This window comes from Scyliorhinus torazame, chromosome 8, assembly GCF_047496885.1.
Source record: "Scyliorhinus torazame isolate Kashiwa2021f chromosome 8, sScyTor2.1, whole genome shotgun sequence".
NCBI lineage: Eukaryota > Metazoa > Chordata > Chondrichthyes > Carcharhiniformes > Scyliorhinidae > Scyliorhinus > Scyliorhinus torazame.
This window is the reverse complement of record NC_092714.1, coordinates 77,752,630-78,323,692: the sequence shown is the minus strand read 5'-3', so window position 1 is coordinate 78,323,692 and position 571,063 is coordinate 77,752,630. Positions and strand designations below refer to the sequence as shown.

The following is a 571,063-nucleotide window of genomic DNA, read 5'->3' as shown; positions in this document are numbered from 1 at the left end:
AAATGATACAGGATGTATATTTGACCTAATGGTAATAACCCACACGAGAACCATGGGGACACCTCAATTGATCTCCCCACGGGACTCGTGGAATATGAGCACCCCCCCCCCCCCCAATGGTCAAGGGCCACCATGACCCGACGGGACATTTCCTGGAGGCCAATGAGGAGAACCCACAACAGTGCTGCACTTGCAGTTGCAGGTCCAGTAGCTGTTGAGGCTAGTAAATTTGACAGTGAACAAGTACCCGGAGCCAGGGCTTTGCACATTACCCCACCCAAGGAAGAAGAGCTAATGCAGTTAAACTGCACCACGACCTCCAAAGTAGCCCTAATTATAATATGGTTTCAGGTCAACGGTCACCCCTTGGACATGGAAATTGACATGCAGGCTGATGGCTCCATTATCGGACAACAAACGCTCCACTCGGGAATCCTGCACCTGAGCATGAGAGATACCAAGTGCTGGCTGGCAACATACACCGAAGAACCATTGACCATCATCGGTACCACGGTGACCCCAGGTATCCATGGATAACAGTCGATAAGGCTACTGTTAGGAGTGGTGCAAGGACCCAGCCCAGCCTCCTGGGCCACGATTGGTTACAAAGACTCTGTCTTGACTGGAAACAGATTTTCCGGATGGGTAATGGTGGTCTGTATCAAGTCCTCGGAAAGTATCTGGAGGTTTCCCAGGAGGGTCTGGGAAAAATAAAAGGGGCCAAAGCAAAACTTTATGTTGACCCGGAGGCTCAGCCGAAATATTTCAGGGTCCACCAGTCCCATACACCAGGCTTATGAAAGTGGATGAAGAATTGAGCTGAATAGAGAGCTTGGGCATCATGCGCCCAATCCAGTTCACAGAGTGGGCAGCGCAAGTGGACCCGGGCCGAAGCCGGCCAAGTCTGTCTACATGGTGGCGATTATTTATTTATCTTTTTTAATATAAATTTTCTTTTTCCAATTAAGGGGCAATTTAGCGTGGCCAATTCACCTACCCTGCACCACATCCTTTTGGGTTGTGTGGGTGAGGCCCATGCAGACACGGGCAGAATGTGCAAATTCCACACAGATCCCAGGGCCGGGATCGAACCCGGGTCCTCGGCGCCGTCAGGCAGCAGTGCTAACTTTGTGTCGATTAAAAGATGACAGTAAACAGGCCTCCCGCATGAACTGGTAACCCATGCCACGTGTAGAAGATTTGAACGCAAAGTTGGCCGGGGGTCACTCATTCACAAAGCTTGACACATGTCATGTGTACCTCCAGTTGGAGTGAGACGAGATGTCACGAAAATCTGTCACCATCAATGCCCACAGGAGGTTGCACACATACACCCGGCTTCCATTCGGGGTGTCATCAGTGTGTACAGTTTTCCAGCGGGTAATGAAAAACATCCTCCAAGGGCTTCCCAGGCTGCTATCTACCTGGAGACTTGCTCGTTACAGGAGCCACTGAGAAGGAACACATGGGTAACCTGAAAGAGGTCTTCTGACGATTCTTCAATGTGGGTATCCGTGCGTCTTTCAGGCGAAAGAGGTCACATACTTTGGGTATCGCATCGATAGGGATGGTTTGCACCCAGTCAAGAGAAAAACACGGGCTATCAAGGGAACCCTGATACCTGAGAACACAGATGGAGTTGAGGTCATTTCTTGGGCTCGTCAATTATTATGGGAAATTTATCCTGAACTTGGCTATCTTGTTGCCGCCCCTGCACATGCTATTAAAGAAGAATCAGAAATGAGCATGCAAAGCGCCAGAGTGAGGTGGTAATTGTTATCATCCAAACTGTTGCCGCATAACGATCTGTCGAGGCCACTAGTCATCACGTGACGCTTTTCCATATGGCATTGGGGCAGTGTTGTCCCATCGGTGGGCAATGAGACGGGACGGCCAATAGCTTATGTGGCCAGAACCCCCAGCCAACGCAGAGCACTGCTATGCGCAATTGAAAGGAAGGAATGGCCATGATATTCGCTGTAAAGAAATTCCACCAATACGTCTTTGGGCATTATTTCACAATGAACATGGATCGCAAGACCTTACTTGGTCTTTTTAAGGAAGTCAATATGGTACCACCAATAGCTTCAGCCAGAATCCAACAAAGGCTACATGTCCGAACTGCCCCATACCACCCATCCTCCAACTGTGTGTCTGAGCGGGCAGTCCCGACGTTTGAACAGAGCATGAAGAAACAGACTGCAGGTTCCATTGAAATGATGCTGGCATGCTTTTCATTCAATTACCGAGTAACACCACACATCACAACCGCGATAGTGCTGGCGGAATTACTGATGAGTTTAACGTTCCCGAGCCTTGGCAGGAAGGTGGAAAGGAAGCAGCACCTTCAGAAGAGGTATTATGACCAGACGAGCGACAGAGGTTTTAAACCAGGGGATACTGTTCACATTCGGGATTTTGGGGACTATAGTGGAGTGCCAGGCCAGTTTCATACATAGTCAGGACTAGACAGCAGACCATGAGAAAGCACGTGGTCCACCTCCAGGACAGGGGGTCCACCCCAGAGGAAGCCACATCTGATGAATCTGTATCTCGACCACCCTGTTTGCCGTCCTTTAACTGGGAAGTAGTTCCCACCAGGGACCGATGCCTGGGCCAGCAAGATAAGCACAGGTCTCCCTCAGATATGGACACAGAATCTTCAGTGCGCTTGGAGGACATTACAATCTGAGGCGTGCCCCCGCAGTGCCCCTACGCCGTTCTGCATGAAAAAGGCGTTCCCTGACGTGATACATGCCTCCCTGACCCAGAACCACAGCTGCGAAAAGCACAGCCATGGATAAACGGTGGAGGAGACCCCCTCTACAATCTGTTACAGGGGAACCTTTGGACTTTGCGGGGGCAGGAATGTAATAACCCTCAGAAAACCCTATGGGACTCATGTAATACGAGCTCCTTGACCAGTGGGTAGAGGCCCACCCAGCTGGGGCTTGTAAATCCACCTTATAAAAGCTGGCCAGGACTGGGTCCGGCATGATCGGTAGTGTCAGTTGGGACCTTTGGATTGTAAGCCACATTGCGGCCTTTACTTTGTGTTGGTTTGTTAAGTACTGTTTAGCTTCTCGGACCTCATGAGCTTTTATACTAACCTTATTTGCAACTTGTGACAGGTGAGAGGTAACAGCAAGAACCTGATCGGCAGAGAAACTATCAAGTAGCCAAAAGAACAGCTGTATATCTACTTTGCAGCCAAGAATTAAAGGACCATATCTTGAAGGTGGGAGAAGGACTCTCCCCAGCCTGTTATAATTTCAGTTCACCTGAGAACCAACCTCCTGGAAAGTTGACCATAAGAGGCTTTATTGAAAATCCTCTGCTGTACAAGACTTTCGCTTCATCTAAAACATCAACTCATCTAAGACACTGCAGGCTTGTCGTAAAAGAGACGGTGACAATCATACATTGTAATTGTATTATTTTTCCCATATTTGTATCTAATCTTTGTGTGAATTTTAATGTGAGTGAATCAAGTGAGAGAGATGTGACACTGTTAAAGTTCTGGGGAAGAGATGTGACATTGTTAAAATTCTGGGGGAAATGTGTGACGATAAACAATCTTCTTTATTTTTAAATGAACAAAACTTGCTGCTGGAATTATTAAAATTGAGACGATCGCTATGAGGGTAAGAAAATACACATCCTTAACATAAAAAACAGACTTATTATGGATAGTAAGAAATAATAAATTATGTCCTTGACAAATTCGATGCTGCAGGACAGGATAAAATCCTTTGCAAACAAGTCAAATTTGACTTTAAAGGAATTAGAAGTGAAAAAGAAAAATAATAGAGCCAAAAATGTTAAAAGAAGATGTCATAATATACACCAGTATATCATGGTGCAGCCACACACTGATGGACACACAGTGGGACCAATCAACATACAAAACACCGCAGCCAATCACCAGTGAGAGCACATGCACTATAAAGACAGGGAGCATCAGAGTTCCCGCTCATTCGAGTTGCAGCTAGCTAGGAGGACAGAGCTCACAGCCTACAACACAGACATTCACCATGTGCTGAGTGCATCGACTGGTTAGGACAAGGCAGAGGTCTTTAGTTAAAGCTAGTATTGTATTAACCCACAGTCTAAGTATGTTTAAACAGTTAATGATTCAATAAAACAGCGTTGCACTATTTCAAGTGTTGGTGACCTGTATGTGATCCAGAACACCCAACACATCATGATACCAGGAGTTGAGGGATATTAGCACTTCGTAGACCTACCTGCAAGTGATCTGCCTTCCGCCAGCATTCCGTCATCCTGCAACATGGACAACATCAGCCCACCGCCGCCGCTCCACATCGCCAGCAACCTCGGGGCCAACTGGAAGATTTTCAAACAGCGCTTCCAGCTCTTCCTCGAAGCCACGGACAGGGAGGGTGCCTCGGACACCAGAAAGATTGCTCTTCTCCTCTCCACAGCCGGGGACCATACCATCCACATTTTCAACTCTCTCACCTTCGCAGATGATGAAGACAAGACGAAGTTCAAGACGGTTCTTCTCAAGTTTGACACTCACTGCAGCGTAGAGGTGAACGAAAATTTTGAACGCTACGTGTTCCAGCAGCGTTTTCAGGGTAAGGATGAACCTTTTCAATCCTTTCTCACGCACCTCCGCATCCTTGCGCAATCTTGCAGCTACGGGCCCACCTCCGACTCCATGATATGCGACCAGATCGTTTTCGGTGTTCAGTCGGACCCCCTACGTCAGCAGCTCCTCAAAGTAAAGCAACTCACCCTAGCGACCGCCATCGAGACCTGTGTCTTATATGAAAACGCCACGAGTCGGTATTCCCATATACAAGCGGCTGAAACGGCAGGGCAAGGTCCCCACGAGGCGGATCAGGTCCAAGTGATTGAGCACCTCCAGGGCCTCAGCCTGGATGAGGGCGGCCATTTCGCTCGCTTTTCGGGGACACCCGCGCTTGTACGCACCAAACGAGGGGACGGCTACGTTGAGGAACGTAATGCTCAGGCGCGCACCACGCACACGTGCGGTGGCGCAGCGAAGGTGCTGACATCACGAAGTGCGGCAACTGTGGCTCCGCCCATTTAAAGCGGCAATGCCCCGCAAAATCTCGACAATGTCTACGATGTGGAAGATTTGGCCACTATGCTGCCTTCTGTCGAGCAGCTCAGCCTACCAACTCCCATCGCTTCAGCCAACCTCGCAGGAATATTCGGGCAATTCAACCCACGGTCACCGAGTCCGATGCGGACCTCCCACACAGCAGTGACACCGAGGATCCGAAGGCGCCTTTTCGAGTCGGTGTCGTAACGAAAGACAGGCTGTCCCCGAAGCAAAGACACCAGCCGCTGTCGGTATACAGCATCGATCCAGACGATGAGTGGTGTGCCACCCTGACGGTCAACCGGTCCCAAATACGATTCCGCCTCGACACTTGTGCCACCGCCAATCTCATGGCATGGTCTGCTTTCCAAAGTCTTCATGTCAAACCAGCCATCATTCCGGCTACCGGCTTGTGCCAACTTGAAGTGACGCACAAGTCACGGAAAGCCATCCTTCCTTTCGAGATTGTGGGCTCCTCGAATGTCTCCCTGCTTGGCGCACAGGCGTGCAAGCTGTTGAACCTCGTTCAAAGAGTTCACTCTCTCTCTCCTGATGACACGCCTGCCTTCCAGGACGCTAACTTCAGGGCGCAACTCGACGCCATCATCGACCAGCACCGCGACGTCTTCGAACGCATGGGCACGCTCCCATATACTTACAAGATCTTACTCAAACAGAACGCCACGCCTGTGGTGCATGCACCTCGCAGAGTCCCAGCACCCCTCAAGGACCGCCTCAAGCAGCAGCTGCAGGACCTCCAAGACCAAGGAGTGATCTCAAGAGTTACGGAACCAACCGACTGGGTCAGTTCCATGGTGTGCGTAAAAAAGCCTTCTGGCGAGCTGAAAATTTGCATTGACCCCAAGGATCTGAATCGCAATATCATGAGGGAGCATCATCCAATTCCCAAGCGCGAAGAGATCACATGCGAGATGGCTCGCGCCAAGCTCGTCACCAAACTCGACGCCTCAAAAAGATTCTGGCAAATCCAGCTCGACAAATCCAGCAGGAAACTGTGTACCTTTCACACCCCCTTTGGCAGATATTGTTACAACAGGATGCCGTTTGGGATCATATCGGCTTCAGAAGTGTTCCACAGGATCATGGAACAAATGATGGAAGGCATTGAAGGTGTTCGCATCTATGTCGACGACATAATCATTTGGTCCACCACCCCGCAGGAGCATGTCAGTCGCCTCCAGCGCGTGTTCAAACGCATACGGGAGCAGGGCCTACGCCTCAACAGAGCCAAATGCTCCTTTGGTCAGACGGAACTCAAGTTCCTAGGGAACCACATCTCCCAGCTGGGTGTGCGGCCGGATGCGGACAAGGTGGCTGATATCACAGCCATGAAAAGGCCAGAGGGCAAGAAGGCGGTCCTCCAATTTCTGGGCATGGTCAACTTCCTAGGGAAGTTCATCCCTAACCTCGCCTCTCATACCACGGCTCTCAGGAACCTGGTCAGGAAGAAGACAGACTTCCAATGGCTTCCTGCCCACGAGCGCGAATGGAGAGAACTCAAAACCAAACTCACTACGGTCCCGGTCTTAGCCTTTTTTGATCCAGCGAAAGAGACAAAAATTTTGACCGATGCCAGCCAATCTGACATTGGGGCAGTGCTCCTGCAACGCGATGAGGTCTCATCATGGGCCCCCGTTGCATATACGTCATGCGCCATGAACCCCACGCAACAGCGCTACGTGCAGATAGAAAAGGAGTGCGTGGGCCTGTTGACCGGTGTCGTCAAGTTTCATAATTATGTGTACGGCCTTCCCCAATTCACCGTCGAGACCGACCATCGCCTGCTGGTCAATATAATACAGAAAGACTTGAACAACATGACGCCTCGCCTCTAGCGCATTCTGCTCAAGCTCCGGTGATACGACTGCCAGCTGGTATACACCTCGGGCCAAGACCTAATCATTGCCGACGTTCTCTCCAGGGCAGTCAACACTCTGTGACCCAGCGGGATTCGTCTGCCAGGTTGACGCCCATGTGGCCTTCGTGGCCTCCAATCTACCTGCCACGGATGAACGCCTCGTCCAAATTCGCCGCGAGACAGCGGCTGACCCTTTGCTACAGCGTGTCATGCGCCACCTAACAGACGGGTGGCTCAAGGGCCAATGCCCGCATTTCTACAACATCAGAGATGATCTGGCGGTAGTCGATGGTGTTCTCCTGAAACTGGACCGCATTGTCATCCCGCACAGCATGCGCCAGCTCGTCTTGGAACAGCTACACGAGGGCCATCTTGGCGTGGATAAGTGCCGCCGACGGGCCCGAGAGGCAGTTTACTGGCCCGGCATCAATGACGACATCGCCAACACAGTGCTCAACTGCCCCACTTGTCAGCGCTTCCAGCCGGCCCAACCACGTGAGACCCTACAGCCCCATGAGTTGGTCACGTCCCCTTGGTCCAAGGTCGGCATTGACCTGTTCCACACGCTGGGCAGGGACTATGTCCTAATTGTAGACTACTTTTCAAACTACCCGGAGGTGGTACGTTTACAAACATCACATCGTCTACAGTCATTCGTGCCTGTAAGGACGCCTTTGCTCGACACGGCATCCCACTCACTGTGATGTCGGACAATGGCCCGTGCTTCGCAAGCCAGGAATGGTCCAACTTTGTCAGGAGGTACAACTTTGTGCATGTGACATCCAGTCCCCTGTACCCCCAATCCAATGGCAAAGCGGAGAAGGGCGTCCACATAGTCAAACGGCTCTTCTGCAAGGCTGCCGATGCTGGGTCCAATTTCTACCTCGCCCTGCTGGCCTATCGCTCGGCCCCACTGTCCACTGGCCTGTCGCCAGCCCAGCTGCTCATGGGTCGCACCCTGAGGACGAAGATGCCATCCATTCATGTCCCAGACCTCGACCACGTTCCGGTCCTTCAACGAATGCAACTGTCTCGTGCACAGCACAAGGCGGCTCATGACTCCCGTGCAGCTGATCTCCCTGCTCTGGCTCCAGATGACAACGTCCGTATTCATCTTCCGGCTGGTGGCTGGTCTGCAACCGCTGTGGTTCTTCGGCAGGTGGCTCCCTGCTCATTCTTGGTTCGTCTACCGGATGGCTCCATTCTGCGCCGCAATCGACGTGCCCTTCGTCTCGTTCCGCGCTCGCTACATGATCCACCACCATTGCCACGCCCTCCTGTTGACCCTGACCTGGACTATGCAGAGATTTCGGTCACTCCGCATCCTCCTCACTCTGACGCAGTCCAGCCCGCTCCTCAGCCGGTGGCTCCCGACCCACCCTTGAGGCGGTCAACCAGAATTCATCACCCACCTCAGAGACTTAATTTGTGAACTTTGTGGACTGATGGACTTTCTGATTTGTTCTGTTCTTCCGTTTAATCGTTCAAGTGGTTTGTATATAGTGTTCATCACGTTATTCTTGTGACACACTGTTTTTTTCTGCACCAGGCACCTTCCCATGTAAATAGCTTCGTTTTTATGTACATAGTCCTGTAAATATTTAGCACACACGTAGTCAGGAACATTCACTGTACACCATTTATTGCCACGCAGGTACATTTTTTATAAAAGGGAGGGATGTCATAATATACACCAGTATATCATGGAGCAGACACACACTGATGGACACACAGTGGGACCACTCAACATACACAACACCGCAGCCAATCACCAGTGAGAGCACACGCACTATAAAGACAGGGAGCATCAGAGTTCCCGCTCATTCAAGTTACAGCTAGCTAGGAGGACAGAGCTCACAGCCTGCAACACAGACATTCACCATGTGCTGGGTGCATCGACCGGTTAGGACAAGGCAGAGGTCTTTAGTTAAAGCTAGTATCGTATTAACCCACAGTCTAAGTATGTTTAAACAGTTAATGATTCAATAAAATAGTGTTGCACTATTTCAAGTGTTGGTGACCTGTATGTGATCCAGAACACCCAACACATCACAAGAAACAAAAGGGATTATTGCAGGGAATTCCAAGAGAGAAAGGTGGATGTGCTTTCCAGCTAGAAAAGCTTGAGAGAGAATTACGGGCACAGAAACATCAGGAACTGAGGCAGATTGCAGCAACTAGGGAGAACCTGAGTTAACATGGTGGTGATTTAAATAACCTTAGCCCTGAGACAGATTTTGACTTCTTAAAGTATTCCTGATTCATCCTCAGGTCTGATAAGGAATGTGTGGAAAACAGGCAGCCTAATTGCAATGACCCATTGAATTTTGGACACATCTGATACAAAGTCAGCTAGTGGGGAAGGCCTGTGATGTTTATTCCGTGTTGCCTGCTAACAGCTCTGTCAGTTATGATCGTTCCCACCAGTTCCATGCCACCAACAATCTAGTAACAAGAAAAACACTGACCTTCCTGGACTTCCAGAGAATTACACAACTACCATTAGACCGGTGGATCTGATCCCGAAATACTGATCAGAAAGATCAGACCTTTGAAGGGTTAAGAGAAATAGTACTGCTATAGGAGTTTAAAATATGACTCTCATAGAGCCTCAAAACTTACATAGAGGAACAAAAAGTTTCCAAAATCAGACACACAGCTATCATGTGGGGCAGGACGGTGACACTGGTTAGCACTGCTGCCTCTCAGTGCCAGAGACCTGGGTGCGATTCTGACCTTGGGTGACTGTGGAGTTTGCACATTCTCTTTGTGTCTGTGTGGGTTTCCTCCGGCTGTTCCGGTTTCCTCCCACAGTCCAAAGAAGTACAGGTTATGTGGATTGGCTATGCTAAATTGACCCTTAGTGCCCAATGCTTAGCTGGGGTTATGGGGATAGGGTGGGGAGTGGACCTAGGTTAGGGCGCTCTTTCAGAGGGTTGGTGCAGACTCAGTGGGCTGAATGGCCTCCTTCTATACTGTAGGGATTCGAGCCTGTTTTGAGACAGACTCTCTCTCTGGTGGTTGGGAAATTCCATCCCTATTTAAATTCACATCTCTGCTTCAGCCCTTTAAGATGAGACAGTTGTCTTGTTGCCACCTTATAAAAGCAGTAAGACAGCAAGCTTACTGAAAATCATCGGCGACAAAAGACCTTCATTTTAGCTAAATCATCAACTCATCTCAGAAACCACAGGCCTACCACGGAAGAGAGATTGAGACAATCATACATGGTAATTATATCATATTTCCCTCAGCTGTACCTAATCTTTTCCTCAGCTATATCTAAATATTTGTGTGAGTGATTGTGTGGTTAAGTCAAGAGAGTAGAACATCACATTTTAAACTTATGGAGCAAGTGTGTGATAATAAATAACCTTCCTTATTTTTAAATGTCCGGTGGCCCTGACTTCAGTCGTAATGAAGTGCTTTGAGAAGTTGATCATGAAGCTCATCACCTCCATACTCCCAGTACGCCTTGATCCACTGCAATTCGCATGCCGTCGCAATCGGTCCATATCAGATGCCATTCCCCTGGCCCTGCACTCATCCTTAGAGCATCTCGACAACAAGGATCCTACATCAGGCTCCTATTTATTGACTACAGCTCTGCCTTCAAATCCATAATCCCAGCCAAGCTCTTATCAAAGCTCAAAACCTAGGACTTGGCTCCCCACTGTGCAAGAATGAACAACAACACCTCCTCCACAATAGTCCTCAATATCGGGGCCCCGCAAGGCTGCATACTTAGCCCCCGACTCTACTTCCTCCCTGTACACACACATGACTGCGTGGCAAAATTTGGTTCCAACTCCATCTACAAGTTTGCGGAAGATACAACCGGTGATAACGGGAGCATGTCCCACCTTTGGAAATCTTCCTTCATTTGGTCTACTAATTGGGCCAACTTGTGTAGCTGTTCCCAATCCCGCGCCACCTGGATGCCTAGGTACTGAAAGCTTCCCCCTACCACTCTAAACAGCACCTCTCTAATCGCCTCTCCTGCCCCCTTACCTGGACCGGTAACATCTCACTTTTCCCCATGATCAATTTATAACCCGAAAACCGTCCAAATTCCCCCAGAATCCTCATAATTTCTTCCATCCCTTCTAGTGGGTCCAAAACATATAGGAGCAGGTCGTCAGCGTAGCGAGACTCTGTGTTCCACTCCCCCCCCCCCCCCCCTCCCCCCCCCCCGCTTCCCCCATACCGGCCCCTTGAGGCTGTCAACGCAATTGCCAGAGGTTCTATGGCCAACGCAAACAGCAGTGGGGAGAGGGGACATCCCTGCCTTGTCCCCCGGTGCAGCCTGAAATATCCTGATGTCAACCTGTTCGTCCGTACACTTGCCACGGGAGCCTGATACAGCAGTCTAACCCAGTCAATGTCCAAATCCAAACCGCCCCAGTAACTCCCACAGATAAGCCCATTCCACCCGAGCAAATGCCTTCTCTGTGTCCATTGCGACTACTACCTCTATGTCCCTACCCTCTGGGGGCATCAAAATCACATTCAGCAACCTTCTTACGTTGGCCGCCAACTGCCTACCCTTAACGAATCCCGTCTGGTCCTCCCCAATCACAACCGGAATGCAGTCTTCAATTCTAAGAGGACAAGATTTTGGCCAACAGTTTGGCGTCTACATTTAGTAGGGAGATTGGTCTGCAGGACCCGCATAGCTCCGGGTCCTTATCCCGCTTCAGGATCAATAAGGTTGTGGCCTGTGACATCGTCAGGGGAAACTCCCCTTCTCTCCCTTGCCTCATTAAATGTCCTCATCAGCAGCGACCCCAGTATCCCCCAGGGGCAGCACGGTAGCCTTGTGGATAGCACAATTGCTTCACAGCTCCAGGGTCCCAGGTTCGATTCCGGCTTGGGTCACTGTCTGTGCAGAGTCTGCACATCCTCCCCGTGTGTGCGTGGGTTTCCTCCGGTTTCCTCCCACAGTCCAAAGATGTGCGGGTTAGGTGGATTGGCCATGATAAAATTGCCCTTAGTGTCCAAAATTGCCCTTAGTGTTGGGTGGGGTTACTGGGTTATGGGGATAGGGTGGCGGTGTTGACCTTGGGTAGGGTGCTCTTTCCAAGAGCCGGTGCAGACTCGATGGGCCGAATGGCCTCCTCTGCACTGTAAATTCTATGATATGAATCCCAGAGAACTTGTTATAAAACTCCACTGGGTACCCGTCCGGTCCCAGGGCTTTACCCGACTGCATGGCCTTCAGCCCTTCTGCTATTTCTTCCAACCCGATCGGGGCCCCCAGCCCTTCTACCAACTCTTCGTCCACCTTCGGGAATCTCAGCCCCCCTAAGCATTGCATCATTTCCTCATCTCCCCGGCCCAGCTGGGGGTTCCAACTCATACAGCCTGCTGTAAAACTCCTTAAACGCCTTATTAACCCCTGCTGAATCCACAACCAGGTTCCCATCTCTGTCCCTCACTTTCCCAATCTTCCTGGCTGCCTCCCTCTTTCTGAGCTGCAGCGCAAGCATTCTGCTGGCCTTCTCTCCATATTCATAAATCGCCCCCCTCGCCCTCCTCAGCTGCTCCATCGCCTTCCCTGTAGTTAACAAGCCAAACTCCGGACTTCCGGGTTGCGGCGATGCGGAGCTAAGCCGCGCGATTCGGCAGCTCCCGCGAAGACGGGCTTTTGGGCCCGCTAACGGAGCCCCAACGGCACTTTTTAAATAACCAACCCGTGGGGAAGGAAGGCGAAAGGTCCCCTACTAACCTGCATGGATCAGACCCACAGCGAAACGGCGAAAAAAGCGGCCCTGGAGCAGCGGGAGAAGAAAGAAAAAAAAAGCAAAATGGCGGCGCCCACGGACAAAGAGGAGATGCAAGAGTTCATCAAGCGCTGCTTCGAGGAGCTGCGCAAGGAGATGGTGGCGCCTATGCTGGCAATAATTGAAGGACTTGGAGCAACCCAGAAGGCCCAAGAGGTGAAGATCCAGGAGATCCAGGAAAAAGTGAGTGAGAACGGCGACGAGCTCGTGGGCCTGGCGGAGAGAGTGGAGCGGCACGAGGCGCTGCACAAGACATGGGCGGGAAGACTCGAAGACCTGGAGAACAGGTCAAGGAGAAACAATTTGAGGATCCTGGGTCTCCCAGAAAGAGTGGAGGGGGCCGATGCCACGGCATATGCGGGCACAATGATCGGGACGCTGATGGGTGCGGGATTGCTGGAGCTGGATGGGGCGCACCGAGTGCAAGCGAGGAAGCCCAAGGCAAATGAGCCGCCAAGGGCGATGGTGGTGAGATTTCACCGGTTTACGGACAGAGAGAGGGTCCTGAAATAGGCCAAGAAGGAACAGAGCAGCAAGTGGGACAATGCGGAGATCAGAATATACCCGGACTGGAGCACGGAGGTCGCTAAGCGGAGAGCGGGTTTCAACCGGGCCAAAGCAGTGCTGCATCGGAAAGGAGTGAAATTTGGAATGTTGCAGCCAGCGCGACTGTGGGTTACACATAATAGCCAACACCACTACTTCGAAACGCCCGAAGAGGCGTGGACCTTTATACTAACTGAAAAATTGGACTCTAATTGAGGGTTTGTGTGGGAGGGGGGTGTTTGAGGGTTGAAGTATGATGGTTGCTGTACATAGGGGGTCAACCACGCGCAGGAAATGCTATATGGGCTGGGGGAGAGGGACAAGGCCACGACAGGAGCTGCGCCATGGGGGGGCGGGGCAGGCTATCTGGATCTAGCGGGAGGGGGGGGAAAGGGTTGCTGCTGCACTGGCCGAAAGAGAACGGGACACAGAAGAGGTGGCTGGGACGGGGGTCCCCCGGCTGGGGGACTGGAGAGTGAGGGATACGCGGACAAGGGACTGGCCCAGAAAAGGAGATGGCTAGTCGGCGAGGGGGGGGGGGGGGGCGCGGGCGCACCGGGGGGGGGGGGGGGGGGGGGGGGGGGGGGCGGAGCGGGGGGGGGGGGCGCGCGGGGTGAGAGTCCCTCCAATCCGGCTGATAACGTGGAACGTGAGGGGCCTGAATGGGCCAGTGAAGTGGGCTCAAGTGTTCGCGCACTTGAAGGGACTGAAGGCAGACGTGGCAATGCTCCAAGAGACACACCTGAAGGTGGCGGACCAGGTTAGGTTAAGAAAGGGATGGGTAGGACAGGTATTTCACTCGGGATTGGACGCAAAAAATAGAGGGGTGGCAATTCTGGTGAGAAAGCATGTGTCATTTGAGGCCAAGACTATCGTAGCGGATAATGGAGGGAGATATGTGATGGTGAGTTATAGGTTGCAAGGGACGTGGGTGGTGTTGGTAAATGTATACGCCCCAAACTGGGATGGTGCTGGATTTATGAAGCGCATGTTGGGGCGCATTCCGGACCTGGAGGTAGGATAATGGGAGGGGACTTCAATACAGTGCTGGACCCAGCACTGGACCGCTCCAGATCAAGGACGGGAAGGAGGCCGGCGGTGGCCAAGGTGCTCAGGGGTTTTATGGATCAGGTGGGGGGAGTGGACCCATGGAGGTTTGCAAGACCGCAGGCCAGGGAATTTTCTTTTTTCTCCCACGTACATAAGGCTTACTCCCGGATAGATTTCTTTGTTCTGGGCAGGGTGCTCATCCCAAGAGTGGAGGGGACGGAGTATTCGGCCATAGCCGTTTCGGACCATGCCCCGCACTGGGTGGAACTGGAGCTGGGAGAGGAAAGGAACCAACGCCCGCTGTGGTGGCTGGATGTGGGACTGCTGGCTGATGAGGTGGTGTGTGGGAAGGTGAGGGGGTGAATTGAAAGGTACTTGGAAGCCAACGACAACGGGGAGGTGCGAGTGGGGGTGGTATGGGAGGCGTTGAAGGCGGTGATCAGGGGAGAGCTGATCTCCATCAGGGCTCATAGGGAGAAGACAGAGGGAATGGAAAGGGAGAGGTTAGTGGGGGAGATCTTGCGTGTGGACAGGAGATACGCAGAGGCCCCGGAGGAAAGATTACTTGGAGAAAGGCGACAGCTCCAGACGGAGTTTGACCTGCTCACCACGGGCAAGGCGGAGGCACAGTGAAGGCGCAGGGGGCGACCTACGAGTACGGGGAAAAGGCTAGTCGGATGCTGGCGCATCAGCTCCGTAAGAGGGCAGTAGCGAGGGAAATAGGGGGAATCAAAGATGGAAGGGGAGCCACGGTTCAAAGTGCAACGAAAATAAATAAGGTATTCAAGGCCTTCTATGAAGAGCTGTACAGATCCCAGCCCCCAGGGGGGGAAGGGGGGATGAGGCAATTCCTGGACCAGCTGGGGTTCCCGAGGGTGGAGGAGCAGGAGGCGGTTGGTTTGGGGGCACCAATTTGGTTGGAGGAGTTGAGTAAGGGTTTGGGGAGCATGCAGGCGGGGAAGGCCCCGGGGCCGGACGGGTTCCTGGTGGAGTTCTATAGAAAATATGTGGACCTGCTGGCCCCGCTACTAGTGAGGACCTTCAACGAGGCAAAAGAGGAGGGAACCCTGCCCCAGACAATGTCGAAGGCGACAATCTCCTTGATTCTAAAGCGAGACAAGGATCCACTGCAATGTGGATCGTACAGGCCGATTTCGCTCCTCAATGTGGATGCTAAGCTATTGGCGAAAGTACTGGCCACTAGGATTGAGGACTGTGCCCGGGGGTGATTCACGAGGACCAAACGGGATTCGCAAAGGGCAGGCAGTTAAATACCAATGTGCGGCGGCTCTTAAACGTGATAATGATGACATCGGAGGACGGAGAGGCGGAGATAGTGGCAGCTATGGACGCGGAAAAAGCCTTTGACCGAGTAGAGTGGGAGTACCTCTGGGAGGTATTGCGCAGGTTTGGGGGAGGGGGAGGGTTTATTAGATGGGTTAAGCTCCTTTACAGCGCCCCGGTGGCGAGTGTAGTGACGAACCGACGGAGGTCAGACTACTTTCGGCTCTACCGAGGGACGAGACAGGGGTGCCCCCTGTCCCCCTTGTTGTTTGCATTGGCGATTGAACCCTTGGCCATATCACTTAGGGAGTCTAAGAAATGGAGGGGGATAGTCCGCGGGGGAGAGGAGCATCAGGTATCGCTATATGCGGATGACCTGCTGCTATACGTGGCGGACCCAATGGAGGGGATGGTGGAGGTCATGCAGACTCTGAAGGAGTTTGGAGAGTTCTCGGGCTACAAGCTTAATGTAGGGAAGAGTGAGCTTTTTGTATTACAGGCAGGGGACCAAGGAAGAGGGATAGGCGACCTACCGCTGAGGAGGGCGGAGAGGAGTTTTCAGTATCTGGGGATCCAGATAGCCAGAAGTTGGGGGGCCCTACATAAGCTGAATTTGATGAGGGTGGTGGAGCAAATGGAGGAGGATTTTAAAAGATGGGACATGCTCCCGCTCTCGCTGGCGGGTAGGGTGCAGTCAGTCAAAATGGTGGTCCTTCCGAGGTTTTTGTTCGTGTTTCAGTGCCTCCCCATCGTCATCACCAAGGGCTTTTTCAAGAGAGTAGGTAGGAGTATTATGGGGTATGTGTGGGCAAATAAGACCCCGAGGGTTAGGAGAGGGTTCTTGGAACGCAACAGGGACCGAGGAGGGTTGGCTTTGCCAAACCTAGGGAGTTACTACTGGGCAGCAAACGTGGCGATGATCCGCAAGTGGGTCATGGAGGGAGAGGGGGTGGCATGGAAGAGAATGGAGATGGCGTCCTGTAAAGGAACGAGCCTGGGGGCGTTGGTAATGGCACCGCTGCCGCTCTCGCCGACAAAATACACCACAAGCCCGGTGGTGGCGGCAACACTAAGGATCTGGGGCTAGTGGAGAAGGCACAGGGGTGCAATGGGAGCATCGGTGTGGTCCCCGATCAGGGGTAACCACCAGTTTGTCCCGGGGAAGATGGACGGGGGGTTCCAAGGCTGGCATCGGGCGGGGATAAGAAGAATGGGGGACCTGTTCATTGACGGGACTTTTGCGAGCCTGGGGGCACTGGAGGAGAAATTTGAGTTACCCCCGAGAAATGCCTTTAGATATATGCAGGTGAGGGCTTTTGTGAGGCGACAGGTGAGGGAATTTCCGTTGCTCCCGACACAAGAAGTTCAAGATAGGGTGATCTCGGGGGTATGGGTCGGGGAGGGCAAGGTGTCGAAACTATATCAAGAGATGAAAGAAGAGGGGGAAGCGCTAGTAGAAGAATTGAAAGGTAAATGGGAGGAGGAGCTGGGGGAGGAGATTGAGGAAGGGCTATGGGCTGATGCCCTGGATAGGGTTAACACCTCCTCCTCGTGTGCCAGGCTCAGTCTGATACAATTTAAGGTGGTTCACAGAGCGCATTTGACGAGGGCGAGGCTGAGTAGGTTCTTTGGAGTAGAGGATAGATGTGAAAGATGTTCAGGGAGCCCGGCGAACCATGTCCATATGTTTTGGTCATGCCCGGCATTGGAGGGGTTCTGGAGAGGTGTGACGGGAGTAATATCCCAGGTGGTGAAAGTCCAGGTCAAGCCAAGCTGGGGACTAGCAATATTTGGAGTAGTGGATGAGCCGGGAGTGCAGGAGGCGAAAGAGGCCGGAATTCTGGCCTTTGCGTCCCTAATAGCCCGGCGAAGGGTCTTGCTATTGTGGAAGGGGGCGGAGCCCGCTAGCCTGGAGGCCTGGATCAACGACATGGTGGGGTTCATAAAATTGGAGAGAATTAAGTTTGCTTTGAGAGGGTCTGCACAGGGGTTTTACAGGCGGTGGCAACCGTTCCTAGAATATCTCGCGGAGCGTTAGAAGAAGGTCGGTCAGCAGCAGCAGCAACCCTGGGGGGGGGGGTGCGAGGGGGGAACGAGAGATTGTTTGAGGGGATGGACGAGCGGGAGATGGCATGGAGGGTGGGGAGAAACGGTACGTGCGGCCAAGAGCCAGTGTATAAAGCTATGTAAATATACCATCTTGCCATGTATATATCTTGCTCAGGGAGATTTTGCATTATTTTGTTACCGGGGGGGGGGGGGGGGGGGGGGGGGGGGGGGGTTATTATTTGTAAGGGGAAAAAATTGTGTTGTTAAAAACCCTTAATAAAAATATATTTTTTTAAAAAACAAGCCAAACTCCGCTTGTAGCCTCCGTCATTCCCTTAAAGGCCCTGCCTCTGGGGTCACCGCATAACGCCTGTCGACCTGTAGTATTTCCCTTATCAGTCGGTCCATCTCTGCTCTGCCTTCTCCCTGTGGGCCCGTCTAGAGATCAGCTCCCCTCTAACCACCGCCTTTAGCGCCTCCCGGACCATTGCAGCTGAGACTTCCCCTGTGCCATTAACTTCCAGATAGTTCTGGATACATTTCCTCATCTGTCCACACACCTCCTCTTCCGCTAAAAGTCCGACATCCAATCTCCAGTGTGGGCGTTGGCCACCCTCCTTGCTCACCTGCAGGTCAACCCAGTGCGGGGCATGATCCAAGATTGTGATCGCTGAACACTCAGTGTCCACTACACCCGTCAGTAAAGCCCTGTTCAAGATAAAAAAGTCAATCCGGGAGTACACTTTATGCACGTGTGAGTAGAAGGTGAACTCCTTCACTCTCGGCCGCCCAGATCTCCATGGGTCCACCCCCCCACCCCCCAATCTGCTCCATAAACCCCGTTAGCTCCTTTGCCATTGCTGGCACGCTGCCTGCTCTTGAGCTCGACCGGTCTAGCCCTGGGTCAATGACTGTGTTGAGGTATACCCCCATGACAAATATATGCGAATCCAGGCCCGGGATTTTCCCCAACATCCTCCTTATGAGCTCCACATCATCCCAATTCAGCGCATACACATTCACGAGCACCACCGGCAGCCCTTCCAGCTTCCCACTAACCATGATGTAACGGCCTCCCACATCCGCAACTATTCTTCCCGCCTCAAATGACACTCGCTTGTTAATCAGGGGCTGGTTTAGCACAGGGCTAAAGAGCTGGCTTTTAAAGCAGACCAAGGCAGGCCAGCAGCACGGTTCAATTCCCGTACCAGCCTCCCTGAACAGGCGCCGGAATGTGGCGACTAGGGGCTTTTCACAGTAACTTCACTTGAAGCCTACTTGTGACAATAAGTGATTTTCTTTTCATTTCATTTCATTTCATCAACATAGCGACCCCTCTAGTCTTAGAGTCCAGCCCCAAGTGAAAAACCTGTCCGACCCATCCCTTCCTTAATCTGATCTGGTCAGTTACTCTAAGGTGCGTCTCCTGCAACATTGCCACGTCCGCCTTCAATCCCCTCAAATGCGCGAACACGCGAGCCCTCAACCGACCCATTTAGCCCTCTTACGTTCCATGTGATCAGCCTGGTTGGGGGGCATCTTGACCCCACTTCCGCCGATCAGCCATCACCTTTCTTGGACCAGTCTCCAGCTCGCGCCCCTCGCATTCGCAGGCCCGCCCCCAGGCAGCCTCCGCTCGGACACACATATGCAAAAGCAAGCAATCTCAACCCAATTGCCCGAAAGAAACACAAAGAAAATCAAAAAGAAGACCCAACATCTAAAATTCACACCTCCATCCCCCATCAGTGCAAATGCAAACTTTAACTCACATAGCTCTGCGGCAGGCCCCAAATCAGGCATTGCAGATAACATCCAAAAACAAAAACTTTTTTAACATGAACGCTGCAACAAAGTTCAAACACCTCAGTCCGGTACCAGCCCTTTCCTTCTAGCGAAGTCCATCGCTTCCTCGGGTGACTTAAAGTAGAAATGTTGCTCCTCATAAGTGACCCAAAGACGGGCCGGATACAGCAGTCCAAACTTCAGCTTCTTCTTGAAAAGGGTCGACTTTATTTGGTTGAACCCTGCTCTTCTCCTGGCCACGTCCGCGCTCAGGTCCATATATATATGCAGGATGCTGTTCTCCCACTTACAGCTCCGTGTCTGCCTGGCACACAGTAAAATACACTCCTTGTCCAGGTACCTGTGGAATCTCACCACCATCGCCCTCGGGGCTCCCCTACACGCAGCTTCCTCGCGAGCATTCTGTGAGCGCTGTCCACCTTCAAGCCTGGTCCCATCCCCCAGTAACTTCTCAAACATGCCCTCTATGTATGCCCCTGCGTCTGCTCCTTCGGATCCCTCCAATGATGCTCAAGTTCTGCCAGTGGGACCTATTCTCTAGATCCTCCACCTTCTCCTGGAGTCTTTTCTGTTGGTCTCTCAACATCCCCACCTCCAACTCCACTGCAGCTTGGTGTTCCTCCTGCTCAGTCAGTGCCTTCACCACTTCGGGTTCGTCTGATCTTGAGCATCCAGTCTAAGTTCCAGCACACAATCGATTCCTTAATCGGGTCCAAGCATTCCTGTTTCTGCTTGGCGAAGCCCCCCTGTATGAACTACATCAGCTGCTCCGTCAACCGCTGGGTCGTCGAGCCAGGACCCCGGTCGTCCGCCATGCTTTCTCCCACTGCAGCCTCAAACTTTCTCTGTTCGCCTATTTCTTCCTTTGCAAGCACTCCTGATCCGCCTCTCCATGCACTGATGTAGAATTCCTCTTCACAGTTGCATCCACCATCAATTTTCTGAATCAAATCCGACAAAAAATTGGGGGAAAAGGTCCAAAGTTCCGACCCGAGCGAGAGCCTCCAAATGTGCGACCTACTCCTTCATAGCCGCCACCGGAAATCTTGTTTAATAATATTGTTGTGGTAAACTACGTTATTGTCTTATATTCACTGTGCTGTATTGTACATGCCTGGGCTTGTCCAGGCTGGCTCCGCCTGTAGCTCCCCCCCTCAGGCTTCTGTATAAAAGTGGCAAGTCTCCGCCTCCGGACCCAGTTCAGGTCAAGAGGCTTGCTGTTTGGTGTATTAAATCCTCAAGTTATGTTTATCACTCGTCGTCTATTATTGATGGTGTATCAATTTAATACACTAAACTTCTAAAGATGGACTCTTCACTCAAGATTAACTCCTCGCTCAAGCCTGATCGCTTGCAACTAGACCCACAAGCAGCTGACGCTACAGAGACTTTTGAACACTGGCTAAGCTGCTTCGAAGTGTACCTCGCATCTTTCAACGAAGACTTCACAGACCTCCAGAAGAATCAGGTCCTCCACGCACGGGTGAGCCCAAGAGTCTTTAACCTCATCAGGGACGCCCCCTCGTATACGGAGGCAATAACGCGGCTAAAGGGACATTACGTGAAATCCGTTAACCAGGTATATGCAAGGCACCTCCTCGCCACGAGACGCCAACGCCCTGGGGAATCACTCGCGGAATTCCTGTGTGCCTTGCGCATCCTCTGCCAGAACTGTGACTGCCGGGCGATATCAGCTACCCAGCACGCGGAGCTGCTGATCAGGGACGCCTATGTCGCGGTCATGCACTTGAACTACATCCGCCAATGATTATTAGAAGGGGGGACACTCGGCCTCCCAGAGACAGGACAACTCTCCAACTCACTGGAGGTGGCCTCCCAGAACATGAGGGCCTACACCTCCAACCGTGCAGCACCCTCGTGGGTGCAGCTATCAACCGACCCGGGTGCGATGCAAGCCTGCGCCGCGCAGCGGCCCACCAACGCCGGAGGCCCGAAGTGCTACTTCTGTGGCCAGAGTAATCACCCCGACAACGCTGCCCAGCACGGAACGCGACCTGTAACGGCTGTGAGAAGAAGGGACACATAGCAAAAGCCTGCCAGGCCTGACCCCGCCCCATAGCCTTCGAGGCCCAGCAGTGCTGCCTGCTGCCTGTCGGGGCCACCCCCAGCTGCCGCGCCACCCGCCATGTGCGACCCATGGGCGCCGCCATCTTTAATTTTGGCTGACACGTGCAACCCACGGGGGCCGCAATCTTGGACGCCATCTTACACCCCACCCGCCACGTGTGATCCACGGGGGCCGCCATCTTGGATGCCACCTTGGGACCACTCCGCAGCCTCCCGGGAGCCCTGCTCACCCGACTGTACGCTGGCCGCTGCCACCTCCGACCGGCCTACCGACCGCCTTCCAACACTCACCTCCGTCACGCTCGACCAGTCTCGGCTGGGGGGGGTGGGCGGTGGTCAGGCCTGGCAGGCTTTTGCTAAGTGTCCCTTATTCCCACAGCCGTTACAGGTCGCGTTCCGTGCCGGGCAGCATTGTCGGGGGTGATTACTCTGGCCGCGAAGTCCACGATGACCGTCCAGATCAACGGGCACGAGCCGGCCTGCCTTTTGTACTCCGGGAGCACAGACAGCTTCATACACCCAGATACGGTAAGGCGCTGCTCCCTCCTCATCCTACCCGCGACCCAGAAAATCTCCCTGGCTTCCGGATCCCACGCAGTGGAAATCCGGGGGTACTATGTCGCGACCCTCACTGTGCAAGGCGTAGAGTACAACAACTTTAGGCTCTGCTTCCTCCCCCATCTCTGCGCTGCCCTATTACTGGGGCTTGACTTCCAGTGCCATCTCCAGAGACTTATGCTAAAGTTCAACGGACCCCTGCCCACCCTCACTGTCTGTAGTCCCGCGACCCTTAAGGTCGCCCCACCATCCCTCTTCGCAATCCTCACCCCGGACTGTAAGCCCATCACTACCAGAAGCAGATGCTACAGTGCCCAGGACAGGGCCTTCATCAGGTCAGAGGTCCAGCAATTCCTGCGAGAGGGGATCATCGAGGCTAGTAACAGCCCCTGGAGAGCCCAAGTGGTGGTCGTCAAGACTGGGGAGAAGCACTGGATGGTCATCGATTATAGCCAGACCATCAACTGGTACACGCAGCTCGATACGTACCCTCTCCCCCGCATATCTGACATGGTCAATCAGATTGCGCAGTATCGAGTCTTCTCTACAGTCGACTTGAAGTCTGCGTACCATCAGCTCCCTATCCGCCCGGAGGACCATCAATACACTGCCTTCAAGGCAGACAGCCGCCTCTATCACTTCTTCAGGGTTCCCTTAGGCGTCACCAACGGGGTCTCTGTCTTCCAAAGGGAAATGGACCGAATGGTTGACAAGTACGGGCTGCGGGCCACGTTCCCGTACCTAGAAAACGTCACCATCTGCGGCCGTGACCAGCAGGACCATGACGAGAACCTCCGGCGATTCCTCCACACCGGAAACTCCTGAACCTAACTTATAATAGAGAGAAATGCGTCTTTCGCACAACCCGCCTGGCCATCCTCGGCTACGTCGTGGAACACTGAGTCCAAGGGCCCGACCGCATGCGCCCCCTCCTGGAACACCCCTCCCCCACTGCCCCAAGGTCCTGAAGAGATGCCTGGGGTTCTTTTCTTACTATGCCCAGTGGGTCCCCAACTACGCGGACAAGGCCCGCCCACTGATCAAGTCCACCACGTTTCCCCTGACGACTGAGGCCCGACTGGCCTTCAATCGCATCAAAGCAGACATCGCCAAAGCCGCGATGCATGCTGTGGACGAGTCCCTCCCTTTCCAAGTGGAGAGCGATGCATCGGACTTTGCTCTGGCCGCTACACTCAACCAGGCGGGCAGGCCCATTGCTTTCTTCTCCCGTACCCTCCATGCCTCTGAAATTCGACATTCCTCCGTCGAAAAGGAGGCCCAAGCCACAGTAGAAGCTGTGAGACATTGGAGGCATTACCTGGCCGGCAGGCGATTCACTCTTCTCACTGACCAAAGGTCGGTTGCTTTCATGTTCAATAACACACAGCGGGGCAAGATTAAGAATGGCAAGATTCTGAGGTGGAGGATCGAGCTCTCCACCTACAGCTATATCTTGTATCGACCCGGGAAGCTCAATGAGCCCCCAGATGCCCTATCCCGCGGTACATGTGCCAGCGCACAAGTAGACCGACTCCGTACCCTCCACAACGACCTCTGTCACCCGGGGGTCACCCGCCTTTTCCACTTCATCAAGGCTCGCAACCTGCCCTACTCCATCGAGGAGGTCAGGTCCGTGACCAGGGACTGCCAGGTCTGCGCGGAGTGCAAACCGCACTTCTATCGGCCAGACAGAGCACATCTGGTAAAGGCCTCCCGCTCTTTTGAGCGCCTCAGCATGGACTTCAAAGGGCCCCTCCCTCCACTGACCGTAACGTGTACTTCCTCAACATCGTTGACGAGTACTCCAGATTTCCCTTCCCCATCCCCTGCTCTGACATGACCTCTGCCTCCGTTACCAAGGCCCTGCACAACGTTTTCACCCTGTTCGGGTTCCCCGCCTACATCCACAGTGATCGGGACTCCTCCTTTATGAGCGACGAGTTATGTCAGTTCCTGCTCAGCAAAGGCTCCAGCAGGACGACCAGCTATAACCCCCAAGGAAACGGACAGGTGGAGAGGGAGAATGCAACGGTCTGGAAGGCCGTCCTCCTGGCCCTACGGTCGAAAAGTGTCCCAGTCCCCCGCTGGCAGGAGGCCCTCCCCGATGCGCTCCACTCCATCCGTTCGCTCCTATGTACGGCCACTAACGAGACTCCTCATGAGCATATGTTTGCCTTCCCCAGGAAGTCCATCTCCGGGGTCTCGCTTCCGTCCTGGCTGACAGTCCTGGGGCCCGTCCTCCTCCGCAAGCATGCGGGGAGCCATAAAACCGACCCCCTCATCGAGAGGGTCCTACGTGACACACCAAGACGGGCGGCAGGACACGGTCTCCCTTCGTGATTTGGCTCCTGCAGGCTCCCCGACGACCATCACCACCACACCCACCCTACACTGTCTTCCGCCACCTCTGCCCACCTCCCTCACGAACTGACTCCCGCAGGCGCACCGAGGACAGGCACCACCAACACTGCCCATACACCGCCCCCCCCTTCGCCAACTCAACATCTGGGTGAAGAAGAAGAAGTCAACACGCTCCCGGACGCGCAGGTCTTGACGCCGGCGCCCACACCACAGCCAGGGCTGAGGCGATTACGGCGGAAGGTCAAGGCCCCCGACAGACTGGACCTTTAAGACCACTTCACCCCCGCCGGACATTTTTAAACAGGGGGTGAATGTGGTAAACCATGTTATTGTCTTATATTCACTGTGCTGTATTGTACATGCCTGGGCTTGTCCAGGCTGGCTCTGCCTGTGGCTCCCCCCGTCAGGCTTCTGTATAAAAGTGGCAAGTCTCCGCCTCCGGACCCAGTTCAGGTCAAGAGGCAGGAGGCTTGCTGTTTAGTGTATTAAAGCCTCAGTTATGTTTATCACTTGTCATCTATTATTGATGGTGTATCAGTTGTGGATTATCTCAGCTTTTGTGGTGGATTTTGTCTCAGCTGTCAAAATGTGAGCAGAGGTTTCAGAGCTCCCCGATTGAGTTGAAACTCTTAACAAAGATATTTAGTTTTGCAGTAAGAGTATCAACCAGCTGAAAAAGCCTGATTGTAATTGTAATTGTAATAACTTTTGAGATAACACAATGTGGCAGTGGTATGTACGCCAGTGAGTGCTTTTTTGTTCAAAAAGCTTGATAAGTTATTCAGTAAGTTCAGACCAGAGTGATATTTTTTAAATAAAATTGTGGTTTGCTCCTTCCCATTATTCATGTATCATCTCTGACAGCCACATTTACTACCTCTGCTGTTCAAGGTGGGTCGAGGTAATATTTTTGCACCTCTTTGTTAGTGTGTTTGTAAATAATATATATCAGAAACTACTGGATGTATTCCAACAAAATTTGGCAGACATTTAGGGTACGGCCCAAGGAAGAACTGAATAGTTTTTGGCAAAGATGCAGATCCTGATCCTTGAATTTTGTGATGGATCCCCCAATATTGGGAAATCGAGTAAACCGACTGTTTTTTAGAATGTTGTGGGTTGTTTTATGTGGAAAGGATTGTGTCAGGTGCTGAGGTAGAATTTGTCACAGTTGTTAAAATGTGAGCAGAGTTTTCAGAGAAAGTTGTTGGATGTGGATTGGCCTAAAGTCTCCTCCGTGAGATGGAAGAGCTTACAAATTTTCTTTTTAGCTTTCTAATGGAGAATCAACTGAAGAAGGAAAAGCTGTGCTTTTCAGTTAACACATGGTATGTGCTCGATTGAATGTCTCCTCTTCCATTTATTTATTTAATGTTCAGTCTGATGTGCTTTCCTTCCCCACTCTTATCTCCCTGTGATTCCGATCTTCACTGATTCTGTGAAACCAGTAGTTTAATTTTAAAACAGATGATTGCATTTAATACGTCCAGAATGGGTATCCATTTAAAAAAAAAAAATTTAAGAGTACACAATTCATTTTTTCCAATTAAGGGGCAATTTAGCATGGCCAATCCACCTAGCCTGCACATTTTTGGGTTGTGGGGGCGAAACTCACGCAAACACGGGGAGAATGTGCAAACTCCACACGGACAGTGACCCAGAGCCGAGATCAAACCTGGGACCTCGGCGCCGTGAGACAGCGGGGCTAATCCACTGAGCCACCGTGCTGCCCCTAGAATGGGCATCCATGAGAGTGGCTGCATGACCATCAAAGCAGGACAAACAGATGTGGCTTAACACTCCACGATATTTGGCAAGTGGCAGACACTGGAAGGGTCAGGAGTCAAAACCAAGATGAGCTCTGGGGATAAAGCTGTAGCTGGTGATGCTCTGACTCTATAGCACCATCTGGTGATGTGACAAGGATGTCATGGCAGCTTCTTCTTCTTCAGTTATCTATCTGAAGGCAGGTCCAACCCACAACACCACAACCTCCATCATGGGTGGAGCAAGGAGGCTTGCCCAGAATCCACCCCAGCTCTGGAATGGGGATCAAACTCTGCAGTTGGCACCAATCTGATCCACATCAGCCATCCTGACAACTGAGCCAACCGGCACCCCAAGGAGTACATGTTGATGTAGCAACATAAACTTATCCATGCATACTATAGCATTGAGCTATGGATAGTGATCGTAGAAGCTTCATTTTTTCCATTACATGGCTGACCAGGAATCTTTCCTGCTCTTACCCTCTATCATTGGTATAGGTTGGAAGGATTTACAAATTTAACCTGTTGTCACCTGTTGGTAATTTAACCTGTTCGGCCATTTTATGAACACACTTCCCTTGGCCATCAAGTCCTGGATTGGTATCTTCTGGTTCATAGGCAGGGACATTCCCCACAAGACTCCTCCCATGATAGATCAACAAAGTTAGCAAACTAGATTTTGTCAAACAAATAACAGTGAGACTACCAAAACTTGCTATTAATAAGGAGTAAATCAGACAGTAACCTTTGGCATCTGCACATGCATAGCTAGTTGTGAAAATCAGGATGTTTTCTCTGCTCCTCCCTAAGCTTTTCTATAAGAGAAAACAAAATATGAGCAGGAGTGGACTATATGGCCAGCCAAGTCTGCTCCACCGTTCAATACGATCATTCCACTTTCCCGCCCGTTCGTTACAAACCTTGATTTTCTGAGAGACCGAAAGTCTGTCTAACCTGGTCTTAAATGTATTCAACAATGGAAAATTCACAATACCCTAACGTAGAGAATTCCAAAGATTCACAACTCTTTAAGTGAAGTAATTTCTCCTCATCTCAGTTCTAAATGATTGGCTCCTTATCCTGAGACTGTGCTGTAGCCGTCTGGGATGGCCACTTCCAAAATGGATGCTCGCAATGAATATAGGGAACAATGGACAATGTTAGAAAAGCAATCAGGCACAGAGCCTGTATGCGTATTGGGACAGCAGCTCCCAGACGAGACTGAAACTGTAGATCAATTAACATATTGATGGCCCATCTCTGGGAACAAAGGAAAGACACTCAAGCAACCGATACAGCTCCAGACATCCCGGCGCCAGTTCCCCAAACCGAAAGCGCAAACAAAGCAAAGCCAACGGCCACCAAAGACACGCCCAGCCATCAGGGCACCCACCCCTTTTATTGGTCAAGATCAATACCAGTGATCAAGATGCGGCCCAATTAATTGGGGCCAAGTTTAAGACCCGCCCAAAAGCGCGCGAAGCCCCTCCGGGTATAAGAAGAGACCCCCGAGAGAGAATCGTTCTCTTGGAATTGGCTCTCAAAGCGGAGAGACCCGTCCACCAGCTATACCAGAAGCAAGTAAGTCCAAGGTCAACGCTCGCTACCAGACGGACAACCTCAGCTGTTCTCCTGCACCTCTTCGAACCCAACAACCTCAGATCCGAACAACGGCCATTGTTCCTCTGACTGAGTGGGCACCCAAAGCTAAGTATAGGCATTAGCGTTAGAGATAGTTTAGTTTGTAGTACTTTGTGCATGAGTAGATATTACAGTGTGTAAATAAATAGTATTGACTTTGAACTAACTAACTGGTGTATTGGCTCTTTGATCAGTATTCGGGTTTGAACCTTGTGGCGGTATCGAGAGATACCTGGCGACTCTAGAGCAAATATAATTAGGATTAAGGAAGGCGACCATATTGACCGCCATATTCAGAAACCGAGAAACAGAGCAACAGTGCTCCCATATTTTAGATATCCTTTCATAATCTTTTTTTTTTAATTCATTCAAAATTTTTCAATAATTTTTACAAACCACTACAAAAAGAAAAACAACGAAAAGAAAACATAGCAATAAAGCAGAAAACAACTTAACCATATAACAATTTAACAAAACAAGGTGGGGTATCTGCCCTTTACAAACTCAATCATCCACCACCCAAACCCCCCCCCCCCCCCCGCCCCGTCCCGTCCCCCCGGTTTGCAGCTGCTGCTGACCTCCAGCTAACGTTCCGCGAGAAAGTCAAGGAACGGTTGCCACCGCCCTGAGAACCCCTGCAAGGACCCTCGCAAGGCAAACTTTATCCTCTCCAACCTGAGAAACCCCGCCATGTCACTGACCCAAGCCTCTACGCTTGGGGGGCTTCGCGTCCCTCCACATTAACAAGAGCCTTCTCCGGGCTACCAAGGAGGCAAAGGCCAGAACTCCGGCCTCTTTCGACTCCTGCACTCCCAGATCGTCTGATACCCCAAATATCGCTATCCCCCAGCTCGGTTTTACCCGAGTATCCAAGACCTTGGACATAGCCTTTGCGAAGCCTTTCAAAAATCCTGTAAGTGCTGGGCATGCCCAGAACATATGGACATGGTTTGCTGGGCTCCCTGAGCACCTCACACACCTGTCCTCCACCCCAAAGAACTTACTCAGTCTCGCCATTGTCATATGTACCCGGTGCACCACCTTAAACTGAATCAGGCTAAGCCTGGCGCAAGATGAGGAGGAATTGACCCTGCCCAGGGCGCCAGCCCACAGGCCCTCATCTAGCTCCTCGTCCAGCTCCTCCTCCCACTTGCCCTTCAGCTCCTCCACCGAGGCCTCCTGCAGCTCCTGATATATTTCCGATATCTTGCCATCCCCCACCCACACGCCCGAGACCACCCTGTCCTGTATCCTCCGGGCAGGCAGCAGCGGCAATTCCCCCACCTGCTTTTTCACGAACGCCCGATCCTGCCTGTACCTAAAGGTACTCCCCGGGGGTAGCCCAAATTTCTCCTCCAGCGCCCTCAGACTAGCAAAAGTCCCATCAATGCACAAGTCCCCCATCCTTTTGATACCCGCCCTGTGCCAACTTAGGAACCCCCCATCTATTCTACCTGGAACAAACCTGTGATTGTTCCCTATCGGGGCCCAGACTGAAGCCCTTGCATCCCCCCTGTGCCATCTCCACTGCCCCCAGATCCTCAATGTCACTGCCACCACCGGGCTTGTGGTATACCACGTCGGCGGAAGTGGCAATGGCGCCGTTATCAATGCCCCCAAGCTAGTATCTTTACAAGATGCCGCTTCCAACCGTTTCCATGCCGCCCTCTCTCCCTCCATTACCTATTTCCGAATCATGGATATATTCGCTGCCCAGTATTTGCTGCAAAAGTTCGGCAGCGCCAACCCCCCCCACCCCCCTGCCGACTGCGCTCCAAGAACAGTCTCTTAACACGCGGGGTCCTGTTTGCCCACACAAATCCTGTAATAATCCTATTTACCCGCTTGAAAAAGGACTTCGGGATGATAATGGGAAGGCACTGGAAGACGAACAAGAACCTGGGGAGGACTGTCATCTTTACGGACTGCACCCTGCCCGCCAGGGAAAGTGGCAGCATGTCCCACCTCATAAAATCCTCCTCCATCTGTTCCACCAGCCACGCTAAATTGAAGGCCTCGTTAATACTTGCCGAGCTCAACACTGTGTTACCCCCCATCTCTAATTCCCCCAATCTCCCTGGCCGCCTCTCTCTTCCGCAGCTGATGCGCCAGCATCCCGCTTGCCTTCTCCCCATACTCGTACACTGCTTCCTGTACCTTCCTCAACTGACCCTCCGCCTTCCCCGTGGTTAGCAAGTCAAACTCCGCCTACAGACTCCGGCGCTCCTTCAATAACCCCTCCTCGGGGGATTCCGCATACCTGCTGTCCACCCTAAGTATCTCCCCCACCAATCTCTCCCTCTCCATCCTATCCCTGTTCTCTCTGTGGGCCCTGACTGAAATTAGCTCCCCTCTGACAACTGCCTTCAGTGCCTCCCAGACCACACTCACCGAAACCTCCCCATTATCATTGGTCTCCTCATAGCTTTGGATACACCTCCGAACCCGCCCACAGACCTCCTCGTCCACCAGTAGTCCCACGTCCATTCTCCATAGAGGGCGCTGGCCTCTCTCCTCCCCCAGCCCCAACTCCACCCAGTGCGGGGCATGGTCCGAGATCGCAATGGCCGAATACTCCACCCCCTCCACTCTCGGGATTAGCGCCCTACTTACCACGAAAAAAATCAATCTGCGGGTACGCCTTGTGCACATGGGAGAAGAAGGAAAACTCCTTCGCCCTTGGCCCGGCAAATCTCCACGGATCCACCCCCCCCATCTGGTCCATGAACCCCCTCAGGACCTTGGCCGCTGCCGGCCTCTTACCCGATCTCGACCTAGACCGATCCAGGGCCGGGTCCAGGACCGTGTTAAAGTCCCCTCCCCATGTCACTTCCGGTGACGGCGGGCGGGAGGCGGCCGCACAATGGAGGTCTCCCGGACGGCAACGGCATTTTCGGGGCTTTAAGCCCGGTCCCAGGGTCTGCGGAGGCGGCAGAAGAAGGTAGGAGGCACAGTGAAGACACAGGAGGAAAAAAGGAACAAAGAAAAATGTCGAGGGTGAGCAAGAAAACGGCCGGGGAAAAAAACAGCTGGAGGTCCGTCAGGGAGAGGAAAGGTCACCGTGGGGTCACCAGGAAAAATGGAGGCTGGAGCACCAGGGAAGGCCGCACTGCTTACGGCTGAAGAAATAACTAAGGTGATGGCTGCGGAATTTGAAAAGCAGTTGGCACAGATTGCGAAATGCATGGAGACGGTGAGGAAGGAGATGAGGGAGGTCTTGAGTGTGCTGGTGGAGGAGGCGGTTGCCCCGGTGAGGACGGAGGTGGCGAGCGCAGTGGTGGAGGTGCGAGAGCAAGGGGAGGCGCTGAAGGAAGTGGAGGAGACGTTATTGCAGCACGGTGATCAACTTGCCTCGATGGGGAAAGAGATGCGGAAGGTGATGGATACTAACAAGGATCTGCGAGGAAAAATGGAAGACCTGGAATTTGAGGATTGTGGGGCTGCCCGAAGGAGTTGAAGGACCGAAGCCAACTGAGTACTTTGCCGCGATGCTGGCAAAATTATTGGGGGAGGGGGAGGATCCCCCCCCCGATATGAACTGGATCGGGCTCATCGGTCGTGGAGGCCTGTACCAAAGGCGAGTGAGCCGCCAAGGGCAGTGACTCTGTGCTTCCGTAGGTACAGGGTGAAGGAGAAGGTCCTGGGTTGGGCCAAGCAGAAGCGGGTGGTGCAGTGGGCTGGAGCTGGTATACGTGTATACCAGGACTTTACGGTGGAGCTGGCAAGGAGGCGGGCTGCCTTCAACCGGGTGAAGAGGGCACTGTACATTAGCAAGGTGTGGTGCGGCATTGTATATCCAGCGAAGCTGAGGGTGACTTACAAGCTCAGGGACTTTTATTTTGGAACGGCGGAAGCAGCGGAGGAGTTTGCGAAAGCAGAAGGACTGTGGCAGAACTGACAAATTGAGGAATGGCCATGTGCCGATGTAACCTCATGACTGTATTTTCTTCTTTTTTGTATCACTGCGCGCGGGTGTAGAGATTAAAGGAGCCAATGTGGTATATATTTGGACAAGGGATGGGACGGGACTTTCACTCGAAATGAGAGTTCTTTGGGGTGTAGGTGGATATGCGGGGTTTGTGTGCTAAAAGGGGATCTTTGGGCTTTCCTAGGGCCGGGCAAGTGGGAAAGGGACCCGGGCGGGGGCCTCCACGCTGGCCGGTTTAAGCCGGCCAGTGAACGGGAGGTGGGGGGAGGGGCTGCGGCCATCGGAGCCTGGCAGAACAGGGTCCGAGTGGTCTAGCCGGGGTGGAAGGAACCGAGGTTGGGAGGAGGAGTTTTACAAGAGGCAGTGGACAGGAGGAGCTGGAGACCTGCGGGGGGGGAGGGGAGAGCTGTGTAAGATTAAGGGTGACTACGGGTAATCCCAGATTCCTTTTTGCCATTTGTTTATGTAAACATGCGGATTGAAGTTTGGGGGTTGGTGGGTAGATGGGATTGTTGTTATTATGGGGACTGACATATCTTGTTGATTATTGTTTATTGTTGATGGATGTAAATGTGGGAGAAAATGTGAAAAAGGAGAATTAAAAAAAAATGTTTTTTTAAAAGTCCCCTCCCCATTACCAGACTGCATGACTCCAGATCCGGAATCCTACTCAACATCCGCTTCATGAACCCTGCATCGTCCCAGTTCGGAGTATACACATTCACTAGCACCTCCCGGGCCCCCTGCAACCTGCCACTCACCATAACATATCGACCCCCTTTATCCGCCACAATACCCGCTGCCTCAAATGCTACCCGCTTGCTCACCAAAATTGCGACCCCCCTGTTCTTCGCGTCCAGCCCTGAGTGGAAAACCTGCCCCACTCATCCCTTCCTCAGCCTGGTTTGATCCGCGATCTTCAGGTGCGTTTCTTGTAGCATGGCTAGGTCTGCCTTTAGCACCTTTAAGTGCGAAAACACACGGGCCCTCTTGACCGGCTCATTCAGGCCTCTCAAGTTCCAGGTGATCAGCCTGGTTGGGGGGGCTACCCACCCCCCACCCCCCTGCTGACTAGCCATCTCCTTTTTTAGGCCAGCCACGTGCCCGCGCCTCCCGTACCCTCCAGCCCCCCAGGCGGAGGCTCCCCGTCCCCACTCTCCCCTTTAACATCGATTCCCCCTCAGTCAGCACAGCAGCATCCCAGCCTCCCCCTTAACCCCCCCCCCACCCCCCAGTCAAGCATCCGCTTAATCTCCCTACCCGCCCGCCCCCCACCCCCCCCATTGCACTTCCGTAAGTCAGCTGAATCATGCTGACCCCGGCCGTTCTCGCCTCTACCTCTAATCACCCTGTGGGTTCCCCTTACAAATCTCCAACACCACCACCCCCACCTAAGTGGGGTAGAGAGAGTCCCCCCCCTACACCCCGTGTGAACAGAGAAAGAAAAACAAAACAAAGTACCGTACACTCAAACCCCCAGCTTCAGGTGCCACCCCCACCATTTTGCAGGCAAACCGTGCTCCCTGTCTGGGCCGACCCCACCTCCTGTGACGCAGCTCTTCCCAACTGCGACCTCGCCCAAAGCCTCGAGGGCCCAGGACAAAGAGGCCACAAAAACACGGGGGAAACCCCAACATAACACCGCCCCCTCCCCCCACCAACAACCCCACAACATACTGCAGTCCATTAACTCGAGTCCAGCTTCTCATTCTTGATGAAAGTCCACGCCTCGTCCGGCGTGTCGAAATAATGGTGCCGGTCCTGACATGTAACCCACAGCCTCGCCGGTTGTAACAGCCCGAACTTCACCCCCTTTCCGTGGAGGACCGCCTTGGCCCGGTTGAATCCTGCACACTTCTTGGTCAGCTCTGCACTCCAGTCCTGATAAATACGGATCTCGGTGTTCTCCCACCTGCTGCTCCGCTCCTTCTGCGCCAATCGCAGGACACACTCCCTGTCGGTGAAGCGGTGGAACCTGCCCACCATAGCTCTCGGCAGCTCGTTCGCCCTCAGCCTCCTTGCCAGGACTCTGTGCACCCCATCCAGCTCCAGGGGCCGTGGGAAAGCCCCCGCGTCCATCAGCGTATTCAGCATCGTGGTCACATACGTCCCAGCATCCGACCCCTCCACGTCTTCAGGGAGACCCAGAATCTGCAAGTTCAGCTTCCTTGACCTATTCTCCAGGTCCTCCAGATTCTCCTGCAAATTTTTTGTGCGGCGCCTCGTGCGCCTCCACTTTAACCGCCAGGCCCAGAATCTCGTCCTCATTATCAGAGGCCTTCTGCTGCACCTCCTTGATCGCCGCCCCCTGCTTCTTCTGGGTCTCCACCAACCTTTCAATTGACGCCTTCATAGGGGCCAGCATATTCGCCTTTAAATCCGCAAAGCAGTTTCTTAAAAACTCCTGCCGCTCCCGGGACCACTGGGCCCACGCTGCCTGATCCCCGCCAGCCGCCATCTTGCTTTTTCGCACCCGTTCTCCTCTCTTCTCCAAAGCTGCTTTTTTGACCGCCCCACTCCTGGTCCACTCCATACAGCGCTGGGGGACCCTCACTGTTTCCTTCCCACACCGGGAATCGTCGTCCAAATGCCGCTGGAGCTCCTTAAAAGGGCCCAAAAGTCCGTTATCAGCGGGAGCTGCCGACCGTGCGACCTACCTTGGCATAGCCGCAACCGGAAGTCCATAATCTATTTTTTAATTGGATGGCCTTTCATTCTTCTAATTTTCAGAGAATATAGGCTCACTTTACTCAGCCTCTCAGGACAATCATACTGAGCACCTGGCTGACCATACCCGAAAATGTTAACATCATTTTTACTTTCAAGTGTACTCTATGCTCTCACTTACAATTTGACCTCAAATTTGATGGTGCGTTGAAAGCTATACAATGCACTGAAAGCTATCCTACCCGGATATTAGTAACATCAGGGTTTTTTTGCTAAAAGTAGAAGAACTGCCTTGCAGACGAGTCAAACAACAGCCTGACACAGTCATACTGATGGAATCAAACCTTGCAGACAATTTCACAGACACAACCATCATCATTCCTTTTTTTAAAATACATTTAGAGTACCCAATTCATTTTTTCCAATTAAGGAGCAACTTAGCATGGTCAGTCCACCCACCCTGCACATCTTTGGGTTGTGGGGGCGAAACCCACGCAAACACGGGGAGAATGTGCAAACTCCAAATGGACAGTGACCCAGAGCCGGGATCGAACTTGGGACCTCGGCGCCGTGACCATCATCGCTCCTGAGTATGTCCTGTCCCACCGGCAGGACAGGTCCAGCAGAAGTAGAGCTACAGCAATGTACAGCGAGGAGGGAGTTGCCCTGGGAGTCCTTGCCATCTCCTCTGGACCCTATGAAGTCTCATGGTATCAGGTCAAACATGAAGCTCCTGCTTGAAGCAAAGACAGCTCCTGCTGATTACCGCGTAGTGCCACCTCCCACTCAGCTGATGAACAGTATCCCTTCATGCTGAACACCACTTGGAAAAACACAAAGGGTGGTAAGGGCACAGAATGTACTTTTGGTGAGGGATTTCAATGTCCATCACCAATAGTGGCTTGGTAGCACCACCACAGCTGGCTGGGTCCTAAAGGACATAGCTAATAGACTGGGTCTGCAGCAGATTGTGAGGAAACCAATAAGGGGAAAAAACACTCTTGACCTCATCCTCATCAACCTGCCTGCTGCAAATGCATCTGTTTATGACTGTATTGGTAGGAGTGACCATCACACAGTGCTTATGGAGACAAAGTCCCGCCATCACATTGAGGATACCCTCCATCATGTTGTGTGGCATGACCACCATGTGTTAGGAAAACAAAGGTAGTTTTAAGGGATTTATATTTGTATTGGGAAACATTAGAAGTGAGGTATAGTTGTAAGTGGGTTTAATTTAATGTTTCTGTGCCTGGAAGGGCAAAACCTATTGTTGGACTCATGCTGGATAAAAGTGCTTGTATGTGTGAGGGTTGGTTTCAATTCCAACTGTGATTCTATTGTGCTAAGAGTGGACTACGTGTGAAGAGTAAATAAATCAGCAGTGGTTGTTTAGGAACTCCTCCTCCCAACCTCGGTTCCTTCCACCCCGGCTAGACCACTCGGACCCTGTTCTGCCAGGCTCCGATGGCCGCAGCCCCTCCCCCCACCACCCGTTCACTGGCCGGCTTAAACCGGCCAGCGTGGAGGCCCCCGCCCGGGTCCCTTTCCCCCTTGCCCGGCCCTAGGAAAGCCCAGAAATCCCCTTTTCGCACACAAACCCCGCATAGCCACCTACACCCCAAAGAGCCCTCATTTTGAGTGAAAGTCCCGTCCCTTCCCTTGTCCAAATATATGCAACATTGGCTCCTTTAGCCCATACGCCCGCACGCAGTGAAACAGAAAAGAAGAAAATACAGTCATGAGGTTACATTGGCACATGGCCATTTCTCAATTTCTCAGTTCTGCCACAGTCCTTCTGCCTTCGCAAACTCCTCCGCTGCTTCCGCCGTTCCAAAATAAAAGTCCCTGAGCTTGTAAGTCACCCTCAGCTTCGCTGGATATACAATGCCGCACTGCACCTTGCTAATGTACAGTGCCCTCTTCACCCAGTTGAAGGCAGCCCGCCTCCTCGTCAGCTGCACCGTAAAGTCCTGGTATACACGTATACCAGCTCCAGCCCACTGCCACCCGCTTCTGCTTGGCCCAGCTCAGGACCTTCTCCTTCACACTGTACCTACGGAAGCACAGAGTCACTACCCTTGGCGGCTCACTCGCCTTTGGTACAGGCCTCCACGACCGATGAGCCCGATCCAGTTCATATCGGAAGGGATCCTCCCCCTCCCCCAATAGTTTTGCCAGCATCGCGGCAAAATACTCAGGACTTGGTCCTTCAACTCCTTCGGGCAGCCCCACAATCCCCAAATTCTGTCGCCTGGATCTGTTTTCCAGATCTTCCATTTTTCCTCGCAGATCCTTGTTAATGTCCATCACCTTCCGCATCTCCTTCCCCATCGAGGCAAGTTGATCACCATGCTGCAATAACGTCTCCTCCACTTCCTTCAGCACCTCCCCTTGCTCTCGCACCTCTGCCACTGCGCTCGCCACCGCCTTCGTCACCGGGGAAATCGCCTCCTCCACCAGCACACTCAAAACCTCTCTCATCTCCTTCCTCATTGTCTCCATGTAATTTGTAAACTGCCTTTCGAATTCCACAGCCATCACCTTAGTTATTTCTTCAGCCGTAAGCAATGCGGCCTCCCCTGGTGCTCCAGCCTCCATTTTCCTTGGTGACCCCACGGTGACCTTTCCACTCCCCGACGGATCTTCAGCTGTTTTCCTTACGGACGTTCTTTTGCTCACCCTCGACATTTTTCTTCACTGTGCCTTCACTCTGCCGCCTCTGTGCCTTCTCCCTGCTTTTGCCGCCTCTGTGGACCCTGGGACCGGGCTTAAAGCCCCGAAAATTCCGTTCCCGAACGGGAGCCCTCTATTGTGCGGCCACCTCCCGCCCGCCGTCACCGGAATTCTCATCCAAAAAGCTCATTTGTAGAAATATTTTATATTTCTTCTGTATACATTTACTATAATTTTTAAAAGTTCTCTCAATAAAAACCGTACTTGTGTCTCACCTTTTTTTTGTTTTTAATGGGAGGAGTGTTGCTGCTCCTTTGGCTCAAATAGAAAGAATGCTGCTGGAATGCTGGATTCTCATGTTGTTGTTTTTTAAGAAATATTTTTATTCAAATTTTTACATATTTTCAACAAACCCCCCCCCACCTTACAGAAAAAAAGAAAAACAAAGAACACATAAATAAACCTCTTACAACTACATCAGGAATTCCCCCAATATACAAACCCCCCATTAAGCAATAATAAACACAGTAGAAAACACAAAGTACACCCCCCCGCCCCCCCCGCCCCCCCCCCGGGTTGCTGCTGCTGACCACCTCCTAACGCCCCACAAGAAAGTCTAGGAACGGTTGCAAGGCAAATTCTACCCTCTCCAATTTAATGAACCCTGCCATGTCGCTGATCCAGGGTTCCACGCTCGGGGGCCTCGCATCCTTCCACTGTAGCAGAATCCTCCGCCGGGCTACCAGGGACGCAAAGGCCAGAATACCGGCCTCTTTCGCCTCCTGCACGCCTGGCCCGTCCAATACCCCAAATAGTGCTGACCCCCAGCTCGGCTTAACCTGGGTGTTCACCACCTGAGATATCGTCCTCGCAATACCCCTCCAAAATCCATCCAGCGCCGGGCACGCCCAGAACATATGGGTATGATTTGCTGGGCTCCCCGAGCACCTCCCACACCTGTCTTCCACCCCAAAGAACCTGCTCAGCCTCACCCCTGTCATATGCGCTCTGTGAAGAACCTTAAATTGTATCAGGCTAAGCCTGGCGCAAGAGGAGGAAGAATTAACCCTCAGCCAGGGCGTCCGCCCACGTACCCTCGTCTATCTCCTCCCCAAGCTCTTTCTCCCATTTACCCTTTAGCTCCTCCACCAAGGTCTCCTCCTCCTCCTGCATCTCCTGGTAGATCACCGATACCCTGCCCTCTCCAACCCACACCCCTGAGAGCACTGTATCCTGGATCCTGAGCTGGAAGCAGCGGGAACTCCCTCACCTGCCGTCTTACAAACGCCCTAACCTGCATGTACCTGAAGGCATTTCCGGGGGGAAGCCCGAATTTTTCCTCCAGTGCCCCAAGGCTCGCAAACATCCCATCTAATAACAGGTCCCCCATCCTTATAATTCCTGCCCTGTGCCAGCTCAGGAACTCTCCATCCATTCTCCCCAGGACGAACCGATGGTTCTCCTGGATCAGGGACCAAACCGAAGCCTCTACGTTACCCCTGTGGGGCCGCCACTGCCCCCAAATTTTCAAAGTCGCCGCCACCACCGGACTCGTGGTGTACCTAGTCGGCGGGAGCAACAGCGGTGCTGTCATCAACGCTCCCAGACTCGTGCTCACACAGGACGCCATCTCCAGCCTCTTCCACGCCACCCCCTCCCCCTCCATTACCCACTTGCGTATGTATCATCGCCACATTGGCAGCCCAGTAATATCCTCACAGATTAGGTAACGCTAACCCTCCTCTGTCCCTACTCTGCTCCAGAAACACCCTTCTCACCCTCGGGGTCTTTTTCGCCCACACGAATCCCATGATGCTCCTACTGACCCGCTTTAAAAAAGCCTTAGGGATCAGGATGGGGAGGCGCTGGAACATAAAAAGCAACCTCGGGAGCACCGTCATCTTCACCGACTGTACCCTACCCGCCAAGGAGAGTGGCAGCATATCCCACCTTTTAAACTCCTCCTCCATCTGCTCCACCAGCCTCGTCAAGTTGAGCTTGTGTAGGGCCCCCCAGCTCCTGGCCACCTGGATCCCCAGGTACCGAAAACTCCTTTCCGCCCTCTTCAGTGGAAGCTCGTCTATCCCCCTTCCCTGGTCCCCTGGGTGTACCACAAAGAGCTCTCTCTTCCCCACGTTGAGCTTATACCCGGAAAAGTCCCCAAACTCTCTGAGGACCCGCATCACCTCCGGCATCCCCCCCACTGTGTCTGCCACATACAGCAACAGGTCATCGGCATACAACAAAACCCGATGTTCCTCCCGCCCCCCCCCCCCCAGACCAGCCCCCTCCAGTTCCTGGACTCCCTTAGAGCCATAGCCAAAGGCTCAATTGCCAATGCAAATAGCAATGGGGATAGGGGGCACCCCTACCTCGTCCCCCGGTACAGCCGAAAGTATTCCGACCTCCTCCGATTCGTGGCCACACTCGCCACCGGGGCTTCGTAAAGTAGCCTAACCCAACTAATGAACCCCTCCCCGAACCCAAACCTCCTCAACACTTCCCAGAGGTACCCCCACTCCACCCTATCGAAGGCCTTCTCCTCGTCCATCGCCGCCACTATCTCCCCCTCCCCCTCCACTGTAGGCATCATGATTACGTTAAGGAGCCTCCGCACATTGGTATTCAGCTGCCTTCCCTTAACAAAACCCGTCTGGTCCTCGTGAATCAACCCCGGGACACAGTCCTCAATTCTGGTAGCCAACACCTTCGCTAACAGCTTTGCGTACACGTTGAGGAGAGAGATTGGCCTATATGACCCACACTGTAATGGGTCCTTGTCCCTCTTCAAGATCAGCGAGATCAGCGCCCTGGACGCTTTCCTCCACTGCACCTCTGCCTTCTTGGTGGTCAACAGGTCGAACTCGGCCTGGAGGCTTCGTCGCTCCTTGAGTAGTCCCTCCTCAGGGACCTCTGAATACCTCCTATCCACCCTTAAAATCTCCCCCACCAATCTCTCCCTCTCTCATCTCTCCTTCTCCTTGTGGGCCCTAGTGGAGATTAGCTCTCCCCTAATCACCGCCTTCAGCGCCTCCCAGACCACTCCCACCTGCACCTCCCCATTATCGTTAGCCTCTAGATAGCTTTCAATGCACGCCCGGATCCGCCCGCTCACCTCCTCATCTGCCAGCAAGCCCACATCCAGGCTCCACAGTGGGCGCTGGTCCCTCTCCTCCCCTAGCTCCAGCTCCACCCAATCCGGGGCATGGTCTGAGATGGCTATGGCCGAATACTCCGGGCCCTCCACCCTCGGAATTAGTGCCCTGGTCATAACAAAGAAGTCTATCCGGGAGTAGGCTTTATGTACGTGCCATACCCACCCCTTTCTCAGCCTAACCTGATCGGCCACCCTCAAATGCGTTTCCTAGAGCATAACCACATCTGCCTTCAGTCCCTTCAGGTGCGCGAACACACAGGCCCTCTTGGCCGGCCCATTCAGGCCTCATTCCAAGTTATCAGCTGGATCAGGGGGCTCCCCCCCCCCCCCCCCCACCCACCCACCCCCGCGCCGATTAGCCACCCCCTTTTCTAGGCCAGCCAGGTTCCCGCGCCTCCCGCACTCCTTCCCCCCAGCGGCAGACCCCCGCCCCGACTCTTCGTGCTCCAGCTCACCTTTGGCCAATGCAGCAGCAACCCAGTCCCCCCCCCCCCCCCCGCAGCTAGGTACCCCCCTAGTGCGTTGCTCCCCCCATAGCACTCCCGTAAGTCAGCTGACTCCTGCTGACCCCGGCCACTCCCGCCACTCCATCGACCCCCCAGTGTGGTAATCTTCCCCCCCCTCCTGTCCATCAGCGGGCGCTCCTCTCCAACACCGCCCTTCCCCCCCGGCCCTGCCCCCTTCCTTCCCTAGCGCAGGAAAAAGCCCGCTCTTTCCATCAGACCGGCCCCGCCCTCTCTGGCGCATCTCCCTTTTGCGGCCTAATCCCAGCTCCCCCACCTCGGGCCTCCCATCTCCCCTCCCCCCAACGGGGCCCCGTCCTTCCAACCACCGACACCCACACTCTCACAAAACCCCCCCTTCGAACCAATTCACCCTACCCCACCCAGCACCCAAGGAAACAATACAGAACAGAATAGAACATCCCCCAAAGCACAGTAACCACAGTAGCCCCCCCCCGTGACCTCCCATCACAACCGACCCTCAGTCCGTGTCCAACTTTCCGGCCTGAATAAAGGTCCATGCCTCCTCCGGCGTCTCAAAGTAATGGTGCCGGTCCTTAAACGTGACCCACAGTCGGGCCGGCTGCAGCATCCCGAATTTCACCCCCTTCCAATGCAGAACCGCCTTAGCCCGATTGTACCCGGCCCTCTTCTTGGCCACCTCCACGCTCCAGTCCTGGTGTATACGGACCTCTGCATTCTCCCACCTGCTGCTCCGCTCCTTTTTTGCCCATCTTAGGACACACTCCCTGTCCACCAAGCGGTGGAACAGCACCAATACCGCCCGCAGCGGCTCGTTAGATTTGGACTCGGTGGGCATAGGTTGCGATATCGGCATGGATAGGTGCTCAGGCTCATTTAAATATCCGGGAGAACACTGGGTAGATGTTCATCGGTGGAACTTGTGCTGTATAGTTTAGAGGGAAATTAAGAGACTGTCCAAGGACTGGATCTGGAAAAGGCCTTCTCATTTAAACTTTTACAGTTCCAGTAATTGCTGCACAATATTGAATTGCTTGCTCAGGTTTCTGCTCAAACTCATTTTTATGTTATTTAACATGAAACATTCCATGAACCAGCACAATCAAAATTGTATTAGAACAGAATTGGGGGGTTTTCTCCACCTTTCATTTTTTTTAAAAAATTGATATATTTAAGAGTGGTAACTCAGTGGAGTTTTATTAACAGAGACATGAGTGGGACATTAGGTACATGGAAAGGCTGGCACAGCGAAAAGCACTGCAAACTGCCAGGCTACTGGGCTGGACTACTGGACCCAAAAGAGTCACGGGCGGGATTCTCCCCTACCCGGCGGGGCGGGGGTCCCGGTGTGATGGAGTGGCGGGAACCACTCTGGCGTCGGGCCACCCCAAAGGTGTGGAGGCCTCCGCACCTTTAGGGGCCAAACCCTCACCTTGAAGGGCTGGGCCCGCGCCGGAGCGGTTTCCGCTCCACCGGCTGGCGGGAAAGGTCTTGGCCGGAGCCGAAAGGTCTTCGCCGGGCGACGCGGTTCCGCGCATGCACGGGAGCGTCAGCGGCTGCTGCGCAGGGGAGGGGCTCTCTTCCGCCTCCGCCATAGTGAAGACCATGGCGAAGGCGGAAGAAAAAGTGTGCCCGCATGGCACAGGCCCGCCCGCGGATCGGTGGGCCCCGATCGCGAGCCAGGCCACAGTGGGCCTCCCCCTCCGCGCCCGAGGCCAGATCGCCCCGCGCCCCCCCCCCCCAGGACCCCGGAGCCCGCCCGCGCCGCCTTGTCCCGCTGTTCAAAAGATGGTTTAATCCACGCTGGCGGGACAGGCATTCCAGCAGCGGGACTTCGGGCCATCGCGGGCCGGAGAATCGGTGAGCGTGGGCCCGCCGACAGGCGCGGCGCGATTCCTGCCCCCGCCGAATCTCTGGTGGCGGAGACTTCCGGACACGGCGGGGGCGGGATTCACGCCAGCTCCCGGCGATTCTCCGGTGGGGGGTCGGAGAATCCGGCCCCAGAAGTGCGAGTGCCGCAAGTGGTATCAGATTAGCACGTTTGGCTGAGAGGAGGTGGGTCTGAAACTATAGGGAGAATCAAGTCAATAATTGAGCATTTAGTTTGGGCACAATCAGCAATCCATGCGCAAATTACAGCTCAATCTGTGAGGACTTAACCAACCCTACCATCCCACGCCACTCCCACCACCCTTTCTTCACTCATCTTCATTATAAATGAGATAAGGGTGTCCAAAAAGCACCCCCTTCCCATAACCACAAGGATTTCAACACAATGACAAAAAGAGGTAAAACTGCACAGAACACATTTTACATAATCGACTCAAAATGATTTTTGCTGGAAAAAGGTAACAGACAATACTTGCCTCATGCTCACATCTCGCATGCCCTTGCAGGAGAAAAGAGGGGTGGGCTGACTCGACCAATAAGCCACCTCCAACCTCCTGCAACAAGCATAGAGGATAGGATAATATAGGGCCAGTGGCCGGGGGGAAGGGGTGTGGGGCTCAACCGACTCCCCGTCTTGAAGATTGGATACACTGTGTTCCATCAAACCTGTTGCAGCTAGCCTCCAAATCAAGATTACTAAGGCATGCCAGCCAATTTTCAAAGTCAATCAGGATCTCGCCTCCCAATTCTCGCCAGGGACCAGGCTCATGGACAAACCTTGTCCAGTCCCGATCTCCCAAATCCATCAGGATAAACAACATGACAGCATCTTGAAGGCCGGCCCTTACCAGGGAAAGTGCTCTTCTGAATGTAGGAACTCTTTTATGAGCCAACACCATTCTCCCGGGGATACCTCACAAATCTTCAAAGTGAGTTCCAAAGACCTGCACCAAAGAGCCGAGATCTTCGTCCAGAACACCATTCTCCACGGCAGTCATCATACGGATGCACACGGCACAGCTGAGGCAAAAGCCCGTTCACTAGCAACAATGCCACTGCAAGCTGGTCCCCACCCAGCCCACTCCGACCGCCACAGTCAAAAGAGGATTTTTGACTCGGCTTCTCTTTGCAAAACACCAATCAGGATCCTCCAGGGAAATAGCGCAAGGCATATCTCCCAAGAAAAGACAAATATAAAATGTGCACCAGGATAAAATAGAGGATTACAAGATGAGCAGAGCCAGAGCTCACAAAAGCGCAGCCATTCCCATGCTCACATCACATGACCCCCAGATTTTTTAATTTTTAAAGCTGCCAATCATGCCCTTGCGTGTAAAAAAGAGCTTAACTTTTAAGAGCCTCCTCAAATACCCCAAATAAGCACAATTCTCAAAAACTTAATATGGTGTTGAATTCAATCTGTGGGTTTGGCCATTTTTTAACTCGTTTTAAATAACTGCAGAAACTTTATTCGCACTGGGCATAACCTGCACTTGATATTTTTTTATATTTTGTACCAGTTTAGTCTATTTTGGCAAATTTGTGTTGAAAGAAAACAGTGAAACCTAGCAGAAACTCCAGGCCTTCGCATCACTCTGTCTTATTTTTGTGTCTAACAACTGTTAGTAATTCGAATGTTTACATTTTCTGACCGTCAACTGGAAGCAGGTGACAATCAGGGTGTACTGTCAATACAATCCCCGTGATAATCAGGTGAGATAGTCAGAGGCTGTTTGCTTCAAACTTCAATTATCGTTTGAAAAATTACAAAAGGAATAACCAAGAGGTGTGATTTTTAAAAAAAAATTACAGTATGTTTTGGGCCAGGTTTAGAAAACTCCAAAGTATATTCTGGAGTTCACCTGACCCGTGACTTGTAATAGATTTTGGTTATGGGGAGCACAAAGGTCCACTCTCCAGGTGTTATGCAACAGAGACCTTAAGTATTTTAAAAACAAAACAATGTTTATTCTATGAACCCAGTTAACATTTCATAAACCCACAGTAAACATCTTATCAATTACCAACACACGTAACCCCACAGGTATAATACTCTATAGGTAACCCTTAATATCTTTCCTAGCAACATCCATAAGTTAAACCCTTTTTAAAAAGACAGCAGGTTTAAATTCTCTGCAGGAACAGGTATTACTTTGAAATCATCAAGTGATCCGGAGACATTCTTTAGAGAGAGAGATATACAGCTTCTTGTTGAATGCAGCTCTCCAACTGAAAACAAAACCATAAACAGAGCCAAAAAGCAGCTTTACAGCTCAAAACGAAAGAGAAAGACAGCCTAGCTCCACCCACACTCTGACATCACTGCAGCTATTTGATAAACACCCCTTTCTTACAGGTACATCCACCTGACAAGTACCCAATTCATTTTTTCCAATTAAGGGGCAATTTTAGCGTGGTCAATCAGCCTAGCCTACCCATCTTTGGGTTGTGGGGGCGAAACCCATGCAAACACGGGGAGAATGTGCAAACTCCACATGTACAGTGACCCAGAGCCGGGATCGAACCTGTGACTTCGGCGCCGTGAGGCAGCAGTGCTATCCACTGCGCCACTGTGCTGCTCCTCAAGGGGTGTGATTTTTAACTCTGGTCAAGTGGGCGGATTTTGACTGAGTTAAAATTTCATCCTATGTCTCTGAGGTTAATGTACCTCCTGAGGTTTACAGAACACAATGGGCTGATGGTGGATCAGGAAATGGATGCAATTTCTGCTCTCTTGCTTTTTCCCCATTTCTCACATGATTACAGGTAAAATTTAAAGTGCCTGAGGCATGCACAGGAGACATATGTGATCAGGTGATGAGGGAAACGTTTTATTGATGAAATCCACCGACAGCTGACAATGAAGCAGGTACGGACGAGCTATAAAAGAGCCTTCTGGACAAATAGGCTCTTTATCATGGCCACAACTTTCCTGCCCAACAAAAGACTTATTGAGAGCACAAAGTTGGCATGGGTATTTTCAAATTTAAATTTCATTGATAAATATTTACGGACATAAGAATTAGGAGCAGAAGTAGGCAAGTCAGCCTTTTGAACCTGCTTCGCCATTCAATCAGATCATGTCTGATCTCTTCCTGGTCTCAAATCCACCTCCTTGCCTGTTCCCCACATCTTTTTAACCCGTTGTCTATCAGAAATATATCTATCTCCTTCTTGAAACCATTTAAAGATTCAGACTCCACCGCACGTTGGGGCAGTGAGTTCCACAATTTCACTACCATCTGCGAAAAGCAGTTCCTCCTCATCTCAGTCTTAAATCTACCATCTTTCAACCTATATCTGTGACCTCTCATTACAGATTGCCCCATAAAGGGGAAACATTTGGTCTACTTTTACTTTACAAATCCCTTTTACTATTTTATATACCTCGATCAGACCCCCTCTCATTCTTCTGAACTCCAGCAAGGATAAGCCCAAACTGTTCAATCTCTCCTCATATGTCAACCCTTTCATCCCCAGAATCAACCTGGTGAACCTCCTCTGAACTGCGTCCAATGCCACCACATCCTTCCTAAAATTGGGGGACCAAAACTGGACATCATACTCACAACACCCGATACGATTGCAACAACACTTCTCTACTTTTATACTCCAGTCCTTTTGTAATAAATGCTAAAATTTAATTTGCCTTTTTTATTACATTTTGTACCTTCTTACTGACTTTCTGTGATTCATGAACAAAGACATCCAGATCTCCTGCCCAGCGCATTTTGAATCTGCTTTCCATTTAGATAATAATTTGCCTTTCTTTTTTTTTGGCCAAAATGGATAACCTCACATTTATCTACATTAAACTCCATCTGCCAATTTTTGGTCCGTTCTCCTCGTCTATCTGTATCCATCTGAAAACTCTTTATCTCCCCTTCACTGCCTGCTTTCCCACCTATTTTAGTATCACCTGCAAATTTTGCTATGTTGCACTCTCCCTGCTTGCAGATCATTTATATAGATTTAAACAATTGAGGTTCGAGGACTGACCCCTGCAACACCCCGCTAGTTACAGTTCGTCAGCCAGCGACGGACCCATTTATCCCAACCCTCTGTTTTCTGTCAGTCAGACAATCCTCAATGCAATCTAGAACTCTACTCCCAAGCCCCTGCAATTTTACCTTCTGGGTCAGTATTTTATGTGGCACCTTGTCAAATGCGTTCTGGAAGTCTAAATATACCACATTCACAGGTTCACCATTATCTGCCTTGCTGGTTACACCCTCAAAGAACTCAAGCAAGTTTGTCAAGCATGATTTACCCTTCATAAAATCATGCTGACAATGGTGGATTGAGCTTTGTCTTTCCAAATTTTCAGTCATCTCCTCCTGAATGATTAATTCCAGCAACTTCCCCACTACAGAGGTCAAGCTAACCGATTTATAGTTTCCTACCTTTTGACTCTCTCTCTTTTTGAATAGGAGCATCACATTAGTGTATTTCAAATCCACCGAGATCTTTCCAGAATCCAGGGAATTTTGAAATATCATAACCAATGCATCCACTATCTCTGATGCCATTTCCTTTAATACCCGAGGGTGTCGGCCATTGAGTACCAGAGAATTATTTGTCTTTAATTCCATTAGTTTATTCAATAGCTTCTCTCTAGTGATGTTTATTTTCACCAAGTTCCTCTGCAGTAAATGCTGTTTTTGGAACATTTTTATTATCCTCTACTGTGACAGACAGAGGCAAAATATTGTTTCAGTGCCTCCGCCATCTATGTGTTGCCTGTCATGACATTTGTTTCACTTTGTTCATATCTGCGTAGTAGCAGAAGGGTATGTGGCGTATCAAGGGTTAGCCCAAACTATAAGCCAATTCCACTAGAAGCAGCGGAAGATGGAGAAACAACTCAGAAAAAAGATTTATGTTAAGTGGCTTCAAGAGCCAAGCATGCGAGTGAACGTCCAACAATGTTTTCTCCAAAATCTCCAAAGTGTTCTTTCTGATGGAATGGAGCACACAGAGCTGAAGACAGCCATTATCTCAAGTTGTGAAGAGAGCATTGGCTATAAGACCAGGAAACACCAGAGACTGGTACCTTATCGACAAGAAGAGGAAAGCTCTCGGTGCTTGGCAAAATTACATAACCAGAAAGAAAGTTCTTAGATGCAAGATCCCAGAGATAAAGGGCATTAGAACCAGGAGAGTTCTGACCAGAGGTGACTACGCTTAAGACTCCTGCAATGCCGTGTTGAATCGAGAGTCAGCAACTATTGGATGGTTCGAGGAGAAAGGAAGGAACATCCTTACTGAAAGTAAGCAGAAGGCTCAAGAAATTCCTAACCATATACAATCTTTGAAACAATAATAATATAATAATCTTTATTAGTGTCATAAGTAGTCTTACATTAATACTGCATTAAAGTTACTGTGAAAATCCCCTAGTCGCCACCCTCCGGCGCCTGTTCGGGTACACTGAGGGAGAATTTAGAAAGTCTAATTCACCTAACAAGCATGTCTTTTGGGACTTGTGGGAGGAAACCCAAGCACCCAGAGGAAACCCACGCAGATACGGGAAGAACATGAAGACTCCGCACAGACAGTGACCCAAGCTGGAAATCAAACCCCGGTCCCTGGCACTGTGAAGCAACAGAGCTAACCACTGTGCTACTCTGCCACTAAGTAGTCAATCTTACAATTTCTGATGTGTCTCTTACTTGAGCTTTTTGAGGTATACGTCAAATAGGTGTAGAAGGAAAGTTGAGTTAGAAATTTGGTTTAGACTAAATAACTGTTCATTGTACTTTTAACATCTTCAATGCAACTGACTCATTAAGATAGAGTGAAATTATTTATATTTGTGGTCTTTTATTTTTCTGGAGTAAAATTATTTTGTTATAAACAGTAATTTTGTGGGGCAGCAACGGTGGCTCAGTGGTTAGCACTGCAGTCTCACGGCACTGAGGTCCCAGGTTCGATCCTGGTTCTGGGTCGCTGTCCGTGTGGAGTTTGCACATTCTCCCTGTGTTTGCGTGGGTTTCGCTCCCACAACACAAAGATGTGCAGGGTAGGTGAATTGAACACACTAAATTGCCCCTTAATTGGAAAAAATGAATTGGGTAATCTAAATTTTTTTTAAAACAGTAATTTTGTGGCCTCATTTTTTTTAGCAAATGCCTGTGTTTTGGATTTCCAAAAGAAAAATGTTATTTGTCTCTCCTGATATCATAACACAAGGTGGCTTCAGGCCAATCTATATCCAACAATATGCACTGAAAACTCTGCTCATGTTTTGACTGCTATACCAATTTTCACCACAGCAGCTGAGCCAATCTACAAGTTTTTAAAACTATCAACAGCATTCCAAATAATACAACCCATAACATTCTTTTTTTTAAAGAAAATATTTTATTGAAGCATTTGTAATTTTCACAGTTTAACACATTAACATTTCTTAAACGAAAAACAGTAAACAACGTCCCCTCCTACCGCCGCCGCCCTATTCCCTAATTACCCGTATACTAAGTTCCCTGTCCTTATCTAACATTGTCATGCCTTCTGGATTCCTTCCCCCCCCCCCCCCCTTACTGCTGACGTTCAATTTTCCTTGAAGAAATCGATGAACGGTTGCCATCTCCGGGTGAACCCCTGAATTGATCCTCTCAAAGTGAACTTGATTTTTTTCCAGACTGAGAAACTCTGCCATATCGCTGACCCACAATCCTGACTTCGGGGACTCCGAGTCCCTCCAGCCCAGCAAAATCCGTCTCCGGGCCACCAGGGAGGAGAAGGCCAGGACATCGGGCTCCCTCCCCCCTTGGCCCCCGGATCTTCCAATACCCCAAATATTGCCAGTTCTGGACTCGGAGTTACCCTCCCTTCCAGAACCTCTGACATAACGTCCGCAAATCCCTGCCAGAATCCCCTCAATTTCGGACATGCCCAAAACATATGTATATAGTTTGCCGGGAACCCATAACATGCTTAAGAAGAAATCACTTCACCCTACCTCCCAGCATTAGTGGATCCTTTAACAAAATCCAGCATCCAGATCAGCACCTTTGCCAAATTCGTCCTAGGCCATATCTGTATACCTTGTTTTGTTTAAATCTATCCATTAGCTTTTGACATACATTGCTTTTTCGAAAAATATTTTGTCGGTGTTTTGAGTTCCTCAACTGTTCCTTCCTTCGTGCCCCCCCCCCCCCCCCCCCCCCCCCCCCCCCCCCCGCCCCCAAACGACTGTCGGCTGAAATCAAAAACCTTTATCTCGTTGCAGATGTGGTGGATCGAGTTATAGACTGGAGACTTCCAGTAGTTAACAAAGGGGTTTATTGATGAAACACAAAGTTAGTTAAGTAACAGGCACAGACATGGGGTGGCATGGTGGCGCAGTAGTTAGCACTGCTGCCTCACAGCGCTGAGGACCCGTGTTCGATCCCGGCCCAGGGTCACTGTGTGGAGTTTGCGTAGATCTCACGTCCACAACTTAAAGATGTTCAGGCTAGGTGGATTGGCCACACTAAATGGGCGGCATGGTAACACAGTGGTTAGCACTGTTGCTTCACAGCGCCAGGGTCCCGAGTTCGATTCCCTGTTTGGGTCACTGTCTGTGCGGATTCTGCACGTTCTCCCCGTGTCTGCTTGGATTTCCTTTAGGTGCTCGGGTTTCCTCCCACAAGTCCTGAAAGACGTGCTTGTTAGGTGAATAGCACCTTCTGAAATTTCCTTCAGTGTACCCAAACAGGCGCCGGAGTTTGGCGATTAGGGGATTTTCGCAGTAACTTCATTGCAGTATTAATGTAAGCCTACTTGTGACATTAATAAAAGATTATACTTGCCCCTTGATGCACTAAGCGTCAAGAACCACAAAAACATGTGAGACTTTAACCAAGGCTTTAATACACTACATAGGAAGCTTACCCGACACAGACGACCCCAGACAAAATTGGTCAGGTCTCAGAAGCGGGGTCTTATACCTACTCCCGGGGGAGTGGCCAAGGCGGAGCTCTCCGTGGGCAGGTCAGGTTACATACAGGTGACCGAACCTCTACAGAGCTACAGTACAATGCACAGTACAATACACAGGATTACAGGGCCACGTTACACACAACTATTATATAACTATGTACAATGCTAGGGAAGTACAGTGGTGTATCACCACACCCCTTAAAAAAAAAGAATTGGGTACTGATAGATCTGTACTTGGTTAATATATCTTATGTGTCGCCGCACTATAAAAACTGGATAGGAGATATGCGGAGGCCCCGGACGCGGGGCTCCTGAGGGAGTGTCGGAAACTACAGGCAGAGTTTGAGTTGTTGACCATGGGGAGGACGGTGGAGCAGTTGAGGAGGGCAAGGGGGGCGGTCTACGAATATGGGGAAAAGGCGAGCAGGATGTTGGCGCACCAGCTAAGGAAGAGAGAGGCGGCCAGGGAGATTGGGAGAGTAAGGAATAGGGAGGGCAACATGGTCTTGGACCCAGGGGGGGCGAACAAGGTTTTTAAAGAATTCTGAAGCAAATTATATGAGTCACAACCCCCGCCTGGTGTAGAAGGGATGAGGCAGTTCCTTGATCAGTTGAGGTTTCCGAGGGTGGAGGAGGACCTGGTCGAGGGCTGGGTGCCCCGATTGAAGCAGAGGAAATTGTTAACGGACTAGAGGGCATGCAGTCAGGCAAGGCTCCGTGGCCGGACAGTTACCCGGTCGAATTCTATGGGAAGTTCTCAGAGGTGTTGTGCCCACTGCTGATGAGGACCTTTAATGAGGCTATAGAGAGGGGAATCCTCCCCCCAACGATGTTACAGGCCTCGATTTCGCTCATTCTTAAAAGACAGTAGGACCCGGAGCAATGTGGGTCATATAGGCCGATCTCGCTTTTTTTTTATTAAATATTTTATTGAAAATTTTTGGTCAACCAACACAGTACACTGTGCATCCTTTACACAATATTATAACAACACAAATAACAATGACCTATTTTATAAACAAAAATGAATAAATAATAAATAACAAAAATGAAAACTAGCCCTAATTGGCAACTGCCTTGTCACAAGTAACACTCTCCAAAAATATAATTTAACAGTCCAATATATAATTATCTGTAGCAACGACCTATACATACTATACAGTATATATTAACAACCCTGAGAGTCCTTCTGGTCCCCCCCCCCCCCCCCCCCCCCCCCCCCCCCCCGATCCTGGGCTGCTGCTGCTGCCTTCTTTTTCCCATTCCGTCTATCTTTCTGCGAGGTATTCGACGAACGGTTGCCACCGCCTGGTGAACCCTTGAGCCGACCCCCTTAGGACGAACTTAATCCGCTCTAGCTTTATAAACCCCGCCATGTCATTTATCCAGGTCTCCACCCCCGGGGGCTTGGCTTCTTTCCACATTAGCAATATCCTGCGCCGGGCTACTAGGGACGCAAAGGCCAAAACATCGGCCTCTCTCGCCTCCTGCACTCCCGGCTCTTGTGCAACCCCAAATATAGCCAACCCCCAGCTTGGTTCGACCCGGACTCCTACTACTTTTGAAAGCACCTTTGTCACCCCCATCCAAAACCCCTGTAGTGCCGGGCATGACCAAAACATATGGGTATGATTCGCTGGGCTTCTCGAGCACCTCGCACACCTATCCTCCACCCCCAAAAATTTACTGAGCCGTGCTCCAGTCATATGTGCCCTGTGTAATACCTTAAACTGAATCAGGCTTAGCCTGGCACACGAGGACGACGAGTTTACCCTGCTTAGGGCATCTGCCCACAGCCCCTCCTCGATCTCCTCCCCCAGCTCTTCTTCCCATTTCCCTTTTAGTTCATCTACCATAGTCTCCCCTTCGTCCCTCATTTCCCTATATATATCTGACACCTTACCATCCCCCACCCATGTCTTTGAGATCACTCTGTCCTGCACCTCTTGTGTCGGGAGCTGCGGGAATTCCCTCACCTGTTGCCTCGCAAAAGCCCTCAGTTGCATATACCTGAATGCATTCCCTTGGGGCAACCCATATTTCTCGGTCAGCGCTCCCAGACTCGCGAACTTCCCATCCACAAACAGATCTTTCAGTTGCGTTATTCCTGCTCTTTGCCACATTCCATATCCCCCATCCATTCCCCCCGGGGCAAACCTATGGTTGTTTCTTATCGGGGACCCCCCCAAGGCTCCAGTCTTTCCCCTATGCCGTCTCCACTGTCCCCAAATCTTCAATGTAGCCACCACCACCGGGCTTGTGGTGTAGTTCCTCGGTGAGAACGGCAATGGGGCTGTCACCATAGCCTGTAGGCTAGTCCCCCTGCAGGACGCCCTCTCTAATCTCTTCCACGCCGCTCCCTCCTCCTCTCCCATCCACTTACTCACATTGAAATATTAGCGGCCCAATAATACTCACTTAGGCTCGGTAGTGCCAGCCCCCCCCTACCCCTGCTATGCTGTAAGAATCCCTTCCTCACTCTCGGGATCTTCCCGGCCCACACAAAACCCATGATGCTCTTTTCAATCCTTTTAAAAAAAGCCTTCGTGATCACCACCGGGAGGCACTGAAACACAAAGAGGAATCTCGGGAGGACCACCATCTTAACCGCCTGCACCCTCCCTGCCATTGACAGGGATACCATATCCCATCTCTTGAAATCCTCCTCCATCTGTTCCACCAACCGCGTTAAATTTAACCTATGCAATGTGCCCCAATTCTTAGCTATCTGGATCCCCAGGTAACGAAAGTCCCTTGTTACCTTCCTCAACGGTAGGTCCTCTATTTCTCTACTCTGCTCCCCTGGATGCACCACAAACAACTCACTTTTCCCCATGTTCAATTTATACCCTGAAAAATCCCCAAACTCCCCAAGTATCCGCATTATTTCTGGCATCCCCTCCGCCGGGTCCGCCACGTATAGTAGCAAATCGTCCGCATACAAAGATACCCGGTGCTCTTCTCCTCCCCTAAGTACTCCCTTCCACTTCTTGGAACCCCTCAACGCTATCGCCAGGGGCTCAATCGCCAGTGCAAACAATAATGGGGACAGAGGGCATCCCTGCCTTGTCCCTCTATGGAGCCGAAAATATGCAGATCCCCGTCCATTCGTGACCACGCTCGCCACTGGGGCCCTGTACAACAGCTGCACCCATCTAACATACCCCTCTCCAAAACCAAATCTCCTCAACACCTCCCACAAATAATCCCACTCCACTCTATCAAATGCTTTCTCGGCATCCATCGCCACTACTATCTCCGTTTCTCCCTCTGGTGGGGCCATCATCATTACCCCTAACAACCTCCGTATATTCGTGTTCAGCTGTCTCCCCTTCACAAACCCAGTTTGGTCCTCGTGGACCACCCCCGGGACACATTCCTCTATTCTCATTGCCATTACCTTGGCCAGGACCTTGGCATCTACATTTAGGAGGGAAATAGGTCTATAGGACCCGCATTGTAGGGGGTCCTTTTCCTTCTTTAAGAGAAGCGATATCGTTGCTTCAGACATAGTCGGGGGCAGTTGTCCCCCTTCCTTTGCCTCATTAAAGGTCCTCGTCAGTACCGGGGCGAGCAAGTCCACATATTTTCTATAGAATTCGACTGGGAATCCATCCGGTCCCGGGGCCTTTCCCGCCTGCATGCTCCTAATTCCTTTCACCACTTCTTCTACCTCGATCTGTGCTCCCAGTCCCACCCTTTCCTGCTCTTCCACCTTGGGAAATTCCAGCCGATCCAAGAAGCCCATCATTCTCTCCCTCCCATCCGGGGGTTGAGCTTCATATAATTTTTTATAAAATGTCTTGAACACTCCATTCACTCTCTCCGCTCCCCGCTCCATCTCTCCTTCCTCATCCCTCACTCCCCCTATTTCCCTCGCTGCTCCCCTTTTCCTCAATTGGTGTGCCAGCAACCTTCTCCCCATATTCGTACTGTACACCCTGTGCCTTCCTCCATTGTGCCTCTGCAGTGCCTGTAGTCAGCAAGTCAAATTCTACATGTAGCCTTTGCCTTTCCCTGTACAGTCCCTCCTCTGGTGCTTCCGCATATTGTCTGTCCACCCTCAAAAGTTCTTGCAGCAACCGCTCCCGTTCCTTACTCTCCTGCTTCCCTTTATGTGCCCTTATTGATATCAGCTCCCCTCTAACCACCGCCTTCAACGCCTCCCAGACCATTCCCACCTGGACCTCCCCATTATCATTGAGTTCCAAGTACTTTTCAATGCACCCCCTCACCCTTAGACACACCCCCTCATCTGCCATTAGTCCCATGTCCATTCTCCAGGATGGGCGCCCTCCTGTTTCCTCCCCTATCTCCAAGTCCACCCAGTGTGGAGCGTGATCCGATATGGCTATAGCCGTATACTCCGTTCCCCTCACCTTCGGGATCAATGCCCTACCCAGCACAAAAAAGTCTATTCGCGAGTAGACTTTATGGACATAGGAGAAAAACGAGAACTCCTTACTCCTAGATCTGCTAAATCTCCACGGGTCTACACCTCCCATCTGCTCCATAAAATCTTTAAGTACCTTGGCTGCTGCCGGCCTCCTTCCAGTCCTGGACTTCGACCTATCCAGCCCTGGTTCCAACACCGTATTAAAATCTCCCCCCATTATCAGCTTTCCCATCTCTAGGTCCGGAATGCGTCCTAGCATCCGCCTAATAAAATTGGCATCATCCCAGTTCGGGGCATATACGTTTACCAAAACCACCGTCTCCCCCTGTAGTTTGCCACTCACCATCACGTATCTGCCCCCGTTATCCGCCACTATAGTCTTTGCCTCGAACATTACCCGCTTCCCCACTAATATAGCCACCCCCCTGTTTTTCGCATCTCGCCCCGAATGGAACACCTGCCCCACCCATCCTTTGCGTAGCTTAACCTGGTCTATCAGTTTCAGGTGCGTTTCCTGTAACATAACCACATCTGCCTTAAGTTTCTTAAGGTGTGCGAGTACCCGTGCCCTCTTTATCGGCCCGTTCAGCCCTCTCACGTTCCACGTGATCAGCCGAGTTGGGGGGCTTCCTACCCCCCCCCTTGTCGATTAGCCATCACCTTTTTCCAGCTCCTCACCCGGTTCCCACGCAGCTGTATCTCCCCCAGGCGGTGCCCCCCCACCCATCCTCTCCCATACCAGCTCCCCCCTCTCCCCAGCAGCAGCAACCCAGTAATTCCCCCCTCCCACCCCCCCCCGCTAGATCCCCCGCTAGCGTAATTACTCCCCCCATGTTGCTCCCAGAAGTCAGCAAACTCTGGCTGACCTCGGCTTCTACCCGTGACCTCGGCTCGCACCGTGCGACGCCCCCTCCTTCCTGCTTCTCTATTCCCGCCATGATTATCATAGCGCGGGAACCAAGCCCGCGCTTCTCCCTTGGCCCCGCCCCCAATGGCCAACGCCCCATCTCCTCCACCTCCCCTCCTCCCCCCATCACCACCTGTGGGAGAGAGAAAAGTTACCACATCGCAGGATTAGTACATAAAACCCCTCTTTGCCCCCCACATTCGCCCCACCACTTTGTTCGAACGTTCTTTTTAATAACCCGCTCATTCCAGTTTTTCTTCCACAATAAAAGTCCACGCTTCATCCGCCATCTCAAAGTAGTGGTGCCTCCCTCGATATGTGACCCACAGTCTTGCCGGTTGCAGCATTCCAAATTTTATCTTCTTTTTATGAAGCACCGCCTTGGCCCGATTAAAGCTCGCCCTCCTTCTCGCCACCTCCGCACTCCAGTCTTGATAAACGCGGATCACCGCGTTCTCCCATTTACTGCTCCGAGTTTTCTTCGCCCATCTAAGGACCATTTCTCTATCCTTAAAACGGAGGAATCTCACCACTATGGCTCTGGGAATTTCTCCTGCTCTCGGTCCTCGCGCCATCACTCGGTATGCTCCCTCCACCTCCAACGGACCCGCCGGGGCCTCCGCTCCCATTAACGAGTGCAGCATCGTGCTCACATATGCCCCGACGTCCGCTCCCTCCACACCTTCAGGAAGACCAAGAATCCTCAGGTTGTTCCTCCTTGCGTTGTTTTCCAGTGCCTCCAACCTTTCCACACATCGTTTCTGATGTGCCTCCTGCGTCTCCGTCTTCACCACCAGGCCCTGTATATCGTCCTCATTCTCGGTTGCCTTTGCCTTCACGACCCGAAGCTCCCGCTCCTGGGTCTTTTGTTCCTCCTTTAGCCCTTCGATCGCCTGTAGTATCGGGGCCAACAGCTCTTTCTTCATTTCCTTTTTGATCTCTTCCACACAGCATTTCAAGAACTCTTGTTGTTCAGGGCCCCATGTTAAACTGCCACCTTCCGACGCCATCTTGGTTTTTGCTTGCCTTCCTTGCCGCTGTTCTAAAGGATCCACTGCAATCTGGCCACTCTCTCCTCCTTTTTCCATCCGTATCCAGGGGGGATTCCCTTCTGGTTTACCGCACAGTGTTTTTAGCCGTCAAAATTGCCGTTGGGGCTCCTATCAAGAGCCCAAAAGTCCGTTTCACAGGGAGCTGCCGAAACGTGCGACTCAGCTGGTCATCGCCGCACCCGGAAGTCCCGATCTCGCTTTTGAACGTAGATGCCAAGCTGCTGGCTAAAATATTGGCCACTAGGATAGAAGACTGTGTCCCAGGGGTGATAGGGGAGGACCAAACCAGATGTGTTAAGGGTAGACAGCTCTAAGCTAACGTTCGGAGGCTTTTGAATGTAATTATGATGCCCTCAGAAGGAGAGGAGGCGGAGATGGTGGTTGCGATGGACGCGGAGAAGACCTTTGATCGGGTAGAGTGGGAGTATCTTTGGGAGACACTGGGAAGGTTTGGGTTTGGGGAGGGCTTCATCGATTGGGTGCGATTGCTCTACCAGGTGCCGGTAGCGAGTGTGTGCACGAACCGGCTGAGGTCGGGGTACTTTGGGCTACACTGAGGGACGAAGCAGGGGTGCCCCCTCTCCCTGTTGCTGCTCGCTCTGGCTATAGAGCCATTGGCCATGGCGCTGAGAGCATCAAGGAAGTGGCAGGGGCTGTGCTCTTGTACATCTCGGACCCGGTAGAGGGGATGGGGAAGGTTATGCAAATCTTGGGGGAATTTGGCAGGTTCTCGGGGTACAAATTGAACATGGGAAAAAGTGAATTGTTCGTGATCCAGGCAAGGGGGCAGGAGAGGAGACTGAAGGAGCTGCCGCTCAGGACGGTAGAGAGGAGCTTTCGCTACCTGGGAATACAGGTGTCTCAGAAATGGGATGCATTACACAGGCTCAACCTAACCCGGCTGGTGGAGCAAATGGAAGGGGACATTAAAAGATGGGACATGCTCCCGTTATCATTGGCGGGGAGGGCACAGACTGTGACAATGACGGTCCTCCCCAGATTTTTGTTTGTCTTCCAGTGCCTCCCCATCTTCATCCCTAAGCCTTTTTCAAGTGGGTAAACAAGATTATTTTGAGCGTTGTGTGGGTGAATAAAACCCCGCGAGTGAAGAAAATGTTGTTGGAGCGCAGTCGGGGGGAGGGTGGGCTGGCGCTGCCGAACTTCTGCAACTACTACTGTGCGGCTAATATAGCTATGATTAGGAAGTGGGTAATGGGGGAGGGTTTGACATGGGAGCGGATGGAGCCGGCGTCATGCAAAGGCAACAGTTTGGGAGCACTGGTAACGGCACCTCTGCCGTTCTCGCCGGCTACTCCACTAGCCCGGTGGTGGTGGCGGCATTGAGGATCTGGGGGCAATGGAGGAGGTACAAGAAGGTGGAGGGTGAGTTGGTCTGGACCCCGATTTGCAATAACCACAGGTTCGCGCCGGGCAGGATAGATGGCGGGTTCCAAAGTTGGCAGAGAGCAGGAATTAGACGGATGGGAGATCTATTCATAGACAGGAGTTTTCCCAGTCTGAAGGCGCTGGAGGACAAGTTCAAGCTGCCACCGAGGAATGGTTTCAGATATTTACAAGTCTGGGACTTTCTGAGGAAACAGGTGTTGGCTTTCCCGCTGATCCTGCCACGGAGGATACAGGACAGAGTTGTGTCCGGTACCTGGATGGGAGAGGGGAAAGTGTTGGATATCTATCAGGAGTTGTTGGAGGAGGAGGAGACCCCGGTGGAGGAACTGAAGGGCAAGTGGGAGGAGTTAGAGGCGGACGCCCTAAGCAGGGTTAATTCCTCCTCATTATGTGCTAGGCTCAGTCTTATACAGTTTAAGGTGGTACACCGGCCACACATGATGGCGGCGAGGATGAGCAAGTTTTTCAGGGTAGAAGATAGATGTGCGAGGTGTGCGGGAAGCCCAGCAAACCATGTCCATATGTTTTGGGCATGCCCGAAGCTTGGCGGATTCTGGCAGGGGTTTGCCAAGGCAATGTCCAAGGTGCTAGGTACGCGGGTGGTGCCGAGTCCAGAGATGGCGATCTTCGGAGTGTCGGAAGATCCAGGAGTTCAGGGAGTGAAAGAGGCCGACGTCCTTTGCCTCCCTGGTAGCCCGGAGACGGATCATGTTAATGTGGAGGGGCTCGAAGCCCATGAGCGTGGAGACTTGGGTCAGTGACATGGCTGGGCTTCTCAAGCTGAAGAAAATAAAGTTTGCCTTGAGGGGGTCAATGCTGGGGCTCTCTCGGAGGTGGCAGCTGTTTGTCGACTTTCTCGGGGAAAATTAAAATGTCAGCAGAAGCAGCATTCTGAAGGTGGGGGGCGGGTGGGTGCAATTTGGTTAAGGGATGTACAGAAGGGGTTGGGTGGGAAATGTCTAGTTTACCATGTTGATGTTTATGTTATTATTGTTTTGTTTGTTATTGTTATAAAGATTTTGCAAATGCTTCAATAAAAAAAATTTTCTTTTAAACTGAGCTTCATGCGTGAAGTAAATTGTAGCTTTATTCAGTCAGTTTTCAAATGATGGACAGACATTTCAATCGAATTGAATGAACTATAATTATTGTGACCCAATCACAGCCAGAAAGGGGACAGTACATTGATGATAGCAATTACCTTAAAACTAGGTTCCGGTTTTGAACAATTCATTCCGGAATCATCTTACTTAATTTCTTTAACTATTTCCTGTGCTTTTGCTCTGAAAGCCACCATTTTGTTTATTTCCAATTTCTCTGTATTGTGTATTTTTGATTTGAAGAAATCACCAAGAACTGTAATTTGTATTGAATTCAACTGAGTCATCTGTATTTGCTGGGACAAAACAAACTTTAAAAAAGCTCTGTATTTGCAAGCAAACTGACCTGATCAAGAGACATTTGAAAACTGACTGAATAAAGCAACAATTTATTTCACGCATGAAGCTCAGTTTTATGTTCTGTCGAGTGATATATAGTGTGGCGACATATAAGATATATTAACTAAGTACAGATCAATCAGGTACTCTAAATTTATATTTAAAAAAACAAGCACAGTACACTACACAACAGGCCTGAACACATCGGCTCCCTGGTCCACACTAGCCGGGGTCATGCTCCCTGGGCCCCGCGCAAACTCTTTATTGGCCAGGATTTGCGCATTCCTGGGCGATCGACCCCATGCCAGTCCTGTGGTCCGTGTAGCCCATAGCCTTAAAGGGGATGCGCTACCACCACCAGGTAAGCCACCTATTTAGCCTGGAAGGTGCATTTCTCTCTCTAAGGCGCACTCCTGCTTCCTTCAATCTCCTTAATACTTCTTCCAAATTTGACAAATGTTCTTCTTCTGTAGGCCTTGTTACTAATATGTCATCCAAGTATCATCGACAACACCCGGCAAGCTTTGCAGTAAACTCTCCATAGGTTCTTTGGAAAAAGCGCATGCTGATGAAACTCCAAATAGAAAGCGTGTGTACTGGCACAACTCCATATAGTGCTCATGGTCACATATTCCTTCAAGGTGTTGTCCAGCTCCAGCTGCTGGTAAGTATGACTCGTGTCTAACTTAGCGAACGTTTTACCTCCAACCAGTTTTGCATATAGATCTTAGATTCTGGGTATGGGGTACTTGTCCAGTTTTGTGGCCTGGTTCGCAGTCAGCTTGTAATTCCTGCATGCAAATGGTTTTATCCAGTTTCACTTCTGGCACAATGGATGCTGCCCATTTTGCAAATCATGTTGGTTGAATGGTGCCTTGGTCTTCCAGCCTTTCCAACTCTGTTTTGACCTTGTCGTATAAGGTGCAGGTGTAGCCCTGAAAACTCTTGAGGTGGCTTCTGGGCTCACCTGAATTCTTGCCTTGCCTTATTTTATTTTTCCCAGTTCTTCCTGGAAGACATCTTGGTACTGGCTGATGACCTTGAGCCCCCTTCTTTAATGCTAAAAATCTTTAGCCAATTTAATTTGATCTCCTGGAGCCCCATTAAGCTTGACCAGCCACCACAACTGAAGGCAACTGAGCAGATTGCTGTCAGTAACTCACTAGTGGTGTACTACAGGATCTGTGTTGTAGCCTCAGTTACTCATATTATTTATGAACTACTTGGATGATGGCATAAAAAGTCATATATCCAAATTTGCTGATGATACAAAGTTAGGCGGCATTGTAGACAGCTGAGATCAGTGTTTTTCAAACTTATTTTCCGGGGACCTATTTTTATCAACCGGCCAACCTTCGGGACCCAACCCAGCCGACCTTCACGACAAATGCTGGCCAACCGTCATGACCCACGCCGGCCGACCGTCGCAGCCCAAGCCACACTACACATGCGCACTGATGGTTGGGCACTCATGCGCAGTGCGGCCGCATTTATTTTACATGTTCGCGGCCATTATGAAGGCCGCTTGCAGCCGGCGTTATTAAAGGCCAGCTGCTGCATGCGGATTTGCGCGATCGGGAGCACCGCGACGGACGGCTCCGCAACCCTCCCGACATCCGCCTGCGACTCACCCGCGGGTCGCGCCCCCAACTTTGACAATGCCTGGTCAAGATGATGGTGTAAAATTTCAAGGAAATATTGACAGACTAGGGGCAAAATTTTGGCAAATGGAATTCAACATAAGCAAGTGTGAGGTTATCATATTTTAACCAAATTGGGGTACAGCAGGGTACTTTCTAAATGGGAAGAGGTTAATTACAGTGGATGTCCAACGAGACTTGGGTTCAGGTGCATCGATCCTTAAAATGCCACGAACAAGTGCAGAAAATAATCAAAAAGGCTAATGGAATGCCAGCCTTTATATCTAGGATTGGTATATAAAGACACCAAAGTTGTGCTGCAGCTATAAAAAACCCTGGTTCTTCCCCACCTGGAGTACTGTGAGCAGTTCCGGGTACCACACATTAGGAAGGATATATTGGCCGTGGAGGGGGTGCAACATAGGTTGCAAAAATTATACCTGGATTGCAGGGGTTAAGTTACAAGGAGAGATTACACAAAATGGGCCAGTTTGTGCTAGAATTTAGGAGGTTTTAAAAATATATTTTTATTAAAGCAAGATGTTCATTATAACAAAAAAAACAATACAACAAATCCCAACCCCGTACTTTACCAAAGGTACACCCACCCTCTCCGCTCCCCTTCAACCCCCCAAAGAGAAAACAGAACCTTAATAAGAAATATAAGACAAACACCCCCATCAAAACAGCTGACAGTAACCAGTTCCCTGAAAAAGGAGATGAAGGGCTGCCACCTCGAGTAGAACCCTTCCACCAACCCCTTCATGGTATTCTTGATCTTCTCAAGGTGCAACAATCCATCAGCTCCCCCAACCAAACTGAGGCCTTAAGCGGCTCTGGAGACCTCCACCCAAGCAGAACTTGCCTCCGGGTTATTAGCGAGGTAAAGGCTAGGACATCCGCCCTCGTCCCCATCTGCAGCACTGGTGAGCTTGATACTCCAAAAATGGCTACGAATGGGCACTGCTCCAGCTGAACACCCAAAATCCCTGAAATTGTATTAAAAGAGGAGACCCAAAAACTATCAAACTTGGGACAAGACCAAAACATGTGTGAATGATTTGCTGGCCCTCTAGAGCACCGCTCACTCCTAACCTCTACCCCCGAGAAGAATGCACTCAGATGCATCCTAGGCAGGTGAGCCTTGTGCATCACCTTGAACTGGATCAGGCTTAACCTTACACATAAGGAGGTGAAGTTGACTCTGTGAAGAGCCTCATTCCACACACACCCTCAAACACCAAACCCAGCTCACCCTCCCACTTCCTTTTCACTTTCTTCAATGATGCCTGCTCCATTGCCAACATCTGCCAATAGACATCCGAAATCTTAACCTCCCCTAACTCAGCCAAGGACAGGACCCTGTCCAAATGAAGGTGACAGTACCAGGGAAATGATGGAAGCTCCTTGCATAAGAAATCACGCACCTGAAAGTACCTGTATATATTCCCTCTCAGGAACTGGAACTTTTCTAGCAACTCGTCTAGGCCTGCGAACCTACCCTCTAAAATCATGTCTTGAAACCTCTCCAACCTTTCCCTCTCCCATGCTATAAACAATGAATCTAAGCCAGACGGCTCAAACCAATGGTTCCTGCAGATTGGTGCCAACAATTTATTTTTAAAAAATTTTTTAGAGTACCCAATTCATTTTTTCCAATTAAGGGGCAATTTAGCGTGTTCAATCCACCTACTTTGCACATCTTTGGGTTGTGGGGGTGAAACCCACGCAAACACGGGGAGAATGTGCAAACTCCACACGGACAGTGACCCAGAGCCGGGATCGAACCTGGGACCTCGGCGCCGTGAGACTGCAGTGCTACCACTGCGCCACTGTGCTGCCCTGATTGGTGCCAACAATGACATGGCACCTAAACTGATTCCAAATCCTCAAACTGGCTATCACCTCCGGGCTCGAAGAGAATCTTGCAAGCAAAAACGGGAGTAGTGCAGTAACCAGGGCCCTCGACCCTTTGAACAAAAAGTCCTCCACCCACTCCCAGAGAATCCAGATCCTGGAACCACCCCCGCACCTTATCAATATTTGCCGCCCAGGAGTAACATAACGTCCTACAAACCAGAGCAATCTTAGCAGTCCAAACAAAAGCAGATATCAATTAATTAACGCTGCAAAACTAAGCCTTGGGAGACACTGGAACAAAAACAAAATCTTTGGGAGAATGTTCATCTTCACTGTCTGTACACTTCCCGCTAAGGTCAGAGGGAAGGCATCCCACCTTTTCAAATCAGCCTTTACCCCATCCACCAAAGCAGACTAGAAAAGTTAAGTTTATGGCGTGATGACCAGCCTCCCAGATCAGGGGGTTCACCGGGAAATCTTCACTCTTGCCCAGATTCAGCTTGCCAAACTTCCTGAGCAACTCCATTATCTCTTCATTGGAGAGTGGAGTCACGATATATAGTGACAAATCATCCACATATAATGGCACCCTGTGCTCCCTCCTGACATGTTCTATCCTCCTCCATCTGTTGGGCAACATTAACTAATGGCCAGCGGCTCGATTGCTAAGGCAAACAAAAGCAGAGACAATGGGCACCCCTGCTTTGTACCCTTGTTCAGAAATAAAGCGAACTCAGGGCATTAATACATACACTTGCGGTACAAAAGCCTAATCCATTCAATAAATTTTGGCTCATAGCCAGGATCTCAAAGATGTACCCCCACTCAACCCTATCAATTGCCTTCTCCGCGTCCATCAAAATAATCATCTCTGGCTCGATCCCTAAGGAGGGCGACAACACAACATTTAACAATCTACAACAAAACATCTAACAATCTGAATTTAAGAGGTTAAGGGGTGATTTGATCAAAGTTTTCAAGATATTAACAGGAAAAAACAAGGTAGATAAAGATAAACTATTCCCGCTGCTTGGAGATTTTAAAACTAGGGGGCATAATCTAAAAATTAGGGCCAGACGGCTGAGGAGGGATGTCAGGAAGCACTTCTTTATGCAAAGAGTGGCAGAGGTTTGCAACTCTCTCCCACAAACAGCAGTTGAAGCTAGAACAGTTATTAATTTTAAATCTGAGATAGATAGATTTTTGTTAAGCAGAGATAGTAAGTGATATGGGCCAAAGGCAGGTATATGGAGTTTGGCCACAGATCAGCCATGATCTCATTGAATGGTAGGACAGGCTCGAGGGGCTGAATGGCCTACTCCTGTTCTATGTTCCTATCAGTCATTGTTGTGCCTATTATCTTTATGCGCCTCCCCCTCATATATGTCATCAGCCTGGTCCCAGTGTTCTTCAACCTTAGTGGGTGGACCACTTTTTGAAAGTACCAGTAGGTCTGCTCCCCTACCATGATGGCTGAGGCCCCAGTGTCCACTTCCATCCGTAATTCCTTTCGATTTACCCTTAACCCCACTGTGATCAGGGCCACTTTACTCACTTTAATATTATTGACAGACACAACATCCTGCTGCCACCTCAGGACCCTCTTCTATACAGTATCCTGTGCTATACTGTTCGACTCACTAGTGCTAGGCAGGCTCTGATTATAAAAGCAAATTACTGCGGATGCGAAACCAAAATGAAAATGCTAGAAAATCTCAGCAGGTCTGGCAGCATCTGTAGGGAGAGAAAAGAACTAATGTTTTGAGTCCAGATGACCCTTTGTCAAAGCTAAAGTCATAGAAAGTGGGAAATATTTATACTCTGGAATGAGAATGAAAGATGAGTCATAGCCACAGGAACCGAGGGAAACGGGATGCTAATAGCCACAGAAAGCAAGGGGAAAGAGTGCTAATGGCAGTCCCCAGAGAGAACAAAAGGTGTGAAAGGCCAAACTGCAGAGAAACTAACATCAGAGGGTAAACTGTGACAGATGTAGATGTGGGGGAGGGGAAGGGGAAAGCAAAGGTGAGAAAGGGTAACAAAAGGTGGATAAGATGGGAGGTGAATATATATAAAGAAAGACAAGAGAGAAAGAAATGGTAAAAAAAAACAGTTAAAATGGGATGAAAACAAATGGGTCGAGGTGGGGTAGAGCTAATCATCAGAAGTTGTTGAATTCGATGTTGAGACCGGAAGGCTGTAGCGTGCCTAACTGGAAGATGAGATGATGTTCCTCCAGTTTGCGTTGCGCTTTACAGGAACATTGCAGCAGGCCAAGGACAGACATGTGGGCATGGGAGCATGGTCTTGTGTTAAAATGGCGAGCAACGGGAAGGTCAGGGTCCTGAATGCGCACAGACCGAAGGTGCTCAGCAAAGCGATCACCCAGTCTGCGTTTGGTCTCTCTGATATAGAGGAGACCACATTGGGAGCAGCGAATGCAATAGACCAAATTGGAAGAGGTACAAGTGAAATGCTGCTGAATCTGGAATGTGTGTTTTGGGCTTGGGATGTTAAGCATGGAAGAGGTAAAGGGGCAGGTGTTACACCTTCTGAGATTACATGGGTAGGTCCCATGGGTGATGGGAGAGGTGTTGGGTATGGTAGAGGAGTGGACTAGATTATCTCGGAGGGAACGGTGTCTGCGGAATGCTGACAGCGGGAGTGAAGAGAAGATGTGTTTGGTGGTGGCATCACGCTGGAGTTGCCGAAAGTGGCGGAGGACTATGCTTTGCATATGGAGGCTGGTGGGATGAAATGTGAGAACGAGGGGGACTCTATCCTTGTTCTGGGAGGGAGGGGAGGGGGTGAGGGAGAGGGACCGCACACTGTTGAGGGCCCTGTCAACAACTGTAGGTGGGAAATCACCGTTGAGGAAGAAGGAACACATTAGCAAAGCACCATTTTGGACAGTGGCATCATCGGAACAAATGCGATAGAGGCAAAGGAGCTGAGAGAAAGGGATGGAGTCCTTACAGGGTGTAGGGTGCGAAGAGCTGTAGTCCAGATAGCTGTGGGAGTCAGTGGGCTTGTAGTGGACATTAGTAGATAGTCTATTGCCGGAAATGGAGACAGAATGATCAAGGAAGGGAAGGGAAGTGTCTGAGATGGACCAGGTGAAAGTGATGGAGGGGTGGAAACTGGAAGCTAAGTTTTTTTTTGGCAGATCGTTGTGTGATTTAAAAAAAATATATAAATATTTTTATTCTCCATTTTCACATTTTCTTTAGAATTTACACCCCACTGTGGCGCAGTGGGTTAGCCCTGTTGCCTCATGGCGCCGAGCTCCCAGGTTCAATCCCAGCTCTGGGTCACTGTCCATGTGTAGTTTGCACATTCTCCCTGTGTTTGCGTGGGTGTTGCCCCCACAACCCAAAGATGTGCAGGCTAGGTGGATTGGCCAAGCTAAATTGCCCCTTAATTGGGAAAAAAAAATGAATTGGGTACTCTAAATTTTTTTTAAAAAGAATTTACACACCACCAACAAACAGTAAACGGTAACGAATACAATGTCAATCCTCTTATTAACGTTAACGATCCCATCCTCCCTCCTCCCCAAACAACAACCCACCTGACAATATAAGCATCAAATAAAACAAACCCTCCCAAGGTGAAAAAAAGGATAAAAGAAAAAGGAATCAGGAATCGCCTATGATCACCATTGACATATACAGTCCACCACCCAAACCCTCCCCCCAATATTCAATGCCATCCAATCCCCGAAAGAGTACCGTGAATGACACCCATGAATTGTAGACACACACCCCCCACACCCCCTCCCAGACTCCTCCCCTCCAATTCCTCTTGTAAACTCCTCCCCCCAAACTCGGTTCCTTCCCCCAACTTTTCACCCCAGCTAGACTCACCGAAACCTGTTCTACCAGGCTCCGATGGCCGTAGCCCCTCCCCCCACCTCACTCCCGCCCGGGTCTCCTTCCCCCTTGCCCGGTCCCAGGAAAACCAAGAAATCCCCTGTAGCACACAACCCCAACATACACACCCAAGCCCCAAAGAACCATCATTGCAAATGAAAGTCCCATCTCTTCCCTTGTCCAAATATATACAGCGTCGACTCATTTAGTACATACACCAACACACAGTGAAAAAATAAAGTTACATGCGGCTACATCGGTACACGACCATTTCTCAATTCTGCCACAGTCCTTCTGCCTTCACAAACTCCTCCACTGCTTCCGCCGTCCCAAAATAAAAGTCCTTGGATTTGTAGGTCACCCTCAACTTAGCTGGATATACTATGCTGCACTGCACCTTGCTGATGTACAGTGCCTTCTTCACCCGGCTGAATGAAGCCCAGCTCCTCGCCAGCTCCACCGTAAAGTCCTGGTATATGTGTATACCAGCTCCAGCCCACTGCACCACCCGCTCTGCTTTGCCCAGCACACGACTTTCTCCTTCATGTTATACCTACGGAAACACAGAGTTACTACTCTTGGTGGCTCACTCGCCTTTGGTATAGGCCTCCACGACCGATGAGCCCGATCCAGTTAATGGGAAGCGAAGTTGATGAATCTTTCCATGTCCGGACGAGAGCATGAAGCAGCACCAAAATAGTCATCCATGTAACGGTAAAGGAGTTGTGGGAGGGGACTCGGTAGGCCTGGAACAAGGAATGTTCCACATGTAGCCAGTTAAAATGGCTAACTCCTGATTTAAAATGGCTAACTCCCGATTTAAAATGGCGAACGGCAAAGGCTGATGGGAAAGTCAGCCAACAGGACACAAACAAGCAGCTGTGGGTTGAGTGTGTATTTACCTCTGGAAAGGCCAGACAAGATCGATACCGCCAACCATCAGCATAACAAAACACCAGCCATCTGCATATTAATGAGCAATCCCCGGGAACAATGCGCAACATTTAGATACATAAAGCCAACCCAGACTCGTCGGTGCCAGCAGAAGCCTACACAAAGGGAGGCGAATGACCACCTCAAGACCGCCCATCGATCAAGGAATCGCTCCAGCATTGAAGAAAATCGAACCAAGTGATTGGGAAAAAGTCCAATCACTTGGAACCAGGTACAGGGTCCGCCCCGAAAGGTGGGAAGCCCCTGGGGACTATAAGAATCAAGCCCAAGTTCAAATCTGCAATCTGCTTCTCTTCTTGACCGGGTCACTCAGCAACGCGAACCAACCCTTGACAGTGACCGGTCCAGCCATCGCTGAAATCGAGTAAGTCTTACTTCAACGCTCGCTACGAGATAGGCGCTCCTAGCTACCAATCTGTACCAACTTCGAATCCCGCAGGCTCAGAACCCGAACAAAGGGCCATTTGTTTCCCTGACCTGGTGGGCCAGTTCCGAGTTAAGTATTGGCCTGTTAATCGTAGAAGTAGCTTAGACGTAGAATTTATGCATGAGTAGTGATTACTGTGTATCATAAATGTGCTTTGATTTAAATCTTACTAAGCGGTGTATTGGATTAGTGATCATTACTCGGACTTGAACCACGTGGCGGTATCAGAAAGATACCTGGCTCCTCAAGAGCAAAGGTGATAAAACAGAGCAATTAAACTAAGGCAAAAGTTAGCAACACACATACCCCATAAGAAGGCAAGCGTAGCTAGACCCCTGTGGGTACCCATTGCTACACCTTCGAGAAAATGGGATGAGTTAAAGGAGAAGTTGTTGAGAGATAGAACAAGTTCAGCCAGGCGGAGGAGAGTGGATGGGAATTGTCCAGGACTCTTTTCGAGAAAGAAGCAGAGTTCTCAGGCCATCCTGGTGTGGGATGGAGGTGTAGAGAGATTGCACATCCATGGTGAATCGGAGGCGGTTAGGGCCCGCAAACTGCAAGCTGTCAATATTTTTTTTAAAATACATTTAGAATACCCAATTCATTTTTTTCCAATTAAGGGGCAATTTAGCGTGGCCAATCCACCTACCCTGCACATCTTTTGGGTTGTGGGGGCGAAACCCACGCAGACACAGGGAGAATGTGCAAACTCCACACAGACAGTGACCCAGAGCTGGGATCGAACCTGGGACCTCGGCGTCGTGAGACAGCAGTGCTAACCACTGCGCCACCGTGCTGCTCCTGGAAGCTGTCAATATGACGCAGGGCATCGGAAGAATCCCGGATGTAGGTGGGGAGGGTCTGATTATACTTGCACTGAAGTCTCAAATGTCCTTTTTTCCCGCCCCTGAAGCATTCAATTTCCCTAAATCTGCATACGTCTTCGGGGGGGGGGGGGGGGGGGGCATCCAAGGCTGTGGGTTTAATCTTCTATACCTTCTAGCCCTTCCAGTTCCCATATTCATTTCCTTGCTGAGACCAGCGTCTTCACTCCTGGCGCCATTTCTGCTTGCGGTTTTCTGCCCTAATGGGTGGACTGCGCTGCTCAGAGTGTTTTGGAACTCCTGGGCACTCTTCGCCATGCTCACCATGGTTAAAGGAATCTCCAGTGCCTTTTTAAGATCTACTTCTGATTCTGCCAAAGGCTTCTTTTGTATTGCTTCATTATTAATGCCACATACTAAATGATCTCTTAGCGTCTCATTTACCATAGTCTCCAAATCACAATCTTCAGCAATCTTTTTGAGCTTCACCATGAAGGCTGCAGTCACCCCTGAGGCTCTCCTGGGCAAATTAAACTTGTAATGCTGCAAAGTTACTGGGTGCTTGGGGTGGTAGTGCCCTTTGAATAACTCTATCACCTCTGCAAATCACTATTTCATTCACACGGAAAAAGAATTTTAAGTGTGCCACATACCGTACCCACTTTTCTGTGGAGGTATCTAACGTTTGTGAGGGAACCATGGTTTACAAAAGAGGTTGAATGTCTTGTCAACTGGAAGAAGGGGGCTTATGTAAGGATGAGAAAACAAGTTTCAGTTAGGGGACTTGAGGGATACAAGATAGCTAGGAAGGAGCTCAAGAAAGGGCTTAGGAGAGCTAGGAGGGGGCATGAGAAGTCCTGGCGGGTAGGATCAAGGATAACCCCAAGGCCTTTTACACTTATGTGAGGAATAAAAGAATGACTAAGGTGAAGTTAGGGCCAGTCAAGGACAGTAGTGGGAACGTGTGCATGGAGTCTGAAGATATAGGAGAGGCCTTAAATGAATACTTTTCTTCGGTGTTCACAAAGAAGAGGGGCCATGTTGTTGAGGAGGACAGTGCGATACAGGCTGGTAGACTGGAGGAGGTAGATATTCGGAAGGAAGATGTGTTAGAAATTTTGAGAAGCCTGAGGATAGATAAGTCCCCTGGGCCTGATGGGATATATCCTAGGATTCTTTGGGAGGCGAGGGATGAGATTGCAGAGCCTTTGGTTTTGATCTTTATGTCCTCATAGTCTACAGGAATAGTGCCAGAAGACTGGAGAGAGGAGAATGTTGTCCCCTTGTTCAAGAAAGGGAATAGGTATAACCCTGGGAATTATAGGCCGGTTAGTCTCACTTAGGCCATAGGTAAATTATTGGAAAGGGTCCTGAGGGATAGGATTTATGATCATTTGGAAAGATACAGCTTAATCCAGGATAGTCAGCACGGATTTGTGAGGGGGAAGTCTTGCCTCACAAGTTTGATTGTATTCTTTGAGGAGGTAACTAAGTACATAGATGAAGGTAGAGCAGTTGATGTCGTACACATGGATTTTAGTAAGGCGTTTGATAAGGTGCCCCATTGTCGGCTCATGCAGAAAGTAAGGAGGCATAGTATAGAGGGAAATTTGGCTGATTGGATCAGTAACTGGCTATCACATAGAAGACAGAGGGTGGTGGTAGATGGTAAATTTTCATCCTGGAGCCCAGTCACCAGCGGTGTACCACAGGGATCAGGACTGGGTCCTCTGCTAATTGTGATTGTTATCAATGACTTGGATGATGGAGTTGAAGGTTACGTTAGTAAATTTGCTGATGACACCAAGATTGTGGAGTAGTGGTTAATGTGGAGGGCTGTTGTAGGCTGCAAAGAGACAATGATAGGCTGCAGAGCTGGGCTGAAAAGTGGCAGATGGAGTTTAACCCTGATATGTGTGAGGTGATTCATTTTGGAAGGACAAATTTGAATGCGGATTACAGGGTTAACGGCAGGGTTCTGAAGAATGTGGAGGAGCAGAGAGATCTCGGAGTTCCTGTCCTTCGATCTCTGAAGGTTGCCACCCAAGTGGATAGAGCCATGAAGAAAGCCTATAGTGTGTTAGCATTTATTGACAGGGGGATTGAGTTTAAGAGCCATGAGGTTATGCTGCAACTGTACAAGACCTTGGTTAGACCACATTTGGAGTATTGTGTGCAGTCTGGTCACCTCATTACAGGAAGGATGTGGAAGCATTGGAAAGGGCGCAAAGGAAATTTACTGGGATGCTGCCTGGATTGGAGGGTAGGTCTTATGAGGAAAGGTTGAGGGAGCTAGGGCTTTTCTCATTGGAGCGAATGATGATGAGTGGTGACTTAATTGAGCTGTATAAGATGGAGAGGGATAGATAGAGTGGACGTTCAGCGACTTTGTCCTCGGGTGGATGCAGCTGTTACAAGGGGGATAACTATAAGGTTCATGTTGGAAGATATAGGAGGGATGTCAAAGGTAGGTTCTTTACTCAGTGAGTGGTTGGGGCGTGGAACGCACTCCCAGCTATGGTAGTTGTCGTGTTGGGTGTTCCGCTATACAGACGAACCAACACGGTTGCAGATGGTACAACTCTGTTTTATTACTATCAATAACACCACCTGTAAACTTATGACTGTGGTTCGTTCTTTACCCTTTAACCTGTGGACCCAGCCCTTACACTATCTTAGAGAGGCACTCAGCACATGGTGTATGTCTGAGTGGCTTGCTGGGAGCTCTGTGCCCTGAGCTGTCTCCTGCTGGAATCAGCGGGAACTGTGGTGTTCCCCGTTTTATAGTGCGTGTGCTCTTGCTTGTGATTGGCTGTGATGTTGCATGTGTGTTGATTGGTCCATTAATCTGTCCATCAGTGTGTATGTGTGTTTGCACCATGATGTTTATCTGAATATCATGACATCCCCCCTTTTTTTTACAAGAATATGTGCCTCTGTGGTAATAAATATAGATGTGTACTGAGTGCAGCTAAATGTGTGTGTGCAATATCTACAACATGTACATGAGGCTAAACTATATACATAGCAAGGTGTCAGGTGCAACATAGCAACGAGGTTGTACCATAAACAAAACACGTGTAATCATCAAACATCAAAAACGAACTCCTGTAACGACAAAAAGAGAAACATATTAACATTGTGGCACAACACTTTAGTGAGTCCAATGTTCAAACAGGCTCATAAATCCAGCCTAGTAGGTGGGCGACGAATTTGGGTTGACCGCCTCAAGGGTGGGTCAGGATCCACCGGCTGAGGAATGGGCCTGACCACAGGCGACAGAGGAATAGGCATGGTGACAGGAAGCTCCATGAAGTCGACATCAGGAACAGGAGGGTGTGGCACCAGTGTATGATCACGTAGCGAGCGCGGAAGCAGGCGAAGAGCCCGGCGATTACGCCGGCGATGGAGCCATCAGGCATGCGAACCAGGAACGAGCGGGGAGCCACGCGTCGGAGAACTTCGGCAGTTGCTGACCAGCCACCCTCTGGTAGGTGGATGCGGACGTTGTCTCCAGGCGCCAAGCAGGAAGATCAGTTGCCCGAGTGTCATGTGCCACCTTCTGCTGAGCACGCTGCTGTCGCATCCTTTGCAGTACTGGAGCATGGTCGGGTGTAGGAACAAGAATGGATGGCACAGTGGTCCTGAGGGTGCGACCCATCAACAGCTGGGCTGGTGAGAGGCCAGTGGATAGTGGGGCCGAGCGATAGGCCAGCAGGGCTAAGCAGAAATCCGATCCGGCATCAGCAGCCTTGCAGAGGAGCCGCTTGACGATATGAACTCCCTTTTCCGCCTTGCCATTTGACTGGGGATGCAGAGCGCTGGACGTCACGTGTGTGAAGCCATACGAAGCAGCAAAAGGAGACCATTCTTGGCTTGCAAAACAGGGCCCATGGTCCGACATGACAGTAAGCGGAATGCCATGGCGAGCGAAGGTTTCTTTTTTTTAAAAAAATATTTATTAAAGTTTTTTAACACAATTTTTCTCCCTTACAAACAATAACCCCCACCCCCCCTCGTAACAAAAAAAAACGAGAAATCGCGCAGGACAAGATATATACATGGCAAAATGATATATTTACACAGCTTTGTACACTGGCCCTCACCCGTACGGGCCAGTTTCCCCAACGCTTCATGTTATCTCTTGCTCATCCACCCTCCCAGGCAGTCCCCCCTTTCCCCCCCCTCCCAGGACGTCCCCACCACCCCCCCCCCCCCACCCCCACCCCCCAAGGTTACTGCTGCTGCTGACCGACCTTCCTCTAACGCTCCGCGAGATAGTCTAAGAACGGTTGCCACCGCCTGTAGAACCCCTGCGCAGACCCTCTCAAGGCGAACTTAATACTCTCCAACTTTATGAACCCAGCCATATCATTTATCCAGGCCTCCAGGCTGGGGGGCTTTGCCTCCTTCCACATTAGCAAGATCCTTCGCCGGGCTACTAGGGACGCAAAGGCCAGAATGCCGGCCTCTTTCGCCTCCTGCATTCCCGGTTCGTCCACTACTCCAAATATTGCTAGCCCCCAGCTTGGCTTGACCCGGACTTTCACCACCTGAGATATTGCTCCCGCCACTCCTCTCCAGAACCCCTCCAGTGCCGGGCATGACCAAAACATATGGACATAGTTCGCCGGGCTCCCTGAGCACCTTCCACATCTGTCCTCTACCCCAAAGAACCGACTCAACCTCGCCCCTGTCAAGTGCGCTCTGTCGACCACCTTAAATTGTATCAGGCTGAGCCTGGCACACGAGGAGGAGGAATTAACCCTACCTAGGGCATCAGCCCACAGACCTTCCTCGATCTCCTCCCCCAGCTCCTCCTCCCATTTCCCCTTCAGCTCCTCTACCAGTGCTTCCGCCTCTTCTTTCGTCTCCTGGTATATTGCCGACACCTTGCCATTCCCGACCCATACACCCGAGATCACCCTATCTTGAACTTCTTGTGCCGGGAGCAACGGGAATTCCCTCACCTGTCGCCTCACAAAAGCCCTCACCTGCATATATCTAAAGGCATTTCCCGGGGGGGCGAGCGAAGGTTTCATTGCATGCCCTGATGACAGCGGACGATGTCAAATCGTGCAGGCGTATGACCTCTGGATAATTCGAAAAGTAATCTATGATGATTACGTAGTCCCTGCCAAGCGCATGAAAAAGGTCCACACCCGACTTCGCCCAGGGGGACGTTACCAACTCACAGGGCTGAAGCGTCTCAGGGGGTTTCACCGGCTGAAACCTTTGGCAGGTGGGGCAGTTGAGCACCATGTTGGCAATGTCATCGCTGATGCCCGGCCAGTATACAGCTTCTCGGGCCCTCCGCCTGCACTTCTCAACCCCGAGATGGCCTTCGTGTAATTGTTCGAGGACCAGCCTGTGCATGCTGTGTGGAATCACAATCCGGTCCAACTTTAGGAGGACACCGTCAATGACGGCCAAGTCGCCTGGACATTGTAGAATTGTGGGCACTGTCCTTTGAGCCACCCTCCCATCATGTGGCGCATCACACGTTGTAGAAGGGGGCAGTCGCAGTCTCCCGGCGAATACGGGCCAGACTTGAATCATTAGCTGGCAGATTGCCGATGTGAAGGACACATGCGCTTCGACCTGACATACGAACCTCTCCGAATCGGGCGGTGTGCTCACTGACCTGGACAGGGCATCCACGATGATGAGGTCCTTTCCCGGGGTGTACACCAGTTGGAAGTCGTACCTCTGGAGCTTGGGCAGAATGCGCTGGAGGTGAGGGGTCATCTCATTCAGATCCTTCTGTATGATGCTGACCAGGGGGCGATGGTCGGTTTCCACGGTGAACTGAGGGAGACCATACACATAGTCGTGGAACTTATCTATGCCGGTTAACAAACCCAGGCACTCCTTCTCGATCTGCGCATAGCGCTGTTCTGTGGGGGTCATGGCCCGCGAGGCATAGGCGACCGGGGCCCATGATGCAGTGTCGTCCCATTGCAGGAGTACCGCCCCAATGCCGGACTGGCTGGCATCAGTCGAGATCTTCGTATCGCGAGAGGTGTCGAAGAACGCCAATACCGGGGCTGTGGTGAGCTTAATCTTGAGCTCCTCCCATTCCTTCTGGTGTGCGGGAAGCCACTGGAACTCCGTGGTCTTCTTCACGAGGTGGCGAAGAGCCGTTGTGTGGGAGGCAAGGTTGGGAATGAACTTCCCCAGGAAGTTGACCATCCCGAGAAAGCGTAGCACTGCCTTCTTGTCTGCCGGCTGCGGCATGGCTGCAATGGTGCTCACTTTGTCTGCATCCGGACGCACTCCTGACCGGGATATGTGGTCCCCCAGAAACTTTAGCTCAGTTTGGCCAAAAGAACACTTGGCTCGGTTGAGGCGCAGGCCGTGTTCTCGTATCCGAGCAAAGACACGCTGGAGACGACTGATGTGCTCCTGTGGTGTGGTGGACCAGATGATGACGTTGTCAACATAGACGCGCACCTCTTCGATGCCCTCCATCATCTGTTCCATGATTCTATGAAATACCTTGGATGCCGAGATGATGCCAAACGGCATTCTGTTGTAGCAGTACCTGTCAAAGGGAGTGTTGAAGGTGCACAGCTTCCTGCTGGACTGATCCAGTTGAATCTGCCATAAACCCTTTGAGGCATCAAGCTTTGTAAAAATTTTAGCCCGGGCCATTTCGCTCGTGATCTCTTCCCGTTTGGGTATGGGGTAGTGTTCCCTCATGGTGTTGTTGTTCAGATCTTTCGGGTCGATGCAGATCCTGAGTTCGCCAGAGGGCCTTTGAACACACACTATGGAGCTGACCCATGGCGTGGGCTCCGTGACCCGGGAGAGCACTCCTTGGTCCTGGAGATCCTGCAGCTGCTGCTTGAGGTGGTCTTTGAGTGGTGCTGGGACTCTACGAGGTGCATGAATGACCGGGGTGGCGTCCGGTTTGAGCCGTATTCTGTAAGTGTAGGGCAGTGTGCCCATGCCCTTGAAAGCCTCCTGGGTGTGGGCGAGGAGCGAGTGGAGCTGTGCCCTAAATTCTGCATCCGGGAAGTCGGACGTGCCTTCTGGAGACAGAGTGTGTACCCGCTGAACGAGGTGGAGAACCTTGCACGCCTGTGCGCCTAGCAGAGAGTCCTTCGATGATCCAACTATCTCAAAGGACAGTGTGGCTGTGTATGCATTGTGTGTGACCTCGAGCTGGCAGGATCCCATGGCCAGGATAACATTTCCTCTGTAATCGACCATCTGACAGCGGGATGGCCGAATCGGTGGTCTGACCTTCAAGGCGTAAAAGGCTGACCATGCTATAAGGTTGGCGGAGGCACCAGTGTCTAAACGGAATGTGATTGGTGATCGGTTGACTGTTAGGGTGGCACACCATTCATCACCCGGATTAACGCTGTGCACTGGCATCGGCTGGTGGGTCCTGCTTGGGGACAACGGGTTCCTGTCAATAGCCGCGATGCGAAAGGCTTCCCGGTCGTTTGTATCACCGGTCTGTACATCGTCAGGGTATGACTCGGTGTATGGAGGCTGAATGGCTCTGTGGTAGTATGTATTGGGGGTCATGTGGGACTGGAAGCCCTAATGTCATTGGCTGACAGATCCCGGGTCCTGGTTGGCCGTTGACCTCATGCTCCGCCCTGAAGGCGAAGTATAAGAAGCCGGTGCCTTCCCCCGCAGGCCAGTTTACTATCGGGCTGCTGGGGAACAGACACGCTTAATAAAGCCTCATCGACTTCACTCTATTCGTCTCACGGAGTCTTTGTGCGCCACAGGCCCGCACTTCCCTGCGAGGCTGGTGGAATTGGGGAGCGTTGGCAGGTTGAGCTGCTCGACAGCAGGCAGCGTAGTGGCCCATCTTGTCATAGCGGAGGCATTGTCGACTCTTTGCTGGACATTGCCGCTTTAAATGTGCGGATCCATAGTTGGCACACGTCGTGATGTCATTGCGTTCATTGCGCCACCGCGCATGCGCAGTTCGGTCCTGTGTAGAGCGCGCCTGCGCGTCGCGTCTCTCTGCGTCGACGTCTCTTTTGGCGCGTACAAGCGCGGGAGGCCGCGGAAAGCGCGCGAAATGGCCGCCCTCGTCCGGGCCGCGGGCCAGGAGGAACTCAATCGACTGGACCCGCTCGGCCTCGTAGGACCCCTGCCATGCCGATTCAGCCGCCTGGAATTGGGAGTACCGGCTGGTCGCGTTTTCATGGAGGACGCAGGCTTCGATGGCGGTGGCTAAGGTGAGGCTTTTAATTTTGAGGAGCTGCTGGCGTAGGGTGCCCGAGGTGACTCCAAAAACTATCTGATCCCGAATCATGGAATCAGAGGTGGCCTCATAACCACAGGACTGCGCAAGGATATGGAGGTGTGTCAGGAAAGATTGAAAAGGCTCATCCTTACCCTGCAGGCGCTGCTGGAAGAGGTACCTCTCGAAGCTCTCATTCACCTTGACGCTGAAGTGCTGCTCGAGTTTAAGAAGGACCTCCCAAATCCGCCAAAGACTTCTAGAAAAAGAGTCGCTAGGACTCTCAGAGGCACGGGCCCTGGCAGCCTCGCTGGACGTAGCCGCGCGTAATACCCGTGCCTACGGCCCCGACCGCGCGGCAGGCCATTGGGCCCCTTACGTACCCGCCGCGGCAAACCCCCTACCCCCCCCCGGACACCCCACAGGCTTGCGCAGTCCAAACGCCGAGTCGCACCGGGGGCGCCCGCTGTTATTTCTGCGGCCAGGCGAAGCACCCCCGACAACGCTGTCCGGCCCGCGCAGCCATCTGCAAAAGCTGCGGGAAAAAGGGCCACTATGCGGTGGTGTGCCGATCCCGCGTGGTCGCCGCCGTCCCGGGGCCACAGGGAGCCCTACAGGCAGCCTATGCGTCCCAACCCCCCCAGCACGCCATGTGTGACCCGCAGACGCCGCCATTTTGGGTCCCGACCACCGCGGTCCCGGGAGAACTGGGAGCCCTGCACGCCGCCTACGCTCCCCAACCCCCCTCCCCTCAGTCCATGTACGACCCGCCGCCGGCGCTCCCGATTTGGGTGCCGGCCAACACTTTCCACGGAGAGGAGGGGGTTTTTCGCATCCCGAACGCCACCCTCACCCCCGTCCCGCGCCCCACGCCTGACCCACCGGCGCAACCTACCTGGACCCCGACCACCGCTGTCCCCGGCGAGGGAGCTCCGCACGGTCCCAGTGCTCGCGGCCCCATGACTGACCCGCCGGCCTGGGCCCCGACCACCGCTGTCCCCGGCGAGGGAGCTCCGCACGGTCCCAGCGCTCGCGGCCCCACGACTGACCCGCCGGCGCCGCCGACCTGGGCCCTCACCCCCGTCCCGCGCCCCACGCTTGACCCGCCGGCGCAACCTACCTGGACCCCGACCACCGCTGTCCCCGGCGAGGGAGCTCCGCACGGTCCCAGCGCTCGCGGCCCCATGACTGACCCGCTGGCGCCGCCGACCTGGGCCCTCACCCCCGTCCCGCGCCCCACGCTTGACCCGCCGGCGCAACCTACCTGGACCCCGACCACCGCTGTCCCCGGCGAGGGAGCTCCGCACGGTCCCAGCGCTCGCGGCCCCACGACTGACCCGCTGGCGCCGCCGACCTGGGCCCTCACCCCCGTCCCGCGCCCCACGCTTGACCCGCCGGCGCAACCTACCTGGACCCCGACCACCGCTGTCCCCGGCGAGGGAGCTCCGCGCGGTCCTAGCGCCCGCGGCCCTGTCGCTCGCAGTCAAGGAACTCCGCGCGGTCCTAGCGCCCGCGGCCCTGGCGCTCGCAATGCAGGAACTCCGCGCGGTCCTAGCGCTCCCCAGACCCCCCAGCACACCATGTGCGACCCGCAGACGCCGCCATTTTGGGTCCTGACCAACACGAGGAGAGGAGGGGCGCCGCCATCTTGGACCGCCCCCGACCTGTACGACGCATGGGGGCGGCCATTTTGTCCACCCCGACGCCATCTTGTGACCCCTCAGCCACGTGCGATGTATGGGGGTGGCCATTTTGTCCATCCCCGACGCCATCTTGGACGGCAACAACGGACCCCACCCCACTACTACAACCACGGCTCGCTTCGGTTACACTCGATCAGGCTCGGCCCCGGACTCTCCAGACGACGACGACAACGGTCCTAATTAACGGCCACGAGACGCCATGCCTAGTCGACTCCGGGAGCACGGGAAGTTTTATACATCCCGACACGGTAAGACGCTGGTCCTTAACTACCTTCCCCAGCGCACAAAAGATTTGCCTAGCTGCAGGATCCCACTCCGTACAGATCCAGGGATTCTGCATAGTTACCCTAACGGTACAGGGGAGGGAATTCAAAAACTACAAACTTAACGTCCTTCCCCAACTCTGTGCCCCCACCTTGCTGGGCTTAGATTTTCAATGTAACCTACAGAGCCTTACGTTTAAATTCGGCGGCCCCATACCCCCACTCACTATCTGCGGCCTCGCCACCCTCAAGGTGCAACCCCCGTCCTTGTTTGCGAACCTCACCCCGGATTGCAAACCCGTCGCCACTAGGAGCCGACGGTACAGCGCCCAGGACCGGACCTTCATTCGCTCCGAAGTCCAGCGGCTACTAAAGGAGGGCATAATCCAGGCCAGCAATAGTCCCTGGAGAGCGCAGGTGGTAGTAGTGAAGACAGGGGAGAAACAAAGGATGGTCATTGACTATAGCCAGACCATCAACAGGTACACACAACTAGACGCGTACCCTCTCCCCCGCATATCCAACATGGTCAATCGGATTGCCCAGTATAAAGTCTTCTCCACCGTGGACCTCAAGTCCGCCTACCATCAGCTCCCCATCTGCCCAAGTGACCGCAAGTACACAGCCTTCGAGGCAGACGGGCGATTATACCATTTCCTACGGGTCCCTTTTGGCGTCACAAACGGGGTCTCGGTCTTCCAACGGGAGATGGACCGAATGGTTGATCAACATGGGTTACGGGCCACGTTCCCGTACCTCGACAATGTAACCATCTGCGGCCACGATCAGCAGGACCACGACGCCAACCTCCAAAAATTCCTCCAGACTGCCAAAGCCTTGAACCTCACGTACAACGAGGACAAGTACGTTTTTAGCACCGATCGGCTAGCCATTCTGGGCTACATAGTGCGCAATGGGATAATAGGCCCCGACCCCGAACGTATGCGCGCACTCATGGAATTTCCCCTCCCGCAATGCCCAAAAGCCCTGAAACGCTGCCTGGGGTTCTTTTCATACTTCGCCCAGTGGGTCCCCCAGTACGCAGACAAGGCCCGCCCCCTAGTACAGACCACGACTTTCCCGCTGTCAACAGAGGCTTGCCAGGCTTTCAGCCGCATCAAAGCGGACATCGCAAAGGCCACGATGAGCGCCATCGACGAGTCCCTCCCCTTCCAGGTCGAGAGCGACGCCTCTGACGTAGCTCTAGCGGCTACCCTTAACCAAGCTGGCAGACCCGTGGCCTTCTTCTCCCGAACCCTCCACGCCTCAGAAATCCGCCACTCCTCAGTGGAAAAGGAAGCCCAAGCCATAGTGGAAGCTGTGCGACATTGGAGGCATTACCTGGCCGGCAGGAGATTCACTCTCCTCACTGACCAACGGTCGGTAGCCTTCATGTTCGATAATGCACAGCGGGGCAAGATCAAGAACGACAAGATCTTGCGGTGGAGGATCGAACTCTCCACCTTCAACTATGAGATCTTGTACCGGCCCGGAAAGCTGAACGAGCCGTCCGATGCCCTATCCCGCGGCACATGTGCCAACGCACAAATTGACCGCCTCCAAGCCCTCCACGAGGACCTCTGCCACCCGGGGGTCACTCGGTTTTACCACTTCATCAAGTCCCGCAATCTCCCATACTCCTTAGAGGAGGTCCGTACAGTCACAAGGGACTGCCACATCTGCGCAGAATGCAAACCGCATTTTTTTCAGGCCAGATGGAGCGCACCTGATTAAGGCTTCCCGCCCCTTTGAACGCCTCAGTCTCGATTTCAAAGGGCCCCTCCCCTCCACCGACCGCAACGCGTATTTCCTTAATGTAGTGGACGAATACTCCCGCTTCCCTTTTGCCATTCCCTGCTCCGACATGACCGCGGCCACAGTCATTAAAGCCCTGAACAGCATCTTCACGCTGTTCGGTTACCCCGCATACGTCCACAGCGACAGGGGGTCCTCTTTCATGAGTGACGAGCTGCGCCAGTTCCTGCTCAGCAAGGGCATAGCTTCAAGCAGGACGACCAGCTACAACCCCCGGGGGAACGGGCAAGTAGAAAGGGAGAACGGCACGGTCTGGAAGGCCGTCCTACTGGCCCTACGGTCCAGGGATCTCCCAGTGTCACGGTGGCAGGAGGTCCTCCCGGACGCTCTCCATTCCATCCGGTCGTTATTATGTACAAGCACTAATCAAACGCCTCACGAGCGTCTCCTTGTCTTCCCTAGGAGGTCCTCCTCTGGAACGTCGCTGCCGGCCTGGCTGGCGGCCCCAGGACCCATCCTGCTCCGAAAGCACGTGCGGGCACATAAGGCGGACCCGTTGGTCGAAAGGGTTCACCTCCTCCACGCAAACCCCCAGTACGCCTACGTGGAGTACCCCGACGGCCGACAGGACACGGTCTCCCTGCGGGATCTGGCGCCCACCGGCACCACGCACACACCCCCGACACCATCAACCCAACCGCCCCCCTTCCTGCCACCGCCGCACCCCGCGACTGCCCCCTTCCCAGGAGGATCAGTCCCCCTCCCCTTTGCACCGACAGCTGAAACTGTGCGGCTCCCGGAGGCGACTACGCTGGTACAAGCACCACCACCACCGCCGGGGCCGAGGCGATCGACACGGACGACCAGACCGCCCGACCGACTCGTGGCATCGATGTAAAACAAAGATGGACTGTCCAATGAACATTTTGTTTTTCCTATACCCTCTGTAAATAGTTGTAACAGGACGATACTGTCCAATACTGTACTACCATGTAACTGTTCTATCCTCCCAGGACCAGCCCTGTAAACCCTTACCACCATACGAAGCATCACCCCGCCGGGTTCATTTTTGACAAGGGGTGAATGTGGTAGTATGTATTGGGGGTCATGTGGGACTGGAAGCCCTAATGTCATTGGCTGACAGATCCCGGGTCCTGGTTGGCCGTTGACCTCATGCTCCGCCCTGAAGGCGAAGTATAAGAAGCCGGTGCCTTCCCCCGCAGGCCAGTTTACTATCGGACTGCTGGGGAACAGACACGCTTAATAAAGCCTCATCGACTTCACTCTATTCGTCTCACGGAGTCTTTGTGCGCCACAGGCCCGCACTTCCCTGCGAGGCTGGTGGAATTGGGGAGCGTTGGCAGGTTGAGCTGCTCGACAGCAGGCAGCGTAGTGGCCCATCTTGTCATAGCGGAGGCATTGTCGACTCTTTGCTGGACATTGCCGCTTTAAATGTGCGGATCCATAGTTGGCACACGTCGTGATGTCATTGCGTTCATTGCGCCACCGCGCATGCGCAGTTCGGTCCTGTGTAGAGCGCGCCTGCGCGTCGCGTCTCTCTGCGTCGACGTCTCTTTTGGCGCGTACAAGCGCGGGAGGCCGCGGAAAGCGCGCGAAATGGCCGCCCTCGTCCGGGCCGCGGGCCAGGAGGAACTCAATCGACTGGACCCGCTCGGCCTCGTAGGACCCCTGCCATGCCGATTCAGCCGCCTGGAATTGGGAGTACCGGCTGGTCGCGTTTTCATGGAGGACGCAGGCTTCGATGGCGGTGGCTAAGGTGAGGCTTTTAATTTTGAGGAGCTGCTGGCGTAGGGTGCCCGAGGTGACTCCAAAAACTATCTGATCCCGAATCATGGAATCAGAGGTGGCCTCATAACCACAGGACTGCGCAAGGATATGGAGGTGTGTCAGGAAAGATTGAAAAGGCTCATCCTTACCCTGCAGGCGCTGCTGGAAGAGGTACCTCTCGAAGCTCTCATTCACCTTGACGCTGAAGTGCTGCTCGAGTTTAAGAAGGACCGTCTTGTACTTCGTCTTGTCCTCACCGTCCGCGAACACCAGGGAGTTGTAGATGTGGATGGTGTGTTGCCCTGCCGTGCAGAGGAGGAGGGCGATTTTTCTGGTGTCCGAAGCATTCTCCCTTTCTGTGGCTTCTAGGAAGAGCTGGAAGCGCTGTTTAAACAGCTTTCAGTTGACGCCGAGGTTTCCAGCGATTTGGAGCGGCTGCGGCAGGCTGATGGTGTCCATGGCGCAGGATGGCGGATTCCTGAAGATGTGTAGGTAGGTCTCACAGTTGCTGGGTTCCAATCCTGGTACTATGTTGTGTTGGGTGTTCCGCTATACTGACGAACCAACACGGTTGCAGATGGTACAACTCTGTTTTATTACTATCAATAACAACATCTGCAAACTTATGACTGTGGTTCGTTCTTTACCCTTTAACTTGTGGACCCAGCCCTAACACTATCTTAGAGAGGCACTCAGCACATGGTGTATGTCTGAGTGGCTTGCTGTGAGCTCTGTGCCCTGAGCTGTCTCCTGCTGGAATCAGCGGGAACTGTGGTGTTCCCCGTTTTATAGTGCGTGTGCTCTTGCTTGTGATTGGCTGTGATGTTGCGTGTGTGTTGATTGGTCCGTTGATCTGTCCATCAGTGTGTATGTGTGTTTGCACCATGATGTTTAGCTGAATATCATGACAGTAGTGGAGTCGGACACTTTCGGAACTTTCAAGCGGTTATTGGATAGGCATATGGAGTGCACTAGAATGATTGGAGTAGTTTTTTTTTAACAAACAATTTTATTGAGGTATTTTAGGCATATAGAAAAAGTGACATAGTACAGTACAAAAAAAAGAATTCAAGACACAAATTAAACATAGTGCAAACCCCGGCTCTGTTTACGCAAGGACCTGCCTCAATATCCCCCTACTCTACTCTACTCTACCCTAGACACCCCCCCCCTCAAAGAGGTCAATAAACAGCTGCCAACTTCGGGCGAACCCGAATAGCGAACCTCTCAAGGCAAACCTGACTTTCTCTAGGCCAAGAAAGCTCATCCTGTCCGATAGCTATACCATACCTCAGCCCTCGGGGGCCTTGAGTCCCTTCATGCTAACAGTATTCGTCGCCGGGCTACCAGGGAAGCAAAGGCCAGAACGTCGGCCTCTCTCTCTTCCTGGACTCCCGGGTCCTCCGAAACCCCAAAGATTGCCGGGCTCATTACCACCCCAGTTTTCAATACCTGGGACATGACATCTGTGAATCCCTGCCAGTACCCCCTGAGTTTAGGGCACGACCAGAACATGTGTACATGGTTAGCCGGCCCTCCGGCGCATCTAGCACACTTGTCCTCCAGCCCGAAGAATTTGCTCATCCGGGCCACCGTCATGTGGGCCCGGTGCACGACCTTAAACTGGATCAGGCTGAGCCTGGCGCATGTTGCGGTCGTGTTTACTCTGCTCAGGGCTTCTGCCCAGATACCGTCCTCCATCTGCCCCCCCGAGCTCCTCTTCCAACTTAAGCTTCAGGTCCTTGTTCTGCGTATCCTTAGCTCCCATTAGTTCCTTGTAGACGTCTGAGACTCTACCCTCTCCCACCTCTCCCCTAGAAACTACCCTGTCCTGCCTCCCCTTCAGCGGGAGACGTGGGAAGGACGGCACCAGCCTACATACAAACTCCCGCATCTGTAAGTATCTAAATTCGTTCCCCCTCACCAGCCCAAACATCTCCTCCAGCGCCCTCATGCTCGGAAAGCTCGATTCCAGGAACAGATCCCTCATCCTCACAATCCCCGCCTTCCTCCACAGTCGGTACCCCACCGTCCATGTTCCCCGAGGCAAATCAGTGGTTGCCACAGATTGGGGTCCACACCGATGCTCTTACCTCCCCTACATGCCTCCTCCACTGGCCCCAGATCCGAAGAGCTGCCACCACTATCGGGCTGGTGGAGTACCGTGCCGGCAGAAGCGGCAGAGGTGCCGTGACCAGGGTTGCACGACTAGTACCTCTGCACGAAGCAGCCTCCATCTGCTCCCAAACCGACCCCGCACCCACCATCCATTTCCATATCATCGCTATGTTGGCCGCCCAGTAATAGTTGCTGAAGTTCGGCAACGCCAGCCCCCCTTCTCCTCTGTTCCTTTCAAACATCGCCCTCTTCACCCACGGGGACTTCCCTACCCATACAAATCCCAGAATAATTTTATTCAGCCTCTTCAAGGAGGACCGTGGGATAAAGATGGGGAGACACTGAAAAACAAACAAGAACCGTGGGAGAATCGTCATCTTAACAGTCTGCACCCTCCCTGCCAATGACAGCGGGAGTGCATCCCACCTCTGGACCTCCTCCCTCACTCATTCCACCAGTCGGGACAGGTTGAGCTTGTGCAACTTGCCCCAGTCCCATGCCACCTGAATCCCCAAATATCGGAAGCTCTCCCCCACTAGCCTGAACGGCAACTCCTTCAGCCTACTCTCCTGCCCCCTCGCCTGAATTACAAACAACTCGCTCTCAGCCATGTTCAGTTTGTATCCGGAGAACCGGCCAAATTCCCTTAGAGTTGCCACGATACTATCCATCCCCACCATTGGGTCCGATACATATAACAGCAGATCGTCTGCGTATAACGAGACTCTATTTTAAAAAATATATATATTTTATTTGAGTTTTTTGGCCAAACATAACAATACGTAGTGTTTCTTTTACACAACAATAAATCAATATAAATAGCCGTGGCCAGTTTTAAACAAATAAATAAATAATATATATAAACAAAAACAAAAGAAAAACAAAACTAAATGGCAACTGCCTTGTCCAAAATAAATACTCTCCAAAATTACAGTCCAACAATCCAATATACAATTACATATACCAAATACCTATACATATACAATAACATCCCTGAGAGTCCGTCCGATTCCTCCCCTACCACCTTCGAAAGCACCTTTGCCACCCCCACCCAGAACCCCTGTAGTACCGAGCATGACCAGAACATGTGGGTGTGATTCGCTGGGCCTCTCGAGCATCTCGCACACCTGTCCTCTACCCCAAAAAATTTACTAAGCCGTGCTCCAGTCATATGCGCCCTGTGTAGCACCTTAAATTGTATCAGGCTTAGCCTGGCACACGAGGACGATGAGTTTACCCTACGTAGGGCATCAGCGCACAGCCCGTCCTCAATCTCCTCCCCCAGTTCTTCTTCCCATTTCCCTTTCAGCTCATCTACCATGATCTCCCCCTCGTCCCTCATCTCCCTGTATATGTCCGCCACCTTACCGTCCCCCACCCATGTCTCTGAGATCACTCTATCCTGCACTTCCTGTGTCGGGAGCTGCGGGAATTCCCTCACCTGTTGCCTCACAAAAGCCCTCAATTGCATATACCGAAATGCATTCCCTTGGGGCAACCCATATTTCTCCGTCAGCGCTCCCAAACTCGCAAACGTCCCATCTACAAATAGATCTCTTAATTGTACTACCCCAGCTCTTTGCCATGCTCCAAATCCCCCATCCATTCTCCCCGGAACGAACCTATGATTGTTTCTTATCGGGGACCGCACCGAAGCTCCCGTCCCTCCCCTATGCCGTCTCCACTGCCCCCAAACTTTCAATGTAGCCACCACCACTGGGCTTGTGGTGTATTTCTTTGGTGAGAACGGCAACGGCGCCGTCACCATTGCTTGCAGGCTAGTCCCCTTGCAGGACGCCCTCTCCATTCTCTTCCACGCCGCTCCCTCCCCTTCTCCCATCCACTTACACACCATTGAACCATTGGCGGCCCAGTAGTACTCACTTAGGCTCGGTAGTGCCAGCCCCCCCCTGTCCCTACTACGCTGCAAGAATCCCCGCCTCACTCTCGGGGTCTTCCCAGCCCACACAAAACTCATAATGCTCTTCTCAATTCTTTTGAAAAAAGCCTTCGTGATCACCACCGGGAGGCACTGGAACACAAAAAGGAATCTCGGGAGGACCACCATTTTAACTGCCTGCACCCTACCTGCCAATGACAAGGACACCATGTCCCATCTCTTGAAATCCTCCTCCATCTGTTCCACCAACCGTGTTAAATTAAGCCTATGTAATGTACCCCAATTCTTGGCTATCTGGATCCCCAGGTACCGGAGGTCCCTTGTTACCTTCCTCAACGGTAAATCCTCTATCTCTCTGCTCTGCTCCCCCGGGTGCACCACAAATAACTCACTTTTCCCCATGTTCAGTTTATACCCTGAAAAATCCCCAAACTCCCCAAGTATCCGCATTATCTCTAGCATCCCCTCCGCCGGGTCCGCCACATATAGCAACAAATCGTCCGCATATAGAGATACCCGGTGTTCTTCTCCCCCCCCCAAGTACTCCCCTCCACTTCCTGGAACCCCTCAGTGCCATGGCCAGGGGTTCAATCGCCAGTGCAAACAATAACGGGGACAGAGGACATCCCTGCCTCGTCCCTCTATGGAGCCGAAAATAGTCAGACCCCCGTCCATTCGTGACCACGCTCGCCCTATACAGCGGGGCCCTATACAGCAACTGTACCCACCTGATATACCCGTCCCCAAAGCCAAATCTCCTCAACACCTCCCACAAATAATCCCACTCCACTCTATCAAATGCTTTCTCGGCATCCATCGCCACCACTATCTCCGCTTCCCCCTCTGGTGGGGGCATCATCATTACCCCTAGCAGCCTCTGTATATTTGTATTTAGCTGTCTCCCCTTCACAAACCCAGTTTGGTCCTCATGGACCACCCCCGGGACACAATCCTCTATCCTCATTGCCATTACCTTGGCCAGGATCTTAGCATCCACATTCAGGAGGGAAATGGGCCTGTATGACCCGCATTGCAGCGGGTCTTTTTCCTTCTTTAGGAGGAGCGATATCGTTGCCTCTGACATAGTCGGGGGCAGCTGCCCCCTTTCCCTCGCCTCATTAAAGGTTCTCATCAGTAGCGGGGCCAGCAAGTTCAAATATTTCTTATAGAATTCAACTGGGAATCCGTCTGGTCCCGGGGCCTTCCCCGCCTGCATGCTTCCAATCCCTTTCACTACTTCCTCCGTCTCAATCTGTGCTCCCAGCCCCACTCTCTCCTGTTCCTCCACCTTAGGAAATTCCAGCTGATCCAGAAAGCACGTCATTCTCTCCTTCCCGTCCGGGGGCTGCGCTTCATATAATCTTTCATAAAATGCCTTGAACACTCCATTCACTCTCTCCGCTCCCCGCTCCATCTCCCCCTCCTCATCTCTCACCCCCCCATCTCCCTCGCTGCTCCCCTTTTCCTCAGTTGGTGGGCCAACAACCTACTTGCCTTCTCCCCATATTCGTACTGTACACCCTGTGCCTTCCTCCATTGTGCCTCTGCCTTACCCGTAGTCAACAAGTCAAACTCTATATGTAGCCTTTGCCTTTCCCTGTATAGTCCCTCCTCCGGTGCCTCCGCGTATTGTCTGGCCACCCTCAGCAGTTCTTTCAACAACCGCTCCCTTTCCCTACCCTCCTGCTTTCCTTTATGTGCCCTAATAGATATCAGCTCCCCTCTAACCACTGCCTTCAGTGCCTCCCAGACCACTCCCACCTGTACCTCCCCATTATCATTAATTTCCAAGTACCTTTCAATACACCCCCTCACCCTTAAACACACCCCCTCATCTGCCAATAATCCCATGTCCATTCTCCAGGGTGGAAGCTGTTGTTTTTCTTCCCCTATCTCCAGGTCCACCCAGTGTGGAGCATGATCCGAGATGGCTATAGCCATGTACTCCGTCCCCGTCACCTTTGGGATCAGTGCCCTTCCCAAAACAAAAAAATCTATTCATGAAAATACTTCATGTACATAGGAGAAAAACGAAAACTCCTTACTCCTAGGTCTACTAAATCTCCAGGGATCTACTCCTCCCATCTGCACCATAAAATCCTTAAGCACCCTAGCTGCAGCCGGCCTCCTTCCGGTCCTGGACCTCGATCTGTCCAGCCCTGTGTCCAGCACCGTATTAAAGTCTCCACCCATTACCAACTTTCCTGCCTCTAGGTCCGGGATGCGTCCTAACATACGCCTCATAAAATTGGCATCATCCCAGTTCGGGGCATACACGTTCACCAATACCACCGCCTCCCCTTGCGTTTTGCCACTCACCATCACGTATCTGCCCCCACTATCTGCCACTATAGTCTTTGCCTCAAACATTACCCGCTTCTCCACTAGTATGGCCACCCCTCTGTTTTTTGCATCCAGCCCCGAATGAAACACCTGCCCCACCCATCCTTTGCGAAGTCTAACCTGGTCTGTCAGCTTCAGATGCGTCTCCTGAAGCATAACCACATCTGCCTTAAGTTTCTTTAGGTGTGCGAGTACCCGTGCCCTCTTAATCGGCCCGTTCAGCCCTCTCACATTCCACGTGATCAACCGGGTTGGGGGGCTCTTTACTCCCCCCCCACCCCTTGACGACTAGCCATTTCCTTTTTCAATCCAGCTCCTCACCCGGTTCCCACGTAGCTGTATCCCCCCCAGGCGGCGCCCCCCCCGCCCCGACCCCCCCCTCCCATACCAGCTCCCCCTTCTCCCCAGCAGCAGCAACCCAGTTAACCCCCTCCCCCGCTAGATCCCAAGCTAGCGTAATTGCACCCCCCATGTTACTCCCAGAAGTCAGCAAACTCTGGCTGACCTCGGCTTCCCCCCGTGACCTCGGCTCGCACTGTGCGAGGCCCCCTCCTTCCTGCTTCCCTGTTCCCGCCATGATTACCATAGCGTGGGAACAAAGCCCGCGCTTCCCCTTTTGGCCCCGCCCCCAATGGCCGGCGCCCACAGCTCCTCATCCTCCCTCACCCCCTCCCCCACGACATGGGGATGAGAGAGAAGTTACAGGGTCGCAGGTTTAACAATCTGGGAAGTCTTCTCTTCCCCCTTTTCCCCCCTTCATCCCACAAATTCACCCCCCCACTTTTGTCCCAAACGTTCTTTTTCTTCTGGCCCGCTCACTCCAGCTTCTCCTCGACAATAAATGTCCACGCTTCGTCTGCCGTTTCGAAATAGTGGTGTTTCCCTAGATGTGTGACCCACAGTCTCGCCGGCTGCAACATTCCGAATTTGACCTTCCTTTTATGCAACACCGCCTTGGCCCGATTAAAGCTTGCCCTCCTTCTCGCCACCTCCGCACTCCAATCTTGATACACGCGGATCACCGCATTCTCCCACCTACTGTTCCGAGTTTTCTTGGCCCATCTGAGGACGATCTCTCTGTCCTTGTATCGGAGAAATCTCACAACTATTGCTCGAGGAATTTCTCCAGCCCTCGGTCTTCGCGCCATAACTCGATAGGCTCCCTCCACCTCCAACGGACCCGTCGGGGCCTCCGATCCCATTAACGAATGCAGCATCGTGCTCACATATGCCCCGACGTCCGCCCCCTTTGCACCTTCGGGAAGACCAAGAATCCTTAAGTTCTTCCTCCTCGCATTGTTCTCCAGCACCTCCAGCCTTTCCACACATCTTTGTGTTGTGCCTCGTGGATCTCCGTTTTCACCACCAGGCCCTGTATGTCGTCCTCATTCTCAGCAGCCTTTGCCTTCACGACCCGAAGCTCCTGTTCCTGGGTCTTTTGCTCCTCCTTTAGCCCCTCAATCGCTTGTAATATCGGGGCCAATAGCTCTTTCTTCATCTCCTTTTTGAGTTCATCTACGCAACGCCGCAGGAACTCTTGTTGGTCAGGGCCCCATATTAAACTGCCTTCTTCCGACGCCACCTTGCTTTGTGCCTGCCTTCCTGGCCGCTGCTCTTGAGGATCCACCGCAATCCGGCTACTTTCCTCTCTTTTTTCCATCCGTGTCCGGGGGGGATTCCCTTCTAGATTACCGCACAGTGTTATTTGCCGTTAAAATTGCTGATGGGGCTCCTATTAAGAGCCCAAAAGTCCGTTCCACCGGGAGCTGCCGAAACGTGCGACTTAGCTGGTCATCGCCGCACCCGGAAGTCTAACGAGACTCTATGTTCCACTCCCCCCTTGACCAGCCTTTTCCAGCCCCTAGAAGCTCTCAGTGCAATTCCCAGCGGCTCTCTGGCCAGCGCAAACAGCAGTGGGGAGAGAGGGCAGCCCTGTCTGTCCCACGGTGCAGTCTAAAGTAGTCTGATGTCGTCCTGTTCGTCCTTACAGTCGCCTCGGGGGCCTGATATAATAGCCTAACCCAGTCGATGAACCCCGCCCCGAACCCGAACCGCCCTAGTACCTCCCACAGATAATCCCATTCGACCCGGCCAAAAGTCTTTTCAGCATCCATGGCTACTACTATCTCTACCTCTCTACTCTCCGGGGGCATCATAATCACGTTAAGCAGCCTTCTTAGGATGGCCACCAGCTGCCTCCCCTTTACAAACCCGGTTTGGTCCTCCACAGTTACATCCGGTACATAGTCCTCAATTCTGGTCGCCAAGATCTCGGCCAGTAACTTGGCGTCTACGTTGATCAAAGAGATCGGCCTGTATGACCAACAATCCTCCGGGTCCTTATCCCGTTTCAGAATAAGCGAGATGATGGCCTGCGACATCGTCGGGGGTAAACTCCCTCTGTCTCTTGCCTCGTTAAAGACCCTGACCAGTGCCCCACTATCCCGGCAAATTTTTTGTAAAACTCCACCGGATACCCGTCTGGCCCCGGGGCTTTACCCGACTTCATGACCTTTAGGCCCCCCAATACCTCTTCGATCCTGACCAGGGCCCCCAGTCCGTCCACCAACCCCTTCCCCACTCTTGGGAAGGTCAGTCCGCCCAGGAATCGCTTCATCCCCCCGGTCCCCCGGGGGGTCCGAAGTGTACAGCTTCCTATAAAAGTCCCTAAAGACCTTGTTCAGTCCTGCCGGGTCACCCACTAGATTACCTTCCCCATCCACTACCCTCCCTATTTCCTGAGCCGCTTCCCTCTTCCTTAGTTGTTGCGCAAGCATTCTACTGGCCTTCTCCCCATGCTCATAAATCGCACCTTTTACCTTTGTAAGCTGCTCTACAGCCTTGCCTGTAGTCAGCACCGCAAATTCGGCCTGCAGCCTCTGTCGTTTCCTGAGTAACTCTGGCCTCGGGGATTCCGCGTAACTCCTGTCCGTCCGTAGAATTTCCTTAATCAGTCGGTCCGTCTCTGCCCTATCTGTCCAGTATGTGTACGCCCGGATTGAAATCAGCTCCCCTCTAACCACTGCCTTCAGTGCCTCCCAGAGCACCGCTGCCGAGATTTCTCCAGTATCGTTCACCTGCAGGTAATTCTGCATGCATTTCCTCAGCCTCTCGCACACTGCCTCGTCCGCGAGTAATCCAACTTCCAGCCTCCATGGTGGGCGCTGAAAGCTGTCCTTACAAAACTGCAGGTCTACCCAGTGCGGAGCATGGTCCGATATGGCAATTGCCGAATATTCTGCCCCCACCATTCCAGCCAGCAGGTCCCTACTCACAACAAAGTAGTCGATTCGGGAATACACCTTGTGGACGTAGGAATAGTACAAGAACTCCCTCGCCGTCGGCCGGCTAAATCTCCACGGATCTGCTCCTCCCGTTTGCTCCATGAACCCTCTCAGTTCCTTTGCCATCGCTGGCAACCTGCCCGTTCTTGAACATGACCGGTCCAGGCTCGGGTCCAGGACTGTATTAAAGATCAAGTTACGCAAGTCCAAGTCGTGGATCTTCCCCAGCATCCTCCTAATAAAATCCACATCGTCCCAATTAGGGGCATACACACTAACCAGGACTACTCTCACCCCTTCGAGCTTACCCCTCACCATAACGAACCTGGCACCCCCATCCACGACAGTGCCCTCCGCCTCAAATTGTACCGTTTTATTAATCAGGATCGCAGCCCCCCTCGTTTTAGAATCAAGCCCCGAATGAAAGGCCTGACTGACCCAGCCCTTCATTAACCTAACCTGGTCTGCCACTTTCAGGTGCGTCTCCTGCAACAAGACTATGTCCGCCTTCAGAACCTGCAGATGCGCAAACACACGCGTCCGCTTCACTGGCCCGTTTAACCCTCTAACATTCCAGGTGATCAGCCTGGTTGGGGGGCACTTCGCACTTCGCCCCCCCCCCCCCCACCTTTGCCGGTCAGCCATTCCCTTTCCTTGGCCAGCCCTCCAGCCATGTGTCACGCTTCATCTGGCCGGCTCCCTGGCCGGCTCCACCCATGACCTCCTCACTGTTGCCATGCCCAGTTTCCATCCCCGTCAGCAGAACAACTTTCCCCCCTCCCCCCTAGCAACACCATCCTATACAAAGAACAAAGAACAAAGAACAAAGAAATGTACAGCACAGGAACAGGCCCTTCGGCCCTCCAAGCCCGTGCCGACCATGCTGCCCGACTAAACTACAATCTTCTACACTTCCTGGGTCCGTATCCCTCTATTCCCATCCTATTCATGTATTTGTCAAGATGCCCCTTAAATGTCACTATCGTCCCTGCTTCCACCACCTCCTCCGGTAGCGAGTTCCAGGCACCCACTACCCTCTGCGTAAAAAACTTGCCTCGTACATCTACTCTAAACCTTGCCCCTCTCACCTTAAACCTATGCCCCCTAGTAATTGACCCCTCTACCCTGGGGAAAAGCCTCTGACTATCCACTCTGTCTATGCCCCTCATAATTTTGTATACCTCTATCAGGTCTCCCCTCAACCTCCTTCGTTCCAGTGAGAACAAACCGAGTTTATTCAACCGCTCCTCATAGCTAATGCCCTCCATACCAGGCAACATTCTGGTAAATCTCTTCTGCACCCTCTCTAAAGCCTCCACACCCTTCTGGTAGTGTGGCAACCAGAATTGAACACTATACTCCAAGTGTGGCCTAACTAAGGTTCTATACAGCTGCAACATGACTTGCCAATTCTTATACTCAATGCCCCGGCCAATGAAGGCAAGCATGCCGTATGCCTTCTTGACTACCTTCTCCACCTGTGTTGCCCCTTTCAATGACCTGTGGACCTGTACTCCTAGATCTCTTTGACTTTCAATACTCTTGAGGGTTCTACCATTCACTGTATATTCCCTACCTGCATTAGACCTTCCAAAATGCATTACCTCACATTTGTCCGGATTAAACTCCATCTGCCATCTCTCCGCCCAAGTCTCCAAACAACCTAAATCCTGCTGTATCCTCCGACAGTCCTCATCGCTATCCGCAATTCCACCAACCTTTGTGTCGTCTGCAAACTTACTAATCAGACCAGTTACATTTTCCTCCAAATCATCTATCACCTAACCCCTGCTCTAATCTAACTATATGCACCCCCCCCAACCTCGGCTACTGTTGACTAGCCCCACTCAGCTAGCCTGGGGCTCCCAGCCTCGGCGCCAGCGCGTCTACCACCCATTGTTCGAAGTCACCCCCTCCCCCGACCCCTCCACTCCACTTCCCCAGATCAGCCCTACTTAAGCAAACACTCTATACACGTCATAAACAACCCCCACAATAGCACAATTCAAGTTAAACAAGAGAAAAAAAGAGATAAGAAATAACAGGCACTCTCAGTCCTTCCCATACAGACATAGAAAAAGATTGCACAAAGTTCCCCTGAAGCATCCATCTTAACCCAACCCTTTTAACTGTTTTCTTTATTATTTTCCCCCAGCCAAACTCCAACTAAGCAAAGAGCCCAAAAAATAAACATTCAGGTAAACCACACAAAATGCACGCGCAAAAAAACACATCTCTACCATCTTCCAACACCCTAAAAAGGTCGAAAAAAAGAACAACAAAAACGGACCCAAACCTGCAGGCAATTTTCAAAACGGGAGAGACACCACATATACTTAAAAGTTCTGACATAAAGAGGCCGGTATTCTGGCCTTTGCGTCCCTGGTAGCCCGGCGGAGGATTCTGCTACAGTGGAAGGAGGCGAGGCCCCCAAGCGTGGAAGCCTGGATCAGCGACATGGCAGGGCTCATTAAACTGGAGAGGTTAAAATTTGACTTAAGAGGATCTGTAAAAGGGTTCTTCAGGCGGTGGCAACCGTTCCTAGACAGTCACGCCGGAAAAAGCAGCCCGAATTTCACCTTGTTTTTATACAGTATCTCCTTCACCTGCCTGTAGCCTCCCCTCCTCCTGGCCATCTCAGCGTTCAAATCTTGGTGAACACGCAGGGTGGTATTGTCCCAAATACAGCTTTGTGTGCTCTTTGCCCATTGCAGCACCCGTTCCTTGTCCAGGTACCTGTGAAAGCGTACCACCATCGCCCGTGTGGGACCCTCTTGTCGCGGCTGCCTCACCTGCACGCTGTGTGCCCTGTCCACCACCGGCGGGCGCGGGAACACCTCGTTCCCAGCAACCTCTGAAACATACCCTCCACAAACGCGGCAGCGTCCAGCCCCTCTGCCCCCTCCGGGATGCCCACGATTCTCACGTTCTGCCGACGAGATCTGTTGTCCAGGTCCTCCAGCCTTTCCAGAAGCACTTTTTGTTGGTCCCTCAACCTCCGAATCTCCACATCCGCCACCGTTTGAAAGTCAGCCTGCTCCTCCACTGACTTCTCCAACTGCTGGAGCTTCTCTGCCTGATCATCCAGCCTTTTTTCCATCCGGTTAATCGACTTCTGAAGCAGCTCCAGGTTGTCATGCTTCTGAGCCAAAAAGCCCTCCTGCATAGTCTGTAGCAGCTGCTCCATTGTGGGCTGGGCTGTCGGCTCCTTGCTCTGAACACCAGCCATGCTGGTCTCTCTCACAGCCTCCACTGTGCCCTTACTCGACCACTTTGTCTGCTGTTTACGGTCCCTTCGGCTTCTTAGGTCCATATAATTCTATATGGGTCCAGTGCCTGAGTACTGTTGCTTTCCAGTTCCTCGCTCAAAAGCGCAAAAAAGTCAGGGGAAAAGGTCCAAAAGTCCGACCGAAATGGGAGCCACCAAATGTGCGACCTATTCCCTCATAGCCGCCACCTGAAGTCGATTAGGAGTAGGTTAATTTGATCTTAGTTTCAGACTAGTTCGGCACAACATCGTGGGCCGAAGGGCCTGTACTGTGCTGTACAGTTCTATGTTCTATATGTTTCTAGGTTCCTGAAAAGAGGCATTTTGACTGGTTGGACTCGTTTGGACTTGTTCTGCACCTCATGCAATCGGACTTTCCCCCAAAATTCTTGCAATCTGAATCGCTTCTCTTTATCTTGTCGCCAATGTAATAACTTCAAGAATTGGCTCCACTAGTTAACTTATGAAAAACTATGATTTATTCCATATAAACAGTCATTGATATAACTTGTAAATAGTTGAGGCCCCAGTACTGATTCCTGTGGCACTCCAGTCATCACATCTTGCCAATCCAAAAAAGACCCATTTAGCTCTACTCTCTGCTTTCTGTTAGCTAACCAATCCTCTATCCACGCTAATATGTTATCCTCTAAACCATGAACTCTTACTTTGCATAGTAACCTTTGACGTGGCACCTTGTCAAATACTTTCTGGAAGTTCAACTGATCTACATTGGCTACTAGTCAAGCAATGTCTTGATTTTAAAATTCTAGTCCTTGTTTTCAAATCCCACCATGGCCTCACCCCTTCTTTGTAATCTTCTTTGTGTCTTCAGTTGCCTTGACCCTAAACTCTGGAATTTCTTTCCTGCACCTCTCTGTCTCTCTACTTCATTTTCCTCTTTTCAGACATTCCTTAAAACCTACTTCTTTGCTCAATCTTTTGGCCATCTGACCTAATATTTCCTGTTGTGGCTCAGAGTCATATTTTGTTCGATAACACTCCTGTTGAGTTGAGTTGAGATGATTTGTTTTGTTACGTTACAAATATAAGTTGTTGCTCTCATATCACAATAAAGGAAATCTTTAATTCAGAAGATTTGTAATTCATTTTCAAAAGAACACAGTTTCCAATGTCTGACCATACGTGATTTTCTGACACACTACTTTTGAAACAACATACTGCCACATAGTATTGATGTATATCATTAATGTTGACCTGATAATTTGGTTTATTATCATAAATGTCAGTTTGCACATACACCCCTTTCCCCAAAATATTGGTGTGCTGTGTGCCCCCAATCTTCTTGGCCTGGGACCTTTGTGTTTCGCCAGGGCAAACACTGAGCAATCAGAGGAAATATTGTCCAATCCCACCACTATTAATTCATTAAATCATTAATCTGTTTAATACTGTTATAACCTGCCTGCTTACCATTGGCTGGGGACTAATGACAATCCCACAGTCCTGTGGGAGTATGAGCTTCCCCAATGAGGGGGGGCGGAGAAATCATTAGCAGACTCCCTGCATAAATAAAGCTGGCCAGTTTGGAACCAGCAGGAAGCAGTGAGCAGCAAGCAAAATTGCTGCTGCTGTTGTATATATATGTTATTGTAAATAAATGTTATCTCTTTGCATCCTTAAAACTCGTGCTGGATTCTTCGTGGCCCTCACAAAACTGGCGACGAGGGTGGGATGTGAATAGCTGTCTACACTGCTGAAGCCACCTCCCTGGATTTTTGTTGGATACAGGTTGGAAGTTGTTTTCTATTACACCATGCCTCTGTACGGACGTTTGGATGTTTTTGATGCTGCGCTGGAAAGCTGGAACCAGTATGCTCAATGGATGCGTTACTATTTCCGGGCAAACAATATCACCGAAAACGAGCGCCAGGTGGTCATATTGCTCACTGCCTGCGGCCCGCATACGTTTGGGGTGATTAGGAGCCTTACGTACCCAGCTGCGCCGGACACCAAAATGTTTGATGAACTTGTGAATTTAGTGGGGCAACAGTTTAACCCAACCCCGTCCACGATAGTCCAACGTTACCGGTTTAATACTGCTGAGAGGACCCCAGGAGAATCCCTTGCCGACTTTCTATCCAGGCTACGCAGGATTGCAGTGTACTGTGACTATGGTGAGACCTTGTCAGAAATGTTACGCGACCGTTTGGTTTGCGGTATTAACAATGCGGCCACCCAGCGAAAGTTGTTAGTTGAGAGAACATTGACTTTCCAACAGGCCATTCAAATTGTATTGTCCCGGGAGAGCGCAGAACGAGGAGTGCAGGAGCGACAGGGAATGGAGGTGCATGCCTTGGGGCGCAACCGCCTCCGTCCAAAAACGTCCCCCCCGCACTCCTGCGGTACCTTGGGCGAGGCGACGTCCGGATCGACACCAGTGGCCGTCGGACATTCCTCCCCGAAGGGAGCCTTCTCCAGAACCAATGGATGAGGAGCCATGTCCGTGTCAGACTTGTAGGCGCCGACCCCGTCGCGGACGCCGGTCCTGGGGGCGCCAGAGGCGCCACCATTCCGACCAAAACTGGGACCAGCCCAGGGGCCGTACCATCCATGTGGATGAACCTGCGGCGACTACTCCTGAGGACGTGGAGACGGAGGACGACTGCCTGCATTTGCATTGTGTGGCAGCTCCCCATGTGGCCCCCATTTAGGTGACCGTATGGGTCAATGGTCACCCACTTGAGATGGAGTTGGACACTGGCGCAGCGGTCTCCGTGATCTCCCAGAGGACATTCGACCGCATCAAGCGGGGAGACAGACCCTTACATTAACCGACACACAGGCCAGGTTGGCCATCTACACGGGGGAACCATTGGACATTGCAGGAACTACGATGACCCCTGTTGTTTATGGATGCCAGGAGGGGCGTTTCCCACTTATCGTGGTGCGCGGCCATGGGCCCAGCCTGTTGGGTCGGGATTGGTTGCGCCATTTGCAGTTGCAGTGGCAACACATCCTCCAAACAGTTTCTGGAGGGTTGACTGAGGTGCTAGGGCGATACCCAGATGTATTCCAGCCCGGTTTGGGGAAAATAAAAGGGGCCATAGCCCGTATCCAAGTCGAACCAGGAGCCACGCCGCGCTATTTCCAGGCGCGCCTGGTGCCTTGCGCCTTGCTCGAGAAGGTAGAAGGGGAGCTCACTCGTTTGGAGACTTTGGGTATTATCAGGCCCGTCTGTTTCGCTGATTGGGCAGCACCAATTGTACCTGTAATGAAGCCAGATGCCACAGTTCGCTTGTGCGGTGACTATAAACTTACAGTAAATACGGCTTCCCGACTCAACCGATATCCAATGCCTCACATAGAGGATCTCTACGCGAAGCTTGCAGGCGGACTCTCATACACAAAATTAGATATGAGTCACGCCTACCTCCAGTTGGAGCTGGACCCTGCCTCCCGACCATATGTAACGATTAATACACACCGGGGCCTGTATGAATATACATGTTTGGCCTTTGGAGTATCCTCTGCCTGCGCTATTTTTCAACACGTTGTGGAGGGCATTTTGAGAGGTTTACCGCGTGTCGCTGTCTACTTAGATGACGTTTTGATCACAGGGACGTCGGAGCAGGAACATTTGGAAAATCTGGAGGCTGTCCTTCGACGCTTTTCGGAGGCTGGAGTCCGTTTACGTTGCACAAAGTGTGTCTTTCAGGCGAAGGAAATAGTCTACCTGGGTTATCGGGTGGACCGCGAAGGTTTGCACCCCGTCGCAGAGAAGGTGCGCGCGATACAACAGGCCCCCGCCCCGACTGACACTTTGCATCTTCGTTCTTTTCTCGGCCTCGTAAACTATTACGGGAAGTTCCTCCCCAATCTGGCAACTACGCTGGCCCCGTTGCACCTTCTGCTAAAGAAAAATCACACCTGGGTTTGGGGTCAGCCGCAAGAAACCGCTTTCCAGCAGGTAAAACAACAATTGTCGTCATCTGGGTTACTAACCCACTATGATCCTGGAAAGCCTTTGCTCGTCACATGTGATGCATCCCCGTATGGTATTGGGGCCGTCCTGTCCCATAAGGTGGAGGCCGATAGCTTTCGCCTCCCACACATTGACTGCAGCGGGAAAAAAGTATGCGCAGATCGAGAAGGAGGGCCTGGCAGTGGTCTTTGCAGTGAAACGTTTCCACCAGTACATGTATGGCCGCCACTTCACTATCGTGACTGATCATAAGCCGCTGCTGGGACTTTTCAGAGAGGGTAAGCCAATACCGCCCATTGCTTCCGCACGGAACCAGCGCTGGGCTTTGTTGCTCGCTGCATACGAGTATTCTCTGGAGCACAAACCAGGAACGCAGATAGCGAATGCCGACGCACTGAGCCGATTGCCTTTATCGACCGGCCCCATGTCGACCCCCACGACCGGTGAGGTGGTTGCAACCCTAAATGTTATGGACACCTTGCCTGTCACGGCATCACAGATCCGTGAGTGGACCCAGACGGAGCCAGTCCTGTCAAAGGTTCGGCACATAGTCCTATATGTTGGGCAGCATAGACAGCTCCCAGGCGAGTTGCGGGCATTTTCCTCCAAGCTGTCAGAATTCAGCAGGAAGACGGCATCCTCTTGTGGGGGACGTGTGCACAATGGGCATCCAGGTGTGACCAAAATGAACATGTTGGCCCGGAGTTATGTCTGGTGGCCAGGCCTCGACACCGACATTGAGAAGCATCAGAAGCTTCTGCCAGGAGCATCAGAAGCTTCCACCGGCTGCGCCCCTACATCACTGGGAATGGCCAGGGCGGCCTTTGGTGCGCTTGCATGTGGATTTCGCCGGCCCTTTTCAAGGATCCATGTTCCTTCTATTAATCGACGCCCAGTCTAAATGGCTAGAGGTGCATAAGATGCGAGGCACAACGTCCCATGCAACAATTGAGAAGATGCATTTGTCTTTTAGTAACCATGGCCTCCCCGAGGTGCTGGTCACGGATAACGGCACTCCATTCACAAGTGAGGAGTTTGCAAGGTTCATGAAGATGAACGGCATACGCCATATCAGCACTGTCCCTTACCACCCGGCTTCAAATGGGTTGGCGGAGCGCGCAGTGCAGACATTCAAACGAGGCCTAAAGAAACAGTCTTCCGGGTCAATGGGCACGAGACTGGCTCGCTTTTTGTTTCCGTATAGGACCACCCCCCATGCGGTGACTGGGGTAGCTCCCACAGAACTCCTAATGGGCCGGAGACTTCGCACCCGCCTTAGCATGGTTTTCCCAGACATTGGCGCAAAAGTACGCCGCACACAAGAACGGCAGAGACATGGTTTTTCTCAGCATCGGCCAATTCGGCAGTTTGCGCCCGGTGACCCAGTGTTCGTTCAAAATTTTGCTGGTGGTGCCCAGTGGGTCCCTGGCATAATCTTTCGCCAAATGGGCCCTATATCTTACCAGGTGCAAGCCCAGGGTCGTTTCCAGTGCAAACATGTAGACCACGTTCGGTCCAGAAGACTATCCCTTCCAAAGATTCCCCGCCCCCGGAGCTCATTTCTACAGCCACAGAGACCAGACACAGTGGAAAGTATTCCTCACAATCTTCCTCTGGTGCCTCACTCAAAGCCTGCTCAGGTCGTTACAGAACCGCGTGGCGATAGAGACGCCGAGATGATGGAGGCAGCAGACTCTGACTCTGAGATGGAGACACAGGACACATCAGAGGGGGAATCCTCGGGCCCACGGGCCATGGATGTATAACCGTTACGCTGTTCATCACGGAAGCGCGGTCTCCGTCTCGTAACACGCTGCCCGATCCAGCGCCTCGTGCAAATGGTGTCCGGCCTGCGGCAAAACGAGTCCGATGCCCTCCTTCGCCAGGGTCTTCGGTGGATTCCTTGGACTTTGGGGGGGAGGGATGTTATAACCTGCCTGCTTACCATTGGCTGGGGACTAATGACAATCCCACAATCCTGTGGGAGTATGAGCTTCCCCAATGAGGGGGGTGGAGAAATCATTAGCAGACTCCCTGTATAAATAAAGCTGGCCAGTTTGGAACCAGCAGGAAGGAGTGAGCAGCAAGCGTAATTGCTGCTGGTGTGCATATATGTTATTGTAAATAAATGTTATTTATTTGTATCCTTAAAACTCGTGCTGGATTCTTCGTGGCCCTCACAAAAAATACCAAGCTTTAAAAGGGACAGAAATTCAAGCCAAGTATCTTTTGTTCAAGGAATAAAATAAAAACCAAATATTAAGCTCCTGTATTATGGAGGTTTGGCTTGGCTCCTCGCACAATCTGAAGTCCTGATGCCCTTTAAGGGGCTCCGGGTACTTCATGTTGATGCAAGCAGAGGGAAAGAAAACACAAGATTGAGATTAACCTCATATCCATGAGGTTAAGCTAATAAGAATTGCATTAATATATTGCATTTCATGGTCCAAATATTTCTGAGCGTTTTATACGGTTGGTTACTTTTTGAAATGTAGTGACTTTTTTGGGGGAGGGCGTGTTGGTTAGCTCATTTGTTTAGTGTGTGTGCTTTACAGTGCAGTTTCCAGCCCCTGCCAATTCAGGTAGTTCCTCTGGCCTGTCTCTTTCCCTTGCCCCATTGTGGTATTATTAGTTTTCGAGCCATAAGACCATAAGACATAGGAGCAGAATTAGGCCACCCGGCCCATCAAGTCTGTTCCGCCATTCAATCATGGCTGATATTTTCTCATCTCCATTCTCCTGCCTTCTCCCCATAACCCCTGATCTCCTAATTAATCAAGAACCTAGCTATCTCTGTCTTAAAGACACTCAGCCATAAATATCAACCCTTGGACCACTGAGGACCTTACAAGAGAGGGGCGGTACTTGACCTAATTTTAGGAAATAAAGCCAGACAAGTGGTAGAGGTGTCAGTGAGAGAGTGTATTCGGATAGTGACCACATCTCGCCAATATTTAAAGTAGCTATGGCAAAGGACAAAGATAGACCATAAATAAGGTTTCTGAGTTGGTGGAAGACTCAGGATAATAGGATAAGACAGGATCTGGCCAAAGTGAACTGGGGGCAGCTGCTTGTAGGAAGATCCATATCAGAGCAGTGGGAGTCATTCAAAACAGAAATGGAGAGAGTATAATGCCAATATGTTCGAGTAAAGATAAAGGGTGGGACCAACAAATGTAGAGAACCCTGGATGTCAAGCATTGGAGAAGGAATAAAAGGGATGCTTATGGCAGATTCCGGGGACTCAAAACAGTGGATGCCCTAGAGGAATATAGAAAGTGCAGTGGGGTACTTAAAAAAAAATTAGGAGAGCCAAGAGGGGGCATGAAATAACACTGGTGGGCAAAGTAAGGAAAATCCAAGGTGTTTCATAAGTACATTAACAACAAGAGGGAAAGAGATGGGAAAGGCACCAGGGAAGAAGTAGGGCCCATTCGGGACCAAAGTGGCAATCTGTGTGGAGCCGAACGATATAGGTGAGGTATTAAATGAATATAATACTGGCACGGTGGCACACTGGTTAGCACTGCTGCCTCACAGCGCCAGGAACCTGGGTTCAATTCCGGCTTGGGTCACTGTCTGTGTGGAGTTTCTACGTTCTCCCCGTGTCTGCGTGGGTTTCCTCCAGGTGCTCCGGTTTCCTCCCACGGTCCAAAGATGTACAGGTTAGGTGGATAGGCCATGATAAAATGTCCCATAGTGTCCAGGGGTGCAGCTTAGGTTATGGTGTTACGGGAATAGGGGGAAGTGGGTATGGGTAGATTGCTCATTTGAAGGGTTGGCGCAGGCTAGAGAGGCCGATTGGCCTCCTTCGGCACTGTAGCGATTCATATTCACTATGGAGAAGGACAACGTAGCTATATAAAACAGGGAGACCGTGATATAATTGAACAGATTAGCATTGTGAAGGAGGAGGTGTTAGAGGTTTAAGTGGGCTTAAAAGTGAGTAAATCCCCAGGCCCAGATGAGATGTATCCTAGGCTGCTGTGTGAGGCAAGGGAGGAGATTGCAGGAGCTGTAATGCTAATTTTCAAATCGTCTCTGGCCACAGGAGAGGTGCCAGAGGACTGGAGGACAGCTAATTATTCAAGAAAGGAAGATGGGGAAAAAGGTAATTGCAGGCCAGTGAGTCTAACATTAGTGGTAGAGGAATTATTGGAAAGAAATCTGAGGAGGGCAGCATGGTGGCACAGTGGTTAGCACTGCTGCCTCACGGCACTGAGGTTCCAGGTTCGATCCCGGCCCTGGGTCACTGTCCGTGTGGAGTTTGCACATTTTCCCCATGATTGCGTGGGTTTCACCCCCACAACCCAAAGATGTGCCGTGTAGGTAGATTGGCCACGCTAAATTACCCCTTAATTAGAAAAAATGAATTGAATACTCTAAATTTATTTTAAAAAGAAAGATTTCTGAGGAACAGAATTAATCTCCACTTGGAGAGGCAATGGTTAATCAAGGATAGTCAGCATGGGCTTTGTCAGGTGGCGGTCATGTCTAATAAATGTGACTGAATTTTTTTTTTTTCGTAAGTGACTCGGTGTTTAGATGAGGACAGTGCAGTTGATTTAGTCAACCTGGACTTCAGTAAGCCTTTTGACAAGTTCCTGCATGGGAGACTAATCAAGAAAGCAAGGGCCTATGGGATCCAGGGCAATTTCACAAATTAGATCCAAAGCACCCGACCGCGGCAGAAAAATGTCTGCCATAACAATGCACTGGAAACAAATAGATTTTTGTATCATTATTTTCAAGTGCACTTCAAACTTCCTTCACGCTTATTTCAATGTTCCTGGCGGGGGAAGTAGGGGGGTAAACTGAGGTTGAGAAGCAATGTTATTATTTGGTCAAGAGGTGGCGCTGGCACTGGCACGTCCTCCGTCAATGGCCTGGTGACATCATCATCCGGGGCTGCGGGCGATGTCCGGCCGGGTTGTGAGGGCGGTTTCAGCGGTCCGAGTGGTGGAGGAAAAAACATCTAAATAGTCATGGAATAAGAGGAAAAATGGCAGCAACAGTCCCTCTTCCCTTACATTAACAGATTCAAAGACGAGTAGCTGGGAGGTTACGCGTAACCAGGGCTCTTATATTTTGCTAACAATAACAACGCTGACTTTTTTTGGGGAGGGGGAGTTTGCGGGCTGGGGTTAAAGATGTGTTATTCTTTTTTGGGGGGGGAGAAGAGAGATCCAGAGACAAAAGGGCCTCAAACAAACGGGACAAAATTCCCGAATAACTGACAGCCCCTGAAGACCTTTCATTTATTTCCCCTCTTTTTTTTTTTAACCCGCTCTTGGCTGTTTTCTCCTCTTGTGCGTCTGGGTGTCGTCGCAGGCCATTGCGTCTGCTCTGTTTGTGCAGTTTTTTTGACGAACGCGCACCGCCGCCATATTGTGTGGCTCGGTCCTGGTGAGAGCGGGGCTGGTGGTTGGTGTGGATTCATTTAAAGGGTGACAGGAAGGAATTAAAAGAGGGGGAAGAAAGAAAATAAGAAGAAACAGAAGGAAGAGGGAGAGAAAAATTAAAAGTCGATTTCCCCCTCCCCCCACCCTCCAATCTCTTCCCCCCCCCCCCCCCCCCCCAGTTAACAGTCGCCCTCCCTACGCAACCCAGGCTTACAGTCCTGGAAAAGGAGACCTAATTCCTGGTAAGGCACGGGGCTCTCCAGTTATTAAATAAAACGTTTTATTGAATTCGGGGGTGGGAATGGGTTGAGAGATTAGTTGCTGAGCGGATGCTATTTTTGTTTTCTACTGTTAAACTGAAAAGGCTGAGCTGGGGTGGGGAGAGGGGGCGGTTGAAATGTCTGGAAAGCGCCGTGAATAACGAAAGAAGCTGTTTACAAGTCGGGAGTTTATTTTTTGGACGGGGTTAAAGCCGGCTGCTGGCTGCGAGAGGAGGAAAATGGCTGACCGACTCCCCTTATCGGCCTGTTGTATGTGTGTGAGGGGAAAGCGCCCGTTTCTGGGCAGAAAGCCTGCATTGGGTTGATGTGTCATTGGCCTCATATCAAGGTGGCGAGTCTTTCCCCTCCCCACCCTTTAAATAGAATATTCGTTTATTTGAATAAGCTTAAAATTGAATATTTTTCCTTTCCTCTCTGGGACTGTTAAACGCCATTTCTGAGGTGGAGTGATTTTTCTGGTGGTAAATGTAGGCCTCGAATACGCCTGAAATGTCAGGCCTAGTCTTCAGTTATGTTTTAAAACAGTAATTTTGAAGCGAATTGTGTTAATGATCAGAATATATGATTTTTAAAAAATGACAAGTTTTGAATAACTAATTTGAACAAATATTAAGGGCTTACAATTGTAGTTTGGCATTCGACATAAATGTAAAGTCATTCACTTGCATAAAACCTGAATGTGAGGTCGAAATTTCACGATATTGAGGTAGTATGTAAATATGTATGCTAAGTTGTTACATATGTTAACATTTCAAGAAAATGGTTTGCAAACCCACGATTGTAATGAGTGTTCTCTCCTTTTACATGTAACTTGCTGTATACTTAATAGTGTAGTTGGTTATATCTAATTGCATTTGAGCAGTCTGAACTTGTAGAAATCATTATACTTATAATTGTAAAAGGTCTTACTCTTAACTGCAGCAGTTAGATTACTTCCAGTAACAAGTGATCATTTGTCTTTCTGCCATAACCTTCGGTTAGATACACAGACTAGGGCTTGGTTTAGTCATTTGTGAGAATTCCATGATAATAATTGCGTGATTACATCTGTGTTGCATGCTTATAAGCAATAGACTGAACTGAATTTCCCAGTCACAGTGAATTGTAAGAAAATATAGCATCTTTGAAAGAAGATGGCTGCCTGCATTTTTAGAAGTTAAGATCCCTACTATATTCACATGAATTCAGATGATTTCAGCAGAGGTCTAAATATATATTGTTTTAAAAAATGTTAACATCCTGATTGATTGCTCCCCGGGCATTTGCTAATCAAAATGAAAGCATTGATTCAGTCTTCCTTTTAGAGAGGTATAAGGCTGCCATATTTTGTTGCGACACCTGTCTTGGATATTGAAGAAAGTTGTGGATTTCCCAAAATATCTCTTAGACAATCTAGGGATAAATATGTGTGTACATTGTATGAAAATAACTTTGAATTCCTGAAAGGGCAGTTACTTTCTGGTCCAGCAAGACGATGGGCAGTGAACCACCTGAAGATGAATTAGATTCAGTGATGCATTTTAATGTGTACACCGTTTTCCCTCATCAAGGTAGAATGCTGTAATTTCCATGGAATGCTCAATTTGGCAGACAAGTCGAAAACATGTGTTCATTGTAATGTAGAGTGGCTTTGAGTGACAACTTCAGGGTTTAATTAGAGTATTTACAAGGTAGATTTTCAGCATGTTGCAGGTCCATCCAGGGTATCCGTTCAAATCATGTTGCATTTTGATGGGTGGATATTCTTGGGCTCCTGCGAGCATGAAAAACCTGGATGAGTGGAATTAAAGAAATGGGTATTTGCCAAAAAAAAAGGCCCCCCAAGTTATTGAAGAGTCGAGGAATTTGTGAACACAGCAAGAAATCTCACAACACCAGGTTAAAGTCCAACCAGTTTATTTGAAGCCACAAGCTTTCAGAGTGGTGCTCCTTCATCAGGTGAAGTCCTGATGAAGGAGCACCGTTCCAAAAGCTTGTAATTTCAAATAAATCTGTTGGACTTTAACCTAGTGTTGTGAGACCTCTTACTGTGCCTACTCCAGTCTAGCGCCGGCATCTCCACATCAAGGAATTTGAGAGACGTGGATGAGACTTTTCTGACTGGGTAAACTTGTAATCTTTTCCAACATTTTTCCGATGTCCATTTTGCCCTCTCTGTAATCATTTGCTTCACTTTGCGTGTCTGGAATCAAGTACGGGTTTTGTTCTCCTCTTGCCTGATCCTGCCTGGCGCCCGAGCTGTTTGAGTGCTTTGGACCCTGCCAGAACAAAAACTGTCATCGACCAAGTAGTATGTGCCAGATTCCCTGGTCCTTACTTTCTTGCTTGTCTCATGTTGAGAGAGGTGTTTGGGTTTTTCTTGTGGAGGTGGAGGACTCTGAGCACTTTCTTTCGAACTGGAACAAGGTTAGTTGGAACAGGAACCAGTACCTGGTGGAGCAGGTCTAAAATGCAGCTACGTGTCTTTAGCTGAGACCCACTTGTTTCAGTCTTTATTACATGTGACCCACTGAAGTTTCTAGTTCAACATTGAACAGTCTTGAGGACAGCACGGTGGTGCAATGGTTAGCACTGCTGCCTCATGGTTTCGAGAACCTCGGCTCGATCCCGGCCCCGGGTCACTGTCTGTATGGAGTTTGCACATTCTGTGTCTGTGTGGGTCTCACCCCACAACCCAAAACAATGTGCAGGGTAGGTGACTTGGCCTTGCTAAATTGCCCCTTAATTGGAAAAAAAAATCGAATTGAGTACTCTAAATTTATTTTAACAAGCTATGAAAAATCATGGAATTTTAGTTTACTGATGGCAGCAGCCCTGATATTAGACTATACCTACACTCTAGTTGATACACCCCCTCTATTTACCTTTTATTTTCACCCTATTATTTTCTGTGGGTGCTGATTTATGGGATATTATTCCATGGATGCCAGCAACGTTTTAGTATTTTGACCAAGTAACCATTCATGATACAGTTTTGGCAGTAATTGTTGGCAGCCATTTGATTGGTGGCATTGCAACCATGACATATCCTGATCGTGCCCAGTATTGAAACATGTAGACTTTCAGCATGAGTCACTCGATAATGTCCAGGATAAAAATCCTGCTGGGCTGATTTTCTTTTTTTAATACTTTTTTTATACCTAAATTCCCACATGGGCAGGGGGCCAGGATCGAAGCCAGGTCCTCGGAGCTGTGAGGCAACAGTGCTAGCCACTGTCCTGCCTGGCTGATTTTCTACCCCACGGTTGTTGAGGTCAATTGCAGCACCTCAACAGATGATTTAGCTACCCTGGCTCAGACTGAGAATCCTATCCCTAATGTAGGATGTCTTTGTCTTTGATACAACAGGTGGTGCTTTTATCCACTAAGTCTGAAGGAGTCTACTTTTAGGATTTCTTGTTGTTGATTTGTTTTCAAATCTTTCTTGGCCCTTCACGAATTGAATTGTACTGCAACTACTTAAAAATATAGTCTTAAAGTTATCTTTTTAGACTAATGCCGTCTTTTGGATATGCTGAAAGAGTTGGGAAGCTTTTCCATTTGGGTCAGGATTATATTGATTTATCCCTAGATTTAGAATTTTATGCAGTGGTACATTGGAATTCTGTTGTAGCATCAGCAATAGATTTATGTGGCATCATGCAACATTTAAATTTAGAAACTATAAATACAGCTGCTAAAAGTGGGACAAGATTAAATTTAAAGTGGGTCACGACGAAAAGAGTTGTTGGTCTGGACTTTATTGTAAATACTGTAAACCTATTGGGGCAAGGTGCAATAGGTTAGAAGGTGTCTATCCTCTGAGCTGAGATCCATCTGTCAATCTGTTTATCCATAAATTTAGCACAAAGCAAATTTATGTGAAATGAAGTTGGATTGTGTCAACCTTTTCTGGGGGGCAGGTATCAGTGTACGGAACGCATTAAAAAAAAAACATTATTGTTGAGAAGCTGTAGTTTGGTGAGTATGGTGATCATGTAATGAGGTAAAGACATTAGGGCAGGATAACAAATGTTCTTCCCGAGGCCTAAGTTTGGAAAAATCTGATCTTTGAGGTACATGATTGAAGGGTGCTTCGATCATGAATATTGGTTCCTCAAGTAGAGAAATCGCAGGGGATTGGGGGAATCGTACTGGATTGGAATGCGGATTGGCTGACTGACAGAAAGCAGAGGGTTGGGATAAATGGGTCCTTCACTGGCTAATGACAGACTCTAACTTGCGGGGTGTCGCAGTGGTCAGTCTTCGGACCTCAACTGTTTGCAATCTATATAAATGATCTGCAAGCAGGGACTACTTATCACAGAGGGTGGTATTTGTGGAACCGGCTGCCTCGTAGTGGAATCTGAGTCATTAAATGGTTTCAAGAAGGAGATACATTTCTGATTTAAAAAAAAAAAAAACACCGGTAAAAGGGATATGGGGAACAGGTAGAGAGGTGGATTTGAGAGCAGGAAGAGATCAGCTAGAATGGCGGAGCAATCTCGAAGGGCTGAATTGCCTGCTTCTAGTCCTAATTCCCGTGTTCCTATTCTATCTGTTTTGAAGCATTGACTTTATATATTCTCTTGTATATATTTTGTGTATGGATATATCGTGCTGATGTAAGAAGTAAATATTACCATTTGGAGCATGTTAAGATGTTCTCACTAGTCACGTTAATTTAGAAATGTGACGTGGCCATTTAAAAAAAAAAAGGAAGTCAAACAATTTAAAAATTAAGACCACAGTGCTACTAGACAGTGTATTCTATGTCCACAGCAACATTTCCTGCTTGTCCAAGGGTCAGTGCATGAAGCAAAAGTTGATGGTGCATTTTTAGTGGTTCCTTGGTTCATTTCACAATACGGGATCGAGTGATAAACTTGGTTTTATTTTTTATTTATGTATTGTGTTGCTAGCAAGGCAATCATTTATTGCCCACCTTCAATTTGCTCAGGAACAAAAACCTATCTGATACCTTCAAACCAAAGAAATATCCAAGGCCCACATAACATAACCATAAAATAATAGGAGCAGGGGTTGCTCATAGATCCTATCCAGTGAGCCTTACTTCTGTTGTGGGCAAAATCTTGGAAAGGTTTATAAGAGATAGGATGTATAATCATCTGGAAAGGAATAATTTGATTAGAGATGGTCAACACGGTTTTGTGAAGGGTAGGTCGTGCCTCACAAACCTTAATGAGTTCTTTGAGTAGGTGACCAAACAGGTGGATGAGGGTAAAGCAGTTGATGTGGTGTATATGGATTTCAGTAAAGCGTTTGATAAGGTTCCCCACGGTAGGCTACTGCAGAAAATACGGAGGCATGGGATTCAGGGTGATTTAGCAGTTTGTATCAGAAATTGGCTCGCTGGAAGAAGACAAAGGGTGGTGGTTGATGGGAAATGTTCAGACTGGAGTCCAGTTACTAGTGGTGTACCACAAGGATCTGTTTTGGGGCCACTGCTGTTTGTCATTTTTATAAATGACCTGGAGGAGGGCGTAGGATGGGTGAGTAAATTTGCAGATGACGCTAAAGTCGGTGAAGTTGTGGACAGTGCGGAAGGATGTTAAAATTTACAGAGGGACATAGATAAGCTGCAGTGCTGGGCTGAGAGGTGGCAAATGGAGTTTAATGCAGAAAAGTGTGAGGTGATTCATTTTGGAAGGAATAACAGGAATACAGAGTGCTGGGCTAATGGTAAGATTCTTGGCAGTGTTGCTGAGCAGAGAGATCTCGGTGTCCATGTACATAGATCCCTGAAAGTTGCCACCCAGGTTGAGAGGGTTGTTAAGAAGGTATACGGTGTGTTAGCTTTTATTGGTAGAGGGATTGAGTTTCGGAGCCATGAGGCCATGTTGCAGCTGTACAAAACTCTGGTGCGGCCGCATTTGGACTATTGCGTGCAATTCTGGTCGCCGCATTATAGGAAGGATGTGGAAGCATTGTAAAGGGTGCAGAGGAGATTTACCAGAATGTTGCCTGGTATGGAGGGAAGATCTTCTGAGGAAAGGCTGAGGGACTTGAGGCTGTTTTCGTTAGAAGAAGGTTAAGAGGTGACTTAATTGAGGCATACAAGATGATCAGAGGATTGGATAGGGTGGACAGCGTGAGCCTTTTTCCTCGGATGGTGATGTCTAGCATGAGGGGACATACCTTTAAATTGAGGGGAGATAGATATGACAGATTTCAGAGGTAGGTTCTTTACTCCGAGTAGTAAGGGCGTGGAATGCCCTGTCTGCAACAGTAGTGGACTCGCCAACACTAAGGGCATTCAAATGGTCGTTGGATAGACATAAGGACGATAAGGGAATAGTGTAGATGGGCTTTAGAGTGGTTTCACAGATCGGCGCAACATCGAGGGCCGAAGGGCCTGTACTGCGCTGTTATGTTCTAAGTTCTATCAAGCCTTCCCCACCATTCATATGATCATGATTGATTTTCGACTTCAATTCAATTCCCCGAGGCATCAAAAATCTGTGTCTCCCAGTCCATGTTTTCAATGATGGAGCATCCACAACTCTTTGGGTTAGAGGATTCCAAAGATTCACAACCCTTTGACTGAAGTAATTTCTCCTCATCTGAGTTCCAAATGATTGGCTCCTTATCCTGACACTTGTGTCCCCACATTATAGACTCTCCAACCAATGGAAACAATCTGTGCCTGCCCTATTAAGCTCCCTCAGAATTTTGTAGGTTTCAATCAGATCGCCCTCAATCTTCTAATTGCCAGAGAATACAAGTTCAATTTACTTAGTATCTCATCACAGAACAACCCCCTCAACCCAGGGACCAATTAGTATACATTTGCTGCACTGCCTCCAATGCAAATATATCCGTAAATGTGGCGACCCAAACTGCGCGCACTATTCCAGATGTGGCCGAATCAAAACCCTGTCCAACTATAGCATGACTTTTTTTTATCCTTGAACTCTAATCCCCTTGCCATTTGCGTTCCAAATTGCTTGCTGCCCCTGCGTGTTGACTTTCTTTATTCCTGGTATCAACACACTGAATTTGCATCTTTTAAATATTCTGATTTTATGATGACTAAAGTGAACAACTTTGCACTTCCCTATATTATACTTCCATCGACCATCTTGTTGCTCACTCGCTTAACCTGTCTATATCTCTTTGCAACCTCTGTGTCCTGCCCACGGCTTACTTTGCCACCTAACTTTATCATCAACCAACTTTGATAGATTACCCTGACACTTGACATCTGAGTCATCAGTATGGCTGAGGCCCCACGCTGATCTGTGTGGTACTCCATCATTTGCTGCCTGCCAATTTGGAAAAAGCCGTTAGTGCTCACGTTTGCTTTCTCTCCATTAACCAATCCTCTATGTTAATATCTTACTCACAACTCCATGAGCCCTCAGCATGCCTGTAACCTTTTGTGTGGCACCTTATCGCATGCCCTTTGTCAAGTGGGTTTTCTCCTTCGTAAAACCATCTTTTTTATTCATTCATGGGATGTGGGCTTCGCAGGCAGTGCCAGCATTTAGTGCCCAAATCCTCAATTGCCCTTGAGGGGCTTTAAGAGTCAACCACATTGTTGTGGGTCTGGAGTCACTTTTTTTTTTAGGAATCATTTTATTGAGGCATTTATAATTTTAACATATTAATGTTGCAAATAACAGAACGGTCCGACACATGCAAACCCCCCCCCCCCCCCCCCCACAGTAACATACACCCCCCCCCCCCCCCAGCCTTAACTCTTAGCTACCCATATATTAGATTCCCTGCCCTTATTCTCCAATTCAATGCCCCCCCCCCCTTTCTGCTGATGGTCAGTTTTCCTTAAGGAAGTTGATGAACGGCTGCCACCTCTGAGCGAGCCCCTGTATTGAACCCCTTAAGACGAACTTAATCATCTGTCGTCTGTGCAACGCTGCCAAGTCACTGACCCACACCCCTGATTTTGGAGGCTCCGAGTCTCTCCCCCCCCCCCCATCCCAGCAAAATCCGTCTCCGGGCCACCAGGGAGGCAAAGGCCAAAATGTCGGCCTTTCTCCCTCCCCCTGGGCTCCCGGATCTTCCGACACTCCAAATATTGCCACCTCTGGCTCGGATTCACCGTACCTTCCAGGACCTCTATCTGCGAATCACTGCCAAAATCCCCACAGCTTTGGACGTGCCCAAAACATGTATACGTGATTCGCCGGGTTTCCCCTGTACCTCCCACACCTGTTCTCCACGTCCTCAAAAAACCTACTGATCCGGGCCACAGTCATATGAGCCCCGTGGATCCCTTTGAACTGGATCAGGCTAAGCCTGGCACACAACGAGGATGCATTGATTCTTTTCAGGGCCTTCTCCCATAGACCGACTTCCAAGCACCTCCCTCCGATTGGGACTCCTTCGCACACCGTCAATTCTTTATATATTTCCGAGAGCCACCCCTCCCCAACCCCTGCTTTTGCCATCACCTTATCCTGTAGTCCCCTCAAGTGGAGGCGAGGCAAGCTTGGAACCTGCCTACGGACAGAGTCCTGTACCTGCAGGTACCGAAATCCGTTCCCACCCGGTAACTCAAACTCCTCCTCTCGCTCCTCCAGGCTTGGGGAAACCCTCCTCAATGAAGAGATCAGCAAATCTCAATCGCTGCCAGCTCCCCCCCCCCCCCCCCCCCCCCCCCCCCCCCCGAGCAAACTGGTGATTGTCACAGATCGGTGACCACACCAATGCCCGCTGCCTACATTGCCCCCACACTCTCAGGGCTGCCACTACCACTGGGCGTGTGGAGTACCAAGCTGGCGAGAACGGCAGAGATGCCGTCAACAGACCAGACTCGTGACCTTATAAGATGCCGCCTCTACCTGCTCCCATACCGACCCCTCCCCCACTACCCACTTCCTAACCATCGAAATATTAGCCGCCCAGTAGTAATTAATAAAGTTCGGAAGGGCCAAGCCTCCCTCCCTACGCCCCCGCTCAAGAAGAACCTTCTTCACCATTCGGGCTTTCCCAGACCATATAAAACCTGAGATCGCCGCATTCATTTTCCTAAAAAAATGCCTTGGGGATAAAGATTGGGAGACACTGAAACACAAAGAGCAATCTCAGTAGGACTGTCATTTTCACAGTCTGTACCCTCCCCGCCAATGACAGCCCGCACCTATCCTCTTCCTCAAAAAACCTACTCATCCGGGCCAGTCATATGAGCCCTATGAACCAACTTGTACTGGATCAGGCTAAGCCTGGCAAATGAGGATGAATTAACTCCTCGAAGCCTTTTCCCATATTCCGACTTCCAACTCCCCTCCCAACTCATCCTCCCACTTCCTCTTCACCTCCCTGATTGGGACCCCTTCTCTCTCCATCAATTCCTTGTATATCTCTGAGATCCTCCCCTCCCCAACTTCTGTTTCTGACATCACCTTATCCTGTAGTCCCTTCTAGGGGAGGCGAGGAAAGCTTGGAATCTGTCTCCGGACAAAGTCCCTTACCTGCAGGTACCAAAATCCGTTCCCACCAGCAACTCAAACTCCTCTAATGCCTCCAGGCTCGGGAAACCCACCTCAGTTAAGAGATCCCCAAATCTCTCAATCCCTGCCCGCTGCCACCCCCTAAAGACCCCATCCAGCCCCCCGGAGCAAAACGGTGATTATCACAATTCGGTGATCACACTGATGCCGCTTCCAGTCCCATGTGCTGTCTCCATTGCTCTCACACCCTCAGGCTGCCACCACCACCGGGCTTGTGGAGTACCGAGCCGGAGAGAACGGCAGGGGCACCGTTAGTAAAGCCTCCAAGCTTGTGCCCTTACAAGATGCCGCCTCTCCTCGCTCCCAAACCGACCCCATTCCCACTACCCACTTCTGACCATCGATATGTTGGCCACCCAGTAATAGTTAAAACTCGGGAGGGCCAAGGCGCCTTCACCGCGATCACGTTCCAGGAGTGCCGCCTTCACCTTCGGGGGTTTTACCAGCCCCCACACCAACCCGAGATCACCGCATTCATTTTCATTGAAAAAAAGAACAGGAGCCTCGGGAGGACTGTCATCTTCACTGTCTGCAGGCCCCCCCGCCCCGCCAGTGTCAGCAGGAGCATGTCCCACCTGCGGAAATCTCTTTTCATCTGATCTACCGCTCTATCCAAATTTAACTTGTGAAGCTGCCCCCAATCCTTAGCCACCTGAATCCCCAGACACCTGAAACTCCTCCCCACCACAGAGGTAACTCCCTCAATCTGCATTCCTGCCCCCGTGCCTGAATCACAAACACCGTGCTCTTTCCCATATTTAGCTTGTAGCCTGAAAACTGCCCGAATTCCTCCAGTGACCCCATAATTCCAGCCATCCCCCCAATGGGTCTGTGATATGAAAGGAGTAAATCGTCCATGTAGAGCGAGACCCTATGCTCCACACACCCCTCTCACTATCCTCTGCCAAACATCCGATGACCTAAGGGCCATTGTCAAGGGTTCTATGGCCAGGGCAAACAGCAGTGGGGAGAGCGGACATCCATGTCTTGTCCCCCTACAAAGACTAAAATATTCTGACCGGACCCGGTTGGTTCTTACATTCGCCACCGGAGCCTGGTATAGCAACCGGACCCAATCAACAAATCCCTGCCCGAACCCAAACCTGCCGAGAAGATCCCATAGGTACTTCCACTCCACCGGGTCAAAGGCCCTTTATGCATCCATGGCTACTACCACCTCAACCTCTCGCCACTCCGCTGGCATGATTATAACATTTAAGAGCCGTCAAATATTGGACGTCAGGTGCTTACCCTTCGCAAATCCCGTTTGACCCTCTCCGATTACCTCCGGGACACAGTTCTCTATACGTGTGGCCAAGACCTTTGCCAGCAATTTAGCGTCTAGGTTCAAAAGGGAGATCGGCCTGTATGATCCACAGCTCTCTGGGTCCTTATCCTGCTTCAAAATAAGAGAGATATATGCTTGAGATAACTTTGGGGGGAGCACCCCAACTCCTTTGACTCATTAAAAGCCTTAACCAGGGGACTTCCGGTTGCGGCTATGCCTTGGTATGTCGCACGTTCGGCAGCTCCTGCTGGGAACTGACTTTTGGGCTCTTCAGAGGGCCCCCAACGGCAATTGTTCGACGGCTTCCAGTGTGGGAAGGTGACAGCAAGGTCACCCTGACAGTATATGGATTGGACCAGGAGTGGAGCCGTTGAAAAAGTGATCCTGGTGCAGTGGAAAGTGCGAGGGAGGAAAAGCAAGATGGTGGCGGGTGGAGACCAAGCAGCGTGGTTGCAGGAGCAGCAGGAGTTTCTTAAACGCTGCTTTGAGGAGCTGAGGACAGCAATGCTGGCGCCAATGAAGGCGGCGATTGAGAAGTTTGTGGAGACCCAGAAGGCCCAAGGGGCGGTGATCCGGGAGGTGCGGCAAAAAGCCTCGGAGGACGAGATCTTGGGCCTGGCGGTGAAGGTGGAGGCGCATGAGGCGCTGCACAAGAGTTGGCAGGAAAAATTTGACGACCTGGAGAATAGGTCGAGGAGGAAGAATCCTCGGATTCCGGGTCTCCCTGAAGGAGTGGAGGGGCCCGATGCCGGGGCATATATGAGCATGATGCTCAATTCGCTGATGGGCGCGGGAGCTTTCCCGAGGCCCCTGGAGCTGGATGGGGCTCATCGGGTCCAGGCAAGCAGACCCAAAGCCAACGAGCCGCCAAGGGCTGTAGGGGTGAGGTTCCACCTCTTTATAGACCGAGTGTGTCCTGAGATGGGCCAAAAAAGAGCGGAGCAGCAGGTGGGAGAACACGGAGATCCGAATTTACCAGGACTGGAGTGCGGAGGTGGCTAAGAAGAGGGCTGGTTTCAACCGGGCTAAGGCGGTGCTCCATCGGAAGGGGGTGAAGTTCGGGATGCTGCAGCCAGCGCGATTGTGGGTCACGTTCCAAGATCGGCACCACTATTTTGAAACGCCTGATGAGGCATGGAACTTTTCCAGACTGAAAAGTTGGACTCAAACTGAGGGTTTGTCGTGGGGGGATGTTTGCTGTGTTTACTGCGTTTGGGAAATGTTCTTTTTGTTTTGGTGCTGGGTGGGGATGGGTGAATGGATTTGATGTGGGGGCTGTGGGAGAGTGTGGTCATCGGTGTTGGAGGGGCAGGGCCCCACGGAGGAAGAGGGGGTGGGTGGAGGCCCGGGGATGGGGAGTTGGAGTAAGGCCGCAAAAAGAAGCTGCGCCAGAGGGGGCCGGGCCGGCTGATAACTTGGAATGTGAGGGGCCTGAACGGGCCGGTCAAGAGGGCCCGGGTGTTCGTGCATTTAAAGGGACTGAAGGCAGACGTGGTTATGCTCCAGGGGACACATCTGAAGGTGGCAGATCAGTTTAGGCTGAGAAAGGGATGGGTAGGGCAGGTCTTTCATTCGGGGCTGGATGCGAAGAACAGAGGGGTTGCAATGCTGGTGGGGAAGCGGGTGTCGTTCGAGGCACTGAATATTGTAGTGGATAATGGAGGTCGATATGTGATGGTGAGTGGTAGGTTGCAGGGGGTGCGGGTGGTACTGGTTAACTATATGCCCCGAATTGGGATGATGCCGGATTTATGAAACGCATGCTGGGTTGGATTCCGGATCTGGAGGTAGGAAGCTTGATAATGGGGGGGGACGGGGGGGGGGGGACGGGGGGGGGACGGGACTTCAACAAGGTGCTGGACCCAGCACTGGGACCGTTCTAGGTCCAGGACGGGTAAGAGGCCGGCTGCGGCCAAGGTACTCGGGGGGTTTATGGACCAGATGGGGGGAGTGGATCCATGGAGGTTTGCCAGGCCGCAGGCCAGGGAATTTTCCTTCTTTTCCCACGTCCATAGAGCCTACTCCTGGATAGACTTTTTCATTTGAGTAGGGCGCTAATCCCGAAAGTGGAGAGAATGGAATATTCGGCCATAGCCATCTCGGACCACGCCCCGCATTGGGTGGAGCTAGAGTTGGGGGAGAAGAGGGACCAGTGCCCGCTGTGGTGCCTCGATGTGGGACTGTTGGCGGATGAGGGGGTGTGTGGGCGGGTGCGGGGGTGTTTTGAAAGATACTCGGAGGCCAACGACAACGGGGAGGTGCAGGTGGGGGTAGTTTGGGAGGCATTGAAGGCTGTGGTCGGGGTGGTGGTAGCTATGGACGCGGAGAAGGCCTTTGATCGGGTGGAGTGGGAGTATCTTTGGGAAGTTTTGCGGAGGTTTGGGTTCGGGGAGGGGTTCATCAGTTGGGTCAGGCTGCTATATAGAGCCCCGATGGCCAGTGTGGCTACGAACTGGCGGAGGTCGGAGTACTTTCGGATGTACCGGGGGACGAGGCAGTGGTGCACTGGCAATTGAGCCGCTGGCCATGGCACTGAGGGAGTCCAGGAAATTGAGGGGATTGGTCCGGGGGGAAGAGGAACACCGGGTGTCGTTGTATGCCGATGACCTGTTGTTGTATGTTGCGGATCCAGTGGAGGGGATGGCGGAGGTCATGCGGATCCTTAGGGAGTTTGGGGACTTTTCGGGGTATAAACTCAACGTAGGGAAGAGTGAGCTCTTTGTGGTGCATTCAGGGGACCAGGGAAGGGGGATAGATGAGCTACCGCTGAGGAGGGCGGAAAGAAGCTTTCGGTACCTAGGGATCCAAGTAGCTAGGAGCTGGGGGGCCCTGCACAAGCTCAATTTGACGCGGTTGGTGGAGCAGATGGAGGAGGATTATAAAAGATGGGATATGCTGCCACTCTCACTCGCGGGTAGGGTGCAGTCGGTCAAAATGACGGTCCTCCCGAGGTTCCTCTTTGTGTTCCAGTGCCTTCTTATTGTGATCCCCAAGGCCTTTTTCAAACGGGTAAGCAGGAGCATCATGGGATTTGTGTGGGCAAATAAGACCCCGAGGGTGAAGAGTGTTTCTGAAGCGTAGCAGGGACGGGGGGGGTGCGGGGGTGGGGGGTGTGCTGGGGCTGCCGAATTTGAGTGGCTATTATTGGGTTGCCAATGTGGTGATGATCCGTAAGTGGGTAATGGAGGGAGAGGGGGTGGCGTGGAAGAGGCTAGAGATGGCATCCTGTGTGGGCACGAGCCTGAGGGCGCTGGTGACTGCACCGCTGCCGCTCTCGCTGACTAGGTATACCACGAGTCCGGTGGTGGCGGCGACGCTGAAGATTTGGGGGCAGTGGAGGCGACACGGGCGAGGTGGGAGCCTCGGTTTGGTCCCCGATTTGGGAGAATCATCGGTTCGTCCCGGGAAGGCTGGATGGGGGCTTTCGGAGCTGGCATCGGGCAGGGATTAGAAGAATGGGGGACCTGTTCATCGATGGGACGTTTGCGAGCTGAGGGGCGCTGGAGGAGAAGTTTGGGCTACCCCTGGGAAACGCTTTCAGGTACATGCAAGTGAGGGCGTTTGTGAGGCGGCAGGTGAGGGAATTCCCGCTGCTTCCGGCACGTGGGATTCAGGACCAGGTGATCTCGGGTGTGTGGGTTGGAGAAGGCAAGGTTTTGGCGATTTCCCAGGAGCTGAAGGAAGAGGAGGAGTTAAAGGGCAAGTGGGAGGAGGAGCTAGATGAGGGTCTGTGGGCTGATGCCCTGAGTAGGGTTAATTCTTCCTCTTGCGCCAGGCTCAGCCTAATGCAGTTCAAAGTTACTCACAGAGCGCATATGACAGGGGCGAGGTTGAGTAGGCTTTTTGGGGTGGAGGACAGATGTGGGAGGTGCTCGGGGTGCCAAGCAAATCACGTCCATATGTTCTGGTCGTGCCCGGCGTTGGATGGGTTTTGGAGGGTTTTTGCAAGGACCATGTCCATGGTGGTGAACGCCCGGGTCAAGCCAAGCTGGAGATTGGCATTATTCGGGGTATCGGACGAGCTGGGAGTGCTGGAGGCGAAAGAGGCCGGTATTCTGGCCTCTGCTTCCCTGGTAGCCCGGCGGAGGATTTTGCTACTATGGAAGGATGCGAAGCACCCTAGTGTGGAAGCTTGGATCAATGACATGGCAGGGTTCATCAAGCTGGAAAGGATAAAGTTTGCCTTGCGAGGGTCTGTGCAAGGGTTCTCCAGGTGGTGGCAACCGTTCCTAGACTATCTCGTGGAGCGTTAGGAGGAGGTCAGCAGCAGCAGCCCGGGGGGGGGGGGGGGAGGAGGAGGAGGGAGGGAGGGTTTATTTTGGGGTGGCCTTTGGGTGAAGTGTTTTTTCCCCTATTTGTGCTTTTAAATGTTATATGGGGGGTTATTGTATATGGGGGAAATCCAATGTATAATTTCTGATTGTGTTTTTGTTTCTTTTTTCTTGGTGGGGGGGGCGGGTTGTTGAAAATTTGTTGGAAAATTTGAATAAATATATTTTAAAAAAAAAAGCTTTAACCAGGAGCAGCCCCAGTAACCCAGAAAACTTTTTGTCGAGCTCCACCGGGTATCCATTAGGTCCCAGGGCCTTACCCGATTGCATCGCCCCCAATCCGTCTTATCACCTCCCCGAGCCAATTGGGCTCCCCAGGCCTTCCACCAGCTCCTCATCTACCTTCGGGAACTTTAGTCCCCCCAGAAATCGCTTCATACCCCCCTCCCCGGCTGGGGGTACCGATTTATGAAGTCGACTGTAGAATTCACGAAACACATAATTTACCATCCCCGGGTCCACCACCACTTTCCCCCTCATATCCTTTACCGTCCCAATTTCCCTCTCCGTCTCCTGTTTCCTCAGCTGATGTGTTAACATCCTAATAGCTTTCTCCCCATATTGGTACACCGCCCCGTTTACTCTCCTCCGCTGCCCCTCTGCCTTACCTGTGGACAGGAGCCCAAATTCCATTTGAAGTCTCTGTTGCTCCTTCAGGAGACTCCGCATATCTCCTGTCCACCTGTAAAATTTCCCCTACCAGCCTGTCCAAGTCTGCCCGTTCAGTCGTCTTCCTGTGGGCCCGAATCGAGATGAATTCCCCTCTGATAACCGCCTTCAGTACTTCCCAAACCCCTGCCGCGGTCGTTCCCAGTCCAGGTCGGAATCTTCCCCAGCACCCTCCTGACAAATGCAACATCATCCCAGTTTGGGCCGTATATATTCACCAACACCACAGCCATTCCCTCCAGCTTACCACTAACCATAATAAATCTACTCTTTTTTTCGTCCCCCCCCTCGAATGCCACCTTTTTGTTAACCAGAATTGCCACCCCCCCTTGTTTTAAAGTCCAGTCCCGAATGAAACACCTCCCGACCCATCCTTTCTTCAATCTAACTTGGTCTCCCAGTTTCAAATATGTCTCTTGCAACATGGCCACATCCGCCTTCAGCTGCCTCAAGTGTGCGAACACACGGGGCCTTTTAACCGGCCCATTCAGCCCACGTACGTTTCACGTGACCAACCTGGTCAGGGGGCACTCTACCCCTCTCCCCTGTCGATCAGCCATGACCTTTCCTCGGCCAGCCCTTGGCCCATGCAATGCTTCGCACATTCAAGGAGTCTTTACTTCAATCTGGACAAATTTTGTTAAACACTCTGTACCTTCTTGACTCGCTTTGTTGCCCCCCTATCCCTGGTTCCAGTGGAACCCACCCCACTCTTCCTTGAGTACCTATGCCATTGCCCCATGAATTACTCTTTGAGCTATGTATTTAATTCTTAAATACACTTGATCCTGTGCCAATTTGCGTGTGGCTCAGGTAACAATCTAATGATTACCTTTGATGTTCTGTGTTTTAATTGGTCCCAGCTCCTCTAAATCTTAGATAGAACCAGGAGTGATGTTCTGGTATGTGGTTAGATAAATCCTTGTGGACATCAGAGGTAATAGTTTAGAAGCAGCAAGAAGAACCATTGCAGGTGATTCTCTGGCTATGGTTAGATGAGTAAGTGGGCGCAGGTGAGAACAGTCCCACCCAGCTGGACGACAGTGGCGAGGCATTGAGTGGGCGGCAAGGTGGCAAAGCGGTTAGCACTCCTGCCTCAGAGCGCCAGGGACCCGGATTCAATTCTGGTCATATGTGACTGTGTGGAGTTTGCACGTGTTCTCCGTGTCAACTCGTATTTCCTCCAGGTGCTGTGGTTTCCTCCCACAGTCCAAAGATGTGCTGGTTAGATGGATTGGCCATGCTAAATTGCCCCTTAGTGTCCAGGGGTTTACGGGGTTGCAGGGATGGGGTGTGGGCCTGGGTTGGGTGCTCTTTGAAGGACAGTGCAGATCCGATGGGCCAACTGGCCTATTTCTGCACTGTAGGGATTCTATGATTCAATGATGCAGTGGTCACCCCTGTCAAAGGCTGCAGGGTTAAGAAAGACAAGAATATAAAATTTACCCATGTCACATTCAGATCAAAGTCCCAAATGACATCCTGTGAGGGGTGTTTCGGTACTATGAAAGAGTCAAACATGAATGAAGGGATTCAAGCATCAAGTTCTCGGAAAGATGGGATTGGATTTGGGTGGTGACAACTTTGGAGAGGAAAGGGAAGTTGGAGATGGGTTGGTAGTTTGCAAGGATGGTGGGGTCAGGGTTTGTTTGAGCAGAGGGATGATGATGGCTGTTTTAAAGGAGAGAAGACTAACACAGGAAAAAAGAACCATTCACAATCATAGAATCCCTCCAGAAGGAGGCCATTCAGCCCATCAAGTCTGCACCAACTCTCCGAAAGAGCACCCTACCTAGGTCCAGTCTCCTCATCCGCACTATCTCCAAAACCTAACTTGAAAGCCCTTGGTCACTAAGGGGCAATTTAGCATGGCCAATCCACCTAACCTGCACATCTTTGGATTGTGGGAAGAACTGGGGCACCCATGTAGTCACGGGGAGAATGTGCCAACTCCATACAGACAAAGCCATAATGGAACCTAGGTCCCTGGCGCTGTGAGGCAGCAATGCTAACCACTGTGCCACCATGCAGCCCATATTGCCTGACATGATGATGGAGGGAAATGTAGAGCAACAAATTGAATGGGATTGAGGGAACAGGAAATGAGTTTCGTGGACAAGATGAAAGATCACGAGAAGCTACAGGAAGATGCGAGTTGAGAGCTAGGACAGGAGGCAGCATTAAAGGAAGTTTGTCCAGGTGTGCTAGAGGAAGGAGAGCTGAGACAGCTGACGGGATTGTCTTTTCTTTTTGTAAAATATTTTTATTCTCCATTTTCACATTTTCTCCAGAATTTACAGCCCACCCACAAGCAGTAAATGGTAACAAATACAAAGTCACTTTCCTTATCAACAACAACGGTCCCATTCTCCCACCACCCCAAGCAACGACCCACCTGACAATATAAACATCAAATAGAATATAAACATCAATATAAACATCAAATTGTCCCACGGTGGGACAAACAAAGGAGAAATAAAAGAGAAAGGAATTAGGAATCACCTATGGTCACCATTAACCTATAGAGTCCTTCCCACAACCCCCCTAACATTTAGTGCCATCCCAATCCCTGAAAGAGTACCGTAGATGACACCCATGCATTGCAAGCCCCCACCCCCTCTCCGGCTCCTCCTCCTCCACTTCCTCTTCCAAAAATCCTCCCCCCAACCTCCGTTCCTTCCCCCCATCTTTCCACCCCGGCTAGACTCATCGGGACCTATTCTGCCAGGTTCCGATGGCCGCAGCCCCCTCCCCCCACCTCACTCATGTTCAATCGCCGGCTTAAACCGGCCAGCGTAGAGGCCCCCGCCTGGGTCACTTTCCCCCTTGCCCGGCCCCGAAAACCAAAAGATCCCCTTTGGCACACAAACCCCGCGTACACACCCAAGCTCCAAAGAACCATCATTGCAAGTGAAAGTCCCCTCTCTTCCCCTGTCCAAGTATATACAACGTTGGCTCATTTAGCACATACACCCACCGCAGTGAAAAAATTGTTTCATGCGGCTACATCAGTACATGACCACTTCTCAATTCAGCCACAGTCCTTCTGCCTTCGCAAACTCCTCCGCTGCTTCTGCCATCCCGAAATAAAAGTCCTTGGATTTGTAGGTCACCCTCAACTTAGCTGGGTATACGATGCTGCACCACACCGTGCAGCGTCTTCTTCACCTGGCTGAAGGCAGCCCACCTCCTCGCCAGCTCCACCATAAATTCCTGATATATGCGTAAACTAGCGCCAGCCCACTGCACCACCCGCTTCTGCTTTGCCCTGCACAGGACCTTCTCCTTCACACTACCTACGAAAACACAGAATCACTACTCTTGGCGGCTCACTCTTCTTTGGTACAGCCCTCCATGACCGATGAACCCGATCCAGTTCATATCGGGAGGGATCATCACCCTCCCCCAATAGCTTCGCCAACATCATGGCAAAATACTCAGTCGGCTTTGGGCCTTCCACTCCTTCGGGACGACCCACAATCCTCAGATTCTGTCGCCTGGATCTGTTTTCCAAGTTCATTTTGGCTCGTAGACCCTCGTTGATCACTATCACCTTCCGCATCTCCTTCCCCATCGAGGTAAGTTGATCGCTGTGCTGTAACAATGTCTCCAGCACTTTCAATACCGCCCCCATCTCCTTCCTCATCGCCTCCATGTGTTTTGTGAACTGCCTTTCGAGTTCCGCGGCCATCACCGTAGTCATTTCTTCAGCCGTGGGCAATGCGACCTCCCCTGGTGCCCCAGCCTCGGTTTTTTTTTTTTGCCGTCCCCGCGGTGACCTTTCCACTCCCCGACGGACTTTCAGCTGTTTTTTTCACGGCCGTTTTTTTTTTTACTTGTTCTCGACATCTTCCTTCACTGTATCTTCTCCCTGCTTTTGCCGCCTCTGTTACCCCTGGGACCGGGCTTTAGACCCCGAGAATGCCGTTCACGAGCAGGAGCCCTCCAATGTGCGGCTGCCTCCCGCCCGCCGTCATCGGAAGTCCCTGACGAGATTGTCTTAATGATATATGTTCATGAGATTCAGGCACTTGATGGAGGTGAGTGGAAGGACGAGGGGGTTTAAGAAAATGTTTGCATTTGAGATTTTAAAAGTCCATTGTTATCTTTACATTCCATAATGGTGATGGGCAGCCTAGGCGAGTGAGTGGGTTGCATGAGTGACCCTCCTTCATCTGTGTGCTGCATGTGTGAAATTAGTAGTGTTTACCAACACTATGTTACCAACATCAAAGCTGACCCCCATCAATAACATGGAAGCGCCCAACGTGCGGCTCGAACCCACAACGGCGGGACATGCTCTACCGACTGAGCTAGCCGGGCAGCAATGACCCCCATAAATAATAAATGCATTTAATACATGCTGAATATATCATAACGGGTTATAGAAAATACTTAATAATTGACATATGAATCGAACTACCATTGTTAAGGGCCAGGGTTTAGAGAACCCCAAAGTGTATCATGGAGTTCACCTGACCCACAACGTTTTTTTAAATAAACAATTTTAATGAGGTCTTTTTGGCATTGTAAACAGTTAGTGTACAGTAATGTGAAAATATCAACACAAAGCAGAAACATAGTCCAGAAGACCACTCCCCCCTCATAAACAGTACCCGCCTATTTATCCCTGCTATTCTACTCTAATTTTACGCCCCCGCCCCCCCCCCCCCCCCCCCCGTTGAGGATAGAGTTTATAAGGTGCTATCAAAGGAGCTTTTGTGAGTTACTGTGCACCTTGTCAATGGTGCAAATTTATGTTGGTGTGGAGGGAGTGCATGTTTAAGGTGATGGACCGAGTGTTGATCACGTGGGCTGCTTTGTCATGGATGGTGTCAAGCTTCTTGAATATTGTTGGAAATGCACTCATCCAGGCAAGGGAGCCTTGTGGATCATGGACTGGCGTTTGGAAATAGGAGATGCGATATTCAATACAGAATTTGCAGCATTTTGCATTCTGTTGTAGTAATTTTTGTGGCTGGCCCAGTTAAATTTCTGGTTATGGCCACTCCTGGATGTTGGTGGTTGATTCAGCGATGGTAATACATTTGAACTTCAAGGGGAGATGGTTAGGTATTCTCTTGTTGGGGGTGGTCATTGTGGGGAGATGGTTAGGTATTCTCTTGTTGGGGCTGATCATTGCCTGGCAGTTCTGTGGTGTGTTTGTAACTTTCCACTTATCAGCCCAAGCCTGCATGTTGTCCAGAACCTGCTGCATTTAGCACAGAAAGTTTAAGTATCTGAGGAGTTGTGACTGGTATCGAACACTGCACAATCATCAGTTAACATCCCCATTTCTGACCTGCTAGAGTGAAGGTAATTGATGACACAACTGAAGAGGGTCAATTCCCTGAGGGAACCCATGCTGTGATGTTTTAAGGCTGAGATGATTGGCCTCCAATAATTGTCTTCCTTTGTGCTAGGGTAATGATCCATCGAGTGGAGTGTTCCCACTGATTCCCTTTAGACTTCAGTTTTGCTGGGGCCCTTTGATGCCACGCTTGGTCACATGCTACAATTCTCACATCACCTCTGTAATTCATGTCATATTTGGACCAGGGCTGTAATGAGACCTGGGGCTGAGTGGCTCTGGCAGAACTCAAACTGAGATTGGTGAGCAGATTAATTTTTTTTTGTGTTACCGAAACCAATTTTATTTACACAACATTTCCAATCTAAACTGTTTAATTCAGAGGGATAAACCAGGAGGAATGAATGGTACCGATACTTGGTCTTCTGTGCTTGACATGCTTGTCGGTGATGGAGAACTCTCCAAGGTAATGGCCAATCATTTCAGGCATGATTTCAACCTGATTAAAGGTTTTACCATTGTACACACCAACCATCTCTGGGAGGGTAACCATATCCCGAAGCTGAGTTTTGACAACCTCTGGTTTTCCATTGGTGGAGCTTGCTATTTGACCTTGTGAAGCCTCTTCAGAAGAGACTGCTGTTTGCGGTGCAGGCCTCTGTTCACACACTTGCACTGATGGGAAAATCGAACTACATGAGCAGTTCATAGGACATATCAAGGAAGCGATCCAGGTTAACATCTCTGAAGGTAAATTTCCTTAAAGTCCTTTCTTCTCTACTTGGTCAGCCATTTACACCAGGAAGGTAAATGAGAACGTTTTGGCAATGTTTATGCTGACTGATGATGCTATCAAGCAGCACTTCTTTCCCTCTCAGTTGGAGGGTTTTTCTTGTTTGATAATGGGTAGCAGGGGTGAAAAGTTCATAAGGGGATGGCCGGTGTTTTTTGGAGGAAGCGACCTGCGGTTTGGGATGTGTCTTTGGAATGGAGGTCTTAGCCTCCGGTAAGGCTTATAACTTGGAACGTGCGAGGGCTCAATGAAGCGGTGAAAATATCTCGGATCTTTGTGCACCTCAGGAGTTCGAAGGCGGAGGTGGTCTTTCTGTAGGAGACGCACCTCCGCCTGAAGGACCAGGTTAGGTTGAGAAAGGGATGGGTGGGTCAGGTATTTCACTCAGTTTGACTCAAAGTCGTGGGGGGTAACCATCTTGATGAGAAAGAAGGCGGTTTGTAAGTTATGTAGGAAGTGACGGACTGGGGTGTGTGGGGGTGGGGCGGCGGTGGTGAAGCATGACGGTGGTGTTGGTGAATGGATACGCATCAAATTGGGGCAATGTGGGGTTTATGAGGGGGTTGCTGGCAATGATCCCGGATTTGGCCACACACCGATTGATTATTGGAGGAGACTTTAATTGTGTTCCAGAGCCGAAGGTGGACAGGCCGAACCCCAGGTCAATGGGAAGAATACGGATGGCAAAGGAGCTGGGAGGGTTCATGGAAATGTTGGGCATGGTGGACCTGTGGTGTTTTAAGAACCCAGGGGGAAGGGAGTACTCCTTTTTCTCATGTTTACAGAATTGACTTTTTCGTGGTGAGGTGTTGGTAGGGGTGGAGGGAGCAGAATACGCAGGGACAGTAATTTTGGACCATACACCCCACTGGCTGGAGATTCGGCTCAGATCGGGACGGGAGCACAGGCCCATTTTGGAGACTTGATTCGGGGTTTGTTGGCAGGCAGTGTTCTGTGATTAGATGCGGTTGGTGATTCAAGACCATGTAGAGCTGAACCAGATCGGGGAGGTGTTGCCGACCACATTTTGGGAGGCGCTGAAGGCTGTGCGAGGGGATATTATCTCGCTTAAGGCACATGAAGATAGGAAAAGGAGTGAGGAGTATGGTCGTTTCATGAGCGAGATAGTCGAAGTAGACAGGGATTATTCGAAGGCACACACCACTGAAGGATTGGCCAGAAGGAAAAAGCTACAGGGGCAATTCGATAGGTTGACGACAGGGAGGGTGGTGGGGCAGCTGCGTGGGGCAAGGGGGTGCAGTATGAATACAAGGCGAAGGCACGTCGAATGCTGGTACACCAACTACAAGGCAGGCCACCTCCATGGAAATATTGAGGCGACGGGCAGAGACAGGGGAGGTAGTGATGAAACTGGGGAAGATAAATGAGACATTTCGGCAATACTATAAGGAACTGTACAGGATGGTCCCGTGGGGTTGAAGCACGGATGGGCTGGAGTTTCTGTAGCTGGAGGAAGAGAAGAGGCAGGCGCTAGAGGAGTCTTTGAGGGCTGAGTGAGGTATTGGGTAGTGTAAGGGGTATGAAGTCTGGCAAGGCCCTGGGGCCGGATGGTTACACTGCAGAATTTTGTAAGGAGTTTGCGACAGAACTGGCATAGCATCTGGTGGGGGTGTTCAGCGAGGCGCTGGAGAAGGGGGAGCTGCCGGAGACTATGACGCAGGCAACACTCACATTGATACCAAAGAAGGGGAAGGACCTGTTAGAATGTGGGTCATACAGGCCCATATCGCTGTTAAATACAGATGTAAAAGTGCTGGCTAAGTTGGTGGCGGGGACGATGGAAGGTTGTGTCCCGAGGGTGGTCGCAGAGGACCAGACAGGCTTCGTAAAGGGCAGGCAGTACTCCAGTAATATAAGACGGCTCTTAAATGTGATTATGACCCCGACGTAAGGACAGGTACTGGAGGTAATGGTGTCCATGGATGCGGAGAAGGCATTTGACCAGGTGGAATGGCGGTAGGTGTTCAAGGTCCTGGGAAAGTTTGGGTTTGGGCCGCAGTTTGTGGCATGGGTGTGCCTGTTATCTGGCACTGATGGCGAGCGAACGGACAAATGACATGGGCTCACAAAGCTTTGGTTTACACAGGGGAACAAGGCAGGGGTGCCCATTGTTGCTGCTGCTATTCGCCCTAGCAGTAGGTCCTTTCGCAATGGCCCTCGGGGGGTCGACAGAATGGCGAGGGATTACGAGGGGGAGTAGGAAGCATCGGGTGACGCGATATGCAGACAACCTGTTACTGTATGTGTCGGACCCGCTGGAGAGCAAGGGCAGGATTATGGGCTTATTAGGGAGGTTTGGGTCGTTCTCGCGTTCGCAGGATGCAAGTTGAATGGGAAAAGTGAAATGTTCCCGGTGAACGAGTTGGTTCGGAGAGCCAACTTGGGGGGGCTACCATTCAAAGTAGCCAGAGAAAGGTTCAGAGACTTGGGAATCCAGGGAGAGTTGGCGTCTATTCATATTCCAGGCGCTTCTGATTTTTGTACCAAAGGCCTTTTTTCGGAAGCTAGATACGATTATTTCAGAGTCTGTGTGGGCAGGGAAGGTGCCAAGGGTAAAGAGGACCCTGTTACAAGGCAGAATGGGGGCATTTTGTTGCCAAACTTGCTGCATTATTATTGGGTGGTGAATGTGGAGAAGGTGATGGAAAGGGGAAGGGGGGAATGGGTTAGGATGGAGGAAGAATCCTGTAGGGGGTCCAGCCTGAGGGCTATGGTGATGGCAGCGTTGCCACTGGCGCCAAGGAATTATATGAAGAGCCCTGTGGTGAAATCCATAGTGAAAGTCTGGAACCAGTTGGCACTTTAGGATGGAGGGGTGTCGGTTTTAACGCCGTTGTGCGAAAACCACAATTTTAGCCAGGGGGACAGATGGTATGTATAGGAAGCAGTGAGAAGTGAGGCTGGTTAGGATGAGGGATCTGTACCTGGAAGAGAGGGGAAAATTGTATAATCTGTAAAATTGTGTGGTGGGGTGACAGTTCCCCGAACTGTTTGTTTTGTAACTGTTTGGAATAAAATACAGTTTTAAAAAAAAAAAAAAAAAAAAAAGATTGGGTACTTTAAATTACAAACAAAAAACGTTGTGATTATGGTGCCGCAGTTTACAAGGTCCCCACGTTGGATTAAGCGGGTATGCCAAAAATGTGTTGGGGGTCCTCTTGGAACTTTACAGGTAAGGGTTTGCATGGCAATTGCCCAGAAGTGCCAACTGTTTAGGGAAATTGTGCGATGAACCATCCAAACATGTGATTTAAATCTCCAACTTTGGATGGTGACTCTGACCTCCTGTTGATTTCACTGGGCCCTTTAAATTTTGCTAGTTTATGGCAGCTGAGCTAGTGCAGTTAACAAGGGTGTTGTCTCCTTGAATCCACTGGAATCTGACTGTACTGGGGCCTGTGGGCCGTAAGCAACTCTGGCCATCCAGAGTTTCAGTGCAGTTTTCAAGACCAGCCAAGCACGCATTCGGTAAGAGGCTGTTTAGAAAAGAGGCTGTTTAGCACAGGGCTAAATCGCTGGCTTTGAAAGCAGACCAAGGTAGGCCAGCTACAAGGTTCAATTCCCGTACCAGCCTCCCGAACAGGCGCCGGAATGTGGCGACTAGGGCTTTTCACAGTAACTTCATTTGAAGCCTACTTGTGACAAGCGATTTTCATTTTATTTCATTTCAAGTATTCTCATTTCAGTGGGCATCGCTTTTTTTAAAAAAAAAAAATATTTTTATTGAAAATTTTTGGCCAACCATCACAGTACATTGTGTATCCTTTACACAGTAATATTACAATATAAATAACAATGGCCAGTTTTATAAACGAGAAATAAATAATATATAACAAAAACAAAAACTAAATGGCAACTGCCTTGTCCCAGATAAATATTCTCAATATGTTTTAACAGTCCAATATACAATTATCTATAACAACAACCTATACATATTATACTTGTATATTAACATCCTGAGAATCCCTCTGGTCCCCCCCCCCGGGGCTGCTGCTGCTGTCTTCTTCTTTTCCATTCCCTCTATCTTTCTGTGAGGTATTCGACGAACGGTTGCCACCGCCTGGTGAACTCTTGAGCCGATCCCCTTAGGACGAACTTAATCCGTTCCAGCTTTATAAACCCTGCCATGTCATTTATCCAGGTCTCCACACCCGGGGGCTTGGCTTCCTTCCACATCAACAGTATCCTGTGCCGGGCTACTAGGGATGCAAAGGCCAAAACATCAGCCTCTCTCGCCTCCTGCACTCCCGGCTCTTCTGCAATCCTAAATATAGCCAACCCCCAGCTTGGTTCGACCTGGACCCCCACTACCTTCGAAGCACCTTTGTCACCCCCACCCAAAACCCCTGTAGTGCCGGACATGACCAGAACATGTGGGTGTGATTCGCTGGCTTTTCGAGCATCTCGCACACCCTATCCTCTACTCCAAAAATGTGCTAAGCCGTGTTCCAGTCATATGTGTCCTGTGTAACACCTTAAATTGTATCAGGCTTAGCAATGGCACACTGGGCATCGCTTTCTGAAGTTCATCAGAAATTATGGTATTTCTGAGACTTAATTCAAAAATTGCATGAAACTTTGAAATACTGTTTTGATGCAAGATTGAATAAAATGTAGGATCGGGTTTGGAAAATATTGCACTATATATTTTCTACTCTGTGTGGGTCCTTTTAGATACAGAACAGAAGAGAGCTGATCCTACTAATTTGTCAAAGGAAATTTCAATGCACGAGCAATTAATATATAGCAACAAAAGTGGTATTTAAAAATTAAGTACTCAAAAGTGTAGTATGTAGTCTTAGGAGACTACTTCCAGAGTATGATATACCTGGTTTCTGACAAACAGCAGTGGACTCCAGTTTCAAACTGTCTAGTCGGAAGGACATTTTAAAAAATCTGTGAAAGATTAGAGGCCTGGAAATTCACAGCATGAAAGAGGCCACTTTCCGCACTGGTTGGTTGGGGGGGGGGGGGGGGGGGGGGGGGGGGGGGGAAGAAGAGGAGAGACAGGGACTTTGGGGGGGAATTCAATCGGGGAATCGTCGGCAGAGGCGGGAACGGCCGGGGTCAGCAGGAGTCAGCTGACTCACAGGAGTGCAATGGGGGGATCAAGCGGACTAGGCAACTGCCTGGTTGGGGGGACGACTTGGGTTGCTGCTGTACTGACTGAGGGGGAGCTGGAGGTAAGAGGGAGAGTCTGGGTGGGGCGCCCCGCCTGGGCGGTTGGAGAGTGCGTGAGGCATGGGCACGTGGCTGGCCTAAGAAAGGAGATGGCTAGTCGGGGGGGGTTTGGGGGGGGGGGGGGGGTTTGGGGGTGGGGGGTTTGGGGGGGTTTGGGGGGGGTGGGGGGGTTTGGGGGGGGGGGGGGGGGTGAATGGGCCGGTCAAGAGGGCCTGGGTGGTTCGTGCACTTAAAGGGGACTGAAGGCAGATGTCGCTATGTTGCAGGAGACGCACCTGAAGGTGGCGGATCAAATCAGGCTGAGGAAGGGATGAGTGGGGCAGGTCTTTCACTCTGGGCTGGATGCGAAGAATAGGGGGGGTTGCAATCCTGGTGAGCAAGCGGGTGACGTTCGAGGAGTTGAGTATTGTGGCGGATAATGGGGGCCGATATGTGATGGTGAGTGGTAGGCTGCATGGGACCCGGGTGGTGCTGGTGAATGTATATGCCCCAAACTGGGACTATGCAGTGTTCATGAAGCGCATGCTGAGCCGGATCCCGGAACTAGAGGTGGGGAATCTGATAATGGGGACGGACGGACTTCAAAACGGTACTGGACCCGGCACTGGATCGATCTAGGTTGAGGTCTGGCAAGAGGCCAGCTGCGGCCAAGGTTCTGAGGGGGTTTATGAATCAGATGGGGGGGGGGGGGGACTGGATCAGTGCAGGTTTGCCAGGCCAGTGGTTAGAGAGTTCTCCTTTTCCCATGTGCACAAGGCCTATTCACGGACAGAGTTCTTCGTGGTGAGTAGAGGCATTGATCCCAAGAGTGGAGGGGATAGAGTACTCGCCATAGTGATTTCTGACCATGTCCCGCACTGGGTGGAGCTGGAGTTGGGGGAGGAGAGGGGCCAGCGCCCGCTGTGGCGCATGGAATGTGGGACTGTGGCGGATGAGGAGGTCTGTGGGCGAGTCCGAAGGTGCATTCAAAGGGACATAGAGGCCAATGATAATGGGGAGGTACCGGTTAGTGTGGTTTGGGAGGCGGTGGTCAGGGGAGCGCTAATCTCAATCAGGACGCACGGAGAAGAGGGCAAGGATGGAGAGGGAGAGATTGGTGTGGGAGATAGAGGGTGGATAGGAGATAAGCAGATTCCCCTGAAGAGGGGCTGCTGAAGGAGCACCGGAGCCTCCAAACGGAGTTTGATTTGCTGACTATGGGGAAAGCCGAGGTCCAGTGGAGGAAGGTGCAGGGGGACAGCGTACGAGTTTGGGGAGAAGGCGAGCCGGATGCTGGTGCATCAGCTATGTAGGAGGGTGGCGGCGAGGGAAATTGGAGAATCAGGGATAGAGGGGGGAACATGGTGCGGAGTCCGGCCAAAATAAATGAGGTCTTCAGGGATTTCTACGGAAACCTGTACAAGTCAGAACCCCCCCGGGGGGGATGTGGCGGTTCCTGGGCCAATTGAGGTTCCCGAGGGTGGAGGAGGACAGGTTGAAGGTCTGGGGGCCCCGATCGGGATGGAGGAGCTGGTTAAGGGGTTGGGATGTATGTAGGCTTGCAAGGCCCTGGAGCCGGACGCGTTCCCGGTCGAATTCTACAGGAAGTTTGTGGAACTGTGGGTCCGTTGTTGGTGAGAACCTCCTACGAGGCGAAGGAGGAAGGGATCCTTCACCCGACGATGTCTCGGGTGCTGATCTCGCTTATCCTCAAGCGGGACAAGGACCCGCTGCAGTGTGGCTCGTATAGGCCGATTTCGCTCCTTAATGTGTATGCCAAGTCGTTGGCGAAGGTCCTGGCCACTAGGATTGAGGATTGTGTCCCAGGAGTGATACATGAGGATCAGACTGGGTTTGTGAAGGGAAGGCAGTTGAATGCAAACGTTGGGGGGGGGGGGGCGCGCGCGCGCCTAAGTTTGGTCTCCGATACGGAACAACCATAGGTTTGCGCCGGGCAGGATGGGTGACGGATTTCTAAGTAGGCATCGGGGCGGGAATTAAAAGGATGGGGGACCTAATCATTGACGGGACTTTTGCCAGTCTGAGGGCGCTGGAGGAGAAATTTGGGTTACCCCCCGGGATATGCAGGTCAGGGCGTTTGTGAGGAGGCAGGTAGGGTCATTTCCACTGCTGCCTGCCCAGAGGATACAGGACAGGGTGATTTTTGGGTGTGTGGGTCGGAGAGGGTAAGGTCTCAGCGATTTACCAGGAGACGGAGGAAGCCTCGGTGGAGGAGTTGAAGGGCAATTGGGATGAGGAGCTGGATGAGGGCCTGTGGGCTGATTCCCTGGGCAGGGTTAATTCCTCCTCGTCTTGTGCCAGGCTCAGCCTGATCCAGCTTAAAGTGGTGCACAGCGTGCATATGACAGGGGCGAGGATGTGTAAGTTTTTTGGGGTAGAGGACAGGTGTGTGAGGTGTTCGGGGTTCTTGTTTTGGTTTATGTAAGGGGCGTTTGCCCCATTTTTGTTCTTAGTTGTTAGATAGTTTAATGGTTGGAGGATTGAGTTGCTTTGTGTAATGCCCTTTTTATTTCTCTTTTGTATATTTTCTTTCCTTTCTGGAGTATTTTGTAAAAATCTATTGGAAAAATTTTGAATAAACATATTTAAAAAGAAAGAGGCCACTTGATCTATCGTTTTTTATAAATTTAGAGTACCCAATTCATTTTTTCCAATCAAGGGGCAATTTTAGTCTGGCCAATCCACCTAGCCCTGCACATCTTTGGGTTGTGGGGGCGAAACCCACGCAAACACGGGAGAATGTGCAAACTCCACACGGACAGTGAACCAGAGCAGGGATCGAACCTGGGACCTCGGTGCCGTGAGACTGCAGTGCTACCACCGTGCTGCCCTCACTTGATCTATCTTGTCCTCAGTGCCAGAAAAGGAGTTAGCAGCCTAATCCTATTTTCCAGCTGTTGGTCCTTACCCCTGCAAGTTAAGGTGCTTGTTCAAGTAGTTTTTGAATGTTATTGGGGTTCTTTGAGTTTGAAAAATTTCAGAAGCTTGAGATATTTGAACATTTGAATAATAGCTGTATAAGCAAGAGTTCTGGGACATAGTTTAAAAAGCTGTACAAATTGGGATGAACAGTTTGGGATCTTAGGCTATTGTTGATGAGAACCAGTTTAGAATTAGGGGGCGCACAATTTTAACTCTTAGCAACGGAGTGACTTAAAAGATGAAACACATTTTAGCCTCCATCATCATGAACGACACTTAATTGCATAATCTTCATATATGGTCTGTTTGCTATTTGTGATGTCATTGGAGTGGAACTTTGTGATGTCAGAGCTGATGGAGCTCTTTACAAAATGTCTGTTCCCCAGACTACCTCTAATGTACAACTTTAAAGCACAAAACATAGAAACAAAAGTCAACTGTAAAGTGGGTACAAATAACTTCTTTATAATTTTTAGGATTGTGATATTTAGAGTGCGCTGAATTTGTTTATTGAAAACCAATGTGGGATGTCATAGCATGGATGAGCATTTACAAGATTTTTGTTCCTGGTAGAAATTACGTGCTACTGCAAGATTTGTATTCTCTGATGATCCTAGTTAATTTATGACTGGTGTTTATTAAAAGGTCTTATTGTAATCCGAGTTTTGCAACCGAGAACCTCTGGACCTGGGTAGATTAATCTTTTTAGAACTACTCATTCTGTGATGGGGTACAATGTCTTTTTTTTATGCTCCTATAAATGGTATTGTCATTAAGGTAGAGTTGAAACCAAGCCATTTTCTCCCAAGTCAAATCGTAAGCCATTTTCTTAAAGTACAAGTCAGTAAGGTATATTCTTACTCGCTTTTGTTTTATTTCACCGTATTCTGCAAAACTGATGGGATTAAAATGAAAACATGGAAGTTGATGAAACCTTTATTTTGTTTCATTTAAAAAAAAATTTAAAAAAATTTTTATTAAAGGTTTCATAAAATATCAAAAACAAAATGAGAAAAAAAAAAAGAACCCAACAGGGTTAAGTACAAAACACAATCTAAAAAAGCAACCCCCAAACCCCTCCCCCCTGTACATAAATAATAAATTAACATTAACACCCCGACTTAACACAACAGGTGTATAGGCCCCCTCAGACCCTCCAGTGTAAATAACATAACAAAATAAAGTAACCCCCCCCCCCCCAGCCCGGAGCTGCTGCTGCCATTGACCAATGTCTATCGTTCTGCCAGAAAGTCTAAGAACGGTTGCCACCGCCTAAAGAACCCTTGTACCGACCCTCTCAAGGCAAATTTCACCCTCTCCATTTTAATGATCCCTGCCATATCGCTGATCCAGGATTCCACGCTTGTGGGCCTCGCACCTTTCCACTGAAGGAGAATCCTTCGCCGGGCTACCAGGGACGCAAAGGCCAGAATTCCGGCCTCTTTCGCCTCCTGCACTCTGGCTCCTCTGCCACCCCAAATATTGCGAGCCCCCAGCCTGGTCTGACCCTGGATCCTACCACCCTCGACACCGTCCTCGCTACGCCCTTCCAAAATTTCTCCAGCGCTGGGCATGCCCAGAACATATGGGTGTGATTTGCTGGGCTCCTGAGCACCTAACACACCCGTCCTCACCCCCAAAGAACCGGCTCATCCTTGGCCCGGTCATGTGTGCCCTGTGCAGCACCTTAAACTGTATGAGGCTGAGCCTCGCGCATGAAGAGGAAGAGGTCACCCTCCCTAGGGCATCTGCCCATTTCCCCTCTTCGATCTCCTCTCCCAACTCCTCCTCCACTTACCTTTCAACTCCACAACCGAGGCCTCCTCCTCCTCCTGCACCACCTGGTAAGTTTCCGAGATCTTCCCCACTCTTCTCTCTCTCTCTTCTCTCTCTCTCTCTCTCTCTCTCTCTCTCTCTCTCTCTCTCTCTCTCTCTCTCTCTCTCTCTCTCTCTCTCTCTCTCTCTCTCTCTCTCTCTCTCTCTCTCTCTCTCTCTCTCTCTCTTCCCCCCCCTGTATTGTATGTGGCAGTAGCCACGGAATTCCATCACCTGCCGTCTGGCAAACGCCCTTACCTGTAAGTGCCTGAAGGTGTTCCCCGGGGGGAGCCCGTACTTCTCCTCCAGCTCACCCAAGCTCCCGAACTTCCCGTCCACAAACAGGCCCCCCAACTTTCGTATCCCCGCCCTGTGCCACCCCGAAAACCCCTCCACCTGTTCTTCCTGGGTGAACCGGTGGTTCCCCCGTTATGGGGTCCACGCCGAGGCCCTAACTCTTCTCTTCTTCCCCCCCCCCCCCCCACTCCCCCATGCCGCCTCCACTGCCCCCAAATGTTGAGGGCCGCCACCACCACCGGCTCGTGGTATACCTCCTTGGAGGGAGCGGCAGCGGCGCTGTTGCCAGCGCCCCCAGACTCGTACCCACACAGGACGCCCGTCTCCAGCCTCTTCCATGCAGCCCCATCCCTTCCATCACCCACTTGCGCACCATCGTCGCATTGGTGGCCCAGTAGTACCCACAGAGGTTGGGCAGCGCCAGCACCCTCCTATCTCTACTCCGCTCCAGGAACACCCTTCTCACCTTCGGAATATTTTGTTTCATTTATTGACTGAGCAATAATAATCCTAGATTGTAGGCCTATTCATGTTCTTAGATAAACTTTTGGATATTGGTGACAAGATAATTGAAATGTAAATTTAATTTTACGGTCAATGTGCGGAGTTTGCACATTCTCCCCGTGTCTGCGTAGGTCTCACCCCTATAAACCCAACGATGTGCAGGGTAGGTGGATTGACCATGCTAAATTGCTCCTTAATTGGGGGACATAAAGAAGGGTACTCTAAATTTTAAAAATGTTTTTTTTTTTTTTAAAACACTTAAACATTATAAAGAACCTCTTGCAGTCATTCTTGATGAGAGATTTCAATGACAATATTACAACTAATGACATCTGATGTCATTTAGAGCTATAAATTTGGAAAAGAAAAACATTTCTTCAAACAAACACGATTAAGTAAAAAAATGTTAAAGCTTTTTCATAATAGCTTTTCAGGTGGCGAACAAAATTTGATGTAATCACAGACCAGCAAACACCTTTTTCCATGTGTTTTACAGAAAGCAGTTTGCTTTGTGACCAAACATTGATAACTTTCATAACAAAATTATACAACTTTTGGTGACAAGATTGTTCAGTAGCTTGTGAGAGTAAGAAGTGTTAAGCTAGAAGCTATTACTGAGTGACGCCAGTGTTTCTGCATTCAATGTAGTTAGTACATATAAGACATGTTACACTGAGATTTTGCTTTGATGTGCTGAAGAGCTGCTCACCTGGCCATGCAAGACTCTGGTTAGGGGTAATAGTGCAAAAGCCGGTGGGTCAGCTAGGCAAAGTTCTTGTTTTTGGGCATCGGGGAAGGCAGCACATGCCTTTGAGAACTGGGTCGCAACCCTTCATTTAACTCACCAATTGGAGTTGCGTTCTCCACTTCCAGGTGTTTCCACTGAGGCCAACAAACAGGTCTCATAGGAGGTCACTGAGGAAAGAGGGATTGGGGAAATCTGTCCTTGATTGACAAGCTGGCTGGCCAGTTCTGCTGTGGATCTGGCAGACCAGTTTCCAAAGCAGCCAATCAGTAGTGGCAGTAAGTGAGATCAGGCAGGAAGAGAACAAAACCTATGCTGAATTACATGCATTAAGTTTGTGACAAAAATCAACTATGTTGTCCTGGGATTAAGCAAATAATGTTTGTTTTTAATTTGAGGGATGTCGCCAGTCAATTTTGTCCAGGTCAAGTTGCAAGTAATTTTGTTCAACTCAAGTGACAAGTCAAAAGGTAATTTGACTCGTCAGATTAGACCGGAGTAAAGTCAACAACTCTACATAAAGCGGTCAATATTTATTGCTATTCATTTTTAATATATTTTCTCTTACTCACTGAGAGAGCCAAGTTTGTATCTGTATTGCTGTACAATTTCAATCATGCATGCAATCTCGTGTAGTCATCAGGTGGTTAAGGCACAGAAGCCCATTTGGCTGTTGAAGATCATGCTGGCTCTCTGAAAGAGCACTTCTTGCTGCTCCCACTCCCATGCCCTTTTCCTGTAACCCTGCAATTTGTTTCTGTTCAGGTGCTTATTCAAATCTCTTTGAAAATCACAATTGAATCTACTTTCACTAATAATCTTTATTGTCACAAGTAGGCTTACATTAAAACAATGAAGTTACTGTGAAAAGCCCCTAATTTCCACATTCCGGCGCTTGTCTGGGTAGACAGAGGGAGAAGTCAGAATGTCCTAATCACCTAACAGCATGTCTTTTGAGGAAACCGGAGCACCCGGACGAAACCCACGCAGACACAGGGAAGAGTGCAGACTCCACACAGACAGTGACCCAAGCTGGGAATCGAACCTGGGACCCTGGAGCTGTGAAGCAAGAGTGCTAACCACTGTGCTTACCCTGTCAGGTAGTGTATTCCAGATCTTAATCACGTGCTATTTATTTGGGGGAAAAAAAAATCAAATTTCTTTTGGTTCTTTTTGCCAATCACCTTCAAGCTGTCATCTGGTTTTCAACCTCACTATCACAGGGGACAATTTCCCTCTAGACCCCTCATGATTTTCAATATTGTTATCAAATCTCCCCATAAATGTCTCGACGGTGAACAATTCCAGTTCGACAGACTATCCTCGTAACTGAAGTTACTTTGACCTGGAACCTCAAACCTTTTCTGTACTCCTTGCTAAAGTACGCTTCCACAATTGGCCACTCTATTTCAATTGAGGACAAACAAACATTTAATAAAAGTTCACTATAACTTCCTTCCTTTTATACTTTGTGCCTTCATTTACAAAGCCCAGGATCCCATATGTCCTGTTCACTATTTTTTTTCAACGTAACCTGCCACATTGAAGAACTTGCCCCTTCATGCATTCCCTTCAGCATTGTACCTGTGTTTATATTGCCATCCCTCATTCTTCTCAAAAACCTTTTCACTACTATTTTTTCTGCATTGCATGCATATTCCATTAGACTATCTGTTATCTTGTATTCTATCACTTATCCTTTTCACCGTTCACAATATTTCCAAGTTTTGTGTGATCTGTAATGTTTTAAATTGAACCCTGTGCACCCAAGCCACCTGTCAATATGCATCAAGGAAATGCTTGGTCCTAGTCTTAATAGTATGTCAGTGAGTGAGATCAGCAGGACAAGACCAAAATCTAGGTTGGATTGCATGCATTAAGTTTGTGCCAAAGCATTCATCAATTATATTCAGATAAAGAGGAGGTGGACATTGTTTTTTTAATATTTTGAGCACATACAGATAGTTGGGGACACTGGGTGTGAGGCTGAGAGACAGAACATAGTCAATAAAGTTTCTTGATAAAGGAAAGCTCTATGTCTTGGTATAGACTTCATCAACCGGCCTGGATCTTGCCAGCACTCGTGTTAACCCTGAGGAAAGCTGCTGTATACTGTTGTCCAATCTGAAAACAACTACTCATAGTCGGACAGAAGAGGCCCTTTGAGTCTGCTCCAACAAAACTACATTAAATCTACAATAATCACATGTGCCTGCTTTTGGCCCATAGCCTTGAACGTTATGACATTTCAAGTGCTCATTCACGTAAGGTGTGATGTATCCTATCTTTGCTACCCTTCCAGGCAGTGCATTCCGGACTCAGCACTTGGGGCGACACGTGGCACAGCATTGCTGCGTCACATCGCCGGGGAGCTAAGTTCAATTCCGGCCTTGGGTTTCTCCCAGTGTCTGTGCAGGGTTTCCTCTGGGTGCTCCTGTTTCCTCCACGGTCCAAAAATATGCAGGTTAGGTGGATTGGCCATGCTCAAATTGTCCTTTAGTGTGCAGGTTAGGTGTGGTTATGGGATAGGACAGGGTAGTGGGCCGAGGTAGGGAAGACGGTCGTGTAGACTTGATGGGCTGAATCGCCTCCTTCAGCACTGTAGGGGATTCTATTCTAAATCCCCTCGAAACATCCCGCCCTTTAGCTTAAAATTATAAGACTGTATGATATAGGAGCAGAATTGGGCCATTTGTCCCATCGAGTCTGCTCCACCATTCGATCATGGCTGATATGTTCATCATTCCCATTTTCCTATCTTCTGCCCATAAACCCTGAACCCTTTATTAATCAAGAACACCTGATTGGTGGGACAACATGATGGCGCAGTAGTTAGCACTGGGAATACGGCGCTGAGGACCTGGGTTTGAATCCCGGCCCTGGGTCACTGTCCGTCTGGAGTTCGCGCATTCTACCCGTCTGCATGGGTTTCATCCCCACAACCCAAAGATGTGCACGTTAGGTAAATTGGCCACACTAAATTGCCCCTTAATTTGGGGAAAAAGTATAATTGGGTAATCTAAATTTTTTTTTTTTTTTAAAAACCCACCTGATTGGTGCTTGACATGCTGTTACCTACAGGGCTACAGAGCAAGACCTGGAAGGAGGAATTAGACAGAATAGTTATTTCTTGGAACAGAAGATCTCTGAGCAGGAGTAGACCAGTTAGCCTCTCGAGCCTGCTCCACCATTCAATGATTGTTGCTGATCTCATCATGGTCTCAACTCCAACATCGTGCCTGTTTTTCGTAACCCTTCAACCCATTACTAATTAAAAATCCGTCTTTAACTCCTCAAATATACTCATTGTTCCAGCATCCACCCCATTCCGAATTCCACAGATTCACAACCCTTCGGAAGAAGTCATCTGTTTTAAATTGTTGCCCTTTATACTGAGACTACGGCCTCTCAATCTAGAATGCCCCACAAGAGGAAGCATTCGCCCACGCCGCCACCCTATCCCTGTAACCTTTTTGGACACTAATGGCAATTTAGCATGGCCAATCCTCCTAACCTGCACATCTTTGGACTGTGGGAGGAAACCGGAGCACCCGGAGGAAACCCACGCAGTCACGGGGAGAACATGTAGACTCCGCACAGACAATGGTCCAAGCCGGGAATCGAAAGTGGGACCCTGGTGCTGTGAAGCTACATTGCTAACCATCACTGCTGCCATTAAAGAATCATGTATGTGCGAAGTTTGGGGGAGGGGGAGAGGGGGGGGCGCAAGGAAACGGAGTTGGGGGCGTGAGGCAAGGGAGGGTGACGGAACGGTGGAGGGTGCGTCGGGACGGGGTGAAGGGATGCGGGACGGGGCATGAGAGGGGGCGAGGGGACGGGGACGGGGGGGGCGTGTTGCGTGAGGGGACGGGGGGGGGGCGTGTTGCGTGAGGGGACGGACGGACGGGGGGGGGGGCGTGTTGCGTGAGGGGGGGGCGTGTTGCGTGAGGGGACAGGGGGGCGTGTTGCGTGAGGGGACGGGGGGGGACATGTTGCGTGAGGAGACGCGGGGGGCGTGTTGCGTGAGGGGACGCGGGGGGGGCGTGTTGCGTGAGGGGACGGGGGGGGGGCGTGTTACGTGAGGGGACGGGGGGGGGGCGTGTTGCGTGAGGGGACCGGGGGGGCGTGTTGCGTGAGGGGACCGGGGGGCATGTTGCGTGAGGGGACGGGGGGGGCGTGTTGCGTGAGGGGACGGGGGCGTGTTGCGTGAGGGGACGGGGGGGGCGTGTTGCGTGAGGGGACGGGGGGGGCGTGTTGCGTGAGGAGACGGGGGGGCGTGTTGCGTGAGGGGACGGGGGGGGCGTGTTGCGTGAGGGGACGGGGGAGCGTGTTGCGAGGGGGGGGGGTTTGCGTGAGGGGGTGCTTTGCGCAAGGGGGCGCGAGGGGACGGGGTGGGAGACGGGGTTGTGCGAGGTGACTGGGAGGACGACGCGTGTTGCACGAGGGGATGGGGCACGTGTTGCGCGAGGTGACGGGGAAGGGGTGGGGGGGGCGGCGGCGCAGGCGCATGTGTTGCGCGAGGTGACCGGGGGAGGGGGGGGGGGGGCACACATGTTGCGCGAGGGGACTGGGGATGTCAGGTGTTGCGCGAGGGGATGGTTGGGGGGGGGGGGTGGGGCACGTGTTACGCGAGGGGACCGGGGGGCGTGTTGCGTGAGGGGACGGGGGGGGGGGCGTGTTGCGTGAGGGGACGGGGGGGGCGTGTTGCGTGAGGGGACGGGGGGGCGTGTTGCGTGAGGGGACGGGGGACGGGGCGTGTTGCGTGAGGGGACGGGGGGCATGTTACGGGGGGGGGGGCGTGTTGCGTGAGGGGACGGGGGGGCGTGTTGCGTGAGGGGACGGGGGGGGCGTGTTGCGTTAGGGGACGGGGGGCGTGTTGCGTTAGGGGACGGGGGGGGCGTGTTGCGTGAGGGGACGGGGGGGCGTGTTGCGTGAGGGGACGGGGGGCGTGTTGCGTGAGGGGACGGGGGGGGGCGTGTTGCGTGAGGGGGGTGCGTGTTGTGTGAGGCGACGGGGGGGGGGGGGGGGAGCGTGTTGAGAGGGGGGGTATTTTGCGCGAGGGGGCGCTTTGCGCGAGGGGACGGGGTGGGAGACGGGGTTGCGCGAGGTGACTGGGAGGACGACGCGTGTTGCACGAGGGGACGGGGCACGTGTTGCGCGAGGTGGGGTGGGGGGGGTGGCGGCGGCGCAGGCGCATGTGTTGCGCGAGGTGACCGGGGGAGGGGGGGGGCACATGTTGCGTGAGGTGGGGGGGGCACACATGTTGCGTGAGGTGGGGGGGGGGCGCACATGTTGCGTGAGGGGACCGGGGATGTCAGGTGTTGTGCGAGGGGATGGTTGGGGGGGTGGGGCACGTGTTGCGTGAGGGGACGGGGGGGGGGGGCGTGTTGCGTGAGGGGACGGGGGGGCGTGTTGCGTGAGGGGACGAGGGGGGGCGTGTTGCGTGAGGGGACAAGGGGGGGGCGTGTTGCGTGAGGGGACGGGGGGGGCGTGTTGCGTGAGGGGACGAGGGGGGCGTGTTGCGTGAGGGGACGGGGGGGGGCGTGTTGCGTGAGGGGACGGGGGGAGCGTGTTGCGAGGGGGGGGGGGGTTTGGCGTGAGGGGGCGCTTTGCACAAGGGGACGGGGTGGGAGACGGAAATTGCGCGAGGTGACTGGGAGGACGACGCGTGTTGCACAAGGGGACGGGGCACGTGTTGCGCGAGGTGACCGGGGAGGGGGGGGGGCACACATGTTGCGCGAGGGGACCGGGGATGTCAGGTGTTGCGCGAGGGGATGGTTGGGGGGGTGGGGCACGTGTTGCGCGGGTGGGTGTGTTGCGTGAGGAGGCACACGGGGGGGGGGGGGGGGCGGGGTGGCGTGAGGGGACCCGGGAGGGGGGGGGTGCCGTTGCGTGAGGGGGGGGGCGTGCGTTGCATGAGGGGACGGTGGGGGCGCGTTGCGTGAGGGGGCGGTGGGGGCGCGGCGCGTGAGGGGACGGTGGGGGCGCAGCGCGTGAGGGGGCGGTGGGGGCGCGGCACGTGAGGGGACGGACGGACGGGGGGGGCGTGTTGCGTGAGGGGACGGGGGGGGCGTGTTGCGTGAGGGGACGGGGGGGGCATGTTGCGTGAGGAGACGCGGGGGGCGTGTTGCGTGAGGGGACGCGGGGGGCGTGTTGCGTGAGGGGACCGGGGGGCGTGTTGCGTGAGGGGACCGGGGGGCGTGTTGCGTGAGGGGACCGGGGGGCGTGTTGCGTGAGGGGACCGGGGGGCGTGTTGCGTGAGGGGACGGGGGGCGTGTTGCGTGAGGGGACGGGGGGCGTGTTGCGTGAGGGGACGGGGGGGCGTGTTGCGTGAGGGGACGGGGGGGCGTGTTGCGTGAGGGGACGGGGGGGCGTGTTGCGTGAGGGGACGGGGGGGCGTGTTGCGTGAGGGGACGGGGGGGCGTGTTGCGTGAGGGGACGGGGGCGTGTTGCGTGAGGAGACTGGGGGGGCGTGTTGCGTGAGGGGACGGGGGGGGCGTGTTGCGTGAGGGGACGGGGGGCGTGTTGCGTGAGGGGACGGGGGGGAGCGTGTTGCGAGGTGGGGGCGTTTGCGTGAGGGGGTGCTTTGCGCAAGGGGGCGCGAGGGGACGGGGTGGGAGACGGGGTTGCGCGAGGTGACTGGGAGGACGACGCGTGTTGCACGAGGGGACGGGGCACGTGTTGCGCGAGGTGACGGGGAAGGGGTGGGGGGGGGCGGCGGCGCAGGCGCATGTGTTGCGCGAGGTGACCCGGGGGGGGGGGCGCAGGCGCATGTGTTGCGCGAGGTGACCGGGGGAGGGGGGGGGCACACATGTTGCGCGAGGGGACTGGGGATGTCAGGTGTTGCGCGAGGGGATGGTTGGGGTGGGGGGGTGGGGCACGTGTTGCGCGAGGGGACCGGGGGGCGTGTTGCGTGAGGGGACGGGGGGGGGGCGTGTTGCGTGAGGGGACGGGGGGGGCGTGTTCCGTGAGGGGACGGGGGGCGTGTTGCGTGAGGGGACGGGGGGGGGGCGTGTTGCGTACGGGGATGGGGGGCATGTTACGGGGGGGGCGTGTTGCGTGAGGGGACGGGGCGTGTTGCGTGAGGGGACGGGGGGGGCGTGTTACGTGAGGGGACGGGGGGCGTGTTGCGTGAGGGGACGGGGGGGCGTGTTGCGTGAGGGGACGGGGGGGCGTGTTGCGTGAGGGGACGGGGGGGCGTGTTGCGTGAGGGGACGGGGGGGCGTGTTGCGTGAGGGGACGGGGGGGCGTGTTGCGTGAGGGGACGGGGGGGCGTGTTGCGTGAGGGGACGGGGGGGCGTGTTGCGTGAGGGGACGGGGGGCGTGTTGCGTGAGGGGACGGGGGGGCGTGTTGCGTGAGGGGACGGGGGGGCGTGTTGCGTGAGGGGACGGGGGGCGTGTTGCGTGAGGGGACGGGGGGCGTGTTGCATGAGGGGACGGGGGGGGCGTGTTGCGTGAGGGGGGTGCGTGTTGTGAGGGGGGGTATTTTGCGCGAGGGGGCGCTTTGCGCGAGGGGACGGGGTTGCGCGAGGTGACTGGGAGGACGACGCGTGTTGCACGAGGGGACGGGGCACGTGTTGCGCGAGGTGGGGTGGGGGGGGTGGCGGCGGCGCAGGCGCATGTGTTGCGCGAGGTGACCGGGGGAGGGGGGGCACATGTTGCGTGAGGTGGGGGGGGCACACATGTTGCGTGAGGTGGGGGGGGGCGCACATGTTGCGTGAGGGGACCGGGGATGTCAGGTGTTGTGCGAGGGGATGGTTGGGGGGGTGGGGCACGTGTTGCGTGAGGGGACGGGGGGGGGGGCGTGTTGCGTGAGGGGACGGGGGGGCGTGTTGCGTGAGGGGACGAGGGGGGGGCGTGTTGCGTGTGGGGACGGGGGGGGGCGTGTTGCGTGAGGGGACGGGGCGGGCGTGTTGCGTGAGGGGACGGGGCGGGCGTGTTGCGTGAGGGGACGGGGGGGCGTGTTGCGTGAGGGGACGGGGGGGCGTGTTGCGTGAGGGGGCGGGGGGGCGTGTTGCGTGAGGGGACGGGGAGGCGTGTTGCGTGAGGGGACGGGGGAGCGTGTTGCGAGGGGGGTGGGTTTTGCGTGAGGGGACGAGGGGAGGGGCGTGTTGCGTGAGGGGACGGGGGGGAGCGTGTTGCGAGGGGGGGGGGGTTGGCGTGAGGGGGCGCTTTGCACAAGGGGACGGGGTGGGAGACGGAAATTGCGCGAGGTGACTGGGAGGACGACGCGTGTTGCACGAGGGGACGGGGCACGTGTTGCGCGAGGTGACCGGGGAGGGGGGGGGGTGCACACATGTTGCGCGAGGGGACCGGGGATGTCAGGTGTTGCGCGAGGGGATGGTTGGGGGGGTGGGGCACGTGTTGCGCGGGTGGGTGTGTTGCGTGAGGAGGCACACGGGGGGGGGGGGGGGGGGGTGGCGTGAGGGGGTGGCGTGAGGGGACCCGGGGGGGGGGGGGTGCCGTTGCGTGAGGGGGGGGGGGGGCGTGCGTTGCGTGAGGGGACGGTGGGGGCGCGTTGCGTGAGGGGGCGGTGGGGGCGCGTTGCGTGAGGGGGCGGTGGGGGCGCGGCGCGTGAGGGGACGGTGGGGGCACAGCGCGTGAGGGGGTGGTGGGGGCGCGGCACGTGAGGGGGCGGTGGGGGCGCAGCGCGTGAGGGGAAGGTGGGGGCGCGGCGCGTGAGGGGAAGGTGGGGGCGCGGCGCGTGAGGGGAAGGTGGGGGCGCGGCGCGTGAGGGGAAGGTGGGGGCGCGGCGCGTGAGGGGAAGGTGGGGGCGCGGCGCGTGAGGGGACGGTGGGGGCGCGGCGCGTGAGGGGACGGTGGGGGCGCGGCGCGTGAGGGGACGGTGGGGGCGCGGCGCGTGAGGGGACGGTGGGGGCGCGGCGCGTGAGGGGACCGGGGGGCGTGTTGCGTGAGGGGACGGGGGGCGTGTTGCGTGAGGGGACGCGGGGGGCGTGTTGCGTGAGGGGACGCGGGGGGCGTGTTGTGTGAGGGGACGCGGGGGCGTGTTGTGTGAGGGGACGCGGGGGGCGTGTTGCGTGAGGGGACGCGGGGGGGCGTGTTGCGTGAGGGGACGCGGGGGGGCGTGTTGCGTGAGGGGACGCGGGGGGGGCGTGTTGCGTGAGGGGACGCGGGGGGGCGTGTTGCGTGAGGGGACGCGGGGGGGGCGTGTTGCGTGAGGGGACGCGGGGGGGCGTGTTGCGTGAGGGTACCGGGGGGCGTGTTGCGTGAGGGGACGGGGGGGGCGTGTTGCGTGAGGGGACGGGGGGGCGTGTTGCGTGAGGGGACGGGGGGGAGCGTGTTGCGAGGGGGGGGGGTTTGCGTGAGGGGGTGCTTTGCGCAAGGGGGCGCGAGGGGACGGGGTGGGAGACGGGGTTGCGCGAGGTGACTGGGAGGATGACGCGTGTTGCACGAGGGGACGGGGCACGTGTTGCGCGAGGTGACGGGGAAGGGGTGGGGGGGGGCGGCGGCGCAGCGCATGTGTTGCGCGAGGTGACCCGGGGGGGGGGCGCGCAGGCGCATGTGTTGCGCGAGGTGACCGGGGGAGGGGGGGGCACACATGTTGCGCGAGGGGACTGGGGATGTCAGGTGTTGCGTGAGGGGATGGTTGGGGGGGCGGTGGGGGCACGTGTTGCGCGAGGGGACTGGGGGGCGTGTTGCGTGAGGGGACGGGGGGGCGTGTTGCGTGAGGGGACGGGGGGGGGTCGTGTTGCGTGAGGGGACGGGGGGCGTGTTGCGTGAGGGGACGGGGGGCGTGTTGCGTGAGGGGACAGGGGGGGCGTGTTGCGTGAGGGGACGGGGGGGCGTGTTGCGTGAGGGGGGTGCATGTTGTGTGAGGGGACGGGGGGGCGGGGAGCGTGTTGAGAGGGGGGGTGTTTTGCGCGAGGGGGCGCTTTGCGCAAGGGGGCGCGAGGGGACGGGGTGGGAGACTGGGTTGCGCGAGGTGACTGGGAGGACGACGCGTGTTGCACGAGGGGACGGGGCACGTGTTGCGCGAGGTGGGGTGGGGGGGGTGGCGGCGGCGCAGGCGCCTGTGTTGCGCGAGGTGACCGGGGGAGGGGGGGGCACATGTTGCGTGAGGTGGGGGGGGGGCACACATGTTGCGTGAGGTGGGGGGGGGAGCACATGTTGCGTGAGGGGACCGGGGATGTCAGGTGTTGTGCGAGGGGATGGTTGGGGGGGTGTGGCACGTGTTGCGTGAGGGGACGGGGGGGCGTGTTGCGTGAGGGGACGGGGGGGGCGTGTTGCGTGAGGGGACGGGGGGGGGCGTGTTGCGTGAGGGGACGGGGGGGCGTGTTGCGTGAGGGGACGAGGGGGGGCGTGTTGCGTGAGGCGACGGGGGGGCGTGTTGCGTGAGGGGACGGGGGGGGCGTGTTGCGTGAGGGGACGGGGGTGCGTGTTGTGTGAGGGGACGGGGGTGCGTGTTGCGTGAGGGGACGGGGGTGCGTGTTGCGTGAGGGGACGGGGGGGGCGTGTTGCGTGAGGGGACGGGGGAGGCGTGTTGTGAGGGGGGTGGGTTTTGCGTGAGGGGACAGGGGGGAGGGGCGTGTTGCGTGAGGGGACGGGGGGGAGCGTGTTGCGAGGGGGGGGGGTTTGCGGAAGGGGACGGGGTGGGAGACGGAAATTGCGCGAGGTGACTGGGAGGACGACGCGTGTTGCACGAGGGGACGGGGCACGTGTTGCGCGAGGTGACCGGGGGAGGAGGGGGAGGGGGGGGGCACACATGTTGCGCGAGGGGACCGGGGATGTCAGGTGTTGCGCGAGGGGATGGTTGGGGGGTGGGGCACGTGTTGCGCGGGGGGGGGGGGGGGGGGGGGGGGGTGGCGTGAGGGGACCCGGGGGGGGGGGGGGGGTTGGCGTGTTGCGTGAGGGGGGGGTGCCGTTGCGTGAGGGGACGGTGGGGGCGTGTTGCGTGAGGGGACGGTGGGGGCGCGTTGCGTGAGGGGACGGTGGGGGCGCGTTGCGTGAGGGGACGGTGGGGGCGCGCCGCGTGAGGGGACGGTGGGGGCGCGCCGCGTGAGGGGACGGTGGGGGCGCGCCGCGTGAGGGGACGGTGGGGGCGCGCCGCGTGAGGGGACGGTGGGGGCGCGCCGCGTGAGGGGACGGTGGGGGCGCGCCGCGTGAGGGGACGGTGGGGGGCGCGCCGCGTGAGGGGACGGTGGGGGCGCGCCGCGTGAGGGGACGGTGGGGGCGCGCCGCGTGAGGGGACGGTGGGGGCGCGCCGCGTGAGGGGACGGTGGGGGCGCGCCGCGTGAGGGGACGGTGGGGGCGCGCCGCGTGAGGGGGCGGTGGGGGCGCGCCGCGTGAGGGGACGGTGGGGGCGCGCCGCGTGGGGGGACGGTGGGGGCGCGCCGCGTGAGGGGGCGGTGGGGGCGCGCCGCGTGGGGGGACGGGGGCGCGCCGCGTGAGGGGACGGTGGGGGGCGCGCCGCGTGAGGGGACGGTGGGGGCGCGCCGCGTGAGGGGACGGTGGGGGCGCGCCGCGTGAGGGGACGGTGGGGGCGCGCCGCGTGAGGGGACGGTGGGGGCGCGCCGCGTGAGGGGACGGTGGGGGCGCGGCGCGTGAGGGGGCGGGGTGGACAGTTGGGGCGCATGAGGGGACGGTGGACGGGGGAGCAGCGAGGGGGGGAATGGGACGGGATGAGGGGGAACTTGACAGCGTGATGGATGAGGTGGAACGGGGCGGCGATTGAGGGACGGGTGGAGGTGGGGTGAGGGCGTGGGGGTTTTGAGGGGGAGGGAACGGGTGGAGAACAGGTGATGTGAGGGGGTTGGGGGAGTGGTGTGAGAGGCGCGATGTATTGGTATGTGCGGTGGGAAGGGAGGGGGAGCAGGACGAGGGGAATGCTGTGTGTGGCGACGAGTGTGGGGGTGCAGCATGAGAAGTGTGTGGGGAGGGGGAGTGGTGTGGGACACTGTGTGGCCTGAAGTCAATCTCACTCCCTGCCCCCCTGTCCTTCAGTTGGGTGATTAAACGGTGTAAAAATAATAAAATGACGAAACTAAATGTTCTGAATGCAAAGTATATAGTATTCAAAGCCTAACAGATGAACGGAGTGCAAATAGAAATAAATATGTCCGATCTAATTAAAATAAAAATGGCTGCAGGATGACATGGAGATCTGAATATCGAAGAGAACGCGACATTTAGGAAGGACAGAAAGGTGAAAAAGATGGAGTGCTGGTTCTGTTAATTATTGATTTTTGATTTGATTCATTGTCACGTACCGAGGTACAGTGAAAAGTATTGTTCTGTCCAGCCCAGACAGATTGTTTCATACATGAAAAAAAACATAGGACATAAATAAATAAACAATGTAAATACATAGACACAGGCATTGGGCAAAGCATAAGGAGTGTAGTACAACTCGGTAGAGAAGATGTGCGAGATCAGTTCAGGTCATTCAGGAGTCTGTTCGTGGGGAAGAAGCTGTCTTTGAAACTATTAGTGCCTGTTCTCAGACTTTTGTATCTTTGCCCGATGGAAAAGGTTGGCAGAGAATAACCCAGGTGGGAGGAGTCTTTGATTATGCTGCCTGCTTTCCCAAGGCAGTGGGAGGTGTAAACCGAGTTAATGCACGGGAGGCGGGTTTGCGTGATGGACTGCACTGTATTCACGACTCTCTGAAGTTTCTTGTGGTCTTGGCCGAGCAGTTACCATACCAGTCTGTGATGCAGCCAGATAGGAGCTTTCTATGGTGCATCTGTAAAAATTGGCTAGAGTCAACGTGGACATGCTGAATTCCCTTTGTTTCCTGAGGAAGTATAGGCTTTGTTGTGTTTTCTTGGTTGTAGCGTCGATGTGGGTGGACCAGGACAGATTGTTGGTGATGCGTACACCTAGGAATTTAAAGCTGTCAACCATCTCCACCTCGGCACCAGTGATGCAGACGGGTGTGTATGATACTTTGCTTCCTGAAGTCAATGACCAGCTCTTTAATTTTGCTGACATTTGAGGGAGAGATTGCTGTTGTTCCACCTCGCCACTAGGTTCTCGATCTCCCTCCTGTACTCCCTCATCATTTTTCGAGATCCGACCCGCTACGGTCATGTCATCAGCAAACTTGCAGAGGGAGTTGGAGCCAAATTTTGCCACAGGCATCTGTGTATAGGGAGTATAGTAGGGGGCTAAGTACACAGCCTTGCAGGGCCCCGATATTGAGGACAATTGTGGAGGAGGTGGTGTTGTTTATCCTTGCAGATTGTGGTCTATGGGTCAGGAAGTCGAGGATCCAGTTACAGAAGGAGGAGCCAAGTCCTAGGTTTTGGAGCTTTGAATGAGATTGGCTGGTATTATGGTGTTGGAAGGCCGAGCTGTAGTCATGAATAGGAGTCTGAAGTAGGAGTCCTTGTTGTCGAGATGCTCCGGGGATGAGTGTAGGGCCAGGAAGATGGCGTCTGCTGTGGACTGGTTTGTGGTGGTATTTGAATTGCAGTGGATTGAGGCATTCTGGAAGTATGGAGTTAATGTGTCTCATGACCAACCTCTCTAAGCACTCTATAATAGATGTCAAGACCACCGGACAGTAGCAATTGAGGCATGTTGCCTGGTTCTTCTTTGGTACCAGTATGATTGTCTTATTAAAGCAGGTGGGAATCTCGAAACATGGTAAGGAGAGGTTGAAGATGTTCGCGAACACACCCGCCACTTGGTCTGCAGGATCTGAGTGCACGACCAGGGACTCCATCAGGACCCGTTGCTTTCCGAGGATTCACTTTCAAGAAGGGCGATCTGAGTTTGGAATCTGACAGTAGATATGGGTGTGTTCGAGTCTGCTGGGGCAGTTGACAATGGTTTGATGGCTTCCAGCTCGAACCGGGCATAGAATGCATTGAGGGGTGTACTGCAGCCGGAGATTCTACTCTGCTTTGCAGCCCGTTATGTTGTTAAACCTTGCCACAACTGATGAGAGTACGCGTCGTTGGCCTGTGCCTCTAGATTAGTATGGTGTTGTCTCTTGGCATCCGTGATGGCTTTGTGGAGGTCGTACCTGGATTTCTTGTATGGGCATGTTAGAGAGGATATTGGCACATTATTATAGATATTGGTACATTAGCGGATGACTTGAGTTCAGGAAACCAGGATCTAAAAATGGTTTGAGTAGTCACGGTAGCACAGTGGTTAGCACCGTTGCTTCATAATGCCAGGGTCCCAGGTTCGATTCCTGGCTTGGGTCACTGTCTGTGCGGAGTCTGCATGTTCTCCCCGTGTCTGCGTGGGTTTCCTCCGGGTGCTCCGGCATCATCCCACAAGTCCTGAAAGACGTGTTGTTAGGTAATTTGGACATTCTGAATTCTTCCTCCGTATACGCGAACAGGCACCGGAATGTGGCGACGAGAGGATTTCACAGAAACTTCATTGCAGTGTTAATGTAAGCCTACTTGTGACAATGAAGAATATTATATTATAAATGAAGGCAAGAAGTGACTTGTGAGAGTGGTGGACGTGCTGCCGAACAGAAACCATACAGCAGAATGGAGTATAAAGGAAGACACAATGAAAAGTTGTCAGAAAAGTACTGTGATAATCATTGGGGATTTAAAACAAAATAAATTTAGAGTTTATTCATTTTTTCTAATTAAGGGGAAATTCAACGTGTCCAATCCACCTATCCTGCACATCTTTGGGTTGTGGGGGCGAAACCTTCGCAAACATGGGGAGAATGGCCATACTCCAGACGGACAGTGACCGAGATCCGGGATCGAACCGGATCTCGGGGCCTTGACGCAGCAGTGCTAACCACAGTGTAACCGTGCTGCCCTCACATTGGAGACTTTAATTTGCTTGTAGGCTAGATGAGGAATTCATTTATAAAAAAAAAATTATTTTTATTTTGATCGTTTCTTAGAAAAGCATGTTTTGACACCAACCAGACTATAGGTTATAATGGGCCTGGTATGAGGAGAGAAGAATGGTCCAAAGCTAGTATTGTTTAAAAAAAAAAAAAGGATAATTGGAAGGGCATGAAAGGAGAATTAGCTAAAGTGAACTGGCAAATTGGGTTAAGGGACAGATCACGAGAGGCAGTGGTGGACATTTAGGGAGATAATTCAAAGTACGCAATAGATACATTCAAACGAGAGAGCAAAATTCCAAGGGGGGGACCCACCATCTGTGATTTAAGAAAAGTTGAAGATATTATTTAACTTGAAGAAAGTGCATATAATTGCACAAGGATGGGTGAGCAGTTTAGGAAAAAATGTAAAAGCCAACAAAGAATGGGCTGGTTTAGCACACTGGGCTAACTGGCTTTTAAAGCAGACCAAGGCAGGCCAGCAGGACGGTTCAATTCCCGTACCAGCCTCCCCGAACAGGCACCGCAATGTTGCGACTAAGGGCTTTTCACAGTAACTTCATTGAAGCCTACTTGTGACAATAAGCGATTTTCATTTAATTTTCATTTAATTTCAGAATGACAAAACTATTGATAAGGGAGTACAAGAGAAAGCTGGCTCGAAATTTAAAGACAATAAGAGTTTCTAGAGATATTAAGAAAAGCTAACGAAGTGAGTGTTGGTCCTAAAGAAAGTGAGTCTGGTGAATTAATAATAAAAATAAGGTGATGGCATGATTGAATAGGTATTTTGCATAGGTCTTCAGTATAGAGGATACAAGTAATATCCTAAAACTAGCTGCAAGTCAGGTAATAGTGGGAGGAACCCAGGAAAATTATAATCACCAGGGAAATGGTGCTGAACAAATTGTTGGAACTGCTGACTGACAAATCCCAGGGTCCTGATGGACTTTGCCTTAGGTTCTTAAACAAAGTGGAGGTTCTTAAAAGAAGTGGCTCGTGAGATGGTCGTTGTGTTGGTTTTAATTTTCCAACATTCTCTAGATACTGGGCAGGTTCCATGAGATTGGAAATAGCATATTTACTCCTTTCTTCAAAAAGGAGGGCGACGGAGAGCAGGAAACCACAGACTAATAGGTATCTAAGCCTCTATCAAAGGTGATTTGTTAGAGGCTAATATTAAAGATGTTATAGCAAGGCACTTGGGAGATTTCATGGTAGTCAGGCAGAGTCAACAAGGACCATGTTTTATCTATTTATTCGAGTTCTTTGAAGAAGTAACACGTGCTGTGGATAAAGCGGAACCAGTGGTGGTACTGTATTTGGATTTCCAGAAGGCATTTGATAAGGTGCCACATTGAAGATTATTGCGCAAAGTAAAACTCGTGATGTAGGGGGTAACATATTGACATGGATAGAAAATTGGCTCGCTGACAGGAAATGGGGAGTAACCTTGAATAGGTTTCTCTGGTCGGCAAGAAATTAGTTGGTGTGCCACATGGATCAATTTTTTTTTTTTACAATTTATATAAACGACTTGGATAAAGGGACTGGAGATATAGATGCTAAATTTGCTGATCACACAAAGGAATAGATAGGTTAAATGAGTGGGCAACGACCTAACAAATAGTATAGTGTGGTTAAGTGTGAGATGGTCCATTTTAGAAGGAAGAATAAAAAAAACTTATTATCCAAATGGCAAGAGATTGCAGAGCTCTTGAGTTTCAGAGGGATCTGGGTGTCTAATGTGTGAATCGCGAATGGCGTGCGTGCAGGTACAGCAAGTAATCAGGAAAACCAAGGGAATGTTTGTTGCAAGGGAAATTGAATATCAAAGTAGGGAGGTTATGTTACAGTTATACAGAGCATTGGTGATACCATTTCTGAAGTCCTGAGTATTGGTCTTATTTAAGGAAGGATATAAATGAGTAGGAAGCAGTTCAGGGAAGGATTCACTGGAGTTTAGAAGGGCCACGGCAACTTGATTGAAACGTACGATCTTGGGAGTCTTCTGGAGAGGATGATCTCTCTTGTGAGAGAAACTAGTACTAGGGGCCACTGATTAAAAATCAGGGGTCATCCATTTAGTAAGAGATGAAAAATGTTTTGAGAGGGTTCAGGGTCTTTGGAACAATCTCGAAAGGTGGTGGAAGCAGATTGTTTGAATATTTTTAGGGTAGAGCTTGCTAGGTTCTTGACAAGCAAAGGGGATGAAAGATTATCGGGGGTAGGCAGGAGGGTGGAGTTGAGGTTATAATCCGAACAGCAATGATCTCTTTGTGTGGCGGACCAGGCACGGAGGGTTGAGTGACCTCCTCCTAATTTGGTATGTTTGGATGTAATTGAAGTTGACAATCAATGTTGTTGGCATTCTTTAAGGTTACTTTGTACAGGTGGCATCCGTATCTCGTATGAGCCCCAATAGAAATGTTTTGAGCAGCATTGAAGCTTCTGTCGGCATGAACTAAAATCGCCATAATGTTCAGTTAAGTGATTTCAAGTCTTAAATAACCTTTTAATAATGTGATATGTTCATTACTGCTAGTCAACCTCTAGTTTTAATTGTTGGACATTTTAAAAATATGTATCTCATTTCATTCCTTGCACTCAATCATTATTCCCTCATTTCTTTGCCTAACTGATTTGACATGGAATTCTGCATTTTAAATTAACACTTAGTTGTACAATGTTGCACTGTTAATTTCACCAAAGTATTGTGATTTTTTTAAAAAGGGAAATATACAACGGCTTTCTTGTTCATTCAGATACCAAAAGTCCTCTAGAGGGCACTGTGCCATTTCCATCTTGTGCTCCCAGCAACTTAATGCAAAAAAAAAATCACAGAATTTATGGTGCAGAAGGGAGGCCATTTGGCCCATGTCTGCAGTGGATTTCCAAACGCGCATCATGACCTAGTGCCATTCACTTCCCTTTTCCCCATACCCTGCACATCATGGCGATTAAACGGATTAAGGCAAATCTAACTCTCAGTTGGTGCTGCTTATTGGTGACAGCAAATTTTGAGTCCTAATATCCTCCAAGGCATTTACTGGTATAATCTAAAATCCCCAATTTTCTGCCAGTCATGCCTACTTCATCCTTGGGGGAAAAAAGCATGAGCAAACATTAAAAGAACAGATTTCTGAACAAATTACTCCTTGCATCCGAACAGGTGCCGGAATGTGGCGACTAGGGGCTTTTCACGGTAACGAAGTGTTAATGTCAATTTTCAAACAAATTGGAGATTGGTTTAACAGTTCAAACAGGTTTAGTTTACAGTATTCTATTAAAAGATGTTCAGTTAGGTGATTTGCAGTGACTGGTGATTTGTTTCACCTTTTAACAGGGAACAGGGTTCATTAAGTGTGTTTATTCCTCGGTTGAAAAGTTGGTTTGTGTCAATCCTTGAACCAATTGGGGGGGGGGGGGGGGGGGGGGGGGGGAGCGGAGGAGGTAGTTAAGGAAATTTAATGAGAACTGGTTTAACCATGAACCTTGGAGAATGTTGAGGTTACTTCATCATTTCTATTTATTAAAGACTACAAGTTACCAAAATCAATAACTTAGGGCATAATACAAAAATGGAAACAGGCTGCCGAAAAGAGAAGGAATGTCTAATGGTACGAGGGCTGCTGACAGCCTGGAATTAGGGGCTGATGATCTAAGAGGAGGCAAGGGACATTCTCCGTAGCTGCCACTTCCATTCAGTCGCCCAATCTTAAGTACTGCTACATCTTATCAACACTTTGTTTTGCTCCCTTCCCAAGGTCCAAACCACCACCACCACCATGCAACTGAACCCCAAGAACTTTAACCATTCTTAGGTCCTTGGACCATAGCTTTGGTTCTTCTGACAAGAACAATCGTATTCTAAGTGTTTTCACTATAAAATGGCAGGATTAGATTGTCAACCAGAACGTCCAAATTTACAATTTACCATGAGCATTATTTTCTTTCCATTTAACTAATTAAGGGAATGGCACAGTGGTAATCTTAGTGGATACGAAATGCAAGGGCCTGGACTAATGCTCCCGAGATCCGAGTTCAATTCCCACTACAGCAGTTGGTGGAATTTAAATTCAATTAACGAATGTCTGGAATTGAAAACGTTCGTCTCAGTAGTGATGATCAGCAAACTCTGATTTGAAAAAAAAAACCATCTAATTCACATATCCTTTAATATAAGGAAATCTGCCGTTCTTATCTGCTCTGGCCAATGTGTGAATTCAGATGCACGGTAATAATAGGAACATATGTAATATTATACGAACTAGGAGCAGGAGTTGGCCCTTCAGTCTTGCTCTGCCATTCAATAAGATTGTGACTGATCTGATTATAACCTCTTAACTGCCCACCCAGTAATCCTTCATCCCCTTGTTCAACAAGAATCTATCTAGCTCTGCCTTGGAAACATTCAAAGACTCTGCTTCCATTGTCTTTTGAGGAAGGGACTTTCAAAGACTCCCTATTCTCTGAGAAGACATTTATTTCCTGTCTGAAATGGGAGAGTCTTTATTTTTGAACAGTGACCCTGAATTTTAGTTTCTCACACAAGTGAAATCAATGCAATAGTGGTAGTGTCAATGGACAAGTAACCCGGAGATCCATAGTAACCATGGTAGATGGTGAAATTTGAATTCAATAGAAACATGGAATTCTTTATTCGTTTATGGAATGTAGGCATCACTGGTTGGCTGTCCTTGAGGACATTTGAAAGTCAATCACATTGAACAAAGAACAACACAGCACAGGAACAGGCTCTTTAGCCCTCCAAGCCTGGATCAATCATGATACCACCCGTGGCCAAAATCCTCAGCGCTTCTTAGTGCCGTATCCCTCTATACCCATCCTATCCATGAATTTGTCGTGCTGTCAGTCTGTAGTCACGTGTAGGCCAGACCAGGTAAGAATGACCAATTTCCTTCCCTAAAGGACATTAGTGAACCAGATGGGCTTTTCAGACAATCGACAATGGTTTCATTTTTCAATCTAAATTTAGAGTAATCAATTTTTTTTCCCCAAATATGGCGCAATTTAGCATGGTCAATCCACCTAATCTGCACATCTTTGGGTTGTGGGGCTGAACCCCACACAGACATGGGGAGAATGTGCGAACTCCACACGGACAGTGAACAAGGGCCGGGATTCAAACCTGGGTCCTCAGCGCCGTAGTCCCAGTGCTAACCACTGCGCCACATGCTGCCTGACAATGGTTTCATGGTCATCATTAGATTTTTAATTCCAGATTTTTTTTTTTTTTTTTGTTGAATTCAATCTCCAATATCTGCCCTGGCAGGATTCGAACCCAGTCCCCAGAGCATTACCCTGGGTTTCTGGATTACTAGTCCAGCGACAATACCACTCTAGTCTAAGGATGACTAAGAATGTTCCCGGTAGTTGTGATGAGCATGAAATTATTGTCCATTATTGTGAAGACCCATCTGATGCACTTCTGTCCTGAGGGAAGGAAATCTGCCATCCATACATGTTCTGGCCTACATGTGACAACAATGTGGTTGACTTGTAAATGGACAATAAATGCTGGCACAGTCAGCGACACGCGCATTACATGAATGAATAAAATTAAGCATCCTCTCCACATCAGCCATGTCAAGACCCCTCAGGACGTTAAAGTTGCGTCTTCTAAACTCAAATAAATATAAGTCCAGCCTGTCCAACCTTTTTTGATTATTGTAATTTTCCCAAGTGCCTCCCTTCCTTCCAGTTCCTGATTTACAGCTATTTCTGGTATGTTACTTGTATCCTCCACAGTGAAGACCGGGTGGCATGGTGGCACAATGGTTAGCAGAGTTGCTTCACAACGCCAGGGACCTGGGTTCAATTCATACCTTGGGTGACTGTCTGTGTGGTGTTTGCATATTTTTCCCATCTCTGCATGGGTTTACTCCGGGTGCTCCGGTTTCCCCCCCATCAGTCCAATGATATGTAGGTTAGATTAGGGGGTTACCGGCATAGGGTGGGCGAGTGGGCCTAAGGAGTGCTCTTTCGGAGGGTTGATGCAGACGTGATGGGCTGAATGGTCTCCTTCTGCATTGTAGGGATTCTATGATGTAAAATACCTGTTCATTTCATCTGCTCAGTGTCTGGCCACAATAATGTGGTTAACTACAAAGTGCCCTGTGAGGACATTTAATGAGGCGAGGGAGTGGGGGGGGGTTCTTCCCCCGACAATGTCACAGGCCTCAATCTCACTGATCCTGAAGAGGGAGAAGAACCCTGAGGAGGCCGATCTCCCTATGGAACGTTGATGCCAAACTGTTGGCTAAAATCTTGGCCTCAAGGGTAGAAGATTTGTCGCAGAGGTGATAGGGGAGGACCCTGTTAAGGGCAGGCCCCTCACGGCCAACATTAGAAGGCTCTTAAACATGATCATGATGCCCCCAGAGGGGAGGGAGATGGAAGTAGTGGTCGCGATGGACGCAGAAAAGGCCTTTGACTGGGTGAAATGGCACTATTTGTGGGAGGTGTTGGGGCGGTTCGGGTTTGGGCGGGGATTTATTGATTGGGTCCGGTTGTTGTACCAGGCACCGGTGGCGAGTGTCCGAACGAATCTGTTGACGTCGGACTTATAAAAATTGCACCGGGGGACTAGGCCCATTGCTGTTCGCTTTGGCAATAGAACCACTGGTGATGGTGCTGAGAGCTTCAAGGGACTGGAGGGTGGTCCGAGGGGGGTAGAACACGGCCGGCCCGGTACTCCACAAGCCCGGTGGTAGTGGCGGCCCTGAGAAACTGGGGCAGTGGAGGAAGCATACGAGATTGGAGGGCGCATCGGTCTGGGCTCCAATCGGCAATAACCATCGGTTTGTACCGGGAAGGCTGGATGGGCGGTTTTGGAAATGGCAAGAGCGCAGGGATTGAGAGGATGGGGGATCTATTTCAAGATGGGAGCTTCCCTTGTTTGAAGGATTCAGAGGAAAAATTTGAACTGCCAGCAGGAAATGGGTTCAGATATCTGCAGGTACGGGACTTTTTGCCAAGGCAGGTTTCGACCTTTCCGCTCCGACCGCCACGGGGGATACAGGACAGGGTAGTTTCCAGAATGGGGGTGGGAGAGGGGAATGTTTCGGATGTTTATAAAGAACTGATGGAGTCGGAGGAAACTATTTGTGGGAGGTGTTGGGGCAGAGGAACTAAAGCTCAAATGGGAAGATGAGCTTGGGGGAGGGAGGGGGGGGGGGGGGGGAGGGGGGAGGAGGTAGAGGCAGGTCTTTGGGCGGATGCGTTAAGCAGAGTCAACATGTCCTCATCATGTGCCAGGCTCAGCCTGATTCAGTTTTAAGGTCGTTCATCAATACACGATGGTGGTCTGGATGAGCAAGTTCTTTGGGATAGAGGACAGATGTGCGATAAGTGTCGGAGGGCCAGCAAACCATGTCCATGTGTTTTGGGCATGTCCGAAGCTTATGGGATTTTGGCAGGGTTTTGCAGATGTCATGTCCACGGTGTTAAAAACAAGGGTGGTGCTGAGTCCGGAGGTGGCGATTTTCGGAGTGTCGGAAGATCTGGGAGTCCAGGGGATGAGAGCGGCTGACGTCTTGGCCTTTGCCTCCTCGGTAGCCTGGAAATGGATATTATTAGCATGGAGGGACTCAAAGCCCCCGAATTCAGAGACCTCGCTTAGTGATATGGCTTGGTTTCTCAGACTGGAGAAAATAAAAGTTCGCCCTCAGAGTCAATGCCAGGGTTTGTCCGGAGGTGGCCGTTTGTCGTCGTCTTTGGAGAAAACTAACTGTTGGGGGGGGGGGGTTAGATAATTGTTTAGAAGAGATGGGTCTTGAGGGAGGGAGGTGGTCTCTGCACTATGTTTGTATTTGTACTGTTATTAGAAAATGATAAATGCCTTAATAAAATGTTTTTTTTAAAAAAACTACAAAGTGCCATCTGAAATTGTTTAGCCAGCCACAAAGTTTTTTTAAAATTAAATATTTTATTGAAAATTTTTGGTCAACCAACACAGTACATTGTGCATCCTTTACACAATATTATAACAACACAAATAACAATGACCTATTTTATAAACAAAAAATGAATAAATAATAAATAACAAAAATGAAAACTAGCCCTAATTGGCAACTGCCTTGTCACAATAACACTCTCCAAAAATATAATTTAACAGTCCAATATATAATTATCTGTAGCAACGACCTATACATACTATACAGTATATATTAACAACCCTGAGAGTCCTTCTGGTTTCGCCCCCCCCCCCCCCCCCCCCCCCCCCCCCCGATCCTGGGCTGCTGCTGCTGCCTTCTTTTTCCCATTCTGTCTATCTTTCTGCGAGGTATTCGACGAACGGTTGCCACCGCCTGGTGAACCCTTGAGCCGACCCCCTTAGGACGAACTTAATCCGCTCTAGCTTTATAAACCCCGCCATGTCATTTATCCAGGTCTCCACCCCCGGGGGCTTGGCTTCTTTCCACATTAGCAATATCCTGCGCCGGGCTACTCGGGACGCAAAGGCCAAAACATCGGCCTCTCTCGCCTCCTGCACTCCCGGCTCTTGTGCAACCCCAAATATAGCCAACCCCCAGCTTGGTTCGACCCGGACTCCTACTATTTTTGAAAGCACCTTTGTCACCCCCATCCAAAACCCCTGTAGTGCCGGGCATGACCAAAACATATGGGTATGATTCGCTGGGCTTCTCGAGCACCTCGCACACCTATCCTCCACCCCAAAAAATTTACTGAGCCGTGCCCCAGTCATATGTGCCCTGTGTAATACCTTAAACTGAATCAGGCTTAGCCTGGCACACGAGGACGACGAGTTTACCCTGTTTAGGGCATCTGCCCACATCCCCTCCTCAATCTCCTCCCCTAGCTCTTCTTCCCATTTCCCTTTTAGTTCATCTACATAGTCTCCACTTCGTCCCTCATTTCCCTATATATATCTGACACCTTACCATCCCCCACCCATGTCTTTGAGATCACTCTGTCCTGCACCTCTTGTGTCGGGAGCTGTGGGAATTCCCTCACCTGTTGCCTCGCAAAAGCCCTCAGTTGCATATACCTGAATGCATTCCCTTGGGGCAACCCATATTTCTCGGTCAGCGCTCCCAGACTCGCGAACTTCCCATCCACAAACAGATCTTTCAGTTGCGTTATTCCTGCTCTTTGCCACATTCCATATCCCCCATCCATTCCCCCCGGGGCAAACCTATGGTTGTTTCTTATCGGGGACCCACCCAAGGCTCCAGTCTTTCCCCTATGCCGTCTCCACTGTCCCCAAATCTTCAGTGTAGCCACCACCACCGGGCTTGTGGTGTAGTTCCTCGGTGAGAACGGCAATGGGGCTGTCACCATAGCCTGTAGGCTAGTCCCCCTACAGGACGCCCTCTCTAATCTCTTCCACGCCGCTCCCTCCTCCTCTCCCATCCACTTACTCACCATTGAAATATTAGCGGCCCAATAATACTCACTTAGGCTCGGTAGTGCCAGCCCCCCCCTATCCCTGCTACGCTGTAAGAATCCCTTCCTCACTCTCGGGGTCTTCCCGGCCCACACAAAACCCATGATGCTCTTTTCAATCCTTTTCTAAAAAAAAAAAAGCCTTCGTGATCACCACCGGGAGGCACTGAAACACAAAGAGGAATCTTGGGAGGACCACCATCTTAACCGCCTGCACCCTCCCTGCCAGTGACAGGGATACCATATCCCATCTCTTGAAATCCTCCTCCATCTGTTCCACCAACCGCGTTAAATTTAACCTATGCAATGTGCCTCAATTCTTAGCTATCTGGATCCCCAGGTAACGAAAGTCCCTTGTTACCTTCCTCAACGGTAGGTCCTCTATTTCTCTACTCTGCTCCCCTGGATGCACCACAAACAATTCACTTGTCCCCATGTTCAATTTATACCCTGAAAAATCCCCAAACTCCCCAAGTATCCGCATTATTTCTGGCATCCCCTCCGCCGGGTCCGCCACGTATAGTAGCAAATCGTCCGCATACAAAGATACCCGGTGTTCTTCTCCTCCCCTAAGTACTCCCCTCCACTTCTTGGAACCCCTCAACGCTATCGCCAGGGGCTCAATCGCCAGTGCAAACAATAATGGGGACAGAGGGCATCCCTGCCTTGTCCCTCTGGAGCCGAAAATATGCAGATCCCCGTCCATTCGTGACCACGCTCGCCACTGGGGCCCTATACAACAGCTGCACCCATCTAACATACCCCTCTCCAAAACCAAATCTCCTCAACACCTCCCACAAATAATCCCACTCCACTATCAAATGCTTTCTCGGCATCCATCGCCACTACTATCTCCGTTTCTCCCTCTGGTGGGGCCATCATCATTACCCCTAACAACCTCCGTATATTCGTGTTCAACTGTCTCCCCTTCACAAACCCAGTTTGGTCCTCGTGGACCACCCCCGGGACACATTCCTCTATTCTCATTGCCATTACCTTGGCCAGGACCTTGGCATCTACATTTAGGAGGGAAATAGGTCTATAGGACCCGCATTGTAGCGGGTCCTTTTCCTTCTTTAAGAGAAGCGATATCGTTGCTTCAGACATAGTCGGGGGCAGTTGTCCCCTTTCCTTTGCCTCATTAAAGGTCCTCGTCAGTACCGGGGCGAGCAAGTCCACATATTTTCTATAGAATTCGACTGGGAATCCATCCGGTCCCGGGGCCTTTCCCGCCTGCATGCTCCTAATTCCTTTCACCACTTCTTCTACCTCGATCTGTGCTCCCAGTCCCACCCTTTCCTGCTCTTCCACCTTGGGAAATTCCAGCCGATCCAAGAAGCCCATCATTCTCTCCCTCCCATCCGGGGGTTGAGCTTCATATAATTTTTTATAAAATGTCTTGAACACTCCATTCACTCTCTCCGCTCCCCGCTCCATCTCTCCTTCCTCATCCCTCACTCCCCCTATTTCCCTCGCTGCTCCCCTTTTCCTCAATTGGTGTGCCAGCAACCTGCTCGCCTTCTCCCCATATTCGTACTGTACACCCTGTGCCTTCCTCCATTGTGCCTCTGCAGTGCCTGTAGTCAGCAAGTCAAATTCTACATGTAGCCTTTGCCTTTCCCTGTACAGTCCCTCCTCCGGTGCTTCCGCATATTGTCTGTCCACCCTCAAAAGTTCTTGCAGCAACCGCTCCCGTTCCTTGCTCTCCTGCTTCCCTTTATGTGCCCTTATTGATATCAGCTCCCCTCTAACCACCGCCTTCAACGCCTCCCAGACCACTCCCACCTGGACCTCCCCATTATCATTGAGTTCCAAGTACTTTTCAATGCACCCCCTCACCCTTAGACACACACCCTCATCTGCCATTAGTCCCATGTCCATTCTCCAGGGTGGGCGCCCTCCTGTTTCCTCCCCTATCTCCAAGTCCACCCAGTGTGGAGCGTGATCCGAAATGGCTATAGCCATATACTCCGTTCCCCTCACCTTCGGGATCAATGCCCTACCCAGCACAAAAAAGTCTATTCGCGAGTAGACTTTATGGACATAGGAGAAAAACGAGAACTCCTTACTCCTAGGTCTGCTAAATCTCCACGGGTCTACACCTCCCATCTGCTCCATAAAATCTTTAAGTACCTTGGCTGCTGCCGGCCTCCTTCCAGTCCTGGACTTCGACCTATCCAGCCCTGGTTCCAACACCGTATTAAAATCTCCCCCCATTATCAGCTTTCCCATCTCTAGGTCCGGAATGCGTCCTAGCATCCGCCTCATAAAATTGGCATCATCCCAGTTCGGGGCATATACGTTTACCAAAACCACCGTCTCCCCCTGTAGTTTGCCACTCACCATCACGTATCTGCCCCCGTTATCCGCCACTATAGTCTTTGCCTCGAACATTACCCGCTTCCCCACTAATATAGCCACCCCCCTGTTTTTCGCATCTAGCCCCGAATGGAACACCTGCCCCACCCATCCTTTGCGTAGCCTAACCTGGTCTATCAGTTTCAGGTGCGTTTCCTGTAACATAACCACATCTGCCTTAAGTTTCTTAAGGTGTGCGAGTACCCGTGCCCTCTTTATCGGCCCGTTCAGCCCTCTCACGTTCCACGTGATCAGCCGAGTTGGGGGGCTTCCTACACCCCCCTTGTCGATTAGCCATCACCTTTTTCCAGCTCCTCACCCGGTTCCCACGCAGCTGTATCTCCCCCAGGCGGTGCCCCCCCGCCCATCCTCTCCCATACCAGCTCCCCCCTCTCCCCAGCAGCAGCAACCCAGTAATTCCCCCCTCCCACCCCCACCCGCTAGATACCCCGCTAGCGTAATTACTCCCCCCATGTTGCTCCCAGAAGTCAGCAAACTCTGGCTGACCTCGGCTTCCCCCCCCGTGACCTCGGCTCGCACCGTGCGACGCCCCCTCCTTCCTGCTTCTCTATTCCCGCCATGATTATCATAGCGCGGGAACCAAGCCCGTGCTTCTCCCTTGGCCCCGCCCCCAATGGCCAACGCCCCATCTCCTCCACCTCCCCTCCTCCCCCCATCACCACCTGTGGGAGAGAGAAAAGTTACCACATCGCAGGATTAGTACATAAAACCCCTCTTTGCCCCCCACATTCGCCCCACCACTTTGTTCAAACGTTCTTTTTAATAACCCGCTCATTCCAGTTTTTCTTCCACAATAAAAGTCCACGCTTCATCCGCTGTCTCAAAGTAGTGGTGCCTCCCTCGATATGTGACCCACAGTCTTGCCGGTTGCAGCATTCCAAATTTTATCTTCTTTTTATGAAGCACCGCCTTGGCCCGATTAAAGCTCGCCCTCCTTCTCGCCACCTCCGCACTCCAGTCTTGATAAACGCGGATCACCGCGTTCTCCCATTTACTGCTCCGAGTTTTCTTCGCCCATCTAAGGACCATTTCTCCATCCTTAAAACGGAGAAATCTCACCACTATGGCTCTGGGAATTTCTCCTGCTCTCGGTCCTCGCGCCATCACTCGTTATGCTCCCTCCACCTCCAACGGACCCGCCGGGGCCTCCGCTCCCATTAACGAGTGCAGCATCGTGCTCCCATATGCCCCGACGTCCGCTCCCTCCACACCTTCAGGAAGACCAAGAATCCTCAGGTTGTTCCTCCTTGCGTTGTTTTCCAGTGCCTCCAACCTTTCCACACATCGTTTCTGATGTGCCTCCTGCGTCTCCGTCTTCACCACCAGGCCCTGTATGTCGTCCTCATTCTCGGCTGCCTTTGCCTTCACGACCCGAAGCTCCCGCTCCTGGGTCTTTTGTTCCTCCTTTAGCCCTTCGATCGCCTGTAGTATCGGGGCCAACAGCTCTTTCTTCATTTCCTTTTTGATCTCTTCCACACAGCATTTCAAGAACTCTTGTTGTTCAGGGCCCCATGTTAAACTGCCACCTTCCGACGCCATCTTGGTTTTTGCTTGCCTTCCTTGCCGCTGTTCTAAAGGATCCACTGCAATCTGGCCACTTTCTCCTCCTTTTTCCATCCGTATCCAGGGGGGAATTCCCTTCTGGTTTACCGCACAGTGTTTTTAGCCGTCAAAATTGCCGTTGGGGCTCCTATCAAGAGCCCAAAAGTCCGTTTCACAGGGAGTTGCCGAAACGTGCGACTCAGCTGGTCATCGCCGCACCCGGAAGTCCTGCCAGCCACAAAGTTGAATCAAACCTCTACAGAAAAGTGAAGCGAGACTAAAACCAGCCAGACCACCCAGCATCAACCGAGGCACTGGAAGCCACAAATATTCTCCTCAACAATATCTGGGAACTTGTGCCAAAATGTAGAAAAACATTTCTACATTTTTTCCAATTAAGGGGCAAATTAGCGTGGCCAATGCACCTTGTTATGGGCCAGGGTTTAGAGAACCCCGAAGTGTATCATGGAGTTCACCTGACCCACAATGTTTAATAGAATATGGTATGGGGAGCACACCACCCACTCTACAGGTGTGGTACAGCAGAAATGGAAAAGTAATTTTTAAAGCAAAACAATGTTTATTCTATGAATTCAAGTTAACCTTTTTAAAACATAGTGAACATCTTAGCAACCATTAATTCAAATACAACCCCCAAAGAATACAACACTAAGTAATCCTTTAACTTCCCAAACAACATCCAGAAGACATAAGCAAAACCTTTCAAAAGAAGCACATTAGGTTTACATTCACTACTGAGAACATTTATAATTCTGAATTCCCCAAATGATCCAGAGATAGTCTTTGATGGCAGAGAGAACAGCAGTACACCTGCTTGGTCTGGCTTCAGCTCCAACATTGAAAACAAAACTAAAACACACCCTGCAGCCTGCTCAAAAATAAAAGTAAAAAGCTGATAGACAGCCCAGCTCCACCCACTCTCTGACATCACTGCAGTAATAAACACCCATTTCTTAAAGGTATTCTCACTACAGATATTTATATACACACCCATTTATAAACACCCATTTTTTTGAAGGTACTCTCACATGACCCCTCCCCCAAGAAAGAAAGATGAACCATCAACTTCAAGATGGTTTCATTTTTCACCTTTTCACTATCCTTTAAGAAACGCACACAGTAAATATACTTTTTTGTTTCAAAGAAAACAACACGCAAACAGGTACAATAATATAGTCCGTTTTTGTTCTTCCTCCTCCAACTGAAATCCTTCTCGGTTGACAGTCTCTTTGAACAAGAAGGTCTCTGCACAATCCATCCATTTCTCTACGCCTCGGCATTTCTCTTTAAAGTCCGATACTTTAGTTCAATCTGATCAGAGTCCCTTGCAATTCACCAACACATGAGCATTGGTTATCACAGCTGTCAGGCCGTCAAATGCCTGTTGAAAGTCCGCTGTCCACTGGAATTTGTTACGCTTCTTGAGGAAGTCCATCAGTGGAGCGACCATGCTAAAATTCGATACAAATTTCCTGTGAAATCCACTCATGCCACGAAATTGCATTATTTTCCGTTGTGTCGAGAGTATCGGAAACTCCCCAATAACTTTTGTTTTCACATCCCGTGGAACCATTCGACCCCGTCCGATTGTGTGGCAAAGGAAAGTGACTTGGGCTTTTCCAAATTCACTTTTGGCTAGGTTTATCACCAAACCCGTCTCCTGAAATCGATCGAATAACTCCATCAGATGCTTCAAATGTTCTTTCCATGTCTGGCTGAAAATTACCAGATCGTCGATGTATACCGCACAATTAGGTAATCCTGAAATGACTTTGTTAGTTAACCGTTGAAATGTGGCTGGTGCGTTTTTCATGCCAAATGGCATAACATTGAATTGGTATATACCATCTGGAGTCACAAAAGCTGAAATCTCCTTCGCCCTTTCGGATAAAGGTACCTGCCAGTAACCTTTAAGTAAATCCAGTTTGGAAATAAAAACTGACTGTCCCACTTTCTTAATGCAATCCTCCAAACGTGGGATAGAATAAGAGTCCGTTCTTGTAACTGCATTAATCTTTCTATAGTCCACACACAACCGTTGGTACCGCCTATTTTAGGTACCATCACTACGGGTGAGCTCCATTGCCTGCAACCCACTTCAATTATGCCATTTTTAAGCATACTCTCAATCTCTTTGTTAACCTGTGCCAATTTTACAGGGTTAAGTCTGTATGGATGTTGTTTGATTGGAACAGCATTTCCCACATCTACATCATGTATACCCATTTTAGTACTTCGCAATTTATCTCCACAACTTGCCCACGTGATATCAATAACTCTTTCAGGTCAGTTTGTTTTTCCTCTGGAAGGTAACTCAACAATTAATCCCAATTTTTAAGAACATCCTCATTTTCCAGTTTAATTTGAGGGATGTCAAATTCAAAGTCATCTGGATTTGGTTCTTCACTGCAAGTTAGAATCATTAAAACCTCCTCCTTTTTGCTCTCCTTCCCTTTCAAAGTACCTTTTAAGCATATTCACATATCTGGTGTTCTTACCACATAATTCATCTCACTTAATTTCATTTCAATCTGATAAGGTCCACAAAACATAGCTTTTAAAGGTTCACCTACCACTGGTACTAAAACTTTATCTCCAATGGCAAAACTACAAACTTTGGATTTCTTGTCCGCTACCCGTTTCATCACATTTTGTGCAACTTTTAAATGTTGTCTAGCCAATTCACCTGCTCTATTTAATCGTTCCCTAAAATTTGACACAATCCAATAATGTAATTTCTGATTTCTCACTTATCAGTTTAAGTGGTCCTCTTACCTCATGACCAAAAATTAGTTCAAAAGGACTAAATTTGGTTGGCTCATTAGGTGCATCCCTAATTGCAAACAGTACGAATAGAATTCCTTTATCCCAATCCTCTGGATAATCTTGACAATAAGCCCTCAACATTGTCTTTAATGTCTGATGCCATGTTTCTAATGCTCCCTGCGATTCTGGATGGTACGCAGTTGATTTAAATTGTTGTATTCCTAAGCTATCCATAACTTCTTTGAATAACCTCGAGGTAAAATTTGATCCTTGATCCGATTGTATTTCTGTGGGTAGTCCATATCTAGTAAAGAATTTAAGTAATTCCTCCACCATCTTTTTAGCTGTAATATTACATACTGGAATTGCCTCTGGAAACCTGGTAGACACATCCATTATAGTCAAAAGATATTGATTCCCACTTTTCGTTTTAGGAAGCCGTCCTCCGCAATCAATTAGGACCCTTGTAAAAGGTTCTTCAAATGCTGGAATGGATATTAAGGGCGCTGGTTTTATCACTGCTTGAGGTTTCCCTATCACTTGACATGTGTGACATGACTGCCAAAATTTAACTCATCTTTATGTAGTCCAGGCCAATAAAAATGTTTTTGGATTTTTGCTTGAGTTTTCCTTATTCCCAAATGACCTCCCACTGGTACCTCATGTGCAACTCGCAACACCTCCTTTCTATACCCTACCGGCAATACTACTTGATGAACCTCTGCCCACTTTTCATCCGCCTGCATATGTAAAGGGCTCCATTTTCTCATCAAGACATCACTTTTACGGTAATAACACTCTGGTATACACTCAGATTCCTCTTCCGTGTATGCTTTCTGATACATCTGTTTTATTTCTACATCTTTTTGTTGTAACTCCGCCAATTTTGCTGAACTAAAAATATCCGCCTCATCCTCCACCTGTTCTTGTTCTTTTTCAACCATCTGATCAAAAATAGTTTCTGATAATTGCACTTCAACTTCAACTTCATCTTCATCTTCACTCTTTGATTTCTCCTCTTGCCTTAACCTGTGACTTTGCGACCTTGTTACTACACAATCTGGAAAAATCCCAGGATATTCGTCCTTCAACACTTCAGTTGTCTGATTTTCCACTGGCTTATCAAACACAGTAGGCATCACTCCCACCTGCAATCCAGCTATATCATTACCCAAGATAAACTGTATTCCTGGACAAGATAGTCTCTCTATTACTCCTACCACTTCACCACTCTTCACTGGACTTTCCAACCTTACCTTATATAATGGAACACTACTCTCACCCTGAATTCCACATATTACCACCTTTTCTGGCAACATTCTCCCCAAACTACATAACTCCTCATCTCTTACCATTAAAGATTGACTAGCTCCTGCATCTCTTAAAATTGTGACTTCTTTACCTGCTCCTCCTGATACACATGAGTAAACTTTACCCACACAAGTACATTCTTTAAAGAGATCTAGCACCTTCTTATCAATCACCTCTTGATCAGGCTGTACAATCTTTTGCACTTTCTTCGCTTCACTTGGACATTCCTTTACCACTTTAACAAACCCCACTGTCTTATCCTGTTTTACCATAATCATCCTTCCCAATGCTTTTTTCCACCACCAACACTGTGACTTTACATGCCCTAGTTTATTACAGTGAAACCATTTGAAATTTTTCATTTCTTTTCCACCCTCCTGGAAACCAATCTTTGATTTATCAACTAATTCATAATCATCTGCCATTTCCGCTGCTAATCTCGCAGTTTTAACCCTCTGTTCTTCCACATGAGTTCTCACTACATCAGGAATTGAATTTTTAAACTCTTCCAAAAGTATAATTTCTCAGAGCTTCATACGTTTTGTCTATTTTCAAAGCCCTTATCCACCTATCAAAATTACTCTGTTTGAGCCTTTCAAACTCCATGTATGTTTGACCAAATACTTTCCTTAAATTTCTAAACCTTTGTCTGTTGGCTTCAGGCCCTAGTTCATATGCACCTGAGATGGATTTTTTCACCTCCTCATACGTCCCAGATACCTCCTCTGATAGTGATGCAAACACTTCACTCGCCCTACCTACCAGCTTTGTTTGAATCAGTAATAGCCACATGTCCTGTGACAATTTCATTTGTTTAGCTACCTTCTCAAATGAAATGAAAAAGGCTTCCACTTCCTTCTCGTCAAACCTTGGCAACGCTTGGACATATTTAAATAGATCCCCACCAAGCCTTCAACTACGACGCTATTTCTCACTATCCTCATCACTATCATCCAACTGTACGTTTCCCTTTATGCCTGCCAATTTTAACTGATTGTCATGTTTCATGGCCATTTTCTGAAGTTCAAACTCTCTCTCTTTATCTTTTTCCCTGATCTGCATCTGCCTTTCTTTCTTTTTCCTATCTATCTCTTTCGTATTCAAGCTGCTTTAATTCTTTCTCATGTTCCATAATTTGCAACTGAATTTTTGCCATTTCCAATGAGTCAAACTGTATCTCAGACAACTTTAAATGCTTAGCTGCTGCCATAATTACCTCATCTTTTCGCATTTTGTCAGGTAAGTTAACTGCAATGTTTTTGCCAAATCTAATAGTCTGCTTTTAGTCTCTGTCCGTAAGGTACTGCGTGTGACCGTCTCCACCCCCAAAAACCTCTGAGCCTCTGAAAGAGCCATTGTCCACAACACACTCCCTACTTAAACTAGACTACCACACCTGATAAGCAACCACAATATGCTCACCTCTCACTGTCGTTAAGTTCACTCAGCCAATCCAATAGATAGACTTTTATCCCGAATGAGCCCCCAATTTGTTATGGGCCAAAGTTTAGAGAACCCCAAAGTATATCATGGAGTTCACCTGACCCACAGCTTTTAATAGATTGTGGTATGGGGAGCACATGGGCCACTCTACAGGTGTGGTACAGCAGAAATGGAAAAGTAATTTTAAAAGCAAAACCATGTTTATTCTATGAACTCAAGTTAACCTTTTAAAAACATAGTGAACATTTTAGCAACCATTAATTCAAATGCAACCTCCCAATGAATACAACACTAAGTAATCCTTTAACTTCCCAAACAACATCCAAAAGACAGAAGAAACAGCTTTCAACAGAAGCACATTAGGTTTACATTCACTACTGAGAACATTTATAATTCTGAATTCCCCAAATGATCCAGAGATAGTCTTTGATGCCAGAGAGAACAGCAGTACACGTGCTTGGTCTGGCTTCAGCTCCAACATTGAAAACGAAACTAAAACACACCCTGCAGCCTGCTCAAAAACAAAAGTAAAAAGCTGACAGACAGCCTAGCTCCACCCACTCTGACATCACTGCAGTAATGCACCCATTTCATAAAGGTACTCTCACTACAGAGATTTATATACACACCCATTTCTTGAAGATACACTCGCATGACAACCTACCCTGCACATCTTTGGGTTGTGCGGGTGAAACCCATGCAGGCGGGGAGAATATGCAAACTCCACACGGACAGTGACCCAGGGCCCGGATCGAACTTGGGATCCTCGGTGCCCTGAGGCAGCTGTGCCGCCCCAACGTGTGCCAAAGTTTAGAGAGCAGTGCAATAGGCTATTCAAGCATCAGCTTGACATAGTAATGCTTATAGACTCGTACCTTACAGCAATGTCCCAAACCCCTCCATCACCACCTGTGGATATGCCCTGACCCACCGAGGTGGCCGCACAGTGGTGGAATCGGGAGAATGGCTGTTGGACTCTATTAACTCAGGATGATGCATAAATTCTCACGGCATCAGGCCAAACAGTGACAAGGAAACCATTTGGTTACCACCTACTGCCCTCATTCAGCTGATAAATCAGTACTCTTCCATTCTTAGCATGAAGGTGATGAGGGCACAATCTACTCTGGGTGAGGATCATCAATGTCTGTCACTGAGGGTGGCTTAGTAACACCAGAACTGACACAGCTGGCCACATTTGATGGACATAGCTGCTGAACTGGCCCTGTAACAGCTGGTGAGAGGACTAACAGGAGAAAAAAGCTTAGTTGACTTTATCCTCATCAGCCTACCTGCCTCAGATGAGTCCACCGATGATATTGATAGTTACTACAGCACGCACGGTCCTTGTGCAACTAAAGTCACGTCTTATTGAGAGCACCCTCCAATTTATGTGATACTGCCATCATGCTAAATGGGATAGGTTCAGAACAGATCTAGCAAATGGGCATCCGAGGTGCTGTGGGCTATCAACAGAATTGTATTCAGCCACAATCTGTAAACTCGTGGCATGAGTTATCCCTCTGTGCCTTTATCATCAAGCCAGGGGACCAGCCCTGGTTCAGCGAAGAGTGCAGGAGAACGTGCCAAGAGCAGGTTCAGTAGTCCAGTCAGATCCCATTTGTGTGGGAAGATTTCCTTTCCTACAAATGAGGTGCTAACTTGATGAAGCTAAATGATTCCACACCAATAGATCGGATAAGAGCTCTGCAGTTCTGCTACAGCCAGTAGTGAATGGTGGTGGGCAATACTGAAGCATTTGCAATCATCAGCCAAAAGTGTTGTGTAGATTCTATTTTGGCCCCTTATTGAGGACCCTAGCATAAAAGATACTGCCAATCTTTGTCAGTTTGATTTGCTACATGTGAAGCGGTTGAAGGCACTGCATGCAGGAAAGGCTCTGGGGTCTGAAAACATCCTTGCTGTTGTGCTGGACTTGTTCTCCAGAAGTAGACATGCCTCTGGACAAGCTGTTACAGTACAGCTACAACACAGGCATCTATCCACTGATGTAGAAAATAGTCCAGGTGTATGTATCCTGTCCAAAAAAAGATGAACAAATCAATCCAACCCATTACCACCCTTTCAGTCTACACTCTCATCAGCCAAGTGATGGAGGGTGTTGCTGACGATGGTAACAAGTGGAACTTTTGGCAATAATCTGCACACTGTTGCTTAGTTTGTGTTGTGCAGGGACACTCCTCTCCAGATGTCATTTTACCCTGGTTCCAAGGTGAGGTGAGTAATGGCCCATGACATCAAGGCAGCACTTGACAGTGTGTGGCGTCAAAGGACCAAAGCAGGAAATTGGAATGGAGGAAACCGCTTTATTGGTTGCAGGCATACCTGCGACAAACAAAGATGGCAGTTGGGGAGATCAATCACCTCAGCCCCAGGACATTATGGCAGAAATTCCTCAGAATAATGTCCTAGGCGCAATCATCTTCAGTTGCTTCTTCAGTGACCTTCCATCCAACATAAGGTCAGAACTGTGGATGTTCGCTGATGTTTGCAGTGTTCAGTATTACTTGTAACTCAGAAATGGAACAAATCCATAAAAATAGAAAAAAATGTATTTTATTACAAACATGTATCAAAACAGGTAACAGCGAACAAACTCCCCGGGAAACATGCTGCCTTCCAATCAACTATACAGTCTATAGATTTTTCCTCTTTTTCACTCCCCGCGACGAACAGCCCCTCAAACACCGGTCACAAACAACCCCACTTTTCCTCAAACCCCCCTGAAGAGCCCCTTAACTCCTACTTTATCTTCTCTCATCGCAGGATGTCCTACAGGTCACCCAACCAAGCCGCTACCCCAGGTGGCGATGCCGACCGCCAATCCAGCAAAATTTGCCGCCGTGCAATCCAGAGAGGCAAAGGTCAAGACATCGGCCTTCCTCCTCTTCATGAGCTCCGGCTTCTCTTGCTTGAGACCCCAAATATCGCCACCAAGGGCCCGAGTCCACCTCCTCCTCCACTATCCTGGCTAAGACTGTGAACACTCCTGCCCAGAATCTTCCCAATTTTTTGCAACCCCAAAACATGTGCACATGATTTGTTTGCCACCGCCCACACCTCTCACACTCATCTGCTACCCCCGAAAGAACCCACTTATTCTCGCCCGAGTCATAGGCACCCTGTGCACCACCTCGTTTGCCGCCGCCCACACCTCTCACACTCATCTGCTACCCCCTGAAAGAACCCACTTATTCTCGCCCGAGTCATAGGCACCCTGTGCACCACCTTAAACTGTATCAGGCTCTTCCTTGCACATGAGGAGGTCCCGTTTGCCCTACGCAGTGCCTCACTCCATGCTCCCCAATTGATTTCCCCATGACTCCGCTTCCCATTTCTTTTTGATCTTCACCAGCCACTCGCCTCCCTGCGCCCCCAGCCACTTGTATATATCCCCAATTCTTCCCTCCCCTTCCACATCTGGGAGCAGCAGTCGCTCCAGTAGGGTGTATCCCAGCAACCTAGGGAACTCCCTCCAGACCTTTTGCACCAAGTCCCTAACCTGCAGATATCCGAACTCACTCCCCCTCTGCAGCTCTACACTTTCACTTGGCCCCTCCAGACTGGCGAACCCTTCCTCCAAATACAGATCTCTCACCCTGACCAGCCCCACTTCTCTCCACCTCCTGTATACACTATCCATCCCTCTGGCTCAAACTCATGATTCTCGCACAGTGGCGGTAGCACTGGCATACATCCCTACCACCCTAAAATGCCTCCTCAACTTGTTCCATATCTTCACTGTGGACTGCACCACCGGGCTCCTTGAATACCTACTCTGAGCCATTGGCAACACTGCCGTCACCATAGCCCGCAAACTAGACCCCTTACAAGATTTCTCCTCCATCCTAACCCACTCTACCCCTTCTCCTTCCCGCCACCGCCGCACTTTGATCACATTCGCCGCCCAATAATAATGACGGAAGCTCGGCAACACCAACACCCCCGGCGGGAAAAAAATCCATGCTCCACATGCAGAAAGACCTGGAAAACATTCAGACTTGGGCTCATGTGGCAAATAACATTTGTGCCACGCAAGTGCCAACACTGACCATGTCCAACACTAGAGAATTGAATCATTACCCCCATAACATTTTGACAGAAATCCAACCATCCACATCCTGGGGGCACCATTACTGGACCAGCCATATAAGTGCTTCAGCTATAGGTGAAGGCCAAAGGCTGGGATTTCTGCCGAAGAACCCACCTTCTGTTTCCCCATATCACTAACCCTTTGTGATACCTCGCTCATCTAATTTTGCAACACTGATCATCCTCAGTTTTAATTGCTTCATAATTGTTGGCCTTGCTCCAAGTTGTGAAATTCTGTCAATGCCCCTCTCTCCTTCTGACTTGGAAATATTGTGAACTGAGGAGCATAGTGAAGAATTTAAAAAAAACCAGACTGGAATGGGTGGCTAATTGGCAGATGAAATTGAATTCACCTGAGGAAGGAGCTGCGCTCCGAAAGCTAGTGATTCAAAACAAACCTGTTGGACTTTAACCTGAATGGTACCAGAGATGAGGAATTTTAGTTACGTGGGTAGATTGGAGAAGTTGGGACTCTTTTCCTTGTAGGGAAGGTTGAAAGGAGATTTGATAAAGGTGTTCAAATTCATGTGAAGTCTCAACAGAGCAGATGGGGGAAAAGCTTCGATTGGTGGAAGGATAGAGAACCAGAGGGCACAGATTTAAGGTAATTGGCAAAAGAAGCTGTAGAAACACGAGGAAAATCTTTTGCAAATGAAAGGCTTGGATCTGGATTGCACTGCCTGTGTGTGGGGGAAGCAGATTCAATCAAGGTATTCAAGAAGAAATTGGGATATTATCTGAAAAGGAAGAATGGGTAGATCTACAGGGAGAAGGCAGGGCAGTAAATTGCTCCAAGAACCAGCACAGGCATGATGGACCTAAGGGCAGTCACCTGTGCTGTAATCATTCTATGATTCTGTGACCAACCTCTCTCCCTTTAAATGCACCTTAAAACCCACTATTTTGACCAAGCTTTTAGCTTTTTGTTGTAATATCATTGTTCGTGGCTAGCTGTTTAATTTTGCTTCATAATGCCGCTATGGAATCTTATGACGTTTTCTTAATTTTATATTGTTTTTGATGTAAGTTGATGTAATCTCTTGCTCCAGATGAAGATGGTAAACAAGAAATTCCAAAACAAACTCCTATACTACTACCCTCTGGACTTATTGATCAACCAATTATGCATCCTTGTCATATTCCCAGTGATGGACTTCCAGAATTCCTGACCATTGCAATGCTTGCAAATCTGGGACCCCCCTCCTTCTGCAAAATCCCTGTCAACAATCTCAGCATCTTTCGTTTACCCAATATTTTTCTTCTATAATGTTTCCAGAATGGTGGATCCATCTCATTTCCTGGCATCCCTTTCAAATTATTGCTATACTTTCAGATGGCCAGCCCTTCACTGTCAGATTCGAAGCACTTTCCCCAGTGCTGCTAGATCCCAAGAGGGCTCCTGCTGATGTATAATTAATGGTCCCTTGTACTAAGCTGAGGATCCCTGTTCTCAAAACCTTTGCATCAGTATCAGCAACACCACTGAATCTTCAGTAGCTACACCTCGTGTCTGGTGATGCTTTTTTCATAAACTAGCGAGGGGGATTTTATTACAAAACAGTCTTAAAAGGACAAAGAACAAAGAGAAGTACAGCACAGGATCAGGCCCTTCAGCCCTCCAAGCCTGTGCCGGCCATGCTGCCCGACTAAACTACAATCTTCTACACTTCCTGGGTCTGTATCCCTCTATTCCTATCTTATTTATGTATTTATCAAGATGCCCCTTAAATGTCACTGTCGTCCCTGCTTCCACCACCACCTCCGACAGCGGGTTCCAGGCACCCACTACCCTCTGTGTATAAAAAAAAAACTTGCCTCGTACATCTCCTTTAAACCTTGCCCCTCGCACCTTAAACCTATGCCCCCTAGTAATTGACCCCTCTACCCTGGGAAAAAGCCTCTGACTATCTACTCTGTCTATGCCCGTCATAATTTTGTAGACGTCTATCAGGTCGCCACTCAACCTCCGTCGATCCAGTGAGAACAAACCGAGTTTATTCAACCGCTCCTCATAGCTAATGCCCTCCATACCAGGCAACATCCTGGTAAATCTCTTCTGCACCCTCTCTAAAGCCTCCATATCCTTCTGGCTGTGTGGCGACCAGAATTGAACACTATACTCCCAAGTGTGGCCTAACTGAGGTTCTATGCAGCTGCAACATGACTTGCCAATTCTTATACTCAATGCCCTGGCCAATGAAGGCAAGTATGCCTTTTTGACGGCCTTCTCCACCTGTGTTGCCCCTTTCAGTGACCTGTGGACCTGTACACCTAGATCTCTCCGACTTTCAATACTCTTGAGGGTTCTACCATTCACTGTATGTTCCCCTACCTGCATTAGACCTTCCAAAATGCATTACCGCTCATTTGTCTGGATTAAACTCCATCTGCCATCTCTCCGCCCAAGTCTCCAAACAATCTAAATCCTGCTGTATCCTCTGACAGTCCTCATCGCTATCCGCAATTCCACCAACCCTTGTGTCGTCTGCAAACTTACTAATCAGACCAGTTACATTTTCCTCCAAATCATTTATATATACTACAAACAGCAAAGGTCCCAGCACTGATCCCTGCGGAACACCACTAGTCACAGCCCTCCAATCAGAAAAGCACCCTTCCATTGCTACTCTCTGCCTTCTATGACCTAGCCAGTTCTGTATCCATCTTGCCAGCTCACCCCTGATCCTGTGTGACTTCACATTTTGCCATGAGGGACCTTGTCAAAGGCCTTACTGAAGTCCATATAGACAACATCCACTGCCCTACCAGCATCAATCATCTTTGTGACCTCTTTGAAAAACTCTATCAAGTTAGTGAGACACGACCTCCCCTTCACAAAACCGTGCTGCCTTTCGCTAATACGTCCATTTGCTTCCAAATGGGAGTAGATCCTGTCTCGAAGAATTCTCTCCAGTAATTTCCCTACCACTGACGTAAGGCTCACCGGCCTGTACTTCCCTGGATTATCCTTGCTACCCTTCTTAAACAAAGGAACAACATTGGCTATTCTCCAGTCCTCCGGGACATCCCCTGAAGACAGTGAGGATCCAAAGATTTCTGTCAAGGCCTCAGCAATTTCCTCTCTAGCCTCCTTCAGTATTCTGGCGTAGATCCCATCAGGCCCTGGGGACTTATCTACCTTAATATTTTTTCAAGATGCCCAACACCTCGTCTTTTGGATCTCAATGTGACCCAGGCTATCTACACACCCTTCTCCAGACTCAACATCAACCAATTCCTTCTGTTTGGTGAATATGATGCAAAGTATTCATTTAGTACATCGCCCATTTCCTCTGGCTCCACACATAGATTCCCTTGCCTGTCCTTCTGTGGGCCAACCCTTTCCCTGGCTACCCTCTTGCTTTTTATGTACGTGTAAAAAGCCTTGGGATTTTCATTAACCCTATTTGCCAATGACTTTTCGTGACCCCTTTTAGCCCTCCTGACTCCTTGCTACTTTCCTTATATTCCACACAGGCTTCGTCTGTTCCCAGCCTTCTAGGCTTGACAAATGCCTCCTTTTTCTTTTTGACGAGGCCTACAATATCTCTTGTTATCCAAGGTTCCTGAAATTTGCAATATTTATCCTTCCACACAGGAACATGCCGGTTGAATTCTTTTCAACTGACATTTGAAAGCCTCCCACATGTCAGATGTTGATTTACCCTCAAACATCTGCCCCAATCTAGCTTATTCAGTTCCCGCCTAATATTGTTATAATTAGCCTTCCCCCAATTTAGCACATTCACCCTTGGACCACTCTTTTCCTGGCTATTTAAAACTTACTGAATTGTGGTCACTATTCCCGAAATGCTCCCCTACTGAAACTTCTACCACCTGGCCGAGCTCATTCCCCAATACCAGGTCCAGTACAGCCCCTACCCTCGTTGGACTATCTACATATTGTTTCAAGAAGCCCTCCTGGATGTTCCTTACAAACTCTGCTCGCAAACCCCTCAAAGCAAAAATAAAATTTGAAAACGCTGGGAATGTTCAGCAGGTCTGGCAGCATTTGTGGTGGGAGCAACAGAGTTGACATTGTAGTTCTTCAGTTAAAGTGAATTGTCTGTTAAAAAGAGAACCAGTCATTTTCTTAGAACTTAATAATTTGCAAAGTCACAATTGTAAGAATTTGACTAGAACGGGAGAACCAGTCTGTGTAACAGGTAAATGCAGTTATGCGTCACAGCTTGGGCTAGTTAGAAGATGAACCCACACAACGTAAATGTTGCAATTTGTAACTGGGACTTGTATTTTCAGGTGATGATGGTGAATGAACAATGAGCTTAGGGTTACAAATATAAATGGCATACTGCGTCGTGTATCAAGTGCTTTATAGCTATGGAAATTTCAGGCTTAGTGTTCCATGTAATTCAGTTATAGGCAATTTTGATGAGCACGATACCCCTCATCTGGCTGTTGTCCTGCGTTGCATCTTAAAAAGATGCAATATCTGTTTAAAACTAATGGATCTTGTGAAAAATGTAAGCTATTCCCGGAGTTATTTGAACTTTGATTTTAATTCTTGTATATTTCTATGTAATCTAGACGTTCCAAGTTCTATAATACTCTATACAATGAAAATGCCTGATGATCTGATCACATCAATATTCACTTACCAGCAGCCTTAAAATATCCTCCTAATTTGCCGTAGTAAAGTTGGTTCACTTAGTAGACTGAGGCTGTGAACACTTCTGCAATTCCGTGCAGCAAAGAGATCAGTGGGCACTCGGATATCATATTTATACCATGTTTGAAGATGAACTATGTCTTGAGAAATGGAAAAATTACGTGTAATTGAAGTGACAGATGGTTCTATCAGTAACTGAATGTGGCACAGATTAAGTTATTTCTGCTCAGTAGATGTTGATATCTACCTGTTCTCATTGGGAGGGGTTTATTGCAGGTTTTCTGCATGAATCTGGCCTTGTTAGATGTGGGTGTTGATGCTCTAATTTCAACCTGAGGTGTGGGGTGATGGGACGAAGATGATTTGATTTTTCTTTCCATTGGACGCTGTGGAATAGCTGCTTATAGATCTGCTTGGTTTCTAGTGTAGAGCGACACCATTCATATTGGTCACTGGAGAGGAATTGTACTCCGTTTGGCTTCAGGGCCTGTCTGCTTTATGGGTGCAGGGTTGAAGTTTTGGAGGATTTATTTATGTCTGCTCATGGTCTAGTTTCTTAACTTGACTCCTGGTGGAGACTATATAGTTAATGCTCTGGTTTGTGTGATTCCATTTCTTGAGGATTCATTAATATAGTGTACCCATATGTCCTGGGTGCCATCAACGCAAAAGACCTCTGCTCATGAAGGGTGGCATTTTGTGCTGGGCTGCATATGTGTTCTGTGCAACATGAAAGGGATGTAGGTGCTAGGGTCTGCATCCTTTGGTTGCTCATGTAAATAGTTGCCCATTGTGGGTTGGGGGTGGGGGGCAGGAGAAAGAAAAGTATTCATGTTGGACTTAATTGTTTCTTAATGGGGACAGATAAATTTGGGGCCATTTTGAACCATTTCTCTGTGTCGTACAGGACAACATTTGTTAAGTGGGGTGAGATTAAGGGCAGCACGGTGGAGCAGTGGTTAGCACTGCCGCCTCACGGCGCTGAGGTCCCAGGTTCGATCCCGGCTCTGGGTCACTGTCCGTGTGGAGTTTGCACATTCTCCCCGTGTTTGTGTGGGTTTCGCCCCCACAACCCAAAAAGATGTGCAGGCTAGGTGGATTGGTCAGGCTACGTTGCCCCTTAATTGGGAAAAATGAATTGGGCACTCTAAATTTATTTTTTTTTAAAGTGGGGTGAGATTTTTCTCATTTAAGTGAGTTTACAATAAATGTCCTATTTGTCGACATGTCAGATCATATCTCTGCCTTGGCTTTTCTGCTGAAACCCTTATTCATGCCTTTGTTACCCCAAGACTTGACTATTCTGATTGGATTTGTGACCAGCTGCTGCATTTTCTCACCTGAATCTTCTATTGCACATAAACTTAACATCATTCAGAACTCTGCTTTCATCCACCATCGCTGTGCATTGTTATCATAGAATTTACAATGCAGAAGGAGGCCATTCGGCCCATGGAGTCTGCACCAGCTCTTAGAAAGAGCACCCTACCCAAGATCAACACCTCCACCCTATCCCCAGCAACCCCACCCAACACTAAGGGCAATTTTGGACACTAAGGGCAATTTATCACAGCCAATCCACCTAACCTGCACATCTTTGGACTGTGGGAGGAAACCGGAGCACCCGGAGGAAACCCCCACACACACTGGGAGGATGTGCAGACTCCGCACAGACAGTGACCCAAGCCGGAATCGAACCTGGGACCCTGGAGCTGTGAAGCAATTGTGCTATCCAAAATGCTACGTGCTGCCAATTGAAGTGCAAAACACTGTGCAAAACAATTGAAGTTTTCTGAGATTATGTTTTAGGGTCTCTAGGATAAAATGGAGGTTGTCATGTGACCTGTTCTGAAGCCTGACTTAAAGGCTTCTGTGATGGCATTCTAAGATTAACAGGAGGCTTGTGTTTTGCTGGGAAGTAGGTGTATAAGGTATTCATGTTTTGAGACAATGGTTTGTTTACAGCAATGGTTTGTTGACAATGCTGTGTTTACAGCATCCTGGTCATCTCAAGTCCCCAGGAATTTATTGAGAATTGAAACAGTCCATTGACTTCCAAGTTTAAGAGAATTGGGTGCTCAAGGATGGCTAATCAGCATTTTCCTGGACAAGGCCTATGTGTTTCAGATTGCTGTGGAGATTGAAAGGGGAAGGGTTTCTCAGATATCCCTGAAACAGTCAGATATAGTCTGCTGGAACCTGGGAGAGCGAGTGCAACTAGAGGCCAAACGTCTGTATGGTTCACGGTGCAGGAATGCGGGTGGGAGCTTGCGCTCTGGTTGAAAAAATCCAAATTGATAATTTGAAACGTGGTCTGTAGATTGCCGTAGCTTGTTCTAAAGGGAGAACTTGACGGAGAATGATTCACCTGAGGAAGGAGCAGTGCTCCGAAAGCTAGCGTTTGCAACAAACCTGTTGGACTTTAACCCTGGTGTTGTAAGACATCTTACTAGAGAGAGGAGGCCAGGAAAAGCCATCACTGTGAATGACAGTTGTGGGGTGAAAGATTACCTGGCTGGAAGAAGAAAGGATTGGAAGTAAACCCGTGGGAGCTAAAAATCTATTTGTCTCTAGGTTTGGGGAAATTGAATGAATGCTTGAGGGAGTACACCTGTAAAATGGGTTTTTTGGTTGTTAAAGCAGAAGGTGGCATGTTCTGTTTTATTCTGCTCCCGTGAAGCACTATGGGCTGCATTACTGCATTAAAGATGCTATATAAATCCAAGTTATTGTTGACGGTTGTGTCTGGCCACTTGGGTGGTGACGGTGAGGGGTGGTATTGGCTCAAGGGTGCTGAATGTACATGGAACATGGTGTTCTAGTTGACATCTTAACTTGGAGCTTGCTGCAGATCTGAATGGCATCAGTGAGATGTGGGTGTGCAATGATATATGTTTGACAGCTTGCATTTATACTGTGGATAGTTTAACAGCCCTGGTGGTGAATAGCCTTAAAAAACATAATTTGATATTGGATAATAGAACTGATGACTAAAAACTTGATCATAGATGGGTTTAAACACCTCAAAGGTGGTGTGGGGAGAAGAGGCCGGGAGACGTGGGGGGAGGAGACCAGAATTTAGTGCAAACGTGGCAAAGGTGGAGATGCTAAAATCAGAATGACGAAGAGACCAAAATTGAAGGAGTGCAGATATTTTGGAGGTTACAGAGACAGGATTAGGGTTGGAGGGATTTGAGAAGAAGGATGCAAATTTAAAAATTGAGTTGCTAGAAAGGCGCCAGTGTAGATCAGCGAACGTGGCTGATGAGTGAACAGGATTTGGTACAAATTGGGATACGGGTTTCAGAATTTTGAGAGTTCAGTATGATCTCATTTTAACATGGAGATAATTTGCAGGTGTTGATTGCAAGGGCATTTGTAATGTTTCATTGAGTGTTTGTGCACTGAGGATCTGAGTATAATGCCTCTTTGATTCCCTCGATGTTGATTTCTGAATGCAGTCTTGGAGTTACAAGTTCATGATGGTGTTTGCTGTTATCTTACTCAGGGTTTCATCCTGTTCCATTTTTGTGATTCCTCTTTCCATGTTGGGTGAAATGCTGAATAAATTAATGTATCTTGCATTGTGTGCGCTTTCATGTCTTTTCCATGTGAGAGTCCTTGTCTTTGTATTCATTTTGGAGCTGAACAATCGAGGAGTACTGGTGGAAGATTGTTCTCCTGATCTCTAATTCAGTACTAAGCAATGATTTCTATTAGCTTTGATATTTTGGGACTTGTGGATCTTTGCATAGATCTTTGGGATCTGGACACATTTTTGTCTGGAATTGATTAGTATTTGTGTGTTGAATGAAGGGTTGCTATGCAATTTTGGGTGTTGTCCAGTTGTAATTCAGTCTTCCACATCATAGTTCATTATGTTCCCTATTTTTATGGTGTCTGCGGTTTTTGATATAGTCCTCTTCTCAAAAGCCTACGTGCATATTATTGCTGGAAATTTGTGGTTGTAATGGCAACAAAATTCTCACGTGAGTCTTCAGTACTCTGAAACTGATAGCAATTTCTGGCAACTGCACATTCACAGTTTAAAAATATAAATCCAGAGCTTTCTGTTTTGATTCTTCATTGGTCCAGGAGATATGCCGTTGATTTTTTAAAATAAATTTATAGTACCCAATTAATTTTTTCCAATTAAGGGGCAATTTAGCGTGCCACCTAAGTTGCACATCTTTGGGTTGTGGGGCGAAACCCACGCAAGCACGGGGAGAATGTGCAAACTCCACACGAACAGTGACCCAGAGCCGGGATCGAACCTGGGACCTCGGCGCCGTGAGGCAGCAGGGCTAACCGTGCTGCCCTGGATATGCCATTGATATCCTTACAAATAAAAGTCTTGGAAATCACTAATCAATGTAAGCTCCGTGAGACAAAAAGCCGTAACCTTTGGAAATAATGGAAGACAGCCAATGTAAATAATTGAAGACGACCGAGTTATATATATTTTTGTCTTGGGTATATGTTCACACTTATCTTTGTTCTGTATAATATGAAAATCCTCAATAAAAGCATTTTTAAATTATTGAGGTCAATTGTAATGCAGTTATTCTCGCTGTAAAAATGCATGGACAAATTTATGTCATGTTGAATGACAAGTAACTTGTGTTTTTCTGTTTACGATGTCAATATTGCTGAACAACCCCTCCACCCTGAAAAGCTAGTTTTATATTTGTGGAATATTAAATTTCCCCATAATATCTATAGATTTATTTTAAAATGTTGAAGTTGATACTCCAGTTACTCCCTTTAATCCCAATCACTCAGATTCAGCAATCTGTGTGACATGATTCCCCAATGTTAAGTTCATTCTGGCATCAGGTGTAGGAATCCTCACTCACCCTCCATGTAATGTTAATAAACAGGTAATATTAGTTACATTTCGTAATACGGGCAGTTATTGCCTCATAGCTCTACATTAAATTGTCCAGATATGACTATACTGATTTCTCTTCAGTGTATTAATTTTGTTCGGTATTGTGGTCTCATGGAGCTTACCTACTATAAATCTGAAACTAACATATCTAGTTACCCATGTAACATTTTTAAAACTCCTTTTTGAAGTGTTACGTTTGTATATCTGTGCAAACATGATTTCCATTTGCATCAGGGTTTGAAAGATTGTTTGGAGCTTTAACTATTTACTTTAGCATTCTAAGATGTGTGCACTTCTGGGTTGAACTTTTTTTTGCATTAAAGCAATTTTCTTTCACATGTAACCTATAGTTTCACCTCTATTTCACTTCTACTACGACACTGAAAACCAAAGCAGACGGACTACGCATCTCTACCGTGTCTTGATACTGCTTAAAATGTCCCTTTTCACCAATAATTGCCCTTTAGTTTGCTTTTTATTTACCTATCTAAAATAATATTGCTATCTCTTTTGATTAACTTCACCCTCCCCTTGGCTTTTCTTTTGTTGATTCCCCTTCATATGTTCTGAATTTAACTTTTTTTTCTGATGAATTACAGGACCAGAGCATTTTCTGTACCTACTTCTGTGAATTTATTTCTTATATTTTATTTTTTTTAAATAAATTGAGTACCTGCGCCCCTTAAACGATTCAAATGAGTTTGGGAACACAAGAACTGTGTTTTATAGGTTGGAGTCAGTTTGAAATATTTGCAGTAAACTGGTCCTGCACATGTGTAATGTATTAAGTGAGCGCGGTGCAGTTAGCACTGCCCCCTATGGCGCTGAGGATCTGGGTTTGATCCCGGCCCTGGATCACTGTCCGTGTGGAGTTTGCACATTCTCCCCGTGTCTGCGTGGGTTTCACCCCCACAACTCAAAGATGTGCAGGATTGGCCACACTAAATTGCCCCTAAATTGGAAAAAATGATTGGCTACTCTAAATTAAAAAAAAAAGTAATATATTCAGTGATGAAAACAAAACTTAATTAGTTTAATGGCTATTGTGTGAGCCGTTATCTGACAACTGCCTGTAATTATATAGGGTTTTTTTTTTGATGATCACAACCTTCATGGTCTATTAGTTTAAAAAATAAATAAATAATAATTCCCAATTTAATCAACAATTTAACGTGGCCAATCCACCTACCCTGCACATCTTGGTTATGGGGGTGAGACCCACACAGACATGGGGAAAATGTGTATAACTCCACACCGACAGTGACCCGGGGCTGGGATCGGACCCGGGTCCATGGCGCTGTGAGACAGCAGTGCTAACCACTGTGCCTGCACCACCTAGTTGGTTTTAATCATACTCTCTGTAGATGCTGAAAGCTGATTATTTCCTTATCTGTCTGGTGTTCACACTGACGTGTTAATGACTGAAGTAATTGCCGTTTTTTAAAAAACTCTTCTCTGGTTTACCATTTTAGGCGCTGCTATAACCAGATATTGCTCCCTATTACTCAGATTATTACTTGATCTCCCAAAATCTTAATTTGTTACAGGATCCAGAATGGAAAAGGAAATGTTTTGCCACATTTTGGCCCACGAGTTAATATTGTACTTTCACATAATTCCTTGTAAAAGCAGTTGAATATTCAGTTTACTGGATCTGTGGTTAAGGGAATGAATAAACTGATAGATTTAGAAAAGTACAAACAGATGTGGACAAGAGTTGAAGGTTATGGTGGACAGACAGGAAAGTGGGGTTCAGGTTGCATTGTCAGCCATGATCTTATTGATTGGCGGAGTAGCTTGAGGGACCAAATTGACGACTCCTATTTCTTCGATTCTTGAATTTCTCCAGAGCTTTGGCCGTAGTTTCTCAAGTATTTGAAGCATATATGAGCACAGGGTTTACTCTGCTTGGTTAACTATGACAGTTGTGCCGGGTTTGAGATCCTGGGCCGCAGATACACACTTTCTCAGTTGGCTGAAAGCCGAGCGGCATGTTGGAATCCATGGTGAATTTTATTGTATGTGCCTGCTTTCATCGAGAGGAGGCTGCCAAGTCACGGAAAATGGTCCATATTTCCAGAGTCTTTCCATTAACCTTCCAATGTACGGGTCTCTATTTGAAACGTTCCCAGGGGAAATTCTTGGATGAGGAGACGTATGTTTTAAACATTCTTTGGTGCCCAATGCATCTGTATTCTGGAAATATGACCTTTGTGGTAACGCCAAGCATGACCATGTAACATTGAAGTTAAAATATGAAGTAAGGTATGATGTTTGTGATCTGCCCGAAGACAGGTCCTTGGGTCATTGTCTGCCTCTGCTTCGTCCTAAGGCATTTGCTTAGCAGTTATTTTTATCATTGGTGGTTTGCTGTTGCATTCCACACGCAGACAGGGCGAGGAGGCATGTCCCAGGTCCACCTTAGCTGGATAGTAATTGAGCCTTCACAGCTGACATTCTGAACTACACCGTAGCCGTCGAGCCACTGCAGCTAACCAGCCCCCAGAGAAATAATATAAATATCCATTACGCTGTTTAGATTGGCAGTGGGTACAGTTGGTTGCATTGTTGAAACGGGGTTAAATAGGAACCTTTTGATGTTGAATTATGGGAATGCTGAGTTGTCTCATTGTTTTGGGGCGAGGCCTTCATATTCCCCGTTTGCCCCCCCCTTCCCACACCATTTAAATTTTACTAGCTCTACTCTGGATTATTATTTCTTGGGGTTGTTACCTATGTGTGCGTACGTGCGCGTGCTGGCTGTCCTCAACAGCCTTGTTCAAGCTACTGCTTTTAATATATGACCCTTGACTATGTGATGAGGGCAAAGGAGATGAGGGCAACTAAGTGTGAAAACCAAGCCGATTGCTGCTCTCCCCATCACTAAATTTCCAACATGAGTCACTTGACATGAATAGGTTACCTGGATTGTGGAAATTACTGTGCCCTTACTGTTGATCCTGCTGATCTTGACTGTTTTTACACCAAATTTGAGGTTCTGGTATATGTGCCTTAGTACCATCCACATATTTGCACTTGGACATTGTTCGCTCCAAACCACTTGAATGTTAATAATTTCTGTCAGAATGTCTTGTCGTAGGGACTTGCTCCATGTTTTGGAGAAGAATGGTACATTTTCTTCGAGTCACTGAATCATACTTGGGTGCAGTTGTTAATTGGTGTATTTCTATTAGGTGTTTTGTTGGACTGCCGTAATGTAGCAGTAGTACTGATGGTCTATGCCTTTCCACCAGTTGGTTTTTATCTTGTGTGTGGATACACATGTGGGAAGTACCAAAGATCCCAGTTATTGGTTATATTCTATTATTGATGATGGTATGATCAATTAAAAAATATGTTGAATATTTTTCAGCGTTGGAACTTCATTAATTGTACAAATTAATTTAATTTATTTGCTTTTTTCAGGCTGTGCAATGGTCTCTGCAAAACAACCTGGGCTCGAGGTGGTGCTTTTATGTACAGATCTAAATTGGTTTCTCATTTTCATTGAGGAGGAAGTGCATTTTTCTCTTTCAACAACCACATAGCCAGACAAAATTGCAAAGATCTGTCCTGTGTCGAGTATGACAGCCACGACCCGTGGCTCTCCTGTAGGAGGGAATGACAACCAGGGCCAGGCGCCTGATGGACAGTCCCAGCCTCCTCTCCCACAGAATCAGGTAAGCATTCGACCGTTAGTACTTCACATTTGTTTTTGTAGACGGCAGAGAATTTTAATGTACCACCGATTATATGCCTAACTGAAATGATCTGCACAAAACTCAATTTTCTGAAACGTACTCTTTCATCAAAGCCAGACTCTCACTCCACCTGCCAAAAAGAATCTGAAATAAAACAGAAAATGTTGGTTCTGATGCAAGGACTCTGAGTTGCCATGTTAACTCTGCATTTTTCTCTCCATGGATGTCTGATCAGTTGACTGAATGTATATTTGTATGTTGGGTTGTGAGGCCAGTTGAAGTGGGGAAATGTACCGAGGCCAGATGTTCCAGGAATCTATTTTCGGACACGTGTATGACATAATGCATCAGACTCAGCGGGAATGCTGCTGGACTACAATTATAATAGAAAGTAGGATTGGAGGCAATAAGATAGAAATCTAAGGGAAGCAAGGAACTTGCATATGACATTAATCCAGACACGAATTTGGCCTCTGCTAGAGCATTGTGTCCAGTTTTGGGCAGTGCATTTTAGTAAGGGTATGAAGGTATTGGAGAGAGTGCAGAATAGATTAATGAACATGGTCCCCCCCAGGGATGAAGAACTTCAGTTATGAAGATAGTTTGGAGAAGTTGGAACTGTTTTCCTTGGGGAAAGGGTGCTGAGAGAGATTTCTTATTTTTTCCAATTAAGGGGCAATTTTGCGTCGCCAATCCACCTACCCTGCACACATTTTGGGTTGTGGTGATGGGACCCTCGCAGATGCGGGAGAAGGTGAAACTCCACATGGACAGTGACCTGGGGCCACTGCACTACCATATCGACCTGGCTGAGAGGAGATTTGTTAGAGGTACTCAAATCCATGAGGGGAGTGTTCAGAGCAGATGGGGGGGAAAACTGATCTCCTGTGAAAAGAACAAGAAAGAGAGGGTGCAGATTTAAAATAATTGGTAAAAGAAGCAAAATGAAGAACCTTTTCACACGGCAAGTTGATAAGATCTGGGATACATTGCTTGACTGTGGTGGAGGCAGGTCCCATTGAAGCACTCAAAAGGGGATTGGACTGCTATTTGAAAAGAATGCGCAGGGTTACAGGGAGAAGGCGAGAGAATGGCCGGAAATTGCTCATTCAGTATTGGTGCAAATACAATGGGCTGAATGGCCTTGTTAATAATTGTATGATTCAAAGCATATACTCATCTTGGGAGTGCAGCTGGAATTGAAGTTGTTCATCTTTTCCTCTGGCTGAAAGCAACTCGTCCTGACAAGTTGTAACATCCCACTACATGAAGAAAAAGGACACTCCTTTCATATTTATGCTCCTCTTAATGAGGGGAAAGTAATGCTAGATTGGTGCTGCCACAGCCTTTCCCATGCATCATTGCTCCCTCCGTTCGATGTTAGCGGCATGGTAGCACGGTTACTTCACAGCGCCAGGGACCCGGGTTTGATTCCAGGCTGGGCCACTGTGCGGAGCCTGCACATTCTCCCTGTGTCTGCATGGGTTTCCTCCGGGTGCTCCGGTTTCCTCCCACAGTCCAAAGATGTGCAGGTTAGGTGGATTGGCCATGATAAATTGCCTGTAGTGTCCAAAAGGTTAGGTTGGGTTGTACGGATAGGATGGGAGAGTGGGCCTAGGTTGGGTGCTAGTTCAGAGGGTCGGTGCAGACTCAATGAGCTGAATGGCCTCCTTCTGCACTGTAGGGATTCTATGTTCTATCCCCAGTCTGCTACGACCAATCCTTTCTATCATTTCTTTCTCCCAGAACATTTGGATTCCATTACCTACTTTAAAAAAAAAAAAACATTTTTTAGAGTAACCAATTTTTTTCCCCATTAAGGGGCAATTTAGTGTGGCCAATCCACCTAACCTACACATCTTGGGTTCTGGGGGTGAAATCATGCAGACACGGGGAGAATTTGCAAACTCCACACAGACAGTGACCCTGGTCAGGATCAAACCCAGGTCCTCTGCACCGTAGGCAGCAGTGCTAACCATTGAGCCAACATGCTGCCCATTGTATCTACTTCATATGAATACTGGACTTGCTCTTTAAGTCCGTGTATGAGCAATGGGAGACGTTTAAAAAAAATCTTGTTTAGGTCACACACTGCCTTTCTGCACAAGCTTATTCTGTTGTTTATGCTTTTGGTCACAGTTGGTTCTCAGCTTCTTGTGTTCTTAATAATTTCCCATTCAATTTTCATGGCAATGTGATCAGTCATGATTCAGGGCTTTGACTATGAAATTACTGGAGTATTTTCTCCTCTTTGCTCCACCAAATTATATTTTAGACATGTGACAACTTTAGAGTGATTCTCTTGCCAAATAATATTGTTGCGATTGAGGGGGTTGAGCATCTTCTCGACTCAGCAGTAGCCCTTTGCTTGTGGGGGTGGCAGTTACAAGGAGGCAAAGATAAAAGTGCTATGAATTTTCTCTGCCTAGATTGACAAAAACTATATTGGTGGCAGACATGGATGAGGCAAGACTGTGATAGTCCGTGACCGGATGCATATCTAATAATAATCAATCTTTATTAGTGTCATGTGTAGGCTTACATTAACACTGCAATGAAGTTACTGTGAAAATCCCCTAGTCGCCACACTCGAGCGCCTGTTCGGATACACTGAGGGAGAATTCATACTGTCCAACTGATCTAACAAGCACGTCTTTTGGGACTTGTGGGAGGAAACCGGAGCACTTGGAGGAAACCCACACAGGCATATGGAGAATGTGGAGACTCCACACCGCCAGTGACCCAGGCTGGGAATCAAATCTGGGTCCCTGGCGCTGTGAAGCAACCGTGCTAACCACTGTGCTACCATGCCACCCATATGAAGCAAGAGTAATAAAACACAAGCTGTAAGGGTCAAGAGGGATAGAATGGTGGGTAAATGTTTGGAAAGGGAGAGTTATCTCGCGAGGGAGGATGTGAAGAACAAACTTCATTTGTGTAACTCCTTTTACATAGAAAAAGTCCAAAATTGCTTGCCATAAACTTAGTGTTTGAATGCAAGGCGGAAATTTGTTAACAGCATTGTCTTGAGCATATTCTTGTCTATCAACTCTTGAGGCTGAAAGTCCACATAATTCAGGGGAACGGGCAACATCTGTGAAATTTATATTTTTATCAGTTGCTTTATTGTTTGTCTTGTGCATGCTATGCTACTGGGAAAACTGGGCTGGTAATCTTTTCGTATGACTATGAACCTGCTGACCTTGTTTTAATTCTTTTGTTTGACGAGAGCAGGTTGTCCATTGGCACCCCATCTCAAAGTTCGCAACTTAGTCGCATCAAGTTGGAGTTTGCATTCTGCACATTACATTTAAACTAAGGAACAGTTAATTGGATATATTTATCTGACTACTTGGGTTTCACAAATAATTTGTCACCCTCTGTATGATACGTAGTGGTACTGGGTAAAAACGTTTGGATATAATTCCAAATGTTTTGAAAAGCCTAATGTGAGTCAAGTTGCTGAAATTGTGACTTCTCACATTTATGAAAACTTTGACATGTTAAATTAACTGTCAACTTTCCTTTATTCTGCTGACCGTTTGAATTGATTTATATGTTGCACCCTATTTGTGAAGCTGTCCATTTCTTAAAATGGGCAGCCTGACTGCACAGTTCATAAAACAGGCATTTTGACCACCCAGTTCATGAAATGGGCATTGGAAAACTTGCCCAGTTCATGAAATGGCCAACTTTTGTGAAAGCAAAATCAAATTTCATTCAGAAATGTATAATAATTCTGTTTACTGTCCTTTTCATCCAATATTATATCCAAATCATTGAGGTACAGTTAATATTCATCAATGATTACAATGCAGCCAAAACAAAGGCTAAATTTATTCGCCACATGTACATTTCAGATTCGGCATGACATCCACACATTTCAAATTCATTGATTTATGTTCTGTATCTTCCATTCAGAATCACACCAAATCATTCAGATAGCTTAGACATCAATGTTAATAAAAATAGATTGAACACAATTCATATTTGACATGCCAGCACTGTCAATACTGCTCAGGGTTGTTGCAGGACTTATGGCTTGACATGCATGGTTGTTTCGGCGACCTGCTTTCAAGTAGGAACATTGTTTTCACAAGCAGTTACTCCTGCAGTGACTTCTCTGGACGCCTTGGCTGCATGTGTGTGTGTGTGTGTGTGGTTGGGGGTGGGGGGGGGGGGGGGGGCTGCGGCATGTGTATGGTGGGGGGGATGGGATGGTGGGAGGTGTTGTCTTTTGGGATTACTCGAGGCAAGGGAATACACAATGAGATGTAGGGCGTGAGGAAGTACAAAGGACCAGATGGATCTTGTGATGCCTGTTCATGGGTCCCTGAAGGCAGCACTTGCCTTTATTAGCTGTATAAAACGCTCGTTGAGCGACAGCGAGAGTACTGTACGCAGTTCTTGACCTTGCAGCATAGGAAGGATGTGATTGCACCAGAAAGGGAGCAAATGAGATTCACCAGGATGTTGCCTGTGCTGGAGCATTTCAGCTATGAAGAGAGGCTAGTTAGGCTTGGGTTGTTTTCCTCGGAGCAGAGAAGGTTAAGGGGGGACCTCATTGAGGTGTACAAAATTGAGGGATATAGGTAGGGTAGATAGCAAGAAACTTTGGTAATAGGATCAATAATTAGGGGGCATTGATTTAAGGAAGGGGCAGGAGGTTTAGAGGGGATTTGAGCAAAAGCTTTCTCACCCAGTGGGTGGGGGAATCTGGAAATCACTGCCTAAAATTGTGGTAGAGGCACCTCGCAACATTTAAGAATCCTTCAAATGAATGCTTGAAATGCCATAGCATACAACGCTACAGATCAAGTGCTGGAAAATGGTTTTCGAGTAGTTAGGTGCTTCATGGCCACTGCAGACACGATGGGGCAAATGGCCTCTTACTTTGCAGTTCCGATGGTATAAACAATCCTACCTGCTGCCAGGACCACACTTGTAACATTTGGTGGGTCACCTTTGCTGCGGTCAGATGCTGACACTGACATTAGGACTGGGGGCTGGGTCAGAGTTGCCCAAGCTTGGTTGTCCAATGGGCCAACACGGGGTCATTTATGGTGATGGTTCTGGGACTGGCTCAGATTCTTCAATGTTGGATGGCCCAGGTGCTGACGTGGAGTCGGCTGTGGTGGTTGGTTCTTGGATCAGCTCCGGATTGTCCCTGGAGGATGGTCCAGGGGCTAGATCAGGATTTTCCATGTACTCCAGAAGCCTTTATAGTGTCCAGTCTTGGGCTATCTGGATCCCCAGCTAGCGGAATATGTTTTGGCTCGTTTGAATGGTAGTCCCTCCAGCTCTCTCCCTCCCTCGTTAGGGTTCACCGGGAATGCCTCACTTTGCCCAGGATCGGTTTGTAGCCCGAAAAGGCCACAAACCCGTCCAGCAGTTGCATGATTGCTATCAGGCCATTCTGTGGGTCCGCGACGTAGAGGAGCAGGTCATCCGCATAGAGTGATACTCTATGCTCTCTGCCCCCTCTTTGGATGCTCTTCAGCTTTTCGCATCTCGCAGGGCGATTGCCAGGGGTTCAATTGTCAAGGCAAACAGAAGCGGGGATAGTGGGCATCCCTGCCTCGTGCCCCTGTGCAACTGGAAGTATTCGGAGCTGGTGGTGTTGTTCTGAATGCCCGCCTTGAGGGCATGAGGTGAACCCAGTCCCTAGCCCAAACCGCTCCAGTACCTCAATGAGGTACTTCCATCTGTTGAAGGCCCTTTTTTTTTTTTAAGTGTTATTGGTAGCTTCCAGTTTTTAGAGAGTAACAGTTAAAACATTTCTGATATTTACAAATAGAGCGAAACTCTATGCTCTCTGCCCCTCTTTGGAGGCCTTTTAGCTTTTCGCATCCGGCAAAGCGATTGCCAAGGGTTCAATTGCGAGGGTGAACAGAAGCGGGGATAGTGGGCATCCCTGCCTTGTGTCCCTGTGTAGTTGAAAGCATTCGGAGTTGGTGGTGTTGGCCCAAATGCTTAACTTGGGGGCGTTGTACAGGAGTTTCACCCATTAGGTGAACTCCACCCCCACCCCAAACCGCTTCAGTACCTCAATTAGGTATTTCCATTCGACTCTTTCGAAGGCCTTTTCTGGGTCCAGGGAGACGGTCACCTCTGGTGTTCTCTCCCCGGATGGGGTCATTCAGCAGCTGCCTGATGTTCGCAGTTAGCTGCCTACCCTTGACAAAGCCCCTCTGGTCCTCTGCAACCGCCTCTGGTATGCAGTTCTCCAATCTCTTGGCCAGGACTTTTGTGAGTATCTTTGCGTCTACAGTGAGTAGTGAAATGGGTCTGTATGATCTGTATTCTCTCGGGTCCTTGTCTTTTTGGGTCTGCATGGAGCTGATACTCTCCATGATCTCTCCCAATCCTATCGGTGCTTCCAGCTTCCCCCGTCTGTTTCCCACGACTGGCATGTTCAGTACATCAAGGAACCGTTTCAACCCCGTGTCCCCGTTGGGAGTTCGGAGGTGTACAGTCCTCGGTAAAAGGCCTCAAACACTCAGTTGACCTCTTTTTGCTCAGTTAACAGTCTGCCTCACCTATTAGGTGGATTGGCCATGATAAATTGCCCTTAGTGTCCAAAATTGCCCTTAGTGTTGGGTGGGGTTACTGGGTTATGGGGATAGGGTGGAGGTGTTGACCTTGGGTAGGGTGCTCTTTCCAAGAGCCGGTGCAGACTCGATGGGCTGAATGGCCTCCTTCTGCACTGTAAATTCTATGATCTATGATCTCTCTCGTGGCTGCCTACTTTCTCAGCTGGTGAGCCAGTCGACGGCCAGCCTTTTCCCTGAGTTCACAGAAGGTCCCTTGTGTCTGGCGGAGGTGGTGCACTGCTTTTCCTGGTGGAGAGCAGGTTAAAGTCCATCTGTAGCTTTTTCCTCTGTATTTAAACCTCACCACTATTCTTAGAATTCAAGAGATTCTAAATGGTGGACAGGGATTCACACTCCCCGACTCCTATGCAGACTTATTAACGGATGCTATTCAGGTCAAACTATTGTTTCAAGTTATTCCCCGGGATAACCCGTATCTTCATAGAAGAATTTTATCTACTTACCACCTAGTAGCCTCGATCCTGGGTCCTGCGTTGCTAGATAAGTAAAGTAGACTTTTGTAATAAACCACTGTTTCAGGTTTAAACTTTAAGCTATTTTATTTTTTCTTTTAAAAGATAAAATCACTGTCTTTACAGAAAAATAAAAAGATCTTGCTTCTGGATTCTCCTGGTCGGTTGATCAGACCTTCCTGGGCCTCCTCGACAATCTCTCTCCTTTATCTGCTGGTCTCTTCCCGGTTGTTCTATGGTTCTTCTCGGCTTTCGTCTTCTGTCTGTCCCATGTACCGAAATCACCCTGCAGGCTGAGAGTGAGGGCCTGGCTGGGGGCGATCTAGGATATATATCCCCTTTAAAACAGCTTTGCTGATTACATGACGTTATTCTAAAGTTTTTTCTTCTGCTCCTGATCGCAATACTTTTCCTGTCCATGTGATTCCACATCAAGTCCTCATAATATCATGAGAGGGCCTTCGTGTAAACCTGACCTTGGTCTGCCAGCTTACTGGAAGGGAGGTTTCCTTGTTAATTATACTGGGGCATTCCAGTCTTTCATTCCCTTATCTTTTGGAAGTATTGTATTTTCTTGTATTCTTAAATGTTTCAAATTATTCAAAATTAAGATTCTGATAATTCCAATCAACTGCTTGCTAAACTAATTAGCTTCTATTAAAGGGTATAAAACTCATTCTTTTTATTTAACTTAAAACTTAATTTTTCACAAGAATTTCTTGAACTAAAGATTTTAAGTTGCAGCATGAACTGCTTCCTTATCTCAAGGCCTGTGTGATAATGGCTGTCTGCTTTCTAAAGAACCTTTGTCTGCAGTTAACTCTTCGAGCGCCTTCTGCTATTTCATTTTAGCATTTCATTACATTTACTTCAATGGGATCCTTTCTGTTACTTTGCTTTTTCTCATGTTTCTTGGGGTTTTTTCCATCAGACCTTCATGTTTCAAATGTTACCTTTGCATTTTTCTCAACACCTCTCAGCCGGAAGCTCTACGGTCGGCGCCTCGGAGTACTTTCTGTCGACCTCCAGAATGGAGTCGATCAGTTGCTTGACCACCCTCTCTTCTCTGTGCCTTGTAGGCTATAATCCCTCCTCTAATTACCGCCTTCTGTGTCTCCCAGAGCGTGGAAGTTGAGATTTCCTTGTTCTGGTTATTTGTGATGTACTCGCCTCTGGCTTGGAGATATTTTCTGGCAGAAGCCCTTATCAGCCAGTAGGTCCATGTCCAACCTCCACGTGGGGCGTTGGGCACGGCCTGTCTCCAACCTCGCGTCCATGTAGTGTGGAGCGTGGCTGGAGATAACTATTACGGAATATTCAGCTCTTACTATTCCTGGAAGCACCACTTTCCCCACAGCAAAGAAGTCTATTTTTGAGTATGCTTTGTGGGTGCGCTCCTACACTCCGGGGTTTCCCGTTTCCCAGGAACCCTCCAAAGTGGCTGCTTGCGGCACCATCTTGTTCCTCCCAGGTGCTCGCTTTCATCTGACCCCACCCACCGCAGGATTCCCTCACAATCCTGGTATTGGTGGAGGTTTGCAACGATCACCCTCGGCTGCTCTCTGGCTTTGGGTCTTGGTCTAAGTGACCTGTGTGCTCTGTCGAGCTGTCGGGCGTTGGGAAGCTAATTTCTCCCGACTAAGTCGGCATTTGGGCGACGTAGCCCGTCTGATCCCTGCCGTCTATACCTTCAGGCAGGCCCACCATCCGAATGTTCTGTCGTCGGGGCTTGTTCTCTTGGTTCTCGACTTTTCCCTCAAGTTCCCCTGGGTGCCACCAACCTTTTCACTTCGGCTTCCAGGGTGACGATTCTGTCGCTCTAGTACGTCGAGGCCATCTCCAGGTCGAGGATCGGCTGCTCCTTGTCTCCACTTTCTTCCACAGCCCATTGATAACCTTTTGCATGGTGGCCGTCGTCTCTGCCACCGCCGCCTTGACCACCACCTGGATTTCTGTCCTGATGGCCTCTTTCATGGCGGTCAGCTCCTTCATGAGGAGGTTCTTCCATCCGTCTCAAGGTGGTTTGGGGGATGCTGATGCTAGGGTAGTTGGTCTCCCTCCTGGGCGGTCAAGGCTCCTTCGCCTCGTGGGTCCGTCGCCTCGCCCGCCTGCTGCTCGTGGCTTTTTCCGCCACTTCTACTGTATTTTCTGCCCCTCGAGCTCCCGTTTGCCAGCAAACGCTTGTGGTTGTTTTCTTTTCTTTTTTAAAATAGTTTTCATTAAAACTTTTTTCAACCAGAATTTTTACATAACAGAAAAATAAATGAAAAATATTTAACAAAACTAGGTGGCTGTTATCATTATACAAAACGAAGGTACACATTATGTCAACACTTTTCTTCTCATTGAGGTAGTTTGGCCATTGAATTTTGGGCAAAATACTACTAAAAGTGCCTTTTTGGTCTGGTTTGGAGGAGAGCCACCTGATGTGCTTCTGCTCCGCACATCACCGTCACCGCAAGTACCTTTGAATGCCTTTTCTGCGTCCAGAGAGACCATCACCTTTGGTGTTCTCTCCCTGGATGGGGTCAGTATCACATTCGGCTAATGTTTGCAGTTAGCTGTCTACCCTTAACAAAGCCTGTCTGGTCCTCTTCCACCGCCTCTGGTATGCAGTTCTCCAGTCTCTTGGCCAGGACTTTTCTGAGTATTTATGTGTCCATATTGAAATAGGTCTGTATGATCAGCATTCCGTTGGGCCTGTTTTTTTGGGTGGCCCTCGCCAGTTAGTCTGCAAACATCTCCCACAGGTACGGGATGAGCTTTGCAGAAGTCTGCCGGGAACCCATCGGGTGTGTGGAGTTGATGCTCTCCATGACCTCTCCCAGTTCTATTGGTGCTTCCAGCTCCACCTGTCTGCTGTCCTCCGCAGCTTGCATGCCCAGTCTGCCGAGGAACTGATTCACCCAGTCAGGGGGCTTGTGGGTGTACAGTCCCCAATAGAAAGTCTTGAATGCTTTGTTTTGTTTAAAAAAAAAAAAAAAAAAATTTAGTGTACCCAATTAATTTTCTCCAATTAAGGGGCAATTTAGCGTGTTCAATCCACCTACCTTGCACACCTTTGGGTTGTGGGGGCGCAACCCACGCAAACACGGGGAGAATGTGCAAACTCCACACAGACAGTGACCCAGAGCCGGGATCGAACCTGGGAACTCGGCGCCGTGAGGCAGCAGGTCTAACACACTGCACCACCGTGCTGCCCATTGAATTGCTTTGTTGACTTTTTTTTGGTTTGGCTACCAGTCTGCCTCTGCTATCACTCACCTCTGCTATTTTGTTTGTGGTTGCCTGCTTTCTCAGCTGTGAGTCAGCAAAGAGGGTCATGTCCAACCTTCACATGGGTCATTGGGCTTGGCAAGTCTCCAACCTCACATCCATGTAATGTGGAGCGTGGTCGGAGATTACCATTGCAGAATATTACGCTCTTAACATTTTTGGAAGCACTGATATCCCCACTACAAAGAATTTGATGTGGGTGTCGATCTTCTGTACTGGTGAGAAGAACAAAATTTCCTTTTCACCTGGGTGCATCAACCCCATCTGCATTCACCCTCATATGCTCCATAAAAGTTCCCAGTTCCCTCACCATGTCTGCTGTTTTAACCGTTCTGGGGTCTAATCTGTCCATCAATGGGTCCTGTACACAGTTAAAGTTGGTTCGTGTCTATGTCGGGTATTTCTGCAATGGTCTTCTTTCTGCCGCCCGGGCTGCTGGTCTCCCTCATGGGTGCCCAGGGACCCTTCTCCTCGTGGGTCAGCCAACTCGCTCAGTGCTCTTGCCCTGTTTCTGGCTTCCCTGTTGCCTCTTGAGCTACTGCTTCCTGGCATACTTTTCTTATTTTTATAGTTGTGGAGATGAATGAGTCTGAATTTTTGGGCAAAATTCAGCCAAGAGTGCATCTTTTGCTGTGTTTTCTGGAGGAGAGCCACCTGATGTGCGATTGCTTAGCACATTCCCATCACCGGAAGTCTCATAAGAAAGTTGCTCGAGTCTTTTCACCACCATGGCCAATTTCAATATGCGCTTGTTGCTTGATGTCTAGGGCTGCTTCCTTAGCAATGCACTTAACATTGCTCTGTGTGACCTTGTCCATACGACCTGGAGATGCAAGCACAAAGTTGACAGGATTTGGCATTCATTTCTTGGTAATTTCTGTCCTGTTTTCCAAAGCTTGAGGACAACAATAATCTTCTGTTCATATTCAACACACAACAAAGCAACACTGTGCTCACTCCAGCCATCCCCTTCAGTGTTTGCACATGTTCTGCTAGCTCGTATTGATTTCTATGACTATATAATGATTCTCAAGAGGTGCAATCGCACTTTCATCTGGGTATAACAAAGGAGTGATGAATGTGTTACCAATGAACTGTTAGTGTTCCTTGCCATATGCGCCATTGAAGTCAACACCATGTTATTTCTAGCATGGAATTCTACATCTTCCATCACTGCTGAAGCCAAATAGACAAATGTGAGCTGATCCTTTTGAAACTTAATTTACACCTTCCACCAACCACCTTGGTCGCCTTTGTCGACAAACCTGCTTTCCCAAATTTCCAATGTTCATGATAAGCTTTTACACTGGTACAAGCGTGAGCAACAATTCCACAGATATGATTTTACAACTTTTACATAGCACTGGCCATTTCATGAAATGAGAGATCAAACTGCTGATTTCAAGATGTGTGCAATATGTTTGCCCAGTTGATGAAATGGGTTATTCCAGAGCCTTTTTCATGAAATGAGCAGTTAAATAAATTGAATATAATGTTTGGATCCTGGATGATAACCCACTATTTTCAATTTGTAAGACTGAGTAAATGTTACTGGACCACAGGAATGATAACAATGACAATATATTTTATAGTACGAAGTCTTACAACACCAGGTTAAAGTCCAACAGGTTTGTTTCGATGTCACTAGCTTTCGGAGCACTGCTCCTTCCTCAGGTGAATGAAGAGGTATGTTCCAGAAACATATATATAGACAAATTCAAAGATGCCAGACAATGCTTGGAATGCGAGCATTAGCAGGTGATTAAATCTTTACAGATCCAGAGATGGGGTAACCCCAGGTTAAAGAGGTGTGAATTGTGTCAAGCCAGGACAGTTGGTAGGATTTCGCACGCCAGATGGTGGGGGATGAATGTTATGCAATATATTTTATGTTCAAGCAAACTTTAATTTAATCACAGAATTAACCACATCATCAACAAAGAAATGGCTTTACAGTTAACCGTTACAACTGCTCTTTAATCACTTCCGGTGACGGCGGGCGGGAGGCGGCCGCACAATGGAGAGCCCCCGCTCGGGAACGGCAATTTCGGGGCTTTAAGCCCGGTCCCAGGGTCCGGCAGAAGAAGGGAGAAGGCACGGAGGAGGCACTGAGAAGACACAGGAGGAAAAAAAGAACAAAGAAAAATGTCGAGGGTGAGCAGAAAAACGGCCGAAAAAAAACCCAGCTGGAGGTCTGTCGGGGAGTGGAAAGGTCACCGCGGGGTCACCAGGAAAAATGGAGGCTGGAAGCACCATGGAAGGCCGCACTGCTTACGGCTGAAGAAATAACCAAGGTGATGGCTGCGGAATTTGAAAAGCAGTTGGCGCAGATTGCGAAATGCATGGAGACGGTGAGGAAGGAGATGAGGGAGGCTTTGAGTGTGCTGGTGGAGGAGGCGGTTTCCCCGGTGAGGACGGAAGTGGCGAGCGCAGTGGCGGAGGTGCGAGAGAAAGGGGAGGCGCTGAAGGAAGTGGAGGAGATGGTATTGCAGCACGGTGATCAACTTACCTCGATGGGGAAAGAGATGCGGAAGGTGATGGACACGAACAAGAATCTGTGAGGAAAAATGGAAGACCTGGAAAACAGATCCAGGCGACAGAATTTGAGGATTGTGGGGCTGCCCGAAGGGGTTGAAGGACCGAAGCCGACTGAGTATTTTGCCGCGATGCTGGCAAAACTACTGGGGGAGGGGGAGGACCCCTCCCGATATGAACTGGATCGGGCTCATCAGTCGTGGAGGCCTGTACCAAAGGCGAGTGAGCTGCCAAGGGCAGTGACTCTGTGCTTCCGTAAGTACAGGGTGAAGGAGAAGGTCCTGAGCTGGGCCAAGCAGAAGCGGGTGGTGCAGTGGGCTGGAGCTGGTATACGTGTATACCAGGACTTTACGGTGGAGCTGGCAAGGAGGCGGGCTGCCTTCAACCGGGTGAAGAGGGCACTGTACATTAGCAAGGTGCAGTGCGGCATTGTATATCCAGCGAAGCTGAGGGTGACTTACAAGCTCGGACTTTTATTTTGGAACGGCGGAAGCAGCGGAGGAGTTTGCGAAGGCAGAAGGACTGTGGCAGAACTGACAAACTGAGGAATGGCCATGTGCCGATGTAACCTCATGACTGTAGTTTCTTCTTTTTTGTATCACTGCGCGCGGGTGTAGAGACTAAAGGAGCCAATGTGGTATATATTTGGACGAGGGAAGGGACGGGACTCTCACTCGAAATGAGAGTTCTTTGGGGTGTAGGTGGATAGGCGGGGTTTGTGTGCTAAAAGGGGATCTTTGGGCTTTCCTGGGGCCGGGCAAGTGGGAAAGGGACCCGGGTGGGGGCCTCCACGCTGGCCGTTGTGTGCTGGCCAGTGAACAGGAGTGAGGTGGGGGGAGGGGCTGCGGCCATTGGAGCCTGGCAGAACAGGGTCCGAGTGGTCTAGCCGGGGTGGAAAGTTGGGGGGGAAGGAACCGAGGGTAGGGGGAGGAGTTTTACAAGAGGCAGTGGACGGGAGGAGCTGGAGGCCTGGGGTGGGGGGGGGGGGGGGGGGGGGGGGGGGGGAGCTGTGTAAGATTAAGGGTGACTACAGGTAATCCCTGATTTATTTTTGTCATTTGTTTATGTAAACATGCAGGTTGAGGTTTGGGGGTTGGTGGGTAGATGGGATCGTTGTTGTTATTATGGGGACTGACATATCTTGCTGATTATTGTTTATTGTTGACGGGTGTAAATGTGGGAGAAAATGTGAAAATGGAGGAGGATAAAAAAAATTAAAAACAAAAACAAAAAAACAACTGCTCTTTAATAAAGGATTAACCCGTAACTTTTTAAACCTACCACTACATTCCAATTAAGCAAACCAATATAAAAGATCACTCATGAATGAAGTTAACAACCAGGGTTTTACTTGCTTTTCTCTGTGAAGAACCTTTGGATAGAACCTTTCGGTGCATAACTGAATTACCTCTGTTCCGATTAGAGTTCTAGGGCTGATTGACTCTTCAGAAAGACCTGGCACCTCCCATTAACTACATCAGTTGTACCCAAATCACAAGGCATTCTTTTGTCTCTTGTTACAATATTTCCCTTGACTTGTTTAGCCAGGGCCAAACACAATACCCGTCACAAATTATATATACCCCAGGGGCCCTTCAAACCTAAAGAATATTCCATTAGCTATCTGTAAACAAGTAAATGGTTCTCGATCTATTCGCAGAACACTTCACCGGCAATCAATGATGACCACACTTTTACGACACCTTAATCACCACTCCAGCAGTCATACTTTCTGCATGCATCTTAACCCAGGTTTTAATAACAGTGCAAAAAAAAAAAAACACATTGTGTTCATCGCAATAACATGCAAACCCCATTTTTACCAATGGGTCAGGGCCGAGTTCTTTCCGTAAAGATGGATTTTCCTTGAAACTGGTATTGCATTGTACACCCTTTAGAATCATCGTAAATTAATCAGAGAACAGTTATATGGTCAAAAAAAAAGATGGATTTATTTCACAGGCAGGGCCATAAACAAACAAAAAGGAACCTGCAAACAATTAAATACAATTTCCGTCGGGATCCTTCAGTCTAATTGACCGAAAAAAGAAACTAAACACGACTGACTCCAACCTCAACGTCCTTCTGTATAACGGGCATTTCAGGTAAATTGGTTTGCGTAAATCCAGGATTTACCTGTACAAGAAGTGCACCACTTAACCAGCTACCAAGTATTTGTACATCCTTTTATTAAAACCTATTTTGTGGAACTTGGTTTCAAGTGCAGTTCAAATGTCAACATGACGTACAGAAAAGAAACAGTACTTTGGATAACTCTGGCGTAATAAATTGGGAACATTGTCAGAATTACTGAGTTAATGAATTAAAGCGCAAATATGGCAGATAGTTATGCAAAGTCGGTGTAAGTTTTTGTAAGCTGCTGTGAACTGCAGGAATATAATGGAGTCGACTTCAATGGCCTCATTCGTGTAATGATTGCTGTGAAGTAATGAGAGCCGGTGCAGACTCAAAGGGCCGAATGGCCTCCTGCACTGTAAATTCAATGATAATCTATGATTAATCTAGGACAAAGGTTCGGCACAACATCGTGGGCCGAAGGGCCTGTTCTGTGCTGTATTTTCTATGTTCTATGTTTTCTATGCAAGTCTTACTCGTTTACTAATGTCTGTGTCCTTTGACATTATATTCCACAGTGCTGTTTGATTTGTTTCTGTTAAACTGTAGTAGTGGGAGGTTAAGAGACATCTGGTTGGATGTCTTGAACCCCACTTTGGTATGAGTGTTTAAAATTGTTATTGATTACCAATTTAAAGTAAGGCTGTATGCATAATGTAATCTGTTCCCATCCTATTCATGTATTTGTCAAGATGCTCCTTAAATGTCACTATCGTCCCTGCTTCCGCCACCTCCTCCGGTAGCGAGTTCCAGGCACCCACTACCTTCTGTGTAAAGAAAAAAAAAACTTGCCTCGTACGTTTACTCTAAACCTTGCCCCTCACACCTTAAACCTATGCCCCCTAGTAATTGACCCCTCTACCCTGGGGAAAAGCCTCTGACTATCCACTCTGTCTATGCCCCTCATAATTTTGTAGACCTCTATCAGGTCTCCCCTCAACCTCCTTCGTTCCAGTGAGAACAAATTTATTCAACCGCTCCTCATAGCTTATGCCCTCCATACCAGGCAACATTCTGGTAAATCTCTTCTGCACCCTCTCTAAAGCCTCCATATCCTTCTGGCAGTGTGGCGACCAGAATTGAACACTATACTCCCAAGTGTGGCCTAACTGAGGTTCTATGCAGCTGCAACATGACTTGCCAATTCTTGTACTCAATGCCCTGGCCAATGAAGGCAAGCATGCCTTCTTGACTACTTTCTCCACTTGTGTTGTCCCTTTCAGTGACCTGTGGACCTGTGCACCTAGATCTCTCTGACTTTCAATACTCTTGAGGGTTCTACCATTCACTGTATATTCCCTACCTGTATTAGACCTTCCAAAATGCATTACCTCATTTGCCCTGATTAAACTCCATCTGCCATCTCTCCGCCCAAGTCTCCAAACAATCTAAATCCTGCTGTATCCTCTGACAGTCCTCATCGCTATCTGCAATTCCACTAACCTTTGTGTCGTCTGCAAACTTACTAATCAGACCAGTTACATTTTCCTCCAAATCATTTATATATACTACAAACAGCAAAGGTCCCAGCACTGAACCCTGCGGAACACCACTAGTCACACCCTCCAATCAGAAAAGCACCCTTCCATTGCTACTCTCTGCCTTCTATGACCTAGCCAGTTTCTGTATCCACCTTGCCAGCTCACCCCTGATCCCGTGTGACTTCACCTTTTGTACTACTCTACCATGAGGGACCTTGTTAAAGGCCTTGCTGAAGCCCATATAGACAACATCCACTGCCCTACCTGCCTCAATCATCTTTGTGACCTCCTTGAAAAACTCTTATCAAGTTAGTGAGTCACGACCTCCCCTTCACAAAACCATGCTGCCTCTCACTAATACGTCCATTTGCTTCCAAATGGGAGTGGATCCTGTCTCGAAGAACTCTCTCCAGTACTTTCCCTACCACTGAAGTAAGGCTCACCGACCTGTAGTTCCCTGGATTATCCTTGCTACCCTTCTTTAACAGAGGAACAACATTGGCTATTCTCCAGTCCTCCACGACATCACCTGAAGACAGTGAGGATCCAAAGGTTTCTGTCAAGGCCTCAGCAATTTCCTCTCCAGCCTCCTTCAGTATTCTGGGGTAGATCCCATCAGGCCCTGGGGATTTATCTACATTAATATTTTTTAAGATGCCCAACACCTCGTCTTTTTGGATCTCAATGTGACCCAGGCTATCTACACACCCTTCTCCAGACTCAACATTTACCAATTCCTTCTCTTTGGTGAATACTGATGCAAAGTATTCATTTAGTAACTCGCCCATTTCCTCTAGCTCCACAAATAGATTCCCTTGCCTATCCTTCAGTGGGCCAACCCTTTCCCTGGCTACCCTCTTGCTTTGTATGTACGTGTAAAAAGCCTTGGGATTTTCCTTAACCCTATTTGCCAATGACTTTTCGTGACCCCTTCTAGCCCTCCTGACTCCTTGCTTAAGTTCCTTCCTACTTTCCTTATGTTCCACACAGGCTTCGTCTGTTCCCAGCCTTTTAGCCCTGACAAATGCCTCCTTTTTCTTTTTGACGAGGCCTACAATATCTCTCGTTATCCAAGGTTCCCGAAAATTGCCGTATTTATCCTTCTTCCTCACAGGAACATGGCGGTCCTGAATTCCTTTCAACTTACATTTGAAAGCCTCCCACATGTCAGATGTTGATTTGTCCTCAAACGTCCGCCTCCAATCTAGGTTCTTCAGTTCCCGCCTAATATTGTTATAATTAGCCTTCCCCCAATTTAACACATTCACCCTAGGACCACTCTTATCCTTGTCCACCAGCACTTTAAAACTTAGTGAATTGTGGTCACTGTTCCCGAAATGGTCCCCTACTGAAACGTCTACCACCTAGCCGGGCTCATTCCCCAATACCAGGTCCAGTACCGCCCCTTCCCTAGTTGGACTGTCTACATTTTGTTTTAAGAAGCCCTCCTGGATGCTCCTTACAAACTCTGCCCCGTCTAAGTCCCTGGCACTAAGTGAGTCCCAGTCAATATTGGGGAAGTTGAAGTCTCCCATTACAACAACCCTGTTGTTTTAACTCTTCCAAAATCTGTCTACCTATCTGCTCGTCTATCTCCCGCTGGCTGTTGGGAGGCCTGTAGTAAACCCCCAAGATTGTGACTGCACCCTTCTTATTCCTGATCTCTACCCATATAGCCTCACTGCCCTCTGAGGTGTCCTCCCGTAGTACAGCTGTGAGATTCTCCCTAACCAGTAGCGCAACTCCGCCGCCCCTTTTACATCCCCCTCTATCCCGCCTGAAATATCTAAATCCTGGAACGTTTAGCTGCCAATCCTGCCCTTCCCTCAACCAGGTCTTTGTAATGGCAACAACATCATAGTTCCAAGTACTAATCCAAGCTCTAAGTTCATCTGCCTTACCCGTAATACTTCTTGCATTAAAACATATGCACTTCAGGCCACCAGACCCACTGTGTTCAGCAACTTCTCCCTGTTTGCTCTGCCTCAGAGCCACACTGTCCCTATTCCCTAGTTCTCCCTCAATGCTCTCACCTTCTGACCTATTGCTCCCGTACCCACACCCCTGCCATACTAGTTTAAACACTCCCATGTGACACTAGCAAACCTCACGGCCAGGATACTTATGCCTCTCCAGTTTAGATGCAACCAGTCCTTATATAGGTCACACCTGCCCCGGAAGAGCTCCCAGTGGTCCAGATAACGGAAATCCTCCCTCCTACGTGTTTAGCTGCTCTATCTTCCTATTTCCAGCCTCACTGGCATGTGGCACAGGAAGTAATCCTGAGATTACAACCCTAGAGGTCCTGTCTTTTAACTTTCTGCCTAGCTCCCTGAACTCCTGCTGCAGGACCTCATGCCCCTTCCTGCCTATGTCGTTCGTAATATGTACAACGACCTCTGCCTGTTTGCCCTCCCCCTTCAGGATGCCCTCTACCCGTTCGGAGACATTCTGGACCCTGGCACCAGGGGGGCAACATACCATCCTGGAGTCTCTTTCACGTTCACAGAAGCACCTATCTGTGCCCCTGACTATAGAGTCCCCTATTACTATTGCTCTTCTGCGCTTTGACCCTCCCATCTGAACATCAGAGCCAGCCGTGGTGCCATTGCTCTGGCTGCTGCTGTTTTTCCCCTGATAGGCTGTTCCCCCCCCCCCCCCCCCCGACAGTATCCAAAGGGGTATACCTGTTCGAGAGGGGGACAACCACAGGGGATTCCTGCACTGACTGCCTGCCCTTTCTGGTGGTCACCCATTTCTCTGCCTACACCTTGGGTGTGACCACATTTATATTACTGCTATCTATGACGCTTTCCGCCACCTGCATGCTCCTAAGTGCATCCAATTTCTGCTCCAACCGTACCATGCGGCCTGTGAGGAGCTCCAGTTTGGTGCACTTTCTGCAGATGAAGCCATCCGGGACGCTGAAAGCCTCCCGGACCTGCCACATCTCACAGTCAGAGCCCTGCACCCCTCTAACTGACATTGCATCAATTAATTAGTAAATTAAAGTTAAAATTAAGAAGAAGAAAAAAGTTACTGTTAACTATCTGTTTCCTAGCACTAGATTTCTACTATAAATGTGAAAGCTAAATATAGTACTCTCCGATCTCTGGCTTATATACCCCAATAAATTATAATTAAGTAATTAGTTACCAATGCTTAATTTTTTGAATTTAGTGTAGATTCCCACCCAGCCACTCAGGTCACAGCTTTTCTGTGATGTCACTTCAGTCCCCCCCCCTCCCCCCAATTTGAAAAGGTAATAAAAGTAAAAATGAGTGAAAATCACTTACTTACCTTCTGAGGGTCTCGGGTATTCTCAGGTTCTCTCCCTGCTGATTAAAAGTTACAGGCCAGAAGAAAGAGAGAACAAAACAGTAGGGGAAAAGCACCTTCTCCCACTCTTCACCGAATTACCTCACTGCACCAAATTACCAAGTTTCAAATTCTCACTCTGTCTGTGTCTCACTCACTCAGGCTGTGTCTCCTTGACCAGCGCAACGCTTTCTGTCTGTCTTTTATACAGACTTTAGGATGACTCACACTACTTAAACTTCAAAGGGAAGAATACAATGTGTACCTTTGTGCCCCTAAACAGGCCTCAGGTGACTGCCAGATAACTGCCTCACAGCAATTAGGGTGTGGGAAGCTTCAGCCAATCAGACACTAATCTACACTGCACTTTTAACTGAAAAACAACAGAATTAGATTCATCACTTACCTTTCCTGGTTACCTCACTGCACCAAATTACCAAGTTTCAAATTCTCACTCTGTCTGTGTCTCACTCACTCAGGCTGTGTCTCTTTGACCAGCGCAACGAGTAGAATACTTTTCTCTATTCCTCTTTAGGTTTATGGTAATTGGTTTTTAAAAATCCTATGTCCTGTGGTTAATTGTCCTGCAAATGCAACAGTTTCTCCCATTTACCTTGTTAAAAACCCATCATGATTTGTAACACTTCAATCAGATCTCCTCTGGGTTTTCTCTGCGGTCAAGAAAGCTATTCCAGTATCTCTATAGTCTCTTCACATAACTGCAATTTTTCCTCCTCTCTACCCATTCCAAGGCCATGAAAATGTGATGCCCAGAATGGGACATGATACTGCAATTGAAGCCTCGCCAGTGATCTATCGAGGTTGACCATTATTTTAACAAAATGATTTTCCTTATTGTCACAAGGAGGCTTACATTAACACTGCAATGACGTTACTGTGAAAAGCCCCTAGTCGCCACATTATGGCGCCTGTTCGGGTACACGGAGGGAGAATTCAGAATGTCCAAATTACCTAACAGCACGTTTTTCGGGATTTGTGGAAGGTAACTGGAGCACCCGCAGGAAACCCACGTGGACACGGGGAGAACGTGCAGACTCCACACAGACTGTGACCCAAGCTGGGAATCGAATTTGGGATCTTGGCGCTGTGAAGCAACAGTGCAAATTCCGTGCCAATGTGTTTAGTTTCACAAGAACACCAGGAATAGAAGCAGGAGTGGGCCACCAGGCCCGTCAAGCCTGCCCTGCCATTTAATACGATCATGGCTGATTTATGCCACCTCGATTTATTTTCTGCCATTCCACCATAGTCGTCTATTCCTCGACCTAACAAATATTTATCCACCTCTACTTTAAATACTGCTAATGATCCAGCCGCCACCACCCTCCGGGGGAAGAGAATTCCAGAGATCCATCACTCTGCGAGAAGAAAAAGGTTCCGTTACCTGGAAAATTAGGAAGTTAAAGTTAAAGGTGGGAGTACAGGTTAGAGATCAGTCAGTGTCAGCAGAAACAACAGGTAGGGGCAGACTGTATGAACATTATGTTGCACCAAGGACTCATACAAGAGCCCTAACAAGGAGTGGGGGAGAGTTCCAAGAACGGAAGGTTTAAGAAATCGGGTATATGAGAGAGCGGTGGCACAGGATAGTGAGGGGGATCTTGACTGTCAGTGTGACAGGCCGGGCAGGAAACATAATCAAAAATATGCGACGCTGGGAAATCCAGAGTTGTAAACAACTGTTTAAAATTTTTTTTTAAATCATCAAAGCTAAATGTTCTTTATCTGAATGCACAAAACATTTGAAACGACAGATTGCAACATATGAGAGTGATGTATTAGCAATTACGGAAACATGGTTGCAAGGTGACCAGGACTGGGTGCTCAACATTCCAGGGTATACAATGTTCCAAAAGAACAGGCCAAAAGGGGAAAGGAGGTGGGATAGCGTTAATCAAGGATGGTTTCAGAGCCGTGCTGAGTTGTGAAATAAAGGCAGTGGATAGTGATGTAGAATTGGTTAGGGTTGAAATCCTAAATAGCAGGAGAAGGAAGACCGGGTGGGAGTAGTCTTATAGACCCCCAAAATGTGACCCCCTTAAGACGTCAGATCATTCTTGGGGAAATATCAAGGGCATATTTGAAGGGAACTGCAATTATCATGGGAGATTTTAATCTTCATATTGATTGGACAAACCAAATCGGCAAGAGTAGCGTAGAAGAAGAAATTATAGTGTATCAGGGATTCCTTTTTGGAGCAGTAGGTTGTGGAATCTACCCGGAAACGGGCTATTTTAGATTTGGTTTTGTGTAATGAAGAAGGGATGTTGTGGTCAAGGATCCCCAAGGTGGTAGTGACCTCAATATGATTGAATTCCAGGTACAGTTTGAGGGTGAGGTCTATAATGCTCAGCAGAAGTTTATCCCAATCAAAAAGAGGGATCCCAGGAGAAAAAGGCAAAATCCATGGTTAACAATCGTCAAGGATAATGTGAAATTGAAAAGCAGGATATGCAAAGTGGCAAGCGATAGTGGGACACCAGGGGACTGGGAAGTTTTTCGGATCTTGTAGCAAAAGCCAACAAAGCTCACAAGGGAGAAAATGATTTTTGAGAGAGAACTTGCATTTGGAATAAAAACAAACAGTAAAACTTTCTATGAATATGTAAATAGGAAGCAGGTGGCTAAGGTAAATGTGGGATCTCTACTGAACGAGGCTGGTGAGCTAATAACAGTGAACCAAAAAAATGGCAGATATGCTAAATAAAACTTTTGCATTAGTCTTCACTGTGGAAGACATTCCAAATATCCCTAAGATAGTAGGTAGGCCGATTTCAAATAACATGGTAGAACTTACAGAAATCCCAATCACCAAAGATAGAGTATGAGAGAAACTCAAGGGGCTGAAGGCTGACAGGTTACCAGGACCCAGTGAGCTGCACACTAGAGTTTTAATGGAAGTGACTGCAGAGATATTGGTCGAACTTTTTTGTGACTTGCTGAATTCTGGTAGGGTACCGGAAGATTGGAAAACAAGCCACTGTGACTCCCTTATTCAAAAAAGGAGAAATGTAGAAGGTAGGGAACTATAGGTCAGTTAGTTTAACATCTATTATTGGCAGGTTGTTGGAGTCAATAATCAAAGAGGAAACAGCTAATCATTTAGGAAAGCTGAATATAATCAAACCTAGTGAACATGATTTTATTAAAGGTAAATCCTATTTGGCTAATTTGTTTGAATTCTTTGAGGGTGTAACAAAGAGAAGACAGAGGAGAACCTGTAGATATAATGTATTTAGATTTCCAACAGGCATTGGACAAGGTGCCGTACAAGATGCTGGCGCATAAAGTAAATGCCCATGGAATTGGCGCAACTGCGTTAGCATGGATTGAAACTGGCTGTGAGATAAAGAAGAGAGTTGGAATAAATGGGCCCTTTTCAGAGTGGAAAGATGTAACTAGTGAAGTATTGTAAGGATCAGTTCTTGGCCTGCAATTCTTCACTATTTACATTAATGAACTGGAGGAAGAAATAGAATGTAAGGTTTCCAAATTTGCCAATGATACAAATATAAGTGAAAGGGCATGTTGTGATGAGTATGTTGTGATTATACAATGGGATATAGATAGATTGGGTGACGAGGCGAAAAACTGGCAAATAGAGTTTCATGTGGGGAAGAGTGAGGTTATGCACTTCGGGAGGAGGAATCAAAAGGCAGATTATCTAAATGGAAAGAGGCTACAGGTGAGTGAAGTACAGAGGGATCTAGGTGTTCTAGTGCATGAATCATAAAAGCTAGCAGGCAGGTCCAACATGTAGTTTAAAAAGTCAAATGGAGGAGAGGGCAGGACTGGGAGCACAGATTGAGATGGAGGAGGTAGTAAAAGGGATTGGGAGCATGCAGGCGGGGAAGGGACCGGATGGATTCCGGGTGGAATTTTATAGGAAATATATGGACCTACTGGCCCCGCTTTTGACGAGAACCTTTAATGAGGCCAGGGAAAGGGGGCAGCTGTCCCCGACTATGTCGGAGGCAACGATATCGCTCCTTTTGAAGAAGGAAAAAGACCCGCTGCAGTGTGGGTCCTACGGGCCCATTTCCCTTTTAAATGTAGATGCTAAGCTCCTGGCCAAGGTGATGGCGACGAGGATAGAGGACTGTGTCCCGGGGGTGGTCCACGAGGATCAAAACTGGGTTCGTTATGGGGAGACAGCTGAACACGAACATACGGAGATTGCTAGGGGTAATGATGATGCCCCCACCAGAGGGGGAGGCGGAGATAGTGGTGGCAATGGACGCCGAGAAAGCATTCGACAGAGTGGAGTGGGATTATCTGTGGGAGGTGCTGAGGAGATTTGGTTTTGGAGAAGGGTTTATTGGATGGGTACAGCTGGTGCATAGGGCCCCGGTGGCGAGCGTGGTCACGAACAGACAGAGGTCTGACTACTTCTGTCTTCATAGAGGGACGAGGCAGGGGTGTCCCCTGTCTCCGTTACTGTTTGCATTGGTGATTGAGCCCCTGGCCATGGCACTGAGGGGCTCCAGGAAGTGGAGGGGAGTACTCGGGGGAGGAGAAGAACACCGGGTATCTTTGTATGCAGATTATTTATTGCTGTATGTTGCGGACCCAGTGGAGGGGATGCCTGAGATAATGCAGACACTCAGGGAGTTTGGGGAATTTTCGGGGTACAAATTGAATATGGGTAAGAGTGAGTTGTTTGTGGTGCATCTGGGGGAGCAGAGCAGGGGAATAGATGACTTACCGCTGAGGAAGGTAACAAGAGATTTCCGGTACTTAGGGATTCAGATAGCCAGGAGTTGGGGAACCTTACATAGGCTTAATTTAACAAGATTGGTGGAACAGATGGAGGAGGATTTTAAGAGATGGGACATGGTGCCCCTGTCACTGGTGGGTAGGGTGCAGGCGGTCAAAATGGTAGTCCTCCCGAGATTCCTTTTTGTGTTTCAGTGCCTTCCGGTGATGGTCACAAAGGCTTTTTTCAAGAAAATTGAGAAAGGTGTCATGAGTTTTGTGTGGGCCGGGAAGACCCCGAGAGTGAGGAGGGGGTTCTTGCAGCGTAGCAGGGATAGGGGGGGTGCTGGCACTACCGAGCCTAAGTGAATACTACTGGGCCGCCAATATCTCAATGGTGTGTAAGTAGACGGGAGAAGGGGAGGGAGCGGCGTGGAAGAGATTGGAGATGGCGCCCTGCAAAGGAACCAGCCTACAAGCAATGGTGACGGTGCCGTTGCCGTTCTCCCCGAAGAAATACACCACAAGTCCAGTGGTGGTGGCAACTCTAAAAATTTGGAGGCAGTGGAGACGACATAGGGGAAGGACGGGAGCCTCGGTGCGGTCCCCGATAAGAAATAACCATAGGTTTGTCCCGGGGAGAATGGATGGGGGATTTGGAGCATGGCAGAGAGCTGGGGTTGTGCAACTGAGAGATCTGTTCATAGACGGGACGTTTGCGAGTCTGGGAGCGCTGACGGAAAAATATGGGTTGCCCCAAGGGAATGCATTTCGGTACATGCAACTGAGGGCTTTTGCGAGGCAACAGGTGAGGGAATTCCCGCAGCTCTCGACGCAGGAGATTCAAGATAGAGTGATCTCAGGGACATGGGTGGGGGATGGTAGGGTGTTGGATATATACAGGGAAATGAGGGACGAGGGGGAGATCATGGTGGATGAGCTGAAGGGGAAATGGGACGAAGAGCTGGGGGAAGAGATTGAGGAGGGCCTGTGGGCTGATGCCCAACGTCGGGTAAACTCGTCGTCCTCGTGCGCCAGGCTAAGCCTGATACAATTCAAGGTTTTACACAGGGCGCATATGACCGGAGCAAGGCTCAGTAAATTTTTCGGTGTAGAGGATAGGTGTGGGAGATGCTCGAGAAGCCCAGCAAACCATACCCACATGTTTTGGTCATGTCCGGCACTGCAGGGGTTCTGGGTGGGGGTGGCAAAGGTGCTTTTGAAGGTGGTGGGGGTCCGGGTCGAGCCAGGCTGGGGGTCGGCTATATTCGGGGTTGCAGAAGAGCCGGGAGTGCAGGAGGCGAAAGAGGCTGATGTTTTGGCCTTTGCGTCCCTAGTAGCCCGGCGAAGGATATTGCTTATGTGGAAGGAAGCCAAACCCCCGGGCGTGGAGACCTGGATAAATGACATGGCAGGGTTTATAAAACTAGAACGGATAAAGTTCGCACTAAGGGGTTCGGCTCAAGGGTTCACCAGGAGGTGGCAACCGTTCATTAACTACCTCGCAGAACGATAAAGGAAATGGGAAGGTAACAGCAGCGACTTTGGGGGGGGGGGGGTCCTCGGGAGTGTTTTTGTATAGATATTTGTACTTGGTTATGTATAATGGATTGTTTGATTTTTTTTTTTTTTGGAGAGTTATTATTTTTGTTATGGCAGTTGCCATTTAGTTTATATATTATTTATTTATTTGTTAAAACGGCCACTGTTATTTATATTGTTTTATTGTTGTAAAAAGGAAAACCTTTATATTGTTTTGTTTGGCTGAAAATTTTGAATAAAACATATTTTATGAAAAAAACGTCAAATGGCGGACTTCCATTGGTGACCATGGGGTGAGTGGTGGCACATTTGCTGGCTCCCACTCGAGGTGGACTTTTAGACCTTTTCCCTGGCTAATGGCGGGGCTGAGTGATGGTTTCTTCTGGTTTGTATGAACCACTTTTGCACTATGTTTGGGGCTGTTGCTCTGTTCTGTTTTGGGTTTGTTTCGTTCTTGATGGGGGATGATGGGTTGCTTTTTCTTCTGTTTGTTGGGGATTGTAAAGTTTGCACAGGAGGATGGCTTGGGGAGGGGGTGGGGGGGGGGTGAATCAGTGGGGGGGGGGGGGTCGTATGCTTTGCGTCATGGGCGGGGCTGCCGGTTCGTTGACTTGTCTATTTGTCTTTATCTCATTTTTCCCAAATCTGCTCAGTTTAAAAACAATTTAGAGCAATCCATTCTTTTTTTCCAATTAAGGGGCAATTTAGCGTGGCCAGTTCACCTACCCTGCACATCTTTTGGCTTGTGGGGGTGAAACCCACTCAGACACGGGGAGAATGTGCAAACTCCATACAAACAGTAACCTGGGAACGGGATCAATCCCGGGTTCTCGGTGCCATGAGGCAGCAGTGCTAACCACTGGGCCACCGTGGTGCCCAGATCTGCCTAGTTTATTGACTAACAAGGAAAGTTGAAAATAACTGCTTCATTGAAAATTGGGGTAAACAATTGCATTGACAGAAGCTATGTAGGGATTTGAAAACGAGGATGAAAATTTTAAAATGTAGGTTTAGCTTAACTGGGAGCTGCTGTTTGTCAGTGAGCACAGGGGTGACACCTGAACAGGACTGTGATTAAGAATACAGGTGACTTTTTGGATGACCTCTAGTTTACAGAGGGCAGAATGTATGGCGGCTGGCCAAGAGTGTTCGAATTGTCAAATCAAACGTAACAAAGACATGGATGAGGGTTTCAGCAATGGAAATGCTGAGGTAGAGATGGGAAATAACAATGTCACAGATGAAAGTAGGCTTTCTTAGTAATGGTGCCGATGTGTGCTTTGAAACTCATCTTAGTCATAACAGCCTGCTCAGCCTTCCAGGGGGTGATGGAGTTTGTAAAGGGAACCAATGATGGTGGCTTCAGTCTTCCTAATATTTAATTGGAGAAAATTTCTGCTCATCCAATACTGGATGTCAAAGAAGCAGTCTGTAAGTTTAGTGACATTGGAAGGATTGAGAGGTGATGGTGAGTTAGAGCTGGCTGTTGTCAGTGTACTTGTGGAAACTTACAGGTTCATAATACATTACATTCGATGTAAAACTTCATTTTAAGCTTGCAGTTTACGATATCTGCCTTTAGAACTGAACTATGCTCAACTGTGTTAGCTGAGCTAAGAAGGAAATCCAGTTCAGTGCTTGGAGTTCCTGCATGGACACAATTGGGATATTGGATCCAAAAATGCCCTCATTATTGATGATCGTTTTGTCCTGGTCAAGTTACTCCCATCCGTTGCTGAAACCCTCTTTCCAATCTCAATGGTGACAATCCAGAAGAAAAAGGACAAAACTTAACTTTAAATCAGAGGTCAGAGTTTGGGGATTGCAGGACCTGGTGGTGTCTGCGCATGCACCGCACGGAAATTGCTGCACACACACAGTTCATTTTATTTTTCAAAAGATCTTTGGGTTCTGTGTGTGCACTGGCTCAGAGTGGCCACATATGTGGAGTTGGTTCATTTTCACCATCGTCAGGATGGTAAATGGCCCTGTCCATGTGCACAATTTGTTTCCTTTATATTTCCAGCTACAAACCGTTCTCGTGCACTTGTGCGGAAGAAGCAGAAAGAAAACCAGGAAGAGAATGAAAATGTGAAAAGGTCAGGTGACCTGATGAGGAGTCCCATTCTGAAGTGAATGTTGGAAGGCGCAAGAGAAGGGAGGTGGGAGGGAGAATGTCCTGAACAAAGAAGGAGGTCTCAAACCAGGAATTGGGACAGAAAGAGGAGGTCCCAAGAAGACAGTCTCATTGAGAGTCAAGGAGAATCTGACGTGTGTCCTATTCAGTGAAGTTAAAAGTAAAGAGCAGAGTAAAAAACTCTGAATTAAAGTGACAGAGCAGACCTGGAGTAAGGTGGGCTTGAGAGAAGCCAGAATGGATGGCATGGTAGCACAAAGGTGAGCACAGTTGCTTCACAGCTCCAGGATCCCAGGTTTGATTCCCGGCTTGGGTCACTCTGTGCGGAGTCTGCTCGTTCTCCCGTGTCTGCATAGCTCCCTCCGGGTGTTCCAGTTTCCTCCCACAGTCCAAAGATGTGCAGGCTAGGTGGATTGACCATGCTAAATTGCCCTTAGTGTACAAAAAGGTTGGGTGGGGTTACTGGGTTGCAGGGTTACGGGGAGGCGTGGGCGTAAGTGGGGTGCTCTTTCCAAGGGCCGGTGCAGACTCGATGGGCCGAATGGCCTCCTGTCCTGTAAATTCTATGATATCCAAGAAGGCAACTGAAGGTTGGTGACTCTTTACTTTAGGGTCTTTGGATCAGTGGTGTTCTACGTCCGAATGTCTGGAGTGCGTGCTTGGAAGGTGAAGCTTGACTTTACGTTGAAATCCAGGGGAATGGAGAGATAGAAATCCTTGGGGTGGGTCCTTGTGGAAGATATCTTAGTGAATGTGTCATTTGGGAGAGAATGCCAAGGTGGGTTCTTTGAACGTGGAGATTCAAATCACGCATTAGGTTTCAGTGAGACCTATTGGACAAGTGTGACAAGCGTCTGGCTTGATGAGAAATCCATAGAAACTGCTTTGGTGGCATCTGCCACTGGGTTTCAGAATGTGGGTGTCCGACCATAATTCACCCATTGGTCTACATGTACCGCATACTTTGAATTTTTGAGCATAAGATAGTCTAAATTGTTACCTTTACAAATTTGTAACTGCAAAAGTATAGATGGGGTGAAGGAATAGCAAATATTTGAATCTTATTTTGTGTTTGTATTAAGGTCTTTACAACCTTCTTTGTCTCGTGTAATATTGTTCATTTTTCTTCAAATGCTTTATCCTTTCATTAAAAGTTCATGAGACTCCCGTGAATCTGTTCAGTAACTGCATTCCATGATTTCTGAAAAAACATTTGGGATCGATCAAGTCAGCTTCCACTCTGGGATCTAACTTGTGCAGGAGTAACATAGCTGGGATTGTAACATACCAGACTATCCTGACTAAACTAAACATGAATCCGGTTAAACAATTGGAGCCCAAAATAGAGCACCAGATCCACACCATACATTTCTTTAATTTAAGTTTCAGCTCCTTTTGCCATCATTCTTGTGCACGATGTACAGATAGAAGTAGGAGTTGGCCTTTTAGCTCCTTAAACCTGTTACACCATTCAGTGAGTTCATGGCTGATATGGGAAGCAACTCCGCATACTTAGTATTACCGTACGTCCCTTAACGCCCTTTGGTTAACAATAATCTATCAATCTCCCATTTGACAAGTGAAGAGAGCGCTCAGTAGACTGCATACCTCCATCGGAGTACTTGGAAGTGCATGATAAAATAGGACTGAGTCAGCACAGCTTCGTCAAGGGGAAGTCATGTCTGACAAATCTGTTAAGAGTTCTTTGAGGAGATAACGAGGAAGTTAGACAAAGGAAAACCAGTTCACGTGATTTATTTAGATTTCCAGAAGGACTTTGACAAGGTGCCGCATAGGAGACTTAAGTTAAGAGCCCATGATGTTGCGGGTGAGATCCTGGCATGGATAGAGGATCAGCTGACTGGCAGAAGGTGGAGAGTGGTGATAAAGGGGTCTTTTTCAGGAGGGCAGCCGGTGACTAGTGTTGTGCCTCGGATTGGTGCTGGGACCACAACTTTTCACCGTATACATTAATGATCTTGAAGAAGGAACTGAAGGCACTGTTGTCAGATTTCCAGGTGATACAAAGATCTGTGGAGGGACAGGTAGGTTTGAGGAAGCAGGGGGGCTGCAGAAGGATTTGGACAGGCTAGGAGAGTGGACAAAGAAGTGGCAGATGGAATACAATGTGGACAGGATCTATGGAAGGATGTGCTGGCCTTGGAAAGGGTCCAGAGGAGGTTCACAAGAATGATCCCTGGAATGAAGAGCTTTTCGTATGCGGAATGGTTGAGGACTCTGGGTCTTACTCGTTGAAGTTTAGAAGGATGAGGGGGGAATCTTATTGAAACTTACAAGATATTGCGAGGCCTGGATAGAGTGGACGTGGAGAGGATGTTTCCACTTGTAGGACAAACTAGAAACAGAGAACACAATCTCCGACTAAAGGGATGATCCTTTACAACAGAGATGAGGAGGAATTTCTTCAGCCAGAGGGTGGTGAATCTGTGGAGGTCAAGTCACAGTGTCTTTAAGACCGAGATAGATAGGTTCTTGATTAATAAGGGGATCAGGGGTTATGGGGAGAAGGCAGGAGAATGGGGATGAGAAAAATATCAGCCATGATTGAATGGCGGAGCAGACTCAATGGGCCGAGTGGCCTAATTCTGCTCCTAGGTCTTATGATCTTATCAAACTGTATTAACTCAATGTTGTTTTAATCATACAGCTCTTCAGGCTTTCCTGTGCGTAGTTGCACCTAATTACAAAGCTTGAAAAGGAAATCTTAAGAACTTCCATTTCACTGAGGAGGCCTCTGGCCAATCCACATCTATTAATCTGCTCTGAAGATTTGGCTCTTGTTTGGACTGCCTTAACAAATTCTTCCACAGCGGCTGAGACAATCTCACCATTCCAAAGGAATCAACATTATAAATAAAACAACCCACAACATTTGAAACTATCATTTTTAGGAAAGATAGTGGCCTGGTGGCCATGTCATTGTACGAGTAAACCAAAAGCCCAGGCTAATGTGCTGGAGACATTAGTTTAAATTCCACCATGGAAGCTGCTGGATTTTCAATTCAATTAATTAATAGATTCAGCTGATTAATAAAAATGTTATCAGTATTGGTGACCAAGGGTGGCATGATGGTGCAGTGGTTAGCACTGCTGTCTGACGGCACTGAGGACCCAGGTTCGATCCTGGCCCCGGGTCACTGTCTGTGGAGTTTGCACATTCCCTGTGTCTACATGGGTCTCACCCCCACAACCCAAAAGGATGTGCAGGATAGGTGAATTGCCCATGCTAAATTGATCCCTTAAATGGGGGGAAAAAACAATTGCATACTCTAAATGTATTGAAAAAAATCAGTAATGGTGACCATGAAACTGTCATAACTCACCTGGTTCACTAATGCTCTTTAGGGAAGGAAATCTGCAACCCTTGGTCTGACCTACATGTGACTCCAGACCCACCGCAATGTGGTTGACTCTTAAATGCCCTCTGAAATTGCCTAGCAAACCACTCAGTTGTATTCAACTGCCACAAAAAAAGAATGAAACCGGATGGATTACTCTGCATTAACCCAGGCACTGGAAATGACAATGGCAAACCCAGCCTGTGGACCCTGCAAAGTCCTCGTTATTAACATCTGGGGGCTTGTGCCAAAGTTGGGAGTGCTGTCTTACAGACTAGTCAACAGCCTGACGTAGTCATACCTTTGGAATCATACCTTACAGACAATGTCCCAGACACCACTCTCCATTCCTGCGCGTGTCCTGTCTCATCAGGACAGACCCAGCAAAGGTAGCGGCACAGCAGTATACAGTTGTGAGGGAGTTGCTCTGGGAGTTCTCAACATCGCCTCTGGGCCCCATGAAGTCGTATGACTTTCATGTTAAACATGGGCACGGAAATCTCCTGCTGATTACTATGTACCGGCCTGCATCAGCTGATGAATCAGTGCTCCTCCATGGTGAACACCACTTGGAGGAAGCATTGAGGGTGGCAAGGGTGCAGAATATACTCTGGGAGGAGGACTTCAATGTCCACCACCAAGAGTGGCTCAGTAGTACTATCACAGACTAAGCTAGCCGGGTCCTAAAGGACATAGTTGCTAGACTGGGACTGCAGCAGGTGGTGAAGGAAAAACATACTTGCCCTCATCCTCACCAACCTGCCTGCTGCAGATGCATTTGTCCACGACAGTATTGGTACAAGTGACCACCGCACAGTCCTTGAGGAGATAAAGCCCCGTCTTCACAATGAGGATACCCTCCATCGGTTGTGTGGCACTACCACTGTGCTGAATGGGATAAGACTTCAAACAGATAGAGCAACTCAAGACTGGGCATCCATGAGGCGCTGTGGGCCATCAGCAGAATTGTATTCAACCACAATCTGCAACCTCATAGCCTGGCATATCCCTCATTCTACCATTACTGCCAAGCCAGGGGATCAACCCTGGTTAATGAAGAGTGCAGGAGAGCATGCCAGGTGCAACATCAGGCATACCGAAAAATGAGGTATCAGCCTGGTGACACTATAACGTAGGACTACTTATGTGGCAAACAGCAAAAGCAGCAAGTAATAGAGCTAAGCGATTCCACAACAAACACATCAGATCTAAGCTCTGTAGTCCTGCCACATCCCACCGTGAATGGTGGTGGACAATTAAACTACTCACTGGATGAGGAGATTCCGCAAATATCCCCATCCTCCATGATGGAGGATCCCAGCACACCTGTGCAAAAGACTAGGCTGAAGCATTCATAACATTCTTCAGCCAGAAGTACCGAATGGATGCTCCATCTCAGTCTGCTCAGGAGGTCCCCAGCATCATAGATGTCAATCTTCAGCCAATATGATTCACTCCCATGTGATATCAAGAAACGGCTGAAGGTAATGGGTACTGCCAAGGTAGGCCTTCAATAGTACTAAAGACTTGTGCTCCTGAACTTGCCGCATACCTACCTAGCCAAGCTGTTCCAGTACAGCTACAACACTGGCATCCAGCTGGCAATGTGGAAAATTGCCCAGATGTGTTCTGCACACAAGAAACAGGACGAATCCAACCCAGCCAATTATCGCCCCAACAATCTACTCTACAATATCAGCAATGTGATGGAAAGAGTCATCAACAGCGCTATCAAGCGGCACTTAGTAAGTAAGAACCTGCTCATGGACATTCAGTTTGCGTTCCACCAGGGTCACTCAGCTCCTGACCTCATTTCAGCCTTTGTTCAAACACGAACAAAAGAGCTGAATGCACGAGGTGACGCGAGTGACTGTCCTTGACATTAAGACAGCATTTGATGGAGTATGGCGTGAAGTAATCCTCGTTAAACTGGAGTCAATGGGAATTGGAGGGAAAACTCTCAACTAGTTGGATTCATACCTAGCACAAAGGAAGATGGTTGTGGTGGTTGGAAGTCAATCATCTCAGCTCCAAGACAACACTGAAGGAGTTCCTCAGGGTAGTGTCTTAGGCCCAACCATCTTCAGCTGCTTCATCAATGACCTCTGTTCCATCATAAGGACAGAAGAGTGCGAATGTTTGCGGATGACTGCACAATGTTCAACACTTTACGGCTTCAGTTAATGGAGCAGTTCATATCCAAATGCAGCAAGACCTATCCAGACTTGGGCTGACGAGAAGCAAGTTACTTTCATGCAACACAGTGCCAGGCGAGGCAATGACCATCTCCTACAAGAGAGGTTCTAACCATTGCCGCTTGACATTCAATGGCCTGTCAATCAACATCCTGGGGGTTACATTGATCAGAAACCGAACTGGACTGTGGCTAGTCAGGCTTTTGGATAGTCAGAGGCTTTTCCCCGGGGTAGAGAGGTCAATTACTAGGGGGCATAGGTTTAAGGTGAGAGGGGCAAGGTTTAGAGTAGATGTACGAGGCAAGTTTTTTACGCAGAGGGTAGTGGGTGCCTGAAACTCGCTACCGGAGGAGGTGGTGGAAGCAGGGACGATAGTGACATTTATGGGGCATCTTGACAAATACATGAATAGGATGGGAATAGAGGGATACGGACCCAGGAAGTGTAGAAGATTGTAGTTTAGTCGGGCAGCATGGTCGGCACGGGCTTGGAAGGCCGAAGGGCCTGTTCCTGTGCTGTACATTTCTTTGTTCTTTGTACCAGGGAAGGGCTGGGAATCCTATGGTGAGTAACTCACCAACTGACCCCCAAATGCCTCTCCACTGGCCTGGATGAGTGCAGCTCACAACAACACTCCAGAAGTTTGGGACCATACAGAACAAAGCAGCCCACTTGATTGTTTCCCCCTCCCACAAACTTTCAAACCCTCCACCACCGAGCAGTGGCAGCCATGTGTACCATCGACAAAATGCACGTAACTCGCCAAGGTTCCAGGAAGCGGGAAACCATCAAACCGTCATCAACTGCTCCAGCAGTCTCTGACCCATACCTACTATCATAGCTTCCGAAGTCAGACTGACCTACTTGAAAGTGAACCCTCCGAATGCGACGGGTCCTGACGGGGTCCCTGGTTGTGTATTGATCCTGCGCAGACCAACTGGCAGTTGTGTTTGCGGACATCTCAACCTCTCACTACTCCGTTCCTAGGTTCCCACCTTCAAGAAGACCACCATCATACCGGTGCCAAAGAAGAACCAGGCAACATGCCTCAACGACTACAGTCCGGTGGCCTTGACATCGATCATTATGAAGTGCGTCGAAAGGTTGGCCATGAGCCGCACCAACTCTAGATTCACAGAATGCCTTGATCCACTGCAATTCACATACCACTACAACCGGTCCACAGCAGATGCCATATCCATAGCCCTAGGCTCATCCTTGGAGCATTTCTACAACAAGGACTCCTGCGTGAGACTCCTGTTCATTGACTGCAACTCTGCCTTCAACACCATAATCCCAGCCAAGCTCGTATCAAAGCTCCAAAACCTAGGACTTGGCTTCTCCTTCTGCAACTAGATCCTCGACTTCCTGACCCATAGACCACAATCAGTAAGGTTAAACAACACCACCTCCATGTTAATCCTCAATACCGGGGCCTGTGTACTTCGCCCCCTGCAATACTCCCTGTACAGACGTGGGTGTGGGGCAAAATCTGGCTCCAATTCCATCTACAAGTTTGCTGATGACATGACCGCAGTGGGTCGGATCTCGAACAACGAAGAGTGAGAGTATAGAAGGGAGATAGGGAACCTAGTAGAGTGGTGTAACAACAACAATCTCTCCTTCAATGCCAGCAAAACTAAAGAGCTGGTCATTGACTTCAGGAAGCAAAGTATTGTATACACTCCTGTCTGCATTAATGGTGCCAAGGTGGAGATGGTTGACAGCTTCAAATTTGTGGGTGTGCACATCAATAATCTGTCCTGGTCCACCCATGTCAACGCTACAACTAAAAGCAAACAGCGCCTCTACTTCGTCAGTAAGCTAAGGGAATTCTGCATGTCCACATTGACTCTTACCAAAGCATCCTATCTGGCTGCGTCACAGCCTGGTATGACAACTGCTTTGGGCCATGATCGTAAGAAACTACAGAGTCGTGAACACAGCCTCATCCATCGTGTGAACCCCCCTTTCTTCCATCTACATCCCGCTGCCTTGGGAAAGCGAGCAGCATAACCAAAGACCCCTCCCACCCGGGTTGTGCACTCTTCCAACTTCCATCGGGCAGGAGATACAAAAGTCTGAGAACACACGCTAACAGAGTCAAAGACCGTTCCTTCCCCGTTGTTACCAGCCTCCTGAATGACTCTCTTATGGACAGATCTGATCACTTCACACATCTTTACTGAGTTGTACTGCACTCACATTGCTCATCTGTGTCTATGTCTTTACAATGTGTATTTATGTATGTCCTATGCTTTTTTTCAATGTGTGGAATGATCTGTCTGGACTGTACGCAGAACATACTTTTCACTGTACTTCGGTACACATGACAAAACAAATCTGGGCGGCAAGGTGGCTCAATAGTTAACACTGCTGCATACGGTGCAAAGGACCCTCGTTTGAAAATGGCCCCGGGTCACTGCATGTGTGGAGTTCGTACATTTTCCCCGTGTATGCGAGGGTTTCACCCCCCACAGCCCAAAGATGTGCAGGTTAGGTGGATTGGCAACACTAAATTGCTCCTTAATTGGGAAAAAAAAATTGGTAAATAGAATGTAAGCCATGGGGAAACGTCTGTCCAATAATTCTATGCATTGAAGTACCGTACAGAAGTATTTGCATTTCAGTACAGATCATAAGTGCTAAAATGACATTATTCCCAGTCACAAAATGTTTTCAGACCTTTTTTGTCTTGGGTCATTCTCATCTTTGGATCGTTGTATGCATACTTCCAAGGATCTGTGTTCGTACAATCTTTCTAAAATTGCATCATTTAAGTTGGTGGCTTATTTTCCCTTCCAAAAACAGCACTTTATACTTCAAAAAATTTCATTTGCCACATGACTACCAATTTCACCAGTCTTTCTACATCCCCCTGAAGTCAGGGTTTGGATCGTTTTCTCTCCAACAAGCTTTAAATTATTCACTAAAGTCTGTTTATAAAAAAAAAAATACATTTTTGAAATGCACATTGAATTCCTTTTAACCTCTGGAGCTGTTTTGAACCTAGATTACTATCAAAACACTGCTCCTGCATATAATGGTCATAACTAAAATATATTTGTGAAATCTTTGGCTAGCAGAGCTACAAGCTGAGAATTTCCGACTAGTCATTTCCGACTAGTCTATGTCATTTGAAGAGGATGTTGGCAAGGCTGTTACAGGGAATGGAGATGTTACTGTTTTGTTATTGGGTTATACTTTGAGACTTGGATAAAATAATATTTTGGAGCTGCGATTGAAGCATACAAATGGTTGAGTTTCCTAAGTTCTGTTTAAAAAGTGCCAAAAGGCAAGAAATTCCCCCAAACTTTGTATTTCCAATTGGCTACAGTATTTCTAAATTACCTTTGTTCTTATTAGAAGTTTTTGAATATCTCCTGTAGCATGATACGGTAGTTTTCGAAGAATAAAAGCACATTATCTTACTCTGGTATTGCCAACAAGATGCTGGAGGCCATTTATTGTGTCACAAGTTGGAAAATCACAATACAATGCACTGTAGTAAGTAGTGTGACATCTAGTAAATTGGAAAGGTTTCACGTTCTAAAGAGGGCTGAATTTTGTTTTGCAATTTTTATACTTAAGTGCCTACCCAGTACAACTCTCCTTCACTGTTCATATTTTCAAGTTTTGCTATCTTCCAACTTTGAATTTATTCACCTATACCCAAGCGGATGGGCTGGGTTCACCGCTCCTTGGCACATGTTTCTCAGCCGTGTATTGTTCACTGGTGGCGGGATTCTATCTTCTCACTGCTTGTCAATGGGATTTCCCATTGTAACCATCCCATGCCGCTGGGAAACCCGCAGGTGCGGGTGTGCTGCCGACAGGAGAAGTGCAACGCAATGAGCGGAGAATTCGGGCCCTTGTCAATGTATATCAAAAAGCACTGCATGCTTCCCTCCAGTCAGTGAAACAACTATTCGGAATTACTGTCTGTTTTCTGTGTCTCAACAATTTTGTGTCCACCCTTCAATCCCATGGGCTCCAAAACTGTATTCTGGATTTAGTCCTATTCTGAAAATGTGCTGAGGGATTGATTCAGTGAAGTGATTTGAGGCACATTAAAATTCTTTTAACCAGGCTACTAAGGAAGACTTTATAATTATATGCATCTTTTACAACCTCATGACTGCCCAAATTGCTTTGCAGCCAGTGAGGTGTATTTGCTGTTGTGACATAGGTGACATACCAGACAATTTGCGCATGGTAAGGTCTCAAAACATTAGAGAGAATCATTTTTTTTGTGCTGTTGTTTGACGGATAAATGCTTGCCGAGGCACAGAGGCCTATGGCCCTGCACGTCTTCAAATAGTTTTATATCCACCAAAAACAGGTGCGTCATTCAAAAGGTGGCAGTTTTGACAGTGTAGCACTCTTTCAGTACTGCACCAAGTAGTTTTTGTGCTCAATTCTCGAGTGGGATGTGAACCTGACTTGAGACGCGTGCTGCCGCTGAGCTAAAGCTGTCACTAAATGTTGCTTCTGCATTGAAATTTATGGCATAGAAGTTGAATTATAGTTAGTGCTATGACTTTTTAAAAATAAATGGCAATATCAAACCTTTTTATGGGCGTGCTATTCGTTAAGAAAATTTAACAGAACTGTTCTAGAATCTTGTTGGTATACTGAGCATCAGTTAGATAGTCAGAAGGTCTTAGTCCAGCAATGTTGATCATGTTAATAGTCATTTTCTGCCTCTAAATCCTGTTGCAATCCTAATGTACTGTAAAATATAAGCACCCCAATCATTGAAACAAATAGAGCTTTACTTGAAACGGAGGTAGCGAACAAATAAGCATGTGTAGGAAAGATGAACTTATTTGACTGGGTCATCTCTTGGAGCAAATTTTTAAATATGGATTTGATCCTTAATTTAAACACCTGATGGGAAATCGGTTCAGCACAGGCCATAGTTTATGGATTGCAATAAAACAATATTGATTAAACATTTAAAATATATATATATATATATTAAAGTTTTTTAACAACACAATTTTTCCCCCTTACAAACAATAACCCCCCCCCCCCCCCCGGTAACAAAATAACACAAAATTGCACTGACCAAGATATATACATGGCAAAATGGTATATTTACATAGGTTTATACACTGGCTCTCGCCCACACGTGCCAGTTTCCCCCACCCTTCATGTTATCTCCTGCTCATCCATCCCCTCAAGCAATCTCTCGTGTCCCCCCCCTGGTTGCTGCTGCTGCTGACCGACCTTCCTCTAACACTCCGCGAGTTAGTCTAGGAACGGTTGCCACCGCCTGTAGAACCCCTGCGCAGACCCTCAAGGCAAACTTAATCCTCTCCAGCTTTATGAACCCAGCCATGTCGTTTATTCAGGCCTCCAGGCTAGGGGGCTTCGCCTCCTTCCACAATAGCAAGATTCTTCGCCGGGCTACTAGGGACGCAAAGGCCAGAATTCCGGCCTCTTTCGCCTCCTGCACTCCCGGCTCATCCACTACTCCGAATATTGCTAGCCCCCAGCTTGGCTTGACCCGGACTTTCACCACCTGAGATATTGTTCCCGCCACTCCTCTCCAGAACCCCTCCAGTGCCGGGCATGACCAAAACATATGGACATGGTTTGCCGGACTACCTGAACACCTTCCACATCTGTCCTCTACCCCAAAGAACCTACTCAACCTCGCCCCCGTCAAGTGCGCTCTGTCAACCCCTTTATTGTATCAGGCTGATCCTGGCACATGAGGAGGAATTGACCCTACCCAGGGCATCAGCCCACAAACCTTCCTCGATCTCCTCCCCCAGCTCCTCCTCCCATTTACCCTTCAACTCTTCTGCTAGGGCTCCCCCCTCTTCATCTCTTGGTGTATTGCCGAAACCTTGACCTCCCCGACCCATACACCCGATATCACCCTGTCTTGAATTTCTTGTGCCAGAAGCAACGGGAATTCCCTGACCTGTCGCCTCACAAAAGCCCTCACCTGCATATATCTAAATGCATTTCCCGGGGGTAACTCAAACTTCTCCTCCAGTGCCCCTAGGCTCGCAAATTTCCTGTCAATGAACAGGCCCCCCATTCTTCTAATCCCCGCCCGATGCCAGCCCTGGAACCCCCCGTCCATCTTCCCCGGGACAAACCGATGGTTACCCCTGATCGGGGACCACACCGAGGCCCCACTGCACCCCTGTGCCGTCTCCACTGGCCCCAGATCCTTAACGTTGCCGCCACCACCGGGCTCGTGGTATACTTCGATGGCGAGAACGGCAGCGGTGCCGTCACCAACGCCCCCAAGCTCGTTCCTTTACAGGACGGCATCTCCATCCTCTTCCATGCCGCCCCCTCTCCCTCCATAACCCACTTGCGGATCATCGCCACATTTGCTGCCCAGTAGTAGATCCCTAGGTTTGGTAACGCCAACCCTCCTCGGTCCCTACTGCGTTCCAGGAACCCTCTCCTTACCCTCGGGGTCTTATTCGCCCACACAAACCCCATAATTCTCCTACCTACTCTCTTGAAAAAGCCCTTGGTGATCACGATGGGAAGGCACTGAAACACAAACAAAAACCTCGGAAGGACCACCATTTTTACCGACTGCACTCTACCCGCCAACGAGAGCGGCAACATGTCCCATCTTTTGAAGTCCACCTCCATTTGGTCCACCAACCTCGTCAGATTCAATTTGTGTAGGGCCCCCAACTCCTGGCTATCTGGATCCCCAGATACCGAAAACTCCCCACCGCCCTCCTCAGCGGTAGGTCCCCTATTCCTCTTTCTTGGTCCCCTGCCTGTAATACAAAAAGCTCACTCTTCCCTACATTGAGCTTATAGCCCGAGAACTCCCCAAACTCCCTCAAAGTCTGCATGACCTCCACCATCCCCTCCATTGGGTCCGCCGCGTACAGCAGCAGGTCGTCCGCGTATAGCGACACCCGATGCTCTTCTCCCCCGCGGACTACCCCCCTCCATTTATTAGACTCCCTCAGTGATATTGCCAAGGGTTCGATCGCCAATGCAAACAACAGGGGGGGACAGGGGGCACCCCTGCCTCGTTCCTCGGTGCAGCCGAAAGTACTCCAACCGCCGCCGGTTCGTCAGCACACTCGCCACCGGTGCGCTGTAAAGGAGCTTAACCCAGCTAATAAACCCTCCCCCGAACCCAAACCTACGCAACACCTCCCAGAGGTACTCCCACTCTAATCGGTCAAAGGCCTTTTCTGCGTCCATAGCTGCCACTATCTCCGCCTCTCCCCCCTCCGATGTCATCATTATCACGTTTAAGAGCCGCCGCACATTAGTATTTAATTGCCTGCCCTTTACGAATCCCGTCTGGTCCTCATGAATCAACCCCGGGATACAGTCCTCAATCCTCGTGGCGAGCACTTTTGCCAATAACTTAGCGTCCACATTGAGGAGCGAAATCGGCCTGTACGATCCACATTGCAGTGGGTCCTTGTCTCGCTTCAGAATCAAGGAAATTGTCGCCTCCGACATTGTCGGGGGCAGGGTTCCCTCCTCTCTTGCCTCGTTAAAGGTCCTCACTAGTAGCGGGGCCAACAGGTCCACATACTTTCTATAGAACTCCACCGGGAACCCGTCCGGCCCCGGGGCCTTCCCCGCCTGCATACTCCCCAAACCCTTACTCCGCTCCTCCAACCCGATTGGTGCCCCCAAACCAGCCGCCTCTTGCTCCTCCACCCTCTGGAACCACAGTTGGTCTAGGAATCGTCTCATCCCCTCTTTCCCCCCCCTGGGGGCTGGGATCTGTACAGCTCTTCATAGAAGGCCTTGAATATCTTGTTTATTTTCGTTGCACTCTGAAGCGTGGCTCCCCTTCCATCTTTGATTCCTCCTATTTCCCTCGCTGCCGTCCTCTTACGGAGCTGGTGTGCCAGCATCCGACTGGCCTTTTCCCCGTACTCATAGGTCGCCCCTTGCGCCTTCCTTCACTGTGCCTCCACCTTCCCCGTGGTCAACAGGTCAAACTCCGTCTGGAGCCGTCGCCTTTCCCCAAGTAATCTTTCCTCCGGGGCCTCTGCGTATCTCCTGTCCACTCGCAAAATCTCCCCCACTAACCTCTCCCTTTCCATACCCTCTGCCTTCTCCCTATGAGCCCTGATGGAGATTAGCTCTCCCCTGATCACCGCCTTCAACGCCTCCCATACCACCCCCACCTGCACCTCCCCGTTGTCGTTGACCTCCTAGTACCTTTCGATACACCCCCTCACCTTCCCACACACCACCTCATCTGCCAGCAGTCCCACGTCCAGCCGCCACAGCCGGCGTTGGTCCCTCTCCTCTCACAGCCCCATTTCCACCCAGTGCGGGGCATGGTCCGAAACGGCGATGGCCGAATACTCCGTCCCCTCCACCCTTGGGATGAGCGCCCTGCCCAGAACAAAGAAATCTATCCGGGAGTAGGCCTTGTGCACGTGGGAAAAGAAAGAAAATTCCCTGGCCTGCGGCCTTGCAAACCTCCATTGGTCCACTCCCCCCATCTGATCCATAAACCCCCTGAGCACCTTGGCCGCCGCCGGCCTCTTTCCCGTCCTTGATCTGGAGCGGTCCAGTGCTGGGTCCAGCACTGTATTGAAGTCCCCCATCAGTCCTCCTACCTCCAGGTCCGGAATGCGCCCCAACATGCGCTTCATGAATCCAGCATCCCAGTTCGGGGCGTATACATTTACCAACACCACCCACGTCCCTTGCAACCTACCACTCACCATCACATATCTCCCTCCATTATCCACTACGATAGTCTTGGCCTCAAATGACACATGCTTTCCCACCAGAATTGCCACCCCTCTATTTCTCGCGTCCTGTCCCGAGTGAAATACTTGTCCTACCCATCCCCTTCTTAACCTAACCTGGTCTGCCACCTTCAGGTGTGTCTCTTGGAGCATAGCCACGTCTGCCTTCAGTCCCTTTAAGTGCGCGAACACTCAAGCCCTCTTCACCGGCCCATTCAGGCCCCTCACATTCCACGTTATGAGCCGGATTGGAGGGGCTCTCACCCCCGCCGACTAGCCATCTCCTTTTCTGGGCCAATCCCGTGTCCGCGTCTCACTCACCCTCCAGTCCCCCTGTTGGGGGACCTCCGTCCCGACCACCTCTTCTGTGTCCCATTCCCTTTCGGCCAGTGCAGCAGCAACCCCCCCCCCCCCTGTTAGATCCCTGTCTAGCTTTTATGCTCCCCCATACCACTCCCGTAAGTCAGCTGACCCCGGCTTCCCCCACCATCCCTTTGACCCCCCCCCCCCCGTGTGGGAGTCTCCCCATCAATATACGTTCCTTCATTCCCCTTCCCGCCTTTCTTCCCGCGCGCGGGAAAAGAACCCCGCGCTTTCCAAAGCCTGCCCCGCCCCCTCCGGCGCAGCTCCTGTCGCGGCCTTGTCTCTCTCCCCCAGCCCATATAACATTCCCTACGCGTGATTGATCCCCTACAACAACCATCATACTTCAACCCTCAAACACCCCCCCACCCTCACAAACCCTCAATTAGAGTCCAACTTTTCAGTCAGTATAAAGGTCCACGCCTCTTCGGGCGTTTCGAAGTAGTGGTGTTGGCCATTATGTGTAACCCACAGTCGCGCTGGCTGCAACATTCCAAACATTCCTTTCCGATGCAGCAACGCTTTGGCCCGGTTGAAACCCGCTCTATGCTTAGCGACCTCCGTGCTCCAGTCTGGGTATATTCTGATCACTGCATTGTCCCACTTGCTGCTCCGCTCCTTCTTGGCCCATTTCAGGACCCTGTCTCTGTCCGTAAACCGGTGAAATCTCACCACCATCGCCCATGGCGGCTCACCCGCCTTGGGCTTCCTCGCCAGCGCCCGGTGCGCCCCTTCCAGCTCCAGCAACCTCGGGGGGGCCTCCGCGCCCACCAGCGCCCCGATCATTGTGCCCGCATATGCCGCGGCGTCGGCCCCCTCCACTCCTTCTGGGAGACCCAGCATCCTCAGATTATTTCTCCTCGACCTGTTCTCCAGGTCTTCGAGTCTTCCCGCCCACGTCTTGTGTAGCGCCTCGTGCCGCTCCACTCTCACCGCCTGGCCCAAGAGCCTGTCGTCATTCTCACTCACTTTTTCCTGGATCCCCTGGATCTTCACCTCGTGGGCTTTCTGGGTTGCCCCAAGTCCTTCAATTATTGCCAACATAGGCGCCACCATCTCTTTACGCAGCTCCTCGAAGCAGCGCTTGATGAACTCTTGCATCTCCTCTTTGTCCCCGGCCGCCGCCATTTTGCTTATTTTCCCTCTCTTCTCCCGCTGCTCCAATGCCACTTTTCTGGCCGTTTCGCTGCAGGTCCGGTCCATACAAGTTAGATGGGGACCTCTCTCCTCACTTCCCCACGGGTTGGCTGTAAAAAATGTTCTGTTGGGACTCTTCTAGCGAGTCCGAAAGTCCGTGTTCGCGGGAGTTGCCGAAATGTGCGGCTTAGCTCCGCATAGCCGCAACCGGAAGTCTCATATTGATTAAACATTGAATGCTTATTTTGTCCTTTACAACAGACCTCCTCTCCCAATACATCAAGTGAGAACTCACCAGTGAGCCCCCCTGATGAGCAAGGTCAGGGTGATGCTCCTCCTCAACTCGAGGAGGAGGAGCCGGCATTTCCTCATACAGATTTGGCAAAGCTGGATGATATGATTAATAGGTGAGTGCAACTAGACTGAAAAATTAAGCAAATTTCTGATTTGCTCTAATGTACGTCATTCTAACTTGCCTTTTTGCTTTCTTTAGACCACGTTGGGTAGTTCCAGTGTTGCCTAAAGGTGAATTAGAAGTTCTACTAGAAGCTGCTATAGATCTTAGTAAAAAAAGTAAGTTTTTCAATAGTGTTATGTATACTGGAAAAATGACTGACTTGGATTTTAGATTGCAAACTGGTTGACTTGTTGAGATATTTCAAACATTGAAAAAATATGCCTGAGTGTTGTAACCACGCGAGAAGAAACCAAAGTCATTTTTGTTTTGGAGAAATGTTATTCTGCGTGCCATCTGCAAGCAATGTTTTTTTTGATTTAACTGTTGTTCCTGCCTTTTGGTGCTTGATCTGGAATGATGCACATTCCTTGGAAGCTGAAAGTTATAATATCTATTTTCAAATAAAACCTTCCTACTTGAAGTATTGCATGACGTAGATATCTCCTTCCTAAGAGATTTTTTCATTTATCTGGCCCAAAAGGATATCCATGCACTCTTGACCTGGCTTGCAAAAGCTATCATATGTTTTGTTTCGTACATAATTGCATGACCTATGAAGCACAGAAGTAGACTATATGGCCCTGTTGGCCCATACTCATCTTTATGCTCCGCATGAGCTTTGCCTTAAACACATCTATACAACTCAGCTTAACTACTCCATATGGTAAGAAGGTCCATATTCTGACTACTTTGGGCAAGGAAGACTGGCCTGTATTTCCTATTGGATTTATTAGCGACTACCTTAAATGTACAGCCCTGAACTTTGCTACCCAACATGCAAGTCAAAATGAGTTCTCCTTTCTACTGTATCACATACTTTTGGCAGGTCAATCCGTGACATAGTGCCATTGACTCTCATGGGCTCAGCACTCTTCCAGCTCTTGGATGCTGATCATGGCACCTGGTGAATTCCCTTGGTCAGAATCAACTGCATTTATCAATCAGTATTCATGAAACCAACTAGTCAAAGATGAAACCAAAAGAGAGAATGCTGGATAATCTCAGCAGGCCTGGCAGCATCTGGAGGGAAAGAAAAGAGCTAACATTTTGAGCCCAGATGACCCTTTGTCAAAGCTAGTCAAAGATGAATCCACCAGTCATCTGAACAGAAAATTGTTCATTTGGAAGATATAATGGAACAGCTTCTGCATTAAAACATGATGCCCTATCTCAGGGATAATGGCGTTCTTTGTTACTTTTATATTTGTGATTAGTGTTGTAGCTAACTTTTGGTTGGTTCAATTGGCTCTGTTTTATAACCTTTGCTCTAGAGTCGCCAGGTATCTTTATGATCCTGCCACGAGGTTTAAGTAATGATCAATAACTCAACACACCAATTAGTAAGATTCAAATCAAAGCACATTTATTATACACAGTAAATCACTACTCATGCATAAACTCTACTTTCTAGGCTATTTCTATAACTAACAGGCCTATACTTAACTTCGGACTGGCCTTTCGTTCGGGTTCTGAGTCTGCGGGATTCAAAAGCTGGTATGGAGTGGTAGCTAGGCGCGCCTATCTCGTAGCGAGCGTTTTTTAAAAAAGAATATATTTTATTAAAGTTTTCAAACACAATTTTTCCACTTTACAAATCAACATTAAAAAATAACACAATGGCTAATAAGTAACATTATTTAAATAAAATAGTGAACTAACAAAGTAACAAAAAAATAGTCCGTCCGTTCCCCCCCCCCCCCCCCCCCCCCCCCCCCCCGAGGCTGCTGCTGACTATCTATTTTCCCTTAACGTTCCGCGAGATAGTCAAGGAACGGTTGCCACCACCTGGAGAACCCCTGAGCCGATCCTCTCAACGCAAACTTCATTCGTTCCAGTTTTATGAACCCTGCCATATCGTTTATCCAGGCCTCCACGCCGGGGGGGGGTTTCGCTTCGTTCCACGTAAGTAAGATCCTTCGCCGGGCTACCAGGGACGCAAAGGCCAGAATATCGCCCTCTTTCGCCTCCTGCACTCCCGGCTCTTCCGCTACCCCAAATATAGCTAACCCCCAGCATGGCTTGACCCGGACCTTCACCACCTTTGAAATCACCTTTGCCACTCCCCTCCAGTACTCATCCAGTGCCGGACACGACCAGAACATATGTGTGTGGTTCGCTGGGCTTCCCAAGCACCTCCCGCACCTGTCCTCCACTCCGAAGAACCTGCTCAGTCTTGCTCCCGTCATATGTGCTCTGTGTAGAACCTTGAATTGTATCAGGCTAAGCCTGGCACACGAGGACGAGGAATTTACCCTACTTAGGGCATCAGCCCACAGCCCCTCCTCAATCTCCTCCCCCAGCTCCTCTTCCCATTTTCCCTTCAGCTCCTCTACCAGCGCCTCCCCCTCGTCTCTCATCTCCTGATATATTTCGGACACTTTGCCCTCCCCGACCCATACCCCGGAAATCACTCCATCCTGGATCCCCTGTACCGGGAGCAACGGAAATTCCCTCACCTGTTGCCTCGAAACGCCCTCACTTGCATATATCTGAAGATGTTCCCCGGGGGCAACTCATACTTTTCTTCCAGCGCTCCCAGGCTCGCAAACTCCCCATCAATAAGCAAGTCTCTCAATCTCCTAATTCCTGTCCGATGCCAGCTCTGGAACCCTTCGTCCATCCTTCCTGGGACAAACCTATGGTTATTCCTGATCGGGGACCACACCGAGGCACCCGTCACACCCCTTTGTCGCCTCCATTGCCCCCAGATCCTTAAGGTTGCCACCACCACTGGGTTTGTGGTATACCTTTTCGGGGAGAGCGGCAGCGGCGCCGTCACCAGCGCCTTTAGGCTTGCTCCTTTACAGGACGCCATCTCCAGCCTCTTCCACGCCGCCCCCTCTCCCTCCCTCATCCACTTACAAACCATCGGCACATTGGCGGCCCAGTAGTAGTCGTCCAGATTCGGCAATGCCAGTCCCCCTCTGTCCCTGCTGCGCTGCACGAAGCCCCTCCTTACCCTCGGGGTCTTCCCTGCCCACACGAAACTCATAACACTCCTGTCTATTTTCTTGAAAAAGGCCTTAGTGATCAGAATGGGGAGACATTGAAACACTAAAAGAAACCTTGGGAGGACCATCATTTTTACCGCCTGCACTCTGCCCGCCAATGAGAGCGGCAGCATATCCCACCTCTTGAAATCCTCCTCCATCTGCTCCACCAGCCGCGTCAGATTGAGTTTGTGTAGAGTTCCCCAGCTCTTGGCTACCTGAATCCCCAAATATCGGAAGCTCCTTTCCACTCTCTTTAACGGTAGGGTGCCTGTCCCTCTTCCCTGATCCCCAGGGTGTACTACGAAAAGCTCACTCTTCCCCATATTTAGCCTATACCCCGAAAAATCTCCAAACTCCCTCAATATCTGCATAACCTCTGTCATCCCCTCTACAGGATCCGCCACATATAGCAGTAGGTCATCTGCGTAGAGTGACACTCGATGTTCCTCTCCCCCTCTAACCACCCCACTCCATTTCTTAGAGTCTCTCAACGCTCAGCGGCTAGTGGTTCAATTGCCAATGGGGACAGGGGGCACCCTTGCCTTGTTCCCCTATGTAACCGAAAATACTCCGATCTTTGCCGATTTGTGACTACACTTGCCACTGGGGCCCCATACAGGAGATTGACCCAACTGACAAACCCCTCCCCGAACCCAAACCTCCTCAACACCTCCCATAGATACTCCCACTCTACCCTATCGAATGCCTTCTCTGCATCCATCGCTACCACTATCTCTGCCTCCCCCTCCGCTGGGGGCATCATTATCACCCCCAACAGCCGTTGCACATTGACATTCAGTTGTCTCCCCTTTACAAACCCTGTCTGGTCTTCATGCACCACCCCCGGGACACAATCCTCGATCCTCGTCGGCAGCACTTTTGCCAGCAGCTTGGCGTCTACATTCAGGAGTGAGATAGGCCTATATGACCCGCATTGCAGCGGGTCTTTATCCCGCTTCAGGATTAGTGATATCGTCGCCTCTGACTTTGTCGGGGGTAGAATCCCCCCTTCTCTGGCCTCGTTAAAGGTTCTCGCCAGCAGCGGGGCCAACAAGTCCACATATTTCATGTAAAACCCCACCGGGAACCCGTCTGGTCCCGGGGCCTTCCCTGCCTGCATGTTCCCCAGCCCTTTAGTCACCTCATCCACCTCAATTGGCACCCCCAGACCTGCCACCTCCTGCTCCTCCACCCTCGGGAACCTTAGTTGGTCCAGAAACTGTTGCATTCCCTCTTTTCCCTCCGGGGGTTGGGACCTATATAGCCTCTCATAAAAGGTCTTAAACACCTAATTTACCTTCCCTGCTCTCTGCTCCGTAATTCCCGATTCATCCCTGACTCCCCCAATTTCCCTCGCCGCTATCCTCTTGCGAAGCTGGTGGGCCAGCAGCCAGCTCGCCTTTTCCCCATATTCGTATCTCATCCCCTGTGCCTTCCTCCACTGTGCCTCTGCCTTCCCTGTGGTCAGCAGGTCAAACTCCGTCTGAAGTCTTCGCCTCTCTCTATATAGTCCTTCGTCTGGGGCCTCCGCATATCTTTTATCCACCCTCAAAATCTCCCCCACTAATCTCTCCCTTTCTTTGCCCTCTTTTTTTCTCCTTGTAAGCCCTAATGTAGATCAACTCTCCCCTAACCACTGCCTTCAGCGCTTCCCATACTACCCCCACCTGGATCTCACCATCATCATTGGCCTCCAGATACCTCTCGATACATCCCTGCACCCTTCCACAGACCCCCTCATCCGCCAATAGTCCCACATCCAGTCACCAGAGTGGGCGCTGTTCCTTCTCCTCTCCTAGTTCCAGATCCACCCAGTGCGGGGCATGGTCTGAAACAGCTATGGCCGAATACTCCGTTCCTGCCACCTTCGAAATCAGTGCCCTGCTCAAAACAAAGAAATCTATTCGGGAGTATACCTTGTGGACATGGGAGAAAAAGGAGAACTCTTTGGCCAACGGCCTAGCAAATCTCCACTCCCCCCATTTGCTCCATGAACCCCCTAAGCACCTTTGCCGCTGCCAGCCTTCTTCCGGTCCTGGATCTAGACTGATCTAACCCTGGATCCGACACAGTATTGAAATCCCCCCCCATTACCAGGCTTCCCACCTCCACGTCCGGGATACGCCCCAGCATCCGCTTCATAAATCCCGCGTCATCCCAGTTCGGGGCATATACATTTACCAGCACGACCTCCTTTCCCTGCAATCTACCACTCACCATCACATATCTACCCCCGCTGTCCGCCACTATATTCCTACCCTCGAACGACACCCGTTTCCCCACCAATATCGCCACCCCCCTATTTTTGCATCCAACCGAGTGGAACACCTGTCCCACCCATCCTTTCCTTAACCTAACCTGATCCGCCACCTTCAGATGCGTCTCCTGAAGCATGACCACATCTGCCTTCAGTCTTTTTAAGTGCGGGCCCTCTTAATCGGCCCATTTAGGCCTCTCACATTCCACGTGATCAGCCGGATTGCCGCCCCCCCCTATTCTAGGCCAGTTCCCCATCCGGGTCCCGCGCACCCAGGCGGCGCCCTCCCGTCCCGACCACCTCTTCCCTTGCCAGCTCCCTCTCGCTCCCAGCAGCAGCAACCCAGTTGACCCCCCCCCCCCCCCCCCCCCCCCCCCCCCGCTAGATCCCCATCGAGCATGGTTACTCCCCCCATGATGCTTCCGAAAGTCAGCTGACTCCAACTGACCCCGGCTTCCATCGCTCTCTGCTTGACCCTCCCCCCCCCCAAATGTGTGAAACTCTCATCCTTCTTGAGCCTATCTTCCCGACATCTCCCTAGCACGGGAAAAAACCCGCGCTTTCCTGGATCGGCCCCGCCCCCCCATGGCGCAGCTCCCCCATCCCCCCCCCCCCCCGTCCCTTTTTCCACCGGCGCCCACATTTCTCAGTGTTCCCCCCCCCCCCCCCCCGTCAAGAAGAGAAAAAACCCCGTCTATCGTCTCGATACTGTGAACCTCCCATTCCCCAATTTACATTTCTATACATCGACATCGTCGTCTCCCCCACAGCATCAGTCCCTTCGTTCTGGTCCAGTTTCTCTTCTTGGATGAAGGTCCATGCCTCATCCGACGTTTCAAAGTAGTAATGTTTGCCTTGGTGCGTGACCCACAATCGCGCCGGCTGCAGCATCCCAAACTTTATTTTCTTCTTGTGAAGCACCGCTTTGGGCCGATTAAAGCTCGCCCTCCTTCTCGCCACCCCCGCGCTCCAGTCCTGATACACTCGTATCACCTCATTCTCCCACCTGCTACTCCATACCTTCTTGGCCCAGCTCAAAATGGCCCCTCCATCGGTGAAGCGGTGAAATCTCACCACTATTGCCCTTGGTGGTTCTCCAGCCTTTGGTCTCCTCTCAAGGACCCGGTGAGCCCCTTCCACCTCCAGGGGGCCCGAGGGGGCCTCAGCTCCCATTAGCGAATGGAGCATCGTGCTCACATAAGCCCCAACGTCAGCTCCCTGCACTCCTTCGGGGAGACACAAAATCCAGAGGTTCTTTCTCCTCGAGCTGTTCTCCAGGACATCGAGCCTTTCGATACACCTCTCATGTAGCGCCTCGTGCGTCTCCATTTTTACTGCTAGGCCCAGAATCTCATCCTCGTTTTCGGATGCCTTTGCCTTCACCCCACCGAGCTCTATTGCCTGGGCCTTTTGCGTTTCTTTTAGCCCTTCGATTGCCAATAACATCGGCGCCAGCACCTCCTTCTTTAATTTCTCCACAAACCATCGGAGGAATTCCTGCTGGTCCGGGCCCCATGTCGTCTGGGCTCCATCCATCACCATCTTGCTTCTTCCTTCTCTTCTCTGCCGCTGTTCCAAAGGATCCTTCGCAATCTGGCCACTACCACTGATCCTTTCCATACGCACCCGGGGGGACTCCTTCCTTCGTCACCCCACACTGGGTTTGGTCCAAAAAAAATTCCGTTGGGGCTCCCGAAAAGAGCCCAAAAGTCCGTTAGAACGGGAGCTGCCGAAACGTGCGGCTTAGCAGTGCATCGCCACAACCAGAAGTCATCTCGTAGCGAGCGTTGACTTGAGACTTACTTCCTTGGAGTCTGCCGGACAGTTCACTCACAGGGGTTGCTTCGCGTTGCTGAGTGACCCTGTCAAGAAGGACGATTTGAACTTGGGGGCTTTACTTTATAGTCCCCAGGGGCTTCCCGCCCTTCGGGGCGAACCCCGTACCTGGTTCCAAGTGATTGGACTACTTTCCGATCACTTGGATCGATTTCTCCAATGCTGGAGCGGTTCCCTGATCGTGGAGCGGTCTTTAAGTGTGCGTTAACCTCTTTTGTGTTGGCTCCTGCTGGTGCCGAGGAGTCTGGCTTGGCCTTGCTTACCTTAAAATGTTGCGATTCTTCCTGGGGATCGCTCATTACTATGTAGGTGGCTGCTACATTCCTATGCAGATGGTTGCTTGTATCGATGCTGTCTGAGTTTCTGCAGAGTCTACACAGTAAACTTGCACCTGCTAGTTTTTGCCTGTGTTGGCTGAATTTCCCTTCAGCCTTTGCTGTTCTCCATTTTAAGTCGGGAAGTGGCCAACTCAGGTGGCTACAGTGTAAAAGTGCTCTGTGCTTCCTGGCTGCATTCATAGTCATGTCAGCTGGAAGGTTTAATTTGAAGCGAGGAATGTTATGCTGAAGAAGGAAAAATCTTCTACTTGGGAGAGTTCACCCAGTTAAGCAAAACTGGAAAACTTTCACAAATCCTCATTATCTTGAAAATAAGTTGTCTGTAAAACATTGCAGTTGAGGGGGGTATTGTGATTTCTCTGTTCTGCAGAAATTATCTAAGTTATAATTTTTTGTAATTTCAGCATGCAGTTTAATTATAGTAAAATTTGTTTAAGTATTGTTGAGGAATCAATCATTCAGATATTTTGATACATCGAGATCACCTGTTCATAAATGAACAATTGAATGTTCCAAATGTGCTAAAGATACTTGAAAACTACTTAGTGCTTCATTAAGAAATTATTTGGATTTAAGTGGAGCAGCAAAAATTGTAGAATTTAAATGTCTGAACCTGTTGCCTCAAAAGTTAATCCCTTACAATTTATTCAGCAGCCTGCAATTAAACAAAGTGCATGGCATTGACTCATTTTTGAGTGTGTTGGGCTAAGTCCAAATCTTGTACAGCTTTTAGTATTCCAGATTGGGCAGGGAACAACATCATATAACTTTAATTTGGAGGCGTGTTGGCCTGGATATCTTCAAACCGTTATCTGTATAATCCCATTTATTGGATTTTTGTATGTATTACTGTGTATATTTCTCTGACCACCTGTTAAAGTTTCATACCATAACAAACATTCTCAGTAATTTTGACAAGGTGTAATTATTTTTTATTTTCAAGGTCTTGATATTAAAAGTGAAGCATGTCAACGATTTTTCCGTGATGGGCTCACAATTTCCTTCACAAAAATTCTAACTGATGAGGCTGTGAGTGGTTGGAAATTTGAGATCCATGTAAGTATTTTCTTTTTTGCTTGTGGTGCAATATTTCATTTTAAATTCATGAGCCTTGTATTTCTTGGAGAAATTTGTTTGAGTAAACAGAGATATATCAGACCCTTTACATACACTGAATTACCATTTAATTTAGTAAGCTGTCTTTTTGCGCATCTACGCAACAACTTGCATTGTGACAAATATTTTCAACTTCACATACAAATTCATAACACCTGATATATTTTTTGACAAAAAAACAAAAGCAACCCTGACAGCAGCTGTCAGAGGTTTTCTTTCTCTATCCCCATAAACATGTCACTCTTTTTAAAAAAAAAAAAAAAAAAAAAAAAAATTATTCTGTGTGGGACAGCACTGTTCGCGTTCATAAAAAATTCTAGCTTGTTTAATTGGTGGCTTGCTAATTGGCAACTGAAGCAACGTATTTTCAGAAAATAATCGGAGTGAGAGGATAAATTTAGGCGCTGAAGGATGTGCAAGGATTGATGCAGAGATGCAGATTCAAAATTCTTTGGAGATGCAGGGAGATGAAGCCTCAAAATATAATTGAATTAAATAGGGGAAAACAGTACAATACAAATAGATTATGATACAAGGCAACGTTTGGGCCGCAGGTACTCATGTATGTGGTTTTCAGTGCTAAATGATGAAAAGTGCATTAAAAGCCATATCCCGTGAAATTCATGGAGTTAAATTTATTCTTGATTGTATGTCTAAAAGATTCCTAATGATTTCTTAGTGATGAATTAGGAAGTCATTTGATGCCATTGTTGCAGCTTAATAAAAGAGGAGATCTCTGAAGATCTAAAGGTCCCTGGTTCAATCACAGATTTTGGCACAAAGCCACGTGCTGGCTTTCCTCGCTATCTGAAGTTTAATTGCGTTTTGTTTCCCTTTAAGAGACTTTCCATTTAATTTGTTTATTTGTTTTAGTTTACTTGGTTAGTTATGTTGATCACAGGGTGGTGCAGTGGTTAGCACTGCTGCTTCATGGCACTGAGGATCCAGGTTTGATCCCGGCCCCGGGTCACTGCCCGTGTCTGCGTGGGTCTCACCCCCACAACCCAAGGATGTGCAGGGTAGGTGGTTTGGCCACACTAAATTGCCCCTTAATTGGAAAATTAAACAAATATATATTTATGTTGACAAAATAGTTGGATGTTGACCCACCCAATCCAAAGTGATGTAAAAACCTGTTGGCGAATCATTTCTGGAATTTTACAGAATTTTTTTTACCTTATTAGGTGGGTGAACAGAAGTGGGATTTTAGATTTTCTGCACTCGGATGTTAAATTATCAGACAGCCAGTGAGGAATGAGCCTCCAATTAAATATTGAGGAGAATGAAGCTATTGTATTTGGAGCTGCTTCAATCTTTGTTTCCTCACAACTTCATCCATCCCTCTCACTGGCAACAGTCCAAGATGGGGCCAGTTTGTTGCAACTTTGGTGTCACGTTTGGTCCTAAGACAAGCCTCTGAACTCTTAATTGAAGCACCATGAAGACTGCCCATCTCCACCTCCATAATAACAGGTTGCTTCAGCTCATCGGCTGAAACCTTCCTGCCTGCCTTTAATACTTCAAAACTTGACTGTTCCAACACACATGGCTATTCACCTACATTCTGCTCTCCATAAACTCAGCTGCCTCTGTCTTAATTTACAAGTCCTTTTCCCCTATCAACCATGCGCTCATTGACCTATATTTGCTTCTGGTCAGGCAACGTCATGACCGTAAAATTCTCATCACTACTTGTTTTAAAATCCCTTCATGGATGTGCCCCTCCTTATGTCTGTAATCTCCTCTGACCCCACAACCCTCTGAGATATCTGCATTCCTCTAATTGTCAGATGTGTTTGACTCGTAACTGCCCTCTGAACTGGCAAGCTACTCAGTTCAAGGGCCATAAGGGATGAGCAACAAATGCTTGTCTTGCTATGACGTCCATACCCCATGAAAGAATAAAGGGAAAAAGAACCCCTCCAATATCTGTCCTCTCCTGATTCTGGCTTCTCGTGCATTCCCATTTATAATTGCTTCAGTTACTTGGGGTCACAGCCTCTGGAATTCCCTCCTTAAACCAATGCCACAGGGCAGCACGGTGGCGCAGTGGGTTAGCACTGTTGCCTCACAGCGCCGAGGTCCCAGGTTCGATCCTGGCTCTGGGTCACTGTCCGTGTGAGGTTTGCACATTCTCCCTGTGTTTGCATGTGTTTCGCCCCAACAACCCAAAGATGTGCAGGGTAGGTGAATTGGCCACACTAAATTGCCCCAAAATGAATTGGATACTCTAAATTTAAAAAAAAAAAACTATGCTGCTCTATTTTGCTGTCCTCCTTTAAGCCTCCCCAAGTCTTTGTTTATCTGATCTACTATCTCCTTATGTGGCAGAGTCATATTTTGTCTTGTATGCTCCTGTGAAGTGCCTTGGGATGTTTAATTATGTTAAAGACGCTAAATATAAATTATTGTACTCCGAATATTACTCTTTCCAGTTCTTGAGCTTCCACCAGGATTGTTTATCATGTGCCTGCAGAAGACAAATGCAGAAGACCTCTTTAAACTGCTTGAGTTGTAATTAGAGAGACTGATATGAACACCCATGTTCTGCCCAAGCTCTTGGGCATAGTGATGGATTTTGAGATTGCTGCACCTTCGTATTTAACTGTGAAAATTCATCATAGCCAATAAAAACAAAACTGCTGGCAAGTAGGCCAGAGAGAATGTTTTAGGTTGAGTGGCCGTTGATCGGATTTTTGAGATTTCTGGTTTTACTTTAGATTTCCAGCATCCCCATTATTTTGCTTTTGTTCCATTATGTTTTTCTTTGAATAGGTGAGGATGTCCAACCATTTTATTTTTGAGGCCACAATTACGTTATATTTTGAACAAGGGGCTGATGAGAAAATTTCAGAATGGGAAGATTTGGCACAAGACTCGCCGCGCCCCCCTCTCTTTTCTCTGACCCCACTGCACCCCCCTCTCTTTTCCTTAACCCCGCTGTGCCACCCCCCCTCTTTTCCCTGACCCCACAGCCTACCGTGCAGAATTTTCAACTTCACGTAACTGCCCTTTTGGCATTTTTAAGAGTGGCTCCGAGGGCCATTTGGAGGGGTCGCGCAGGTCACAATTTGGGTCATGGGTTGGACACGCCTGGGATAATACTTTGGCCATTTTACTGATGGGTTATAATTGGAACTTTTACTGTTTTGATGTTAAAGCTGAAATTTGATCCTACTATTTGTGAAATATTTTATTGATTGATTTGATTTACTGTCACATGTACCGAAATACAGTGAAAAGTATTTTTCTGCGGCCGAGGGAACGTACACAGTACGTATCTAGTAGACAAAAAAAATAATCAACAGAGTACATTGACAAATGGTACATAGACAAACAGTGATTAGCTACAGTGCGGAACAAGGGGCCAAACAAAGCAAATACATGAGCAAGAGCAGCATCGGGCTTCGTGAATAGAGTTCTTACAGGGAACAGATCAGTCCGAGAGGGGGTCGTTGAGGAGTCTTGTAGCTGTGGGGAATAAGCTGGTCCTCTGTCTGGATGTGCGGGTCTTCAGACTTCTTTACCTTTTGCCTGATGGAAGGGTCTGGATGAAGGCAATGCCTGGGTGGGGAGGGGTCTCTGATAATACTGTCTGCCTTCCTGAGGCAACGGGAGGTGTGTACAGAATCGATGTGAGGGTGGCAAGCTTGTGTGATGCATTGGGCTGAGTTCACCACACTCTGCAGTTTCTTGCCATCTTGGACCGAGCAGTTACCATCCCAATCTGTGATGCAGCCGGACAGGATGCTCTCTTGCACATCTGTAGAAGTTTGTGAGAGTCGATGCAGACACGCTGAATTTCTTTAGCTTCCGTAGGAAGTAAAGACGTTGTTGGGGTTTCTTGACTGTTGCATCAACGTGAGTTGACCAGGACAGACTGTAGGTGATGGTGACCCCCAGGATCTTAAAGCTATCGGCCATCTCCACTTCGGAGCCATTGATGCAGACAGAGGTGTGTGTCGTGCTATGCTTCCTGAAGTCGATGATCATTTCCTTGGTCTTTCTGACAGTTAGAGGTTGTTTTCGGTACACCGTGCAACCAAGTGATTTATCTCCATTCTGTAGTCTGATTTGTCGTTATTTGAGATACGGCCCACCGCAGACTTATCATCCGCAAACTTATAGATTGAATTGGAGTTAAATCTTGCCACACAGTCATGTGTGTATAGGGAGTACAGTAGAGGACTGAGTACACATCCTTGCGGGGCCCCGATGTTGAGGACTATTGTGGAGGAGGTGCTGTTGCCTATCCTGACAGATTGTGTAGTCTGTTGGTGAGGAAATCAAGGATCCAGCTTCATAGGGAGGGGTCAAGTCCAAGATTACAGAGTTTGGTTATTAGTCTTGTCGGGAAAATTGTGTTGAGCTGTAGTCCAAGAACAGCAGTCTATTGTAGGTGTCCTTGTTGTCGGGTATTTGAGCGTTGATTGTAGAGCCAGGGAGATAGCGTCTGCTGTGGACCGGTTGCGTATTGGGCAAACTGCAGTGGATCGAGACCGCCTGGGAAGCTGGCGTTGATCCGTCTCATGACTAGCCGCTGGAACCATTTCATGATAACAGACATCAGGGCCACCGGTCAGTAGTCATTGAGGCAGGCTACCTTGTTCTTCTTTGGTACTGGTATTATGGTCTTCTTGAAGGAGGTGGGGACCTCAAAGCGGAGGAGTGAGGTGTTGAAGATATCTGCGAATACACTCGTCAGCTGGTCTGCGCAGGCTGAGTGCTCGCCCAGGGACTCCGTTGGGGCCCGTTGCTTTCCACGGATTCACTTTCAAGAAGGCAGCTCTTACCTCTGAGGCTGTAATAGTGGGTATGTGTGTGTCCAGGGCTGTTGGGGCGGGTGGCACTGATGCATTGGCTGACTGTTCAAAGCGGGCATAGAACTTGTTCAGATCATCAGGTAGGGATGCTCCAGCCCCTGGCTTTGTATTGTAGCCTGTGATCTTGTGTAGGCCCTGCCGTTACTGCCGTTGGCCTGGGACTCTACATGTTCTCGATTGACCACAGAATATGACAGAAACGCGTTCCAATTAAATGGGTTTACTTGAAAATTTCACTTCTAAATTACTCAAGTTAGCATATTTAATCGTAGCCACTTGCATAGTATTACATTTTATTCACAGCTTAGAACCCAGTTTATGGCCATGTTCATGCTGCACAGGAGCTGCCTCCACTTCTAACCCCTACAATCTATTCTATTCTGTTCTCCTTTGTGTTAATTTAATTTTGCTCTTAAAGTATCTGTATCAGTTGCCTCAATTACTCCTTTTGGTAATGAATTACACTCTAGGTGAAGATCTTTTTCTGAATTGCATTTTGTATTTATTAATGGCCATCTTAAAAATTCATGGCCCTGTATGCAAGTGGAAGCATCTTTAGTCTACAGTAACAAACTCTTTCATGATTTTACTTTTTTCTTAATATAAATTTGAAGTAACCAATTTTTTTTTTCCAACTAAGGGGCAATTTAGTGTGGCCAATCCACCTATCTTTGGGTTGTGTGGGGAAGACCCACGCAGACCCGGGGAGAATGTGCGAACTCCACATGGACAGTGACCCGGGGCTGGAATCGAACCTGGGTCTCGGAACCGTGAGGCAGCAGTACTTATCACTGCGCCATCGTGCTGCCCCTCCTTTCTTGATCGTAGATGATCTTAGATCTCTTATCAGGTCACCTTCAGTTTTCTTTTCTGGAGTAAAGAGCCGTAGTCAGTTCAGTCTTTCCTGATGGGTTTAGCCCCTAGTTCTGATATCGTTCCAGGAAATCTTTTTTTTTTTTTTTTTTTGCCTCTTTTCTGGTACTTCTACATATTTTTACATCATACGAAGACCAGAACTGTTGACAGTACTGCGCGTGTGGCTTTGTACAAGTTAACTTAACTTGGATTTCAATACTCTCTAGAAATGAGCCTCAGTACTTCACTTTTTTTTAATGTCCTTGTTAGCCTGTGTCACTATTTCCAATAATTTGTATATCTTTACCAATGTTTACTTTAATTTCCCTTCTGTGTGCAGCCCATTTCTTAAACTGTGTAGTCACTTTAAGATTGCGGCAAGGCTGCTTCTGGTGTACCATCAGTTTAGACCATAAGATGTAGGAGTAGAATTAGGCCATTTGGCCCATTGAATTTGTTCCACCATTCAATCATGACTGATATGTTCCTCATCCCCATTCTGCTGTCTAACCCCCCCCCCCTAACCTCTGTAACAATCAAGTATTTCCCCCCCCCCCCCCCCCCCCCCCCCCCCACTCCAAAGTCACATTCCAATTGCTGTACGGACATGCACCTGCACAACTTGTGAATGTGGATCATTCTTTTTAGTATATTTAGACACTTATTTTCCAAGGAGCATATGGTGTTCTTCTTCCTTTTAGTAAAATGTACCACATTGGATGTGACAGCCTATTCTCCAATTTTCTTAATATCGTCTTGCATATTGTTACAATCCTTCCCTATATTAACTGCACCCTTCAATTTGATGTTTTCTGTAAATTTGAAATTGAATGTTTATTTTACCCGAGTCCACATTTTTTTAACGTAAATGATTAACTCCAAAATTCTTTTGTCACTGAGTAACTGCCTTTACCCCTGTCTGTTTCCTTTTTGTAGCAGCTTGCTATCCATTCTGCTATTTTTACGTGTTCCTTTAGTCATAAATCTGCTATACAGTATCATATTGAAGGCGTCTTGAGAATTCAAATATGTTACGTCTATTGTGTTACCCTTGTCTATCCTGGTACTTGAAGTTTTACACTTATTTTGTTCTATTTCAGCTGCAGTATGTTGAGGCTGGACAAGTGGGAAGAACTGTCTAAGATTCTATTTAAAAACAATGTTGCACTGTCAAATTAATAAATAAATTTTCTGTCCTATTGAAAACTAATGTATTGATTTTTGTTTACTCTCTTAAATGTGCTGGTTTTAATCAGAGTTGCTGACAAAATTTTGCATCGTATCAGTTGATTATTTTGTAGTGTGTATGTTTTAAAACACCTGCAGCGACTTCATGATTGCATTCATAATATGGAGATGTGATACTATTTTGTCTAAATTATTGGGGGCTCCTAAGTTTAACCTGCTTGAATTTTGCACATAAATATGAAAGCAGTTTTATAGAGATGGATGCATAATTTGGTGTAACAAATCATTAAGTGGTTTTCTTTTCGTTTTAAGTCATTGTTGTTTCAGTGGATGCTAATGTATCATAAAAACATAAAAGTATTAGGAGGAGTAGACCGCATGGCCTGAACCTGCTCCACGATTAAATGGGATCATGGTTGATAATTGGCCTTAGCTTCACTTTCCTGCCTGCTCCTCATCCCCTTTGGTTCACAGAGGGGCCACAAAATCTTTCCATCTCTGCCATAACTATATTCACCAAGGAGCATCCACCACCATTTGGGGTAGAAAATTCCCAAGATTCACAACCCTGGGTGAAATTTCTCCTTATCTCGATCTTAAATATTTGGCGCCTTGTGTTCTAGAGTCTCGTGCCAGGGGAAACATCCTTCTTCAGAATCTGCATGTTTCAGTGAGATCGCCCCTGGTTTTTCTTTACTTCAGAAAATATAAGCCCAATTTATTCAGCCACTGGGCATAAGACAACCCATTCATCTCAGGAACCAACCTCTCGAAACAACGTGTCACCACCTCCAATGCAAGTAGAACATTTCTCAGAAAGGAACCAAATTGAATACTGGTCCAGGTGTGAATAAGCCAAAGCCCTGTACATTGTATTCCAATTTTCCTTTGTAATAAAGATCAACATGAATCCCTTCTGAATTGCTTGTGGAACCTGCTTACTAACATTGTGTCCCTTCCTTGAGTATGCCCAGCATCAATATTTGCAGGTTTCATGCCTTATTTTGCTTTTCTCTTACAACCAAAATGAATAATCTTGCACTTTCCCACATTATATTCTACCTGCCATCTTGCTGCTCAATCAGTAAACCTGTCTATATCACTTTATAGCCTCTTTCTGTCGTCTTTGTGGCTTACATTTCCACTGAGCTTTGTGTTGTCAGCAAAGCTAGATACACTACTCTTGGTCTGAGTCACTTTTCAAAGTAAATTTATGAAAACATTTAGTAAAATTATATTCACGTTTAGAATACAAAATGTCAATGAGATATTCACTGGAGCTTCAGGGAGTTATAAATCCATTGTGCAATTATTTGATTTCAACTGCTTTCACCAAATCTTAATAGAATTGAAATTTTCACAACTTGAACTTAAAAAATAAGCTTGATGAAAGTGCAACGTATTTTTTGGTCTACACATAGATCTTGAATTGGTCAGGCTTGGGCTAACAAGTGGCAAGTAACATTCACACCACACAATGCCAGGCAATGACCATCTCCAACAAGGGAGGATCTAACTATCAACCCTTGACATTCAATGGCATTACCATCACTGAATCTCCCACTATAAACATCCTCGGGGGTTACCATTGACCAGAAACTGACTGGACTAGCCATATTAATACTGTGGCTATAAGAGCACGTCAGTGGCTACGAGTCCTGCAGCGCGTAACTCATCCTCTGACTCCCCAAAGCCTACCCACCAGCCACAAAGCACAAGTCAGGAGTGTAATTGAATATTCTCCACTTGCCTGGATGAACGTCGCTCGAAGAACACTTCAGCTTGACACCATTCTCGACCTGCTTGATTGTTGCCGCTTCCACAAACATTCAATTCCTCCACTACCGATGAACAATGGCAGCAGCAGTATGTACCATCTACAAGATGCACTGCAGGAACTCGAGGATCCTCAGGCAGCACCTTCCAAACCCACAACCATGACCATCTAGAAGGACATGATCAGCAGATACCTGGGAACACGACCACCTGGAGGTTCTCCTCCAAGGCATTCACCATCCTGACGGAAATATATTGCTGTTCTTTCACCTTTGCTGGATCACAATCGTGGAACTCCTTCCCGAACAGTTCTGTGGGTTTACCTATATTTTACCTACATCTAGTGGTTCAAGAAGGCACCACCACCACCTCAAGAGCAATTGGGGATGGACAATAAATGCTGCCCTAGCCAGCAATGCCCACATCCTGTAAAATGAATTTAAAAAAAAGACAGGCTGAGAATAGAAATTGAGGCAAAATAAATTATCATGCTCATCCATAAGACCATAAGACATAGGAGCAGAATTAGGCCAATTGGCCCATTGAGTCTACTCCGCCATTCAATCATGGCTGATATTTTTCTCATCCCCTTTCTCCTGCCTTCTCGCCATAACTCCTGATTCCCTTATTGATCAAAAACCTAACCATCTCTGTCATAAAAACACTGATTTGGCCTCCACAGCCTTCTGCAGCAAAGAATTCCACAGATTCACCACTTTCTGGCTGAAGGAATTCCTCCGTACCTCTGTTTTAAAGGATTGTCCCTTTAGTTTGAGATTGTGTCCTCTGCTTCTAGTTTTTCCTACAAGTGGAAACATCCTCTCCACGTCCATTCTATCCAGGCCACACCGTATCCTGTAAGTTTCAATAAGATCCCCCCTCATCCTTCTAAGCTCCAACGAGTACAGACCCAGAGTCCTCAACCGTTCCGCATATGACAAGCTCTTCATTCCAGGGATCATTCATGTGAACCTCCTCTGGACCCTTTCCAAGGCCAACACATCCTTTCTTCGATACGGGGCCAAAAACGGCTCAGAATACTCCAAATAGGGTCTGACCAGAGCTTTATTTAGCCTCAGATGCACATCCCTTGTCTTGTATTCTAGTCCTCTCGACATGAATACTAACATTGCATTTGCCTTCCTAACTGCCGACTGAACCTGCACGTTAACCGTAAGAGAATCGTGAACAAGGACTCCCAAGTTCCTTTGTGCTTCTGATTTCCTAAGCACCTTTCCATTTAGAAAATAGTCTATGCCTCCATTTCTCGTTGCAAAGTGCGTAACCTCACACTTCTCCACATTGTATTCCATCTGCCACTTCTTTGCGCACTGTCCTAGCCTGTCCAAGTCCTTCTGCAGCCTGTCTGCTTCCTCAATACTACCTGCCCCTCTACTGATCTTTGTATCATCTGCAAACTTAGCAATAGTGCCTTCAGTTCCTTCCTCCAGATCATTAATGTATATTGTGAAAAGTTGTGGTCCTAGCACCAACCCCTGAGGTACACCACTAGTCACTGGCTTCCATCCTGAAAAAGGCCCCTTTATCCCCACTCTCTGCCTTCTGCCAGTCAGCCAATCCTCTATCCATGCCAGGAACTTACCCTTAACACCATGGGCTCTTAACGTATTTAATAGTCTCTGATGCGGCACCGCCAAAGGCCTTCTGGAAATTTAAATAAATCACGTCCACTCGTTCTCCTGTCTAACTTGCTTGTTATCTCCTCTAATAACTTTAAACAGATTTGTCAGACATGTCCTCTCCTTGACGAAACCGTGCTGACTCAGTCCTATTTTATCATGCACTTCCAAATACCCTGCGATCTCATCTTTAATAATGGACTCTAAAATCTTACCAATGATCGAAGTCAGGCTAACTGACCTATAATTTCCCGTCTTTTGCCTCCCTTTTTAAACAACGGTGTTACATTAGCCACTTTCCAGTCCTCTGGAACCCTTCCTGCCTCCAGTGATTCCTGAAAGATCATCACTAATGCCTCTATAATCTCTTGAGTTATCTCTTTTAGGATCCTGGGGTGTAGTCCATCTGGTCCAGGTGATTTATCCACCTTCAGACCTTTCAGTTTCCTCGGAACCTTCTCCTTAGTATGGTCACTGCACTCACCTCTGCCCCTTGGTTCTACTGGAGCTCTGGCATCCCACTGGTGTCTTCCACTGTGAAGACTGATGCAAAGTAACTTCAGTTCAACTGCCATTTCTTTGTTTCCTCCTCCAGCCACATTTTCGAGTGGTCCAATGTCTATTTTTGCCTCTCTCTTACCTTTTATATAGAAAAAAACTCTTCCTAGCTTCCTTTATGTTACTAGCTAGCTTGCACTCATACTTCATCTTCTCCCCCTTATTGCTTTTTTAGTTGTCCTCTACTCGTTTTTAAAGGCTTTCCAGTCCTCTGGCTTCCCACTAATCCTCGCCACTGTCTTTAGCTTTTATGCTGTCCTTGACTTCCCTTGTCAGCCATGGATGCCTTGTCTTCCTCTTAGCATGTTTCCTCCTTGGGATGAATTTTTGTTGTGCCTCCCAAATAATCCCCCAAAACCCCTGCCATTGCTGTTCCACAGTCTTCCCTGCTCTGCTCCTTTTCCAATCAACTCTGGCCAGCTCCTATCTCGTGTCTTTGTAGTTACCCTTATTTAATTGTTAATACCGTTACATCTGATAGCAACTTCTAACCCTCAATCTGCAGGGTAAATTCTATCATATTGTGGTCACTGCTCCCTCAGGGTTCCTTCACCTTAAGTTCCCTAATCAAGTCTGCCTCATTACACATCTCCAAACCCAGAATTGCCCGTTCCCTAGTAGGCTCTAAGCCTGTCCCAAGTTGCTCCAAAAAACATCTCTCAGACATTCCACAAATTCCTTTTCGTGGGATCCACTACCAACCTGATTTTCCCAGTCCACCTGCATATTGAAGTCCCCCATGACTATTGTAACATTGCCTTTTTTACATGCCTTTTCTATCTCCTGATTTATTTTCTGCCCCACATCCTGACTACTGCTAGGGGGCTCTTTTTGCCTTTGCGATTCCTCAACTCTACCCACAGAGATTCTATGCCTTCTGATCCTATATCACTCCTTGCTATCGATTTAACTTTATTCCTTACTAACAATGCACCCCCGCCCCCATTGCCCATCTGCCTGTCCTTTTAATAGGATACTGGGTATTTGGATCCCAGCCCTGATCCCCTTGCAGCCACATCTCTGTGCTGCCCACAACATTGTTCCGGCCAATTTCAATGTGCGCAACAAGCTCATTTACCTTGTTCCATATACCTGGCTCCATCCCAGTTCTTCTATTAATTCTTAAATCAAATATTGCCATCCTGCATAATTTTAAATGATGGCGTTAATTATTTCCCTTTGCCCATACACATTGTCATATGGATCTGGATATACCCATCCGCACTAATTAAGATCCCAATAAGGAGAATGATGAGCACCCTTGAATAGTATTCCCTCATCCTGTTTGTGAATTGATGGGAAAAATTCTGGGTCTGAAAAATGTTACAGGAATGAAAAATTGATTGGCGCAATTTTCTTTCATTAAATAGCTCCTTGTGACCAACAAAGTCGACATGCCAGTACTTCAACTCGAGAGTACCTGAATGGATTACTTCCATCAGTATTTTCAATCACTTGGGACAGCACACAAAAGGAATTGCACACTGGGTTTTAAAATTTACCGTTACTTCTCCAACAGCACAGATATACCATTATTGCATGGAGAGCAACAATACCTATACTGTTGTTTTCCCGTCCCTAATTATTTGTACTATTACATCTTTTGGCTCATCTTTCTCAACGGTGTAACTTGATTTTTAAGTGAGTTTAGCATCAATACACAACACATGCACTTTACTTATAGGGAAATTAAAGATTAGTTGTGAAAATGTTCCTGTTTTCTCCTGCAAACAAACACTATGGAGCCCTGAATTGAAACCAAGATCAAAACCTACCGTTGGGGCTTGTTCTCAATTTTGGAGTGATATTGATAGCTAATGGCTCCCTATCGCAGTAATACTGTGGACTTTAAACAGAAAAGTGATGAGTTGTAATTAGAATTGGTAGCAAAGTACATTGGCCAAACTGGGCTGCGTAGCAATATTAATGGCATCCACCAATATGTGGTATTGCTCAGATTGAGTTTTAGTATATCTGACCATAGTTGGAAACTACCTTTTGACTGATTTAATCCATCATGAAGTGCATTGTTTTGATTGCACAAAGTGTAACTGACATTTTTCTTCTCTTTAAGAGATGTATTATAAATAATACTCATCGCCTCATAGAACTGTGTGTGGCCAAGCTGTCCCAGGATTGGTTTCCCCTTCTTGAACTCCTTGCCATGGCCTTAAATCCTCACTGCAAATTTCATATCTACAATGGTACACGCCCTTCTGAGACTGTTCCTGCAGGAGTCCAGCTGGCTGAAGATGAACTCTTTGCTCGACCACCTGACCCACGCTCCCCAAAGGTTTGGAGAATCTGCCATTTTTGTTCTTAATGGGCTTCACTATTGTAAATTGATGGACATTTGTTGCAATTCATTATGAACATTATAATTATATACTTGGTTATAACTGCACTTTAGGGAACTGTAATGTTAGTTTAACTGGGTGGCATGGACAAGTTATTTTAATTGATGTCTAGAGGAGCCCTTAGTGTTGGGTGGGGTTACTGGGTTATGGGGATAGGGTGGAGGTGTTGACCTTGGGTAGGGTGCTCTTTCCAAGAGCCGGTACAGACTCGATGGGCCGAATGGCCTCCTTCTGCACTGTAAATTCTATGATCTATGAGACAAATCTTGATTTAATGCCATCAATATATTTCCTGAAAGCAGCACAGTGCTCAGGACTATGTGGGTGCCAAACATGGAAATGTGTTTTGTAGAAATTTCTAAAAAGTACAAACGAAAGGAGCACACGTTTACTTTGATGCACACGTGTACAATCTTGGTGTATCCACTTTTATTATTCCATTATTAATCTGGATCGGTCATACAAAACAAAGTGAAATTTTAAAGATCAAGCAAATATCAAGGAATCTAGTTCCCTGGAAGTCTTTGCAAGTTTATCCATTGAACACCTGAGCCATCGATACTCAATGATTTCAGAATTGATCTTCGATCTCTGCTGAATGAGCTTCTTGGAGCAGCAACTGGAATTCTAAAGTTGTTTAAATGGCTTTGGATTAGAGAGGAAACATTTGTGCAGGATTCCCAATCCTTGAACTTCACAGGTTCAGCTGGAGCTTTGTGTGACTGTGGATATTGAATTCGGGACAGGAAAGGCACAGCTGTTTATAGCCTTGTAAACTAGTCTCCCTGTCAGAGCTTTCTACTATGTTGTGTCCATATCTGATGGAACACAGTTATTATGTGGAGTTGGACATCTGTGAGGAGGTGGGAAAGGTGTTAAGTGCAAAAAATGCAATAACAATGACAAATTGGTGAATATAAAAATTGCAACAATGAGAAGTTGATTTGGGCCTTCCCATTGGGTGTCGGCCTGTGGTGCAAATTAATAATATGGCTTTCACTGAGCTGAAGAATCTGTGGTCCATGAATTCATAGTTAATAGTATCCTATGAATGCTGTTTCGGGACTGGAGTGAAAGCACATTATTACAAAGTAAACTGCTGGCCAGTGGTATTTAACATGGTGGTCGGGGTATCCCGCACCTCATTGATCCAAAAACAAAACAAAATGCCATCAGTTGATTTTGAAGTCAATGAGAAATTGGACAAGATTTCTTTGAAGAGGGGTTGCTGTGGAGAAAATGCTTTCTATCAAAAGTCAACCTTGCAACTACAAGAGTTGAGAAGTATTGCACTTGTGTAACAGATGGATCATGGTGGCAGAGTACCGAGTCATAGAGGTTTACACCATGAAAACAGGCCCCTCGGCCCAACTTGTCCATGCCGTCCAGTTTTTACCACAGTGGGCCCATAACACACTATACCCAGCTAAACTGTCTAAATGCTTTTTAAAAGTCAAAATTGTACCCGCCTCTACTACCGCTGGCAGCACGTTCCAGACACTCACCAGCCTCTGTGTGAAAGAATTGCCCCTCTGGACCCTTTTTTATCTCTCCCCTCTTACGGTAAATCTATGCCCTCTAGTTTTAGACCCCCCCTATCTTTGGAAAAAGATATTGACACTCTACCATAGCCATGCCCCTCATTATTTTAAAGACCTTTACAAGATCACCCCTAAGCCTCCTACGCTCCAGGGAAAAAAGTCCCAGTCTATCCAGCCTCTCATAACTCAAACCATCAAGTCCCAGTAGCATCCTAGTAAATCATTTCTGCACTTTCTAGTTTAATAATATCCTTTCCATAATAGGGTGACCAGAACTGTACACAGTATTCGAAGTGTGGCCGTACTAATATCTTATACAACTTGAACAAGCTGTCCCAACTCTGTATTCAATGTTCTGACAAATGAAACCAAGCATGCCGAATGCTGCCTTCTCCACCCTGTCCAGCCTTGACTCCACTTTCAAGGAGCTATGAACCTGTATTCCTAGATATCTTTGTTCTGTTACTTTCCCCAACTCCTTACCATGGGGGCAGCACGGTAGCATTGTGGATAGCACAATTGCTTCGTAGCTCCAGGGTCCCAGGTTCGATTCCGGCTTGGGTCACTGTCTGTGCGGAGTCTGCACATCCTCCCCGTGTGTGCGTGAGTTTCCTCCGGGTGCTCCGGTTTCCTCCCACAGTCCAAAGATGTGCAGGTTAGGTGGATTGGCCATCATAAATTACCCTTAGTGTGGGTGGGGTTACTGGGTTATGGGGATAGGGTGGAGCTGTTGACCTTGGGTAGGGTGCTCTTTCCAAGAGCCGGTGCAGACTCGATGGGCTGAATGGCCTCCTTCTGCACTGTAAATTCTATGATAAATTAACTGAGTAGGTCCGGAGCAGCATAGTGGCGCAGTGGTTAGCACTGCTGCCTCATGGCGCCGAGGTCCTAGGTTCGATCCCAGCCCTGGGTTACTGTCCGTGTGGAGTTTGCACATTCTCCCCGTGTTTGCGTGGGTTTCGCCCCCACAACCCAAAGATGTGCAGGATAAGTGGATTGGCCACGCTAAATTGCCCCTTAATTGGAAAAGATAATTGGGTACTCTGGAGTAGGTCCTGCCCTGATTCGATGTGCCAAAATGCATCACCTCACATTTATCTAAGTTAAATTCCATCTACCATTCATCGGCCCACTGGCCCAATTGATCAAGATCGCAAAATCGTTTACTCTTGTCTTGAATAGTATTGCGGAAATCCAGGAATTGGTACTGCATTTTTGAAGTTTGATCTAACAGTGCATGTTATAGAACGACTAGCTTTCAGTTATTACTCATAACTGCTGAAGCAGATTTTCTGTGGAGTTTAAATGTGTATAGATAACTTGGATTGCGACTTCTAACTTCTCTGTAGGGTTGGCTTGTGGATCTTATCAACAAATTTGGGACATTGAATGGATTTCAGATTCTACATGATCGATTTGTCAGTGGTTCGGCATTAAATGTTCAGATAATTGCAGCACTCATCAAGTAAGCAATTTTAAAAAATGTTTTAATCTATAAATTTGTCAAGGATTGGTGGAAGTGTTCCACGACTTACCTACCAAACAACAATGGGAAGTATTCACATATGTATAATCAGGGCAAATTAAATGGTTTGAGTTGGTGATAGCTTGAATTGGGAGAGTTGGTTATGAGGGATTACTAACAATATGTTCTCACTCCTGGAAGTAATCGATCGGTCTTGTATCATAGCCCCTGCTGAGGCGTCCTTAACACTCCTCAATCAATGTTTAAAACATTCAGTATCTCCGTACCTCCTTTACTATAATTTTGATAGTATCTTCCTTGATAAAGACAGATGGAAACTAGTCATTTAGCACCTCAGCCGTGCCTTTTGCCTCCATCCATTTTTTGACCCCTATCTGGCTCCACCCTGAACCAAAATCTTTCTATCCGTCTATGACTTGTATGGTGACAGGAGTTTTGTTTTTTTCTTTTTGCATCTCATAACAACCTCTCATTTTATTTTTCACTTCCCATCTGAAATTTCTTTGGTATTTAATGCAAAAAATAAGCAATTAGTATTACATATCTCAAAGTCTCATGTTTGCGAGGCCAAAGTGGGTTAAGATAGTGTAGTTGAATGTTTTTGCATTTGTGCTTGCATTATTATACAACCAAATGATCATGAATTTAGCTTTTGATGGTTTTGGTCCATGGTTAAATACATAAAGACTGCAGCTTCTCCGGCACGTGGAAATACAAAGAACAAATAGTATTGGTAGCCTACTGAACCACTAAGAAGCTAAGATGACACAAATCTCCTTTTGTCATATTTGCTATGTTATTTGTGTTTATTTTTAAAAAACAACATCATTGTACATTTCTAGCCTTTATATTTTCCTTTGGAAATACAACTAAATTATGAGGCACATAGCAATCAGGAAAGTGGTCTGGGAGTGACCCTTAATGCTGGAATGATAAATGTTTGTTATTTCTTAATTGGATTAGAAATTACGATAATGTTTTTTATAACATTTTTTTTCTCTAGGTTAAAGAGGGGATTTTTTGGGATGGATACATAATTACTCTGGAAAAATTATTAGGTGTTGACCTGAGAGCATGAGGTTTTCAATATCCACACACTTATTCTTAAATGTCACCAATCAAGGTATAAACTATTCAGAGCTTTAGAGAAGGGACGTGCTGAAAAATTGACTAATTTGTAACCTTGGCCTGGCAAACATCAACTTTTGTTAGTGTATTCAGTCATGATTAAAGGGGCAGTGTTTTTCTGTAACATCTTTGATACAATTGGCATGTACTTTATGGCCAAATGGCTGTATCATGTGCCGTAGTGACTCATGACATGGTCTCTTTTCTCTTTGATTGCACTTCACTTGTTCCAAACTTATTTATGAACCCTGAAACTCCCCTGTATAATTTTTAGAAGAGTTTCTCAAGACTTCGTCAATTCACACGTGCATCTCGCTTCCCTTCATGTAGCAGCCCTTTATCTGAGTTTTTTTCTCTTGCTGCAATTTCCATTATTTCTGTGTGCCTTCATTTGGAAATTCTGCACATGCTTTCTTCACTTTGTTTGCTACTGTTTTGCGCCCACACGAAAGTCACTACCTGAAGGTGCCAAATGCTTTACATTTTCATAGTAACTATATTGCATGACTTCCTCTTCCTCTTGTAATTGTACACAATCCTGTCAGCACAAATACGCAGCTGGTGCATGCTTATTGTTCTGGAGGAAACAACTCAACAATTTCAAGTGTAGGATCCTGGCATGGATGAGGATGGCTGACTGGCAGAAGGAAGAGAGTGGGGATAAAGGGGTCTTTTTCAGGATGGATGCCAGTGACTAGTGGCGTGCCTTGGGTCTGTGCTGGGACCACAACTTGGTACAATATACATTAATGATCTGGCAGAAGGAACTGAAGGCACTGTTGCTAAGTTTCCAGGTGATACAAAGATCAGTAGAGGGACAGGTAGTATTGAGGAAGCAAGGGGGTTGCAGAAGGTTTTGGACAGGCTAGGAGAGTGGGCAATGACTATTTTCTAAATGTGAAGATGCTTAGGAAATCAGAAGCACAAAGGGACTTGGGAGTCCTTGTTCACGATTCTCTTAAGGTTAACGTGCAGGTTCAGTTGGCAGTTAGGAAGGCAAATGCAATGTTAGCAATCATGTCAAGAGGGCTAGAACACAAGACCAGGGATGTACTTCTAAGGCTGGATAAGGCTCTGGTCAGACCCCATTTGGGGCATTGTGAGCAGTTTTGGGCCCCGTATCTCAGGAAAGATGTGCTGGTCTTGGGAAAAGGTCCAGAGGAGATTCACAAGAATGATCCCTGGAATGAACAGCTTTTTGTATGAGGAACGGTTGAGGACTCTGGGTCTGTACTCGTTCGAAGGATGAGGGGGGATCTTACTGAAACTTACAGGATACTGCGAGGCATGGATAGAGTGGACGTGGAGAGGATATTTCCAGTTGTAGGAAAAACTGGAAGCAGAGGACCCAATCTCAGATTAAAGGAGCGATCCTTTAAAACAGAGATGAGGAGGAATTTCTTCAGCCAGAGGGTGGTGAATCTGTGGAACCCTTTGCTGCAGAAGGCTGTGGAGGCCAAATCACTGAGTGTCTTTAAGACAGAGCTGGATTGGTTCTTGATTAATAAGGGGATCAGGGGTTATGGGAGAAGGCAGGAGAATGGGGATGAGAAAAATATCAGCCATGATTGAATGGCAGAGCAGACTCGATGGGCCGAGTGGCCTAATTCTGCTTCTTATGGTCTTGGGGTAATAGATTTTCATAACAAAAAAAGTTGAGATAATTTAGCCTAATGTCTTTGACATCCTGGTCTTATTCTCGACAAGTTGAGACACAGTATTTAAATGCTGCTTTACTGTCCAAAGGCGATCCGAGTACCCGAATCTGCAAAGAAAGCTACGAAAGTGTATACTTTGCAGGGTAATTCATATTTGGAACTATCTAGGTAGGATTATGCAGGCAAATACTTCAGAATATCTCTTGTTGGATGCTGTGAAGGGGGAGAAGGTGTGGAATGGTGGGGTTCATTCGATTTCTGAAGAATGTTGAGCATTGTCAGTATTTTTTCATTGGCTTGTGATCTCAAGATAGGTTGATGCTTTCTGGCACTCATCTTGAAATAGTTTATGGATGAATATTAGATCTGGGACAGTATCGGTGTGAGTTGATGATGGCAAACCAATTTTCCCGCAGAAAATGTTGAATAAGGATCAAATATGAGCAGTTCTTTCAAATTGCTTTTGATAAATATAGAGATTGTCTCCCAGATACCACATGATTTCATAACCAGAGTTAATTCTGGATTTAGTACTCCCATCTACATTCTACCTATTTTTGTTTCTCCCTTTAACTGTGAAATTTAAATTGGTTGAAAGAATTTAAGTCACTTTTCCTCTATTGTTTGCATGAATAATATTGCCTAAACAACATCTGTCCACGAATGTACTGTTTTAAGAGCTTTCCTCAGGTGCTAGATGACCGGACTGTTGAGTTTGAATTGTTTTGTCTGGCAAGCTACAGCAGACTATTAACTACCTTGAAATGATCTGAGATTTTCTAGCTTGGACAAAATGTAGGTCACCTGTGATGACTTTATGAATGCTCCTGAAAATTGTACCACCTTGAACCCTCTTTCTCTATATTAGTACACTTATTCTCCCCAGAGTATCATTTGTTCCCCTGTGATATTTCAAGTTCAAACTAAATCTGCTAAAATTATTTTTACAGGGAAATTCCTTCTTTATTCAAGGGATTAGATGTCTGTGATAAAATATGGTGCAATTGGGATTGGTTTTTATTCATGTAGATTTGTCCATTTTATTTCAGGAAGGAAGCAACTAAGAAACTGCAGTCTTCATTGGAGAAGTCTAGAAACTTCTTCTTTAAGCTGCAGAACAAGCCCTTGGTAGCTTAAGAAATTTTAAACAGGAAGATAACTTGCACTATGTCTCTTGATGCCTGTAGTTTTCAGAACTGTTCATAAACCACACAAAAACGATTTGAGCATTAACAGAGTCAATATGAAATTATTTTGTTGGTCCTCCTCAGCGTCCAGCATGTGTGAACTTGTAGAATTTTCTCAAGACTAAAGCATCTTCATTCTCAAATCTCTATGCTCATCTGAGCCTCTAAAGCCATGCAGTGATTTACCAGGACCGAAATGCACCGAGGCAGTTGCTAATCTACCATTACCCATCTGACGAGTGAGAAAGTTGTTTAGCAACACCAGTGAAATGCAACGTGATGTAATGTGCGATGAAAGTCAAATTTATTAACTATTCTTTTGAACAAGCTTTAAGACTATTGCCTTTATGTTGATTCAAAGCTGAAGGTTTTGGAAATTCCAATCCCTGGCCAAATTTGTTGGTGTTTGGACACAATTATTTGTCACAAAAATTGTATCTCCAAGACATCAAGTTGAACACGTTACTGCACAGTACTTAAGAGTTCCCACAAGTTGGATGCTATACATGTCATCTATTCAACCAAAAGCAATATGTCCAGTTAAATTGGTGCACTTTCCACTTTTTGTACTAATTAATAGTTTTGAGAGGAACTGCATCTGAGGCAGTTGTGTGGAGCAACTTGCAGACAAAATATTGTTACCGTTATTTGATAGGTCAAGTTGAGAGCACTTGGTTACTAGCCTCAGTATTTCACTCTTTGTACGCACCTTCAATATATTTTGCTAATTTGCCACAATTCTGTTTTGTGTGAATATTGAATGTTAGTTAACTTCCATAGGTAGGATGTTCCTTGTTTTGTATATAGTTTACCCTTTGTGTATAAAGCTACTGGTCTCCTCATGTTCGCTCCTTATTTTGACCTGATAAAATTTGACACTTATTTTCTCATCTCCTGGTTCGGTTTATTAGCTCTGACTTTCCATCTTTTTAATTATTGTTTTTTCCAATTAAGGGGCAAATTAACATGGCCAATCTGCCGGCCCTGGACATCTTTGGGTTGTGGGGGTGAGACCCACGCAAACATGGAGAGAATGTGCAAACTCCACTCTTAAGTCAGTGACTCGGGGCCAGGGTTGAACCCGGATCCTCGGAGCCGTGATGCAGCCACTTCAGCTGTGTCCCCTCGGTCTTTCCAGTCTGAAATTGAAATGTAGTTCACAAGTGAGCCTTTCGTACACAGTGGAATGGAGAAGGCTAGCAAGCGGATAATCATCACTTTGTTCCTAATTCGTGTAGGATTTGAGCCGTCTATATATGGATTTTGACAAACTAATCTTAGCTAACATCGCTGAAACTCTGCTGATTTAGTTTCTTATTATTGGTGAATTTGACTTTGGTGATATGCAAAATGTTTGAAGCTTTTTGGTTTTAGGGTTTTCACTTTGTATAATGGAATTATATTTAATAGAAGCACAGAATGGTGACAACATGAATGCTAATACATATCTTTTAATGCTCTACAGACCTTTTGGACAGTGTTATGAATTTCTTACCTTGCATACAGTGAAGAAATACTTCCTTCCAATAATAGAAATGGTTCCGCAGTTTCTAGAAAATCTAACAGATGAGGAGCTGAAAAAAGAAGCGAAGAATGAAGCCAAAAATGATGCTTTATCTATGATAATTAAATCACTGAAAAACTTAGCTTCACGGGTTCCTGGGCAGGAGGAAACGGTCAAAAATCTAGAAATATTTAGGTTAAAAATGATACTAAGGTAATTATATACTACCATTTTAATGTTTTTTTTATTGAAGATCTTTGTGGTTCTCTGTCATTATTTAACTTTATTTTTTATAGGTTGTTACAAATTTCATCTTTTAATGGAAAAATGAATGCACTAAATGAAGTTAACAAGGTGATTTCTAGTGTCTCTTATTATACGCATCGCCATGGCAGTCCTGAAGAAGAAGAATGGTTGACAGCAGAGAGAATGGCAGTAAGTAGTACAATTGTTAAAAGGAAATATATGCTTATGTATGACTTTTACAATGGGATCTTGAATGTCTTCTCAGACCAATTAACCATAATACTTTATATTGTGTGCTGTGTTTCACCAAGTGCTCATCTCTAGAAGTGATAGAAATTTCTTCTAAAATTTAGTACCTCTCAAATGTCCAAAGAGCAGAACAATATTGACTTAAGATAATCGTGGGCAGATTTGTAAGTTAGAAGGAAATGGAAAAAAGCGTAGAATGCAGTTCAGTTTTTAAAATTTCAATTGTAAACGATGAAGCATAGTTCAGAACTAAACCCGGCAATAAATCATATATTTGCTTTTCCGCATTCTGTTGGTACTTTGTCCATGCCTGTGTTCAAGAGCACCTCAATTTGCACCTTTAACACATGCTGCACATATATTCTCTGCTGCAATTTCGTTCTTGAGAGAAATCTGCTGGATTGGTGTATATTCTATTTCTCTGACAACATTAATATCTGGGTGATCAATCTCTTTCGGTGTTCAAATTTGTTGAAATCTTGAAAATGTGGAAACGTGTTATGAAGTTTTAAGTTTAGAAAAGCAAATTTTCATTTATTCGGAAAAATCTCAATTGTATAAAAATTGTCCTTGTTATTAATATGTTTGAAAGAATATAACTGTGATTTTTATGTTCCCTTACTATTTGTAGGAGTGGATTCAACAAAACAACATATTGTCAATTGTATTGCGTGACAGTCTACACCAACCACAATATGTTGAAAAACTAGAGAAGATACTTCGCTTCGTAATTAAAGAAAAAGCACTCACCCTCCAAGACCTTGACAACATTTGGGCAGCACAGGTGAGGGAAATAAACCAAATTCAATCAGATTGTGCTATGCAGTATATCTTTGTGCAAAAATATACTGGATTTATTGAAGAAATTTGAAATGATTTGCACTTACAGGTGATTAAACTTAATATGTAGTGCAGAGAAATATCATTTAGTGTAATTAGTTTTGAGAAGAGAATTCAATTGCTAAACATTTTTCCTTCAACTGCTTATTTATTTTGGTATTTATACATATTAATTGCTCCTGTTATGAAAACTGACAAGTCGTTCAAACACTTCCATTTGTGTAAAATGGGTAATGAAAGTCACTGTGCCAATTTCTAGCTTCTGGGCAGTTTTACAAAATTTAATTGCTATCCTTCTGAAGGAAACCAAATGACAATGGCAGTGGTTGCTCCAAGGCCTCTATTTGGCGGTGCTCTTGCATGATACAAAGGTTGTGTTCAAGATCTTGCTTTCAGCAGCTAGACCCTGAAGTTTTGGCCAACTCCACTCCATCTGCAGTGACCTTTGCAGCTCTCTCTCCTTTAAGGTTCTTCAAACTTTCCCCTTTGATTGTGCTCAATCATCTGTCCCAATATTTAATTTATTGGCTCAGTGTTTAATTCCACTCATGTGAAACAGATTAGGACATTCAACCATATTGAATGCACTATATAAATGCAATTGCTGTTGTAGTTTGAATTTATTTTCCCGATTTGAAATAGCATGCGGTGTTCATTTGGAATCAAAATGGTTTCAATAATGTGCCTACAGTGGAAATTTGATGGTCCTATAGATCCAATACCTGAAGTAGGCACGTCAACAATATTCCAGGGCCTTCAAGACCCGTTTAGCAATAAATCCTGAAAGGATTCACCTGGCTTTGGTGGTTAGGTTTCTTCCCAACGGGTTCTTGACGATCCTTCAAGTCAATGTCAAAAATATCAGTCTGAAGCACCTTGCATGAGCTGCGCTGTTTTAGATGATCAATCATCAGTACAAAGAAAAGTACAGCACAAGAACAGGCCCTTCGGCCCTCCAAGTAGTAACGTTAAACCTGGATTTTACTTTTCTAAGAAATATTTTTATTAGTATTTCAAATAACAGTTGCAGAATAACCAAGAAAAGAAAGAGCTGGGTTTCTCTCACAGTATCGTACAATGACATAGGTTCGAACGGCCAATCTCGGGCCCCTCGTTGTCAGCACAGTCGTGACTTGGGCTCTGATGCTGGATAGTATTTACATTTGTACAACAATGTTTGGTGTTCAGAACAGTTTGTCGGGTTCCACTGGAGCCCCTGCCGCTTAGCGGTCGGAGTTGTTTCTCATTCTCCCCCTTCTGTATCCTGGTGTGTTTAGGATTTCCCAAACCGATCTGTGAATAGGCTTGTGAACTTGTTCCACGTGGTGTGGAACTCTGTTCGGACACTGTTATTTTGAAGTTGATTTTTTTCTAGTCTCCGGAGTTTGGCCTGATCTGAGAGCCATTCCGAGGCTGGGGACAGTGCTGCCGGCTTCCATCCTAGCAAAAATCTCTGCCTGGCGATCAGTGAGGCAAAGGCCAGGGAATCTGCCTCTTTTCCAGTCCAGAGCTCTGGTGCTCTGATACACCGAACACTGCTACCGAGCATGGCTCCACTTCGACTCCCACCATTTTATACATAGCCTCAAGAAGGCCGCTCAGAGTTCCCCACCTCTGGGGCAGGACAAAACATGTATATGTGGTTGGCTGGATCCCCCTGGCACCTTTCGCACTAGTCCTCCACCTCCGGGAAGAACCCGCTCACCCATGTCGTGGTGAGATGTACGTTGTGCGCCACCTTGAACTGCTTCAGGCTGAGCCCAGCGTAGGAGGAGATGGAGTTGACTCTGCGCTACCATCCTACTGTTGCTGTCCCTGATCTGAGCTTTCTCTTTGACAGCATCCTGTTTTCTTAGCTGGTGCACCAGCCTGCAGCTGGCTTTGTCTCCAAGTCCCTAACGGCTCTAATAGCTATAATATCCCCCCTAATCACAGCCTTCAGTGCCTCCCAGAAAGTGGAGAATGAGGGCTTTCCATTCTTGTTGCAGGATACATAATCATTGATGGCTTGGGATATTTTAGTATTGGATTCCTTATCGGCTAGGAAAGCTGCATCCAGCCTCCATGGGGGTTGTTGGGCCCATCCCTTCTCCAACCACACATTAATGTAGTGTGACGCATGATCGGAGATTACAATGCCGGAGTGTTCCGCCTTTGTTACTCCCAGAAGCGCACTCTTCCCTGCCACAAGAAAGTATGTCCTTGAGTATGTCTTATGCACATGGGAGAATAAGAAGAATTATTTTTCCCCGGGTGGTGGAACCTCCACGGTTCTACCCTTCCCCATCTGCTCCATAAAGATCTTCAGTTTTGCCTGCCCTGCAAAAGACAGGTCAGTGGGTGTCTTAAGTCCGGAATTTTGGCCATTGTTTTCTTGACGAACTCTGCGTCGTCCCAATTCGATCAAATATTTATCAAATGGGAGTCGCTAGCCATAATGGATTGCTCCCCCACCCAGTCCGTCACTGTGCTTGCCGCTGTAAATGAGACCATCCTGCTAACTCTCATGGTCACCTTCCTCGTCCTTGTATGGAAATACGAAAGAAACGTTTGCCCCATCCAGCCCTTCCTTACCTGCTGTCGGTCCCCCCCTTTCTCGGGTGTGTTTCCTGTAGGAAAGCTACGTCCACCCTCAGACTTTGCAGATGGGTGAGGACTGGATCTTTTCACCGGCCTGTTGAGGCCCCTTGTATTCCATATAACTATGTGAATACAACCCCCCCTGCCGTCTCCACATGTACCTGCTGCAACCAAGTGCTCTCTCTCTTCTTCTCTCCTCTCCCCCTCCCCCACCCGTTGGCACATTATTACCCCTGGATTTCAATCTTTCTCCTTCCTCCTGTCGGGCACTTCCTCCCGGGAGACGTACCTCCTCTTTCACCGTACTCCAGTAAACCAGCTTACTCGCTAGTGTAGCGGCTCCCCTCTCGATTTGGTTCCCCTACTTAACCCCCGTCTACCCCTCCACTTCTCTGCCTGCATTCTTTCCTATCTTTTCCTTGTCCTTCGTACTCCACCTCCTCACCCATGTGTGCTCTTACTGTCTGCCTACGTTGTCTTAGACAAATTTGTTGGCCTTCTCTGAGGTGTCGAAATAATATTCCTTTGCCTGATATGTGGCCCATAACCTGGCAGGGTAGAGCACGTCAAACTGCACCTTACTCTTGCATTCGGCCTGGCGCTTGGCTAGGTCTGCCCCAATGTCCTGGTACATTGGGATGTCTCTCCCACTTGCTCCCTTCTGCACTTTTTCACCCCTCTCAATCCATTCCTTATCCTGATATTTGTGGAACTTCCACAATCCTCGCCCATGGAAGTTCCCTGGTTCTGAGCCGCTGTTGAAGCGATCTATAGGTGTGGTTCACCTCCGGGGACTTGGCGAAGCCTTCTTTGCCTACCAGTTTCCCGACCATCTAGATGCTGTCTGTCGGGTTCCCCCCTTCCATTCCCTCCGGCAGCCCCATGATTCTCAGGTTTTGGCGGCGGGACCTGTTTTCTTGATCGTCAATTTCCTCCTTTGGCCCTTCTGGGTCTTGATCAAGCTCGCCACTTAAGTCTCCAATTTGGCGAAATGATCCCTTTGGTCTGTGGCTTTTGCCAGGTGTCTTGTCTTCGATTCCTGGGCCTCCAGCTGCCACTCCATTTTGGCCATCGCCTCCCCCATGAGGGCCGTCGTCATCTCCACTGCTGTCTTGACGGCTGCCAGGAGGTCCCTTTTCGGCTTCTCTCTGTGCCTCTGGATCTCTGGTGATAAAGCCCATGAGCTTGTCCATCAGCGTCTAGGTCTGCACGGAGAAGTCTGCGGAGTCGGCCTTTCCAGTTCCTGTGCCACCTCGTGGCTGCTGGCTCAGAGATCGCGGATTCCCTTCCCTCGTACTTGTTGGCTTTCTTAGGCAGCTGGCTCTTTCCCATTTTCCTCTCTTTGGGCTCCTTTTTGATGTAGTCTGTGCGGGTTAGGTTGGGGTGGGTTGTGGATAAGGGTGCCTGTTTAATGGGGTTAAAAGGTTGTTTTCGCAGTTTTCATACGGGACCTATTTTGCGTGTGACCACTCACTCCCTGGCCACCACCGGAAGTCAACCTTGACTTTACAAGAGTTTACAAAAAACCCTCGCCAGCAGCTGTGGAGACAGAAACAGTTAAGTTTTGAGTCCCATATGGTTCTTTGGAATTGGAGTAAGGTAGAAATGTGATGGGTTAAGAGATAGTGGAGGGCTTCAAGGCCATGCAGACTGGTAAGGCCCTGGGACCGGACGGGTACCCAGCGGAGTTCTATAAAAAGTTTTCCGGTGCTGATGAAGGTGTTTAATGTGGCAAGGGAAAGGGTGGTTCTGCCCCAGACGATGTCACAGGCCACGATTTCGCTTATCCTGAAACGGGACAAGAACCCGGAGCTATGTGGGTCGATTTCCCTGTTGAACGTAGGCGCCAAACTGCTGGCCAAAATGTTGTCCTCGAAGATTGTGTGCCGAACGTCATTGTGGAGGATCAGACGGGATTCGTTAAGGGCAGGCAGCTGGTGGCCAATGTAAGAAGGCTGTTAAACGTGATCATGATGCCCCCGGAAAGTAGGGAGGTGGAGGTAGTGGTCGCGATGGATGTGGAGAAAGCTTTTGACCGGGTTGAGTGGGATTATTTATGGGAGGTTCTGGGGCGGTTCGGATTTGGGAGGGGCTTTATTGACTGGGCCAGGTTGCTGTACCAGGCTCCTGTGGCAAGTGTACGGACGAACAGGACGACTTCGGACGATTTTAGACTGCACCGGGGGACGAGACAGGAATGCCCCCTCTCCCCACTGCTTTAGCGCTGGCTATAGAGCTGCTGGCAATTGCTCTGAGGGCCTCAAGGGGCTGGTTTGTTTGGGGGGGGGGGGGGGGGGGGGGCAAGTCCCCACGAGTGAGGAGGGTAATGCTGGAGCGGAGCCGGGGAGAGGGAGGGCTGGCGCTGCCGAACATTAGCAATTATTACTGGGCGGCTAGCATAGCCATGATTAGGAAGTGGTTGGTGGGGAGGGGAGTCGTCATGGGTGCATATGGAGGCAGCTTCTTGCATGGGCACAAGTTTGGGGGCGCTGGTAACTGCGCCTCTGCCATACCCGCCGGTGCGGTACTCCACCAGCCCCATGGTAGTGGCGGCCTTGAGAGTCTGGGGGCAATGGAGGAGACGGGTGGGAGCAATGGGAGCATCGGTCTGGTCCCCAATTTGTGATAATCAGCGGTTTGCCCCGGGGAGGATGGACGGGGGGTTCCCTGCGGAGAGCGGGGATTGAGAAGATGGGGGGACTTGTTTATAGAGGGGAGCTTTCCGAGTATGAGGGCGCTGGAGGAGTAGTTTGCATTGGCGGGGGAAAACTAATTTTGATATCTGCAGGTGCGGGACTTTCTGCGTAGACAGGTACCAACCTTCCCATTCCTGCCGTTAATGGGGATTCAGGATAGGGTGGTTTCTAGAGGGTGGATTAGTGAGGGGAGCGTTTCTGACATTTATAAGGAGCTTATGGGATCAGAGGAGACGCAGACCGAGGAGCTGAAGTAAAAGTGGGAGGAGGAGCTGGGGGGAGAGATGGAGGATGGTCTATGGGCGGACGCGTTGAGTAGACGCGACCGCAACTTGTGCTGGACGCAACCTGATTCAATTCAAGGTTGTGCACCGGGCTCACATGACAGTGGCCCGGGTGAACAGATTCTTTGGGGTGGAGGATAGGTGCCCAAAATGTGCGGGAGGATCAGCGAACCATGTCCACATATTTTGGGCATGTCCAAAGCTGAGGGGATTTTGGCAGGGGTTCGCTGACGTCATGTCCAAGGTATTAAATACAGGGGTGGCATTGAGTCCTGAGGTGGCGATTTTCGGAGTGTCGCAGGATCTGGGAATCCAGAAGGAGAAAGAGGTAGACATTCTGGCCTTTGCTTCCCTGGTAGCCCGGAGGCCGATGTTACTAGCATGGAGGGACTCCAGGCCCCCGAAGTCGGAGATCTGGCTATCGGACATGGCTGGCTTCCTTTGCCTGGAGAAAATTAAGGGTCTCTGTTAGGGTTCGCCCGGAGGTGGCAACCATTCATCCACTTCTTTGCGGAGAATTAATCGTCAGCAGAGGGGGGGGGGGGTTAGGTTAGCATAGATTAGGGGGTTAATTAATGGTGGGACCTGTGGGGGAGGGCGGTGGCATTTGCACTATGTTTATATTTTTATGTACATTGTTTATATTGCTGCAGTTACAATGCCAAAAAAACCTCCATAAAATGTTTATTAAAAAAAAAGAAATGTGATGGATTTCATGCTGTTGAAAAAGGGCAGGGTGAGAAGGTGCAGCAAAATAGAATGTTGTGGAGAAGTTAGCGAGCAGGAGAAATTAAATGACAAAGATGTCATGGTAGTATTAAAGACTGAAGCTTTGGCCTAGAATAAAAGTCAGTGCTGCCTGAAAGAGAAATAGCAGAAAGTGTTAATAGCAGTGAAGGAAAAACATGAGAATGAAAATGTGGGAGTGAGGGAGGAGCTGGAGCAGTGAGCATGGGAGAAGCAAAATCTGTGAGTGGAGGAGCTGGAGCAGCATGAGAGAGACAGAATGTCTGATTGGGGCAGCAGCTCCTTGCCGCTTATTTTAAACCCTAGTTGATATGTAGGGCAGTAGGTGGGCAAGAAGGAAAGAAAATTGCCATATTTAGAACACTCTACACATTGGCACATCTCTAAGCACTTGATAACCATGGGATAACTTTGCTTTAAGTGTAGTTGCTGCGTTGTGGGTATCTAGATTTCTTAAATTTAGCTCAATCATCTGTTCTTAATGTTGCAGTTCAAGATGCATGTTTTTCAAAATACTCGGATGCTTGTGACAGACCAAGCTTTAAGAGTCTTTATTAAAAAGACACGGCCTTCAACATTGGAACAGACCCTTGGTGTTGTACTGGGAACAGCCCCGTGGTGTTGTACCGAAATATTAGTGAGAGGATTGATCTTTGGTGATCTCATGATGCGTGGAAAAAACTCCAGGAGAGGCATTTTGTTGAAATTTCGTCACTTCCAATATAGGAAATGCAGCAGCCAATTGGAAACAGAAATAAATGACCAGATAATTAGTTTTGGTGATTGAATGATAAATATTGGCTCGTATATGACAGAACTCAATGCTATCTTTTGAACAAGACTGCAATCTTTTCTGTCCAGCTGAGGTGTAATGACTCATCTGTAAAGACAACAACTCCGATCATGCAATATCTTTTTCAGTTCTGCACTGGTCAGTTCAGACTAGGCTCAAGTCTCCAGAATGGAGCTTGAACTCTCATCCGAATTAGGTGGCCATATCACCACTGCATGGTGATGTTAGGTTTAGCAGAGTTTAGTGTAAAATATAGCTGTAGATGCGTGTTACAACTAAAGCTCAACTTTGTGGCGGGACAAGGACTCACTGCAATGTGGATCGTACAAGCCGATCTCGCTCCTCAATGTGGATGCAAAGTTGCTGGCAAAAGTGCTGGCCACGAGGATCGAGGACTGTGTCCCGGGGGTAATCCACGAGGACCAGACGGGATTTGTAAAGGGCAGGCAACTAAACACCAATGTGCGGCAGCTCTTAAACGTGATAATGATGCCATCGGAGGAGGGAGAGGCGGAGATAATGGCAGCTATGGACGCGGAGAAGGCCTTTGACCGAGTAGAGTGGGAGTACCTCTGGGAGGTGCTGCGTAGGTTTGGGTTCGGGGTAGGGTTTATCAATTGGGTTAAGCTCCTTTACAGAGCCCCGATGGCGAGTGTAGTGACGAACCGGCGGAGGTCGGAGTACTTTCGACTGTACCGAGGGACGAGGCAGGGGTGCCCCCTGTCCCCCCTGTTGTTTGCATTAGCAATTGAGCCTTTGGCCATGGCATTAAGGGAGTCCAGGAAATGGAGGGGGGTGGTCCGAGGGGGGAGAAGAGCATCGGGTGTCGCTATATGCGGATGACCTGTTGCTGTACGTGGCAGATCCAATGGAGGGGATGGTGGAGGTCATGCAGACTCTAAGGGAGTTTGGGGAGTTTTCGGGCTATAAGCTCAATGTAGGGAAGAGTGAGCTCTTTGTATTACAGGCGGGGGACCAAGAAAGAGGGATAGGGGACCTACCGCTGAGGAGGGCGGAGGGGAGCTTTCGGTATCTGGGGATCCAGATAGCCAGGAGTTGGGGGACCCTACATAAACTGAATCTGATGAGGTTGGTGGAGCAAATGGAGGAGGATTTCAAAAGATGGGACATGTTACCGCTCTCGCTGGCGGGTAGAGTGCAGTCGGTCAAAATGGTGGTCCTTCCGAGGTTTCTGTTTGTGTTTCAGTGCCTTCCCATCGTGATCACTAAGGCCTTTTTTAAGAGAGGAGGCAGGAGTATTTATGGGGTTTGTGTGGGTGAATAAGACCCCGAGAGTAAGGAGAGGGTTCCCGGAACGCAGTAGGGACCGAGGAGGGTTGGCGCTGCCAAACCTGGGGAGCTACTACTGGGCAGCAAATGTGGCGATGATCAAGTGGGTTATGGAGGGAGAGGGGGCAGCATGGAAGAGTATGGAGATGGCGTCCTGTAAAGGAACGAGCCTTGGGGCGTTGGTGACGGCACCGCTGCCGCTCTCGCCGTCAAGGTACACCACGAGCCCGGTGGTGGCGGCAACGCTAAGGATCTGGGGCCAGTGGAGACGGCACCGGGGTGCAATGGGAGCATCGGTGTGGTCCCCGATCAGGGGTAACCACCGGTTTGTCCCGGGGAAAATGGACAGGGGTGTTCCAGAGCTGGCATCGGGCGGGGATTGGAAGAATGGGGGACCTGTTCATCGACGGGACGTTTGCGAGCCTAGGGGCACTGGAGGAGAAGTTCGAGTTACCCCCGGGAAATGCCTTTAGATATATGCAGGTGAGGGCTTTGTGAGGCGACAGGTGAGGGAATTCCCGTTGCTCCCGGCACAAGAAGTTCAAGATCGGGTGATCTTGGGTGTATGGGTAGGGGAGGGCAAGGTGTCGGAAATACACCAGGAGTTGAAAGAAGAGGGGGAAGCGCTGGTAGAAGAGTTGAAGGGTAAATGGGAGGAGGAGCTGGGGGAGGAGATCGAGGAAGGTCTGTGGGCTGATGCCCTCGGTAGGGGGGGGTTTATTGTTTGTAAGGGAGAAAAATTGTGTTAAAAAACTTTAATAAATATATATATTTTTAAAAAGCTCAACTTTGTGCAGTTCAAGGGCAGCGCGGTTGCACAGTGGTTAGCACTGTGCCCTCACGGCGCCGAGGTCCCAGGTTTGATCCCGGTTCTATCACTCTTCGTGTGGAGTATGCACATTCTCCCTGTGTTTGCGTGGGTTTCGCCCCCACAACCCAAAGATGTGCAGGCTAGGTGGATTGGCTATGCTAAATTGCCCCTTAATTGGAAAAAATTAATTGGGCACTCTACATTAAAAAAAAAAAAAAATTTGTGCGGTTCAAAATTGCTGTGACCATGTCTTAAAATTGTAAATTTTCGTTTTATATATCGTACATTCCTCCAAGTTCTGGTCTAGCTTTCTGGAGGGGAAAATGCATTTAGTCATGAATTGTGTATTTTCTTGTACCACCAGAATTCTGTGTCTTAATATATGCTATCTTTGCCGATTTTTGTTTTCATATGTAGGCTGGTAAACATGAGGCAATTGTGAAGAATGTCCATGATCTTCTTGCAAAATTGGCATGGGATTTTTCTCCTGAACAGCTTGACCACCTTTTTGATTGTTTCAAGGTAGACCTTTTATTGCATTGAAATAAATTGATAGACAGAATGAAGTATATATTCATTTACTTCTCAAAATTTTAATTTTAAGGCAAGTTGGACAAATGCAAGTAAAAAGCAACGTGAAAAGCTATTAGAGTTAATCCGTCGCCTTGCTGAGGATGACAAAGATGGCGTGATGGCACATAAGGTGTTAAACCTCCTATGGAATTTAGCACATAGTGATGATGTACCTGTTGACATCATGGACCAGGCTTTAAGTGCACACATCAAAATCCTGGATTATAGCTGCTCTCAGGTAAGAGCTGCATTTTATCAAAATATACAGAATAAGTGGTTGACATTGTTTTGATCAGGCTGTTTTGATCAGGCAATGCATTGTGATGCATTTTATTAAGGTACGTGCAAAAAATTAAATCTGAACATGTTTTTCCCATTTGAGTTATATTTTTATATTTATTCCCAGCCACAATGATTTGTGCACACGTACTCGTCCGTTCCCCTGCTCCTGCATTCCATCGAGAATTGATTCTTCAATTTGTTTTTGCATTTCCTGGTTACTCCTACCAAAATGTATCCCTTCAACATTTCTCTGCAATAAATTTTACCTGCCACTTGTCCACCACCTACGTCCGATTGAATTATGTCACTGTCAACAGATCAGAATACTTGCAAGCTGTGTGCTATTTGCAAATGTTGAAGTTGTGCCTTGTTCGCCCACGTCTTGGTCATTAATGTAGATCTTGAAAATCTGTGGTTAACCAGTCGTTCCCGGGCTCATCTTTGCACCCTTTATTAGACAAAGGTGTGTAGCATCTGTAATTTTCTGGTCTATCAGGCCTCCCTTGTATCAAAAGAATGTCTTTGCAATTGCCACTTTTTACTTCCTTTCAATATTCTCTGAGGCACGTGATCTGATCCTAGTAACTTAACCTCATGGACAGCTAGGTTTTCTCATACCTTTTGATTTGTAGCCCTTTGAATGTCTCTACTAACTTTATTACGACATTGACAGCATTTTCCTTCGTAAAGACTAATCTAAAGCATGCATTTTACTACTACAACCATGCCAGGCTCTCTAACTACATGCATAAAGCACTGTTTTGATCCCCAAGCAGTCCCCAGCTCTCCTTTTACTGTCCTTTTGCTATTTTCTATGCTGATAGAAGACTTCTATATTCCCTATATTCCCTTTTATGTTAGCTACCAATCTTTTCTCGTACTCTCAGCGGGTCTGGCAGTATCTGTGGAGAGAGAACAAAGCTAATGTTTCAAGTCTGGATGACTCTTTGTCAAGTATGAATTTGACCCTATTTCCAATTCTCTCCAGCTTTGCAAAGAGCCACCCAGACTCAAAGTTAGCTCCCTTCTCTCTCCACAAATGCTGTCAGACCTGCTGAGATTGCCCAGTTTTTTCTGGTTTTGGTTCAGATTTGAGCATCTATAGTAATATGCTTTTATTTTCTCATACTCTCTTTGCTTTTCTTATTTCTTTCTTTCATTTACCACTGAGCTTTCTGTATTCAGCCTGGTTACCTCTTAGATTATCAACCTGGCGTGTCCTACACAGCCATTGCTATTTAATCTTAAACTGTTTTCATCAACCAGAGCGCTTTGGTTTGTCATGACTTTTCCTCCCATGGAAATGTATCTTGAACAGTACCCGAACCACCACCTCTTTAAAGGCAATCAATTGTTCCATTACTATTTCGCCTGCCGATCTTTAATTCTTGTGTACCCAGGAAAGGACCGTTTTTGCCCCAATGAAATCGGCCTGCTCCCGTTATTTTTACTCTGAATTGCTCCATGTCATTTTCTATAGCTGACATAAACCATATGATACCTTGATAGCTGTCCACCGAATGTTCCCCTTCTTACAGTTGATCCACTTTACGCAGCTGAATCCCCAGAACCAAATGCAGCAATGCCGCCTCCTGTATCAGGCAAAAAACATGCTGATCTGGAAAATTCTCCTGAACATATGTCAGAAATACTTTCTCCCTCTCTGTCCTAGACACTATTATTGCTCCATTATCCTACGTTAGGACAATTAAGGTCCTCCATTATCACTGCTCTAAAGGTTTTGCACCACTAACGTTTCCATGGATATTTGTTTCTCTGTATCTTTCCTATTTGGCTTATGAATAGTAATGTAATATTACCTTGTTTTTTGACTCACTAATTAAATTCTGTCCTTGATCTCTCATGGCCCTGTTCTGTTCCCAGTACTGTATTCTCAATGTTGCAACTCTTCTTTCTTTCCCTTCTTCCCTCACCCCGACCTTTCCTGACAAATTGTATCGAGGAATATTTAATGCCCTGTCCTGCCCTTGCCCTTATTTAAGCTAGGTTTCTATAATTGCCACATATCAAATTCCCCCGTGGCTATCTGTGCCTGCAGCTCACTGACTTTATTTATCATGGTGCATATATTTTGTATTGAAAGGGGCTGAGTGTATTTTTAAAAAATGTCTATGCCTGGAATTTGGAAACCTTGGTCCAAACAGTTGGCTTTATAAGTGGATGAAGCCTTCTGCTTCTGAAGCTAGCCACTGACCTAAGTATTTTGCCATTGTTTCCAAGTATCGTGATCCTACAACGTTATATTGGTATAAATTTACCCGAATGTCTCCACTTAATGGAAGGTACCTATTTCTGTAGCACAATGGAGCATCTAAGTGACAAACAACGTTCAAGAAACCAACTTTGCCTATGCAAAGAAGTAAAAGTAAATCTAGCTTGCTTCTTTGCAATGCGATAACCTGATCAAATAATGTGTTGAACAAAAAAAATTACATTTTCAACTTACTAAGCTAAGGAAAAAATCCCCTCCCTCTTTCTCTCTCTCTCTCTCTCTCTCTCTCTCTCTCTCTCTCTCTCTCTCCCGCAGTTCATCTATCCTTTTACTGTGTTTGAAATAAAAAAACAAGCACGTGCTTTGCTATAATTGCAGGCAGGAACATTTTATTTTCAAATATTTTAATTTACACTATGCTGCTTCGCTATTTCAATTGGAAAGCGGAATAATCACTTTGCATTGGTGGAGTTTAAAGTAACTTTCTGTAACATTTACAGAATTACTAATTCCAATTGCTGCTCAAATAGGACCGAGACACTCAGAAGATCCAGTGGATAGATCGTTTCGTGGAGGAACTACGTACGAATGACAAATGGGTCATTCCTGCTTTGAAACAAATTAGGGAAATCTGTAGTCTGTTTGGAGAAGCACCACAGAATTTAAGGTAAGATAAAAGACATCATAACCTTTGGTAATCATCCCCTAAAGGGTTACACTTCGGAGCAACATTGGGTTTCATTGCTCCAAAAGATTACTTTGACCATTTGACTTGTAAAAATAAATGCATATCAAAAATTGTTTCAAAAGTACGGTGCTGGATTCTCTGCCCTACCGCGCCACGTTTCTATTTCATCCCGCCGGTGGATTGCTCCGTTACGCCGGCCAGTCAATGGGGTTTCCCATTGTGGGGCAGCCCCACGCCGTCGGCAAACCCCCGGGCTGCCAGCAAAACGGAGCATCCGCTGGCGGAGAATCCAGCCCATGATGCCCAATGGAAATTAAGACTAGCTAGTTCTGCTTTTAGACATCAAGAAGTGATATTTTTTAATTTAATCCAATTCTGTGATGTTGCTCAAGGCAAGTTGGAAGATATGCCATTCTAGTTTTAAATAAAATGGCAGAATGGGAAATAGGTATGACCATTAAATGGAAGACTTTAAATATTTTCTAGATAGTGTGATTTTGCTGTTGAATTAAATAAACTGATATAGTAAATAGACATTAGTGAAAGTAAATAGAACAAATTAAATATCCGGCTTTGAACAAAGTAGAGCACAGGAGCACGCCCTTTGGCCCTCCAAGCCTGCGCCGACCATGCTGCCCATCTAACCTAAAACCTTTTACACTTCTGTGGTCTGTATCCCTCTAATCCCATGCTATTCATGTATTTATCAAGACGCTCCTTAAACGTCACTATCGTACCTGCTTTCACCACCTCCAGCAGCGAGTTCCAGGCACCCACCACCTTCTGTTCTAAAAAAAAAAAAAAAAAAAAAAGGTCCCTTGCACATCTCCTCAAAACTTTGCCCATCACACTTTAAACCTTACGTCCCTTAGTAATTTATTTTTCCACCCTCGGAAAAAGCTTCTGACTATCCAGTCTGTCCATGCCCCTCACAATTTTGTAGACTTCTGTCAGGTCGCCCCTCAACCTCCATCATTCCAGTGAGAACAAACTAAGTTTATCCAACCTCTCCTCATAGCTAATACCCTTCATACCAGGCAACATCTTGGTACACCCTGCTCAAAGCCGCCTCATCCTTCTGGTAGTGTGGCACCCAGAATTGAACACTATATTCCAAGTGTTACCTAACTAAGATTCTATGTAGCTGCAGCATGCCGTGTCAAATTTCATACTCAGAACCCCATCTGATGAAAGCAAGCATGCCGTATGCCTTCTTGACCAACTTCTCCGCCTGTGTTGCCACGTTCCATGACCTGTGGACCTGTACATCCAGATCCCTCTGCCTGTCAATACTCTGAAGGGTTCTGGCATTTACTGTATATTCCCCACCTGTATTAAACCTTCCAAAATGCATTACCTCACATTTGTCCGGATTTAACTATCTGCCATCTCTCCACCCAAGTCGCCAACCGATCTGTATCCTCTGGCAGTCCTCATCACTATTCGCAATTCCACCAACCTTTTGTGTCGTCTGCAAACTTGCTCATCGGACCAGTTATATTTTCCTCCAAATTATTTATATATACTATAAGCAGCAAAGATCCCAGCATTGATCCCTGTGGAACACCACTAGTCACAGCTCTCCATTCAGAAAAGCACTCCTCCACTGCTACCCTCTGTCTTCTATGACCGAGCCAGTTCTGTATCCATCTTGCCAGCTCACCTCTGATCCCATGTGACTTCATCTTCTGTACCAGTCTGCCATGAAGGACCTTGTCAAAGGCCTTACTGAAGTCCTTGTAGACAACTTCCATTGCCCTACTATCATCAATCATCTTTGTTACTTCCTCGAAAAACACGATCAAGGTAGTGAGACACGACTTCCCCTTCACAAAACCATGCTGTCTCTGGCTAATACACCCACGTGCTTCCAAATGGGAGTAAATCCTGTCTCGAAGAATCCTTTCCTTTGGCAAGGATGCAGTAGCAACAAAGATGGTCAAGGATAAACAACTAAATTAGAGACATCGAGCTGCTTGGCTTTTAAAATACAAATTTAATGAAAGAAATTCAAATTTCAAGTTACTGATCTGCATTTGAGTCTTAAGATTGTTGGTGTTTAAGTAGCTTGATTCCATGTTGAACTTTACCTGCCTTACTATGTGAGAGGCCCACAGCCTGTTCTTTTTCTCCCTCCTTCAGCAATGTGCCTCATTTCAACCACATCAAAAAGGTTTGATTTCCCAGCCTATTGAGATTTTTGTACATTTAGCCTCCTGGGTTCTTGAGTGAGTTTTCAAAACTTTCGTCAGTATAGTTTTAAATGTTTATATCCATTCTGGTGATGCATCCTGAACTAATTAATTGGCATAACTGTTTGGTCTACGCTTTCAGTGAATTCAGGTCCTTGCTTTTGAATGTCATGATTCTTGTCTCTGCTGGGTTTAAAGCGAGTCTCTCTCTAAGGGGCTCTAATTGATGTCAGCTTCGTTCAGTGGTAGTTCTCTTTGCTCTGAGTTTTGAAGGTTTTGGTTTTGGGCCCCAAAGAGACATGAGCAAATGATATAGGTTGACACTTCTGCATTATGCTGAGGAAATCCTGTAATTGTGGAAGAGCCATCTTTTGGATAAGATGTTAAACCATCATAAAAGGTGATAATACAACCCTCGACAAACCTCCTGATCTCTCTCTGGAGCATGGTTGGTCAGTTATTACAAGTGTTTACAAAAAAAAGCTGCAAGCTTTCCTCAAAGACGTAGTAGGTGAGCTTCTGGGAACCTAAATATAATTGAGTAGTCAGCACAAATTTCAGCGGGAAAAATGATGCTTCATGAACTTCAACGAATATTTTAAAGTAGTGACAGAGTGAACAAGTATTCAAAACTATATATGTAATATTTATATTTTCAAAAGACCTCGTGACTTGTGATATGTTCAGAGCATGCAGAGTGAGAGGAAGTCTAGAAAGAAAGTTGATAGGTTGGCGACACAAAGTCAGTTAAGAGTTGTGACTCAGACTGGTAACCAGTGTGTTGTGTTCCATAAGGATCGGTGCTGGGGTTATTAATAACAATTTGCGTAAAAGACTTTGTGTAATCGAAGACATAACTTTGAAAGTTGTGGCCTGAAACAAATTTGGGTAGAGTAAATACTGAGGAAGACTGAAACGAAACCGAAAACATAAATAAACTTATCAATTATTTGGCAAATCAATTCCAATACAGTGAGGTGCATGATGGATATGTTGCAAAGTATCTGATAGGCATTCAACACAGACAGCTGGAGATAAGAACAAGCAGTAGTTTATTCAGTACAAGCATGCACATAATGCAAATGCTCTCTCAGACCACGAAGAGGCAATTCAAAGTTGCATAATTTCTGCCGGTTATTTCTATCATCTTTGGGATGCCTCAACATTAAAACTCTGAATATTCTTAACATTTACATCTAATGTGGCAGGTCTGTAATTACAACTGAGTTAACAACACAAATAGAGAATTACATGTTTGATGCTTCTGCAATGAGAGGAATTTGCAAAACAATCACTGAATGACCGGACCCTTAGCATAAACCATGTCAGCACTTTATTCCAAAACATGAACTTTGCATATCTATCCTCATGTTTTATTGTAGTGCCAAGTCATCTACAGATTTTACCTTGACCCTGAGGTCAGGCAATCAGCGTAATTATATTATAACTCATACATGATTCATCAACTTGTTCTTTCTTGACCCAAAGGTCACCCAGTCCTTTGCTTCTCATAGACTGGCCTGACCAAAAGGTCATATTCCCTACTACAGTGTTTTTCAAACATTTCCCCCCCCAACACCCACTTTTGCCAGCAGGCCGACCTTCAGGACCCATACTGACTGACCTTCTGGACCGATGCCACGGTCGCTTATCGTTAACACGAAAGAGAACCTGCTTTGTTGTGACGATCTCACTCCAATCAGGTTCACAGATGGAGAGGGCAATGCACACAGGTGCAGACTTCAGCCAGTTGTTTTGTGCAGTCTTCATCTTTGTGAGAACGGAAAATCCATCCACTCACATGGTCATCATGAAGGGCAATAGCAACAATATGCTTGTTTTGCTCAGCACTGGACACTTCTGGAAGATGCTACTCCAGGCTGTTGACAGCCTCATGGGCTTTTGGCGTGTTTTTAAAAAATAAAGTTTTCTTTTTATTGCGATTTTGATATACAAAACAAATATGAATACGAACAAAGAGGAATTAAACAGGAAAATATATAAGAAATAAAAGTGGAACTATTTACACCAAGATCAGTGTTGGCTATTTACATAAATACAGCACAGTTTCCCCATCTTTTCGTTTATTCCTTCCTTGCAGTGTTTGCTGTGGTAATTGTGGTCCCCATGTCATGCTCCCCACCAGTTTTCCCTTTGCTTTTCCTCCCTTTGGTTCAGGTTGTTGTTGTCCCGGCACCCCATGTGTTTCCTGGTTCCTTTGTTGGGCTTAACTGTTCCTCTTCTCTGTCTCTCTCTGTCTCTCTCTGTCTCTCTCTGTCTCTCTGTCTCTCTCTCTCTCTCTCTCTCTCTCTTCTCTTTCCCCCTCCCCCCCCCCCCACCTCCCTTCCATGTGTTGTGGCTACTCCTTCCTGATCTTTGGCTTCCTAGTTGTTGGCTACAAACAGGTCTTTGAACAACCGAGTGAATGGCTCCCACGTTTCATGGAAACCTTCCGAACCTCGGATGGCGAATTTAATTTTCTTGATTTGCTGAAATTCCGACAGGTCGAACAGCCAGTCCGCAGCTTTGGGTGGTGCTGCTGACCGCCAGCCGAACAGGATACTCTGGTGGGTGATTAGGGAGTCAAAGGCAAGGCTATCTGCCCTCCTCCCCATGAAGTGATCTGGCTGTTCTGATACTCTGAAAACTGCTGGACATGGTTCCACCCTCATCACCACCACTTTGGACATTGCTTCAAAGGAGGCTGTCCAGTACCCAGCATGTCTGGGGCAAGGCTGGAACATATGGGCGTGATTGGCCGGGCTGTTGAGTTGTAGGTACAAGCACTTTTATCCACTTGTATCCACAACTTGGCTAAGTCTGGGTGATACCATGATACATCCTGATATGTCACTTCAGATAGTTATCTGAATTGAAAAATATTGGTGTGGCTATGGGGGAGTAGGACTAGCAGAGAAGCTCTTGCATTCAGCTGTTGCAGACATGTTGAGCTGATTATCCTCCTGTGCTGTAACCATTCCATGATTTTAGAATACTTTTTGACAGGAAATTTAAGAAGGACGCATAATTCTTGGATAGGGTGGAGGCAGAGAGATGGAGGGGGTACAGCTTTGCAAATCATTAAAATTTGCAGCACTAGCCATAACAAAAGCAAACAAAGCACTGGGCTTCAGTTGCAAAGTGTTGGAATTGAACAGCAGAAAAGTTATATTCAGCATTTATTGGACTTTGTTTGCACCATCTGGAACATTGGACACAGTTCCAGTCTCCGTACTATAGTTTATTGGGGAACTGGCAAAAGAGTAAAAATTATTTATGACGATAATCCCAGAACCAAGGCGAGATACCCTATCAGCAAGGCTGGGGCTCTGTTCTCTAGAAAAGGTGAGGCTTGAGGGTTGATTCAATAGTGACTTCTGGATTCTGAAAGGGGTTGATCGGGAAAGCGTAAGAGTCAATTGCATTTTGGAGAACGACCAAAATTGGACCTGTAATTATGAAACGGTTGTGTATAAATGCAATAGGGAATTCGGGATAACTTCCTAACTAGGAGAGTGGAACGAAAGAGAAAAAGCTGGAGAATCTTTGACAAAGAGTCATTGGACTCGAAACGTTAGCTCTTTTCTCACCCTGAAGATGCTGCCAGACTTGCTGAGATATTCCAGCATTTTCTCTTTCGTTTCAGATTCCAGCAGCCGCAGTAATTTGCTTTTATTTAGGAGAGTGGAACTGTTGCCATAATGAGTAGCTGAATTGACAAGTAATAATATAATAATCTCTTATTGTCACAAGTAGGCTTCAATGAAGCTAATGTGAAAAGCCCCTAGTCGCCACATTCCGGCGCCTGTTTGGGGAGGCCATACGGGAATTGAACCCGCGCTACTGTCTTGTTATGCATTACAAGCCAGTTGTTTAGCCCACTGTGCTAAATCAGCCGCTAGAGATGGATTCAAGGGAAGCTGGATAAGCACAGAAGACAAATAAATCTAGAAGACAATACTGATAGGATAAGATGAAGATGGAGCAGGCAGTGGTTTAAGTGCAGCATAAATACTGGTGTGGACCAATTGGTCTGAATGGTATGGTTCTGCAGACTAAATAACTCGCCCAGCTCTCATAACTGCCTCCCTAACTTCAGTCTTTTTCTTTTGAGACGCTGAACACCACCACCTACTTCCATCCTGATCAATGTACAAATATGCAAAGGCCATTTGGTACTGAAAGCCTCTTTTGTCATTCAGTCAGCTCTTGGCCAATTGCTCCCTCATTTCTATTTACTTGCAAATGTTCTTTTTATTTATCCATTTATGTGATGTGGGTGTCACTGGCTAGGCCAGCATTTAGTGTTCAGAAGGTGGTGGTGAGCTGCTGCCTCGCACTGCTGCAGACTCTGGGGTGTAGGTGCACCTACAGTGCTGTTGGGGAGGGTATTCCCAAATTTTGACACAGTGACAGTGGAGGAATCGCTATATATCTCTAAGTCAGAATGGTACGTGACTTGGAGGGGAACCACCAGGTGATGGTGTTCCTAAGTATCGGCTGCTCTTGTCTTTCTAAATGGTCGTGGTCGTGGATTTGGAAAGTGCTGCGAAGGAACTTTGGTGAATTCCCGCAGTGCATCTTGCAGATGGTACACACTGCTGCCACAATTTGTTGGCCATAGAGGGAGTGAATGTTTGTGGAAGGGGTAGCAATCAAGCAGGCAGCTTTGTCCTGGATGGTGTCAAGCTTCTCAAATGTTGTTGGAGCTGCAGCCTGCACTCATCCAGTGGGGAGTATTCCATTGCACTCCTGACTTTTAGATGGTGGACAGGCTTTGGGGAGTCAGGAGGTGAGTTACTCGCCGGAGGATTCCTAGCCTTTACCTGCACTGCTCGTCCAGTTTAGTTTCTGGTCAATGGTAGCCCCCCAGGATGTTGATGGTGGGGATTCCGTGATGGTAATGTCATTGAATGTCTATGGCAATGGTTAGCTCTTCTCTTGTTTGAGTTGGTCATTGCCTGACACTTGTGTGGCGTGAATGTTAATTGCCACTTGTCAGCACAAACCTGAAAATGTCCGGGTCTTGCTGCATTTGGACATCGGCTGCTTTGGCCCCTGAGGAGTCCCAAATGGTACTGAACATTGTGCAGTCATCAGTGAACATACCACTTCTGACCATAGGAGGGAAGGTCATTGATGAAGTCACAGAAAATGGTTGGGCCTCGAACACTGCCTTGAGGTTCTGACCCTTGATGCTATTATCTAACAAAAATCTATCAATTACAGTTGATACTGCATTCATAGCCTTTTAGAGGAGTTCCAGAATTTCACTTCCCATTTGTATGGAGAAGAGCATCATAATTTCACTGCTAAGAGACATAGCTCTAATTTTAAATGTGCTCTCCCCTTGTTCTGGATTCCATTACCTGAGGAAGTAGTTTTTCTTAATGTATTCAAATCCTCATCATTGCCATTTCCATCCTTGTGGCACCAAAATAGCCCTAAGCAATTATACAAATTGCACAATTGCACTCTTGGTAACTGTAGTTCATCCCTCCTTGTTCTCTCTTAATTCCATGATGTTTGAATCAGTTGACCACACCGTTCTCCCCGCAATGTCTTCTTGCGTCACCTAGCTTCGTGTGGTTGTTATTGTCTTCCCCAGCAACCAACTTGATGCTCGTAAATATCGATCAGTGAATCTTTTCTCTCCTGCAGAGAGCACCTTTTGTGGTATAAAACAACATAAATGGGTAATTTGGCCCATCCAGCCTGTTGCGCCACTTATTAGGTCAATGTCGATTTGTCCCTCCATTTACCTGCCTTTACTCCATCACTTGATACTCCACCTATCCGTGGCTGCCTGAAAGTATCATCTACAGGCAAACAGTCAATTTTTGCATGTATTCTTATTATACCCAGTTCTGTTTCTCTTCCATTTTTCAACTGTCTCACTGCCTCTATGCTGTCAGACTGTTTGCCAACATTAAATCCTGAATTTCATCCAATTCAATGTCAGGATGATTAAATCTGTGGTTTTTAACCCATGCTCTGAACTTCACCTCATTACAACTAATAAGACAATTTGTAATAAAAACAAAGTGCTGGAAAAACTCAGCAGGTCTGGCAGCATCTGTGGAAAGAAAAACAATTAACTTTTCCAGTCCAATATGACGACTTCGGAGCAATTTGACAAATAGATCATTTGCAATTGTGGCATGTTTAGTTCTGAAAAATGCCTTCAACCTCCCACCTGCAGATCACCTGGGTTTCTGCAATATTTTCTTTGGCCCAATATTGGATGCCTCTGGAAGTCTCCATATAAAGTTTAGCATCCCTTTAAAAACTTAATGCTTTGGAACCCGTTAATTTTCAATCGTATCTTCTAATTTTTCTCCTAGCTCAGTGTGCCTTTTCCACATTCTTACTGAAGCATCTTGAAATATGCACCCGACCTGCAGCTGTGGGTTTTGTTTGCTATAAGAGATTTGTGATTTGTGCTTATGCACTCTCCTTGAATTAGGAAGATAGATCTGCCCAAAATATATGTAGTAGTTTGTTTTATTAGCTGTGACACATACTTCAACTATAAAATGTTATGATGTTGTAGTCATTATGGCACAGAAAGAGACCATTTGGTCAACTGTGCCCATGCCAGCTCTCCATGAAGTGATTAATTTCTCAATGTCACCAGGGGTACTGATTAACAAAATGTTTTCTTTATAGCCAGACCCAAAGAAGTCCTCACGTGTTTTATCGGCATGACTTGATTAACCAGCTTCAACACAATCATTCATTGGTCACCTTGGTAGCTGAAAACCTCTCTGCCTATATGGAGAATATACGGCAATTTCATAAAGGTAAAGAGTGTGGCTTCTTTCTTGAACTCAATCCATTCAAACTTCTTAACCACAGTTCAAAATGCGCACTTAGTTAAATCTATGCACAACAAATTGGGTTTCCATCCCAGAGTATTACCAGCTTGAATCGACTTGTTGACTTTTAATTTGCATCCAGTTTATGATTTTTTCAGAGTAATGGGCTAAGCAACAGAAATCTCCATTTCCAGGAAAAAGGGAAAATGTAATAGTCTGGCAGCGCTCTGCATCTAAATTGTTGATTGGTAGGTGGATTGATTGAACCCTAGAGGTCTATATTCCAGAGTAACTGGAAGATTAAGTGCACCGGTGGAGGAAAATAGTAAAGAAGGATGCAAATAAATTGAATATTAATTTGGTAGATGCCTTAGAAATAAATCGTTCACTTCATAAATGTCTTTCCAGCTTTCTCATTTAGGCTGTCTGAAGTACCATGCAAACAAATGCTGTGTTGGAGAGTACTGATGAGGGGAGAATGAAGAAGCCAACTTGGTTTGTCCTGGAAGTTAATTAGCCACATGGTAGTAAGCAGTGGAAATGATTTTCCTTACAAACTGAGGATTTAAATGAGGCAGTGCTGTTCAATGCTTCAGTGGGGTGAATGATCTCGGGGGAAAAATCCTCCAAATTTGAATTTGTGGCATTGATTACTGACAGTCTTTTGCCTGGCCTTTTGGAAAGGTGACACATTTGACAGTGTTGCATTTCAGGGCATCATACGTTATGAATGATGGATTTATATAAGGACTTAGCTGTGCAACCATCAAGCAAATATGAAATGAAAAAAAATGAAATGAAAATCGCTTATTGTCACAAGTAGGCTTCAAATGAAGTTAGTGTGAAAAGCCCCTAGTCTCCACATTCCGGCACCTGTTCGGGGAGGCTGTTACGGGAATCGAACCGTGCTGCTGGCCTGCCTTGGTCTGCATTCAAAGCCAGCGATTTAGCCCTGTGCTAAACATATGATCAAACATAATATATGATTAAATATCCGTTTAATTCAATTTCTAGCATTAATAAGGAGCAAAGAAATGGTTCGCTCTACTGCCTCACAGAGCCAGGGACCCGGGTCCAATTCCGGCCTTGGGTGACTGGAGTTTGCCCATTCTCCCCATGTCTGCATGGGTTTCCTCCGGGTGTTCCGGTTTCCTCCCACTGTCCAAAGATGTATATGTTGGATAGATTGGCCGCGTCAAATTGTCCCTTACTGTCCAAAGATGTGTCGGTTAGGTGGGATTATGGGGTTGCAGGGCGAGGGCAGGTGAGTTGGCCAAGGGGGGTGCTCTTTTGAAGGGTAGCTGCAGACTCGATGGGTCAAATGGCCACCTTCTGCACTGTAGGGGTTCTTTGGAAGAAATTGAGCAGATTAATAAATCAATTATATTTGAAAGCTGTCAATCTCATTGGCATGTTGCAAGGTTTGTTTCGATGTCACTAGCTTTCGGAGCGCTGCTCCTTCCTCAGGTGAATGAAGAGGTATGTTCCAGAAACACATATATAGACAGATTCAAAGATGCCAGACAATGCTTGGAATGCGAGCATTAGCAGGTGATTAAATCTTTACAGATCCAGAGATGGGGTAACCCCAGGTTAAAGAGGTGTGAATTGTGTCAAGCCAGGACAGTTGGTAGGATTTCGCAGGCCAGATGGAGGGGGATGAATGTAATGTGACATGAATCCCAGGTCCCGGTTGAGGCCGCACTCATGTGTGCGGCCTCAACCGCCTGCAACAGCCTCAGTACTCAACACCGACAACTGCCAATCTCCAGATGCAATTCTGCAACTCATCCGCTTCATTCTGGATCACAACGTCTTCACCTTCGACAACAAGTTCTTCATCCAGATGCACGGAACAGCCAAGGGGACCAAATTCGCACCCCAATACGCCAACGTCTTCATGCACAAGTTTGAACAAGACCTACTCACCGCACAGGACCTTCAACCGACGTTATACACCAGATACATCAATGACATTGTTTTCCTTTGGACCCACGGCGAAGAATCACTGAAATGACTACACGATGACATCAATAAGTTCATCCAACCATCAGACTCACCATGGACTGCTCTCCAAAATCAGTTGCATTCTTGGACACACTCGTCTCCATCAAGGACGGTCACCTCAGCACTTCGCTTTACCGCAAACCCACGGATAACCTCACGATGCTCCACTTCTCCAGCTTCCACCCTAAACACATTAAAGAAGCCATCCCCTATGGACAAGCTCTCCGTATACACAGGATCTGCTCAGACGAGGAGGAGCGTAACAGACATCTACAGACGTTGAAAGATGCCCTCGGACGAACGGGATATGGCGCTTGACTCATCGATCGACAGTTCCAAAGCGCCACAGCAAAAAACCGCAACGGCCTCCTCAGAAGACAAACATGGGATACAACCGACAGAATACCCTTCGTCGTCCAGTACTTTCTCGGAGCAGAGAAACTACAACATCTTCTTCACAGCATTCAACACGTCATCGATGAAGATGAACATCTTGCCAAGGTCATCCCCACGCCCCCACTACTTGCCTTCAAACAACCGCGCAACCTCAAACAAACCATTGTTTACAGCAAACTACCCAGCCTTCAGAACAGTGACCACGACACCACACAACCCTGCCATGGCAATCTCTGCAAGACGTGCCAGATCATCGAGATAGATACCACCATTACACGTGAGAACTCCACCCACCAGGTACACGGTACATACTCATGCGACTCGGCCAACGTCGTCTATCTCATACGCTGCAGGAAAGGATGTCCTGAAGCGTGGTACATTGGCGAGACCATGCAGACGCTGCGACAACGAATGAACGGACATCGCGCGACAATTACCAGGCAGGAATGTTCCCTTCCAGTCGGGGAACACTTCAGCAGTCAAGGGCATTCAGCCTCTGATCTCCGGGTAAGCGTTCTCCAAGGCGGCCTTCAGGACGCGCAACAACGCAGAATCGCCGAGCAGAAGCTTATAGCCAAGTTCCGCACACGAGTGCGGCCTCAACCGGGACCTGGGATTCATGTCACATTACATTCATCCCCCACCATCTGGCCTGCGAAATCCTACCAACTGTCCTGGCTTGACACAATTCACACCTCTTTAACCTGGGGTTACCCCATCTCTGGATCTGTAAAGATTTAATCACCTGCTAATGGTCGCATTCCAAGCATTGTCTGGCATCTTTGAATCTATCTATCTCTCTCTCTCTCTCTATCTATAATATATATATATATATATGTTTCTGGAACATACCTCTTCATTCACCTGAGGAAGGAGCAGTGCTCCGAAAGCTAGTGACATCGAAACAAACCTGTTGGACTTTAACCTGGTGTTGTGAAACTTCTTACTGTGCTCACCCCAGTCCAACGCCGGCATCTCCACATCTTAGAAATAAGGTGCAGATTTAAATGGATTTAATTTAATGGTTGTGTAAGAAGAGTAAAACCCTTCGCTTCTCGGCCTTTTGGCTAAGATCAAGTGTAGTATCTGTTCTTATCAGTTTAATATCTGATACGTCCCTTATCTGGGGACCATATATTAAATTGATTTTTGGAGCAGGGAGATGGAATAGGGAATTGCTCCGTCCACTCCACGCATCGACCGGATATTGCATATCTCTGGGAAGAGTGCACCAAAAAAAAGGAGTAAAACCCTTGTTAGATTTATGGTGGACAACAGTGTTTGTGTGGGGCTTTTGGTCACTTCAAACTCCTTCTGTCGTGCTTAGAGAAGTTATAGTAAAAAGTAACAAAGCTTGGAAAAGTAAAAAGTTGTAGCTTAGCAACTGGGGTCACTTTTGGGGTAGGAAGGCTTTTTGTGTGTAGTTTTAGCTGAATTCATAGTTGGGTAGGAATCGAGAAAGTGAACAGCTCTCTGCTCTGCTAGAAGTAGAAAAGCCATAGAATGGAGTAAGGTGCATGAAAGAGAACCCCACAGGAACTAAAGGACAACTAGGTCTAAAAACAAAGGAATGGAAAATAAACCCCAAGACTCTTGAAGTAAAAACCTGAGGAAAAACCATTCACCTGAGGAAGGAGCAGTGCTCCAAAAGCTAGTGATTTAAAACAAACCTGTTGGACTTTAACCTGGTGTTGTAAGACGTCTTACTGTGCTCACCCCAGCCCAACGCCGGCATCTCCACATCGAAGTAAAAAGGAACACAAGGAACTGTTCATGGAAGTTAGTCAGACCCAGGAAGAGAAGAGCTAATGAGGTTGGCTACAGACTGCCCCATATCTGAAACAGTCATAAGATTTGGTGTCCTTAATTACAGTTTTTGAAGTAACAGTATTCTGTTGGGGGCTGAGTACCTGGGTATGTATAGAATTTTGGATACATATTGCAATTCAAGATAAAGGAACTTTGAAAGGAGATTTGGAAAATCTGGAGCTGGATTCTTAGTAAAACATTGGAGCGGAAGTTGAAAGGATAGTTGGAAAACCTGGAGCTAGTGAAAACAGCTGATGGAAAGCATTGTTTGAAAGAAGATGTTGGAGCATTTCTTTTTGGGAGTGGAGTTTGGAAACACTCACGTGACCGTCATCGGGGGAGTTTTGAGGAGAAATCAACAGAAGATCAGTTAAGTGGCATCAGCAATTTGGCTTCAGAGTGGGATGTTATATTTGAAAATTATACATTTGTGATTGGGGGGGCGCGGGAGAGAGAGTTAAGGAACATTGTCTTATCGTCCAACTTTATATTGAATGAAGGTTAATCCCGTGACTGTTCTCCACGTTTTCTTAAAAATGTAAAACATTGCGGTCGATTGAGCCAGAGTTCCATTCTGGGATCATTCCATCCACATCAAATGGGATTGTAACATAGTCCAGCAAAAATAATTTCAATAACCAGGATCGTGGACTTCCGGGTGCGGCTATGCAGAGCTAGGTCGCATATTCGGCAGCTCCTGCTTGGAACGGACTTTTGGGCTCTTTTACAGGGCCCCCACGGCATTTGTTTGACATTTGCCGGTGTGGGAAGAAGGCTGCAATATCCCCCCGACAGTGTCCCCCAGGAAGGGTATGTCTCTGGGTTGCCAGACACGGCAGAAACAGTAAAAGATTTGGCTGCAACTGCAGGATAAACAGGGCCTCTTCCAGCATGCAGGCGGGGGAAGGGCAAGCTTAAAGCTGCAAGCTGACCTGAGGGCCTGTATCAAAGGTGAATTCTAGCAGCAGAGGGAACAAGTGTGAAAATACCTCATCAAGGCCACTGAAGGGACTTCCGGCTGCGGTGATGCCTTGCTAGCCGCACGCTTCGGCGGCTCCAGCTCCGACGGACCTTCGGGCTCTTTTAAGAGCCCCAACGGGGAATTTTTCGACGACGCAACCCGGTGTGGGGTGTGTGAGAAGGGAGTCCCCCCCCAAACGACGGAGGGAAAAACCGGCGGCTGCAGCGCGAGGAATCGTCGACCAAAGGGTCAGAAAGAGAGTACAAGATGGCGGCGGAGAAAGCGCAGGCGACATGTGTGCCTGAGCAGGATGAAAGTGTGAGACGGTGCGTGGAGCTGCTGAAGAGGGATGTGCTGACCCCGTTGCTACAGGCAATTGAGGGGCTCAAGGAGACATTAAAGGCCCAGGAGACAGAGCTCCGCGTGGTGGAGCAGAAGGTGACAGATATTGAGGACGAGATCCTGGGCCTGGCGGTTAAGACACAGACGCACGAGGCACTTCATAAAAAGTGTACTGAAAGGACCGAAGCCCTAGAAAATGGAGCACGAAGGAAGAACCTTCGGATACTGGGTCTCCCTGAGGGTGTGGAAGGAGTGGACTGTGGAGCGTACGCAAGTACGATGCTGAGCTCACTGATGGGTGCTGAGGCCCCTAGGGGCCCCTTGGAGGTGGAGTGGGCAAATCGGATTCCGGCGAGAAGACCAAAAGCGGGAGAACCACCCAGGGCGATAATCGTGTGATTTTACCCCCTTAAGGATAGAGAAGAGGTCCTGAGATGGGCTAAAAAGGTGCGGAGTAGCAGATGGGAGAATGCAGTGGTACGGGTATACCAGGATTGGAGTGCGGAGGTGGCGAGGAGGAGGGCGAGCTTCAACCGAGCCAAAGAGGTGTTGCATAAAAGGAAGGTGAAGTTCGGGATGCTGCAGCCGGCAAGACTATGGGTCACGTATCAGGAGAGACACCATTATTTCGAGACGGCGGAGGAAGCATGGACCTTCATCAAAGAAGAGAAATTGGATCGGAACTGAGGGACTGATGCTGCAGGAAATGTTATTGTTAATGTTATGGTTGAAGTTAATTGAGAAGTAAATTGGGAAGGGGGGAGACATTGGGGAAATGTGGGCGCCGGTGAGGGGGGAAAGACGGGACATAGTTGGAGAATGGGGAAGGGGAGGGGAAAGGGAGCTGCGCCATAAGAGGCGGGTCAGGTAAAGGGATGTTCCCGCACCAGAAAGAATAAGGCGGGAAGACAGGCGCAAGGCGGATGGGAGTTCCCCACACGGGGGGGGTCGAGGAGTGAGCAGGAGTAGCCGGGGTCAGTTGAAGTCAGCTGACTTACGGAAGTAATATGGGGGGAGCAATCATGCTGGAAAGAGATCTAGAGGGGAGGGCGGGGGGGGGGGGGGGGGGGGGGGGGGAGAGGACAACTGGGTTGCTGCTGCGGAAATCCAAAAGGAAATGGCTAAAGAGTGGGTGGGCGGGGATGGTGTGCGACGCTGGGGGAGCGAGCGGGAGCGCGGAGGCGGGATATGGGACTGGCCTAGAGAAGGTAATGGCTAGTCGACACGGGAGGGGGGCAGGTAGCCCCCTAGTGAGGCTGATCACGTGGAACGTAAGAGGCCTGAACGGACCGATAAAAAGGGCCCGAGTGCTCGTGCATTTGAAAGGACTAAGGGCAGACGTGGTTATGCTCCAAGAGACGCACCTAAAGGTGGCGGACCAAGTTAGGCTAAGGAAAGGATGGGTGGGACAGGTGTTCCACTCAGGACTGGACGCAAAGAATAGAGGGGTGGCCATTTTGGTGGGGAAACGGGTAGCATTTGAAGCAAAGAACATCGTAGCAGATAGCGGAGGTAGATATGTAATGGTGAGTGGCAGGCTGGAGGGAATGGAGGTCGTGTTGGTTAATGTGTATGCCCCAAACTGGGACGATGCGGGATTTATGAGACGGATGCTGGGGCGTATACCGGACCTGGAGGTAGGAAACTTGATTTTAGGAGGGGACTTTAATACGGTGCTGGACCCGGGGCTAGATAGATCCAGCTCAAGGACCGGAAGAAGGCCGGCAGCGGCCAAGGTACTTAAGGGGTTTATGGACCAAATGGGGGGAGTGGATCCATGGCGATTTCTTAGACCTAGGGCTAGGGAGTTTTCCTTTTTCTCCCAAGTCCATGAAGTGTACTCCCGGATAGATTTTTTTGTTTTGGGAAGGTCGTTGATCTCTAGGGTGGAAGAAGCTGAGTACTCAGCCATAGCGGTTTCGGATCATGCCCCACATTGGGTGGACCTGGAATTAGGAGAGGAAAGGGAGCAAAGAACACTCTGGCGATTAGATGTGGGACTGATGGCGGATGAGGGAGTGTGTGCAAGAGTGCGGGGGTGGATTGAGAGATACCTGGAGGTCAATGACGACGGCGAGGTCCCTGTGGGAGTGGTATGGGAAGCACTAAAAGCGGTGGTCAGAGGAGAGCTGATCTCCATTGGGGCCCACAAAAGGAAAACAGAGGCCAAGGAAAGGGAAAGATTACTGGGGGAGATTTTAAGGGTGGATAGGGAATTTGCAGAGACCCCGGAGGAGGAATTGTACAGGGAGAGGAGACGACTCCAGACGGAATTTGACCTTCTGACCACCAGAAAGGCGGAGGTACTGTGGAGGAAGGCACAGGGGAGGAGGTATGAATATGGGGAAAAGGCTAGTCGCCTGTTGGCTCATCAATTGCGAAAGAGGGCAGCAGCGAGGGAGATAGGAGGAATTAGAGACGAAAGGGGAGACACGGTGCGAAGGGCAGGAAAGATAAATGAGGTGTTCAAGACCTTCTATGAGGAACTGTATAGGTCTCAACCCCCAGAGGGAGAGGAGGGGATGCGGCAGTTCCTGGACCAATTGAGGTTCCCGAAAGTGGAGGAGCGGGGGGTGGTAGGCCTGGGGGCACCGATTGGGGTGGACGAGGTTATTAAGGGACTGGGAAGCATGCAAGCAGGGAAGGCCCCAGGACCAGACGGGTTCCCGGTGGAGTATTACAGAAAATATGTGGACTTGTTGGCCCCGTTGATGGTGAGGACGTTCAACGAGGCCAGGAAAGGGGGGACTCTACCCCCGACGATGTCGGAGGCGACGATATCGTTAATTTTGAAGAGGGACAAAGATCCGTTGCAGTGCGGGTCCTATAGACCCATTTCATTATTGAACGTGGACGCCAAATTGTTGGCAAAGGTACTGGCATCGAGGATAGAGGACTGTGTCCCAGGGGTGGTGCACGAAGACCAGACAGGGTTCGTAAAAGGGCGACAACTGAATGTTAACGTGCGACGACTATTAGGGGTGATAATGATGCCCCCAGTGGAGGGGGAGGCAGAGATAGTGGCGGCAATGGACGCAGAGAAGGCATTTGATAGGGTGGAGTGGGAGTATTTATGGGAAGTGTTGAGGTTTGGGTTTGGGAACGGGTTTATTAGCTGGGTTAGACTTCTTTATGGGGCTCCAACGGCAAGCGTAGTTACAGGTCGACATAGATCGGAGTATTTCCGACTATATAGGGGAACAAGACGGATGCCCGCTGTCTCCATTGTTGTTCGCGTTGGCAATTGAACCTCTGGCCATGGCGTTGAGAGACTCCAGGAAATAGAGAGGGGTGATTAGAGGGGGAGAAGAACACCGAGTTTCGTTCAGCGTAGTAGGGACAGAGGAGGATTGGCACTACCGAACTTGGGCGATTACTATTGGGCCGCCAATGTGGCAATGATACGTAAATGGATGATGGAGGGTGAGGGAGCGGCGTGGAAAAGACTGGAGAGAAAGTCCTGTAAAGGGACGAGTTTAGAGGCGCTGGTGACGGCGCCGCTACCGATCTCACCTAAAAAGTTTACCACAAACCCGGTGGTGGCGGCAACATTGAATATCTGGGGACAGTGGAGGCGACAGAGAGGGGTGCGGGGAGCCCTGGTGGGGTCCCCAATCAGGAACAACCATAGGTTTGCCCCAGGAAGAATGGATGGAGGATTTCAGAGCTGGTACCAGTTGGGAATTAGGAGGGTGGGAGATTTATTTATAGATGGGACTTTTGCGAGCTTGGAAGCATTGGAGGAAAAGTATAAGTTGCCCCGGGGAAATTTCTTGAGATATATGCAGGTGAGGGCGTTTACTAGACAACAGGTGAGGGAATTTCCATTGCTCCCGACACAGGGGATACAGGACAGGGTGCTTTCAGGGGTGTGGGTCGGAGAGGGCAAGGTGTCAGAGATTTACCGAGAGATGAGGGAAAGAGGGGGAGGAGTCGGTGGGCGAACTAAAAGGAAAGTGGGAAGAAGAACTAGGGGAGGAGATAGAGGAGGGTATGTGGGCTGATGCCCTAAGCAGGGTAAATTCCTCTTCCTCATGCGCCAGGCTTAGCCTGATTCAATTTAAGGTGCTCCATAGAGCACACATAACGGGAGCAAGATTGAGCAGGTTCTTTGGAGTGGAGGACAAATGTGGGAGGTGTGGCGGGAGCCCGGCAAACCACGCACATATGTTTTGGGCGTGCCCGGCACTGTAAGGGTATTGGAAGGGAGTGACGGGAGTGATTTCGCGGGTGGTGAAGGCCCGGGTCAAACCAGGCTGGGGGTTAGCTCTATTTGGAGTTGCGGAAGAGCCGGGAGTGCAGGAGGCGAAATAGGCGGACGTTGTGGCCTTTGCGTCCCTAGTAGCCCGGCGCAGGATCCTACTCGTGGAAGGAGGCGAAACCCTCCGGACTGGAGGCCTGGGTAAATGATATGGCGGGGTTCATTAAACTGGAGAAGATAAAGTTTGCCCTGAGAGGATCGGCTCAAGGGTTCACCAGGCGGTGGCAGCCATTTCTCGACTACCTAGGGGAACGTTAGAGGGAAGACAGATGACCAGCAGCAGCAACCCAGGGGGAAGGGGGGGGGGGTTAGTTTAGTTCAGGTCAAAGATAAAGGGGTTTTGTTACTTGTGTATTGTTAAAAATTGTTTCTGTATTATTGTTGCGTTTGCTTTGTAAGAGGGGAAAAATTGTTGTTTGGGAAAAAAATTTCAATAAAACATATTTTTAAAAAAATAACCAGGATCGTACATAATTTGTACCCATTTGGCCCAGAATTATTTTTGTCCATAGGGCCAAAGATGTACTGTACGAAATAACTGGCCTCATTGGTCAATTTTGCAACATTCTCATAACTTTATACCAAAACAAAATTCCAATTGAGGGGCAATTTACCGCGGCCAATCCACCTACCCCTGCACATGTTTGTGTTTTGGAGGTGAGACCCACGCAGACATGGGGAGAACGTGCAAATTCCACACGGATAGTAACCTGCGGCCTGGATCAAACCCGGGCCTTGATGCTGTGAGGTAGCAGTGATGACCACTGCACCACCATGTAACTCCCTCAACGTTTTCTGTGTTGTAATCCAGTGTTCTCCACGTGAAACACAGTACCGCTTTTTATTGACAGCTTTGCATGGTTATTGTAATTTTAGCTATGATCAAAAATTTCCTTTATTAAACCTTAATCATCATTAGGTTGGAAAACGATCCATTCATGGCTGCTACCTTGGTATCTGTTACTTTATTCATATTAAAATTTATTTGCTACTTCTCACTGCTTAAGGGATATTAGGACCTTCAGGGTGGGCAGCATGGTAGCATAGTGGTTAGCACTGGATTCACAGCGTCAGGGTTCCAGGTTCGAATCCCGGCTTGGGTCACTGTCTGTGCGCGGAGTCGGCACGTTCTCCCCATGTCTGCGTGGATTTCCTCCTTGTGCTCCGGTTTCCTCCCACAAGTCCCGGAAGACAGGCTATTCGGTAATTTGGACATTCTGAATTCTCCCGCTGCATACCCGAACAGGCACCAGAATGTGGCGACTAGGGGCTTTTCACAGTAATTTCATTGCAGTGTTAATGTAAGCCCACTTGTACAATAAAGAGTATTGTCACTTAGCCTTTCTGCGAGTCGCCTATCCACATAATTTTCTGTCTGTGTTCATGAATTATGTAAACTGAAATCACCCAAACATAGTATCGGTGGAACAACATTGATTATTGCCTCCCAGACAGAGTATTTTTCATTTAATAGTACTGCCTGGCTTTTGTTGCAAAGTTAATTTAGTACATATGTGGATAATGGGGAGGTGATGGTGCAGTGATATTCTCGCTGGACTAGTAACCCTGAGACCCAGAGGAATCCTCTGGGGACCCAGGTTTGAAACGCACTACAGTAGATGGTGGAATTTAAACTCAAAACATCTGGAATTAAAAATATAATGACCATGAAACCATTGTTAATTGTTGTAAACATACAACTGGTTCACCTAATGCCCTTTAGGGAAGAAAATCTTCTGTACATACTTGGTCTGGCTGACATATGACTCCAGACCCACAGCACTGTGATTGATTTTTAAATGCCCTCCTAAATGGCCAGGCAAGCCACTTGGTTATATTCAACAGCTACAAAGGAATGAAACTAGATAGACATCCGGCATCAACCTTGGCACCAGGAATGACAGTGACAAACTCAGCCTGGTCAACCCTGCAAAGTTGTCCTGACTAACATGGGGGGGCTGTGCCCAAATTGGGAGAGCTAATTCAGACTCGTCAAGCACCGGCTAGATATAGTCATACTTACGGAATCATGCCCCACAGATAATGTCCCAGACACTACCATCACCATTCCTGGGTATGTCTTGTCTCACAGGCAGGACAGACCCAGCCGAGGTGGCGGCGCAGTGAAATACCGTTAGGAGGGAGTTGCCTTTGGAGTGCTCAACATTGGCTCTGGACCCCATGAAGTCTCATGGCACAGGTCAAACATGGGTTAGGAAACCGCTTGCTGATTACCACGTACCTTCCCCCCTCAGCAGCTGAATCCGTCCTCCTCCATATTGAACATCACTTGGAGGAAGCATTGAGGATGGCAAGGGCACAGAAAGTACTCTGGATGGGGAACTTCAATGTTCATCGCCAAGAGTGGCTCTGGGGTACCACCACAGACCTAGCTGGCTGGGCCCTAAAGGACATAGCTGCTGGACTGGGATTTGGGCGGGTGGGAAGGAATGGTCAATTTTGAACTCATCCTCTTCAACCTGCCTGCCGCAGGTGTAACTGCCAGAACAATACCAGTAGGAGTGACCACCAAACAGTTCTTGTGGCGATGGAATCCCATCTTCACATTAAGGATACTCTGCATGGTGTGACACTACCACCGTACTAAATGGAATAGACTTTGAACAGTTCTAGCAACTCGAGACTGGGCATTCATGAGGCGATGTGGGCCATCAGCAGCAGCAGAATTATGTTCCATCGCCATCTGTAACCTGGCATATCCCCTAGTCTTACCATTACCACCAAGCCAGGGGATCAACTATGGTTCAGTGAAGAGTGCGGGAGGACATGCCAGGACCAACACCATGCAAACCTATAAATGAGGTATCAACCTGGTGAAGCTACAACACAGGACAGCTTGCATTTCAAAGCTTCAATGACCAACGGATCAGATCTAAGCTCTGGAGCCCTGCCACATCCAGCTGTGAATGATAGTGGGCAATTAAACAATTCAATTGAGGAGGAGGCTCCACAAATATTTCCATCCTCAATGATTCTGGAGCCCAGCACATCTGTGCTGAAACATTCGCAACAGTCTTCAACCAGAAGGACACCATGTCAGGCTAAAGGGACGATCCTTTAAAACAGAGATGAGGAGGAATTTCTTCAGCCAGAGGGTGGTGAATCTCTGGAACTCTTTGCCGCAGAAGGCTGTGGAAGCCAAATCACTGAGTGTCTTTAAGACAGAGATAGATGGATTTTTGATCAATAAGGGGTTATGGCGAGAAGGCAGGAGAATGGGGATGAGAAAATATCAGCCATGATTGAATGGCGGAGCGGACTTGATGGGCCGATTGGCCTAATTCTGCTCCTATGTCTTATGGTCTTACGGTCTTATAGAAGTGACGAGTGGATGATTCATCATGACCTCCTCTGGAGATCCCCAGCATCACAGATGTCAACCGTCAGCCAATTTGATTCACTCCCCATGATATCAAGAAATGGCAGAAGGCACTGGAAACTGCACAGACTATGGCCCCTGACATGTAGCAACAGTCCTGAAGACTTGTGTTCCAAAACTTGCCATGCCCATAGCCAAGCTGGCATCTACCCAGCAATGTAGAAAATAGGCCATGTATATTCTGTACACAAGAAACAGTACAAACTGAACTCAGCTAATTACTGTCCCATCCATTGACTTTGGATGATGTAAAGGGTCATCAACAGTGAACATTTCATTTTCATTTAATTTCAGTGCCATCAAGAGGCACTTAGCAATAACCTGCTCCCGCGTATGTCACTCAGCTCCTGACTTCATTCCAGCGTTATTTCAAACATAGACAAAAGAGCTGAAGCTAGAGGTGAGAAAAAAATGACTGCCCTTGACCTCAAGGCAACACTTGACTGAGGAATGGCATCAAAGAACCCTAGCAAAACTGAAGACAGTGGGATTCAGGGGAAAAACCCTTGCTGGCTGGAGGATATCGCTGCAGGAATTAATCGGGTTAGGTTCCTCGGCCCAACCAAATTCAGCTGCTTCATTAATGACCTTCCATCATAAGGTCAGAAGTGGGGATGTTCGCAGATGAGTGCATAATGGCCAGCACCCCCCCGCCCCCAAAATAAAAAGCCTGTCCACCATCTGCAATACACAACTCAGTGTAATGGAGTACACTACTTGCCTGGATGAGTGCAGCTCATAACACTTGAGAAACTCAACGCCATCCAGGAAAAAAAGAGCCCGCTTAATTGCTACCCCTTCCACAAACATTCAATTCCTCCACCGAGCAGTGACTGCCTTGTGTATCATCTACACGATGCACTGCGGGAACTCCATCACCATTCCTTCACTGTTGCTGGGTCAAAATCCTGGACGTCCCTCCCTTACAGCACTCGGTGTACCTACACCTCAGGGACTGCATCAGTTCAAGATAGCAGCTCACCGCCACCTTTTCAAAGGCAACTAGGGATGGATAATGAATGCTGGCCTAGCCAGCGACGCCCATATCCCATAAATGAAGTAAAAAATGTATCATTTATTTCATGTAGCCAGTTTTGGCCCTGTGGCAGCACTCTTTGCCTCAGCCAGTAGGTGGTGTGTTCCACCTCCACTATTAATCCTAAACTGATTCTTGAATGCATTACGCAGTATCTGCTCCCTCTTCTAATCCTGCTTAACTGTGGATTGTTTGGCTTTCTTTTGAAATGGGCATACAGTGCCAAATGTTCTGTTGCAACTTTTGTAATTACAATTTTGCAACTAAATGTGCATCAGATTTCCTGTACTTTAATAGGGAATTTTATATCTTGCAGAGAACCCAGAGTATGATCCACAGACTGTAAGGACAGGAAGTCGATATAGCCATGTTCAAGAAGTCCAAGAGAGACTAAATTTCTTGAGGTAAGTTGATTTGTGTCTGAAAACTGATATTTTACAGTTTGGAAAGCAAAGTGATCACAATTTCTTGCTGATGGTTGATAATGTAGAGATTGCACTGCAGCTGGGAACGTGGAACACTATTTCCAGCCAGAAAGATCTAGCTTCAAACTCCAAGGCTGCATATGCACCTAATCCCTCAGTCTTGCAAGAAGTGAGATGTTGCATTGTTGTTCTTTGTTTGGTGAAATGGTAGATGCAAGGGGATCAGTTCTCTAAAAGCACCATTAACTTAGTTGAAATATCTGTTTCCATGGACTGGATGTTAATATGTAACTGATCTCTCAGCATTGAAAAACCTGCAATCAAACTTTTATGATCAAGGCCAGCAAATTTGTAACATGCAACATAGTTGATTAAATTCAAAATTGTCTTTAAATAATACCGTACCAAGAATCCACATTTTTGAATTTTCATCCTGTACAAAAGTGCTGGCCCATTCATAAAATGGTCCACTATTGGAGGATGACACTAAGTTATGATTGAAAGATTATGTAGAGAATGTAAGTGAAGGTGACTCTTTGAATACAATGCTGCCTCGGTGTATTACTGGTCTGTGCAATTAACCACTGCCTTGTGGGCCGAAAGGTTACATGTTTGGATAAACCTGTAAAGGCAGCCTTCAACTTTACGATGTTCGAGTTGCAACGAATGGAAAGTTTAGAAATTGACATCCTGTTTCAAATTTACAACATTGATTTCAACTTGTAACACTGCCACCAAACAAGTTCAAACATTCATTTGTACACATCGATATCCTGCACTGTCTATCTGCCGACCCAGGGCACTTTGTTGCTATGGCGCCATGTTTTTCTTGGTGAAGCTTTGTTTCCAAACTTGCCCTTATGGGAAATCGGTTCCAACATGCAACGTTTCGATGTAAGAACCATTTTTCACAAACGAATAGTGTCTTAAGTCCAAAAGCTGCCTATATTTTTAACTTATTTTGCCATGGATTGTTTGTTTCTCCTGAGAAAAGAATTGTCGTGCTTTTGTGTGCCACAGGTTACGGGACAAAATTCATGTCATTGCATTTAATTTGTCTATGTGACATAAAGTGCCAAAGGAGTCTGTTTCATGGTTGCCCTCTGCCCCAAATTGCTCAGCAATTTGAATGTGGGTTGGTAAGTATTGCTGGTGGTAGGAAGAACAAAGATGAGATAGCATAATTGCACAGCCATGCAATTCTAAGGGAACGTTTCAGAGCATTGATCACATGGGATAACCCTTGTCTATCCCCATGGCCATTGACAATATGCTAATTGTGAACGTGAGTCAATAAGTGAGTTGTTACTTTAAGTATTCTATCATAAATACCCTGCATTTTATTCCATAGATTTTTATTGAAGGATGGCCAACTGTGGCTGTGTGCTCCTCAAGCCAAGCAAATCTGGAAGTGTTTGGCTGAGAATGCTGTCTACCTTTGTGATCGTGAGGCCTGTTTCAAGTGGTTTTCTAAGTTGATGGGAGATGAGCCTGACTTGGACCCAGACATAAACAAGGACTTCTTTGAAAATAATGTTTTGCAATTGGATCCTTCTCTCTTAACTGAAAATGGAATGAAGTGCTTTGAACGGTTTTTCAAAGCTGTGAACTGTCGGGAAGGGAAACTTGTAGCAAAACGGCGTGCTTATATGATGGACGATCTTGAGTTAATAGGACTGGAGTACCTTTGGAGGGTAAGCAAAGAAACCAATTTAAATTTATTAGTCAGATTGTTCGTGGCATTTCGGTTGTATTAATTATTTTGTAAAGTTGTGTGAGCTACATTTGAAGAGGGAAGGTTTCACTTTACAGATACTGACAAACCTGCTTTCAGCACTTTATTTTTGTTTGTAGTTTGGTATTGGTAGAAAGATGTTGCTGCACCAGATAATCTTTAAAAATCATAATTATGTGGGCAGCATGGTGGCACAGTAGTTCGCAGTGTTGCCTCACAGCATCGAGGACCCAGTTTGATCTCGGCCCTGGGTCACTTTCCGTGTGCCATTTGCGTATTATTCCCGCTTCTGCATGGGTCTCACCCCCACAACCCAAAGATGTGCAGGGTGGGTGGATTGACCATGCTAAATTTCCCCGTAATAAAAAAAAACTTCATTAAAAAAAAAAAAAGTATTGTATGTCGTTGACCAAAGCAGTAGAAAGAAAAAAAAATATGGGGTGGGATTCTCCGGTTGCCGACGCTGAAATCTTGATCGGCCGGAGAATCCCTGTTCACAACCAAATCGGGAGCAGTGCCGCTTTTGCGATGCTCGCGATGATGGGAGAGTGGTGCCTTAAAGTTTTCAACATTGGCATCAAGTCAAACATCGGGAGGAAAACCTCCTGCTGATGTATCACTTAAGCTCCAGGCGTTCCTCAAGGTAGTTGCCTCGGCCTAACCATCCTTCAGCCTCATAATTAATTACCTTCGTGATCCCATCCCCGCCCTCCCCAACTCCCATATCCCATTATAAAGTTGGAACTGAACATGTCTACTTATGAAGGCTCGATGTGCACTGCAACTCTGCAGATATTGACGCAGTCTTTCCAAATACCTGGAAAAGCACTCCTACTTGGGTTGACAAGTGGCAAATAGAATTTGCATTACACAAGTGTCATGCAATGACAATCTCCAATGACAGACAATTTAACCATCTCGCTTGACATTAAATGACATTACCATCAGCGTATTTCCCACTATCAACATTCTGTGGGTTATCATAGACCAGTCACTATAACTCACGTCTTGACTTCCCAAAGCCTGTCCACCATTTACAAGATGTGGCGATGCCACCGTTGGACTCGGTGGGCACAGTAAGAAGTCTTACAACACCAAGTTAAAGTCCAACAGGTTTGTTTGGAATCACTAGCTTTCGGAGCGCAGCTCCTTCATCAGACCTTGAGGAATGCCATTTACAAGGCACAAGTCAGGAGCATGATGGAATACTCCCCATCAGTGCAGCTCCAACAACACTCAAAGCTGGACACCACCCATGCAAAACAGCCCATTGGAAGAAACCCTATCCACTGCCATTCACTCCCCCCACCACTGGTGCACAGTGGCAACGGTGTGTACCATCTACAAAATGCACTACAGCAACTCACCTTCCCACAACATATACCATATAGAAGGATAAGGGCAGAAGATGCATGGGAACACCATCACCTGCCAGCTTCCCACCAAATCTCACGCCATTCTGACGTGGAATTATATAGCCATTCCTTCACTGTTACTTAGTCAAAATCCTGGAACCCCCTTACTGTTAGCACTGTGGAATATCTACACCACGTGGATCAAGAATGTGGCTCAACATCAGTATCTCGAGACCAATTAAGGGTGTGTTGTAAATGCTGGCCTAGCCAGCAATGCCTACGTCCCGTGAAAGAACAAATAAAAATAAATTTCAAACTTGTTTTGTATGTGTCAGCTGTTGACAAAAGATTCATAATGTTCTCAAATTTGTGTAAATTCTCGCTGTAGGCCCCCCTCCACTCCACCAACAATTAAAAGAAAAATGTTCTTTAAAAGCTTGGAGTATGTTGTATATACGTACAGAGCTCAGGAATGTCTTGATAACCTAAAACAATGCTCGGTGTAATTTAAGTTCATCTTTTTGTTGTACAAAAACTGAGGTTCTCATACCAACTTCAGTTTACAAAGAAAGAAATGTTTGTAGTTGGAGGCACCAGTGTTTATTTTGTTAAAGTTAACAGTTCCATTGGTGTTGATGAGGTTGAAACGGAATTGATCAGTTCCATACCATTCATGTCTTTACAGATGATTTACTGCTGAACAAATTTCCATATTGACGATATTAGATAAGTTAATTTTAATCTGCGCACAATTCATTCATTTTGTTAACCAATGTTATGCAGATATATGGGGCAAATGCAAATATATATGGCTTGGGTCACAGACAGCCTTGATATTATTGAATGGCAGAACAGGCTTTAGGAGCTAAGAGGCTTCTGTTTGTATGTTCCACTTCCTGGAAGAATAACATTGATGCTAGTGTCAATGTTTGATCTAGCTATATATAGTCTTAAGTGTCAGCAAACATGGTGTGCAGCGGAATGTATGGACTAGTTAATTGCAATATTGCCATATGCAACTTTTGTGCCTAGAGTGTGTCTCATGCCCAGGTCCAGGCTTTGATTGCCATTGAGCTTGAGTTCTAAAGTTTAAAGAGTCTATTGCCTCTGATCTACACGATAATTCCAGCAAATAGCTGGATTTGTCTGTTTTAAAAGCGACAGATAAAGGCACAAGTCCAGTTTCATAACATTAGCCTGCTGCAGATTTAAGACCAGTCCATGGGTATAAAGTTTCAGCCATCATTGGAACAGAAGACTATTGCAGCATTATTTTTGGAATCTATTATTGAACATCGCAAAATCAGACAATGAAGATTTTATTTTGTATCTATTTCCAAATATTTTCTCATCTTGTTGATGGTTCATTCTTTGAGGAGCAGAAGCAAGAAGTATTGGAAATTAAATACAATTATACACTTTTGACACTTCATACTTCTTTCAAGGATTTCACATTTTGTAGTTGATAGATTACAAATCAGTGTTAGATAAAATATCAGATAAAATTAAACAAATTAATGAAGCTTTTAATTCTGTAGCCTTAAAATAGCCTGATTCAGGCTGTCAGCCTGACTGAAATGGACTGTGGTGTGCTTGTAGGATTACTGTTCATGAAAGAGATGTTTTTGTTTAACCAAAAAACCGATGCTGCAGATGAGTAACGACTTTCTTTAACAAATTCATAAAAATAGAATTAAGTTAATTTTAGGAGAGGAATGGAAAGAAATCTAAAGAACTAAAAATATAGTATTTTACTGCCAGAGAAAAAAATTGATTCTGAAGCAGTTGAGCTGGTCAAAAGAAGAACACAAAAGCCTTGACACTTCTCTCCTCTATGAGCTATGGACTCGCCTCAAACCTTATTTTTCCTCTTAAGATTTTGAATGTGATGTCTTCCCAAACTCCATCTCTGACCGAACTCCCATTTTCAACACTTCCAACCAGGTTACCTATCTGACTTTCAATACAGTAAATCATATGCTTGTCCAACTCTTCTGTTTTTTTAGATCCATGGGACAGCCCTTCCTTGATTCCACTCTTGTGTATCTGACCATAGCTTGATGGTCTTCCCCTTCATACACTGTAACCCCAAGAGTGCCCCAAATGGGAGGCAATAACTTCTGTAGCTGAATATTAGAAATATTGGGACAATTTCACCTCATAACCTGTACATACACATCGGAACAGGAAATGCCATTCAGCTCCTTCAGCCTGTTATTCAGTTAGAAATTACTGATTTGTACTTCGATTTCGTTGACCTGCTGGGGCACCATATCCCCTGACTAACACACATCTTTTCATCTACTTCAAAATTTCAATTGACTGTGTTTGGCCAAGAGGTTTCCAGATTTTTACTATCCTGAGTATGAAGAGGTGCTTGCTGATTTCATGTCTCAGTGGCCTGATTTTGATTTGAAGGCGATCTATGCTGCGTTGGCTTTCCCAAAACTTGGCATAGTGTCTCTATTTACACTACTGAATCCTTATCATTTTAAACACCTTGGTTATATCACCCCTCAAGTTTGTGCTTAAGGGAATACAAACCAAGTTTATGCAATCTGTCCCAATTTAACTCGGGACCCCAGTATCTTTCTGCCAATTATGCTGGAGTCCCTCCAAGGTATGGTGTGCAGAACTGAATACACCACTTCAGGGTCTGACGAAAACTTGAGTTAGCTGAAATACTTCTTGCTATCCTTTACTTTCTGCACCCTTGGGATAGGCTTTCTGCATCCTCCTTTAGCCTGTGTGCTAGATTTTAGTAATTTAAATAGGAGTTCCAAATCTCTGCTCCATTGCACTTCCTAGTTTCTGATCATTTATAAAGTACTCTACTTTTTGTCTTGTTTTGGATCCACAGTTGATGACCTTGCTCTTCTCCACCATAAACTCTTCAGTCACTTAATGTACCTTTGTAACGTCATGCTCCAATCTGTACCTGCTGTGTCTCCCAACTTAGTGTTATCTGTAAACTTAGATATACAACTCTCTCTCTCCCTTCACCCAAGAGAAAACGCTGGAAAATCTCAGCAGGTCTGGTAGGTTTGTCAAAGGGTAATCTGGGCTCAAAACGTTAGCTCTATGCTCTCCCTGCAGATGCTGCCAGACCTGCTGAGATTTTCCAGCATTTTCTCTTTGGTTTCAGATTCCAACATCCGCAGTAATTTGCTTTTATCTCTCTTCCTTCATCTCACTCATTGAATATGGTTAAAAGTTGGGAGCTAAGTATAGATGTCTCAGAAACAAATTTGTCACATCCCACAAATCATGAGTACATATCCTTCAATCCCTACACTTTATCTTGCCTCTTAACCCGTTTCCAACCTAACCAATTTTCAAACTGTCAACAATTCCATGTCAGTTTTAGATGCAGGCTCTGGTTCCCCCAACCACGGACTTTGATTGAATTGTATATTCTCCATTACCGAGATTGCCTATATTTACCTCCATAACATTGTTTGCCTCTGCCCATCTGCTGTGAAATCTTTACTCGTGCAGTTGTCACACCCAGATTCAATTGTTTCAAATGCTAACCTGACCCAGCCTACCATCCTCTAAACACCAATTCATCAAAAATTCTGCAACCTGAATCTTATCCTATATGAATTCCACTCAACACCACCTCTCTTGCTGACCTTCTTGGCTCACAATGCTTCACCCTTAAAGTTCTACGGTTGGACCTACAGGAAAGTGTGTTTGGAATGAGTTAGGAAAACGTTGGTGGTGAGCGATACAAAGAAGTCATCAAAGGTGGGCTTATCTGTGATTGAAACCATGGAAGTAGGGAGGCCAAGCAAGATGGCAAGATTGTATGGAAAGAAATGTTAAAAGAGGGCAGAAGGGCAGTGAAATCACAGGAGAGAGAGCAAGGTGGGTTTAGGTAGAGATTAAAATCAATGAAGATGAGTTGCCAGTGTAGAGACTGTGGGAGGAAAGGGGAAAGAATATCTTATTCAAGTTAGGCTGGAGAACAATAATTTTCAAGGTTGTGAGAGGGTTGGAATAAGGTCAGTAGGTGCTTGAAGGACAAAGTATATATTGTTTGGTGTTCAGCTACGATTTCTAGAAGCGTGATGAGAACTTTGAAGCTTGGGGTTTATGGCCAAACTCTACCTTTAAATTACAACAGTATGTTACGGTACATAAGTCACAATCGCATTAGGAATCAGCCTCAACTTCAGAAATGTACGTTTTACTTAGCTTATAAGCCAATCCAGGGGATCAAGCAGGCGATATGAGCTGTGTTGCCAAAAAGACCCACATCGAGCAGACCATGTATGTGGCAAATGATTCACGAAATGGGTCCTTCAGCAAGAAGAATGAAGTTGGTTTCAGCTAAAAAAAAATTGTAACTTTTGCTAACTCATCACATAACTCTCCTGCTGAGAGAGTAATCAGTATTAGTGAAAACTGGTGTAAATGCACTAAACTGAACCAAATCAACCAAGTCGAGCAAAAATTTCAGGCCTGCAGCTAGTTGTAGCCACTTTATGCGGCAGAAAGTGTTGCAACTGTACATGGCACTGGTGAGACCGCACCTGGAGTACTGTGTGCAGTTTGGGTCCCCTTATTTGAGGGATGTAGTTGCATTAGAGGCAGTTCAAAGGAGGTTCACAAGATTGATTCCAGAGATGAAGGGTTTGACTTGCGAAGAGAGATTGTGCACTTTAGGCCTATACTCTAGTTTTAGAATGAGAGCAAGTCTAATTGAGGTATGTAAGATGATAAAAGGTATTGACAAAGTAGACGTAGATTGGATGCTTTTGTGGGGCAATCTAGAATGAGATATCGAAGTTTAATGCTAAGGGGTAGCAGATTTAAAACCGAGATTAGAAGAAGTTACTTATCTCAAAGGGTCATAAATCTGTGGAATTCACTACCCCAGAGTGCGGTGGATGCGGAGACATTGAGTAAATTTAAGGAGGCAATGGACAGATGTTTATTGAGTAATGGGTTGGAGGGTTATGGAGAACAGGTAAGAAAGTGGAGTTGAGGCCAAGAGGAGATAAGCTATGGTTGTATTGAATGGCAGAGCTCAACTCAACTCCTAGTTCTTGTGTTTGAAAGCCAAGATTGCTGAGAGACTAACCAGATACAGCAATGCCAAGATTACCAGTTTCAAGCGATTCATTAGACACCGGCAAAAACAAAAACATCTGCAACATGGATGAAATGAACATGAAGTTTGACATGCGCAGCAGCCAAATTGTTGAGTGGAAAGGTTCAAAAACAGTTCTGACAAAAGCCACAGGACATGAGTAGATAAGATTCACTGCTGCATGGTTGATGGAATGAAAGTAAAGCTGCTGATTAAACTTTATTTAGGCCACATTTGGAATATTGCATGCAGTTTTGGTCGCCACACTACCAGAGGACGTGGATGCTTTGGAGAGAGTACAAAGAAGGTTGCCTGGAATGGAGAGTGTTCATAGAATCATAGAATTTACAGTGCAGAAGGAGGCTATTTGGCCCATCGAGTTTGCACCTGCCCTGGGAAAGACCACCCCACATAAGCCCACCCCATCCTCGTAACCCTACTTAACCTTTTTGGACACTAAGGACTATTTACCATGGCCAATCCACCTAATCTGCACATCTTTGGACTGTGGGAGAAAACCGGAGCACCCGGAAGAAACCCACGCAGACAAGGGGAGAACGTGCAGACTCCGCACAGGCGGTGAACCAAGCCGGGAATTAAACCTGGGACCCTGGAGCTGTGAAGCAACTGTGCTACCGTGCTGCCCCACGGGACTGTTAGCTATGAGGAGAGGTTGAATAAACTCAGATTGTTTTACCACCTACCCTGCACATCTTTGGGTTGTGGGAGCAAAGCCTACGTGCAAACGGGGCGAATGTGCAAACTCCACACGGACAGTGACCCTGAGCTGGGATCGAACCTGGGACCTCGTCACCATGCTAACCACGGCGCCCCCGTTCTGCCTGAAGTTATGGATTGATGATGTATAGAATAGGCATTCCAGTGGCTTGCATGAAAAACCACTTACTAGTGTAACCTCACCCTTAACTACATTAAACTCCACCTGACAAAGTTTGGTTCAATCTCCTAGCCTATTTGTATCCATCTGTAAAATTTTTACTTCCTCTTCGCTCCTACCTTCCCACCTATTTTAGTGTCATCTGCAAATTTTGCCACGTTACACTCTGTCCCTGCTTGCAGATCAATTATATAGATTGTAAACGGTTGAGGTCCGTGGACTGACCACTGCGACACCCCGCTGTCATAATATACACCAGTATATCATGGTGCAGACACACACTGATGGACACACAGTGGGACCAATCAACACACACAACACCGCAGCCAATCACCAGTGAGAGCACACGCACTATAAAGACAGGGGGCATCAGAGTTCCCGCTCATTCGAGTTGCAGCTAGCTAGGAGGACAAAGCTCACAGCCTGTAACACAGACATTCACCATGTGCTGAGTGCATCGACTGGTTAGGACAAGGCAAAGGTATTTAGTTAAAGCTAGTATCGCATTCACCCACAGTCTTGAGTATGTTTAAACAGTTAATGATTCAATAAAATAGTGTTCACTATTTCAAGTGTTGGTGACCTGTATGTGATCCAGAACACCCAACACATCACCTGCTAGTTACAGTTCACCAACCAGAGATGGACCCATCTGTCCCAACCCTTTGCTTTCTGTCAGTCAGCCAATCTTCAATGCAATGTAATCCTCGACCCCCAACCCCTGCGATCTCACCTTCTGGATCAGTCTTTTATATGGCAAAAGTCTTCTGGTGCTTACTGTTCTTGTCTACACAATTCCTTACCTAGTGTCAGATGAAACTTCACAGTCTCTTATCTCCCACTTCCAGTGAAATTACAGAACCACATTTTGTGCATTTCGTTTTCTCTAATGTCTCTTGTGCGAAACCATATCAAATGCTGTCTGGAAATTTATATAGACAATCACTGTAGACATGCTCCATAGTTACTTCCTCAAAAAGTCAGTTGGACAAGAGATATTAATGCTGAGACACTACCCATGAGAGAATGTCTGAGAAGATTTGCAATGACTATTTCAGGTTTCTTTTACTATTATTCCTTATTATAAATAGCTGGTCTCCAATCAGAGCATTGATCCTGAAGATCCCGAACACAAGTATGGTAACAGAGTGGTTATTTAAAAAAATATATATATTTATTGAAGTTTTTTAACACAATTTTTCACCCTTACAAACAAACCCCCCCCCCCCCCCCCCGGTAACAAAATAGAAAGATAACGCACATAGCAAGATATAAACATGGTAAAACGATATGTCACAGAGCTTTGTACACTGAATTCCTCCCGTCCATGCCAGTTTTCTAGATCTTTCATGTGTTCTCTTGCTCAAATACCCCCCAGGCAGACCCCCCCCCCCCGGGTTGCTGCTGCTGCTGACCGACCTTCATCTAACGCTCCACGAGATAGTCTAGGAATGGTTGCCACCGCCTGTAGAACCCCTGCGCAGACCCTCTCAAGGCAAACTATCCTCTCCAGCTTAATGAACCCAACCATGTCATTTATCCAGGCCTCCACGCTGGGGGCTTCGCCTATTTCTACATTAGCAAGATCCTTCGCCGGGCTACTAGGGACGCAAAGGCCAGAATGCCGGCCTCTTTCGCCTCCTGCACTCCCGGCTCATCCACTGCTCCAAATATTGCTAGCCCCCAGCTTGGCTTGACCCGGGATTTCACCACCTTAGATATTGTTCCCGCCACTCCCCTCCAGAACCCCTTCAGTGCCGGGCATGACCAAAACATATGGACATGGTTCGCCGGACTTCCTGAGCACCTCCCACATCTGTCCTCCACCCCAAAGAACCTACTCGGCCTCGCCCCCGTCATGTGCGCTCTGTGAACCACCTTAAATTGTATCAGACTATGTCTGGCACACGAGGAGGAAGAATTAACCCTCCCATGGGCATCAGCCCATAGCCCTTCCTCCCATTTACCCTTCAACTCCTCTACCAACGCCTCCCCCTCTTCTTTCATCTCCTGGTATATTGCCGACACCTTGCCCTCTCCCACCCATACGCCCGAGATCACTCTGTCTTGAATTTCCTGTGCCGGGAGCAACGGGAATTCCCTCACCTGCCGCCTCACAAACGCCCTCACCTGCATGTATCTGAAAGCATTTCCCGGGGGTATCCCAAACTTCTCCTCTAGTGCCCCTAGGCTCGCAAACGTCCCGTCAATGAACAGGTCCCCCATTCTTCTAATCCCTGCCCGATGCCAGCTCTGAAACCCCCCGTCCATCCTCCCCGGGACAAACCGGTGGTTACCCCTGATCGGGGACCACACCGAGGCTCCCATTGCAACCCTGTGCCGTCTCCACTGGCCCCAGATCTTTAGCGTTGCCGCCACCACCGGACTCGTGGTGTACCTTGACGGCGAGAGCGGCAGCGGTGCCGTCACCAACGCCCCCAGGCTCGTTCCTTTACAGGACGCCATCTCCATACTCTTCCATGCTGCCCCCTCTCCCTCCATAACCCACTTGCGGATCATCGCCACATTTGCTGCCCAGTAGTAGCTCCCCAGGTTTGGCAGCGCCAACCCTCCTCGGTCCCTACTGCGTTCCAGGAACCCTCTCCTTACTCTCGGGGTCTTATTCGCCCACACAAACCCCATAATGCTCCTGCCTACCCTCTTAAAAAAGGCCTTGGTGATCACGATGGGAAGGCACTGAAACACAAAGAGAAACCTTGGAAGGACCACCATTTTGACCGACTGCACTCTACCCACTAGCGAGAGCGGTAACATGTCCCATCTTTTGAAGTCCTCCTCCATCTGCTCCACCAGTCTCGTCAGATTCAGTTTATGTAGGGCCCCCCCAACTCCTGGCTATCTGGATCCCCAGGTACCAAAAACTCCCCTCTGCCCTCCTCAGCGGTAGGTCCCCTATCCCTCTTGCTTGGTCCCCTGCCTGTACTACAAAAAGCTCACGCTTCCCTACATTAAGCTTATAGCCCGAAAAATCCCCAAACTCCCTTAGAGTCTGCATGACCTCCACCATCCCCTCCACTGGATCCGCCACATACAGCAACAGGTCATCTGCATAAAGCGGCACTCGATGCTCCTCTCCCCCTCTGACCACCCCCCTCCATTTCCTAGACTCCTTTAATGATATGGCCAAGGGTTCAATTGCTAATGCAAACAACCCCGTCCCACGGTACAGACAAAAATACTCCGACCTCCGCCGATTCATAACCACACTCGCCACCGGGGCTCTGTAAAGGAGCTTAACCCAGCTAATAAACCCTCCCCCGAACCCAAACCTACGCAGCACTTCCCAGAGGTACTCCCACTCTACTCGGTCAAAGGCCTTCTCCGCATCATTATCACGTTTAAGAGCCGCCGCACATTGGTGTTTAGTTGCCTGCCCTTTACAACTCCCGTCTGGTCCTCGTGAATCACCCCCGGGACACAGTCCTCGATCCTTGTAGCCAGCACTTTTGCCAGCAACTTAGCATCCACGTTGAGGAGCGAGATCAGCCTGTACGATCCACATTGCAGTGGGTCCTTGTCCCGCTTTAGAATCAAAGAAATCGTCGCCTCCAACATTGTCGGGGGCAGGATCCCTCCCTCCCTTGCCTCATTAAAGGTCCTCACTAGCAGCGGGGCGAACAGGTTTATGTACTTCGTGTAGAACTCCACCGGGAACCCGTCTGGTCCCGGGGCCTTCCCTGCCTGCATATTCCCCAGACCTTTGCTCAGCTCCTCCAACCCAATTGGTGCCCCCAAACCAGCCACCTCTTGCTCCCCCGCCCTCGGGAATCTCAGTTGGTCTAGGAATCGTCTCATCCCCTCTTCCCCCGCTGGGGGCTGGGATCTGTACAGCTCCTCATAGAAGGCCTTGAATGCCTCATTTACTTTTGTCGCACTCCGCACCGTAGCTCCCCTTCCATCCTTAACTCCACCTATTTCCCTCGCTGCCATCCTCTTACGGAGCGGGTGTGCCAGCATCCGACTCGCCTTCTCCCCATACTCGTAGGTCGCCCCTGCGCTTTCCTCCACTGAGCCTCTGCCTTCCCTGTGGTCAAGAGGTCAAACTCCGTCTGGAGACGTCGCCTTTCCCTAAGTAATCCCTCCTCAGGGGCCTCTGCATATATCCTGTCCACTCTTAAAATCTCCCCACTAGCCTCTCCCTTTCCATGCCCTCTATCTTCTCCCTCTGAGTCCTGATGGAGATTAGCTCTCCCCTGATCACTGCCTTCAGCGCCTCCCATACCACCCCCACCTGCACCTCCCCGTTGTCGTTGACCTCTAAGTACCTTTCGATACACCCCCTTACCCTCCCACACACCGCCTCATCTGCCAGCAGTCCCACATCCAACCGCCACAGCGGGCGTTGGTTCCTCTCCTCTCCCAACTCCAGTTCCACACAGTGCGGGGCGTGACCTGAAATGGCTATGGACGAATACTCCGTTCCCTTCACTTTCGGGATCAGCGCCCTGCCCAGAACAAAAAAAATCTATCCAGGAGTAGGCTTTGTGCACGCGGGAGAAAAAAGAAAATTCCCTGGCCTGCGGCCTGGCAAACCTCCACTGGTCCACTTCCCCCCCCCCCCCCCCCCCCCCCCCCCAATCTGATCCATAAACCCCCTACGCACCTTGGCTGCCGCCGGCCTCTTTCCGGGCCTAGATCTGGAGCGATCCAGTGCTGGGTCCAACACCGTATTAAAATCCCCACCCATTATGAAGCTTCCTACCTCCAGGTACGGAATACGCCCCAACATGCGCTTCATGAATCCGGCATCATCCCAGTTCGGGGCGTATACATTTACCAATACCACCCGCTTCCCCACCAATATTGCCACCCCTCTGTTCTTTGCGTCCAGCCCCGAGTGGAATACCTGTCCTGCCCACCCCTTTCTTAGCCTGACCTGGTCCGCCACCTTCAAGTGTGTCTCCTGGAGCATGGCCACGTCTGCCTTCAGTCCCTTTAAGTGCGTGAACACTCGGGCCCTCTTTACCGGCCCATTCAGGCCCCTCGCATTCCACGTTATCAGCCGGATTGGCCCCCCCCCCCCGCCGACTAGCCATCTTCTTTTCTAGACCAGTTCCGTGCCTGCGCCGCCCTCACCTTCCAGTCCCCCAGACGGGAGACCCCACCCCGACCATCTCTTCTGTGTCCCATTCCCCTTCGGCCAGTGCAGCAGCAAACCCCCCCCCCCAGACCTGTGTCTAGCTTTTTTGCTCCCCCCATAACACTCCCGTAAGTCAACTGACACCTGCTGACTCTGGCTTCCCCCGCCGTCCCATTGACCCCCCCCCCGTGTGGGAATCTCCCAATCAGTGTGCGTTCCTCCATTCCCCCTCCCGCCTTTCTTCCCTGGCGTGGGGAGAAAAAAAAACCCGCGCTTTCCTAAGCTTACCCCGCCCCCTCTGGCGCAGCTTCTGTCTCTTGTCTCTTTTCCCCCATCGCCATCCCCCTCTCCCCCAGCCCGTGTAATATTTCCTGCGCGTGATTAACACCCTATATACAACAACCATCAAACATTAAAAAAAAACACCCTCACAAACCCTCAGTTTGAGTCCAACTTTTCGGTTTGAATGAAGGTCCATGCCTCTTCAGGCATTTCGAAATAATGGTGCTGATCCTTGTATGTGACCCACAATCGCGCTGGCTGCAGCATTCCGAATCTCGCTCCTTTCCGGTGCAGCACCACCGTGGCCCGGTTGAAACCCGCTCTCCTCTTTGCAACCTCCGTGCTCCAGTCCGGGTATATTCGGATCTCCACACTGTCCCACCTGCTGCTCCGCTCTTTCTTGGCCAATTTCAAGACCCTCTCTCTGTCCGCGAAACGGTGAAACCTCGCCATAATCGCCCTTGGCGGCTCGTTAGCCTTGGGCCTCCTCGCCAGCACCCAGTGTGCCCCATCCAGCTCCAACGGCCTCGAAGGGGCCTCCGCGCCCATCATCGACTCGAGTGTCGTGCTCGCATATGCCCCGGCATCGGCCCCCTCCACTCCTTCATGGAGACCCAGGATCCGAAGATTCTTTCTCCTCAATCTGTTCTCCAGGTCTTCGAATCTTCCCGCCCACCTTTTGTGCAGCGCCTCGTGCTCCTCCACTCTCATCGCCAGGCCCAAGATCTCGTCCTCGTTCTCATTGACTTTTTTCTGCACCTCCTGGATCTTTACCTCGTGGGCCTTCTGGGTCATCCCTAGTCCTTCAATCGCCGACAGCATAGGCGCCAGCATCTCCTTCCGCAGCTCCTCGAAGCAGCGCTTGATGAAATCATGCAGCTCCGGCCCACATTCCACTTTGTCCCCGGCCGCTGCCATTTTGTCTTTCTTCCCTTGCTTCTCCCGCTGCTCCAATGCCGTTTTTCTGGCCGTTTCGCTTCTGGTCCGGTCCATAAATGATGAAGAGGGACCTCCCTCTTCCCTTCCCACACGGAGCGTCTTCAAAAATTTCCCGTTGGGGCTCCTCTAGAGAGCCCGAAAGTCCGTAATAGCGGGAGCTGCCGACTCGTGGGGCTTAGCTCCGCATCGCCACAACCGGAAGTCACAGAGTGGTTCTTTTAATCCAGAGGCCTGGGCTACTGATCTGAAGAGATGAATTAAAATCCCAATTTTGTTCACTAATGTCCTTAAGGAAGGAAATCTACCATCCCTATATGGTCTGACCTAAATGTGACCCCAAACCCACAGCAATGTGGTTGACTGAAATGGTCTCAGAAAGCCACTTGTGTATCAAAACTGTCACAAAGATGAAAACCAGGAATGAAACCAGACGGACCACCCAGCATCGGCCGAGGCGCTGGAAACTACTATGGTACATCCAGCCCTCTTAACCCTGCCAAGTCCTCCTTCCTAACATCTGGGAGCTTGTGCCGAAATTGGGATAGCTGTCACATAGACTGATCAAGCGGCATCTTGACATAGTCATACTCATGGAATCATACCATACAATGTCCCAGACACCACTATATGTACATGTTCCTGTCCCACCAGCAGGACCGATCCACCAGAGGTCGTGGCATAGTGGTATACAGTTGAGAGAGTAGCCGCAGCGGCTATGGATGCGGAGAAGGCCTTCGATAGAGTGGAGTGGGGGTACCTGTGAGAAGTGTTGGGGAGGTTTGGGTTCGGGGAGGGGTTCGTTCGTTGGGTTAGGTTACTGTACGAAGCCCCGGTGGCGAGTGTTGCCACAAATCGGAGGAGGTCGGAATACTTTTGGCTGTACTGGGGGACGAGGCAGGGGTGCCCCCTATCCCCCCCTGCTATTTGCGTTGGCAATTGAGCCTTTGGCGATGGCTTTGAGGGAGTCCAGGAACTGGAGGGGGCTGGTGCGGGGGGGAAGGAACACCAGGTATCGCTGTATGCCGACGACCTGTTACTGTATGTGGCGGACCCGGTGGGGGGGGGGATGCCGGAAGTGATGCGGATCTTCGGGGAGTTTGGAGACTTTTCCGGGTATAAGCTCAACATGGGGAAGAATTAGCTATTCGTGATACACCCAGGGGACCAGGGAAGGGGGATAGACTAGCTTCCACTGAAGAGGGCGGAAAGGAGTTTTCGGTACCTAGGGATCCAGGTGGCCAGGAGCTGGGGGGCCCTACACAAGCTCAATGACGAGGCTGGTGGAGCAGATGGAGGAGGAGTTTAAAAGGTGGGATATGCTGCCACTCTCCCTGGCGGGTCGGGTACAGTCGGTGAAGATGATGGTGCTCACGGGGTTCATTTTTATATTCCAGTGCCTCCACATCCTGATCCCTAAGGCCTTTTTTAAGCGGGTCAGCAGGAGCATCATGGGGTTTGTATGGGCAAAAAAGACCCAGAGGGTGAGAAGGGTGTTTCTGGAACGGAGCAGGGACAGAGGGGGGCTAGGGTTGCCTAATCTGTGTGGGTACTACTGGGCTGCCAATGTGGCGATGATACGCAAATGGGTAATGAAGGGGGAGGGGGCGGCGTGGAAGAGGCTGGAGATGGCGTCCTGTGTGGGCACGAGCCTGGGAGCGCTGGTGAATACACCGCTCCCGCCGACCAGGTACACCACGAGTCCAGTGGTGGCGGCGACCCTCAAAATTTGGGGGCAGTGGAGACGCCACAGGGGGGAGGCAGAGGCTTCGGTGTGGTCCCCGATCCGAGAGAACCATCAGTTTGTCCCGGGGAGAATGGATGGGGGGGTTCCTGAACTGGCACAGGGCAGGTATTAGAAGGATGGAGGACCTGTTTATAGATGGGATGTTTGCGAGCCTTGGGGCGTTGGAGGAAAAATTTGGGCTCCCCCCTGGAAATGCCTTCAGGTACATGCAGGTAAGGGCGTTTGTAAGACGGCAGGTGAGGGAATTTCCACTGCCACCAGCACGTAGGATCCAGGATAGTGTATTCTTGGGGGTGTGGGTTGGAGATCGCAAGGTCTTGGCGATCTACCAGGAGATGCAGCAGGAGGAGGAGGAGGCCTCGGTGGAGGAGCTGAAAGGTAAATGGGAGGAGGAGCTGGGGGAGGAGATAGACGAGTGTACGTGGGCGGACGCCCTGGGTAGGGTAAATTCTTCCTCCTCTTGCGCCAGGCTTAGCCTCATAAAATTTAAGGTTCTGCACAGGGCACTCATGACTGGGGTAAGGCTGAGTTGTTTTTTTGGAGCAGAGGACAGGTGTGTGAGGTGTTCGGGGAGCCCAGCAAATAATGCCCACATGTTCTGGGTGTGCCCAGTGCTGGATGGGTTCTGGAGGGGCGTTGCGAGGACTGTGCCAAAGGGGGTAAACACCCGGGTTAAGCCGAGTTGGGGGCTCGCACTATTTGGAGTATCGGACGAGCCGGGAGTGCAGGAGGCGAAAGAGGCCGGTATTCTGGCCTTTGCGTCCCTGGTAGCCCGGCGGAGGATTCTGCTACAGTGGAAGGATGAGAGGCCCCCGAGCATGGAAGCCTGGATCAGCGACATGGCAGGGTTCATTAAATTGGAGAGGGTGAAATTAGGGGGGGGGGGTTAATTTGTGTCTACTACTGCGTTTATTATCGTTTAATGGGGGGGCTTGTATATTGGGGGAATACGTGACATAGCTATGAGATGTTTATTTATGTGTTATTTGTCTTTTTCTTATTTCTGTACGGGGGGGGGGGGGGGGGGTTTCGTTGAAAATATGTAAAAATTTGAATAAAAATATATTTTTTTAAAAGAGTAGCCGCAGTCGTTCTTCGCATTGACTTTGGTTCCTATGAAGTCTCATTGAATCCAGTCAAACAGGGCAAGGAACCTTCCTGCTGTTTACCACCTACCTTCCTCCCTCAGTCGATGAATCAGGGCGCCACTGTGGTTAGCACTGTTGCCTCACAGCGCCAGGGAGCGGGTTCAATTCAGGTTGCAGGCGACTGTGTGGAATTTGCACTTTCTCCCCATTTCTTCATGCGTTTTCTCCGGGAGCTTCGGTTCCCTCCCACAGTCCAAAGGGTTAGGCGGATTGACCATGTTAAATTGCCCCTTAGTGTCCAGAAAGTTAGGTAGGATTACTGAGTTCCGGGGATAGGGTAGAATCGTGGGCTTAAGTAGGGTGCTGTTTCCAGTGGCTGGCGCAGACTTGATGGGATGAATGGCCGCCTTCTGCACTGTAGGGATTCTATGATTGTATGTACAGAGTTTCCATAGGAAATGGAAAGAAGATATTGACGGCATATTTCCATTGACAGAGGAGAAGAGTAAGAAAAAAAAAACATGTTCTTCTGTATTAAAGTTGAGAAATCTATCTGAAAGTCGGTGGTGGCATGACTAATATGCATTAATATGGGAAGAAGAGTTGACCCCCAGAGTATTGGTTTGTCGTTACTCCAGAAAGGCCGAAACCGCATGGTACAAAATAGGAATAAAGGCTGATCAAGGTGTTTCGAAAGAAAACTTTAATGTATCTTCACTACCATTGGCTGACCATGGAACGATTATGGCCAAAAGCCATGTAATTGTTTCTGTTCTATTCAGAGTTCAAAAATAGGGCGGAGGAGAAAAGGCAGATTCTGATTTATAATTCTTGAATTACAATACACCGTATATTGTGGAACAAAATGAAAAATTTATTTGTCTGTGCTTCTAATTACATAGTTGACTTCATTGAATCTCTTTCTAACGTGAATGTTCCATTAACCTTAACCTTCAGCAAAGGTAACTGAACCACATTTAGAAGTTAAAGGATCAGCTGCTTTATCTGTTTTTTTCATTACTTGTTGGGAAATCTTGATGTTCTTGAGCTACTGCACATGCTTTTGACAGTCATTCTCAAAACTTGGACACATTGTCTCTGAAAATAATTTCTTCCTTGACCATAACTTTCTCTTTAATTAAATGTGGTCGGTCCCCTTACTTGATGTCCATAGGGACTGGAACCAGTTCATTCCTCAGGTGCATCTCTGAAGGCAAATGATAAAAATGGAATTACTGTATCCCAGACCCCAGAATATTCAAGGCAGTCGGCTCTAATCATAGTTTTAAAGATTTGTCTTCATCTTTCCAATGTCTCCCTGAGACACAGACAAGCCATAGAATATATGAACAGGGAGGTTATGATGAAGCAGCGTAAAACACTCATTAGGCCACAGCAAGAGAACTGTGCACAGTTCTGGTCGCCACACTAGGAAGGATGTGATTGCACTAGAAAGGGTGTGGATGAGATTCACCAGGATGTTGCTAGAGCGTTTAAGCAATGAAGAGAGGCTGGTTAGGTTGGAGTTGTTTTTCTGAGGGCAGAGAAGGCTGAGGGGGGACCTGACGAGGTGCACAAATTGAGGGATATAGATAGGGAGAAATTGTCCCCTCCGTAGAATGTCAATAACCATAGATTTAAAGTCGGGCAGGAGATTGAGGGGATTTGAGGAAAAACCTTTTCACCCAGACGGTGGTGGGAATCTGGAACGCACTACCTGGGAGGGTAGCCGAGGCAGGAACCCTCAACATTTAAGAAGCATTTAGATGAGCACTTGAAAAGCCATAGCGTACAAAGCTACAGATCAAGGGTTGGAAAATGGGATTAGAATAGAGAAGTGTTTGATACCTGCACAGGCACGATTGGCCGTAGGGCCTCTTTCTGTGCTGTAAAATTGATTCTATGACTCCAAGGATTTCTCCAATGAAGGATTTCAGAATATCTCCTGGAGTCTAAAGTCATCTTTGATTAAGGATACTCATTTCATATGTAAATATTCAAGTGCCAGTATCTCATTAGTTAAATCATAAAGAATTAGTAGTAAATTACTTGTGGTTGTTACACACTTCATGAGTAGAAGTATTTATTGGACATATATTTATTACAGCCTGATAGCAGCTAGTTTACGTTATAGGACTAAACTGGTGTTTAAAGTGTATCATTTGTGCAGATTGAACAATAGTTCTTATAAAACCAAGTTATTACAATAAATAAGCCAATTGAATCTGACGTTATCCCCAATATTGATATCTGATGCACTTCAGTGTAACATCTTTGACAACTGTGCATGGTTCGTTGCTTTAGAGGAAGGGGTTGTCCATGCTGCTGTGTGACCGTGAAATCACAGGTGTGATTGTAGGCTGTTTTTTTTCCTTCAAGTGTTGGTGACCATTTTCTCTTATTATAAGAATGACATCTATGATAGTAAGACAGAATTGATGTGAAATCTGGCGGGGCAAGACCAGATACTTCCCTGGTGCCAGCTTTACACTGAACTGTATCTAAATGGTTTTTCAGCTGTGCTCTTTCTTTGGATAAAAGCAAATACTGCGGCTGCTGGGATCAGAAACAAAAACAGAAAATACTGGACAATCTCAGCAGGTCGGACAGCAACTGTGGAGAGAAAAGGGAGCTAATGTTTCGAGTCTGGATGACTCTGTCACAGTTTTGAGAAAGAGTCATCCAGGCTCAAAACGTTAGCTCCCTTTTCTCCACAGACGTTGTCAGACCTGCTGAGATTGTCCAGTATTTTCTGATCTTTGGGTGACTGATTAATCATTTGCATGGTTGAATGACATTCAAAGAATTAGAATGGCAACACCAGAGGACAAATCCAATTGCGATTTGCAAGAATTTTGTATCATTATTTGAGGTTATATATTGGATGTAATTGTGAAGTTGGACTTGAGTTCATGCTTTTTGTTAAAATTTGTAATGCCTTGACTGTTGCCTGTGTTCAATAGGTTGTAATTCAAGGAAGTGATGACATTGCCAGTAGAGCGATAGACCTGCTAAAAGAAATATACACAAATCTTGGCCCAAGATTGCAGGTTAACCAGGTAGGTGTTCCACTCTGAAGATTGTGCAAGCTCAGTGTTGATTTTTATGAACTTGGAGGTGCATGTGTGTATTTAGAGATTTTCCTGCTGAGCAAATCTGCAATTGCAGATTTCTACTTCAAAACTTTTGCTATCGCCTACTATTGTTAACTAAGTCCCTTAACATATGTTCAGTTGCTTGTGGATGTATGATGAGTAATGGAGGAAAGTGAGGAATGGTGTATAGGAAAGAAAAACTAGTTATGCAGCAAGATGCTGTAAATTGTAAATTATATCCGTTTGCATACCTAACTGCTACAAATATCTGCACAAATAGGTAGAGATTCATGAAGACTTCATTCAGTCATGTTTTGATCGGCTGAAGGCATCTTATGATACGCTGTGTGTACTAGATGGTGACAAAGACAGTATTAATTGTGCAAGGCAAGAGGCAATACGGATGGTACGTGTATTGACAGTTTTGCGTGAGTACATAAACGAATGCGACAGCGACTACCATGAAGAAAGGACTATTCTACCAATGTCTAGGTATGTATATTAGAAGTACTGCTTTTAATTTAAGGTGAAATAATTTCAGCTCAAGTTCTTTATTAATGAGAAATTTTTGTTCATTTTTTCTGATGAAACTGCATTTTGGTTTTTGGATTAAGATCATCGCACTTGAGGGTTTTTGAGTTTCAATTCATTTTTGATCATGCAGCTAATTGATACCCAACATCATTCATGATACAGCTAAGTTTATCATTACTTCATCATGATACACAGCCATGTTGATAACAAGTACTGATAAAAGTGTCAATTTTAGATGTTCTGTTAGTTTGCTTTTCATTTTAGCCTGATGTTTTTAAAGGACCGATTGCATGTTCTCAAAATGGATCTGCTCATGCTGGACTATTCGTATGTAAAGTAACCATTTTTGAACAATTTAGCTGTGGAGAAATATTCTTCCTGTTGATCGGTGGTTTAGTTGTATTGACAATGGTTTCGAAGACGATCAATGCAGTTTCTTCCGAGGTAGAAGGAAGCAGGACCATATTCCGCAAACCGAAAGATGACTTCTGCCTGTTTCATTTCAGTTTAATAACAGACAAAATGATCTTGTCAGCTTCACAAAATGCCACATTTTAACTGTTAAAAAAGTGAGGCCATATTTATTCAAGTAAAATTACATTTTTGAATAATACCCAAGTGACTTAATTGTGATCTCTTGGGTATTCTGAGATTTACTTCAGCGGAGTAATTTTACACCATTTTGCATAATTACAATCGAGACTTTTCTTTTTTCAGAGCTTTTCGTGGAAAACATGTATCACTTGTTGTACGGTTTCCAAATCAAGGACGCCAAGTGGAAGATTTGGATATTTGGTCTCACACAAATGACACCATTGGGTCTGTGAGGCGCTGTATCCTCAGTAGAATAAAAGCGAACAGTGCACATACGAAAGTAGAATTGTTTATTGGTGGCGAACTTGTAGACCCTGCTGATGATCGGAAATTAATTGGGCAGTTAAATCTTAAAGATAAAACAGTAAGTATGTTATTAAATATATTTATGGTTAGCAGTGACTATAATCAATGAAGCTGGACTGAAATAACCCAAGTTAAAGTGTCACTAATCCCCATTCAGCAAGAAGGAGTTGTCTTTTTTCCTAATTTTCATGAACCTTTTTGGATTTGATTAATTTGTAGATTATCCATCATATGTTTTTTACTTCAGAATTGATTGCTAAAATTGTGGCCAGTTGATTGTGTAAGAGGAAGAGAGACTTCTTAATTTAAATAGGAAGGCACACCATGGGCAGTACGATATCCTGAAGATCCATAAGATACATGATGTTGGCTGTTTGGCAGAATAGTTTTCTGCTGTGTTTTGGCTCTGATTTGGTTATTTTAGGTTATCCCCGCTTTCCTACAGATCAGTGCTATGATAGTGCCAGTCCAGGTGATTAAAATGCTGCAACTGATCTGAATTGTCCTGACAATCAGTGACACATTGGGTGGGGACATGAGTTATCTTGAGGAAATTTAGTTACATGCAATTCATGCCTTGCCATGATTAAACTTTGGTTCAACATAAAATTATAGCCATCACGTCCATGTGACGATTAACTGGCATGAAATCTAAATATTTATGTTGCTGTGGACAAGGCAGGGAATCAATCTAAGTTGGCCCAACTAAGTGGATGTGTAACATTTGCAAGTTCCAAGCTTTCCTGGTGGGGGAGGTGGAATAGCCATGCTAAATTGTCCTTAGTGTCCAAAAAGGTTGAGTGGGGTTACTGGGTTACGGGGATAAGTTTGAGCTTGGGCGGGGGTGCTCTTTCCAAGGGTTAGTGCAGACTCGGTGGGCCAAATGGCCTCCTTCTGCACTGCAAATTCTATAATTCTCAAACACGGTCACGAAGATCCTCCAATTTGTCTGAAACCCCTCTGCTGAGCCCCTTTGGCTCATAGTTTATCTTTTCCAGCTGCAGAAAGTCGTGCAGGTCACCCAGCCAGGCCGCTATCCCCGGTGGCAATGTCAACCGCCAATCCAGTATAGATTTGTCGCTGAGCAATCAGAGAGGCGAAGGCCATGACATCGGCCTTCCTCCTCTCCATGAGCACCGGCTATTCCGAAACCACAAATATCGCCACCAAAGGATCCGAGTCCACCTTCTCCCCCACTATCATTGCCAGGAGCACGAACACTCCCGCCCAGAATCTCTCCAACTTTTCACAATCCCGAAAAATATGCACATGATTTGCTGGCCCCTGGCCACACCTCTCACGCACATCTGCCACCCCCTGGAAGAACCCGAGTCATATGTACACCGTGTACAACTTTAAACTGTAACAGACTCATCCTTGCGCACGAGGAGGTCGAGTTCACCCTCTCTTCATACTCCCTAATTGATCTCCCCTCCCAACTCTTCTTCCCATTTTTCCGATAACTGCTTCACCCGCTCCCTGCTCTCCCAGACACCTATATATATCTCTAAATCTTCCCTCCTCTACCACATCAGGAAGCAGCAGTCACTCCAGGGTGTATTTCGGCAACCTAGAGAACTCCTTCCAGACCTTTCGCGCAAGGTCTCTTTCCCCCCCCCCCTTCCAGGTCAAACCCATGATTCTCACACAATGGCGTTAACACCGACATCCCCTCCATCCTAAAATGCCTCCTCAACTGGTTCCAAACCTTCACCGGGGACTGCACCATCGGGCTCCCTGAATACCTACTCGCCGCCATTGGCAACACTGATTGTCATGATATTCAAACACACACATCATGATAAACACACCAACAGACAAATCAGAACACACACCACCACAACCAATCACAGAAAGATATAAAAGCACAAACACGACACCTGGTGGTCAGTATTAGCTGGAGAGGAGGACCAGGACAGACCTGCTACACGACACACTCAGGGAGACAGCACGTGCAGAGTATCCAGAACAAACTGTATTATAAGAGTTAAAATAAAATAGAGTTGTACCACATACAACTGTGTTGGCTCATCTGTGCACCAGAGCACCCAACACCACACTGATGGCCCTTAAGCTGGCCCCCTTACAAGATTCTCCTCCAACCTAACCCATTCTACCCCCTCTCCTTCCCACCATCGCCGCACCTTTTCCACATTCGCCACCCAATAATAATGAAGCAACACCAACCCTCCCTGCTGCCTCTGCCTCTCTAGCAGAGTCCTCCTAACCCGTGGCGCCTTCCCATGCCCATACAAAGTTCAAAATAATTGTGTCCAGCTTTCGGAAAAATGCCTTCGGTATAAAGATCGGGCATGTCTGAAAACTAAGCCGGAACCTCGGCGGAATATTCATTTTTAACACTTGGACTCTCCCCTCTAAAGTCAATTGCAATGTATCCCTCCTCCTTAAGGTCCCCCCCAGCCTCATCGTCCATTCCCTTGCTACCTGAATCCCCAAATACCTGAACTTATCCCTAGCCACCTTAAATGGCTACTCCTTCTCCCCACCCGCCCCCTAAATTGGTTCACTGTCGCAACTCATTCACCGCGAACACTTCCCGTTTCCCTACATTCAGCTTACACCCCTAGAACTCTCCAGCAGGCCCATAATTCTTCCCATACTCCCCAGCGGGTCCAAAACATGCAACAATAGGTCGTCGGCATAGTGACATCCAATGCTCCCTCTGTCTCCTGATAATCTCCTGCCAGTCCGCCGACCCCATAGTCATTGCCAAAGGCTCTATGGCCAGCGCAAACAATAACGGCAACAGCCACAAACCAGCTCAAACCCAAACCTTCCCAGAACCTCCAAAGAGTACTCCAATGCCTTTGCGGCATCCATGTACAGCACTATCTCCGGTACCAGGGCTCCCGACAGATTCATGACTGCATTCAACAACCTCCTTATATTGCTCGAGAGCTGCCTACCTTTCACAAAGCCTGTTTGATCCTCTACAACCACCCACGGGACACAATCCTCCATTCTTCCTGCCAACAACACTGCCAATACTTTCATATCAGTATTCAACAGTGATATGGGCCTATATGACCTGCATTCCAGCGGGTCTGTCCCCTTTTTCGGGATTAACGTAATCACTGCATGCGTCATAGTCTCCGGCAGCTCCCCCTTCTCCAACGCCTCATTAAACGTCCCCAAAAGATATGGTGCCAGGTCTGTCGCGAACTCCTTCCCGAGTCTACCTTGTAGAATCCCTGATAATACTCCCTAAACGACTCATTTATCTTCCCAGGCTCTGAAACCACGGGGGGGGGATTCTACGAGCCTCCGCTCCAAAATCGCGCTCGGCGCGGAGGTGAGAATGGGCATCGGGTCCGACGCCGCTCCCGCGATTCTCTAGTTCCTGGAGAATCGCCGCCAGTCGGGCGTACGCGGTCGATGCAGTGCCGGTCGGGAGCCATTGAAAGAGGCACCCGCGGCGATTCTCCAATTGCAGCTGGCTGAGTTCCCGCCAGTGTGGTGTTCTCATGATTCCACCCGGCGGGCACTAGGCGTGGCGGCTCTGATGTGGGGGTGGGGAGAATATTCACTTGGGGGGGGGGGGGGGGGGGGGGGGGCGCGCAGGACGGCCAGACTATCGATCGGGGGCCACCAATCTGCGGGTAAGCATGTGCGATCTGGGGGGGGGGGGGGGGGGGTTGGTTTGACCTGGCCTATCTTCTTGGTGCCGGTCCGCGGTTTGGGGCGGCCGACACAGGCCGCCGCCGTGCAAATGTGCGGACCCCCGACCGAAAGTGCAGGGCCCCATATCGGCAGCTGGAGCTGCGAGGACTACACCAGGGCCCTGCTAGCTCCCAACAAATCGGAGAATCACCCTGGACTTACTCTAAGTAAGTCTACAGCGATTCGTAGGCATTTTATCGCGGGTGTGGGGACAGCCCCATTATTGGAGAATCACGTCCCACATCTCCAGCCCATATTTCCCTGAATGCAGCCTGCATCCGCATGTGGTGCGTGCTAGCATCCGACTCGCCTTCTCCCTATACTCATACTGCAACCCTCTTGCCCTATGATGCTGTCCTACCGCCCGCCCCGTTGTCAGCCTGTCAAATTGCCCCTGCAACGTTTCCCTCCTTGCCAATCCCTCTGTGGTGGGCACCCTCGTACTCCCTATCCACCTCCACTGTCTTGCTTGTTAGGCGATCACATTTCTCCCTCCTTTCCCTATACGCTTGAGCCTTGAACGAGATAATTTGCTCCCGGTCCACTTCAGCGCTTCCCAAAAAATGGCCACCCGACACCATTTATTTTGATTCAACTCAACATAATTCCCCCCTCCCCAGTTCACCATACCCATCCTCACCAGCTCCTTTGCCATTCGTACACTACCCATCGACCTGGGGCTCGACCTATCCACCTTCGGCTCCAGGACACAGAATCTCCTTCCATAATCAACTGGTGCGTGGCCAAGTCCGGGAATACTGCCAGCAACCACTTCATAAAACCCACATCATCCCAATTTGGTGCATACACGTTTACCAACACTACCGCCATCCCTTCCAATATCCCACTCTCAATCCCATATCTCCCACCTGGATCCCTCACTTACTTCGCACTCTCAAATCCCATTTTCTTGCTCATTAAAATTGCCACTCGCCTCGATTTTGAATCTCATATCAAGTGGAAAACCTGCCCGACCCACCCCTTCCTTAACCTAACCTGGTCCATCACGCAAAGGTGTGTCTCCTGCAAAAAAGACCACCTCCGCTTTCAAGCTCCTGAGGTGCGCAAATATCCAGGATCTTTTAACCGGTCCATTTAAGTCAGGGGAGGCATGTGGCGCAGTGGTTAGCACCGGGATTGCGGCACTGAGGACCCGGATCGAATCCTGGCCCTGGGTCACTGTCCGTGTGGAGTTTGCACGTTCTCCCCATGTCTGTGTGGGTTTCACCCCCACAACCCAAAGATGTGCAGGGTAGGTGGATTGGGCATACTAAATTGTCCCTTGGAAAAAATGATCTGGGTACTCTGAATTTTAAAAAAATATATCTAATACAGCCAGCCAGCGTTTCTGCATCCATCCCCATATAAACTTTTCACCCCTACAACCCCTTACTAAGTTAACCGTAAACAACAAACAAAAAAGGACCCCCTCCAACAAACACAATAAAGGACCGGAGGGAACAAATGCCACCGTTCCCTACCTCCACTTCAACCGTATTCCCAACCATTACAAAAAGTCAGCACCCCAATTCCCCAATGTTGCACCACATACTCATTTCTCGCTCAGTTAGTGCTCCTTGATGAAGTCCTCGGCCGCTTCTGGGGTCTCGAAGTAGTATTCCTGGCCTTAAATGTCACCCACATCTTCTCCGGTAGAGCACCCCAAAGCTGATCCTCCCCTGGTACAGAATCGCCTTGGTCTTGTTGAACCCTGCCTGCCGTTTCACCAACTCGGCTCCAAAGTCCTGATATATTCGGACCTTGTTCTCCCCTTGCAGGTGTGCTTCTCCTTGGCCCAACACAAGATCTTCTCTTTCTCCATAAATTTGTGGAGTCTCCCGATCATTGTCCGCAGCGGTTCCCAGCTCTAGGCTTCTAGACACGTACATCATGGCACTCGCACCTTCCATTCCTTCAGGCAGGCTCACTATATGCAGGTTCTGGCTTCTCGAGGTGTTCTCCTGCTCCTCCACCTTTGCCCTTAACGATTTGCAAAGATCTCCCAAGAACCGCGCCTCCAGTGCCACCACTCGATCGCTGTGGTCCGAGATCACTCCTTCAATTTCCCGGATCTGCGACCCCTGCACCTCCAAACACTTCTTCACCTGCTCCATCGAGCTCTTCAGGGGTGCCACAGCTCCTTGGATGGCCTTCAAGCGATCCTCCTGCATTTCCCTCCTCTGCTGCCGGAACTCCTCCTTAATAAAAGCCATTGATTGCTCCATCTGGAGCTTTCCACCTTGCATTAGTCCTTCCCCCACCGCCATCCTTCCGCCGGCTACTGCGCCACAGGTTTCCTCCAACTCTTTGGCCAGGTCTCTCACCATCTTCTGCTGGTTTGGTAACCAGCAGACATACTACCACTCCCCGGGGAAACTAGTCCTCCGATCTTCAACTACACTTTTCTGTCGAAATTACACCCAATATCGGGTAGAAAAAGCTCTTTCCTATGCTTTTGAGCAAGAGCTGCCTTGTGTGCAACTGCGCACCATGGCTGCCACCTGAAGTCGGTCATCTAGGACTATGGCGACTTTAGCGTAACTTTACAATAGCTTCAAAGGGTGAAATTCAAGTTGACAGATTTTGAGAGCTTGCCAGCTGAAATGGGAAGTGATGTGGTGTAGCTAGATTTACAAAAGTCATTGACAAAGCTCTACACCAGTTTTGTAGCAAAACACTTGTGGATGAGAACTTGTTAAAAATTGGAGAAAAAAAACCCAGCGGGAATGTGTTGGAGTTATGCTGTGTCACTTCATTCTGCATTGCTGGTTCTGCTTGCCAAAAGTGGTCCATTAGGCACTCAAACGTCTAGGTGCAGCATAAGTGGAATTACAAGAGGCACATCAGAAATAAAAATAATTCAAAAATGTAAGTGGCAGAAAAATAGTTGATGCAAGAATTGGATATTATGGCATTCACCTTGTCCGATGTAACACAGTTGAGATCTTGCCCATTTAAATACATGAATAGGATGGGAATAGAGGGATACGACCCAGAAAGTGTAGAAGATTGTAGTTTAGTCGGGCAGCATGGTCGGCACGGGCTTGGAGGGCCGAAGGGCCTGTTCCTGTGCTGTACATTTCTTTGTTCTTTGTTCTATGTCTGAATGAAGATCTAGTACAGGTTAAAAATTCTGTCACATCAATATTAATGAGGATTATTTTTCAGCTTATTACAGCCAAGCTGACGCAGATCAGTTCAAATATGCCTTCAAGCCCTGATAGCTCTTCGGATTCTTCGACGGGCTCCCCAGGAAACCATGGTAACCACTACAGTGATGGTCCAAATCCTGAGGTAGAAAGCTGTTTACCTGGAGTGGTAAGAATATTGTAATGTTCTCTTGATCTATATATCATGTAAATGTTTCTGGAAATCATATATTGTAAATAATTTTAAATTTTATATAACATCAGAAAGGGGTATAAATATAAGTTCTTCTCGTTTGTACAGCAAAACAAATGCTTCATAACTCAGCCAAATGCACTTCATAACTCTGCCAAATGATGCAAAATCAAACTAGGGGTGGGATTCTACTGGCATGAAAGAGGTGGGCCCTCTGGGAGTCCAGGGGGTGAGAGAGGCTGACGTTTTGGCCTTTGCCTCCTTGGTAGCTCGGAGACGGATCTTATTATCCCTGATTGACTAGGAGCCTTCAAAATCGGGGGTATGGGTTCGCGACATGGCTGGGTTTCTCAGGCTTGAGAAAATGAAGTTCGCCCTGAGAGGATCAATGTTAGGGCTCGTCCGGAGCTGGCGCCGTTAATCGGCTTATTTGGGGAAAATTAAACTGTCAGCAAATACGATAGGGGGAGGGGGTTAGGGAATGAGGGGGGTAGGGGGAAGTTTGTTTAGTTTAGGTGGGATCAGTGAGAGAAGATGGAGGGTCTTGAGAATTGAGTGTTGTTGGGGGGGGGGGGGGGTGTTACTTACTGAGTTATGTTTACATTTATATTTGCATGTTTTGTTATAAAACCATAAATGCCTTAATAAAATGTTTGTTTAAAAAATTTTTTTTTTAAAAGATGGGACATAATAGTTGCATAGAAGTACAGGCAGGTTAGAATACTTATTCAGTACTTCGTAACATGTTTTTAAAAGAGGAAGCTGAGAAAATGTCTCCAGAAGTGGAGATGGGAGAGGCAATGGATGGGGTGAAATTGGTAGGATCAGTGCACTAGAAAGGTTGGTCATGCGTTAGGTAAATGAGTCACCTGGCCCATATTGCTTGCTTGCTTCTCAGTTTGCTAAAGGGCATGAGTGGAGATGGTTGAAAGGCATGCCATATCCTTCAATCTCCCCTCGATAAGGGCCTCCCTTTGCCAGAGGATTGGCGAGGACAAATGTGACACTTTAGTACAATAAATCGTGTAAATATAGTCCAGGCAACAAAAGGTTGGTCAGTTTATCTTTTTTTTTTAAAATATTTTATTAAAGTTTTCAAACAGAATTTTTCCACTTTACAAATCAACATAAAAATAACACAATAGCTGATAAATAACATTATTTAAATAAAATAGTGAACTAACAAAGTAACAAAAAATAGTGCTCCCCCCCCCCCGGGGGCTGCTGCTGCTGCCTATCTATTTTCCCTTAACGTTCCGCAAGATAGTCAAGGAACGGTTGCCACCGCCTGGAGAACCCCTGAGCCGATCCTCTCAACGCAAACTTCATTCGTTCCAGTTTTATGAACCCTGCCATATCGTTTATCCAGGCCTCCATGCCGGGGTGTTTCGCTTCCTTCCACATAAGTAGGATCCTTCGCCGGACTATCAGGGACGCAAAGGCCAGAATATCGGCCTCTTTCACTCCTGCACTCCCGGCTCTTCCGCTACCCCAAATATAGCTAATCCTCAGCCTGGCTTGACCCGGACCTTCACCACCTTTGAGATCACCTTTGCCACTCCCCTCCAGTACTCATCCAGTGCAGGACACGACCAGAACATGTGTGTGTGGTTCGCCGGGCTTCCCAAGCACCTCCCACACCTGTCCTCCACTCCGAAGAACCTGCTCAGTCTTGCTCCCGTCATATGTGCTCTGTGTAGAACCTTGAATTGTATCAGGCTAAGCCTGGCACACGAGGACGAGGAATTTACCCTACTTAGGGCATCAGCCCACAGCCCCTCCTCAATCTCCTCCCCCAGCTCCTCTTCCCATTTTCCCTTCAGCTCCTCTACCAGCGCCTCCCCCTCGTCTCTCATCTCCTGATATATTTCGGACACTTTGCCCTCCCCGACCCATACCCCGGAAATCACTCTATCCTGGATCCCCTGTGTCGGGAGCAACGGAAATTCCCTCACCTGTTGCCTCGAAACGCCCTCACTTGCATGTATCTAAAAATATTCCCCGGGGGCAGCTCATACTTTTTCCTCCAGCACTCCCAGGCTCGCGAACGTCCCGTCAATAAACAAATCTCTCACTCTCCTAATTCCTGCCCGATGCCAGCTCTGGAACCCTCCATCCATCCGTCCTGGGACAAACCTATGGTTGTTCCTGATCGGGGACCACACCGAGGCACCCGTCACCCCCCTGTGTCGCCTCCATTGCCCCCAGATCCTTAAGGTTGCCACCACCACTGGGTTTGTGGTATACCTTTTCACCGTCACCAGCGCCTTTAGGCTCATTCCCTTACAGGACGCCATCTCCAGCCTCTTCCACGCCGCCCCCTCTCCCTCCCTCATCCACTTACAAACCATCACCACATTGGCGGCCCAGTAGTAGTTGTCCAGATTCGGAAACGCCAGTCTCCCTCTGTCCCTGCTATGCTGCAGGAAGTTGATAAATTCTTGATTTCTTGAGGAATTAAGGGCTATGGAGAGAGAGTGGGTAAATGGAGTTGAAATCAGCCATGATTGAATGGTGGAGTGGACTCGATGGACCCAATGGCCTTACTTCCGCTCCTATTTCTTATGGTCTTATGGGACCCCCTCCTTACCCTCGGTGTCTTCCCTGCCCACACGAAACTCATAACGCTCCTGTCTATTTTCTTGAAAAAGGCCTTCGTGATCAGATTGGGGAGACATTGAAACACAAAAAGAAACCTTGGGAGAACCATCATTTTTACCGCCTGCACTCTGCCCGCCAGTGAGAGCGGCAGCATATACCACCTCTTTAAATCCTCCTCCATCTGCTCCACCAGCCGCGTCAGATTGAGTTTGTGTAGAGTTCCCCAGCTCCTAGCTACCTGAATCCCCAAATATCGGAAGTTCCTTCCCACTCTCCTTAACGGCAGGGCGTCTATTCCTCTTCCCTGATCCCCAGGGTGTATTACGAAAAACTCACTCTTCCCCATATTTAGTCTATATCCCGAGAAATCTCCAAACTCCCTCAATATCTGCATAACCTCTGTCATCCCCTCTACAGGATCCGCCACATATAGCAGTAGGTCATCTGCGTAGAATGACACTCGATGTTCCTCTCCCCCTCTAACCACCCCCCTCCATTTCTTAGAGTCTCTCAACGCTATGGGCAGTGGTTCAATTGCCAACACGAACAGTAATGGGGACAGGGGGCACCCCTGCCTTGTTCCCCTATGTAACCGAAAATACTCCGATCTTTGCCGGTTTGTGACTACACTTGCCACTGGGGCCCCATATAGGAGTCTGACCCAACTGACAAACCCCTCCCTGAACCCAGACCTCCTCAACACCTCCCATAGATACTCCCACTCTACCCTATCAAATGCCTTCTCTGCATTCATCGCCACCACTATCTCTGCCTCCCCCTCCGCTGGGGGCATCATTATCACCCCCAACAGCTGTCGCACGTTGACATTCAGTTGTCTCCCCTTTACAAACCCTGTCTGGTCTTCATGCACCACCCCCGGGACACAATCCTCGATCCTCGTCGCCAGCACTTTTGCCAGCAGCTTGGTGTCTACATTCAGGAGTGAGATAGGCCTATATGACCCGCATTGCAGCGGATCTTTATCCCGCTTCAGGATTAGTGATATCGTCGCCTCTGACATTGTCGGGGGTAGAGTCCCCCCCCTTCTCTGGCCTCGTTAAAGGTTCTCGCCAGCAGCGGGGCCAACAAGTCCACATATTCCCTGTAAAATTCCACCGAGAACCCGTCTGGTCCCGGGGCCTTCCCTGCCTGCATGTTCCCCAGCCCTTTAGTCACCTCATCCACCTCAATTGGCGCCCCCAGACCTGCCACCTCCTGCTGCTCCACCCTCGGGAACCATAGTTGGTCCAGAAACTGTTGCATTCCCTCTTTTCCCTCCGGGGGTTGGGACCTATGTAGCCTCTCATAAAAGGTCTTAAACACCTCATTTACCTTCCCTGCTCTCCGCTCCGTAGTTCCCATTTCGTCCCTAACTCTCCCAATTTCCCTCGCCGCTATCCTCTTGCGAAGTTGGTGGGCCAGCAGCCGGCTCGCCTTTTCGCCATATTCGTATCTCATCCCCTGTGCCTTCCTCCACTGTGCCTCTGCCTTTCCTGTGGTCAGCACAAACTCCATCTGAAGTCTTCGCCTTTCTCTATATAGTCCTTCGTCCAGGGCCTCCGCATATCTTTTATCCACCCTCAAAATCTCCCCCACTAATCTCTCCCTTTCTTTGCCCTCTTTTTTTTCTCCTTGTAAGCCCTAATGTAGATCAACTCTCCCCTAACCACTGCCTTCAGCGCTTCCCATACTACCCCCACCTGGATCTCACCATCATCATTGACCTCCAGGTACCTCTCAATACATCCCCGCACCGTTCCACAGATCCCCTCATCCGCCAATAATCCCACATCCAGTCGCCAGAATGGGCGCTGCTCCCTCTCCTCTCCTAATTCCAGATCCACCCAGTGCGGGGCATGGTCTGAAACGGCTATGGCCGAATACTCCGTTCCTGCCACCTTTGAGATCAGTGCCCTGCTCAAAACAAAGAAATCTATTCGGGAGTATACCTTGTGGACATGGGAGAAAAAGGAGAACTCTTTGGCCAACGGCCTAGCAAATCTCCACGGATCCACTCCCCCCATTTGCTCCATGAACCCCCTAAGCACCTTGGCCGCTGCCGGCCTTCTTCCGGTCCTGGATCTAGACCGGTGCCCTGGATCCAGCACAGTATTGAAATCCCCCCCCCCATTACCAGGCTTCCCACCTCCAGGTCCGGGATACGTCCCAGCATCCGCTTCATAAATCCCGCGTCATCCCAGTTCGGGGCATATACATTTACCAGCACGACCTCCTTTCCCTGCAATCTACCACTCACCATCACGTATCTACCCCTGTTATCCACCACTATATTCCTAGCCTCGAACGGCACCCGTTTCCCCACCAATATCGCCACCCCCCTATTTTTGCGTCCAACCCTGAGTGGAACACCTGTCCCACCCATCCTTTCCTTAACCTAACCTGATCCGCCACCTTCAGATGCGTCTCCTGAAGCATGACCACATCTGCCGTCAGTCTTTTTAAGTGCGCGAACACTCGGGCCCTCTTAATCGGCCCATTTAGGCCTCTCACATTCCACGTGATCAGCCGGATTGGGCCCCCCCCCCCCCGCAGACTAGCTATCCCCTGTTCTAGGCCAGCCCCCATCCGGGTCCCGCGCACCCACCCGTCCCCCAGGCGGCGCCCTCCCGTCCCGACCACCTCGTCTCTTGCCAGCTCCCACTCGCTCCCAGCAGCCTCAACCCAGTTGATCTCTTTCTCCCCCCCCCCCCTTGCTAGATCCCCATCTAGCATGGTTACTCCCCCCATGATGCTTCCGAAAGTCAGCTAACTCTAACTGACCCCGTCTTCCCCCGTTCTCTCCTTTACCCCCCCCTGTGCGTGGGACTCCCTTCCTGCGCCTATCTTCCTGCCATCATCTCCATAGCGCGGGAAAAACCCCGCGCTTTCCTGGATCGGCCCCGCCCCCCATGGCGCAGCTCCCCCATTCCTCATCTCCCCCCCCCCCCTCAGTCCCCTTTTCCACCGGCGCCCACATTTCTCAGTGTCCCCCCCCATCAAGAGGAGAAAAATTCCCCGTCTATCATCTCGATACTATAAACCTCCCATTTCCCAATTTACACTTCTGTACATCAACCTCGTTGTCTCCCCCCCCCCACATCAGTCCTTCAGTTCTGGTCCAGTTTCTCTTCTTGGATGAAGGTCCATGCCTCATCCGACGTTTCAAAGTAGTAGTGCTTGCCCTGGTGCGTGACCCACAATCGTGCCGGCTGCAGCATCCCAAATTTTATTTTCTTCCTGTGAAGCACCGCCTTGGCCCGATTAAAGCTCGCCCTCCTTCTCGCCACCTCCGCGCTCCAGTCCTGATACACTCGTGTCACCGCATTCTCCCACCTGCTACTCCGTACCACCTTGTCCCAGCTCAAGACAGCCTCTCTGTCCGTGAAGCGGTGAAATCTCACCATTATCGCCCTTTGTAGTTCTCCAGCCTTTGGTCTTCTCACAAGGACCCGGTGAGCCCCTTCCACCTCCAGGGGGCCCGAGGGGGCCTCAGCTCCCATTAGCGTGTGGAGCGTCGTGCTCACATAAGCCCCAACGTCAGCTCCCTCCATTCCTTCGGGGAGACCCAGAATCCGGAGGTTCTTCCTCCTCGAGCTGTTCTCCAGGACTTCGAGCCTTTCGATACACCTCTTATGTAGCGCCTCATGCGTTTCCATTTTTACCACAAGGCCCTGTATCTCATCCTCGTTTTCGGCTGCCTTTGCCTTCACCCCACGGAGCTCTATCGCCTGGGCCTTTTGTGTTTCTTTTAGCCCATCGATTGCCAATAACATCGGCGTCAGCACCTCCTTCTTTAGTTCCTCCACACACCGTCGGAGGAATTCCTGCTGGTCCGGGCCCCATGTCGTCTGGGCTCCATCCGCCGCCATCTTGCTTCTTCCTTCTCTTCTCTGCCGCTGCTCCAGAGGATCCTTCGCAATCTGGCCACTGCCACTGGTCCTTTCCATACACACCCGGGGGGACACCTTCCTTCGTCTCCCCACACTGGGTTTGGTCTGAAAAAATTTCTGTTGGGGCTCCCGAAAAGAGCCCAAAAGTCCGTTAGAATGGGAGCTGCCGAAACATGCGACTTAGCAGTGCATCGCCGCAACCGGAAGTCCGTTGGTCAGTTTATCAATGATTGATAAATGACTTGTACATTGGAATACAGTAACATTTTAAAATTTGCCAATTAACGTGCAAGATGTAGCAGACAATAAGGCTGATAGCAGTCTATTGCAGTACATAGTTTGTTGTATGGGCAGAGAAGCTGCAGGTGGCATTTAATACAGACAAGTGAGAGGTACTGGATTTTAGAATGGATAGGGAGAGGTAATATTGATTTGAAAGCACATTCCCGAGAATTTAGGAAACTTCTTTGCAGTGTTAATGTAAGCCTACTTGTGGCAATAATAAAGATTATTATTATGTTTATAGGGACAGACCTGGGGGTTCATGTGCATAGATCTTCAAAAGTTGCAGGACATATTGAGAGTTATTAGCAAAACATGTGAGATCTTGGGTTTCACAAATAGAGGAATTATGTATGAAAGCAGGTTCAGAATATTTATAAAGCTCTGGCTAGGCTAGAGCATTTCATTCAGTTCTGGTCACAACACTTTAGGAAGGATGAGAGGGTGCAAAATGGTTCGAGAGAAAGGAATTTAGCTAAAAAGTTAGGTTGGAGAGCTGGCGTTCTGCTTTGCGAAGACGAGTGATCTCTTGGAGGTGTGCCTACAAGAGTGGTTGAAGCAGAGACTAATTATTTCAGGAGAAAATTAGGTGAGCAATTGAGAAAACTAAACGTGCAGGACTAAGGGCATTGTGTGGGGCTAACTGGATTTCCTCTGCAGAGAGCTGATATGGACATGTTGGGGTGAATGGTGGCCTCCTTGCCAAAATTACTCTAAATATTTTGTGAACAATTTGATTTTGGAAGCAGTGACATTGCTACCTCATCTTTATCTTGTCTGCTGAGTATTTTGAAAAATAGGTATCTGGTAGATTTTCACACGTCTATTTGTACTTCTGAGTTCAAGTATCTGCAGTATTTTACATTTCTGTAAGTAAATAGCATCTTGTTACATAGCACTCAATGATAACACTTACTGAGGCAGATTTCAGCTCCCTTCAGCTATGATGGCTTTGATGACAGAAATATTTTGGTTTGCAACCAGTTGTGCTTAAACAATGTGTGTGCTTTACATTTCCTTTCTAGTGAAAATATGAAGCAGCTCATTACTAGAACATACAGTGCAGAAGGAGGTCATTTAGCCCATCGAGTCTGCACCGACCCAGTTAAGCCGTCACTTCCACCCTATCCCTGTAACCCAATCGCCCCTCCTAACACTTTTGGTCACTAAGGGCAATTTAGCATGGCCAAAATACTTAACCTGAACATCTTTGGACTACTATTGTGAGACTGTATAGTAATCCAGAAGTTTCCCCCCCCCCCCCCCCCCCCCCGCCCCCCCCCAATTAAGGGGCAATTTAGAGTGGCCAAAACACTCGAGCTCAGTGTTAATCACCTGGCCAATCTTTGTGTCATCCGCAAACTTACTGATCCTACCCCCATTTGGTCATCTATATCATTTACATAAATGACAAACAATAGGGGACCCAGCACAGATCCTGTGCCAATGAACACTAAAACAGTGTCCTCTGTAAAGTCATCAAGGATGCCAAGAGACAATATCAGACTAAGGTAGAGTCACCGACTGACGTCAAGGACTCTCGTGGTTGTGGCAAGGCTTAAACAACATAACGGGCTACAAAGCAAAGCCGTGTAGAATTACCGGCAGCCGTGAACCCCTCATGATTAACTCCATGCATTCTATGCTCTACTCGAGCAGGAAAACAACAAACCATTGTCAACTGCCCCAGCAGCCTCGGACACAACCATGCCTACCGTCACAGCTTCCGAAGTCAGATTGGCCTTCTTGAAAGTGAACCCTTGGAAAGCAATGGGTCCTGATGGGGCCCCTTGTCGTGCACTCCGATCCTGCGCGGACCAACTGGCGGATGTGTTCGCGGACATCTTCAATCTCTCCTTACTCCGTTCCGAGGTTCCCACCTGCTTCAGGAAGACCACCATCATACTGGTGCCAAAGAAGAACCAGGTAATGTGCCTCAACGACTACCACCCGGTGGCCTTGACATCGATTATTACGAAGTGCTTCGAGAGGTTGGTCATGAGACACATCAATTCTATACTCCAAGAATGCCTCGATCCACTGCAATTCAAATACCGCCACAACCGGTCCACCGCATCTCCCTGGCCCTACACTCATCCCTGGGGCATCTCGGCAACAAGGATGCCTACATCAGTCTACTATTCATTGACTACAGCTCCGCCTCCAACACCGTAATCCCAGCCAAGCACCTCAAAGCTCCAAATCCTAGGATGTGGCTCCTCGCTCTGAAACTGGATCCTCAACTTCCTGACACATAGACCACAATCAGTAAGGATAAACAACACCCATCTGCTCCACGATCGTCCTCTATACCAGGGCCTTGCAAGACTGTGTACTTGGCTCCCTACTATATTCCCTATACACACACGATTGTATGGCACAATTTGGCTCCAACTCCATCTACAAGTTTGCTGATGACATGACCATGGTCGGTTGGGTCTCGAACAATGATGAGAGTACAGGAGGAAGATAGAGATCCTAGTGGAGTGGTGTAACAACAACAATCTCTCCCTCAATGTCAGCAAAACTGAAGAGCTGAGGCATTGAGGACTTCAGGCAGCAAAGTATCATACACACTACTGTGCATCAATGGTGCTGAGGTGGAGACGGTTGACAGATTCAAATTCCTAGGTGTGCAGTTCATCAACACTCTGTCCTGGTCCACCCACATCAACACCATGACCAAGAATGCACAACAGCGCCTCTCATTCGTCTGGAAACTAAGGGAATTCGACATGTCCGCATTGGCTCTTAGCAATTTTACAGATGCACCATAGAAAGCATCCTATCTGGCGGCATCACAGCCTGGTATGGCAACTGCTCTGCCCAACACCTTAAGAAACTACAGACTCGTGAACACAACCCTCCCAATCAATGAACCCTCCCACCCAAATTATTCACTCTTCCAACTTCTTCCGTCGGGCAAGAGATACAAAAGTCCATGAACATACGCTAACAGGTTCAAAAACAGCTTCTTTCTCGCTGTTACCAGACTCCTGAATGACTCTTATGGACTGATCTGATCTCTTCACACAGCTTCTCTACTGAGTAGTACTGCACCCCATATGCTCACTTTGCCTGTGCCTATGTATTTACATTGTGGATTAATGTAAGTCCTATGTTGTTTTTTTCATATATGCAGTGATCAGTCTGGACTGTACGCAGAACAATACTTTTCACTACCTCGGCACATGTGACAAAACAAATCCAATCCCTCTCATCACCTTCTATCTCCTCCAGCTAAGCCAATTTTGAATCCACCGTATCAAGTTACCCTGTATCCCATGTGCATTTGCCGTCTTTATAAGCCTCCCATTTGGGACCTTGTCAAAGGCTTTGCTGAAATCCATGTAAACTTCATTAATTGCACTACCCTCAACTACATAGCTGGTCACATGCTCAAAATTCGATTTGATAGGCATGACCTCCCTCTGAAAAAGCCATGCTAACTATTGCTGATCAAACCTTGCCTCTCCAAGTGGAGATGAATTCTCTCCTTCAGAATTTTCTCCAATAGCTGACGTGAGATTCGATGGTCTGTCGTTCCCTGGCTTGTCTCTTTGTTTAAATATTTTTATTCAACAAATTTTCATCCTTTCACCATACAAAAGAAAAACGAGAACAATCGACAATATATAAAAAGAAACAATCCCAACCAAACCTAAGATTCCCCCCACCCCCTCAACAGTCAACGGTAGCCAACTCCCGAAGTGCATAATGAACAAACCCAAACAATTGTAAAACCTCTCATCCCCCCGTCCCCCTTCCCCCCCCATCAGCTCAAACTTCACCTCCAGGGTCAAAAACTCCAGCAAGTCCCCCCCCGCCACGCCAAGTAACAGGGTGGAAAGGCTGACCTCCACCCCAACAGGACCCGCCTATGAGCGATCAGTGAGGCGAAGGATAAAACGTCCGCATCCTCCTGCAACTCTGGCTCGTCTGACACCCTGAATATGGCTTTTAGGGAACTGGGCTCCCTGAAATTGTTAAATTCCGTCCTCCAAAACCGTTCCAGCGTCGGGCAGGACCAAAACATATGGAGATGATTCACAGGGCCCCTCCCACATCGCTCACCGACATCCTCCACTCCCTCGAACAGCTGGCTCATATTGGTGAGGTGTTCTCTATGTCCGACTTTAAGCTGTATTAGCCCAGCCTTGCATTCTAGGTCGAGACATTCACCTTCCGCAGCGCCTCACACCACAATCTGTCTGCCATCGTGTCCCCCTCCCCAGCTCCTCCTCCTGCTTTGCCTTAATCACATCGATAGACACCCTATCCTCCTCCAGAATCCTCCCATAGACCGCCAAAACAACCTCCCGCTGACAGCTCTGCCTCCAGGTACCCCCCCCCACACCCACAGGAACAAATCCTTCATTTCCATCTCTGAAACCTCGCATCCATCCTCCTTGGCTCAAACCGACAATTCCCCCTAATCGGCATCTCCCCTGACCCGGCCCCCAGCATAAAATGTTGCCTGACCTGCCTGCAAATCTTCAATCTGGCTACCACCACCGGACTTGACAAGTACTTTCCTGGAGCCATCGGAAGTGACGCTGTTGCCAGCGCCCACAACCCTGACCACCTACACGAGCCCACTTCCATCTTAACCCACTGGGCCTCCTCCTCATTGCCCCAGTCCTGCACCTTCTCCGCATTCGCCACCCAATAATAGTATAGCAAGTTTGGGGGGCCGAACCACCCCTGCCTGTCATCCCCTCTGCAGGACCAACTCCTAATCCTGGGCACTGCCCCCTCCCAGATGAACAAAGAGATCAGCTTGTCCACTCACTTGAAGAAGGACTTTGATAAAAAGACCAGCAGGCATATGAATCGAGGCAAAACATTTATTTTAACTGTCTGCACCCAACCCACCAACGACAGACGCAGGTTGTCTCACCTTGAGAGATTGGCCTTCACCCTCCCCACCAAACTAGTAAAATTATATTTTTTGGAGCCCTCCCCAAACTAGTGTCTCTGGAATCTCTACAATCTTTCTTTAATCGTGGGACCACATTAGCTGTTCTCCAGTCCTCTGGCATCTCCTTAGCCAGAGGAATTAAGAATTTGGGTCAGAGCCCCTATCCGGACTTGGAGATTTGTCCATTTTTAAGCCTGCCACCCTCCAATACCTTGTCACTCACTGACAATTTGCCCAAGAACCTCAGTCTCTCCCTGAGTTCCATATCTACCTGCTCATTCTCTTGGGAGAAGAAAGATGGGAAGTATTCATTCAACACCCTACCAATGTCCTTTGGCTCCACCCACAGATTGCCCCCTTGGTCCTCATGGGCCTTACTCTTTTCTTGGTTATCCTCTTCCCATTGATATACTTATAGAATATCTTGGGATTTTCCCTACTTTTACCTGCCAGAGCTTTCTCATATCTCCTCTTCGCTCTCCTGATTGCTTTCTTAAGCTCCATCCTGCACTTTCTGTACTCCACTAATGCCTCTGTTGATTTGCTTCCCTTGTACTTGCTAATGTACAGATGAAAACCCCATTTATTTACAAGAATTGTTTGAGATAGGAGCCCACAAAGCCACGGTGCTTCTTCCACGCCCAATAATATTACAGTACTTGAAATCAACTGTAATGGTAGCAAATCCTTCCAACCATTACACGTAGCCGGCATATCGTCTTTCCACCAAACGTATTTACTTAGACAGTAGTTTCTTTGGCACGTCAAAGGATTCTGGTTTTCAAGATAAAAAGACTTGAAACGGTAACTCTTTCTCTCTCCACAGATGATGCCAGAGCTGCTGAGCTTTTCCAGCAACTTTTTTTTTTCTCCCAGCTTTTCTTAATTTTTCAATGATGCCTTGCTAGGTGTTAGGTGCAATTGTTACGTTACCTGGACCAGACTCCAAATTCATATTTGGAAACTGGATGAGGCCCCAACAATTTTTCAATTTGTTAACTGAGGAAAGGATGCTTTGTTCCAGGAGTGATTCCACTGACACCTAGGGGTTATTAAAATAAACTTTATTATTTTTGCAGGATTAACCCATTATTGTCCAAAGAAAAATAGCTTAAACTGTTTTAAACTTTCAATTAAGCAAAATTCCACACACCGGTCAAATGCCACTTATTAATACAGTTACACTCAGTGGCTTACAGATTTAAGCACTAAGTCCTTGGAAGAGAAGCTTTCAGAAGTCAGTCACCTTTCTTCAGAAGTCAAACCACCTTTCCTCAGAAACCAGAGCAGAACTCTGAAAATGAAACTAAAAACAGGCACAGGGCAGGGCTGCAAAAGGAAACAAAAAATAGACAGCCCCTCCCATGAGTGACATCACAGCCTGCTTAGCTGTCAACCCCTTAATCACAGCTTTAGCAGACATTTAATCTGGATATCTTAACCCAAGTTCTTTTGATAACATGACTGCAACAGACCCATAATACAACAAAAATAAATATTTCCTACATTCATAATTTATTACTTAACCACAAAACAGGACAGGAATGTGGCTGAGATTGTATTTGGATTCCCAAAATCACTCCATTACCAAGGTATCTATCTAGTTTAGGGGCACATAAGATTTAATTTTGGGGCTTGGACACATTGTTTTTGAAAGCTTCAGTGTCATCTTATTTCTAGGCTAATCTATATTGCATCTTCTACCAATTCTTTACAATTAGATGATTTGACTGAATGCAGACAGAGGCCACTGTAATGAGGATGGGTTTTTCAACTTGGTGTGATGGTTGCTGGGTGTTCAGTTGTTTTTAAACAATGCAAATGACATGTAATGGGCTTTCAGTAGGCAAATTAAACCAGAGTCCCTGGTGCTGTGAAGCAACAGTGCTAACCACTATGCTACCTTGCTGTCCATTAATAGGCATGTGAGCATAATTAGAGCCATAAAATAAAACAAATGGGAGCGGCATGGATATGAAATTGGCTGAGTAATGAGAAATAAAGATTTGTTGTGAATGGCTGATTTTCAGACTGGTGGGAAGGGGGGAGAAGATGTATGAACCTCTGCTATTCTTGGTCTATATTAATGACATAGACTTTAGTGTACCGGGTTTACAATTTCAGTATTTGCGGTGAAAGAAAACCTGGAAGTATTTTGAACTGTGAGGAGGATAGTGATAAATGTAGAGGATATGGACAGTGTGGTGGGAATGGATAGACAAGTGGCAGATGAAATTTAATGCAATGAAATATGAAGTGATTTAATTTTGGTAGGAAGAGTGAGGATATGCGATGCAACTTTGAGTACAATTTTAACGTGAGTGCAAGAACAGAGACTTATTAAAGATGGCAGGGCTGGTTCAGAAAGTGGTTACTGAGAGTAGGTGTACCTGACTACTTAAAAATGTAATTATATTTAACTATTAGCCAGGTGGGTACACAGTTCTACTGTGTAGTTTGATGCTCAGAGGAGTTTGAAGATAATACAGTTCCTCTATCTTTACTGTAAATGGCATAATTGTGCTGCATGTTCACAATTTCAGCTTAGATTCCATCATTAATTCTTTTCACCACAACATATTCTGGTTTCATACTTTGCATCGGCACACTACTCTAACCATTAAATGTATAATTGAATGGTTGTGGCTTTAGCAGACCATCGGTTGCATAAAATTGTTCCTTGAACCTTTACTAAGCGGCTGATTTTTAATATTTGCATTTCTGGCTTTTTTAATATGATAAATCTCGATTAATCATTTGTTTTCTGAACTTTTTAAATGCAAGGTATACTAAACCGAGCACGAGCTTTAAGTGTTTAACAATTGTTTAATCAGTAATTTTGAAATTTGTAACAAAATATAACTAAACAGCAGAATATAATGGACAAAATGTGCACTTTCAGTGATTTCCCCACTGTTCTTGATTTAATTTACCTGCAAAAGAAAGTTTGAGGGCTTTTAAAATTCTCTCCTTCTCCCACCAAACCAAACAAAACAGATTCCTGACATACTCAGCAAAGCCTACTTTCTGCCTTATCAAACTGCTTTAAAGCTTAAGTGAGACCCTGAGTTACTTGGTGATTATGTTTTAGTTTGGCAGAAAATACGCCATTCAGTTTTTGCACTTGAGATTATTTTGGGTATAATTCAGAGCTATTCAAGTGACTGCAGCTACATTTGCAGTCATTGCACTTCAGCATTATCCATCTGGAATTCTTTATACAATTCTGATGGGGCAGCACGGTAGCACAAGTGGACAGCACTGTGGCTTCACAGCAAGTGGGTCCCAGGTTCGATTCCCCGCTGGGTCACTGTCTGTGCGGAGTCTGCACGTTCTCCCCGTGTCTGCATGGGTTTCCTCCGGGTGCTCCGGTTTCCTCCCACAGTCCAAAGACGTGCAGGTTAGGTGGATTGTCTCAGCACAAAACTGATACGAGGCACTGGAGATGGAAAAAAGATTTGTAAGGATAATGCAACATTACAACTATTAGAGAAGACTGGTGACATAGTTGAAAGCTTAATTATTAAGCAGTTTGATCCAATAGACAGAGATATTCTCACTTATGGTGCAAGTAGAACTATGGGTCATTACTATAAAAGTCGCTAACGAAAATGTAAAAAAATATTTTTTTAAACTTATGCTGTGAATGGTTAGAATGTGGAACTTAGTACTACATGGAATAGTTGAGGTGAATAATATAGATTAGGAATCTAGATAAAGACATGAGGGAGCAAGGAATAGAAGGAAATTGTATTGTTAGATGGTGGCAGCTTTTGTGTAGTATAAATATCATGGGTCAGTAGTGCCAGTTGGCCTGTTCCTGGGTTGCAAATGCTGTGATCTGTATTGGAACTGTGAATGCCAACAGGAAGATGAAACTGGATAATTCCTGCTTCAGAATTGTTGTTGCTTTTAAGCATACATGAAACCATGCATCAAGTTATTTTTGACATCTCTTGCTGGGATTTCTTCAATTTCTCTGGACAGACTGGGAGGAATAAAGGCGGCGAAAGTAGTGAGATTTTCATCCAGTTGATGGAATAGTACACCACAGGTGGAGGCTATTCAGTCTGCTCTGCCTGTACTATCTGTTGAGAAAGATAGTTACTTGTTGAAAGTGGCCACGCTTATTGTTTCATTAATGTGGCATGCCAACTTTAGTGCACAACGAAGGATATTGGGTAAAAGCAAATAACTGGACGCTGGAATCTGAAAACAAAGAGAAAATCTCAGCAGGTCTGGCAGCATCTAGGGAGAGAAAGAGCTAACGTTTCGAGTCCAGATGACCCTTTGTCAAAGCTGGATCTGGGTCAAGGATATTAGGTGTTCTATACGAATATAGGTAGAGTATATTAAAGAGATTTGCCAACCTGCTAAAAGTGCAAATAAAGTGGCTGCTAAGAGCTTTGCTAAGAAAGGGTAAGAGGGGATGACTGTCTGAGGTGAAGCAAACAGTGATGGGGAAACAACAAATGTTGTTTATGCCATTATTAACCCAGTGTGCTGTTACATTGCAAAACGGAGGGTTCATATCCGGTTATTACAGAAATTGAAGCTTCCATTATGGGTGATTTCAGTGGACAATAACTGAGGAAATCTGTTACTTTTTCATCTCCCTGATGTCATTTGTTTTTGCACTGCATGTTGGGCTTTTATTTTCTTTTTTATAAATATTTTTTATTAAGGTTTTTTAACAACACAACTTTTTTCCCCTTACAAACAATCCCCCCCCCCCCCCGGTAACAAAATATCGCAAATTCTCCCTGAGCAAGATATATACATGGCAAGATGGTATATTTACATAGCTTTATACACTGGCTCTTGGCCGCGCGTACCGTTTCCCCCCCACCCTCCATGCTATCTCCCGCTCGTCCATCCCCTCAAACAGTCTCTCGTTCCCTCCTTCCACAATAGCAAGACCCTTCGCCGGGCTACTAGGGACGCAAAGGACAGAATTCCGGCCTCTTTCGCCTCCTGCACTCCCGGCTCATCCACCACTCCAAATATTGCTCGCCCCCAGCTTGGCTTGACCACGACTTTCACCACCTGGGATATTACTCCTGCCACTCCTCTCCAGAACCCCTCCAATGCCGGGCATGACCAAAACATATGGACATGGTTCGCCGGGCTCCCTGAACATCTTTCACATCTATCCTCTACCCCAAAGAACCTACTCAGCCTCGCCCTCGTCAGATGCGCTCTGTGAACCACCTTAAATTGTATCAGACTGAGCCTGGCACACGAGGAGGAGGTATTAACCCTACCCAGGGCGTCTGCCCATAGCCCTTCCTCAATCTCCTCCCCCAGCTCCTCCTCCCATTTACCTTTCAGTTCTTCTTCTAGCGCTTCCCCCTCTTCTTTCATCTCTTGGTATATTTCCGACACCTTGCCCTCCCCGACCCATACCCCCGAGATCACCCGATCTTGAACTTCTTGTGCCGGGAGCAACGGATATTCCCTCACCTGTCGCCTCACAAAAGCCCTCACCTGCATATATCTAAATGCATTTCCCGGGGGTAACTCAAATTTCTCCTCCAGTGCCCCCAGGCTCGCAAAAGTCCTGTCAATGAACAGGTCCCCCATTCTTCTTATCCCCGCCCGATGCCAGCCTTGGAACCCCCCGTCCATCTTCCCCGGGACAAACCGGTGGTTACCCCTGATCGGGGACCACACCGATGCTCCCATTGCACCCCTGTGTCTTCTCCACTGGCCCCAGATCTTTAGTGTTGCTGCCACCACCGGGTTGTGGTGTATTTTGTCGGCGAGAGCGGCAGCGGTGCCGTTACCAACGCCCCCAGGTTCGTTCCTTCACAAGTCGCCATCTCCATCCTCTTCCATGCCGCCCCCTCTCCCTCCATAACCCACTTACGGACCATCGCCACATTTGCTGCCCAGTAGTAACTCTCTAGGTTTTGCAAAGCCAACCCTCCTCGGTCCCTGTTGCGTTCCAAGAACCCTCTCCTAACCCTCGGGGTCTTATTTGCCCACACATACCCCATGATACTCCTACCTACTCTCTTGAAAAAGCCCTTGGTGATCACGATGGGGAGACACTGAAACACGAACAAAAACCTCGGAAGGACCACCATTTTGACCGACTACACCCTACCCGCCAACGAGAGCGGGAGCATGTCCTATCTTTTAAAATCCTCCTCCATTTGCTCCACCACCCTCGTCAAATTCAGTTTATGTAGGGCCCCCCAACTTCTGGCTATCTGGATCCCCAGATACCGAAAACTCCTCTTCGCCCTCCTCAGCGGTAGGTCCCCTATCCCTCTTTCTTGGCCCCCTGCCTGTAATACAAAAAGCTCACTCTTCTCTACATTAAGCTTGTAGCCCGAGAACTCTCCAAACTCCTTCAGAGTCTGCATGACGCCCACCATCCCCTCCATTGGGTCCGCCACGTAGAGCAGCAGGTCATCCGCATATAGCGATACCCGATGCTCCTCTCCCCCGCGGACAATCCCCCTCCATTTCTGAGACTCCCTAAGTGATATGGCCAAGGGTTCGATCGCCAATGCAAACAAGAGGGGGGACAGGGGGCACCCCTGTCTCGTCCCTCGGTACAGCCGGAAGTACTCCGACCTCCGCCGGTTTGTCACTACGCTCGCCACCGGGGCGCTGTAAAGGAGCTTAACCCATCTAATAAACCCTCCCCCGAACCCAAACCTGCGCAATACCTCCCAGAGGTACTCCCACTCTACTCGGTCAAAGGCTTTTTCCGCGTCCATAGCTGCCACTATCTCCGCCTCTCCCTCCTCCGATGTCATCGTTATCACGTTGAAGAGCCGCCGCACATTGGTATTTAACTGCCTGCCCTTTACGAATCCCGTTTGGTCTTCGTGAATCACCCCCGGGACACAGTCCTCAATCCTAGTGGCCAGTACCTTCGCCAATAGCTTAGCATCCACATTGAGGAGCGAAATCGGCCTGTACGATCCACATTGCTGTGGATCCTTGTCTCGCTTTAGAATCAGGGAGATTGTCGCCTCCAACATTGTCTGGGGCAGGGTACCCTCCTCTCTTGCCTCGTTGAAGATCCTCACTAGTAGCGGGGCCAGCAGGTCCACATATTTTCTATTGAATTCCACCGGGAACCCGTCCGGCCCCAGGGCCTTCCCCGCTTGCATGCTCCCCAAACCCTTACTCAACTCCTCCAACCCAATTGGTGCCCCCAAACCAACCGCCTCCTGCTCCTCCACCCTCGGGAACCCCAGCTGGTCCAGGAATCGCCTCATCCCCCCTTCCCCCCTTGGGGGCTGGGATCTGTACAGCTCTTCATAGAAGTCCTTAAATACCTTATTTATTTCCCTTGCCCCTTGAACCGTGGCTCCCCTTCCATCTTTGATTCCCCCTATTTCCCTCGCTGCCGCCCTCTTACGGAGCTGGTGCGCCAGCATCCCACTGGCCTTTTCCCCGTACTCGTAAGTCGCCCCTTGCGCCTTCCTCCACTGTGCCTCCGCCTTGCCCGTGGTCAGCAGGTCAAACTCCGTCTGGAGCCGTCGCCTTTCCCCAAGTAATCTTTCCTCCGGGGCCTCTGCGTATCTCCTGTCACCCGCAAGATCTCCCCCACTAGCCTCTCCCTTTCCATTCCCTCTATCTTCTCCCTATGAGCCCTGATGGAGATCAGCTCTCCCCTGATCACCGCCTTCAACGCCTCCCATACCACCCCCACTCGCACCTCCCCGTTGTCGTTGGCCTCCAAGTACCTTTCAATACACCACCTCGCCTTCCCACACACCACCTCATCGGCCAGCAGTCCCACATCCAGCCGCCACAGCGGGCGTTGGTCCCCCTCCTCTCCCAGCTCCAGTTCCACCCAGTGCGGGGCATGGTCCGAAATGGCTATGGCCGAATACTCCGTCCCCCCCACTCTCGGGATGAGCGCCCTGCCCAGAACAAAGAAATCTATCCGGGAGTAAGCCTTATGCACGTGGGAGAAAAAAGAAAATTCCCTGGCCTGCGGTCTTGCAAACCTCCATGGGTCCACTCCCCCCATCTGATCCATAAACCCCCTAAGTACCTTGGCCGCCGCCGGCCTCCTTCCCGTCCTTGATCTGGAGCGGTCCAGTGCTGGGTCCAGCACCGTATTGAAATCCCCTCCCATTATTAGTCCCCCTACCTCCAGGTCCGGAATGCGCCCCAACATGCGCTTCATGAATCCAGCATCATCCCAGTTTGGGGCATATACATTTACCAACACCATCCACGTCCCTTGCAACCTACCACTCACCATCACATATCTCCCTCCATTATCCGCTACGATAGTCTTGGCCTCAAATGACACATGCTTTCCCACCAGAATTGCCACCCCTCTATTTTTTGCGTCCAATCCCGAGTGAAATACCTGTCCTACCCATCCCTTTCTTAACCTGACCTGGTCCGCCATCTTCAGGTGTGTCTCTTGGAGCATTGCCACATCTGCCTTCAGTCCTTTAAGTGCGCGAACACTCGAGCCCGCTTCACCGGCCCATTCAGGCCCCTCACGTTCCACGTTATCAGCCGGATTGTAGGGACTCTGACCCCCCCCCCCCCCCCCCCCCGCCGCCGCCGACTAGCCATCTCCTTTTCTGGGCCAGTCCCTTGTCCACGTCTCCCTCACTCTCCAGTTCCCCAGCTGGGGGACCCCCGCCCCAGCCACCTCTTCTGTGTCCCGTTCTCTTTCGGCCACTGCAGCAGCAACCCTTTCCCCCCGCCGCCCTCCCCCGCTAGCTCCCCGTCTAGCTTTTTTGCTCCCCCCATATCCCTCCCGTAAGTCAGCTGACACCTGCTGACCCCGGCTTCCCCCGCCATCCCTTTAACCCCCCTGTGTGGGAATCTCCCAATCAGTGTACATTCCTTTGTTCCCCTTCCCGCCATTTTTTGCCGCGCGCGGGAAAGACAACCCCGCGCTTCCCAAAGCCTGCCCAGCCTCCCATGGCGCAGCTCCTGTCATGGCCTTGTCTCTCTCCCCCAGCCCATATATCCTTTCCTGCGCGTGGTTGACAACAACCGTCATACTTCAACCCTCAAACACCCCCCCTCCCCCACAAACCCTCAATTAGAGTCCAATTTTTCAGCTAGTATAAAGGTCCACGCCTCTTCGGGCGTTTCGAAGTAGTGGTGTTGGCCATTATGTGTAACCCACAGTCGCGCTGGCTGCAGCATTCCAAATTTCACTCCTTTCTGATGCAGCACCGCTTTGGCCCGGTTGAAACCCGCTCTCCGCTTAGCGACCTCCGCGCTCCAGTCCGGGTATATTCTGATCTTCGTGTTGTCCCACTTGCTGCTCCGTTCCTTCTTGGCCCATTTCAGGACCCTCTCTCTGTCCGTAAACAGGTGAAATCTCACCACCATCGCCCTTGGCGGCTCTTTTGTCTTGGGCTTCCTCGCTAGCACTCGGTGCGCCCCATCCAGCTCCAGCAATCCCGGGGGGGCCTCCGCACCCATCAGCGTCCCGATCATTGTGCCCGCATATGCCGCAGCATCGGCCCCCTCCACTCCTTCTGGGAGACCCAGGATCCTCAAGTTGTTTCTCCTTGATTTGTTCTCCAGGTCTTCGAGTCTTCCCGTCCACGTCCTGTGCAGCGCCTCGTGCCGCTCTACTCTCCGCCAGGCCCACGAGCTCGTCGTCGTTCTCCCTCACCTTTTCCTGGATCTCCTGAATCGTCACCTCTTGGGCTTTCTGGGTTGCTCCAAGTTTTTCCACCATTGCCAGTATAGGCGCCACCATCTCCTTACGCAGCTCCTCGAAGCAGCGCTTGATGAACTCTTTCATCTCCTCTCTGTCCATGGGCGCCGCCATTTTGTTTTTTTCTTCTTTCTTCTCCCGCTGCTCCAGGGCCGTTTTCCTCGCTGTTTCACTGCGGGTCCGGTCCATACAGGTCTGTAGGGAACTTCCTCCGTTCTTCCCCACGGGTTGATTTTTTTTTAAAGGTCCGTTGGGGCTCCGTTAGCCGGCCCAAAAGTCCGTTCCTGCGGGAGCTGCCGACTCGCGCGGCTTAGCTCCGCATCGCCGCGACCCGGAAGTCGGGCTTTTATTTTCTGTGAGTCGTTCACAAAGATATGTGGCCACAGAGCTGAAGATCCCTGTTGCTGGCGAGAGCAATATAAAATCTGCGATGGCTGAAAGCTAATCCAAACTCTTCTCTCTTTACTGTGGCGATACCTGCAGTTATCTTGAATATTTCTGCCCAGCTGGAGAGGTGGGAACCTAGCTTGTCTGCTTTTTGATGGAAGGAAATAGTGGAGAGAAGAATAAAGATGTTTTGTTTACATGCCTGCATGCAAGGCATGGTAGCACAGTGGTTAGCACTGTTGCTTCACTGCGCCAGAGTCCCAAGTCCAAATCCCAGCTTGGGTCACAGGGTCTGTGTGGAGTCTGCACGTTCTCCCAATGTCTGAGTGGGTTTCCTCCAGGTGCTCCGGTTTCCTCCCACATGTTCCGAAAGACGTGCTGTTAGGTAATTTGGACATTCTGAATTCTCCCAGTGTACCCAAACACATTCCTGAGTTTGGCTACTAGGGGATTTTCACATTAAATGTAATTTAAGCCTACTTTTGACAATAATAAAGATTATTATTATTAGGCCATCAGGCCCATAAGTACTTACCCCATGCCTTGTGAATTCTTGCCCTTTTGTTGACCATCTACCTACCTTCCAACAATGTACTCTTCATATGCAGCTATCTTGAGGGTGCTGTCTGGGCAATTAACCTATAACTTAATATTGCATATTACTGCTCCTGCCCAACCTTTGAGCTGAAGGAACATGACTAGATTGAACTAACTGATTGTTAAGCTATTTTTCATTGCCTCTTTACTCCAAAGACTAGAATGGTCAAGTCACACAAAAGGAATTGATGGAAGAAAATGATTTTGTTATCTTTGAGATTCTCAGGATGTTTCAGAGTACTTTACAATTAGAACTTATTTGTTGGAAGTAGTGACTGTTTCTCTTAGGTAAAGATGACGGCCAATTTGCACACATCAAAATCGTAAAACAGCACTGAGATCGATGACCAATTAACCCAACTTTTTAAGAATTGGATGGAGGATAAATCTCAGCCAAGACTTTGGGAGAATGTCCCTGCCTTTTTTGCAGTCTTGTAGTTTCAGAACATCTTTTATGTCCACTAAAGCAAACTAATACTGCCCTTGTTGCAAGGCATCTTGGATAATGTAGCACTGTCTCAGTAGTGCACTGAAGGATCAGCACGGTGGCGCAATGGTTAGCACTGCTGCCTTGTGGCGCTGAGGACCCAGGTTCGATCCTGGCCCCAGGTAACTGTCCGTGTGGAGTTGGCACATTCTCCCTGTGTTTGTGTGGGTGTACAACCCAAAGATGTGCAGGCTAGGTGGATTGGCCATGCTAAAATTGCATCTTAATTGGAAAAAACAATAATTGGGTGAAGAAAAGTAAAAAGTAGTGGACTGAAGTCCCGGTGGATTACCCAATTGTGCAGTATACATCGATGATCTGGTAATTTTCAGCCAGACATGGAAAGAACCTTTAAAACATCTGACGGAGTTATTCGATCGACTTCAGGAGACGGGTTTGGTGATAAACCTAGCCAAAAGTGAATTTGGAAAAGCCCAAGTCACTTTCATTGGCCATACAATCGGACAGGGTCGAATGGTCACATGGGATGTGAAACCAACCGTTATTGAGAGTTTTCAATACCCTCAAGACGAACGGAAATAATGCGATTTCTTGGCATGAGTGGATTTGATTGAACATTTGTGAAAAAGTTTTATAGCGTGATTACTCCACTGATGGACTTGCTGAAGAAACATCAAAAATTTTAGTGGACAGCGGACTTTCAACAGGCATTTGACGGCCTGAAAGCTGAGATAACCAATGCTCCTGTGTTGGAGAATTGCAAGGGACTCTGGTCAGAACTAAAGTATCTGACTTAAAGAGAAATGCCGAAGCATAGAGAAATGGACGGATCGTGCAGAGACCTTCTTGTTCAAAGAGACTGTCAATCGAGAAGGATTTCAGTTGGAAGAACGGGAAAAAAATGGACTATATTATTGTACCTGTTGGCGTGTGTTTTTAAAAAATATTTACTGTGTGCATTTCTTAAAGGATAGTGAAAAGGTGAAAAATGAAGCCATCTTGAAGTCGATGGTTTATTTTTTTTTCTTGGGGGGAGGTGTCATGTGAGAGTACCTTTAAGAAATGGGTGTTTACTACTGCAGTGATGTCAGAGAGTGGGTGGAGCTGGGCTGTCTCAGCTTTTTACTTTCGTTTTAGGCTGTTTGCTGCAGGGTGTGTCTTAGTTTAGTTTTCAGAGCTGGATAGCTGCAGTCACAGCCAGAAGGTATATTAGAGTCTCTCTCTGTAATCTGAAGACTGTAAATCGATCCTGGTGATTTAAAACTAATAACAGTAGTGACTTTAACCTGCTGTGCTTCTGGTAAAAGATGTTTTAAATCTTATGGATGTTAAAAGGACAGCTTACGGATTACTTAGTGTTGTATTCTTTGGGGGTTGTATTTGAATTAATGGTTGCTAAGATGTTCAGTGTTTGTTTTGAAAAGGTTAACTTGAATTCATAGAATAAACATTGTTTTGCTTAAAAAAAATACTTTTCCATTTCTGCTGTACCACACCTGTAGAGTGGGCCATGTGTTCCCCATACCACAATCTATTAAAAGTTGTGGGTCAGGTGAACTCCATGATACGCTTTGGAGTTCTCTGAACCCTGGCCCATAACACATCTATCTGGAATTTTCAATCTCATCAGTCAATTGAGTGCGCTATTGCTGAAACAAGCTGACAGAGAAAATAAACAGTTTGACATTTTGATCAGTGAAAATTATTTTTTTTGCTGAATTTGATCAAAGGTTCAAGATCGATGAAGCAAAAATGGACCATTAACTGAAATATGCTGAATTGAGGAGAAATCATATCAAATTTCACCCTCTTCAATTAAGTTAATCCAGTTGTGACTGGTTTTAGTCTTGTACGTACAGATTTCTCTACACATCTGTAACTGTGTTATAATTCAGATGAATTTTTTAATTCTTAATCTGCTTCTTCCTTAGATAATGTCCTTACATCCTCGATACATTTCCTTTCTTTGGCAAGTTGCAGATCTGGGCAGCAGCCTAAACATGCCTCAGTTGAGAGATGGCGCTCGCATCCTTATGAAGCTCATGCCTCCTGGTAAGGTACTTTTTTTTTAAAAGAACAAATGAAACTGATATATTTCTCGCAGTGTTTATGTAAACAAGTATTATGTGTGGTGTTGTCAACTGAGAATCTAAGCTAATTTGAATTTTGAACATCAATGGTAATAATTGCTCCCAACAGCGCCACAAGTAACTTCAGGCAACCACCATTTGTAAAATTGCTCATTTTGGAAAACTAGTCAATAGTTGGCTGAACTGTCAGTGAGAACCAAGCATACTGCCTGATGAATCCATGTTCGTCCAACTCCATTTAAAAATGTGCTTCAGAGGGCAGCACGGTAGTGCAGTGGTTAGCACTGTTGCGTCAGCGCCGAGGTCCCAGGTTCGATCCCCGCCCTGGGTCAGTGTCTGTGTGGAGTTTGCATGTTTTCCCTGGGTCAGCGCGGGTTTCACCCCCACAACCCAAAGATGTGCAGAATAGGTGACGCTAAATTGCTCCTTAATTGGGAAAAAAAAAATTGGATACTCTAAATTTTTTAAAAAGAAAGAAAAAAATGTGCTTCAAGTTTTGAATCTGCCAGTAATATAAATTATAGACCATTAAATGACTTTTTGTGGGTGTCGAGGAGGGTCAATTTGCAGTCGAATCTCATGTTGAAGTTTGGTTAAATTCTTGAGTTTTGTGATGTTTGAGGGGAAAACTGTCAAGGAGTGAGATTGGCTGTGCATGGATGTCTGAGTGGGTGATTTGGTCCATGTGAATGCAAAGTTCTGGTGTGCAGTTTCCTTTTTTATAATACTTGATGCAAATTTTGCATTATGAACATTCGGGTAGGGAACTGACATGGCCACTTTGTTTTGCAAGTTGACTAAATCAGGCAATTGTTGATGTGATAATTATAGACGACAAAAAATGCAGACAGATGATCATCTGGAATGATTTCTTTTAAGCACTCAGTATAACTGACTTGTCAAATGGACACCCGTGTAGTGCTTCCATGTGAAAACTCAAGTTTGCCAGATGATGGGAACTTATCAGTTTTTTCCTTCGTGTAACATTTGACATTTTAAGTTATTTTTTTTCTTCCAGGCATCACTGGTGTTGCAATCCCAGTTGATGTTACTAATGGATGGCAAGGTCTCAGAATGGAGCCCTGGCTCAAAAGACTAACTTTTTTTTTTAGGAAACATTGAGGAATAGGCCACAGGGCTGCCATTTAGGTTTTAACAATAAGAACAAACACTTATTAAACATTGAAGGGTTTGACTATAATACAATACTCCTTCGTTTCCCTCTTGTCTTCATAAATGTACAGAGATTTCAAAGCGAAAAAAAGTTACACAGTGCATCTTATACTATAATATTCTCAGTAAATACTCAGACCCTGAAACCTAACACACATTTCCACTCTCTCTCTCTCTCTCTCTGTCATTCCCCCCCTCCCCCCCCGAGATAATTATCATACGAGTGTTTTGCAAACTCCACTATCAAAAAGACCCGCTTTAAAATCATCTTTCAAGCAATGCTTTTCCTCAGCTTTTTTGGCAAGGATCCACCTCCACGTTTCCAACTCCTTTTAGTATTCTCTTATATTGAATTGCCAGATACATCCAATCTTTTACACAAACTCTCAGGTACTCAGTCCTCAACAGATGTAGAATGGATCCTTCCTCTTGTGGGGAAATCTATAACGAGAGATCATGTTTTAGGAAAAGGGGTAGAAGATTTAAAACAGAGGTGAGAAATAACTTCTCTGAAAGGGTAAAGAAGCTGTGGCGTTCACTATCCCGTTGTCCGGTGGATGCCGGGACATTGAGTAAACATGAGGAGATAGACAACTTTTTAATTAACGGGTTGAAGGGTTGCGGAGGCAAAGGGAGGATCAGCCATGATCATATTGAATGGCGGAGAGGCCTGAGGGGCGAAATTGCCTCAATTATAATTATTTCCACAAGTAGGCTTACATTAATACTGCAATGAAGTTACTGTGAAAATCCCTTAGTCGCCACATTCCGACGCCCATTCAGGTACACAGAGGGAGAATTCAGAATGTCCAAATTACCTAACAGCACGTCTTTCGGGATTTGTGGGAGGAAACCCACACAGACACGCAGAGAACGTGCAGACTTCGCACAGACAGTGACCCAAGCCGGGAATCGAACCTGGGTAGCCTGGAGCTGTGAAGCAACAGTGCTAACCACTGTGCTACCGTGCCTACCCCTGCTCCTACTTGCTTGCTTACGCATATTACTGTTTCAAAGACTGAAAATTAAGGTATGAAAGCTTAGGATTGCTTCAGATATGTGGCTTTTCTCTAGCCAGCCTCATCAGCTCTGCTTTTCCCAGGTCTGACTTTAACTTCAGCAGGAGAACTGTTGGCCCTCCTGGGAGAATTGCCACAATTGACAACGTCACACAAACTACTTCTACAAGTATTCGTGAATCAAGTTTACTTCATTCAGATCAAATATGTCACCCAGATTTATGCAGTTAATTATTGTCACACAGACTTGAACTCGTGAGTTGAGTAACAGTTTTCATTTATGAGTCAAATTCAAATGTCACCTCAATCCGATCAGCTGGCCAAGTTTTCTGGAAGGATGCTTTACTGGCTACCGAGCCCTTGACTCTGGGAATGCTTCTCCGATGGTTGTTCCCTCATGAAGCTTCCAATCCCTGCTTTAGTACGATTTCTTCCTGCTTCTTGAAGGTTCGATGATGTCAGTTTATTACCCTCTGGCTGCCGAGGTTATGTTTCACCGACCCAGTAAACAGGATCCATTTGTTCCATTATGCCATGAAGCAGCTTCCAGATGAACAGTTTCCATGACTACAAAGGTTATATGGCCCCTTTTGAGCAAAGAGTAGTATCACATTATAATAATACATTGCAGACGAAGCCCTTCAGTCTATCGAATGCACCGACTCATGAAAGACACCTGACCTGCCTACCTAAACCCATTTGCCAGCACTTGGTCTATAGCCTTGAATGTTATGACATGCTCATCCAGATACATTTTAAAGAATGAGGCATTCTGCCTCTACCACGCTCCCACCCCCAGGCAGTGCATTCCAGACCGTCGCCACCTTCTGGATTTTAAAAATAAGGCTTTCCTTTTTGATAATTTTGTCCTACTGAAGTGCCATATCCCAGACAATTCCCCCAGTTACATATTTATTCTTTCCCCTGACCCATCCACTGCTTCCTGACTGGTTGTCAGTCCCCAGCTACAGTTTTTGTTTTTATGCGTTACTCCTGCTAGATGCTGATTTCCTCATCTGGACCAACAGATCTTGCCTAGCATCTCCTTAATCTGGATTTCTAACAAATATAAGACACAAGTTGTTGACAGCATTACAGGAACATGTATTCCAGTACAGAAATTGGAATCAATTCGAAAGAGATAGACTCCACAGAGAGCTGCATCCAGTAAGAAATTGCATACCTGTGCTTTGCTTCATGGCCAAATGTTCTGCTTGATTTGTAGTTTACTAACAGCCAATTTGCACAATGAGATCCGACAAATGGAAAAATGGTTAATGACAAGTTAATGCCATGGTGTTGATTGAGGGCTGCATGTTAACCAGAATACTGAGAAATCTGTTCTTTGAAACAACGTAATTCAATCTTGTGACCAACTGAACAGGCAAATATGATCTGAGTTTAACATCACATCTGAAAGATGGTACTGTTTACATGTTGTACTTTATCATTGTTACACTCAAATTATGTGGTCAGGTCCTGCAGTGGAGCTTGGATCCACAGTCTTGTGATTATTAGTGGAAAATCTACCATTGAACCAATTTGACACCATACGATGAGTAGGTAATTGCTGTAAAGAAACCAGAAAAGAGCTACTGGAAGAAGCATAGAAATGATTAGAGGATGAAAGATTTGTGTCTGTCAACTAAGTTTTGGGGATCAGGTACTTTTAATACAAAATACTGCCGATCTGTCATTCTGTAGAATGATCATTTAGATCCAAATCATTAACTCTGTTCCTCTCCACTGATGCTGTCAGATCTGCAGAGTTTATCCAGCATTTTGTGTCGACATTGCATTGTTTATTTCATAATATGATACGATTTATTACATGACACTCCTGTCCTAAAATTTTTTAATTTTCCATAAGTAATACCATTGAAGATCAGCTGATGTTCAAAATTAAAAATTAATTTGATCACTTTCTGTACTGGTTGTTCTATTGATTTCATAGGATTTTATAACGTAGAAGGAGGTTATTTGCTTCGTCATGTCTGTGCTGGCTCTTGGAAAGAGATTTTTAATTTGTCTCACTTGACTACGCTTTTCCCCAATCCACTGCAGTTTTTGCTTTCCAGATATATATCTAATTCCATTTTGAAAGTTACTGTTGAATCTGTTTCCACGATCTCTTCAAGCAGTGCATTTCTGATCATAACTCGCAGGGCGAAATATTCTTAACTTCCCTCTGATTCTTACCGACACGCACCAGTGGATATTAAATGAATCTGAGCCACATGAAATGCGAATCAAAACAAATCTTTTGCAGGTTTATTCACAGAATTCGGCATTACAGATCTCTGCTTCTTAACGACTAACCCAATGTCCCAGCTAACACTTTTATTTTGAGACGAGGTTTGACTTTCTACCTTCTGGACTGAAAGAAACATTAATCTTCAAGTAACAATAAGTGATTCATGTGTTCTTAGTCCTTAATCAAACAATGTCCGTCACCTGTGTATCTTTAATAATGTAATCACACCAACCATTAAGCGTGGAAACCATTTATCCTCATCTACTCATTAAAGCCCTTAATTTTTAACACCACTTCAATATTCTCTCCTGTAAGAACTATCCTATCTTATCGCAGTTATCTGCATCACTAAATTTATTTCATGCCATTGGTCGGTTTTGTCCCCTTCATAAAGAATTTGTTCTACACATAAGGAACCATAAATGTTCAACTCAAGTGGTGTTCTGAAAAATATTCTGAATTAACAATTTTTTTCCGATGAACTCAACATAAACTTATTGCTATGTGACTTGACAAAGTGTGATCAAGTGACATGAAATAATGGATCTTAATCTTAAATCAGTTGCCTTTGCAGTACCCAATAATTGTCATCTTTCTGTTTGTAATCTGACGTTCTTTTTATCTGTTCCAGATAACACTACAGTAGAAAAACTTCGTGCTATTTGTTTGGATCATGCAAAACTTGGTGAGAGCAGCCTCAGTCCAAACCTTGACTCACTTTTTTTTGGACAATCTGCCTCACAGGTGTTATACTTAACTGAGGTATGTAATATACCTATTTCCAATTACGGTACAGCATTATGCAAAAGGCTAAAGTTCTTATTAAAAGGGATGGGGGAAAGAACTATGACTTGGTATTGGCATGTCTCTGCTTTGACCTGCTTTAGATTACTCTACCTCTAAACCATAGATTTTGGGGTGTGGGTCTGATTTCAGCCTTTTTTCACCCCAGCTTCATTGCATGATTGAAAGCACAATTCAAGCTCCCCACTCTGATGTGATTTCTTTTTACTCGATGTCCAGATGTTGATTCTTTGAAGCATTTGTCCTTGCTCGAATATTTGACTACCAATACATTTTTGCTGTGCTTGCAAGCCTGCTAAGGAAATTACATGAGCACTATGTCATTTGCAGGGGTAAAGGTACCATCTTTTTGAAGAATGTTAGTTTCTTGGGGAAAATGATCGTGTAATATGTATGCATGAGCTACCGTGTACATTTGAGATTTCTCGGGTGAAGTTCACATCCACTATGGTTTGGTGTGTGCAGTAATACTTGACGTTAAGATGAACTGCTGCATTCTAATTATTTTTCCACCACGGATTCCCCAGCAGGCAAAACCATAATTGTTGTAAGTGCTTAAAACTGCATGATTGCATTTCTCATCCTGTTATGAATGACGACAGTTCTTCAACCATGGTTACCATGGATCTTGTTGATCTTTAAATTTGGTGCCTTGGGTACGAAAATTAACTTTGAATAATTCATTTTGAAAATAGTAATAGAGAACGCAAAAATAAAATATAAAGACAGAAAATACTATTAACAGGTGTGCCAGCATCTAAGGCAAGAAAAACAGAGTTAACATTTCAGGTTGATGACCTTTCATCAGAACTGGGAGTAGTCTAAAATTCAATAGGTTTTTGGAGTACACAGCGGTTGTGAAAAGAGCAGAAGAGAAGGTAGGCAGGAAGGCAGAAGAGATTAAATGACAGAAAAATTAGTCGTGCAGGGTCAGAAGGGAGTAGTAATGGGGCCCAAAGTGAAACAATAGATGTGCCTAGATCCTGTCTGCCTGAAAATAAAATCAAGAGGAAAGGAATGGAAACAAAATGGAGCAGAGATTACAGTCTGAAATTGCTGAAATCAATATTTGAGTTCCAAAGGCTGCAAAGTCCCTAGTTGAAAGCCGCACTGCTTCTCGAGCTTAAATTGAACTTCATTGGAAACTGCACAAAGGCTCATTAAATACAGAGGTTGTTCGAGTGAAAGATGAGAATGTGTGGTACCCTAACATGATTCTGGAAGGAGGGAAAACGGTGAGAGCAGAGGTCTGGGCAATGTGGTGGATATGTTCAAGGGCCCTGTCAACCGGATTGGAGTGAATCCTCAGTTGAGGTTACATCATCAAGACCGATGTGACAGAGAAACTGGCAAATACAATGTAGCTTTGAGAGGAAGTCAACTTTGAGGAAGTGTAGTTGAGGTAGGTTGTGAGTTGGTGGGCTTATGGTGAATATTTGTTAGCCGATCCCCAGAAATGGAGACAGAGAAGTCGAGGAAGGGAAGAGTGAGGGAAGAAATTGGAAGTAAAGTTGATGACATTTTCCAAGAAATTGGAAGCAAGAACAGGAAGTGACAGTGATATATTTGTCTTTGTGCCGGAAAAAGAGGAGAGGGAGGGGGTCCCCAAGTAGAACTGGAACAAGGAATGTTCCATGTATACCACAAAAAGGACAAGCATACCTTGGGACCTATGTGGGGTACTTTTTCTTTGGAGGTGATTTTGATTAAAAGAGGAGTTGTTCAATGTCAGCACGAGGTTAGTCAGATGGAGGAGGAGGGTGGTAGTGGATAGGAAGAAGCACAGAGCCTTAAGACTATCCTGGTGGGAAATGGAGGTGGCGCGAGATTGAACATCCATGGCAAAGTTAGGACCAAGAAATCGTTAAAATGAATGACTGTATTGGAAGAGTCATTAATGTAGATGGGAAGAGGAAGAAAAATTAGAGTCAAAATGGGAAGCAATGAGTTCAATGGGGCATAGTATTGTTATGGAACAGGGTTTAGAAAACTCCAAAGTATATCATGGAGTTCACCTGACTTACAACTGTTTATTGATTTTGGTTACGATAAGCACAAGGGCCTGCTTTTCAGGTGTTGCCTTAAGCACTTTTAATCAAAAACCAGCTTTATTCTACGAATTTAGTTCACGTTTTTGTAAACACACACAGTAAGTATTTTTATCAACTGCCAACATAAATACCCCAAACAGCTATAGTAATCATTGTATCACCCTTAATAAATTCCCCCCTTTAACTGTTCCAATTTAATAACAAGATGCCATAAACCAGAAACCCCCTTTTCAAAGGTGTGGTCCAGCACACATCACTCAAGAACTGGTATGGATGCCCTTGTGTCCATTCCAAAACTGCAGGTTTGAATTCCTTCCAGAAAACAGTTATTCCTTTTCAAGTTCTCAAGCAGTCTGGAAGCAGCTTTTAAAATGCAGATCGAGAAAAACCTTCTTTCAACCTGTGCAGAACAAAACCAGTTCAAACTATAAACAAAAGTAAAACTCAGAGCCACAGCCCAGCTCCACCCCCTCAATGACATCACTGAAGCCATGTGATAAAGACAAACATTTCTTAAAGGGACACTCCCATGACAGTATACTGAAACAATGGGTCTACCAGAGCAGTCCTGTTTGTGGATCTTGGGAACGAGGTAGAAATTAGCTGTCCAGGGCTGAGGGCAGAAATGATAATGCTGAATATTGACAGCAGATTTTTGAAATAATACTTTATTCAGCAAAACAAACTTTGGAAATAATTATCAGCGGTGGGCAAGCTAGTTTGCATATAGTGTTCATAAGGAAAACATTGAATTTCTGCTTTGGAATCTAATGGGGGCTTCATATTTATACTTAACTGAAATAAAATTTGACATTGAATGATGTGTATTAAATGACTTTTTCTCTTAACATGCAGGTAGTGTATGCTTTATTAATGCCTGCCAGTGCACCTCTGGGAGAAGATGCAAGTGAATTCCAATACAACTTTTTAAAAAGTGGTGGTGTATCCCTTGTTCTGGGAATACTAACCAGGAATAACTTCCTGCTAAACGCAGACATGGAGACACGAAGGGCTGCATATCTGAATGCACTAAAAATAGCCAAATTATTGCTCACAGCAGTTGGATTTGGCCATGTTAGAGCTGTGGCAGAAGCATTTCAACCAGTTGTAGAAGGTTCAAGCACTGTTTCACCAGTACGTATCCATTTTTTCTTCTGCAGAGTCTTGTTGACGATTGTATGATACTTTCATATCACTTCTGAATGTTATGGACATGGAAGAGATTAACAACCTGTGCTGGTCAGATTGCTGATTTTGATAATGAAAGTAAATTAGACATGCAGTCTGAGTGAGAAGGTATAAAGATGGGTAAATTTAGATGACAATTGTAATAGATTGACCTCACCTGAATTCCTTTAAAGATGTGGACTTGAGGTTTCTTGCGGGCTTCTTATAATCTGGTTTTAAATGTGTAGTTCTTTTCATTCAAATCATAGAATGGTTACAGCACAGAAAGAGGTCATTAGACCTGTTTCTGTGCTGGCTCTCTGTCAAAGATAGTGAGGTAGGCCCACTCCCCTGCCTTTTCCTTGTAGCCCTGCAATTCTTTACTCTTAAGATAATTATACAATTCTCTTCTGAAAGCCATGATTGGATCTGCCTGTACCATATACTCAGGCAGTGCATTCTAGATTCTAACCATTCGCTGCATTCAAAAGATTTTCCTCATGTTGCTTCTGGTTCTCGACCTTTGCAACAATGGGAGCAGTTTTTGCCCAATCTACAGACCTGTCATGATTGTGAGCATGTATCAAAGCTCCTCCAAAGAGAATAGTACCAGCCTTTCTCATCCAACCTTGAACTGAAGTCTCTCATCCTGACAACCTTTCTCTTAAATCTTTTCTGCAGCCTCTCTAATACCTTCACTCTCTTCCTAAAATGTGGTATGCAGAAATGAATACATTACTCCAGTTGAAGTCAAACTCATACTTTGTCCCTAAGGCCAAGATCCCGAATAACCACTTTCTCAACTTGCCCTGGAAACTTCAATTTGTGCACATATGTCCCAGGTCCCTTTGCCCTTACATCCCTTTTAGGATCGTACCCTTTAATTTCTGTTGCCTTTCCTTGTGCTTTCCATGGAAACGTACCATTTCACACTTCATTGTGTTAAATTTCATTTTCCTCGTGCTTGCCCATTCCACCAGCCTATGTCCTCTTGAGTTTTATCAATATCCTCCTCTCACTTTACAGTACTTGCAAGTTGAGTCGTCTGCAAATTTTGAAATTGTTCCCTGCGTACCCAAGTTGAGGTCATGCATGTATATCAAGCAAAACAGTTGTCTGAATTCTTCACCTGGGGAACCCCACGACATATTTTCTTCCAGTTCAAAAAAGAACCATTCCCCATTACTATTTCCTATCACTCGGTCAACTTTGTACCCATGCTGCCATTGTGCCTCTTATTCCATTGGCTTCAACTTTGATGACATTCATGTACACCATGTTAACTGCATTACCTTTTACAATCCTCTGGTTACTTAATCAAAACATGCATTGAAACACAATTTGCCTGTAATAAATCTGTGCTGGCTGACTTTAAATTAATACACATGCATCCAAGTGACAAGTCATTTTGTCCTGGATTTTCATTTCTAAAAGCTTTTACAACACTAAGGACAAACTGACTGGCCTATAGTTGTTGGGTTGCAATTCTCAAATCATTTGGAGCCTTGTACCTGAGGATGGAAGATTCTGGCCAGTGCCTCAGCAATTTCCACCCTTCATTCAGTACTTTCAGTACTCTCGTATCCATCTCATTTAATCTGGTACTCTTGATTCATCAACCTTTAAATATAGGCTGTCTTTCTAATAAGTTCTTTTCAACAATTTTTTGCAGATCCAATATCTTAATTGTTTTTCCTTCACGATGTCTTTGACAACAACACCTTTCCTGGAAAAGGTGCACAGTAGTTATTTACTACTTCAGCCTTGCTCTCTGCCTCCATGCGTAAAGCCTTTCTTGTTCCCTAATTGACCCCATATTTATATGCCCGTGGAAGATGTTTTTGATTTCCCCCTACGTTGGTTACCAGCCTCTTCTCGTGCTCTCGTCATTACAGCTCCTATTTCTTTTCTCATTTCCCTTCTGAACTTTTTATGATCAGCGTGGTTCTCGGTTGCATTGTCAACCTCATATCTGTCATACACATCCTTTCTCTGCTCTATGGAAAGCCGAATAGTATACAGATAATTGCTTTTATCTTTTGGTGTGATGCAACAAATACATTTTGTTCATGCTTGCATTTTTTGAGAGATTATAATAATTGTGGCTGCGAATATTTTTGCCGCCTGAGTTAGATTTATTCCTTCATATTGGGAACAATGATTGAGGTAATTGCTTCTTTGGTTGCATAAGCGTTGATTTTTTTGTTTCAAAAGATATCAAAATGTGCTTATACCATTTTTTTTTAAATATTTAAACAGATAAATCATGCTACTCATAGCCAGGCTGTAGTTCTACAGAATGCTTTGCATAACATTCCTAATCCTACTTCAGAATGTATGTTGCGAAATGTAGCCATTCGCCTGGCACAGCAGATTTCAGATGAGGTTAGTGTTTTTTTGTTTTATTGTTGCGGATTATAGTTGCGCAATGTATGCAACAAGAATCTTGATCATTGTTATACTCTTCACTACTGTTAAGTAATGTAAATTAATCTTAATGGAAGGATCAAAAGATATCTCAACTTCAAGAGAACATAATGTGTAATTGAAATATAAAATACTTTTAAATATAGCTCGGATATTGATTGAAAATTCACACCAAGCAATAAATTGAACCTGACAACTAATACTGACCACCAAACCAATCCCCTGCTCAACATCAGTCTTTGCCAATCTATCCATGTGAGCCATTTGTTTAACTCCATATCTAGAAAAGGGAATCCATTAATTAAATTGGTGTTTGTATTTCTGTCCATGTTGTACATAACAGCGCTACTTTCCCTAGGCTTGCAGAAGTATTTGCATTGAGTAAAAGCAGTATTAACACAAGGATAAACTAGATTTTGCTTCATTAAGCAATTCAATTGTTTTCTTAAGTTTAGAGTAGCTTTGTTAGAGTGAACATACAAAGTATGTTCTCTGATTTAATCATTTCTGTGTCTTGGTCTTCGGCAACAAAGGCACTCTGGCAAAGGCAATGCAAACATTTAAGAAATCTACCCCATTAGTTTCTCTCACTCAGCCATCTAAAGAGGTTCCACTCTCACGTTCCTCAATGGCAAACAGAAGTTCATGATTTCCCTCCCAATTTGCTGTCTCAACTGTCCAGATATTTAAGCCATAATGGATCCAAGTTCTTGAATGCCCACCATGCAACTCATATTCTCCCTTAAAATAAAAGGCAAAAGACTGATTATTGATGATCCAAAGGCTGATGGCAAGAACCAGATAGAAAATAACTCAACTAACTTTTCTCTCCGATTGTTGTCGCGCGTCCCGGCCCTTGGCCTGGGCCTCACTGCACTTCTTGCCCCCCCCCCCCCCCGCCCTGCCTGGTCAGTCTAAAAGTACTGTACTGTACATACAGTACTATATGGTTATTGAGTTTTACATAGAATTTATAGTGCAGAAGGAGGCCATTCGGCCCATCGCGCCTGCACCGGCCCTTGGAAAGAGCACCCCATTTAAGCCCACACGTCCACCCTATCCCTGTAGCCCATAACCCAGTAACCCCATCCACCCTTTTTCGATATGAAGGGCAATTTATCATGGTCAATCCACCTAACCTGCACGTCTTTCGGGACTTGTGGGAGGAAACCCACGCAGACACTGCGAGAACGTGCAGACTCCGCACAGACAGTGACCCAAGCCATGAATCGAACCTGGGACCCTGGAGCTGTGAAACAATTGTGCTAACCACTGTGCTACCGTTTTGCAGCACTGAAAGCGGCTCTTCAACCCATTGTGTCTGTGCGACCATCAACACCTATCTATTCTAATCCTATTTTCTAGCACTTCGCCTGTAGCATTGTAAACTATGGCATTTAAGTGCTCATCTATCCCCGCTACCACTCCTTCAGATAATGTGATCCAGATTCTCATCACCATCTGGGTGAAAAGGTTTCCCCTCAATTCCCCTCTGATTCTCCTGCTCCTTCCCTTAAATTGATGCCCCCTGGTTATCGACCCCCAAACTAAGGGGAAAGGTTTCTTCCTGTCTATATCCCTTGTAATTTTGTGCATCTTGATCAGGTCCCCCATCAACCTTCTCTCCTCTCAGGAAGACAACCCCAGCCGAACCAGTGCCTTTTCATAGCTATAACGCTCCAGCCCATCACATCCTGGTGAATCTGCTCTGCACTTTTCTAGTGTAATCACATCCTTTCTACAGTGTTGCAACCAGAACTGCACACACTACCCTAGCTGTGGCTTAACAAGTGTTTTAAGCAGCACAATCCATGCTCCCAGCTCTTACATTCTGTGTCTCAACTATGTCTCAGGGGGCATTGGAAAGATACCAGAAAACCTTTAAAAAAACGTTTAGAGCTGATTGTTTTGAATATTCTGGGGACTGGAATGCGGTAATTCCATTTTTATTATTTGCCATCAGACGTGCACCTGATAAGTGCACTGGTTTCAGTCCCTTTGATTTAGTCCATTGACATGAAGTAAGGGGATCAAGTTCGATAATTAAAGAGAAGATTTTGGCCCAGGTAGAAGACATAGTCTCTCAGACAATGTGTCCATGTTTTGAGAATGACTGTCAAAAGCAGCATGCTGAGTGTATTTTTAATTGACTACTATATTTTATTTCTTTAGTTATGTGTTTTATTTTGCAAGTTATTTCAGCTGGGAATATACAGTGCTGCACATGCATGGTACAGTATTTCAACTTGCACATCGAACATTTTTCGCCAGAACAAGGAAATAAACGTATCTCTGACATTTTAACACTGATTCCTATGAGAACCTGTGATTCACTTAAAGTTTTCACTTAATGTTATGATTGTCAGAAACACAACCACAACTTTTAAGGACTTACAGTAGTGTATTGGCAGTTACATTGGACAGCAGCAGGTTTCTTCATATTGCCTAGTGATGAAGCTCCATTTTCACAAAGTGACTGGTGCAGTAAATTATATGTTTATCTGCTATCAATGGTTACTCTTTGTATCTACAGTTGAAACCAAAAGAGTTTGAATGGTCTCAGCCCAGTTTCTTTTGACATGAAACTATGTTCTGGAATTGATCCTAACTTGGGAGTAAATGGCACCAAATTGACAACTTTGCACAGGATACCAAATCACTGGGTAGCACAGTGGTTCGCACTGTTGCTTCACAGCTCCAGGGTCCCATGTTCGATTCCCGGCTTGGTTACTGTCTGTGTGGAGTCTGCACGTTCTCCCTGTGTCTGCGTGTGTTTCCTTTGGGTGCTCTGGTTTCCTCACACGAGTCCCGAAATACGTGCTGTCAAGTGAATTGGATATTCTGAATTCTCCCTCAGTGTACCCGAACAGGTGCTGGAATGTGGCGACTAGGGGCTTTTCACAGTAACTTCATTGCAATGTAATGTAAGCCTACTTGTGACAATAAAGATTATTATTATTACTGGTGTTGGAAATGGGGACAAAAATGTCGCACCAGTTCAGGTCGTAGATCCTCTTTTTGGAAGGAAACTTTACTCTAAAGTTAAATACTATTTCACCTGGATCTTAATATTAACTTAAATAAACTTCCTCAGAATTCTGCCCAGAATTTAACTTTTTTTCTGGTTCCGGAGTCTCTTTGCCATCTTAAATGGCTATGGTAACCACTGTAGACCCATAGACCTCTCCAAAATAAGGTACATGAGATTTTATAACTGCTGACACTTGAGAAAATTTTTTGCAGTCCTTTATACGAGGACTTCGATGAAACATTTAATCTGCAGACCTTTCACCTTGCAGAAACATAGCTTAATCAGTTAGATAAAACCTGAGTACTTGATGATGTGCTTGTCGACCTGTGGTTTAATGCCTAGTCTCACAGAAACATACTTTGGTGTTGTTGGAGCTCTGCATTTGTAATTGATGGATCTGTAGTTTTAAGATCATAGAACATACAATTCTGAAGGAGGCCATTTGGCCCATCGACCCACTTAAGCCCTCACTTCCACCCTATCCCCGTGACCCAATAACCCCATCTAACCTTTTTGGACACGAAGGGCAATTTAGCATGGCCAATCCACCTAACCTGCACGTCTTTGGACTGTGGGAGGAAACCGGAGCACCCGGAGGAAACCCACGCAAACATGGGGAGAATGTACGGAGTCTGCACGGGCAGTGACCCAGCGGGGAATCGAACCTGGGACCCTGGCGCTGTGAAGCCACAGTGCTATCCACTTGTGCTACCGTGCTTCCCACGGTGTTTTGTTATGCTCTTGACGTAGCATAAGCTGCTTCCTTGATGTGCACTCTGACAAAGGAAGGTTCAGACTTGGAGATAGCTTTAACATGTTTATTAAACTATTAACAATTCTCCTACTTGGAGTCACCGCGACTGTTAACCCTGCTATAGCTACTCAGACTGATGAACCAGTCTGCTACAATCCACGTGGTGGGAATGATGTTCAATCAACTCTGTGTCTGTACTCAGAGTGTCTCCACTGGAAAGAGGAAGATCGTGTATGCTGTGTCCTTTTTATATGGGTTGGTGTAATGCCCCCCTGTGGTAGTGTCACCTCTGTGTGTATCGTGAATGCCCATTGGTCGTGTCCTATCTTACTGACCTATTGGTTGACTGTGTGTCATGTCTCTGGTGTTCCCTCTAGTGTCTAGCTAGGTGTAGTGTATGTACATTAACCCTTTGTGTACTTACAGTGATGTATATCACCACACACGGTATGTAGTTGCGTGTTTGGAAGATTCATTGACAAGCATTATGCAAAGTTGTTCTGACTGAAATCTGTTGCTGCTTAACAAAAACTCAGATAAATACTTGCAGTTGCTTACTTCCAAATATGTCATGATCTTTCTTGAGAAGTGATAGTGTCTCTGGATGCCAGATGTCTAAGATAATATGCCTGCTAAGGAAAGGTTTAAACTGGTGCGATTTCTTGGTGTTTTCCCAAAAGGAAGAAGTTATGTCTTTCTAAAATAATTTTTAGTGTCACTATCGGGTGTGTTCAGATCGTCCAATTTCGTTTTTGGGTGCTATTTAGATGGAAAATACCAGCAGTGTTTGCTGCAGTTTTTGCAGTTCCCTTATGAAAATATAGTCAATATTTACAAGTGATTAAAGAGATTATTTCTCAAGTTAATATCACTGCCAAAGAGTGCAGGAGTAGAGCAACATGGCCACTCATTATAGTAGGGGTTGATCTATCTGATTCTGTGAGTGCTTGGGAAGATTTAGGAAATGTGGTTTCACATTAATGGTTACAGTGTGTTCTGAAGAGAGAGGGAATGGAAAAGTGAGGTGATGTGGCAGTACTGATTAAGAAAGTCTTTGTTGCATTGGAAAGGAGGAGGCAAGGAAGAAATCCATTTGGTTAGAGAAACAAAGGGGGAATGCTATTGGGGGGGATTCTGCAGTCCTTCAAATAATGAGAATTCTCAAGGATGAAGAAACATATCTGAAGAGCAATCACAGGGATTCCCAGGCATTGTAGAGTAGTGCTATTGGGGAATTGTCATTACCCAAATATTGATTGGGATAATGTTAAAGTAAGGGAAAGGGGGGAGGAATTTCTTTGACTTTGGTTCTCAGTCCAGCTAGCAAGGCGGCATTGTTGGATCTGGTGTTGGGGAATGAGTTGGATCAAGTGTCTGTGGAAGGAGAGTGATTATTATGTCATAAGGTTTAGATTGGCAATGAAAAAGAGCAAGGAGCAATCTCAAGTAGAAGTTCTAAATTGGAAATAAGAGGGGATCTAGCCAGGGTAAAATAGAACCGAAGAGTGACAATGTAGCAAAGGGTGATCTTTAAGGTGAAGATATTTCGGGTGCAGACTAGGTACATTTCAACCAGTGGGAAAGGCAGGAGGAACTGAAACCAGGACTTGTTGGATAACAAAAGAGATGGGGAAGATGATGGAACAAAAAAAGAGGGTGCGTGATATATGTCACGTGAATGCTTCAATGAGAACCAAACCAAAGATGAAATGTTAAGATAGGATTTGAAGAGGTAAATAAAACTGGCAAATGAATATGCTAATAGAATGGTAGTCAAAATAAACCCAAAATTCTTCTGTTGGTATGAAAATAAGAAGTCCAACTAACCTGCACATCTTTGGGTTGTGGGGGTGAAACCCACACAGACACGGAGATAATGTGCAAACTCCACACGGACAGTGACCCAGGGCCAGGATTCGAACCCGGGTCCTCAGCGCCGTAGTCCCAGTGCTAACCACTGCACAATGTGCCGCCCCTAGACATCAGACTTATAAGTAAAACATTAGCAAACTTTATTTATCGCAACATTAGAAGATGAACATTGAAAGGAAATGATTGGCACTATGGCCTACCAGTCTACCTAGTCCCAAAACCCCATCCCCCACCACCCAGACATACACAAAACAAAGAGTGAAGTGTTAGTAAAAAGGGTTAAAATTAAACTTTGCTGCTGTGGCCTCTGTAGGCGCCGGTCTTCTCCGTTCGCGACCCTCTGGGGGAATTGGTTTAAATGAGAGATTCACATCAATGCAATTCTGTCCTTCTGCCACCAGTTGGAGTTTTACACAGGATTCAGGTCGATGTAATTCTGACCTTCGACCGGCAGGTGGTGCCGCTGCCACTCTTGAGATATTACTAGGCTTAAAATCGGAACTTTGCAGACCTTTCGTTTGCTTGATTTCTGTGCAGAAACGCTGGCTGGCTGTATGAGATATATATTTTTTGAATTCCGAGTACCCAGATCATTTTTTCCAAGTAAGGGACAATTTAGCATGCCCAATCCACCTACCCTGCACATCTTTGGGTTGTGGGGGCGAAACCCACACAAACACGGGGAGAATGTGCAAACTCCACAGAGCCAGTGACCTAGAGCCGGGATCGAACCTGGTATACCGGCGCCGTGAGGCAGCAGTGCTAACCACTATGCCACCGTGCTGCCTGGCGCTGGCTGTGTTCTGAACAATGTTTTCAGTTTAATCTTCAACTTGAGCTCTTTCTATTTTATTGGTAGTATTTTCAAATATATACAAAACAGAATTGAGCAAACAGCGGTTAACCATGCAAAATTGCCACTAATTCTCTGTGCCAACACCCTCCACCCCCTCCATTTACACCCAGCCCCAACAAAATATGAACAAAAGAGCTGAATGCCAGAGGTGAGGTGAGAGTGACTGACCTTGACATCAGGGCAGCATTTGACCGAATCAATAGGAATTGGGGGAAAAACTCTTCGCTGGTTGGAGTCACACCTGGCACAAAGGAAGATGGTTGTGGTGGTTGGACGTCAATCATCTCAGCTCCAGGACATCACTGCAAGAGTTCCTCAGGGTAGTGTCATAGGTCCAACCTATCGGTTGCTTCATCAATGATCTCAAGAGATGGAACTGAATAGATTGCTCTGTCGTGCTCTGGCCATGCAAGCATAGATTCAATGACAGAATGTCTGCCTCCTGTGCCAAAATGACTCAAATCTATTTCTGGTTCAAATGTGTACCAAATTCCCTGATCCCACCTGAAATTGACTTCAATGCACAAAGGACAATGACTGGTATATTAAACAAACAAACAAATACATATACTATGTATATTTATTGCCCATTGCCACAAATTTTAAAAAGTGCCCCTGAGAACTTTACAAAGTGAGTTTGACGATCATCTTTCACCTTGAACCCATGTTCAGTCCAGTTCAGAATGAGGTGTTGAAGGTTTCATTTGTTACATAACTTGAAGAGGCTTTTATGATATCCGGTTAGGCAACATCAATTCAATGACGATTGGACAGTGTTATTCAGGCCACTGGATGGTTGATGGAAGAAATTGAAAAAGACGCAATTATCCTCCAGGACTGCTTTCCAAGATTGGCCTTGGAACAGAGTGGACAGTATTTTACTCTGCAACTAATCATGCTACACCTGGCCTCCTTTGCTGAATCCAATAAAGCGACTGAAAAAATATTTCGAGCCAGATTGTTGTGGTTTAGCAGTTAAAAGTGCATGATTAGCAATCCAGCCAAGGGCTTAAATTTATGTGTTAGCACCAGAGATAAAATGACCATGAAAGCTGTCCAATAGCCCCATTCATAAATGTTCTTCAGGGAAGGGGAATCTTTTGGAGATGGGTAGAATATGCTTAGCTGAAAGGGTTGCTAGGTTGCTACACTTGCCAAGAACCTCCTTCCCGTCCACCTTGTTGCTCCCAGGTCTTATTCATTGTATTCTGCCAGTGAATTGAGTATCATTGCCCCTTTCCACATCTCCCTTCAGCATGTCTGCTCATTTACAAAAGACCCCTCTGTGAGCTTTTTGTAAATGGTCATGTTGACATTCTGGCCTTGATGGTGACGTGGTTGATGGACAGTTGCACTTTTTCCCTTAATAAAGATCCTCTTCTTGGCTGTACTTTCTGCCAATTAGTTGCTGAAATTGTGATGTGGTGTCACCCTCACCTCTGAATCCTCTGGCAACATTTCATCCTGCGAGCATCTCGTCTTCCACCTTACACCTCCCTCTTAAAATTCTTGTTTTGTACTGCCCACCCAAGTATCTCACTCTTATTGAGATACCTTTCTGCTTTCCTCCCTTTGTTACGGACGCTTGGTCAGCACTCAACAATGGCTAAGATACTGAACCAGTCGTGTAATGTTTTAAGACTGTGCATAAAATATACATTTGTTCTGTGAGTGATAATATAAGAAATTAGGCAGTTATTTTATGAACAAAACTAAGAAAACAATAATTAAACTTTAAAACGTAACAGTTCTAACACTAACAGATTATATGCAGTTCCTTAACTTTAGCACACGAGGCATTAAAATGCAGCTCCCATTCCACTTAGACATCAGGCAAAGGCCGCACTTTCATTTAGGAAGCAATCTTTCTTCTGTTAAGACGTGTCTTTCAGGATCCTTTTACAAAGCTTTCTCTCCAAGTGGCTGCTTACATCTTTAAGCTAGCAGGCATCATGACTTGACTGGCTGTTTTCCACAGCCTTCTGCTTCCATGTTTCCTGACCTGTCTCCTTGGCTGCCCATCTGCTTCTGCCTATGTCCTAAAAGGATTTCCCTCTCTTGCTCTCTAAGCTCCTCCCAGCCCTTCAACAAAGCTGCTCCTCCAACGTGGTCAAACATGAATCTATTCTTGTTATTTGGCTGATAGCCCATTCTCATTTACACAAAAGGCCAGAGATATGCTATTCAAAGAACAAAGAAAAGTACAGCACAGGAACAGGCCCTTTGGCCCTCCAAGCCTATGCCGACCATGCTGCCCGTCTAAACTAAAATCTTCTACAATTCCAGAATCCGTATCCCTCTATTCCCAGCCTATTCATGTATTTGTCAAGATGCCCCTTAAACGTCACTATCGTCCCTGCTTCCACCACCTCCCCTGGCAGTGAGTTCCAAGCACCTACTACCTTCTGTGTTTAAAAAAAAAAAAAAAAAAATTTACCTCGTACATCTCCTCTAAACCTTGCCCCTCGCACCTTAAACCTATGCCCCCTAGTAATTGACCCCTCTACCCTGGGAAAACCCTTGTATCCACCTACCTTCCATTTATAGACCATTAGATCATCAGGCTCTGTTAAAAGGAAAATAGCTGGTTATGCAGGAATGTTCCGAAAGTCTTTGGTGAATCACCTTTTCCATTCCCTAATGTGTTTAAGTCTGAATGGGAGCATGTGACTCAGTATGGGTGTATCCCATTGCATTTGGGCTCTCAGCATTTTCCTTCAATATGTTTAAACCTTTAAATTGTCTGATTAATTTTTGGACCCCATTTCTGAACCCAAATTTTTAATGTCTCCCTATCATTTTTTTTTAAATTTAGACTACCCGATTATTTTTTTCCAATTAGGGGGCAATTTGGTATGGCCATTTCACCTACCCTGCACACCTTTGGATTGTGGGGGTGAAACCCATGCAGACACGGAGAGAATATGCAAACTCCACACACACTGACCCGGGGCCGGGATCGAACCCGGGTCCTCGGTGCCGTAGGCAGCAGTGCTAACCACTGCGCCACCGTTGCACCCTCCTCCCTATCATGATGGCTTGTACCAAATGACTTAATTTTTGGTAATTTCAACCTTTTTTTTTTTTTGCTTGCTGCTCAGTGTGAAATCATTCTCTACATATTACACAAAGCATTATTGGGCCCCGCCCTCCATCTCAAGCTATGCAGTATTCGCAGATCAACAAGAAAAATAAAGGGAGCATGTAGCTTCTCTTCATTCATCTTCGTGCCTACACCATCACCTCTAACAGTCAGTACAAGCATCTCGTGAACATTTTGTTGGAAGATAGAGGCAAATGTTGAACTGTCTCTTCTACTCCCTTTCCTCCTTCAGCCCATCTGGCCTGACATGCCTGAAAGTGTCTTCCCCCACCCCCGCTCTAACTCTGAATTTGCATCTTTATCTAGCTTTGTTCTATTTCTCCTTGTATCGTCTTCCAGCTCATCTTACCAATGAGACTATTTCTACTTGACCTGCTGACCACCCAACTTCCATTTCCGGCTTAAATATAAACCAAGAAATTCTACTCCTGTGTAAGCCAGGATTAATAATTCCTTCTCCAATACTCCAAACTTCAAAAAGCCATCTCTTGATCCCACAGTTCTTGTAAACTATGACCTCCATTTCCTTTCCAAAGCCTTGGATACTTTTGCCTATTTTTCTGCCTGTTTGGATCCTTCTGTGATAAACGTAAGCTATTTTTCCTTGTCCTTTATAACCTGATAACAGTTGACCTGATTAACCTGCACACACATGCTCCAAACACTTTCATCCAGCTGGGTGCACTGCATTTACCTGGATCCAGTCTTACCTATACAGCCACAACCAGAGAGCTCCCTACAATGGCTTCTCTGCCTGCGCTACCTCTGGTGTCACCCAAGAATCTAACTTTAGTTCCCCTCCTATTTCTCATCTACATGCTGCTCCTTGGCAGCAACATCTGAGAAGACACATGTACGCTGATACCCAATTCTACCTCCTCTCTACCGTTGATGCCTCCCGTGTCGAACTATCAAACTGTTTCCTGACGTCCAATACCGGGTGAGCAAAATGCATCTCCAGCTAAATATTGGACAGACAGAAGTCATTTTGTTTGGTTGCCATAGCAAAACTGCATTCTTTAGCCACCCACTCCATTCTTCTTCCTGCCAACCATACTGTAAGTTGAGCTTCCTACCAATTAGCTACATGATCACTAAGGCTGCCTATAAACACCTCTAATATTGTCTGACTCTGCCTTTGCTTCATCTGAACTGCTGCTGAAACCCTATGACTTCTTAGTTGTGAGATCTGGCTATTCCAATGCACTCCATGTCTGGCCTCAGTAGTTGTACGTCCTCAAACTTGAGGGTATTCAAAACTGCTGCGCATGCTCCAATTTGTTCTAAATCTCACTAACCATTCTATCCTGTGCTTTTTGACTTACGTCAGCTCCTGGTTTAACTGCCGCAATTTTTAGAATTATCAGTCTTGTTTGCAAATTCCTACATGGCTTCCATTCTCCAGTATCTGTAATCTACTTCCGATCGTAATGCCATAAGATCCTTGCACTCTGCTGATTAGGTCTCTTGAATATTCTCTATCTTTAAATACACCACCATTGACAATTGCCTTGAACTGCCAATGCCCCATGTTCTAGAATTCCTCCCCTATACATGCACAGCTTTCTTGGGTCCCTTTCCACCTTTTATGATGCTCCTTAAAGCCTGCCTCTTTTATTAAGTTTATGATAATTTGCCCTAATCTCTGTGGCTCGGTGGTTATATAAACGAAGGTAATTTTTGTTAAATTGTAAATGATTTAATGACTAGGGCGGTGATGGTTTATTTTTCACCAATCAATTGATTGTATTGGAAGGGATGAATGCCAATTTTAGGATGTGATTGTAGAGCTGTTTCGCTTTTCTAAAATGATATAAATAAACTTTGCCTCCACTACACAAGTACGACTTTGTCAACAGATGTAAACAAAAGCCAAGTTATAACATAGGAGAATAATGACTAACAAGTAGAGCAAATAGTACATTCAAGAACAGTAACAGAAGAAAAGAAAGGGCAAAAAATAAAGAATGTTTCAGGTGCATGGAGTGGAGTGTCTGTTGTCATTCACCAATTAGATGAATTGGTTGAAAATATGTTGGAAGGAAAGTAAAAGAATAAGACACACTTTGAGATCTAGTATTTGGAAGAATCATCAACCAAAATTGGTTGGACCAAAGAAATTAGTTTATATGGAACATTTTGGGGTATCTTAAGGTGATGCACAAAGTATCTTTGCCTAAATATAGCTATATCTCTGATTAGATAAATAATACTCCCCCTTTTTTATTCTTCGCTGCAGTGTTCCGTTGGGTTTTTTGTGCAAATCCTAAAAATCTGGTCCTTTTCGAAGCATTAAGTATATTTCGAGCAATAATACCTATGAGATACTTCACTCTGATGGCTTGGAATTTTTTCAGCTTTTTTTGTTGCCTCCATGATTAATCTAAGGTTAATAAATATACGCAGTTAATGCTATTCAAATGCTGTTACTGAGATTTCTATTGCTTTTTTCCCTCCAATTTTCTTCATTCCCCCTCTCCTGCAGGCATTAACACATGCTGAGGTATGGTTCTGGAAACTCTGTAACCTTGCTTCAATGCTCATTCTTCACATGAGTTTAGATAGTGCTGTCAGACTAATTGACCTTAGAGGACATCTCAGCTGACTAATCCTGTCCTCTTCTGACATATCCTTTGCACGTTTTCCAGCAAGAGATTGCTATGGGTAGTAATCAGAAGCAGGAACTGTGCGCAGGTCTCCTCCTCCTTCTCTAGACTGAGGTGCTGAGACCAACTGTAGTGCCCTTACTGCCCCTGTTTATCAGCTAACTCGGCATAGACTGGGACCTTCCTGATCTGTCTGGCTGAATGCCATGACAAGGTAGTGTACTTACCTAAATCTTTTAATTTTTAAAAATTTAATTTTTGACAGTGTGGTTCTCCTATGCTTTCTTTAAAGGAAGCAAAACATGTGTTTTGGGCTTTCAAATTGGCTCAGTTGTTAAATGTATAGAATTTAGTGATTATTGAGATGGACAGACCAGAAAGGTCACTGGTCTATTTAGTTAGCTGATCTTAAATGGAGCTGTAGTTGACCTGCTGTGTGGTGGTTTTAGCAACCCTTAATGTTGAAAAAAAAAATCAGTGTTTCTGCTCCTGTTGCCATCTAGTGACCATTTATAGAAGTTTTTAAATCAGTTCAAATGGACTAAGCTAAATGTCAAAATTATGGGGAACCTGAGCTCAACCATCACTTTTTTTAAAAATGTTTTTTTATTAAGGGGCAATTTAGTATGGCCAATCCACCTACTCTGCACATCTTTGGGTTGTGGGGGTGAGATTCCATGGGAAGAATGTGCAAACTCCACACAGTCAACCATCACTCTTGATGAGAAATACATTTAGATCGATAGCCTTAAAAGGTGGGATCCACAATTTTAAATACCAAGTACATTACAAACCTTGTGATGCTGTTGTTGGTGTTAAAATTGATGGGTATTATTTCATGATCTGTGCATAATCAAATAATGAAGCTGATTGAAGAAGACCTAGTTCAGATAAAGAGAGAAAGTGTTTGTAATATTATGTAGCAAAATAAACTACTCTGAAAATAACTGACAAAGCAAACAAAAGAGGCCCAACATGTAGCTATCAGGCAGCTAAAATTTAGTTTTTTTTTAAAGATTTGTTTTGTCAATTTTACTTGCTAATGATAGGGTGTTAATTTGGTTTCTGGGATGTGGTTTTGAATCTTACGAAATATTGAAATTGTGGATAGTGTGTGGTTCATACATCATGTTTCCATGTCCTGTATATTTGAAACCCACAGTTTGGGAAGTCTTGACCCTATTCCCACTAGGTATCAGCTCCAACGCACAAGTTTCCCTAAATATGGCATTGAATTGGCAACAATTTTGATGTTCGGTCAGTGTGGTCCACACACCTGTGATAGGCTAATTGACAGTTCTTTATAAAGCAGGAGAGCATTATACTTTGCCACTTGATGCTGAGTATTCTAAATGGTGATATATTGAAGTTCCCATCAATGCCTTTTACTATGAACAGTAAGTGGAATGACCAGACTTGTAGTATGGAATAAATTCTTGGATACTTTTTCGAGTTTCCCTTGATATTTATTATACTTTATATGGCATATTCAATATTGCATTGTGTAAACCAATTTTTGTTTCATAATTCAGTCAATTTTGCTGTTTTCTTTTCAAGGCTTCAAAATATATCCCAGACATTTGTGTTATTAAAGCAGTGCAGAAGATTATCTGGGCCTCGGGTTGTGGTTCAATACAGCTTGTGTTCAGTTCAAGTGAAGATGTTAGCAAGATCTATGAAAAAGTAAGTTCATTATACAATTTTGTTTTTTGAAGAATTCACTCCTGTTAAGTATCCACTGGAAATGCTATGCCATAGATAATTGATTTATGTGAATTTCTTGGAAGCTTCTCTGTTGCTGTAACTTGTGAAATCATATTTATGCATGTAAACCGACTTTCTGCAGAAGTTAGTGGTGTATTTGGAGAAACTCCAAAGAAGGTCACCCCTTATATTTTTTGGTTGCAAGTGTACATGTTCACCTTCAAGCTGAACTCTGGTTTATAACACCTTTATCTACTGACTGCATCAAGAATCTTAAACTTTATTTCTTTTAAACAGATGCAATTTCTTTACTTTCCTTCAACACTTAATTTATTGAATGTTCTTTGTTCACTGGTAAAGCTGGACTTTAATACCAATGCTATTGTACATTGCATTGTACATTTACTTGGTCTACCCACTGAATTGTTTAGGTACAGCTTTGGTGAGTGGCTATTTATAAGCACCTGTTGTGTGATTCCAGTTGTTATTTTTATAGATATACAGAAGAAAACTATGAATAGATTTCAAATTGAGAAAAGTCATCAGTCTTCAATTTGACCAACAATGGAGTAGAGAAAACTAGTGAAACTCTTCAAGTGGATCAGAGATGCCTTGGGAGAAGAGATGAGCAAGGCAGCCAGATATTCATGCTGGTAGTCATAGTGTGGAAGACTCATTGAGTCTCCACTTAAGTTTGTAACATTTTTAGCTTGAGTTAGAAGTTTGAGCATTCCAGCTGAGCTCCAGGACTTGATCACATAATCTAGACAGCCATTTCAGTGCTATGCTGCATTGTTCGAGGTACCATCTTTTGGATGAAATGTGAAGCTGAGGTTTGAAAGAAACCTAGCTGTATAAGTTGCCTGACGTTTATACCAAACTTTGTCCCTCATTATACTTCTTTCCCCCCTCCCCCTCTTACCACCACGCCCCACCCACTTCAAGCTAAGTTTGAAGCAAAAGACGACAGTAAATATGGTTCAAGCTCCAGCAAGATGTATGCACAGCCACAAGTGAGGTGTGTGTGTGTGTGTGTGTGTGTGTGTGTGTGTGCGTGCGTGCGTGCAACCCCTGTATGCAGTGTTCGGGTAGTCTTCAGACTGTCTCCATTTGGGTCTGCAATGCAGGAAAAAGACTGATATAGCCGGCAAGTAATTACTCCAACTATCTATGCCACATAATTATTTGTTGTCATTCTTCATTTTATAATCTGTGGGTGGTAGGAGGAGGCATGAAGAAACTATAGGTTATTTATTTCAAATTCTAGAAGAGTCAGTGCAGATGGTTATTTTCCAAGTCCATTTTTACTTGCCTGGGATAATCGTCCCATTCACTGAGATGGTAATTTCCACCTCCAGTATCAGTGACATCAGCTGATAGAAGAGCTCTGTTAATGATCTAAAACTGGCTTGAAAGGGTATTAGCCCTTTGGCAAGAAGAGAAAGAAACATTTACAACAAAGTTAATTTAAATTTGGAGCTTGAAGAATATGTTGAGCAATTAAATGTTGCGGATGCATTTGTTCACTAAATTAGTCAATTAAACATTACATAGAAAATAATCTGGCAATGCAATAATGCTAGCATTTTAAAAATAAATTTAGACAACCCAATTCATTTTTTCCAATTAAGGGGCAATTTAGCGTGGCCAATCCACCTACCCTGTACATTTTTGGGTTGTGGTGGCGAAACCCACGCAAACACAGGGAGAATGTGCAAACTCCACATGGACAGTGACCCAGAGCCAGGATCGAACCTGGGACCTCAGCGCCGTGAGGCACCAGTGCTAACCACTGCGCCACCGTGCTGCCCAATAATGCTAACATCAGCTGCATTAAACATGTTGATCAACTATTGCTTGGGCTTTTTAACACAACCGATTGTTAAAAGATGTAGGATTATTAAGGCTAGAATGTGTACACCAAAACAAGTAATCTAACAAAAGTTATGAATGTATTTTATTTTTTAAATGGAGAGTACATCAAATGTTTGAATTTTTAACGAGCTAATAGGAAGAAAAATCCATAATTTTGGAAAAGTATTCACGTAATCAGTGTGCACTCAATTGTATTCCACTTAGTTAAAGGGAAATGGTGCTGAATACCATGGCAGCACGGTAGCATAGTGGTTAGCACATTTGCTTCACAGCTCCAGGGTCCCAGGTTCAATTCCCGACTGGGTCACTGTCTGTGCGGAGTCTGCATGTTGTGTGCGTGGGTTTCCTCCGGCTGCTCCGGTTTCCTCCCACAGTCCAAAGATGTGCAGGTTAGGCAGATTGGCCATGCTAAATTGCCCTTAGTGTTCAAAAGGATTGAGTGGGGTATAGGGTGGATATGTGGGCTTGAGTAGGGTTCTCTTTGTAAGGGCCGGTGCAGACTCGAATGCCCAAATGGCCTCCTGCACTGTAAATTCTATGATTCTATAAGATGTTTCCCCTGCTGAAATAACTTTAATTGTGATTGTTTCAGCACTGGAGTGGGCAGCACTCAGTATTTTATTTTCCTGCCACCTTGCTCATCCAGTGACCTTTATCAAGAAATATTGTGTGGGGGGGGGTGGGGTGCAGTTGAATTTGAGAGCACTATCTTGTCTTTTTAATTGAATATTATTTTTGAACTGTATGAAATATAGGAAATGTTGAATCTGCTGCTTTTTTCAGTTGTGGACTCTTGCCATAAATTGCATTTTTGTGTCATTGAAGACTAATGCAGGAAATGAACCAGATTCTGAAGATGAACATGTTTGCTGTGAAGCACTGGAGGTGATGACACTGTGCTTTGCACTGGTTCCAACAGCACTGGATACTCTCAGTAAAGAAAAGGCATGGCAGACCTTCATAATTGATTTGCTACTGCATTGTCACAGCAAGTAAGTAATTTTATTTATTTAGCGAAATACAAAGTCCCGAAGCAGCACGGTGGCATAGTGGGTAGCACTGTCGGTTCACAGCGCCAGGGACCCGGGTTCAATTCTGACCTTGGATGACTATGGAGTTTGCACTTTTCCCCCCTGTCTGCTTGGGTTTCCTCCGGGTCCTAGGTTTCCTCCCACAGACAACATTTGTGCAGTTTGGGTGGATTGGCTGTGATAAAATTGCCCCTCAGTGTCCAGAGTTGTGCAGGTTAGGCGGGGTTACGGGGATAGGGTGGGAAGAGGGCCTAGGTAGGGTGCTTTTTCAGAGGGTTGGTGCAGACTCGATGGGCTGAATGGCCTCCTACATTTTAAGGATTCTATGGTAAGCCAAGCAGTTTCCTCCAGCCCAGCTATGTTGAGTGAGGGTAGGCCTCCGCTGAGTCTTCTGTGATGTGGTGCATAGTTTACTCTCTCCCACAGGCACATAAGGGGCCGACACTAATGTCCCATTTGTGGAGGTTGACACTAATGCCCCAATGTGGAGGTTGGCCAAGCAGGGTCCGTGGCCGGTTCTGAGCCAGTTGAGGGTAGACAACTCTTTCCCTGGGAGGTTAAAACCAGGCAGCTGTTGGATTGGCTTTGAGATTAGGTACCTGTTTGTCATGTCCAATGATTCCCATTTAATAATAATCGCTTATTGTCACAAGTAGGCTTCAATGAAGTTACTGTGAAAAGCCCCTAGCCGCCACATTCCGGCGCCTGTTCGGGGAGGCTGAAACGAGAATTGAACCTGCGCTGCTGGTCTTGTTCTGCATTACAAGCCAGCTGTCTTAGCCCACTGTGTTAGACCAGCCTCTATATTTATTTATCCAAGTGGAATTTACGTTGAAGTCCCGTGTGGGAGGGTTTTTCCAGATTGGCCTCCTTATGGGAGTCGTACCTTGGGTAGGCTGAAGTGGCAGATGGGGGCATAGCCAACTTTTTCTATCATTTTGTGCGTTGTTGCAAGTCTGATTTGTGTGTGTGTGTGTGTCACTCCGAGTTGGAGTGGTGGTGATTTAACTTGCATTCATTCATTTGGATGTTAATCTCTTTATTGGCTTTTGCATTGTAAAGGTAAAATAAACTGGATATTGTTTATACGGGGCTTGGCTTGAGTCACCATGTGTTGCAATATTGTTCAAGTTTTGACATGTTCTTGTTTAGGCTCCGGTCCAAGATATCCAAGTCAGGTGCTTGAGTTGCGAAGCATATGCAGTCAGCATATATGGATTTTCAGACTGTAGTTTTTTGGAAGATTGTTTGTGTACAAGTTGAACAGGGTTGGAGCCAGTACTGAGCCTTGGGGGGCGTCCATTGGTTTGTCTTTTCCATGTCCATTTTGCCTGTCCAAGGTAAACTGAACCGTCGATTGTTCAACAATGTTCCAATATTTTTAGTCGACTGGGAGGAAGGCTGTGTGACAGCTTTAGGAGGAAGCCAGTCTGCCAAACTGTCATAGGCAGCTGTAAGATCAAGGAACACAGTACCTGTGTCATGGGAATGTCCCTTTAAGAAATGTGTTTATCAAATAGCGTCAGTGATGTCATTGTGTGGGTGGAGCTGGGCTGTTGTTCTGCCTTTTACTTTCGTTTTGAGCTGGGAGCTGTTTGTGGCTGTGTTTTGCTTTCGGTTTAGACAGCTGGGAGCTGCATTCAGACAAAGAAGGTTTATTTTGGTCTCTATGTTAAAAGGTGTCCAGATCACTTGATAATTTAAAAGGGATTGTCTGATTTATGGATGTTGTTACTTGAGTGAGTCAGTAAAGAGAAGTTATTAAGGGTTAAATATAGAGTACTGTACGTGTGTGGGGTGCAGTGTGTTTGTAGTTGATAAAAATGCTTATTGTGTGTTTATAAAATGTTAACTGAATTGGTAGAATAAACTTTGTTTTTGATTTAAAGTGCTTAAGGCCTCTGTCGCATAACACCTGAAGAGTAGGCCCTTGAGCTCCTCATAACCAAAATCTATAAACAGTTATAGGTCAGGTGAACTCCATTATATACTTTGGTGTTCTCTAAACCCTGGCCCATAACACCTGCCTTCATACTTTTCTGAAAGCCATTTTCAATGCAGGTGGTATGGGGCCAGTACCTGTTCCCCTGTGCTGCAGTCTTTGCAGAAACCAGCTTGGTCGACGCTAAAGACGTCGACAATTGCGCTGAAGGATGAAGCGTTCACAGATTTTATATGGGACCGACAGGCGAGAGATTGGATGGTAGCTAGCTGCAAGTATGGGGTCTTTTCCTGGTTTGGTATGGTGATGACTTTTACTGTCTGCCTGCCACTACTTTGGAATGGTTTTGGAATTTATGACCACCGTGTAAAAAAAGAGCTCGGGGGCCCCAGATGTTTCATAACCCCATATGTCATATCCTGCTGCCTTGCCACATTTCAAGCCCTGTGGTTCTGCAAACTTGAAGGGGGTGGGGCTGATGTCTTGTCTTTGTTTCTGATGGTGATGTCTTAGTTCACAGTGGATGTTTCTTTTGCCATTTTTGTCCAAGGATGTCTTAGCTATGGCAAGCAGGTGACTGGGAGGCATGGTTGGGAGTAACTGAGGGGCAGTTTTGAATGGGTGGCTTTTGGGCTTCTCCAAAGTGATGGATTAGGCTCAAGCACATCCTGCTGGAGTGTGTGACGGTGTGCGGCATTGAGGAACTCTATCAGATGGTCTCCTACCTCTGGGTCCCCTGATGCTTCATATTCCTTTATGAGGGCAGCACACTCCTCATTTAAGCATGGGGAATTGCCATGGAGGCTGCCTTGTTGATGGCACCACAGAGACGACTGTATGCTTCGTCAACAGTGATTATTCATAGTGGGATTGTTAAGATTCTGCGTTCCAAGGTTTCATTATCTTGTCCAATTGACTTTCCGGAAGTTGCATTGCATCTTATTGACACTGTTGACCACTGGAATGCACAGGCCTATGTGAACGATTAGAGGACGGCGTGGGCTGTGCAGGTAGTCATCTGAGACGAGGCTCTGTGGGAGGGGAGTCCCGTTAAGAGAACTGACCCAGAACAGGTCAGGGGAGTAATCCCTGTGCAATTTGGCTAAATGGAATATTTCTTGCGGTTTGGGGTTGTGTATCACATCTGGATGCCCACTCTTTATCCCCAGTCTGAATGGTGGCTGTTAAAGTCCCCCACATAGATGGCTTGGTGGGGGAGGGTGGGCAGAACGTCCTGCTCCCAGTTAATGCTTAGGGGCTTGTGGACATTGGCTATGTGGTGTTAATGGCAACTTGAAGTCAGTTAATAAGCATCATGTCTCTATTAACCTTTTGCCTCAAGTCCTGATATGAAGTCGATCTGTTTCTGTTTAGTCTTTGGGGAGGATGGGGATATATAGAAAAAGAAAGGGGCAGAATTAAACATTGGAAAACAAGTTAATAAATCAGTTCATGGGGCAGCACGGTGGCGCAGTGGTTAGCACAGCTGCCTCATGGCGCCAAGGTCCCAGGTTCGATCTCGGCTCTGGGTCACTAGCCGTGTGGAGTTTGCACATTCTCTCCATGTTTGCGTGGGTTTTGCCCCCACAACCCAAAGATGTGCAGGGTAGGTGGATTGGCCTCACTAAATTGTCCCTTAATAGGGAAAAAATGAATTGGGTACTCTTTTTTTTAAAAAAAATTTAAATAAATAAATCCGTCATGTTGCTGTTATGTAATTTTATCAACTTTTTTTTTGTTTAAATTTAGAGTACCCAATTCATTTTTTCCAATTAAGGGGGCAGTTTAGCATGGCCAATCCACCTAGCCTGCACATTTTTGGGTTGTGGGGGCGAAACCCACGCAAACACGGGGAGAATGTGCAAACTCCACACGGACAGTGACCCAGAGCCGGAATTGACCCTGGGACCTCGGTGCCGTGAGGTAGCAGGGCTAACCTTCTGCGCCACCATGCTGCCCCTTTATCAACTGTTTTAAGAGCATCATCAATAGAGACTGGAAGCTTCTCGCCTGCCTAAGCTGCCACATTGCAAAAGTACAAGAGGACCGTGAGGATGAAAAGTTCTAAAGTGTAGAAATGTGTGGGCATCAGTTTAAATGTTGAATTCAATAGCCAATATTGTGTGCTACCAGGAAAATAAGTTGTTTTTCATCCGTTTGAGAATTTTCAAATGTAGGTTTACTATCACCTTGCTATGATCTATTAATCATGATTTTCACAAAATTTGGACAGTGATTTCCTGACATCTGCCATTGAGCTGTTGTTTTCACCACAAATTTGTGCAATACATTTGGAAACTTAAATGAAATTATCATTTGTGCATGCTTCCAATTAATATAATTCCTGTTACTGAAGTTGGTGTGTGGGAGGATTTACTGGCCAATGTACTTGATCATCTTTGGAAAAAGCATTAGCTGATGGATAGGGCATTAATTTCTTCTGAATTGGGAATTGGATTCCCTAACTGACAGCTTCTCATTAGATTTTGATCCTTCTGAAGATAAACATGTTTGCTGTTGAATATTAAACTATTGCTTTGCATAGGTTCTGACCCCACACAATATACTTAGTAAATCAAAAGGCATGGCAGAATCCTGCAAACACAGAATTCTGGATCCCAGACATCAAACCTAAGAAAGACAGTGTGAAATGCCCATTTTAGTTAATTCTTTGTCTCCTTTTTCCTGTGTTCAGTTTAGCTGTTGTTACGGGCCTTAACAGCTCTAATCCCACTCCTCCCACTCCTGGTCACAATCATTAACACACTTCCATGCTTACTCCCCTTGCCCCTGAATTTAGTTAAGGGGATGGATACTGTTCTTCGCAGCTGAGAGTGAGAGTCCCGAAGGATGTGTTGCCTGCCCGTGTTGGTGTTAATAATGTGTCCTCAGAGCTGGAGAGGAACTTGGAGTGGGAGGGGAGTATATCCAGGTGTGGGAGGACATCCAGTAGTAGTGATTCATTTTTGTACAAATGATGTAGGTAGGACTTAGAAAGTGGTTCTACTGAGGCATCATGAGCAGCTGGAGATTAAATTAAAGAGCAGAACCATAAAGGATAATCTTTTTATTTGCTATCTGAGCCATGTGCAAATTAGCATTAGGTAAATAAGTTCAGAAAGTTGAATGGGTTGTTCAAAGATTGGTGTGTGGGAAATGGGTTTCAATTCATGGAGAACTGGGGCACCAGTACCAATGAAAAAGGGAACTGTAATATTGGGAACTAAGCCGACACTAGTGCACTGGCAAATTGTATAATTGGGGCTGTAAGGAGGGCTTGAAAGTGATAGGGACGTTTCATGTGAGGGAGATTTGGGAAGTTAGAGAAAAAGAACAAGGCAGTAATGCAGGATAACGATGGAGATAGAACATAGAACAATACAGCGCAGTACAGGCCCTTCGGCCCACGATGTTGCACCGAAACAAAAGCCATCTAACCTACACTATGCCATTATCATCCATATGTTTATCCAATAAACTTTTAAATGCCCTCAATGTTGGCGAGTTCACTACTGTAGCAGGTAGGGCATTCCACGGCCTCACTACTCTAGATAGAGATAACGATGACCAGAGTGTGACAGGAAGGCACAGAGTGTATAAACAAAAGAATGCACCAGCTAATAAGGTCAGAGTAGGGGAAAATGGTAAAATGTCGAATTAAAGGCTCTATGTGAATGCACACAGCATTTGTAACACGATAGATGAATTGATAGCACAAATGAGTACGATATGGTAGACATTACAGAAACATTGTTGCAAAGTGACCACAGCTGGGAACTGAATATTTAAGGATATTTGACCTTTTTGGAAGGACAGGAAGAAACCAAGATGGTGTGTCGGCTCTGTTAATAAAGGATGAGATCAGTACAGTGGTGATCAATGAATGATCTTGGTTCAGGAGGATCAAAGTCTAGAATCCATTTGGGTGGATGTTAGAAAAAACAATGAAAGAATGGTTGCTAGATGAGGTTGCTAGATGATAGGTACACTGAAGGACAGAGAATAAATCAATAAATAATGGATGTTTGGAATGGCAAGTTTTTATTTTGAGTATTCCATAGGTTTGTAATGTTTAAAAACAGTGGATATTTCTGTTTCTATTTTACTGCAGTGTATTTGTTCCAATCTTTATTTCATTCTCTGCAAAAGTTCTAAATAAATGAATGATGATTGGTTTTTATTTTCTGGGTTGCTGTCTGATAATTCTTCAACGTGGTGGGCTGCTTATCCTGCCTAATGGCATCACTGTTGCTGATCACCTGGCCACCTCTTAGACTGGGCACCAGATGGTACTAACATCAGGAAAGGAGAAATCCATACTACAGAGGTTGCTAGATCCTGGTGGGCAGTTTGTTTCAAAATTAGCAAGTGTCCGCACTTGGCTGCTGATGGCATAATCTAGACTAAAACCTTAATCCAGTGTTTGATCATATAAAACTAAAACGGTTAATTGCACTCATGAGGAATGGTGAGTTTTTGACGTGCTGTCTTCCGGATGAAATATTACACTGTGCTTCATTTGACTGTTGAGGTGGATGCAAAGGATCCCATAACATTTTTCTAATAAGAATGGGCGTTTTTAGCCAGAAATCATCCCCTAACGTGACCAAAACTTGAGGAACTGCTCATCAATCTTTGTGGTACCAGGTGCACAAATTGAAATATTTGGCTAAAATAAAGACTGCACTTTGCAGTTGTTGACTATGAAGCATTTTTGAGCATGAGGATATGACAGGTACTTTATAAATGTACTTTTGACATTTGGGAACAGTTAACTATATCCATTGTGCAAGGTCAACTTAAATGTGAGGAAAATGAAAGCTGAACAGAAAAATGTCAATGCGTTTTAATAAGTTAACTTGCAAAACATGCAATTATGCTGGCAGTTAAAACTAAAGGCTTGATACTTTTTCTTTTACAGAGCAGTTAGGCAAATGGCCCAAGAGCAGTTTTTCCTGATGGCTACCAGATGCTGTATGGGACATCGACCTCTACTGTTCTTCATTACTCTTCTCTTCACAGTATTAGCAGTAAGAATTTTTTCAAAACTTATTATAATACTGATTACACCAGGTTTAATTTTTTGAAGTTTAAGCTTGAGGTGACAAACCGGAATGAGTAATATAAAAACATCAATAAATCGAAGAACATTCTCCACATCTCACTGTTTACAGTTTGTACAAGTTTTCCCCCTTTTCACTCCTGCCCCCCGCGACAATTCCTCAAACATGGTCATGAGCAGTCCCCACTGTATCTCAAAGCCCTCCACTGATTCCCTCAATTCAAACTTAATCTTCTCCAGCCAGAGGAAGTTGTACAGGTCCCCTAGCCAGGCTGCCATCCCCGGCGGCGTTGTCGACCACCATTCCAGCAAAATCCTTCGCTGGGCAACTAGAGAGCGAAGACCACAACATCGACCTTCCTTCCCTCCATCAGCTCCAGCATTTCCAGTACCCCAAAAATCGTCACCTCAGAGACCGGCTCGTCTTCTACCTCCACGCTATTTGCTAGCGTCCCGAACGCCCCCTCCCATTGTCTCCCCAACTTCTCACAGCCCCAGAACATATGCGCGTGGTTCGTTGGTCCTCACCGACACTTCTCTCAGTCATCTGCCACCTCCTAGAAGAACCCACTCATCCTCGACTGAGTCATGTACACCCTGTTTACCACCTTAAACTGTATCAAACTCATCCTCACACAAGGTCAAATTCACCCTGCGCCTCACTCCACACTACCCATCCTATCTCTCCCCCCCCCCCCCCCCCCCCCCCCAACTATTCCTCCCATTTCTCCTTCATCCTCACCACCTGCACCCCCCCCCCCCCCCCCCAAGCTACCCGTATATGCCCCCGATTCTACTCTCTCCTTCCACGTCCGGGAGCAGCAGCCATTCCAATAAGGTATATTTCGGCAGCTTGGGAAACCATCTCCATACCTTTTGTGCAAAGTCCCTCACTTGTATGGACCTGAATTTGCTTCCTTTCCGTGCTCGACCTTCTCCCACAGCTGTTCCAGACATGCAAACCTCGCCTCCAAATATAAATCCCTCGCCCTCACCAGCCCCACCCCCCTGCACCTCCTAGACATGCCATCCGTCTCCCCCGACTTGAACCCGTGGTTAGCACACAGCTATGCTAGCACCGACAGCCCCTCTATCCTAAATTAGTTCAGCTGGTTCCACACCCTAATCGTGGACTGTACAACCGGGCTCTCAGTATACCTTCTCGGTGCCAGTGGTGGCACTGCCATCACCATGGCCCTCAGGCTGGACCCCCTACAGAACTCCTCCATCGTAATCCATTCTAACCCCACTCCTTTCCACCACCGCTTCACCTTCGCCGCCGAATAATAGTGCAGCAGATTCGGTAACGCCAACCCCTCTTTCTCTGTAGCAGGGCCCTCTTCACCCAAGGTACCTTCCCCGCCCATATAAACTCCGAAATCGCTGCTTCCAGTTTCCGGAAAAAGGCCATTGAAATCAAGATCGGGCGGGTCTGGAATACAAATAGGAACTTTTTTTTGACAGGACGTTAATTTTTTGCCACCTGGCCTGGACCCACATACTGAAACCGATCCTTGGTTACTCTAAATGGCAACACCCCCAAATTGGCTCCCTGACCCGCCTCATTCACCGGAAAAACCTTGCTTTTTACGACAATCAACTTATAACCCAAGAAGACACCGAACCTCTTTAATAAGCCCATAATTCTCCCCATACTCTCCAGGGTGTCTGATACGAACAGCAGCTGGTCGTCTGCATACAGCGACACCTGGTGTTCCGTATTCCCCCTCATAATCCCTTACCATTCTGCTGACCCCCCTAAAGGTCATCGCCAAATGCTCTACCACCAACGCAAACAGTAACAGCGGACAGCCCTGCCTCGTTCCCCTATGCAACCCGAAGCTCCGCGAACTCATCTTGTTTATCTGTACACTCGCCACTGGGGCCAGGTACAGCAGACAACCCATGCCACGAACTTTGGCCTGAACCCAAACCTTCCCAAACAGGTACCACCACCACCCGGTCGAAAGCCTTCTCCACATCCATGGAGACCACTCGTTCCTGTATCCGTCCCTTCGACAGGGTCATGATCACATTTAGTAGCTGCGTAATGTTACTGGAAAGTTGCTTACCCATCTCGAACCCCGTTTGGTCCTCTGCAATCACCCCTGGAACGCATTCTTCCATCCTCCCCACCGATAACTTAGCCAACACTTTCACATCGGTATTCAACAGTGACTTGAGCCTATACGACCCATACTCTAACGGGTCCTTCCCCTTCTTCAAAATTAGCGTGATCGTTGCTTGTGTCAGTGTCTCCGGCAGCTCCCCCTTCTCCAGCGCCTCGCTAAATGCCCCCAGTAAATGTGGTGCCAACTCCATCACAAACGCCTTGTAGAACTCTGCCGAGTAACCATCCGGCACTGGGGCCTTCCCTGACTTCATCCCTTTTATGCTATCTATCCATCACCTCTCTCCACCTGAAGGGCTCATCCAGCACCTGCCTCCCCGTCTCATCCAGCCATGGGAATTCTAGCCCGTCCAGAAACCGCCCCATGTCCCCTTCCTCACCTCCCGGATCGGCCCTATACAATTTCTCATGGTACTCCCTGAATGCCTCATTTATCTTCACCTGCTCTGACACTACCTCCCCTTTCCCTCTCCATACCATCAGGATTTCTCTAGACACCATCATCCAGCCCCCACACTACCCACATTTTCTGAACCCTGTTGTTCCAACTCCTCCGTCTCCCATCAACGTTAGGTTCTCCTCCAGCTTGTGGTCTCTAATAAAACCATTGGCCTCCTCTGGGGTTCCGAAATTGTACTCCTGGCCTTCAAAAGTCACAAACAGTTTCACTGGGTACAGCACCCCAAACTTGTCTGCTTTTGGTAAACAGCCGCTTTGGACTTGTTAAACCTGCATAGCTTTTCGCCAGCACCGCTCTAATGACCTGGTAGATTCAGACCCTGTTTCCCTCCCATTTGCAGTTCTGCTTCTCCCTGGCCCACCAGAGGATGATCTCCTTCTCCACAAACTTATGGAGCCTCACAATCACCGCCCGCGACAGCTCCCTTGCTCTCGGCTTCTGCCTTGGAGACCTGTGCGCTCTATCCACCTCTGGGGCCTTGTCCAGCACCCCCTCTGCCACCAGCCCCGCCAGCATCCTCGAGACTTATCTCGTAGCAACCATGCCTTCCACACCTTCAGGCAAGCCAACAATGCGCAGGTTCTGCATTCCAGATCTATTCTCCTGCTCCTCTACCTTGGCCCATAAGACTTGCAAAGGTCCCCCAGGAGCCCCACCTCCGCCTCCAATGCCACCACCTTATCACTGTGATCGGACATCACCCTCTCCATCTCCCGGATCTGCGACCACTGTGCCTCCAAGCGCTTCTCGACTCTCTCCAACAAGCCTTTCAAGGATGCTACCACTCCGATGGCCTTCAATCGATCTTCCTGCATCTCCTTTCATTACTGGCTGAACTCCTCTCTGATGAACGGCATCAGTTGCTCCATCAAGAGTTTACCAACATGCGACAACCCCTCCCCCCTCCACCATCTTTCCAATTGTTGCAGCACTACAGGTCACTTCCAGTTCCTTGGCCAGATAGTTAACCTTCTGTCGGGTCTGATGACCAGCAGACATGCCACCCCTGGGGGGAACGTCTCCTCTACACCTTCAGCTACGCTTTCCTGTCAAAATCCTCCCATTTTCGGGTAAAAAGAGCTCCAATCAACGCCATCGAGCCGGAGCTACCCTGTGTGCGACCACTCGTGCCATGACTGCCACCAGAAGCCCAGTGAATGCATTGTGAATTGTTCGCATTTTGAGTTTATTCAGCTTTTTTAATGCTATTGACTACATTTGGTTGAGTTACTTGTTTTCCTGGTTGAGTTACTTGTTTTCCTGGTTGAGTTACTTGTTTTCCTGCTGTCAGAGTACTGCAAGAGAGAGAGCAAAACATTCGGCAGACTACTTCACACTATTGAGGCATCTGCTTAACTACGCGTACAACAGTAACATTAACCTGCCCAATGCAGAAGTTCTGCTCAACAATGAAATTGACTGGCTCAAGAGGATTAGAGTAAGTAAAGTTCTGTAATTTAGAAAGTTCAATTTTGATCTTGAATAAAGTGAAGAGTTGTTGATATTTGCTCTATGTCAGCAGTGTGTAGAATCTTTTATTTTATAGGTATTTTGCACCTTACATCTGGTTAGTCCATCTTGTGCTTTTGCCCACCTAAAGCCTGGCCAATGAGTAACCTGCTCCCAGTTTATTATAAACACAAGGAGTGTCCCAGGTTTGAACGTCGAATCATGCTGCCTCCATGATTGAGAAATATGCACTTTTACCTTGTATTTACCCAAGTTCATAGGGCTGAGATGGAAAGTATTTTGTGCTGAGAATCAACGGTGCAGTATACTCACCTGTCAGTCAATTGGTAAGTTGCTTCCCCATTGTGATGCATAACATGGCAAAGATTGCATTTGTCTTGTGTCTCTATTATGTAGGTTGTGTCCACTACAAATATATGTTAATTGATGATCTATGTTCAAACTATACAAAGTGCTACATTTTCATTTCATGGTGCACAAAGTTGATATGGTTTGTTAAAATCTCCCATGGATAAATTAAATCCTTTCGAGTTGTACTAATTTACTGTATGTTGACATTTTCAAAATCATTCATATTCTCTTATTTGACTTCTAAAATATAATTGAACAAGAGAAAAATATTACTGAGGAATACTGCTATCTTTAACTGCTTTGTATTATGTGAAGTTATGTTAATAAGGTAATTTTTCCTCTTGACAGGACCTTCTCAGCCATGTCTTCCATGCTGGGGTTTGTTTCTTTTACAAGTTTTTTTTCCTGTATCTTTTTTTTGTTTTTGTTTTGGGAAGCCTTGTCAAGATTTTGCAAAGTTCTAGAAAATGTCAAATTATCAGCACCATTTTAACTTCATTGATACTAAATGCACCACAATGTCAGTCTGAAATAAAAACAAAATGCTGGAAGCATTCACCAGGTCTGGAAGTATATTGGGACAGAGAAACTGAGTTAATGTATTTCCGGGGTTATGGGGAGAAGGCAGGAAAATGGGGATGAGAAAATATCAGCCATGATTGAATGGCGGAGCAGACTTGATGGGCCAAGTGGCCTAATTCTGCTCCTATGTCTTACGGTCTAATGTTTCAGGTGTGAGGCATTTCATTTAGAACAGGGTTGAGCCTGTTGGACCCAATTTTGGTCTCTGTTGTCTCCGGTAGCTTTCAGATGATATCATTTCTGTTCTACCATCTGCATTGTATAAAGTGTTCCCACTTCATATCTGAAATACACATCACCTGTGTTTGTTCTGTTAGATGTTGCCATTTTTATTATTATATGAGCAGTATGTGTATTACTCATTGTAACTGATGGAGAATTGAATTGCTGGTCAGGATTTCAACCTTATACTTTCTTGTGTACGCAACTTCCAGCTCTATCCAATACACAATCAAGAATACTGTGTAGCCTTTGAAATTCCAAAAATAATTCTCTACAGCTCATTGTGTTGTGCCAGCCGTCATGACTCATTCATATAAAGACTGGGCAGATTAGTAAAACAATGAAACATACTCTGGCAATCATATAATGCTGGATTGCTTCCTTTACCCGCCCAAGTTCAAACTAACTTGGAGAGTAAATGAGAGGGTGACAGACACTGACTCTGAATTCTCCCATCAACACTTGGGTCCTATTGGGGCAGTTCAACGGTTAGCATTGCTGCCTCACAGCACCATGGACCTGGGTTTAATTCCAGCCTCGGGTGACTCTGTGTGGAGTTTGCGCGTTCTTACTGTATCTGTGTGGTTTTCCTCTGTGTGCTCCGGTTTCCTCCCACAGTCCAAAGATGTGCAGGTTAACTGGATTGGCCGTGTTAAATTGCCCCTTAGTGTCTGGATGTTAGGTGGAGTTACGAAGTTGCAGGGGAATGAATCTAGATAGGGTGCTCTTTCAGAGAGTCAGTGCAGACTCAATGGACCGAATGACCTCCTGCACTGTAGGGATTCTATGTATTTATTCAGGCAAATGATTTTCAGAAAGGCTCCTTAAGGGTAGTAATACTTATTTTTAAATTGGGGTACCCAATTATTTTTTTCCCAATTAAGGGGCAGTTTAGCGTGGCCAATCCACATAACCTGCATCTTTGGGTTGTGGGGGTGAAACCCATGCAGACATGGGGAGAATTTGCAAACAGAGTACACACAGTGACCCGGGCCAGGATCGAACCCGGGTCACAAGACCATAGGCAGCAGTGCGAACCACTGCACCACCATGCCGCCTAAGGGCTATAATACCAATATGAAGTCCGAATGCATCTGTGATGATAGGATAGTTGGGTTAATGTTTATAGCAAAAGTCACTGAATTGCCTTGTTCATGATACAGATACTGCTTGAGCTGAATGTTTCCAGCATTTCCTGCTGTTTAAATTTCCAGTATCTGCTGTATTTTGACCCCTTTGGTACAATTTTGCCTTATTGAACTTTACTTTTGCAGGTGTCCGGATTTGTTAACATAGTTGCCATAGTACTATGTCACAAATGCAATAGAATATAAGGAGTAGAATAACAAAACATAGAAAATAGGAGCTTGAGTAGGCCTTTCGGCCCTTAAAGCCTGCCCTTCTACTTAATATGATCATGGTCGATCCTCCATCTAAACATCTCATACTCCCGCGTTCTCCCTATACCTGTTAATGCTTTAGAGTCTAGAAATCTATCTAGTTCCTTCTTAAATATATTCAATGACTTGGACTCCACTGCTTTCTGTGGTAGACAGTTCCATGGTGCAGCACCCTCTGAGTGAAGAGATTTCTTCTCATCCTCATCCTAAATTGCTTACCTTACCCCCATATCCCGAGACTATGACCCCTAGTTCTGGGGACACCCCCCCTCTCAAATCAGAGGAAACAACATCCCTGCATCCAGTCTGTCTAGCCCCGTCAGAGTTTTATATGTTTCATTCGATCGCCTCTTATTCTAAGTTCCTGTGAATACAGGCCCAGTCGACCCAAAGCACAGCTCCAGAATATGAAAATACTTTGGTGTCCTGCAAAAATGTGCTGTGTGAGGCACCTTACACTGTAATTTGTTCTCCACAACTTGGCAAAGCAATTGGCCATAAAACTTTTACCCCTGTGACCAGCATCAACGGATAAAGTAAATAATCCATTAAAGACACAGTTTCATTTCTATCACATACCATTTGAATTACCTTGACATTGTGAATGGAAGGATTGAATACTGAGGTACCAGAGTGGTTTAGATCTTGATGCAGATCAGGATTTGATCATCATTTACCTGCAACAATGGGTTTTGCCATTAATGCAGTTTCAAGATACTCGAGCAGTCACTTAATTTCACTACAACATGGCCTCTTCCTTCACCCTCTGCCCCCCTCCTTGTTATACAATGATCCAATAGCATGTGTGCGGATTAATGTCACAAATTTGGGGCACATCCCACTATTCAGGGGAACGAGGCAGGGATGCCCCATGTCCCCTACTTGTGCTCGCGTTGGCGATTAAGCCCTTGGCTGTTGTGCTGAAGAGTTAAGAACATAAGAACTAGGAGCAGGAGTAGGCCATCTGGCCCCTCGAGCCTGCTCCGCCATTCAATGAGATCATGGCTGATCTTTTGTGCACTCAGCTCCACTTTCCTGCCCGAAAACCATAACCCTTAATCCCTTTATCCTTCAAAACACTATCTATCTTTATCTTAAAAACATTCAATGAAGGAGCCTCAACAGCTTCACTGGGCAAGGAGTTCCATAGATTCACAAACCTTTGGGTGAAAAAGTTCCTCCTAAGCTCAGTCCTGAATATATTTCCCCTTATTTTGAGGCTATGCCCCCTAGTTCTGCTTTCACCCGCCAGTGGAAACAACCTGCCCGCATCTATCCTATCTATTCCCTTCATAATTTTATATGTTTCTATAAGATCCTCCCGCATCCTTCTAAATTCCAACGGGTACAGTCCCAGTCTACTCAATCTCTCCTCGTAATCCAACCCCTTCTGCTCTGGGATTAACCGCGTGAATCTCCTCTGCACAACCTCCAGCGCCAGTACGTCCTTTCTCAGGTAAGGAGACCAAAACTGAACACACTGCTCCAGGTGTGGCCTCACTAACACCTTATACAATTGCAACATAACCTCCCTAGTCTTAAACTCCATCCCTCTAGCAATGAAGGACAATCATCTCAAGGTCCTCACCTGTCATAGCCTCATTTCCATCAGTCACTGGCATATTGTTTGTGTCTTCCACTGTGAAGACCGACCCAAAAAACCTGTTCAGTTCCTCAGCCATTTCCTCATCTCCCATTATTAAATCTCCCTTCTCAGCCTCTAAAGGACCAATATTTACCTTAGCCACTCTTTTTTTGTTTTATGTATTTGTAGAAACTTTTACTACTGTTTTTATATTCTGAGCAAGTTTACTCTCATAATCTAATCTTACTCTTCTTACGCTTTTTTAGTAGCTTTCTGGTGGCCCTCTAAAGATTTCCCAGTCCTCTAGTCTCCCACTAATCTTTGCCACTTTGTATGCTTTTTCCTTCAATTTGATACTCTCCCTTATTTCCTCAGATATCCACAGTCGATTTTCCCTCTTTCTAGCGCCCTTTTTGTTCGTCTAAGACTTTGCTGAGCACTGTGAACAATCGCTTGGAAGGTTCTCCACTATTCCTCAACTGTTTCACCATAACGTCTTTGCTCCCAGTCTACCTTAGCTAGCTCTTCGCTCATCCCATTGTAATCTTTGTTTAAGCACAAAACACTAGTATTTGATTTTACCTTCTCACCCTCCATCTGTATTTTAAATTCCACCATATTGTGATCGCTCCTTCCGAGAGGATCCCTAACTATGAGATCCTGAATCAATCCTGTCTCATTACACAGGACCAGATCTAGGACCGCTTGTTCCCTCGTAGGTTCCATTACATAATGTTCATTCTATGATACATTCTATAAACTCCTCCTCAAGGCTGCCTTGACCGCCTGGTTAAACCAATGGACATGTAGATTAAAATCCCCCATGATAACTGCTGTACCATTTCTACATCAGTTATTTCTTTGTTTATTGTCTGCCCCACCATAATGTTACTATTTGGTGGCCTAGAGACTACTCCTATCAGTGACTTTTTTGCCTTACTATCCCTGATTTCCACCCACATGGATTCAACCTTGTCCTCCATAGCACTGATGACATCCCTTACTATTGCCCGGATGTCATCCTTAAATAACAGAGGTACACCACCTCCCTTACCATCCACTCTGTCCTCCCGAATAGTTTGATACCCGTGGATATTTAACTCCCAGTCGTGACCATCCTTTAACCATGTTTCAGTAATGGCCACTAAATCATAGTCATTCACGATGATTTGCGCCATCAACTCATTTACCTTATTCCGAATACTACGGGCATTCAGGTAAAGTACACTTATGTTGGCTTTTATACCTCCGTTTTGAATCTTAACACCTTGATCAGTAACCTCTCCTAAGTTATTTTTCCTCTTAACCTTTCTCCTAATTTTCCTTGTCGTTGAACCCATATCTTCATTTAACAACCTTCCGTGTCGCTTTCCATTTATGTTTTTACTTCCCGTTTTATTCCTTTTAGTATTACTGGGCCTATTCACCGTGCTCCCCTCAGTCACTGTACCTTGTACTGTCGCCCTTTTTGATTTTTGACTATGGCCTCTCTGCCTTACACTTTCCCTCTAACTGTCTTTTGTTTCTGTCCACATTTCACTACCTTCTGACTTCCTGCATCGGTTCCCATCCTCCTGCCACATTAGTTTAAACACTCCCCAACCGCTCTCGCAAATAGCCCCCCTAGGACATCAGTTCCAGTCCTGCCCAGGTGTAACCCGTTCAGTTTGTACAGGGCCCACCTCCCCCAGAACCAGTCCCAATGCTCCAGGAATCTGAAACCCTCCCCCTGACACCATCCCTTCAGCCACGTATTCATCCTATATATCCTGTCATTTTTACTCTGACTAGCACTTGGCACCTGTAGTAATCCTGAGATCACTACCTTCGAGGTCCGATTTCTTAACTTCCTTCCTAGCTCCCTGTATTCTGCTTTTAGGACCTCATCCCTTTTTTTACCTCTGTTGTTTGTACCGATGTGTACCACAACCACTGGCTGTTCACCCTCGCCCTCCAGAATGTCCTGTATCCGCTCCGAGACATCCTTGACCCTCGCACGAGGGAGGCAACATATCATCCTGGAGTCTCGCTTGCGGCCACAGAAGCGCCTGTCTATTCCCCTTACAATTGAATCCCCTATAACTATTGCACTTTCACACTTATCACCCCTCCTCTCTGCAGCAGAACCAACGAGTTTGGCTGTTGCTGTTTTCCCCTGAGAGGCCATTCCCCTCAATAGTATCCAAAATGGTATATCTGTTCTGCAGGGGAATGGCCACAGGAGATTGCTGCATACCTGCCTCGCTGTTCCTAACTGGTTGGTTCAATTGGCTCTGTTTTATAACCTTTGCTCTCGAGTCGCCAGGTAACTTTATGATACCTCCATGAGGTTCAAGTAATGATCAATAACTCAATACACCGATTAGTAAGATTCAAATCAAAGCACATTTATTATACACCGTAATCGCTACTCATGCATAAATTCTACTTCTAAGCTACTTCTGCAACTAATAGGCCTATACTTAGCTTCGGACTGGCCCACTAGGTCAGGGGAACAAATGGCCTTTCGTTCGGGTTCTGAGTGCGGGATTCGAAGTTGGTACGGACTGGTAGCTAGGAGCACCTATCTCGTAGCGAGCGTTGACTTAAGACTTACTGGCTCTTGGCGGTAGCTGAACCGGTCACTGTCAAGGGTTGGTTCGTGTTGCTGAGTGACCCGGTCGAGAAGAGCGATTTGAACTTGGGGGCTTAACTTTATAGTCCCCGGGGGTTTCCCGCCTTTCGGGGCGGACCCTGTACCTGGTTCCAAGTGATTGGGTGGGGTTACTGGGTTATGGGGATAGGGTGGAGGTGTTGACCTTGGGTAGGATGCTCTTTCCAAGAGCTGGTGCAGACTCGATGGGCCGAATGGCCTCCTGCACTGTAAATTCTATGATAATCTATGATGATTGGACTTCGTTCCAATCGCTTGGTTCGATTTCTCCAATACTGGAGCGGTTCCCTGATCGATGGGCGGTCTTGAGGTGTCCGTTAACCTCTTTTGTGTTGGCTCCTGCTGGCGCCGAGGAGTCTGGCTTGGCTTTGTTTATCCCAAATGTTTCGATTGTTCCCGGGGATCGCTCATTAGTATGTAGATGGCTGCTACATTATTATGCAGATGGCTGCTTGTATCGATGCTGTCTGGGCTTTTGCAGAGTTTAATACATAGTAACTTGCACCTGCTAGTTTCTGCCTCTGTTGGCTGAATTTCCCTGCAGCCTTTGCTGTTCTCCATTTTACGTCGAGAGTTGGCCAACCCAGGTGGCTACAATAATATCCAAAATGGTATATCTGTTCTGCAGGGGAATGGCCACAGGGGATTCCTGCATACCTGCCTCGCTCTCTTGCTCTGTCTGGTGGTCACCCATTCCCTTCCTGCCTGCGGGGTTTGAGCCTGTGGTGTGACCACCTCTGTATACGTGCTCTCCACGATGCTCTCCGACTCATGGATGCTCCACAGTATCTCCAGCTCTGAAACTCGAGCTTCCAGGAGCTGTAACTGGAGACACTTCCTGCACACATGCTGGGACTGGAACTGTCCCCAGCCTGCCACATGGAGCAAGAGGAGCAGACCACGCCTTGGAGCTGTCCTGCCATGATTTATTCCTTTAAATTAAACTTTAGAAAGATGTTTTTGTGTCAGATTCTATGCAATCTCCTGTACACTATTTAATTAGCTTTATCCCTGAGTATTTATCTTACTTGATCTGACAACAAATTAAGTAGTTATTTAATTGAAATTTAAAAAGTTACTTAATTAAAATTTTTTAAAGTTATTTAAATCAACCCAAAATAGTTATTGAAGTGAGATTTAAAAATTACAAAATAGTAATTCAACTCAACTTAAAAATAGTAATTTAAATCTAATTAAAACTAGCAACTCCACAAATATTAAAATTTAGCCCAGTCTGCCTTTCAGCCAATCAGGTCGCAGTTTCCTGTGATGTCATTTTACCGGGTTTTTTTCAATTTTGAAATGAACAAACAGACAAGCAGCTGTCCTACCTGCAGCAGTGTCCCGCGCAGATCTGCTCCTCTCTGCTCCCGGAAGGTAAGTGAAGGCCTCGAGCCTGGCGCTGCCTTAATCCTCTCCCCTGCAGCAGTGTCCCGCGCAGGCCCGGTCCTCTCTGCTCCCGGAAGGTAAGTGAAGGCCTTGAGCCTGGCGCTGCCTTTATCCTCTCCCCTGCAGCAGTGTCCCGCGCAGGTCTGTTCCTCTCTGCTCCCGGAAGGTAAGTGAAGGCCTTGAGCCTGGCGCTGCCTTTATCCTCTCCCCTGCAGCAGTGTCCCGTGCAGGCCCGCTCCTCTCTTCTCAGCCGAAGCCTAGCGCTGCCTTTATCCTCTCCCCTGCAGCAGTGTCCTGAGCAGGGCCTCTCCTCTCTGCTCAGCCTCGAGCCTGGCGCTGCCTTTATCCTCTCCCTTGCAGCAGTGTCCTGCGCAGGGCCTCTCCTCTCTGCTCAGCCTCGAGCCTGGCGCTGCCTTTATCCTCTCCCCTGCAGCAGTGTCCTGCGCAGGTCCGCTCCTCTCTACTCAGCCTCGAGCCTGGCGCTGCCTTTATCCTCTCCCCTGCAGTAGTGTCCCGCGCCGGTCTGCTCCTCTCTGCTCCCAGAAGGTAAGTTCGGACTTACTGGGGGGAGGTCGGCAGAGAGGAGTGAAGAGGGTGGAGCATAAGGTGTCGCTGGCCGCAGATGATCTATTGCTGTACATTTCGGACACGGGCTCATCAGTGAGGAACATAATGCGGCTCCTAAGGAAATTTGGGGTGTTTTGGGGGTATAAATTGAATTTAGGGAAGTGAGTATTTTGTGGTGTTTTCTCCAGGGCCGAGAGTGGAAGGGTTGTCATTTCAAATAGCGACAAATATTTGAAGGTGCAGGCAGCTCGGACTAGGCACAACTTTGTAAGCTAAATTTCACGAAGGTCGAGTAGGATTTGGGGAGCTGTAACAGCCTTTGTCGTTGGCTGGCCGAGTGCAGGCAATAAAAATGAATATTTTGCCAACGTTCCTGTTTTTGTTAGTATCTCCCGGCCTTTTTTGTCAGCCATTCTTTTGAGGTGTGGACAGGCTGGTCTCGTCGTTTGTGTGGACAGGGAAGCTAGTGAGGATAAGGAAGGCAGTGCTCCAAAGTGGTCAGCTGTTGGGGGACTTGGCCCTTCCGAACCTGTTCCACTAGTACTGGGTGGTGAATGCGGAGAAGGTGCAGGGCTGAAGTAAGGAGAAGGAGGCTCTGTGGGTGCGGATGCATCCTTTTAAGCATTTTACCCCTTATTTATTGTTGTCTGTCCAGGTTCTTCCTACCAGATTGCATCACCTGACACTTCTCTCCGTTGAATTCCATCTGCCACCTATCTGTCCATTCCACCAACTTGTCCATTTCCTTTTTGAAGTACTGCACTGTCCTCCTCCAATTACAATGCTTCCAAGTTTTCTGTCAACCCCTGCACACCAAGGTTTAGATCATTAATATATGCCAGGGAAAGCATGGCTCCCAGTTCTGAGGCCTGTGGAACTCCACTACAAACTTCCTCCAGCCTGAAAACTATACATTGATCATAACTCTCTGCTTCCTATTTCTCAGCTAATTTTATATCCATGTTGCTCCTGTTCCTTTTATTCCATGAGTTACAAGTTTTCTCAAGTCTGTTCTGTGGCACTGTATTGAATGCCTTTTGAAAGTCCATGTCCACCACATCAACAGTATTACCCTCAGTGAGCCCGAACTTTTCTGTTACATATTCAAATCCATGCTGGATCCTTACGGTGCCGAGGACCCGGGCTCAACCCCGGCCCCGAGTCAGTATCCATGTGACGTTTGCACATTCTTCCCGTGTGCATAGGTCACACCCCCACAACCCAAAGATGTGCAGGGTAGGTGGATTGGCTACGCTAAAATTGCCCCTTAATTGGAGAAACAAATTGGTGCTTTAAATTTATATTAAAAAGGTTTGTAATTTTGTCAATACTACAGTGAGCTGTCCCAAATGCAACTCTTTGTGGCTTCTAAAACCTGAATGCAAAGCTTTTAATTAATTTTCTTTCATATGTAATTGTTTTCTCCTTTTTCTATCAGGATGAAGTGAAAAGAACAAGTGAAACCGGTGTTGAAGAAACAATTCTCGAGGGTCACCTTGGAGTCACCAAAGAGCTACTGGCATTCCAGACGCCTGAAAAGAAGTACCATATAGGCTCAGAGAAAGGCGGAGCCAATCTCATTAAGGTATTTCCTAGTTTTGGACTTCGAATGAGCTTTGTTTGTGGTATGATTGCAATGGTTTGTTTGTATGAATGTTTTGAACCCTGTTAATGTTCAATGCGAGGACGTCCCAAATCCTAGAAGGTAAAGTTTGAATGCCAGTTCTTAACAGTTTATTTTTGTAATTTGGTCAAATGTGAGGCTGGGGTCAGTTTTGTTGTAAACTATTCAAATAACACAACTTTTATTAAACTTTAAAACACACAAGAAAGACGACAATAAAGAGCACCATTTACGATTAACTACAGTAATGGTTACCCAGACAGTATACTTGAATTACCTTCATCCCCCCCCCCCCCCCCCGCCCCCAATCTAATCGATCTACTTTCCTAAACTCCATGAGTACACCTTTCCGAAAAAAAGGTGTTAGCACTTGTTAGCACTTGGTTTTAGCACTTTGAGCCAAATCCAGCAAATAATTACCACACAAGACCTGTGACTTGCTTTTGGGAAACTTTTCTTCTAATTTACAGTAGAATTCCTGGGGTCTACCATAGACATCTTGTGCTTTTGGCACAACAACGTGACTCTGAGAGGGGGAAAAACACTGTTTGCAAATTGGGCATGGCTATGATCTAGACCACTAGATGCAAGAATTCACTTTGCTTAAAAACATATCATTTTCACCCTGCTACCATTTTAATCAGCATCTCAAGTCCACGGTGCAGCTGCATGCCTATCTTTACTTTTCATTTCATTCCACGTGAGAACGCTACAAAAGAGGTCACGTGACAGGAGTGCAGAAGTTATCCTCGGGAGTACAGGCAGAACATGGGTGTTGTATGTAGCTGTTGATCAGGAATAAACTACCTTGATTGGAAGTCCTTGTTGATTTAGAGAACCCACAACTTTCTCCATGATGTCATGAGTTGGCAGTATGGCACAAGGACTTGACCGGATTGATCCACTCGTCATTGTTGAAAATATTGCGGGTGGTTGGGAAATGTTGCAGAAGCAATAGCATGTTTACTGCAGTACTGCACTCTGACGAGTCGAAAAAGTCACAGGTTTATACCCTATTAAACCTCATGGGGCCCCAAGGCCATTGAAAAATTAGAGTTTGTTTTCCAGACAGAGGAGAAAAAAGTAAACCCAGAGATAATCTTGAAACAGTTCGAGGGGGTAAAAAACACATCCTTGATAGGCAAGTGTTCAATTCAATGAACCAATGAGCAGATGAGTGAATACAACCCGGCAGGCCACCCTAGAATTATTGGCAAAGAAATGTGGATTTGGAACTATCACTGAACACCTAATCGGGGATCGGGTAGTTTGTGGAATACATAGCAATTTTAGTCCACAAGCAGCCTCTGCGAGAAAAAGACTTAATGTCAAAAGCAGCCATCAATATCTGTATGTTAAATGAACAATCGAGAAACGAAGCAGAGGTTTTAGGCATGAAACTGAAGTATTTCTAGTCCAGGTGGCAGCCTGCTTGACTACAGCAGCCAGCACCCACTGAACAAAAGATCTTGTTTTGCACATGGTAAAAGATAGAGAATCTAGTGGCGTGATATTATGGCAACAATCTCTCCCTCAAAACTAAAGAGCTGGTCATTGACTTCAGGAAGCAAAGTGTCGTACACACCCCTGTCTGCATCAACGGGGCCGTGATGGGAATGGTTTACAGCTTCAAATTCCAAGGTGTGCACATCACCAAAAATCTGTCCTGGTCCACTCGCGTCGACGCTATGACCAAGAAAGCGCAAGAGCGCCGATACTTCCTCAGGAAACTAAGGAAATTCGGCTCACATTGACTCTTGCCAACTTTTACAAGTGCCCCATAGAAAGCTTCCCATCTGGCTCCCGCTGCCTGGGGAAAGCGGGCAGCATAATTAAAGACCTGTCCCATCCAGTTTATTCACTCTTCCAACTTCTTCCATCAAGCAGGAGATACAAAAGTCTGAGAATATGCACGAACAGATTCAAAACGAGCTTCTTCCGCTGTTACCAGACTCCTAAACGACCCTCCTTTGGACTGATCAGATTAATACTACGCTCCTGTATGCTTAACCTGTTGCCGGTGTGTCTGTATTTACATTGTGTACCTTGTGTGTCCCTATTATGTACTTTCTTTTCATAGAACATAGAACAGCACAGGCCCTTCGGCCCATGATGTTGTGCCGACCATTTATCCTGATCTAAGATCAACCTACCTACACCCCTTCAATGTACGGCTGTTCATGTGCCTGTCCAAGAGTCGCTTAAATGTCCCTGATGACCCTGACTGTACACAACCTCTGCTGGCAGTGCATTCCACGCACCCACCACTCTGTGTAAAGAACCTACCTCTGACTTCTCCCCTATACCTTCCTCCAATCACCTTAAAATTATGTCCCCTCGTGACAGTAATTTCCGCCATGTACTAAATGATCTGTTTGAGCTGCACGCAGAAAAATAATTTTCATTATACCTCGGTACACGTGACAATAAACAAATCCAAATTCAAGATGCAGCAAGTGTGTGAAATGAAACCAATTTTCCAAGTGCTGCAGATCCAAACTACAGCAGCCCTCTTCTGCCATCAGCAACATTGCAACTGTTTGATCCTTCAGGGATAGGAGCGTCAATAAGGTGAATGAATTGGAGTTCAACCAAAGCCATGAAGCTACAGAGCCTCCAACAACACTATTACGATAGTGTTGGCAACATCACAGGAAAGGGGTGAGATCTTCACCACCCTCAACATAATTAGCAATGACGGGGGAAAGACAAGATTGATACAAGTGAAGGATAAAGTACTCTCCAGATAAAGGTTACGATAAATAAACTCATCTCCACCACCAGATCCCAGCACCAACATGCACCTCGTAGCTTATGGCGGGCGGACAGACTATCCACACCAAAGGTGTAGCAACCCATCACTGCATAGAAATTTCAAGTTCCATACAGTTGACCAGAATGTAAAGCCAATACTAGGGCGTTTGGGACAGCATTGCATTGGGGCTCATTCAACTTGGTCCAGAGGCGCATGTTGTACAACTCCAAGCCCCCAGAGATGACAGTGAATAGAGACCTCTTCACTGATGTCATTGGTAAACTAACAGTTGTATACCACATGAGACTAGATGACTAGGTAGCAGCAACGTTCTGTGCCCCAAGGAGAGTACCAATAGCCATGAAGCAGAAAGTAATCCATGAGCTGTATCGGATGACAGCACTAGATGTATGTAACTTTTGTAGACTAGGCCATAGATTAGGTTTCAGCAGTGGCGACTGCATTGCACAGTCAGGATATGTATTGACCCAGTGCACGTGATCAAAGCACTGTTCAGGCGACATCACCCCATGAAGACAATAGAATAGGTGATGTCATACATGCATAATGCTGGTTCTGGCATATTCAGTTAAATGAATTCTTGAAACTAACCACATTCATATCTGCAGTAGGTACATATCATTTTCTTGTATGCCCTATGTGATCCCTACTTGCAGTGAGGTTTTCCAGCAGTGCATGGAGCAACTCTGTAGGCCAACCTTGCAAGATCATTGTTGATGACATTCTTGTTTGGGTGTGCTCTGCAACATACTCATCTTTGTCTCATCCTTGACAGAATCAGGACCATCCAATTAAAGCTTAACCCTGTGAAATGCACATCAGGTTCAACCAGGTTCCATATGTGGGCTATTTACTCACAGCCGATGACGTAAAGCCCGATCTAGACAATGACTATACTACAGATGCCCATTCCCGTGGATAAGCACGCTTTACAGCTCTTTTTTTGGCAAGATAAATTATCTTTCTAAGTTTGTCCTGTGCTAGAGTGAGGCTTCTGGACCTATTCGTCAACTTTTCCACCAAGACATTGAATGGTGCTGGCAAAAGCACCTCACAGTGGTCTAACAGTTTCAAACAAGCACTCGCAGCCCCACCAGTATTACAGTAATTTGACATTCGAACACCCCTACTTAGAACAGCAGATGCCTCCCAGCACGGACTTGGTGCAGTTTGCATCCAGAATGGCAGACCTTTACTACGAGGGCCCTCACTGACACTTGAGACTCTCTATACACAGATCGCTCACTAGTCTTCACCAGTTAGAAATTCCATGACTTAATATATGGTTGTTCTGCAACTGTTGAAACAAATTAATCACTCATAATTAGCTTAAAAGCCCTTCCACACTGCTTCTGCACGGCTGCAACACATAATGCTGAAGTTGCAAAGCTACAACCTCAGCATTGTCTACAAATGTGGCAAGGAACTGTACTTGGCTGATGCCCTCTCTAGAGCCTTGTTACACCTATAGATCAGGCAGATCATGAGGAAGTCATCGACATGATGGCAGTAGAGGTGCTGTCCTCTCGTTGAATTCAGCAACTCAAACAAGCCTTCCAGTTTGACGCCACATGCAATTAGCTGCACAACGTCATTATAAGGGTCAGGCCAGAATCCGCAAGGGAGCTTCCCCATGAGTTCTGCACATTCTTTGCCATCAGAGATGAGCTGACCCTAAAGGGTGGACTAATACTGCTTGGCCAACGATGCGGCATCCCTCGCGCCCTCTAGAGTTACTACACACAACAACTGCATTGGGGCACCCTGGGTGGAAACAACCAGATACCGGCCAAGGAATCATTGACCTGGCCCTCTATGTACGCAGACATGGAAAGTGAAATCTCCCGATGAACACCATGCAGCATATACATGAGGTCCCAGACCTCCCATGGCACAGCAACTGACATCTTCAAGTGGAATGGTAAACAACATTTAAGAATAGGAGCAGGAGTCGGCCATCTGGCCCTTCGAGCCTGCTCTGCCATTCAATGAGATAATGACTGATCTTTTGTGGACTCAGCTCCACTTTCCCACCCGAACACCATAACCCTTTATTCCTTTATTCTTCAAAAAACGTATCTTTCTTTATCTTGAAAACATTTAATGAAGGAGCCTCAACTGCTTCACTGGGCAGGAAATTTCATAGATTCACAACCCTTTGGTGGAAGAAGTTCCTCCTAAACTCAGTCCTAAATATTCCCCTTATTTTGAAGCTATGCCCCCTAGTTCTGCTTTCACACGCCAGTGGAAACAACCTCCCTGCATCTATCCTATCTATTCCCTTCATTATTTTATATGTTTCTATAAGATCCCCCCCGCGTCCTTCTAAATTCCAACAAGTACAGTCCCAGTCTACTCAACCTCTCATCATAATCCAACCCCCTCAACTCTGGGATTAACCTAGTGAATCTCCTCTGCACATCCTCCAGCGCCAGTACGTTCTTTCTCCAGTAAGGAGACCAAAACTGAACACACTACTCAGGTTGGACTAACTAACACCTTATTGTTATGGGTCAGGGTTTAGAGAATCCCACAGTGTATCATGGAGTTCACCTGACCCACAACTTTTAATAGATTGTGGTATGGGGAGCACACTGCCCACTCTACAAGTGTGGTACTTCAGAAATGGAAAAGTTCCTTTTTTTAAGCAAAACAGCGTTTATTCTATGAACTCAAGTTAACCTTTCTAAAACAAACAGTGAACATCTTAGCAACCAGTAAATCAAAAACACCCCCAAAGAATGCAACACTAAGTAACCTGTATGCTGTCCTTTTACGCCCAAAAGACTTAACAAACCTTTAAACATAAGCACATCAGAGTTTACAGTCACTACTGAAAACATTTATAATTCTTCTGAATTCACCAAATGATTACGAGATAGTCCTTCATGGCAGAGAGCTCAACAATACAGCTGCTTTGGCTGACTTCAGCTGCAACACCCTGAAAAACGAAACCAAAAAGACAGACACACCCAAGCCTTTCTCAAAGTGAAACTAAAAAGCAGAACCAGAGCTCAGCTCCACCCACACTCTGACATCACTGCAGTAACATGAGCAGCTAACCATTTCTTAAAGCGACATTCTCATGACATTATACAGTTGCAACATAACCTCCCTCGTCTTAAAATCTATCCCTCTAGCAATGAAGGACAAGACTCCATTCGCCTTCTTAATCACCTGTTGCACCTGTAAACCAACTTTTTGCAACTCATGCATTAGGACACCCAGGTCTCTTTGCACAGCAGCATTTTTAAAATATTTTATTATTTAAATAATCCTTTTGCCGTTATTCTTACCAAAATGGATAACCTCACATTTGTCAACGTTGTATTCCATCTGCCAGACCCTAGCCCATTCACTTAACCTATCCAAATCCCTCTGCAGACTTCCAGTAGCCTCTGCACTTTTTGCTTTACCACTCATCTTAGTGTCGTCTGCAAACTTGGCCACATTGCACTTGGTCCCCAACTCCAAATCATCTATGTAAATTGTGAACAATTGTGGGCCCAACACTGATCCCTGAGGGTCACCACTAGCCACTGATTGTCAACCAGAGAAACACCCACTAATCCCCACTCTTTGCTCTCTATTAATTAACCAATCCTCTATCCATGCTACTACATTACCCTTAAAGCCATGCATCATTATTTTATGCAGCAACCTTTTGTGTGGCACCTTGTCAAAAGCTTTTCTGGAAATCCAGATATACCACATCCATTGGCTCCCCGTTGTCGACCGCACTGATAATGTCCTCAAAAAATTCCACTAAACTATTTAGGCACGACCTGCCCTTTATGAACCCATGCTGCATCTGTCCAATGGGACGATTTCCATACAGATGCCTCGCTATTTCTTCCTTGTTGAGATTCCAGCATCTTCTCGCCTACTGAAGTTTAACGAACTGGCCTATAATTACCCGCTTTCTGATCGTTGATTCACTAGTTCAACTGGTCTTAGTTGATCCGGGTGGTTTGAACTCTACTACCTGCCAAACATGACAAGTCCTAATCATCAAGCTTAAGACACAGTTCGCCACACCCTGCATCCCACAGAGTCATGACTGACACGCTTGCCAATTCGTCTTCCACTGACATGGCACTTGGAGCATATCATGAGCAATCCCCTATAATAATAATTGCTTATTGTCACAAGTAGGCTTCAATGAAGTTACTGTGAAAAGCCCCTAGTCGCCACATTCTGGTGTTCCGGCGCCTGTTCGTGGAGACCAGTATGGGAATTGAACCCGCGCTGCTGGCATTGTTCTGCATTACAAGCCAGCTATATCCCCAGTCCAAACAGTTTGGCGAAACGGATAGTTCGCTCAGTCTGTGAAATGTGCATGAGGTCGCACAAACTACTATGCTGCACTCAGTCTGCGAAATGTACCAGGACTGGGCCTGCCCTCAAATGCACAAGAACCACAATTCTTTCTACTAAGTCTCTGTTGCAGTCTAAATGGTGCCCTTCCGCAACGCAGATTGAGAATCAAAACACATGATCGTGATGTCCAGAGACTCTGACCTCTAACACCAGCATTCAGACCGCATTTAAAAAAAAAAAAAAATTGTTTATTACCCATCCCTGAAGGCATTTAAGAGTGAACCACATTGCTGTGGATCTGGAGTCACATGTAGACCAGACCAGGGAAGGACGACAGATTTCCTTCCCTAAAGTACATTCGTGAACCAGATGGGTTTATGACGATCAACAATGGTTTCATGGTTATTAGACTTTTAGTTCCAGATTTTTTTATTGAATTCAAACTTCATCTGCCATGACAGGATTTGAACCCAGGTCCCCAGAGCACGACTCTGGATCTCTGGATTATGAGTCCAGCGACAATACCACTACCTGCTAATGCAGAAACAAAATAACAAAGTACCACTGCCTCCCAAAGTGGCCATGACCAGTTGACAAAGGTACACCGTAGCAAGTAACAAAACTAGCACCAACAAATGACACTGCACTTCAGTCATCCAACCTATAGCACCAGCCCCCTGCACCAGTGGACATGCAGACTCCTACAGAGGCCAACACAGCGAATCCTACACCTGACAAACGCAAGATGAAACGCCCTGTGTTGCTAACAGTGAGGATACTGACCACAGACTACATCTTCAGGGTGCCTGAGCAGAACTGATTTTCGAATTTCATTATGTCTTTCCAACAGAAAAGTGGAAATTGAGAACGAGATGTAGTGGGCTATGCACTAGTTGCTACTTTTATATACTTTTTATATAATATAAATATATATAGTCAGTTTATTCAATTAAATGTATCAGAATGGTCTGCTCATAGTTTCCTATTGTATACACAGTTACATCTCGTGCCACCATGTGTTCCAACTAAACAGGGAAGACGTAGAATGAGTGGTCACAAAAGAGGTCAGGTGGCGGGAGCGCATGAGTTATCCCTGTGGGCGACAAGTGTTGTATATGGCTATTGAGCTCAGGAATAAACTACCTTTGTTGGAAGTCCTTGTTATTAGTGATTTAGGGAACCCTCAACTTTCTACACCAACTTCCTGACATAATGTCCTTTAAATGTCAAATTGATCCCTGTTATTTTGTTTCTGCTGTAGCAGGAAATATAACCATCCCATCAAAACATTTATCTTAACGTTTAGCAAGATGGTTATATTTCCTGCTAATTAACACTGCAATGAAGTTACTGTGAAAATCCCCTAGTCGCCACACCCCGTGCCTGTTCGGGTACACGGAGGGAGAATTCAGAATGTCCAATTCACCAAACGCACGTCTTTCGGGACATGTGGGAGGAAACCGGAGTACCTGGAGGAAACCCAAACAGACACTTAGAACGCACAGACTCTGCACAGACAGTGACCCAAGCCTGGAATCGAACCTGAGACCCTGGAGCTGTGAGAAGCAGTGCTAACTACTGTGCCACCTTGCCGCCCTGGTAGTGGTCATTGGTTTGGAAGGTGCTGTATAAGGAACCTTGCTGAGTTCCTGCAGTGCATTTTGTAGATGGTACACACTGCTGGTGGTAGAAAGATTGAGTGTTTCTGAAAAAGTAACAGTCAAATGGGCTGCTTTGACCTGGATGGTGTTGAGCTTCTTGAGTGATGTTGGAGCTGCACGCATCCAGGCAAGTGGAAGTATTCCGTCACACTCCTCACTTGTACGTTGTAGAAGATGGACAGGTTTTGGGGAATCAGAAGGTGAGTTAATGCACTGCGCGATTGGTATTCTTATGAAGTGTCCTCCTGTGTGCAGGACAAAATGCTTCAAAATGTCTTTCTTTCAGCAGTAAAACATTCTGTGCTGCTAAACGACAATTTGTACACTTTATATGCGCTTAATTTATTTTACTCGGGGTGGCACAGTGGTAAGCAGTGCTGCCTTCGGCACTGAGGACCTAGATTCGATCCCGGCCCCGGGTCACTGTCTGTGTGGAGTTTGCACATTCTCCCCGTGTCTGCGTGGGTTTCACCCCCCCAACCCAAAGATCTGCAGGTTAGGTGGATTGGCCACATTAAATTGCCCCTTAATTGGGAAAAAATAATTAGGTACTCTAAATTTATACAAAAAAAAGGTGAACTGAGTGAGGCAGGAGTGAAGATTGGCAACGCTACCAAGTTGCAAGTTTGGGTAATGACTAGGATAAAGGTCTTAAGCTCAGCTCAAGGTCATGAAGTTAGCAAGTTTGTGAACAGTGGTTCAGTCTCCGTTTAAAATAATAATTTATTTTACTCATTGTCTTCTTGCCAAATCCTGATCTCGTCTCAAACCAGCTCATACAATCTAATTTCTGTTTCCAATTGCTTGCTTAAAGTCTTTTATTTCTCCGTTGATCTTAATTAACAAACTCTCCATTATATCAGCCAATCTTAGTCGTTATCGCGCAACAAATTTGCCAACTTCCTGTAATTAATGCCATAAGAGTGTGCCTTTATTTGCATGTTTATATTAAATATATATATATAAATATTTACATAAATGTTTCATCTGTTAATTAATCTGTTTTTCATCTAAGAAACTATAAACCACAACTACAAATAGCAAATTAATTAAGTTATAATTATGACCACTTATAGGGGTTTTGAGCTGAGGTGCTGCTACAAAATGTTGGAGAACCGGTAAAGACACGCCAGTGTCCACTGAGCTCAAGGAGTAAAATTGTGTTGGTTTACCATTCCGTATTGCTTTCTGTTGTGTGTGGACAATTTGTGCAGTTAAAATTTGGCTCAGTGTTGGAGAATTATATAAATTTGGTCTGAGGCTCATATTTTATTTCACCTAAGAAAAATTAGATTCCAGAGGGCATTTGTCAGCCAGCACCTTAAGTGGGGAAGGGCATTCAACTAATTGAACTTTGAAGTTTATTGCAGTTTGTCACCCTATGTGCAAACTTGGTGGACTAATTGTTTGTATGGCCAAATTGTAACTTTTGTTCCTATGTTTTTAGTGCACATTGCTGATATTTTTTGGCTTTGACTATCCTAATCTCTCACTTTTTTTCTGGCACTTTAATGCATAATCTTTAAATGTTAAAGTTAAGCCTTTGCGCAAACTTAAACAATTATACAACATTTCAAAAAGTCTCGCATTCATGCTGCAACACTTAAATGAATGTGGAGGATTTTGAAAACTTGAAAAAAAAAGTTACCCTAATTATTCTACTTAACTCCCATTTAGTTGTTGTACTAATCTCTGGGAAATTCTACTGATGTTTATTGATCATGTATTGGAGGTAATGAAATTGTAAATGAATATTAATTAACTGGAAAATCTTTCTCACTTGATTCCATAGGAACTGATCGATGACTTCATCTTCCCAGCGTCTAATGTTTACCTACAGTATAAGAAGAGTGGGGAATTACCATCTGAGCAAGCCATTCCTGTCTGTAGTGCACCTGCTGCAATTAATGCTAGCTTTGAGTTGTTAGTGGCACTGGCTGTTGGATGTGTGCAAAACCTCAAACAAATAGTGGACACCATGACAGATATGTATTATGCAGGTATTTGAAAGCTGTTTTGCTGGATAATTTGGTAATTGTGTGGATGAACTGAGAGAAGTCCTCTTTGGAAGATAGTCAGATTTATTTCTTGGGGGCAACACGGTGGCGCAGTGGTTAGCATTGCTGCCTCACGGCGCCGAGATCCCAGGTTTGATCCCGGCTCAGGGTCACTGTCCGTGTGGAGTTTGCACATTCTCCCCGTGTTTGCGCGGGTTTCGTCCCCACAGCCCAAGAAAATGTGCAGGTTAGGTAGATTGGCCACGCTAAATTGCCCCTTAATTGGAAAAATGAATTGGGTACACTAAATTAAAAAAAAAAAAAAAATTATTTCTTGGTCTATTAACTATGGCTCAGCTAACCGCACTTTCTCCTCTGAGTCAGAAGGTTGTGGTCCAATACGCACTACAGAGACTTGAGCGCAAAATCCTAGGAGGTCTTGTTATTCAGATTAAACATTAAAGCCAAGGCCTGATTTGCTCCCTCAGATAAATGAAAAATATGTTGTGGCTGTATTTTGAAGAAGAGCAGGTTCCTGTGCACAGTGTCCAAGCTAATATTTATCTCAATCAGCATCATTGAAACAGATTTTCTGAGCATTTTGCTGTTTGCAAGAGCTTCCTGTGCACAACCGAGCTGGATGTTTAATCCATCTCGTTTAATGTTACAAAAATTATTCCACTTCGAAGTACCACATTGTTGGTAAAGCGCTTTGGCATGTCTTTAAGGTGTTTGAGTCTTTAATACAGAATGAAAGAACAGAATTCCAAACTGAGCACCACCACTAGAACAATCGCAACTCAAAATTGTAGCATCTCAGAGCATCCTTGGATTGGTAGTTAATATGGCTGACACAAGGTGGCACAGTGGTTAGCACTGCTGCCTCACGGCCCTGAGGATCCAGGTTCGATCCCAGCCCCAAGTCATGCCCATGTGGAGTTTGCACATTTTCCCCATGTTTGTGTGGGTCTCACCCCCACAACGCAAAGATGTGCAGGCTTGGTGGATTGGCTTCACGAAATTGCCCTTTAATTGGGAAAAAAAAAGAATTGGGTATTCTTAAAAAAAAAATTTTTAATTTAAAATATGGCAGACATAAGCATGTAAGAAACCGGTCCACAAGCCTGCCCGCCCGCCATTCAATAAGATCATAGCTGATCTGATTGTCGTCCTAACTCCTACCTGCTCCATCCTTGAATCCTTTGTCAATCAGAAATCTGTCTAACTCAACCTTGAACATATTCCATGACCCAGCCTCAACTGCTCACTGGAGAAGAGAATTCCAAACTCTCAATGACCCTCAGAAGAAATTCTACCTCATCTCCATCTTAAATGGGAGATCCCTAATTTTGAAACTCTGCCTCTTAACCTCAAATTCCCCCTTGAGAGAAAACATTTTCTGAGCATCTACCCTGCCAATTCCCCTCAGGATCGTGTTTTTCAATAAAATCATCTCGTTCTTTCAAACTTAAGTGAGTCTAGAACATAGAACATTACAACGCAGTACAGGGGCTCAACCTGCCCTCATAAGCCAACCCCTTCATCCCAGAAATCTCTGATCTGCTTCCAATGCAAGTATGTTCATCCTTAAGTCAGGTGAACAAAACAACGCAGTACCCCAGGTGTGGTCTCACCAATGCACTCTAGAGCTGGAAGAAGACTGTTTTTCCTATACTGCTTCCCCCAGTAATAAAAACCAGTATTCTGTTTGCTTCCTGATTACTTGCTGTTCCTGCATGCTAGCTTTTTGTGGTTCATGTAAAAGGATATCAAGTTCTCTCTGTGCTGCAGCATTCTGCAGTCTCTTTCCAGTTGAATAATACTGCTTTTCTATTCTTCCTGCCAAAATCGATTATCGCTCATTTTCTTACAATATACTCCCATCTGCCAAATTTTTCCCAATCGTGTAATCTGCCAATTTTTTCCCACTCATGTAACCTATTTATATTTCTTTACAGGCTCTGTGCCCCCTCACAATTTGCTTTCCTCTTATCTTTTAATTGTCAACAAATTTGGCTGCAATATACTCAATCCCTTTATTCCAGCCACTATCACAGATTGTAAATAGTTGAGGCCCCAGCACTGATCCTTGTGACACTTAACTAGTTACGTTTACATCCTGAATCTATGCTAACATAGCACCTGCAAAGCTATATGCTATGTGTAGCCTTCTATGTGGCACCTTAGTGAAATACCTTTCGAAAATCTAAATACAGTACATCTTCAGCTTCCCCTTTATCCACCCTGCTCCCTCAAAGAGCTCTAGCAAATGTTTCCCTTTCCCTTATTAAAACCATGTTAATTCTGCCTGATATTGTTTTCTAAATATCTTAGCACTGCCTCTTTAATAATGGATTCTAGCATTTTCCCAATGACAGACGAAAAACTAACTGACTTATAGTTTCCTGCTTTCTGTCCACTTTCTGGAACAGAGGTTGCATTTTCAGTTTTCCAATTTGCTGGGACACACAGAAAATCTGAGAATTTTGGAAGATTAAAGCCTTTGTTCTCAGATTGTTCAAAAGCAAAGACCCAGTCGTATAAATTGTGTACAATATATCGGCAGTAGAAACCTGAACATTAGCTATCATCTCGAATATCCCATGTGAAAGTGATCACTCCATAGGGCACATTAGACCAATACTTATTTTTCAGCTTTGGTGATAGTAGTTTGATCTGTTTCAACGTTATTAATTGAAGTGAGAAGTCGATACTGTAAACTACTTCTAAAAGTGTTCCTTAAAATAGTCAAACTGTGTGGTAATTCAGTATAGGATTTAGAAATGTCTATGAAATTTTAATTGCTGATTTGGATAATTTATAATTTTTACTTAGGTTGTGAAGCACTGACTGAGTGGGAATACTTGCCACCAGTAGGACCGCGTCCATCAAAAGGATTTGTAGGATTAAAGAATGCTGGGGCTACGTGTTACATGAATTCTGTTATTCAGCAGCTGTACATGATACCAGCTATTAGAAATGGTATCCTTACAATTGAAGGCACTGGTAGTGATGTTGATGATGATACATCTGGTGATGAGAAACAGGATAATGAGGTGAACACAAGTTATTTGTCTTTAAAATTAAGCGTTTCATGCTTTGTGTCTGTGTGAAAGCCTAAATCATGAGCTCAGTTGGATCCCTTTTTTATACCGAAGCTGTTGGTAAATGCCACGGTCAACAGTAATGTACAAAAAGTATTTTTTATTTATTTTGTTAATGTATTGAAATCTGCTCAATGGGGCGGCGCAGTGGTTAGCACTGCTGCCTCACAGCGTTGAGGTCCCAGGTTCGATCCTGGCTCTGTGTCATTGTCCGTGTGGAGTTTGCACATTCGCCCCGTGTTTGCATGGGTTTCGCCCCCACAACCCAAAGATGTGCAGTGTAGGTGAATTGGCCACGGTAAAAATTGCCCCTTGATTGCAAAAGAAAATGAATTGGTTACTCTAAATTATTTTTTTTAAAGAAATCTGCTTAATGTACAAGCTTTGAATTTTGAATTTAGATTAAAACTTTGAAACCAATGCGGCACGGTAGCACAATGGTTAGCACTGTTCCTTCACAGCGCCAGGGTCCCAGGTTCGATTCCTTCTTGGCCCATTGTCTGTGCGGAGTTTGCGCGTTCTCCCTGTGTCTGCATAGGTTTCCTCCGGGTGCTCCGGTTTCCTCCCACAAGTCCCGAAATACGTGCTTGTCAGGTGAATTGGACATTCTGAATTCTCCCTCTGTGTACCTGAACAGGCGCCGGAAGGTGGCGACTAGGGGATTTTCACAGTAATATCATTGCAGTGTTAATGTAAGCCTACTTGTGACAATAATGAGGATCATTAAAAATTATTATTTTTCAGAAATACTGGAGAAAGTGGACGATAATATATACATTTAATATTTGTGCTGCAAAGTAACAACTTGCAGTCCTTGCACAATCCTTCCTAATTAAGCATACATGGTTCACTGACCCAATTTTTATTGGGCTAAGTTCTGTGTTCAAAGTAATGGTAAGTGCCAAAGTAATGGCACTTTGTGTTTCCGCATAAATGGTCCTGAGGGACAGGATGTGCAGCTAACTGCAAATATCCAAAAGCTGCTGTATGAGTTTTACAGTCTACCACTGACTTCGCAAAAACAGTATCTATCCAGTGACATGCATTGAATATCGTAAAGTGCCTGCATTTGTGTGGTGGGCTAAACAGACCAAGCCTGATGCTTAGAATTAGTAATTATAGGTGTTAGCACTCTTTAACAATGTAATGAGTGGGAGGAGGAGCTTGGGGGTGAGATGGAGGATGGCTTATGTCATGATATTTAGGTAAACATCATAGCACAAACATACATATATACTGACGTTTACCACTGTAAATAAATGTTAGTAATAAAACTGAGTTGAACCATTCACAACCGTGTTGGTTCGTCTGTGTAGCAGAGTACCCAACACATCACAGTACCAGGAGTAACTGTGGGACCGACCTACTAATCCTCCGGAATCTGCCATCCTGCGCCATGGACACCGTCAGCACACCGCAGCCGCCACAAGTCGCTGGAAACCTCAGCATTAATTGGAAGCTGTTCAAACAGCGCTTCCAGCTCTTCCTGGAAGCCAACGAAAAGGAGAGCGCTTCGGACACCAGAAAGATCGCCATCCTCCTCTCCACGGCAGGTCAACACCCCATCCATGTCTACAACTCCCTGGTGTTTGCGGAAGGTGAGGACAAGACCAAGTACAAGACGGTTCTTCTCAAACTCGACCAACACTTCAACGTCGAGGTCAACAAGAGTTGCGAGAGGTATCTCTTCCAGCAGCGCCTGCAGGGTAAGGATGAGCCCCTTCAATCCTTCCTTACTCATCTCCGTATCCTCGCACAGTCCTGCGGTTACGACACCACCTCCGATTCCATGATTCGGGACCAGATCGTTTTTGGGGTCAGCTCGGGCACCCTACGCCAGCAGCTCTTAAAAATAAAAGGCCTCACCCTAGCCTCCGCAATCGAAGCCTGTGTCCCGCATGAAAACGCGACTAGCCGCTAGTCACAATTTCAGGCGGCCGAATCGGCGCGGCAGGGGTCCTACGCGGCCGGATCGGCGAGGCAGGCGTCCTACGAGGCCGAACGGGTCCAAGCGATCGAGTTCCTCGCGGCCCGGACGAGGGCAGCCATTTCACGCGCTTTTCAAGGCCTCCCGCGTTTGTGCGCGCCAAAAACGACGTCGACACAGAGGGACATGATGCGCAGGCGCGCTCGACACAAGACCGAACTGCGCATGCGCGGTGGCGCAACGAGCGCCATGATGTCACGACGTGCGGCAACTGCGGAGCCGCACATTTAAAGCGGCAATGTCCCGCAAGAAACCGACAATGCTTCCGCTGTGGCAAGATGGGCCACTACGCTGCCTGCTGTCGAGCAGCTCAACCTGCCAATGTTCCCCAATTCCGATAACCTCTCAGGGACGTGCGGTCCATTCAGCCTCCTTACTACGAGTCGTGCCCAGACGATATCCAGACCAGTGACACAGACGACCGGGATGCCTTCCACGTTGCGATCATTGATGGGAACCGGATGTCGCCAGCCAGGACCCACCAGCCGTTGCAAGTGAACACTGTCAATCCGGGTGATGAATGGTGTGCCACTCTAACGGTCAACCGATCATCGATAACATTACATCTGGACACTGGCGCCTCCGCCAACCTCATAGCATGGTCAGCCTTCTGTGCCATGAAGATCAGACCACCAATTCGGCCATCCCGTTGCAAGATGGTCGACTACAATGGGAACGTTATCCCGGCTATGGAATCCTGCCAGCTCCAGGTGACACACAACACACACACGGCCACACTCTCATTCGAGATAGTCGGATCATCAAAGGACTCCCTGCTAGGCGCACAGGCATGCAAGATTCTTCACCTCGTGCAAAGAGTCCACGCTCTGTCTCCAGAAGGCACATCTGACTTTCCGGATGCAGAATTCAGGGCACAGCTCCAATCGCTCCACGCCCACAACCAGGAGCCATTCGAGGACATGGGAACACTGCCCTACACCTACAGAATTCGGCTCAAACCGACACCACCCCGGTCATTCATGCACCTCGCAGGGTCCCAGCGCCACTCAAAGACCGCCTCAAGCAGCAGCTGCAGGATCTCTAGGACCAAGGGGTGCTATCCAGGGTCACGGAGCCCACGCCATGGGTCAGCTCCATGGTGTGTGTTAAGAAGCCTTCCGGCAAGCTCCGGATCTGCATTGATCCAAAAGACCTCAACAACAACATAATGAGGGAACACTACCCCATACCCAAACGGGAAGAGATCACAAGCGAAATGGCCCAGGCTAAAATCTTCACGAAACTGGATGCCTCGAAGGGTCTTTGGCAGATCCAACTGGATCAGTCCAGCCGAAAGCTGTGCACCTTCAACACCCCTTTCGGCAGGTTCTGCTATAACAGAATGCCATTTGGCATCATCTCGACATCCAAGGTCTTTCACAGGATCATGGAGCAGATGATGGAGGGCATCGAAGGGGTGCGCGTCTACGTGGACGACATCATCATCTGTACCACCACACCACAGGAGCACATCAATAGTCTCCAGCGCGTCTTTGCGTGCATATTGGAAAACGGCCTGCGCCTCAAGCGAGCCAAGTGTTTGTTCGGCCAAACCGAGCTGAAGTTCCTGGGGGACCACATTTCCCGGTCAGGGGTCCGTCCGGATGCAGACAAGGTGAGCGCCATTACAGCCATGCCGCAGCCGGCAGACAAGAAAGCAGTGCTACGCTTCCTAAGCATGGTCAACTTCCTGGGGATGTTCATTCCCAACCTTGCCTCCCACGCGACGGCTCTGCGCCACCTTGTTTTCATAGAATTTACAGTGCAGAAGGAGGCCATTCGGCCCATCGAGTATGCACCGGCTCTTGAAAAGAGCACCCTACCCAAGGTCAACACCCCCCCCCCAATATCCCCATAACCCAGTAACCCCAGCCAACACTAAGAGCAATTTTGGACACTAAGGGCAATTTATCATGGCCAATCCACCTAACCTGCACATCTTTGGACTGTGGGAGGAAACCGGAGCACCCGGAGGAAACCCACGCACACACGGGGAGGATGTGCAGACTCCGCACAGACAGTGACCCAAGCCGCAATCGAACCTGGGACCCTGGAGCTGTGAAGCAATCGTGCTATCCACAATGCTACCGTGCTGCCTGTCAAGAAGTCCACGGAGTTCCAGTGGCTGCCCACACACCAGAAGGAATGGGAGGAGCTCCAAATTAAGCTCACCACAGTCCCGGTATTGCCGTTTTTCGACTCATCTCGTGACACTAAAATTTCGACTGGTGCCAGCCAGTTCCGCATTGGGGCGGTACTACAGCGGGATGACACTGCGTCATGGGCCCCGGTCGCCTATGCCTCGCGGGCCATGACCCCCACAGAACAGCGCTATGCGCAGATCGAAAAGGAGTGCCTGGGTTTGCTGACCGGAATAGACAAGTTCCATGACTACGTGTATGGTCTCCCCCAGTTTACCATTGAGACTGACCATCGCCCCCTGGTCAGCATCATACATAAGGACCTGAACGAGATGACCTGTCGCCTCCAGCGCATCCTACTTAAACTCAGGAGGTATTGCTTCCAACTGGTCTACACCCCGGGAAAGGACCTTATAGAACACAGAGCATAGAAAAATACAGCACAGAACAGGCCCTTCGGCCCACGATGTTGTGCCGAACCTTTGTCCTAGATTAATCATAGGTTATCATAGAATTTACAGTGCAGAAGGAGGCCACCCGGCCCATCGAGTCTGCACCGGCTCTTGGAAAGAGCACCCTACCCAAGGTCAACACCTCCACCCTATCCCCACAACCCAGCAACCCCACCCAACACTAAGGGCAATTTTGGACACTAAGGGAAATTTATCATGGCCAATCCACCTAACCTGCACATCTTTGGACTGTGGGAGGAAACCGGAGCATGCGGAGGAAACCCACGCACACACTGGGAGGATGTGCATACTCCGCACAGACAGTGATCCAAGCTGGAATCGAACCTGGGACCCTGGAGCTGTGAAGCAATTGTGCTATCCACAATGCTACCGTGCTGTCCTTAAGAACAAATTAATTTACACTATATCATTCTACGGTAATCCATGTACCTATCCAATAGCTGCTTGAAGGTCTCTAATGTTTCCGACTCAACTACTTCCACAGGCAGTGCATTCCATGCCCCCACTACTCTGGGTAAAGAACCTACCTCTGACATCCCCCCTATATCTTCCACCATTCACCTTAAATTTCTGTCCCCTTGTGGATTATCATTGCGGATCCCCTATCCAGAGCAGTGAGCGCACTGCCCGATTCGGAGGGGTTCGTCTGTCAGGTCGAAGCGCAGGTGGCCTTCACATCGGCAAATCTGCCAGCAGACGACTCCAGTCTGGCCCGTATTCGCCGGGAAACTGCAGCTGACATCCTTCTACAACGGGTGATGCGCCACATGACGGGTGGGTGGCTCAAAGGACAGTGCCCACAGTTCTACAATGTCTGAGACGACTTCGCCGTCATTGATGGTGCCCTTCTAAAGCTGGACCGGATTGTGATTCCGCACAGCATGCACAAGCTGGTCCTCGACCAACTACACGAAGGCCATCTGGGGGTCGAGAAGTGCAGACGGAGGGCCCGAGAGGTGGTATACTGGCCGGGCATCAGTGATGACATTGCCAATATGGTGCTCAACTGCCCCACCTGCCAAAGGTTTCAACCGGCGCAACCTCCTGAGACGCTTCAGCCCCATGAGCTGGTGACGTCCCCCTGGGCGAAGGTGGGTGTGGACCTTTTTCACGCGCTTGGCAGGAACTATGTAATCGTCATTGATTACTTTTCCAACTATCCAGAGGTCAAACGCCTGCACGATTTGACATCGTCCGCTGTCATAAGGGTCTGCAAAGACACCTTCGCTCGCCACGGCATTCCGATTACTGTCATGTCGGACAATGGGCCCTGTTTTGCCAGCCAGGAATGGTCGTTCTTTGCTGCTTCGTATGGCTTCACACACGTGACGTCCAGCCCTCTGCATCCCCAGTCCAATGGAGAGGCGGAGAAGGGCGTTCACATCGTCGAGCGGCTCCTCTGCAAGGCTGCTGCTGCCGGATCGGATTTCTGCCTAGCCCTGCTGGCCTATCGCTCGGCCCCACTAGCCGCTGGCCTATCGCTCGGCCCCTCTAGCCACTGGCCTCTCACCAGCCCAGCTGTTGATGGGTCGCGCCCTCAGGACCACTGTGCCATCCATTCTGGTACCCACAACCAACCATGCTCCGGTACTACACAGAATGCAACAGCAGCGCGTTCGCCAGAAGATGGCATATGACACACGGGCAACTTATCTTCCAGCCCTGGTGCCTGGAGACGACGTCCGCATCCACCTACCAGAAGGTGGCTGGTCAGCACCTGCCGAAGTTCTCCGACACGTGGCTCCCCGCTCGTTCTTGGTTCGCATGTCTGATGGCTCCATTCGTAGGCGCAATCGCCGGGCTCTTCGCCTACTTCCACGCTCGCTACGGGAACTTACACCGACACCGCGCCCGCCTGTTGTCCCTGATATCGACTTTGTGGAGCTTCCTGCCCCTTCCGTCGTCGCCCGTGGCCAGGCCCATTCCTCAGCCGGAGGATCCAGACCCACCCTTGAGGCGGTCAACCTGAATTCGTCGCCAACCTACTAGACTGGACTTATGAGCCTGTTTGTACATTGAACTCGTAATACCACTGTGTTAATATGTTTCTGTTCTTCCTTGTCGTTACAGGAGTTCGTTTTTGTCGTTCAACATTTCCCCGTCCTTTGTTTATGGTACAATCTCGTTGTTATTTCGCACCCGCCATCGCCCCTTGTATATAGTTTAGCCCCATGTACATGCTGTAGAAATTGCGCGCACACACACATATTCAGCTGCACTCAGTACACGTCTCTATTTATAACCACATAAGCACATGTTCTTGTACAAAAGGGGGGGATGTCATGATATTTAGGTAAATATCATAGCACAAACATACATATATACTGATGGACAGATCAACGGACCAATCAACACACAACACCACAGTCAATCACAGGCAAGAGCATACACAGTACACAACAGGGAACACAACACTTACTGAGCATTCCAGCAGGAGACAGCTCAGGGCACAGAGCTCATAGCAAGCCACTCGGGAGACATCCACCATGTGCTGAGTGCCACCACAAGATAGTATTAGGAATAGGTCCACAGATTCTAGGGTTATGATCGAACCTCAGTAACCTGTTTACCACTGTAAATAAATGTTAGTAATAAAACTGAGTTGTACCATTCGCAACTGTGTTGGTTCGTCTGTGTAGCAGAGTACCCAACACATCAGCTTATGGGCGGACGCGTTGAGCAGAGTCAACGTGACCGCTATATGCGCAAGGCTCAGCTTGATCCAATTCAAGGTGGTCCACCGGGCCCACATGACAGTGGCCCGGATGAGTAAATTCTTTCGGGTAGAGGACAGGTGTGTAAAATGTGCGGGCGGACCAGTGAACCATGTCCACATGTTCTGGGCGTGTCCAAAACTTAGGGGGTATTGGCAGGAGTTTGCGGACGTCATGTCCAAAGTATTGAAAACAAGGGTGGCAATGAGTCCAGTGGTGGCGATATTTGGGGTGTCGGAAGTCCCGGGAATCCAGGAGGAGAAAGAGGCAGATGTTCTGGCCTTTGCCTCCCTGGTAACCCGGAGACGGATATTATTAGCTTGGTGGGACTCAAAGCCGCCAAAGTCTGAGACCTGGTTAACCGACATGACGAGCTTTCTCGGCCTAGAGAAGATTAAGTTCACCTTGAGAGGGTCACTGTTGGGGTTCGCCCGGAGGTGGCAACCATTCATCGACTTTTTTTGCGGCGAATTAATCGTCAACAAGGGGAGGGGGGGGCTAGGGTAGCTTTGAATAGGGGGTTAAATAGGCGGGTCTTGGAGAGATGGGAGTCGGTGTTTGCACAATTTATTATTCTTTGTACATTGTTTTTATACTGTTGATGGCTGTAATGCCAAAAATACCTCATTAAAATTGTTTGGCAAAAGAAAAAAACAATGTAATGAATGTTAATGATTATAGATCAACTCTCTAGCACTGAAAATGAACTGTTGTAAGTGGAATTGTTTTGCTTTATGTTGTTGAATAGTTTGAGGCCATTTATTTTTTCAAAGTCAATTTTTTGCTTTTCTTTACCTTTTATTCTGTGAATCAAGTTATTTCCCCCTATCTGATTTGAGATGAATTCACTCTCTTTAATTCACTTTCCTTCTCGGCCCTTCCACTGTCCCTTTCCCAAGCCCAAACTTTCAGAGGTTAAAGAGGTACCCTGCTAGTTTCCTTGTTCTCATTGCACAGTCAATAGCTCATGATTTGCAATTTTGTGGGAAAAACACGAAGCAACATATTGGGTAGAACAGTTTTGAGTTGCAGGGTACAAATCTGATTTAAGGACAGATGTTACATGCCCTGCTGAAACAATGTCTGGTCCGCTATGTTTTTGTATAAACAAAAGAAAAGTTGTGCGTTGTTGAACAACTTTAAAAACGTTGTAGTTATGTTGACAATATGACAAAAATGTAATGATTGTCAGCTTGTTGCAAAGGTGCAGCTTGCTTCTGTTGAGAATAATTTCTTTCTAAATTTAATTGAATTTAGTTTTGGCTGTATTTTTGCAGAGCAATGTTGATCCTCGGGATGACGTTTTTAGTTACCACCACCATTATGACAAACCTGTAGTTGGAAAAACTGAAGATCGAAAGGAATACAATATTGGGGTCCTGAGACATCTGCAGGTCATTTTTGGACATCTGGCTGCCTCTAGGTTACAATACTATGTGCCTAGAGGGTTCTGGAAGCAGTTCAGGTTTGTAGTTTCAAAATTGAGATTTTTATTTCCGAAATATGTTCTTGCCTTTATAAGCTTTCACTATGTCAAGAGTTTGACACTTTGCTCCTGGAAGAAGGAGTTTGTGGTGTGTGTCTGGAGGCAGGTGGGGGGAGAGAGCACGACAATTTGCATTTAGTTTTTTGAAAGATTGAGGAAAGTCTTAACTAAGTTGTCAAATGCATTGAAAGAGAACTGTTTTCTTTTGGTTGAAAAAAAAAAAAAGTTTTGAGTAGATATAATAAATTATAACTTTAAGCAGATTATTTAACTTGGACTGAGTGTAGAATTCGGGAATATGAGTTTAAGATGAGTAAACCCAGAGCAAAATTTTAGGCTACTTGAGGCCATGTCCTAGAACGCAAAACATTACCTTTCTTTCCCTAGGCTTTGGGGTGAACCAGTCAACCTTCGAGAGCAACATGATGCTTTGGAATTCTTCAACTCTTTAGTGGACAGCCTGGATGAAGCTTTGAAAGCACTTGGACATGCAACTATGCTCAGCAAAGTTCTTGGGGGTTCCTTTGCTGATCAGAAGATTTGTCAAGGATGTCCTCACAGGTGAATGCAACTGATGCTAAGCATTGAATTATATTATTCACTGTTTCAGAGAAGTGATGAAGACTGGTTAAAATAAATAATTTCACCTTCTGTAACTACAATTGGTAGTCATACTATTTTCTTCCCGAGGTTATTGCATTTCTTCATTAAAACAACGGTTTGTTCAGGCTGGATGTTGGTTAAAATAATCATAACAAGTGAAAATTAGCACATAAGTGAGAGTCTCCAAATTTTAGTCTGAAATGCACAGTGTATGGAAACATTGGTAGAGGAGAAAAGAGGTGGGGAATATAAATATTTCTTGCGCTATAACTTTTGGATTTGCCAGTCGGTAGTTTGATGGGCTTTCTAACAAGAATACATCTTGGAAAAATTGTCTCACCGAGCAGACTTGGAAGTCTATTTTTAAAACTTTTTATTAAGCTCCAGTTATGCTTCTGGAATCATTATGTTGAAGTACCTTATGAAAAGCTGACCAACTAAAATTTTGTTAGTGAATGAGCAAGAGCTCATAAGAATGAACATCATGGGGCAACATGGTGGCGCAGTGGGTTAACCCTGCAGCCTCACGGCGCCGAAGTCCCAGGTTCGATCCCGGCTCTGGGTCACTGTCCGTGTGGAGTTTGCACATTCTTCCCGTGTTTGCGTGGGTCGCGCCCCCACAACCCAAAGATGTGCAGGCTAGGTGGATTGGCCACGCTAAATTGCCCCTTAATTGGAAAAAAATGAATTGGGCACTCATTAAAAAAAAATAAAGAATGAACATCATTTGAGAATGCATCAATTGAATTGTTCTCAAATGCGAGAGAAATTAGATGATTTGAACAGGCAAATGATATATAATAGCCCCGAATTGCTAGAGCAAAACATCTCAGTAGCTGAATTTGTTCAAATTTCTTTCCACTCTCCCTTCTGCTCCCAAATCTTGTGTTGCAAAATGATGGAAAGTGAGTTGACAATTGTGATCATGTCAACAGGGCATTTGGGACCAAGTGTCTATCTTAAACAAATATAAGGGTAGAGGAGAAAGAGAACAGACAAAGACGTCTGGTGAATTGTAGTCAAATACAAAGGGAAGTGGAAAAGCAAAAGAAAGTAAGAAAAATTAAATCCTTGATTAGCAATTTAATACCTTCAGAACTAAGATTCCACAGTTTGAATTGTTCTCCTTCGTGGACGTGAATTGAGTCACATAACAGTCTTCTCATTAACCACCGGACCTAATTTCCTGTGGTGAGTTTAATTTGTTTTAACAATGCAAATTCACAATTTTTTGTAACTTATTAGGAAGTAGACTATGAACTTCAAGTTTCCCAAAGCTAACGGTAGTGTGTTTTTACACACCAGTAATGCATGCACCAGTCAGTTGTCGGCGATTGTCAATGGATGCAATGAAACTGAGATAAATAATGAAGAATGGTGTTCACTTAACATTTTGTTAGATGCAAAGTGAGTTTAGATTCAGTGAGGCTATTCATGGTTAGAGCACATAAGCAAGCATTCAATTCACTGTGTCCATGCCGACTTGCTGTAAGAGCAACTCAACTCGTCCTACTCTTTCTCTCTCTCTCTCTCTCTCTCTCTCTCTCTCTCTCTCTCTCTCTCTCTCTCTCTCTCTCTCTCTCTCTCTCTCTCCCCCCCCCCCCCCCCCCCCCCGGGGGCCGGCTTTTTCTTGCAGTCCTGAATTTTTTCTATACATAATTATCTAATTCTCCTTTGAAAGCTATCACTTTAAAAAAAATAAATTTAGAGTACCCAATATATTTTTTCCAATTAAGGGGCAATTTAGCTTGGCCAATCCACCTACCCTGCACATCTTTGGGTTGTGGGGGCGAAACCCACGCAAACACTGGGAGAATGGGCAAACTCCACACGGAGAGTGACCCAGAGTCGGGATTGAACCTGGGACCTCGGTGCCGTGAGGCAGCAATGCTAACCACCTGGGCCACGTTGCTGCCCTAAAAGCTATAATTAAACTTGCTTGTGCCACACACTTCGGGAGTGCATTTCAGGTGCTAAGCACTTGCTGTGTAAAAGATCTATTTCTCTTGTCGCCATTGCTTCTTTTGCCAATCACATTTCATCTGTGTCATCTGTTACATAACCCTTCCGCCAATGGGAACTGTTTCTCTGTATCTGCTCTATCCACAGCCCTCATGATTTTCAACATCTGTCAAATCCCATTTCCGTCTTCTCTGAGGAGAACATCCCCAGCCTTTCTAATCTATCCATGTATTGAAGTCCCCCATACCTAAAACTGTTTTCATAAATCCTAACTGCACCTTCTCAAATTATGCCACCTCTGCCCTTATTCTAGTTGTGGAAAAAATATTGAATTAACTTTCATCATAACTTGCTTGCTTTTGTATTCTGAGCCTCTGTTTATAATGCCGGGTATGTCCTCTGCTTTGTTACCCACTTTGCCAACCTGCCCTGCCATTTTCAAAATATACCCCCAGTCCCTCTGTTCCTACACCCCCTTTAACATTGTTTACTTGATCTTGTGTTGCCCCTCCTTCTTCCTGAAATGTATCGCTCATACTTCTCTGCAGTAAATTTCATCTGTGTGAGCTGCCTGCCTCCAGCCAATTCTGTCATTCTTGAATTCTGTCATTATGCTTCTCACAGTTCACAACATTTCCAAGTTTTGCAATGTGTAATACAGATCTGGTGTAATTGCTGCAACATATTTTTACTTGTTTTAGATATGAATGTGAGGAATCCTTCACAACACTGAATGTTGACATCAGAAATCATCAAAATCTACTTGATTCACTTGAGCAATATGTCAAAGGAGACTTATTGGAGGGTGCCAATGCATACCATTGTGAGAAATGCAACAAAAAGGTAATTGACTTGGAGTTCCAAATTCTTTCAGTTGGAAGAATTTTGTTTAAATTCTGCAATCCATAGTATCATAACTATTGAAATGTAGACTTAGCATCATACTCTGTTAGTTCTCATTGCTGCATTACCGCAGGTCCATTGAGCTAGCCTTGGACAGCTCCAGTCTTTCACGCTTGGCATTCCACATGTCTTTTCTAAATTAACATGAATTGTCATGTCGTATTGAAACAACACTATTTAATCATATGAGCCCATATTTGCGAATTTAAACGGTTACAATATAAATAGTCGTTTGTTAGTCCATAGCGTGCTTATTGCTGAAAAAAAAGAGGCATGTCAAAAGTTTTCATCTTTTACTCATCAGAACATTTCACAAGAATACTGATATAAGGGGGAAACAATTTATAATTTGAGAAGAAATTGCTGATTGATTGGCAAGTAGATTCTGACTGGTAGAGGCGTTGCCATGGCGAATGCACTAGGTGACTGACAGTTAACTATCAAGCTTTGTTTGAACTTTCAATCAGGCAGTCGAACCCGATTGGTCATGGTATTGCCCTGTGGAATGAGTCAACAAACGGCTGTCATTTATTTTGTTTAGCTGTAACAGGCGCAATGTCTGTACATGATCTTTCTGTCTCCAAAGACCAGGGCCCTGTGTATTTATATCTGCAACTTCCACCACAAGCAAATGTGCCATGCTGTGGGCCCAATTGGCAATTTTAAATTGATTGTCAGTGTAATTCTTAGCGCACAGTTTTATTTATCATATGGTGTCCGATTGCAGAATCACATATAATATGTTTGGAGTTTTGCGCACACAGGCTGGTTGGGTATGGTTTGTAACTTGCCCGTTGTGAACGACGTCTTGGACGTGCTGTTTGATGCAATTCACCAGTCTTTGGGACATACAACCTACATACCTTGCATCACACTTGCACTGATATTGTGCTAGATTACTCGTGTGTGATTTGCAGAGCGCCTTTCTGGCATAGCGGCAGCATCCTGTTAGTGGTGAATATTACTTGTGTTGCTAATGTATGGTAGAGATGTGAAACAGCTAGCTTGACCTATTGCTGACATTTTTGTAATACCTTGCCCATCTAAGGTAGACTGGGAACTTTTCAGGGCTCAACGTAATGGCCTTCACCCTGTTGATGAATTTGCGTGATATGCAGCACAGAATCATCTGATTGGGATTGCCATTATGTTACGCAAGGGAGATATTTGGAAATTAGGTCCAGAAATGAGATCACAGATGTAGCAAGCAATTTAGGGGTTAAACCAACTGAGAGAAACACTGCTAGCATGGAGACGGAGGGATACTCCCAACCTGGCCGAGTTACATTGTGCCAGTCAGACTTAAATTCGTTAGTGGGAATACACAGGATGCTCCAGATCCATTGTCTTTTGGAACACTCTTGTCTGACCAGCTAGCCACCCATTAGAGTCTGATGGCCTCTTTGTCTGTCAATGGTAGGTTAGTTGCATGGCTCTGTTCTTTTGTATAAACAGGAGTGGGCAATCCAACAACCAAGGTAATGGTGATGTGTTCATACCTGGAAACCCTAGCAGAGAACCTTTGTTTGAGGGGTTGGGCAGAGCTTAGAAAGAAGGACTTCCGGATGCGGCTATGCAGAGCTAGGTCGCATATTCGGCAGCTCCTGCTTGGAACGGACTTTTGGGCTCTTTTACAGGGCCCCCACGGCATTTGTTTGACATTTCCCGGTGTGGGAAGAAGGCGGCAATATTCCCCCGACAGTGTCCCCCAGGAAGGGTATGTCTCTGGGTTGCCAGACACGGCAGAAACAGTAAAAGATTTGGCTGCAACTGCAGGATAAACAGGGCCTCTTCCAGCATGCAGGCAGGGGAAGGGCAAGCTTAAAGCTGCAAGCTGACCTGAGGGCCTGTATCAAAGGTGAATTCTAGCAGCAGAGGGAACAACTGTGAAAAGACCTCATCAAGGCCACTGAAGGGACTTCCGGCAATTGAGGGGCTCAAGGAGACATTAAAGACCCAGGAGACAGAGCTCCGCGTGGTGGAGCAGAAGGTGACAGATATTGAGGACGAGATCCTGGGCCTGGCGGTTAAGACACAGACGCACGAGGCACTTCATAAAAAGTGTACTGAAAGGATCGAAGCCCTAGAAAATGGAGCGCGAAGGAAGAACCTTCGGATACTGGGTCTCCCTGAGGGTGTGGAAGGAGTGGACTGTGGAGCGTACGCAAGTACGATGCTGAGCTCACTGATGGGTCCTGAGGCCCCTACGGGCCCCTTGGAGGTGGAGTGGGCAAATCGGATTCCGGCGAGAAGACCAAAAGCGGGAGAACCACACAGGGCGATAATCGTGCGATTTTACCGCCTTAAGGATAGAGAAGAGGTCCTGAGATGGGCTAAAAAGGTGCGGAGTAGCAGATGGGAGAATGCAGTGGTACGGGTATACCAGGATTGGAGTGCGGAGGTGGCGAGAAGGAGGGCGAGCTTCAACCGAGCCAAAGAGGTGTTGCATAAAAGGAAGGTGAAGTTCGGGATGCTGCAGCCGGCAAGACTATGGGTCACGTATCAGGAGAGACACCATTATTTCGAGACGGCGAAGGAAGCATGGACCTTCATCAAAGAAGAGAAATTGGATTGGAACTGAGGGACTGATGCTGCAGGAAATGTTATTGTTAATGTTATGGTTGAAGTTAATTGAGAAGTAAATTGGGAAGGGGGGAGACATTGGGAAATGTGGGCGCCGGTGAGGGGGGAAAGACGGGACATAGTTGGAGAATGGGGAAGGGGAGTGGGAGGGGAAAGGGAGCTGCGCCATAAGAGGCGGGGTCAGGTAAAGGGATATTCCCACGCCAGAAAGAATAAGGCGGGAAGACAGGCGCAAGGCGGATGGGAGTTCCCCACACGGGGGGGGGGGGTCGAGGAGTGAGCAGGAGTAGCCGGGGTCAGTTGAAGTCAGCTGACTTACGGAAGTAATATGGGGGAGCAATCATGCTAGAAAGAGGTCTAGCGGGGGGGGGGGGGGACAACTGGGTTGCTGCTGCGGAAATCCAAAAGGAAATGGCTAAAGAGTGGGTGGGTGGGGATGGTGTGCGACGCTGGGGGAGCGAGCGGGAGCGCGGAGGCGGGATATGGGACTGGCCTAGAGAAGGTAATGGCTAGTCGACACGGGAGGGGGCAGGTAGCCCCCTAGTGAGGCTGATCACGTGGAACGTGAGAGGCCTGAACGGACCGATAAAAAGGGCCCGAGTGCTCGCGCATTTGAAAGGACTAAGGGCAGACGTGGTTATGCTCCAAGAGACGCACCTAAAGGTGGCGGACCAAGTTAGGCTAAGGAAAGGATGGGTGGGACAGGTGTTCCACTCAGGACTGGACGCAAAGAATAGAGGGGTGGCCATTTTGGTGGGGAAACGGGTAGCATTTGAAGCAAAGAACATCGTAGCAGATAGCGGAGGTAGATATGTAATGGTGAGTGGCAGGCTGGAGGGAATGGAGGTCGTGTAGGTTAATGTGTATGCCCCAAACTGGGATGATGCGGGATTTATGAGACGGATGCTGGGGCGTATACCGGACCTGGAGGTAGGAAACTTGATTTTAGGAGGGGACTTTAATACGGTGCTGGACCCGGGGCTAGATAGATCCAGCTCAAGGACCGGAAGAAGGCCGGCAGCGGCCAAGGTACGTAAGGGGTTTATGGACCAAATGGGGGAAGTGGATCCATGGCGATTTCTTAGACCTAGGGCTAGGGAGTTTTCCTCCTTCTCCCTTGTCCATGAAGTGTACTCCCGGATAGATTTTTTTGTTTTGGGAAGGTCGTTGATCTCTAGGGTGGAAGAAGCTGAGTACTCAGCCATAGCGGTTTCGGATCATGCCCCACATTGGGCGGACCTGGAATTAGGAGAGGAAAGGGAGCAAAGAACACTCTGGCGATTAGATGTGGGACTGATGGCGGATGAGGGAGTGTGTGCAAGAGTGCGGGGGTGTATTGAGAGATACCTGGAGGTCAATGACGACGGCGAGGTCCCTGTGGGAGTGGTATGGGAAGCACTAAAAGCGGTGGTCAGAGGAGAGCTGATCTCCATTGGGGCCCACAAAAGGAAAACAGAGGCCAAGGAAAGGGGCCAAGGAAAGGGAAAGATTACTGGGGGAGATTTTAAGGGTGGATAGGGAATTTGCAGAGACCCCAGAGGAGGAATTGTACAGGGAGAGGAGACGACGCCAGACGGAATTTGACCTTCTGACCACCAGAAAGGCGGAGGTACTGTGGAGGAAGGCACAGGGGAGGAGGTATGAATACGGGGAAAAGGCTAGTCGCCTGTTGGCTCATCAATTGCGAAAGAGGGCAGCAGCGAGGGAGATGGGAGGAATTAGAGACAAAAGGGGAAACACGGTGCGAAGGGCACGAAAGATAAATGAGGTGTTCAAGACCTTCTATGAGGAACTGTATAGGTCTCAACCCCCAGAGGGAGAGGAGGGGATGCGGCAGTTCCTGGACCAATTGAGGTTCCCGAAAGTGGAGGAGCGGGGGGTGATAGGCCTGGGGGCACCGATTGGGGTGGACGAGGTTATTAAGGGACTGGGAAGCATGCAAGCAGGGAAGGCCCCAGGACCAGACGGGTTCCCGGTGGAGTATTACAGAAAATATGTGGACTTGTTGGCCCCGTTGATGGTGAGGACGTTCAATGAGGCCAGGAAAGGGGGGACTCTACCCCCGACGATGTCGGAGGCGACGATATCGTTAATTTTGAAGAGGGATAAAGATCCGTTGCAGTGCGTGTCCTATAGACCCATTTCATTATTGAACGTGGACGCCAAATTGTTGGCAAAGGTACTGGCATCGAGGATAGAGGACTATGTCCCGGGGGTGGTGCACGAAGACCAGACAGGGTTCGTAAAAGGGAGACAACTGAATGTTAACGTGCGACGACTATTAGGGGTGATAATGATGCCCCCAGTGGAGGGGGAGGCAGAGATAGTGGCGGCAATGGACGCAGAGAAGGCATTTGATAGGGTGGAGTGGGAGTATTTATGGGAAGTGTTAAGGAGGTTTGGGAACGGGTTTATTAGCTGGGTTAGACTTCTTTATGGGGCTCCAACGGCAAGCGTAGTTACAGGTCGACATAGATCGGAGTATTTCCGACTATATAGGGGAACAAGACAGGGATGCCCGCTGTCTCCATTGTTGTTCGCGTTGGCAATTGAACCTCTGGCCATGGCGTTGAGAGACTCCAGGAAATGGAGAGGGGTGATTAGAGGGGGAGAAGAACACCGAGTCTCGTTATACGCGGATGACCTATTGTTATACGTGTCGGACCCAGCGGGGGGGATGATAGAGGTTATGCGAATTTTGAGGGGGTTCGGGAATTTCTCGGGGTGTAGGCTAAACATGGGGAAGAGTGAATTATTTGTGATACATCCAGGGGACCAGAGTAGAGAGATAGAAGGCTTGCCTCTAAGGAAAGTGGAAAGAAACTTCCGATACCTGGGGATTCAGATCGCTAGGAGCTGGGGAACCTTGCACAGACTTAATCTGACACGGTTGGTAGAACAAATGGAGGAGGACTTCAAGAGGTGGGACATGCAGCCTCTATCGCTGGCGGGCAGGGTGCAAGCAATTAAGATGATGGTCCTCCCGAGGTTCTTATTTGTATTTCAATGTCTCCCTATACTAATCACCAAGACCTTTTTTAATAAAATAGACAGGAGCATCACGAGCTTTGTGTGGGCAGGGAAAGTTCCGAGAGTAAGGAGGGGGTTCCTTCAGCGTAGTAGGGACAGAGGAGGATTGGCACTACCGAACTTGGGCGATTACTATTGGGCCGCCAATGTGGCAATGATACGTAAATGGATGATGGAGGGTGAGGGAGCGGCGTGGAAAAGACTGGAGAAAAAGTCCTGTAAAGGGACGAGTTTAGAGGCGCTGGTGACGGCGCCGCTACCGATCTCACCTAAAAAGTTTACCACAAACCCGGTGGTGGCGGCAACATTGAATATCTGGGGACAGTGGAGGCGACAGAGAGGGGTGCGGGGAGCCCTGGTGGGGTCCCCAATCAGGAACAACCATAGGTTTGCCCCAGGAAGAATGGATGGAGGATTTCAGAGCTGGTACCAGTTGGGAATTAGGAGGGTGGGAGATTTATTTATAGATGGGACTTTTGCGAGCTTGGAAGCATTGGAGGAAAAGTATAAGTTGCCCCGGGGAAATTTCTTGAGATATATGCAGGTGAGGGCGTTTACTAGACAACAGGTGAGGGAATTTCCGTTGCTCCCGACACGGGATACAGGACAGGGTGCTTTCGGGTGTGGGTCGGAGAGGGCAAGGTGTCAGAGATTTACCGAGAGATGAGGGAAGAGGGGGAGGAGTCGGTGGGCGAACTAAAAGGAAAGTGGGAAGAAGAACTAGGGGAGGAGATAGAGGAGGGTATGTGGGCTGATGCCCTAAGCAGGGTAAATTCCTCTTCCTCATGCGCCAGGCTTAGCCTGATTCAATTTAAGGTGCTACATAGAGCGCACATAACGGGAGCAAGATTGAGCAGGTTCTTTGGAGTGGAGGACAAATGTGGGAGGTGTGGCGGGAGCCCGGCAAACCACGCACATATGTTTTGGGCGTGCCCGGTATTGGAAGGGAGTGACGGGAGTGATTTCGCGGGTGGTGAAGGCCCGGGTCAAACCAGGCTGGGGGTTAGCTCTATTTGGAGTTGCAGAAGAGCCGGGAGTGCAGGAGGCGAAAGAGGCCGACGTTGTGGCCTTTGCGTCCCTAGTAGCCCGGCGCAGGATCCTACTCATGTGGAAGGAGGCGAAACCCCCCGGACTGGAGGCCTGGGTAAACGATATGGCGGGGTTCATTAAACTGGAGCAGATAAAGTTTGCCCATGAGAGGATCGGCTCAAGGGTTCACCAGGCGGTGGCAGCCATTTCCCGACTACCTAGGGGAACGTTAGAGGGAAGACAGATGACCAGCAGCAGCAACCCAGGGGGAAGGGGGGAGGGGGGGGGGGGTTTAGTTTAGTTTAGGTCAAAGATAAAGGGGTTTTGTTACTTGTGTATTGTTAAAAATTTCTGTATTATTATTGCGTTTGCTTTGTAAGAGGGGAAAAATTGTTGTTTGGGAAAAAAATTTCAATAAAACATATTTTTTAAAAAAAAAAGAGCTTAGAAAGAAAGAATGCTGTTTTGAACAGGAGAAGGCTTTGGAAATCGATCGAGAAAGGTCATGAAAGTTGCCACTGGGGTAGGCTTTGGAATAGGGTTCTGAACGAATGCCCCTAACAGAAGAAAAATTGATTTGTAAATGCAAGTATTACCTTTGTCTTCCTGTGTCAGTGGCATAAGAGCCGTATATTCTGTTGAAGTGCTATTTAATGGGAACTAGTGTGTTATGGTTAAGAAACTACATGTAATTGTCATTGTAAGGGGAATAGTTAGGCCTTTCTGTACCGCAAACGAGACTGCAGAATGGTATGCTGCCTCCATGGTGCTCGGATCAAGGATGTCTTAGAACGGTTACAGCAAATTCTGGAGGGGGAGGGTGAACAGCCAGTGGCCATGATGCATATTGGTGGGGCAGCACGGTGGCGCAGTGGGTTAGCCCTGCAGCCTCATGGCGCCGAGGTCAACCAACAAGCGAACAGGCCAATGGCACGTAGCACAGTGGTTACAGAGCACCAGGGCCCCAGGTTCGATTCCTGCTTGGGTCACTGTCTGTGCGGAGTCTGCACATTCTCCCTGTGTCTGCATAGGTTTCCTCCCACAAGTCCCAAAAGATGTACTTGTTAGGTGAATTGGACATTCTGAATTCTCCCTCTGTGTACCCGAACAGGTGCTGGATTGTGGCGACTAGGGGATTGTCACAGTAACTTCATTGCAGTGTTAATGTAAGCCTACTTGTGACAATAAAGATTATTATTATCTTGGACTGGATGTTGTGCAATTAGAAAGGATTGGCAATCTAGCCGAGAGAACCCTTGGGGATGAATGACCATAGTATGGTAGAATTCTTCCTTCAGGTGCAGTGTGAGGTAGTTGATTCTAATTGGGGAAAACAAATTGGGTACTCTAAATTTATTTAAGAAAAAGAAATCATAGATCAATTGGTGGTCATTTTCCAAAATTCTTTGGACTCTAGAATGGTTCCTGCAGATTGGAGGGTAGCGAATGTAACCCTGATATTCAAAAAGCGAGATAGAGAGAAAACCAGGAACTGCAGACCAATGAGCCTAACGCCGGTAGTAGGGAAGTTTTTTTTATTTTAGAGTACCCAATTCATTTTTTTTCCAAATAAGGGGCAATTTAGTGTGGCCAATCCACCTACCCTGCACATCTTTTGGTTGTGGGGGAAAAACCCACGCAAGCATGGGGAGAATGTGCAAACTCCACACGGATAGTGACCCAGTGCCGGGATCGAACCTGGGACCTCAGTGCCGTGAGGCATCAGAGCTAACCCACTGCGCCACCGTGCTGCCCGGTAGTAGGAAAGTTGTTAGAGTCCATTATCAAGGATTTCATAGCACAGCATTTGGAAAACAAGTGGTGTAATCAGACAAAGTCAGTATGGATTTACGAAAGGAAAATCATGCTTGACAAATCTACTAGAATTCTTTGAATATGTAACTAGTAGAGTTGACCAGGGAGAGCTGGTGGATATGGTTTATTTAGACTTTCAGAAGGCTTTTGACAAGATCTCATATCGTCGATTAATATGTAAAGTTAAAGCGCATGGTGTTACGGATAGTGTCTTGAGATGGATAGAAAGCTGGTTAGCAGGCGGAAAGCAAAAAGTTGGAATAAATGAGTCTTTCTCTGATTGTCAAGCAGTGACCAGTGGGGTGCCATAGGGACCTGTGCTCGGACCCCAACTGTTCACATTATATATTAATGATTTGGAAGAGGGAACTAAATGTATTATCTCCAAATTTGAAGATGATGCAAAGTTGAGTGGAAGGGTGAGCTGTGAGATGGATGCAGAGATGCTTCAGTGGGAATTAGAGAGGCTGTGGGCACATGAATGGCAGGTGCAGTATAATGTGGATAAATGCGAGGTTACTACTTCGGTAGCAAAAATAGGAATGCAGATTATTATTTGAATGGGTGTAAATTGAGAGAGGTGGATACTCAGTGAGAACTCTGTCCTTGTGCATCAGTTGCTGAAAGTAAGCGTGCAGGTACAGCAAGCAGTAAAGAAGGCAAATGGTATGTCGGCCTTCATCGCAAGAGGATTTGAGTATGGGAATAGAAATGTTTTGCTACAATTGTATCGGACATTGGTTAGACCACACCTGGAGTACTGTGTACAGTTTTGGTGTCCTTATCTGAGGATATTATTGCTATGGAGGAAGTGCAGCGAAGGTTTACCAGGCTGATTTCTGGGATGGCGAGACTGTCCGATGAGGAGAGACGAAATCGGTTAGGATTATTTTCATTGGAGTTTAAAAGAGTAAGAGGGGATCTCATAGAAACTTACAAAATTCTAACAGGATTAGACAGGGTAGATTCAGAAAGAATGTTCCCAGTGGTGGGGGAGTACAGAATTAGGGACCATAGTGTGAGGATAAAGGGTAAAGGAGAAATTTCTTCACCCAGAGTGTGGTGAATCTACAGAATTCACTACCACAAAAAGTTGTTGAGGCCAAAACGTTGTGTGACTTCAAGAAGAAATTAGATGTAGCTCTTGGGGCTAACGGGATCAAGGGATATGGGGAAAAGACAGGATCAGGGTATTGAACTTGATGATCAACCATGATAATGACTGGCAGAGCAGGCTCAAAAGGGCTGAATAGCCTTTTCCTATGTATGGAGGGGACAGCTTCACATCGTCATGCTTTCTTTTGCTTTGATTTGGCAGAAGATGGTTTCAAGCCATTCTGTGTAGTTTTATATTTGATTAATATTACTCTTGGAGCACATTCTGTTCAGTGTTTTCTTAATTTTATCTCGTGCCAGTTTTAAGGGTTTAATTATTTTGCTTTTGGAGGTCCTATCATTAGATTATTGTACAATAATTCTTCACTCAACATCATAGTTGTATTCCTGAGAAGTGCAACTTTGAGTGAAACAGCATTTCAGTGAATCCGAATTTCCCATAAGAAATTGTGTGTAAACTGGCATTAAGTTCTTTTGGACATCGTTTGTCAGGGAAAACAAAACAAAAGTTGAAATACTTCACATGTACAATTCATTCCTAAATGAAATAACTTTCAAAGAAGAATAAATTTGTAAATTTAAAAGAACTGTAAACTGTTCAGAGGTTTCACCATCGAGCCAACTGACAGTGAAATTAGAATAATTAAACAAGGGGCTGGTGAACGGAATGCAGGCACAGGATGGTAGGATAAAATCAGATGGGAGAAGGGTAATTGAGAAAGAGATTGCAGAAATGAAACTACTCAGATGGAAGGAGAGTCACTGTCCGTGTGGAGTTTGCATATTCTCCCCATGTCTGCGTGGGTCTCACCCCCACAACCTAGAGATGTGTAGGGTAGGTGGATTGGCCATGCTAAATTGCCCCTTAATTGGAAAAAAATGAATCGGGTACTTTAAATTTATTTTCAAGAAAAAGATGAAAGGAACTGGGATTGAAATGACTTGAGTGCATAGCAGTGTCACAAATAAATTGTGAGGGTAAACTGCTGAAATGTCTGGAGCAATTAATGAGACACACTGAGTTAGAGTTGTTATTAGGTTGTTGTCAGTTTGGATGAGTTTTATTATTGGACTTATTGTTGCCTGTATGTTTATCCCATCAGGTCTTCATATTATGTTTTGGAGAAAGTTTTTTTTCTTTGCAGACTTTTCTTTTGCCCCAATTAAGGGGCAATTTAGTGTGGCCAACCCACCCCTGCCTTGCATATCTTTTTGGGTTGTGGGGGTGAGGCCCATGCAGATATGGGGGCAAACTCCACACAGACAGTGACCCGGGGCCGGGATTGAACCAGGGTCCTCGGCACCATGAGGCAACAGTGCTAACTAACCACTGTGCCACCGTGCTGCCCTCTTCCCATCAGGTTCTGATTATGGTTTTAATTTTAAAGTGACCAGTTGTGTATCGGGCCTAAGATTCAGGCCACTGACCATTTTACCGCATGTGTCAGCAACATTATAACAAAACAGCATTAACTGAATTGACATTGAATGTGGAAACCCTGTAATGTTATGCTTGTAGCACTGCTTACAGCTTATGCCTTTAAAATCTCAAGATCACTTTTTATTATCATGAGAAAATTAGGCATTTTGGAGCCTGCAGAGGAAAATAACCTTGCATTCTGTCTTTGCTTGCTCGTTATTTATCAACCTCTTGTGATGCATGAGAGGGCAGCTTGCTACTGCATTACTGTAGAGAATCAGATAAAAATTAGGATCCCGTAAGGGAATTGGTGCATGAACTTTTGAACCAAGATTAGATGATTTAGATTTGAATGGCTGCACTGAAATACACTGAAAAAGAGTGGAATCACAAGTGTGGTGTGCACAGACATCACGAGCAAATGAAACCCGTTGCTCGCAATGACATGTCGGTGCAAATGTGCATGCAGTCCGTTAGCAGCAGAGGTATAAAAGATAGCAAGACAGATTTTCAAATACGAACAGGGACTTATCCCTGATGCACTGCCAATATTATTCATCAATCAGCACCAACAAAAAAAAGATTATCTGGTAATTCTCACATTGCTGTTGTGGGAGCTTACTGTGCACAAATTGGCTACCATGTTTCCTACATTACAATAACAACTGCAATTCATAAAGTACTTAATTGACTGAAATGCTTTGAGATGTCCGGTGGTTGTGTAAAGTGCTATATAAATTTAAGTACTTCTATATTCTGCCAATTGCTGCTTCGTGTGTTCTTTACTTAATCCATCACAAACTGACATCAACGTCTTTCCTTTAAACTTGAATTTTATTCGCTCAAAAGAAGCCAAGGGGTCAGTTGGAAGGGTTTATCGGCTGTATGTCCTGAAAGATTATTTACATTCAAAGACATATGAATAGGGTTGTCATCTGACAGCAGTTCTCAATCCACATAAGATTGTTGAACCATCTATTCCAGAAAAAGTTCCGCCAAATCTATATATCTAGTAAAGAAAAATTAGCTGTTGGTTATTTGTAGGTTTTTTGCGGATGGGATATAAAGTGTTTTTCAATCTGAACAGTTAGTTTCTGAAAGTATGAAAGATCACAACCTTTGAAAAATCTGTGTAAACTGACATTAATGTGCTGGGTGTCATGGATGTCTGCTGAGTCGTTACTTGGCCGGTTTGAAGTGACCAAGGTGAGTGTAACCTAAGCTACGTGTGTAGAGCTGCTACTTGAAGAAGCAAAATACAGATTTCCTTCAATCTGCAATCTGGAGTTGTGCATATTACAAGTAACTTTAATTTGATAGTCCAGTTGGAAGGCACAGGAGTACTCCAAAACTGACCTGACATGTCTGATGGAAGCACACTGCCAAAGTTCTGTTTTAACTTTGTGCTAAATATTCAGATTAGAGTAACTAATGAATGATAGACCACTTAGCTTTGAAATAGTTTTGTTCACTTTGAAGTTGAGCTGCCATGTAAAGATCTCCGTGTTTGATCCTCCATTTTGGTGATCAGATGCTTCGAAAATCTGGCTGTGCAAGGTGCTTTGGTTATTTAAATTGTTTGACATTTCAGTACTGAACTTGCATTTTTATGATGCCAGTATTTTACAGGCTGTGGCAACTAATTTCACTGCCCAAGAACCCACAAACTGCCACGGTATGAATGAGCAGTTAATTTGTTCTTGATTTTTGACCAGTACGTGTTGGCTAGGTTACATGGAGAACTGCCTGGTTCTCTAAGCTGTGCTATGCCAAAGTCAACATTCTAACTGACCTACCATCACATCTGAAAAATAACAATTGGATTTTGTTTTGCCACATTTTAAACTGCCACATTAAAACAGTAGGTCGCAGTTGATCTTACACAAAATATGTTTCTGGGCGAGTTCTAAACATCTACCACCTTTTGTGTGCAAAGTGTTTACTCATTTCATTCCTGTGTAGGTTTCTAGTTAACCTCCAACTTGGAATTTTGTAGCTACTTGAACAAAGTTGCTTAAAAACATGAGTCACAAGGAATTCAAATTTCTGCAATTCTTTTCAGATTAATGTCTTAACTTGATACCTCAGCCTCACTTGCTGCCCAGCCTTTTGAAATCCATGCCCATATTTGAACCTTTGATATTTCATAAGATTAAAGTAATATTGAGTAATATAAAGTAATAAATGCTGCTACAACCTCAAAGGATTCATTGATGCACAGGTGTGCCCATTGAGGTTGGCTTTTGTGCATCTCATGAGGATGTAAAGAAAACAGTTGGTAGCGATTGAACTTAATATTTAGCCTCTGAATTAAGGGTGGAGAAAGACGGTGGGAAATGTACAAAAGAAATTACGTAATATTTGTATTTTCATTTTTTTTGAAGGCTAAGAAGTTCCTTTGACATTTATGTTTACATTAGCAATGTTTTCTAAACGTGACTCTCCCTGTAATGTGTTCTGTCTTGCAGGTCGACACAGTGAAGCGGTTGCTAATAAAGAAGTTGCCACCAGTTTTAGCAATTCAGCTGAAACGATTTGACTATGACTGGGAGAGAGAATGTGCAATTAAGTTCAATGACTATTTTGAGTTTCCACGAGAGCTGGATATGGAGCCTTATACTGTGGCCGGCGTAGCCAAGTTGGAAGGGGATGACATCAACCCAGAAAATCAGTTGATCCAAAATGACCAGCCAGATAATGAACAGCCTGGGAGCACTAAATATAGACTAGTTGGTGTGTTGGTGCATAGTGGTCAGGCCAGTGGTGGACATTACTATTCGTACGTCATTCAACGAAATGGAGGAGATGGTGAGAAAAACAAATGGTATAAGTTTGATGATGGTGATGTAACTGAGTGCAAAATGGATGATGACGAAGAGATGAAGAACCAGTGCTTTGGTGGCGAGTACATGGGTGAGGTCTTTGACCACATGATGAAACGCATGTCATACAGAAGGCAAAAACGATGGTGGAATGCCTACATACTTTTTTATGAACGTATGGACACAATAGAAAAAGATAATGAATTAATTAAGTACATTTCTGAGCTGGAGATTAGCATAAAACCACACCAGATAAAGATGCCAAGTGTCATTGAACGAAGCGTACGAAAACAAAATGTGCAGTTCATGCACAACAGAATGCAGTATAGTCTGGAGTATTTTCAATTCATTAAGAAACTACTGACTTGTAACAGCGTCTACCTGAACCCTCCACCTGGTGAGTGTGCCTTATATCTTTGATAACATTGCACCCTGAGAAATACCATTTTTTATTATTTCAGTGTTTAACTTTTATTGATGCATATTTCAAGACTGTAGGTCTTAAGTTCTAAGATAAAAGTTAGTGAAAATGTCATGCAGGCTGCTTACGTCTTTATGTTAAGAAAGTTCCAATTTCTTTGTAAATGTATATAAACATTGTGGACAAGAAGCTGAGTTTATTTATTTTAAAGTGGATTTTTAAAAATTACAGAATCCCAGTGTATTATCTTATGAGTTTGAAACTGCACAAAATGCTCTCATCTCATTGCAGAATCCACCTGTGACTATCTTTAATCTAGGTTGTGTCCTTAATACCCGGTATCTAAACAATAGTGACCCAGCAGCAGTTAAAACCAAGACTTTTTCATAGAATCATAGAATTTACGGTGCAGAAGAAGGCCATTTGGCCCATCGAGTCTGCAGCGGACCCAAGGTCCACACCTCCACCCTATCCCCATAACCCAGTAACCCCACCCAACACTAAGGGCAATTTTGGACACTGGGCAATTTAGCATGGCCAATCCACCTAACCCGCACATCTTTGGACTGTGGGAGGAAACCGAAGCACCCGGAGGAAACCCACGCAGACATGGGGAGAATGTGCAGACCCCACAGACAGTGACCCAGCGGGGAATCGAACCTGGGACCCTGGAGCTGTGAAGCAATTGTGCTATCCACAATGCTACCCACCTTTTTGTTAAGTGACCTTCCATGAGTTTAGAAGCTCACTTTATGGGTGACCATTTAGCTATTGTTTCTGCAAGCTCTTAATGGAACAAATCAGATCGAATACCACTGGCCCTCTTTTTTTTTCCCCAAAGCTGGACTGGTGCGCATTCTACTGTGACAAAGCATGATTGCAAACCAACAATTTGGTTCATCTTCCATGAAATGCGTTAATCACAATGTGCACGGTAGTGAAATAAATCTAGTTTTCCATCCAGAATACACTCCGTCTCTTGCTGATTAGAAAGCAAACCGAGCACCTTTCTGGTGCAGGAGGCGCAACAACTGAGTTGTCTTTTTTTTAATTTAGAGTACCCAGCAGTGCTAACCACTGTGCCACCCTAGAGTTGGTTTGTGTTTTCTGCTAACACAGTCTGAATAGAAACTACAGTTGCACTAATGGCTCTGGAATCTGTTTACTCACCTTCCCCTTCTTACTCAGACCTGACATCTCAAAATTGATGGGGTTAGCAGATTTAACAGTGCATTGATTATTCCTTGGAAGGTCATGTGTAGATTCCCAACCTTCCATTGTTTTATCGTCTCCATTCTTTCTCGTTCTGGGAATTAACATTTTCGCCTAAATCTGACTTGATATTAGAAATGCAATATAAATTAAACCGAAGGTACTTTTTAAGGCCAAATTGACAAAATCTATGTGACAAGTGCATTATTTGAAGCTGTAAATAATTTCATAATACCTATATTCTATGAACACTATCATGGTTCTGTTTTTGAAGATGACATGTATATTTAAATAGCCTTTTACATAGTATTTTTGTATTGGGCAAGACTTTGGTAAACTGGAACATTTAAGTTACAATTTATCATCTTGAAACCAAGACCGATGCAAGTATGTGACTTTGCAATTGTGTTGCATTGAGGAAATGTAGCTTAAATTTGCTTCCAAGCTATGCAAAATTCCAGGGACAGCAACACACTGCCAGTTTTTTTTTGCGCAACCAAAGTTGACATTTGTTCCATGCATTGTACATCAGAATAGGTTGTGTTTAGAACCAGAGTTTTGGTAAGTTCTGGCCTCAAAAGTGGCTGTTTCATGGTCTTTCTTTAAATTTTCCCAGTAAACACACATCAGTTACAGCCCTGACCAATACGAAAAATATCACACAAGGCCATCCTTATTGGTACAAATTTGTCAAAAAACAATCAAAATAGCACATGTAGCCTATCTAGAAGCCTAGCAAAAGAAAGCAAAGCTATCCTTTTGAAAATCTATGGTTATGATCCGGTCAGGGACCAGTAAACGTTTGTTTAAAATAGAAAACGTTTGAAATCCCAGTTACTCACTGGGAGATTAAAATCACAAGTTTCCGCAGTTTTAAACAAACAAAATCAACTTTACTATACAAGGTCAGATAAGTAAAACAATTTATGCTGACATTCAAGATTAACATGAGGTAAATATGAATTAACAGGCAAGCTGTGATCGAACACACCACACCATATTAAATGGTAGGTGCAATGAAGACAGATTCCACCGATTTCTCAGCATACTACCCAGACTTCACTGACTACAATGAATCAGAAAATTTCTTTAAAAATCTATCACCACGCAAGAGATTTTAGCTCCTGACTTTTGAAGATCTAGCTTCTGAATTCCTCCAAAAGCCGTTCCATCTCGGACTGCCTTAATGACTGCTCACCACCTGATGTTTCAAACACTCCTTCTGAGACTGAGCTCCACAGTATTCACAAAGCTGTCCTCCTGCTTGTAATTATCGGCTTATTTCCAACTTTGCAGACCGTAAGCTTCATTCACTAAGCTGGTTTCTACAGTCTCCTGGCTGTGCACTGCTATAAATGGCTGCCATGGCTTTTCTGAGCTCTAATTGCACCAAACATTTCCCACGGCCTCTTTTGAGGTCCAAAGTGCAGCCAAACACCTTTCCCGGCAAATATGCACATAAATTGAAACCAGATGGTTAGCACTGCGGCCTCACGGCGCTGAGGACCCGGGTTCAATCTCAGCACCAGGTCACTGTCCGTGTGAAGTTTGCGCATTCTCCTGTGTCTGCTTGGGTCTCACCCCCACAACCCGAATGATGTGCAGGGGAGGTGGATTGGCCATGCTAAATTGCTCCTTAATTGGAATTATTTTTATTTAAAAACTAATAAAAATAAATTAAAACTAGAGACTCGTAAGCTCCACACATTTCCATGATAATGTAGTCTTTCAGGGTTCACTAAATGCTTTTAAACTAATTTAGCTTGACTTCCGGTGGCGGCATGTAGGAGAAGGTTGCATACTACGTCACTCCTGTAAGGAACTTGTGTTTGTGGCCCTTTTTGCCCAGTTCCAAGGGAACTTAGGTGAACAAGCTTGGCCTAGCTAAACGTTTATCATAGAATTTACAGTGCAGAAGGAGGCCATTCGGCCCATCGAGTCTGCACTGGCTCTTGGAAAGAGCACCCTACCCAAGGTCAACACCTACACCCTATCCCCATAACCCAGTAACCCCACCCAACACTAAGGGCAATTTTGGACACTAAGGGAAATTTATCATGGCCAATCCACCTAACCTGCACATCTTTGGACTGTGGGAGGAAACCGGAGCACCCGGAGGAAACCCACGCACACACGGGGAGGATGTGCAGACTCCGCACAGACAGTGACCCAAGCCGGAATCGAACCTGGGACCCTGGAGCTGTGAAGCAATGTTGCTATCCACAATGCTACCGTGCTGCCCTTTAGTGAACCCATGGATGAAATAATGTTGTAAATGTCAAAGAAGGCTGGTGGAAAGCAAGTAACGGGTTGAAACACTTCGACTGATTTGGGGAGTCCATGTGGCTCACCAGGAGGGAAGATGGCAGAGTCAACTCCAGCGGGTGCAGCCATTCCTATCACAGTAGATATGCTGCCGGGAGTTCTGGCCTCAAAATTTGAGAAACACTTCAAAAAAAATAAGGGCAGGTTATGATGGAAACCTTCAAATAATCGATTGAGGAGACACTTGGTATGATTCAGAAGAAGGTGGACAAAATCTCAGAGGTATAAAAAAACAAGGAGAGGTGGTGAAAGGAGTGTAGGAAACCTTGTCGAGGCGCAGCGTTCAATTTGTGTCACTGGAGACTGAGATCCCGTGGTGGGGGAGGGAAACAAGATCCTGAGGTCGAAAGTGGATGACCTGGAGAAGAGGTCAGGAGACAAATCCTCAGAATCATGGGGCCACTGGAGGAGATAGAGGGCCCGAATCCCACTGAATATTTTCTCAGATGTTCGATAATCTGGTGCAGTGGGGGAAATGGACATAAGTCCCCTCTAGAATTGGATGGGGCCCACCAAACTCTCCAACAAAACCCTCTGCCGAACGAGACACCGTGGGCAGTAGCTGTAAGATTCCACAGCTTCCAAGAGAAGGAATGGAAAGGCAGCTGAAAACCAATGTGCGGAGGCTCCTTAACGTAATCATGATGCCTACAGTGGAGGGGGAGGCAAAGATGGTGGCGGCGATGGACGCGGAGAAGGCCTTCAATAGGGTGGAGTGGGGGTACCTCTGGAAGTGTTGAAGAGGTTCGGGGAGGGGTTCATTAGTTGGGTTAGGCTACTTTACGAAGCCCCGGTGGCGAGTGTGGCCACGAATCGGAGGAGGTCGGAATACTTTCGGCTGTACCGGGGGACGAGGCAGGGGTGCCCCCTATCCCCTTTGCTATTTGCATTGGCAATTGAGCCTTTGGCTATGGCTCCAAGGAAGTCCAGGAACTGGAGGGAGCTGGTCCGGGGGGGGGGGGGGGGGGGGGACACCGGGTCCCGTCGTATGCCGATGACCTGTTACTGTGTGGGGGGGATGCCGGAGGTGATGCGGATCCTCGGAGTTTGGGGACTTTTCCGGGTATAAGCTCAATGTGGGGAAGAGTGAGCTCTTCGTGGTACACCCAGGGGACCAGGGAAGGGGGATAGGCTAGCTTCCACTGAAGAGGGTGGAAAGGAGTTTTCGGTATCTGAGGATCCAGGTGGTCAGGAGCTGGGGGGCCCTACACAAGCTCAACTTGACGAGGCTGGTGGAGCAGATGGAGGAGGAGTTTAAAAGGTGGGATATGCTGCCACTCTCCTTGGTGGATAGGGTACAGTCGGTGAAGATGACGGTGCTCCCGAGGTTCCTTTTTATATTCCAGTGCCTCCCCATCCTGATCCCTAAGGCCTTTTTTAAGTGGGTCAGTTGGAGCATCATGGGATTTTTGTGGGCGAAAAAGACTCCGAGGATGAGAAGGGTGTTTCTGGAGTGGAATAGGGACAGAGGAGGGTTAGCGTTACCTAATCTGTGTGGGTATTACTGGGCTGCCAATGTGGCGATGATACGCAAGTGGGTAATGGAGGGGGAGGGGTCGGCGTGGAAGAGGCTGGAGATGGCGTCCTGTGTGGGCACGAGTTTGGGAGCACTGGTGACAGCACCGCTGCCGCTCCCGCCAACTAGGTACACCACGAGTACGGTGGTGGCGGCGACTTTGAAAATTTGGGGGCAGTGGAGGCGCCACAGGGGTGGGGTAGAGGCTTCGGTTTGGTCCCCGATCCGGGAGAACCATCGGTTCATCCCGGGGAGAATGGATGGAGGGTTCCTGAGCTGGCACAGGGCAGGAATTAGAAGGATGGGGGACCTGTTTTTAGATGGGACGTTTGCGAGCCTTGGGGCGCTGGAGGAAAAATTTGGGCTCCCCCCCCCCCCACCCCCCAGAAATGCCTTCAGGTACATGGAGGTAAGGGCGTTTGTGAGATGGCAGGTGAGGGAGTCCCCACTGCTTCCAGCACTCAGGATCCAGGATAGGGTGCTCTCGGGGGTGTGGGTTGCAGAGGGCAGGGTCTCGGCGATCTACCATGAGATGCAGCAGGAAGAGGAGACCTCGGTGGAGGAGCTAAAGGGTAAATGGGAGGAGGAGCTTGGGGAGGAGATAGACCAGGGTACGTGGGCGGACGCCCTGCGTAGGGTTAATTCTTCCTCCTCTTGCGCCAGGCTTAGCCTGATACAATTTAAGGTTCTTCACGGAGCGCATATGACAGGGGCGAGGCTGAGCAGGTTCTTTGGGGTGGAAGACAGGTGTGGGAGGTGCTCGGAGAGCCCATCAAATCATACCCATATGTTCTGGGCGTGCCCGGTGCTGGATGGGTTCTGGAGGGGTATTGCGAGGACGATGTTTAAGGTAGTGAACACCCAGGTTAAGCCGAGCTGGGCGTTAGCACTATTTGGGGTATCGGACGACCGGGAGTGCAGGAGGCGAAAGAGGCCGGTATTCTGGCCTTTGCGTCCCTGGTAGCCCGGCGGAGGATTCTGCTACAGTGGAAGGATGCGAGGCCCCCGAGCATGGAAGCCTGGATCAGCGACATGGCAGGGTTCATTAAATTGGAGAGGGTAAAATTTGCCTTGAGAGGGTCTGTGCAAGGGTTCTTCAGGCAGTGGCAACCGTTCCTAGACTTTCTTGCGGGGCGTTAGGAGGTGGTCAGCAGCAGCAACCCAGAGGGGTGGGGAAAGGAGGGAGGGGTGTACTTTGTATTTTCTACTGTGTTTATTTATTATTGCTTAATGGGGGGTGGTGTATATTGGGGGAATTCGTGATGTAGTTGTAAGATGTTTATTTATGTGTTCTTTGTTTTTCTCCTGTAAATATGTTGAAAATATGTAAAAAGTTGAATAAAAATATTTCTTTTAAAAAAAGAGGGGGGAGTGAGAGACCTCCGATCAGGTTGGCCACATGGAATGTGCGGGAGTTGGGGGGGATCCAGTGAAGAGATAGTTTTCTCTCACCTGAAAAATTTAAGGGGCGATGTGATATTTCTGCAGCAGACTCACCTGTGGGTGAGGGACCAGACCGGGCTCAGGAGGGGGTGGATGAGCCAGGTATTTCTCTTGGGCTTCGATTGTAGGGCCTGGGGGGGTGGCAATTTTGATTAACCAGCAGATGCGCTTCTTGGTGGATAAGGTAGTCGCAGATCTGGGTGGAAGGTAGGTGATTGTTACTGGGGCATTGGCCGGTAAGATGGCAGTATTGGTAAATGGATATGCCCCAAATTAGGATAATGTGGCATATGTAAGGAAGCTGTTGGCCTCCATCCTGGATTTGAACACACATTGGCTGATCTTTTTTGAGCGGGGGGGAACGCTGTTAGCATTTATGGAAGAGAGGGGTGGCGGACCCGTGGCAGTTCATATATTCAGGGAATTACGAATTCTCATTCTTTTCCCCAGTTCATAAGTTATACTCCAGGATAGACTTCTCTTTGATGGGTGGGTTTCTCTTTCCCGGGGCAAGGAAAGCAGAATATTCGGCTGTAGTCATTTTGGACTATGTTCTGCACTTGGTGGGCTTGGTTTTGGAGGTTGGCCCTATTCAACGTCCAGCGTGGAGGTTGTACGGAGGGCTACTGGTAGATATAGGGTTTTATGGGCACATATCTACGGCTATAGATGAGTATGTCGGGTTCAGTGGAACGGGTCTGTCTCTTAATCGCCAGGAGCTGAATCCTGCTGGGGTGGAGGTCTCCAGCTCCACCAAGTGTCCCGGCATGGTTAAGGGATCTTACGAAGTTTTTATACCTAGATAAGGAAGGGAGGTACACTGTGAGGGGATCGGTTTAGAGTTCACCGGAGGTGGCGGCCTTTTATTACTTCCAGGAACTAACCACCGTCAGTTGCTCGGGTTTGGGGGTGTGGGATTTTGTTATCTTTTGTATTTTTTCTTGTTTAATGTTTCAGGGGTTTTATAAAAATGCATGTTTTGTAAAACTGAAAACTTTAAAAACATTTTTTAAATAAACTATTTTAGCTCCAACTCCCAAAACAGGACCTCTCCCTCGATTACACGGCTTTGCAAGCAAATTAGGCATCATGTTTCCCGTTCTCCAGCTAAGTAAGCCCACTTCCTGTTTTTTGGCTCCGTCTCTTCTATTCTGACTCTGTGAGACAAGCATGGGTAACCTTCTGACCTGACATTTGCTTTTGGGTGTTCTGGCAATCTCTAAAGCCCAGCATTTTAGTTACCTTAGCAACAACAAACTTCCCAGAACCAAATATTACCTCTTAAATATCAACATGAACTCTGAACTAGATATTTGCCACATCAAATTGGCAGCTTTTATACTTGCTAAACCACATAGTTGCTAAAATTGCCAAAAGTCAACTTTTATTACCATTCAAATAGATAATGTCTCAAATTAGTTATTTACACTCCCTTAAATTGCCTACATCAAAATGCCTCCACAAGTTGGAAACTAGGGGCAGCATGATGGTGCAGTGGTTAGCACTGCTGCCTCACGGCACGGGGTCCCACTTTCGATCCCGGCTCTGGGTCGCTGTCCGTGTGGAGTTTGCACATTCTCCCGTGCTTGCGTGGGTTTCGCCCCCACAACCCAAAGATGTGCAGGATAGGAGAATTGGCCATATTTTTATTAAAACAGTAAAGGCTGCGCTCCCAACACTGGGCGGCTGACAGCCTTCGGACAGTCGCCCTCTGTGCCCGAATCCTCCACTGCCCCTTAATTGGTAAAAATGAATTGGGTACTCTAAATTTATAAAAACAAAAGTTGGAAACTTGAACTTACGTTAGCACCATGAATAATATATCCTGTTGCACAAATGTTTGTCAGCTAAATGTGCTGAGATTTGCCACATTTGCTTGTGGTTCACTGAACAATCGCATCAGGATTGGAGACACCATTTTTTGTACTGTTCAGAACTAGATCAGTCAGCATAAGAAATCTAACAATTACAAGTCCAGTGCCACTCAACACATTGAATAGTGCTAATTGTTGTCAAGGGCTCAATTCAAGCAGTTGATACTGCAAAATAATTAACAATGGATCATATTGAGTATGTACCATTGTTAATTGATGCTAAGGAAACTCTTGATTGCTGTTTTTATTGACGAGCCAAGGAGATCGCAATCCTTTCAGGAAGCAGTCATCAGTTTAGTAACATGGGATTTTCTTTGCTCCAGGATCTTCGACAATGAAAATAACAACTACCCTTTAATTGAGACTTTTCTTAAGACAGATGGAGGAACTTTTTTAAGAAAAGAATTTCAACAGCAGTTAAGGAATTTGGAATGGTTTTTGAGATGCTTTTTTTTTTTCATAGATGGCACCTTCACCTGGCTCAGAGTCATTACAACACAGAAGGAGATGATTTAGCCCATCAAGTCCATGCTGGTACTCTATACACCAATCCAATGGACAGAATTTAGTGTAGACGATGGGGATCTTGGTCTGTCGGCCTGAGAGCTGGAGAGTGCTCCATATTGCCTCTTTTCAGGAAAATCAGCTGCATTAAATGCCAATCATACACTTATCTGGACAGTGGCAGGCCTTCTCTGGGCCTAAGGGTGCAAATCCTGCATACCAACAGTTAATCATTGCATGTGACAGTGGCTGGGAAGGAGATGAAATCAATAGCAATGATACCATTAACAATGGTAATGAGGGCAGTAGGCAATGGCGGAAATGAAGACTTAAAAGTTAAATGCTGGGCACGCAATCTGATAACACAAGTGGTAGAGAGCTTGAGAGATGATGGATAGGTCAGGTGTCAACATTCGTGCGCAAACTTCCAGCCACACATTTGGGACTAAGACCATTTATTTCAACCAAGGTACGATCACCTAACTTTGCCCGTCTCAGCTCATGTGTTGCTGAAACACTAATCTATGCCTTCATTACCTCTGGGCTTGCATATTTCCATGCACTCCAGGTTGGTCTCCCACGTATTGCCCTCCATAAATTTGACATCATTCAAAACACTGCTTGTGTCCTTAACTTGCACCAAGCCCCACTCACCTATCGCCCTTGTGCTGGCTGAACTACATTGGTACCCAGTCCAGCAGCACATTGATTTTAAAACTTGCTTTCAAATCCCTCTATGGCCTCACCCTTTCCTATCTCTGTATTCTCTCTCCTCTTTCCGCCCCCCCCCCTCCCCCCTCCCCCCAAGCTGTCTGCGCTCCTAATTCTGGCCTCATGTGCATTCCTGATTTGATTGGAAGATTGAGACCAAAGACTGCAAAGTGCAAAATTGTACAATCCATGAGGCTCCAGATACATATGAGACTGACTACCACAGAATTGTTACAGTGCAGGAGATGATCATTTGGCCTGTTGTGTGTACACAAGCTCTTCAAATGAGTGGTTTCCCTCGTGCCATTCCTCCACCTTCTCCCCATAATTCTCCACATGTTTCAGATAACAGTCTCACTACTGAATGCCTCGATTGAACCGGCCTCCACTACACTCTCAGGCTATGTTCCAGACCCCAATCACTCGCTGTGTGATGAAGTATTTTCTCATCGCATTTGCTTCTTTCACCAAATACTTTGAATCTGTGCCTTATTATTCTTGATCCTTTTGCAAGTGGGAACAATTTCTCCCTATTTGTCCAGACCCCTCATGCTTTTGAATACCCCTAGCAGATCCCATTACTGTCTTCTGCTCTCCAATGAAAACAGTCTCAACTTCTCCATGCTGTCTCCATAACTGAAGTTCCTCATCCTTGGAACCATTCTAGTGAACTTTTTCTGCACTCTCTCCCCTGCCTTCACATCTTTCCTGGAGTACGGTACCTAAAATGGGACGCGATATTACAGCTAATGTCTTGTACAAGTTCAACATAACCTGCTTACCCTTGTACTCTATGACCCTATGAGTAAAGACTGGATAATGTATGCTTTAAGAAGTACTCCTTCAACCTGTTTTGCCACCTCCAAAAACCTGTGCACATGTACTTAGATCCCTCTGCTTCTGCACTTCCTTTAGAATTGTAATCTTTGTATTCTTTCTCCATATTCTTCCTATCAAAATAAATCTCCTCACATTTCTCCACATTGAACTTCATCTGTCACTTGTCTGCCCATTCTATCATCTTGTCTATGTGCTTTTAAAATTCTACACTATCTTCCTCTCAGTTAACAATGCTTCCAAGCTCCATATCATTCACAAATTTTGAAATTATGCATGTTCGTCCATGTGACTCTTAATTGTGTCCCAAATTATTGTTTCTAGAAGTTTCCCAACCACCAAAGTTAAATTGACTGACCTGTAATTGCTAGGCTTATCTTGACACCACTGGTATCCCAGTTTATATTTGGATAATTAAAGTGCCTTGTTATAACTACTTTTGCACCTCTCTAATTTCCTTGCAAATTTATTCCTTGACATCATTTCCACCAGCTGGTAGCAGCATTTTTTATTTCATAGATTTTGCTAAGTAGATTTTGTCCTTGACCCCTCTGGGAGGTGGTCAGACTGCACAGGGGATATGGGTGTCAGGTTGTTGGGGAAGGGGGGGGGCATGCACGCAAGTGCTGTGGCAGTGTAGTGATGGAGTCCTCTTGCAGACCTTTTGTCAAGTGAACTTTATTTTTCAAATGACTCTTTCTTGAAAAAAGTAACAATTGTAACAATTCTGTGGTAGTCAGTCTCGTATGTATCTGGAGCCTCATGGGTTGTACAATTTTCCACTTTGCAGTCTTTGGTCTCAATCTTACCTGTAACTCAGGAAGTCGGATGCTAAATTCTTGTCCTCCAACTAAATAAGTTGTAATTATCAAGATCTGGTCTTGTGGTGTTGCATGTTCAAACTGAACAAAGTCAACCTTGAGAGCTAATTAATGATTGGAATGTCCATTTGAGATCATGTCAGAAAATATCAAGTAAGAAGGCCAGTTAGGATTGTCTTGCTTGGGTAGAATCTTGTTTCTTAATCAATATTTCTGTCTTATGCAGGGCAAGATCATCTGTTACCAGAAGCTGAAGAATTGGCAATGATAAGTATTCAACTTGCTGCTAGATTCCTGTTTAATACTGGGTTTCACACAAAGAAAATAGTCCGTGGTCCAGCAAGTGAATGGTGAGTCTTGTAGAGATAATTTGTGGGGAGGGTTTCCAAGCTGATTATGTATAACTGTGTAACATAAGAACTGAAAATGTAACATAATTGATTATTTTAATATGAAATTTGACTATTAAATATCAAACTGTAGAAAAACACTTGTACGTCAAAAAAAATGCATATTAGCTTTGCATATTTATTTTATGCACGAGGGTAAAATTTAGGTAATAAAATTACAGCATTGCAGGCAGCATTGTTAATTACTCTGCGGGCATTGCGCTCATTGGATGTGATGAGCTTAATTATTTTTAACCAATGTTGGAATGGGTTAATTTTAAAGCACAACTTTTCAAGCACTTGCATCTTGCTTGTGGTGTGAGGTAAATTGTGACAAAACCTGAAAGCAACTGTGTCACATTTAATGGTTGGCGTGGTGAATCCAATTGAAGAGAAAAAAATTATATTTTGGAACGGGTAGAATGGGTGAGGTTGTTACTTTTTAAATTCTTTTTTTTACTTTGGAGTACCCAATTCTTTTTTTTCCAATTAAGGGACAATTTAGCATAGCCAATCCACCTACCCTGCACATCTTTGGGTTGTGGGGTTAGACACAGGGGGAATGTGCAAACTCCACATGGACAGTGACCCGGGGCCAGGATCGAACTGGGTCCTCGGCGCCGTGAGGCAGCAGTGCTAACTACTGAGCCACTGCTGCCCCTGAGGTTGTTACTTTCTATGATGTATTATCAGGAGAGATATTCTACTGCCATCTTCAAAACCACTCCTTCCCCTCCTCCCATTACCTGATGGGTAGTGCCGTGTCAGGATTCTTGCTACTGGCTTTTGCGAGCAAGTGTGTGGATCGAATTGTCAACTTGTGCGTATGGACAATAAAATAAAAATATTTCACTGACTGTTGCCTGTGGTGCCATATTATAGCAATTGTTAGTTCCACAAGTGAGAAAGGAAAGTAAAATTTATTCTGTTCACTTTTAAAAATTAATTTTCTTTTTTCCACTCTCCCGAAAGTACTGAATTGTATTGTTACCTTTCCCTTCTGTTCCGTGATTATTTATGTGTGAACCTACACAGATTGCCTGGCTGTTTTGCTATGGAATGTAATCTTGGCTGATCCCATTCTCAGTTGACATCCACAGAAGTTTTTCCGCAAAGGTTTTCTGGGCAACAATCAAACCAGACCTTTTTTCCTTCCGTACTCCTGCACCTAAACCTGAGCACTTAAGTACCACATAATGCCTCAGCTGAGTTAACAGACTAGGAACTGCATCTGGCACCTGTATGGCTAAACAATCTCGTTACCCCTTGTGAGAACTTTACCATTCTGCTTTTGCATTTTAGGCTATAGTATATATTATATACCGTTCGTGAGAAAAGGCATTTCTTTCCCCAACAGGTATGATGCATTGTGTATCCTGCTCCGTCACAGCAAGAATGTACGCTGTTGGTTTGCACACAATGTTCTTTTTGCCTACCCGAATCGCTTCTCTGAGTACCTTTTGGAATGCCCTAGCACAGAAGTGAGGAGTGCTTTTGCTAAGCTCATTGTATTTATTGCACATTTCTCATTGCAAGATGGACCATGCCCTTCCCCTTTTGCATCCCCAGGACCTTCCACTCAGGTAAGAATGTACATAAAATGAGAAAATGCTAGTTTTTTTTCTTTGCTTTATTATACAGTTATTTTACAGAGAAAGCATTTTAATTGTTTTAATTGTTAGCCTGGAGTCTTTTGAAGGGTTCACAGCTAAAATGGTATAATCTGTCCTTTACCTTTATTAATGCTATATAAGCCAGAATTTTCTGTTTTCATGAGTTCCACCATCAGCAGTCTTTCCTTTTCATTTGCATATTTTAGTATCTTCTGCGATCTGTTAACTAAATGTCCCTATTGTGATTTGAGGCGGAAGTGATATTCAGTGGTCTTTAGCACCAAACAGCTAGTTTTTAAAAATCATAATGATTACTATTGTGCTAATTCATATAATTGGTTGAGCAGCAGGAGACAGAGCATAGGAATCCAAGGGCATGCACTCTCATTGGCAGGATGTGACCATTGTGGATAGCACAAATGCTTCACAGCTCCAGGGTCCCAGGTTCGATTCCGGCTTGGGTCACTGTCTGTGCGGAGTCTGCACATCCTCCCCGTGTGTGCGTGGGTTTCCTCCGGGTGCTCCGGTTTCCTCCCACAGTCCAAAGATGTGCGGGTTAGGTGGATTGGCCATGAGAAATTGCCCATAGTGTCCAAAATTGCCCTTAGTGTAGGGTGGGGTTACTGGGTTATGGGGATAGGGTGGAGGTGTGGACCTTGGGTAGGGTGCTCTTTCCAAGAGCCGGTGCAGACTCGATGGGCCGAATGGCCTCCTTCTGCACTGTAAATTCTATGATAATCTATTGGTGCTGGAGCCTCAACTTATCCATTCTTTATTAATCGACTTAGTTGGTGGATTGCCACATATCCAAGTTTGCCGATCACACAAAAATAGGCAGCAGTGTAGATGGAAGTGTACAATTGCCATGAGATATTGATAAATCAAGTGGACAAAAATTAATTTCTGTGTAGGAAATTGCAAGAAAGCCAGCATTTATTGCTTAGCCCTACTTACTTTTGAGAAGGTGGCAGTGAGCTGCATTCATGAATACCACTGAGTGCCATGCTAGACCATTTCTGAGGGCTGTTAAGATTCGGCCATTGTGCCGTGAGTCGAGTCACAGGCCAGACCAGATAAAAACAGCAAATTTATTTATCTGAAGGCGATGAGGGATCCAAGTGGGTTTTTTCTACCAATGCGGTAGTTTCATGCTTGCAATTGCTCATAAAAGCTTTTTATTCCAGATTTATTTAATTGAATTTAAATTCCCCAAATGTCATGATGAAATTTGATTATTGATATAGGCCTCTGGAGTACAGCCCAGAAACATAAGTACTATGGTACCTTACCCCTGTGGCACACTATCTAACCTTTTCCTGAAATAGTTGTTTCATTTAAAGATGTTTCTTCCAGGACAAAGAAGTTTAGAATTTCTTAACAGTTTAAAAATGACCTGCTGGGTGCATTCTAATGCTAGAACTTGAAGGAAAATTGAATTCCTCTTTCTACTCTCCTTACCATTGCATTTTAAATATCTGTAAACCTGTTTTATAGAACTAAAGTTCTATTCTTCATGATTTTATTAAGCCTGCCTCCTGAAGGGGCTATATGTTCTTAGGATATTTCCTTCATAAAGGGACTTGACATTGGCCAAAATAGTTGGCTACTTTTTTTGTATACTTGAAAGTTTTTATTATGAATCTTGAATTGAGCAAATTGAGAATTTAGTGTTGAAGAGTAATTATCAAAATTTGAATGAAGAGTCTTTGAAAGAAGTAAACTATTCAGTTACGTGGAGGTATTTTTGAGGATGTTAGTTAGGTCCGTTTATGTCTTAGTATTTAGAATTGAGACATTTGATCCATTGTCTTTGAAAGAGCTATCCAACTAATCCTTTTTGACAACTCTTTCCCCATGGCACTGCAGATTTCTCCCCTTCAAGTATTTATCCAGCTCATTTGTAAAGCTTTATTTCAGAAGAGTTAGAATTGAGAAGTAGGCAAGTTGTGCTAAATGCTATCAAACTATGGTTAGTCCACACTTGGAAAAGTGTGTGCAATTCTGGTTGCCACATTATAAAAATGATTTCAAGGCATTGGTGTGCATGCAGAAAAGATTTACAAGGCTGATATCAGCAATGTGTGGGTAGACCTTTCAGGCTAGGATGAACAAATGAGTCTATTTTCTGTTGAAAAAAGCCAACTTCAGTGACTAAATAGAGGTCCTTAAAATTATGAAAGATTTTGGGAGAGTAGCTACAAAGTGAACATTTCCACTTGTGAGGAAGAGGCAACTGAAAGCCACCAATATAACCTCATCACCAAGAAGTCTAATGAGGAAATCAGAAGAAAGTGACACACCGAAAGAACTGTGAGAATGTGGACCTTGCTGCCACCGGAGGTGGCTGAAGCGAATGGTATGGCTGCATATGAAGGAGAAGGGAATAAAGGGTTACAATGATAGATAGGAGGAAAAATATGAGTCAGCTCGAATGGAGCATTTGAGCCAGCATGGACTGGTTAGGCAAAATGACCTGTTTCTGCACTGTATGTTATCATTTGCAATTGACTTGGCGATGAACTTCCTACCACATAACCATACTTTTACTAAGACTATCTATTTCCACCTCTGCAACATCACCCAACTGTGTTCTTGCCTCATCTTATCTGCTGTGGAAACTCTCATACTTTATTACCTCTAACCCTGACTATTGTGGGTCTGGAGTCATTCCTTGGTGGCATCTCACATTCTAACCTCTTTGAACTTGACATTGTCAATGTTCAATTCACTTTTGAGCATTGAGTTGTAGAATGTGGAAAGTGATGATCTAGAAGGATCAGTGCTGGAGCCACTGAAATTCAGAAATCTGCTACGGGTACAGTGCATAAACAAAAGAGAAAAAATTGCATCCACAGCCTAACAACCTATGTCGCTACAGTGCAGCACCAGCATCACAACCAAAATAGAATAAAGAGAGAGAGAAAATAGTGGAAACAGTCTTGGATCTTCATGCTTCATCCAGTGGATGCATCTAAAACTGGCAATCACGTTTGTCCCCCAAACCCTCTCCTGTACCAGGCATTCATGGTGTATTGAAGATGAAGAAAATGCTGAGTTTTGGGAAGCTCTCCCATCCTGAGTTGTCATGATCCGTTGGCAAGCACTCTGCTATCCTTGAAATGCTGCTATTCAGGATACAAGACTTTGCTGCCCATATCCTAACTCATACCAAGTGTCACTTACCTATCAGCTCTGTACTCACTGACCTGCATTGGCTCCTAGTTGAGCAATGCCTTCATTTTTAAAATATCATCCTTAGTTTGAAATCCCTTCATGACCTCATTCCCCCGACACGGTGGCACAGCATTGCTGCCTCACAGTGCCAGGGACCCGGGTTCAATTCTGACCTTGGGTGACTGTTTGTGTGGAGTTTGCACTTTCTCCCCGTGTCTGCGTAGATTTTCTCCAGGTTTGTTGGTTTCCTCCCACAGTCCAAAGATGTGCAGATTAAGTGGATTGGCCATGCTAAGTTACCCCGTGGTCCAAACAGTTAGGTGGAGTTACGGGGAAAGGGTGGAGGCGAAGGCCGAGATCGGGTACTTTCTTTGGAGGGTCAGTGCAGACTTGATGGGCCGAAATGCCTCCTTCTGCACTGTAGTAATTCAACGATCCATTGCTTTCAAATCTCCAGCCCACAACATCCTGAGACCTTTGTGCTCCTCTAATTCTCACTTTTGAGCATCCCTGATTTGATTCATTATTAGCTGTTTTGGCCCTAAACTCTAGAATCCCTTCCCTAAACCTCTCCAGCTGTCTACCTTGCTTTCCTTAAGACGTTCCTTAAAACCTGCTGCTGAGGCCACCCTTTTGGTCACCTGTCTTTAAATCTCCGTGGCTCCGTGTCAGTTTTATTTGATAAGACCTTTGGATGTTCTATTGCATTAAAGGTGCTAAGTAAATGCAAGTTACTATTTTTTTAGTGTTTAGCTTTTTGAGTACTATTGGAACAGCACTAATCAGGCAATCAAAGCTCTTCTGACTTGTGCCTTGGCGATAATGGGTTTAAAAAAAGGTTTTCAGGAGAGTGAGGAGGTGAGACACTCATTGCAGCAAATAAAACCTCTGATTTGCCCTTGTTGCCACAGTGTTTATGTGGCTGATCTGGATATGTTTCTGTCAATGTTGACCCCAAGGATGTTGATAGTGTGGAATTCAACAATGCTGGTGCTGTTAAATGTTGAAGAGAGCTGGTTAGGCTGTCCCTTGTTGAAGATGTTGATTGCCTGGCATTTGTGTTTCTCACCGCCTATCAGCCCAAATTGCAATGTTGTCCACATCTTGCTGCATAAAGTTTCTAACTTAATTATGTGAGGAGTTAACAAAAAGAACTGAACACTGCAATCATCAGCGGACATCCCACTTCTATCTGACCTCATGCATGCATTGTAAACCTAATTTGCGCCTTAATTGCATTCCTTACACTGACCTCACCTAATATCTTACTATTTATTCCTCTAGAGCTATCTGCTTCTCCCAGTCCTTCATGGACCTTGTTTCACTCTCCTACTGCAACTTCTGGTTTCCACCCCCCTGCCAATTTTGTTTAAATCCTTCAAAACGGCACTTCACAAACTAGCCATGAGGACATGACCCCTGCCCTGTTGAGGTGTAACTTGTTCAGCCTATATAGGTCCCACCTCCTCCAGAACCAATTCCATAATATTCCAAGAATTAAACCTCCTGCACCATCTCTCTAGTGATCCATTCATATGTTCTATTCTCCTCTTTCTGTACTTTTAACACTGGGTGTAATCAAATGATTGCTACCTTTGTAGCCCTACTTGCTAGTCTTCCTAACGCCCTAAAATCTACTTGCAGTGCCTCATCCCTCTTTGTATCTATTTCATTGATACTGAAAAAGAACATGACCTGGCTGTTCACTCTTCACCCCCCCCCCCCCTCACCTTGAACCTGTGCCCCCTTATAATTGAGTCTTCCAACCTGGGAAAAAGCTTCTGACTATTCACGCTGTCTATACCTCTCATAATTTTGTAGACCTCAATCAAGTCTTTCCAACGAAAACAATACGAGTTTATTCAACCTTTCCTCATAGTTAACACCCTCCAGACTAGGCAACATCCTGGTAAACCTTCTTTGCACTCCCTTCAAAGCATCCACGACCTTCTGGTAGTGTGGTGACCAGAACTGAATGCATTATTCCAAAATGGCCTAACTAAAGTTTTATACACATGGAACATGACCTGCCAACTCTTGTACTCAATGCCCCGGCTGATGAAGGCAAGCATGCCATATGCCGCCTTGACCACCTTATCCACCTTCATTGCCACTTTCATGGACGTGAACGCCCAGATCCCTCTGTATGTCAATACTCCTAAGGGTTCTGCCATTTACTGTATAATTCACACCTGAATTTGATCTTTCAAAATGCATCACCTCGCATTTGTTGGGATTGAACTCCAGCTGCCATTTCTGTGCCCAATTCAGAATATCTATATTCTGCTGTATTCTCTGACAGTCACCTTCACTGTCTGCAAATCCACTGATCTTAGTGTCATCTGCAAACTTGCTAATCAGACCATCTACATTTTCCTCCAGATCATTGACATATATTACAAACAACAGTGGTCCCAGCACTGATCCTAGAGGAACACCACTGGTTACAGATCTCCATTCTGAAAAACTCCCTTCCACTGTTACTCTCTGTCTCCTGTTGCCAAGCCAGTCCTTTATCCATCTAGCTAACACACCCTGAATCCCATGCAACGTTACCTTTTGTATCTTTTTTGGGTAGTGGCCCAAGCCCAACCATCTTCGGCTGCTTTGCCAATGATCGTCCCTCCATCGTAAGGTCAAAAGTGGGGATGTTGTTGATGATTATTGCATAATATTAAGTACCATTCATGAGTCCTCTGATCCTGAAGCAGTCCCTGTCCAGATGCAGCAAGACCTGGACAACATTTTGACTTGGACTGATGAGTGGTGCGAATGCTACTTGCTCGTTAATGGTTAATGTCAGGCAATGACCATCTCCAACAAGTGAGAATCAATGACATTACGATTGCTGAATCCCCCACTATCGATACCCTGGGGATTGCTATTGACCAGAAACTGAATTGGACCTGCCATATGCCTACTGTGATTGTAACAGCAGGTCAGAGACTGTAAATTCTGAGGCAAATAACTCACCAACTGGCTCAGAGATTGTCCGCCATCTGCAAGGCACAAGTCAGAAGTGTGATGAAATACTCTCCATTTGTCTAGTGGAGCTCCACTAAAATGCAGCTTCCAACAACATCCAAGAAGCTCAACATCATCTGGGGTAAATTAGTCCACTTGAACAGCACTCCAATCACTAACTTAAACATTCACTTGTTCCACCACTGACACACAATGGCAGCAGCATGAATTCTATACAAAGTGCACTGCACAACTCGCCAAGCTCACAACTTCCATCCCCTAGAAGGACAATGCAGCAAATACCTGGGAACACCACCACTTATAATTTCCCTTCCAAGCGACACACCATCCAACTTCGAACTATATCACTGTTCCTTCACTGTTGTTGGATGAAAATTCGAAAACTCCTCAAGCACTGTACCCACACCACATGTGCTGCAGAGGTTGAAAAACGGCCATTGATGCCTGTAAGCCATGAAAAAATAAAACAAATGCTTTCAAAATGTCCCAACTCCTGTAGTGTTTGTGCTGGATAGCACCTCTTGGCAATCTGCACTGACTCTGGATTCTCACAATGCAGACTTTTTTATTCTCGCTGGGCTCCTCCCTCAATGCTCTGCTGGCTGAGGATTCTCTCTCACAGGCCCTCCCTTTTTAAATTAACTGGGCTCCTCAGTGCTCCCACTGACTCTAAATGGACAATGTTAAAAGATTCCAGATGGCTTTGCTTATTAAAGATCAGTTGTTGAGATAGCTGATTGCCAAACCTTTGGAACAGGAAGCAGCGGACATGATATTACAGTTAACTGAATAGTCCAGTCGTAATCTGCGAAAACCTGTGAATTTTCTCCCTGTTCCTCTTCAAATTAGGTCACCATTTGCTGCCCAAAAAAGACGTTCTCATCAAAATTCCAACGGAATTAGCCTTTGGCCTAACATAACATAAATTTCCTATAATTTCTTAGCTGTGTGACTCTTGATATCTGAGAGGGGCTCGGTTCTAATTGTCAATGTTGTTAGCTGCTGGAAACGTTGATACTTTGAAGACTTATGCCAATAGAGACTGATACTGCAAACCATGAAAGCTAATACTTCAGTGAACTTTTTATAAAAAAAACTTAACCTTCTTACACTGGGACTTGGAGTCAGCAAACTGCATATGTACAAGTGAATGTTTAAGTTAGTGATTGGAGTGTTGTTCAAGTGGACTAATTTACCCCAGATGATGTTGAGCTTCTTGGATGTTGTTGGGAGCTGCATTTTAATGAAGCTCCACTAGACAAATGGAGAGTATTTCATCACACTTCTGACTTGTGCCTTGCAGATAGAATTGCTTTTAAGCCACATTTCCTGTTCCTGATTTCTGTTTCCCAGTTTCATGTTTAATTTGCGTCAATTAATCAGTGCTAATGTTTACTCATCACAATAGGTTCCCATTGAAAGGGATATTTCGAGCTGTTATGGCCACATCAGTGCCCATTTGCGGCACAGGAATTTAAAGCTATACCCCTATTTTTACTCAATATTTTCTCGACTGCTTGTCAGCACTTTGGTGCCACAGCACTCCACAATTTTATTATAAGTCCTTAAGAACTTTACTTCCAAGCCTTGCACTAGTGTATTCTTATTTTGTGTCACAATTGAGCAAATCATGGAAGAATGTTAGATTGCCTCTATTTGTGGGGTCTTCTCCACCTTTGATTTTCAAGCTCCCTCATTGAAATCTTAGTTTGTAACTCTCCTTGGAATACATTCCATAGCTTGGACTTTAGGTTCAGCATCCCTTATCCAAAATGCTTGGGGCCAAGTGTGTATCAAATTCGGCTTTCAGAATATCATTTTTGGGGCAGCGCAGTGGTTAGCACAGCTCCAAAGTCCCAGGTTCGATCTTGGCTCTGGGTCATTGTCCGTGTGGCGTTTGCACATTCTCCCCGTGTTTGCGTGTGTTTCGCCCCCACAACCCAAAGATGTGCAGGGTAAGTGGATTGGCCACGCTAAATTGCCCCTTAATTGGAAAAAATGAATTGGGGACTCTAAATTTTTATTTTTTTAAATATCATTTTTGAGGCGGTGAAACGGCCTGTTCCTGGGGCCTGCAATTTGTGGAGCGGTGGGTCCTGCGTATGTGCGGGACCTCCGTATTACCTGGGAACCCTCCCAGAGCCTTGTGGGATTTCCCACTCGTGACATCATGTTGTCGCTCGAAAATATGTGCGGATTTTGGAATTTTCCAGTTTTTGGAATTTTCAATGAGGGATGCTCAACCTGTATTTGCTGTTACGTTTTGTTCAAGGACTCTGTTGTTCCCAGATTTGCAAACTGTTTACTCTGGACAAGAAAATAAGGATGTAGTCTGTAATGGGTCAGTTGTACAGTTTGGTACATGATTTGGCCAAATCAATTGTTTTTTTTCATATAAATTTATATTAAGGGGCAACTTAGCGTGACCAGTCCACCTACCCTGCATATGTTTGGTTTGTGGGGGTGAGACCCACGTAAACAAGGCCAAATCAATTGTGGTAGAATTATAGAATCATAGAACGGTTAGAGCACGCTCTCTGCAAAAGCAATTTAGCTAGTCTCATACCTATAGTTTCTATAGCCCTGAAATTTTTCACTCTTTCAGGTGCTTCTCCAATTTCCTTCTGAAAGCCACAATTGAATCTGCCTCTCCCACACTCTTGGACAGTATACTCCAGATCCAACCCACTCGTTGCTTAAACGTTTTTCCTTCTATCACCGGATAAAAGCAAATTACTGCGGATGCTAAAATCTGAAATCAAAGAGAAAATGCTGGAAAATCTCAGCAGGCCTGGCAGCATCTAGAGGGAGAGAAAAGAGCTAACGTTTCGAGTCCAGATCACCCTTTGTCAAAGACAATGTTTCCTTCTTTGACCTTTGGTTCTTTTGCCCATCACCTTAAATCAGTGTCCTCATGCTCCTCTCAATGAAAATAGTTTGTCTCTCTTAATTCTCTATAGATCCCTCTTAATGTTGAATACCTCTTCCAGATCGCCTCTTGACCTTCTCTTTAGCAGCATTAACTAATATAGTGCCTTTAACAAAATGAAACAACCCAATGTGCCATAAATGCATTACAGTACAAAGTATGACATCAAGCCACATGAGTTATCAGGCCGGATGATCAAAAGCTTGCCCAAAAAGGTTGTTTTAAGAAGTATCTTAAAGGAGAAAAATCAGATAGAGAAATGAGGAGGGAATTCCAGAATCAGAACAAAGGACACTGGAAAAACTCGGGGGGGATCTGTCAGCATCTATCAGGAGACAAACCGAGTAAATGCTTCAAGTCTGTTGACTTCGCCAGAACTGAAAGAAGGGAGAAGAATATAGAAACCGCAACAGAGAGGAACAATTATGACTCAAAATATTAACACACTTTCTCTCCTGATAAAGGTTGGCAAATCTGTTGAGGTTTTCCAACGTCCTCTGTTCTTGTTTCAGATTCCAACACCCATAGTATTTTGCTTATTTGGGGGAATTGTAGGGCTTTGGGACCTAGACAACTGAAGGTGCAGCCTCCAAAGATGGGGCAATTATAATTGGTAATCTAAGAGGCCAAAATTAGAGGTGCTCAGATGAAAGTTGTGGGTTTGAAGGAGATTAATGATAGGGAGGGGCAAGGTCATGGAGGGATTCAAAATCAGGGATGAGATTTCTAAAACCAAGGCAGTGCTTTACAAATAGTGTGGATCAGAAAGCAAAGGGTTAAATAGGAAGTGGGATTGGCTGCGAGTTGAGACATGGGTAGCAAAATTTTGGATGACCTCAAGTTTAAAAGAGAATAGGTTGTGGAGACCAGCCAGGTGTCCAATGGAATAGTCGAGTCTAGAGAAAAAAAAGGCATGGTTGAAGGTTTCTGGGGCAGGTGAACTAAGACTGCTGAAGTCAACCAATGTTACATAGGTGTAAATAGACTATCTTCGTGATGAAGTTGGTATGAATGTTCTCTAAGAAGGACAACCCAGCTTCTCCAATAACTGCATAACCACATAACTGCAGTTCCTCATCCTCGTAACCACACTTGTGGTTTCTGCATTCTTCCTGAAATGCAGTGTCCAGTAAACTAGCAAGAAACATAAAACTGGACTAAAAGCTTCTAAAGGTATGTGAAAAGGAAAAGACTAGCAAAGACAAATGTGGGCGTGCAGGCAAAGACATGAGAATTTATAATGGAATGGCAATTGGCTGAGAAGCTAAATAATTTATTTGTGTCTGTCTTCACTGAGGAAGAGACCAGATATCTCCCAGAAATAATTGCCATGTCCAGGTCACTGTCTGTGTGGAGTTTGCACATTGTCTTCGTGGGTCTCACCTCCAAAACCCAAAGATGTAGAGTATGTGGATTGGCCATGCTAAATTGCCCTTTAATTGGAAGGACAAAAATTAAGAAATAATTGCGATGCACGGAACTAATGAGAATGAGGAACTGAAATAAATTAGTACTGGTAAAAAAGTAGTGTTGGAGAAATTAATGGAGGCATTGGTGGTCATCTTTTAAAATTCTAAATATGCTAGAACAATACTTGCAAATTGGAAAATTACGAATGTAACCCCGCTGTTTTTAAAAAAAAAAAAAGGGAGAGAAAAAAGTGAACTACAGACCTGTTGGTGTGACATCAGCAGTTGGAAAATATTGGAATTAATTATAAAGGATGTGATAGCTGGACATTTAGATAATAATGAACTGATTGGCAGAGTCAACATGGATTTATAAAAGAGAAAGTGTATGACCTTTTGAGTTTTTCGAGGCTGTTGTGAGCAGAATATATAATATGGAACTGGTGGATGTGGTGTGTTTGGATTTTCAGAAGGCTTTCAATAAGGTCACACAGGAGGTTAGTAAATTAAGTTATAACACATGGGATTTGGGGATATTATATTGACAAAGATTGGTTAATGGACAGACAACTGTGTGTGAATATACAGGTCATCCTCAGGTTGGCAGGCTGTGACTAATGAGGTATCACAAGGATCAGTACTTGGGGCCCCAGGCATTTACAATTTGTATCAATAATTTTCATGTTGGGACCAAATAATAGTTCCAAGTTTGCAGATGACAAACTTAGCAAGAATATGTGTTGTGAGGATGATGCAGAGAAACTTCAAGGGGATTTGGACAGTCTTAGTGAGTGGACAAGAGCATATCAGATGGAATATCATGCAGATAAATGTGAGGTTATCCACTTTGTTGAGATGAACAGAGGTGCAGAGTATTTCTTAAATGGTGGGAGATTGGTACGTGTTGATGTCCAAATGAATCTGGATGTGATTTGGATTTTGTTTATTGTCACGTGTACCAAGGTACAGTGAAAAATATATTTCTGCGAGCAGCTCAACAGATCATTAAGTACATGAAAAGAAAAGGAAATAAAAGAAAATACATAATAGGGCAACACAAGGTATACAATGTAACTACATAACACCGGCATCAGGTGAAGCATACAGGGTGTAGTGTTTATGAGGTCAGTCCATAGAGGGTCGTTTAGGAGTCTGGTAACAGCGGGGAAGAAGCTGTATGAGTCTGTTCTTGCATGTTCTCAGACTTCTGTATCTCCTGCCCGATGGAAGACATTGGAAGAGTGAGTCAGCCGGGTGGGAGGGGTCTTTGATTATGCTGCCCGCTTTCCCCAGGCAGAGGGAAGTGTAGATGGAGTCAATGGATGGGAGGCAGGTTTGTGTGATGGATAGTTTCCTGAGGAAGTATAAGCGCTGTTGTGCTTCCTTGGTGGTAGCTTCGACGTGGGTGGACCAGGACAGAGTTTTGGAAATGTGTACCCTGAGGAATTTGAAACTGCTAACCGTCTCCACCTCGGCCCCGTTGATGTTGACAGGGGTGTGTGTACAGTACTTTGCTTTCTGAAGTCAATGACCAGCTCTTTAGTTTTGCTGGCATTGAGGAATAGGTTGTTGCTGCACCACTCGACTAGGTTCTCAATCTCCCTCCTGTATTCTGACTCATCGTTATTCGAGATCCGGCCCACTATAGTCGTATCGTCAGTAAACCTGTAGATGGAGTTGGAACCAAATTTTGCCACGCAGTCGTGTGTATACAGGGAGTACAGTAGGGGGCTAAGTACGCAGCCTTGCGGGGCCCCGGTATTGAGGACTATTGTGGAGGAGGTGGTGTTGTTTATTATTACTGATTGTGGTCTGTGGGTTAGAAAGTCAAGGATCCAGTTGCAGAGTAAGGAGCCAAGTCCCAGGTTTTGGAGCTTTGATATGAGCTTGGCTGGGATTATGGTGTTGAAGGTGGAGCTCCAGTCAATAAATAGGAGTCTGATGTAGGAGTCCTTGTTGTCGAGAAGCTCGAGGGATAAGTGTAGGGCCAGGGAGATGGCGTCTGCTGTGGACAGGTTGCGGCGGTATGCGAATTGCAGTGGATCAAGGCGTTCTGGGAGTATGGAGGTGATGCGCTTCATGACCAACCTCTCGAAGCACTTCATTACGACTGGAGTCCTTGTTTACAAGTCACTGAAAGCTAACATGCAGGTGCAACAAGCAATTAGGAATGCAAATGGTATTTGGCCTTTATCTAAGAGGATTTGATTGCAGGAGCAAAATATGTCGTGCTTCAATTGTACAGAAACTTAGTTAGACTGCATCTGGAGTAGTGTGCGCAGTTCTGGTCCCCTTATCTGAGGAAGTGTATTCTTGCCCAAGAAGGCATGCAGTGAAGATTTGTCAGACCAATTCCTAGGATTTCGGGTCTGTTCTATAAGGAGAGACTGAGGAGACTAGGCCTGTATTCTCTGGAGTTTAGAAGAAGGAGAGGTGATCTCACTGAAACCTCTAAAACACTTGAGGGGGCTAGACAGGGTAAATGCAGAAAGTATGTTTCGTCGGGCTAGAGGGTCTCGACTCAGGATGTAGCCTCAGAATAAGGGGCAAGACATTTAAGGCTGAGCTGAGGAATTTCTCTGCTCAAGCTGGTGAATCTTCGGAATTCTCTACCAAGAGGGCTGTGGAAGTTCAATCATCTGTTTGTTAAGGCGCAGATCAATAGATTTCTAAATACTAATGACATCAAGGAAAATGTTGATGTCGTGCGAAAAATGGCAATACAGTTGATTAGCAGCCATGAGCTAATTGAATGGCAGAGCAGGCTTGAGGGGTTGAATGGCACACCACTACTCCTGTGTTCCTCAGACCAAATATGCTATTAGAACAGGTACCAGCCACTGGCCTGATCTTGAGAAGTGTGTAATGGAATGGATCCACAAAAATTGGCAGAGTGGTTATAGTATCACCAGAAGTGTGTTGCATATATGGGTACTTAATTGGCCAAATCAAACTCTGAGCCTGGCAAAGAAACGGTGCAGCCATGTTATGGAATGAAAATGTCTGGTGTTGTGGCAGAAGAATAAGATCCCTGAGCCAACCAAAAGACCCTGATGCCAGTTTCCAGACAACGGCAAAAACGCGGGTACCCATTATTATCATCTTTTAAATAAATTTTTTTAAAGACGCTTTACAGCAGTTGAAAACCCTGCATCATTTGGAATATCTGCATCAGTTCGACTTTCTATATTTTTTTAAATTTAAAGTGCCCAATTCTTTTTTTCCGATTAAGGGGCAATTTAGCATGGCCAATCCACCTATCCTGCACATCTTTGGGTTGTGGGGGTGAACCCACACAGACCCGGGGAGCATGTGCAAACTCCACACGGACAGTGACCTGGGGCCACGATTGAACCCGGATCCTCGGTGCTGTGAGGCAGTAGTGCTAACCACTTTGCCATAGTGCCGCCCATGGGTACCCATTATGCCACATTGGCAACATAGATAAAACACCCATGAGTTTTGATGAGCCCAGCAGCTTAACTGTGGGATGGAATGGTTCAAAAACACTGCTAACGAAAACCATGGGACATCAGAAGACTAGATTCAAGATGGTATTAGCCTGCATGTCTAACAGAATGAAATTGAAGCCTATGGTAACTTGCGAATGTAAAACCATGCTGAAGGCCAGGTTCCCTGCAGTTGCCTTTGTATATGATCCATGTCGCAGGCTGAATGTATGAGGATGGAGGGAAGTTGTGGATTGGTAGCATGAGGAATCAGTGTCCCGGTGACCTTGTGTCAGCTTATTACTTAGGGATGTGTTCAGATCTCATGGGACTGATGAGACCAAGAGGTGCCCAAATTGCTGTTAAAAAGAACACGATTTGGGCAGCACATTGGTGCAGTGGCTAGCACTGCGGCCTCACAGCGCCAAGGTCCCAGGTTCGATCCCAGCTCTGGGTCACTGTCTGTGTGGAGTTTGTACATGCTCCACATGTGGGTTTCGCGCCCACAAGATGTGCAGGGTAGGTGGATTGGCCATGCTAATTTGCTCCTTAATTGGAAAAAATGAATTGGGGACTCTAAATTTTTTTTATTTTTTAAAATATCATTTTTGAGGCGGTGAAACGGCCTGTTCCTGGGGCCTGCAATTTGTGGAGCGGTGGGTCCTGCGTATGTGTGGGACCTCCGTATTACCTGGGAACCCTCCCAGAGCCTTGTGGGATTTCCCACTCGTGACATCATGTTGTCGCTCGAAAATAAGTGCGGATTTTGGAATTTTCCAGTTTTTGGAATTTTCAATGAGGGATGCTCAACCTGTATTCAAAAAAAAAGGGGGGGAGAAAAGAACATGATTCACCTTTCCTGAATGGTCATTATTGGTTTGCGAGCTGGGGGTCGAATGATGGAAAGACATGATTTATTATGGAGAGATTCTGAGACTCCGAGATCGGCTTATACGGCACTTTTTTCTGTACATTTCATCTGCTACATGATTGCCAATTCCTCGGGTGGCGCAGTGGTCAACACTGCTGCCACACGGCGCCGAGGTCCCGGCCCCGGGTCACTGTCAGTGTGGAGTTTGCACATTCTCCCCTTGTTTGCGTGGGTCTCGTCCCCCACAACCCAAAGATGTGCGGGGTAGGTGGAATGGCCATGCTAAATTACCCCTTAATTGGGGGAAAAAATGAATTTATTTATAGAATTGACAGTGCAGAAGGAAGCTATTTGGCCCATCAAGTCTGCACAGGCCCTTGGAAAGAGAACCCCACTTAAGCCCACGCATCTACCCTATCCCTGTAACTCAGTAACCCCACCCAACCTTTTTGGACACCAAGGGCAATTTATCATAGCCAATCCACCTAACCAGCACATCTTTGGACTGTGGGAGGAAACCGGAGCACCCGGGGGAAATCCACGCAGACACGGAGAACCTGCAGACCTCGTCTGGACAGACAGTGGCCGAAGCCGGGAATTGATCCTGGGACCTTGGAGCTGTGAAGCAACTGTGCCAACCACTGTGCTACCGTGCTGCCCGGGTACTCTAAATTTAAAAACAATGATTGCCAATTCCTCCAGTCTGTTTGTGTCCTTTTGGAAGCCTGTCACTATCCTCACAGGGGTTCATAGTTCTTACAAGCAAGGTGCTTTTTAAGGGACAATATAGCAATTAATTTCCCATGTGATGTTAAATAAATGTTGTGCCGATTGAGGTTTCATCAAGCAAGATGTTCATATTGGATATAGGTAACCCAAAATTTTTAGTCCACAAGTATTTTATTTTATTTTTTTCTTCCAATTAATGGGCAATCTGGTGTGGCCAATCCACCTACCCTGCACATCTTTTTGGGTTGTGGGGGTGAGACCCATGCAGTCATGTGGAGAATGTGCAAACTCCACACGGACAGTGACCCGGGGCCGGAATCGAACCCAGGTCCCTGGTGCCGTGAGGCAGCAGTGCTAACCACTGTGCTACCATCCCACCCTTTAGTGCAGGAGTTAGCCAAATAGATTGTTTTTTTTTTAATATAAATTTGGAATACCCAATTCATTTTTTCCAATTAAGGGTCAATTTAGCGTGTTCAATCCACCTAACGTGCACATTTTTGGGTTGTGGGGGCGAAACCCATGCAAACACGGGGAGAATGTGCAAACTCCATACGGACAGTGACCCAGAGCCGGGATTGAACCTGGGACCTCGGCGCCGTGAGACTGCAGTGCTACCACTGCGCCACCGCACTGCCCACGTCAAATAGATTGTTGAAGCACGAATAAATAATGACCATTCTGACAAGGTGAAGCATGTTGCAGCAAAGAGTTGATGCTTTTAAAGAGATGATAAAAATGATGTTTAAGGAAGTGTCTAATTAATCCATATGTGGATATTTTTGTGAATTGAACTAATGGCTGTTTTTTGCTATTTGCGCTTAACAGGCTTTTGATAATTTAAGTCTAAGTGACCACCTTCTCAGAGCTGTTCTGAACCTACTACGACGAGAGGTATCTGAGCACGGGCGGCACTTGACACAGTACTTCAACCTCTTTGTTATGTACGCCAATCTGGGTAAGGATGTAACTAAAGACTTCACTTTATAATAACTAGTTTTTATTTTTGCAGATAATTCCTCAAGCAGCTTAACTTGCATAATTTTCCATTTTGAATACAGAATATTACATTTTTAATCAGATACACAAAGAAAGCCTCTTTAGAAAGTTTACTGTGAGCAGCTATCATCCTTTGTTACCATAAAATCTACCTGCTCTACTATTCCAAAAGTAACTTTAAAAAGAAAAGATAAAAATATCTGTACAACATTTAACAGCCTCAGTTTTGCATTTTGAGAATCAATGGCTTGAGGGTATCTTGGTTTTGGCTATTGCATTCTCCCATCTATTATTTCACAGTTTATGATTCATAACAGTGCTCTCAAACTTTTGTTATCATGATCTCAGCTTGCTTTCTTGTCTCTTTTTCATCCCCTGTCCTCTACAAGAGCTGACAGTTTGACAATTCTTATAATGTTGAATTTATAAGTGACATGTACTGCTGTCATTGGTACAGTCGTCGTTTTAAAAATTACAAAGTTGACTAAATTGTTTTTTATCAACTGATCTAATCCAGTAGTTTTAAAGAGTTGCACCAAGAAGATGAACATCTTGGATGACCAGTAAGGAGCATGGGTCCTCCAGGAAAGGGTTCAAATTTGTCAAGTTGAACAGGGTCTTTTTTAGATTTAATTTTTTACGGAGCGAGGACAAGGTAAAACACAGGTCATCTCTGTTCTTCCAGTTGATGAGATGGCTCTTGAAATGTACACTACCCTACAATACTTGAGTTACTTACGTTGGTTGTAGATATTTTATTACATTAATTTCAAAAATGTGTAGTGCAATGTGGGAATAATAGGGTACTGGAAAGTAGATGCAGTCAACGTATTGTGCTGACTTGCCTATTCTGAAGTAATTACAGTCATTTCTGGCTTTGGCCCTTTGCCCAGTTCATTAAAAGCTCATTTCAGCTTGTTATCCTCCGCAAATTAATCTGAACCCTTGACCTACACTGATGTGAAGGTATCTTAGACGAGGCATTCTTATTATTCCACCCATCTTAATGTTGTAGAACATTCTGACGATGTCTAATGCTAGTATATATGGGAGTTTGTCTTTCTCCCTCTTCCTTTTTTTTCTCCATCCATATTCCATATATATGCAATTGAGGTATTTACTTTTATACAACACTCATTTGACATAGTTAAAAGCAGACAGAAAAACTGAGGATCCTGGCACAAAAGTAATGATGCCAAGAAAAAAAGCTCTGCTGGGAATGAAATACGTTCATTCGAGGATGCGAGGGTTGAATTGAGTTGCCAATTAAAGTACTTTAAAGATAGTGGCGCAATGGTTGGCACTGCTGCGTCATGGCGCTGAGGGCCTGGGTTCAATCCCGACCCCGAGTCACTGTCCGTGTGGAGTTTGCACATTCTTCCCATGTCTGCGTCGGTCTCGCCCCACAACGAAAGATGTGCAGGGTAGGTGGATTGACTATGCTATTTTGCCCCTTAATTGGGGAAAAAAACATTTTAAAAAGTTTAAAGATGTTTTGTTGAAAAAATATATTTTGTCTAACTTTTCATCTTGGACTTATCAGGACAATTGCAAAAATACGAATGCCAGGGGAAATAATTTTATCCTGTGTGAGAAGTGGGTGCTGGTTAGTTGGCAAGTGGACTCTGGTTGGTAGAGGTGTTGCCTTGGAGAATGCACCCGTTGATGGTGACTGGTAGTTAACTGCCAGGCATTGTTTGAAATTCAAACCAGGCAGCTTGACTTTGATCAAGGTATTGTCCTGTAGAATGAACCAGCGAATAGCTATCATTTACTTTGTTTAGCTTGAACAGGTGCAATGTATGTACATGTTCTTTCTGACTGCAAAGAACAGGGCCCTATCTCTTCATATATTAGCTTCCAGTACACACAAGTGCGCCATACTGTGGGCCAGATTGATAATCTTCAACTGGTTGTCAGCATAACTTTTAGCACACTGAGGATTACTGTTGTCAAATCGCAGAATTACATCTAACTTTGGACACTGTTTTGCTAGTGTGAGCTGGCTGAGTATGGCCTGCACTTTGCCTGTTGCAAACAGCGGAAGGGACATGTTGTTTGATACGATCTACCAGCCTTTGGCATGTACGGCCTACATACTTAGCATCACACTGGCACTGAAATTCATATACTACATTACTCATTTGTGATGGGCAGATGCCTTTTTAGCTTGTTGACAGCATCCTGTTAGTGGTGAATTCCACTCGGGTTGCTACTGCATACGTTCATATCAAACAGCATGTGCCTTCTGCTTTCTGCAATGGGCAAAGTACGGGCTGTACTTGAAATATAATCTTTATCAGTGTCACAAGTAGGCTTACATTAACACTGCAATGAAGTTACTGTGAAAATCTCCTAATCGCCACACTCTGGCGCCTGTTCGGGAACACTGAGGGAGAATTCAGAATGTCTAATTCACCTAACATGCACATCTTTCAGGACTTGTGGGAGGAAACTGGAGCACCAGGAGGAAACCTAAGTAGACACGGTGAGAACATGCAGACTCCGCACAGACAGTGACCTAAGCAGGAATCGAACCTGCCGCTGTGAAACAATAGTGCTAACCATTGTACTACCATGCTGCTGTATTTCTGGATGCCCCAAGGATCTCCTGTTCCTCATCTACGTGCTGTCCATCTATTATCCAAAAACATACCATGTTCAACATATATTGTAATGGTACCCAGATCCATTTTCCCACGACCTCAACCCTTCCAATGCCTCTGATTTATCACTTGTCTGAATAGAAATTGCTTCCAATTAAATAGTGAGGGGGCAGAATACATTTTTTACAATTCCATCTCCCTGTCTGATCACAATCTAATAATAGAATAATCTTTATTATTGTCGCAAATCTGAGGCTGAACCAGACTGTTCACAAACTTGCCAACTTCGTGACCTTGAGCTGAGCTTATCAGACCTTTAGCCTCGTCTTTACCAAAACTTTCAACTTCATAACGTTGCAAGCTACACTCCTGCCTCACTCAGCTCATCTTTTTTTGTATAAATTTAGAGCACCCAATTATTTTTTTTCCCAATTAAGGGGCAATTTAGTGTGGCCAATCCACCTATCTTGCTTTGGGTTGGAATAATAATAATCGCTTATTGTCACAAGTAGGCTTCAATGAAGTTACTGTGAAAAGCCCCTATTCGCCACATTCCGGTGCCTGGTCAGGTGAAACCTACGCAGACACGGGGAGAATATGCAAACTCCACACAGACAGTGACCCGGGGCCAGAATCAAACCTGGGTCCTCAGCGCCATAGGTAGCAGTGCTAACCACTGCACCACCGTGTTGCCTGTCACTCAGCTCATCTACCAAAACTCTCATCATTGCCTTTGTTGCCTCTAGACTGTTCTAATGCCCTCTTATTTGACTTCCCATTTTGCAACCTTCGTAAACTTGGGATCATGGGCTCATCCAAGATTTTGCCCTTATCCTAACTCTCACCTCGTCTCAATCATCCATCACCCCCGAGTTCACCTGCTTACATTGGCTCTCAGTCAGTGAACACTTCGGTTATTAAATCCTTGTTTTCAAATTCCACCATGGTTTACCCCTTCCTGTCTCTCATCACCTCCAGCCCACAATATTCGTCCAATTCTGGCCTCTTGTGCATCCCTGATTTGGATCACTCCACCATTTCCTTCAAAGCCAAAAGCTCGAAAATTATTTTCTGAAACAACGCTACCTCACTTCCTTTAAGATGTTCCTTAAAACCTACCTGTTTGACCAAACTTTTGATTTCCTGTCAAACTTTGTTCCTGTGGACTACCTTGGGGTGTTTTATTGCATTAAAGGTGCTATGTAAATACAGATTCTATCTTAATGGCATCACAGTCAACTTTCAATCTGTCCAATATTGTCTGCAATGGATTCTGAGCATCCCGATCATCTTTATCCGCCATGACACTCGGGATAGGCAACGGTGCATTGCAAACTGATTAAAACCTAAAAATGTGTCAGAATAATTAAATGGCAGTAATCTCTGCATTCATTTAATTGGTTGGTAGGGCTCCACTGAGTGATTTTAACCAACTCCTCAGTGAAACTATTGTCATTATTCTAAGCTAATGCGTGCTAAAATACTGCTGGAATTTCTTCCGTGGACATCAGTACAAAACAGTTTCTGATTTGCAGTCAAATTTTCTCAGTTTCTGAGAGACTACGCGATAACTAGTCTGAGAAGTGAAAAAGTGCTGACCTGGGAGTGCGTAATGTTGATTTGGCATTTGTAAATCTTTGTGAGTCTTAGCTTAAGTTGTCCTTGGTCAGGATCAATTGAAACTGTTGGAGGCAGGGATATTGGTAAACTTTACTTTTTATTAAACATTCTTCTAACTGTATACAGGATCAGGCCTATACAGGACAAGGTCTCATAGAACCTCATCATGCTCGGTTGTCATGTGATCTTATTACGGATGATGCAGACTGTTCTATTTACATATTTATCATTACCATTTCTTATAGTGTAAAGGGTTAAAATGCTTGATCTCCCAAATGTTTACTTCTCACCGATACACCAGTGTACTGAGACCAATGACCTATGATGGAACATTTTTCAAATTCATGGAATACGTACAAAAATTACACACTTAAAGCTGCAACACGCAATATGTCAAAATAGGACCAGAACTCTTGAGTTCAAGAAGGATTGTAACATTGTGTCTTCCAGGTCATAATTCACTGTCCACATAAAATAAATCTTTTCCTCTTGTTGCCGCTTGTTCTTTCACCAATTACCCTGAAATTCGTCTCCTTTGGTTATTGACCCTTCTGCCACTGGAGACCGTTTCTCATTTGCTTATTCAAAACTTTAAACAAAATGAGGCTGTGTACAGTCTTCTGACCATGAGCAGCAGCAGTGAGCTGGACATGCACCCTGTACATACACTTGGCGTCAAGCGGCTTGTACATAGGTACTTTTGGCACCAAATCACGGATTATTCCATTTTCTAGCTGCTATCCAGCAAGGCAAAAGGACTGTGAAGATGGCTCGTTTTCTTACAAGGAAGAGATGGCCAAAGACAAATGGGCGGTGTACCTACTGGCCAGGATCTCTCATCTGAATCTGCTGGAGAGAGCTGCCTAGGAGAGCCCATGGCAGGGCAGAGCAGGCTAGTGATAATTCTGTACAGAGCTCCAGGGTTTCTGTTAAGCAGCCTGCAAAGAAGAAACTGAACTCTGGAACAAAGCAGTACAAAGATGATTTCTTGGGGTATAGTTTTGTCAGTTGTGTCAATGCAAATAAAGATGCAACACCCATGTGTGTTATATTTAGGGAAGTACTGAAAAACAAGAGGAGAAGTCTCCAATTTTTGAAAGAAGTGGTGGGTGAAAAATGTGTTTTTAAGGTTGAGACCCCAGAGTCAGTTATTAACTTACAGCTGACTCCAGGTGAAAAAGACTATGCTGCTCGACTGGAACTTTGACAGCACATTAAAAACACACCAAAAGCCCATGAGGCTGTCAGCATTCTGGAGTAGCATCTCCCACAAGTATCCAGTGCTGACTGAAACAAGCATTTTGGTGCTATTGCCCTTCACGATGACCTACATGTGCGAGGTTGGATTTTTCGTTCTCACAAAGATGAAGACGACACAAATGAACTGGCTGAACTCTGCACCTGATATGCATGTTGCCCTCTATACCTATGAACCTGATGTGAGTGCGATCGTAAGGACCAAACACGCTCCCCTTTCACATTAAAAGTAAGCAAATGTGGCGTGGGATGTGAAGGTCATCCAGTGGGGGTCCTAAAGGTCGGCCAGTTGGCAAAAGTGGATCCCTGGAAAAAAGTTGAAACAGCATTCTGCGAAGTCCACGTAGGATCTCTTTTCAAATGTGTTGGGGAAGCACGGTAGCATAGTGGTTAGCACAATTGCTTCACCGCTCCAGGGTCCGAGGTTCAATTCCTGTCTTGGGTCACTGTGCGGAGTCTGCACATTCCCCCCGTGTGTGCATGGGTTTCCTCCCACAGTCCAAAGATGTGCAGATTAGGTGGATTGGCCATGCTAAATTGTACTCCGTGTCCAAAATTGCCCTTGGTGTTGGATGGGGTTACTGGGTTGTGGGGATCGGGTGGAGGTGTGGGCTTGGGTAGGGTGCTCTTTCCAAGAGCTGGTGCAGACTCGATGGGCCGAATGGCCTCCTGCGCACTAAATTCTATGATTTTATGAGACGGAGTCCGGTGGTAATTTGAGATTGAGTTTATTGCAAAAACTTGGTTAATACACTTTCAAATACAACAAAAAGAAATAAAAGTCCAGGAGGGCATAAGGAAGAAAACAATGGAAAAAGAACAAAGAAGAGGAGAACGGGCTAGACGTGCACCAGTAACATTATACCTGCACGGTTTGATATCGCCCCTTCTCTGCCTCCTATTGGCTGACAAGTTTTGAATTGTGACTTCTGAATGGCACTCCTTACCATCACTCACCTTGGTACCTAACTTACTGGCTGTGCTTACTTTGTACATTGTAACATTTGTAGTCTGGATCCTGAAAGGTTGATGTGTTCCCACAGTATACTTTCCCACTGCTACAATATTTTCAAAACTTGGTTTTAATATTTCTCCACAATCAATTATCCATAGTGTACAATAATAGCATTGAACAACTTTCACAGCACTGCGCTTTGGAAGAGCTTGCTCTCAATCCTTCTCAAATGAAAGACACAGGACGTAAAACAGCTTTCTATGGGAAAGTCACCAGGAGGGACGGAGGGACTCGCAAGGTTAGGAGACTCTCTGGTCTCTTCTGCCTAATCTGAAACTAGGGCACTGTGCCCCAAGAGTACAATGATGCCTCCATAACTCCTCGCTTCAAAGGGAAAGGGAGCATATTCTTCTGCCACAATCATCGTGGAATATCATTTCTTTCAACATTGGGAAACTATTTTGCAACGGTTATTATTTAATAAAAGGCGAAAAATTTATGCCATAAAGGTTATTCCTCATCAGATTGTCAAATAGGCTGTAACTTTTACTTTATTTTGAAGTGAGGTGGATGAACAGAAAGTCACTGGACTGTCAGTTAACTTTTAACAAAAGAATGAAACATGTATTAAACATGATAAGATTGATTGTGATATAGTACTCAACCCCATCTATATCTTCATTGATGTACACAGGTTTTTAAGGATAACACAAGTTAGAGAATTTTATACTACATTGTTCTCGGTAAGTACACAGTCCCTGTAAACCAACAGGCCAACTTGTGGTCAAATACTCCACTCTGAAATCAAGTGGCAAACGTCTCCCAATACAATTTATGTGGATTTTTAATCAAGTCCCCCAGATACTTATGACACAGCCAACTGGTTTCACTGGAATTTGACTTCCACTTGAGGGTTTCCAACCACCACACTTGAAGAACACTTTGAGATGTTCTCCCATACAAAGCTCTCTCTCCGATGCCTTCAGGGATCCGCATCCAGGATTTCAAATTCCCCTTTAAGTATCTCTCTGTTGGGCAGCACGGTGACGCAGTGATTTGCACTGCTGCCTCACGGCGCCGAGGTCCCAGCCCTGGGTCACTGTCCATGTGGAGTTTGTACATTCTCCCGTGTTTGCGTGGGTTTCACCCCCACAACCCAAAGATGTGCAGGATAGGTGGATTGGCCACATGAAATTGGCCCTTCATTGGAAAAATTAATTGGGTACTCTTAAAAAAAATTTTAAGTATCCCGCTGTCCTGGATTTCCATGTGTATTCGAGCTTCATGGAATCTCGGGTACCCACCTAGCCCAACGGAGCACCATTGCTTCACTGGCTGTATTAAGGTGTCACCAAACTTTATTTCTGATGTCTGGTTTCCCATTGCAGCTGTCTCTTTAACTGAGAGTACATTTTACTTTAACTTCACCTAACAGGACCTTGTTCAACTTCTTGTTCTTTGCTTCTTTAACTTAACTGTCTTCCTAGGCATTCGTTTTGTGCCATCTCCTTGGTTCTTGGACTTTCTTCTTTTAGGAAGTCTGTTTTTTCCAGCTCCTTGGTCCTGTCCAGCTACTTCTGGGTCCAGCTTAAAAGTAACTCAAATGTTCTTTCTAACCTACGGTTTCTAACCTGTTTGCTAAGCAACAGCCTTGTTTTAAATTCTGATTGTTTTCACATTGTAAAATCTTTAATTACAAGCAGGCACAGTTTGAAATGAAACAAAAACCCACAGAGGTTTTAACTATTTTTTACGTAAACACAAAATTAAAATTTGTTTAAAGTTACACCTTGTTTCTACTGCCCACAAATCTTCCCCTTTCAAAGAAAGCTTCATAATCAGGAAGGTTTACATTGGTCTTACATCCATTTTACACAAAGTTGCAATTAAGCTCTTTTGTTAGATGTTTATTATGTTATACAAGCCAATTTCTCTTCTTGCGTTATTTCACAACACGTCATTGTATAATTACAATGATTTAACCAAAACAAAGGCAATAAATGTAACAACATTATCAGAATAAATTCATGATAACATCATAACTGAAACCTTGTGCTTCTTTTTCTTCCTGTTTCCGAGTTTTTAACTCAGCAAAGAATGCTTTACTCAAGTCTGCAGTTCACTGATCCTTTTTGCTACTTGTAGTAGGCATAGTTCCATTCTCGAGCTTGTTTTCCAAATTTCAATGTGGTAAATTCTAATTTTGATTCGTGAGTATGTCAAAACAGCCTTTTTGTGCATTAACATCTATTTTCTTCCCTTGTCAAAATCTCTTTTGATTATTTCAAAGATCTTGTTAAGATGCTTATGTTCCCTCAAAATGGTTTTGTATTCTTTGTTCTTTGAACTTTTTGCGATCTTGTCATTTCTCCCAGTCCCATTTCAAAAGTGTTCTTTTCAATTCTGTTCATGTAATTGTACAAAGAACAGTGGTAGGTCAGAAGATGGGGTAGAATATATAGAACAGCAAATAATGTCGAGAAGATTAATATCGAGCCAAAAATTGAAGTAGGAGAGGAGGATAGCTAGAAATATAAAGACAGAAAGTAAGAGTTTCTATCGGTATTTCAAGAAAAATTGAGTTAACAAAGTGCATGTGGGGAACTGAAAATGGAAAATAGGGAGATGGCAGATGAATAGAACAGGTATTCTGCATCAGTCGTCACTACAATGAATCCAAGTGACATCCCAGATGGTGTGGATGTCGAGAGGATATTTCCATTCGTCGGCGATTCTAGATCTAGGGGTCACTGTTTAAAAATAAGGGCCGGGGTTCTCCGATCCCGCGCTGGGTCGGAGAATCGCCGGGGAGGCACGAGAATCACGCCACACCTCTCTGACGCTGGCCCACCGATTCTCGGGCGCTGGCGGGATCGCTGTTACGCCGATCGGAGGCCATTGAAAGCAGCCCCCCGGCGATTCTCCGCACCTCGACGGGCCAAGTGCACGCCGAGTTCGGCCAGGTCCTGCTGGCGTGGGTTACGTATGGTCCCACCCGGCGGGACCTCTGAGTTCTGGCTGCGGGGGCCGTCGTGGTGCGGTGGCGGGGGATCTGACTCCTGGTGGGCCTCCACGGTGGCCTGCCCGCAATCGGGGGCTACTGATCGGCGGGTGGGCTGGTTCTATTGGGGGGGGGGGGGGCGCCTATGTTCCACTGCACTGGGCGCCAGGGCTCCGCCATATTGCCCGGGGGCCGGCGCAGAGACAGGAACCCACACGCATGCGCGGACTCGTGGCGGCCACGGCACGCATGCGCGGACCTGCACCGGCTGTGGCGCGCTGGCTTTCGAGCTCCGGTGCAGAGGACACCACTCCGGCGCCGTACTAGCCCCCTAGGAAGAGGTGCATACCTGGGCCTGGAGGCCTGTTGACGCCGGAGTGACTCGTGCCGCTTTTGACGCCGGCGTCAGAAATTGGCTGCGGGATCAGAGAATCCCGGCCATGGGGTCGAACTTCAGGTGGTAGCATGTGAGGATAGGTCACTCACTGGCAGCTCCCGCCAGGATCCTTGTTTTACAGTCCTTTTTGCCCGGGTTTTCAAGGACATTTTTGCAAAGAAACATATCTGTTTGAGAATACAGGGTACATGTGCCGGACCAATGCCAAAGAAGGTTAGCAGCCTGCAGACGGTAATCCGTTGACCGATTCGGAGGCATTACACAGCTCCTCGGTGGATATGCTCTCTGCTGGCAAAAGAATTCAACGTGCACTTTGATAAGCAGTGGAAATTGATATCGGAGAACATCAGAAGCCTCGGCAAAATGAACCGCAACGTGCAGTCATGGTTCACTTTCATAGTTCCAGGAGAAGGAGCGTGTCCTGAAGTGGGCCAAGGAACATAGAGATTCGAAGTGGGAGGGCAATCTTGTTCGGATCTACGAGGATGTTGGAACTGAACTGACGCTAAAGCAGGCAGCCTTTAACAAGGTTAATGTCGTCTTGTACAAAAGGGATTTGGGTTTGCAGTGGTGTGTCCGACAAGGCTGCATGTCACCTATTAATCAAAGACCTTTTACTTTGCACCGGAGAAGGCAGACACCTTCGTTAACAGGCATGGACCTGGTTCTAGTTAACTGTGCTATCTGTGGTCTTTGACTGCTGTGGGTTCAGAAGAGTGTTGGGGTATCCTGTATACACTTGTTGATATCTGATAGTAAATTCCTGCATTTATGTTTTTGGGGAAGATGGAGAGTTTTGCTTCACTTGTGATATGTTTATTGGTGGGGAGCTAACTACTGTGAAAAGTGCTGTATAATGTATTATAGTTGGAATTATATAGCCCCTGTTAGGAATTCAGTTTTGTAGGGGTACTGTTCTATGACTGCCCCGCTAGCATTAAATTTAGCTAGCTAACAGTTGTGAGATGGGGGGGGGGAGCTGCAGCCGTCGAACCAGTTTCCCTTGTGTCATGTGGATGTACATTTAAGAAATGGGTGTTTATCAAATAGCTGCAGTGATGTCAGTGTGTGGGTGGAGCTGGGCTGTCTGTCTTTCACTTTCGTTTTGAGCTGGGAGCTGCAGTGTGTTTTTGGTTTCAGTTTCAGAGTTGGAGAGCTGCATTCAAAGCAAGCAACTGTGTAATGATCTCTCACTACAAGCTAAAGAATGTCTTCAGCTCATTGATGATTTCAAAGTAATACCTGTTTCTGCAGAGAATTTAAACCTGCTGCCTTTGTTTAAAAAGGTTTTAACTTGTGGATGTTGTTTGGGAAGTTATTAAGTGTTGTCTATTAGCACTGTATCTTTTGCGGGGGGGGGGGGGGGTCAGGGTTGGTAGTTGATAAACTGTTTACGGTGTGTTTATCAAATGTTAACTGGATTCATAGAATAAACATTGTTTTTGTTTAAAAACATTTTTAGTTCTCTGTTGCATCACACCTGTAAAGTGGATCTTTGTGCTCCCCATAACCAAAATCTATTAAAAGTTGTGGGTCAGGTGAACTCCATGATATACTTTAGGGTTCTCTAAACCCTGGCCCATAATACTTGGTTCGATGAGCTGAGCATCGGTGTGTGTGGTTGGGACTTGGAGGGAGTGGTTTTGCTCATACGTACAGTTTCAATATGTATGTTCGGGGGAGGGGTTGGTTTGCTGATGGTGACTATTGGATTTTCTTTGTTTCACTCTGAGGGTGGGTTTAGTGGCCATCTTGGGTGGGCCTTTGGCCTGTATTTTTCGAGTAGGTACTTGATAATCCCTTGTGGTGGGAATGACTAACTCCAGGATGAAGGGGGGGGTCACCTGGAACCAAAGGGTTCGGTGGCCCGGTAAAAAGATCAAGCGTTTTTGCTCACCTAAAGAATGTGGTGTTTTTGCTGGAAACTCACTTTCTACTTGTGGGTAGAAAACTAGACAAGACTGCTGGAGGGGTGGGTGAGCCAAGTGTTTCATTCGGGCTTAGTTGGCAACTAAGTTGTAGCGATGGGTTCTTTTTCCGGCCACTGAGACCATGGCGGATCCTAATGGCAGATTTGTGATGGTCAATGGGTCTTTGGCGGGTACTTCAGTGGTACAGGTAAATGTCTATGTGCCAAATTGGAACAATTTGTGGGGAGACTGTTGGCCTCCATTCCTGATCTGGACACTGACCAACTGGTGTTTGGAGGGGACTTCAACTGTGTACTGGATCCTAAGCTGGATTGACCTAGGCCTAAATCATTGGCCCACTGAGGGGTAGTGAAGTCCCTTCTGGCCTTTGTGGAGCAGCTGGAGGCAGCAAAGCAGTGGTGGTTTTTGCACCCAAGTGATAAGGAATTTTCTTCTCCCATGTGAACAAGTTTTATTCCAGGATTGACCTCTTCCTCTTGGGTATATCCCTTCTACTTTGGGTGAGGAGGGCGAAGTACTCGGCAATTGTAATCTCTGACCATGCTCCACATTTTGTGGACTTCATCTTGGCGACAGATCCTAGTCAGCGTCCGCCGTGGTGGTTAGATTGTTAGCGGATATTGGGTTTTGTGAGCATGTGTCCACAATCATCAAGGAGTACATTAGGTTCAATGGAACGACTCTCTCTTCCTCCACACTGTGGGAAGCCCTTAAGCGGGTTGTTGGAGGGCAGAGCTGTATTTGGATAGGACTGTGAGGGTGGAGCGGCAGCGACTGGTGGGTGCAATTCTTGAAACAGATCGCCGTCGCATCAGGGCCGGGGTCTTTACCTGTTTGCATCAATTTAATGCCATTCTGTACTTCCTCAGACCATCAGGCCCTGTACTTCCTCCTATCTCTCTCTCTCTCTACTGCTCTACTGCCCCGGAGTTGCTGGCGAACAGGAAGCTGCTGCAAACGGAATTTGATCTGTTGTCTGCAGGGAAGGCGGTGAGCCAACTTTAGCCCTCGAGGGGGCTATTTTACAAGTATGCGGAGAAGGCCGGCCATCTCCTAGCCCACCAGCTGAGGTGGCAGGCAGCTTCCCGGAAGATTATACAGATTAATAACTCGTGCGACAGATTGGTTTTTGTCCCGAGTTAAGTCAATGCGGCTTTTGAGTTATTTTTTAAAATATTCTTGTTCACCATATTTTCTTCATTTTCGCCATACAAAGAAAGAACAAAAACAGAACAAACCCAACAATATAAAACATGGACTCATAAAACAAAAAAGGAAGAAAGCAATTTCCCGCTCCCTCTCTTCTCCTCCTCCCCCCCCCCCCCCCCCCTCCCCAGCATCCCACGGCAACCTACTCTCAAAAGTGCATATTAAACAAACCCCAAGAATTGTACAACCCCTCCTTCACCCCCCTCAACTCAAACTTCACCTTCTCCAAGGTTAAACTCCATCAGGTCCCCCTGCCACATCGCGCGTGGAGAAGCTGACCTCCACCCCAACAAGACTCGCCAACGAGCAAAATCTCGAAGCTGTAGGTATCAAAACCCTTCTCCCTGTATCCTGTACTTCTCTTCCAACTCCCCAAAAAACCGATCCTTCATTTCTTTAATTCCTCCCACCGTCCCATCTCCGAAGCCTCGTGTCCATACCCCGCAGCTCGAACCCATGATTTCCTCCTTATTGGCATCCCCACTGACCTGGCCCCTCGCTTAAACTGTTGCCTCGACAGCCCCAGATCTTCAATATGGCCACCACCACCGGACTCACCGAATACTTAACCGGTGCCATCGGGATTGGCGCTGTTGCCAGCGCTTGCAGCCCCAACATCCTAGACGAGCACTCCTCCATCTCAACCCATCGGGTCCTCCCTCCTTAGCTCATCACCGCACCACCTCCATATTCGCCGCCCAGTAATAGTACTGTAAGTTTGGGAGGCCTAGCCACCCATCCGCCTATCGCCCACTCTGCAAAACCACCCTCTAATCCTGGCTACTTCACACCCCCACACCCCAAAAAAATAAACAAGGTGACCAATTTGTCCACTTCCTTTAAGAAGGATTTTGGTAGGAAGACCGGCAGGAAAACCGGTAGGCACTGAAATAGGAACAGAAATTGCAGTAGCACATTCATTTTGACTGCCTGCACCCGGCCCGCCAATGACAGAGGGATTGTCCTACCTTGCCAAATCGGCCTTCATCCTCCCCATCAAACTAGTGAAATTATACCTTCGGAGCCCACCCCAATCCTGTGCCACCTACACCCCCAAGTACCTAAAGTGGGTTGCTGCCAGACGAAATGGCAGTTTCCCCCCACTATCCCCTTCCACAACCCCAAGCTCCTTAGCATGATGGCAGTGCCACCAATTGCCCCTCTTAATGCCCGTCACAATCACATACTTAGCCCCCAGGTCCACCACCACCTTCTCCAATTGAAACCTCACCCTCTTGTCCACCAATCACCCAACCCTTCCCAAGCCTCGGTGGGTCTCCTGCAGCATCACCACGTCGGCCTTTAGACACTAAATGTGCAAATATCCTTGCCCTGTTCACTGGTCCCCCTAACCACCTCACGTTCCATGTTATTATCCTGACTGGGGTCTCTCACCACCCCGCCCCTCCTGTCCACCATCATCGTAACTCCAGGCCCTGCCCAATGGGCCTAACCCGCCCTGTCCTTTCGTTGACGTTGAACCCCCTCCCCTCAGGAAAGCATATGGAACGCTTGCCTTCATTGGATGGGGCATCAAGTATAAAAACTGGCAAGTCATGCTACCGTTGTATAGAACCTTGGTACGACCGCACTTGGAATATTGCGCACAATTCTGGTCGTCACATTACCAGAAGTTTGTGGAGGCTTTGGAGAGGGTGCAGACGAGGTTTACCAGGATGCGCCTGGTCTGGAGGGTGTTAGCTATGTGGAGAGGCTGAATATACTTGACAGTTTTCATTAGAAAGACCGAGGTTGCGGGGTGACCTGATAGAGGTCTACAAGATTGAGGGGCATGGGTAGAGTGGATGGGGAGGCATTCTTTCCCAGGGTGGAGGGGTCAGTCACCAAAGGGCATAGGTTTAAAGTCCGTGGGGGAAAGTTTAGAGGAGATGTGCGAGGCAGGTTTTTTACGCAGAGGGTGGTGAGTGCCTGGAATGCGTTGCCGGGGAAGGTTGTGGAAGCAGACACATTAACGGGGTTCAAAAGGCATCTTGACAAATACAGATAGGATGGGTACAGAGGGATAAGGCACAAGGGAGTGCTGAGGGTATTGGCAAAGGTTGATTTCAGGACCGGTACAGGCTTGGAGGGCCGAAGGGCCTGTTCCTGTCCTGCTTTGTTCAGAATTCCCCCATCCATTTCCTCTTGAAAACACCTCTCCCATAATCGATCACATCCCCCCCAACCTTTCACACCTCTGAGGCCCTCGAAACCTGTTCAACCAGGTCCCATGACTGTGGCCCCTCCCCCCACCACATTCCTGTTCACTTGCCAACTTTCACTTGCTAGTGTGGAGGCCCCTACCCAGGCCCCCCTCCTCCCAGCCCCTTCCACCGTGAACCAATCTCTGGAAAACAAAGACACTCTAAAACATAACCAGTGCGCAAAGACCACGCCCCAGAAAAACCACCATTACCCCAAAGTCCAATATTCTCTCACCCACTGTAATCCATAGCAGAAGGTACACTACCCTTCTCCATCAGCCAACATCAAAAACCATACCCCCAACTGTCCCCCCCACAAATAAAAACACAACCTGAAACATGAGATAAGGCTGTACAGTGTTTCATTCCCCCTTCCTTCAGCCTGGAATCAAACCCATTTCTCATTTTAACCTCAGTCCTTCAGCCTACACAAACGCCTCTGCTGCTTCCACCATCTCAAAGTAGAAGTCCCTTGAATTATAGGTCACCTTCAACTTCACCGGGTAGACTACGCTGAACCTTACACCATTGTTCCACTTGCCTTCTCACCAGCTCCACAGTTAAGTCTTGGTCTGTACGAATACCAGCTCCTTCCCACTTCACCTCATGCTTTTGTTTTGCCATTTCAGAACCTTCTCCTTCACATGGAATTTGTGGAACTAATTGTGTCCGTGGATGCCGAGAAGGCAGTCAATACGGTAGAGTGGGAATACCTGTCTGAGGCCCTTGCAAAATTTGGTCTTGGGCTGAAGTTCGTTTTGTGGGTTTGGCTGCTGTATAGGGCCCCTGTGGCCAATGGCCAATGTACGCACCAATGCTTCGAACTTGGGGTATTTTTTATTGACTTGGGGTAACCTCTTGTCGTCACTCCTGTTTGCATTGGTAATGGAACCTTTGGCCATGGTGCTGAGATCTTTGGGTAAATAGAAGGCCGGGGGGGCGGGGGGGGGGGGGGGGGGGGGGGGGCGTGGAGAGACTTGGGGTGTCCTTGTATGGCGGCTACTTCTCTGTACAGATCGAGCCTCTCTGGATGAAATAATCAAACTAATCAGTAGCTTTGGCTCCTTTTCTGGGTACAAACTGAACCTGGAAAAGAGTGAACATTTTCCGGTTAACCAACCTGGGAAGCAGAGCCAATCTGGAGGTATTATCTATTCGCCTTGCCAGAGATAGTTTTCATTATCTGGATATCCGGGTGGCCCATGATTGGCCATTGCTCCATTGATTGAATTACACTAGTCTGGCGAGCAGGGTGAGATCTGACTTGCAGTCCTTGGGCAGGAACCAAGCTATAAAAATGAATATCCTCCCACGGTTTTTATTTATTTTTCGGTGTCTCAAGATTTTTCTCCCTAAATCTTTTTTTGCGAGGATTAGTAAATGAGTGGCCTCCTTCATATGTGTGGGGAAAACCCCAAGAATCCTATTACGATTCCAGACCAGACCCCAATAGTGGTTAGGATACTGGACCAAAACCCCAATATTATTTTAGTTTATTTTAAGATTGTGCAGAAAGAAAGATTCGTCCCAGGAGTGATTGCATGAAAAAATAGGGCTTTGGTGTTTCTAAAACAAAACTTTATTATGAATACAATATTAAACTTTTAACTTCACACCCAAAAAGGACAGCTTACAATTACCTCTGAACACAACTGTACAATTTTCCATTAAACAACAAGAAAATAAACATACAGCTCTTAATCCAGCTTAAATTTAGCAGGACATAGAGTGATACTTGCATAATGAAACAGATTTAGCTCCAGTTGGAGCCCCTTCAGACTCTGGCTTAATGTCTTCAAATAGTTGTTTCAACTAGGTTGCGTCAGCCACTTTCTTGTCTTCAGACAAGGCTGCTCTGCTTTTAAAATATATATATATTTTTTTTAATCGTCCGACTTGGAAAGAATTGTGGATTCAGGCAGGTCAAAACTCAGCTCCTCTCTCTCTCAAAGCTTCCCCAAACTCTTTGCCTTTCTGAGCTCCACGCAGCAATGACCTCATCTCTTCAAGCTGGGAGCACATTGGGCTGGATTCTCCGATTGTGAGGCAACACCGGTGTGGGAACGGTGGCATTTTACGCCTGAAAATACGGCGCAAAATGGCCACCTATCCTCCATTTGGCTGGGGGCTAGCATCCGAGCAGCGTCGAGCACCCGGCTTTAGCTGCTGAAATGGCCCAGAGAATTGCCGGGTCCATGGCTGCGCACGGCGGAGGCCTGCAGCGGCTGAGCCGGGCAACATGGCGATGGCTGCGCGCTGACCCGACGTACGTAATTGCGTCCCCTTTGGCCAAATCACGAGCCCCAGGCACCCCCCAACAGTGCGTCCAATGCCTGACAAAGTCCCCCATGCCCGCAGATCGGCCCTCCCCCGACTGTGGAGGCGCTGGACTGAGTCCACAGCTGCCACGCCGAGTTCCCGACGGCTGAGACCATGAGAGTCGGGAACTTGGCCGGTCGGGTGCGGAGCATCGGGAGGTGGGCCTCCGGAAACGTCTGAGGCCGTCGATACGGCACGTGGCGTACTCTGCGAGTCCGCCACTTTGGAGGGAGTGGAGCATCGCAAAAGCTGCGCCGCCCCCGATTTGGTCGGAAACGGGTATTCTTCGGCGAATGCGATTTTGGCGTCACCGACCGGAGAATCCCGACTAATAGCGTTGCCCAACTTACTTTTATACTGCTGAACATCCCAACATCGAGACGGTGCTGGAGTGCTCTGGGGAGCCGAGCTCCATATCTGGACAGGTGAGGTGAGCTCTTGTCGGGGCTCCAGTTTAACAACTTTGGCAATGGCCTTGTTGGATTTGTTGGTGGAGGGATGGCTTGCTCGTTTGGAGGAGCAATCAGCAAAGCTTCAACTTTCAAGGGTGGACTTGTTCTGTTACCTCAATACATGGTTTTGCCCAAAAGACTTTTGCAACATTTCCCTTGGCTCTACAACCCCCCTTGTTGAAAAGGGTCCTATCACTAGCAGGGTCTGGTGGGGGAGGGGGGTGGGGTAGCATTTCAGGTAGCTGTGGAAAAATCCTATCAACAGAGGTAGCCCCCCACTGGGTGAAATGTGAGCAAAATGGGAGGGGGAACTGGGACCTACTTTAGATGCAGACGCGTGATGTGAGGCCCTTTGCCAGAGTAAACTCCACATCCTCCTGTGCACAAGTTGGCCTAATTCAGCTCAAGGTGGTACATGGGGCTCACCTACCCAAGGGAGAATGCATGGTTTCTTTTCAGGAATGGAGGACAGGTGTGAGCGGTGTTCTCTGGGGCCAACTAATCACACCCATATGTTTTGGTCATGTCCCAAGGTGGTAAGCTTTTGGGTCATCTCCTTTAACACCATATCAGCGATTCTTATCATAGCCTTGTCCTTTGGTGGCCATTTTTGGGGGATCGGACTCACCGGGGATGGTGATGCAGATGGTGGTGACGGCGTATGTTCTCACCTTTGCTTTATTAATAACCAAGACGCAAATTATGTAAATGGATATCTCTTACTCAGCCCAGTGTCTCGGTCTGATAGGGTGCCCTTGTGGAATTTTTATATCTGGAGAAGGTCAAGACACCGTTGTAGGGTGTAAGTTGAGGGGTTCTACCTGAGGTGACAGCCATTCATTTCCTACTTTAAAGAATTAGTCATCATCGGCTGTTGTGGGTGGGGGGGGGGTTCTTATCATTGGGGGAAAAAGGTGTTTCTCTCTTGGGTGGGATTTATGTGGTTGGTTGTGTTTTTATTATATTGAATTATGTAACATCCGCTTTCTGTGTTGATACTGTTGAAAGTATGTTTGTTACCAACAAATTTTTTTTAATAATCATTTTTTTAAATAAGGGGCTGCTCATTTGAGACCGGTGAGGAAAAAAAAATTCTCTGAAGGTTTGTGGGCCTTTGGAACTCTCTTCCTCAAAAGGCAGTGGAAGCAGGATCTTTTAATGTTTTTAAGGCGGGGCGAGATAGATTCTTCGTTAACAAGGGGTGAAAGATTATTGGAGGTCGGCAGGAAGGTGAGGTTGAGGTTACAATCAGATCATCCATAATCTTATTGAATGGCGGAGCAGGCTCGAAGGGCCAATCGCCGTACTACACCTAACTCGTCTGTTTTTATGCATTGATGTAATTGTATAGTTTAAAGAGCACCTCCAGATGTACAATATTTGGCTAAACATATAACTTATTTTTTATAATCTTTATTATTGTCACAATTAGGCTTACATTAACACTGCAATGAAGTTACTGTGAAAATTCAGTTTACGCTGCGGGATAGCTTCATGGTAGAATCGATAACCAGAGTTAATGCACTGGACACTGATAATAAAAAAATAAAATTTAAACTCTCCGATTTGAACTGCCACTCTGGCGCCTATTCGGGTACACTGGGGGGAGAATTCAGAATGTCCAATTCACCTAACAAGCACGTCTTTCGGGACTTGCGGGAGGAAACCGGAGCACCCGGAGGAAACCCACGCAGACACGGGGAGAAAGTGCAGACTCCGCACAGACAGTGACCCAAGCCGGGAATTGAACCCGGAACCCTGGCGCTGTGAAGCAACCGTGCTAACCACTGTGCTACCATGCCACCCATTATTCACTGTTTAAAAATCTAATGGATTTGATTTATCACTGAACTATTTTAACCATTGTACAGGTTCAGAAATTTCCTGATCAAATTCATCTATTTTCATGTAATTGAATTCCTGCCTAATTTTAAGTCAAACCAGTGAATGGGGAACCTTTCTGAATTCAGGTTGACCAACTCTGAGCGGGGAGAAAAAGGAACACTTTTGTGGGGGTCTAGGGTGCAGCCAAGAGCATAGGTAGGGTTGAGGGTGGTACTGATGCAACCTCAAGGGCTAGGAGCTTTTAAGAGAGCAATGTTCACAGCATTGATGGGGTCGAGGAGACCCAAATGCTCTGATAATCTATGCCATCAAAACTTTGTGCATAGATACTTACAGTCTGCCTTCTCAACCCCATCATTGCTGAGACTGCTACTGTCTTGAAGCTTTGCACTGCTCCCAGACATATAGTGCCGACAATTGGCCCTGCTCCCCCATGGCTGCCTATGTGGCATCTGGACTGTGCATGTGCAACAGTGTCATGCACAGTTGCTAAAGATGCTCGGGCAGTGGCAAAAGGAAAATGAGCAGCCTCCTCAGTCACTACCCGTCAGAATCCGGGAGAAGTAGTGTCCCAGGAAAGTCCATGCACAAAAAAACGAGACAGGAAGGCAAATTCCAGGGCAACGGGCATCCAATTAAAAATTTACTTGTACGGGATCATCTGTGTCATACTTCTGTGAAGTCTTTTCATCCTGAAGAAGTGCAGTAAGGAAAGTTTGTAATTGCTTTAAATAGGTCTGTGAAATCTGTAACTTTTTTAAGAATGATTGAAAAGGACTTGATTTTGATTTTATTTATTGTCACATGGAAGAAGTTACAGTGAAAAGTATTTTTCTGTGAACAGCTCAACAGATCATTAAGTACATGAAAAGAAAAGGAAATAAAAGAAAATACATAATAGGGCAACTCAGGGTACACAATGTAACTACATAACACTGGCATTGGGTGAAGCATACAAGCGTGTAGTGTTAATGAGGTCAGTCCGGGGCGGCATGTGGTGCTGCGGCGCTGAGGACCCGGGTTCAAATCCCGGCCCTGGGTCACTGTCCATGTGGAGTTTGCACATTCTGCCCATGTCTGCGTGTGTTTCAACCCCACAACCCAAAGATGTGCAGGTTAGGTGGATTGGCCACACTAAATTGTCCCTTAATTGGAAAAAAAAAAAATTGGGTACTTTAAATTTTAACAACAAAATGAGATCAGTCCATAGGAGAGTTGTTTAGGAGTCTGGTAACAGCGGGGAAGAAGCTGTTTTTGAGTATGTTTGTGCGCGCTCTCAGACTTTTGTGTCTCCTGTCCGATGGAGGAAGTTGGAAGAGTGAGTAAGCCGGGTGGGAGGGGTCTTTGATTATGCTGCCCGCTTTCCCCAGGCAGCAGGAGGTGTAGATGGAGTCAATAGATGGGAGGCAGGTTTGTGTGATGGACTGGGCTGTGTTCACGACTGTGATGCAGCCAGATAGGATGCTTTCTATGATGCATTTGTAAAAGTTGGTAAGAGTTAATGTGGACATGCTGAATTTCCTTAGTTTCCTGAGGCAGTATAGGTGCTGTTGTGCTTTCTTGGTGGGAGGGGTCTTTGATTATGCTGCCCGCTTTCCCCAGGCAGTGGGAGGCGTAGATGGAGTCAATGGATGGGAGGCAGGTTTGTGTGATAGATAGTTTCCTGAGGAAGTATAAGCGCTGTTGTGCTTTCTTGGTGGTAGCGTCGGCGTGGGAGGACCAGGACAGATTTTTGGAGATGTGTATCCCTGGGAATTTGAAACGACTAACCATCTCCCCCTCGGCCCCATTGTTGCTGATGGGGGTGTGTGCAGTACTTTGCTTTCTGAAGTCAATGACCAGCTCTTTAGTTTTACTGGCATTGAGGAATAGATTGTTGTCGCTGCTCCACTCCACTAGGTTCTTAATCTCCCTCCTGTATTCTGACTCATCATTATTCGAGATCCGGCCCACTATGGTCGTATCATCAGCAAACTTGTAGTTGGAGTTGGAACAAATTTTGCCACGCAGTCGTGTGTGAACAGGGAGTATAGTAGGGGGGTAAGTACGCAGCCTTGTGGGGCCCAGGTATTGAGTACTGTCGTGGAGGAGGTGGTGTTGTTTATTCTTACTGATTGTGGTCTGTGGGTTAGAAAGCCAAGGATCCAGTTGCAGAGTGAGGAGCCAAATCGTAGGTTTTGGAGCTTTGATATGAGCTTGGCTGGGATTATGGTGTTGATTATGGTTGTCAGACTTTGCATCAGTTGTAAGGGGATCAATTGTATTTTTCCTTGATAAGAATTGCAGGTCCATGTGACCTGACAACCATAGACTTTGAAAGAGTACCAACAGGAATGAAGTTCAGAAGAAAGCCTTATGGCTGGCAGACACAGAGGACAGTTACAAGCAGAGGAACTGGAGGTTGAATGCGATCAATGCTCAGATACAAGAACAAAGAAAAGCAAATGGATACATGAAAGAATCCAAGGGAGTTCACGAGGAGAAGAAACAATCACTGTCAGGAAGCGCTCAATCAGTTCTGTTTGGCAGAAAAGGCAACAGGAGCTCTTACTGTGCAAGCTGGCTAAAACAATCCAAAACCTTGAAAGCTGTATGGACAGCTCAAAGATGCTGAAGAGCTTGGTGCTATCCTAGAAGTGGTCCAAGTGAATCGGAGTATTGGTCAGTTGATAAGGAGCTCAGCAAAGCTACATCATCAGAAATATCATAACCTGAGGGAGAGATGATTGGTAGGGGTGTATTTTGCTGATGATAATTGTACCTCAAGTTATAATTCTTTTCATTATTTCTTTTCACTAGGTGTGGCTGAGAAGACGCAGTTACTAAAACTGAACGTGCCTGCCACGTTTATGCTTGTAGCTTTGGATGAAGGCCCAGGACCACCCATCAAATACCAGTATGCTGAACTGGGTAAACTCTACGCTGTGGTGTCACAGTTAGTTCGTTGCTGTGATGTATCATCACGCATGCAGTCCTCAATTAATGGTAAGAAATGTGGATTTTTCAAACCTGGACATTTGTGAGTGAAATGAAAAAATATCTGATAATGCAGAAAAATATCTTCTCTCTGCGTCGGCTTCACCCCCACAACCCAAAGATATCCAGGTTAGGTCGATTGGCCACGCTAAATTGCCCCTTAATTGGAAAAAAATAATAATTGGTACTCCAAATTTATTTTAAGAAAGATGTGTGCATTTAAAGCTGATAAATGTTTAGATTGTTGTGTTGTGCAGAATATTTTCCATGTACTATGTTGCTAAACAAATCTGCGATACATGCGTGTGTGACAGTAGTGACATTTGAAGTCCCAATTTAGCAACCCACCATACTGTAGTAGAAATTAGTGTACTGGTGGGATAAAAGATGGCACCTTTCAAGAAAAGGTTCATGTGTATCAGTTTGTCATGCAGTGTACAAGCATTATGTATGAAATGAAAATCCATTGCAAAAATTGATAACTTGCTGATGTTGGATTAGAGATGAAAGAATAGAGTAAATCCCAAACGTAATCCCAAACGTGTTGCAATGGCCAAAGTACACCCATTAGCATTGTGTAGTTGTCTACCCGCAGTCCTTCCAAACCTTTGTTTTGAAGGAAAATGCGCATTCTTGGGAGGAGGGGTGGTGGTAGTTTAAATTGTCTCTGGGAGGGAGTAATGGTCAAATTTGAAAGCTTACTCATTTATGCCGTAGAAATTACGTTTTTTTAAAATTGTCACAAATTTTTAAAGACCGAAATGTAATAAACAATGTTGTTTCTTTTCAGGAAATCCACCCTTATCAAATCCCTATGGTGATCCTAACTTGTCCCAACCTATAATGACTATCCAGCAGAGTGTGGCAGACATCCTGTTTGTACGAACTAGTTACGTGAAAAAAATTATTGAAGACTGCAGCAATTCTGAAGAAACCATCAAACTACTTCGCTTCTGTTGCTGGGAAAATCCACAGTTCTCTTCCACTGTGCTCAGTGAACTCCTCTGGCAGGTGTGGAAATTACTTTCTGGGGGGGCATGCAATCTGGTGGGGAGAAAGAGGACTACTTAATGAAAAAAAATCAGTAAAGATATGAGTTGCACAATCCTGCAATTGCTGGAATTAGAATCATAGAAATGATACAGCACAGAAGGGGGCCGTTTGGCCCATGTTGTCCATGCTGACCCAAAGACACCCATGTGCCATTCCTAAACCTAACTTCCTGCACATGGCCCATAGTCCTGCAGTTTACAACACTTTTAAGGTGCAGATCCAGGTGTTCTTTAAAAGCTTAGGTCACTGCCTCCACCACCAACCCAGTCAATAAATTCCAGACACCCACACCCGCTGCATCAAAAAGTTTTTCTTCATGTCCCTTCTAATCCTTCTGACACTTCGTTTGAATCTATGACCCCTGGTTTTTGAAATTTCTGCCAAGAGAAACTGGATCCTCCTGTCTACTCTATCTCTAGCCATCACAATTTTGTATCATTCAATTATGTCACCCCTCGGCCTTCTATGTTCCAAGGAAAACCACACCCTCTCCAAACTCTTTGTAGCTACAGTTCTCCAGCCCTGGCAACATTCTAATAAATCTTCTCTGCACTCTCTCCAGAGCAATTGCATGCTTCCTGTAATGTGGTGACCAGAACTGTGCACACTGCTCCAGTTGTGCCCTCACCAGTGTCTTATACATTTCCATCATTATATCACTACTTTTGTATTCTATACCTCTGCCTATGAAGAAGAGCATTCCAAGTGCCTTTTTGCAACTTTAGCTGCCTGTGCTGCTATCCTTAGGAACCTGTGCACTTGCGCACCAAGATCTCTCACTTCATCTACCTCTTTCCATATACTCCCGTGAGCAGAAAATACTGAAAGAATTCAGCAGGTTAGGCAACATCTAGGTAAGCTGAACGTTTTGGGTCCAAAGCCCTTCGTTAGAGCCTGATGTGCCAACATTCATTCTTTGAAATGCACCAGTCAAATTTATAGATGGATGAAATGTATTTATTCAATATTTCCAAAGCTGCCAAAAATAACTTCCTAATTCTGACTTGTTTGCATAAACACAATTTCTTTGCAGATTTTTTTAAAAATTGCACAGGGTAGCACGGTGGCGCAGTGGTTAGCACTGGGACTACAGCGCTGAGGACCTGGGTTCGAATCCCAGCCCTGGGTCACTGTCCGTGTGGAATTCGCACATTCTACCCATGTTTGTGTGGGTTTCACCCCCACAATCCAAAGATGTGCAGGGTAGATGGATTGCGCATGCTAAATTGCCCCTTAATTGGAAAAATATATATATATTTTTTTTAATTGCTGAAGTAAAAGCAGAAAATGCTGGAACCAGGAAGCTCAGGGTTCCACTTGGGGCTGAATGGTGGTGTTTTGTAAGACCATAAGACATAACAGAATTAGGCCACTTGGCCCATCTGCCATTCCATCATGGTTGACATTTTCCTCATCCCCATTCTCCTGCCTTCTCCTCATCCCCATTCTCCTGTCTTCTTGGAAGGCAATTACTGACTCTGCATTTGTCCTTCCTCATGTAAAGGAGGCCACATTGTGAACTGCAAAATACAACATTCTAATTTGAAAGAAGTACATGTAAATCCATTTTATCTGCAAGATGTATTTAGGTTCTTGTATAGTGGAAAGAGAGGAGGCAAAGGGGCAGGTGTTGTGTTTTTATGGAACAGTGCCTGAAGAAAGGAAGGGGGTGTCGTGGAATGACTGAGGAGTGGACCAGGGAATGGTTCTTCAGAATGCTGAAAGGGAAGGGGTAGAACTGTTTGGTGCTGGCATCATGCTAGAGGTGTGGAATGACAGAGGATGATCCATTGAATAAGGAGGCTGGGAATGTGCGAGGTGAGCAGGAGAGGGTCCCTACCATGATTCTGTGAGGGACTGGAAGGAATAAGAACAGTAGTGTGGAAGATGGAATGACACAATCAAGGGTGTCTCAACCAAGGTTGGCGGATCCTTGGCTGAGGAAAAGGGAAGACCTGTTGGAAGTGCTAACATGGAAGGTTGTAACATCCAAACAGATGCAACAGAAGACACCACCTGCATAACTACTCCCCCCACCGCCCCCTCTCAGAATTTATTGCAAAGCATTTACTCAGTTTGCACATTAAATCTCCATGATTTATGCTTAGATTTTATGTTCTAAAACTGTAATTTTGCAAGTTCAAGAAGGTGCAGGCTGTAGCAACTGAGTTGGTCAGACATTCTGTTAAACTGACGAAGCTATTTTGTGGAAATCATGATTCGTTGTCTTCAGACTAACATAAATCACAGAACTATCTCCGGCTTCATTTTGAGAATAGCCAGAGGTGTTTCTCTAAGATATAGACCCCGCCAGGGAGAAGTAGTTTGTTTTGTACTTTGCGCTAATCACTGGCAAAACTCAGATCAGGGAACTAGTCCAATGGTAAAACCCTCTCACTTGTTGGAAACAGGAAATAAATAAATGGTGAATTTTTGAACAGGAGATTGAGATGTGGCATCGGTCCTGGAAGCCAAGGTGCCAGCATCTGGAACCCATCTGATAATAATAATCTTTATTATTGTCACAAGTAGGCTTACATTAACACTGCAATGACGTTACTGTGAAAATCCCCTAGTCGCCACACTCTGGCGCCTGTTTGGGTACATCGGGGGAGAATTCAGAATGTCCAATTCACCTAACAAGCATGTCTTTCAGGACTTCTGGGAGGAAACCGGAGCACCTGGAGGAAACCCACGCAGTCACGGGGAGAACATGCATTCTCCGCACAGACAGTGACCCAAGCAAGAATGAAACCTGGGACCCTGGCGCTGTGAGGCAACAGTGCTAACCACTGCTACCATGCTGCCCACTTCTAGCAAGCAAGATGTTCTTTATACATGCATAGGATGGGTATAGGGGGATACAGCATAAGGAAGTACTGAGGGTTTGGGCCAAGGGTGGTATCATGACCGGTACAGGCTTGGAGGGCCGAAGAGCCTGTTGCTGTGTTGCTGTCCTGTTTTGTTCTTTATACAAAGGCATGTATGCAATTAGGAGTGGTGGTTCTGTACTTTTATTGTCACAGGACAAGTAATTCAGAGACCCTGGGGACTCAAGTTCAGCTATCACCATGGTGGAATTTGAATTGAATAAAAATATGATCTAAAAAGTCTAATGATGACTATGAAACCATTGTTTGTCTTAAAAATCTATCTGGTTCACTGATGTCCTTTAGGAAGGGAAGACTGCCACCCTTACCTGATCTGGCTGGCATGTGAATCCAGAGCCACAGTCATGTGGTCTACTCTTGAATGCCCTCTGAAATGGCCTAGCAAGCCACTCTGATTAGGGATGGGCAACAAATGCTCGCCTTGCCAGCGTCTACGAAAAATATATATATTTTAACGTCCACCCACATCTGTGTGCAGTTTATTATTGTTTGTTTTTTGAGAGAAGTAGAATTCAGTAGCAAAATCTATTGATAACTTTACTGTCATTCACGTGTTCGCATCAGACCTTCATTCATTTCTAGAAAGATTGCAAATCACCATGTGCCAATGATGCTATATCTGGCTCATTCCTTGTGAATAATTTGATATTGACAATATAAATACACTCAATTCAAGACTGAATGTTTATGGGAATAACAATTGCACGTCTTGCAAGAGAGAATATTTAAGACAAATATAAAACCTGTAACACTTAGTTGCATACTGGTTTTACCAACAGAGGGATTAAATTCATTGTGCATCATTATAACCATTTCTGAGTGTCTAACTGAATGTGCTCGAGTACAATTGGCTCCATTAAATGTTAAAGGAACTCCACTTGCATGTTAGAATTGTAAATTATTCTGAGGAAAATCCAACGTATTTCGTTCTTTTTGGACGTTCAGAAAGTTCAATGTACCATGAATATATATTGCAAGGACTCTGCTGTTTTTCTGCTGTTGATTATATTGCGCACATACCTCCCCTCATCTTCCTTTGTCTCACCTGGTCAACATAGCTTTCTGTTCTTTTCTTCCCTTGTGTTTATTTAACTTCCTCTTAAATGCTGTCCGAATATAGTTCCGCCTGAATTCTTTATGGATTTGATGGTGATTGTCTTGTATTTATACAAGTGGAAAATCTCTATATTGACCCAATCAAACTCCTTCCTAATTTTAAAACCTCTATCAGGTCATCTCTCAGCCATCTCTCAGCCAACATAGGGCAGCACGGTAGCATTGTGGATAGCACAAATGCTTCACAGCTCCAGGGTCCCAGGTTCGATTCCGGCTTGGGTCACTGTCTGTGCGGAGTCTGCACATCCTCCCCGTGTGTGCGTGGGTTTCCTCCGCATGCTCCGGTTTCCTCCCACAGTCCAAAGATGTGCGGGTTAGGTGGATTGGCCATGCTAAATTGCCCATAGTGTCCGAAATTGCCCTTAGTGCTGGGTGGGGTTACTGGGTTATGGGGATAGGGTGGAGGTGTAGACCTTGGGTAGGGTGCTCTTTCCAAGAGCCGGTGCAGACTCGATGGGCCGAATGGCCTCCTTCTGCACTGTAAATTCTATGATCTCTTTTCTAGAAAAAAGAACTCCAACCTGTTCAATTTTTCCTGCATTCTGCTATCATCTTTGCAGATTGTTTTTACACTTTCTTCTGTCTGATGATATCATTTTTGTTATATAGAGACAATTGGGTACTCCATGCAGTCTTAGCAAAGTTCCACGCAAGTTATGTTTTTCAATTCTGTTCCTCTAGAAATGAACCCAATGCTTTGTTTAAATAAAAGCAAATTACTATGAATGCTGGAATCTGAAACAAAAACAGAAAATGCTGAACAATCTCAGCAGGTCTGACAGCATCTGTGGAGAAAGAACGGAGCTAACATTTTTATTCTGGATGACGCTTTGACAAAGCTAGAGAGAACTGAAAAAAGAATGAGATTTATACAGTTGTGGTGGTGAGGATTGGCGGCCAGAGAGAAGGCCAGCGATAGATGTAGATTGACAAAGATGTCATAGACAAAAAGACAAAGGGAATGTAAATGGTGATGATAACGACTAAGAAAGGTGCTGATAGTAGCACATTAAGAGATCAGGATGTGTTAATAGTGAAACAGTAGTAAGCAATGCATCGGAGGACAACTTGGGAACAGATGGCCCAGGGTGGCCGGTGGGGGGGGGGTGCGCAATTGTGAGTGAAAAATGGATTCATGGAAGAAATGAAAATAAATTGATAGAAATAAAAATAGGGTGACCGTGGAGGTGAAAGTTTACAGAAGTAACTCCATGTTAAGTGGGGGAGGCTGGAAAGTGCCTAATTGATTTATTTGACATTTTTATGCCACATTTCGGTATCCTATTTAAAAATTCACCCAATGTCCATGTAATTTCTTTCTGACTCCAACAACTGGGAGTGTGTTCCATCTGACTTGTCCCCATTCTGTGATCTGCCAGTAATGAGTCCCAAGTATAAAATGGACAATCTTTCCTCCACCCTTGGGGTGCCTGCGTTTAAAATAAGCACCTCTGACTATTGAACAAAGAACAAAGAAAAGTACAGCACAGGAACAGGCCCTTCGGCCCTCGACGCCTGCGCCGACCTTGCTGCCCGTCGAAACTAAAATCTTCTACACTTCCAGGGTCCGGATCCCTCTCTTCCCGTCCTATTCATGTATTTGTCAAGATGCCCCTTAAACGTCACTATCGTCTCTGCTCCCACCTCCTCCTCTGGCAGCGAGTTCCAGGCACCCACTACCCTCTGTGTAAAAAAAACTTGCCTCGTACATCTCCTCTAAACCTTGCCCCTTGCCCCTTAAACCTATGCCCCCTAGTAATTGACCCCTCTACCCTGGGAAAAAGTCTCTGACTATCCACTCTGTCTATGCTCCTCATAATTTTGTACACTTCTATCAGGTCGCCCCTCAACCTCCGTCATTCCAGGGAAAACAAACGGAGTTTATTCAACCTCTCCTCATAGCTAATGCCCTCCATACCAGGCAACATCCTGGTAAATCTCTTCTGCACCCTCTCTAAAGCCGCCACGTCCTTCTGGTGGTGTGGCGACCAGAATTAAACACTATACTCCAAGTGTGGTCTAACTAAGATTCTATACAGCTGCAACATGACTTGCCAATTTTTATACTCTCTGCCCCAGCCAATGAAGGCAAGCATGCGTATGCCTTCTTGACTACCACCTTCACCTGTGTTGCCCCTTTCAGTGACCTGAAAACAAAATTCTGTTCTCAAAACAAAACCTTAAATAGTTCTCTGATTTGTTGTGTTAGTCTGAAGACAGTGAATCATGAATTCCACAAATTGGCTTCTTCAGTTCAACACCGTCTGACTAACCAATAAATAAATCTTTGTCTCAGTTGCTACAGCGTGCTTCATCCTGAATTTTTGAAGTTACTGTTTATAACGATTTAGGTTTTGATTTCTTACCACGAGGATCCTGACTAGAGAACAAGATGTATTTAGAAGCCTAAATTGTAAAATGTTGGTGTACTGCACAAAAGGGGACTAATACAAGTCTCTGCTTTGTTGAAATTGGATTTATTCATGTCGACTGATGTTCCATTTTACACAGAAGTTGACATGTATTTTAAAATTAGCTGGCGAGGATGTTTTAAAAGGATTGTCTTGAATCCTTTATATGTGATCACTTTATTGCAATTGCTGCTTAACATTTAACATTTTCATTCCCAGGTGGCATATTCTTATACCTATGAACTTAGGCCTTATTTAGATCTTCTACTACAAATATTGCTAATAGAAGACTCTTGGCAAACCCACAGGTGAGTGTCCTTTTCAGTATATAATGAGGCTGTGACATTCTTCAGTAAAGTGCCATAAAGTAATGTTGTAAAAAATGTTTTGAAATCTTGTGGATTGAGAAAATAACAGTTGTAATTGAGTACGCAACAGCTTAGTAAAGTTTGAAATGTCTTTCCCCTTTCTCTTCTCCCACTGCCTCAACCATCCACCTCAATCAACATTTTCTCTTCTCTGGTCAAAGCATTAGGTCATGATGGAGCTCAGTTACTCAGGAGGTCACTGTTGCTTCCCCAAAATGTACTCTTCTTTTGTAAACACGTGGCTAAACCAGTGGTGTAGGAGGGAGGGTTTCAGATTTATGGACCATTGGGATTTCTTCCGGGGCAAGTGCGACCTGTATAAGAAGGACGGGTTGTATCTCGATATCCTGGCTGGGAGGTTTGCTAGTGTCACTCGGGAGGATTTAAACTAATATGGCAGGGGGGTGGGAAGCAGAGCGTTAGCTGAGAAGGTGTCATAACTGAAGGGGAAGTAGAGAACAAAAATAATAGAACGTCACCCTCGGCCAGAGCAAAAAAAGGTGACAAGTGTGAGAAGGGAGGTGGTGGTCAATGCAGGACTGAGGGTATTGTACCTTAATGCACGCAGCATACGGAACAAGGTAAATGAGCTTGTTGCGCACATTGAAATTGGCCGGTACGATGTTGTGAGCATCACAGAGATGTGACTGCAAGGGGATCAGGGCTGGGATCTAAATATACAAGGATATATGTCCTATCGAAAGGACAGGCAGATGGGCATAGGGGGCGGGGTTGCATTGTTAGTAAGGAATGAAGTTAATTTGATAGCAAGGAGTGATATAGAATCAGAAGGCATAGAATCTCTTGTGGGTAGATTTGAGGAATCGCAATTGTAAGACCCTGATGGGAGTTATGTACAGGCCCCCTAGCAGTAGTCAGGATGTGGGACAGAAAATAAATCAGGAGATAGAGAAAGCATGTAAAAAAGGCAATATCACAATAAACATGGGTGTCTTCAATGTGCACGTGGACTGGGAAAATCAGGTTGGTAGTGGATCCCAAAAACAGGAATTTGGGGAATGTCTGAGAGATGTTTTTTGGAGCAGCTTGTGGTCGAGCCCACTAGGGAACGGGCAATTCTGGATTTGGTGATGTGTAATGAGGCAGACTTGATTAGGGATCTTAAGGTGAAGGAACCCTTAGGGAGCAATGACCACAATATTATAGAATTTACCCTGCAGTTAGAGAGGGAGAAGCTGGAGTCAGATGTAACGGTATTACAATTAAATAAGGGTAACTACAAAGATGTGAGGGAGGAGCTGGCCAGAGTTGATTGGAAAAGGAGACTAGCAGGGAAGACAGTGGAACAGCAATGGCAGGAGTATTTGGGGGTTATTCGGGAGGCACAGCAGAAATTCATCCCGAGGAGGAGGAAACATATTAATGGCAGGACAAGGCATCCATGGGTGACGAGGGAAGTCAAGGACAGCATAAAAGAAAAAGAAAAAGCATACAAAGTGGCAAGCATTAGTGGGAAGCCAGAGGATTGGGAATGATTTAAATGTGAGCAGAAGACAACTAAAAAAGCAATAAGGGAGGAGAAGAAGTATGAGTGCAAGCTAGCTAGTAATATAAAAGAAGATAGGAAGAGCTTCTTTCAATATATAAAAGGTAAGAAAGAGGCAAAAATAGACGTTGGACCACTGGAAAACATGGCTGGAGAAGTAATAATAGGAAACAACGAAATGGCAGATGAACTGAATAGTTACTTTGCATCAGTCTTCACGGTGTAAGACACCAGTGGAATGCCAGAGCTCCAAGAGAATCAGGGGGCAGAGGTGAATGCAGTGGCCATCACTAAGGAGAATGTTCTGGGGAAACGAAAAGGTCTGAAGGTGGATAAGTCACCTGGACCAGATGGACTATACCACAGGGTCCTAAAAGAGATAACTGAGGAAATTGTGGAGCCATTGGTGGTGATCTTTCAGGAATCACTGGAGGCAGGAAGAGTCCCAGAGGACTGGAAAGTGGCTAATGTAACACCACTGTTAAGAGGGGAGGGAGGCAGAAGACGGGAAATTATAGGCCGGTTAGCCTGACTTTGGTCATTGGTAAGATTTTAGAGTCTGTTATTAAAGATGAGAACACAAAGTTCTTGGTAAAATACGACGGAGTTAGCACGGCTTTGTCAAAGGAAGATCATGTCTGACAAATCTGGGCAGCACGGTGGTACAGTGGATAGCACTGCTGCCTCACAGCGCCAAGGTCCCAGGTTCGATCCCGGCTGTGGGTCACTGTCCGTGTGGAGTTTACATATTCTCCCCGTGTTTGCGTGGGTTTCGCCCCCACAATCCAAAGATGTGCAGGGTAGGTGCATTGGCCACGTTAAATTGCCCCTTAATTGGAAAAAAAAGTAATTGGGTACTCTAAATTTTTTTTAAAAATTAAAATTAAAAATGTCTGACAAATCTGTTAGAGTTCTTTGAGGAGGTAACAAGTAAGTTAGACAAAGGAGAACCAGTGGACGTGATTTATTTAGATTTCCAGAAGGCCTTTGCCAGGGTGCCGCATAGGAGACTGTTAAATAAGTTAAGAGCCCATGGTGTTAAGGATAAGATCCTGGCATGAATAGAGGATTGGCTGACTGGTAGAAGGCAGGGAGTGAGGATAAAGGTGTCTTTTTCAGGATGGCAGCCGGTGACTAGTGGTGTGCCTCAGGGGTCTGTGCTGGGACCACAACTTTTCACAATATATATTAATGATCTGGAAGAAGGAACTGAAGGCACTGTTGCTAAGTTTGCAGATGATACAAAGATCTGTAGAGGGGCGGGTAGTTTTGAGGAAGCAAGGGGGCTGCAGAAGGATTTGGACAAGTGAGGAGAGTGGGCAGTGAAGTGGCAAATGAAATACAATGTGGAAAAGTGTAAGGTTATACACTTTGGAAGGAGGAATTTAGGCATAGACTATTTTCTCAATGGGGAAATGCTCAGGAAATCAGAAGCACAAAGGGACTTGGGAGTCCTTGTTCACTATTCTCTTAACGTTAACGTGCAGGTTCAGTCAGCAGTTAAGAAGGCAAATGCAATGTTAGCATTCATGTCAAGAGGGCTAGAATACAAGAACAGGGATGTACTTCTGAGACTGTATTAGGCTCTGGTCAGAACCCATTTGGAGTATTGTGAGCAGTTTTGGGCCGCGTATCTAAGGAAGGCTGTGCTGGCCTTGGAAAGGGTCCAGAGGAGGTTCACAAGAATGATCCCTGGAATGAAGAACTTGTCGTATGAAGAACGGTTGAGGACTCTGGGTCTGTACTCGTTGGAGTTTGGATGGTTGAGGGGGATCTTATTGAAACTTAGAGGATACTGCTTGGCCTGGATAGAGTGGACGTGGAGAGGATGTTTTCACTTGTAGTGAAAACTAGAAGCAGAGGACACCTTTAAAACAAAGATGAGGAGGAATTTCTTCAGCCAGAGTGTGGTGAATCTGTGGAACTCTTTGCCGCAGAAGGCTGTTGAGGCAAAATCACTGAGTGTCTTTAAGACAAAGATAGATAGGCCCTTGATTAATAAGTGGATCAGGGGTTATGGGGAGAAGGCAGGAGAATGGGGGTGAGAAAATGTCAGCCATGATTGAATGGTGGAGCAGACTCAATGGGCCGAGTGGCCTAATTCTACTCCTATGACTTATGGAACCTTGGTTGAGCTTTTTGACCATGAGGCTGGACCATCATAGCCAAACTCGAATCTTGACCTCATGCACAATAATGCACTTGAACCAGCATAGATCACAGGAATTGTCATCAGGAATTGGAACTCAAGCTGGTGCAGATTTTTCCTTCCGAGCTGAGGGTTAGTGACTTTTAAAGTGTGGCCACTGTTGGCCATGCTAAACTAGGCTGATTTGTCACAGAACAGGGATATTTTACTCTGGTGCGTGCAAGTGTATATTACCTTTACCAAGTGCACAATTAGAAAGCACTCGGAGTCAATTTAAGTTCTCAAGCCTCTGTGTATTCCTATTGCTTGAGTCAAATAGTCAATTGATTATTTTGGAAAAATAATTTTAGCTGCTAATGTACATTGGTTGATGAAACCTTTGTAGAAAACAGTTCCATTTGCTTGCCCATGTACTTCAGATGAACAGATTACTTCACATTTTCAGCTATTATTTTACTATATCCAGCATTTGCTGGAGATTTGTTCCAATTTAGCCATATAAGGTTAATATAAGGCTAATGTTTCTAACGCGTTTTTGCTACTGGATTTTTGTTTCTTTGCGAACTCAGATCGCTTTCAAGTTTACTTAAACCTTTTAACAATAAATCATGACTTAATAGTAAGGGGCTTGCTTAAAAAAGCTAGATCTTGTATGTTAATTCGCAAGGCTAATTCTTCTAGATGTATCTGGAACATTGTGTGTTTTGGATGCCGTGTGGTGTGTTGAAGATGGATTGAAGGAAAGTGGTATGCATCCACGGTTGTAAATGAGAGAAAATACAGAGGGTACTTAGTCTCTGGGGGGTTAGGAATAATGTAGATGTGAGCAAATTTCTTTACCTTGAAATATAAACATGGAGCAAGAAAGTGTAAATATAACTTTAATGAACAGGATCGGAGTTGTGGGGAATTTAGTTCCTATGAAGTTCTATGTATTGGATTGAACTAAAATAGTTACTGCTGAGTTTGTTTCCAAATGGTGTGGAGCATGTTAATTATGTACTCTGAATATTGCACCTAGAATAGGAGAAGGTTGCGGGGAAGAGAAGAGATGCAGAAGTTTACCTGTCATGCCCCATTACACTTCTCAGCATTGATATATTGCAGATCCTGCAGTTTTTGGAATAGATTATGTCCTTGTCTGTTTAGTTAAGGGCAGGGACCTGAAAAAATCAGTTGAAGGATACAGATATGTGTCTGAGTGCCTCTAACATTCAAATCTCCACTCAAATCCTAAAGTTTGCAAAATGTATCTTTTCCCACAGAATTCATAATGCCCTGAAAGGAATTCCTGATGACCGAGACGGGCTGTTTGACACCATCCAGCGTTCTAAAAATCACTATCAGAAGAGAGCATACCAGTGTATTAAATGCATGGTTGCTCTCTTCAGCTCATGTCCTGTAGCCTACCAGATTCTCCAGGTAAACATTTTTTTAAATAAGATGCCAGAAGCAACCACAAGGGTTTCTTTCAGGGTTTGGTTCAACTGTTCTTGCTCATGTCCCCTGCCACCAGTTCAGCCCCATGTATGAATACCCATCATCAAAGTAAAAATCTTACTTATTGAGTGGTTTACAAGATGAAATGATAGTAATTCATCGGTGTTGTAAAATCATGTTGGGCTTTCCAGAGGGACTTAATTAATGTGACAAATATAGAATTATTCTCCTTTTGGATTTCTGTAGTTATTAATGTCTCATGTGATTTTTTAGGTGAGACGATCATTTGATCTAACAAACCTTGCCTGTCGTTGATGGCCATTAAATCTGATTTTCAAATTTGATAAAATGCTTAAATTAATGTCAGTATGTCACACCATTACTAGCTGGGGGTTGGCTGAGGGTACTTGCAAAGAAAAAACGAATCTCACCCTGATTTTTTAAGTCTCAATTGTCTTGAGTGCAAAACTTGTGCTCCAGTGTGACGTGGGGAGCATCCCTGAACAATTTAAAAAAAAAATTTTTTAAAGAGTACCTGATTTTTTTTCCAATGAAGGGGCAACTTGGTGTGGCCAATCCACCTACCCTGCACATCTTTGGATTATGGGTGTGAGACCCACGCAGACATGGGGAGAATGTGGAAACTCCACATAGACAGTGACCCAGGGCTGGGATTGAACCTGGGACCTTGGCGCCATGAGGCAGCAGTGCTAACCACTGCACCACCGTGCTGCCCCTATCCCTGAATAAGTTTAATTAACAGTAACGGAGTTTTCACCTAACTGACCTGAGCCGTTCTGAAACTGATTTATAAACACATGGCAACAGTAAATGCCTTGTTGCTTAATTTTAATATACTTCACCTTTCCAGGGTAATTGGAGGTAGTTCGAACACTTCTTGGGTCCAGAAATGGCACCCCATGGCGCATTTGCAAATTACCCTGGAAAGGCAACTTTAAATAATAGGTCAATATAACTGTCTGTGCGTAGTCTGCGCGTTTTCCCCATGTCTGCGTGGGTTTCCTCCGGGTGCTCCCACAGTCCAAAGATGTGCAAGTTAGGTGGATTGGCCATGCTAAATTGCCCTTTGTCCAAAAAATGGGTAGGTGCAGTTACTGGGATATGGTGGAGGTGTGGGCTTAATTAGGGTGCTCTTTCCAAGGGCCAGAGCAGACCCGATGGGCTGAATGGCCTCCTGCACTGTAAATTCTATGATTCTATGCTGCTACTGCGCAGTGGTTGCACAAGTGGCATTTTCCATTAACTGAATGCTGCCATCAGTTCAAAAAACATTATCTACCACATACAGGGTATGAAGTATATTAAAATTAAGCAACAAGCCATTTACTGCTGCAACTATGCAATAGTGAGTGGTATTTTCCTCTGCAAGGATGCTGCAGTCTATTTAAAAGGCATTCTTCCTGCCACACAGTTGTGCAATGCTGTGTCTAAATTTCAATGCCTTTGCTTGTTGCAGTTCTCCCATCAATGGTTGTTGACCCATGGACTGTACAACAGAGTACCGGGGAATAGCTTGGAGAATGTATGCCGCGCCGCTATTGTGAATTCACAGTTGAGTTGTTGAAAATGTTATTTTACGACTTCCGGGTGCGGCGATGTCCAGCTAAGTCGCACGTTTCGGCAGCTCCCGGTGGAACGGACTTTTGGGCTCTTGACAGGAGCCCCAACGGCAATTTTAACGGCAAAATCACTGTGCTGTAATCCAGAAGGGAATCCCCCCTGGACACGGATGGAAAAAAGAGAGGAAGGTGGCCGGATTGCGGTGGATCCTCTAGAGCAGCGGCCAGGAAGGCAGGCACAAAGCAAGATGGCATCGGAAGGAGGCAGTTTAATATGGGGCCCTGACCAACAAGAGTTCCTGCGGCGTTGCGTGGAAGAACTCAAAAAGGAGATGAAGAAGGAGCTGTTGGCCCCGATATTACAAGCGATTGAGGGGCTAAAGGAGGAGCAAAAGACCCAGGAACAGGAGCTTTGGGTCGTGAAGGCAAAGGCTGCTGAGAATGAGGACGACATACAGGGCCTGGTGGTGAAAACGGAGATGCACGAGGCACAACACAAAAGGTGTGTGGAAAGGCTGGAGGTGCTGGAGAATAATGCGAGGAGGAAGAATTTAAGGATTCTTGGTCTTCCCGAAGGTGTAGAAGGGGCGGACGTCGGGGCATATGTGAGCACAATGCTGCACTCGTTAATGGGATCGGAGGCCCCGACGGGTCCGCTGGAGGTGGAGGGAGCCTATCGAGTTATGGCGCGAAGACCGAAGGCTGGAGAAATTCCTCGAGCCATAGTGGTGAGATTTCTCCGATATAAGGACAGTGAGATGGTCCTCAGATGGGCAAAGAAAACTCGGAGCAGTAGGTGGGAGAATGCGGTGATCCGCGTATATCAAGATTGGAGTGCGGAGGTGGCGAGAAGGAGGGCACGCTTTAATCGGGCCAAGGCGGTGCTGCACAAACGGAAGATTAAATTTGGAATGCTGCAACCGGCAAGACTGTGGGTCACACATCAAGGGAAACACCACTACTTCGAAACGGCAGATGAGGCGTGGACATTTATTGTCGAGGAGAAACTGGAGTGAGCGGGCCATAAAAAGAACGTTTGGGACAAAGTGGGGGGGTGAATATGTGGGATGAAGGGGGGGGAAAGAGGGAAGAGATTACTTCCCAAGTTGTTAATCCTGCGACCCTGTAACTTTTCTTTCTTCCCCATGTCGTGGGGGAGGGAGGATGAGGAGCTAAGGGCGCCGGCCATTGGGGGCGGGGCCAAAAGGGAAGCGCGGGCTTTGTTCTCGCGCTATGGTAATCACGGCAGGAACAGGGAAGCAGGAAGGAGGGGGCCTTGCACAGTGTGAGCCGAGGTCACGGGGGGGAAGCCGAGGTCGGCCAGAGTTTGCTGACTTCTGGGAGCAACATGGGGGGTGCAATTACGCTAGTTTGGGATCTAGCGGGGGGGGGGGGGGGGGGGGGTTAACTGGGTTGCTGCTGCTGGGGAGAAGGGGGAGCTGGTATGGGGGGGGGGGTTCGGGGCAGGGGGGCGCCGCTAGGGGGAGATACGGCTACGTGTGAACCGGGTGAGGAGCTGGATTGGAAAAGGAGATGGCTAGTTGTCAAGGGGGGGGTGGGGTAAAGAGCCCCCCAACCCGGTTGATCACGTGGAATGTGAGGGGGCTGACTGGGCCGATTAAGAGGGCACGGGTATTCGCACACCTAAAGAAACTTAAGGCAGATGTGGTTATGCTTCAGGAGACGCATCTGAAGCTGATAGACCAGGTCAGACTACGCAAAGGATGGGTGGGGCTGTTGTTTCATTCGGGGCTAGACGCAAAAAACAGGGGGGTGGCCATACTAGTGGGGAAGCGGGTAATGTTTGAGGCAAAGACTATAGTGGCAGATAGTGGGGGCAGATACGTGATGGTGAGTGGCAAATTGCAAGGGAGGCGGTGGTATTAGTGAACGTGTATGCCCCGAACTAGGATGATGCCAACTTTATGAGGCGTATGTTAGGACGAATCCCGGACCTAGAAGTGGGGAAGTTGATAATGGGTGGAGATTTTAATACGGTGCTGGACCCAGGGCTGGACAGATCGAGGTCCAGGACCGGAAGGAGGCCGGCTGCAGCTAGCGTGCTTAAGGACTTTATGGAGCAGATGGGAGGAGTAGACCCCTGGAGATTTAGTAGACCTAGGAGTAAGGAGTTTTCGTTTTTCTCCTATGTCCACAAAGTTTATTCACGGATAGACTTTTTTGTTCTGGGAAGGGCACTGATCCCAAAGGTGACGGGGACGGAGTACACGGCTATAGCCATTTCGGATCATGCTCCACATTGGGTGGACCTGGAGATAGGGGAAGAAAAACAACAGCGTCCACCCAGGAGAATGGACATGGGATTATTGGCAGATGAGGGGGTGTGCTTAAGGGTGAGGGGGTGTATTGAAAGCTACTTGGAACTCAATGATAATGGGGAGGTACAGATGGGAGTGGTCTGGGAGGCGCTGAAGGCAGTGGTTAGAGGGGAGCTGATATCTATTAGGGCACATAAAGGAAAGCAGGAGGGTAGGGAAAGGGAGCGGTTGTTGAAAGAACTTCTGAGGGTGGACAGACAATATGCGGAGGCACCGGAGGAGGGACGGTACAGGGAAAGGCAAAGGCTACATGTAGAATTTGACTTGTTGAATATGGGTAATGCAGAGGCACAATGGAGGAAGGCACAGGGTGTACAGTACGAATACGGGGAGAAGGCGAGCAGGTTGCTGGCCCACCAACTGAGGAAAAGGGGAGCAGCGAGGGAGATGGGGGGGTTGAGAGATGAGGAGGGAGGGATGGAGCGGGGAGCGGAGAGAGTGAATGGAATGTTCAAGGCATTTTATGAAAGATTATATGAAACGCAGCCCCCGGATGGGAAGGAGAGAATGATGTGCTTTCTGGATCAGCTGGAATTTCCCACGGTGGAGGAGCAGGAGAGGGTGGGACTGGGAGCACAGATTGAGACGGAGGAAGTGGTGAAAGGGATTGGGAGTATGCAGGCGGGGAAGGCCCCGTGACCAGACGGATTCCCAGTTGAATTCTATAGGAAATATATGGACTTGCTGGCCCCGCTACTGATGAGAACCTTTAATGAGGCGAGGGAAAGGGGGCAGCTGCCCCCGACTATGTCAGAGGCAACGATATCGCTCCTCCTAAAGAAGGAAAAAGTCCCGCTGCAATGCGGGTCCCACAGGCCCATTTCCCTCCTGAATGTGGACGCTAAGATTCTGGCCAAGGTAATGGCAATGACGATAGAGGATTGTGTCCCGGGGGTGGTTCATGAGGACCAAACTGGGTTTGTGAAGGGGAGACAGCTGAATACAAATATACGGAGGCTGCTAGGGGGAATGATGATGCCCCCACCAGAGGGGGAAGTGGAGATAGTGGTGGCGATGGATGCCGAGAAAGCATTTGATAGAGTGGAGTGGGATTATTTGTGGGAGGTGCTGAGGAGATTTGGTTTTGGGGATGGGTATATCAGGTGGGTACAGTTGCTGTATAGGGCCCCGATGGCGAGCGTGGTCACGAATGGACGGGGGTCTGACTATTTTCGGCTTCATAGAGGGACGAGGCAGGGATGTCCTCTGTCCCCGTTATTGTTTTCACTGGCGATTGAACCCCTGGCCATAGCATTGACGGGTTCCAGGAAGTGGAGGGGAGTACTCGGGTGGGTGGGGGGGGGGGGGGGGGGGGGGAGAGAAGAACACTGGGTATCTCTGTATGCGGATGATTTGTTGCTATATGTGGCGGACCCGGCGGAGGGGATGCCAGAGATAATGCGGATACTTGGGGAGTTTGGGGATTTTTCAGGGTATAAACTGAACATGGGGAAAAGTGAGGTGTTTGTGGTGCATCCAGGGGAGCAGAGCAGAGAGATAGAGGATTTACCGTTGAGGAAGGTAACAAGGGACTTCCGGTACTTGGGGATCCAGATAGCCAAGAATTGGGGTACATTACACAGGCTTAATTTAACGCGGTTGGTGGAACAGATGGAGGAGGACTTTAAGAGATGGGGCACGGTGTCCCTGTCATTGGCAGGTAGGGTGCAGGCGGTTAAAATGGTGGTCCTCCCGAGATTCCTTTTTGTGTTTCAGTGCCTCCCGGTGGTGATCACGAAGGCTTTTTTCAAAAGAATCGAGAAGAGTATTGAGTTTTGTGTGGGCTGGGAAGACTCCGAGAGCGAGCAGGGGATTCTTGCAGCGTAGTAGGGACGGGGGGGGCTGGCACTACCGAGCCTAAGTGAGTACTACTGGGCCGCCAATGTTTCAATGGTGTGTTAGTGGATGGGAGAAGGGGAGGGAGCAGCGTGGAAGAGATTGGAGAGGGCGTCCTGCAGGGGGACTAGCCTACAAGCAATGGTGACGGCACCGTTGCCGTTCTCACCAAAGAAATACACCACAAGCCCGGTGGTGGTGGCTACATTGAAAATTTGGGGGCAGTGGAGACGGCATAGGGGAAGGACGGGAGCTTCGGTGCGGTCCCCGATAAGAAACAATCATAGGTTCGTCCCGGGGAGAATGGATGGGGGATTTGGAGCATGGCAAAGAGCTGGGGTTGTACAACTGAGAGATCTGTTTGTAGATGGGATGTTTGCGAGTCTGGGAGCGCTGACGGAAAAATATGGGTTGCCCCAAGGGAATGCATTTCGGTACATGCAATTGAGGGCTTTCGCGAGGCAACAGGTGAGGGAATTCCCGCAGCTCCCGATGCAGGAGGTGCAGGATAGAGTGATCTCAGAGACATGGGTGGGGGATGGTAAGGTGTCGGACATATACAGGGAAATGAGGGACGAGGGGGAGATCATGGTGGATGAGCTGAAAGGGAAGTGGGAAGGGGAGCTGGGGGAGGAGATTGAGGAGGGGCTGTGGGCTGATGCTCTACGTAGGGTAAACTCATCGTCCTCGTGTGCCAGGCTAAGCCTGATACAATTTAAGGTGTTACACAGGGCATATATGACAGGAGCACGTCTCAGTAAATTTTTTGGGGTAGAGGATAGGTGTGCGAGATGCTCGAGAGGCCCAGCGAATCACACACACATGTTCTGGTCATGCCCGGCACTACAGGGGTTCTGGGTGGGGGTGGCAAAGGTGCTTTCGAAGGTGGTGGGGGTCCGGGTCGAACCAAGCTGGGGGTTGGCTATATTTGGGGTTGCAGAAGAGCCGGGAGTGCAGGAGGCGAGAGAGGCTGACGTGTTGGCCTTTGCGTCCCTAGTCGCCCGGCGCAGGATACTGTTAATGTGGAAGGAAGCCAAACCCCCGGGTGTGGAAACCTGGATAAACGACATGGCAGGGTTTATAAAGTTAGAACGGATTAAGTTTGTGTTAAGGGGTTCGGCTCAGGGGTTCACCAGGCGGTGGCAACCGTTCGTCGATTACCTCACAGAAAGATAGAGGGAATGGAAAAGAAGTAGACAACAGCAGCAACCCGGGGTGGGGGGGGGGGGGGGAGAATCGAACGGACTCTCAGAGATGTTATTGTATATGTATAGGTAGTTGTTATAGGTAATTGTATGTTGGATTGTATTTTTGGAGAGTATTTATTTTGGACAAGTCAGTTACCATTCAATTTTGTTTTTGTTTTTGTTTATATATTATTTATTTATTTGTTTAAAACTGGCCACTGTTATTTATATTGCTTTATTGTTGTGTAAAAGAAACACTACGTACTGTTATGTTTGGCCAAAAATCTTGAATAAAATATATTTTTTTTAAAAAGAAAATGTTATTTTACAGTGTTGAAGTGCGGCAGCATCGAGCCTAATAACTGGGAAGAGCTTGCTACCAGTCACTGAGAATGGTGACAACCCATCAATCAATTTGTATCACACTTTGAGTCTTAATTATAAAGCAGACAGGAGCAGAGTCGGAAAGAAAAGGAAGCAAATCCATCACTCCAAATCCCACTAACTCTTGCGACATCCTGCCCCACATGCCTAAAGGTGTGCGAGTTGAGAGTCGGCCTGTTCAGTCACAAGACCCATGGCAGTAACTTGCAACCCTGAGTAGATGTTGTCCTTGAAGCGAGAGACAGCCGGTGATGATGACTGTTAAATATTGAATCAAGAGGTTATATGGGATAATCAACAAAGAGAACTTGGATTGTATTTCCTCTGACCCTGCACCACATTTTACCGTATAATAAATCTAATGTTAATATTTGTGCCTTTCTATTGTTAGATATTGCAGAACAAACTGATGAATTTTCCTGAAATATGTGGATGTGTATATTTAATGATATTTCATTTGGAGTTGTTCAAGAACACTGGTTGACCAAACTTAGCCTTCCTCTGCTCCTCAGGAAAAATCCAACTTCATGGAGACAAGGCATCAAATGTAGCCCTTTCCTAGACAAAATAATGCAGTGTCACACCATGTTTTCATGCAGAATCAGTAACAAAAGAAAGACATGCATTTATAATAGTGTCTTTCACCAACTCCAGCACCCTGAAGTGTTTACAACCACGGAATTGTGGTAAGTGTTGTACAGAACCTGCCTAAGTTTTAAATATACATTTATTGCTGTGATTATACAGAGTAATGGGGATCTGAAAAGGAAGTGGACCTGGGCTGTAGAGTGGCTTGGAGAAGAGCTGGAACGTAGGCCATATCCTGGAAATCCACAATATACCTATAACAACTGGTCACCCCCTGTACAGAGCAACGAAACATCAAATGGTTACTTCCTGGAGAGGTCGCACAGTGCCAGGATGACTCTTGCAAAAGCATGTGAGCTATGTCCAGAAGAGGTAAGAAGTTGAGAAGTTTCTATCTTGGATATTTAAAGCTGCCCTTCAGCTACATTGCAAATTGCAGAGTTAGTACTGTGTTTTGTTCCACCCCCCCCCCGCAGGCTCTCTCGCCGCCCCCACCCCCTCCCCTTGGCTCTCTGGGTTGCCCCTCTCGCCCGGCTTTTGGGTCGCCCCCTCCCCCACCCCGCTCTCTGGGTTGCCCCTCTCGCCCGACTCTTTGGGTCGCCCCTCCCCCATCCCGCTCTCTGGGTTGCCCCTCCCCCACCCCGCTCTCTGGGTCGCCCCTCTCCCCTGGCTCTGGGTCACCCCCCCACACCACGCGCCGCACTTCACCCCTCTGTGCTGCCCTTTCCCCCCCCCACCTCTGCGCCACCCTCTCTTCCCCCCCCCCCCGCCCCCGCACTGCGCCACCCTTCCCCCACCTCTGCGTCGCCCTTCCCCAGCTTCTGCGCCGCCCTTCCCCACCCCAGCTTCTGCGCCGCCATTCCCCACCCCAGCCTCTGCGCCACCCTTCCCCACCCCAGCCTCTGTGCCGCCCCTTCCCCACCCCAGCCTCTGCGCCGCCCTTCCGCACCCCAGCCTCTGCGCCGCCCTTCCCCACCCCAGCCTCTGCGCCGCCCATCCCCACCCCAGCCTCTGCGCCGCCCATCCCCACCCCAGCCTCTGCGCCGCCCTTCCCCACCCCAGCCTCTGCGCCGCCCTTCCCCACCGCAGTCTCTGCGCCGCCCTTCCCCACCGCAGTCTCTGCGCCGCCCTTCCCCACCGCAGCCTCTGCGCCGCCCTTCCCCACCCCAGCCTCTGCGCCGCCCTTCCCCACCCCAGCCTCTGCGCCGCCCTTCCCCACCCCAGCCTCTGCGCCGCCCATCCCCACCCCAGCCTCTGCGTCGCCCATCCCCACCCCAGCCTCTGCGTCGCCCATCCCCACCCCAGCCTCTGCGCCGCCCTTCCCCACCCCAGCCTCTGCGCCGCCCTTCCCCACCCCAGCCACTGCGCCGCCCTTCCCCACCCCAGCCTCTGCGCTGCCCTTCCCACCCCAGCCTTTCTGCTGCCCTCCCCCCTCTCTGTGCCGTCCTCTTCCCCGGCTCTGTGCCCACTCAAACAACATGCTGAAACACCATCCCTGAAAGGTTTACACTCTACTCTCCCTCTTTTCAGCATCCAACTTGCTCTTTAATATATGTTTTAACATCTTCCTGTGCATGTTCCTAGTTGCTCAGTGAACATATTTTCATTTTAGGAGCCAGATGATCAAGATGCACCAGATGATCATGATTCTTCCCCACCAGAAGATGCTCCTTTATACCCTCATTCACCAAACTCCCAGTATCAACAGGTGAGTCTTCTGTCTTATATTGATCTGTTTTTCTTTCATTGTGCTTGCTAAAATAATTTGTTACTGTGCATTAAATCCTTAGGTCAACTTTGGGTTTGCTAAATGAAAATTGAAGTTCCATGTACAACAATGTTATAGCTATGTAGCACTTTCTTACCATGGGTGTCCATTTAAATAAGCATTTGGTGATTTAAACGTTTTGAAATACTGTTTAAAACCCCTTTTGAGATACATTGCAAACTTTAATTTGGGAAGTAAACATCTGCTTATAATTACATCTGACAATATAAATGGTACATAATTTCAGTTCACCAACTTTTGAAGAAAGAAAGTAGTCAACCCTCCTGATTTAAGTATATTTCACATCCAAGTAAATTGGAATATACATGCATCAAATAACATTTCATTTTTATTTTTCCTTTTGGCTTTTGAAGTAAACTTCTGCATCTTTATATTGAAATCAACAATGTATCATGGTTGCATTAATCCATGAGCATAGATATGTATTTGAGCACTAATTTGTCATCACCTGAAGTTATTTGTCAGTTACTTTTCTCATGCAAGTTGAAGTGATAAATTGCAACTTGGGTTGAAGACCTATCACATCCCTCACAGCAATTTTTGTGTACATCTCCTCAAACTCTGCTTTCTGAATAATTTGTTTTGATTTCTTATTTGTTTCCTCTTTCTTTTACCTTGCTGGCAGAGTCCAGCTGATCGTGAACAGCCAAGTGGTTTACATACACAAACTGTAGTCATCAAATTATTTTCACGATGTAAAGTTTATTTTATTCCCCTTTTTTTGCCCCTCTTTTTGAGCATTGTGACGCAAATTCCAACCTGTTTAAACGATTAGTCCCTAGGCCAGCAAATGTTTCGTAATTAGGAGTTGTGTAAGAGTGACTCTGATTTATCATATTTTGAAGAAAGCATTTGAGTTGTATTTGCCAATTACATTCCATGGTACTGTTAGATTGGAATTGAACATTCCACTTTGATGGTCTGTAGGTGCTCCATGTATTTTGTATTGATCAACTTGATGACACAAGGAGAAAAATAGAGAGCTTGTTCAAATCATACCTTCTCTGAAATAGAAAAGTGACTACGGAACTGGATCTTAAAACAGTATTTTCTGTTAACTGAGTTTTGACAGCTATGTTGGAAAAGGAGAGGGGAGCACTTATTCAAAGTGACCAGTCCTGCCATTACTATTTTAATCCTTTGGCCATATATTTTCAATAAATATTTGTCATTATATTTCAACATTAATTTTTAGAAACTAAATCCAATTTTAATTATTGTTAGCCACCTAGATGCATATCTAGTCGATGTTACTTTCTTGCTATGTAGAAATGCATAGCTGGCAGGGATCGTCTTTGATTACTTTGCGAAGCCTCCTCCTGGCTTGCTCAAAAGAGTATTGGTCACGGCCTTTTTGTGCAGGCTGTCTATCATTTCAGCATTGAATGTTGCAGAGAGCCCTATTTGGGGAAAGGTTATTGAAATGAGAGTTCAGGATCACTGTCCGTGTGGAGTTTTCACATTCTCCCCGTGTCAGCGTGGGTCTCCCCACAACCCAAAGATGTGCAGGGTAGGTGGATTGGCTAAATTGTCCCTTAATGGGAAGGGGGGGGGATTGAGTTCTGAGAATATTTGATGCTGAGTTTGATTAACTCGGCAGAAATCGGAAGTGCATAATTTTGCATGTGAATGATCCAGTTCCTGCTTTGTGGCATCTTTACCTCTTGAGATACTGAGAAGCCCTATTACTTTCATGCTAAAATAAAATGCTCGATCATACATGGTGCATGTTTACATCTGAAGCTGCCATGGTTAAAGGAACCTAGGTTTTTCATTTACAAAAGCAAATTGCTTTTATAGAACCCCTTCAACTTAGAAAAGGCTCCAGAACATTTCAGAGAGGCATAATCAAGTCCAGCTGCTAATTGGACTAGGGCATACACATGTTATTCATGCTTGGTTTTGAAGTCATAGATACTGATTTTGTGATATTAATGGCGATAAAACTGTGTTCCCTATTTACTGCTCCACTGACAGCAATATCTGGAGTCCACACATGCACATTGTAGCAAAAATGCACAAGTTACGGTCAGTGCTCCTATGCTTTACCCATAGATGCACTGTTGTAATTCCACAAGCAACAATTGATCAGAAATCACTGAACTGATGAGAACTTCCATTAAAGCTATAATATCACTATTCAAAGTAATCCAAAAAGGCTGAACCTTGTTAATGAGGTGCAATTGGGTTTTGAAACATACCAAGTCATAACTACTGCTGAAGAACCCCTCAAGCCCTGGTTAAAAAAAAAAAATGTTTTTTATTTGAATAATGTCACGCTTTTCCATTATGATTCATAGATTTTTTTTTGAAGTCTCAATAAAATCTATTGAAATAAAGGTTAATCAGTATATTTTACTAAAACAAAAGCAAAATGCTACAAAATACTCAACACGTCTGGCAGCATCTGTGAAGAGTAGATGTTTCATCAGAAGAACTGCAGTTAACAACCTGGTTTGCTGTCTGAGAGTTTTTCCATGTGTTTGGTTGGTTGCACTGTTTAATGATATCACTGTTGCTGAACGCATGATGATCCCCCTTAACTTTGTGCAAGATTCAATTAATGTTGAGAAATCCAAGCCAGAGAGATTGCTCGATCCTTGGGCGCAGATTTCTTTAGAGATCACTGGCAAGCATCTGGGCAATTCTTTGTAATTTTTTGTTATTTCCATTAAAATATTAAGTGTTCATTTTTTTGGTAATGTTAATGGCTTCTGAAACTTCACACTCCTGCCACTGGTGGTGATATAACACCTCATTTGAAGAAGGGTATAGTTTTTTTTTCGATCAAAAAGAATTTTCCATTTTGACAACTTTGTAAACAAAATGTACATTGACCGTTATTTAAACAATATATTAAACTAACAACAAGTGCAGAAAAAGAACAAGAAAATAAATAATACATACTGAAAAAATAAATATGAACAAAAAAAAAAACCCCAAACACCGAATACACCCCCCTCCCCCCCCCTCCCCCCTGGGTTGCTGCTGCTGTCTTTCCTGTTTTCCCTTATCGCTCTGCGAGATAGTCAAGGAACGGTTGCCACCGCCTGGTGAACCCTTGAGCCGAACCTCTTAGTGCGTATTTTATTCGCTCCAATTTTATGAACCCTGCCATGTCGTTTATTCCAAACCTCCACGCCCGGGGGTTGGCTTCTTTCCGCATAAGTAGAATCCTTCGCCGGCTACTAGGGACGCAAAGGCCAAAACATCGGCCTCTCTCGCCTCCTGCACTCCCGGCTCTTCTGCAACCCCAAATATAGCTAACCCCCAGCTCGGTTCGACCCGGACCCCCACCACCTTTGAGGTCACTCTTGCCACACCCACCCAGAACCCATGCAATACCGGACATGACCAAAACATGTGTGTGTGGTTCGCCGGGCTTCCCGCGCACCTCCCGCACCTGTCCTCCACTCCAAAAAATCTACTCAGCCTTGCTCCCGTCATATGCGCCCTGTGCAGAACCTTGAATTGGATCAGGGTAAGCCTGGCACACGAGGACGAGGAATTTACCCTACTTAGGGCATCTGCCCACAGCCCCTCCTCAATCTCTTCCCCAAGCTCCTCCTCCCATTTACCCTTCAGCTCCTCTACCATCGTCTCCCCCTCGTCTCTCATTTCCTGTATATATCGGACACTTTACCTTCACCGACCCATGCCCCCGAAATCACTCTGCCCTGGATCCCTTGCGCCGGGAGCTGCGGAAATTCCCTCACCTGTTGCCTCGCAAATGCCCTCACTTGCATATATCGGAAGGCATTCCCAGGTGGCAACCCGTATTTTTCTACCAATGCTCCCAAACACGCGAACGTCCCGTCCAAGAACAAGTCCTTCAACTTCCCAATTCCTGCTCGCTGCCAAGATTGGAATCCCCCATTTATCCTCCCCGGGACGAACCTGTGATTGTTCCTTATGCGGGGCCACAACGAGGCACCCGTCACTCCCTAATTCGTCTCCACTGCCCCCAAATCTTCAAAGTCGCCCCCACTACTGGGTTTGTGGTGTATTTGGTTCGGGGGTAACGGTAACGCGCCGTCGCCAGTGCTTTTAACTTGTTCCCTTGCAGGACGCCATCTCCAGCCTTTTCCACGCCGCCCTCTTCTTCCCTCATCCACTTACATATCATGGACACGTTGGCGCCCAATAATAGTCACTCGGACTCGGCAGTGCCAGTCCTCCTCTGTCCCTACTGCGCTGCAGGAACCCCCTCTTTACTCTTGGGGTCTTTCCAGCCCACACAAAGCTCATAATACTCCTGTCCACTTTCTTGAAAAAGGCCTTTGTAATCAGTATGGGAGGCACTGAAAACACGAAAAGAAACCTCGGGGAGACCACCATTTTAACCGCCTGTACTCTGCCCGCCAATGACAGGGGTACCCTGTCCCACCTCTTAAAGTCCTCCTCCATCTGCTCTACCAGTCGCATCACGTTAAGTTTATGCAAGGTTCCCCAGTTCCTGGCCACCTGGATCGCTAGATATCGAAAATCCCTTGCTACTCTCCTCAGCGGCAGATCGTCTATCCCCTGCCCTGTTCCCCGGGGTGCATCACAAAAAGTTCACTCTTTCCCATATTCAATTTATATCCCGAGAACTCTCCAAACTCCTGAGTGTCTGCATTATCTCTGGCATCCCCTCCACTGAGTCCGCCACATATAGCAGCAAATCATCCGCATATAATGACACCCGATGTTCCTCTCCTCCTCTGAGCACCCCCCTCCTCCTCTGAGCACCCCCCTCCACTTCTTTGAGCCCCTCAGCGCTATGGCCAATGGCTTGATTGCCAACGGGGACAGGGGGCACCCCTGTCTTGTGCCCCTATGTAATCGGAAATAGTCGGATTGTTGCCTGTTTATAACCACACTTGCCACCGGGGGCCCCGTACAGGAGCTGAACCCATCTGATGAACCCCTCTCCAAATCCAAATCTCTTCAGTACCTCCCACAGGTAGTCCCACTTCACTCTATCAAATGCCTTCTCTGCACCCATCGCCACCACTATCTCCGCCTCCCCCTCCGGTGGGGGCATCATCATCACCCCCAGCAACCTTCGTATATTGGCATTCAATTGCTCCCTTTAACAAACCCTGTCTGGTCGTCATGTACCACCCCCTGGGACACAGTCCTCTATCCTTGTCGCCATCACTTGGCTAGTCACTTGGCATCTACATTTAGGAGGGAGATGGGCCTGTATGACCCGCACTGCAGCGGGTCTTTGTCTCGTTTCAGGATCAACGATATCGTCGCCTCCGACATTGTCGGGGGTAGTGTTCCCCTTTCCTTAGTCTCATTGAAGGTTCTCGTCAGGAGTGGTGCCAGTAGGTCCACATATTTCCTGTAAAATTCCACCGGGAACCCATCTGGTCCAGGGCCTTTCCTGCCTGCATGTTCCCAATTCCTTTAATCACCTCCTCCACCCCAATCTGCGCTCCCAAACCTGCCACCTCCTGCACCTCAACCCTCGGGAACGCCAGCTGGTCCAGAAAGTGTATCATTCCCTCTTTCCCCTCCGGGGGTTGGGACTTATACAGCCTCTCATAAAATGACTTAAACACCCCGTTCACCCTCACCGCTCCTCTGCTCCATCCTTCCCTCCCCGTCCCTAACTCCTCCGATCTCTCTCACCGCCCCCCTCTTCCTAAGTTGTTGGGCCAGCAATCAGCTCGCCTTTTCCCCATATTCGTATTGTATTCCCTGTGCCTTCCTCCACTGCGTCTCCGCCTTACCCGTGGTCAGCAGGTCAAACTCCGTCTGTAGTCTCCGTCTTTCCCTGTATCACCCTTCATCCGGGGCCTCCGCATATTGCCTATCCACCCTCAGAATCTCCCCAATCAGTCTCACCCTTTCTTTACCCTCTTGTTTCCCCCCTGTGGGCTCTTATGGAAATCAGCTCCCCCCTAACCACCGCCTTCAGCGCCTCCCATAACTACTCCCACCTGGACCGCTCCATCGTCATTGACCTCTAGGTATCTTTCAATACGAGACTTCCGGGTGCGGCGATGACCAGCTGAGTCGCACGTTTCGGCAGCTCCCTGTGAAATGGACTTTTGGGCTCTTGATAGGAGCCCCAACGGCAATTTTGACGGCTAAAAACACTGTGCGGTAAACCAGAAGGGAATCCCCCCTGGATATGGATGGAAAAAGGAGGAGAGAGTGGCCAGATTGCAGTGGATCCTTTAGAACAGCGGCAAGGAAGGCAAGCAAAAACAAGATAGCGTTGGAAGTGGCAGTTTAACATGGGGCCCTGAACAACAAGAGTTCTTGAAATGCTGTGTGGAAGAGATCAAAAAGGACATGAAGAAAGAGCTGTTGGCCCCGTACTACAGGCGATCGAAGGCTAAAGGAGGAACAAAAGACCCAGGAGCGGGAGCTTCGGGTCGTGAAGGCAAAGGCAGCCGAGAATGAGGACAGATATACAGGCCTGGTGGTGAAGACGGAGACGCAGGAGGCACATCAGAAACGATGTGTGGAAAGGTTGGAGGCACTGGAAAAACAACGCAAGGAGGAACAACCTGAGGATTCTTGGTCTTCCTGAAGGTGTGGAGGGAGCGGACGTCGGGGCATATGTGAGCACGATGCTGCACTCGTTAATGGGAGCGGAGGCCCCGGCGGGTCCGTTGGAGGTGGAGGGAGCATACCGAGTGATGGCGCGAGGACCGAGAGCAGGAGAAATTCCCAGAGCCATAGTGGTGAGATTCCTCCGTTTTAAGGATAGAGAAATGGTCCTTAGATGGGCGAAGAAAACTCGGAGCAGTAAATGGGAGAACGCGGTGATCCGCGTTTATCAAGACTGGAGTGCGGAGGTGGCGAGAAGGAGGGCGAGCTTTAATCGGGCCAAGGCGGTGCTTCATAAAAAGAAGATAAAATTTGGAATGCTGCAACCGGCAAGACTGTGGGTCACATATCGAGGGAGGCACCACTACTTTGAGACGGCGGATGAAGCGTGGACTTTTATTGTGGAAGAAAAACTGGAATGAGCGGGTTATTAAAAAGAACGTTCGAACAAAGTGGTGGGGCGAATGTGGGGGGCAAAGAGGGGTTTTATGTACTAATCCTGCGATGTGGTAACTTTTCTCTCTCCCACAGGTGGTGATGGGGGAGGAGGGGAGGTGGAGGAGATGGGGCGTTGGCCATTGGGGGCGGGGCCAAGGGAGAAGCGCGGGCTTGGTTCCCGCGCTATGATAATCATGGCGGGAATAGAGAAGCAGGAAGGAGGGGGCGTCGCACGGTGCGAGCCGAGGTCACGGGGGGGAAGCCGAGGTCAGCCAGAGTTTGCTGACTTCTGGGAGCAACATGGGGGGAGTAATTACGCTAGCGGGGGATCTAGCGGGGGGGGTGGGAGGGGGAATTACTGGGTTGCTGCTGCTGGGGAGAGGGGGGAGCTGGTATGGGAGAGGATGGGCGGGGGGGCACCGCCTGGGGGAGATGCAGCTGTGTGGGAACCGGGTGAGGAGCTGGAAAAAGGTGATGGCTAATCGATAAGGGGGGTGGGGTAGGAAGCCCCCCAACTCGGCTGATCACGTGGAACGTGAGAGGGCTGAAAGGGCCGATAAAGAGGGCACGGGTACTCGCACACCTTAAGAAACTTAAGGCAGATGTGGTTATGTTACAGGAAACGCACCTGAAACTGATAGACCAGGTTAGGCTACGCAAAGGATGGGTGGGGCAGGTGTTCCATTCGGGGCTAGATGCGAAAAACAGGGGGGTGGCTATATTAGTGGGGAAGCGGGTAATGTTCGAGGCAAAGACTATAGTGGCGGATAACGGGGGCAGATACGTGATGGTGAGTGGCAAACTACAGGGGGAGACGGTGGTTTTGGTAAACGTATATGCCCCGAACTGGGATGATGCCAATTTTATGAGGCGGATGCTAGGACGCATTCCGGACCTAGAGATGGGAAAGCTGATAATGGGGGGAGATTTTAATACGGTGTTGGAACCAGGGCTGGATAGGTCGAAGTCCAGGACTGGAAGGAGGCCGGCAGCAACCAAGGTGCTTAAAGATTTTATGGAGCAGATGGGAGGTGTAGACCCGTGGAGATTTAGCAGACCTAGGAGTAAGGAGTTCTCGTTTTTCTCCTATGTCCATAAAGTCTACTCGCGAATAGACTTTTTTGTGCTAGGTAGGGCATTGATCCCGAAGGTGAGGGGAACGGAGTATACGGCTATAGCCATTTCGGATCACGCTCCACAGTGGGTGGACTAGGAGATAGGGGAGGAAACAGGAGGGCGCCCACCCTGGAGAATGGACATGGGACTAATGGCAGATGAGGGGGGGTGTCTAAGGGTGAGGGGGTGCATTGAAAAGTACTTGGAACTCAATGATAATGGGGAGGTCCAGGTGGGAGTGGTCTGGGAGGCGTTGAAGGCGGTGGTTAGAGGGGAGCTGATATCAATAAGGGCACATAAAGGGAAGCAGGAGAGTAAGGAACGGGAGCGGTTGCTGCAAGAACTTTTGAGGGTGGACAGACAATATGCGGAAGCACCGGAGGAGGGACTGTACAGGGAAAGGCAAAGGCTACATGTAGAATTTGACTTGCTGACTACAGGCACTGCAGAGGCACAATGGAGGAAGGCACAGGGTGTACAGTACGAATATGGGGAGAAGGCGAGCAGGTTGCTGGCACACCAATTGAGGAAAAGGGGAGCAGCGAGGGAAATAGGGGGAGTGAGGGATGAGAAGGAGAGATGGAGCGGGGAGCGGAGAGAGTGAATGGAGTGTTCAAGACATTTTATAAAAAATTAGATGAAGCTCAACCCCCGGATGGGAGGGAGAGAATGATGGGCTTCTTGGATCGGCTGGAATTTCCCAAGGTGGAAGAGCAGGAAAGGGTGGGACTGGGAGCACAGATCGAGGTAGAAGAAGTGGTGAAAGGAATTAGGAGCATGCAGGCGGGAAAGGCCCCGGGACCGGATGGATTCCCAGTCGAATTCTATAGAAAATATGTGGACTTGCTCGCCCCGGTACTGACGAGGACCTTTAACGAGGCAAAGGAAAGGGGACAACTGCCCCCGACTATGTCTGAAGCAACGATATCGCTTCTCTTAAAGAAGGAAAAGGACCCGCTACAATGCGGGTCCTATAGACCTATTTCCCTCCTAAATGTAGATGCCAAGGTAATGGCAATGAGAATAGAGGAATGTGTCCCGGGGGTGGTCCACGAGGACCAAACTGGGTTTGTGAAGGGGAGACAGCTGAACACGAATATACGGAGGTTGTTAGGGGTAATGATGATGGCCCCACCAGAGGGAGAAACGGAGATAGTAGTGGCGATGGATGCCGAGAAAGCATTTGATAGAGTGGAGTGGGATTATTTGTGGGAGGTGTTGAGGAGATTTGGTTTTGGAGAGGGGTATGTTAGATGGGTGCAGCTGTTGTATAGGGCCCCAGTGGCGAGCGTGGTCACGAATGGACGGGGATCTGCATATTTTCGGCTCCATAGAGGGACAAGGCAGGGATGCCCTCTGTCCCCATTATTGTTTGCACTGGCGATTGAGCCCTTGGCGATAGCGTTGAGGGGTTCCAAGAAGTGGAGGGGAGTACTTAGGGGAGGAGAAGAGCACCGGGTATCTTTGTATGCGGACGATTTGCTACTATACGTGGCGGACCCGGCGGAGGGGATGCCAGAAATAATGCGGATACTTGGGGAGTTTGGGGATTTTTCAGGGTATAAATTGAACATGGGGAAAAGTGAGTTGTTTGTGGTGCATCCAGGGGAGCAGAGTAGAGAAATAGAGGACCTACCGTTGAGGAAGGTAACAAGGGACTTTCGTTACCTGGGGATCCAGATAGCTAAGAATTGAGGCACATTGCATAGGTTAAATTTAACGCGGTTGGTGGAACAGATGGAGGAGGATTTCAAGAGATGGGATATGGTATCCCTGTCAATGGCAGGGAGGGTGCAGGCGGTTAAGATGGTGGTCCTCCCGAGATTCCTCTTTGTGTTTCAGTGCCTCCCGGTGGTGATCACGAAGGCTTTTTTTAAAAGGATTGAAAAGAGCATCATGGGTTTTGTGTGGGCCGGGTAGACCCCGAGAGTGAGGAAGGGATTCTTACAGCGTAGCAGGGATAGGGGGGGCTGGCACTACCGAGCCTAAGTGAGTATTATTGGGCCGCTAATATTTCAATGGTGAGTAAGTGGATGGGAGAGGAGGAGGGAGCGGCGTGGAAGAGATTAGAGAGGGCGTCCTGTAGGGGGACTAGCCTACAGGCTATGGTGACAGCCCCATTGCCGTTCTCACCGAGGAACTACACCACAAGCCCGGTGGTGGTGGCTACACTGAAGATTTGGGGACAATGGAGACGGCATAGGGGAAAGACTGGAGCCTTGGGTGGGTCCCCGATAAGAAACAACCATAGGTTTGCCCCGGGGGAATGGATGGGGGATATGGAATGTGGCAAAGAGCAGGAATAACGCAACTGAAAGATCTGTTTGTGGATGGGAAGTTCGCGAGTCTGGGAGCGCTGACCGAGAAATATGGGTTGCCCCAAGGGAATGCATTCAGGTATATGCAACTGAGGGCTTTTGCGAGGCAACAGGTGAGGGAATTCCCGCAGCTCCCGACACAAGAGGTGCAGGACAGAGTGATCTCAAAGACATGGGTGGGGGATGGTAAGGTGTCAGATATATATAGGGAAATGAGGGACGAAGGGGAGACTATGGTAGATGAACTAAAAGGGAAATGGAAGAAGAGCTGGGGGAGGAGATCGAGGAGGGGCTGTGGGCAGATGCCCTAAGCAGGGTAAAACTTGTCGTCCTCGTGTGCCAGGCTAAGCCTGATTCAGTTTAAGGTATTACACAGGGCACATATGACTGAGCACTGCTCAGTAAATTTTTTGGGGGGGAGGATAGGTGTGCGAGGTGCTCGAGAAGCCAGCGAATCATACCCATATGTTTTGGTCATGCCGGCACTACAGGGGTTTTGGATGGGGGTGACAAAGGTGCTTTTCAAAAGTAGTAGGAGTCCCGGGTCGAACCAAGCTGGGGTTGGCTATATTTGGGGTTGCACAAGAGCCGTGAGTGCAGGAGGCGAGAGAGGCCGATGTTTTGGCCTTTGCGTCCCTAGTAGCCCGGCGCAGGATATTGCTAATGTGGAAAGAAGCCAAGCCCCCGGGGGTGGAGACCTGGATAAATGACATGGCGGGGTTTATAAAGCTAGAGCGGATTAAGTTCGTCCTAAGGGGGTCGGCTCAAGGGTTCACCAGGCGGTGGCAACCATTCGTCGAATACCTCGCAGAAAGATAGACGGAATGGGAAAAAGAAGGCAGCAGCAGCAGCCCAGGATCGGGGGGGGGGGGGGGGGGGGGGGGGGGGGGGGGGGGGGGAGGAACCAGAAGGACTCTCAGGGTTGTTAATATATACTGTATAGTATGTATAGGTCGTTGCTACAGATAATTATATATTGGACTGTTAAATTATATTTTTGGAGAGTGTTACTTGTGACAAGGCAGTTGCCAATTAGGGCTAGTTTTCATTTTTGTTATTTATTATTTATTCATTTTTTGTTTATAAAATAGGTCATTGTTATTTTGTGTTGTTATAATATCGTGTAAAGGATGCACAATGTACTGTGTTGGTTGACCAAAAATTTTCAATAAAATATTTAATTAAAAAAAAGGTATCTTTCAATACATCCCCTCACCCTTCCACATATCCCCTCGTCCGCCAACAGTCCCATGTCTAATCTCCAAAGTGGGCGCTGCTCCTTCTCCTCTCCTAGATCCAGATCCACCCAATGTGGGGCGTGATCTGAAACGGCTATAGCCGAATATTCCGTTCCTACCACTTTTGGGATCAGCGCCCTTCCTAGGACAAAAAAGTCTATCCGGGAGTATACTTTATGGACGTGGGAGAAGAAGGAAAACTCTTTACTCCTCGGTCTAGCAAATCTCCAGGGATCTACTCCTCCCCATCTGCTCCATAAACCCCTAAGCACCTTGGCTGCTGCCGGCCTCCTCCCGGTCCTAGATCTGGACCGGTCCAGCCCTGGGTCCAGCACAGTGTTGAAGTCCCGTCTCCCCCCCCCCCCCCCCCCCCCCCCCCCCCCCACACCCGTTTCCCCACCAGTATTGCCACCCCTTAATTTTTCATATCTAAGCCTGAGTGGAATACCTGTCCCACCCATCCTTTCCTTAATCTGACCTGATCCGCCAATTTCAGGTGCGTCTCCTGAAGCATAACCACATCCGCCTTCAGTCTCTTTAGGTGCGCAAATACCTTTGCCCTCTTAATCGGCCCATTCAGCCCTCTCACGTTCCACGTGATCAACCGGGTTGGGGGCCCCTCCCCCCCCCCCAAAATCGTCGACTAGCCATCCCCTTTTTTAAACCAGCTCCTCACCCGGGTCCCACGCACCCGTTTGTCCCCCAGACGGCGCCCTCCCATCCCGTCCCGTATCAGCTCCCCCTTACCCTCAGCAGCAGCAACTCAGTTAGTCCGTCTCTCCCCCCCCCCCCCGCTAGATTCCCTTCTAGTTTGATTGCTCCCCCCATATTGCTTCCGGGAGTCAGCAAACTCTGGCTGACCTCGGCTTCCCCCGTTTACCCTTGGCCTCCCTGCGTGTGAGGCCCCCTTCCTTCCTGCGCCCACTTTTCCCGCCGCAATTTCCATAGCGCGGGAAAAAAAAAACCCGCGCTTCCCTCTCGGCCCCGCCCCTAGTGGCGCAGCTCCCTCTCCCCTTCCCTGTCCCCTTCCCCACCGGCGCACACATTTCTTTGTGTGTGCCCCTTGGGGGGGGTGGGGGGGGAATTCTCCCGTCTAACATTTTTACAGATAAACCCTCCCCCTCTCCCCCTTTTGCATTTCTTTTCCACTATCTCGTTACTTCTTTCCAAACATCAATTCCTCAAATCTAGTCCAACTTCTCTTCTTGAATAAATGTCCACGCCTCCTCTGCCGTCTCAAAGTAGCGGTGTTTGCCCTGGTGTGTAACCCACAGTCTTGCCGTCTGCAGCATTCCAAATTTTACTTACTTCCTGTGGAGCACCGCCTTGGCCCGATTGAAACTCACCCTCCTTCTCGCCACCTCCGCACTCCAATCTTGATACACACGGATCACCGCGTTCTCCTATCTGCTGCTCCGTGTCTTCTCAGCCCATCTCAGGACCATCTCCCTGTCCTTGTAGCGGTGGAACACTATTGCTCGCGGTATTTCCCCTGCCTTTGGTCTTCTCACGAGGACCCGGTATGCTCCCTCCACTTCCCGGGGGCCCGTCGGGGCCTCCGCTCCCATTAGAGTATGGAACATCGTACTCACATACGCCCCAACATCAGCTCCCTCTGTCCCTTCAGGAAGACCCCAAATCCTTAGATTCTTCCTCCTCGAGCTATTTTCCAGGGCTTCCAGCCTTTCAATGCACCTCTTATGTAGTGCCTCGTGCGTCTCCGTCTTCACCACCAAGCCCTGTATCTCGTCTTCATTCTCGGCTGCCTTTGCCTTCACTCCACGGAGCTCCATCGCCTGGGTATTTTGCGTCTCCTTCAATCCCTCAATCGCCAGCAACATCGGCGCCAGCACCTCCTTCTTGAGCTCCTCCACACATCGTCGGAGGAACTCCTGCTGTTCCGGGCCCCATACCACCTGGGCTCTCTCAGCCGCCATCTTGCTTCTCCCTTCTCTTCTCTGCCGTTGCTCCAGAGGATCCTCTGCAATCTGGCCACTACTATCGCTTCTTTCCATCCACACCCGGGGGGACTCCTTCCTTTGTCGCCTCACACTGGGTTTGGCCGCAAAAAATTTCCGTTGGGGCTCCCGATAAGAGCCCAAAAGTCTGTTGAAACGGGAGGTGCCGAAACGTGCGGCTTAGCTGATCATCGCCACAACCGGAAGTCTCGAAGAAGGGTATAGTTAATTACATGAAAAAAGTTTGAGCTTCTTGTACCCTAAATGGGCATTGAGATTTATGACAGAAAAAGTTAATGGCAAGTGCACATGGAGGCAATATTTTTAATATATTCCAACAGTACCTACTTGCATTTTGAATAGCACTTTTTTCATTCGTTTACGCTATTTGACGGTCACTGACTCGGCCAGCATTTATTGCTCATTCGTTTTGAGAAGGTGTTGGTGGTCACTTCCGGTTGCGGCGATGACCAGCTAAGCCGCACGTTTCGGCGGCTCCAGCTCGAACGGACCTTCGGGCTCTTTTAAGAGCCCCAACGGGAAATTTCTTCGGGACGAAACCCGGTGTGGGGTGAGGCAACAGGGAGTCTCTCTCTCTTCCCCCCCCCCAGCGGAAAAGAAAAATATCGGCGGCGGCGGCCAGATCTCGGAGAATCCTCGAGGGCGCAGCGGCAGAAGGAAGAAAGGAGCAAGATGTCGGCGGAGGGAGCCCAGGCGACATGGGGACCGGACCAGGATGAGTTTCTAAGACGGTGTGTGGAGCTGCTAAAAAAGGAGGTGCTGGCCCCGATGCTACAGGCAATCGAGGGGCTTAAAGAGACACAAAAGGCCCAGGAGATAGAGCTCCGTGTGCTGGAGCAGAAGGTAACGGACAACGAGGACGAGATCCTGGGCCTAGCGGTCAAAATGCAGACGCGCTCCATAAAAAGTGCATCGACAGGATGGAAGTCCTGGAAAACAAATGGAGGAAGAACCTCCGGATCCTGGGTCTCCCCGAGGGAGTGGAAGGAGCTGACGGCGGGGCTTATGCGAGCACGATGCTACGCTCGCTAATGGGAGCTGAGGCCCCCTCGAGGCCCCTTGGAAGTGGAAGGGGCCCACCAGGTCCCTGCGAGGAGACCAAAGGCTGGAGAACCACCTAGGGCGATGATCGTGCGATTTCACCGCTTCAGTGACAGAGAGGTGGTTCTGAGATGGGCCAAGAAGGTACGAAGTAGTAGATGGGAGAATGCGGTGGTACGGGTGTACCAGGATTGGAGTGCGGAGGTGGCGAGAAGGAGGGCGAGTTTCAATCGAGCCAAGGAGGTGCTGCACAAGAAGAAAGTGAAGTTCGGGATGTTGCAGCCGGCGCGATTGTGGGGTCACGCACCAGGATAGACATTACTATTTCGAAACATGGACCTTCATTCAAAACGAGGAACTGGACCAGAACTGAGGGACTGGTGTTGGACGGGAAACGACAATGCTGATGTATATAGAGATGTAAATTGGGGAGGGGGGGACACTGAGAAATGTGGGCGCCGGTGGGGGGGGGAGAAGAGACACAAGCGGGGAATGGGGCGGTAGGGGGAGCTGCGCCATGAGGGGCGGGATGGTTCTAGAGAGCGCGGGGTTTCTTTTTCCCGCGTCAGAGAGATGATGGCTGGAAGATAGGCGCAAGGAGGATGGGAGTTCCTCACATGTGGGGGGGGGGGGGGGGGGGGGTAAAGGAGAGAGCGGGAGAAGCCGGGGTCAGTTGAAGTCAGCTGACTTTCGGAAGCAATATGGGGAGAGTAACCATGCTAGATGGGGATCTAGCGGAGGGGGGGGGGGGGGACAACTGGGTTGTTGCTGCGGAGATCGAAAGGGAGCTGGTACGAGAAAAGGTGGTCGGGGCAGGAATGCGCTGCCTGGAGGACGGGTGGGTGCGCGGAACCGGGACGTGGGACTGGCCCAGAGAGGGTGATGGCTAGTCGACAGGGGAGAGGGGCGGGCAGCCCCCCAGTCCGGCTGATCACGTGGAACGTGAGAGGCCTAAATGGGCCGATTAAGAGGGCCCGAGTGCTCGCGCACTTAAAGGGACTGAAGGCAGACGTGGCCATGCTTCAAGAGACGCATCTGAAGGTGGCGGACCAGGTTAGGTTAAGGAAAGGGTGGGTGGGACAGGTGTTCCACTCAGGGCTGGACGCAAAGAATAGAGGGGTGGTCATATTGGTGGGGAAACGGGTGTCGTTCGAGGCTAGGAACATTGTAGCGGACAGCGGGGGCAGATATGTGATGGTGAGTGGCAGACTGCAGGGAATGGAGGTCATGCTGGTCAACATATATGCCCCGAACTGGGATGATGCGGGATTTATGAAGCGGATGCTGGGACGCATCCCGGACCTGGAGGTAGGAAACCTGGTAATGGGGGGGACTTTAACACGGTGCTAGACCCAGGGTTAGATAGCTCTAGATCCAGGCCCGGAAGAAGGCCGGCAGCGGCCAAGGTGCTTAGGGGGTTTATGGACCAAATGGGGGGAGTGGATCCGTGGAGATTTGCTAGGCCGCTGGCCAAAGAGTTCTCCTTTTTCTCCCATGCTCATAAGGTATACTCCCGGATAGATTTCTTCGTTTTGGGAAGGTCACTGAATTCGAGGGTGGAAAGAACTGAGCACTCGGCCATAGCTGTTTCAGACCATGCCCCACATTGGGTGGATCTGGAGCTAGGAGAGGAGAGGGAGCAGCGTCCACTCTGGCGACTGGATGTGGGATTATTGGCGGATGAGGGAGTCTGCGGAAGAGTGCGGGGATGTATCGAAAGGTACCTGGAGGCCAACGATGATGGGGAGGTCCAAGTGGGGGTAGTACGGGAAGCGCTGAAGGCGGTGGTTAGGGGAGAGTTGATCTCCATCAGGGCTCACAAGGGGAAAACGGAGGCCAAAGAAAGGGAAAGATTACTGGGGGAGATTTTGAGTGTGGATAAAATATATGCGGAGGCCCCGCATATATACAGGGAGAGGCGACGACTCCAGACGGAGTTCGACCTGCTGACCACAGGGAGGGAAGAGGCACAGTGGAGAAAGACACAGGGGATAAGATATGAATATGGGGAAAAGGCGAGTCGCCTGTTGGCCCACCAGCTTCGAAAGAGGACAGCGGCGAGGGAAATAGGGCGAGTTAGGGATGAAACGGGAACCACGGTGCGGAGAGCAGGGAAGATAAATGAGGTGTTTAAGACCTTTTATGAGAGGTTATATAGGTCCCAACCCCCGGAGGGAAAAGAGGGGATGCAGCAGTTTCTGGACCAACTAAGGTTCCCGAGGGTGGAGGAGCAGGAGGTGGCAGGCCTGGGGGCGCCAATTGGGGTGGACGAGGTTACCAAGGGGCTGGGGAACATGCAGGCAGGGAAGGCTCCGGGACCTGACGGGTTCCCGGTGGAATTTTATAGAAAATATGTGGACTTGTTGGCCCTGCTGCTGGTAAGAACCTTTAACGAGGCCAGAGAAGGGGGAACCTACCCCCGACAATGTCGGAGGCGACGATATCACTAATCCTGAAGTGAGATAAAGATCCGCTGCAATGCGGGTCTTATAGGCCTATCTTACTCCTAAATGTGGACGCCAAGTTGCTGGCAAAAGTGCTGGCAATGAGGATAGAGGATTGTGTCCCGGGGGTGGTGCACGAAGATCAGACCGGGTTCGTAAAGGGGAGACAATTGAATGTCAACGTGCGACGGCTATTGGGGGTGATAATGATGCCCCCAGCAGAGGGGGAGGCAGAGATGGTGGTGGCAATGGATGCAGAGAAGGCATTTGATAGGGTAGAGTGGGAGTATCTATGGGAGGTGCAAGGAGGTTCGGGGAGGGGGGGGGGTTTGTCAGCTGGGTTAAACTCCTCTATGGGGCCCCAATGGTAAGTGTAGTCACAAATCGGCAACGGTCGGAGTATTTTCGACTACATAGGGGAACAAGACAGGGATGCCCGCTGTCCCCATTACTGTTTGCGCTGGCAATTGAACCACTGGCCATAGCGCTGAGAGACTCCAGGAAATGGAGAGGGGTGGTTAGAGGGGGAGAGGAACACCGAGTGTCACTCTACGCGGATGACCTACTGCTGTATGTGGCGGATCCAGTGGGGGGGATGACAGAGGTCATGCAGATATTGAGGGAGTTTGGAGATTTCTCGGGATATAGGCTTAACATGGGAAAGAGTGAGCTTTTTGTGATACACCCTGGGGACCAGAGTAGAGGGATAGATGGCCTGCCGCTAAGGAGAGTGGAAAGAAACTTCCGATACCTGGGGATTCAGATAACCAGGAGCTGGGGAACCTTACACAGACTCAATCTGACTCGGCTGGTGGAACAAATGGAAGAGGATTTCAAAAGGTGGGATATGCAGCCGCTGTCACTGGCGGGCAGAGTGCAGGCGATTAAGATGATGGTCCTCCCAAAGTTCCTATTTGTGTTCCAATGTCCCCCTATATTGATCACTAAGGCCTTTTTCAAAAAAATAGATAGGAGCATCATGAGCTTCGTGTGGGCAGGGAAGGACCCGAGGGTAAGGAGGGGGTTCCTGCAACGTAGCAGAGACAGAGGGGGACTGGCGTTGCCGAATTTGGGCGACTACTACTGGGCCGCCAACGTGGCAATGATTCGTAAGTGGATGATAGAGGGAGAGGGGGCGGCGTGGGAAAGGCTGGAGATGGCGTCCTGCAAAGGAACAAGCGCTGGTGACGGCGCCACTACCGCTCTCCCCGAAAAAGTTTACCATGAACCCAGTGGTGGCGGCAACATTAAGTATCTGGGGGCAATGGAGGCGACAGGGGTGTGTTGGGAGCCTCGGTGTGGTCCCCGATCAGGAACAACCATAGGTTTGCCCCAGGGAGGTTGGACAGAGGGTTCCAGAGCTGGCACCGGACAGCAATTAGGAGAGTGGGAGACTTATTTATAGATGGGACGTTTGCGAGCTTGGGAGCGCTAGAGGAAAGGTATGAGCTGCCCTTGGGGAATATCTTTAGGTATATGCAGGTGAGAGCATTCACGAGACAACGGGTGAGGGAATTTCCGCTGCTCCCAACACAAAGGATCCACGACAGGCTGCTTTCGGGGGTGTGGGTCGGGGAGGGCAAAGTGTCCGAAATATACCGGGAGATGAGAGAAGAGGGGGAGGAGCTGGTAGAAGAACTGAAGGGAAAATGGGAAGAAGAGCTCGGGGAGGAGATTGAGGAGGGTTTGTGGGCTGATGCCCTAAGTAGGGTAAATTCCTCTTCCTCGTGTGCCAGGCTTAGCCTGGTCCAATTTAAGGTGCTACATAGAGCACACATAACGGGAGCGAGGTTGAGCAGATTCTTCGGAGTGGATGACAAATGCGGGAGGTGCGGGGGAAGCCCGGCGAACCACACATGTTTTGGTCGTGTCCGGCACTGGAGGGGTATTGGGAGTGGCAGGAGTGATCTCGAAGGTGGTGAAGGTCCGGGTCAAGCCAAGCTGGGGGTTGGCTATATTTGGGGTTGCGGATGAGCCGGGGGCGAAAGAGGACGATATTGTGGCCTTTGCGTCCCTAGTAGCCCAGCGTAGGATTTTACTCATGTGGAAGGAAGCGAAACCCCCCGGCGTGGAGGCCTGGATAAACGATATGGCGGAGTTCATAAAACTGGAGCGGATGAAGTTTGCGTTGAGAGGATGGCTCAAGGGTTCACCAGGCGGTGGCAACCGTTCCTCGACTATCTAGCGGAACGTTCGGGGGGAAATAGATAGCCAGCAGCAGCAGCCCAAGGGGGGGAAGGGGGGGTAAATTGTTTGTGTTCTAGAGGGGGTGGGTGGAGCATTATTTTGTGTTATTTGGTTAGTTTACTATATTATTTAAACAATGTTATATATCAGTTATCATGTTACCGTTTTTGTTGATTTGTAAGGGGGAAAAATTGTGTTTGAAAACTTTAATAAAATATTTTTTTTTTAAAAAAGAGAAGGTGGTGGTGTATTGCCTTCTAGAACTGCTGACGTTCATGTGGTATAGGTACACTCATGGAGCTGTTAGGGAGGAAGTGCCAGGATTTTGACCTAGGAACAGTGAAGGGATGAGTAATGATATGGTGATGGAGGTAGATGGCATTTCGAGATGAAGAGAATATTGGATTGATAGCTCGCTCGTATATGACACCGATTCCGAACCCTCTTAATTCATCTCATGATGAGTTGAGGTCACTTGGCAGATAAAGCATGGTTAACAAGTAGGTACAATTCATGTAAGAAAAGTCCATTAAAAAAAAATACATTTAGAGTACCCAATTATTTTTTTTCCAATTAAGGGGAAATTTAGCGTGGCCAATCCACCTAGCCTGCACATCTTTGGGTTGTGGGGGTGAAACCCACGCAGACATGGGGAGAATGTGCAAACTGCACACTGACAGTGACCCAGGGCCGGGATTCGAACCCGGGTCCTCAGCGCCGCAGTCCCAGTCTAACCACTGCGCCACTTGCTGCCGAAAAGTCCATTTTAAAGTAATACATTTGGCCTTTATTATAATACCTTGAGGATTCAGAGATGGAGGCAAAGGAAATGAGCAGAAATCAGCGCAAACCGCAGAAAATTAGCTTGGGATGGCAGAAAAGTTAGAGTAGATTCTAAGTAAATGGGTGGGAGAAACAGCAGGCTGCGATTCTTGTTGTCTAGGGATGAAAAAAAAAATTTAAAATTTTTCTCCTCATTTTCAACATTTTCATCAAACAAAAGAAGATAAACACGCGTGCAGTACCAATCCCCCAAACAGCATCCCCTTCGATATACAGACCAAAACATCACCCGTACATTCCAAGTAAAAAAGAAAGAAAAATTAACAATCAATCAGTAAACCGTGTACTCAAGAACTACAAAAACCCCTTCTTCTCTCTCTCTCTCCCCCCCCCCCCCCCCCTCCAATGTTCAATGGCAACCAGTTCTTGAAAGTTCATAATAAACATAATATAAATTTAGAGTACCCAATTATCTTTTTTTTCCAATTGAAGGGCAATTTAGCATGGCTAATCCACCTACCCTGCACATCTTTGGCTTGTGGGGCTGAGACCCACGTAAACACTGGGAGAATGTGCAAACTCCACATGGACAGTGACCCGGGGCCAGGATCGAACCCGGGTCCTCAGCGCTGTGAGACAACAGTACTGCCACTGTGCCGCCCAATGATGTCCCTTTCAAAATCAATGTTGACTATGATTAATCAAAGTGCCCTGTCACATGTTCCTAATAATTGCATTTTGACGGCTCCAAATAGGTCAACTGGCCTACAGATTCCCATTTGCTCTCTTTCCCTCTCAAATATTGGGATTGCATTTGCTACCTAGGACATGCACGTTAGGTTTGGTTACGGGCAGGGCAGCATGATGGCGCAGTGGGTTAGCCCTGCTGCCTCACGGCGCCACGGTCCCAGGTTCGATCCTGGCTCTGGGTCACTGTCCGTGTGAGGTTTGCACATTCTCCCCGTGTTTGCGTGGGTTTCACCCCCACAACCCAAAGATGTGCAAAGTAGGTGGATTGAACACACTAAATTGCTGCTTAATTTGGAAAAAAAAAATGAATTGGGTACTTTAAATTGATTTTTTAAAAAAGGTTTGGTTACGGGGATAGGTCAGGGGAGTGGGGTGCGCTTTCAGAGAGTCGGTGCAGACTCGATGGGCTAATGGTCTCCTCCTGCACTGCAGTAATTCTATAATTCTATCATCCGATCCTTGGGGACTAGTCGAGAATCCTCAGGAGTGCAGAAGATTAAAGCCTCCTCTATCTCTGCAGCTACCTCTTTTAAAACCATATGATGCAATCATTAGGCTGAGAGAATTTGTTGCCACTTAATCCTAATAATTTCCAGTATTTGTTTAGTTAAACTGATTTGTTGAAGTTCCTTATTCTTGCTAACCCCAGTGCAGCACTGTGGCACAGTGGGTTAGCCCTGCTGCCTCACGGCACCGAGGTCCCAGGTTTGATCCCGGCTCTGGGTCGAGGTCCGTGTGGCGTTTACACATTCTCCCCGTGTTTGCGTGTCTTTCGCCCCCACAACCCAAAACATATACAGGCTAGGTGGATTGGCCACACTAAATTGCCCCTTAATTGGAAAAAATGAATTGTTACTCTAAATTTATAATTTAAAAAAGAATTCTTGCTAACCCCTTTGTTCTTCTCTATTTTCAGATTATTTTTTGTAAAGAGATAGAAAGTATTTGATTAATGTTTCTGCCACATGCTTATTCCCCATTATGATTTCACCTGTTCCTGCCTCAAATACCTTCACTAATCTCTTCCTATTTACATTCCGAAAGAAATGTTTACGATCTTTTAAAATCTTTGTTTATCTACTCTTTTTTTTTCCTTATCAATTTCTTCGTCCTCTTTGCTGAATTCTAAAATTCTCCCAGTCCTTCAGCTTGCTACCTTTTTTTGGCAGTATTATAAGCCACTTTGATCTTTAGATTCAAGTTTGTGGTTACACTCCTAGATTGTGGTCACCCATATCAATGGGTGCTTTATTGCAGGTTCTTCAAAGATTGAGAAATTGGATGCTCAACAATTCCTGGGTACGTTTAATTGTGGAAGTGGGTGTCTTGGAATATCCAATGACTGGATCATAGGAACAGGAATAGGCCATTTCCCCTCTTGCATTAAATAAGATCTGACTGATTTGTGACCTAACTCTCTCTGGCAGCCTTTCCCCACTACTTAATATCTATGGATAACAAAAATCCATCAATCTCACATTTAAATTCAAGAATGGATCTACTATCAATTGCCATTTACAAAAAAGAGTTCCAAACTTCTGCCACCATTTTGTGTTTCCTAATTTCATTTCAGAAAGACCTAACTATAATTTCTGAACCCATTAGTCCTGGACTCTCAAATCAGCAGGAATACCTTTGAAAACTTGCATCAGATTGTCCTTAACCTCAATTCCAGGGAATACATCCTTGGCTTGAGTAACATTTCCTTGTAACATGGACTCAGAATTCAAGTATTGTTCTGGTAAACTGATGCTGAAGTCTCTCCAAGGCCAATTCCCACTGTATAGTGCCCAGATAGCTCTCAGTATTCAAGGTATTGCCGAAACAGGACTTTCTATAGCTGAAGCATGACTTCTAGTCTTCTGTATCTCGTCATCCTGGTATAAAAGACAATACTGGAAATGGTATAAAGAGTGTTGAATATAATGCAATTTGTTTAATGAGTAAAAGTTTTTTAATTTTAATTCTGCTTTCACAAAATAAATTGGTGGAAAATACATGTCTCTCAACGTCTGAAGACAACTCTACCAAGTAAGGAAGAAATGTGGCTCTGAAAACCTCTGGATGTTTCAAATGCTTGAACTCCCTGGATGTCTTTGAAAAGTACAGAGGGATCTTTGATCTCAGAAGGCAGATGCAAGGCAGGGCCTTGGTTTGACATCTTATCTGAAAGATTACCCGTCAAAGATGTAGCACACTTTCTGTTCTTCACTGAGGTGGCAGTCTAGGTTGCGTTCAAAATCTCAGATTTTAGAATGAAGACACACTCCAATTAGACCATCATATTAAGTTATTCTGAGTTGCTTTACCTGAAAGATCATTTCTGAAAGACAGGGATGGACCTTGCAAGCTGAATATGTTGTCTTTATTTTTTTCCTGATATGTACACGTACAGCATGGGTCAATTTCATTTTTTTATACCGCCTTTACTTACTATTTCCCCTTCGACCTGTGAGAAAGTGAGCACCTGTGCTATATGGCTTGTTATGCACATTCCCCCATGTCTGCATGGGTCTCACCCTGCAACCCAAAAATGTGCAGGATAATTGAATTGGCTGTGCTAAATTGCCCCTTAATTGGAAAAAAATAATTGGGTACTCAAAAATGCATTTTAAAAAATTTTAAGAATATTAGAGTACCCAATTCATTTCTTTAAAATTTATTAAAAATAAGAAATTAACTCTTAATTTTAAAAATACCCAAGTCTTTGGTCTCAAGACTTTTCTCTGCAGACTCCGAAACAGCAGGCAGGAAACATTTGGGAGAGAGAGCATCACACAACCTCTCCTCTCATAATCCAGGGGTTTTATCCCAGGGTTCTCAGAAAACACCTCACCTGATGAGACGCAATCACTGTCTGGTGCCGGGAGAATATGATCATTGGCCAATCCATTGTCCACCAGCCAACCAATCAAACCAAATCCCGCCGATCTCTCGGTTATCATAAAGTCTGAGTTCTTCTGTTCAAAATCGAAATCTCCATAGCACCGTATACTATTTCGCAACTTTTGAGTTCCCCACTTCCCTGCTCAACTTAAAGGTATTTCTCTATTAAAGATCCATGGACCAAAAACAATAAAGTAAAAGAAATAGGAAATAAGGTAATCAACAGGAAGGACGCTTACAGGCTTCCCCAACAATCCAATTGTGATTGGGAACATGCTCAGTGTACATCACTGACATTGTGGTGCTACTGCATTTCTTTGCTAACTGATGTATTTAAAAAGTATTCTGCATTTTACTTTACTTAGAGTAATAGACATATAAAATGTGGAACCTTAATTTAGTTTTGCTCCTAACGTATTTTCAATTTATCTTTTAATTCACAGAATAACCATTTGCATGGACAGCCATATACCGGTCCAGTGGCACACCATATGAACAACCCTCAGCGAACAGGTCAGCGAGCACAAGAAAATTGGGAAGGCAGTGAAGACATTCCTGCGTCACAGGCAAAAGATTAACTTGCAGATAATTCGCCAATGTATCTGATAAAGACACTGGCTCTAGCACATGCCCAGGCCTTACACTTCAACCTTCTCTGGGTCTGTCTACACCAGTGCAAGAAACACCTTTTTAAAAAAGAAACTGTCCAATCTGGAGTGGAGAGAGTCTATTCACTGTCTGCCCTGCAGCGCAATGCTGTTGACATATAACCTGCCTGCAGTGGAAAAGTGTATAGTGTTTTGTAATAAATGGCCTGATGCTAATGTATAAATGGCAAGGTGTATATAGTATATTAATGTTTGACTGTTAACTCCTCAGCAATGCTGATTTGCTTGAGGAGTGTTGCAGACCTACAAAACACACAAAATCTAATCTTTTGCTTTATCAGCTGTGCTCAGCTTTGAGGGTTACCTGCCTAATGGCAGTGTGAATCAGATTATTTTCAAAATACATGGCCATGTCAACCAGACAAAAAAAATGAACTCATGCCACCGGAGTTGCTTTTACTTTGAGTTATTTGATGGTGACTTTTTAACATTTGGTTGATGTGGGACAATGGTGATGTAACGTTGATCTGGAACTCTTTTTCATTGCCTTTTTTCATTCTGGTATTAGTTGAATCATTTTGATGCTCTAGTTATGCTGTAACATTTAGCATGGCTTCACACCAAATTAGTGTAGCCAATGAGAAAAGATGATTCTAATGACAGCAGTTTTTTTAATCCCTGAGCAACAAATGCTCTGCTCAGAGCGTTTTCTTTTTTGTTACACCTTGATGGTTCAATTGGATAAAAATGTGAGTATAAGTGGCTTTCAATTGCACATATATTCAAATCTAATATTTGACAGTCTATGGGTGGGATAAAGGATTATTAGTTTTGAATTATAGGAATTTAAAGGAAAAAAATATGCAACAGTTGCTATGCCAGGATGCCTGGAGCATAATAGACAGTACTTTGTGTGCTTGTTTTATTTCCTTGGTAGAGCTTACTTAGAATAACTTCTAAACTTCCCTCCTGCAGCCCAGTGAAATAGAAGTCAAGATGTACATGACTGCCACTGTGGGGCAGCTTGCTAGTGTGTTGCATTCACAATTCTACTTGAAAGCAAGAAATTGTCTTAGCTCCTTGTCCATCCTGTCAACTTAATTCAGATATAAGCAGGGTTGTAATTTTAAGAAAAACTGCTGGTTAGTCATGATTCTTGCAGGATTCTCAATTCCCGAACTAGTCTTTTGTTTATGGATTTTGAGGAAATCATCAGTAAATACTGTATTTAAAAAGGAAAAAAAAATTGGTAACTTGAATGTGTATTTTTTGGAATTTGTCTCAAACCAAATACCCCTGCAAAACGGACTCAACCCACCCTATTATATTTAAATATTTTGCAGTTTTATTTTATAGAAATTATTTTGCTGAATTCAAAAAAGAACATGAATTAAAAGGAACATTTTTTCCTGTGTTCTTATTTAAAAAAAGAAAAAAATGACTGTGCAGAGTTCCATGCCAGGTTTTGCTGGCTTTTGTTTTGGCCATGACGTGGCGTTGAATTCTGAAACTACAGTCGCACTGTGACCTTTCACCTGGTATTTTTTTGTGCACAGAGGTATACTTACAACTAAACTCCCCCTAGCAACAATAAAGAAATTGAAATATTGACACAGTGAACACTTTGTCTGTCATTTCATTGGTATCCATGCTGAATTTCTGAAGGGTCAGTAAGCCTGAAGAATTAAATTGTGATGGACCTCGTCAGGACAACAACCCCACCAGAGGTATATATGCTCTTGTACATTATTTAAATAGTTTCTCAGCAAGCTGAAACAGATAAGGACAGAGTTTTAGTACTAGAATAGAGGAAACACATTCTCTTGGAACCGTTAATGCTATTGAATTAGGTGTTATCATCATCATATGGAATAATATGAATTGTTATGGCCTCGGGATATTTATGTCCCCAATTCAGATGAGTGTAAATATCAACATTTCCATTTCATTTAAACCAAGGAAAATATATTTTCCTACTTTTTCTCATCCTAGTTCTCTGGATACATGGTTCAACAGATAACAATGACTCTTTGTCCAAGTGGCGATTCTTTGTGACCCTGAACACTAATTTGTGGATTATTTGACTTTGAAGCACGTCTGAACATGGCACTATACTTGTCTATTATCCACCAATGTACATTTCACCAAAGGTTCCTAGATGAAGATCAGAGGCAAGAACACTAGATGATTTCACGCAGTCCCCTATGTTCATATCTGAGGGTGACAGCCACCTGTTATTGTCCCCACTAAGCTCACGAAAGATATTGAAATTAATTTTATGACTTGAAATAATACTATGTGGTGCATTTACTAACTGAACCAATTATATAGCTTTTTCACAAGATATATGGTTGACCTCAACTGCTGGATTCGTGACGGGAGAAAAATGACCAGATTCCCACTATTGATATCTGTCCAGTTATCTTGCTGGAAATGTGCTAGTGGACAGGGCTATGTTCTGCTGGGGCGACCCGAGAGCACTATCGGTAAGACTGTCATGAATAATGCAAGCTCGAGGAACCGCACCTCTTTTGTTTTGGCACTCTACATCCTTCTGGACTCAATATTGAGTTCTATCTTGTTCTATGTGTTTACCTTTGTTTTATTTTTTTGCTGGTTTGTTCCTTTATTTCTACATTGCATTCAGAAGGCTGCAGCATAGCCATTCACACCACAGAAATACAACAGAGACAGAGGAACTGGGAGAATGGGATGGTCCTTACAGGAAGCAGGATGTGAAGAACTGTAGTCTAGGTAGCTGTGGGAGTTGGTGAGTTTGTGATGAATATTGATAGACTGTCATGAGTAATGGAGACATAGAAGTCAAGGAAGGAAAGAGATGGGTTGTGAGACCGGATTTTGGAGTTACAAGCTCCAAGGCGGCGATGGCTGCCGCTGAGCTCAGACTGTTTCCTGACAGCTGCAAGGGTCCTTTTCAATCCTAATGTTTTTTCTTTTGGTGGATTTGGCCAAACAGATTGTTGACACCTGGCACTGCTGCAATAAAGCCCAACAGCTTAAACAATTCTCACCATGCTGAACGTCTCTCCCCCCCCCCCACCCCTCCCTCACTCAGCAGGTAAGCAAGCCCCCATGCCTGCTCAACAGCTGAAAATAACCCCCCACCCCAGCGTCACATGAAGTCTGAGATGTTAAAATGGAGCTACACTGGGAAAATGTTTGGCAACCATGGACTAATCTAATTGAATTTCTTGATGAAGTAACAGAGAAGGCTAATAAAGGGAATGCAGTGAATGTTTTCCGTACGGATTTTAGGAAAGAATTTGTTAAACTTGTTACTGTCGGCTGTCCCTCCGTTCAAGGACGACGTCTTCTTGGGGTCACGAGTTTTTTGCCATGGGTGGTCTTGCACTGAAAAGGTCCGTTCTCGCCGCGCAGATCTTTGGGCCCATAAGATCAAATGTGCCAGGAGGTAGCGCGTTCTGGAGTGCAGGATTTGCTTCCTTGTCTTTTCTGGCTCTGCCCCATGACTAAGGTGTTTGGACTCTTTAAGTAGGATACAGCTTAATGAACAAGTTGTCAACATTTTGAACAATGTATCATGGACTCCTCCAAGTTATTAATATCAAAGCAGGACAGCACTGTGGCATAGTGGTTAGCACTGCTGTCTCACGGCGCCGAGGTCCCAGGATCGATCCCGGCTCTGGGTCACTGTCCATGTGAAGTTTGCACATTCTCCCCGTGTTTCCGTGGGTTTCTCCCTCACAACCCAAAGATGTGCTACTGTGCTGAGTTAGTGGATTGGCCACGCTAAATTGCCCCTTAATTGGAAAAAATGAATTGGGCACTCAAAAAAAAATTTTTTTAAATTTTAAATAAATATATTAATATCCACGCTGCTGGGCTTCAGGGAGGGCTTCAGAGTATTTTGAAGGATTTTCTTTGTCCTATCCTGGAATGCTGGCCATTTCAAAGCTGAGAAAACGAGACCTGGTGGGGGAGATGCTTCCATCTGGAGTGTCCAGTCTATTGTTGTTTTTGCAGTTTTGCCTGAATGCTTGTGGAGTTGTCTTCATAACATATTTGTTTGATTGTTCTCCCATTGAATCTGGAGGATGCGGCAGTGACATTGCTGATGGAAATTCCCTATTACTCTTGAGTGTTGCTGATACAAAGTCCAGAACTCACTGCAGTGCAGGAGTGTGCTGAGGCCAACTGCTCTGCACACAGGGACTTTCGTTGACTTCCAGAGGTCTGTTGTCAAGCACTAGCTACAGTAATTTGTAGAAGGCTCAGCTGACTCTTCTGATCTGGTGTTTGATCCCCACATCCTCTTTTAAGACATGTGACTGACAAGGTATGGGAGTGTGTGACATATCCCAGAGTATCTCCTTCAACATACATGGGAGATGGAATATTTGACTGACCAAGTGTGGTTTGATGATAGAGCTTTGTTTTGACAACATTCGAGAATCGGTCGAGTCTCTTGTATGCAGAATTGAAGCGACCGAATTGAAGTGGCTTGCAAATCTGGTGCAGAGTGGGCAACAACATTGCAGTTATCCACAACCAGATCATGGATGTCTCCAGTTGTCAGTTTAATTTTGGCATGTAGACAACTGAGATTAAAGAGTTTTCCATCAAGGTGGCATTTAAGATTCCCACCAGAGGGCGGTTTGAGGTGAAAAGCCACTGTCGGTAGAGTGTATGGGGGCTATCAAACAGCCTGCTTGACACTGGTTTGTATTTTGAAAGCACCTGTTCCAGACCTTCATACAGTTGCAGTCATGTCATCGTAAAGCAATTGCAGGATTGTGAAAAATGTTCTTGACCTCCAAATCTTTGGTGCCTCCACAGAACCTTGTGATTTACGAGTCAAATGCTTTGGTCAGGTCAATGAATGCAGTGAAGAGTTCCTGGTTTTGTTCTCCACATTGAATTTAGCTGGCAACAAAGACCATATCAAAGATTTCTCTGGAAAGTCTAACGCTGGTACTCCTGGAAGAATTTCTCAGCTATAGGAAGTAGGTGATCCAGGAGATTTTGTTGGATTTTTCCCTGATGTGGGCAAGTGGCAAGTACCTCCATGGTTTCACAGCATGGTTTATTTCCCTTCTTGAGGATGATTACAATAGTTGCGTTCTTGAGGGTGGGGAGATCTGTAGGATGAGTCTTGATGTTAGCAAAAGCCCACCACTTTTGAAGATCTTGGCTGGAAGATTATCAGGGTCTAAGACTTTATTTTTCATCTGTTTGATTGCTTTTTGCAGCTCTCCATTAATGGTGATTCGCCCATGGATTCTACCACCGGAGGATAGCCTGGAGAGTATCCGCTGCCTCTAAATTCGCAGTTGGGAAATTGTTAAAAATGTGGTTTCCAGGATTGACCAATGGCATAGTCATCTTTAAAAATGGAAACACCATTCTGTGAGCAATGGGGATTTTGTCCATATGATATTGGTGTATGGATGTCCCTGGAGGGTTCAATAAAGCTTCATGATGTCATGATGGTCAACCTATTGTTGGATCTCTCTGGCTTTCTCTTCTGACAACTTGGCCTTAATCTTCCAGAGTTGTCTTTTGGTGTCAGCCTTGAACTGTTGCAAAGCTGCCTTCTTGACGGGAAACCTTGGGTTGTTATGCCAGGCATTGAAAGCTGCTTGTTTTTGTTTCAGGAGGTCATGTATTTCAGCATACTTTTTATGTAACCAGCCCTGGTGACAATGATGCCTGAACCCATTGATCTAAACATGAGAGTCCAGTACAGCTGACTTCCTCTTGGACATTTAGATCTCCTGATGCCTTGGTGCTAGGTGGATGTTAATTACCAATCAACAAATCCATGATCTGTCCAGCAGGCACCGGTTCCTGTATGGATCAAGTAATACAGACATGACCTTGATCTTGGTTCAAACACTGACAAGTGGCCCGGATGAAACGGTAGCAATCCAGGAGGTGCAAGTTGTCCATATATGTACCACATTAAAAGGCTGGTTAACAAAATTGTGGTTCATGGCATAAAAGGATCAGTGTTAGCTTGGGAAAAAAACATTAAGGAAAGAAAACAGCGGGTTCTGGTAAATGGTCATTTTTCAGACTGGAGGATGGTAAACAATGATGTTCTTCCAGGGTCAGTATCAGGACCATTGCTTCTTTGATATATGTAAATGATTTGGATATTAGAATCATAGAATCTCTACAGTGCAGAAGGAGACCATTCGACCCATCAAGTGCACCAACCCTGTGCAACGGCATCCCACGTAGGTCAGGCCCCCACCCTATCTCCGTGCCCCAATAACCCCATCTAACCTAAGGGCAATTTGGAATGGCCAGTCCACCTAACCTGCACACCTTTGGATTGTGGGAGGAAACTGGAGCACCCGGAGGAAGCCCACGCAGACACTGGGAGAACATACAAAATCCACACAGACGGTCACCCGAAGCCGGAATTGAACCCGGGTCCCTGGCGCTGTAAGGCAATGCAGAGTAAAATTCCAAAATTTGCTCATATCAAACTTGAGAAGTGGCAAACCGCAAGGATGACAACTTATCGACTGCAACAAGACATAAGGTAGCAAAGTGGGCAAACAAATGGCAGATGAACTTTAAAATTGACAAGTGTGCAGGTGATGCATTTTGGAAGAAGGAATAAGGAGAGGCAATCTCGACTTAATTGCACAATTCAAGAGTGCATGGGCGTGCGTGCATATACATCGATCTTTGACAATAGATATATTGAGAGAGTTGGTAGCAAAGCATATGGAATCTGCAGGGTTCATAAATGCAAGTATGAGTACAAAACCAGAGCAGTTATGCTGTTCCTTTATAAAGGTCGGCTTAGGTCACAACTGGGGATCGAATAAAGCCAGCTGTACTGGACTCTCATATTTAGATCAATGGGTCCAGTTCTGACCACTGCATTTTAGGAAGGAAGTGAAGGTCCTTCAGAGGGTGCAGAGGAGCTTTACAGCAATGGTTCCAGGAATGAAGGAATTCACATACAATATCAGATTGGAGACGCTGGGGTTATTTTGGGAGCAAAGGAGATTGTGGGAAGATTTGATAGAGTTGTACAAAAGTATGGCAGGTTTAAAGAAGGTAGACAAGGAAAAGGTGTTTAAATTAGCTGATGCTACAAGGTTTGACTTGGATTAAAGATCTGCAGGTTAGGTGAATTGGCCATGCTAAATTGCCCTTAGTGTCCAGAAAAGTTAGGTGGGGTTATGGGGATAGGGTGGAGGTGTTGGCTTAAGTAGGCTGTTCTTTCCAAGGGCCAGTGCAGACACGATGGGCTGAATGGCCTCCTTCAGCACTGTAAATTCTATGATTAAGAGAGTGCAAGCAGTTCCTGAATCTTAATTGTGATAACTAGTCTAAAGGGATATGGGGGAAGACAGCATCAGAGTATTGAACTTAATGATCAGCCATGATCATAATGAATGGCTTCCGCCTGCTTCTATTTTCTATGTTTCTAAGGACTAGGGGACACAAACTTATGGTTTTGGGAAAGACATCTAGGGTGAAAGTGAGAAATAACTCTTTTATGCACTGTAATGACCTGGGGCAGCTGCCCATGAGAGTGGTGTAGCAGAGATGATCAATGATTTCAAAAGGAAATGAGATGGGCACTTGAAAGAAAAACTTTCTGGGCTGCATGGATAGAGCGGAAAAATGGGACTGGCTGGATTATTGGTCAGAGCTTGCATGAATTCGATGGGCTGATGGCCGCCTTGTACCATACATTTTGGTGTGTCTGTAGATGAGGATAGTCTGATTCACCTAGATCTTCACACAAAAGGAACAAATAGATTTTCAAAGGAGATCAGGCATATATATATTGGATAGGATTTTATCATTTCTTCCCCAGTCGGTTCATCTGGTAAGTGACTGAGCAGTGCAATTTATCCAAAATTGGAATCATGTTTGAAAAATATATTTGAGTTTTTTAAGGATGTAGCTAGTAGTGTAGATACATGGAACCAGTAGATGTGTAGCTTGATTTCCGAAAGGCAATCTATAAGGTGCCCCACAAAATGTAAACAGGCATGATGTGGGCTCATGGGGTTGGGGGTAATATACAGAGGATTGGTTCATGGACAGGAAACAAAGAGCAGTCATGAATGGGGCATTCTCAAGTTGGCAGGCTGTGACATGTGAAGTATCACAAGGATCAGTGCTGGGACCTGAGCTATTTACAATTGGTAAATCACTTGGATGAAGAGACAGAGTAATGTATCAGAGTTTTCTGACGATACAGAGGTATAGACAAGATAAGTGAATGGGCAACAAGATGGCAGATTGAATATAGTGTGGGGAAGTGTGCAGTTATTCACTTTGGTGAATAGAATAGAAAATAAGAATAGAAAAGCACTAGTGTCTGCGTGGGTCTCACCCCCACAACCCAAAGATGTGCAGGGTAGGTGAGTTGGCCACACTAAACTGCCCCTTAATTGGAAAGGAAAAGAATTGGGTACTTTAAATTTTAAAAAATGTTGAGAGATATGTGGGTGTCTTCATACAAGGAACTGAGGTAGCATGCAGGTACATCAAGCAATTCAGAAAGCAAATGGCATGTGAGCCTCATTGCGAGGAATATGCAAGAATAAGGAAGTCTTATTAATTATTAATACAAGGCTTGGGTGAGATGACACCTGGGGTATCGTGTGCAGTTTTTGGTCTCCATATTTAAGAAAGGATGTATTTGCACTGGAGACCGTGCAGCGAAGGTTCACTACTTGCTCACTGGAATGAGAAAATCACCCTATGATGAGGCTGAGTAAATTTTCCTGTTTTCTCTAGCGTTTAGAAGAAAGGGAGGTGATCTCATTTGAACATACAAGACTCTGAAGGGGTTTGACAGGGTAGATACCAAGAGGCTGTTTCCCCTGGCTGAGAAATCTAGAACATGGGGCAATGTCTCAGGACAAGAGGTCACCTGTTGAGGGCTGGGATCAGCAGAAATTTCTTCACTCAAAAGTGTTGTGAACCTTTGGAATTTTGTAGCCCAGAGGGTTGTGGATGTTTTAGGTGCCTCAGAGAATCTGAGGATATGGGATGCGGTCAGGAAAGTAAAGGTAATGTCACTGGACTGGTAATCCAGAGGCCCAGCTTAATGCCCTGGGGACACAGGTTCAAATTCTACCATCGCAGCTGGTGGAATTTAAATTTGGTTAATAAATCTGGAATTAAAAAGCCAATCTCAGAAATAGTGACCATGAAACCATTGTCGTAAAAAAAACATTTGGTTCGCTTATGTCCTTCAGGGACCACGATGTTGTGCCGACCAGTTATCCTAATCTAAGATCAATCTAACCTACACCCCTTCAATTTACTGCTGTCCGTGCGCCTGTCCAAGAGTCGCTTAAATGTCCCTAATGACTCTTGACTCCACCATCTCCGCTGGCAGTGCATTCCATGCACCCACCGCTCTCTGTGTAAAGAACCTACCTCTGACATCTCCCCTACATCTTCCTACAATCACCTTAAAATTATGTTCCCTCGTGACAACCATTTATGCCCTGGGGAACAGTCTCTATGCCTCTCATAATTTTGTACACCACTATCAAGTCTCCTCTCTTCCTTCTTCGCTCCAGTGAGAAAAGCCCCAGCTCCCTCAACCTTTCGTCATAAGACATGCCCTCCAGTCCAGGCAGCATCCTGGTAAATCTCTGCACCCTCTCCAAAGCATCCACATCCTTCCTATAATGAGGCGACTAGAACTGGACACAATATTCCAAGTGTGGTCTAACCAGGATTTTATAAAGCTGCAGCAAAATCTCACGGCTCTTAAACTCAGTCCCCTTATAATGGAAGCCAACACATCATACGCCTTCTTAACAACCCTATCAACCTGGGTGGCAACTTTGAGGGATCTATGTACGTGGACCCCAAGATCCCTCTGTTCCTCCATATGTCAAAGTCAATATTTTCCCGCTTCTGTAGTAGAAAGATACAACACACTCATTAAGACAGAATAACAAGCTTCATTTTCGAAAACAACTGCATGCAGTAATGGCTGAAACTTGAAGTCAGAGAGTAGTCAACAAAACTGCTCAGTCTTTCACAAGTTCTGCACTTTCGCAGAGAATTAACTCAATATTTATACATTATCTTTATCAAGATTATGTGACAACAGTATGGTCAGGAGTTTGATCGGAAATACAAACGGAAGCAAAGACCAGACCATGTTTGGTCATATCACTCATACTATTATTTAGTCCTCGGAGGGAACATTGAAAGGTCGGAATAGACTTGTTTCTCCCTGAACTTATCTTTGTTTTAAATTCCTACGGCCCTGGGTTATGCCGAGTTAGTTTTATCAGGAGTTGCCGAGGTCCGGTGTTTTGGAATGGCTCGACCTTCACTGATCTTTTCAGACTTCAAGTTATGCAGAGTTGGCCTACGGCCATACTAGTCTGAAAATAGTTGGGACAGCATTCTTTACCTGGGCCTGGTGAGCTGGAATGAGTAGTTTCAGTCTATCTTCTATTGTATCGAACCTTTTGACCAGTCTTCCCATTGACCAGTTTTCCCATCATGCCAGTACTTAATTCGTACCATATCACACACACTTCCAAGAATCCTGCCTTTAACCCTGTATTCAGCAATCAAATTTGACCTTCCAAATGTGATTTGATTTATTATTGTCATGTATTAGTATACAGTGAAAAGTATTGTTTCTTGCATGCTGTACAAACAGTGCACACCGTACATAGGGAAGGAAGGAGAGACTGCAGAATATAATGTTACAGTTATAGCAAGGTGTAGAGAAAAGATCAACTTTTCTCGATGTAGGTCCATTCAAAAGTCTGGCAATAGGGAGTACGAGGTAGGTCCATTCAAAAGTCTGATGGCAGTAGGGAAGAAGCTGTTCTTGAATCGCTTCCCATTTATCCAGGTTGAACTCCATCTGCCACTTCTCATCCCAGCTCTGCATCTTGTCAATGTCCTGTTGTAACCTGCAACAGCCCTCAACACTATCTACAACTCCTCCAACCTTCGTGTCATTGGCAAACTTACTAACCCACCCTTCCACTTCCTCGTCCAAGTCATTTATAAAAACCACAAATAGCAGAGGTCCCAGAACAGATCCCTGCGGGACACCACTGGTCACCGACCAGACGGAATACTTTCCATCCACTACCACTCGCTGTCGTCTTTCGACCAGCCAATTCTGTATCCCGACAGGCAAATTTCCCTGTATCCCATGCCCCCTGACTTCTGAATAAGCCTACCATGGGGAACCTTATCAAATGCCGTACTGAAATCCATATACACCATATCCACTGCCTGACCTTCATCAATGTGTCTCGTCACATCCTCAAAGAATTCAATGAGGCTTGAGTCTTGACCTGCCCCTCACAAAGCCATGCTGACTATCTTTAATCAAACTATGTTTTTCTAAATAATCATACATTCACCTTCCTCCAATCATCCGGTACTACTCCAGTGGAGAGTGAGCACGCAAGGACTATCGCCAATGATGCAGCAATCTCCTCCCTCGCTTCCTGTAGTAATCTTGGGTAAGATTATATCCTGATGCTTAAAAAAATTTCCAGCACAACCTCCTCAATATAAATCTGTTCAAGCCTATTCACCTGGTTCACGCTGTTCTCACGAATAACACGGTCCCTCTCTCTAGTGAATACGGAAGCAAAATATTCATTTAGGGCCTCCCCTACCTCCTCACTCTAGCCCCAGGTTCCCTCCATTATTCCTTTTTTTAAAATTTAGAGTGCCCAATTACTTTTTCCAATTAAGGGGCAATTTAGCGTGGCCAATCCACCTACGCTGCACATCTTTGGGTTGTGGGGGTGAAACCCACACAAACACGGGGAGAATGTGCAAACTCCACACGGACGGTGACCCAGGGGCAGGATTCGAACCCGGGCCCTCAGCGCCGTAGGCAGCAATGCTAACCACTGTGCCACCGTGCTGCCTCCCTCCACTATTCCTGATCGGCCCTACTCTCACTCTGATCACCCTCTTATTTCTCACATAAATGTAAAACGCCTTGGGGTTTTCCCTAATCCTTCCCGCCAGGGCTTTTTCATGCTCCCTTCTAGCTCTCCTAAGTCCATTTTTGAGTTCTTTCCTGGCTACCTTGTAACCCTCTAGAGCTGTGCCAGATCCTTGCTTCCTCAACCTTATGTAAGCTTCCTTCTTGCTCTTGACTAGAAGCTGCACTTCTCTTGTCATCCAAGCCTCCTCCACCTTGCCATTCCTTCCTTGTCTCAGTAGGAACTCAGTGCTGAGCTGGAGTCTGAGCTTTGGTGCTGCGACGCATCAGGGAGGGGGAGAGGTACCTGGACACTGTTTCAGGGGGCAGTCACACCCCTTAGACTAACTACCTTGAATTTGGCCAGTGGTCAGGGACAGGAGGTTATGGCTGCGAGTGAGACAGGTAGAAGGATCCAGGAGGTAGGGTTGCAGGAATCTCTTTGTCCAACAGATTTGAGATTCTTGCTCCCTATGTGGACAGGATCTGCAGGGAGGATGAGCAAACTGACCACAGCACCGTGGGACAGGGAGCCAGTCAAGTAGGAGGGGGGGGGGGGGGGGGGAGAGAAGAGAAATGTAGTAGTACTTGGGGATAGTATAGTTATGGACAGAGACACTTCTCTGTGAACAGGATCGAGAGTCCCGAGGGTTGTGTTGCCTATCTGGTGTCAGGGTTCAGGATATCTCTTCTGGACTACAGAGGAACCTCAAGTGGGAGGGTAAAGATCCACTTATCAGTGTGGCATGGTGGCCCATTGGTTAGCACTTCTGTCTTATGCCACCAAGGACCCGGTTTTGATCCCGGCCCGGGTCACTGACCGTGTAGAGTTTGTACATTCTCCCTGTGTCTGCATGGGTCTCACCCCACAATCCAAAATGTGCAGGGTAGGTGGATTGGCCATGCTAAATGCCCCTTAATTGGAAAAATGAATTGGGTACTCTAAATTTAAAAAATAAAAAGCAGATCTAAAAAGGTGGTAATCTCTGGATTGGTATCTGAGGCACGTGCTAATTGGCACAGGGTCAATAAGATCAAGGAAGGGTGGTGCAGCGGTTAGCACTGTTGCCTCACGGTGCCGAGGATATCCTGGGTTCAATCCCAGCCCCGGGTCACTGTCCCTGTGGAGTTTGTACATTTTCCCTGTGTCTGCATGGGTCTCACACCCACAACCCAAAGATGTGTAGGTGGATTGGCCACACTAAATTACCCCTTAATTAGAAAATTAAAATATATTTAAAAAGATTAGGAAAGTAAATGCGTGGCGTAAAGATTGGTGTGGGAGAAATGGGTTCAAATTCATGGGACATTGGCACACGTACTGGGCAAGGAGGGACCTGTTTCCATGGGAAGGTCTTCATCTGAATCGTGCTGGGACCAGAGCCCTGGTGAATCGCATAACTCCGGCTTTAACCTAATGGTGAGGGGATGGAGGAAGCTCTTGTCGCAAGCTAGTGACCAGTTCACTTCAATGGGTAAGGAACTGCGGAGAGTGGTGGAGGCCAACAAAGGACTTAGAGCCAAGGTGGAGGACCTGGAGAATAGGTAGAGGTGGCAGAATTTGAGAATTTTGGGCTTGCCAGAGGGGGTGGAGGGACCAAGGTCGACGGAGTACTTGGCAAAGATGGTGGCAGAGTTGTTGGGGGAGGGGAAAGAACCCTCCTTGTACGATCTGGGCAAGGCTCATCGTTCGCTCAGATCCAAGCCAAAAAGGCAAACGAGCCGCCAAGGGCGGTCCTAATTTGTTTTCTCAAATTCCATATCAAGGAGAAGGTTCTGAGTTGGGCAAAGCAAAGGTGTAAGGTGAAGTAGGAAGGAGCTGGCATTCGTATATACCAGGACTTAACTGTGGAGATGGCGGGCGGCCTTTGGTTGAGTGAAGGTGGCACTCTTCAGCAATGGTGTGAGGTTCGGCATGGTCTACCCAGCAAAGTTGAGGGTGGCCTATAATTCGAGGAGATTATACTTTGAGACCGTGGAGGCGGCAGAGGCGTTTGCGAAGGCTGAAGGACTGGTTAAAATGAGAGATGGGACTGGGATTTGGTTCTGGACTGCAGGAAGGGGGTGAAATGCTGTGTGCAGCCCTCTCTTGATTATTTCAGGATGTTTATTTGTGGGGGGAAGAGTTGGGGGTTTGGTTTTTGCGGTTGGTTGATGGGAAAGGGTAGTGTACCCTCTGCTATGGGTTACACTGGGTGAGAGAATATTCGGCTTTGGGGTAATGGTTTTTTTGGAGTGTGGTCTTTGTGCACTGGTTATGTTTGAGTATCTTTGCTTTCCAGCGATTGGGCCATGGGGAGGGGACTGGGCGGAGAGGAGGGGAGGCCTGGGCAGGTGCCTCCACACCAGCAAATCGACTGAGTACTTGGCCAGTGTTACAGGAGTGTGGTGGGGCGAGGGACCGCAGTAATTGGACCTGGTCAAACAGGTTTCAACGGGCCTACGAGGTGTGATAGGTGGGGGGGATGGGATCGGTACTGGGAGAGATGTGTTTTCAAGAGTAAGTGGATGTGCTTCCGGTTGCGGCGATGCACTGCTAAGTCGCACGTTTCGGCAGCTCCCACTTTAACGGACTTTTGGGCTCTTTTTGGGAGCCCCAACGGAAATTTTTTCCGGACCAAACCCAGTGTGGGGTGACGAAGTAAGGAGTCCCCCCTAGTGTGTATGGAAAAGATCGGTGGTAGTGGCCCGATTGCGAAGGATCCTCTGGAGCAGCGGCAGAGAAGAGAAGGAAGAAGCAAGATGAAGACCAGACGACATGGGGGCCGGATCAGCAGGAATTCCTTAGACGTTGTGTGGAGGAATTAAAGAAGGAGGTGCTGGCGCCGATGTTGTTGGCAATCGAAGGGCTAAAAGAAACGCAAAAGGCCCAGGCGATAGAGCTCCGTGGGGTGAAGGAGAAGGCAGCTGAGAACGAGGATGAGATTCTGGGCCTAGCGGTAAAAATGGAGACGCACGAGGCGCTACACAAGAGGTGTATCGAAAGACTCGAAGTCCTGGAGAACAGATCGAGGGGAAAGAACCTCCGGATTCTGGGTCTCCCCGAGGGAATGGAGGGAGCTGACGTTGGGGCTTATGTGAGCACGATGCTCCATTCGCTAATGGGAGCTGAGGCCCCCTTGGGCCCCCTGGAGGTGGAGCGGGCTCACCGGATCCTTGCGAGGAGACCCAAGGCTGGAGAACCACCAAGGGCGATAGTGGTGAGATTTCACCGTTTCACGGACAGAGAGGCTGTTTTGAGCTGGGCCAAGAAGGTACGGAGTAGCAGGTGGGAGAATGCGGTGATACGAGTACTGGGCCAAGAAGGTACGGAGTAGCAGGTGGGAGAATGCGGTGATACGAGTGTATCAGGACTGGAGCACGGAGGTGGCGAGAAGGAGAGCGAGTTTTAATCGGACCAAGGCGGCGCTTCATAAGAAGAAAGTAAAGTTTGGGATGCTGCAGCCGGCGCGATTGTGGGTCACGTACCAAGATAGACATTATTTTGAAACGTCGGAAGAGGCTTGGACCTTCATCCAAAAAGAGAAATTGGACCAGAACTGAGGGACTGATGCTGTGGGGGAGACGACGATGTTGATGTACAGAAATGTAAATTGGGGAATGGGAGGTTCACCGTATTGGGACGATAGATGGGAGGAGAAAGGGAAGAGAAGAATTCCTTTTTTCTTTGACGGGGGGACATTGAGAAATGTGGGCGCCGGTGGAAAAAGGGACATAGGTGGGGGATGGGGAATGGGAATGGGGCTGTAGGGGGAGCTATGCCATAGGGGGCGGGGCTGATCGAGGAAAGCGCGGGGTTTTTCCTGCGCTAGGGAGATGATGGCGGGAAGATAGGCACAAGGAGGATGAGAGTTCCACACACGGGGGGGGGGGTCAAGGAGAGAGCGGGGGAAGCTGACTTTCGGAAGCATTATGGGGGGAGTAACCATGCTAGATGGGGATCTAGCGGGGGGGGGGGGGTAACTGGGTTGCTGCTGCTGGGATCGAGAGGGAGCTGGTAAGGGAAGAGGTGGTCGGGACGTGAGTGCGCCGCCTGGGGGACTGGTGGGTGCGCGGGACCTGGACGTGGGACTGGCCTAGAACGGGATGGCTAGTCTGCGGGGGGGGGCCCAATCTGGCTGATCACGTGGAATGTGAGAGGCCTAAATGGGCTGATTAAGAGGGCCCGAGTGTTCGCGCACTTAAAAGGCAGACGTGGTCATGCTTCAGGAGACACATCTGAAGGTGGCAGATCAGGTTAGGTTAAGGAAAGGATGGGTGGGACAGGTGTTCCACTGGGGTTGGATACGGAAAATAGAGGCGTGGCTATATTGGTGGGGAAATGGGTGTCGTTCGAGGCTAGGAATATAGTAGTGGACAACGGTGGCTGATATGTGATGGTGAGTGGTAGATTGCAGGGAATGGAGGTAGTGGTGGTAAATGTATATGCCCCGAACTGGGATGATGCGGGATTTATGAAGCGGATGCTGGGACGTATCCTGGACCTGGAGGTAGGAAGCCTGGTAATGGGGGGGGGGGGGGGGATTTCAGTACTGTGCTGGATCCAGGGTTAGATCGGTCTAGATCCAGGACCGGAAGAAGGCCGGCAGCGGCCAAGGTGCTCAGGGGGTTTATGGAGTGGATCCGTGGAGATTTGCTAGGCCGTTGGCCAAAGAGTTTTCCTTTTTCTCCCATGTTCATAAGGTTTACTCCCTTTAGGCTCTTTTTGGGAGCCCCAACGGAAATTTTTTCCGGACCAAACCCAGTGTGGGGTGACGAAGTAAGGAGTCCCCCCTTTGTTTTGAGTAGGGCACTGATTCCGAGGGTGGAAGGAACGGAGTACTCGGCCATAGCCGTTTCAGATCATGCCCCGCACTGGGTGGATCTGGAACTAGGAGAGGAGAGGGAACAGCGCCCACTGTGGTGACTGGATGTGGGACTATTGGCGGATGAGGGAGTCTGTGGAAGGGTGCGGGGATGTATTGAAAGGTACCTGGAGGCCAATGATGATGGTGAGGTCCAGGTGAGGTAGTATGGGAAGCGCTGAAGGCGGTGGTTAGGGGAGAGCTGATCTCCATTCGGGCTTACAAGGAGAAAAAAGGGCAAAGAAAGGGAGAGATTAGTGGGGGAGATTTTGAGAGTGGATAAAAGATATGCGGAGGCCCCGGAAGCAGGACTATATAGGGAGAGGCGAAGACTTCAGACGGAGTTTGACCTGCTGACCACAGGGAAGGCAGAGGCACAGTGGAGGAAGGCACAGGGGATGAGATACGAATATGGGGAAAAGGCGAGTCGGCTGTTGGCCCACCAGCTTCGTAAGAGGATAGCGGCGAGGGAAATAGGGGGAGTTAGGGATGGAACGGGAACTACGGTGCGGAGTGCAGGGAAGGTAAATGAGGTGTTTAAGACCTTTTATGAGAGGCTATATAGGTCCCAATCCCCGGAGAGAAAAGAGGGGATGCAACAGTTTTTGGACCAACTAAGGTTCCCGAAGGTGGAGGAGCAGGAGGTGGCAGGCCTGGGGCGCCGATTGGGGTGGGCGAGGTTACCAAGGGGCTGGGGAACATGCAGGCAGGGAAGGCCCCGGGACCAGACGGGTTCCCGGTGGAATTTTATAGGAAGTACGTGGACTTGTTGGCCCCGCTGTTGGCAAGAACCTTTAACGAGGCCAGAGAAGGGTGGACTCTACTCCTGACAATGTCGGTGGCGACGATATCATTAATCCTGAAGCGGGATAAAGATCCGCTGCAATGCGGGTCATATAGGTCTATCTCGCTCCTGAATGTAGATGCCAAGTTGCTGGCAAAAGTGCTGGCGATGAGGATCGAGGATTGTGTCCCAGTGGTGGTACATGAAGACCAGACAGGGTTTGTAAAGGGGAGACAACTGAATGTTAATGTGCGACGGCTGTTGGGGGTGATAATGATGCCCCCAGCGGAGGGGGAGGCAGAGATAGTGGCAGCGATGGATGCAGAGAAGGCATTTGATAGGGTAGAGTGGGAGTATTTATGGGAGGTTTGGGTTCGGGGAGGGGTTTGTCAGCTGGGTCAGACTGCTATATAGAGCCCCGGTGGCGAGTGTGGCTACGAACCGGTGGAGGTTGGAGTACTTTCGGCTGCACCGAGGGACGAGGCAGGGGTGCCCCCTGTCCCCCTTGTTGTTTGCATTGGCAATTGAGCCTTTGGCCATGGCACTAAGGGAGTCCAGGAAATGGAGGGGATTGGTCCGAGGGGGAGAGGAACATCGGGTGTCGTTGTATGCGGACGACCTGTTGCTGTATGTGGCAGATCCAGTGGAGGGGATGGTGGAGGTCATGCAGATCCTAAGGGAGTTTGGGGACTTCTCGGGCTATAAGCTCAACGTAGGGAAAAGTGAGCTCTTTGTGGTGCAACCAGGGAAGGGGGATAGACGACCTACCATTGAAGAGGGCAGAAAGGAACTTTCGGTACTTGGGGATCCACGTGGCTGGGAGTTGGGGGGCCCTGCACAAGCTCAATTTGACACGGTTGGTGGAGCAGATGGAGGAGGATTTCAAAAGATGGGATGTGCTGCCACTCTCGCTAGCGGGCAGGGTACAGTCAGTTAAAATGATGGTCCTCCCGAGGTTTCTCTTTGTGTTCCAGTGCCTTCCCATTATGATTACCAAGGCCATTTTTAAACGGGTAGGTAGGAGTATCATGGGTTTTGTGTGGGCAAATAAGACCCCGAGGGTAAAGAGGGTGTTTCTGGAGCGTAGCAGGTACAGGGAGGGCTGGCGCTGCTGAATCTGTGTGGTTATTATTGGGCAGCTAACGTGGCGATGATCCGTAAGTGGGTAATAGAGGGAGAAGGGGCGGCGTGGAAGAGGTTGGAGATGGCGTCCTGCAGGGGCATGAGCCTGAGGGCGCTGGTGACGGCACCGCTGCCGCTCTCGCCGACAAGGTACACCACAAGTCCGGTGGTGGCAGCAACGTTGAAGATCTGGGGGCAGTGGAGACGGCATAGGGGCGAGGTGGGAGCCTCGGTTTGGTCCCCGATTCGGGAGAACCATCGGTTCGTCTCGGGAAGGATGGATGGGGGTTTTCAGAGCTGGCATCGGGCAGGGATTAGAAGAATGGGGGACTTGTTTATAGATGGGACATTTGCGAGCCTAGGGGCGCTGGAAGAGAAGTTTGGGTTACCCCTGGGAAATGCGTTCAGGTATATGCAAGTGAGGGCGTTTGTGAGGCGGCAGGCAAGGGAATTCCCGTTGCTTCCGGCACAGGGGATTCAGGACAGGGTGATTTCGGGTGTATGGGTCGGAGAGGGCAAGGTTTCGGCGATCTATCAGGAGATGAAAGAAGAGGAGGAGGCCTCGGTGGAGGAGTTAAAGGGCAAGTGGGAGGAGGAGCTTGGGGAGGAGATAGATGAGGGTCTGTGGGCTGATGCCCTGAGTAGGGTTAACTCCTCTTCCTCTTGCGCCAGGCTCAGCTTAATACAATTTAAGATGACTTCTGGTTGCGGCGATGACCAGCTAAGCCGCACGTTTCGGCGGCTCCAGCTCGAACGGACCTTCGGCCTCTTTTAAGAGCCCCAACGGGGAATTTTTTCGGGACGGAACCCGGTGTGGGGTGAGACAACAGGGAGTCCCTCCCAACGAAAAATAAAAATGTCGGCGGCGGCGGCTAGATCGCGAAGAATCCTCGAGGACAGGGGCAGAAGGAAAAAAGGAGCAAGATGGCGGCGGAGGGAGCCCAGGCGACATGGGGGCCGGACCAAGACAAATATTTGAGACGGTGTGTGGAGCTGCTTAAGAAGGAGGTGCTGGCCCCGATGCTACAAGCAATTGAGGGGCTTAAGGAGACACAAGACCCAGGAGATGGAGCTCCGCATGGTGGAGCAGAAGTTGACGGACAACGAGGACGAGATCCTGGGCCTGGCGGTCAAAATGCAGACGCACGAGGCGCTCCACAATAAGTGCATTGAAAGGATTGAAGTCCTAGAAAACAGATCACGGAGAAAGAACCTTCGGATCCTGGGTCTCCCCGAGGGAGTGGAAGGAGCGGACGGCGGGGCTTACGTGAGCACGATGCTACGCTTGCTAATGGGAGCTGAGGCCCCCTCGGGCCCCTTGGAAGTGGAAGGGGCCCATCGGGTCCCTGCAAGGAGACCAAAGGCGGGAGAACCACCTAGGGCGACGATCGTGCGATTTCATCGCTTCAATGACAGAGAGGTGGTTCTGAGATGGGCCAAAAAGGTACGAAGTAGTAGATGGGAGAATGCGGTGGTACGGGTGTACCAGGATTGGAGTGCGGAGGTGGCGAGAAGGAGGGCGAGTTTTAATCGAGCCAAGGAGGTGCTACACAAGAAGAAGGTGAAGTTCGGGATGTTGCAGCCGGCGCGACTGTGGGTCACGCACCAGGAGAGGCATCACTACTTCGAAATGGCGGAAGAAGCATGGACCTTCATTAAAAACGAGAAACTGGATCAGAACTGAGTGACTGATGTTGGAGGGGAAACGACAATGCTGATGTAAATAGAGATGTAAATTGGGGAGGGGGGGGGGGGAAGAAGAGACATAGGCGGGGGATGGGGAATGGGAGTGGGGCGGCAGAGGGAGCTGCGCCACGAGGGGCGGGACGGCTCTAGAGAACACGGGGCTTATTGTTCTTGTTCCCGCGCCAGAAAGATGATGGCGGGAAGATAGGCGCAAGGTAGATGGGAGTTCCCCACACGGGGGGGGGGTCAAGGAGAGAGCGGGAGAAGCCGGGGTCAGTTGAAGTCAGCTGAATTTCGGAAGCAATATGGGGGGAGTAATCCTGCTAGATGGGGATCTAGCGGGGGGGGGGGGAGGGAGGGGGGATAACTGGGTTGCTGCTGCAGAGATCGAAGAGGAACTGGTAAAAGAAAAGGTGGTCGGGGCGGGAATGCGCTGCCTGGGGAACGGGTGGGTGCGCAGAACCGGGACGTGGGACTGGCCCAGAGAGGGTGATGGCTAGTCGACAGGGGAGGGGGGCAGGCAGCCCCCCAGTTCGGCTGATCACGTGGAACGTGAGAGACGCAAATGGGCCGATTAAGAGGGCCCGAGTGTTCGCGCACTTGAAAGGACTGAGGGCAGACGTGGCCATGCTTCAGGAGACGCACCTGAAGGTGGCGGACCAATTTAGGTTAAGGAAAGGATGGGTGGGACAGGTGTTCCACTCAGGGCTGGATGCAAAGAACAGAGGGGTGGCCATACTGGTGGGGAAACGGGTGTCATTCGAGGCTAGGAACATTGTAGCAGACAGCGGAGGCAGATATGTGATGGTGAGTGGCAGACTGCAGGGAATGGAGGTCGTGTTGGTTCACGTATATGCCCCGAATTAGGATGATGCGGGTTTTAGGAAGCGGATGCTGGGACGTATCCCGGACCTGGAGATAGGAAACCTGATAATGGGGGGGACTTCAACACCGTGCTGGACCCAGGGTTAGATAGATCTAGATCTAGGACCGGAAGAAGGCCGGCAGAGGCCAAGGTGCTTAGGGGGTTTATGGACCAAATGGGGGGAGTGGATCCATGGCGATTTGTTAGGCCGATAGCCAAAGAGTTCTCCTTCTTCTCCCATGTTCACAAGGTGTACTCCCGGATAGATTTCTTTGTTTTGGGAAGGTCACTGATCTCGAGGGTGGAAGGAACTGAGTATTCAGCCATAGCTGTTTCAGACCATGCCCCACACTGGGTGGACCTGGAACTAGGAGAGGAGAGGGAGCAGCGTTCACTCTGGCGACTGGATGTGGGATTACTGGCAGATGAGGGAGACTGCGGAAGGGTGCGGGGATGTATCGAAAGGTACCTGGAGGCCAATGACGACGGGGAGGTCCGAGTGGGAGTAGTATGGGAAGCAGTAAAGGCGGTGGTCAGAGGAGAGCTGATCTCCATCAGGGCCCACAAGGGGAAAATAGAGGCCAAGGAAAGGGAAAGACTACTGGGGGAGATTTTGAAGGTAGATAAAAAATATGCGGAGGCCCCAGATGAAGGACTATACAGGGAGAGGCGACGACTCCAGACGGAGTTCGACCTGTTGACCACAAGGAGGGCAGAGGTACAGTGGAGGAAGGCACGGGATGAGATATGAATATGGGGAAAAGGCAAGTCGCCTGTTGGCCCATCAGCTGCGAAAGAGGACAGCGGCGAGGGAGATAGGGGGAATTAGGGATGAAATGGGAGCCACGGTGCGGAGAGCAGGGAAGATAAACGAGGTGTTTAAGACCTTTTACGAGAGACTATATAGGTCCCAACCCCCGGAGGGAAAAGAGGAGATGCGGCAGCTTTTGGACCAATTAAGGTTCCCGAGGGTGGAGGAGCAGGAGGTGCAAGGCCTGGGGGCGCCGATTGGGGTGGGCGAGGTTACCAAGGGGCTGGGGAACATGCAGGCAGGGAAGGCCCCGGGACCAGATGGGTTCCCGGTGGAATTCTATAGAAAATATGTGGACTTGTTGGCCCCGCTGCTGGTAAGGACCTTTAACGAGGCCAGAGAAGGGGGGACCCCACCCCCGACAATGTCGGAGGCGACGATATCGCTAATCTTGAAGCGGGATAAAGATCCGCTACAGTGCGGGTCCTATAGGCCTATCACACTGCTAAATGTGGACGCCAAGTTGCTGGCAAAGGTGCTGGCAACAAGGATAGAGGATTGTGTCCCGAGGGTGGTGCACGAAGACCAGACAGGGTTCGTAAAGGGGAGACAACTAAATGTCAACGTGCGACGGCTATTAGGGGTGATAATGATGCCCCCAGCAGAGGGGGAGGCAGAGATAGTGGCGGCAATGGATGCAGAGAAGGCATTTGATAGGGTGGAGTGGGAGTATCTATGGGAGGTGCTGAGGAGGTTCGGGGACGGGTTTGTCAGCTGGGTTAAACTCCTCTATGGGGCCCCAACGGCAAGTGTGGTCACAGGTCGACAAAGGTCGGAGTATTTTCGACTACACAGGGGAACAAGACAGGGAGGTCCGTTGTCCCCATTACTGTTAGGGTAAGGAGGGGGTTCCTGCAACGTAGCAGAGGCAGAGGGGGACTGGCGTTGCCGAATTTGGGCGACTACTACTGGGCCGCCAACGTGGCGATGATTCGTAAATGGATGATAGAGGGAGCAGCGTGGAAAAGGTTGGAGATGAAGTCCTGCAAAGGGACGAGTTTAAAAGCGCTGGTGACGGCGCCACTACCGCTCTCCCCAAAAAACTTTACCACGATCCCAGTGGTGGCGGCAACATTAAGTATCTGGGGGCAATGGAGGCGACAGAGGGGTGTGCTGGGAGCCTCGGTGTGGTCCCCGATCAGGAACAACCATAGGTTTGCCCCAGGGAGGCTGGACGGAGGATTCCAGAGCTGGCACCGGGTAGGAATCAGGAGAGTGGGAGATTTATTTATAGACGGGACGTTTGCGAGCTTGGGAGCGCTTGAGGAAAAGTATGAGCTGCCCCGGGGAAATTTCTTCAGATATATGCAGGTGAGAGCGTTCACGAAACAACAGGTGAGGGAATTTCCGCTGCTCCCGACACAAGGGATCCAGGACAGGGTGCTTTCAGGGGTGTGGGTCGGGTAGGGCAAAGTGTCAGAGATATACCGGGAGATGAGAGAAGAGGGGGAGGAGCTGGTGGGCGAATTGAAGGGAAAATGGGAAGAAGAGCTCGGGGAGGAGATTGAGGAGGGTTTGTGGGCTTATGCCCTAAGTAGGGTAAATTCCTCTTCCTCGTGTGCCAGGCTTAGCCTGGTCCAATTTAAGGTGCTGCATAGAGCACACATAACGGGAGCAAGGTTGAGCAGGTTCTTCGGAGTGGAGGACAAGTGTGGGAGGTGCGGGGGAAGCCCGGCGAACCTCACACATATGTTTTGGTTGTGTCCGGCACTGGAGGGGTATTGGAGGGGAGTGACGGGAGTGATCTCGAAGGTGGTGAAGGTCCGGGTCAAGCCAGGCTGGGGGTTAGCTATATTCGGAGTAGCGGATGAGCCGGGAGTGCAGGAGGCGAAAGAGGCCGATGTTGTGGCCTTTGCGTCCCTAGTAGCCCGGCGTAGGATTTTACTCATGTGGAAGGAAGCGAAACCCCCCGGACTGGAGGCCTGGATAAACGATATGGCGGGGTTCATAAAACTAGAGCAGATGAAGTTTGCGCTGAGAGGATCGGCTCAAGGGTTCACCAGACGGTGGCAACCGTTCCTCGACTACCTAGCGGAACGTTAGGGGGAAGATAGATGGCCAGCAGCAACCCGGGGTGGGGGGGGGTAAATTGTTTGGGTTTTTGGAGGGGGAGAGGGGTTGGGGGGGAGTATTACTTTGTTATTTTGTTAGTTTACCATGTTAGTTAAACAATGTTATATAGCAGTTACCATGTTACCATTTTTTTTTTTGACTTGTAAGGGGAAAAATTGTGTTTGAAAACTTTAATAAAATATATATATTTTTTAAAAACAATTTAAGGTTACTCATAGAGCGCATATGAGGAGGTTAGGAGGAGGTCAGCAGCAGCAACCCGAGGGAGTCTTTCGAGAGGGGTATTTGGGTGGGTGGGGGGGGCTTCCCCGAGGGTACCTTTGAATGTCATATGGGGGGGGGTTGCTATATATGGGGGAAACCCAATGTATAAGTTTTGTATTATTTTTGATTGTTGTGTTTGTGTTATTTTTTCTTTTTGTTATGGGGGGGTTTGTTAAAGTTTTGTTGGAAAATCTGAATAAACATTTTTTTTTA

General features: G+C 47.3%; 1 protein-coding gene, 1 non-coding gene and 1 pseudogene across 3 annotated transcripts; 2 read left to right on the top strand and 1 right to left on the bottom strand.

The window, feature by feature from the left end:
- Positions 1-105,552: 105,552 nt before the first annotated feature.
- Positions 105,553-548,062, top strand: usp9 (ubiquitin specific peptidase 9). 2 transcript variants are annotated; one of them, XM_072513863.1, is made up of 45 exons: positions 105,553-105,640; positions 189,778-190,031; positions 234,301-234,446; positions 234,533-234,612; positions 242,864-242,976; positions 255,951-256,169; positions 259,124-259,239; positions 264,699-264,950; positions 265,034-265,172; positions 265,864-266,016; positions 275,691-275,795; positions 275,878-276,084; positions 278,892-279,028; positions 287,911-288,044; positions 302,588-302,675; positions 304,048-304,390; positions 323,900-323,999; positions 324,316-324,523; positions 325,283-325,523; positions 332,315-332,464; positions 357,216-357,336; positions 362,452-362,582; positions 365,531-365,809; positions 368,102-368,227; positions 382,049-382,174; positions 384,896-385,062; positions 391,965-392,073; positions 395,988-396,134; positions 406,354-406,500; positions 417,089-417,296; positions 420,129-420,349; positions 428,990-429,177; positions 429,586-429,759; positions 432,465-432,606; positions 446,128-446,878; positions 458,372-458,495; positions 459,892-460,117; positions 476,522-476,651; positions 499,288-499,473; positions 500,255-500,475; positions 507,155-507,243; positions 512,225-512,381; positions 520,473-520,685; positions 521,926-522,021; positions 546,278-548,062. In XM_072513863.1, the coding sequence occupies exons 2-45, from the start codon at positions 189,936-189,938 to the stop codon at positions 546,410-546,412; spliced, it is 7,641 nt and encodes a 2,546-aa protein (XP_072369964.1). In that variant the 5' UTR covers positions 105,553-105,640; positions 189,778-189,935; the 3' UTR covers positions 546,413-548,062. The 2 variants fall into 2 exon arrangements, with proteins under 2 accessions (XP_072369964.1, XP_072369965.1); XM_072513864.1 differs by lacking the exon at positions 105,553-105,640 and adding an exon at positions 105,895-106,007.
- Positions 127,125-127,544, bottom strand: LOC140428867 (small ribosomal subunit protein uS19-like; annotated as a pseudogene).
- Positions 291,510-291,699, top strand: LOC140428961 (U2 spliceosomal RNA). Its single transcript, XR_011948961.1, has one exon. It is a non-coding gene; the product is annotated as a U2 spliceosomal RNA (small nuclear RNA).
- Positions 548,063-571,063: the final 23,001 nt, after the last annotated feature.

What these genes read in the sequence shown, in the direction of transcription:
- usp9 (XM_072513863.1), top strand. Translation starts at nt 189,936, where the DNA reads ATGACAGCCACGACCCGTGGCTCTCCTGTAGGAGGGAATGACAACCAG. An exon ending in ATAATTGCAGCACTCATCAA is followed by an intron (nt 259,240 to 264,698) that starts GTAAGCAATTTT and finishes AATGCTCTACAG; the next exon opens with ACCTTTTGGACAGTGTTATG. An exon ending in TGTCAAGGATGTCCTCACAG is followed by an intron (nt 429,760 to 432,464) that starts GTGAATGCAACT and finishes TACTTGTTTTAG; the next exon opens with ATATGAATGTGAGGAATCCT.